The 569,324-nt window shown below is 50.6% G+C and overlaps 10 protein-coding genes across 20 annotated transcripts in view; 5 read left to right on the forward strand and 5 right to left on the reverse strand.

Moving 5' to 3' along the window:
* The window catches only part of LOC115643426 (adhesion G protein-coupled receptor E1-like), a 138,875-nt gene extending 129,471 nt beyond the window's left edge, over positions 1-9,404 (reverse strand). Inside the window, exons 1-6 of the mRNA XM_030547456.1 lie at positions 9,208-9,404; positions 3,607-3,657; positions 3,183-3,326; positions 1,602-1,745; positions 526-663; positions 1-122 (exon numbers count right to left, since the gene is read on the reverse strand). The exon at positions 1-122 is cut by the window's left edge and continues 25 nt beyond it. Of these exons, the coding sequence (XP_030403316.1) occupies positions 1-122; positions 526-663; positions 1,602-1,745; positions 3,183-3,326; positions 3,607-3,657; positions 9,208-9,238 (630 nt within the window). The 5' untranslated portion in view covers positions 9,239-9,404. The remainder of the gene's footprint in view (positions 123-525; positions 664-1,601; positions 1,746-3,182; positions 3,327-3,606; positions 3,658-9,207) is intronic.
* Positions 9,405-15,457: 6,053 nt separating this feature from the next.
* Positions 15,458-74,652, reverse strand: LOC115643438 (proto-oncogene vav-like). 3 transcript variants are annotated; one of them, XM_030547471.1, is made up of 27 exons: positions 74,222-74,652; positions 56,867-56,983; positions 47,556-47,614; positions 46,185-46,250; positions 43,723-43,831; positions 43,146-43,238; positions 41,697-41,765; positions 37,923-38,026; positions 37,244-37,343; positions 36,020-36,115; positions 35,293-35,361; positions 32,711-32,797; positions 30,990-31,075; positions 29,033-29,165; positions 28,173-28,282; positions 27,096-27,197; positions 26,721-26,818; positions 25,805-25,827; positions 24,495-24,540; positions 23,611-23,747; positions 20,167-20,232; positions 19,433-19,464; positions 19,067-19,183; positions 18,304-18,391; positions 17,840-17,954; positions 16,901-17,052; positions 15,458-15,813 (listed from the first exon to the last, which is right to left on the reverse strand). In XM_030547471.1, exons 1-27 carry the CDS (start codon positions 74,633-74,635, stop codon positions 15,760-15,762), a joined length of 2,742 nt encoding a protein of 913 aa, XP_030403331.1. In that variant the 5' UTR covers positions 74,636-74,652; the 3' UTR covers positions 15,458-15,759. The 3 variants fall into 3 exon arrangements, with proteins under 3 accessions (XP_030403331.1, XP_030403330.1, XP_030403328.1); XM_030547470.1 differs by having other exon boundaries at positions 16,901-17,049; positions 43,146-43,241; XM_030547468.1 differs by having other exon boundaries at positions 43,146-43,241.
* A 426-nt stretch (positions 74,653-75,078) lies between these two features.
* Positions 75,079-98,772, forward strand: LOC115643440 (breast cancer anti-estrogen resistance protein 3-like). 6 transcript variants are annotated; one of them, XR_003998316.1, is made up of 12 exons: positions 79,964-80,239; positions 82,469-82,604; positions 87,692-87,820; positions 88,282-88,715; positions 89,402-89,499; positions 90,535-91,121; positions 92,712-92,827; positions 94,176-94,347; positions 95,027-95,138; positions 96,333-96,518; positions 96,986-98,458; positions 98,490-98,772. XR_003998316.1 is itself a non-coding variant. In XM_030547474.1 (11 exons), exons 3-11 carry the CDS (start codon positions 87,713-87,715, stop codon positions 97,156-97,158), a joined length of 1,986 nt encoding a protein of 661 aa, XP_030403334.1. In that variant the 5' UTR covers positions 75,079-75,163; positions 82,469-82,604; positions 87,692-87,712; the 3' UTR covers positions 97,159-98,772. The 6 variants fall into 6 exon arrangements, 5 of the variants coding, with proteins under 5 accessions (XP_030403334.1, XP_030403333.1, XP_030403336.1 ...); XM_030547474.1 differs by lacking the exon at positions 79,964-80,239 and adding an exon at positions 75,079-75,163 and having other exon boundaries at positions 96,986-98,772; XM_030547473.1 differs by having other exon boundaries at positions 96,986-98,772.
* Positions 98,773-98,897: 125 nt separating this feature from the next.
* On the reverse strand, positions 98,898-169,723 carry TRIP10 (thyroid hormone receptor interactor 10). 3 transcript variants are annotated; one of them, XM_030547479.1, is made up of 15 exons: positions 169,632-169,723; positions 132,465-132,580; positions 123,288-123,344; positions 119,940-120,087; positions 118,944-119,006; positions 117,989-118,093; positions 117,177-117,305; positions 115,989-116,135; positions 115,148-115,351; positions 109,148-109,318; positions 106,894-107,003; positions 105,642-105,774; positions 102,893-103,014; positions 102,375-102,505; positions 98,898-101,480 (listed from the first exon to the last, which is right to left on the reverse strand). In XM_030547479.1, the coding sequence occupies exons 1-15, from the start codon at positions 169,653-169,655 to the stop codon at positions 101,332-101,334; spliced, it is 1,809 nt and encodes a 602-aa protein (XP_030403339.1). In that variant the 5' UTR covers positions 169,656-169,723; the 3' UTR covers positions 98,898-101,331. The 3 variants fall into 3 exon arrangements, with proteins under 3 accessions (XP_030403339.1, XP_030403340.1, XP_030403341.1); XM_030547480.1 differs by lacking the exons at positions 132,465-132,580; positions 169,632-169,723 and adding an exon at positions 126,318-126,340; XM_030547481.1 differs by lacking the exon at positions 109,148-109,318 and having other exon boundaries at positions 98,899-101,480.
* Positions 169,724-181,962: 12,239 nt separating this feature from the next.
* Positions 181,963-201,019, forward strand: GPR108 (G protein-coupled receptor 108). Its single transcript, XM_030547482.1, has 18 exons — positions 181,963-182,076; positions 186,650-186,769; positions 188,423-188,473; positions 189,064-189,161; positions 189,789-189,901; positions 190,482-190,564; positions 190,997-191,068; positions 191,864-191,965; positions 192,877-193,010; positions 193,157-193,232; positions 194,154-194,227; positions 194,833-194,950; positions 195,572-195,702; positions 196,369-196,412; positions 196,556-196,605; positions 196,733-196,816; positions 197,506-197,642; positions 199,277-201,019. Exons 1-18 carry the CDS (start codon positions 181,963-181,965, stop codon positions 199,347-199,349), a joined length of 1,674 nt encoding a protein of 557 aa, XP_030403342.1. The 3' UTR covers positions 199,350-201,019.
* Positions 201,020-202,188: 1,169 nt separating this feature from the next.
* On the reverse strand, positions 202,189-217,279 carry LOC115643447 (retinol dehydrogenase 8-like). Of its 2 annotated transcripts, none has more exons than XM_030547493.1 (7): positions 217,186-217,279; positions 213,038-213,144; positions 211,998-212,159; positions 207,005-207,184; positions 206,339-206,432; positions 204,912-205,095; positions 202,189-203,653 (listed from the first exon to the last, which is right to left on the reverse strand). In XM_030547493.1, the coding sequence occupies exons 2-7, from the start codon at positions 213,132-213,134 to the stop codon at positions 203,423-203,425; spliced, it is 948 nt and encodes a 315-aa protein (XP_030403353.1). In that variant the 5' UTR covers positions 213,135-213,144; positions 217,186-217,279; the 3' UTR covers positions 202,189-203,422. The 2 variants fall into 2 exon arrangements, with proteins under 2 accessions (XP_030403353.1, XP_030403354.1); XM_030547494.1 differs by having other exon boundaries at positions 213,038-213,140; positions 217,186-217,275.
* Positions 217,280-222,284: 5,005 nt separating this feature from the next.
* On the reverse strand, positions 222,285-269,466 carry LOC115643427 (A.superbus venom factor 1-like). Its single transcript, XM_030547457.1, has 41 exons — positions 269,393-269,466; positions 265,810-266,002; positions 265,227-265,389; positions 264,146-264,216; positions 263,439-263,533; positions 262,218-262,300; positions 261,253-261,340; positions 260,716-260,818; positions 260,110-260,230; positions 258,778-258,893; positions 258,084-258,227; positions 257,266-257,478; positions 256,803-256,997; positions 255,486-255,647; positions 254,455-254,584; positions 253,660-253,728; positions 252,939-253,123; positions 252,416-252,564; positions 252,045-252,130; positions 250,759-250,898; positions 249,303-249,515; positions 248,744-248,810; positions 248,039-248,128; positions 245,991-246,194; positions 244,861-244,936; positions 243,871-244,030; positions 243,588-243,683; positions 243,011-243,161; positions 242,051-242,214; positions 239,552-239,710; positions 239,166-239,225; positions 238,700-238,790; positions 235,826-235,877; positions 234,890-234,977; positions 234,079-234,168; positions 230,854-230,959; positions 229,444-229,533; positions 228,636-228,725; positions 227,540-227,623; positions 224,634-224,769; positions 222,285-224,265 (listed from the first exon to the last, which is right to left on the reverse strand). Exons 1-41 carry the CDS (start codon positions 269,464-269,466, stop codon positions 224,124-224,126), a joined length of 4,989 nt encoding a protein of 1,662 aa, XP_030403317.1. The 3' UTR covers positions 222,285-224,123.
* Positions 269,467-278,302: 8,836 nt separating this feature from the next.
* LOC115643423 (complement C3-like) lies at positions 278,303-337,827 on the forward strand. The gene is made up of 40 exons (XM_030547452.1): positions 278,303-278,406; positions 282,383-282,575; positions 284,814-284,976; positions 285,633-285,703; positions 286,704-286,798; positions 288,233-288,315; positions 288,476-288,566; positions 289,057-289,159; positions 289,251-289,371; positions 292,198-292,313; positions 297,222-297,368; positions 297,993-298,205; positions 299,447-299,641; positions 300,537-300,698; positions 301,737-301,866; positions 302,605-302,676; positions 303,530-303,730; positions 304,364-304,475; positions 306,428-306,513; positions 306,695-306,834; positions 310,284-310,496; positions 311,476-311,542; positions 312,042-312,128; positions 312,873-313,076; positions 314,668-314,743; positions 318,800-318,959; positions 320,482-320,577; positions 321,935-322,085; positions 323,631-323,794; positions 325,437-325,595; positions 326,809-326,959; positions 327,970-328,021; positions 328,223-328,310; positions 330,206-330,295; positions 330,732-330,837; positions 332,264-332,353; positions 334,262-334,348; positions 334,889-334,972; positions 335,893-336,028; positions 337,496-337,827. Exons 1-40 carry the CDS (start codon positions 278,336-278,338, stop codon positions 337,635-337,637), a joined length of 4,968 nt encoding a protein of 1,655 aa, XP_030403312.1. The 5' UTR covers positions 278,303-278,335; the 3' UTR covers positions 337,638-337,827.
* A 15,035-nt stretch (positions 337,828-352,862) lies between these two features.
* LOC115643428 (complement C3-like) lies at positions 352,863-459,173 on the forward strand. The gene is made up of 40 exons (XM_030547458.1): positions 352,863-352,933; positions 357,301-357,493; positions 366,985-367,147; positions 367,766-367,836; positions 368,882-368,976; positions 370,413-370,495; positions 370,656-370,746; positions 371,240-371,342; positions 371,434-371,554; positions 378,315-378,430; positions 380,704-380,850; positions 381,526-381,738; positions 382,866-383,060; positions 383,965-384,126; positions 385,274-385,403; positions 392,083-392,154; positions 393,017-393,217; positions 393,848-393,959; positions 397,476-397,561; positions 397,743-397,882; positions 413,593-413,805; positions 414,768-414,834; positions 419,622-419,708; positions 420,440-420,643; positions 422,632-422,707; positions 424,039-424,198; positions 425,684-425,779; positions 432,296-432,446; positions 437,826-437,989; positions 439,588-439,746; positions 440,972-441,119; positions 442,378-442,429; positions 442,628-442,715; positions 445,478-445,567; positions 446,015-446,120; positions 447,480-447,569; positions 449,339-449,425; positions 455,793-455,876; positions 457,072-457,207; positions 458,434-459,173. The coding sequence occupies exons 1-40, from the start codon at positions 352,863-352,865 to the stop codon at positions 458,573-458,575; spliced, it is 4,965 nt and encodes a 1,654-aa protein (XP_030403318.1). The 3' UTR covers positions 458,576-459,173.
* Positions 459,174-500,868: 41,695 nt separating this feature from the next.
* Positions 500,869-560,720, forward strand: LOC115643431 (venom factor-like). Its single transcript, XM_030547461.1, has 40 exons — positions 500,869-500,939; positions 503,288-503,480; positions 507,728-507,884; positions 509,589-509,659; positions 511,856-511,950; positions 513,161-513,243; positions 513,406-513,496; positions 514,147-514,249; positions 514,633-514,753; positions 514,969-515,084; positions 516,011-516,157; positions 517,167-517,379; positions 519,545-519,739; positions 520,170-520,331; positions 521,411-521,540; positions 522,322-522,393; positions 523,984-524,184; positions 524,563-524,674; positions 524,970-525,055; positions 525,242-525,381; positions 528,901-529,113; positions 531,134-531,191; positions 534,307-534,393; positions 535,018-535,221; positions 537,737-537,812; positions 540,123-540,282; positions 542,449-542,544; positions 544,105-544,255; positions 545,721-545,884; positions 547,602-547,760; positions 549,446-549,596; positions 552,743-552,794; positions 554,710-554,797; positions 555,281-555,370; positions 555,697-555,802; positions 557,164-557,253; positions 557,540-557,626; positions 559,196-559,279; positions 559,372-559,507; positions 560,416-560,720. Exons 1-40 carry the CDS (start codon positions 500,869-500,871, stop codon positions 560,555-560,557), a joined length of 4,953 nt encoding a protein of 1,650 aa, XP_030403321.1. The 3' UTR covers positions 560,558-560,720.
* The last annotated feature ends 8,604 nt before the right edge of the window (positions 560,721-569,324 follow it).

Genomic DNA, 569,324 nt, shown 5'->3' on the forward strand with positions numbered 1-569,324 from the left:
CCAAGGCCCAGCCGTGGATGGATGGTGCCCGGGTGAGCACTGGCAGGTGTAGCTCCCAGGTGTGTTCATGCAGGAGGCACTGGGCCCGCAGATTGGAGGGGTTTGGGCACATTCATCCACATCTGCCAGGAGATGACTTGGAATTAGTCTGTGTGTTTATTACATGCATTACGGTAGCATCTAGAGGCCCCGCTGTGCTAGGCGCTGTACAGACACAGTGCGAACTTACAGTCCAACAAGACAAAGTGTGGGAGGGGGACAGAGGCCAGGAGAGGGGCAGACACTCAGTAAGTCAGGAGCAGCGCTGGGAATGGAACTCCCGCCTCATTCCCAGGCAGTCGCCCTACCCACTGAGCAGCACTGGGGAGCCAGCAGTGAAGACACAGCCAGCTCGCCCCACTTCCTGGGGCTCTGGAGACAGTCGCACTCCAGGCTGTGCAGGCGGAGGCGCTCAGAACCTTGCTTTTGTCTGCGGGACGGCCCACCCCCAGAGCTCCACCCACAGACCCTGTACAGGACGCTCACCTGCGCAGCTGAAGGGGATGCCAGCCTGTCTGCTGCGGAGATAGCCTGGGGGACACTTGCAGGTGTAACTGCCCCTTTTGTTGGTGCAGATGGAGTTGGGGCCGCAGGGCGATGGGTCCCGGGAGCATTCGTCAAGATCTAGGGGAAGGAATCCAGGTTGGACTCGCGTGATGCTAGAACACCAGGGTTTTACTGCCCCAGGACAACCACACCCTGTTCCAAAGCCCACTGCAGTCAGTAAGAAAATTTCCACCAGCCTCAGTGGTCTTTTGGATCGATTGCTCTGCTCTGTGCCAGAGCTGGCTCAGACCAGTGGCCCATCTAGCCCAGAATCCTGCTTTCAACAGTGGTTGGTACTAGATTCTTCAGACTATCATTTCAGATGTTCTCATTATTTATATCAAAGTTGAATCCTTCAAAACTTGATAAATGTGCAGCCTTCATGGGATACTATGGCAGGCAGTTCTACAGGTTAATACAGCAGCATGTAAAAGACCACAGTTTTCTTTCATCCATTTTAGGGACTGGATTGTGAGTGGCCCCGACATGGGTGCACAGGAGTAGGGAGCCCACAAGGAAGGTCCTCCCAGGACTTCGCAAGGATCACACTTTCCTCCATATCCCTCCTGGTGGATCATAGTGTCCCATAAGTGGGTGGGAAGGAGGCAGGGCCATAATATGCTCCTCCTCTCTGTACAAGGAATGGAAGCAGGGCTTGAGGGGACTCTGTCTAAACCCTGGGCTGCTCCAGGAGGAATTCAGCCACCCATCCCCATGATGAGGTAGCTGCGCCAGGGCTGCGTCCAGACTGCACTATGGCTTTTCCATTTGATTGGCTGTCCCGTGATTTGGGGAGGGACAGATTGACAGGCTGGAGAAGCCAAGTCACTAAATCTCCTTGGCCACATATATCCCTCTTAGTCACTGCATCACGCTTTCCAATCAGCGAAATACTCGATACTGAATCTTCACTGCAAGCAGAAGAGCCACTCAGGTGACCCTTGTGCCAGCTACATAGCAGTGGCCCCAGTACATGGCTCCCCTTTTCCTAGCTGGGCTCAGGAGCTCACACTCACCGTTGCATGTCACTGTCGCATCAGTGAAGTGCCGCTCCCCAGAGCTAGATGCAAACCCACGTTTGCAGGTACAGTGGTAGCTCCCGGCGATGTTGTCACAGGTTGCATAAGCAGGACAGACAGATGAATCCGTACACCTGTCAGCTGGGAAATGAAGAAGAAACAATGTAATTAATTAACAAGCCTTTGCCCCTTTTGTCTTACATCTTCAATGTGCTTGTAGCGGGGTGGTTACCCTCTCCTGCCCTGCGGGGCTTGAAACAGCCCAGGAGGGGGCTGGGGCTGGGGCTGGGGAAGGGAGCAAAGCCCTGGCTGACTGGGGGAAGTGGCCAGGGCAGCCAGAAGCTCAGGAGTAGAGAGAGAAGGGCCTGGCTTCTAGGGAGCTGAGCAGGGTATTGGGAGTGGAGCAGGGCTGGGGGAAGGCTAGAGGGGCTGGGGAGCTCTGGCCTAGGGGGCACGACCCTGCAGAGTTTGGGGACCACTGCTTTAGACTGGTCTTTTAACAAAGGCATTTTTAGCACCTGTATTTTCCTAGGTTTTTCAAAAGGCAAACTGAAAAAACCCATCACGTGGCACCGTATGAAGAGCCACATGAGTCACCAGCTGAGTTGGAACCTCAACATCCATTGCACGGACCTCGGCCACTTGAGCTGAGGGAGGAATTGCGAGCTGCAGCAGTTTGTCAGTATCTATGCGAGGGAGGAGGCACTTTGCCGGGGAGTTCCCCAGATCCCTGCTGACAGCAGAGCAATGGGGAGACTCTGGAATCTTGGCCTCCATCTCAGGCTCTGGAGGGAGTGTGGTCTAGTGGGTGCAGACCCTTCCACCCATTCCCCCAAGCTCAGCTCCTTCCGCCACATCCCCTCCAATCTGTCCCTGTCCCAGTGCTGTCTTTTCCCCACCTCTGTCTCCTTGTCCCCATCCCATTCTGCACTCCTCAGGTTTCTCATGCCAATCCCCTTGCCCAACCAGTCCCAGTCTCCTCCCAGTATCTGATCCCCCGTCCCTCCCAGTCCCCGTCTCCTTTCCCAACCAGTCCCAGTCTTCTCCCCATGCCTGATCCCCCTCTCCAGGGTGGATTTGATTTAAATCAGGATGAGGGTGGGGAGAACTCCTCCTACACCTTGGCTTAAGATCACAAGAACAGCCATACTGGGTCAGACCAATGGTCCATCTAGCCCAGGACCCTGTCTTCCAACAGTGGCTGGTGCCAGGTGCTTCAAAGGGAATGAAGAGAACAGGGCAGTGATTGAGGGATCCATCCCCTGTCCAGCCCCAGTTGGCAGCAGTCCGGTTTGCTCAGCATCCCCACCCACGGCTTTGTGCAGTTTGCACCATCTTCCATTGCTGCTTTCCAGTGTGACTGGCCATTCCTGGGGCTATTGATGGCCAGATTGCGGGAAACCAAGTCGTTAAATCTCCTTTGCCACATATTGGCCTGGCCTGGCCCCTAGTCACCACCTCACACTTCCCAGTCCCTGATACTTTTTTCTCTAGTACCTGATGTATTATCTTCATCACACACTCCAGAGCTACTCCGTGGCAGTCTCCCCAGTACAGAGCTCCAGGGCTTACACTTACCGTTGCAATGGACGGCTGGATCAGTGAACTTCGTGGCCCCTGAAGTGGATATGAACCCAGGTCGGCAGGTGCAGTAGTAGCCCTGGAGAGTACTGGTGCACGTTGCGTGATCAGGGCACAGCATTGGATCGTCGCACCTGTTCACTGGGAAATGAAGGAGTAACCAGGGCTGGGCAGTGTTTTAAAACGCAGTCCTGTTTAGCTGCCCGCAGAGAAGGTGGCTTTGTGGCAAGCGGGGACAACAGCGCAAGAGAGCAGAAGGGAATGAAAAAGAAGAACGAGAAAAACACACAGAAACGTGGGGAAAGAGGAGGAGGAAATGGGATGGAAAGTTCTTTGCCCGTTCAAAGCCCCCCTCCAGCTGCAGGACACACTGGGGTTCAGAACTGGAGATTTTTGTCCAGGTTTCTAGGCATCAACTTACGAGCGCTGGAGACATGCTGAGTCCCCTTGAAGCAGACGAACCAGCAAAAGCCTGGAAGAGGAGACACAACCAAAGATGATTATTGCACTGGGTTTTAGTGCCTGTAGGAGGCTGGGTGGCCTAGTGGGTAGAGCAGTAGCTCTCGGGGGAGGGTGGTTGATTCTATTCTTGGCTCTGCTGGTTGACCTCAGCCATTCTCTCCTCTCTATTTCCCTTGGGTCCAGCTTTCCCATTTTGATTATAAACTCTCAGCGCAGCCTTTATCTTCACACTGCTGATCATGGCTGAGACCCCTAAGCACTAATGGAACATAACCTATCAGAGTAACACCTTTTCTGTGGGCCAGATCCCAAGGTACTGAACTCAGGAACCAATCCCCAGGCGGTATGAATCAGCATGGCACTCCTGACTGCCGTGAGCAGCTGAGGATCTGGCCCTCAGCCCCAGCAGGAGTTTAGCCTGACTAAGCACCAAGGAAGGATACACGAGATCAGCTCATTCTGTGGGCCCCTTCACGAGAGAGAAGTTCTCAGGCACTCGCTCCCTCTCACTGCCCGGCGATCTGACTATTTCTCTGTAAGCTAGAAAGCGGTGAGCACTAACCAACTCCAGGGACAGCTGAGCCCCCAGAGGTTCAGAAATGCGCCTTGGCTGGGACAACCAGAAGCCCAGCGGCTTGGTCTAACCCCCTCTGGAGCAGGGAAGGCAGGTGGAAACCTCAGAAATTTCCTGCTGTCACTTGCTCTAGAGCTGCCCCTGCACAGAGGGGTTCTTTTGAGGCTCTCTCTCCTCCACCCTCACCGGGAACTCAGAGAGGTGGTGCTGTTTGATTTAAAATGGAAGGGACCAAACTTTCCAAAAAAGCCATTGGGCTGATCCTCATTTCCCCCAGCTCCTGTTGGTTGCTTAAGACGGAACAAAGGGACGTGCGACACAATACAAGGAGAAGAGCTTGGCATTTGCAGCCCAGCCCGCTGCGGCTGGTTACACAAGGCTGTTTCCCATTTGGATCCAACAAGGGGGCTGGAAGTTTCAGGCTAGAAAATACAAGAGGATTTTTAACCGGCAGAGGAGGGAGGTTCTGGATCAGCATCCCGATGGGACTAGTGGGGGCAAACAGCTGAACTAGGTGTAAGCTGGAGCTGGATACATTTATACACAGGGTTATATGGCAGGATTGTGTGTGGTAGCGGGGGACTGGACCACTATAAACCATCCCTTCTCCTTCCCCAGGGGCTGGGCTGGCCAATGGAGAGGGTCAATTCCCACAACCCCACAGGCAGACATGGGTTAACCCGGGGGGACAATTGGCTCCTGTGCAGAGGCAGAGGCTGGCCGGGCTGCGCTGCTCTCTGCTGGCCATGGTGATCCTCAGAAAGGCCAAGAGTCGTCAGCCAGGAGCTCCTGATCCACACCCACGCCACTCTCAGCTTCTGCAGTCACAGGCTCAGATCTGGGTGGGCCAAGGTGCTAACTGGGTGGGGTGGGGCCCACCTCTGGCTATGCCCCACACTGGCCTGGCTGACCTGGGAGGCCCCTTCCAGTCCTGTGTCCTGAGGCAGCCTCACTGGCCTGACCTTCCATCCATTAACTGGCTGCTTCGAGCAGCATCGGAAGTCACCACGAGGCTATGTGGGCTCTTGGGTACCCATCTGCAGTCACAGCACTGAGACGAACGCGGGACTCGCAGTAAAGGCCCCGGGGCCCAGCTTGACAAAGGTGCTTAGGCACAACTGTGCTCCAAAACGCCGGCTTGGCTACGTTCAGCACCCGTGACTGATGACACTCCCAGCAGCCACGGGCTAAGCAGGTGCTCAGCTGTGACTGGTGATTTGCTTCTCCCCACTAACAAACACACACCCTACGCCTAGACAACCATGAGCACAAACAGTCCCGCTTGTGTCACGCTTATCCTGTGCCCCCACCCCACCCTTCCGCTGGGTTCCCTTTACCCACCTTCTCTTACGCTAAGGCCCCAATCCTCCCATGATCTTCACCCAAGCAGCCTGTCATAACATTTTTTCCCAGATTTGGACCTTAGCGTCCAAAATATGGGTGTTAGCATGAATTCCCCTAAGCTTAATTAGCAGCTTAGATCTGATAGCGCTGCCACCAATCAGGAATTTTTAGGGCCTGATACCCTCTGGTCCCCCCAAAACCCAGATTCCTTGAGTCTTACAACAAAGGGAAATAACCCCCTCCCCTTGTTTCCTTGTTACTTCCTCCCAGGCTCCCCTCCCTGGACGACCCTAGGAGATTCCCAGCTCCCAGTCCTGGAAACACAAGAACCGAGAGAGCTAATCTCTCTCCCCTCCTCACCCAGAGGGTATGCAAAGTCAGGCTTAGTAAATCTAACACAAAGAGATTTTCCCCTTGACTTCTTCCTCCCACCAATTCCCTGGTGAGCTGCAGACTCAATTCCCTGGAGTCCCCACTAAAGAAAAACTCCAACAGGTCTTAAAAAGAAAGCTTTATATAAAAAGAGTGAAAAAGGACATAATATATAGTCTCTGTATCAAGGTGGCAATATACAGGGTCAATTGCTTAAAGGGAAAAAATGAATAAACAGCCTTAACCAAAAAGAATACAATTCAAAACACTCCAGCAACTACACACATGTAAATACAAAAAAACAATATAAACCTATTGTCTTACTACCTTTGTACTTACAACTTGGAAACAGAAGATTAGAAAGCCAAGAGATAGAAAAATCACTCTCAGAGCCGAGAGGGTCAGATCCAAGACAAAGAACAAAGAACTCACACCCAAAACTTCCCTCCACCCAGATTTGAAAAAGTCTTGTTTCCTGATTGGTCCTCCGGTCAGGTGTTTGGTTCCCTGTGCTAACCCTTTACAGGTAAAAGAACACTAACCCTTAGCTATCTGTTTTTACACAGCCCCCCATGCCTGTTACAGACTGGGGGACACTGGGATTAATCAGGGCTTAAAGAGCCTAAGCATTTTAGGACAGGAAGTGTCTTTTGCTATTTAGCTACTGTGGCAAGGCACCTTCTCAGTCTCTGCTGCTTTTAGCCCTGGTGAGACAGGCTTGGGTAATGTGGTCCCCCTTGGGACACAGGGGGAGTCTGCTCCCCATATCTCCACCAGTCCTGTTTAGAGTATTTTTCTCCCTTGTGGGAGAGAATACTGCCTCTCCTCCTGGTGAGCCTCACTGTCTTGCTGCTCCTCACCTACCAGCAGCAGAGCTCCTTCTCTTCCCCCCGGGAGGGTTCAAAAAGGTCTCAGGCAGCCCTGAATTGGAATCAGCTGATCCTAATTAACCTCCGGTATCTTCCCCATCAGCTGATTCTAATTGCTACCGTGGTAACCCTTTCTCAGCTGAACCTGATTGACCCGTAGTTGCCTCCCAGTTGATAGGGAGGAGGGCCTTTTAACTCTCTGGGACTGATTCCTACCCCTCCCTTGCAGCTGTCTGTCCTGAGTTTATCACACTACACACAGCACCTAGCATATTGGGGGCATGACAATAACTTTAATAATGTATTGATTAACAACAACCAAGTGTTCATAATCAACGTGAAACAATTAATAGCAAACCACTAATAATCAAATCCACACACTACAAACACTAATGAATCTTTCATTAGTAGCCATTTGGGATTAATAATAAAAACACCCCAGGGATACCCAGCATGGCAGCCACCGGTGTATTAATAGATTTGGAGGCAACAGTGAACATCTAGTCTGACTTCCTGTGTGATTAGTGCGATAGAACTTCCCTGAATGAATTCTTGTTTGAACAAGAGCAGATCTTTTAGAAAAACATCCAACCTTGATTTAAAGATTTCTAGTGTTGGAGAAGCCACCACGACCCTTGGTAGGTTGCTCCGATGGTTAATTGCCCTTGCTATTAACATTTGTACCTTATTGCCAGGATGAATTTGTCTCGCTTCAACTTCCAGCCATTGGATCTTGTTAGACCTTTGTCCAGTAGACTGAGAAGCCCATGCTCAAATATTTATTTTCCCTGTAGGTACTTATAGACTGGGATCATGTCACCCTTTAACCTTCTCTTTGTTAAGCTAAATAAATCGAGTTCCTGAGTCTTTCACTACAAGACAAGCTTTCCAATTCTTTAATCATGCTCATGGCTCTTCTCTGACCCCTCTCTAATTTTTCCAACACCCTTCTTGAATTGTGGACCCCAAAACTGGACACAGGATTCCAGCCGGGGTCACACCAGGGACAAATACAGAGTAAAATAACCTCTCCCTCCAACTTGAGATTCCTCTGTTCATGCATCCCAGTATCATATTAGCTGTTTTAGTCACAGGGTCACAGTGAAACCTCATGTTCAGCTGATTATCCACCATGACCCCCAAGTCTTTGTCTGAATCACTGCTTCTCAGGATGGAGCTGTAAATATGGCCGACAGTCTATGTTCATAGATGTACGTCCATATACTTGGTCACACTGAAATGCATATTGCTTGATTGCACCCAGCTTACCAAGGGATCCAGATGTCTCTGTATCCATGACCTGTCCTCTTCCTTACTACCACTTCCCCAATCCGCATCTTCTGCAGACTTTCTCAATAACGATTCTACGTGTTTTTCTGGGTCATTCATCAAATAAGCATTTAGATGAAAAGTCACAGATCTGGGCTGAATGCCCATCACTGAAAGACCCCCCTACGACCCCTCAAAGATCCCAACACAATGACAATTATTGTTGCCTCTTTTCAACCCGAGCTGCTAGTCAAATTTCTGGGCCCAGGGCATCTTCCAACTGGGAGTAGAAACTGATGATGGATTCTGGTATTTCCTATGTTTCAATCTGGTTTGGTTACAAGCCCTGCTTCTTCAAATGCAGGAGGGACCAAAAACCAGAGATAGCTTCTTTTCTTTACAAAAAACAACAACAAGGAGTCCTTGTGGCACCTTAGAGACTAACAAATATATTTGGGCATAAGCTTTCGTGGGCTACAGCCCACTTCATCAGATGTTTTAGCCCATGAAAGCTTATGCTCAAATAAATGTTTTAATCTTTAAGGTGCCACAAGGACTCCTCGCTGGTTTTGCTGATACAGACTAACATGGCTGCTACTCTGCAACCTTCTTTTCTTACAGTCCCAAGCCTCGTTAGCCAGCACCAAACCCAAAAGCTGTCTCTGGTCTTCTCCCAGGGTCATTCAAACCATGCCTACAAGCTCCTGTCTGGCTTTCTTCCTCTGTCTCTGAGTCTCCCCCCATTTCTAGTCTGCCACTCCCCCCGCAGCTAGATTAATTCCATGTCTAACATTCTAACACACATGGTCAGAATAATAGCCAGGTGGCACCCTCTGCCCACACGATGCTAGTTTTTGGGCAGATTCCATCCTGCCTTGTTTTGGGGGGGGGGGCCTACAGGGTCTCTTACAATTATCTTCACACATCAATTTCCATGAGGTTTTAACTCAACCAGTAACAAGGATTGATTGCACCCACGAGCCTCAATCATGGATTGGGCCCCTGCAGTGCTAGGTGCTGTACAAAAGCAGAACATGAATACAGTCCCTGCCCCAAAGAGCTTAAGTTAAGTTAGTTTGTTTTTTGTCAAGCCCCCACTGGAAGAAAATAACACAATTCCTTGCAAACTTACCTATAAGGTGGGTGATAAGCTGCTTCCTCATTATGCCACTGCCTTCTCTTACCAGGCAAGAAAACTGCCCCTGCTTTATCTGGTTGCGATCTTTCTCAGAGGAAGTTTGCAGAATGACACGATTTTTACTGGGGCTTCCTTTCAGAAGTGCTTTAGCTCAGCACTCCTGCTCTTGTGACAGTTCTGCTTCCTCTGCCCAGGACGATCTCTGGGCATCTACTAAGTGTTTATTATCAGAGTATCCAAATAACACCCCTGCAATGGACAGGAAACAACAGGGGAAGTTGCAATCTTATCTCTTCAGGAACTGAAAGTGGGACATGGGGTGGGGAGGTTGGTCTTATCATAGAATCATAGAAGATTAGGGTTGAACGAGACCTCAGGAGGTCATCTAGTCCAACCCCTCGCTCAAAGCAGGACCAACACCAACTAAATCATCCCAGCCAGGGCTTTGTCAAGCCAGGCCTTAAAAACCTCTAAGGAAGGAGGTTCCACCACCTCTCCAGGTAACCCATTCCAGCGCTTCACCACCCTCCTAGTGAAAAAGTTTTTCCTAATATCCAACCTAAACCTCTCGCACTGCAACTTGAGATCGTTTCTCCTTGTTCTGTCATCTGTCACCACTGAGAACAGCCGAGCTCCATCCTCTTTGGAACCCCGCTTCAGATAGTTGAAGGCTGCTATCAAATCCCCCCTCACTGTCCTCTTCTGCAGACTAGCCCAGTCCCCTCTGTAACATTGACCTCCATAGTGTTTTATGGAAATATGCTTATGAGCGTGAATATAATGTAACTGGAATATGCTTTATGCAAAAGGTCTCTTGTAAGGTGTCATTGTGAAGCTTATAATCCACTGAATGTGTTCGTCCTATTTGTATGTATGTATCATTCTTGTATCTAAAACTAGAAATATAAAGTATACCTCTGAGGTCCTGTTGTAATTATGTGAGCCTTTAATGGTGGCTTGGAATCTTGGTGGCTCCCATTGACTAAGACAATTGGTTGTAAATGGGTTTATTTACCTGCACGCCTTCCTGTGTACCTGACATGGGTTATGAAGAATGAGGTCTCACAGGACATGTGACCAGGTCACATGATACTGGAATCCATCTTAAACCTGGTGCTTTTCCATTTAGAAGGAGGGGTGGGGACCTAGAGAGACAAAAGATTCCCGCTTTGTGCCAAAGATATATAAGGGGCTGTAACAGAACAAAGGAGGTTCCAGTCATGAGAACACTCCTGTTTTCCACCTGTGTTGCAGCAGGCTAGTGAATCTGGCTCAACAAGGCAGGGTTCTGGAGTCCCAAGCTGGCAGGGAAAACAGGCTCAGAGGTAACTTCAGCACATCAGGTCATAGTCTCAAGGGGATCTCTGTGACCCAACCCGTCACACCCTCAGCCTCTCCTCATAAGTCAGGTGCCCCATGGGGCTCCCTGATAATTTTCATTGCCCTCTGCTGGACTCTCTTCAATTTGTCCACATCCTTTCTGTAATGGGGGGGCCCAGAACTGGAAGCAATACTCCAGATGTGGCCTCACCAGTGCCGAACAGAGGGGAATAATCACCTCCCTCGATCTGCTGGCAATGCTCCTACTAATGCAGTCCAATATGCCGTTAGCCTTCTTGGCAACAAGGACACACTGCTGACTCATATCCAGCTTCTCATCCACTATAATCCCCAGGTCCTTTTCTGCAGGACTGCTGCTTAGCCAGCCGGTCCCCAGCCTGTAGCAGTGCATGGGATTCTTCTGTCTTAATTGCAGGACTCTGCACTTGTCCTTGTTGAACCTCATCAGATTTCTTTTGGGGCCCAATCCTCCTTGTATGGGCCTAGGAGACTTCTGTGTCTCTTCCTAGCTCAAGATAGAACAGGAAGCTGGAATTTGGACATGTGGGTTCTCTTCCCAGCACAGTGTTATCAAGTAGCTAGAGCATGTGAGTAGGAGTCAAGATTCCTGGCAGAGGACATTCATGATTTCAAACTTTTTTTCATTCCACTTGTGAATGAAACCAAAAATTTTCAAAATTCTCAGGGAAAAAATATTTCAGGAGGAAAAGAAATCATTTGGGCGGGTCAATCAAAATATTTCATTTCGACAAAGCTTTTTCATTTCGGTTGCTGCTTCAACAATGTTATCTTGTTTTACAACACGCACCCACTGTTAACACAAAATACAAATTTCAAAAATGGAAGTCATTTTGAAAAGAAAATGTGAACCATTTGGCTCCGAAAATGTTAAAATTGAGACATTGTTGGAACTTTTTTCCCTGAGACAAAATTTTGGTGAATCCAAATGTTTCCCTTTCGAGGGAACTGCAGTCTCCAGTGGAAAAAGGGTCAGTTGGACTTTTTCCATTCAGTTCTCTTGGGTTCTATCCTCAACTCAGGGAGGGAGGCTGGGAGTTAGGACTCCAGGGCTCTCGTCCCAGTTCTAGGAGGAGAGTATTACCTAGTGGTGAGAGCACAGGATTGGGACTCAGGGAAAGAACCCAGAAGTCCTGCTCTGGGAATATACTCTATTTATCTCAGCATGTCTCTTGGGGGCATGGTTCTAACTTTGAGAGCATGGTCTAGAGGTCTAAGTACTAGACTGGGAATCCAGTGGTTTGCTTACTAGTCCCAGCTCAGCCATTGACTTGCTGTGCAATGCAGTCAAGTCACTGCTGCTCCGTGCCTCAGTTTCCCCAGCTGTGAAATGGGGCAATGATACTTAAGAAAAGTGTTTTGATATCTTTGGCTAAGACACACCAATGTAACTGCCACATAGTGTTACTGGGGGTATTTTCTTGCCTGAGTAAAGAGCAGGTTTTGTGGATGTAGCCAGAGCTAAGGGAAACGGGATAATAATGTACAAGAGAGGGCATACTGCTGGGAGATCCTGGTGCCATAAAGCTACATGCTCAGGGGGTGGATTCCTGCTCTGGGAAGGGGAGGCTGAGGGGAGCTGGAGCCCGGAAGTCTGTGGTCATATTTCATCCAGGATGTTTTTCATCATCGGGGCTTATTTCTGAGGCCGCTTTCTCAACAGCAGAGCCCATAGACGGGTAGACGCTGTACCCAGCTGCTTATGACGTGGCTAGTCTAGGCCGGGATTTCCCAACATAGATGACGCCTGAGATGCGAGCTCTACGTGCCCAGGAGGGCTGGACAGAGTGCTGAGTAGGGAGAGCTCAAGGAAAGCTTTGTAGGGCTGCAAGAGGGCAGGAGACAGGACGATGGGAGCAGTCCATGGAGACATACATGCAGCTGGGTAGATGGCTGTTGCCACTGGCTCAGCCGCCTGGCCTGCAGAGGGGTTCAGATCTGGAAGCCGAGTCGGGCCCTCCATACTTCCCTGGGACACTCGGTTGTCCCAGTTTTCCTCTGCTGTTCCGCCAGGAGCCCTGAGATTCGCAGGAACATGGAGGGGGGAACCAATTCTGAGAACGCCCCTTCTGCAAAGCCGGGAGGGGACCGGAATGACGTCACAGCTGGAGCATCAAGCTGGCCCGTGCCCATGCGACTGCAAAAACTGACAAAATGTCACTTGGGAAAAGTGCTGAGTCAGTCACGGGCAGAGCGTTTCCCCAGAGCCGCTCTCAGAGGAGGGGAACGGAAGAGGCTTGCCCAAGGGGCAGGATGGGTAGTGGCTTAACTGCAGCCTCGAGCCTGAGGACACTTGGGTTCTATTCCAGGAACTGCTGCTTGACCTTCAGCAGGTCCATGCCTCAGTTTCCCCATCTGTAAAATGGGGGCTGAGGCTGACTTCCTTTGAAATAACAAGTGCCATGTGCATGCTAGGAGTTATCAGTGCTGGTTAATATTAATTCCTGCTGCAGCCGTGCCAGCATTCCCTCGGAGCTGCCCTGTGCCTGGCATGGAGATGTCAGCGGCAGAGATGGGCTGCCTGGGAGCAGGAAGCCCTTGGGGAGGCAAGGAGACGAGCGACCTTTCTGGTCTGGTGGGGCTTGTTTAAGCATTTTGTTTTTCAGGCCAAGGAGACATCTGAATAGGATGTTACACCTGGGGAACTGGGTTCTGGGGTGGGAGCGGGGCTGCGGGGGGGCTGGCAGTGTACAGGAATAGGGCAGTATCCCTTTAGAAACGTGACCCCTCGCGTACTGCTCCCCGTGTTCTGGTTTAGACGCCGCCAGACCAGCAAGGGGTGCGTAGCCGGGCCTCACACGTTGGTGAATGTGCACCCAGCTGGGCCCCAGCTGGATCGTGTTATTTTTATTGTGTAAAGCCCCAAAGGCACAAGGGGGGGAAAGGAAGGGGGATGGGAAAGGGCACCTGGCCAAGGCCCGCAGGGATAAATGGCAGCCCAGCCTCTCCGATTAACAGGCCAGGTGGTCCAATGGTTACAGTATTGCACTCTACAGACCTGGGTTCTCTTTCAGGCTCGGCCACTGACGCTGGCTGAGTCCCCAGCCCGCACTGTACCTTCTCTTCCGCCTCTCATTCTGGGCTAGTCCGGTTAGCCCACTAGCTCGTCGAAGTTGGGACCATGTCTCAGTAGGTGTTTGCACAGCACAATAATTAGCGCTTAGAGCACATTGCAATGGAGACGGGTATCACTCACCCCATTTTACAGTTGGGGAAACTGAGGCTCGGGGATCTGGCGGGACTGGCCCAGGGTCACCTAGCAGCAGAGAAATAGAAGCCAGGTTTCTTTGGTAGCAGTCCCGTGCCACCTGCCCGCCCATACACACCCCGAGACCACAGCGTTCTTCTTGAAACCAAGCGCTTCCGTTTTCCTTGGGTTTCCTGGAATATTGCACAAACTGAAGACCAGGGGAAATGCTGAGCCAGGGTTGAACTTACCAGCAGCTCAGCAAAATGCTGTACTGTATTCTGGCTCTGTTCCCAACATTCTCCCACCCCACTTTTCTCTCTTCCCAACCCCTAGGGCTACTGGGCCTAGGCCGCATTTCCCTGTGTTGTGTGTTTGTGGGGCCTAGCAGGCAACCCGCTCACCTGCCACGCCCACAACTTGGCTTCTGCGCCTGACTCTGGTGCTGGGTGATGTGGGACAAGATGCTTCCCTGCTCTGTGCCTCAGTTTCCTGGGAGACTCACATTATCACCACCCCCACCCATCACTTGGCACTACCAGCGCCATCTAGGGGTAGCTACTTTGGATGCTAACGCAGAACTGGGCCTGGTGTGGCTGGGAATTGATGCTACCAGGTGTCCATGTGCCCAGGATCTACCCTAGCAGCTCGTCCCTATGGACAATGCACTGCAGAGCCAGTGGAGCAGAGGGGAGGAAACCCTGCGTGGCCTCGGGTTTAGGCAGCACAGTGCAATGAAATGGATAAGTGACGTTTCCAGCTCTGGGGGTGGAATGGGGGCTTGTGAGTTAGAGGAGATGGGATTCAGGACTCCTGGATACTCTTCCCTCTTCTGGGAGGGGAGTGGGGTCTAGCTCTTGCAAGGATTCTCAAATTGAGGGTCATAAGGTCATGGAAGGGGGGTCGCAGGCTGCCAGCCCCCATGAATGCCAGGGCTCTGTGCAGGGCTAACAGCCCAAGCCTTTCAAAGCTGGGTGGCCAGGGAGCAGCTGCTGGCCAGGCACCCAGCTCTGAAGGCAGCGCTGCCTCCAGCAACAGCCCAGAAGTAAGGGTGGGATGGTATGTGGGGGGCGGGGGGTTGTAATTTGGGAGGAGGGATCATCACAGCCTGAAATATTTTCAGAGGGGGCCCAGCCAAAAAAGGTTGAGACCCTTATGTTAAAGCATGGTGGGAGAACGGGAGCCAGGACTCCTGAGTTCTCTTCCCAGCTCAGGGAAGGGAGTCATGCCTAGTGGTTAGCGGGGGGGTTGTGGCTCTGAAAGTCAAGACTCCCAGTTCTAATGCTGGCCCTGAGAAGAGAGGTTTAATTTAGAGTGAAGGGCTGAAAGTCATGACTGCTGGATCTAAACCCAGTGCTGGGAGGAAGTGTGGTCTGGTGGTTAGAAGAGGGGCATGGCTGTCAGGACTCCTGTGTTCTGTTCCTGGCTCATAAATTGACATGCCAGCAAATTGCTCCCCATCATGCCTTAGCTCACTCTGCTGACCAATTTAGTAAAGAGTTAATGACAATCGCATGAGCCTGGTGCCATCTGGGTTCTGCCTATGCTGGAGGGAATATAAAGGTGGCAGTGAGCAAGGGATCCTCCCTCTCCAGGGGACAGCCTCCTACCCCTTCACATGGCAGCAGCCCTCTGGGCTCCATACACCTGTGCCTGATGGGGCAGTTGGATCATGCCATGGACTAGAGAGAAAAGGGCTCTTGGGCACAAGGTGACGGCCGGTACAGCTCCAGCCCATCCACCCATTCAGTTTATTCAACACAAAACTTCCTTTACATGCGTGAGAGAAGGGAAAGAGAAGAGGGATCCGAAAGTTCATAAATTAATAGTCCCGGGACGCTACTCCCCGCCGCACTTCCGCCAGCACAACATTACATCCTGCTACAGAGACCCCTTCCGGGCCTGGCTCCGCATGAGCTCACGGTGTGAGTGCCGCGCAGGGTCGGGAATCCTGTGGGTCATGATCTCGGGGGGTGGAAAATTACACAGGGCTCCAGACCTCAGCAATATTCCGAATAATCTTCCTCCACGTAATTTGCTGGGAACCAGCCAACCTAGGAGGGGAAAACCCAGTGAGACGTGGAATTGTTATCATAAAACAGCCATTGGAACATGGCCCATGTGCTGTATAAGCATTGCTGCCCTCTTCTGGATGGGATGGGTGCTGCTCACCTGTGTGTCACAAGCCCTGTACTGCTAAGAGCTAACAGGGATTCTCCTGTAACTCGGCTTGTTTTTGCAGCAGGAAGATCTGTGTGCTACCCCCAATGCTATGGTGAGATATGCTGGCTATGCCACATGGCACAGGGGCCACTATCATGAGGCATGAGTAGCTGGGAATGAACTTTGGACCTCTGGATCTAAAGGCACCAGTCTATACTGCTTGACCTAAAAGCCCCAGCTCCATTAGCTGGCTCATCAACAGCTACTGTTCCAGCCACCATTAGGGGAAGACAAAGTGCCACTAAAGTTGGCCAGTTGGCCATAGCTTTCTTGGCATCCTATACTCGCACTAGATGTTCACTGTTACCCGATGCATCAGAATGTGTGGGCGCGTGGGTGCACGCATGTGGAGCGATCGTGCACGTGCATGTTTGTGGGGCGGATCATACGTGTGCACGTGCATGCATATGGAGATCATTTATGGGTGTGTGCACACGTGCATGCACAAGCAAAAGGAATGCGTGTGTAGGCGTGCAGTGATTGTGCGTGCGCAAGCATATCTTTGGGTGTGGATTGTGAGTGGGGGTAAGACAGAATTGCTGTCCTCTGTTGAGTAGGAGATGATTACACCAGCTCACAAGTGTGTTTGGGGGGGGGGAGGGTTGCTTGCACAGAATTGGGGTGGGGGGGGAGGGTTGCTTGCACAGCTGCCCCCTGCTGGATGGAATATGTCAGCACTGCTCACATGCATGGGTCTATATACACTAGAGAGTGATGTGTGAATGTGCGTGTGCTGGGATTACACTCTATATGTGTAGAGGTGTGAAGAACGCTGTCCCTTGCTGGATGGGATATGTCAGAGCGGGTCATGTGCGTGTATGTGTGTGTAACACTGCACCCTTGTGGACGGGCTATGTCAGGCCTGTTCTGCTGCATAAGGGGGTTGTAATTCAAACTCCCACTCAGCGGTGCACTCACCCGGCCGTAGATCTCCCCTTTCCACCAGCCCTGCTGCCCTTTCTTGCTCAGGATCTTTATGATGTCACCCTCCTTGAGCGTTAGCTCCGTCCGGTCCCGTGCGCAGAAATCGTAGCGAGCCTTCGCCGACCCAAAGTACTTCAGTCCTCCTGCTGCAAGGGGACAGACCCACACTAGAGAAAGCTGTGCCAGGACCAGACACCCTCAAATAAAGATCCACCCCTTTGGTGGGATCCTGGAAAGCGAGCAGTCCCCGGAAGTGCTCGTAACCCACCACGTGGCTGGAGGCAGGGACCGCATGGTGAAAGACTGGCTCTCTCACCTCCTGGGGCTCCGAGGGCTTGGGCCACAGAGGGTTAATTTCGAGAGACCACCAAGGTGGAGTCTATGCCCCAGTCGTGACCCACAGGAAAGGGCACCACTGCTGGGGGCCATGGCCACATGGCTCCCCCACGCTGTGACATCTCCCATCAGCACTAGAAACGCAGCCCAGAATACCCCCCCTCTTCTTTGCAATGGAGCCTTTGCCAGGTCCGGCAGGGAGCACAGACCACCCTCACCAGCTGGGGGCTGCCCCAGCCCTTATGGGCATTTCGACAAGCATCCACACGCCAGCAGCCGACCAGGATGAACGATTCGAGCTGGGCCTGGGAAATGACAGGTTTTGCCTCTCAACATTTTTTTTCCTGGTTTTGTCAAAATTTTCCCATTTTTGTTGAAAACCCTGGAAATTTGACAAAAACTAGAATGGGGGGGGGGGAATTTGGGTTGAAAAGCCACCGTCCCTCAAGAAAAATGTTTTAGGGGAAATTTCCATCCCATATATGCCAGGTCATGAGGATCTATCCCAAGAACCCCAGGGGCTGAGATTCTGCAGCGCTCGGGGGGCGCTCAAGGTCTCCCCGCCCTGGCTCCAGCACTGGCCCCCGAGTACCCTACCGGGAGGTCTGGAAATGGCCCTCTGCTCAGGCTCCTTGAATGGGAACTGCAGCGTGGTGTCGAGGGTTTTGAAGCAGTCTTTCAGGGAGTTCTGCTGGTAAAACTCCACTAGCTCCTAGGGAGGAAGCACGGAAAGGCCCTGAGCATGCGGAGATTCCTTCTCTCTTGGAGCAGGAGCAGAGACAGTAACAGCTGGCCCCCACTCCTCCAGCCCCTCCAGCCAGAAATAGAACCCAGGAGTCCTGACTCCCAGCTGTCTCCCCTTCTAACCCACTAGCTCCCACTCCCCACCCATGGCTGGGAACAGAACCCAAGAGTCCTGGCTCTCAGCCCCTCCTGCTCTATTCAGTACACCATCCTGAGGGCTAAGCGGCTGGTGTTGCACTACGCATTCCCCCAGTGGCTAGAGCCTTCCAGTGAAGATAGAGTTGAAGCATCGGATGCGAAATCCGCTCAATCCTTACTATGAGTCCTTTGAACGCCTTCTTCTCTGTGATGCGGTACAGGCCCTCCGACGTCAGGATCTTGATGTGTTTGATTTCTACGTTAAACCTGGGGGCACAGACACCAGCTCTCAGGGGGCCGCTGGTTTCCTAACGATCTCTACAGCTGTAATTTTCCAGTGTATTGCACCTTTAAATTTCTAGCTGTCTGCTCTCTGGGAAGGGCAGTGCTTTGTGCATGGAAGAAAAATGCAGCTTGTTACAGAAGAGAGGCACACACTGTACTCTCTCTCATAGGTCTTTCAGAAAGCACTAAGATGGGGATCTGGCCCCACCGACTCCAATGGAGTGACACTGATTTGTGTCAGCTGGGGCTTCGGCGCTAGGAATACAGGATTCTCCATAATAGCACAGCTCTGGCCTTGTATCTCACCTCAAATGGCAAGCACATCCAGATGGAAGATCATCGTATGCACTGCAGCAGGAGGCACTTTTCCCTGCTCCCCTAGCTGGCGCTTTTGGATATGCTATTCTTAAATATCTAACCCTATCTTCTTAACTTACGAAGCAAATTGCCTTCATAAAATCATGAGGTGGGGAGTCCCAAAGGTTACCTCTTGCATATAAAAATATTTACTTTTACCAGGTGGAAATTCAATTTTGCTAAGTGCCCTCTGGTGTTTGCATTATAGGGAAGGGCCCAAAAGAGTTCTCCCTGAAAGGCAAGCTATTCATGCACACAAAGATGTTGCTCTGTAGTAGCTGTTATTAAGGTTAGGATTACTTGATGCTGATGGCAAACTCAGCTGCATCCTTGACCCTCTGCCGCACCAGGAACGTGCCGTCTGAACGGTTCGTGAGGATTTGTTCCGCCTCTGCTCTCTCCATAGGTCCCGCGTACCTGCAAGTAGGGACATCCACACAGGAGTTATTACTTGAATCTATGATTCAGCCACTAGATGTGGCTGTGGGCTGTATGCCATACCAGCGAGAGTGTGGTCTGGTAAACAATGGAGACAAACCTAGAACTCAAGCTGGTTTAAAACAGTCTGTGATTTCATAGAGCATAGATTCACAAGGCTGGACTCCAGGTTAAACAGCAATAAATTACGTAGGTGCAGAAATGTTTCAATTCTATCATTTTACTTACCAAAGATAAACAGAAAAATCTGGGGGAGGATTCTGGGGGGAGAAAAGAAAGAAGTTTTATTTTCTTGCAGTAAATAAAACAGAGAAGAAAGAGTTAAATCTGGCCCAGGAGATCTGATGTCAGTGCTCTGTTATTCTAGAGTTTCATTTTGCTCCCAGTGTCACATCACAAATAATTCATTTTTAAAAAAAAAATTATTTATACAACGGTACAAAGAATGGGGCCACAATGGTACAAAGAATGGGGCCCCATTGTTCCAGGTGCTACACAGACCAGGGCTCCATTGGCCCAGGCACTGCATAGACCTTCCCCAAGATCAGGACCCCAGGGCCCCAGGTGCTGCCCAGACACATAGTGAAAGACAGTTCCTGCCCCAGACAGCATGTACACAAAGAAAGAATTATTATACTCAATTTAAAAATGAGGAGCTGAGGTGCAAGGAGATGAAGTGACTTGCCCAAGGAGATGAAGTGACTTGCCCATGGTCCCACACAGGCAGTCTGTGGCAGAGTCAAGAATTTCACTTACATCTTCTGAGCCCCATTCCAGCACCTTACCCACAAAACCCACCCTTTCTTCTGCTGCTAAGCATCCTGGATTGCAGACTGACATCTGCCCTTTGTCCCCAGAGCAGATACAACCCACCGAAACTTGTCTAAGGAATTTAGAGACCCTACAAAAACATCCAGCATTGAACAGCTAATTGAGCAAATGTGAAAGGAGTCGCTACTCACACACACATACGGTTTGACTTTTTGGCATGGGAACCAGCCGATCTCGTTCGTGGATGTGTTTCTGCCCTGCAAAGCGGAAGCCAATGCACGTCAGATCTATCATAAAGAGCTATCAGGGAAGAGGCCGAGGTGGCTGCTCTTGGCCTGGTTTGCAGAGGGACTATTGTAGGCTGGATGTTTAAGACAAGAGCAGATATATTTCAATTCGGCTATCCCGACGTGGTGTTTCTTGGGAACTGTAGTTTGGTTTTCTTGTGACCCCATTCGCTTTGGGTCGGACTCCCCAGCCAAACTACTTCTCCCAGGATGCACCGTGATCAGGGCCTCCCATGATGCAACCATCTCCCCTCACCATGAGGGCAGACTGTGGTGCATCATGGGAGATGTAGTCTGACCAAGAAGCCTGGCCTTTGGGAAAGAAACGGGAGCATGAGGCAACCAAACTACAACTCCCACAAGGCACCAAGTCTACATTCCCCAACCATAATATGCACGGGAAAAATCCCCTTTTACAACCAGCTCTAGCCTGAAGGCCTGAGCCAGCCCCCACTGAAGTCAATGGGAGTCTTCTCCATGGGTTCCAGTGGGTTCTGGATCAAACCCTGCCTAGTACTCAGCATCTCTGATCAGACCCGCACCGAGATCAGAGCCCCCATTGTGCTGGCCACTGAACAGACCCTGACTGAGATCAGAGCCCCATCATGCCAGGGGCTGCACAGACCCTGACTGAGATCAGGGCTCTGGGAATTAACTGGGAGAAGACAAGGCGTGGGTCACCCTGCCAAAGGGGGCTACTTATTGCTGCTAAAGCCCGAGGTATAAACACAGAGACACTGAGAGCAGGTTGGACACCAGAGCTGCTGGACGGGGAAGACCCTATGGTTCTCTCTGGTCGTCACTGCCTGGCATCACAACTAGGAGGAGTCTCATAGACTCATAGACTCTAGGACTGGAAGGGACCTCGAGAGGTCATCGAGTCCAGTCCCCTGCCATCATGGCAGGACCAAATACTGTCTAGACCATCCCTGATAGACATTTATCTAACCTACTCTTACATATCTCCAGCGATGGAGATTCCACAACTTCCCTAGGCAACCTATTCCAGTGTTTAACTACCCTGACAGTTAGGAACTTTTTCCTAATGTCCAACCTAAATCTCCCTTGCTGCAGTTTAAGTCCATTGCTTCTTGTTCTACCATTGGAGGCTAAGGTGAACAAGTTTTCTCCCTCCTCCTGATGACACCCTTTTAGATACCTGAAAACTGCTATCAGGTCCCCTCTCAGTCTTCTCTTTTCCAAACTAAACAAACCCAATTCCTTCAGCCTTCCTTCATAGGTCATGTTCTCAAGACCTTTAATCATTCTTGTTGCTCTTCTCTGGACCCTCTCCAATTTCTCCACATCTTTCTTGAAATGCGGTGCCCAGAACTGGACACAATACTCCAGTTGAGGCCTAACCAGCGCAGAGTAAAGCGGAAGAATGACTTCTCGTGTCTTGTTTACAACACACCTGTTAATGCATCCCAGAATCATGTTTGCTTTTTTTGCAACAGTATCACACTGTTCACTCATATTAAGCTTGTGGTCCACTATGACCCCTAGATCTCTTTCTGCCATACTCCTTCCTAGACAGTCTCTTCCCATTCTGTATGTGTGAAACTGATTGTTCCTTCCTAGGTGGAGCACTTTGCATTTATCTTTATTGAACTTCATCCTGTTTACCTCAGACCATTTCTCCAATTTGTCCAGATCATTTTGAATTTTGACCCTGTCCTCCAAAGCAGTTGCAATCCCTCCCAGTTTGGTATCGTCCGCAAACTTAATAAGCGTACTTTCTATGCCAACATCTAAATCGTTGATGAAGATATGAACAGAACCGGTCCCAAACAGACCCCTGCGGGACCCCACTTGTTATACCTTTCTCCTTGTTATACCTATCTCCTGATGAGGCCAAGACCTCCCTCTTGGCCTCATCAGGAGAGTTGAGTACCAGGCTCAGCAACTGAGCCACTTTCAGAAGCGGCCTGGATCAGGTCTATTTCATCATTCGGTGCCTGATACTGCCCGGCCTCCTGACCAACAAGAGGCTAAAGCACTAATTGATTTATGCTGCTCTCCTCTTTGACAGCTAATTTTAAAGACATCCTTCCCCACCATGAGCTCTATAATGATCTCAGCTACAGTCATCAGCAGGGCTTGACTGCTGGAATGTCCACACTGACAAACAGACCCCTCCCACTTGAGCTAAAGTGAGCTCCATTAGCCAGCTGCACTAACTTGCGGCATCTTGAAAACTGTATTGCAACCGTACGCTATCCCTTTAAATGCTCGGCAGGTAGGGGCGTGTTCCTAGTCCTGTTTGTGGGCAGGGAGCTCTGTAGGAAGCTCTGAGATGTGGGCCTAGCAATAGTTAGATTGCAGCCAGCCAGCCTAGAGTAAGGTGGGGCAGGGCCACCCAGAAGGGGAGGCAAGTGGGGCAATTGGCCCCAGGTCCCGGGCCCCACAGGGGCCCCGCAAGCCCTGGCTGAGAATCCCTTCCCTGGCTAGAGGCGCCTTTTTAATTTTTACTCACCCGGCGGCTGTCTGAGTCTTCAGCGGCACTTCAGCGGCAGGCCCTTCACTCGCTCTAGATCTTCAGCAGCACTTCGGCGGTGGGTCCTTCAGTGCTGCCGAAGACGCGGAGCAAGTGAAGGACCTGCCGCTGCCGCAGACTCTATGCGCCGCCCGGTGAGTACAAGCGCCTTTTTTTATGTCCGCTCCCCCGCTTTGCCCCAGGCCCCCTGAATCCTCTGGGCGGCCCTGAGGTGGGTTGAGTTATTTCTCAGGGAGAAGCCTGTTTTGTCTCTCTCTGTTTTGGGGTTCTTATGTGTTATCATTCTGGATTCAAAGCAATAAAGTTGTGTTACATTGCAACCTTCCGGCAAGAGTATTCTAGGTTTATCTAGTTTCTTGGTTTGCATGCCATGAACATAACAGTCGTCAGACTGCTAGCCTCTGGATGGACCAGCCATCAAAATGGGATGTCCTCATGGGGCAGAGCCCTGTGGTTTTGGAACCAGAAATCCCGGCTTCAAGTCCCCGCTGACCAAATTTACGTGCAATTCCTCTAGTCCAGCAGTTCCCAAACTATGGGTGGTGACCCCAAGTGGGGTCGCACCATCAGCGGATTGGGTTGCAAGTCCAAGTGAGTAGCCAAACCAAATCTAAACGTGTCTGGAACCTGCTCCAAAAAATGATGTCCTCTGTGCAGCATGACCTTGTGCATACAAGGTCATGCCACGTGGAAGATGCTGTATTTGGTTCACCCTCCAGCAGTGGGTCTAGTGATGCAGTTATAGGGTGGTGGGAATCAGTGGGATTGAACGTTCAGGAACCACTGTTCTAGTCAGTGTGTCTCCATCAGGGCACATGGAGTGATGGGTGGATGGCTGCGGAGATACCTACCTCCCACCAGAGCTGCTCCACCTCGGCTTTCGTCAGCTCCACAATGTCCCCCATGCTGAGTCGCAGCGACGGGCCAAATGCCACGGGTGGCGGGGGCAGACCGTAATACTCCTGGCAGACCTCCATTTTGGGCAGCCCTAAGGAAACAAGGGCATTGGCAAGGAACCGGTCACAGGGCAATCCGATGTATCTCCCTGCAGCCAGTGCCTGCCACCCGGCAGCATCTGTGCCCAGTGATCCTCCCATCCGCTACGTGGACACACATGGACGGTCACATCTTCCTGGTGCGAGGGGGACAGAAAATCCTCCCTGTGTTCTACAGGGGGGATAGAGAGACAGCCCCAGGGCAGGCCCCATCTGCCCCTCCAGGACGGGGATTCTGCATGCAGGATGGTGTATGTTAAGGGCTTATTGTCTCCTGAACTCTCATCAACCCAGAGCTCCCATGAGCCAGTGGGGCTTTCCTGCACGTGCCCTGAATTTAACTGGAGCTCAGCATCCCAGCACAGCTCAGGGATCCCTCTAGTCCGGTGTCCAGCCTGTGGGAATGGTAGCTCAGTTACCACATGTTCTCCTCTATGGGGCAGGCTCCCCAGCCAGACTGCATCACCCATGATGCACCACATTTAAGAGGGATGAGGTTATCGCATTCCAGTTCCTTGTAGTACAGCAGACCTAGCAGAACTTAAAAGGGGATCTTTTACTGAGGCATTAGACCCAGAACAGACCCTCATCTCTCTCCAGGATGCAGTACCTGGAGTCATCAAGAGGGGTCTCCATCACACCTGGCCTAATCAGGACTGCTGATTACAAGAAAGGAAATTCCTTCCTGAGTCCCCTGCCTGCCCTGAAGCATGAGAGTAGGTGCCTGCCACAGGACTTACCAAGGTCATTCTTCTTTCTCTCCTGCATGTGTCGGTTGGATTTATTCTGCAGAGGGAAGACAAGGAGCCTGGCTCAGATAAAGAGATTGTGTGAGATCTGTCTGCAGTTCAGCAGGCACAGACCCTGCTATACATCAGCGGGGGGTGTAGCATTATGAGCAGAACTGTAGTAAGAGGGTGGGGCTTGAGGAGGGACTTAGGTCAGTGTGGTACTAGGGGAGGGCTCAGCAAGGCAAATATAACAACCCCCCATGTGGCAATTAATCCCCTTCTAACGGCAGCTGAGCCATAGACAGAGGCTGATGAGCCTGCTACTAGGTCAGGTTTTAGACCCAGAGGTCCCAGGTTTGATCCCCCTTCCTGGTGACGGCCGTACCAGCATAACATAAACTGGGACCAAGTTCCTTTGCACCCAATCTCTAGACCATCAGTATGTAAAGATCTCCCTTGTCCCGCATCACTTATTGCTAATTAATCATGGGGCAGGGGTCTGTGATCTCCTGATGCTGCCATTTAGGCTGTGGCTAGGGCTGATCCCCCAAATTTTCCATTTAGGGTTTTTTCTGAGAAACACCATTTTTCATGAAAAGTGTCAGCTTTCTGCAGAAAAATGTCCATTTTTCTTCAACCCCCACCTCCCAATGCCTGAAAATTTCAATATACTCCCCCAGTGCCTCATGGGAGTTGTAGTTCAGTGGCCTCGTGCCCTCATTTTCTTCTATGGGCCTGGCTCCCTGGCTGGATTACATCTCCCATGTGCTCTCTCCCATCAGCCACAAGGCCTGGCTTTTCACTCACTTATACTGAAGCATCACTGGTGTAAAATAAGGCGCTAGTGAGCGAGAAATTAGGTGCAATGTCTGTCTGATAAACAGTATAAGGAGAGAGCCAGGCAGCGAATGAGCTGAGGTGAAGGGAACCTTGTTTTAACGTCTCTGGTGCTTCAAGGGGCAGTATTGCCCAATAGCTAGAGCACTGGACTGGGAATCAAGAGACCTGCCTTCTATTTCCAACTCTGACTTGTGTGATCCTGACCAAATCCCCTCCCCTCTCTATGCTTTAGCTTCTAAACATTTCTACTTTATTATTATTCTTATTTATTAGGTGTATTACGGTAGGTGTAAGACCCCACCCTCCCAAGCCCAGGACTCCATTGTGCTAGGCCCTGTACAGACACAGAACAAAAAGACAGACCCAGTCTCTTACTATGTGTTTTTGTTCCCATGGAGCCCAGGACAATAAAAGTCTCCACCCCCCATATGAGAACGTTTTAAGGTTGAGATTTAAGGTTGAGTTCGGGGTTTGTTTACCTTTTTCAGCGTAGACCCATAATCTAGATTAAACAGAAAAGAGGGGAAATGATTACTTGATAGTTCTGAAATCTCATCCTAAGAGTTCTCAGACTAAATTAAAGCGGAATTGTATTTCTGTTTGTGGGTGACCAGTATGTGCCAGGGAGGCTGGGTTAGAATACTCACCTCCTGTCCCATGTGTTGCCCCTTTGTACCCCACTGGTACCTCAGCGGCATTCGGCTGCAGCGCAGATGGTGATACAAAGCAGCAGCTGCAGTGAAGGGGTTAACTAGTGCCTGTAGGCCAACGCTTTCCTTCCTCTGCTTTTGTATTCAGCCACTTGCAACTGCACCCTCCTCAGATGTATCCCAGAATCCTTTGTGCCGCCATGCCGCAGCTGCCTCCCAGAATCTCTTGCACCACTTTGTCCATGCTGCATCCCACAAGCCCTTGCAACACTTGGCCCAGATGCATCCCAGAATCCCTTGCACCTCATGGCTTAAATGCATCCCACAATCCCTTGCACCATTTTGTGCATCCCTTACACAACTTTGTCCAGCTGCATGCCAGAATCCCTTGCACCTCATGGCCTAGATGCATCTCAGAATTCCTTGCACCACTTTGTCCCAACTGCATCCCACAATCCCATGCCCCAGCTGCGTCCCAGAATCCCTTGCACCACTTTGTCCATGCTGCATCTCACAATCCCTTGCAACACTTGAACCAGATGCATCCCAGAATGCATTGCACTTCATGGCCTAGATGCATCCCACAATCCCTTGCCCCCAACCCTTCAGATAAGGCCCCCTGAGAATCAGCTGATTAGTTTCCTGGTTGCTGTAAGGAGGGCTGGCCGCAGGCAGGCTCAGGTGGCAGGGACAGAGTTGTACAACCCGCCAACGCTGCTGACCTGGGCTGGACGCAGACACGTACCTGAGCTCGACTTCCCGCAGGGGGATACCCGGCCCAGACACTCCTTGTGAGCCGGGGCTTTGCATCGGCTGCAGCGATAGCCCTGATAGAACGTGCCCCTATTCGCACGGCCAAAAGAGAGAACATCTGTGTGTTAGAGTTGCCATGGTAAATCAGGGCTTGAAGTCATCCCCTCGACCCTTCTGCCCTGCTCTAGTAACCCCTACTTTCCCATGCCCCATCCCCAGCTCAGCCCTGCCCCACAAATTAACCCCGAATACGGGATTGGCCAAACTCAGGAGACGCCTTAGCCGGGAGCAGTAGTGCAGACCAGCAGCTGGTGTAGGGGATGTACATGTCCCAGGCTGGTTGCACTAGGATCCAGGCAGCTCCTACCTGAGCAGCATCTGGCAGGATTTGCAGGACGCATTCTCCTCGAAGGAGTGCATGTGGAAGTCGTGGCCATTGGACGTGGCGTTTTCGGGGTAGATATTGGAGCTACAGGGATCAGGGGAGAGAGACAGACCAAGTTATGCATATTATTACTATTATTATTATTATTAGGTGTATTTCGGTAGCACCTAGGCATCCCAGTCACTGGCCAGCTCCCCTTTGTGCTAGGCACTGAATATTATGGTAGTACCCAGGAGCACTTTGTCCCCTAGTTCTGATGGAGCCGGTGTGTTAAAAATAGCAGTGTAGCCGAGGTGGTGTGAGGAACAGGAGGAGCTGGCCACCCTGAGGACGTGCCTATGGGCATGGACAGGATCATACTCAGGGCAGCTAGTGAAAGTCCCTCCTGCCATTCACACCCCCACGGCTACACTCCCATTTTTAGTGCATGGCTTGAACAGACCTAGAACAGGTACGTCTGCTCAGGCTGGACATTACAGCTGCAGCTCAGAACGTAGATTTATTCTATGTGTCTGTGCAGCACCCGGCACAGCGGGGCCCTGATCTCAACTGGGGCAGGGACCGTCTCTCGCTGTGTGTCTGTGCAGCGCCTGGCACAATGGGACCCTGATCTCAACTGGGGCAGGGATCGTCTCTCACTGTGTGTCTGTGCAGCGCCTGGCACAATGGGACCCTGATCTCAACTGGGACAGGGACCGTCTCTCGCTATGTGTCTGTGCAGCGCCTGCACAATGGGACCCTGATCTCAACTGGGGCAGGGACTGTCTCTCACTGTGTGTCTGTGCAGTGCCCGGCACAATGGGGACCCTGATCTCAACTGGGGCAGGGACCATCTCTCACTGTGTGTCTATGCAGCACCGGGCACAACAGGGCCCTGATCTTCATCAGAACCTCTGGCCACTGCCACTTTACCACTAATAATCTAGCAAGCAATAACCACCGGGGGCAGGACATGGCAGAGAAGTTTCAGAGAAGGGCTGGGACAGATTTTTGACACTGAATCTGCAGAGAATCAGTAGACAGGGATGGGAGTGAGGGTTGGGGGAGGGGGGAACATACATGGACATTTCAAACTGCTCCATCCACTTCTTCTTCAGCTCTCGTGTCTTGAAGAAGAGCTCATAGGCCTGGGTCCCGTAACTACAGATCAGGTGGAACATGTAAGTCCACTGGAAAAGATAAGCACACAGATGTTTAACAGTCCCCCTGGAACTCATGGGGCAGGGGTACCACCTTCCCAGTAACTGCATATCAGACAAGGGGACTCAAAGAGAGACGTGAAACCACACTCCCCCCAGCACCCAGCAGCAGCAGCAGCAGCAGACAGGGGCAGTGTGGACTAGAAATTAGAGCAAGGGAGTGAGGAGGCAGGATGCCTGGGGTCTATTCCCAGCCTTGGGAGGGGAACGAAGTCTAGTAATTACAGCTAGGGAAGCAGGAGTCGGACTACCAGGGTTCTACTCCCAGCTTTTGGAAGGAGCGTCGACCAGTAGTTAAAGCAGGGTATGCATGGAAGCCAGGACTCCTGGGTTCTATTCCTGGCTGTTGGGAGGAAAGTGCCCAGGGTTAGAGCAGAGGGACTAGGAGTGGGAGTTATTTTGCTGATTCTCCCTGGCAGCCAGAACTGGCAGGTCTCATTAGCTCCAACCCAGAAGCAGAAAAGGGCTGAGCCGGGCGGAAGAGGAGCTAGTGCAGGGGCAAATATTGGGATCAGCCAAGCTAAGGAGACGCCTTAGGCCAAGGATTGTGTGGAAATGGTGCTGACTCTGTATGTGTGTGGTCACTGCCCCCTACTGGGGGGAAACACTTGTTCTGTGTGAGTCTGGCAGTGTATTGATGTGCAGGAGAGAGTGCACACAGGTTGTGTTAGCAGGGTGGGAGAGGCTCCGGCTCACACACATACACTCCCACAGCGTTACCTTCTTTTTGTCCTTTTCTCCCAGGGAGTCGTCCCGAATCTGGTAAGTGTGGAGGTCGATGAAATCCCTCATCTCGTAGGAGTCCCCTTTCCGCTTGCAAATAAGCAGGGCTTGGTCCAGGAGGAAGGCGTACCTGCAAGGAACAGGCCCCGACACGGAGAGGGATGAAGACGGAACCCGGGACAGATGAGCCACAGATGGGCCATGGGCGGGGGCAGGAGGAAGGCACATCCGGCTTATATGAGCCCCAAGACTTTAGCCCTGCTCTGGATGCACTGGGAGGCCATACACTTAATCCAGGTCTACATGCAAAAATGAAGTCGACCCAGTGAAACATCCACACCCCTGAGCGAGGCAGTTAAGCTGATCTAAATCCCAGTGCAGACAGTGCTAGGCTGACGGGACAATTCTTCCATCAACCTAGCTACTGCCTCTCAGGGAAGTGCATTAGCTACGGGATAGGAGAACCCCTCCGGTGAGAGTCTGCACTGAAACACTGGCTGATCTCTAAGGGCCAGGCTCCTGGGAGACGTTCTCCATCCTTTGCTATTCTCTGGACCTCAGGATGACACTACTAAGGACCGTATCTGCTCTAGATTCCCCAGCCGCCCCAGAGCTTGATCTTGAAATAGGCAGAAGGGAGGCAATTCAAGACCACAAATTATTTTTATTTTGTTTTATTTGCAGGAAATTCGCCCCCCCCCCCAAAAATCAATTTGGGGTTTATCAAAATTTCCCTGCCCCCTCTCCTGCCCCCCCCAAAAAATGTGGACCAAAAACCCAACCAACCCAAACCTATTTTTTTTCAGTTTAAATTGTCGATACAAATTATTTCTGAAAAATATTCATTTGTATAGGAATCATTATGTCCAGCCAGTGCATTTCCCCACCACCACATTCGTTTTCAATGAGCAGCTTTTGTTGTTGTTGTTGTTGTTGAAATGGAGAAGAATCCAACCAACCTCGCCAATAAAACACAACAGGACACATGATACTTTGAAAACGCTAGTGCTAACACCCCAGTTCAGAACACCACTCAAACACATGCCTAAGTGCCCTTCCTGAATAGGGGTGGGGTCCTGAACAGAGGCTGGAAGCATGTGCTGACTTCTAAGCAGTCGCTGTGACTTAAAGGTCAGCATATGCTTAAATGGGTTGCTGATGGGGGCCCAGAGCTCTAGCATCTTGCGCGCTGGAGCCCCGGGTTGGTTCTGTCGGTGGCAGAGATGGTTGCCATGGTCCCCAACCCGGGAACCGCTGTCCCAGACACTTGTTATGTGATTAGATGCATTATGGTCCCTTCTGGTGAAAGTCAGCAGCCTAAGAGCAATGGGATTAGCCCTGGCATTGGCCCCACAGCCCAAGGAGGTAAAAGAGTTTGTAAACTACTTGTATGACCTTAAATCAAGATGGCGAACCTTCTATCACCTACGGCAGGGGTTCCCGACGCAGTGCCCGCCGGGCCGTCTAAGTGCGCCCGCGTACTTGCCGGCGGACGAGCATCCGCTGAAATGCCGCCGACAAGCTGCGTCATTCAGAGGCATCGCCGCCAAAATGCTGCCGATTTTCGGCGGCATTTCAGTAGCGACGCCTCTGGATGACGCTGTTTGTCGGCAGTATTTCGGCGGTGACGTCTATTGACATTGCCACTTGGCAGAATTTCGGCGGATGCTCGTCCACCGCCACAGTCCTCCGTGGCTTGTTGTCTGGTGCCTACCAGACGAAAAAGGTTGGGGACCACTGACCTAGGGGGTTTATTGATCATATCTGTAATGCATGAGGAAGCCCTCCAGTGTCGATTCAGCCCCCATTCCCAGCTAAGTGACATGCCCAAGGTCACCTAGCAGGCCAGTGATAGTAGAACCCAGGTCTCCTGAATCCCAGTCCAGTGCTCTGTCCACTAGGCAGCACTGCTGCCACTCAAAGCCACGCAGCTCAGCTCTCTGCCTGCGCTCACCTGTCCATCTTGGAGCGTTTCTCAGAGCTGATGACCTTTAGCTCCCCGTCAATCTTCGGCCTCCCGTACTGAGCCAGGGACTGTGACTAAGAGGAGAAGGGGGACAGAAAACCAAACCCTCTTACAGGAATTCAGTCTGAGATGTGTGGAACCAGCAGGCTGGACAGATGCCATATACCTCCCTAACGGCTGGCCCAAAGACGGTAAGAGTCTATGACTGCTACTGGATGATGGAGTGACTCTTATAGCTAAAGAGGGAAAACCTCTGTGCTTGGTCCTGGGTTCACTCCATGGGAGGCCATATTAGATATTATGCTTCACAAGCTTCCTGGAGCTGAACCCAGGGTGGTAGCGATAATGCTGGAACCTTCTGCTCTAGAAATACCACAGCAACCAGTAGAAGCTGGTCTAGACAGAGGCAGCTCTAACAACGGCCAGGAAGCTGTTGAGTGTGTATAAAACCAGGGCTGGCTCCAGCATTTTTGCCGCCCCAAGCAGCAGGAAAAAAAAAAAATTAGCCGCGATCAGCAGCAGCTCTACTGCCGCCGCTTCGTTCTTCGGCGGCAATTCGGCAACACGTCCTTCCCTCCAAGAGGGACTGAGTGACCCGCCACCGAATTGCCGCCAAAGAGCCGGACGTGCCGCCCCTCTCCGTCGGCCGCCCCAAGCACCTGTTTGCTGTGCTGGTGCCTGGAGCCAGCCCTGTATAACACACACTCAGATCTGTATTGTATATACACCTCTACCCCGATATAACTCTGTCCTCGGGAGCCAAAAAAATCTTATTGCGTTATAGGTAAAACCACATTATATCAAACTTGCTTTGATCCACCAGAGCACGCAGCCTCCCCCACCCCCTTGAGCACTGCTCTACCGTGTTATATCCGAATTCGTGTTATATCAGGTCGTGTTATATTGGGGTAGAGGTGTACATATTCCAGGGGAGAGGAGAAAAGTGATACAGTCGACTGGGAAAAAATAATTTCAAAAAATAATTTCACTCATTTGATATAATTAGTTCATTAAAGAGAACGCACAAATGAAAAGAAATGAACAAAAAAAATGAAAGGAAAAGTAAAACAATGAAAAAGAATGAAAGAACAAATAAAATGAATGAAAGAGGAAAAAGGAACGAATGAATGAAAGAACCAACCAACAACAGGTGAACGAATGAAAAAAAAGAACAAATGAATAAAAGAAAATGAACAAAAAAAGAAAGAGGAAGAATGATTGAAGGAACAAACAAAGGACCGAACAAAAGGAAGAGAAAGAGGAAAAAGGAACGAACAAGTAAAGGAATGAATAAATACAGGAGCGAACAAACGTAAGATTGAAAGAGGAAGAATGAATAAAGGTAGGGCTTTGGAGCTGTGCTCTGGCTCCGCTCCAGCTCCAGGCAAAACCTGCAGCTCCATCGCTCGGGAGCTGCTCCGCGCTCCAGCTGCGGGCTCCGCTCCAAAGCCCTGAATAAAGGAATGAATGAAAGAGGAAGAATGAACAAATAAAGGAACAAATGGGTAAAGGAGCGAACATGAACCATGGTGGAGGAAGAATTAATTAATTAATTAATGCAGGAAGAAATAAATGGAGGAATAAACAAATGAAAGAGGAAAAATGAACGAAGGAATGAAGGAAGGAATAAACAGACAAGGACGAAGGGAAAAAGAAAGGAAGAGACCGACGGAAGCAGCAAAGGCAGTAGCTGTGGCCCAGGGACTCACCAGTTTCTCTATGGAGAGCTGAAAGTTGGTGATCTGTTTCAGGGTCTCATTGTCTCTCTTGATCTCGTTCACACACTGTGCCAGGTCCTAAGGGATGGAGGGTGGGGGAACACAACGAGCCCTTGGTCAGTACCAGCCGTGCCTGGGGGTGCGATCCATGGCTGGGTTTTCCCTTCAGGGTCCCCAGGGCATTCTCTGCTGGGGGCACGACCATCTGATGTCTGACCATTAAAAAGGGGGCTTTCCATGGGGCAGAGTGACATCCCTTGCTGGCAAAGGGGGCGCCAGACCCCTCCATTACTGCTCTGCTCCACCGCCACCCAATGGGGTATACTGAATAGCCCCAGTCCAGCATCCCAGTAGAACCCATTCTGACTGTCCTCTCCAGGCCCAAGCTTCCCCACCCTACATGCCCCCAAACTCCGCAGCCCCCAGCTCACAAACCCCCCACCACTCCCCTCAGCACCAGCCTCCCACCCGACAAGACCCAACCTTTCAGCACCAGCACTAGCTCCTCTACCCCCCAGCTCACTGCGCCAAAAGCAACATATATTTGTTATATTATGTTTATTCTAGTGTATTTATTTAGGCTTAGCAGATTTTTTTTTTGAATTTTAGCTGAGAATATCAATGTTTATTTAATTTTTGTAGCTTTAAATTTTCGCCGTTGCGTGAACTTCTGGGTTTTAAGCATTTTTTCCCTATTTTATTGGTTTAAATGTTCACACTTAGGGATAATTATGAGGTGCTCAGAAAATGAGGTATTGACAGTGGATTCAAAACCTGTGAACATCACACGTTGCATACACAAAGTAAATACCTTCCAATCAACAAATCAGCCCTGTTTTCACTAGCCATTCGCTAGTCCAGTGGTTCTCAACTGGGGGTCCACAGCCCCCTGGGGGTCACAAGCCCTTTCAGGGTGGCCGCAGAGCCCCGCCACTGAAACCCAGTGCCCCAAGCCCCATCAGCTCCCACGGGGCTGAAGCACTGAGGGGACACAAGGGTGTTGCCTCCCAAACTGCAGTACCTTACCCAGAGTGGGGCAGTTCTGGGGGTGCTCCACCCCCCCCCACCTCCTTCTCTCCCTCAGCCCCCCTCAGGCCCCACCCTCTGGCCAGATGCTAGGCAGGAAGGCAGAGCCAGGCAGCGCGGGGCAGCTGCTCCTCTGGCTGGTGGTGCCATGGAGAGGGCAGCTGCGGCATTCTCCCATCCACCCCTGGTGCTTGGGGTTGCGTCTGCTCCTCAGCTCCCAGCCTCCTTTGACTGCTCCGAGAGCCCTCGGGGAGCAGCCACCAGCTCCAGCCCCAGACAGGTGGGTGATCTGATGAGGTGAGTTGGGGGTGGAGGTGGCGCTCCCTCCCTGGATCCCGCTGTGCAGAGCTGGGCCGAGCCCTGCCAGCCCTTGTCCCCTGCCCTCATAGAAGTCAAACTATCCCTATGCCCCCAGGGTCCCACCCCAGGCCCAGAGGCCCCCCTGCCGGGCCCCGGAGTTTTTCTAGCATGTTGAGGGGTGGGGCTCAGAAAAAGAGAGGTTGAGAACCGCTGCCCCGGTCCACTTGTCTAAGTCACTGGATTTTGACTCTAATCAGCTCTTACCCCCCGCAAGCCCTGCCCTCACTTCCCCTTCTCCCCAAGCCCCCATGATGCCTCTTCCCCAGAGCCCCTGCTTCCGTACCACCTCCTCCCCCAAATGACCTTGCCTCCACTCTTCCTCTCCACCCCGTCCCTTACGGCCAGTGAAAAGTAGGGGTGCCACAACCCCCTGGTCCCACCTGTTCCGGTGCCCCTGTATGTTATATTATATTATATTGTGTCTACACTTAAACATTTTCTGAAGTAGCTATTCCAGAATAAATCCACTTCCAAAGGGCATTAAGCTAAACTGGAAAAGGCATTTGTCTTCCAGAATAAGGGTGTGCACACTGGGACTTATACAAAAAGAACTATTTTGGAATAGTGAAATTATTATTAATAACTATTACTTTTGTTATTAATTATTAATTATTATATTTTATAATTATTCCAGAAGAGGTATTACTATAATGTCATTTATTTAATAATTATTCCAGAGTAGCTACTTATAATTATTATTTTCATTACTATGGTTATTTTATTGTTATAATTATTCTGGGATAGATTTTATTATTACTATTCATTTTAAAATAATTATCCCAGACTTGGCTTTGTTATTAGGTAATTATTCCGGAATAGCTATTTCGGTCCATTTCCATGTCTCCACAAGCCCTCGAGTCACTAAGATGTTTCGGAATCAACATTTTTCAGAATTTCCATTCTGAAGAAAATTTCAGCCTCAAGACAATGGTCCCCGTCCCCCTTCCCCTCCCCGTCCCTCGCAATATCAGAATTTCCCCCGGGGAGGAAAGTCCCTCTTCCACCCAGCCTTAAACAGGAACTTTCCTACCCTCACCTCCCAAGCATAAGTCCCTCTGATGCACACAACCACCCGCCAGGCCCCGGAGCATTCTGCACCAGCCCAAGTCTGGCAACCAAAACACTGAAAGACCCTCATGACTATCCTGAAAGTTGACAGCATCCGGGAGACGCAGAGCCGGCCTCACCCGCATGGCATCCAGCGCCAGCCGCAAGTTCTCCTTTTCTGTCGGCTCCACCGTATGTTTCACCAGCTCCTGGAGAGAGGAAAGAAACCGGGACGGATTTGACCGACTCAAAGCCATTTCTGGCTCCTCCAGCAGAGGGTGCCAGGGTTCCCCAGCTCCCCAGAGTGAAGCATCATGGGACAGAGCCAGGAGCCCATGTAGTGCTGGGTGCTGTACGTTATTTATTAGGTATATTACGATAGCACCTAGGTGTTCCAGTTATGGCCCAGGACACACGTCCTGTACAAACAAAGAGAACATAAAGACGGTTCCTGCCCCGAAGAGCAGACTTTCTAGTCTGAAGCTGATCCCAGGCTTCGATGGAAGAGCTGGCCAGACCCAGTTGGTACTGAGGGGGATTATATCATGCCAAACACCTATAAGTTTTGTTTTTTTCCGATGGTGGTCATTGTTCTGCGTATTTTATAGAGGGAAACTGAGGCACAGAGAGGGGAAAGGACTTGCCCATGGTCACACAGCAGGCCAATGGCACAGACAGGAATAGAACCCAGGAGTCTTGATCCCCAGCCTACTCCCTCCTTTAGCCCACAAGACCCCACTCCCCTCCCTGAGCTGAAAATAGAACCCAGGTGTCCTGATTCCCAATCCATGACCCTTCTGCATAGCCCACCCCTCATTGACCAGGGTCCTTCATGCCCACTCCCAGCTTACACCTGAGGGTCCATACCTGCAGGAGCAGATGGTATTTCAGCACCCGTTGCATGGGCACCATTAGCAGGTCACGCAGGGTGAAGCGCCCATTGTTGGCTCGCTGGGAGCATTCCTACACAACAGGATTGCAGGACAGGACAGCGTTGGCAGGGGGAGATGCCCAATGTGCTGAGGGCCTGGCCAAAAGGACCCACAAAGACTAGGGCCAGTCCTATGTGATGGGACCCCCACAGAGCCCCAGCTAGCTCTTGCATGAGCCAGGACTCTGGAACCCATCCACCTCATGATCCCATGGAACCTCCTGCTGTGCCCTCTTGACCCTCCGACCCTGCACCTCCGGCCGTGCCCTCTGAGCCCCCCGACCCTGCACCTGCTGCGGTGCCCTCTGAGCCATCCGACCCTGCACCTCCTGCCGTGCCCTCTGAGCCTCCCGACCCTGCACCTGCTGCCGTGCCCTCTGAGCCCCCCGGTCCTGCACCTCCTGCCGTGCCCTCTGAGCCCCCCGGCCCTGCACCTCCTGCCGTGCCCTCTGAGCCCCCCGACCCTGCACCTGCTGCCGTGCCCTTTGAACCCCCCAACCCTGCACCTCCTGCCGTGCCCTCTGAGCCCCCCGACCCTGCACCTCCTGCCGTGCCCTCTGAGCCCCCCGACCCTGCACCTGCTGCGGTGCCCTCTGAGCCCCCAGACCCTGCACCTGCTGCCGTGTCCTCTGAGCCCCCCGACCCTGCACCTCCTGCGGTGCCCTCCGAGCACCCCAGCCCTGCACCTGCTGCTGTGCCCTCTGAGCCCATTGACCCTGCACCTCCTGCTGTGTCCTCTGAGCCCCCCGATCCTGCACCTGCTGCCGTGCTCTCTGAACCCCTAACCCCATGACACCTCCTGCCGTGCCCTCTGAGCCCCCCGACCCTGCATCTCCTGCCGTGCCCTCTGAGCCATCAACCCCATGACACCTCCTGCTGTGCCCTCTGAACCCCCAACTCCATGACACCTCCTGCTGTGCCCTCTGAACCCCCTGACTCCATGGCACCTCCTGCCGTGTCCTCTGAGCCCCCTGGTCCCATGGCACCTCTCGCCAGACCTCTGAACCCCCCTGACCCTGGCACATCTGTCATGCCCTCTGATATCCCCAACCTATTCCAGCATAGGGGGTTCCCGTTAGCACGGAGGGACGTAGACGGTGGGGCTATAGTTAGAGGATGGATGGGGAGTGGCTAGGATGATACAGAACCATGGCCCTGACCTCCAGCTTCATCCTCACGTCCATGCTGGCACCAGCCACTTGGTCCAGACACCGGCTGGCGGCTTCCACCTGACTGCAGTATCTGCCATAGAGCAGGAACCTGGGAGGGCAAAGGGGAGTATGGCCATGAGCTGGGAGAGGGGAGAGAGAGCTGGAATGTGGCCCTAGCCAAGTCTGGAAAGAACCCTTCACTTGTCTTCCTCCTGTCTCCACTCACAGCCAAGGGGAGGGAGGGAGAAAGAAAGAAAGAAAGAAAGGTGGGAACTCAGAAAGGAGATGCTGGGAGTCCCGTATCCTGGGAACGGAGAGTGGGGGACACAGGGACCAGCTGTGCGCTGACTCCCTGGTCCCACCTCTGCTCTCTGAGTGCAAAGAGAGCTCCCACGAGGTGGGCTTAGCTTTCTTGCTCAGCAGGGGGAACCATACGGGCAGGGAATACAGAAGTAGGGTGGGGGCAGTGGTGAGAAGGGGGCATCTCCACAGATTCTTCTAGACACTGAGCTCTCGGGGCAGGAAAGAGAAAGGGGAACCGACCCTTGCCCCAGCAAGACGGTCTGGGTCGCGGGGCACGCGGAAGAACATGTGGCTTCAGAGCATGCCCAAGTGACCCCACTAGGGGAAGCTCCTTCACCCCTGCCCAGGAGTTCTCCCCACCGTCACCTTTCCGGACAAGCCTCACCTTTCCTTGTACTTGATAAAGACCTGGTAGAGGTTCTGGGCATTGCTGAAGGACAGGACGTTCTTCAGGTCATCCAAGAAGAATCGATGCACCTTCACGAGGTCCTAGGAGCGTGTTGGGGGAGAGATGGGGGGAAATCAGCTCAGAGCAACTCAGCCTGCCACAACTAGCTCAGTCACCAGCTATGGGCTGTACAGAAACATCACATGCACCACAAGTCCCATGCTGGAGTCCCAGGGGAGGCAGACTTAGATCTAGACCCCAGGATTAGACTATGGAATCCACCGGGACATAGATTCATAGACTTTAAGGTCAGAAGGGACCATTATGATCATCTAGTCTGACCTCCTGCACAACACAGACCACACAATCTCACCCATCCACTCCTGTAGCAAACCCTTAGCCTATGTCTGAGTTACTGAAGTCCTCAAATTGTAGTTTGAAGATCTCAAGCTGCAGAGAATCCTCCAGCAAGTGACCCATGCCCCATGCTGCAGAGAAAGGCGAAAAACCTCCAAGGCCTCTGCCAATCTGCCCTGGAGGAAAATTCCTTCCCAACCCCAAATATGGCAATCAGTTAAACCCTGAGCATGTGGGCAAGACTCACCAACCAGCACCCAGGAAAGAATTCTCTGTAGTAACTCAGATCCCACCCCATCTAACATCCCATCGCAGGCCACTGGGCATACTTGCCTGCTGATAATCAAAGATCAGTTGCCAAAATTAGGCTCTCCCATCATACCATGCCCTCCATAAACTTATCAAGCTTAGTCTTAAAGCCAGATATGTCTTTTGCCTCCACTACTCCCCTTGGAAGGCTGTTCTAGAACTTCACTTCTCTAATGGTTAGAAACCTTCATCTAATTTCAAGTCTAAACTTCCTAGTGTCCAGTTTATATCCATTTGTTCTTGTGTCCACATTGGTACTAAGCTTAAATGATTCCTCTCCCTCCCTAATATTTATCCCTCTGATATATTTATAAAAAACAATCATATCCCTCCTCAGCCTTCTTTTGGTTAGGCTAAACAAGCCAAGCTCTTTGAGTCTCCTTTCATAAGACAGGTTTTCCATTCCTCGGATCATCCTAGTAGCCCTTCTCTGTACCTGTTCCAGTTTGGATTCATCCTTCTTAAACATGGGAGACCAGAACTGCACACAGTATTCCAGATGAGGCCTCACCAGTGCCTTGTATAACGGTACTAACACCTCCTTATCTTTGCAGGAAATACCTCGCCTGATGCATCCTAAAACCGCATTAGCTTTTTTAACGGCCATATCACATTGGTGGCTCATAGTCATCCTGTGATCAACCAATATTCTGAGGTCCTTCTCCTCCTCTGTTACTTCTAACTGATGTGACCCCAATTTATAACTAAAATTCTTGTTTATTAATTTCTAAATGCATGACCTTGCACTTTTCACTATTAAATTTCATCCTATTACTATTACTCCAATTTACAAGGTCATCCAGATCTTCCTGTATGATATCCCAGTCCTTCTCTGTGTTAGCAATACCTCCCATCTTGGTGTCATCCGCAAACTTTATTAGCACATTCCCGTTTTTTGTGCCAAGGTCAGTAATAAAGAGATTAAATAAGATTGGTCCCAAAACTGACCCCTGAGGAACTCCACTAGTTACCTCCTTCCAACCTGACAGTTCATCTTTCAGTACAACATGTTGTAGTCTCCCCTTTAACCAGTTCCTTATCCACTTTTCAATTTTCATATTGATCCCCATCTTTTCCAGTTTAGCTAGTAATTCCCCATGTGGAACCGTATCAAATGCCTTACTGAAATCAAGGTAAATTAGATCCACTGCGTTCCCTTTGTCTAAAAAATCTGTTACCTTCTCAAAGAAGGAGATCAGGTTGGTTTGGCACGATCTACCTTTTGTAAAACCATGTTGTAACTTGTCCCAATTACCATTGACCTCAATGTCCTTAACTACTTTCTCCTTCAAAATTTTTTCCAAGACCTTACATACTACAGATGTCAAACTAACAGGCCTATAGTTACTAGGATCGCTTTTTTCCCCTTTCTTAAAAATAGGAACTATGTTAGCAATTCTCCAATCATATGGTACAACCCCTGAGTTTACTGATTCATTAAAAATTCTTGCTAATGGGCTTGTAATTTCATGTGCCAGTTCCTTTAATATTCTTGGGTGAAGATTATCTGGGCCCTCTGATTTAGTCCCATTAAGCTGTTTGAGTTTGGCTTCTACCTCTGATGTGGTAATATCTACCTTCTTATCCTCATTCCCATTTGTATCCTACCATTATCCCTAAGCTCCTCATTATCCTCATTAAAGACTGAGGCAAAGTATTTATTTAGATATTGGGCCATGCCTAGATTATCCTTAACCTCCATTCCATCCTCAGTGTTTAGCAGTCACACTTCTTTCTTTGTTTTCTTCTTGTTTATATGGTTATAGAACCTTTTACTATTGGTTTTAATTCCCTTTGCAAGGTCCAACTCTACTTGGCTTTTGGCCTTTCTCATTTTATCACTACCTGTTCTGACCTCAATAAGGTAGCTTTCCTTGCTGATCCCTCCCATCTTCCACTCCTTGTAGGCTTTCTGCTTTTTCTTAATCACCTCCCTGAGATGCTTGCTCATCCCGCTTGGTCTACAACTCCTGCCTATGATTTTTTCCCCCCTTTCTTGGGATGCAGGCTTCTGACAGTTTCTGCAACTTTGACTTTTAAGTAATTCCAGGCCTCCTCCGCCTTTAGATCCACAAGTTCTTCAATCCAATCTACTTCCCTAACTAATTTCCTTAATTCTTTAAAGTTAGCCCTTTTGAAATCAAAAACCCTAGTCCCAGATCTATTTTTGTTTATCCTTCCATCTAGTTTGAACTGAATTAGCTCATGATCACTTGAACCAGGGTTGTCCCCTACAACAATTTCTTCTGTGAGGTCCTCGCTATTCACCAAAACCAAATCTAAAATGGTTTCCCCTCTAACGACTTGATGAAGAAATCCATCAGCTATCACATCCAGAAAAATCTGATTCCTATTATTACTACTAGCACTTGTCCTCCAGTCTATATCTGAGAAGTTAAAGTCTCCCTGGGCTAACACCTGATGTGAAATTTGCCCAGTCCCCACTGATGGAGCAGGATTCCATTGTACTGGGTGCTGTACACTCTGTACAGAACAAAAATATCAGTGGGGCCAGATCGCCAGTGAGTGCGGCCCCACTGGAGTCAATGGGCCAGACTCTTCAGCTGGTGTTAATGAGATCCGCTTGTTCTAACAACCAGGTCTCACTCCTATCCAGAAATAGAACCCAGGAGTCCTGACTAACAATCCATCTTGATCTAACCCCTAGACCAGACTCCTTTCTAGAGCCAGGAACAGAACCCAGGAGTTCTGACTACTAAGCTAGCTCGTCCTAACCAGCAGGCCACACTCACCTACCAGAGCCTTTCAGTTCTAGGAACCTACCCATGACCTACTGCAGGAGATAGGGTGACATTCATAACTACCCCTGCATGAATTGCCAGTGAAATTTGGATCCAGGGCCTTCAACACAGGCTGCTGCCTTTTGAGATAAAGGAGCAACTCTGTCTGCTGCTAGCAATAGCAGGTTGTTATCCACTTTGTGGAATAGCCACTGGAATGGGGGGATATGTAGCACACACTGAACTTCTGAGTCACACAGTCCTCTAAACAGGGAAGGCGCATTAATGGGTGGTATTTAGCCTGGGTTTGAGGATGGAGCTTAGTTCAAGTCAGGAGAGCTATATGAAGAAGAGAGCAACTTACCTCAATGTTGATGAAAATGTTCTCCATGTCCTCGGGCTTTAGAAATCTCTGCAGGGGCTTCATAAAGTGCTGCAAACACACAACGGAGAGTCATCACGCAGGGCAGACCTGTCTGAATCACACAGCTCAGGGGCCAGATTCCACAGACAAACCCTGGCTGGATTTTCATGGAACAGACCTAAGGGAGCAGGGGTTGCTGGGACTGCAGATGGGGTAGTGGGCAAGGAAACAGAATTGTCATTTAAAGGGGCCACCTTCCTGGAGAGGGTAAAACATGTGCCTCTGTGATTCAGGGGTTCAAGGTCAAATGTGTACGCTAAAGGTTGAAGGTTAAAGTGGTCCAGGAGTTAAAGCTTCGTTCAATCCAAAGTTAAAGTGAGTTCAATCTATTTAGCTCAACAAAGAGAAAGTTAAGGGGTGATGTGATTATGGCCAATAAGTACTGACATGGGAAACAAATATTAGAGAACGGTCTCTTCTGTATAGCAGAGAAAAGTCTAACGTGATCCAATGGCTGGAAGTTGAAGCTAAACAAATTCAGACTGGAAATAAGGCGTAAATTTTTAACAGGGAGAGTAATTAACCATTGAAACAATTGACCAAGGGTTGTGGTGGATTCTCCCATCACTTTTCAAATCAAAATTGGATGTTTTTGTAAAAGATCTACTTTAGGTAGATCTCTTTGGCCTGCGACATCAAGGAGGTCAGACTAGATGATCACCATGGGCCTTTGTAGGCTTGGAACATATCATTCTATGTCTCTACGCTTGAAGGTTAAAGTGATTCAGGAGTTAAAGGTTGGTCCAAATTTTTCGGTTGACATTTTTTTGTATAGAAAATTGGAGCGTTGACATTTTCACGGAAAGCATCTGCCTTCCTCCATCATTTTCGATTTTTCTTTTTTGGGTCAGAAAACTGAAAAACGTCCAGCTTTGGACCAAAACTCTTTGAGGTGATTTCTTTTCTTTTCACTTTTTCATCAAAAACATGTCAGGTTTTTGATGAAAAATCAAAAATGGTCACTGAAAATTGTGTTCTCAATTAAATGTTTTGCAGAACCCCCGGCATTTTTCTACCAGCTCTGGGGGAAAGTTCCTCTTCTCCTTAGGTATGGTGAGAACTACCGGACTCATCCCCCATGGTGGGGCGGGTGTCTGTGTGGACTGAATCTGTAGTCACTGCCTCCACCCCAAGTAACACCACCGCAACCTTTGGCCTCATGCCACCATTGGCTCTGACCCTCTTTCATGCCAACCTGGCCTTTTCAAGGGTGTCCTCCCAGCTCCTGCCACCCACGCAGCCCTCCCATTAAGGGGGCAGGGGAAGCCACACTGAGATGAGCCCCTTGTTCACCATGTCATACCTCTACCTATGTCAAAGGTCCGCACCCGCAGCTGGCCGAGTGGCCAGCAGAGATGGCAGGACCGGTGGGCCGCCCACCTTTCGTACCTGGTAGATGGATTCTAGTGTGTCTGTGTATTTCTCCTCCGTCTGTCTGATTTCTTGAAGGCAGCAGTTCCGCTTATCCAGCTCTGTCATCTTCTGCTGCAGGAAGACACAGTGCAGATTCTTGACATTCAGTAACCTTAACTCTGGGGGCCAGATGCCCAGCTGGAGACCCCACAACCCTCCCCAAGCTAGTAATCGAACCCAGGGACCCAGACTCAAACCCCCCTACTCTAACCACTAGAGTCCAGCTCTCTTCCCAAGCTGGGAACAAAACCCAGGAGCGCTGACTCCGTCTCCTCTCTGCTCTACCCCCTGGACCCCTCTCCCCTTCCAGGAGTCTTGACTGCTATCCCCTCCTCTAACCTCTACATCCTACTCCTCTATCAGAGCTGGGAACAGAACCCAGGAGTCCTGACTCCCAGCCCCTGGCTTTGACCATTGGCTCACACTCCCCTCCCCCGAGAATGGAACCCAGGAGTCCTAGGATATCTCCACATGCTGAATACCTCAAGCCACCTTCGCAGTACAGCCCACTCCAGCAGCAGGGACTCAGCGATGCATCCTTCCTGTTACTTACTGGCATGACAACTGGCTCCGACCTCATCAGGTCTTCATAGATTTCATCTCCTTCCGCCTCCTCATTCTCCACGCAGTCGTACAGGTCATCATCTTCCTCCACCGTGTCACTGGGGAGTTGAGAGCAAGAAGGAAGCTCAGTGCCCTGGACCTGGTATAACACCTTATCTTGCAGAACAGTCCAGATGTTCAAACTCAAGGGCCAAAATTCAATATTTAGGCACCTAAATAAGTGGTCTGATTCTCAGAAGTGATAAGTTCCCCCAAGGGTTCCTCAACACTTTCTGATTAATATCTGCACAGACCCCGACTGAGATCAGGGCCCCATTGTGCCAGATTCTGCACAGACCTGGACTGAGATCAGGGCCCGCACTGTGCCAGGCACTGCACAGACCTGGACTAAGAACAGGGCTCCCATTGTGCCAGATGTTGCTAGGGTTGCCATGTGTCTGGATTTTGACAGGAGCACCTGGTCCAAAAGGGACTCTGGCAACTCCGGTCAGCACCACTGACCGAGCCATTAAAAGTCCGGTTGGCAGGACTGGCAGGCTCCTTACCTTGCTCCCTGGCCCCTAGAGGTAGAGTTGGCTGGAGGGGTCCATGCAGTGTCCCCCACCCCAAGCGCTGGCTCTGCAGCTCCCATTGGCCAAGAACCGTGACCAACGGGAACTGCGGGAGCAGCATCTGCAGACAGGGATAGTGTGCAGAGCTGCCTGGCCACATCTCTGCCTAGGAGCCGAGGGACATATTGCCGCTTCCGGGAGTTGCCTGAGGTGAGCGCCTCCTGGATCCTGTACCCCTCACTCCCTCCTGTACTCCAATCCCCTGCCCCAGCCCTGAGCTCCCTCCTGCACACCAAACCTCTCAACCCCAGCCCCACCCCAGAGCCCACACTCCTAGCCAGACTCCACACACTCTCCTGCACCCCACTCCCCAACCCAGAACCCCCTCCTGCACCCTGAACCCCTCATTTCTGGCCTCACCCTGGATCCCACATCCCCAGCCTACAGCCCGTACCCCCTCCCCCAACCCAACCAGGAGTCCCATCCCACACTCTGAAGCCCTCGTCCTCGGCTGTACCCCCAGCTGGAGCCCTCACCCCCTCCCACACCCCAACCCCCTGCCCCAGCCCAGTGAAGATGAATGTGAGTGAGTGCAGGTGGGGGAGAGCAAGCATCAGAGGGAGGGGGGAATGTGTGAGTGGGGGCGGGACCTCAGAGAAGGGGCAGGGCCTTGGGGAAGGGGCAGGGCAAGGGTGTTCGGTTTTGCATGATTAGAAAGTTGGCAACCCTCTGCATAGCCCCTCACTGAGATCACACCCCCCATTGTGCCAGGCGCTGCACAGACCCCGACTGAGATCAGGGCCTGTCGTCTTGGGCACTGCACAGACCCCCCCAAAAGATGGGAGCCCTCATTGTGCTGGGCACCTCACAGACTTCAAGTGAGATCAGGGCCCTCATTATTCCAGGCACTGCACAGTCTCCAACCAAGACTGGGGTCCCCCTTGTGCTAGGCCAGTGTTTAATTTGTGCCAGGGCTGAGCCCCAGGACGTCTGGGCCTGGCAGTTCAGAGCCCCGGCGCCTCCGGGCCTGGCCGTTCAGAGCCCCGGCGCCTCCGGGCCTGGCCGTTCAGAGCCCCCGCGTCTCCAGGCCTGGCCGTTCAGAGCCCCCGCGCCTCCGGGCCTGGCCGTTCAGAGCCCCGGCGCCTCCGGGCCTGGCCGTTCAGAGCCCCGGCGCCTCCGGGCCTGGCCGTTCAGAGCCCCCGCGTCTCCGGGCCTGGCTGTTTACAGCCCCTGCGCCTCTGGGCCTGGCTGTTCAGAGCCCCCGCGCCTCGGGGCCTGGCCGTTCAGAGCCTCCGCGTCTCCGGGCCTGGCCGTTCAGAGCCCCGGCGTCTCCGGGCCTGGCTGTTCAGAGCCCCCGCGCCTCCGGGCCTGGCCGTTCAGAGCCCCCGCGCCTCCGGGCCTGGCCGTTCAGAGCCCCCGCGTCTCCGGGCCTGGCCGTTCAGAGCCCCACCTGGCCGTTCAGAGCCCCGGCGTCTCCAGGCCTGGCCGTTCAGAGCCCCCGCGCCTCCGGGCCTGGCCGTTCAGAGCCCCGGCGTCTCCGGGCCTGGCCGTTCAGAGCCCCCGCGCCTCCGGGCCTGGCCGTTCAGAGCCCCGCCTGGCCATTCAGAGCCAGACTTGCCACATCAGTTATGAATGTAAAAAAATGGCTTGAGCCGCAGCACCTTTTTCATGACAAACTAAGCACCGTGTTGCACACTGCACAGACTCATAACGAGAGAGTCCCCGCCCCGAAGAGTTTGCAATATAAACAGGCAAGACAAAGCCAAGAGCGTAGTCTCCATTTTAGAGAGGCAGAGTTGCCCAGTGGAAAAGCAGGGAACAGGACTCATTTGAGTGCCAAGCCAGTGCTCTCTCCAGGTCACCCCCTATGGCTTTTGGCGGAGACACAGAGGGCACTTACTCAATCTGATCCGAAAGGTCACCATAAATGTCGTTGTCCGCGACGCTGTCCTCGGTGGGGAAGGGCCTGAAAGAGGACAGAGATGGCTCATGATCAGGTTATAACGTGGACAAGCCTCATTCGCGAACATCTCCTCTCCAGGAGGGCTCATCTCTCTGGCCTGTTTTACCCTTGCTGCCCCATGTCCCAGCGGCACAGGGCTGCCTGCATCCCTGCCCCTATCATGGAGGTGATCAGCCAGATGGGGTCACTCCAGAGGCCGTCCATGGGCAAACATCGACAGATGTCATGGTCAACCAAGATAGCCATCTACTAACCACATCACCACCACAGCTGATAACTTCTAAGGGCTGGTCCACACTACGGGGGGAAATCGATCTTAGATACACAACTTCAGCTACGTGAATAAGGTAGCTGAAGTCGAATATCTAAGATCGGATTACTCACCCGTCCTCACCGTGCGGGATCGATGTTCGTGGCTCTCCCTGTCAATTCCGCAACTCCGTTGGGGTTGATGGAGTTCCGGAATCGATATAAGCGCGCTCGGGGATCGATATATCGCGTCTAGATGAGATGCGATATATCGATCCCCAAGCAATCGATTTTAACCCGCCGATACGGCGGGTAGTCTGGACATAGCCTAATTGAGGAGAAGGGCTGGGAGGCAGAACTAAGCTCTCCGATATGGTTTGATGGGGAACAGTTTTCCTGTTCTGTAAATATAAGAGTTCAAAAATTTTCCCATATTGAATTGGGGGCGAAAAGCTGCAATCTTGAAACTAGATCTGCACTGAGAAAAGTAATTTTTTTTTCTTTTCAGGTGCATTGGAATGTTTCATTTCAATCATTTCAAACGTTTTGTTTAGACCAGCCAATTTATTTCCTTTTTTAATAAAATCCGTTTTTTAAAAATCTGTCTAATTAGCTTCAATCTCCCAACGAAAAGTTGTTTCCAACTGAAGAACTGGGATTTCTCCATTTTGAAAATGTCCAAATGACACATTCTGACCATCTCAAAACTTTCTTCCAAGTCAGGAAGAATTGGGCCAACTTTCACAGCCAGTTTTGGTGTCAATGAATCAGCATTTTCCGATGAAAAAATGATTTATTGGAAAATTCCTACCCTCGATATCACCCAGTGTGGGATTCTGGATCCCTGGGTCGTGGATTCTAGACCCGTGAAGGCTGCCTGATTAGGGCCATAAACTAGGATCCTTCTCAGCAAAGAGAGGCCAGGTGATATTAATGAACTACCAGGCTTATTATCCCATTCACCAGCACATTCCAAAGAGAAATAAAGCCACCTCACATATGCATATTCAAATTCCCTGCTGTAGCACTCAATCAGGGTGTGTTGCCAACCTTACTTACATGATCCCCTTGGACTGAGCTATCTGAGTCCATGAGAGAATCGACAAGGTCTCGATCACCTAGGAGGGGAGAGAGGGGCATGTTACATCAGTGGACAAGATGGACAATTGCAAGGGTGGCAAGAGAATCGTAGCAAGGGTGGATTGGACCCACCGAACCCGGATTGGAACTCCCCAGGGCTCTGGGAATGCAGCGTTGCCCCGTGAGAATGTTAAACTGAGAGCAATGGAGAGTGATCCCCTACCCACTAAGCGCAATGGAGACTCCCGCTCCCAGGGGAGCTGCTGAATGCTCAGCACGATTGCAAATATGGCCCCTTGGTGCTAAACCCCAGGGGTTTCCGTGCCCTGGGTTAAAAAGAGCAGCAGGCTGGGGATCTTCCCAGGATTTTCCCAGCCCCAAAACCTGCTGGGCCAGCTGACCTCAATCCCCAAATGTGTGGCTTTCCCAAAGTACAAAAAGAAAAAAACAGAAATGTCTCTGTCCAGGGAGCTTTTATTCCAGAGAACAAGAAAGAACCAATGTAAACTCTCCATGAAAGCGAAACGAACATGTACTCAGAGACACAAGGTCTCTCACACACAAAGCCCCTTTGTAACACCCTGCATCTGGACTGCAACACAGAACAATAGCCACCCAGCAGCTGTCTCTGCAGATAGATAAGGAGAACCCTCCTGGACACAGATCTTCTTTAAGGCACCATATATCATACAAACAGCACACCAATTATCTGGGGGCTTTGGGTGCTTCTTCTCTACATGTGGTTTAAAGGACTTTGTGACCCTTGGATTGAAAGGGGCAATATAAATCTATATTGAACTCCTGCTTTCAGCGTGCCCCCTGCTGCTGTGATGGGGAAAGCACCACAAAACCAAAACTGGAGCTCCTTAAAGGCCAGCTGGGGATACCCACTCACTTCTCAGGAACCACTATTTATTATTGTTATGATTTATTTGTGTTATAGTAGCACCTACAGATCCCTGCGCGAGATCAGCCCTCCCCCCCGCCCCACACCATTGTTCCAGGCACTGCACAGACCCCCACCAAGATCAGGGCCTCGTTGTGCTGGGCACTGCAGAGTCACAGTAAGAGACAGTCCCTGCCCTGAAGAGTTTATAATCTAAATAGACAAAGGGTGAGTGGGGAAATAGAGACCCGAGAGGGGAAGCGACTTGCCCAAGGTCACCTAGCAGTTCAGTGGCAGGAAATGCTCCCACCCTTGCCCCCGAACTCTGGGGCAGTTCACCAGGCCCAGACGCGCAGCGGCAGAGTTCTATTGAGGGTTACTTGAATTGTGAGCTCTGTGGAACAAGAAACTTCTCTTTGCTCTGTGTTTGTGCAGCACCTGGCACAGCAGGTCTTGGTCAGTGACTGGGGCTCCCAGGCAGGGCCATAATCATGATAAATAATAATAATTCTAGGCTCGACCCCGCAACACAGAGGTGACCCTAAGGGACATGCTAGGGCAGCTAAACTGACTATTCCAGACCCAGAAGGATGTTGCTGTGCTGTAGTGCAACATGGGAGCTCTGCACACGTTGCCCAGCGTGCTGATCCTGCAAAGGAAATGTTGCAGCACTGACCACCTGCCTTCTTCCCTAAGACAGAGCTGGAGCATCGGGGCTGGTTGGGGAGCAAGGGAAATGAGTATTTGGGGTGCGTATGGTGGGACCTAACTTGCACTGTGGCTCCGGATGACTCTCTAAGATGGCTGCCTCATGAACCAAAGCCCCAAGTGACTCCAATCTAGGGTTGCCAACCAGACAGTCCAGGTTTCACCCTTGTGTGTCCAGGTGCCATTTGGCAAGCCCTGAGGTCCTGCTTTTTGATCGTGGGTGGGGGGAAGGTGGAGCAGGGGCTTTGCGGAAAGAGGCGAGGCCTTGGGGGGTCCAGTTACCAGCCATTAAAAAGGTGGCACCCTACTCCAATTAACGCCAAAAGGGGGCCAGGAGCAAGGGGACGGGGCGTGATTGGGCAATCAATGGTCCACAGACATCTTAACGCCTCTTAAAGGGGGCAGGGCAGGGAGGAGAAAGGGACAATCAGAGATAAGCTCTATGTGATATCTTGGGACATTTGATCTGTGGTGCAGGTTATGTCTCCTCAGACCGGCCTCTCTGGGAGGAAGCACAAAACTCTCCACTTCCTTCTTGGCCAAGACTATTTGACACATTCTCGGGCATGCGGGGGAGCTTTTCCCTTTTCAGCAGAGTTCATGGGAGGCAGCTCCGGGGAGGGTGTCACTGTCACACAAGTCACAGAGAGGGAGCAGGGAGGTTGATTTACTAGCAGTGATCATGAAGCCAAGTGCATGGATGGGGGGCTTCAGGGACAGGCAACAGCAATGATCAGGAGCCTGGAAGAACTCTCCTATGAAGAGAGATTGAAGCGAACAGGAGGCAAATATGCGGATACAGAATAAGGGATTCACAGATTATAAAGCCAGAAGGGACATTGAGATCAAGTGTGACAGCTAGAGAAAACAGAGGGGGAGTTAGACCAGCAAATGTTAAATGTTTTGGAAGAGAGAGAAATTCATCAGGGATAAAACAACCCCTCACTATTGGGGATTAAGAAGATTTTCCCGAGGGGAGATTATCCCACATGAGCCTCTGCAGCGTGTGGTGCTGGCCACTGTCTGAGGCAGAATATGGGACTAGATGGACTCTGAGTCTGACTGTTATTGTTATTTATTAGGAATATTATGGTAGCTCCTAGGAGCCCCAATCTTGGCCTAGGACCTCATTGTGCTAGGCACTGTACATTATTTATTCGATGTATTACGGTAGTGTTAGAAGTCCCAGTCACAGATCAGGTGCCAAGTGTGCTAGGTGCTGTACAAACATACAACAAAAAGACAGTCCCTGCCCCAAAGAACTTTTTCAATCTGGCAGTTCCTATTTCATTTCCCCAAAGCCCAGTAAACTAGTAGCTCTCTTCCCTAGGTGTTTATCTGACCCCCACCAGTGTCATATCTGAGTGCCTCACAATCTTTACCACATTTACTCCCACAACACCCCCTGGATGGCAGAGCAGGGCTGTTATGCCCATTATACAGATAGGAACTGAGGCACAGAGATTTACTCAAGGTCACAAAGAGATGCTGTGGCAGAGCAAGGAATCTAACCCGGGTTTTCTCAGCACTGCTCTGTCCTCAGCATCATTGTAGTAAGGGAATGTGGAGCATCAGCTGTTCTCAGCGTGCATGGGAGACAGACCCCAGGTCAGGCTTCAACCTCTCTTCTGAGGCTGCCAGCATGGGCTGGGGCAAGATCAGTGCCAATTGCGAGGGTTTGGGATGCGGCCTGCTAGGATCTGGGCTGAGGCCCAGCAAACTCACTCGCACCAGGTTCTAATCTCCTCTCTACACGTATCCTTACAGATCCGCAGCCAGCTCCACTGTCGCTGAGGTCTCAAAATGGAGCAAACTGAGCCCGGGCCTATAATAGTAACAGCTAGTTCTCCTGGAGCACTTTTCATCTGTAGTTCTCAAAGCCCTTTTCAAAGGAATCCATATCACTATCCCTGCTGTACAGGTGGGGAAATTGAGGCACGGAGGTGAGGCAGTGACTTGCCTAAATTCATCCAGCAGACCAGAGGCAGAGGTGAGATCCCTGGAAACAGGAAATTACAGGACAGTTCAAACATCAAGCATAGGACTGCAAATGGCCATTTCTCACACACTGACCTGGGCAACCTCCATCCCAAAGAGGCAATTCTCCATAGTCTAAATGGGGAAACTGAGGCACAGGAGGTGGGGGCAGGGAAACAATGTGCTTGAAGTCATGTGGTGAGTCAGTGGCAAAAATGGGAATAGAATCCAAACTCCCAGGCCCCCTGCTCTAACCACATGAGGCCACTCCCCTCCCAGAACTGGATTTAGAACCCAGGAGTCCTGACTCCTAGCCCGCCCTGTTCTAAACCCTGCACTCCCCTCTCAAAGCTGGGGAGAGAACCCAGAAGCAGCTATTAGTCAAAACTAACTAACAAATGCTAGAACGCGGCACATAGGTAAGGAGACCATCGATCCATAGTTGGAAATGCCAGGCAAATAGGAGGCAGCTTGCTGAGTGGACAGCCCAGGGGACACTGAACCAGGGGATCTCCAGAGCTTTCAGCATGAGTCTCTCCAGCTTCCGCTGCAGAAGCAGCTTCATTGCAGCTCTAACCAACCCACCATCTCTGTGGCTCAGGCACAGAACTGGGGACACGTAACACACTGAGCACCCGAACCCCCTCCTGGATGGAATCAGAACTGGGTCGACTGTATGTGTGTCACACAGGCCCTATACTGCCAACAGCAAATGGCATTTCTGCCACTGCGCAGGTGTCAGAGGATGACCTATAGCAATAATAGTATCATCTAGCGCTTTTCATCTCAAAGCACTTTGCAAAGGAAGCTAGGTTTGTTACCCCCCCGCCCCCATTTTACAGAGGGGAAAACTGAGTCACGGGGAGGCAACATGATTTGCTTACAGTCACTGGCAAAGCTAGCACTAGAACACAGATCTCCCAGGTCAGTGATCTAACCACCAGACCATACTGCCTCATACTATTAGACTTTTATGGCCCCAAATATCACAATGTCTGAGCATCTGACCCTCTTTAATCTGTATTTATCCTCACACAATCCTGGGAGATAAGGCAGTGCTGTGATCCCCATCTGATAGCTAGAGAAGCAGAGGCACAGGGAGATCTGCTCAAGGCCACTCAGGAAGCCTATAGCAAAGCAGGGCCTTGCACGCAGCTGGGCAGTGAGTGCTCTAACCATTGCACCATCCCATCCCCGAGTCTCAGATCTGAAGCACCAGGGGTCTAACTTTGAGCCTTCACCCCTGTCACCGGGAAGCCCTCGTCCCCCATGACGCGCAGCAGCATCACAGTACGTGACACACGCACCCAACCATTCAGCTCTGTGAAAGCCAGAGAAAGCTGCTAGCCCCAGCTCCTCTTCCACGCCCCAGCAGAACAGAAACTTAGCGAGCGGCCCAACCTCGACAGGATGCAAGATCTAAAAGAAAAACCACACACGAGCTGCAGCACCAGAGCCGCAGAGACACAGCAAGCGCATCTCGCGTGCAGTTAGAACGCGGCCTTTGCAGATCCACAGATTTTGGGACCAGACGAGACCATTCGAGCAACAGATCGAAGCTTGAGACCAACCATTTGCGTTTGTCTAAAACATCTTCCAGAAAGGCTGTATCTGAAAACCTTAAGAGATGGAGAATCCACCACTGAACTGGGGAGTTTCTGGCAGTGATTACCTCCCCACACATTGTTTAAAATTGGTGCCTTGTTTCTAATTTGAATGAGTCTGGCTTTTCCCTTCCAGCTGCTGGTTCTTGCTGATCCTTTCTTCAGTTGATTAAAGAGCCCTTTAATAGACGGTATTTTTCTTCTGCATCTGTGGGTATGCTGACTACACTGTACGTTCTGGTATGTCTACATTGCAGTCAAAGACCCATGGCACGACCGTGGCTGGCCCAGGTCAGTTGATTCGGGATTGTAGGGCGTTGAAATTGCAGTGTAGATGTTTGAGCTCGGGTTAGGGGTGGGTCTTGGAGCCCAGGGTCCAGCTTGAATGTCTACACTGCTATTTCTAGCCCCACAAGCCCGAGTCAGCTGGGCCAGGCTCTGAGCCTTGCCGCCCTAGGTTTTATAATTGCAGTGTAGATGTACCCCAAGCCTGGGCTCTGATTCAGGTTTGAGCCCAAGCCCCCCTTTTGTCTACACACAGATCAGTCTGACTCAGGTCAGCAAGCACTCCGCACCTAGACCCCTTTTAGGGGGCTGGGTCAGAGCCCAAGTCCTGTGGTGACTTGGGTCCAAGCCCTGTCATTTTGTAATGTGGACACAGCTCAAGCCACAGTTCCTAGTTGTGCAGTGCAAGCTGGGTCCAGCAACTGGCTCACAATGCAGTGTGGACAGTCAAGCTCGGGCTGGGAAACACTTAGTCCACAAACCTGGGTCCCACAGACCTGGCCTTCGTGTGCAGTGCAGACATACCAAGTGGGGTCAGGAGGGCTAGCGAGCCAGCTCTTCTTGGGGAAAGGTGGACACTCCCTAAAGAAACATTTCTCAAAGGCAGCCACCGTGGCCGCGTGTGGCCATCAGTGGCTTTACATGTGGCCACGACAGTCTCCTGGGCGGTGCTGGGACAAAGCATCACGCGCCCCCCCTTTGTTGCTCCTGGATGCGCTGCCCTGCACACCTCTGGAGAGAGGTGGAGTACAACAGTGCAGGAGCAATGTGAGTTCTTATCCACGTTGCGGGGCAGGGGTTGGGCGGCAGGCTCCAGCGGTGGGACTCCAGGAACCCGGCAATGTGGCCCGGGCTCCGACCGTGGGGCAGCGGGTACTGACTCCCGCCCCTGGCTCTGGCCACGTGGCCCTGACCTCCAGCTGCAGGGCTCCAGCCTCTTGCACCTGGTTCCAGCTGGGTGGCAGCAAGCGCTGGCCTCCGGCTCCAGTCCCAGACTCCAGCCACGCAGTGGCGGGCGCTGACTCCTGACTTCAGCTACACACCCCTGGGCTCCAGCTCCAGGCTCTGGCCCTGCAGCAGCAGCCACTGGCCTCGGGCGCTGACCCACAGCTCCGGCTTCACAGCAGCGGGCTCCGATCCCTGGCTCCGGCCACGCAGTTCCTGTCCCCAGCTCCAGGTTCTAGCTGTGGGTCCTAAGCCCCGGCCCTGGCCACTTGGCAGCAGACACCACGCCCTGGCTCTGGCCACACGACAGTGGGGCTCATCATCCTTCCTCTCCCGCCCCCCGGACCCAGCTGCCTTCCTGGCCTCCCATCCATCCCCTGCATTGTGGGCCCACGCTGCCTCCCCTTTCCATCCTCCCAGGCCCCATCCAGAGCTTAATGGGTCCTGGGACTTGCTGGGGAAAGTGATATTAACAAATATGCAAGTATCACTTTTCTCAGCAGACTTACTAGCATCTGTGAAAAGTGACACTTGTGTGTTTGTTAATATCACTTACCACTTTTCCTAGCCTCCCAGGTAGTTACTAAGTGCGCTGTGACGTTAACAAACATACAAAGATCATTTTTCACAGCAAGCCCCAGGACTCATTAAGCCCTGGAGGAGGGGCCAAAGTGGGAGGCAGCATTATCTTTGTTACTGAGTCTGCCAAAAACCCCTACAAATACAAATGACAGTGATCTGGATGGGACTCTGTGCATATTTAATTCTTTTTCCTAAAGTTAATTAAGTATTTTAGGGAAAAATTGTCAGTGCAGCCACCAGTGAGAGTTGGTGGCCGCACTCTGACGCCACCAAACAATTGCTGTGAGAAACCCTACCCTAAAGGGAGCAGATTTATCATCCAACAAATACGTACTCAAAGCACTTTACAACTGTGAGCCATTTACTCCATTTTTTAATTGGGGAAACTGAGGCACAGAGCAAGTGTAGCATCTTTAAGGTCTCACAATGACAAAGTCAGGAATAGAACCCACAGCTCATGAGGGTTCGTCCACTGCTCTAGCCACTAGACCGTACTGCTCTGGGAGGCAAGTGGCTTTCCTTGAAGACTCCTTGAATGTGATCAGGCTTGACAAAGCTCTGGCTGTGATGATTTAGTTGGGAATCGGTACTACTCTGAGCAGGGGGTTGGACTAGATACCTCCTGAGGTCCCTTCCAACCCTGATATTCTATGATTCTATGTCCCAGCCTTGCAATGGCCTTGGCTGCACTGATAAATTCAGTATGGCCAGCCCCAAACTTTCAAAAATCAGGAGCCAGGCTCCAAAACAAGCAATAATACTCCATTTGGGTTTTTTTTCCAGATCTTTTGTTCAGAAAAGGGAAAAATTCAATAAAAAGTTGGACAATTATTTAAAAAAAGGTCAATAACAATTTTGGTAAAAATGTCACTAAAATTTTCACCCCCAAATTCATCAATATTTTCACCTTTTTTGGTTTTTGCAAATATTGTCCCGCTAACTCACAAGTATTTCTTGAAGATTTTTATTAATATTTTCCCCCAAAATCTTTGTGCATTTTCCCAAATTTCTCCCAAATCACTAAAAAAAAGTGTCCTGAATATTTTCAGTAATATCGCCACACAATTTTCCACCAGTATCACCAGCCAAAAGTTCACTAAGGTTTTCATACACAAAACCCACTAAAGTTTTCAAAAAAATCTTCACTAATATTTTCATGACAATTTTCAGCATTATCACACAATTGGTCACTAAAGTGTCCACTGACATTTTCACACACAAAAAGTCACCCCCAAAAAAATCACAAATATTTTTTGTGCAAATGGGTCTGTTTCGATCCATGGTGATATTTTTCAGCAAATTGGTTCACGGCTTCTCAAGCCGCGCTATTTAACCACTCATTATGGCACCTGCTAAGTGATAGCAGTGACTCATTGAGGCTAGGGTTAGGGGGCAGGGGAGCAGGATTTGGGAGGAGTCTGACTCTTTCTGAAACTATTTGAGAAACCTCAAGTGTAAAAAGAAACTGAAAAAAACCAAAAACAGGTTCCACTTCTGTCGTGTGGGTGGATAGGGGAGAGGCAAGAATGGGGCACTGGGTCTCACTATGGAACACTAAACACACAAAGTGTCCATTTATTTGGCTATGGACAATGGTTATACTGTACAGTCTAAACAGCAGTGGGGGTACGTTAGAACAAGGCGTGGAGTGGATGGAAGTCAGGACTCCTGGGTTCTATCCATAACTCTGGGAGAGGGGTGGGGACTAGTGTTTGGAGCAAGGGGGCACCAGGGAGCCAGGGCTCTTGAGTTCTTTCTCCAGCTCTGGGAGGGGAGGGCAGTGATGTCTAGTGGTTAGAGCAGGGAAGCGGAGTCAGGACTCTTGGGTTCTATTGCCAGCCCTGGGAGGGGAGTGGTGTCTAGTGGTTATTCAGAGGGGGAGTGGCACTGGAAGCCAGGTCCTGTGGGTTCATCACCAGCTCTGAGAGCGAGTGTGGTTTAGTGGTTAGAGAGGGACACTAGACGCAAAGATTCTTGGCTTTACGGCTGATGCTCTGTGCGGCCCTTCGTCAAGCCACTTCCCCTCTTTGAGCCTCGATTTCCCCACATGCCATCTCAGAGTTGAGAACAAGACTGGGGATTCCTTCCCTGCTCTGCCACCGACTCCCTGGGGAACCATGGGCAAGTCATTTAGCTGCTCTGTGCCTCAGTTTCCCCACCTTAACACGAGGACATTAGCACTTCCCTGCCATGCAATGGGGTTGCGAGGAAAAAAATGCATTAAAGACTGTGAGTCGCCCAGATGCCACAATGACGGGCACCAAACAGAAACTGATCAATGATCCAACCAATCAAAGGCTGACCTTCCCAAAATCCCGCACGTCGAAGAGATCGAAGACTTCAAAGAGCTCGTTCTTGCGCAGGCCGAACTTATCGCAGCACGTGGAGAGGAAGGTGCGGATGTTCTTGAGACACAGGAACTGAAAAGGAAACAGGAGTCGATGCTTAATCTGCAAGCTCATTGGGGCAGGGGCTTCCCTTTTATGGCTGCATGTCTGTGGCAGCCCCATAGGGCCCTGATCCCTGACGGGGGGGCTCAGGGGCTGCTGCATTACACATGCATGGTAATAAATTAGGGGCGGCAGGTCTTCTCCTCCCCAGTCCCTCCTCTGTGCTGGTTCTGGTGGCCACCAGAACAGCAGCATCGTATCCCCCCATTCAATCCCCAGGACATGAGCCTGCTATGGGCCAGCTCATCTGCTTGAGCCCTCAGCTCAGTCCCTGTCTTGGCAGCCTCTGTGAGGGGTTTGTCAAGGGGAGAGCAGATCTCGAGAGAGGGGGATCTGGGAATGGTGACAGAGCAGTCCCAGGAGACAGGAAGTCGGAGGGTCAGACAGAAGGTCTGGCTAGATTTGCCTGGCTTCAGAAGGGTTAGTGGAGCTCTGAGGTAGGAAACCTACGAGGCTGAAGAGAGTTCAGCTTGGCTTCTCGAGTCCCAGCAACTTCCCACATAGACAGAGGGTGATGGGCTCCGGTGGGTGGGGGGGAATTCCTCAGAAAAGGTGCGGGACACCAAAAGCCATTCCAGTCACCCAAGCAGCAAAGGTTGGTGCTGGGAGATGACATCGGACACAGCCAGGTCATGACACAATATTTGCAAATGAAGAAGACTCTTAAGACAGAGAGACACAGATAGGGCGAGATGAGCAGTTTCTGTGCATAAATTTGTTTCTTTAATGCTTCCAGCTCCATGTTGGATTAAATTTGTTCTTAGTGTAATAAATATGATGCTTTATTTTCACTATCTGCAAGCCTATGGTCTAGTCTACACTAAACACTTAGGTCAACCCACCTACGTAGCACAGACGTGTGAAAAATCCACTCCCCTGAACAGCGTAGTTAAGCTGACCTAATCCTAATGTAGACAGCATTAGGTTGATTAATAGATTCATAGATTTTAGGGTCAGAAGGGACCAATGTGATCATCTAGTCCGACTCCCTGCACAAAATAGGCCACAGAACCCTACCCATGGAAGAATTCATCTGACCTCCTGTATAAAACAGGCCATAAAACTTCCCCAGAGTAATTCCTAGAGCAGATCTTCTAGGAGAAACATCCTCATTCCCAGAGACTTGGGCCCAGACCATCAGAGGCATTTGAGCTCCTAACTTCCACTGAAATCAATAGGAATTGGGTGCCGAAATACCTTCCAGGAGCTGTGCCTCAGGGACTGCCTGGGGGCAGCAAAAAGCCTCAGGGGGCTATCAAACCCTTCCCAATCCCTGCATTCTGAGGCCCTGCCTGGCCACTGGCATCATTTAGAGCAGCCTCAAGGCTGCTCTAATTCTTCCTCTGCTCCACTAGGAAGCTGAAAATAGCTGTAGTGCAGTATGTTCTGGCCATGAGGCTGGGAACACGGTAGCTGTAGGACTCTTACTAGTTCCACACTGGTCCCCCCATGGGGAGATTCTCGGGGGGGGGGGCTGTTTCCACCTGCTTTAAGGCCCCTCTATGCTGCACCAGTGGCTTAAAATCCCACCACAGATAAGGCCCAAGTCTGAGTCCTGAAATAGACTGAGAGGTGTCTCCAAAGCACTGTGAGGTCTCAGTGGTTAGATGCAACCCATGAGACATTCAAAGCTGGCCTGAGATTTGTGTCTACTAGTTGCTCCCCGAAGAGATGGCTTAAACTCCTGGTCTGCGTGTGCTCTGAATGCAAAACCCACGTGCTGCTGCTGAAACAGCTAAGCTTCGGCCCTTCATTGTAGCCAGTCGGAGCTACCAACTCTCCCAGGGGATCTGCTCTTGGAAGGCCTGAAGGCTGAACCGAAGCTGGACTAGATACAGGTTTTCCCGTCTTGTGAAAAAAACCCTGAGATTCCAAACCATTTGCATGTCCCGAATTGGGTGAAAAGTCAAAAATCTTGGAAATGTTATGGAATGAATTTCCAAATCTTTTCTCTCTTCGGGCTGATCGAAATGTTTCATTTCAACTTCTCCTATCTCGTAAATTTCAAAACAAAAAGATGTTTTGAGCCAGGAAACCAGAATCATCTAGAAATGCCAAAATGAAGCATCTGGAGAATGTAAACAACATTTTTCAAACATTTCGTCGAATCAAGGAATTTGTTGAAGCCGACCCTTTCCCGCAAAAACTTTCGAGGAATTGGCATTTTGACAAAAAAGTCTCATCCAAAAACTCCTGAAAAATCTGAATACAAAAATCCATACGGGGCAATCGGAACAGTTTCTTGTGATGATTTCAAAATGTTTCATTTCCATTTAATTTTTTTAAATTCTAATCATCTTAAATTTTGAAACCAAAAGCCATTTTGAGCTGGAAAAAAAATGGAATTTTCCATTTCGAAGCATTTTGAGAATTTCAAAACCATTTTTTCCCCCTAACATTTTTTCCAGCCGAGAAATTTGTCAGCATTGATCCTTTCCTGTGGAAAGTTACGACTGGCATTTTCCAACCAAAAAAACCCAAAGCTTAACTGAAAATTCCTAGCCAGCTCTACCCTGTACCTTCCCACGTGGACACCACCATGCAGAACAGGGCACCACCACTTGAAGAATGGACAGAGGCAAAGGGACATATCCTCTTCCATTTGCCAACCTCAGATCCCTCAGGAGACCCTCCACTTTGACCTCAGTCTTTGCCACTCCAATTTCCTTGATCATTTACCCCATTATCCTGGTGTCCTCAACCCCCTACACAACATGTGTCTCACTAGCCCCACACAGGACTTCCTATCTCCCTCTCCTGGCCACGCCCTCTCCCATAGCGGTTAGGCCATTTCACACTTTAACCACAATTGTCCCCTTCCTGCCAACTTTCTCTCTCACGCTGGCTCCATCTTACCTCGAGTGGCAGTCTGGGCTACTGGATAGGGCACCAGGCTAAGGCTTAGCCAACATGCATTCCATTCCCAGCTCTTCCACTAGCTTACCAAGTGATGCCAGGCAAATCGCTTCGCCTTGTCGTGCCTCAGTTTCCCCTCCCACCTTTAGACTATAAACTCTTTGGGCCAGGTGCTGCCTCATGTGTGTACAACACTCCCACAGTGAAGCCCTGAGATCTTGGGCAACATCTCTAGCTGTTACTGTAATACTCAGTAGCTTCATGAAACTGCTTTCCCATCTTATAATCTTGGGAGTCATCCTTAACCTTCCGTGTCTCCTTGCATTGCTGTCCCCTTCAAAAGTTTGCCAGAAGCAGCCCATTTTCCTGTGGTGTAAAGGAATAGGGTGGTATCCCTTTAAATACTGAGGGAGCCCTCTGATGGTGCACACTATGTTCCGTGTTTTAGAAGACACCAGAAACCAGCCAGAGCAAGCAGTGTGGCCGAAGCTGGGCCTTACGTGTTTGTATGTATGCAGTGAACACAATAGGTTATTTGGTTATGCCCACACGGTTCCTTCACAGTCTGTTTTGTGTAAAGAGCAGAAGGCACAACACGTGGCCTAGGAGCTTATCCTCCGAGATTCAGCGGAGATTTGAGCTGAGCTCTGCTGAAAACCTGGCCACCGAGTCCAGTGCCTAAGTGGGAGCCCAGCTCTTTGGAAATCTGGCTCCAGTTTGACTAGGAGCTCAACACAGGTCACCAGTGGATGGCCGGGTGTTATGAAGGAGAGCAGACTAGATGATCTAATGGTCCACCCTCATCTGAAAATCTATGGTGATGAATTTCATTCCTTCACCCTCCGCCAGTGAATTAGAGACCTAGATATAAAGATTCCAGACCACCAAGGCTAACAGCTCCTCCAAATACCTGCCTCTGCTGTTCATCCCCACTGAGGCGGAGGGTCACACACTGGCTGTTGCAGAATGGGACCTATGACACATACTTGGACAGATCTTACATTTCAGCCATGATGCAACAGGCTTTTTAAAGCCTCAGCACGGCTGCCATGAGACCAGGCTGGGAATTTTGACAGGGTCTCCATCCAACCTCCCTGCAGCCCAGGCAGGAAGTTGTCAGGGTCAGCAGATCAGGAGAGAAGATCTACTGGTGGACTGTCTTTGCAGCTATCCAGCTGCAGTGCTTCATCACATCAGCTCCACTGCTATGGCTGCTCCTTGAATGGCCTTCACCCCAAAGATATAAAAGCCTCCAGAAATGATCCTGGCAATACAGATTCATAAAACAGCCTTTTTGCTGTTCTAGGCAAATGATCCAGGTTTAAGGTTTGCATAACAAATTGTGTGTGTGTGTGTGTGTGTGTGTGGCATTGTTAAAAGTGAAAAAAATATGCATTATGTTTCAAAGCACACAAGGAAAGCTGGATAGCCCAGGGGCATCAAGGGTTGGAACCGTGTGTGGAAGGTAGAGCTATTTCTCCTGATTCACCCTGGCAGCCAAAACAAGTGGGTCCTTTTATTACCAGCTCAGGAGTATTGAAAGGTTTGAATGTCCTGCTATCAAGTACCAAGACCCTTCGCAGAGATGCAGGGCTACTTCTGCTGACACACCCTGATGCCAGGACCATGCTGAGAAATATCTCTCCCAATTCACCCCAATGCCAAGAGGTGGAGCTACTTTTGCTGAGTCACCCCAATGCCATGTCCCTGCACAGAGAGTTGGAACTATTTTATCACTTTTGCACCATCCTCACAGCTCATGCTCAGAAATGCAGCACTATTTCTGCTGATTCACTCTTGCTGCCAGACCAGATGGGCCCTATTAATTCCAACATGGGAATATGAAAAGGCATGTGCATCCCAGAGAGAATTAAGGTTAGGAACGGAGGAGGTTTTATAAAAAGAAACAAACAGTCAAGCTCAAGAGAAAGCTTAGGGTGAAGTTTATATTTTGATGTTGTTCAGATGAGGAAAGGAACAAGCACTGAGAGAAGCCCTGATTGTGTGTTGGTTCTGAAGAGGCTACAGGGAGGAAATACTTTAATGTACTCCCGCTAGTCTCTCATCACAAGGACCAACCAGATCTGGTCATGCTTAGCTTCCAAAAATCATAGCATAATCCCCAGGGCTGGCACTTCCATTTAGGCGACCTAGGCGGTCGCCTAGGGCACCAGGATTTGGGGGGCGGCAATTCGGTGGCGGGAGGTCCTTCTGCTCTCCAGGTTTTCAGCGGCAATTCTGCGGCGGGTCCTTCACTCGCTCTGGGACCCGGCACCGAACTGCTCCGAAGACCGGGAGCGCGGAAGGACCCCTGCCTAGGGCACCAAAAACCCAGGCGCCGCTCCTGATAATCCCCCTTGTCAGTGTGTTATTACAGATCCTAATCTGTCCCTAATCCACAGAGAATGACAGTCTATTATAGCACGAGCTAGCTCAGGCTACAGCAGCTGATTTTTTGCACTCTGGAGCTTTCCAGGTCTATCTTCAATGTGTCAGTCAAAATGTTGGCCATGATATTAACATCGCTTGAGACAAGAGCTGGTCGGGAACTTTTCAGGAGAACGTTTTTTCGCTGACAAAATACATCGTAGTCAAAACCAAAACTTTTCACAGAAAAGGGTTGGTTTTGACAATGATCTCTGCTAAGAAAAACAAGCAAAAGAGGTATTTGACTTTAAAAAAAAATGTTGAAAAAAGTTCTGAAGTTGTCAAAAGGTTCTGTGTCGACATGAAAAAATTCTCAAGGAAAATTCTGGTTTCTTCTTCAAAAATGTACACAAATTAGAGTAAAAAAAATTGCTTTTCAATCAAATAAGGGATTAAATCAAAATGAAACATTTCAAAATGATTGAAACTGAAATATTTCCATTGACCTGAACTGGGGAGGGTAGGGAGACCTGGATTATCAGTTTGTGAAGTTTTTCAAGATTTCAACCCAATCTGGGGGAGGAAACTTTTGCAGGGAACCATGTCCTAGCCCTCTGGGGCCTGACCCAGGCTGAGGGCCGGAGCAAGGGAAAGCCCTGTGATATCTTTGGTGAAGATGTGCCCACAGGCTCTGGATCACAGAAGGGGCGTGTGTTTGGCCTGGCCTGTGGGGGAATTCTGATTTTAAACACCCAGGAGGTTTGTGGGCGCTCACATTTGCGGGGGTCTCCAGTTTGAGGAGATGGGGACACTCGGGCCAAGAAGCAAGGCCTAGCTCCACCCCGTCTCTCACAGGGATGCCTGGCTGCAGGCCCCCCACTCCACGGGCCGGCGGGGGTGGGGGGCACAGAAGCTGAGCCACTTCTGCTCTTTAAAATCACTTGTGTTCTCTCATCCACCCCTGGATTCCCTCCCCCGCTCCTTCCTCTTCCTCTACCCTCCCCTCCCCCTACTTCCTTTTCCTCACCCCTTCGGCTCCCCCTTCCCCTGCCTGCCTCATCTCCTCTAAACTTCCTCCTTCCCCCCTCCTTCTCTCCCCATTTACAGTAACTGGAAGCTTCACAGGCCCCGTCAGCTAGTTCATTCACAGCCCGGAGTCACTGGGCCAGCTAAACCCACAGAGCCAGCCACAAGCTGAGCTCATCAGCCACAAATATACCCCCGACTCCCTGGTTTCGCTTTCATCTCCTTGCTAAATTTCAAGGACCCCGAGTTCAAAAGAGAAACTGGGGGAGGGGGCATGTCAGACCCAGAACCCCGGATTGGAATGCGCCCAGCTCTGGGGGAAACCTGGGGCCCTGGTGCTAGAACAGACCAAAGATTCCAAAGCTGAAATCAGTGTAACCGGGCCCAACTCAACGGAGCAACAAGATGTCACTCCCAACCCTGGGGTGACAGGAACCAGCTCTGCTGCTTGGGGAATGCCCAGGTGGGAGTGGTTAAGCGGCTTCATGCACTCCCTTGCATTCTCTGGACACTGGGGCTCCTGGCATCAGTGAGAGCAACCTCGGGGCTGCTCTAACTCATGCTCTGCCCCATTCGGGCCCAAGGGAAATAGGGAACAGCCACAGTCCAATCCACTCCCAACACCAGGGACTGGAGGCTCCCTGCACTGGAAGGATTCTCAGGGGCCAGAGCAATCAGAATGATCTTAGCATAAGCAAGAATCCAGTGGGTCAAAACTCATCTCTGGTTTGACTCCACTGAACTCAACAGAGCACTAATGGACAGAGGTGTCGAGAGGGATTGTAGCCTGGGAAAGTTCACATCCGTGGGACAGTTCAAGGAGAGAAGAAGCAAACCTTAATTCAGTAAACACCAGCAGTGTATCCCAGACAGGAAGGCTCATCCAGGGGCAAAGGAATTAACGTTCAATTTGGAAGACACAGGGTCAATTCCTAGCTCCACTCCAGACTCCCTGGGTGACCATGGGCAGGTCACGCAATCTCTCTGCGCCTCAGTTTCCCCATCTATATCCGAAAGATAATAGCACTGCCCTGTCTCATGGGATGTTGGAATAAATGCACTGAAGACTGGGAGGTGCTCATATCTGACAGTGATGGGGGCCAGCGAAGTACCTTACTTAGCTATCACCCAGGACCTCATTGTGCTTGGCGCTGTACATACACAGAGCGAAAACACGGTCCCTGGCCCCAAAGACCTCACAATCTGAAGCTTGAAACTATGAAACCTAAAGGGCACAAACACTAAAAGGCACATAAACAGAACCTCCACCTTTTTTATTATTTAAAAACTCAGGATTTTAAAGCCAATCTCATGATATTTTTTTTGGATGGGGCTGCACTGTATTTTTTGGAAGACATGGGGCCAGCAACATTGCGTGGGACGTGGTAATGTCACAGCCAGGCCGACAACGCTGCATGCGGACCGGCAATGCCATGCTGGGGCTGAGGACGCTGCCTAGGGGCTGACAGAGCGAGGCCGCATGGGGGCTGGTGAGGCTGCACCAGGACTGGCGATGCCCGGTTGGGTGGTGCAAGATCCACTGAGGGGCCATGCTCCCTTGCGCCAGCCACATCTCTTTACGACTGGGAGGGCTGGGCCGGAAACAGGAAGCTCTGCAGAGCCATCAGAACGGCTTCCTCCTCCCCCGACCCCACGCTGGGGAAATTGGCTGCCGCAGAGAGCAACCAATGAGCACAACAGGGCTGGTGTTTGCCTCTGACTGCCTCTGCGCAGCCTGGGCTGGGGATGTCCCATATCAAACCTATCCAGTCGGTGCTGTGCTACCTGGAGTGCATGCTTAGCAGTAAGTGAATCCAGACAGAGTCTGAGCCAGTGGCTCACCAGTGTTCATTATATCATTGGTGTCAGTTACACCAGCTTAGACCCCACCCCTCACGCTTGATTCTCAGTTGCCCCACTCCCCTCCCTTGGGTAGAAATGGTGGGGGCGTCCTTAAACTACCTTTGTGCTCCCCATATTCTGGGCCCTGCCTGGCTTCTGATCCAAGTTAGAGCAGCCTCAGGGCTGCTCTACCTTAATGGCCCCTGGGAAGCAAAGAACAGCTGCAGCACGGAGCACTCTAGCCATGCCACTGCTCCACCTCCTGCGGAAGCAGAGCCTTCCCCTTCCACCAAATCCACCGGGTGGAGAGGCCCCAACATGGGTGGAGGGGATGCTCAGGGGGAGGGGGCTGTACACTCCCAAAGCAGCCTAAAGGGCCCCTAGCATCACCAAGAATCAAGCCCTCGGGGCCTCCAGCTGCCTCACTGGGACGACCAGTGGGCTACGAGCAGCCCGGATGCAGGATGCTAATGGAGTTGCAGCAGGGCCAAGTTGAACCTTGGGGTAAGTCCCAGCAGCACCATGATGCTGCCTCCCTCGCCATTAGCGATTCAAGTGCTCGGTGCAGAGTCCCGCTCTCCTCACGAAGTCTGACCTTAGCCAGGCTGGGTCTGAGCTGCAGAGACCCATCTCCTCTCTCTGCGGCTGCTCTGGAGATAGGCTTCTCTGGGGCTCGGGGGCCTTGTGCTAGCTGGAAACCACCTGCTCTGACTGTAGCTGCCCTTTCAAAAACTCCAGAGCTCTGAGGTCTCCACGCCCCCGCAGGGCTCTGAGCATGCTCCCCAAAGGGAATCAGAGTACAAGGCAAGTTCCCAGGTGAAGGGCCGGTCTTCACTGCAGAGGCAGCCTTTGCAGCCTGGACCCCCAATCCCCCTTCTGGTTCCATCCACACACAAACCCTGCCCAGCTGGCCTGGCGGGTTAAAGCCCAGTGCCACTTGCACTTTGCAGTGTGGATGCAGGTTAAAACCTCTCTAGTCCTCCAAGGCCCTCCCACCCTTTCCCCCATGTGCCCGCAAGGGGCTAGCTCTGCAGTGAAGCCCCATCTGGGGTTGGCTGTATATGCTTGGACCGCACTGCGTTTGTACTGGAGAAGGCAGATCAGAGAAGTGTGGCTGGTGCTTGGAAGGGGAGGTTTGGGAATGGTCCCTAGTTCTTGTGGCAGGTAGTTCCACCGGCTGGGATTAGGAGGCTCTGTCTCCTGCACAGACCAGCTTTACCCTGACCGTGGCTGGTTCCTTGGGGCCTGAGCAGCAGAAATGTTGCCCACAGGCCTCATCCCAGAGCTTTAGAAGCTTGAAGAGAAAGACCAAGCCCTTGAACTTGACTCTTTATTCTACGGGAGTTGGTGCTGAGAGCAGCGGACAGGGTGATCAGCTCGTGGGAGCCCGCCTTGCTGAGGAGGCATGCTGCAGAGTACTGTGTGAGCTGCAGTTTCCCATGCACTGAAGGCTTCATGCCAGGTCTATCGCATGGCTGTGGTTCAGTGACGAAAACCTGAGTCACTGAGGCCACGTCTTTGTCCAGCGGGATGGGATGGAGTCCCTTAGCCAGCTGGCTGCACGCTCCTCAGCGGGCTTCCCTCCGTCCTCTAGCATCACCTCTGTCTTGCTCAGGTTCAGCTTCTCTTCAGCTGTTCCTCAGCCATGAGCTGACCTCGTCCCGCCCCTGGGTCACTTGGGGGTGGGCGGTGCATGGTGATGGATAGGCAACATCTGCGTAGTGCTGGCACTTAAGTCCATGTTGTCTGACCGGGTCCACATGTAGATGTTGAATAGGATCAGCGGGAGAATGGATTTTTGTGGACTCCACCAGGGAGGGGTCCAGTGGACGAGGGGCGGTTCCCCATCACTTCTTGTCAGTCACATCCCTCCAGGAAGGACTTAAACTATTTTGGTGCATTCTCTGGACCCCGTGCCGGAGTAGATGGGCCATTGGTCAGATCTGGTTGGGGCAGGGACTGTCTTTTTGTTCTGTTCGTACAGCACCTAGCACCATGGGGTCTTGATCCACAAGAGGGGCTGCTAGGCAATACCATAATGCACCTAATACATAATATGGCAGTGGGTAGCACACCAGACTAGCTAGATCGTTGCTCTGATTCAGTGCAGCAGGGGACGAGATGCCAGACTAGATTACTAGAACATAGGGATTGCTGGATAGGGTCAGACCCGAGGTACTTGCAGTGCAGGATCTTTTCCCTGACAGTGGTCAGTGCCAGATGGTTCAGAGAACGTGGGGAGGTTTGGAGATGGTCTCTAGTTCTTGTGGCAGATAGTTCCACCGGCTGGGACAAGGAGGAATAATCTGCCCCTCACATTAGGGCTCCTCCTGGTCTCAGAAATAGTCTCAGATCCTGAAGTTTAATCTCCTTTCACTATGTGACCACCAGTAATTATTACAATTCTGGATATTATGTGTATTATGGTAGCAGCCAGAGGCCCCAACCTAGACTGGGGTCCCCCATTGTGCCAGGCACTGCACAGACCCTGACTAAGATCAGGGCCTCCATTGTGCCATGTGCTGCACAGACCCTGGCCGAGATCAGGGCCCCGTTGTGCCAGGAGCTGCACAGACCCCGGCTGAGATCAGGGCCCTGTTGTGCCAGGTGCTGCACAGACCCCGGCCGAGATCAGGGCCCAGTTGTGCCAGGCGCTGCACAAACCCCGGCCGAGATCAGGGCCCCGTTGTGCCAGGCGCTGCACAAACCCCGGCCGAGATCAGGGCCCCGTTGTGCCAGGCGCTGCACAAACCCCGGCCGAGATCAGGGCCCCGTTGTGCCAGGCGCTGCACAAACCCCGGCCGAGATCAGGGCCCCGTTGTGCCAGGCGCTGCACAGACCCCGGCCGAGATCAGGGCCCCGTTGTGCCAGGCGCTGCACAGACCCGGGCCGAGTTCAGGGCCCCATTGTGCCAGGCACTGCACAGACCCGGGCCGAGTTCAGGGCCCCATTGTGCCGGGTACTGCACAGACCCGGACCGAGATCAGGGCCTCCATTGTGCCGGGTACTGCACAGGCCCCAGCCGATATTTTTCACCCAGGTCTATTTAGTTGCCAAAGTCCCATTGACTTTCAATGATACTTAGGCTCCTGAGACCCCAGTTTACTTCTGAAAATGGGACTTTAGGCACCTAAGTCCTGTAGGCGCCTTTGAAAATTGCACCAAGGCAACCTGGGAGCAACGTGGAAGGCAGCTCTGGGGAGAAGCAGTGAGAGTGAGCAGCTCCCGCAAGCGGAACTGAGGAAGGAACTTGAGTGCAAGCCCAGCAGAATGAAGGGTTTCAGTGAAACAAACAGCTTTGCTCTCTCTGCATCTGCCCCAGTCACACACACGTGCAGGGAGGCTGGTACGTTTCATGTCTCCTGAGAAAGCTCTGATTGGCTGCCCCCTCACCCGTCTTCCCCTGCAACCAAGGGGCCAGAGACTCTCAACCAAGCCTGCGTTCACTCATCGATGGAGCAGCTAGCCCGCCTGGAGCTGGAGCCAAACACCCTCTGAATATCGGTTCATGGACTGCATTGAAGTCCAGGTCCACCTCTAATTTACACAGCTCATCATCCATCCCATGAGACCTCAGAGAACTTTATAAACTAGACAAGGATCACTTTGCCACCACTAAAATGCAGCCACCTCTAGGGTAGGACATGGCAGCTGATCAACGGCACGTGGGGATGCTGAGCAGGCATCGCTCACCCAGCACTGAAATGCAGCTCCCTCTGGTGTGGGACACAGCAACACTGTGCAAGGGATCGCTCTGCCAGCGTTGAAATGCAGCCACTTCTGGGGTGGGATGCAGCAGCTGCTTAATAGCTGAATAGCAATAGTACACATTGATTGCTCACCCGGCACTGCAATGCAGCTGCCGCTGAGGTGGGATGTGGCAGCTGATCAATGGCACGCAGCAACACCGCGCAAGGGATCGCTCACCCACTACGGAAACACAGCCACCTCTGGGGTGGGATGCAACAGCTGCTTAATAGCTGCACAGCCGCAATGCGCAACACTGCCTCGGACAGAAAATGAAGGAGGTAATTTAGAGAGGCAGAAGGGAATAACTGAGATTAGAAATCAGGTAGAGCACCAGGGTTCACACCCTTGAGCAAATCACCCTAGGCTCTTTAGTGACCAAAATCCCCCAGTGACAGGCACCTCCGACATATAGCAGCGGTGAGAGCCTCAGAACAGGTGGAAGGACACAGCAGAGCCAGCCAGGCGTTCCACTGCTGCGAGACCAGGATTACATGACACCAGCGGCCAAGAAAGAACCACAGGGTTGGTCTGTGTCCAGCAGCCTCCATACAGAATCCTCTTTATAGTCATCATGGCTGAGTCCTCGGTTGTTCCGACCACCAGGGACACTCTGGATGGTCTCCAAAAGTGTAACACCCCAGTGACGGTGCACTGGGGGTCAGTCCTGAAGTCAGGTGGCAACCTGCCCACAACAGCGCTTGGGAGTTCCCATCCAAGGGCCAAGGCCTGGCCATGCTTCGCTTACAGAAATCACAGTATAACCCAGCACCCATCTCCTGGCAGCCCTTAGCCACAGAGAACACGAGCTTGTTACAGCCCCAGAGCACGGGGCTCACCCCCCCCCCCGCACCACCACTGAAATGCAGCCACCTCTGGAGTGGGATGAAGCAGGTGGCAGAGCCACAGTGCACAACAGTCCAGGATGGGAAGTGAGGGAGCATTAAAACCGCAGGGGGAGGAGGATTTCGAGAGGCAGCTAGGGAACGCTGGCTCTTCAGTTCAAGCCACTGTCACATTGAGCTCTGGGGCATCCAGCTCAATGACCTGTGTCAACCAAGATAATTTGCTTGCCAGCTTCCTTAAAGCTCCTCTCCTTGGGAGAGAGCCTGGGGCATCCTAGTTCCATTGTTCAGTCTGTGGTCACCCTAGGAACAGCCCTGTAACATGGCAACCTCATCCGGGATTTGACTATCTAAACACCGTGGGAGATGTTTATAGCATGTTCTCCAATCAACGGGGAAGTCGTTTTTAAACACCGGGCCAAGATTACATCTTTTCAGGGCCAGTTCCTAGGGGCAGTAGATCCCAGTAGGTGGAGCAGTAGACTGGGACTCAACAGACCTGCGTTCTAGTCTCAGATCTACGGCTAAGTGACCTCAGGCAGCTCTGTGCCTCAGTTTCCCTACCTGTAAAATAGGGATACTGGTGCTTACCCTCCTTTGAGATCTACCGATGAAAAGGGAGAGCTAGGGATGAGTATTATTCAGGACCGAACTCCTATTGGGAGACAGGCAGGGAATATATGGACTGCCAAATTCCTATCGACTAGCACTCCCTTGAGCCCAGTTTCACAGAGTTTAAGGCTAGACGGCATCATTAGATCACCTAGTTTGCTCTCCTGGGGAGTACAGGCCACTATATCCCACCCAGACACCCCTATACTGAGCCTGGCGACTCTAGTTAGACCAAAGCGTTTCAGCCCTCAAGAGACGAAATTGTTTTGTACCACACGGAGAGACCAGGAGAAACTGAGGCCCCTGTGATGGCAGAGCAGGTGAGACATGCCCAGGTGATCCGCCAGAACGGCATAAAACTGCCAACATCCCAGCCAGTTTGACCCAGGGGAAAATCAGGGCTGCCCCAGGGGTGGGGGGCAAGTGGGGCAATTTGCCCCATGCCCCGGGCCCTGTAGGGGTCTCCACAAGAATATAGTATTCTGTAGGATTGCAACTTTTTGTTTATGGAAGGGCCCCCTGAAATTGCTTTGCCCCAGGCCCCCTGAATCCTCTGGGCGGCCCTGGGGAAAATTCCTGCTCCGATATGCCTGAGGCAAGGGAAGCCTACAGGCTGCTTCTAATGATGTGACCACACAGCACTCCTTATCCGCAAATCTCAAAGAGCTTTATCCTCGTCCCCAGAGGGAGGAAACTGAGGCACAGAGAGAGAACGGTCACCCAAGCGTCCTCCCAATCTGGTATCCTGTCCACTAGAACCAGGGAATAGGTGGTTCTTGCGGACCCCAGTCGGTCGCCAACCCTGAAACCTGGTGATGGCATTGCCACATAGCGCCTTTCCAAAGCTGTTCCATGTCGCCATCTGCCATTTGTGCAAATAGGGAAACGGAGGGGCAGGAGGGGAAGCAGCTTCACAGACGGAAGCAGTGGTAGAGTCCAAAATGGAACACAGAAGTCCCAGCCTCCCCACCCCTCGCGCCACTCACCCGCACTTCTCTCTAGTCCCAGCTAGGGGAGGGAATGCAGGAGAACGCCCAGCCAGCCTGCTCCAACCCCTAGCCCCTGCTTCCCTCCCAGAACCCAGAAGTCCTGATTCCTAGTCCTGCTTCTCTGATCACTTCCCCAGACTTCCTCCAAGAGCTGGGAATAGAACTCAGAAGTCCTGGGTCCCAGCCCCACATAGAACCCAGGTAGTAAACACTGCGATTGGGACTCAGCAACGTACAGTCATGCCAGGGTGGGCCACATACCCGCTCCTGCTCTGACTGGTTTCTGGCAGCTTCTCAAACACAGTGAGCACCACTCAAGGATTCACAGACCATTTAAAGGGAGACTCCCCTATTCCCACGCACGACACGAGGCCTTTCTTGCCAAGCAGGATTCCAATATGATTGTCACCCTAGATATGGTGCCCAGAGGAAGAGTTCAGTTAACAAAGGCAAAGGCTCACCTAACACAAGCCCCCACATTTCCTATTGATCTGGTGTAAATCTGGAGTTAAGTGCCTTGACATGCTGGATTTACACCAGGGTAAGTCAGATCCTGCCCTAGCCTCCCTATTTCCTCGAGTCTCCGAGGAGTAAGAGACGAAGAGCAATTTGCTTCTCTTGTCTCCCCGCGCAGTCACATGAGAATGACTGAGACACCCGAGGACTCGTTTCCAGAGACAGTCACTGTCTTACCAGTGAGAGAAACGCTGGCCCATTCTGCCCTGCCATCCTAAACCCAGGCCACTGCCAGCACCGATCAGTGCCCCCCCCCCTGCCGCCACCAGACCCAGAGCATGTGTCAGGGTGGAAACCAAGCCTGACTTTTGCCTTATCTCAATACACCCGATTCAGGCTTTCCTAGATCAGATTTCCCTTGGGCCTAGATCAGACTTCATGGAGGTTTAATTCACCTCCTGGCTACGCTTTCCGGATCTCACACACTTGGGCCTAGCTACATCATTTAGGGGTGTGGGTTTTTACCGGCCCAGCTACGCTCTAGTTCGTAGGGACGTGGCTATACCAGGAGAAGAGGGCCAGGGAACCAACATCAGCTAGGCCAGCAAAAGCCCTTGTTAAAAATGTTGCCAGTATAATAAAGTTGCTTAGGGATGTGACATCCCCATTCCAGCAAAAGTTATTGTAACTGCTATTATAGCGGCCTAGAAGTGCCTGTGCCGATATCACTTATTTGGTTGTACAGTAGAAGTGATACTGATGGAAGGACGCTTTGCCATAGGCTGTGTCAATACTAACTGTTTGTTAGTCTTTAAGGTGTCACTGGACTCCTTGTTGTTTTTATACTCGGAGGGTTTGCCGGTGCAGTTATCCCAGTATAAACCAGACTTTAGAGTCCACACTGGGAGGACTATGCCGGGAAAACTGGAGTGTAGACATAGCTTGAAGATCCATTTGCACCAGCATCTTTCATAGCAGGACAATTGTTGTAAAAGTAGGTCCAATATTACCCCACCCACCTTGCCTCTCTAATAGCAGGACAATGAGAGATCTGGGAAAGGAACCCAGAAATCTCGACTTCCAGCCTCCCCTGATCTAACTACTAGACCCCACTCCCTTCCCAGAGCCAGGAAGAGGATCCAGGGGTCGGGGCTCCCCAGGCCTGTCGTCAGTTCCCCACCCCCAAATGCACGCTGCACGCACTCACCCGGACGGTGGTTAATACAGCTCTAAAGCTCAAATGCACTTTGAGACATAGTCTTATTAAAGCACAAGTCTGAGTGTCAGGACTCCTGGGCCCTGTCTCCAGTTCTAGGAGGGGAGCAGGGTCTAGGGGTTAGAATGAGGAGGGGGGGCTCGGAGTCAGGACTCCTGGGTCCTACACCCAGTGCTGGGAAAGTAGTGAGGTCTAGTGGACTGGACCGGGAAGGCTGGGAGTCCGGACTCCTGGGTTCTTTTCCTTGCTGCCATTGGCGTGTTATGAAAGGCTCCAATTCTGCCCATGTTGAGTCTCACACCAAGCCCCAAAAATAAGGGCCTATCCATTGCCCCAGCTTAGGGCCCACCAAGCCTGGCACCCCCCAATTCCAGGAACAGCTCCACAGCTGGGCATCCCTCTCTTGGTCCCTTCCTGCGACTGTCTGTCCTCTACAGAGCCGGGGCCTGCTCAGTCTCCCCACCAGGGGCTTTGTGGCTGTGACTCCCACCCTCCTGCTCAACAGGGCTTGTCAGCCCCCACCCCACCAGTGTTCACCCTCCTGCCTGCGCCCCAACCCCAGGGGAGCTGCCCCGGTGCCCTGGCCCTGCTCCAGGGGCTGCATTCCTGCGTGCCACCCCAGGGCCCATCTCAGCCCCGCCAAAGCCAGCCCCACTGTTAACCCCTTAGCGGATGAAGGGTTCATTGCTGGTACCTGCTCCCCCCCCACTGGATCCCATTTCCTCTCCACCCCCAAGACAGAAACGCCTGCAAGCTCCCTCCTACCCCACCACCCACCTTCCTGTTAACCGCTTAGCTGCCAGGTGAGGAAGCCTGTAAGACTCCCCAGTTCCGTGTTAACCTCTTAGCTGTCAACTGGGGCCCATAACCACCCACCACTCTGCTGTTAACCATTTGGCTGCCAGCTGGCCCAGCAACTCCCCACCCCCAGACACACACACACACACACACACACACACACACTACTATTAACCCTTTAATTGCCAACTGGGTCTCAATCCCTCCCCTTTTTTTGGTGGATATTAACCCCCAAGCTGCCAGTGAGCCCCCATAAGCCTTGCCCTCCCCTTTGACATTTACTCCTTAGTTACCAGTTTGATGCCATAAACTCCCCCTCCTCATGGACATTAACCTCTTCACTGCCAGCTGGATCCCATAAGTCTCCAGCTCAGCTCCCAGATTAACACCTTAGCTGCCGGGAGGCTGGAGGATGCCCAGCCCCATTCCGCCCCCAATTCTCCCGCTCACCCACCTGGGACATCTGGGGCCGCAGGTTGATCTCCCGCAGGTTGACGGCATGGGGCATTAGGTTGTTGAGAAGCTGGCAGAGCAGGACGCCGTCACGCAGGGCCTGAGCCAGTTCGCACACCTGGGCACTGGGCCAGGTCACCCGGTGGTTGGGGGGCAGCACCCGGCATTGGATCAGCCAGCTGGCGCATTGCTTCCACAGCTCCATCTCCCTGACTGAGCGTCCTCGCTGGCCGGCTGCTGGCTGCTTCTGCTGCCTCCGCCTCCTCCTCGTGTCTGGGAAACCGATGCCTGAGAGCGACAGCTTCCTCTTTTGCAACTGACAACACCAAACCACAGAGCAAGGGAGCCCATGTGGGGGCTGGGGTGGAGCAGGCGAGGAGCTGCAAGGGAAGGGTGCCCCTCCCTCCAGGGGCATCAGAGAAAGCTGCTCTGGTGAGCAGGATAAGAGCTGGCAGAGGAGACAGGCCCCTTTTAAAAGCACCTCCTGGGGAAAAAAGACATAGTTAGTTCCTGTGCACACATAGCTTGGGGAGCTATGTGCGCACTGCTCTGCTCCCAAAGACTTTTGTCCCCTCGGCTAAGGGAAAACCTCCTCTGCTTGGGCTAGTAGTAGACACTTTATCTTCTCTATAGGACGAGGCAGTGTGCTCTTGCTGTCTCTTTGACACACATGCATCATGTGGCAGGCAGGTCAGTATGATCCCTGTTTCACAGGGTGGGGAAACCAAGGCACAGAGCAAGGGCGTGATATGCCAAAGATCAGCCAGGAAGTCACCAGCAGACTTAATAGAAGCAACTCCCTGTTTCTGTCATAAGAAGGGCAGGAGCCGTTCTCTGTGGCATGTTTCCCCCTCAGAAGGCAAATCAGTTCCCATCGAGCACAGCTGGAGGGAGCGACAAGAAGCAGAGACACAGCCAGCAATCTGAGCAGTATAAGCAACAGGTGAGTGTGCTTTTCTGGGGAGATCATGGGAGGGGGCAGGTCAGGGAGCTGGTATCTACAGTGAGATGCCCTGGGTGGGTCAGCCTCTGTACCGAGCCTAGAGCAGTCTCCATCCACTAATCCCCCCCACCTGAAAATTCCTAGCAGCTCTTCCAATCCTATCTCCTCCTCCCACCTTCTTCCTTTAAATTCCTGTGCTGCCACCTGTTTGCCCGACGTTTCCACTAGGGGTCACTCTTCTCCACATTTTGCAGCAGAGGAGGCAGCGCTTGCAGACAGATTTGCTGGTGGTCCGTAGGCGGATTTGGTTTCAAACCTGAGTCAGTGTAGACATAACCCTAGGGGTGCCTGGCCTTTCACACCCACACAGCTGGGATCTAACCCTCTACCTAGACTAAAGGATTGTATCCAGATTGTATCCTCGGGGTGGAGTATGGGGAGAGAGGGACAGTATCAATCTATCCCCATATTCACCGATTCATCTATTCCCATTAACAACCCAGACTCTGGTTGTCTATAGCAGTGGTTCTCAACCAGAGGTACGTGTACCCCTGAGGGTACACAGGGGTCTTCCAGGGAGTACATCAACAGGCTACATAAAAGCACTAGCGAAGTCCGGACAAACCACGATTTCATACAATGACTTGTTTATACTGCTCCATGTACTAAACACTGAAATGTAAGTACAATATTTATATTCCAATTGATTTATTTTATAATTGTATGGTAAAAATGAGAGAGGCAGCAATTTGTCAGTATTGTAATACTGTGCTGGGACACTTCTAGAATCAGAGAATATCAGGGTTGGAAGGGACCTCAGGAGATCATCTGGTCCAACCCCCTGCTCAAGGCGGGACCACTCCCTCAATAAATCATCCCAGCCAGGGCTTTGTCAAGCCTGACCTTAAAAACCTCTAAGGAAGGAGATTCCACCACCTCCCTAGGTAACCCATTCCAGTGCTCTGCTCTCCTAGTGAATTTTTTTTTCCTAATATCCAACCTAAACCTCCCCCACTGCAACTTGAGACCATTTTGTATTTTTATGTCTGATTTTGTAAGCAAGTGTTTAAGTGAGGTGAAACTTGGGGTACACAAGATAAATCAGACTCCTGGAAGGGGTACAGTAGCCTGGAAAGGTTGAGAGCCACTGCTTTATAGCTGTGGTTTTCAACTTGTGGTCCTTGGACCCCTGCAGATCCATGGACTACGTGTAAGATTTCAAAAAGGGTCCAGAACCAGCTTTTGAAAATTTTATGGGTCCACAAATTTAAAAGAAGTTAAAAGCCGCTGATCTATAGCCATGTGAACTGTTTGGAAACTGATGCTATGTTTCACCATTTTTTTTAAAGCTCATTTTCTCAAATTTTTTCAAAAACCCACAAAAATTCCAATTTTTTGACCCAAAAAAGTTTTAGTTCTTTAGTTGTGAGGGCAGGAATTGTCTCTCACTATGTGTCTGCGCAGCACCTGGCACAATGGGGGCCCTGATCTCGGTCGGGGTCCATGCAACGCCTGGCACAACAATGACCCTGATCTCTGTCGAGGTGTGTGCAGCATCCGTGTTTGGCTAAAGCATGTTTTCTAGAAAGGCATCCAGTCTGGATCCGAAGACATCAGAGCTGGAGAAACTGCCCCTTCCCTTGGGAGTCTGTTCCAATGGGTATTCACATCACTGTTAAAATACATGCCCTATTTTCTAATTGAAACATGTCCAGAAGTCCCGTCTAGCCATCAGTTTCTGTGCTGCCTGTGAGGGAACTTACCCAGCGTGATCAAGTCACCACATTTGTGGTCGTGGGTTTGGAGCTGATGTTAAACCAATCTCAATGCCAGGTCATTTCCTGTCCAGTCACCCAGCTCAGAGTTCCCCATCAGAGCACCTGCTCGGTTGGTAGGTTGATGAGTCATCACTGGAGAATGTCCCAGCCTGATGGGGTCAACTTCTCACTCAGCAACTCCAGAGCCTGGAGAAAACAAGGGGAAATAAATGTTAAATACTGGATTAATTGGCAAATGAACTATCCCGCAGGGCAGTTATTTATCTCTGCTTCTCCAACAAGTATGTCCCTGCTTCTTTCTCTTACCCCTTAGGAGTGGGGAAAGCAATCTTGCGAGCTTAGGGATCTCTTCTGCCTTCCATCACCATAATGCCTGAGCACTTCCCACATAAAACCAGTAGCCGCAGTGGAGACCTTCAATTCCTAAGCTCCAGCTCAAAATCCGTGAAACTCCTCATAGCTCACATCTGCCATGCTGAACCTGATAACAAGCCAGGCACGCTGCAACCACTGCTCCTGATTGGTCAAGGATCGGGCCCATCCATGTATTCCTGTAAAACCAACTTCCCTGCCCCCACCCATCTCATTTGGCTCACCCACTCTATTACCATATACCTCACCATACATGAGGCAGGAAAGGACTTTTGTGTCAGTTTCACAGTTGGGGAAACTGAGGCACAGTTGCACATACACGCTCACGATAGAAAAAGGGGTGGGCAGAAACAGCTTTGCCAAAGCTGCAGACAAAGCCTGTAACAGAGCAAGAAATTGAAGCCAGTCTACCTTATACCCCAGGTTAGTGCTCTAACCACTGGACCACACTTCCTCTTTCTTTTCTGTTTTGTCTACTTGAATCAGAAGCCCTTCAGAGTGGACCCAACATTTTCTGTGTTCGTACTGTCTGCTACTATTTAATAAATAACAACATTCTCTGGCATGTGAGAGGCAGTGGGGTCCAGTGGCTAGGGCATGGTCTAGGGACTGAGAACCCCTGGGTTCTAATCCTGCCTCTCCTGCTGCCCTGCTAGGTGGCCTTGAGCAAGTCACGCCCCTCTCTGTGCCTCAGTTTCCCCTCCCTTTGTCTGTTTGGAAGGGGAACCCTTTGGGGCAGGGACTGGGTGTATGTGCAGCATTGAATTGGAGTTCAGCTAATTTACACCAGCTAGGGAGTTGGTCCCCAGGTCAAGGCTGGAGATTGCAGCCCCCAGGTGATCTAATAGTGACAGCGTCATCCTTCCCGACACAGACATTACTCATGGCCCCAAACAAGGAACCAGGCCCGGTGCTGCTGAGATGAGATTCAGCCTGATTCAGCCAGCCTCTCTCTGCCTCAGCTTTGTTCCAGGCTGACACAGTCATGGTAACAGCAGGGAAATCTGTCAGCAAGCACCCCCCACCTGTCCAAGAAACTTGCTGGAAAAGTCAACCCACTCCTTCCGTCCCCAGCTGCCACCAGCCATCTGGCGCGTTGTTCCTGCTTCGATCCTTGCTGGGCCCCTACTTCCAGAGTCTTTTATAAAGGAAAACCCCCTTTATAAGGCCATGATCTGATCCCCCAAGCAAGGTCGGGCCAGGTCCGACCTTGGACAGGGAGCCTTGCACTAAAGAGAGTGGTGAGAGTGGTACAGTAGGGGGCGCTCTCCCTTCTGAATCAATGCTGACCCCGCTACCCTAGAGTGGCACTAGGGGGTGCTGTGCTGCAGGGAGTAAAGTGGGTGGCTGGTTCATTCAAGGGGGTTCTCCCCTCCGAATCAGTTCTGATCCCACTCCATAGCCAGGTGGCAGGGGGTGCTGTGCTGCAGGGTGACGGCTCAGTAGGGGGCACTCTCAGTAGGGGGCGCTGTGCTGCAGGGTGACGGCTCAGTAGGGGGCGCTCTCAGTAGGGGGCGCTGTGCTGCAGCATGGTGGCAGGGGGCGCAATAGATGAGAGGGGTTGATACAAGGAGCCCATTGAAGCAGAGGATGGGAAGCAGTTCTGGCTGACACACGGCAACAGGCAGCTTGGGATGGAGCCGAGGGGGACTGTGCACAAGGCCCTGGTGACGGGAGGTGTTTCGTACACCAGCACGCACATTCACACTCAAGCTGACACCAACCCACAGTCACATTCACAGCAACAATCTTAGAGGAGTGGTCACATCTGCTGCACAAACAGCAACCCTCACCACGGCTGTGCTTACACCTCACCCCCGCACACTTATTTACACACAACATACCAGCTGCCCCTCCACAGTCGGACTCACAATACCTCAATCACACAGGCTCTCAAACACACTTCTCACACCTTCAAGGCTACACAAACACACTCGCAGCCAGGCACACTCGAAACACAGACTCACAAAGACGACTCAGGTGACACCCATAAGCCTACCCAAAGACACTAACGTGCCATTACACCAATTTACATCCAGAAATCAGACTCACAAACATACTAGCTCACACTCATACACTTCAAACTCACACCCAAAACACACAACCAGACTCACCATCTCAGTCACAGAGATACACTCAAACTCACACCCACTATCACACCCAGAGCACACAACCCAACTTACACACAGAAACATTCAAACTCACACTCACTAACACACCTAGAATACACAACCCGACTCAGCAACGCACAAACTCAGTCATATAAACTCCAGCTCACACCCAAAACACACAAGCGGACTCACCTTCTCACACTCAAACTTTCACACTCAAACTTACATCCACTATCACACCCAGAATACACAACCCGACTCACCAACTTCAGTCACACAGATACAAACTCACACCCACTAACATACCCAGAATACACGAAACTCAGCAACACAATCTCACAGTGATACACTGAAACTCACTCCAGAACACACAACCCAACTCACAGTCACACAAATACATCGCTTACTATCACTCCCAATCCAACTCACAGTCACACAGATACATTCAAACTCACACCCAGAATGCACCAAACTCAGCAACACAATCTCACAGTGATACCCTCAAACTCACCCCCAGAGCACACAACCCAACTCACAGCCACAGGGATACACTCCGCTTCACACCCAGACTCACAAGCGTTCACCACTTCACATCGTCACCCCCCAGCCCCTCACCATTGCTCGCAACCCCTGCCTGGTCCCGGGCTCTGCTCCCGGGGGTGGGTCCGGGGCCTGGGCGGAGCCGCTGCCGGGCGCTGGAATGTGCGGAATGGGGAGAGCGGAGAGCCCGGGGCTGCCGGGGACCTGCCGGGGCTGGAGGGAGCCGGAGCAGCGCACGGGACCCCGAAACGCAGCGCTGCGCCCCAGCAGCTCAGGTACGGGGGAGACGCTCACCCCTGCGCCTGCCCTGTCTGGGGGTGGGGGGCGGGAAGGGGGAGCCCTGCGGGGGGGGATCTCCAGCGGGGTTGCTTCTGTCTTGGGGACCAGCTAGAATCCGGGGGCGGGGTATCCTGGAGGTGAGATCAGGGTGGGGACCCTGCGCTATAGGAAAGGAAATGAGCCAGATCGGGGTGCGGGACTGCCCGGGAGGTGAGACTTAGGGGGGTGACCCTGCCCATAGGAGATCCAGATGAGGGGGGTTTCTGGAGGTGAGATCTGGGTGGGGACCCTGCCCTATAGGAAAGGAAATGAGCCAGATCGGGGTGGGGGACTGCCTGGGAGCTGAGATCTGAGGGTGGGGGAGTCCTGCCCTATAGGAGGTGGACAGGATGTGGAGGGGATCTATTCTGGGGACCCCTGCCCTGGCAGTGAGATGGGAGACGTTCCCACTGGCTTCTGCCCTGATGGGGTACCCAGTTACAGGGACGGGGGAGCTTTGTTTTGGGGAAGCATGTTAGCAAAGGCATCCCCCCCCCCCAGCCTACAGGGAATCTTATCTCTGTTCCCCACGCCATTTTTCAGATTCTTTCCCCAGAGAGAGACTGGAGCTCTCCCTAAATCCCCTGCATACCCTGCCCCCACCCCAGCCCCCTTGGTTTGCTGGTAACCCCCAACACACACACACACACCTTACAGCTGGGTTAAAAGCACAACCCCCCTAATCTAGCCCTTGGAAGAGGGGCTTTGGTTGTGCGATGATCTGTCTGCGAGGGGTCTAGGGCCTGGTTCAGCCTTGACCCTGTGGCAGTCGGAGGGGGACCCTGGATTTACCCTGGAATATCTGAAATCAGCACGTGGCCAGCCTATGCTGTGGTCAGGGGCATGCGGTGCCCACAGAGCCCTGACCCAGCCTGCGCCCAGTGGGCTGTGGCTGATCAGAATGAACACATGTGTTGCGTCACTAATTTTGGGTGACGGGCTTCCTTCCCCTGCGGTCGCACTGGCTTCGTTGTCCAGTTGTTGGTGTCCATTCCCTTTGCCAGTTTTCCGTTTGCCCCCATGTAAATGGGTGTTGCTCTGCTGGAGTTAATGGGGCCAGATCCCTGGCTGGTGTAAGCTGGCTCTGCTCCTTTGGAGTCGTGGCTGATTTACACCAGCTGAGATTCCCGGAGAGTGTGGGAGGAGGATCCAATCCCTGCGCCTGCCTCAGGATTGGTGTTGTTCCAACAAACTGGGCCTGTGATGGCTGGGGGGAAGCACGCCAGGGCGGAGGATTTCCTCCCCATTGTGCGGCCGCCCAGCCCTTTGTGTCTGGTTTAGTTGGGGATTGGTCCTGCTTTGAGCAGGGGGTTGGACTAGATGACCTCCTGAGGTCCCTTCCAACCCTGATAGTCTATGATTCTATTGTTCCCAGGGATGGAGCCACAGGGCCAGGGCCATGTCCTGAGCCGGGCCTGCAGCTCCCGTCCAATGGAGCTGCGCCGGGGGATTAGCAGGGTGGTGAGAGCCAGGAAAATTACAGCATCACAAGGCCCCTGCATTGCCGCTCACCTAGTGACATGGAGTTCAGGGGCTGGGACATAGGGACTGTCCTGCAGGATCAGACCAATGGGCCCATCAAGCCCGGTATCCCACCTCCTCCCTCTCCGCCCACACCATGGTGCCAGGTCAGGCCAATGGGCCCATCTAACCCAGTATCCTGCCTCCTCCCTCCCCGCCCACACCATAGTGCCAGGTCAGGCCAATGGGCCCATCTAGCCCGGTATCCTGCCCACCCCACCCTGGATCAGCTCAATGGACCCATCCAGCTCCATATTGCCTCACCCTTGATGGGCCCATTGGTCTGATCTGTCACAGCAAGCCTAGTATCCCCTACCCTGCTCCAAAGTCCCTGTTGCATTCGATCCAGACAATGGCATCAATCCATGGATGTCACTGGAGTGACTCTGGATTTGCACCACCCTAGCCGAGGTCAGACGCTGGCCCCGTGTCTCCCCATTCTCTGTGGAGCATGGCTGGTGCACTCACCTGGCTTAGCTGATAACAATCGGGGTCCAGCATGTACCGTGTCTCCCTGTGACTTTTTATCTGTCTCTTTCATTCTTTGCTGATGAAGACACCGGGGGCCCGAAGAGCTTGGGAGCCGCCCGGGCCTTTCATCTCACTTGTCTTGCCAATCAGTTTCTTCCCAGGAGACTTCTGATCTGAATCTCATTTCCTTTTAGGAGGAAGCATCTCTGTGGAGGGCTTGGCATGAGCTCTAGAGGGTGGAGAGCTATCGAACCTGGTGGTGAACGGTCCTAGAGGGCTGGATGTCCCGTCAGACTGGGCATCCCCTCACGTGATACCCCGGAGTTGCCTGTAAGTCATAGATTCTTATATCCCTGGATGTGAGTGATTCAAACTGGCCTGACGCTGAGAGAATTAAGCAGCTTGATGTGTTTAACTTATCCAAGAGAAGGTTAAGAGGTGACTTGATCACAGCCTAGAAGCACCTATCCTAGGCAGCTGTTACATTTAGCAGGAAGAGATGCAGCGGCTGGAAGCCGAAGCCAGACAAATTCACGCTGCAAATAAGAATCACATTTTTAACAGAGAGGGGAATTAGCCACGGGGGAGGTCACCTCTGATCTGGGCTTGTGATCTACAGAGCTGGGAAGTTGCGCTGGCAGGCTGTGGTGTAGAGGGCTCAGCCCTTTCTGTAGACGGGGGCCTGGCCCTGACCTTGGCAGGAATTTTGTCTTGGCAGCTCTGCCGCAAGGATCAAAGGAAGGAGAGGGCTGGCTGGCTGAGCAGGGGATATAATCAGCGCTCTTACACGGTGCTTTTCATAAGCGGATCTCAAAGCCCTTTGCGGTCTTATTTATCCTCCCAACCTCCCATCTGAGGCAGGGCACTGCTGGTATCCCCATTGTACAAATGGGGAAACTGAGGCTCGGAGAGGCTACGAGACTTGCTGAAGGTCACCCCGGGAGTCTGTGGCAGAGCAAGGATTAGAACCTGGGTTTCCTAAGTCCTAGGCTAGGGCCCAGATCATTGGAACATCATTCCTCTTGGGGTCTTTGCCTCCCTGATTCCAGCACAGGTCTGGGGCAGCTGGTGCCCACCCTTGGCAGCTCAGCAGCACCTGTGTTGAATGAACGGGTGGGTCTGAGCCCCGGTCCATATGGGCATGTGTCCCTCCTGTGGGAACCCAGTGACAAGATTCAGGGGGGCAGAGCACCCTGGCATCTGCAGGATGATGGCCCAGGGGGTGAGTCACTGTCCTTTAGGTCTGCAGGGACAGCCTGGGGTCCAAATAAGCACCATGGGGTCCTAAATTGCAGTCCACTGTGCCCCATGTTTGTGCCCAGGTGGGCAAATGCTCCCTCCCAGTCCCACATGTGAGTGGTGTGGATGGTCGGGTAGCTAACGCATGGGGCTGGGAGTCATGAGAACAGACCACTGCCCACTCTCAGGGCCTGATCCTAGACCTGTTGACATCGGCTGCAAAAACCCCGCTGAGTGGGCTCAGGGCTGGAGGCAGAGTTTGGCTGATACCAGAGCTGGGCGGGTGGCCCATGCTGCAGCACCCCATAGCTGGAGATGAGACACCATGGGGCCAAGTGCTCTGAGAAGGTCCAGAAAACCCTCTTTCTGGATGTCCGGCTGGTGGGTCTTGCTCACCTGTTCAGGGTCAAACTGATCGGCAGATCTGGGGTCGGGCAGGAATCTCCCCCCGGCCCAGATTGGCAGGGACCTGGGAAGTGACGGCTGGATCATGTCATCTAATGGGGGCAGAGGGCCTGTCCAGCTTGGGGTGGCACCCGCGGGTGCATCGATGCTCCAAGCTTAGGCAGGGCTTCTCAATCTTTATCTTTCTGAGCCCCCTCCCCACCCCCATGGCCCAAATTCCATGGCCCCCCTGTGTCACAACATCTGTTTTTCTGCATATCCAGTAGATTAAAAGCCAGGGCCGGCGTTAGGGGGTAGCAAGCAGGGTAATTGCCCAGGGCCCCACACAGGGCCGGCGCTTCCATTAGGTGACCCTAGGCAGTCGCCTAGGGCGCCAGGATTCGGGGGGCAGCATTTTGTGCGCTCCCCACGGGGCGCACGGGAGCTTCCGGTTCTGCTCCCGTCGCATCGCCAAAGAAGGACCTTCTGCCGACGTGCCGCGGAAAACAGCGGCAGGCAATTGAGCAGCTCAATGGCTGCTGCTCTTGCCTGCGGCATTTCGGCGGAGGGTCCTTCTTCGGCAGCGCGATGGGAGTGGTACCGGAAGCTCCCGCGTGCCCCATGGGGAGCACACAAAATGCCGCTCCCTGAATTCTGCCTAGGGCGCCAGAAACCCCACAGGGGGCCCCCATGAAGCTAAGTTGCTTGGGCTTCGACTTCAGCCCCAGGTGGTGGGGGTCAGGCTTCAGCTTCCTGCCCTGGGCCCCAGCAAGTCTAACGCTGGTCACTCTCTGGTTCGTTTTGGCGGCCCCCCCGAAACCTGCTCATGGCCCCCCAGTTGGGAACCACTGCTCTAGGGTTCCCATCGCAGCAAAGCAGCTGGTTGGGCAGTGCGGTGCCGGAATACAGAGACACACCCAGGCCACAGGGAAGGACGGTGTTTGGGGCCAAGGGGGCTGGGTGAGCCACATGGCAGCAGCACAGGGAGCTCAGAGTCTCAGTTTGTGACCCACGGAATTTGGGATCCCTCTGCCGCCTCTGTTGTAGAAGTACCACTGTAGGAAATGTAGGCTACCCCAGTCCTGGCCTCTCCCAGCAGGGGGCGCTGTGGGGAGTGGGGCAGGAGCACTGGCTGTGGGGGGAGCTCCCAGCTACCCCAGCCTTGGCCTCTTCCAGCAGGGGGCGCTGTGGGGAGTGGGGCAGGAGCATTGGCTGTGGGGGGAGCTCCCAGCTACCCCAACCTTGGCCTCTTCCAGCAGGGGGTGCTGTGGGGAGTGGGACAGGAGCACTAGCTGTGGGGGGAGCTCCCAGCTACCCCAGCCCTGGCCTCTTCCAGCAGGGGGCGCTGTGGGGAGTGGGGCAGGAGCGCTGGCTGTCGGGGGAGCTCCCAGCTACCCCAGCCCTGGCCTCTCCCAGCAGGGGGTGCTGTGGGGAGTGGGGCAGGAGCGCTGGCTGTGGGGAGGTGGTGTAGAGATCGTGTGACTGAGAGCCCCAAGGCGCAGCCTCTGACTTTGGGAACCACAATTGTGAAGAAACATGTGACTTATTGGGGGTCTCCGTAAGTAATAGCTTGCAGTCCGTGTCGGTTGAGAAGAGGCTGGGGCAGTCTGGGATGGGTGGAGGAGAAGGGGGGCTCTGCACAGGGTAGCTGCTTGTGGGGGCTGGGGCAGGAGCCCAGGAGCAAGGCTAGCAGGGGATCCTGATCTGAGGGTAACCGAAGCCCTGGGAAAGGACTAGAGGACCATGGGGATCCTGGATCCAAGGCTGAAGGTGAACGCTTTCTGGTCAGTAAGGTGAATCAACAAGGCTCTCTGAGGGGAGTGGGATCTAGTGGTTGGTGTGGTGGGGAGACTAGATTAGAACCCAGGAGTCCTAGCTCTGGAAGGAGAGTGCCAGGCAAGGCACTCCTGCATTCCTGGAGAGCAGGATTCCTACATTCTCTTCCCAGCTGCGTGGTCGCTGAGTGCCACCAGGGTGCAAGAGGAGGGGAAACTGAGGCACATACACAACCAGGGTGCAGCGACCTTGTGAGGTGCACGCTGGCTGCAGGGCAACCCCCCAGCTCCTGCAGTGCGCTCTCCTCCATAAGCAGGAGTGCAGACTCGTATCGAATGGCCCTGTCCCCTGTGCTGAGGGCTCTTGCATGCCAGCCAGCTGGAGCTGCTCCACAGGGCCTGCTCGCTGGGCTGGAACTCTTCCGCCCTGCCGGGGTCACAGGCTGCTGGCGAGCTCCCAGTGCCGCTGACTCAGCACCCAGGCATCCCAAGGTGTGCTCGGTGTCTGATAACCTGCCTAGGCAAGGAGCTGTGTGAACCGGAAGGAACCCGCCCCAAGCAGACAGTCCGGAGGAGCCACCGTTGGGACAGGAGGATCTGATCCCGAGGACTAGACTCCTTTGGAGCCAGGTGAACAGGCAGGCTCCTCGCAGGGTAACGGGATCCGAGAGGGTTACATGCCACGGCTGCTTTTGGCACTTTGCTCTTTCCGCTCCCTCTTCGTATCGCCTTCCCCTCTTCCTCAGCCTCCTTGCACAGCGTCACCCACAAAGCCACTGGCACTAACATTACAGTCGAGTCTGGAGCAGTTGTTCTCACCCTGGGGTCTGGGGCCCCTTAGGGGGGCTGCATGCAGGCTTCAGGGGGTCTGCCAAGACTTGCTAGGGCCCAGGGCAGAAAGCCAAAGCCCTGCCGCACAGGACTGCAGCTCAGGGCCCCAAGCCCTGCCACCTGCTTGCTGCCCCATAACGCCGGCCTCGCTTTTAGATGCTGAACATCAGTTGTTGTGGCACAGCAGAGCCATGGTGTTTCTGTAGCGTGTTGGGGAGGCTGCAGAAAGAAAAGGATTGAGAACTCCTGGTCTCGAGGCCCCAACTGGGATCGACTCCTCCTGCCCCCTGGCCATTGGGCTGGGTGCTGCACAGGCCCCAGTTGAGATTGGGGGTGCCCCTCCCATGCTGGGTGCTGCTCAGGCAGAGGGAGACCATCTCTGCCCTGAAGAGCTCACAGTCTAAGGAGAGAAAGTGAGAGGAAGGATTGTTAGCCTGTATTTCACCATTTTGTCTATTTCTCATTGTCTGCAGCGCCTGGCACAATGGGGCCCAGATGTCAGCTGGGGCGGGGGCTGTCTCTCTGTGTGTGACCGTGCAGCGCCCGGCACAACGGGGCCTGATCTCAGCTGGGGCAGGAGCTGTCTCTCTCTGTGCGTGACCGTGCAGTTCCCAGCACAATGGGGCCCGGATCTCAGCTGGGGCAGGACCTGTCTCTCGCTGTGTGTCTGTGCAGCGCCTGGCACAACGGGCCCGGATCTCAGCTGGGGCCAGGGCCTGTCTCTCGCTGTGTGTCTGTGCAGCGCCTGGCACGGTGGCTCCCGATCTCGGCTGAAGGCTCTGGGTGCTGTTGTAATGCATACTGGGGATGTGAAAGTGGCGCTGGCACCGGCGGCGACCCGGCAGGCCTGCGCTTTGGGGTTCCCATTGGCACCGGGCCATGCTGATTCAGCCCTATGGAATGACTAGCGCCTGTTGTGCTAAAGGATCAGGCAGAGAAGGGGTTAGTGGATGACCAGCAGGAGTGGGGGGCAAAGTCCTGAGGGCAGGGGGAGGGGAGGAGGATCCTTCTCTGCTCTCTGACCCTGGTAGGAAACTGCCCTGTCCTGAGGTCAGAGGCCGGAGACAGGTCAGGCTGCGTGGGTCTAGGGGGTATAGGCTGGGTGATCAGAGTCCGGGAGGGTGGGGGCACGAAACCAGTTGCTGGGAGGAAGATGTTGCTGCTGACTTTTGACCTTTCGCCACCCAGGAGGCCTAAGCCGAGGTGACCATGGACTTGGCCAAGGAGACGCTCAGGAAGGAGCTGGAGGAGGAGCTGAAGCTCAGCACAGACGAGCTGCGGAGCCATGCGTGGTACCACGGCTGCCTGCCACGGGAGGTACCCATGATTCCAGTCTATTAGGTGTATTATGGTAGTGCCCAGAGGCCCCAGCTGAGGTCACGCCTCATTGCCCTGGATGCTGCATAGATCCAGAGAGAGGCCCTGCCCCATGGAGCTCAGTCCCGCTACCTGGGAGGCTCGGTGTCCCTGTTTTACGGAGAGGAAGCCAGAGGTGCAGGGAAGAGAAGTGACTTGGCCAAGGCCACACAGAAAGTCAGTGACAGAGCCTGACTCTCAGCCCCCTCCCTGCTCTAACCACTAGACACCACTCCCCTCCCAGAGGTGGAAATGGAGCCCAGGAGTCCTGACTCCCAGCCCCCTCCCTGCTCTAACCACTAGACCCCACTCCCCTCCCAGAGGTGGAAATGGAACCCAGGAGTCCTGACTCCCCCTCCCTGCTCTAACCACTAGTCCTGCTGCCTGCCATCTCTACTCATGAACAGCCCTTGTCTCCCCAGGAGGCCGAGTCCCTGCTAGGGGAGGACGGGGATTTCCTGATCCGGGACTCAGGCTCCAGCCAGGGGGACTACGTGCTGTCATGCCGCTGGCAGGGCCAGACCCTGCACTTCAAGATCATCCGGGTGGTGCTGCGCCCTCGCCTGGGCTACTCCCGCACCCTCTTCCAGTTCGAGCAGGACCAGTTTGACAACGTGCCAGCCCTGGTGCGCTTCTACGTGGGCAACCGCACACCTGTCTCAGAGACCTCGGGCGCTGTGATCTCCCAGCCCATCAACCGGGACGTGCCGCTGCGCTGGCTGCAGGAGCGCTACGGGGCCACTGGCCGGCTCTGTCTGGACAGGCATGAGCCGGCCAAGGGGGACGCGGCTCCCCGCAGACTCAGCCTCCGCAGACTCACCGCTGGGGAGAGGGTGACAGACGGGAACCTGCTCCGGTGAGCGCTGGGATGGGAAATGGCCCTGATTAGAGCTGGGGCTGGGTGTCTGGACTCCTGGGTTCTCTGCCCAATTCTGGGAAGGAAGTGGGGTCTAGTGGTTAGAGCGGGGGACAGGCTGGGAGTCAGGATGCCTGGGTTTGGTTCCCAGCCCCTGGGAGGGGAGTTGGGGGTCTGGTGGGTTTGAGCAGGGAGGACTCAGCGTCAAGACTCCTGTGGTTCTGTTCCCGCTGTACCATAGAGTCACAATGTGACCTCGGGGGAAGCCCATTCCCCTTTCTGTGCCTCAGTTTCACCATCAGTGAAGTGGGTCTTCTGATCCTCTCATCTGGGGATGGGTTGTGATGCTCAATTCCTTGCTAAGCGGGTTCCGAAGCCAGGGGGAAAGGGGCTGCCCTGGTTATTAACCCCGTGTCTGCCAAACTGCCCCCGCACTGTGGGTTGGGTCTGAAACGCTGGTCCCTGGTGCTGTGTCTGATTCACACCAGCGAATCGGGCTCCAAACTGGCTTCCCCACAAATGATCACGTTCCGTGGAGCAGCCCAGCCCCTGCGCAGAGGGCAGGATCCCAGATCTGCCAGCCAGGCCCATTACTCCGGCATCCCCTTCATTCTGGGCGTGGGCCCTTTGCAGCTTCGGGGTCTGCAGCGGCCTGGGGCTCACGGTGTCACCGCTTCTCCCTGCAGAGTGAAAGACAGGAGTGGGAGCCACCCCACCGGGCTGGATCAGCTGGGCCAGAGACCCTCCCTCTACACAGCGCAGTCAGACAGTAACCTACGGACAGGTGCGTGGGAGCCGGGGCTGGAGGGCAAAGGCTACCTCTGCTGGGGGGGTATTAACCCTTTCTGACATGGGGGGGGTACAGGGCAGGGGTTGGTTTGGCTGCCACCTTCAATGCAGTTCCTCTGGATTGACGCTGGTGTAACAGGATTTGTGCAGCTCCCAAGTGCAATGCTCCCAGGTGGTACCATAATATACCTAATAGATAATGTACAGTGCCTAGCACGTGCGTCGAGCGGGGCTCCTAGGTGCTACTGTAATACATCTAATAGACACCTTAATAGGCAGCAGGTTTAAAACAAACAAAAGGCAGTATTTTTTCACACAGCACACAGTCAACTTGTGGAACTCCTTGCCAGAGGATGTTGTGAAGGCCACGACTATAACAGGGTTCAAAAAAGGGCTAGATAAGTTAATGGAGGATAGATCCATCAATGGCTATTAGCCAGGATGGGCAGGAATGGTGTCCCTAGCCTCTGTTTGCCAGAAGTTAGCAATGGGCAACAGGACATGGATCACTCGATGATTACCTGTGCTGTTCGTTCCCTCTGGGGCACCTGGCATTGGCCACTGTCAGAGAACAGGATACTGGGCTAGATGGACCTTTGGTCTGACCCAGTCTGGCCGTTCTTATGTGTAATGTACTGCCTAGCACACTCCTGGTCCATGAGCAGGGCGCATAGGTGCTACCATAATACATCTAATAGATAATGTACAGCACCTAGCACAACAGGGTTCTGGACCATGACAGGGGTTCTCAGGCGTTACCATAATACACCAAATAATCCTCAAGCTGGTGTAAATTTGCATCTCTCCATTGACTCCAGTGGAGCTATAGCCGGGGGATCTGGCCCTGCTGCATAACACCACAGCTCCGATTGCCACCCCGCTGTTTTCACGCTGGTGTAACTCCCCTGTCCCTAGGGGAGCGACTCCGGATTCCCAGCAGTCCTGGCTGAGATCAGAACCAGGCTCTGTGGGGTCCATGTGTCTGGCTGCTCCGCTCCCCCCTCTGACATGGTCCCATCTCCCTCTGCAGGCAGCCCGGAAGCTCCAGTCGGCACCCAGGAACGGAGTGAGCTCCCGCCCCCCTCGCCCGTCTTCCGCACTGGCAGCGACCCCGTGCTGCGACCCACCGCCCCCCGGTGCCTGGACCCCGAGGGGGGTGCAGCGCTGAGCGGCTCGGAGGGGCAGCTGCACTCCAAGGCTCCCCCCAAGCCCCTGCGGGCCCCCTCCATGCTGGTGGGCGACGCCTCCCAGGAGCAGCTCAGCACCTACTGTGAGCTGGTGCCCAAAGCCCCGGCCGGCCTGCGGAGCCACGTGGCTCGGCTGCACACCGAGGAGAAGTGGCGTGGCCGGGCCCGGGCCACGGACACGGCCTTCGGCTTCCTCGAGGATGAGGTGGTGCCGCTCCCCCGGCCACGCCACTATGAGGAGGAGATGGAGGGCTTTGTGCGCCCCCTACTGGAGACAGCCTCCTCCTTCCAGCCCCACAGCTTCCACTCGCTCCTCCTGCCCCACGACAACAAACCCTTGGAGCCCGGCGCCCTCAAACGGCTCAAGGACCTTTTCGACCGACATGACTGCCGGACCATGGCCCTGCACATCCTCTACATAGACTGTCTGGTAAGGGGGAGCTGGGAGCTAGGGTTCCTGGGTTCTATCCCTCGCTCTGGGAGGGGAGTGGGGTGTAGAGGTTAGAGCAGGGGCAGACACTGGGAGCTAGGGCTCCTGGGTTCTATCCCCAGCTCTGGGAGGGGACTGGAGTCTAATAGTTGGTGGGGGGCAGGGTGCCAGGACTCCTGGGTTCCAATCCCAGCTCTGTTGCTAACTCACTGTGCAACTATGGACCAGTCACTTCCTTTCCCCGTGCCTCAGTTTCCCATCTGTATAGTGGGGGGAATGATAGTGCCCTCCAGGGCAGTGGGGTGTGGGGAGGTGAGCTGGTTGTGAGGCACCACAGCATCTTTGTAAAGTGCTTTGAGATCCTTTTAGTGGAAAATCCCACAGAGCCATAGAATTTATGGCCAGACAGGATCATTGACCTGGATATCACAGGCTCCCAGCAACCAGACACTAAACCCGATCAGCATGGATGGGTGGGTGGCATTACCCCCTGCCTCTAATGGCCCTGGACCCCAGGACCCCCTGGGGATGCAATGGGACCCTCGGGGTAAAAACTGGCCACTGGGGTGTGTGCACTTGTACCTCAGCCAGGCATGGCGGCTCCTCCGCTGTCCCCCGGGGGGGGCTTGTTATCCTGTGCTGGTGGCCTCATCTCATGCCTCTCCAGCCCAATTAATAGGAGAGCTCCTCTCCTCTCATGCCCCAGCCCCACCCATGGTCCTCAGGCTCTCCTCCTCCAAGAGGGCCCATTGGACTGGCCCTTCCCAGAGTCTGAGACACGCCAGCTTAGCTAAGCTGCAGCCTGTGGGCAGAAGGGGTTAAATATTGGGGGGGGGGAAATTGTTTAGGGGTGTAGGGAATCTCGGGAGCTGTGGAACTGTCCCCACTCCCACCCTAAGGGGAATGGGTAGGAGCCCCATAGCTCTGATGGGAAGCAGCCCTGGAGAACAGGAAGCAGGAGATAATACACGGAGATATACCGATCTCAGAGCTGGAAGGGACCCCGAAAGGTCATTGAGTCCAGCCCCCTGCCTTCACTAGCAGGACCAAGTACTGATTTTTTTGCCCCAGATCCCTACATGCCCCCCTCAAGGATTGAGCTCACAACCCTGGGTTTAGCAGGCCAGTGCTCCGGGTAGTTATAGCAGGTTGGGGTCGGCACTGTCTGTGAGGGGCAAGTGCCCCCTCCTGAGCCCCCCACCCTGCTCCTTTGTAGCACAGCGCCCCCTAGTGCTTTGCTGGGGCATTGGGGTCAGAAGTAACTGGGTGGGGAGAGCGCCCCCTATTGATCCCCACTCCCTGCAGCACAGTGATCCTGGAGATGGGTCGGGGGTGACTTATGGACTGATGGTTAGCTACCCTCCCTCGTCTTTGGATGGCCCTGCTTGAGCCTGGCTGGGGGCACTGCTCGCTCCCCAGTGAATGTGGAATGGGGGGATCGGAGAATCCAGGGGCTCGTTAGCGTAATGAGAAAAACCCCAGGCCCCTTGGGGGACCCAGTGATCTGGCTCCCCTCCACCGGCAGGAGGGTCCCTTTGTCCCGGCAGGTCTCGGATCCTCACGCCTGCATTGGTTTGTTGCTTGCACCAGGCTGGCAGGATCACCGGGGTGACCAGGGAGCAGGAGCGGGCGATGGGGGTGAGCTCGGGTCTGGAGCTGATCACCCTGCCTCATGGGCACCAGCTGCGCCTGGACCTGTTGGAAAGGTACCGGCCTGGGAGAGCAGGGTGTGGGGACAAAGGCTGCGGGATGAGGCGTAGCAGTGTTGAAATGCGGCTGCCTCTGGGGGAGGGCATGGCTAAACAGCTGCACAGCAGGATTTGCACTGGCAGGAGGAGGAGCTGGAGTCTAAAGCCGCAGGGGAAAATTAGAATAAAACACGGCCGGGGCATGGCTGGGTAAAGCCTTTACAGACCACAGAACAGGGTAAGACTTAAGGTCTTGCCTACATGAACATTTAGTTTGCAGCAAGCTAGGATGGGAGCCTCCCTCCCCCACAAACCCCCAGCCTGCCTGTGCGCTCTGTCCCTGTGCACCCAGGTGATGTGCAGTACCAGCTCATGAATGCGCTTTGCTCTAGTGCTCTTTGAAACACGACTGGATCAACGCGCACTAACCAATGTCTAGTGGGCACCAGCAGGGATGGGGCGGGCTGGTCTACGCTCAGAACACGGTGGCTGGCGCTGTAATGAAATTGCTCTATGCTGACGGGAGAGAGTTTCTCCCATCAGCATAGTTAATCCACTTCCATGAGAGGCGGTAGCATCCCTGCCGTCCACACAGCGCTGTCTATGCCGGCATAGCTGTGTCACTCGGGGGGCAGAGGGAGTGGTTCACACCCGAGTGCCATGGTTACACTGTTACCGGTGTGTAGTGCAGACCAGATCTTAGAGCGTGGCTGGCTGGGGTAAGTTCTCACCCCCAGCGTGCTGCGAACTAAATGTTTGTGTAGACAAGCTCAGGGCCTCGTGAAAGATGGCAAAGCGCCTCCTAGCACTGTGGTGCAGTCTTGCGATCTGCACTCACTGCCCCCTCCTGAAACCCCCACTCCCTGCAGCACAGATCCCCAGAACACCATGCTGGGCCACTGGCGTCTGCACTGACTCAGGGCACGTGTGCATTCCACCCACACTGCGGACCCTCGTCACGGCAGAAGAGGTTTTTCCCAGCGCTGTAGTAAAGCCACCCCTTCCCATGGCAGTAACAAGGGCAACGGAAGAATTCCTCTCTCACCCTAGGGGTGTCTACACTGGGGCTTAGCTCAGCTTATCTATGTCGTTTGGGGGAAGGGCGGGGAAGTGAATTTCTCACACCCCTGAGCACCATAGCTAGGTTGACCTATGTTTTAAGTGGAGAGCAGACCTCAGCAGGGAGCGCTCCCCATCCTGAGCCCCTCCCTGTGTTACACACGGGGGAGGTTCCCTTGCAGGTCTCCCATTTAACACACAGCCAAGCCTGGACCTGCTTAGCTTGCCCCAGGTAACATCAGCCCCACTGCATGCCCTGTTAGCGAAGGGGAGGGCTCCGCCCCTGTGGTGTCTCTGTCCCTTCCAGGCACCATCTCATTGCCCTGGGCATCGCTGTGGACATCCTGGGCTGCACGGGGGCCGTGGCGGAGAGAGCCGCCACCCTGCACAAGATCGTCCAGCTGGCCGTGGAGCTAAAGGGCTCGGCTGGGGACCTGTTCGCTCTGTCGGCTGTGATGAAGGGCCTGCAGCTGCCCCAGGTGAGCGGCGGGCCAGGACCGGGTGGTGGAGGGGGACTAGCTCCTGTTCCCCATGGAGGCCGGCCCTGGCCCCAGCCCCAGCCTGGAAGGCAGCCTTCATGAGGCCCACCTAGAGGGATGGTTCAGGCTGGCCCATAGAGAGGGGCATATGGAATTGTCTCGTCAGGGAACGGGCTGTGAGCCCTGGAGTGTGGGCTGCTGGATGGAGCCCTGGGGAAGAGACTGCGGGGAGGTAACGTGTTCTAATGGCCTAGGAGACCTGTGACCTTGGACAGGTCACTTCTTCTCTCTGGGCCTCAGTTTCCCCTGCTCGCCCTGTGTGTGTATACAGTGAGCTGTTCAGGGCAAGGACTGTCTATGGGTCTGTGCAGCACCCAGCACAGGGGAGAGCCCCTGATCTCGGCCAGGACCTATGCAGCACCCAGCCCACTGCGGGCCCCCATCTTGGTCAGTTGGTCTGCACATCGCCCGACGCAGTCAGGAGTCTTGAGTTGCTACAGCATAATGGGACCCAAAAGGCCTCTATCTATCCCTGAGGAACGGGACTCCCATCCATCTAGCAAGTTGCCAGGGTCTGGTCAGTGGTACTTGTCCCAAGGCATGGCACCTGCCGTAGCCTGCCCCCCGCACCCCCCCAACCTCTCACTCCTGTCCCTGTGTCCCCACCACCACCCCGCAGATTGCGCGGCTGGATCAGACGTGGCAGAAGCTGCGGCAGAGCCACACCGAGAGCGCCATCGCCTTCGAGAAGGACCTCAAGCCCCTTGTGAAACGCCTCAACCAGGGGGAAGGTGAGACGGGGCCCGCCAGGTGCCCTGGCCATGGACCTGAGAGGGGATGGAACGAGCTGAGGAGGAGGGGATGTGGGGAGAGCATCATGAGGGTGAATCTTGCCCCAGGAAGAGAGGGCTGCAGGAGGTGGCTGACACCTGAAGAGGTGGGGATTAGGCTGGGGGCTATGGATGGATGGCCTCACCTGAGCTTGTGTCCCACCAGCCTGGGCCGGATCACAGCCAGACCCCCTCCCCCGCCTCTGTTGCCAAATGGTACAGGTCCCCTAAATGTGCTGCTATTCCCCCCGTTCCCACAAATATCCTTTTATGCCCCTGTGCCAGAGCCCAAGCCCACTCCAGGAGAATGGCTGGCCTAGTGGTTAGCATGCTGGCCTGAGACTTGGGAAAACCAGCTTCAATTCCCTGTTCTGCCCCAGTGTCCCCGTGGACAACTCACATAGTCCCTCTGTGCCTCGGTTTCCCCCTCTGTACAATAGAGATTGTGAGGATAAATGCATTAATGACAGTGAGGTGCTCAGGGGGTGGGTGCCAGACCAGTACCTAAGATGGAGCGGACGCCTTTCTGTCTATGCAGGGGAGAGGATTCCTGTCTCAAATAGGGTCTGATCCTCTTCTCCCAGCATCCTTTGCACTAAGCCACTGGGCTGTCTGTAAATGCACCCTTTACACCAGGGCTATATTTCACCCTCTATGGTCAGTCCTCTTCATTTTGTTACTCTAGGCCCAGCAAAGCATCATTCAAGTAGGAGGGAGAGAATTAGTCCCTCCCCAAGACATCCAAACCCCAACAGTGTCCATTGCAACTGGACTACAGCTAGGTGTGACATGGGATGGTCGGAAGCATCTACAATCATGGGGGAGGGCGCGGGGGTGGGTCTGGTGCCCTTTTATCCAAGCAGCTTCCACTGCAGTTTCAGGGCAGACCCCTTCTGGGCCTGTTTGCCTGACGCATCATCCCCCGTGGCTAGGCTTGTAGAGACCGAGGCCTGAGATAAAAGACCTACTGCTGCTGCTGGAGTCTTCTTCCACCTCCAGCGGCCACGGTCTGCCTGTTTGCTGCTCGAAGGATCTGGGTTGCAGGCAGATCCGGGCGGGACGGATTTGTCTGGGCAGTAGTGCCTGGCCTACAAGGCACAGTGGGTACAGGCCCCTGCTTGGAGGTGGCTCTGATGTCTTGTCCCCGCGCTGCAGGGAACTCCTCCCCAGGAGAGGTCGCCGTCCCTCACCTCCTGCCTCTCATCAGCCTCATGGAAGGGGAGCAGCTCTGGGACGACCATGAGGAGAGCTGCGACCTCCTGCTACGCACGCTGGAGTCCGCCCGCTCCATCGCCACCAGCGCCGGGGCCTACAAAGCCACCGCAGAGGCTAAGCTGCAAGGTAGGGTTGCAAGGAGCTGTGCGCGTCAGGGGCTGGTGGAAGGGTTTCCAGAGGCTCATAGGAGTTGTAGTTCAGTTGCCTCGTCATGCTCCCTATTTTCTCTGGGCTGTGTTCCGCAGCTGGACTACATCTCCCATGCTGCCATTGTGTCACTGCACCATGAAGTGGTGCTGTGGTGCATGATGGGAAATGTAGTCCAACAAGGGAGCTCTGCCCCAGAGGTGGTGGTGGCTATGCAGCCATTGCACTACAACTCCCACAAGGCACAGCCGAGGCAGTTCCAAACAGTAGTATTCTCAGATCCAGCTTTGATGGAAACGGTTTGAGTAGCTCCAGTCTATGTGGAGCTGGGCCTTGCCTTCAGTAAAGCCAGTTCTTAGGACCTCAGCCTGCAATAACACAAACAGCATAGGAAGGAATGAGCGACAGCCTCAGCCGTTCCCTGGTATAGTCTCTCCTCTCCCTAGGGTTCCAAGCCACGCCGGAGCTCCTCGAAGCTTTCCAAACCGAGTTTGCGCTCCGCTTATTCTGGGGCAGCAAAGGAGCGGCCGCGGACCGGGCTGAGCGCTACAGGAAATTCAACGCCATCCTCACGGTGCTGTCCCAGAAACTGGAACCATCGGGGAAAACGGAGCCCTGAGTTTCCTCCACCACCGTGGCACGGACCACGAACAATGGCTTGCAGAGCCAAGTCGGCACAGGATGGAGGAGCGACCACGCCCCAGTGCCTGGAGATTTCTCCATGAGCTTGGCCCCCAGTGCCGGTAGCAGGATGGGGACAAGGGAACTAGCCTGAGACCAAAAGCCTTCCAGGCCCCACCGCCGCAGAGGACGGTGGATACAGAGATTTCAGCGGCTTATGCCAGGGCAGTATTCTACCAGCCCCCTCCTGCCTTGCTGCTGGAGGCGGCTGCTCTGTGTACAGAAGCTTGGTGGAGTGGGACAGATTGGTGGACACATTGCACCCGCAAGCCTACGGCTTTTTAAATGCAAAATGCCACTGCAGGTTTAGCTTCCCCCGCCTCTTTGCCAGCGTGGGAAGGTGTGAGCTGGTTAAAGGGAACGGAGGAGCAGGGGGGATTCCCCCTCCCAGCAGAGGAGCAGTGGCTGGAGCAATAAACTAAAGACTTCCAGCTGGCTTGGATAACTGCTGCAAAGGGTTGCTCCTGTCACTGGGGTGTGTGGAGGGATGCCGGGGAGGCGGCTGGGGGCCCCCACTGCAGCAGGAGCAGGGCTAGAACTCAGCCTGGGGCTAGAGCGCTGTTGCCTTTCTCAGGAGAGGACCAGGTGGTAGACACCTACTGGGCCCTTCACCCCCATTCGGGGGGGGGGGGGCCCTAGCCCAAAGGGGGATGCATGCCCTGCCCCCTTAGAATGACTATTGGAGACTTACAGGAAGTGAAAAGTCTGTCTGCCCCTGTCCCCTTCTCCCCTGAAATGAGCAGGTTTTGGGTTGCCCTCAGTGCATTAGGGGAGCTCCCCTGCGCCTGGGTGGCAGGGGACTGTCACCTCTGGCCCAGGGATGAAGAATTGCCTAATGGTTACAGAAGGAGTCACCTGGGTTTGGCAGGCAGTTTGGGCAGGAAGCAGGCTGCAGCAGATGGAGTGAAGGCTAGGAGAGGCCGGCCAGGGGTTAGACTAGGACGCTCAGCTTCTGCTGGCAGCTGCTGTTTAACTAAAGCATCCTACTGTCATCCCCCTGACCTCAGCCCAGCGCTCTCCTCAGCAGAGGGCAGTGGGGAAGCGAAACCAGACAATGCACCATCAAGGGGAACAGTCCGAGCCAGGCTGTCGTGTTTCCTGCCCCCCCGAGTCTCTGCTCACATGAGGGGAACCAGCTTGAGTCAGTGCCTGTCCAATGCCCCAAGGAGCAGCTGGCCAGCAGGGTTATGCCTATGAGAGCTTAAGGTGGGGATTTAAACGAGGGTAGTTACAGCCAAGTTCAGCCCTGGGTGGATGCTCTGAGCTCAGGCTAAGCCCTTTTCTATGGGGGAAGCCAAACCACTCTCAGCGAGGGTGGGAATTTAAGGCCCCTGTTCTGAATAAGCCAATGCAAACTGCAGTTCCATTTGTGGGGCCCCCTCTCTTCCCCACATCCATGGTGGAAGAAGGGGGGTGGTTGGAGACAGCACAAGCATGACTAGGCCCCGGCTCTACTCTAGCAGAAAAAAGCAGTTTAAATGTTGCCTCTAACAAACCCTTGAACTTCAGCATGGAAGTAAAAGCACCATGTTCCCTTATGGGGAAACTGAGACAGGCCTATGCTCACATAGTAAAATCATAGAATATCAGGGGGGGAAGGGACCTCAGGAGGTCATCTAATCCAATCCCCAGGTAGATTTTTGCCCCAGATCCTTAAGTGGCCCCCTCAAGGATTGAACTCAACGCTGGGTTGAGCAGGCCAATGCTCAAACCACTGAGCTATCCTTCCCCTCACTGGAAGGCAAAGATAAGACTCTGAGCCCACTCCCCTCCCACAGCTGAGACTAGAACCCAGAAGTCCTGACTCTCAGTCCCCCTCCTGCTAACAGAGTCCTGGTGGCCAAGTCCCCCTGCCCTAAACCACTAGCACCCTGTGTTCCAGGTCTGCCACTGTGCAGCTGGGGGATGGTCACTGCCTGTGCCTCAGTTTCCCCACATGAAAAACAGGGATGAGCATTCCTTAGCTCTGTCCTCACTGCAAAACCAGGATGCATTGCTACTGCTGGGTAGCCCCACAAGGGTTGTACATGACAAGCAGGGGCATAGGTAACGTACCTTGACAGAGGTAGTCTAGAACCCCCCCATACCACCCCCTCCAAAGCTGGGGCTGGCCTCAACTAACTACAGACCATTTAAAAGTGTCCCAGGCCACATCCCCAGCCAGGCCCTCCAGCACATTAGGAAAAAAGTGCCCTTAACTCGCATTAGCCAACGCATTGCCACAAGGCAAAGTTCCGGTGAAGACTGGACGTAGCCTCAAGGAGACCTTAAGCCCCTCCACAGTTTGTAGCTCGACCTGCTAGCGCGTGTAAAAACTACACCCTTCCCCAGCTACCCTAGAGCGTCTTCATGTGTATTCGAACCCTCAGGGCGTGTCTTCACAGTACAGCCGCCCCACTGTCATACTAGAGCGAAAACGCTACTTCACCAGCAGGAGAGCTGCTCTTGGCAGCGTAGTTAATCCTCCGTCCCCAGAGGCGGTGGCCACGTTGATGGGAGAGTTTCTCCCATCAGCATCATGCTGTGTACGCAGGGGGATAAGTCGGTACAACTGCATTGCTCAGGGGGTGGAATTTTCAAACCCACTATTGACATAGGGCTTTGGTGTAGATCTCGTCTTAGTGAAGACAAGGCCTGGATGTCAGGCCACCACTGTGGGAGTCCTGCTCTCAGCTGGGTGCACTTCTAGACATGACAGTAATATACACAACCAACCGCACCCCTCTCCCTAAGAGCAGGGTGGGCTAAGTGTTACCAGAACACAGACCAACTGCTCTGCTCCCCTCCCACATCCGAAACAAACGGAGGCCTCAGTGCCAGAGTCTGTATCGTTTTTATAAACTTAAAAACTGCACGGGATGGGGGATCAACTATTTACATAAAGTGTAAAAGGCACCAGGCTGCAGTGGAAATACATTCTATGGGCTCCGGCACAGCGACCTCCAGACCCACTTCTCAGAACCAGAGGGGAGACAGGATCTGCCCCCTCCCTCCCCCATAGGGTGAGCAGAAGCCAAGAGAACTGGGACATTTACACTTATGTTACAGGTTAACTGAGGCACAGGCTAAAATGAGCAGTAATTGGTCACTGTATAAAAGGCTGATATATTAGAGTCCTCTAAAAAATAATAATTATTACACGGAAGGGGTTGGCTGCAGCTCGGCCCCCTGGGCTCCCACCAGCGCAATCAGCGTCCCCCGCCCTCCAGGAGACAGATTCATTGATGCAGCAGGCACTTTTTGCTCTTTTTTTCCTTGGCTGGGCGCGTTCTGGAGTCTGGGGAATAAAGTGCATGTCGTGGCAGAGGGGGAAGTGGGCTGGAGCTCGGCCAATGATTGAGCTGGTGGCATCAGCTGTAATGGGCACTCACTCTCACCCAGGGACTGGTGAATTCAGAGCCGCAGGCCCTGGCAGAGAACACAAGGAGGTTCAGGGCCTGGGGCTCCTGGCTGGCTGGCACCTCTGTTCCATTAAGATCCAGGCTGGCGCCAGCCAACGTAGAGAGCCACAGGTCCTGGGTTGGAATCCCAGGAGGGAAACAACCAACCCAGGACTGAGGTTTATCATACTGCTTAACATGCACCTGGACGGTGCCCAGAAGCCAGGGTGACAAATATGGAAGAATAGATGCAGAGGACACTTTCTATTCCATAAGCCCCCACATGGGCTCTGCTCAGCACACCTTGGAGCCTGCATCCCTTGCCCTAAGCTAGCTTTTAGGAGGAGGTTGAGTTACTCACTCACTCACAGGGGATCTGACTGAGGGGGCACAGTATAGAGTATTCAGGGGCAGCAGCCAGAAACCCAGTCCATCCCTCTTACTAGCACCCACTGCAACCTCTCCCACAAGCTGAGAGGCCATGCTGAAATGTGAAATTCCACAGAGCTGGAGCTTGGGCAGAAGGGAGTCGGGGGGTTCTCCTTCCCCTTACATGCGATCTGCTTTGCAAGCGGGTACTGTTGCTTGCCCACGAGGGCCACAGGCCACTTCCATGCCTGTACCCCTGAGTCCTAACACCCAGGTGCCAGCAGCGTTGCTCCAATCCCCGCCACCCCTCTGCAGCTCCATGAGCCAGCTGCCACTCTCCAGGCGGGCGGGGAAACCCAAGCTCAGTTCAGGGTGACCCGCAGGTAGGATGTTGGCACGTAGCCCTCGCCGCCTTTGCTCCTCCGTACCCGGGTCCAGCCATCGCCTTTGTCCTCCTCCATCAGGCTCAGCTCCTCCCCCTCCGTCATGGAGATGGTGCCTTCACTGGAACCTGGGGTGATGGGGAGGGAGGAACAGGGTGGGGGAAATCAAGGCAAGTGGGTTAGAAGACTCGCTCGTTTCAGAGCTCAGTTCCAGGTTCCCCCCTAATCCCTGTGATGGGAGGACTTCTATGTTAGAGCTCCTACGACCCCTGGGGGATCACACCCTCTGTGCCCCTTTCTCAAATCCACATAGCTGGCTGCAGCAATTGGCCATTAGGGGCTGGAAGTTTCCCCTAGAAGACATGGGTGAACAGTGCAGACCTTAAATGTCCCCCATTAGCCAGGAAATATCCCAGTGGGCAGCTGTTAAAGGGGAACTTACGCCAAACTCCTGCCTGGAGGTGGGGTGGACTGAACAGGGGTTTGGAGATGTAGCCTGCTTGGTGGTGAAGTCTCCAACCTCTAAGCAGGATTTGAACTCAAGACCTTCAGTATTTAAACTGGTTCCTACTGTTTGACCTAAAGGAGGAGCTCAGTTAGCAGCCAGCAGTAGTAAGACTGTTATCCTCATTGTGTGACAGTCACTAGGGTGCAGTGGGAGGGGGAAGAAGCTAAGGATGGCTGAAAAATTTCCAGCAGAAAATTTTTTTGACTAAATGAGATTTTTCAGGTAAAGCATCTGCTTCCAATGGAAATGTCAATTTTCTCTAGAAAAACTACCCAAAAAGCAGAATATTTTGATAAAGAAATGCTGCCATGATGCCTTATGGGAGTCAGGGTTCAGGTGCATTCTCCTCTCTGGGCCCAGCTCCGAAGCTGGACTTCATTTCCCATGATGCATCATGGCCCAATGACTCCCATAATGCACTGCTTTCTCAGCCAAAGAGGGGCAAGACCCTGGTGAATCATGGGAGATGTAGTCCAACAAGGGAACCTGGCTCAGAAGTGTCTTGGGCGAGTACCTTCAAACTGGTACATGGCCACACAGGTGCCGATGGGCGATGCCAGGTCCTCCTCGAAGTCCTCATCAAACTCCGTGTAGATCGGCTGGTTCAGGGCATCCTGGCTGTCGTCGGAGTGGGTGGCGTCAGGGCTGAGGGACCAATGAGGAGACAGGGTAAGCAGCTGTTTCAGGGTATAACTCCAGCCACAGGGAGTCCAATGTGGCTGTTCAGAAGCAGGAGTGTGGTCTAGTGGTTAGAGCAGAGGACCTGAGAGCCAGGACTCCTGGGTTCTAATCCCCACTCTGGGAGGGGTGCAGGATCTAGTGATAAGAACAGGGGGGCTAAGGAGCCAGGACTCCTGGGTTCTAGTCAGACTCGTCAATGACAAAAATCCTCCTCTGGCAAGACAAACAGACGGCACCTGGCCCAGAGATCCCAAACCACACACGCAGGTGAGGATTCAACAGCACCCCCACCTGGGTATTACGGCCACCTGGTCTGTCCCCAGGAGCTAGGGGGACATTTCACCTCCTCACCTGCCCTTCTCGTGGGAGCCGTTGTTGTTCAGGGTGGTGGCGTGGTCCAGGTGGCGGCTGTATCTCAGGGTGTTGTCCGGCCGGTTACTCAGCATTCTGCTCTCGGCTTCGGCCAGCCACGACTGCGAGGTGCAAGAGAGAGAGAGGTTCAAGCATTTCATTCCTGCCTCCCGCCAGTAGAGACAGATCGCACAGGGGGGCAAGTATCTTCGGTCACATGGGGCTTCCTTCTCTTCTCCGTAGCAGCTGTCCCTCTATGAGGTCTTGGCCCCATCCCCCAGGGCTGTGGGGCGGGGGGGGCAATTTGCCCCGGGCCCCGCAGGGGTCCCCACGAGAGTTTTTTGGGGACCCTGGAGCAGGGTCCCTCACTTGCTCTGGGGGCCCCGGAAAACTCTCGCAGGGCCCAGGCACCCGGAGCATCTTCCACTCTGGGTCTTTGGTGGCAATTTGGCAGCAGCGGGGCCTTCCGCCCCAAGACCTGCCGCCAAAGACCCCAGGCCCTCTGAATCCTCTGGGCGGCCCTGCCATCCGTGCCCTCAGAATATCTACAGACCCAGGCACTGAGGTGCTTTTCCAGAGCAGCTGAAAGTACCCCCAATTCTCAGTTCTGCTCCAGGCTTCACACAGTCTTTGGGCTCCCCATATTTTGTCTTGCCCGGCCCGCTCCCAGTGTAAGTTAGAGAAAATCAGTGTTCAGAACCTAGGAGTCTTGGCTCCCTGCTTTAACCACTAGACCCCATTCCTCCATGGTGGTGCTAGACGTAAGGAGGCTAAGCAACTGCTTAGGGCCTCAAACGGCCAAGGTGGACCCACTTCAGTAATAGCCCCAAAATACCATTCACCATATTTAACAAGTGTGTCAGTCCATGGCCTGGTGGTATATTTGTTATGGAAATATCATTACTATTTTTAAGAGGTGAGTGAGGGGGATGGGTAGGCCCCAAAAAATACTCCTGTTTAGGGTTAACGTTAGCACTGCCTCTGCCACTTCTTCCAGAGCTGTGAATAGAACCCAGGAGTCCTGCCTCCCAGCCAGTTAGCTACAATCCCATTCCTGCCCACTCCAGTATCAGAGATGTGAGCTATGAACTGTAGGAACAGGGAACACCCAAGAGGGTCTGAATCACTGGAGGAATGGGGCGGGGGAAGGTGCCGTGACCTGTGCTTTGATCAGGCTATGCACATTCAGCCGACTCATTCATAAAATAGACCTGTGGCCAAGAGTAACTTCCTTAGCGAGTAAGGAAACTGGGCAGAGCCATTTAACAGGATTGTCTGCTGTAAAGTTTGTCGCTTGAGAAACAGAAAGCGACCGAAGGCCCAGGCTGTTTCTATGAATGAAACGATACTGGACGCTGAGTTACACACATGATTCACCCCAGAATAATTTAGGCATGACTCAACCGCTCATAAATCAAACCAACAGCCTTTGAATCATAAGGACACCTAACCTGAGAACCAATGCGGTCGTGACACCATTATCTGTAGGGTCACTGCCTGGTTAAAATATTCTCTCATCTTTTGATATTATTCATATTGTGGTAGTGCCTAGGACCCTCAGTCATGACCCAGGTCTCCACTGTGCTAGGCGCTGTACATTATTAGGTGTATTACAGTAGTGCCTAGGCCCCCCCTAGTCATGGCCTATGTTTCTATTGTGCTAGGTGCTGTATGAACACAGAACAAGATGCTGGTTCTTGCCCCAAATAGCTTCTAATCTGAGTGACACCCCAATATGCCTTAGAGAAGCAGGATGGTGCAGCGGGTAGGGCACTAGCCTATGACTTAAGTCCCAGGTTCGAGTCCCTGCTCTGCCACAGACTTCCTGTGTGACCCTGGGTATGTCACTTAGCTTCTCTGTGCCTCTGTCTCCTCATCTGTACAATGGAGATAACAGCTTTGCCCTAGGAGGATAAATACACTAAAGGTGGTGCGCTGCTCAGACGCGACAGGGGCCACATAAGGATCTAAAATACTTAGAATCTATCAGTAAGACAAGAGACACCGTGTGGACGTGGAGATCGTTGTGCTAGATGGGCCAGATAATTTTGACCATATATTAACGTCGGTTAGGAGTGTGATTTTTTTATTTTATTTTATTTTATTTTATTTTATTTTATTTTTTTACACATTCTTATTGCAATATACAAATGCTTTTGCCAATGTCACTTATTTCACTTGGAGAACCAATATACGCTACCCCATTGAAAGCACTCTTCTGCCACTACAAGCTGCATCTACTGTGTCTATACCAAGAGTAGGCTTTCTAGCGTCCACTTTCTAGCGTAGGGGAGGCCTTAACAAGTGCAGCGTGGCCTAGTGGATAGAACACTTAGCCAGGGACTCAGGAGATCTAGCTTTTATTCCCAGCTCTGACACTGGCCTGCTGGGTTAGCTGGGGCAAGACACTTCCCCCGTGTTTTGCCTCAGTTTCCCCCACTGTGAAATGGGGATAATGGCACTGTCCTCGTCCGTAAAACACGGAGCTCCAAGGATGAAAAGTGCTGGAGAAGAGCAAAGCGCTGTTACATGGTTCAGCCACTAGAGGGAGATAAAGACCCCCCCCCTTATAAATTTACCGCACTTTGAACTGGTTCAAAGGAAGGACTGGCCGGACATACGGGGCATCGCGTGTGTTTGGAGCCACAGATGGCTGGAGAGCAGAGCCGGACGCGTGGATTCCCAAAGGGTCCTGGGAAGCATGTTAGAGGTAGCCCCATCCCGTGACCCTCCCTCACCTCCCCCTTACCTCGTACTTCTGGATTTCTAGGCGTAACTTCTCGATGTTGCTGAGGGTCTCGGAGATCTTTGGCTCCAGGCTAGCGGGGTCGCCCATCTGGGGCGTCTTCTGGTACACGTCCTTCATCTTGTTTAAGGCATCTCTGCGGGGAAGTGTGGGGGAAGGGATTTAAAGGACAGCACACAAAATTTCTGCCTTCTGGCAAAGAGATTTGAATGCAAATTGTAGGATACAAATTGATTGGTTCCCTCCCTTTATATCCTCCTGGATATAAAGAGAACAAGGGGAAGGAGTAATTCCTAACAGACAGAGCACCGGACTAGGAGTTACATAAGAACATCCGAATGGCCACACTGGGTCAGACCAAAGGTCCATCTAGCCCGGTATCCCGACTTCTGACAGTGGCCAATACCAGGTGCTTCAGAGTGAATGAACAGAACAGGCCATCATCCACTCCCAGCTTCCAGAAAGCAGAGGCTAGGGATGCCCAGAGCATGGGGTTGTATCCCTGATCATCTTGGCTAATAGCCATTGATGGATCTATCCTTCAGGAACTTATCTAGTTCTTTTTTGAACCCCGTTTAGTTCTGGCCTTCACAACATCCTCTAGCAAGGAGTTCCACAGGTTGACGGTGTGTGAAGAAGTACTCCTTTTTGTTTGTTTTAAACCTGCTGCTTATTCATTTCATCCGGTAATCCCTAGTTCTTGTTATGAGGAGGGGTAAACAACACATTCACTTTCTCTGGACTACTCATCATTTTATAGACTTCTATCACACTCCCCCTTAGTTGTCTCTTTTCCATTACTTTGCCCCAGACTTGGGGGAAATCATTTCTCTTCCTCCTGTTTTCCCTTCCTACCCTGGTCTATTTAGACTGTAGACAAACTGGGGCAGGGACTGGCTCTCACGAAGCACATCCAGCACCTGGCACAACTGGGCCACCCATCTTGGTTGGGCTCGCTGTACAATGATTTTTGAAGGAGTGATTACAGATCAAGCACACACACTTTGTGGAAATAGCATTTCCCTATTGTGTGCAGTCTACAGGACTCACTGCAGCAGGAGGCCAGAGTTACAGACTATGGCTGAACCCTCAGGGTTTAAAAGCCTGGAGAAAGGAGGTATGATGCATTGTGGGAGTCCTAGTCCATGGAGCATCATGGGAGATGTAGTCCTGCAGGTGGGCCACCACCAGAGGAGGAGAGCAAAGACAGGAGGCATTCAAAAGGCACCGCCTACAGGGCATCACGCGCTTGTACCTCTGGTCGATTTCCTTCTGCAGCTCCCGGTTCCTCTCCTCGATCTTCTGCTGCAGCTTTTTCCTTCTCTGCTCTGGCGGCAAGTGGCTGAAATCTTCCGTGATCACAGGCTGGCGGCAGGAAGTGGTGAGAGGAAGAAAAGGATACATCAGTTCCCTTCATGTCGTAACATGGACCCTCTTCCCCAGCCACAAAATCCAGTCCCCTGTGCGCCCCCAACTCCTTCACACTATGGGTTGCAGGGGCTGCCGACAGCCACTGCCCCTAACTTGCAAGACACTGGCCAGCGCCAGGGGAACATGTGCCCCACTCTAAGGGCCTGATCTCGCTGAGCCTCGTCAGCCTTCACTGGTCATTGGAAGAGCACGGTACCTCGCAGGATAGGGACAGCGCTCGGAGGTGGGCCCCTCCTGGGGCAAGACGTTGCATGATGCCTTTCTGCAGCAGTGGCCAGGATCCGAAGATCTCTGGTTGTGCAGCGGAGAGAGCTCGGCACCTAGCTGTCGGGGAGACACCAGCCACGGCCCTGCAGCTTTAAACCGACATGGGCCGGATCTCTGCCTCCACCAGCAGCACGGAGGGTTAAGATCCTGGTTCTCTCCAGCTGCAGAACCCTCAGCCCATGGAGGGAACAGCTCACAGCATCCACCCCAACCGTTACAGCAGGAGCAGCTAAGGGGGAAGCTAGCACTGAGCTGGGACTCAGGAGACCCATGTGGCCTCCAGCAAGTCACTGGGTGGACGGGCCTCAGACAGTGGTGTGCAAAGCTACAGCTCCACGTAACCATGCCCACGCCGAGGAAAGATCATCCCATCGAGGCCAGGTCCTTGGAAGCGTCAGGCGCCCGTGATGCCACTAGCTGGACCGTGGGTCCGGCCTTAATTGGCCAGCAACTGATTTCCACCCCATGCCGAGGCAACACCAAGCGAGCATACCCGTGGTTTTTTTTTAAAGCTGGGATCCTGGCACAATAACCGCAGGCCCTCAACCTGACAGAGTCAGCCCCCCAGCATGGAGGGTGAAAGCCATGTGGGCAAGCCTTGGTTTGCAGAAGTGCTCCTACTTCCTGGGAATACTGGACATGATGGGGATAGAGGGAGAGATCAGAAATCGGCTGCTGGCTTAGGTCTTTGGTCTCCTGGCTTGCGATGCTTTATTTAGAACAGGAAGCAGTTTGATGTTGACTGGGGCTTGACCTCACTCCCACAGAGTCTGTACCCCAAGCAGCAAATGCAGCACAGTGGCTTCCAAAAAGGAGAAGCCAACAGAAGGGAAACCTGGAAAGCAAGGGATTGCTTGGGGTTTTATATGGAGCAGGTGTGGAGGCTTGCATCCTCCAGCCATGGGGAATGGGGAAGCTCCTGGTTCAGACGAACAGCACACGGTGGAACGTCGTGCTGTGGGGAGCAGGCGAAGGGCTGGGCTAGGAAGTTTGGAAGGAAGGCGCGTGTCTGGGGAGCCGATGTTTTTGAAATGGGCGGAAGCACTGACTGCTGTACCATGCGAGGGAGGCTGGAGCTACATGGAAAAGAGGGAGAACCCGGGGCTTTAAGAAGTGACCAGTAAAAGAAGAAATAATTTGGTGCATGCTGGGGCTGAGAGAAAATTCCCACAGAAACTGCATTTTTATGGAAAGCCTGGATTTGGGGGGAAATGCATCTGCTTCAGTCGGAAAGATTTGATGTTCTCATTGAACAAAACAAAGACCTGAAACCCAAACTCACTTAGATTTGATTATACTACTGTAGTGCCTCCTGGGAGTTGTAGTTCAGGTGCTTCATGAGCCCATTGTCCTCTATGGACCAGGCTCCCTAGTTGGACATCTCCCATAATGCACCATGGTCTGCCTTCTCCTTTGTAAGGGGAGGTGGTGCATCATGGGAGATGAGGTCCCATCAGGAGCCTAGCAACATCCTCCATGATGCACCAACTCTCCTTACAAAAAGGGCATACCATGGTGCATTATGGGAGATGATGTTCAACCAGGGAGCCTGGCCCACAGAGGACAATGGGCTCACGAAGCACCTGAACTACAACTCCCAGGATGCACTACAGTAGCATTTCTGAATAGTTCTATTTTCAGAGGGGTTTTGCCAGAAAGCCGAAGTAGATGCACAAAGGCCTTAAAAATAAAGATACTTTAAGCCTCCTTCCTGCACAGCCCCACTGCGTTTCTCTCTTTGCAGGTGCCCTTCATAACAGCAGCAACTTCCCCTGGCTTGGTACAAAGCAGAATACAAGACACAAACTTACCCCCCGTTTGAGGCTGCGGAAGGAGGCGATGCGGGGTTTGACTGTCTTATTGATCTCATTCAGACAGTAAGACAGAGGGTCCTGGGTGAATTTGGGGGATGGAGGTCCGTTGGTGGCAGACGAGGAAGGAGGTGGGGCAGAAATCACTGGGGAGAGGGGAGGGGGCGGGAGCTAGGGACAGACAAAGGGACAACAGAACACATAGGGACACACAACGGAGAGAACTCTGTAAGAAAATAAACAGCACGCACACACACACAAAAAAAACCACCGCAACCCAACACGGCACAGGGAATAAAGGGGAGAGGGGTAAGGACAAGCTGCACCATCACAATGCACCAGCCGGAGGCAGCGAGGGGAGGGAAGGCCCACCAACCGTTTTGTCCATCTCCCAAGTGTAGGGGATCCCAGCAGTGAAGGGAAAGGGAATAGGCTCAGAACACTTTCAAGGCCAGGATTGTTCAAACGATCCTAAAGGAACCTGAGTCCCAAGGGAAGTCAAAGGAATTTGGGTGCCTAATTCCCCTAAGACTCCTAAGGAAATCTGTCTACTTTAAATGCTTAGAGTCCCACCCTGCACCAGGGGTGTGACTGGCACCATGGATCAGAACCCTACCTGCCACAGATCGGGCCCCACCCTGCACCCTTGGCCTTTCCTGGCACCCATGTGACTGGGAAGCTTGACACCGAGAAGAGGACCTGGCTTTCGGCACCCGCCTTCCTCTCTTGAGAGAGAGGCACTTTGGTGGGAAAAGTGAACTTTGTTCATGTCTCCCTTGATGCACCACCTGCCCAGAGGGGAGACCATAATGCATCATGGGAGATGGTAAGAAGACTTAGGGTGGGGGGACATGTTACAGCAGGAGGCAAGTAACATGAAGCTCACTTGACAGCTAGACCAGAGGCTGCTTTGCTCCCACAGGCCCAGTTATTCACCCCCATCCATCCCCATCTCATTCTCACAGCCCTCCTCCCCAAGACCAGCCTTCATTCCTTCCTGTCCACAGGCCCCTCAGTTAGGGAAGGTGGAAAACTGGAATTTCAATTAAGCTTTTTTTTTTTAAAAAAAAAATTGGTTTTGGTGCTTCCTGCGGGAAATTTCAGTTTTTTGTTGAAAACTGAAATATTTCCATTCTGAAGTGCCACCGCGATGCCTCATGGGAGTTTTAGTTTGAGCGCTTCATACCACACATTTGCTTCTGTGGGCCCAGCGCCTCAGCCAGACTACATCTCCCATGATGCACGGCCTCTCTTCATCGAGATCCAGGTTCATCATGGGAGATGTAGTCTGACTGAGGAGCTTGGCCCATAGAAGAGAATGGGAGGCATCTGAACAACTGCTATAAGGCACCATGGGAGGCATTTCCAAATAGAAACATTTCAGCTTTCCACCACAATGTTGTGATTTTAGACACTTCCATCTCCAGTCCTGAACTGTCCCCCCTCAGCCATTGCATTGCCCTCCCAGTTCCCAATCTCCTCCCCACCCAGGTCTGCCTGCTTCTGGTTCTCATTCTGAGCGTCTGTGCCTGGTGTTAGCTCCTCAGGGTGCAATCTTTCCGCGTGACCCCTTCCTCCGCTCAACTGAAGCCCCAATCTGGCAAAGCACTTCAGGCAAGAGAACAAGTACACTGGCTTCAATATTAGGTGCAATACGTGAGCCCGTCCTCAATTAGGACCCCATTGCGCTAGGTGCTGTACAGCCACAGGGCAAAGACATGGTCCCTGCCTCAAAGAGCTCACAGTTCTTGCCAACCCTCCAGGTTGCCAGCCCTCCAGGATTGTCTGGGAGTCTCTAGGAATTAAATATGAATCTTTCATTAAAGATTATGGCATGTGATGACACCTCCAGGAATTTGTCCATCTAAAACTGGTGACCCTACCCAGGACCCTGCTTCCAGGCTTAGAAGCAAAGCCCATGCTTGAAGCCTGAATTCCTGCCAGTTTCATTGTGGACAGTTGGTCTTATCCCCTTTAGTAAGTCCTTGCCAGGGTGGGGGAAATATCCATCCCCTACCCAACCCCTTACAACAAGCTCTTAGTCCCTCCATAGGGATGCTTCCATGTGACAACTTCCCACCCCCCCTTGAGTACCCTACACCCCGTGACATACCCAACAGCTCCCCCTATCGGGGGTGGGGGTAACTGATGCACCATCACCCCAGGTGTCACCTACCTCAGCTGGAGTGGGGCGGGAGGGGGGAAATCTGAAGGCAGGATACAAAGGTGAGGGTCTGCAGGAAACATTCATAGGGAACACATGGCTAATCAGGGGGTGGGGATTGATGCCCTAAAAGTCTCTGCCTTGGACATACGTTCCCTGGGCCTCCTTACCCAGTCACCCTCCTTACCCACCCCTACAAGGTGCCTGGCCCAAAGTGCCCTACCCCCGATGCTGCTCCAGCTCGGGGGGCGAGAAGAGGCAAAATGCTATTTTTATATTCCTGCTGGCAGAAACCCCAAGCCAGAAACCTCAGATCCAAACCTCATTTCGGTCTGAACTCCACAACTTGGGTTCCCCACCGCTGGGCTCCTTCCTACAGGGGAGATGGCTCGGGTTTTCCCCCCGCCCCCAGTGGACGAAGGACGCCGGGCATCGAAGTTTGCGAGTTGCCGAGTAGTAGGAGTTTTCAGCGCATGCACCAAGTGAAGCAGCAAGCAGCTTGGATATGAAACAGGCACGAGACAATTAGAGCAAGAAATTCCGCCATTTGGCAGTGCCTGTGAAATGGGCACAGCACAGCCAGGGAGGGTGCTGCAGTCCCACCAGCCGTGCTCGTCCTGGACCCGCTGAGGCTGGGGCATAGCAAGGGCTCAGCGTGCAGAGCGCTAGAGCCCAGTTCATTTTCTATGGGCTGCCATGAGCTGCAAGTCCCTTCGTCGCGACATCTCTGACTGGCCTACTGGAACTGGAGGAGGGTGGGGGAACATGGCCTACTAACCCAATAGGGCTTCACTCAGCCCTTCCCCACCCCCTTATCCTGCCCAGCGTCCTTCCTGAGGGCTGCTCTAACTTATGCTCTGCTTCCCATAGGTCCCAAGAAAGGCCATAGTGCAGATCACACTGGCCCTGTCCCTAATACGCTGGGGGCTAGGCCCTTATGCCAGCTCCATGCTGGCCTGGGAGGTCGCTGAACAGGGTCTTTTCCACCCACATTAAGTCCCCTTTATGCACCGCGTGACCAAATGGGGCCTCCAAACCATCTTCCACTTGATAGCAGCCCAAGGCTCCCCAGCATCAGAGAGACAGGGCAGCCCTGTGACAGATGGACAGTAACTCCTAATATCCTGGACAAGCTGGACGGAAGGAAGAGAAACTTTCTTGAGGGAAGTTGGACCTCCCTGCATTACAATTCATACCATGTGGGGGGAGGGTTGTAGGAAAATGCACCGGGCTGTGTGTGCGCGGGGGGGTGTATCCTGTGGGAGGGCTGTAGGAAAATGCACCAGGACAGGTGTGCATGGGGTGTACCCTGGGGGAGGGCTGTAGGAAAATGCCATGGGGCTGGGTGTGCATGGGGTGCACCTTCTCTAAGAGGGAGGGGTGAATGCTAATTAACTCGCTTGGCTACCTGGGGAGGCATCCATGTCCCTGTTCAAAGCAGATTCTCCAGAGCCCCACAGACCAGCAAGAGACAATCTGGACGAAAGCTGGGGTTTTAGCTAGCTCAAGGCCTTCCTTCTGATCTAGCCAACGGACCAGTCCACGGAGGGGCCCGATCCTCAGGGAGCCTTGGAAGGACTTGGCTGACAGAGGCCTCCTAAGGCAGGGGTGTGTGCGCGCGTGGGGGGAGGGCGTGTTCAGAGCCGAAGGGTGGAGGACCCACAAAGGAACCCATAGGGCAGGGGGATGCCAGGGAGCTTGCTAGCGGGCGTGTGGGTTCTCACTGGTCGTAGAGGTTCTCTCTGTAATGCTCTTTATTTTAAGCATGAAGGGGTGTAACAGATCTGAAGCAACCCCTCCATTCTCAGCAAGGCTGTCCTTGCTGGGAAGTGCACAGCAAAGGCAGGGAACGTGCAGCCTGGAATGTCCCCCGGCAGGAAGACGTGGGGGCTGCCCGCGGAAAGGTGAGAGCCAGGGAGCTGGACCTACCCAAGAATGGAACCACGGGGGTGGAGGTCGGGGTAGACTGCTGCAGTTACCCCAAATTGTGACGAGCTTCGGGAGGAGAAAAGCCAAAGGGAGCTGACCACAACAAGGATTTCTCCTCCAGAAACGTGTCCCTTCCTCAGAACAGCAGCCTGCACTAGCCTCCCACGCAGGCCGGGATGTGCCAGGGGAAAGGGGTGAATGCAGCCAGGACGTGGACCCTGGAGGGAGCAGAGGAAGATGGAGCATGCAGAGCACCGATGTGAGTTGGGAAAGCAGAGCTCAGAGCACAGCCGTGTCAGCGGTTAGGATCGGGACCTCCTGTGTCACTCACCCAGCACCTGCCCACTAAAGCCAACAGCCCAAATGCAGCCCAGATATTACAGCCCATCGGAGACAAAACTAACACATGTCGTGGGCAGAGAATCGGAGGGGCCCCTGCCTGGGGTCCTGCATGAGCAAGGAATGATTAAGTGAGATAACCGATCCACACCCCACGCTACAGAGGAAGGTGAAAAAACCCCAAGGCCGTGGCCATTCTGAGCAGTGTAATGATCTAGGTGTGATCTTTGTTCCACACAGTACAGACGGGACATGGGGGTTAGGACACAGGTAAACATGGGGGAGGACGACGGAAGAGAAATCCTACAACACAGATGTGACCCTGGGAGGGGTTTCAAAGGGCTCAGATGCATGCAGCTGTGGCCTGCTTTTGCTAACAAGCCTCTCACTAAACCGGGCACGTTGGGAGCCTGAGGTTTGTTTTTGTTTGAGAAGGATCCCACGCAGGAGAGTGCTGGCCCAGAGCACGGCCATCACTGATCCTGCCCCACTCCACAGGGAGCGTGGGGGGGGGCAGGTTATTAATAAACAGCCTCACAGTTACTCAGGGATCCCAGAACCAAGACAAAAAAAAACAACACACCCAGCCCCTCCCTGCCCCAAGAGCTCTAACCTGGCGTAAAAGCCAGGTCAAGATTCCTTGTCGGAACAGCATGTTCCCAAGGCAGCTCTCCTGGGGCGCGGGAGGGAGGGATGTGACTCATGGAGGACAAGAGGATCGGGCAGGGCTGGGGGCGGGAGGAGACAGAAAGAGAGAGAGGCTCATGCCGGCTGATTTGCAGCGCGCGCTCCTGAACTGGTTAATTATTAGTGTCTTCTCAGCCTCGCTGGCTCACGCCCGTCCAGCACTCAAGAGAGACAGGGGCTTAAGGCTCTTTTACGGCATCATGCACAGGCAGCGAGATGCAGCCAGGGAGAATGATCGCAGACCAGGGTCAAAGGGCGGTGTAGCCTGCAGCGAGCAACAGGCAGCACCGCAGAGGAGGCTGGAGGCTGCTAACCACCCAGGGATCTTCGCAGTGCTCAGGGCAAGGGGGCAGCTGCTGAGGCCCAGAGCCCCCAGAACAGCATTTGGCAGCTGTTCATCTACAGTTGATAAATGATGCAGCCCAGGACCAGCACTTGGTACCACCTGCCCCTCTGCATAGCTAGTAGGGTGGGCAAAGGGGTGGAAGGAGATATGGATGGATTCATGCCAACCAGTAGTGGGGGGGGAGTCTAGTGGTTAGGGCAGGGGCTGGGAGTCAGGACTCATGGGTGCTATTCACAGCTCTGGGAGGGGAGTGGGGCTAGGAGTCAGGACTCCCGGAGCTGTGAACAGAACCCAAGAGTCCTGACTCCCAGCCCCTATGCCACTAGACTCACCCCTCTGACTTCCCTGCCAGAGCTGGGAATAGAACCCAGGAGTCCTGAACCCCACCCCCGAGATGGGACTAGGATCCAGGAATCTTGACTCCCAATTCTGTGCTTCGACCGCAAGATCCTGCTCCAAGTTCCAGCCAGGCTGAGCTGCCCCAGCCCAGGCAGCACCCAGAGCCAGGGCCTCAGGGCCTCACTGCCAGTTCTACCTTATTCTTCTTGCTGAAAAGCCAACGCTTTCCTTTGTTCTTGCCCAGCAGGCGGGGGTCCAGCCGGCCATCCAGGGTGCCCCGGGGCGTCCCCAGGCTGCTGTCCGAAGAGGTGCGGTTGATAGGCTGGCTGAAGTCTTCAAAATCCACGTCTCCCGGCCTCTCGAAGCCGGACTTGTGTAACTCAATCAGCACCTGGGAGTCCTGCCGGCGGTAGGGCGAGGGGGAGGGCGTCACCGCCGGAAGAACTGCTGCTATCCCCCTGCCAGTGCCCGTTCCACCTCGCTGCAGTGTTCCCATCTCCCCAGAAACACTTGCATGCACAAACCACGTGTCGCCAGCAAGGCGGGTCATTGATCTCCGCCTTGATCACTACAGACCAGACGCCAATCCCTATTCTATCATGGGCACGAGTCCAAATAGGATTCAGGCGTCCTGACTCTCAGCCCTCCCCTTCCACCCCCTCCCCCTCGACCCCACTCCCCTCGGAGGGTCCTGACTTCCTGGGTCCGCAAGAGGAGCAGGTGTAATGGTTAGAGCAGGAGTCAGGACACCTGGGTCTTATTTCCATTCCCTAGGACACAAATACCCTCAAATCCCTCCAGGTTTGAGATCTGGGGCTGGATTGACTTAACTCCTCCTGGTGAAGTAAAAGCAAAAAACTGCCCCATGCTGGTCTGGGGCCCCTAGTGGAGGGGGGAGGTTATGACAGCTGGCTCCCACCCAGTTAGCCCCGCCTGCTTTGGGGGGGTCTGCTTCCCTATTGGAGGGCAGATGCTATAGCAACTCCAATGGGCTTTCCACCCCGAGGGATTAAGTTTAAAGAGACAGCAGGACCCACATTCTTCTCGTTTACTGAGTCGGCTGCTGCCTTCATGCCGTCTAGGCACTTGCCGATGATGGGCATGACCTGCTGCTCGGTCTCTGAGAAGATGCCGTAGCCTTCCTTCAGCTGCACTGTCCGCCTTTCGTCCATCTCCTGCAGCTTCTGCAAGGGACAGGGTGCAGAAAACAGTGAGAATGATAAAAGACCTGGAAAAGACTCTACAAATATTATTAATTAGTTATTAATTACGCAGCTCTTATATAGTGCTTTATCCATAGATCTCCCAGCGCGTTCCAAAGGAGGTCAGTGCCATTATCCTCATTTTACATATGGGGAAACTGAGGCAGAGAGAGGGGACATGACATGCCTAAAGTCACACACCAGGCCAGCGGAAGAGCCAGATAAGGATCCAGGTGTCCTTCATGCTGGACAGGCGGTTTGTTTGAAAAAGGCTGGGGTTGTTTACCTTGGGGATGAGACACCTTAGAAATCCACACAATAATGGGTGGGACTGAAGGGAGATCAGGTAGGTCTGTTCCCACAATGTAAGAGCAAGGAGATGTTTGTTTTGAATTTTCCATCTTTCAGTTTTAGTAGATGAGGAAGAAATCCATGTGTATTTTGCCATCCTGTAGCAGTGAGTTCCGCAGGCTAGGAGACCAGGACCTTCCCAAGATTCACACACAAAAAGTGTGTAGTGAAAGCAGCACAACTCCCCATACTGCACAGGCTGTTCTATTCCCATCTAGCTATTCTCTTACTTAGACTGGAAGCTGTCTGGGGCAGCAACGACAACTTGTTCTCTGTTTAGACAGCACTGAGCACCGCAGAGTCCTGGCCCATGGCTCGGACTCCAATGTCAACACTAAACAAAACATGGCCTAGTGGTTAGAGCACTGAATGGGGCCTCAGAGACCTAGGTTCTATTCTTCGCTTGGCCTGCTGGGTGACCTTGGGAAAATTCACTTTCCCACTCCATGCCTCAGTTTCCCCATCTGTAAAACAGGGATAATGATACCTTTTGTGAAGGACTTTGAAATCTATGGAGAAGAGCTGGGAATCATCATTATTATTATACTGGTATAACTGTCAGAGAGGGAAAGAAAAAGAAGGGAAGGACAGAAAGGAGGAAGCAGGGCTAAGGTTAAGTAGGAAGGGCTTATATTGATGGGGAGGAGCTTATAGTGAAGGGGAGGGGCTTACGTTGAAGATCTGCGGCATCTCCAGGAAGTAGAACTGGCTCTGGTCCCGGTTGAATTTCTGCAGGAAGGAGGCGTATTCGTTCTTGCTCTCCTCCGCCATGTGACTGCGCAGATTGGCCTGCTGCTTCGCCTGCCGGGGTCAGTGCAATCGTCACAACAGGCCCAGCTCTGTCCCTGCGGGCAGACGGACAGGCCCGGATACCGGCCCAGGAAATCCCTTCTAGTCAAAGCCCTAGGCCGGTGGCCAACTCCCCATCCGCAACAGCAAGCTCCCGGGAGGGTCTCCCTCCCATCTGATCTTCTCCTCTGCACCACACAGCTAACTCCCCCCATGCATCATTGCAGCCCCCGTTGGGGGTGGGAGTGGGCCTGCATCGTGCCAGATGCTGCAGACACATCTCCTGAGAGGTTAGCCTGAACAGCCTCAGGAAGACTCATTAGCTCCATCACAGAGACAGGGAAACTGAGGCACAGAGATGAAGTGACTGGCCCAAGGTCACCCCTGGCGGGTCTGTGGCAGTGCCGGAAACTGAACTGAGATCTCCCCAAGCCTGAACCCCGGCACCATCCTCTTCCTCTAATGCAGCCTCTTTGAATGTGGTCGGTTATGGATGGTCAGCTCTTTGGGGCAGAAACCTGGTCTTCATACCAGTCTGTAAAGCAGCAAGCAAAACCCATGGATTCTACCTCACCCAATAGGTCCCCGCTCCCTTCCATCCTGCTGGGCCCCCTCCCATGCCGCCCGATGGTTCCCCCATCCCCAACAGACCCACGCTAGAGGGATTCAAGCCAAGGGGACAGCAGCGTTCTGACCTTCTCCACGTCCGCCTTGGTGGCATTGAGGTCTTGGTCGAGCTTCTCGGCCACTAGCATGGCTTTCTCTGCCTCCCTGCAGTCCCGCTCGAATTTGCGTTTGCTCTGGGGGCAGGAATACAAGCCAGCATTACTTTGCTGGAGCGCACAGCTGCTTCCCACCCACAGAATTCAGGGTAACCACTGGGGAGGGGGCTCAGGGACTCTCCCCTGTTACAGAGGAGGAAGGCAGGAGGTTAAGGAACTTGCCCTAAAGCATGGAGTGAGTGTGTGGCAGAGGTGGGAATGGAACCCAGCAGTCCTGACTCCCAGCTGTCCCCCACACAACCCTCCACTACCCACTAGATCCCACTTCCCTCCCAGAGCTAGAAACAGAATCCAGGAGTCCTGACTCCCAGCACCTGCCATTGGTCTAATGCCACAGTTCTCAAGCTGTGGGTCGCGACCCCACTTTAATGTGGTTGCTCGGGCTGGTGTTAGATGTGCTGGGGCCCAAAGCCCAGGGGGCTGGAGGAGCTTAGGCTTCAGTCCCCCTCCTGGGGTCATGTAGTAAGTTTTGTTGTCAGACAGGGGTCATGGGGCAATGACGTTTGAGAACCCCTGGTCTAATGCATCAGAGCCCACTGCCTTCCCTGAGCTAGCAACAGAACCCAGGAGTCCTGACTCCCAGCCTTCCCCGCTACTCTAGCCACTAGAACCACAGAACAGTTTTGCCGCACGCGTTCTGGACTTCCTCTGAATAAAGCCCCTTTCATTCTCCTGAAGGCATTTCCTTCCACCAGCTGTGCTCTTTGCGGAGCACAAGCTGACCCATGCAGCTGGGTCTCGGCAAGCGCCATCCAAAGCTTCCTTTGCAGTCAGTGGAAAGGTTCCCAGCAGCTCCAAAGCGCTTGGATCAGGCCCAACACGAGCATGAGCAGAGCGTAAACAGCTGGCCCTGTTCCCCAGGACTCACGTTTTCGAGTTGCTTGAAGCAGTTTTCTAGCTGCTGCTGGGCTCGCCGGCCCTCCTGGAAGTGCTGCAAAGAGGAGCAACATCAGCGGAACCTCATGATTTTTCAGCCGTCTCGCCATTCTGTGTTTGTACCGCACCTAGCGCAGCGAGGCACTACCAATGAATAACACAGTGCCTAGCACTATTAATAAATTAGCCAACACCAGAACATTCTTCTTCACAGCCAGAATTTGCAGAAGTTTGAGACTCCTTAAATTGAGCCTGATTTTCAGACAGCACCAAGCACCCTGCCAAGATGAAAAAGTTGGGGTCCCTTTAAGAAGTCTCAGGGTCTCAAATCACTAGGCACTTCTAAAAATTCAGACTGTGATGAAGAACGTTCTGCTGCCGGCTATTTATTGGGTGTATTACGGTAACGCTTAGGCAGCCCCAGTCCAGGGATGCTCTTGAACTTCTACAAGCTGTATTACGGCAGCACCACGGGGCACGTACATGTCCCTTCTCCTCTCCAGGGAGACGCCAATTTTGGTAGTTCTAAAAAAGCTCCCCCAAAACAGCATGGCTATTGCACCCACGATGCTCCCACAGATCCCATGTCCAAACCCTCCAAGAAGGCAGGGGTGGCTCCACTCCCGGAGGGAGTGAGAGTCAGTCAGTACAGTGAGCTGGCCGAAATTCGCACCCAAGGGACACAGCGTCTGCAGGGACTGAACCTGGGTCCCGTTGGATCTAAAAAGCGCCCCCTCTGCCCCCTGAGCCACAGGCCCTGGGACATTACTTCGAGGCAGTAGCAGGCTGTCTCCCCCTAGTGGCTGGGTCCTGCACAGAGGCACACATGGCTGGTACGTTACCCAAGCTCTCCAGGTTCAGTGGGGACCCCACGTATGTCACCTGGCCACAAAGGATGCTCAGGGCTTAGCTGGATCCACATCCCCCAGCCCGATATTACTAGGCCCCGGACAGTTGCACTGGTAGACAGGGAGGGAGAAAGCGTTACCGATTTCCTCTCCTGCTTGAGCTCCTGGGCATGCTTAGAGAGCTCCACGCAGATCCGCGTCGTCAGGTTCTCCGCCACTACCTCCCTCTGACCGGCAAAGTCATTGAGCTCCTTCACCACCTGCAGGAAGGCCTGGTACTGGCAGAACCTGGAGCAGGGACAGAGGTATGAGGCGAGCGACAAGGTCATGCTAAGGTCACAGGTGCAGAGGCTCAATGCATACGCCCCCACCCCCTCAACTCATCTGCCCCAGGCATCTCAGCCTGGATCAGAACAGGTGTCAGTCGAGGCCAGGATCCCACCTCTGCTAAGCCCAGGCTGGAATCTCAAAGACACACAAGGCTGCTCTGCTGTAAGGAGAGGTTCAGTGCAACCACCTCTGCAGGGAAACCTCCTGTCTGCAGTACGCAGAAGGTCACGGATTTAAAGTCAAAGACTTCGAGCGATGGAGGATTCACCACATCCCTCCGTGAGATGGCACAAACCTGTAACTCTCAATTAGGGCATGACAGGATAACCTGCTGCCATGGAAAGATGTGTCCGTCCTCCCCCACCCCCTAGCAGTCAAAGGCTGGGGCATATGCCTTGAAGTACAAGGCTTTATATCCCTTCCTAAAAATTGGTTGGTTGGTTGTTTTTTTTTTTTAAAGTTATTATTCTAAATCTGGATTTTTTTTTATTATTTAAGTAAGTGCCCACTTCTCCTTTTAAGCCCACTAAACTCTCTACACCCCAATGAAACCTTGTGGCAATGAGTTCCACTGACTGCACAGTAAAAGTTATTCCTGCAGTCTGTTTTAAATGGGCTGCCTTGAAGTTTCATTGAACAAAAAACCCCTTTGTCCTTGGATCATGAGGCAGGGAAAAGAGAAATCCCCGTTACCAAAACCGGCACCTTATCTGAGCTTTGAGATGGTTTAACTTTAGATGAAATAGAATTTAGATCCAAAGCCACCAAGACTGGAGATTTTGCAAACCCAGAGCCCAGCTTACTTCGTCCAAAATAGTGACATCCTCTTCTCTCAATATAGCCTATTGCAGGGGTCGGCAACCCTTCAGAAGTGCTGTGCCAAGTCTTCATTTAATCACTCTAATTTAAAGTTTCATGTGCCAGTAATACATGTTAACATTTTCAGAAGGTCTCTTTCTATAAGTCTATAATATAACTAAACTATTGTTGTATGTAAAGTAAATAAGGTTTTTAAAAAATGTTTAAGAAGCTTCATTTAAAATTAAATTAAAATGCAGAGCCCCCCAGACTGGTGGCCAGGACCTGGGCAGTGGGAGTGCTACTGAAAATCAGCTCGCATGCTGCCTTCGGCACCCATGACATAGGTTGCCTACTCCTGGCCTACTGAATATCAGAGGGGTAGCCGTGTTAGTCTAGATCTGTAAAAGCAGCAAAGAATCCTGTGGCACCTTATAGACTAACAGATGTTTTGGAGCATGAGCTTTCATGGGTGAATACCCACTTCGTCTGATGCATCTGACAAAGTGGGTATTCACCCAGGAAAACTCATGCTCCAAGACGTCTGTCAGTCTATAAGGTGCCACAGGATTCTTCGCTGGCCTATTGAAAACACTCTGGTGCAGTTCTCCAACTGGCCATAAGGGAGCACCCTATTATTGACAGATCACCTGGCAGCTCTATTAGCACCCCCAGCACCACAATGGTAATCCTGGTCCAATGCAGAAGCAAGTCTGGGGGAGGGGGGGGGCCTGGAAAACAAGCCCCCAGCCTGCACTCACCTCGGGCAGCCCCAGTGTCCCAGGGAGCTGGGCCCAGCACTCAGTTCCATGCATGGCAACCTGGTGTCCAGGATCAGTGTACTGCTTGGGCTTGGCCTGGCCAGACCTGAGCAGCACTGAGACCCGCAACACCTGCAGCGGGGAGCTGGGTCCAGCCCCGCAGGATCACAGGAACCGCTGCTGCGGGGTGAGTCACGGACACGGAAAAAAGCCATGGACAGAACGAGAAAAGTCACAGGGGTTTTCCCCAGCCACAGCATTTATGTTTTGTATCACATTTCTCCGTAAATGGAAACGGTCACCTGTTTCATGCAGGCATAGCAAGGGGAAGATAGTTTGGGTGCAAAGTTCTGGGCTGGAAATTCTGAAGGAAGTGGTCAGTCTTGGTATTGACAGCAGAGCCGAGGGTTAAAGGAGGGTGTCTGATGGGCTGGATTAGGACCAGAGTCAGAGGCTAACCCAGCCTGAAGATTTGGATCAGCCAGGGTCACCCGCTCCAGTGGGCTGCCTGGCAAGCTAAGCGTTCTGCCACTTCTGACAGATCTCATGAGAACATCCGATCTCGGTCAATTTCCCCACCATCCAAGGGCACAGCCCAGACCAAAACTGGGGGGCAAACAACAAGATCTAATCCAATGGCCCGACATTCCTGACGTTTCTGGGGTTCAACTGAGAGGTTCCAGCCCATCTCTGCCCCCACACAGAAGCCTTTCCAGTGCTCTGCACCAATCAGAAGTCCTGGGCCTGGGGCAGGAATACAGAATACTGAAATTCACCAGACTGCATCAGACAGGCAGTCTACTCCATCAAGTCGGTCAGCGCCAGCACTAGACAGAAGGTGTAAGAACCCCACCATGTCCGATTTAGGATAATCCCCCCCACACGCAGCAGATTAAATCCCAATGCCTGAGGTTTAATAACCCTTCCAGAATAGTCGTTACCTCTAATTATGATTACTCTGGATATTCCTGCTCCTCACACAAGCGTCCAATCCCTTTTTGAAATGTACTAAATTCCTGATTTCAACCACTTCCTGTGGCAAGCAGTTCCAAAGGCTGACATTCTCTTGCCTTTTATGTATGTCAGGCTAGAGGACAATGCTCCCTTCTGGCCTTTAGATCTATTACAGTAACTTGAACCATTGCAATTCATAGAGCTTAAGGCCAGAAGGGGCTATTCTGTTATCTCCTCTGACCTCCTGGCGGGCACAGGCCAGAGAATTTAACACAATTACTCCTGTGCCGAGTCTGATAACTTGTGCCAGAAAGGCAGCCGGCCTGGATTTGAAGATCAAGGGATGGAGAATCCACCACTTCCTTGGGGATGTTGGTCCAATGGTTTATCGTCCTACCATTAAAGCATTGTGCCTCATTTCTAACTTAAAAGTTGTCTGGCTTTAAACTCAGCATCATAGAAATGTAGGGTTGGCAGGAACCTCAATAGGTCATCTAGTCCGTCCCCTGCCACACTGAGGCAGGACCATTTATACCTAGACAGGCTTTTGTGTCCTTAAAAACACCCAGTCTTGGCTTCTCATTCTGCCTCTCTCAACTAGCTTAAAGAGAATGACATGCGCCGAGATCAGACACAGGCACTTACTTGGATTCTGGATCTTCTCGTGTGTTCCGTTTCGGAAGATACTTTTTCACCAGATTCCTGCAAATGAGAAAGAAAAAAAAACCCATAGGAGAGTGGAGGCTTCCTGGGAAACAAGGGCAGGGGGTTCCCTGCATAGGGAAGATTGCAAGATGTTACCAGCCAGAGAGAGGCTATCAGGCTAGAAGGCCCCTCCCTCGGTTTCCCCGGATAGATAGAAATCATCGTAAGAAGTCGTCAGAAAACCCCAAGTCCCAGCACCAGAAATCTACCTGCCCCACCCTGAGGCCAATGGAAAAGCTGCAGATTTTTTGTGAGAGCACAGCCCTGCCCCAAACTGTTCGTGAGCTAATCCAGGCCAGCAGTGCCAGGGGCAGCTGAGACAGGGAGAGAGGAAGAGACTTGCCCAGAGTCACCGGCAAAACTGGGAACAGAATCAGCTCTGCCGAGCCTCAGCCCAGCTGGACCCGGCAGGAAGTATGCTGTGAAGTCCTTGGAATCCCTGTCTGTCTGTTGTACTTATCTGGTACCATAACGTCTGAGTGCCCCTCAAACTTAAATATACTTCTCCACACAGCCTCATCAGGCAGGGCTGTTATCACCATTTCACAGATGGGGAAACTGATGCACTGAGAAAGAAAGAAGGGGAGAAAGAGACTCGATCATGTCCCTATAGTGACCCAGTGGCAGAGTTTAGAAGAACCCAGGAGTCCTGGTTTCCAGGTCCTCTCTGCTTAACCACTGCACCTACTCCCAGAGCTGAGAATAGATCCCAGGAGTGTAGTCTACTAGCCAGAGCAGGGCACAAGGAGTCAGGACTCCTGGGTTCCATTCTCAGCTCTGGGACAGGAGTAGTGTCTAGTGGTCTGAGCAGCAGGGGCTGGGAGTCCAGACTCCTGGGTTCCCTCCCTGGCTCTTGGAGGGGAGTGGTATGTAGTGGTTTGAGCAGGTGGGGCGAGGAGTCACGACTCCTGGGTCCTATGCCCAGCTCAGAAGAGAAGATTCTTTACCTCCCGTTTCCCCTCTGCTGTAGCACTAAACCAGGATTAAAACCCAGAAGTCCTGACACCCAATTTCCCACTACTCCAGCCATTAGACCCCACTCCCCAGAGCCAAGAAGAAAAACCAGATCTCCCCTGGGACAGTGGAAAAAAAGAGGGTGTCACAGGAACCAAAAACACCCTTTTCTACATGCAGACGTTGACGGGACGGTGCTTTTTGGTGGGATTTCACCCCAAGGCACGAAGCAAGCGGCCTCTGAAAAAGCTGGGCAAAAAGAAGAGAAACCAAAAAACTCCTCTGCTAGGAGCTTGGAAAACCCCCCAGAGCCGAGGCACAGACAAGCAGCCTGGTCTGAAATGGGCTCAAGGAGAGGGAAGCTCCTTGTAACGTAGTTTGCAAGAAAAATGCTGGGTACAGACTTCTCTGCCACATGCCTGCTCTTCCTGTCAGCTACCCCGGGGCTGAGCCAGCCTGGAGGGGGCTCTTCCTTCCTCCTGCTAAATATAGGCCAGTGGCTTTGGATTGGCCTGTGGCAGAGATCTGCTTAGCAGGAAGGCCAGTCTGGCCTGGCACTTGCTCGCAGCGTGAACGAACGGAGGCTGCTGCCCCTTAAAGGGGCAGGACGAGGTGGCTGCCTTCACCACCATGTTCGCTTCTGCTCTGGGGGGAGAGGGGGGACAGCTGCTGCAGGGTAATCCCCATCCCACCTCAAAGGAAAAAGGAGCTCCCAAGCTTGGAGCGTGGTGGGATCCACACGGGGCGGGGGGAGGATTCACAGCCGCCACCCCAGCCTTGGGGAGCACCAGCGCCAAGATTCACATACAGCACAGAAAGCAGCCAGGATCCACGTCCACTGCCCCCCTGGGCACCAGCAGGACCCATAGCACACAGAGGCTTGGGCCGAGCCTCAACGACCGTGCGCTGTTCAGCCCCGCTCCTTATGGAGGCCAGAAGAGGCATTTCCTTTCCCACCAGCCACGCTCCTGTGATCTGAGAGCCAGGATCCCCAGAGCCTCTGGGACCCCTCCTGGAAGAGCTTACGTGGAGAGGAAGCATGGCCAATTGAGTAAAGCACTGAGCTGGGAGTCAGGACACCTGGGTTCTATTCCCAGCTCTGCTGTGACCTTGGTCTCACATCCCTGCTCTGTGCCTCAGTTTCCCTTCAACCCCTAGTCTGTTTACACTGAGCTCTTCAGGGCAAGGACTCTCTGATCCACCTCCCGATTGCAGCTGGGGCCTCTGGGTGCATCCCAGACTGCACTCTCCACTCTTGGCTGCGGATGAGCTCCTCTCCTGACACTCCTTTCCACCCCACTGCTTTCTGTGGGGACAGGCTCAGCGCTAAGGGGGAGCGGCTCACAGGGCACTCTGGAAGGGGCTGGAGGTGGGGAAGAGCACAGTGTCAGCAGGAGGTGGGGGAGAGGTTTTAAAGGAAAAGGCCACCCCCTTTCCACTCACCCATCAGGCCCAAGCCTCCTCATCAATAATAAAGCACATTTCAGTCGCAAATCTTCAAGCACTTCTCTACAATGAGGGTTGTGATGCTTTTGTGGTGGGGAAACTGAGGCACAAGAGGCCACAGGATACTTGACCCAGGATACCCAGCTCTGGCTGCAGGCAGAAACAGAGGCCTAAGCCCTGGCACATCCATTCCCAGATACATACAGCCCACCCTGCTAGCACGGAACCAACCAGCGTTTGTCAGTCACAGCTACAGGGCCCCAGCTGAGATCGGGGTCTGCCTTGTGCTGGGTGCTGCCCAGATACAGGCCCTGCTCCAAAAAGGCTAGACAAGACAGTGTGTCAGAGGGGAAACTGAGGCAGGGAGTGAGGCCAGGACTCACCCAAGGTCACAGAACAGGGAAGGGGCAGAGCTCAGAACAGAACCCAGGTCTCCCAGCTCAGGGCTCTACCCATTAGGCCATACTGCTTCTGTTGGCTGGTTTGTTCAGGACAGACTTAAATGGCCTGATCCTCTCTGCCTCAAACAGAATTTCCTAGCCCTGGCAGGAAACTCCCCTCCTCTCTTACATGATGTGGCCTTCCTAGAAACCAGAGCCATGGAGAGAGCCAGGCAGCCCACGGTTTCACTTGCAAGTTCAGGCACAACCCCTCCCAAGAGCCGGGAGTTTCTTTCCTGGTTAGAAAGGAGATGGAGCCTATGAGATGAGAAAGAAAAAAAAACACAACAAAAAAACCACCCGCTGGACATCCAGGAAGCACCTTGCAAACAAATTCACACCAGGCTGCTGAGCTGACAAGACCCAGCTCGCTCAATTCACTGACAGACAAAGCGTGGCAGGACTGGCCGTGAGCTCACGATATCGCCAGCCGCTGCCTCCCCCGGGTTTGTCTGCCACCTCTTTAGTCCGGATCTGGAGGCAGGGCTGCTCCATATCAAAATTTTGTCCCCACGCCCAGAGTTTCACATTTTTTTAAATTAAGTTTTTTAAAATTCACCTCCTGGTGTGGGGCGGGGGGGGAGGAGGCTTTTTGCTGTTTTGTTGTTGTTGTGTTTTGTTTTTTTTACTTCTCAGGTCAGTTTCAAGCTTTTTTCCTGCAGCCACAAGGGCTAGAAATTTACATTTTAAAACCATTTTGTAAGCAGAGGTGCTCGCGCAGAGACCTGCCTGCAGGAGCGGAAGCTTTCAGAGAGTTGCTGCAAGCCACGAGCCTCACGATAAAGTGACAAGAGTTAGCTGCGCCCTACTCGAATTACGCCTTCTGTGCGTGGCCGCCCAGGCACAACGCTGCCCCCTGCTGGCAGGGTAGATCAGCACCGCCCAGCTCTGCACGTGTGTATTTAAAGCCCATTGACCTATCGCATCCCCCCCACACCCAATCTCATCCACCATGGCCAAGGCCAACAATCATCATCAGCGCTTGGCCTCATTTAGACAGGTGAGCGGCAGACATGAACAGTCGCTCCTCCGCTGCATTGTACATGGTATTATTGACTCATCGGTGTCCCAACTCCAAACTTGCCCACAGCAATTGGGATCAGAAGTAGCCACTAACCACGGGCTGCTGAAGCAGACGTAACACGACTAGATCGGCTCAGTGTTACTTTATCGTGAGTCTCATGACTTGCAGCAACTCTCTGAAAGCTTCAGTTCCTACAGGCAAGTGTCTGCGCAAACACCTCTGCTTACAAGATGGTTTTAAAATGTAAATTTCTAGCACTTGTAACTGCAGGAAAAAAAGCTTGAAACTGACCTGAAACTTGCCTGCAAAAGTTTGTTGGTAAGAAACCAAGGACTGGGCCAGGCTGGAGAAAGAGGCCTAGACAGACCCCTCTAGTGGAGGGGGTGAGGTGCACCAGCAGAGGAACAAGACTTTGTATCCCTACTACTCCTAGATCTTCCACAGGAGGTTTGTTGTTTTTTTTTTAAAGCCAGTGAGACAATGAAACCTTTAAAGGGCCAGTGACCATTTCAAAGCAATCTTCCTAGGCCAGCTGGAAACCCCCAAACAGCCCCCTACGGCTAGCACAGGAGGACCCAAGCATGAAAGTGACACATCAGAGGGAAAGTGACCTAAGTTTCCCTGGTGAAGAAAGCACGAAAATAGGGAACCGGCCAGAGAGCAGCCTTTGAGGTTTGTATAATTAGTCATCCCAGTGCACCACAACTGCTGGGCGGGGTGGGGTGGGAGAAGAGAAGACTTAGTTTTATTTTTAACACTATATGAATTTATTGTCTTGTCAGCATCCCTGCAATAATAGGATGGTGATGTGGGGTTGGGGGAGAGGTGGAGGAAGTGTGTCCTGTGTCTACCACTGCTCTCTGCTAGATGGAATCAGAATGACTTGATTCTGTGTCATAGGCCCCTGTACTGCTAACAGCGAACTCTTCTGGGTGGGCCAAGGAGCTGGATGTATGTAGAAATGTGGGGTCTACCCCAGCTGCTCTGATCTGTCTAGCTGAGGAATTTATCTAACACCCCTGTCACACACCACACATTATGGGATACCTTTCAGGGCAGGACAACGCTATTATCCCCACTTTACAGGTGGGGAATAGAGGCCAGGAGAAGATAAGGGCCACATTTTTCAACGTATTAAAGTACCTAATTCCTGTTTATTTCAATAGGAATTAGGCATCCTAAATACCTTGAAAAATCTGACCCTAAGTGACTTGCCCACATCTTACAGGTGTTTGGGGCAGAGCTGGGTCTAGAACCCAGGTCTTTTACACCTGAACAGCCAGTCCCTTGCCCACTGAACCACACGGCCACCCAGGCCCATGCTAGAGCCGTAGCAACCGCACTGTCCAGTCTTCCTCGGGATGAAATGCCCACCGGCCGTGCTGTGCCACATAGGGGCAGTCGCACAGCATACGTGGGAATCAAAGAGCCCCTAACTCAGTGAGGATGCAGGGGTGAGCCTGAGTCTCCCCACCCACTGTGCTGTGCAGCAGCAAGTTGCTCTCTTCCACCCCAGAAGCAGCCGCATTTAGCCAGCATCCAACCCTCCCCCCGCATGCTAGACAGAAACACGTTACCAGGCAGCCAAGTCAAGAAAGCACCTTGCATTTCCACGCTGGGTCAGCTCAATGGGGCAGAGGGACCCAGCAGACAGCAGTTAGAGCACAGGGCTGGGACTCAGGTGACCTGGATTCTGTTCCTGGTTCTGCCACTCACCTGCTGGACAGGTTGCTGCTGCTGGCATTGCAGAGGAGCGTTAGGTGCTTTCCAGCTAGGCTCCCCCCGCAGCTTTTGGTTCTCTCCCTTGGAGGCTGCCAGGATCCCTGATTGGTATCGCCAGCCTCCCTGCCCTGGGATCTGAACACCTGATTCCTCTTAAATTCTAACAGGAAGGGGGCATCCACACCCCTTTGCCAGCTTGGAAGCATTCCCCTCCCATCCTCTGAGCAGTCTAGTCCCCCTTCACCACCTCCTAGTGAAATAGTGTTTCCTCATATCCAACCTAAACCTCCCCCACTGCAACTTGAGACCATTGCTCCTCATTCTGTCATCTGCCACTGAGAACAGCCAAGCTCCATCCCCTTTGGAACCCCCCTTCGGGTAGTGGACGGCTGCTATCAAATCTCCCCTCACTCTTCTATTCTGCAGACTAAACAAGCCCAATTCCCTCAGCCTCTCCTCATAAGTCATGTGCCCCAGCTCCCTGATTGTTTTCGTTGCCATCTGCTGGACTCTCTCCAATTTGTCCACATCCTTTCTGTAATGGAAGGCCCAAAACTGGACACAATACTCCAGATGTGGTCTCACCAGTGCCAAATAGAGGGGAATAATCACCTCCCTCAATCTGCTGGCAATTCTCCTACTAATGCAGCCCAATATGCCATTAGCCTTCTTGGCAACAACGGCACACTGCTGACTCATATCCAGCTTCTCATCCACTGTAATCCCCAGGTCCTTTTCCGAAGGACTGCTGCTTAGCCAGTGAGTCCCCAGCCTGTAGCAGTGCATGGGATTCTTCCATCCGAAGTGCAGGACTCTGTACTTGTAATTGTTGAACCTCAACAGATTTCTTTTGGTCCAATCCTCCAATTTGACTAGGTCACTCTGGACTCCCTCTCTATCCTCCAGCATACCTACATCTCCCTCCAGCTTAGCGCCATCTGCAAACTTGGTGAGGGTGCAATCCATCCCATCATCCAGATCATTAATAAAGATGTTGAACAAAACTGGCCATAGGACCGACCCCTGGAGCACTCTGCTAGATACCGGCTGCCATTGACCACTACCTGTTGAGCCCAACAACCTAGCCAGCTTACTATCCACCTTATAGTTCATTCATCCAATCCATATATGTTTTTAACTTGCTCGCAAAAATACTGTGGAAGACCATATCGAAAGCTCTGCTAAACTCAAGATATATCACGTCTACGGCTTTCCCCATATCCACAGAGCCAGTTCTCTCATCACAGAAGGCAATCAGCTTGGTCAGACATGAGTTACCCTTGGTGAATCATGCTGACTGTTCCTGATCAACTTCCTCTCCTTCAAGTGCTCCAAAATGATTCCTTGAGGACCTGCTCCATGATTTTTCCAGGGACTGGGATGAGGATGACTGGCCTGTAGTTCCCTGGGTTCTCCTTCTCATTTTTAAAGATGGGCGCTACATTTGCCTTTTTCCAGTCATCCGGGACCTCCCCGATCACCACGAATTTTCAAAGATAATGGCCAACGGCTCTGCAACCATATCAGCCAATTCCCTCAGCACCCTCGATGTATTAGATCTGGACCCAGGGACTTGTCCACATCCAGCTTTTCTAAATAGTCCTTAATCTGTTCTTTTACCACTGACCGCTGCTCACCTCCTCCCCACACTGTGCTGCCCAGTGCAGCAGTGGGATGTGTAAACAGGGGAATCTCGAGTAAAGGCAGAGAGGTTCTTTCACCTCTGTATCTGGCACTGGTGCGACTGCTGCTGGAATCCTGCGTCCAGTTCTGGTGCCCAAATTCAAGTCGGAGAGAGGTCAAAGGAGATCCATGAGAATGATGAAAGGGTTAGAAAACCTGCCTGACAGCGAGAGATTCCAAGAACTCAAACTTCTTTGCGTAACCAAGAGAAGGTTAAGGGGTGACTTGATCAGTCTCTCTCTACACGTACCTACATGAGGGACAAATCTTTTGTAAGGGCCCCTTCAATCTAGCAGCGAAAGGTCTAACAAAATCTGACTGGGAGCTGAAGCTAGACCAATTCCGACCGGAAATAAGGTACACATTTTTTAACAGTGAGAGTAACTGACCACTGGAACAACCTGTCAAGGATCATGGTGGATTCTCCGTCACTGAGTTTTTAAAATCAAGGTTGGATCTTTTTCTAAAAGCTCTGCTCTAGGAATGATTTTGGGGCAGTTATCCAGGAGGTCAGACTAGATGATCACAATGGTCCCGTCCGGCCTGGGAATCTATAAACGGCGGGGGGCGGGGCGCGGGGCGGGGCGCGGGGCGGCCTTACTCTGCCACTGCCTATGCCATGCACTTGTTTCTCCTGGTGCTCATCACCAGGGTATCTGGGAGGCAGTGAGCAGACATGCGTGTCTGCTCTGTAGCTAGGCAGAAGATGGTCTCTGGGGCAATGAAGAGCTGGATTCACAACCCACTCCCCCCAGCCAAGGGCCAGGGCACAAAGTGAGGAGTCATTGGTAAAATCCAGCCAACAACCCGGCACAGAGCAAGAGGAGTCAAACAGACTTGGACGGCAGCTCCCACAGCTCCCCCCGCTCTTGGTTCAGCTGTATTCCAGGCTGGAAGCGCCAAGGGGCTGGCTGCCTTGCTTGGAGAGCAGCAGCCTTTGTGGGGGCGAGGAGGAGGGAATTTAACTAGGAAACATTGAGTGGCACCTCGTTAACCCTTTGCTCCCTGCTAGGCCAGGCCAAACAGGGATCTTGGAGCACAATGCAGATAATATGGCAGACATGATGCATGGGAGTCGGGGGATGCAGGGTCATGTGCCTCTTCCCCCCCCATCTGCTCTTTGGCTTGTATTGAGCATGCTCAGTAACACCTCTGATGCCAGGTGCCCTCACTCTGCCCCCCACTATCAGCAGGTATGAGTGGTCTCTGCCACAAGGCACAGACAGGTCAGGGAGGAGGGAGAGACCAGGGAAGGACAGAGCTGTGGGTGAAGCATGGGATCAGGCCATCCTGCCAGCCAGTCCCCTGCACGACTTTGGGCAAATCCCTTCTGTTGCCTTTGCCTCGATTTCCATTTCACCAATGGGGAAATGGAGGCACAGAGGGTCTGTCTATATGGCAATGAACCCCCGTGGCAGGCCCGTGGCAGCTGACCCAGGGCTCAGGCCGCAGGGCTATAAGAGCACAGCACAGACGTTTAGGCTCAGGCTGGAGGCCAGGCTCCAACCCAAGCATTGACGCTGAAAATATTTAGCCCCACATCTCGAGTCAGCCGACCGTGGGAGTTTTACTGTAGTGTAGACATGCCCAGAGAGAGGAAACTGTTTCCTCCAAAAGGTACTGAGGGAGGAGCTAAAGAGAAAGAACCCAGGATTACTGAAACCTGGCTCCTGCCTCTAACCACTGGACCCCACTCCTCTCCCACAGCTGGGAATAGAACCCAGGATTCCTGGGACCCAGCTCCCAGCTCTAACCATTAGACCCCATTCTCCTCCAAATGAAGGGAATGAGACCCAGGAATCCTGTGCCTTAAGCAGCCATTCTGGCCTTTGTCTCCTGCCCTCCTACCTGAGCTGCTTGGCGTAGGCCTGCTCGATTTCCGTCCGCTCCTTCACAAACTTCACGTACTTCTCCATCAGATCCAGCCCCCACTGGGTGTGACGCTCTATTTCGTCAAACTGGTCCTGGGGGAAAAAGGGGGTAAAGAGGTGGGAGGTGTCACCGGCACAGCTGGAAACAATACAGCATCCTTCCTACGTGCCCAACCACTCACTCTGCTCACGCCCCCGACAGCTGTGGGCTCAAATCCCAGCGTTCCCACCCACCCCTCGCAGAACCCTGGGTTCAATCCCCAGCTGAGCCAACCTGCACCCTTGGCGACCCCCCAAACATGAAGCTCGATCTCCTCTTGTCCCACAAATGCCCCCAGCCCCGTCCACTAATCTCAGACCATCGCCCATCTCCTCAGTACATATTATTTATATTACAGGCACTCACCCCTACGGTCTCTCCTGCAAGCAAGCCCCCTACAGATAGGGCACCAGGAAGACACAATGGTAGGAGTCCCTGGTGCTTCCCCCCCATACATCCTCCCCCCACTCCCACGCCTCTCTACATCTCTGCCATATCCCCACACCCTCTCCCGCAGATCCCCATGCTTCCCCAGATCACCAGCCCACACCCCACCCCCTCCTCCTCCCAGATCCCCATTGACCCCAGCTCCCCTACATCCCCACACCTTTCACTCCAAATCCTCGTTATCTCTAATCCCCAACTGCCCCCCCACCCCAGGATCCCCAATCCAGATTTCTGCCCTCCCTGATCCCCGGCCCACACTCAGAGGCTGGGAAAGGAGCCCAAGTGCAGCAGCTCGCCTGCTGCAGGCAGTGGAGGAAGCGCCTGTGTTCCTGTGGGCCCCCCCTCCCCACCCAGGCTCACCCCGCTGGCCAGCAGCCAGGCCCATTCAGAGCTCGGAGGAGAAAGACGCCAGGGCCGGGGGGCGTTTATAAACCCAGACACACAATGCGACCTTGTTTATGACAAAAGCTTTTTCCAGGGCTCAGGCAGGTTTCACATGGAGACCAGATTCCTCTGCGCAATGGCTCATCTGGGCAAGGGGAAATCCCTGGCACTGGACAAGCGCCTTTCCCATCCCAGAGTCACCCACCAACCTGGCTGCAGCCCAGTCAAAATGCATCCTCACTCCCCGCCTGGCCTCCAGACCCTGTCACAATGCCAGTCATCCAATCCCAGCCTCCTCTTCCCCTTCTCCATGCAACCTTGGCACCCCGGGTGAAACCCTCCCCGCTGCAGCTCCTGCAGGTTGGCACAGCCTCACAGGCATTGTCTGCAATGGAATTTAAGCCACAGGTGCCCCTGTGCAAACAGGTACACCCCTCCTCGCCCACCCCAACCTGGTGCAAAAGGCTGCACTGTTGCTAACCCTCATTTCAAAATCCCAGGGCGGACAAGGACCCGGTTTCGGCCTCAGTTGAGGCATCAGAATTATATTAGTAATAAGACAAAGTTAACTCAACCCAGATACCCATCAGTATGAAAAGGACAAAACCCTCATGCTCCAGAGCAGGGTCAGGAGGAAAACATCCCCATGGGGGGGGCAGGGGAACCTGCCCCTAACTGCCACCCACAGAGTTTCTTACACCATCCTCTGAAGCACTGGATGCTGGCCCCGTCAGAAGTGGGATACCGGACTAGACGGGCTCCCTGCTCTGATTCAGTGTGGCAATTCATACGAAGCTACATTCCCCGGCTTACGCCTCTTCATGTCTCTCTCCATTGCTCTGTGATATGATGGCAGTGCCTAGAGGCTCAAACCACTGAGCCAGGTGCTGCAGAGACAGTCCCTGCCCTGAAGACACAGGCAGAACGAGAACTGCCGGCGTTGCGTATTAACTATTATAAAAGGAGTATCTGGAAGGATATAAAACCTCAGGCTTAAAGCAATCGCTGTTAGGAATTAGCACAAGACCTTTACAGGAGCTTGAATTAGGAGACCCATGGGTGTGAGCTAACATTGCACACTCTAAGGCCAGAAGGAACCACTATGATCTAAAGAGCATAACCTTCTGCGTAGCGCAGACCAGGATGAAATAGACCCAGAAAGTGTGGGAGAGGAACATAGCATCTGGGGCACTGATTTTCAGAAACAATTAGTGATTTGAGTCCCAGCTGGGGCCCCACCTTAACTCTGCGTTGGCTTGGGCGCAGTTCTGGGGACCCCGATCCCAGGAAGGCAAGTGCTCAGAATTCTGACCCACGTCTCTTTAAGGAGCCTCAGATCATGCACTTGGTGGCTTCTCCAATCACTGGAAGCCTTTTAGAAAGAGAAACCCAGGCTTGATTTCAAGGTACGTTCTCTAGCTCAACTACCAGACATGGGCTGGAGGCAGGAAGCTCTGGGTTATAAAGGAGGTTGGGTTCAGCGAGTGTTTCTCAGTCCTTTCAGCCTGGCAGCTCCTTACTCAACATCAAACGTTTCCACGGCAAAGGTTCACTGCTGGGTTCTTGGCATAAAGCCAGCCTCGGACGCACAGCTTACAACACATTGTGCTTTTGGGCTGCCGAAGTCATCCCATGAGGCTAGGTGCCTCGCTCCCCCACAGGAGCTAGCACTGGGAGTCATATCCCTCTCCCACAGAGAAGAGCACACTTACCCTGCTGTCCCAACACTCAGCAGGACAGCTCTCCACTGCTCCCAGTGTTACACAAATAAAGAGACCAGACCGGGACTCAGGAGACCTTAGCTCAATTCCCAGTTCTGTCACACTCCACATGACATCAAGAAACTCTTTGTCTATTTCATTATTGCCATAGCGTCTCAAAACTCCAGTCACAGACCAGGGCTCCATTGTGCCAGGCGCTGCACAAACAGAATACAAAAGATGGCCTCATCCCCAAGGATCTTACAATCCACACAGAAAACAAAAGATATGGCTATGGATATGGACAGACCATACTCATCCCTCCTTAGCACAAGGAAACAGAAATATTGGTCAGCCTGATTGACCGTGTCTCTCTGTGCGTGTTTGTGCAGCATCCAGTTGTCTTGGTGCAACTCTAACAAATAACACGGAAAGATTTTATTCAAAATATTAGGTGCAAGCTTCCAAGCAAAAATAAAGGTGGAGAAGAGACATTTAAGACCCAGCCCATCAGCGAGGAGAGCTCAGCAAACAGGTAGGAGCAGGGAGGAAGGAAAAGTCATGACATTGACTAGAAATAAAGTGAAACGGACTCATTTTAGGCCCGGATCTCTCTCAAGAAGATTTGCTCTGGTGCAACTAGATCGATAGGGGCTACGGGAGTGCAAAGCAAGAGGATATTTAGAGAAAACGAAGCCACTTTTTAAACCCACATCCTACATTTGGCTGCTGTCTCTGGCAGACTAAATCCAATCCACCTTGCATGAAGGAGAAAGATCAGTACTAAGAGATATTTGAAATACTTTGCAAAGCACTTAACAAGCTCCTTCCATCAAAGCTCCTTGGAAACTTTGCCATAAGTGTCCCAACAATTTGTTCAGTAGGGAGAGATCCATGTGTAAGATTGAGGAGGCTGACCCAGAAGAAGGAAGTGAACTTGCCTTAGGGGAAGTTCTGTTGCCTGTTATACAAGAGGTCAGACTAGATGATCACAATGTTCCCTTCTGACCTTGGTGTCTATGAATCTATAGTTAGTGAGGGCCCAGAGAGCGGAAGTGGCAGAGCTGTGGGGGTGGAAATAACTCAGGAGTCCTGCACTTCCACCCCAAAATCATCATTCTCCCAGCCCCCGATTAAATGAGGATTAATGAGAGACAAGGCTGAGATTTCATGCCTGTACCCTTTGAAGCTTAAATAATGGAGCATTCTCCCTAGCTGAGTTGTCACAGAGGAAGGCTTGCACAGTGGTTAGGGCACTAGTGTAGCTCTTGGGAGATCCAGGTGCAAGATCCTGCTCTTCCACAGAGACCTTGGGAGAGTCACTTAGCTCCTCTGTGCCTCAGGTCTCTAAAAAGGAGATACCCTCATGAGGCAGCACATCACTAATGGGAGGATAGACATTGTGAGGTGCCCAGCTAGTAGCGATGATGGGGGCCAGAGATGTGCCATAGATGGTTCCAGGTTTCAGAGGGGTATCCATGTTAGTCTGTATCAGGAGTCCTTGTGCCACCTTAGAGACTAACACATTTATTTGGGCATAAGCTTTCGTGGGCTAGAACCCACTTCATCAGATTCATGAAGCGAAAAATACAGGAGCAAGTACAAATACATGAAAGGACGGGGGTTGCTTTACCCAGTGTGTGATCAGTCTAATGAGATACCTGCTCCGGCATTTTTCACTCCATGCATCTGATGAAGTGGGTTCTAGCCCACAAAAGCTTATGCCCAAATAAATGTATTAGTCTTTAAAGGTGCCACACGGACTCCTCGTCGTTTTTATAGATGGTTCAGTTTGCAGAGTCCTGACAGGCTGGGACTAGAATAGTCAATTCCTGAAGTTCAGGGCACATCTTCACTAGAAAACAAGGCAGCATCAGGAACACGATCTTAGAGTCACCTTAACAAGCACAATGTTAAACCACTATTTTGCAGATCATGTAGACAGGGGCAAGCCGGATTTAACATCCAGTCAGCTGGTCAGGATGGAACAGGAGAGCTAACTCCAACCAGCTGACGAGATGTTAAACCCAGCTTGCGCCCATCCACACAGGAGTGTTTTAGAGTCATGTTAACTAACATGACTTTGAGATTACATTCTAACACTGCCTGGGGAACCATAAGGACATGCGCCACCACGCTGTTCAGAGCAGGGGAAAAGGTGACTCACGTTGCTTAAAGAATTTAAGGCCCCCATAAAAAGAAACTTCAGTAATCTAATCACCTCTGTAACTCCCCTCCCCCTAAATGCAGCAAAGAGAGCAGAGCCAGCAGCAGATGGGAAAGCAGGACTGCCTGCGACAGAATGGGGTGTGATTTTAGGGGCCTCACCTTGCATAGCTCAGAGCAGGCTGGGAATGGGGCCACTCAGATAACAGGACAACACGCCTGGCACCTGAAGGATCTCAAATGCTGCTGGAGGTTATGCAAAGCATCCCTGGGAGGGATTTTAAAAAGTCTGTAGAAGTGAGGAAACTGAGGCACAGAAGGGACTGCCACGTGATCATATAGCAAGTTACTGGGAGAGACAGAAAAAGAACCCAGGAGTCCTGATTTTCCACTAGACTCCACCCCACGCTCTAGCCACTGGACTCCACTCACTCCCCAATGCTAGGGATAGAACCCAGGAGTCCAGGCACCTAAGACCCTGTTCTAACCATTACACCAAAGTCCATCCCACAGATGGAAACAGAACAAAGTTCAGATGCCCACTCCCCTCTCAGAGCCAGGAATAGAACCCAAGAGTCCCGACTCCTAGCCTGCCTTGCACTAGTCATTCAACCCCACTCCATCTCTGGTGGTAATTGTTATGCAGCGCTGAGGGGCATGATCTGTTACAGATGGTTAACAGCTAAGGGGAAGCATTCGCAATCAGCATTACATGGGAAGTTGAAGGAGAAGATTTACCCAAGATAAAGTTGTTATATTAGGGCCAGTCTACACAGGCCATGTTAAAGCTCTGCCACGAATGTGGCTTGTGTCGCTTGCAGCAGAGCACTGGGAGAGAGAAAAAAAACAACCTACCTCCACGAGGGGAGAAGCTCCCAGCGCTGGGGCACTGTCTATACTGATGCTTTACAGCACTGACCCTTGCTGCACTCAGGGGCGTGTTTTCTCACACCCCGAGCAAGAAAGTTGCAGCGCTGGAAAGTGCCAGTGTAGACAAGCCCTTAGTTTCTCCTGTAGTGAGCACAGAAAAAAAAACTTTTTTTTAAATAGACATTTGGCACAGGATTGTCAGAACCCAGGAGTCCTGGCTCCCAGCCCCTCCACTGCTCGAACCACTAGACCCTACTCCCTTCCCAGAACCAGGTATAGAACCCAGGAGTACTGGCTCCCAGCCACACCTTGATCTCACTCCCCACTTTCTGAATACAATCCAGGTATCAGCTCCCCATCTTCACTGCTCTACTCAGAGCACATTCCCCACTCCTAAAGCTGAGAACAGAACCCAGGAGTCCCAGACCCCCACACCGCCTTCTCATAGGCTGTCCTTCCCGAAGGAATCAGCCAGGCACCCCTCTAGGGTGACCAGCAAGTGTGAAAAATCGAGACAGGGGGTGGGGGGCAATTGGTGCCTATATAAGAAAAAAGCCCTGAATATCGGGATTGTCCCTATAAAATCAGGACATCTGGTCACCCTACTACCCCTCCCCTTTCCCCAGTGACAGCTAGCCCACTTTCGAGTGGACTCGGCCTGTTTGCCATCGGATTGGGGCCTTGACACCAGGGCCCTGAAGCTCTCTCTCAGCACCGCTCACAGGCTTCCCCAGCCGGCGCCAACCGCAACTCACCAGCTCCCCTGCATTCCTGCCGCGCGTCGCAGTTGATTGTAATTAGATGCCAACAAGCTACATGCCAGGTTAGATCAGCCTGGGGGTGGAGGCACTTGAGTGTGACGGCAAAGGCAGCTTTATCACCCAGCATAAAAACCCACAGGACCCTGGTTCTCAGTTACCTTGACCTTAACGGACTGTCCCTCTGCACCATAAAAAGGCCTTAGTTAAGGCAGCAAATCTTCCCCATGCAAGGGGCACCTGCAGCAAAGTGGAGCTGGCACCTGGGCTCAGTCAGCGCGCTATGTACTGGGCACTACACGGTGCCTATTCTCTGCTCCCACTGGCCGTGGCCTTTGCTCCAGGTCCCATCCATGTAGGGTGACCAGATGTCCCGATTTTACAGGGACAGTCCTGATATTCAGGGCTTTTTCTTACATAGGCACCTACTACACCCCCAATCCCTGTCCTGATTCTTCACACTTTCTATCTGGCCACCCTACATCCACAGCAGCACAAGCTATTACATTTCAGGCTGGGGCTGGCAGAGCAGCTAGGATTCAATTTCCTTGTGTTACGCAGGGTCGTGAAGAAGTCCAAAGAACTCAGATTCTAAGGCCACCCTCCTCAAGTCTGACTTGGTACAACACAGGCCGTGAGACTTTCCTGGATTCCTTCCTCTTTGAGCTACAGTAGGATCTCTTAGAAATGCATCCAATCCGGATTTAAAAAGCTCATCAGCAATGGAGAATTCTCCACAGCTGTTGGCAAGTTGCTCCCATAGTTAATTACACTCATGGACAGAAGTTTGTCATATTTCTACCCTGAATTTGTCCAGCTTCAACTTCCAGCCATTGGGTCACGTTAGACCTTTCCCTGCTAGACTGAGGGGCCCTCTATCATCAAGTTTCTGTTCCTCTTGTAGGTACTTATAGATCAAGTCACCCCTTAACCTTCTCTTTGTTAATCTAAATAAATGGAGCTCCCCGAGGCCCTATTTGCCAATCCTTCATTCATTCTCATGACTCTTCTCTGACCCCTCTCCAATTTCTTGACATCCTTCTTGAACAGTGAGCACCAGAACTGGACACAGTATTTCAGCAGCAGTCGCGCCACTGCCAAATTCAGAGGTAATATAACCTCTCTGCACCAGATTCCCAATTACACATCCCAGGATCGCATTACCCATTTTGGCCACTGCACCACAGGATCAGCTGATTATCCACCATAACCCGCTAATCTTTTTCAGTTACTGTTTCTCAGGAGCAAGTCCCCCACCCTGTAAGTATGGCCAACATCCTTTGTTCCTAGTTAGTTTCCCATCACGTTAGTCTGACAGATCTATTTGACATAAACTCATTTGATTAGCATTAGTTACCTGTCCTATTTCTTTGAGTCCCATATCAGCTATTCCATTATTTTACCTGGGATCGACGTCAGGCTGACAGGCCTATACTTTATCTAAGTCTTCAAGATAGACCCTTTCTTCAAGTCTTATAGATCTTCCACAATGTTCAAAGAGTTACTGAGAGGGGACAATGCTAATGGTTCAAGGAGCTCCTCGCCCAGCTCTTTTATAACTCTTGGGTGCAAAAATACTCAAGGAAGGTTGACTTTGCACAGAATCTAGTGCAACAGGGTTCTGGTCCATGCCTGGGGCTTCTAGCACTACTGTACCTGTGGCTCTTCTATGGTGCCTTCTATCCATAACCTCAAAGCAGTTTACATTCTCCCTTCCTTCCTCCCTCCCATTTCACAGATGGGGAAACCGAGGGACAGAGACACAAGCCCAAGGTCTCACACAGAGAGCAGAGCCGGGAACAGAACCCAAGTCACCTGCCTCTCAGAATGGTGCCCGATCTGCAGACCAGACCTAGAAGCATGGCACAGCGTTCCATGTTGTTCAGGGCCTGATCCCAGCTCTATTAGCATGGGAGGGCAGAGAATGATGTCAGAGTGCCAGGACTGTCCTCCCTTCACCCTCCAATAAGCCCTCCAGCAACTGAGATGTGGGTGCAGTCATATCTTTTACTGGACCAACTTCTACGTGTGAAAGAGAAGCTCTCAAGTTAACATGCAAGCCACTAAAGGTACGTCTACACTGCAGTTAGACGCCAGCTGGCTCGTGCCGGAGCACAGGCTCTAGGATCCTGCGAGAAGGGAGGGTCCCAGAGCTCTGGCCCGGGGTGCAAACATCTACCCTGCAATTAAACAGCCCCTTAGCCTGAGCCCAAGTCAGCTGGCAGGGGCCAGCCTGGGTTTTTAACTGCAATGTGAAACAAACAACGTGCCAGACGCTGCTCTCATTTACGCCACTGTAAAACACCATGGCAGGCGAGAGGAGTCACTCCGGATCTACGCTGGCACAGCAGGACATGGCCTGAAGCCTAGTTCCCGGACTGGAGCCTCCTTCCAGTGCAGCGGACCTCACATGACCTCCTGCAGCCATTCCAGATGCCTGGCTCTATGGCTCTGGCTGAGCCTTTCCCCAGGCAGGAGGGTTAGGATCTAAGCTCCCAACTATTTATCCTAGGGACTCTCACTCCAGCCAAGTCCGCCTCACGCAGGAAACAATGACCACAGGCAGAGTTAACTCCTTGAATGCCAGAGCCGTGTCCCCCTTGATAGACCCCATCGTGACAGCGGCACTGATCCCTGCAGATGCGCTGAGATCAGCCCAGATTTCCACCCTCCCTCCGTTATCCGATGAGAGAAAGATGGCAGCAGATTGGGTTGGATGAGAGAGGCTTCCCAGTGGCCCAGCTTTCAGGCATCCGTGCCTCAAACCAAGAGCAACATAAAGCACATCAGGAAATCTGGCTCGGGGCAGGGGCCTGGCATGTTTATCAGAACAGAGCAGCCCAGCTGGGAGCTAAGGCGAAAGACACTAATGGATGAAAGACCCTAGAAGATCAGTTTTGTTACTGACCCAAATGACCAGCCCATAAAGTGTGTGCAAAGGGGCTCCTATAAAACTTCTGAGACTCCTTTTAAAGTTCGCTTGGGGGGGTGGGGGGGTGTCTTTTTCATTTACTTCCTGGCTTCCAAGAAACTTAGCAGAGATTGTCACATTCACATGATTCCAGAAGCCTCTGGCTTTAAGAAAAAAGCAGCCACCAAATGGCAACGAGAGAGGCAGCAACAGGTGGCGAAAGAGGGCAAGTTCCCTTTAATGAAGAACCCTCATCCAACTCGTGACACCTACTTACATAGAACAAGCCTCCATCCTTCCCAGGGGAGGAAGGGGAGGTGAGAGGGTCAGAGCAAAGGACGTCCTCTGCTGTGCATTTCCCCAATCCAACTGGGGAATGTCCCAAGTGACTTATTTCCAGCAAGAGGCCAGGATCTTGTTCTCACTTTTCTCTGGCCCTTGGTACCCAGCCAAGACTCAGTTCCAGGTTACACACTAAGGTAAGGCCTTTACTAAAGCAGCTACAGTGAGATCGGGCCCCCATTGTGCTCGGTGCTACATGGACAGTCCCTGCCCTGGAAGTCCTGAGAGGTGAAGAACTTGCCTCAGGTCACACCAGGTGGCAGAGCGAGGTCTCCTGATTACCAGTCTAGTGTCCTACTCCTGGACCACCCTAAGCTCTGTGGAAGGAAGCTGACCCTCCCTGCACAGACCCCTTTGAGCTAAAGGAGTAACTCCACTAGCAGGCAGCAGCAGTAGGCTGTTATCTTTCAGTAGGCTGGCCATCAGAGGGACACACGAGTGGGTGCATTAATACCACCTAACTCTTATATACAGCACAGGTTCATCCACAGATCTCAAAACACCTGGTGCAAGTATCATTACCCCTACATTATAGGTAGGGAAACTGAGGCACGACAAGGGGAATGACTTGCCCAAGTGGCCGAACCAGGAAGAGAACTCACACCTCCCAAGTCCTAGTCCAGTGCTCTGTCCCCTAGGACATACTGCTCCTTGCTTAGCCAAGCTGGTTAGTTCTTTTAACCTCTGATCCCCTGCATCCAATAGGATGCAGCCTCATGTCCCTAGTTGCAATGCTAGGTCTGCAGTCAGGACACAGCCATGCTATAGAGACACATCACAGCTTCCCTGACAGAGTGTGAATTTTAAGGGCGGTTCACAGTTAAGTACCAGGCCTGCAGGACAGGAATGATGGATCCTTCTCTCCTGGAAGCGCCTTCAATCAATGGCCAAGACATCCTCACAAAGGACGGAGTTAGGGGCTCAGCTGTTGCTTCATCAAGAACTATCCAGTCCCAAACTCGTCCCCGGTGGGCACTGGGCCAGGATGGGTTTACCAAGAGACAGCATTCTCCTGCCTGGTGGTCCCAGTTTGGAGGGGGATGTTCCTCAAGGTACACAGCACACTCTGAATGGGAGCCATGTGAGCGCAAGAGACACCCACCATCGCAGAGGACAGAGAAACAGAATCAATGTGTCTTATATGGCCCCTGTTGACTGTTCTGACCCAGCCGCCCTGTGGGAAACACGACGCGTAAAGGCAGGCAGGCTCCTTGCTTTACAGCCTCAGCGAGTTCAGCAATCAGATGCCAAAGCCGGACACTACAAACCCACCTGGCCTTTGCTACGGAGTGACACTGACGCCACCAGTTTTGAAACAGGCTCCGAGGTGAGATATGCTGCTGAGGATAGACAGAGGCCTCCCTGAGCCAGGAAGCTGGGGCAGGAAAGCGGAGGCTGGCTCGCTCAGATCAGCCGAGGTTTGGCTGTAAGAGAGGGAGACTTGCTCTCCAGCCGCAATCCTCCCAGAGCACCGACCCTCCGAGGGTTGTGATGGGAGGAAATGCCAATCCGCCCGCTGACTTTGGTGTCTTTCAGGGAGACGGGGGAGGAATGCAATCAGGGAGGTTTGTTGCAGAAGCCGTTTCCAGAGTCCAAAAGAAAAGCTACCAGCAGGAAGACAAGGCCAGAAGGTGGATGGAGAAGGGCCGCAGGTCGAGGGTGATGGAGCCGATCAGACAAGGCCCACTCGCCTTGCAGTGGAAACACCGAGGTTCTCTCGGCCAGCTCTAGAGAACCACTGGAGACATGCTGATGACAGGGATTTCCTGGGGCGCTCAGCTGCAGGGAGCAGAGCGCTCTCCCTTCACATTCAGAGAGGATCTCAGTGCAGAGCTAGGGGGCAGGGTGGGTGCTCGCTAGGGGCAGCTCTCCCCTCGCAATCCATGCTGGCCCCAGTGCTCCACTAGGAGGCACTGTGCTGCAGGGGGCTCAGGAGGGGGTGCCCTCCCCGCACAGTCAGTGCTGACTCAGCAAAGATCTCAGGGCAGCTTTTCCAGAGCAGGGGCTTTCACCCAAACATCTTGGCCAGATCCCAGGGTGGGTCGAGTGTCATTACTGGAGCAGCCTCAGCTGGCTAATGATGAGTTATAGATCTGGCTTGAAATGCAGCCGGCCTCAGGCCTGGGAGGGAGAGCACATCCCCCTCCAGAACTGGAATCTGACCTGCAGCATCGCTGACCCCCAAGTCCTGTGCTCAGATCACTCCCCTCCAGGACATTCTTCAGTTCCCGAATGGAGTTGATACCAAACAGTCACATGCCCCACTCCAAAGCCAGCTACATCTCAGTGCCAGGTGAACGATCCCCGTACAAACAGCTGCCATGCACCACCCCAGAGGCAACTGCATCCCAATGCTGGGAGCAAGAAGACGACGGTTCCGTGGTTCGGGCATTAATATGGGACTCAAAAGACCTGCCACAGACTTCGTGTGACCTTGGGCATATTGCTTATCTCCATTTTACGGCTGGGGAATTAATACCACTGCCTTCTCTCAAAAGGTGTGTGAGAAATGCCCTATTCCTAGGCAGTGCCTTCAAAATTGTGAGGCCCTATGGTAATGAGAGCCATATCAGATAGAGAACAGCCCCTGCTCCACCCCAGAGCCTGCTGCATCTCTGTGCCGGGCAAATGCACAATTCTCACGCCCCACCCCAGAGGAGGCAGCCTCTCGGGGTGGCCTTAGTGATTCCTGTGTAGCACTTTGGTCCCTTCAAATCCATCATGACCCTAGTACAGAGGCGAATTAGGGGGCTGTGGGGCCCTGCACCAGAGCAAGTGGGTGCCCCTCCCCACCCCTTCTGGCTGCAGTCCTTCCCACCCCCCAGCGCTCCTGACGTGGACTGTGGTCAGGGCCCGAGGGCATCCCTCGCTCCCTGCTAGTAACACCAGGCAGGCAGAGTGGGGCAAGGCCCCGTGCCCCAACCCTGCTCCCCACCAGGAGTGCTGGGCAGGCAGAGCAGGTTGGGGTGTGGGGGCTCCCATTTTTCTGGGGGGCCCCCCCAGTTGGCAGGGGCCTGTGCCCACAGGCCCTGTTGGCTAAGTGGCTAATCTGCCACTGCTCTTACAAATTACTCTCACCATTAGAAACATTCGCCTTTTTTCCAATCTGAATTTGTCTAGCTTCAACCTCCAGCCATTGGATCGTATTACACCTTACACAACGTTTACTGTGCCAACAACCTGCAGAGTGCAGGTACAGAGCAATCCCTGCCTTCACGATTCCCTTTTCACTTGCCCAGTGATCAAATCCATAGCTACTGGCGCCAAGATGCAGCTGGCTCTGGAGTGGAGCACAGCTGTGGTGTAACACCACCACCACATCACCTGCTTCAATTGTCTAAGAAGCAGTGTCCCAAGACAAGAGCTCCTCCTCTGCTAATCGGGTCAAGCAAAGAGTGCTCCCCCCCCCTCCACACACACAGCTGGATCCAGACTCCCGCAGCCAGTTCACCAGCTGGGGGAACAGACCGAAGGGAGCATCACAACAGACTCCCTGGGGACCTTCTGGCTGTCAGCTTCCCACAGCAGGGTCGGGGGGAGGGGTGCTAGGGAGTCTCCGAGCGACTGCTTGCTAGCTCACGGAGGGTTAATTCCTCCCTAAACTTCAGCTAATGCTTCTGAGGTTCACAATCGGGCAGAACACTGCAGCTTTTCCTGGCTCAGGGCAAAGGGGAGAGGAGCAGAGGCAGGGACCAGGAGAATGTCTCTATGTTCTGCAGAGCACTGTCTGGAGAGTTCGGGTGGCGATGGGGCGGGTGGGGGGGTGTCAGTAAGGGAGGCATGGAAAGGAGATTTACCTTCCCTCCTACCAAGGCCCTGCCTCTATTTTAGGCCCAGGTAGCATATGGCACAGAGCCACTAGCGAACCTGGGAAGGAGTTTAGCCTAGTGGTTAGAGCAAAGGGGGCTGGGAACAGAACCAAGGAATCCCAAGTTACATGCACACACACCCCCTACACATACACACAATCTCACAGCTCTACACACTGGACCGCACTGCCTTCCCAGAGCCAGGAGGAGAATCTGATCAACACACACGCTGCTCCAGACCCCACTCTTCCCATCACTGGAAACACAAGCCAAGGATGTTGCCTTGTGGTTAGACCAGCAAGGATGGGACTCAGGACTCCTGGGTTCTGCTCTTGCGGTCTAGAAGTTAGAGCAGGGGGGGGCTGGGAGCCAGGACTCCTGGGTTCTATACCTGGCTCTGGGAAGGGAGGTCAGAGGGGAGGTGAGCTGGGAACCAGGACTCCTGGGTTCTACACCTGGCTCTAGGAAAGGAGTGGGGTCGGGGGAGAGAGCGCCGGGCTGGGAGCTAGGACTCTTGGATTCTACACCCAGCTCTAGGAGGGGAGTGAGGCCTAGGAGGTTCGAATGGGGAGGGAGATGGCAGTGCCAGCACGACGGACTCCTAGTTCTCTTCCCAGCTCTGGGAGAGGAGTACAGTGTAGTGGTTAGAGCAGGGGCTGCTCATCAGGACTCCTGGGTTCTGTTCCTATGACTTTCTGTGGGACTGGGGGTGGGGGTAAACCAGGGGCACTGGAACTTGGGGTGCTGCAACATCCCAACTTGAAGTAGTAACAACCAAACACATGGTTTACGCTTTAAGTACTTGCAATATAAAAATTGTTCCACACCCCTCGGGGAAACTCCTATGTAAGGGTGGGGCGTGGGGGGGCATTCTGTGAGATCTTCCGGTGAGAGGCAGCAGAGCAGGATAATGCAGTGGCCAAGATACTCATTAGCGCAATTAAACTTTAATAACTCCCCTCAATACACACACAAACCCAAACACCAGAGCAGCCCAGCACCGCCGATACTCCTGCTCCATGGCTGCTTCACTGCACCACACTCAGCCACAAGAGGATCATTTGACTATTCAAACCAGGAGACCCCACATCGGCCTATTTGCCTATTCAAAGGAAGCTGCAGCCTCATTCCTAGGCAACGCCTTTGGTGTAGAGTGGAAGCTCAGGCAGAGACTGGGTAGAGCCAGCCCGGTCAGGTGGAGGATCAGCAGGGCTGGGGTTAAAGCTGTTAAAAGGAGGTGGGTGGGGGTAGGTGTAAAAAGCTAGTTAGAGGACTAGGGCGAGAGAAAACGAATGGCTGATTTTTCATAGATTCCAAGGCCATTGAGATCCTCCGGGCTGATCTCCTCTAACACAGGCAGAGACCTGCCCCCAGACCAGTGGTCCCCAACCCTTTTCAGTGTGGCGGGCGCCTGACCACTAGCCGCTGAGAAGCGACAACGCCAACAAGCAGCATCATAAAGAGGCGTTGCCGCTGAAAACCAGCAGCATTTTGGCAGCAGTGTTTCTTGACGTTGTCGCTTCTCGGCGGCATTTCAGCGGCTGCTTTTCCGGCGGCCAATAGGAGGGCACCCATAGATGCCATGGCGCCCGCCGGCACCACACTGGGGACCCCTGCCCAGACAATCCCTGTTTGAACTAGAGCAGATCCTTCAGAATCAAGCCAGTCTTGATTTTCAAATTCCCAGTGAGGAGGCCCAACAGTAAATGGCCCTCGCTGTTAAAGACACATGCCTTCGCTATGGGCTGAGCTTGTCGAGCTGCAACATCCAGACTTTGGATCTTGTCCCATCCCCCCCCGCCCCCACCACCACCTCCAAGCTCTGCTCTTCACCAGCAGAAAGAGACCACGTACATTTCATGATTTAGCTGCAATCGCCCCACGCGCACACACACGCACCTCTCACAGTGTCCTAAGCAGGATAAAATAGATGAAGTCCCTTCTCAGGGGATGGCTACACTTGCAAGTGTACAGCGCTGCCATGCAAGCACTCCCACGGCAGCGCTGTGAAGTGTGAGTGTGGTTGCGGCGTCAGCCCTGGGAGAGAGCTCTCCCAGCGCTGCACTTACTCCACCTCCCCGTGGGGATTAGTTTACAGCGCTGGGAGCCACGCTCCCAGAGCTGGGGCACTGTTTACACTGGCGCTTTGCAGTGCTGTAACTTGCTGCGCTGAGGGGGGGTGTTTTTTCACACCCCTGAGCAAGAAAGTTGCAGTGCTGTAAAGCGCCAGTGTAGCCAAGGCCTCAGGCCTTATCCACATGGAGAAACAGACCGGAATAGCGCCCCATTTGCACACACAACGCCAGAACAAAAAGCCACTTGACTCTGCAGTTCTCACCATCTCTGCCACAAAAGCACAAGAGAGTCAGCACAAAGTCGCTAGCTCGCCCTCTGCAGCTGGTACCTCTGCCCTCCCATCCCCAGGTATGGAACCCAGGAGTCCTGCCTACCAGCCCCTCCCCCCCCCCGTTTAACCCACTACCACCACAGCTGAGACTAGAATCCAAGTGGTCCGAAATCCCACCCCTCCACTCTAAACCTACTCCTCTCCCTAACCTAAAGTGCTGATTCCTTGTTCCACTCTGCTTAGCTACTAGACAGCACTGCCATTAGGCCAAGATGGAGAGCTACAGAGCGGGCATGTTTAAGAGAGGCCTCTCCCCTTAGAGGAAACAATTCTCCGGCCCTCTTGACCAGCTCTAATGGATGCAGAGTTAATATACAACGCCAGAAACATTTCATGCGAGTGGGGAGACCTCCCGTCCCATGGCAGGCCATGGTGGGAGTAGGCCAGAGAATGCAGGAAATCTGCAAATTGGTACCACATTGGACTAAGATCCCAGCTGATCACAGAAGCTAAAGAGGGTCAGGCCGAGTCCATGCTCGGATGGATGACCGACACCTGAAAGGATATTAGTGGCACTCACCGCGGCCCCAGTGGGTGTTTAAATAGCACCAGCGGACAGATAATTCTGGCCAAATTCCATCTCAGGTGATCCATTCTGCTGCCTTCAACCTCCCCTAGGCACAAGAATCTCCCATGCAGGTATCAGTTCTTAGCTGCCGAATCCGAGTCAAGCTAGAGCGCCCCGAGGCGAGAGGCTTGGGTTATTATCCAGCAGCACAGCCCCCCACTCGGCTCCAGCCACAGCACAGAGTGCTACCCAGGATTCCCGCTAGGAGAAGACAGCCTAGCACATGGGCAGCACTCCCGACGTTGGCACTGGGCTCCTTGGACTGCCGGTCACAAAATCAGTTTGCAATTCACGGGGAGTCTGCAGAGATCTGAGATGTTGCTGCAGTCTCTTCCACTCAGATCCAGGGACTAGCGGTTCTGGGAGTGGAATGCACAGCTCAAGTTTTTAGAAACTAGGTGCAAGCTTTTCTGGGGGTGAGCGTGTGTTTGTTTTTTTAAAGCAGCGAGGGTGATAAGCCACAGAAACAGCCTGCCTATGGCCGGAGTAGATTCTCCATCACCTGAAATCTTTAAATCAAGGAGGAGTATTTTGGTTAAAAAGTAGCAATAGCTCAAACAGAAGTTACTGGCTTGATACAGAAACCATCAATTCCCAGCCTGTGCTATGCAGATGTCAGGCCATAAATGTCCCTTCTGGCCTTAAAACATATCAGCCATCAGCAAAACATGTGGGCTTCATGGCAAACTCCCCACTGCCCAACCCACCCTGAGTGAGAGCAGAGAAGTTTCCACATCAGCAGGCTATCAGGCCTACTAGGGCAGCCTCTAAAGGCCCCCAGCTGAGGTCTTGTCAACATGCGGAAGTTGCACAAGTTTACCTTAATTCAGTTCTTAAGCAGATCTCCTTTGACTGGTGCAAACCCCAGCATGCATGCTCCAACTTTGGTTTTACTCAAGTAGATTCAGGCTTTATTGGGGGGGGGGGGTGTTGAACACAATTCAGCTGGGAACAGGATTAAATTAAATGGCGATAAAAGCATCCAACATGGGAGTTTGCACCGGTTTTAACTAAATCGGTTTAGAGTCTCACCTCAGTTAAAATCGGCGCAACTTTCTCACGCAGACAAACTCAGAGATTTGTCTCCACCGCCCCCGTCCAGAGGCGTTGAAACAATGTGTATAGCGGGGTGCTGAGAGTCACTGAACCAAACTGCCAACCCTGTATATGATGGAACCACTTCAAGCCAAGGGGATGCCGCCACACCCCCAGGACCCCTGCTCCCATCATGCTGGGTGCACAGACACAGTGCAAGGCAGTCCCTCCCCTCTCCTTCCCTCCCCTCGGGTTTATAATCTAAATGCACAAGACAAAGGAAGGACTGTGATCCCCATGTTAGAGCTGGGGAAATGCCACCCCAGAGGACGTGATGGGCCCAAGGTCATACAGGAGTTAGTGGCAGAGAGAGGACTGAACAGAGACCTCCCAAGCCTCACCCACTAACCACAAGGCCGCCCCCTCTCTTTGAGGTGGTGTTCAGCCTTCTGACAAGGATCTCTGCAAAAAAACCCATCACTCCTGGAGAGTCTAGTGATTTTCACAGCAGTTGATCAACTTTTCTCCCTGTCCTCTGGGTACAAGGGGCGGTGGCCTCTTTACAAGTTGATTTACTGCTGACCTGTCAGACTTGGAGGCTGGAGTGCTCCTGATAACAGATCAGGTAATAAGGTACAACTCCCCCCTCCATCCCCACACCAGTGTGTCTGTGCCCTGCCCTGGGGTGCAACACAAGGGGAGGAGTGGAGGAAGGGGAATTCTGTCTCCAAGGATCATTCTGTTCTTGCTGAGATCTGCAGTGGGGGTTGAGGGGAGGCACCCCACACATGCAGTGAGTTGTCAAGTCTCAGCACAGTTCCCAGTGCACACGAATGGGGTGTGATTGCAGCAAGTCTTGGACAATCAGCTGGGCTGGATCTGAGCTAGGGAGAAGAGTGAATGGGCTTCATGGCTCATCTCTGACCTCCACCCCCAAACTAGTGAGCTCCTGCCCCCATATAACACAGCCAGCTCCCCATCACCAGCCCCTTCCCAGCTCCAATTTCCAAGCCAGCCAGCCCCCCTAGCCCAGCACTTCCACGAGTCACTCCCAGGGTTTATGCAACCAGTACAGTAGCGTGCCAGCTGGAAGCCCAGAGTGCAAAATCAAGAGCCAGCTCCAAATCCCAGTGCCATGGAGGGGTGTGTGCATGCTGCTAAAAGCACAGCTGCAGAACAGCCCGGCCAGGGAGATCCATGGCTCAAGTGACCCCCACCCCCAAGTCTCCCGATCAGCAAGAGGGGAGCCTGGAGGAACCCCAGTCCAGATAAACAGAGCTGGAATTCTAATGAGGCCAGGAGGAGTGAGTCACTCCTGTTCAGAGCCAGAGAGCTGCATTGTTTGAGCTAATCAGCTCAGCAAACCCGTGGTTGGTTTCTGGACTGTCTGCCCCAGCCCTGAGACGCGAGCGCCTGGTTTGACAAACAGCAGCCGGACGGCCTGGGGAGATCACTCAGCGAGTCGCACAGAGTGGGGAATTGGGGTCTCAGTCTGGCACCTTATCACAGCAGCACCTACCCGAGAGCAGGGGCCTATTGAGCCAGGTGCTGTCTGTATCCCGAGCTCTCTGGGAAAATTCAGTGATGAGAGCAGGGAGGTCGGCAGTCAGGACTCCTGGGTTCCATTCCCAGCTCTGGGAGGCAAGCGAGAGCTAGTGGGGTAGAGCAATGAGGTTTGGGAATTGGCACTTCTGGGAGGGCAGCAGGAGGCAGTGGGTAGAGAACACACGAAGGTAAAGAGGTTACACGACTTGCCCCCGGCCGTGGCATGTGTCGGCGTCCGGATGCTCCGCTGTGAGAGTGATAAGCTAGAGGACGAGCATATCAGTAACCCTCTGCTGCTCTCGAGTTTCAGCACCCCCTATTTATACACACCAGGCTTCGCCCCTTCCAGCCAAGGACACCGAGTACAAACTAATTCAAAGCTGGGAGGGGGAATGGGCGAGTGTCATTTTAATGATGCCAAAACTGGGGGACGCAGAAGAGAAGTGACTTGCCTGAGGTCCCCCAGCAGGTTAGTTGCAGAGCCACAAATAGAACCCAGGAGTCCTGACACCCAGCCCCCTCCCCCAACCTACCAGACCTCACTACTTTCCCAGAGCCAGGAATAGGCCTGTGCGGCCTGACTCCCACTATCCCCACTAGACCCTCACCCCCCTCCCAGAGGTGGGGGCACAACGCAGGCATCCTGACTCCTGAGCACAGGCCCATCTCCACTACAGCAGCAGGGCGCCTACGAGCCGCAATCTCCAGCCAGCTCGCGAGTCTAAGCTGCGGGTTCCACACCAGGTGTCATCCTTCCCTTGCCCTGCTTGGTTTAAGAGGACCCCCCACTCCTTCCAGGACCGGGGTGGCCGGTCTCAACTTCCTGCTGTCTCTCTTCCCTGGCCGAGCAGGAATAAACACAGGCAGGAAGTGGAAATACAGTCCAGATGTGGGACCCGCAGAAATGCCTGCTGCATCCCGGTTCTTTTCTCTGTAATCACCCCCCCGCAGGGCTGGGTAGGGTGGGAGGCAGGAAAGCTTGGACTGAGGAGAGAGCACCCCAACGGGGAGGAAGAGGGAGAGAGAGAAGCAGAATTGTCCTGTCTCCCGCCTCCCTCCCAAATGATGCTTGGAGAGGAACTTCGGCCCCCAGGCCACACTGATTAGAAACATGATTTATAATCATTGTCACAACTCCGGGGTGGATGATCAGGAGAGACTGATGAGAGTCAGCTGGTACTGAAGGCATGCTCCTGAAGCAGATTCAGGCTGGTTCAGATGAGAAGGGACCAGATCAGGCCTAGTGGCTAAAACAGGGGACAGGGGAGACGGAGTTTCAGCACCAGGTCCTACATGCCCCAGTCAATCGGGCTTTGAACAAGTCCCTCCCCTGCTCTGTGCCTCAGTTTCCCACCCCTCCCCCATCCAGAGGATGAGAGGAGTATCTTCCCTCCTTGGGAAATTATGAGGTTTGCTAATTAACGTTTGTCCAGGGAAGCTCTGGTCTGAAAGCGACAGGGAGAGACAGAAGCTAAGCACTTCGCAGTGATGGAAACAAGACCAAGTATTCAAACAGTCTCGCTCTGAGCAGGGGCAGGAAGAGTGGCCTGGTGGTTAAAGCAGCGGGCTGGGTCTCAGGAGACCTGGCTTCAGTTCTTGGCTCCGAACGCCACCATGGGCAAGTCACTGCCTCAGTCTGTTCCTCAGTTTCCCCACTGTAAAAGCAGGGGTGATCCTTCCTGCTCTCTGGGGCAGGGACTGTCACTTGCTAGATGTACGTACAGCACCCAGCACATTGGGGTGAAATTATCCTGGGGTCAGATAAGATCATCATAATAGTCCCTTGTAGCCTGAAAATCCACTAGTCTCAGCCAGGGACTCTGGCTGCTATGAATAGGTCACCGGCCTGGGCCCTGGGAGATGTAGGTTCAATTCCTAGCTCTCCCACGCTTTGTGGGACCTCAGGCAGGCCACTCACTCTGTGCCTCAGTTTCCCCATTGGCAACTATTAGCACTGTTCATTTCCCTACCCTGCAGGTGTGCTGGGTGATGCAACAGCAATGGGAAGGGGCATAAGAATCTAGCTAGAGGCCCTGATAGTTCCTTCCTTCCATAGCCCCTCTGCTTCTACAGCAAAAACATCTCTTTGCAAACTATACTGGGATTCCTGCCCAATTCCTCTCAGCTGCCTGACCTGTTTGTGTCCTAAAAATAGCCCATGACAGAGTCGGCTTCTCCTGGCCTCTGCAGAGCAGCGCCTCGTTGACACACACTTTACTCCTAAAAAACAGGCGCTTTCTTGGCGCAAACAGGTGGTGGACGATGAAACAGAGGCCAGACAATGCTCTGCTCTCTGCTGTTTTCCAAGGCGAGAGATCCAGCTTCTGGGCTCTTTAGAGGAAATGCCTGTAGAATGGAAACCTAGGTCTCTGGTCCCACCCCTCCTATGTCCTACGACCCGATCTCCTCCCACCTGATGTGGCTGGGAACCAGAACCCTGAGCGCAGACAAACTCACTAGCAGAGGCACAAATGTATCAAAATAATTTATTCCCATGGTTGGGGCCCAATTCTGCCACTGTTCCTCCCACCCACCCCTCCACGCATAGTAGATCTATATCAGACCAGACACCCTTGGAGTTAATAGGGACAGCTTTGTGGTTCAGGCTTGGGCCTGGGAAGCAGGACTCCTGGGTTCTCTTCTCGGCTTTTTCTCTTTTGGGGGGGAGGGGAGAGAAGAGCATGCAGGAGTCTAGCGGATTAGAACATGTGGAAGGGGCGGAGAGAACTACAGAGTTCTCTCCCTGACTCTGGGAGCGCAGTGGGGGTCTAGCGGTCACAGCAGGGGGCTGGGAGCCAGGACTCCGGGGTTCTATCCCCAGCAGGGGCGGGGTCTAGTGGTCAGAGCAGGGGGCTGGGAGCCAGGACTCCTGGGTTCTATCCCCGGTTCCAGCAGGGGTGGGGTCTAGTGGTCAGAGCAGGGGGCTGGGAGCCAGGACTCCAGGGTTCTATTCCCAGCTCTGGGAGGGGAGTGGGGCCTGACAGCAAGGTAAGTCAACTGGACCACAAAGATGGGAATAGAGTCCAACAGTCTTGACTCCCAGACCTGCTATTCTATCCAGCAGGAGTCAGGACTTCTGGGTTCTATGTTACACAGGTAAGTCTGCCGAAATGGGAATGTTAAACAAGTCACCTCCCTGTTCTGTGCTTCAGTTTCTTTTCCCATCCTTTGTCTACTAGCAGTGTAGCTGGCGGGATTCAGAGGAAGCAACCGCTTTCCCTCAGGCTGGCAGGCGCGGAAGCGGTGCCTCCCAGCCGGCGCTGCCCACCACACGGCCAGAGGAGCCAGGGGCGGCAGGCTGGTGTGGAAGCCGTGCCTGTCGGCCGGTGCAGACACGGCCGAACACTGGGCCAGGAGGCGGGGACAGGCAGCAGTGCAGGAGGGAAGGTGAGCCGGGGGTGGGAGGGTCCGGTCTGGTGGCACGGCCAGAGAGGGAGCCAAGGGGGAGGGGGGCTTTTTTATGTTTTTTGCTCCCCCTACGCTGAACACCTGGCTACGCCACTGTTTAGACTTTGAGCTCTTTGGGGCAGGGACTGTCCCTCACTTGGTGTCTGTGCAGCATCCAGCACCATAGGCCCCTGATCCCAGCTGAGGCCTCCAAGCAACAAAGTTCTTAAATCTCTCCCCCTAGGATCAATTTTAAGGCTCACTCATGGCAAACTGGGGACCCCGTCAGGCTGAGTAAGTGACTGCTTGCATTCCCCTTGACCGGCTCCCCTCCCAAACACACCCACACCCCAATGCACTGCACCGAGGACCAATGGTTTCTGCACAGCCCGGGGCCCACAAACTCTTACGGGCATTGTTATCTTTCCAGATAAAGCCTTTGCTACACAGCAAAAATCATTAGGCCTCACAATTGACAGGACAATTCAGGCCATTGTGTTGGGAGTTGGTTATCGACAGGGAACACAATGTCTGGCCAGATTAAGTTGAAACCCAGAGATTAACCAAGGAAAATCAGCAGGGCCATGGCCAGGAGGATGCACAGACTGGGATTTTTGGTACCAACTTAATTTGCACCAGTGCAAACCCCTTAGCACAGACGTGACTTACAAGACCCGAAGAAGAGCTCTGTGACATTTGAAAGCCTCCTGTACTGGACCACCTTCTGGTGGTGAAAAAAAGACATCACCTCGCCCGCCTTGTCTCTCCTGTCCTGCGACCGACACAGCTACGATCACCAAGGGTCGTGGTGAATTCTCCATTACTGACCATTGTTACATCAAGCTGGGATATTATCTAAAAGTTCTGCTCTAGAACTTGGAGAAGGTCTATGGCCTGTGTATTACAGGAGGTCAGACTAGAGGATTCAAAGGCCAGAAGGGACCGTTATGATCGATGAATTTATGACCCACACACCACCACATCGTTTGTCTTAAGTGCAAAATGGTGCACTGGTGTCAATCACGTCTACACTAAGGGGTGGCTGAAATCCCAACACAAACAAGGCCTTACAGTTGAGCTGGTCTGTTTCACAGGAAGGAAGGAAGGATGGATCCAGTGGTTAGGGGCACAACCTAAGACTTGGGTTCAGCCCTGGCTCTGCCACAGACTCCCTGTGTGACACTGGGCATGACCCGTGTGATTTTGGGGTGACACATTGGATATGTTTAGGCTGCAGTCAAGAGATGCCCCTGCAGCATGTTTAGCAATACCCAAGCTTAGGTTTGGCCATGTGACTGGTCCAGAGATAGCAGGTCAAATATTGTAGAGCACCAATTGATTAGAACGGGAAGTCTTACTTCTTTTTGATTAATCTCCAATAGCTTTAGATAGATACTTATTCCCAATTACAAAAGAGAGTCAACTGAACTATTTTAACTCAGAAAAAGGCAAAACAAAGACAAATTCTTTAAAAAAAGTATGCACAGGGATGGCTCTAGCTTTTTGCCGCTTCAAGCGCGGCAGGCAGGTTGCCTTCAGCAGCTTGCCTGGGGGAGGTCCACCGGTCCCACGGATTCGGCGTACCCACTGCCGAATTGCCGCCGAATCCACAGGACCGGAGACATCCCGCAGGCAAGCCGCCAAAGGCAGCCTGCCTGCCGCACTCAAGGACCAGCAGGGCGCCCCCAACGGCTTGCCACCCTCGGCACGCACTGGCGCCTGGCGCCGCCGCTGCGTATGCATGTCCCCACCATGTAGGCATTCTTGCTGGAATATCTGACATTGACTGGCAAATAATGGGCAATCGACTGGCTTGCTAAGCTCACCTGAGCTAGCTTTAAGCATGGGCTCCCTCTTCCCGAGTCGATACCCAGGTAGATCCTGGGCCGGCTTGCACTTGTGCAGCTAAGCATGTGCTGTCGCAGCTTCACTGCTGATTGGTAGCAGAGCTGGATTAAAGCTAACTATACGCGCCGCAATCAAACCTCCGACCACAGCGTAGCCACCACCTTAGCCTGTTGCCTCCATAACGTGGTGACAACGCCACGTCCCTCCCTCACAAGAGGGTTGTGCAGATAAATACATTAAGAAGGGAGATGATCAGAAACCATGCTGATGGGAGCCACATCTGAGACACACAGATATCCGTGAGGCTCACTTTACGGACGCGAGTCTGTGCTCCCTCCAGAGGTGAAAGTAAGCCGGTGTGCTGTGCCGGACTGGACCGGCTTCTCCGGCAGTGATTTAAAGGGCCTGGGGCTCCTCGCAGGAGCGGGAGCTCTGGGCCATTTAAATCACTGCCGGAGTTCTGGCAGCCAGGTTCAGGCGGGGATTTAAAGGACCTGGTGCTCCTGCCACTGTGGGGAGCCTCGGGCCTTTTAAATCCCCGTTGGAGCCCTGCCGCCCTGGGGTAACAGTGGCAGGGCTCTTGAGATGATTTAAAGGGCCCGGAGCTCCGTGGTGGCCGAAGCCCCAGGCCCTTTAATTCGCCTCTGAGCCCCGGAGCTTCCAGTGGCCTCTGGAGCTGGTAGCTCCGGTCTGATTTAAAGGCCCTGGGGCTCCCAACCACAGCCCAGAGTCCCAGGGCCTTTAAATCTTAAAAGGCCACACCCCTGCTCAGGACTCCAGGGCACTGGTAAGTCCTTTAAGTTACTTTCACCCCTGGCTCCATCAATTCAGCAGTGAGTCTATCCATTCTGATTTCAAAAGCCACCTTTGCCAGATGCTTCAGAGGAAAAAACCCTGCGGTTATTATTTGTCTTACTGTGGTGCCTCAAAGGCCCCGGACATGGAGCAGGACCCCACCGTCCTAGTCACAGAACAAAGAGACATTCCCCGCCCCAAAGAGCTTGCAGTCTAAGCCGTGAGGGGACAACTTGCCCCCAGGGAAAATTTCCACCTAAGCCCAAGAGATTTATGCACCACAGCAAGCTTCCTAGCCCTTCTAAAGCTCCTAGTTATTTGCTCCATTCTCACGCATCTGGCTTCCGTGAAATCTTGTGGCCATGAGTTCTGCTGGCTAGTTGGTTGGGGAAGAGTGTTGTTTCCTTTCCTGAGAAAGTAAGGGAACATGCAGAAACCCTGGGAATCTAGAGAAATCTGGAGTGGGCAAAGACAACCCAGAGCAGGGGATAGATATAAATGTTAGTGTTCCTTTTACAGTCACAAGCCAGACATGCTAATTTTCAAGCACTGTTTTTTATGATTGTTTGAGAGGGGGAAATTATGGATTATTTTGCCCCCTTGCAGAAGGGATCAAAGCGCCAGCAGATCCATGCTCCTACATACAGAGCTGTAGCTCTGAAATCCATCCTGGTGAGATTTAAGGGGGCTGCTGGCTCCCCTCTGCCCCATCTGGCTATCCCAGTCCCCCGGGGAAGTGCTAATCAGGGATGATGATAATCACATTAGGAGAAAAAACACAGCACAAGGGATTTTAAAGGAAGCAGGGAAATTCCCCAGCACTTCTGCAGAAAAAGGAATAAGGATTCAATGGGTTTAAATCATCTGGACGAGGGATTTTTAATCTCAGAATCGATGCAATCAACAACCTTGGTATTTTCGCTATTTCTCTCCCCGGCAGTCAAGAACAGTGTCCAAGGGGGCGTCACGGGAGAATGATGCAGCCCTAAACTTGATGCTATTTATGCTGCTTCAGTCAAGATGCCCTCCCTCTTCTCCCCTCCTCCCCCAACACCGCAAACTTCCATAGCCCTTTTAATGACCATTACCCAGGAGAGCAGGAGACCAGACAGCACCTTAAGGCTGCCATTTAAAAAACAAAAACCACACATCAAGGCTAAGCAAAGATTAAAGCACCAATAATGAGATTAGGGGCACCGAACACACACACTCTATTTACTGCACGAAAAGCGTCTGTTTAACGGGACAGAGCTGCCTTTGCTGGTACAGGGCAGTGCCCAGGCCAAATCTTTTCCCCAGCTCAAAGCCAGGCAGCTTCATTTTCAGTGCATCGCCGGGGTGGGAGCTGGAGGCACGACGCTACTTGAGTGCTAGAAGTTTTAGCCCCAAAGGCCCTTTTCTGCACTGGGAGCCGGACACCCGCAGAGACACACACAGCGTCAGTGCAAACAGGCAAAGCAGATTTTTGACCTAGAGGAGACTAAAGCAGAGGCAGCAAAGTGCAGTGCTGCAGAGCCAGGTTTAGAACATCTTACCCTGTCTACCACCAGCAGGGCCTAGTGGTTATCTTCTGTCAGCTCAGGAGACAGGTTCTATTCCAGACTCAGCTACTGACTTGCTGGGTGCCCATGGGCAACTCACTTCCCTTCTCTGTGCCTCAGTTTCCCCTCCCGCCCTCTATCTGATTGGGAGCTCCCTGTGGGGCAGGGACTGTTTCTGCTGATTCTAGTATGATGGGACCTTGATTTCAGCTGGGGTCTGTAAGTGTGACATACTACTATTACTAATCATGTTTCTTACAGTAGTGCCTAAGGATCAACTGAGATCAGGGCCCCGTTGTGCCAGGTACTGCACAGACACACAGCAAGAGACAGGCCCTGCCCCAGCTGAGATCAGGGCCCCATTGTGCTGTGTGCTGCCCAGACACACAGCAAGAGACAGTCCCTGCACCCAAAGAACTGAGAATCTTAATACCAACCCCTTGTCTGGTGCATCTACACGAGGGACTGGACACCGAAGGCTGTAGAAGTGAGGAAGGCTGTAGAAGTGGGGAAAATCCCCACTGCAGATAAGGCCTCCATGGCTCAGCTCTGCTGGGGTGGGGTGGCGAATTCCCCATGGGCCTCTCCTCACAGCCATGGGTGGGAAAGAACCTTTAACATGGATGGGGGTTTCATCAGAGCGCCATTTATCTGACTGGAGGGCGTTTAAAGCCCGTAGCAAAGGAACGAGGATGGATCAATTCCAGAAAGCCCCAGCCCCTTTGTACTCTTATGTATCAGCTCCGCACATCTCCAGAGTTTTGGCGGCTTAGAGTGGTGACAATTAACTTCCCGCTGTTGTCAGCACTGCAGAGCTGTTCTAGCCGGTGAAACAAGCCGCAGCCCACTCTGCTATCAAAAACTGTCCACCCTGCTGCAGGAGAGATGTCAGCCCCAGCCCTCCCTAGCACTGATTGCCAGAGAGCACACGCCCTGTAGCAATGAAGAGATTCATGGTGGGGGCAGGAGGGGGCACAGAAATGTTCAGGGCTGCTGCAGGGAGTGCCCCTTGGACTGGGGCGGGGGAGAGAGAGAGGGTCCGTCTGCCCTTGGGGAGGACAGATGGAGCAGGAAAGTTGTTTGGTTCCAACAACATGGCCAAGTAGAGAAGAGTCTGGACTCCTGGGTTCTTTTTCCCAGCCCTGACACTGACCTTGGGAAAGTCGCATCCCCTTACCAGCCCTCAGTTCCCCCTCCTTTTGACTTATCCGTTTAGATTGTAAACTAGGCTGCATCTTCACTAGGAAACTGGCATACTACACCAGCAAAGCCCTCCCAGCGTAGATGCAGCACCAGCCAAGCTGCACCTGGTACCACTATATTAAATCCCCCCTGAGTGAAACAAGCTATGCCAGTTTTGCCGATCTAGCTGCGTCCACACTTGGGGCTTCTGCTGGCCCAGCTGTCGGTCAGGGATCACACCTCTTCACAGCCCAGACCAACACAGCTTTGCCGGCAGAAGCCTATAGTGGAGATCAGAAGCCCTGGTAAGGCTGTGTCTACAAGTGCTACAGTAATACTAATCAAATATAAGAAAACCAGGCTCTCAGGTACACAAGTGACCAGATTTCTTGCTTAAAGGGCTGTCATCAATCTAAAAGCAGAGTAATTTCCATCTGAATTCCACCCTCCCATTGTTACAAGTAACACCAAAGAGTTATTAGTTTAAAGGTAGAAAATGACACCTCCACAGCCCTTCCACATCCCAAATCTACTCCATGCATTGAGAGCACTTGAATCTGGTCAGTTTCACCCGTCTTCCCCTGCAGCTCTCTTTTACACAGCAACAAGGGGAAGAGAAATTCCTGTTTTTAAGAAGACATCAAACGGATTGCAAAACCACAGTAAACAGTAGGGAGGAGTTTACAAGCACCTGAAGAGGTGAGGTATCGGTTAACACTTAACATTGCCTGGATTACAAACTGGGGATAGGAGTCATCATACTGGATAAAATGAACAACCCACCTCGCTCAGTAAGAGTCTCTGCAGCAGCACCAGATGCTTAGAGGAAGGTGCAAGAAACCCCAGAGTTACTGGAGACCCAAGCAAGAGGTCAGGAAGAGCCTGGCCCTAGGGGTTGTCTTTACTGCAGTTAACTACTATGATCAGCACCTGGATCTGAGCAGTCTAGGCTTGGTGTGAGCAGCCATTCTGCACAGCCCTGCTGTCATCCCAGCTGCTGGGTCACTGGGACATCTGGGGCACATCCCAGTATCCTGTGCTGCAGTACGCTCTACGATTCTTCCCCCAGCAAATGGTAGGAGAACCCATCGGTCCTCCTGGGCACACAAGGGAATTGTGTTCAGGCACCGCAGGACCAGCAGCACTTGAGTGAATTTTAGCCTATGTCCCACTGCATACTGGACGGGTTCTAGCCCAGGTGAAAGGGGTATCACAAGGCAGACCAGCTAGCCTGTGGTGAAAGCATCACCACACTCGAGCAAGATGACTGTGTGTGGATAAGAAAGTGAGGGGGTAACACCCAAGTAAGACCCAAGTTAACCCTGCAGAGAAGAAGGTATCAGACATCCTAAGGCAGGAGGATTCATGGCCCTACCTAAACTTTGGGGGTTTAGTTTTTTGTTTTATTACAAGCCAGGATGCTCTCATCCATATAAATGCCTTTTTTAAAATCCTGCTGAGGTTTTAGCTAACAGTGTCTTGTGGCAATGAGTTCCACACGCCAGCTGTGTGTAATGGGGGGGGGAAGAAGAGAAGCACTTCCTTTTATTGGCTTGAACTCTGCCACTTTTCAAGACATCGCTTAAAAGGGAAGCTCCTAAGTAGTTTAGATCCAACATTTATAACTACTTAAAAAAAATATTCACGGCAATTTAGCAGAAATCAATAGTTTCGTGACGGTTTGTGTGTGTTTTGAAGTGTGGGGGGGGGGGGCATCTTCCCATGCATTGTCCGCAACCAAGCTATCCCAGCAAGCACTGTTAACCAGGAAGTGAAACACACTAGAAACAATAGTGAAACTGACTAACCCAACTTCAATCTTCAAGCTGAACTCAGGTAAACGAGCGCTGTAAGAAATTGGATTTTAAGGAAGAGATTCAGGTTTAATCACCTCTGGTGTCTCTAGCACACTTTGTTTTACAGGTGGGTGGAGAAGATTAAATGACTTGCCTGCGTTCATGCAACAAGACTATAGCAGAGCTGAAGATAGAACCCAGGAGTCTGACTCGGAGCACAAACCCACACTTGCCTATAAGCCTGACTCCTAGTTTTTCCCCCTCCTCCAACTGCTACAGATTTCTGCTTCCCTTCAGAATCGCCTATTTCCACTATACCAGTAGGTCTCAAACTTTTTTTTACTGGTGACCCCTTTCACATCACAAGCCTCTGAGTGTGAATCCCCTAATAAGTTAAACACACTGTTTAATATATTTAACACCATTATAAATGCTGGAGGCAAGCGGAGTTTTGGGTGGAGGTTGACAGCTCGTGACCCCCCCATGTAATGACCTCGTGACCCCCTGAGGGGCCCAACCCCCAGTTTGAGAACCCCTGCACTATACTTATAAAAAGCCAGCCGAGAAGGTTCCTTTACCACTCCCTCCAAATGACTTTCAAGATTTCGGATCAAAGATAAGACAGCCAGGCTTCAGAACAGGATCGATCTTGCATGCAGAAGATTTAAGAACCGAAAGCAAGAGGCCAAAAAGGTGTGGGAGGGAGAGACACATTGCAACACATTTCTGACATCAAAAGTTTCCGAGTGGACTTAAAATTCAAAGCCAGGGGGATCACCACGCTAACGCTCAGAGAGAGGTTGGAACTGCTAGGCACAACTTGGGCCGGCCGAGATTTGGAGAAGCCAATGCAAAAGCAACACAGCACAAAAATAAAAATAAAAAAAGTTCCCTGAAAACTGATCCTGCTTTACTGGAAGCTGAGAGCTTGCATGAGTTGCTCTAATTGATAGTTCAGATGGCAGCAACCTGAAGTGACCCCACTTGCTCGTCTCATCCCTTCTCACGGCATTATTTAGGGAAAGTAACCCACCTAATAGTATCCCCATGGCGGGGAGGAGAAGTATATTGTGTTGCAATGCTCCCCTGGTGGCTCCATGGGCTTGGACAGACGTTAAAGGGCCAGAGTTTCACCCTTTTACACCCCTCAGGCAGCCAGACGAAGCCTTGAAGTTGGCATCAACATTAAGAGAACTTGGCATGAGAATCACGTCCAGATTTCTCTTTAGTTTTCAAATCCGGGCTTTGGCCACATCGGGAATTAGCTGGGTTGGTGTTGCCAGGGCAAAACTGCTATTAGCCCAGGAGGTGCTGACCCCCTACCTTGAAACCAAGGATTCGTCAGCACTGGCACAAGCCTCAGCATTTGGCTTCTTACTCTGTCCTGAGGCTCTGGAGAGGGTGCAGCTGCATTGGAAGGATAGGTGGCTTACAGCCAGCTGGACCCCTGGCCAGTAGCGGCTTCACAAGTGGCCTATCTGGCTGAGTTCGAGGAGTATTGTGGGACAGCGGTGGAGAACCAGCCCCATTCATGTGTGGTAATGTGACCCAGCCCCACACTGGCACCAACACACTCCACAGGACAGCCACAGCCTGCAGCACAAACCTCCATGCTGTTTTACAGGGCCCACAGGGCAGTTATTCCAGAATGAGGTAGGGTGTGGATTTTCAGTGCTCTGGCTATTTCGGAATAAGAGCGTCCACATGGGGAGTTTATCCAGATTAGCTATTCCAGTCAATTTCATCATGTAGACAAGCCGTTAGTAGCAGATTACAGTAGCACCTAGGAGTTTTAGAGCAGATCAAAGCCCCGCTGCGCCGGGCACCATGAATGCCCCTAGTGAGAAAGCAGCAGAGTCCTGTGGCACCTCATAGACTAACAGATGTATTAGAGTATGAGCTTTTGTGGGTGAATCCCCACTTCATCGGATGCAGGACTCTTTGCTGCTTTTACAGATCCAGACTAACACAGCTACCCCTCTGATACTTGACACCTAGTGAGAAAGTTCCTGCCCCAAAATGCTTCTCAAAGGACACAAAGGAAGGATCTTTATTTTACAGATGGGAAACTGATGCACGGAGCAATTAAATGACTTGCCCAAGGTCACAAAGTTTGCGGAAGAGCCAGTAATCAAACCCAGGTCTCTCTCATCCCAGCACAATGACTTAACCACCCACCTCCCCCATCCTCACAAGCCCCGTAAGACTGGTACTAACCTCACTCAGCAGGGCCGGTTAGTAGGTTGTGTTTTGATACAATCCCTTCCGGGAAGGCCCCTCCCTGGTGTCAAATGCAACCCACATGCCACACAACAGAGGCCAAGGACTCGGGCTTAGTCAGGGAAGAGGAAGCAAGCAATGCTATCCATCCGTGAAGTTGCACAACAAACAAGGGATGTTAGGACGCAGTAGTCCAGCACCCGCCAGAACTGACGCAGCAGCAGAGCTAGCTCCATACAGCCCACCCACTGGGTTGGGACCCTCTGCAGAGCTGGGGTCAGTCCCCATGGGCCATTCAAACTCAGCTGAGGCAGGCAACAAGAGATGGTGTTAAATAGGAAAGTGGTGGAGGAGATTGTACGAAGCACCTGCTGCCTAGGAATGGAACCAATTTGCCCAGTCACAGGGCAGAAGCCCCTCCCCACCCCACCCACAGACTTTGGGGGCACCATGAGAAGTTTTCAGTCTGACTTCCCGCAAAACACAACTTGCAGAATCCCACCCAGCTGTGGGGTCTAGTGGGTAGAGTACTGGACCAGGTCTCCAGAGCCCTGGGTGCTACCAGCTCTGAGACGGGCCTGCTGGGTGACCTTGGGCAAGTCATGTCCCTGCCCCGTGCCTCAGTTTCCCCCTCAGTAAAATGAGGCTAGTGTTGCAGCCCTTCCTTTGGAAAGCACTTTGAGGTCAGCTGATGGGAAGTGCTGTCGACCAGCAAGGTGATATTACTACTCCTCAGCAAAAACCACCCTTTCGTGGTCATGCACAAGGCTAGCTCGCTCCTTAGCCAAGAGACTCTCTCATAAAAGGGAAGCGACAACAGACTCAACCAGGGATCTGTGCTCCTAGGGCACCAGGGACAGTCTCAGGTTACAACAGTATCTTCCCCATGCACAGCCTGTCCTCCAAACATCGTCTCCTAGGCTGGGGGCTTGCATCCTTCGCTCCCTCATGCGTTGTTTTCCTGTCCCCCAGTCACAGCCTCTGATCCACACCCACTGCTTGAGTATATAAAGTGTGAGTCAGTCTCCATGGTAACTCGGGCCAAGGCTTCTCCTGGCAGAAGCCAGATTGAACGGGAAGGGAGCAGGGAGCTCAGTGGGTGCTGCACACACAGGCGAGACCATGAGACTTGCAAAAACAATGTACCATTTGCACTCCTCCACTGTCACCAGCAAAGGTCTGGGGCAGGGCCCTGGCAAAAGACACACACGCTGCTGGAAAGGGGCTCTTGTTGAGAAGACGAACTCTGCAAAAGTGCCTAGTAAAAGGAAACACCCCCCGTCCTATTCCCCCCCCCCCACCTGCTGGAAACATGGGTGCTCTCATGTCCTTCAAACACAGAGCTGTCCCATTACAAGGCATGGTATGTTTGCTATGCGACCCTCTCCTTCCCGCCTCTGTTTGTTTGGGGTGTGGGGAGACTCCTCTTTCCCAGCAGAGGAAACTATTGCCTTTCGGGGATGAGGGCCACAGGGGCTCCCCAACAGCAGCTGAGAAACTTACCAGTCTTGTTAATTTCAATACAGCTGCTATGGGCAGAGGCACCCTCCCTCCCCCCACCCAGCACCACATCTCCTTGGGCTACAACGTTTTTTAATCAAACTCCTCAACTCTGCAAAAGTTGATGGCACAGGGTCATTCCACCTCTCCCTTCCCCCCGCCCCTTCCAAAAAAAAAAAAAACCCTCCTCAAGAAGAATTTCCCACTTACTTACCCACTTGGGAGTGGAATTTCCCCAAATGTATTCACAAAAGCAGTAAATAAGAAAAGCAAGTTGGGGGATTCCTTCAGCAAAGAACTAGGGAGGAAGGGAGGCAGTGCACCATTTCCAAGAGGTGCGTCAGTCAAGCGTCACCTTTTCCATTCGGAGCAGGTGAAATGGGTTTCTTAGCACCGGAATGGGTTACCTAGGGAGGTGGTGGAATCTCCTTGCTTAGAGGTTTTTAAGGTCAGGCTTGACAAAGCCCTGGCTGGGATGATTTAGTTGGGGATTGGTCCTGCTTTGAGCAGGGGTTTGGACAAGATACCTCCTGAGGTCCCTTCCAACCCTGATATTCTATGATTCCAGGACTATCCTCTGAAGCATCCGGTGCTAGCTCCCATCAGGACACTGGACTAAATGGATCCCTACCCAGATCTGGGGTGGCAATGCTTCTGTTAACCCCTTCGCCTTACACTTTGAGGGTGCAAACTTGTATATAGAAGATTCCATACTGCCAAGATGGACAGATGCGTGAGAACACCCCGCGGGGCAGCAGCTTTCCAAGAAGATAAACATAACACGCTTGTGAACCCAGATGCAGCATCGCCAACTTGCAGAGTTTTCTCAAGACCGTCATGATCTCTGAGGCTTTCCTTAAAGCTCCAATTTCTGGAATCAAGAAACCGCATGAGAATATTTTTTTTAAATGTATTTTAATGGGTGAGGAAAAAAGGGGTTCTAGACCCCAGCTGCAGATAAAATTTGGAAATTTGAAGCACACACACCCTAAAGGCTCAGAAACCGGCAGACAAAGAAAGTGGCCCCAAAAGTTATTTTTAAGAGAGTCTTTTTTTTGGTTAACCTTCGGAGTTAACAATGCTGCAGATGCACCGTTTACAAGTGGCATCCCAGGCAGGAGAGCATCCTACAGGGCTTCCTATGGGAAGAGATGAGAACACGAAGCCTATTTGCAGGTAGGAGGCAGGGGCAGAAAAGCCTGGCTTATTACACATTCTTCCACCAGAAGTTCTGGCCAGGCTGTAAACACGGATCCAGCTCAACTCATTAGCTGAAATAGGCTCCCTTCTCCTCCTCCCCCACCCAAAGCACACAGACCCACAACTAAGAACCCAAACAGAATACAGCAGGCCCTACGTAAACGCTGGATAGAATTGAGCAATGGATGAACAGACCACGCTGCGCTTTGCAGAGATGAAGCAATTATTACTTGCAGATATAGGTTCCACTGCCTCTTTCAAACAGGGATCAAAGTAATTTTAGGAGTTAACCCTCACCATCCCTCTCTCCTCCCCAAGGTATTAGCCACATATTAGAGACAGGGAAACTGAGGCAAAAAGAGGTTAAAGGACTTGCCTTCCCCAAGCCAAGTGGCAGAGTCAGGAAAAGAACCCAGGAGTCCTGGCTAGCAGCCCTACCATGCTAGCCACTAGAGGCACACGCCCTCCCAAAGCTGGGGCGGAAAGCCAGGAGGAGTCCAGGCTGCTAGTCCCCTGCCCTAGCGACAACTCCTCCTAGAGTTTACAGTAGACTCCAGGAGTCAGCGCTATCCCTTCCCCTGTGCTCACCACTAGGCAGGTCACCTCACAGAGCTGGGAAATAGAACCCAGGAGTCCTGTTCGAACCACTCCCGCACTGCTCAGGCATGCATTATATAAATGAGTCCCCATTTCACGCAGGCAGGAGCAGGCCAAGAGCTGTACCACAGACAGATAAAAGCAACAAACATCTGGGGTCTCCATAGTCCCCCCCTCGCCCAGGGCAAGCGCTCCCAGCCACATCTGCTTTTGCCCAGGCAGGGGCGAACACTGAGAACTCCTCCCTTCCACCAAAAAGCAACACAGGAGATTTTTTTTACTCAGGTGACCCAGCTCAAAGTAGATCTGTCACTTGCAGAAAAATTTGAGATTAACCAGATTAGAGGCAGACCAACTACTTTCAGGGGCCAAGGGCAGTTTTTCAACTACTTTCGACCCACTCACCCAGCCCGTGTGGCGTTTGAACAATTTTTATAGTGGGGGCGCTGAAAATAATTGATAGAAACTTCAAGCTATCGCACCCCTAGTTCCAAGACCTCTGCCCCCCGCTCCTCCCTAAGGGAAGCCATCATCCCAAAACAGCAGAGAAACTTCTGGAGCTTAACAACAAAAACGCTACTGGGGGGAAACTACACAGTAGAGTTACACATGCAAACTCTTAGCCCAAAGGACCATACAGAAAATAAATTGACACCCCAGGCCTGGGTCAGGAAGAACTCTGCCCTGAGTTAGATTCAAAGCCAACTCTCCACAGAAGCCCCATTACAAACTCATCACAAGGATGGGGTTAAACCAAAAGTGTGCCCCCCCCGTGCAAAAATGCATAACAACCCCCCCACTACTGAGACACTCCCCCCTCAAAATAAAGTGCTTGCAGCAATGTATCAGTGTGAACACTTAAGATACAGACTTAGGTATGTTGCTTTAAAATCAGGGTGAGTCTCCGTTTTTGCGATCTGGGGGGCACTGACAAAAGGAGGCATGGGGGGTGGTAAAGTGCACCCCAGCAGCTTGCAACTCCACCATCCCAGAGGATCTAAGGTAAAGGGGGTTGGGTTGGGGGGATAAATTACATGACATCACATATACACCCCCAACCCACATGCCCCATTACAAGGCTAGGGAATTCCACACCCAGGAAGCGTGTCCATCCTCTGGGGGAAGAGGGGGGAACAGCCACCCCCACACTGAGCACTGGATGGAAATAAAGGTTCCCTCCTCCCAAGGCTGGGAGAAAGTCAGAGCTAAGCTGGGCCAGGGGAGAGAGAAACGGCCCCAGTGGAAAGGGGAGAGGGGAACAGGGAGGTAAGAAGAGAGGTTTGGGGGTGGATGATCACAAGGAAAAGGAAATGGGGCTTAGATGGAGAAGAGAAAACCAGGATAAAGGGAACAGACACCCAGGAACAGGGGAAGGGATGGAACTGGAGGAAGAGGGAAATTATGGGGAGCCCAGACCGAGGATATGGGGGAAGGGGAAGCCAATCCCAGGGGATACGGGGGACTGGGAAGCAGGGAGAAAGCCCAGCCCAGGGGGAATAAAACTGGGGGGCCGCCCAGGAGATCGAGGGAAAGGAACCCAGCCCTAAGGAAGCAGGGGAGAGGGAGGGAATTGAGGCAAGGGGAGCCCACCCATAGGAGAAGGGAGAAAGCCAGCCCGGGGGGGAAGGGGAGGGCAAGGAGTTGGGGGGCTGGCCCCAGAGGGGAAGGGGAGGGAGTTGGGGTGCTGGCCAGGGAAGGGAGAGGGAGTTGGGGGGCTGGCCCCAGGGAGGAAGAAGGAGGGAGTTGGGGGGCTACCCTCGAGGGGAAGGGGAGGGAGAGGGAGTTGGGGGGCTGGCCCCGGGGAGGAAGAAGAAGGAGGGAGTTGGGGGGCTGGCCCCGAGGGGAAGGGGAGGGAGTTGGGGGGGCTGGCCCCGGGGAGGAAGAAGGAGGGAGTTGGGGGGCTACCCCCGGGGAGGAAGAAGAAGGAGGGAGTTGGGGGGCTACCCCCGAGGGGAAGGGGAGGGAGTTGGGGGGCTGGCCCCGGGGAGGAAGGAGGGAGTTGGGGGGCTAACCCCGAGGGGAAGAGGAGGGAGTTGGGGGGCTGGCCGGGGTAGGAAGGGGGGGCTGAGGGGCTGCCCCCGGGGCGCCCCACTCACCCACAGCTCGATGCCCCAGTCCATGCTGGCGGCGCCCGCTCCCCCCGCTGCGGTCAGAGCGCGGCCGGGCCCGGATCCGCCTGCGCCGCCGCCGCCTGCTCCGGGCTCACAACATCCCAGCGCGGCGCTGCCTCCTGCCGCTGGGCCGGGCAGCCCCCGCCCCTGCTCCTTAAAGGGACAGGGACCCCGCCCAGCCCCGGCCCGGGACACCCCGCGCTGCCCAAGCGAAGGGCATTCCCCCACTGGCACCTATAGAGAGAGGGGAACCCCCCACAGTCCCTATAGAGAGAGGGAAACACACACCCCCACAGCCCCTATAGAGAAGGGCATTCCCCCACTGGCACCTATAGAGAGAGGGGAACCCCCCAGAGTCCCTATAGAGACAGGGAAACAGCCCCCCCACAACCCCTATAGAGAAGGGTATTCCCTCACTGGCACCTATAGAGAGAGGGGAACCCCCCAGAGTCCCTATAGAGACAGGGAAACAGCCCCCCCCAACAACCCCTATAGAGAAGGGTATTCCCTCACTGGCACCTATAGAGAGAGGGGAACCCCCCAGAGTCCCTATAGAGACAGGGAAACACACACCCCCACAACCCCTATAGAGAAGGGTATTCCCCCACTGGCACCTATAGAGAGAGGGGAACCCCCCCAGAGTCCCTATAGAGACAGGGAAACACCCCCCCACAATCCCTATAGAGAAGGGTATTCCCTCACTGGCACCTATAGAGAGAGGGGAACCCCCCAGAGTCCCTATAGAGACAGGGAAACACACACCCCCACAACCCCTATAGAGAAGGGTATTCCCCCACTGGCACCTATAGAGAGAGGGGAACCCCCCCAGAGTCCCTATAGAGACAGGGAAACACACAGCCCCACAACCCCTATAGAGAAGGGTATTCCCTCACTGGCACCTATAGAGAGAGTGGAAACCCCCCCCCCCAGAGTCCCTATAGAGACAGGGAAACACACCCCCCCACAATCCCTATAGAGAAGGGTATTCCCTCACTGGCACCTATAGAGAGAGGGGAACCCCCCCAGAGTCCCTATAGAGACAGGGAAACACACACCCACACAACCCCTATAGAGAAGGGTATTCCCTCACTGGCACCTATAGAGAGAGGGGAACCCCCCCAGAGTCCCTATAGAGACAGGGAAACACACACCCCCACAATCCCTATAGAGAAGTGTATTCCCTCACTGGCACCTATAGAGAGAGGGGAACCCCCCACAGCCCCTATAGAGAGAAAGGGGAACCCCCCACAGCCCCTATAGAGAAGGGCATTCCCTCACTGGCACCAACAGAGAGAGAGGAACCCCCCAGCCCATAGAGAAAAAGGGGAACCCCCCCACAGCCCCTATAGAGAAGGGCATTCCCTCACTGGCACCTATAGAGAGGGGAATCCCACACACTGGCCCCTATAGAGACAGGGAAACAAACACCCCCACAACCCCTATAGAGAAGGGCATTCCCTCATTGGCACCCATAGAGAGAGGGGAATCCCACACACTGACTCCTATAGAGATAGGGAAACACACACTCCCACAACCCCTATAGAGAAGGGCATTCCCTCATTGGCACCCATAGAGAGAAGGGAATCCCGCACACTGACTCCTATAGAGAGAGGGGGACTCCCCCCACAGCCCCTCCAGAGAAGGGCATTCCCCCACTGTGCCCTATGGAGAGATGGGAGCCTCACACACTACCCCTTATAGAGAGACAGGGGCCCCACACACTGTCCCTATATCGATGGGAATTTCCTCACTGGCTCCTATAGAGAGAGGGGGTCCCCCACACCTATACACTGTCCCCAATAAAGAAGGACATTTCCTCCACTGGCCCTTATAGAGAGTTGGGAACCCTACACACTACCCCTAAAGAGAAGAGCGCCCCCCACTGTCCCCTATAGAGAGACAGGACCCCCCCACAACCTCCTATAGGGAAGGGCATTTCCTAAACCCTCCTCTGACTCATAGACTCATAGACTCATAGGTCAGAAGGGACCAATATGATCATCTAGTCTGACCTCCTGCACAAGGCAGGCCACAGAACCCTACCCATCCACTTTTATACAACCCCTAATCCAGGACTGAGTTATTGAAATCCTCAAAACTGGTTTGAAGACCACAAACTGCAGAGAATCCACCAGCAAGCGACCCGTGCCCCACGCTGCAGAGGAAGGCGAAAAACCTCCAGGGCCCCTGCCAATCCGCCCTGGAGGAAAATTCCTTCCCGACCCCAAATATGGCGATCAGCTAAACCCTGAGCATCTGGGCAAGACTCACCAGCCAGCACCCAAGAAGGAATTCTCTGCAGTAACTCAGTTCCCATCCCATCCAACATCTCCCCGCAGACAATTGAGCAGACCTATCTGGTGATAATCCAAGATCAATTGCCCAAATTAAACTATCCTATCATAACATCCCCTCCATATATTTATCAAGCTTAGTCTTGAAGCCAGATAAGTCTTTTGCCCCCACTACTTCCCTCGGAAGGCTGTTCCAAAACTTCACTCCTCTAATGGTTAAAAACCTTCGTCTAATTTCAAGTCTAAACTTCCTAATATCCAGTTTGTACCCATTCGTCCTCGTGCCTACATTAGAACTAAACTTAAATAATTCCTCTCCCTCCCTAACGTTAACGCCCCTGATATATTTATATAGAACAAGCATATCCTCCCGCAGCCTTCTTTTGGCCAGGCTAAACAAGCCAAGCTCTTTGAGTCTCCTTTCATAAGGCAGGTTTTCCATTCCTCGGATCATCCTAGTAGCCCGTCTCTGGACCTGTTCCAGTTTGAATTCATCCTTCTTGAACATGGGACACCAGAACTGCACACAATATTCCAGATGGGGTCTCACCAGCGCCTTATATAACAGTACTAACACCTCCTTATCCCTGCTGGAAATACCTCGCCTAATGCATCCTAAAATCACATTTGCTTTTTTAACAGCCGTATCACATTGGCGGCTCATAGTCATCCTGCTATCGACCAATACCCCAAGGTCCTTCTCCTCCTCCGTCACTTCCAACTGATGCGTCCCCAACGTATATCTAAAATTCTTATTATTAATCCCTAAGTGCATGACTTTGCACTTTTCACTATTGTATTTCATCCTATTACTCTTACTCCAGTTTACAAGGTGGTCCAGATCTTCCTGAATAGTATCCCTGTCCTTCTCCGTGTTAGCAATACCCCCCAACTTTGTGTCATCCGCAAACTTTATTAGCACATTCCCGCTCTTTGTGCCAAGGTCAGTAATAAAAATGTTAAGTAAGATCGGTCCCAAAACCGATCCTTGAGGGACTCCACTAGTAACCTCCTTCCAGCCTGACAGTTCACCCTTCAATACGACCCGCTGGAGTCTCCCCTTTAACCAGTTCCTTATCCACCTTACAACTTTCATATTCATCCCCATCTTTTCCAATTTAACTAACAGTTCCCCATGCAGAACCGTGTCAAACGCCTTACTGAAATCGAGGTAAATTAGATCTACCGCATTTCCTTTATCTAAGTAATCCGTCACCTTCTCAAAGAAGGAGATCAGATTGGTTTGGCACGATCTACCTTTAGTAAATCCATGTTGCAATTCGTCCCAATTACCATTGACCTCTATGTCCTTGACTAATTTCTCCCTTAAAATTTTTTCCAAGACCTTACATACTACAGACGTCAAGCTAACAGGCCTATAATTACCCGGATCACTTTTATTCCCTTTCTTAAAAATAGGGATTATGTTAGCAATCCTCCAGTCGTACGGCACAACCCCCGAGTTTATAGACTGCTTAAAAATTATCGCTAACGGGTTAGCAATTTAACGCACCAGTTCCTTTAATATCCTTGGATGGAGATTGTCCAGGCCCTCCGATTTTGTCCCATCAAGCTGTTCAAGTTTGGCCTCTACCTCAGTTGCGGTAATATCCACTTCCATATCCACATTCCCGTTTATCATCCCTCCATCATCGCTAGATTCCTCACTAGTCTTATTAAAAACTGAGGCAAAGTACTTATTTAGATATTGGGCCATGCCTAGGTTGTCCTTTACCTCCATTCCATCCTCAGTGTATAGCGGCCCCACACATCTGGGTCTGGCCATGGGATAGCACCCACCTATCATGCTGACCAGGTTGGGTTTGCCTCACCCTTTCCTTGTACTGCCCCGTTTGTCTGTGTCCATCTGTTCTCGCCTCTCTTATACTTGGGCCCACTGTGCCCTTCATAGCTACAGCACTAAGGGGGTGATAAATCCAAGCGCCGTAGCTGGGCCGACCCAAGCCCAGGTGTAGACGGAAGAATGCTTCTGTCGACCTAATGACCATCGCTCAGGGACGTGGGGTCCCTGCCCCAATGGGAAAACCCCTTCTGTTGCAGTAGTCGGCCTCTACACCGTGGAGTTATGCCAGCATTGCTGTGGCACCATAACTATGCTGCTCGAGTGCCCAGAGTGTAGATGTGGCTTGGGATTGTGAGCTCTTTAGGGCAGGGACTGTGTTTTCAGTCTGTGTCTCTACAGCACCTAGCGCTGTGGGGTCCTGGTCCCTGACTGGGGCTGCTGGTCACTATAACACAAATAACAGGTAACAGGCAGACGATGGGTTTCCTCTGTTATCGCAACTCCCTGGGACTGCGATTCCTAACAGTGATCTAGAGGCAATTAGATCTATACCCCATCCCTACTCTCAGACACCTTCCAACTGCCCCTCCCACCCCCCAAGGGTAAAATTACCTATGGGTGGCAAAATTAGACAAGAGTTTGCATTGTGATACAGCAGCAATTTAATGACCAGTGTGATCGGTGCTGTATAATATAACCTGCAGTGTGTGTCTATAGCCCCCTCTCGTGGCCGGTTCTTTTAAGAGGTTTATGAGTCTGCTATGGTGTCCAGCCCTGTAGCTCAACTGCTCCAAGTTCACCTGTTTAGAGGTAAAGGTGCTGGGCTCAAATTCTGAGGTTGGCCTGAGAAACATAGAAGCATCACCACAAAGATCAGGGAGTTAATGGTCTCTGTACAGCTCGAGGGAGATCTAGGGCACAGGAGCAGGCAAACAGCAGAGTGGTTTGGCATGGGAGTCCTCCGGGGGAAGGAAGGGAGATTGTGATCCTTGGGGTGGTTTGTCTGTTAGCTTGCTGTGTGCTTGAAGATCCACAGGGCTGAACTGGCTGCTCTAAGGGAGACAAAGAGAGACACCCAGAGGAGACTTTCAGGGACACAATAGAGTGGCCCCACCCCTAGTCTGACAGCTTCTGTTCTGTTATAGAGAATGAAAGTCTCAGGGATGGAGAACATCAAGCTGGACCAGAGGGAAACAATTCCATAGTGGGGACCCTCTTCCAGATGACGTCGTGGTATCCCCTTGCACTGAGCGTACCCCTCTGGAGAAGCAACCCCAGTTATTAGGAAGATCCAGGTAATCCTAATGGGAGATTTGATAGATAGTTGAGTTTATGATGGCCAGGAGAACCACGTGGTAAATTGTCTGCTGGGTGAAAAAGTTGCTGACCACATGAGACACCAGTGATGGGGATGGTGGCACATGTAGGTACCAGTGATATAGAGAATGGTAGGACAGAGGTCCTAGAGGCCAATTTAGGCTGCTAGATAAAAGATTTAAGTCAAGGACTTCCACAGTGGCATTCTCTGAAATGCTTCTAGGGTTTATTAGTGGCATTATATTTTCTGTCTTATTATCTGTCTCTTTCTTTTTTAACTAAGATGGGTGAACTAGAGTGCCCGGCATTAAATGAGGATATTGATATAATAGGCATCATGGAAACTTAGTGGAATGGGGATAATCAATGGGTCACGGTAAGACCAGGGTACAAAATACACAGGAATGACAGAGGTGGTCATGCCAGTGGGAGAGTGGCACTATATGTGAAAGAAAGCATAGAGTCAAAGAAGTGGAAATCTTGAATAAATGAAGCCGTGTCACAGAATCTCTATAGACAGAAACTCCCTCCTTGAGCAGTAAGAGTATAACAGTAGGGGTATACTACCCACCACCTGCCAGGATGTTGATGGTGATTGTGAAATGCTCAGGTTGATTAGAGAGGCTATAAAGACAGAAAACACAATAATAATAGGGGATTTCCTCATGTTGGCTGGGCATATGTCACCCCACAGGTGTGAATCCAGATCTCATACCACCCTGAGTCTTCCCTGCTCCCAGCAGTTTGCCCTGCTGTCAGCGGCATACTATTTCACAGCTATTTACCTAGTTGTACTAATGGCTGTCTGCACCCAGCAGTTTTTCAGCCATCGCACTGTTTAGCCATGCCTCAGTTTCCCTGTTGTCAGTGGTGTTCCAGCCCACAGCTTTCCTGGCTGTGCCAGAGTCTCACCACACTCTGCAGTCTTCCCTGCTCTCAGCAAAGGACTGGCCCAGAGCTGTATTAGTGACTCACCGCTCCCAGCAGATTTTGGCCCACAGCATCTCTTAGCTCAGTTTCCCCAGTGAGGGTTCGCTGAGTCTGGCCATGGCAGGCTTGTACCTGAGCACCCTCGGGTTATATCAATACAGAAAATAATAAACACCAAGAAAAAACACTTCCCACTTTCCGAATCTCAGAACAACCTTTAGGGCCCACAATGATCAGGGCTATGGGCAAAGCAATGGGGTCCGGCATTCCCACATCTGATTGCTGGCTAGCCCCTGATCCAGCACATCCCTAGGCCCTCCTCCTCCTCCTGGGTCCCATGGGCCTGCTTTGACCCTCTTCTACTGTTCAAGCTGCCTACATTTGTCCTGGTCAACAAGTTTCTATTGCTCCAGGTCAGCCGGCTCACTCTGACACCTAGCCTCCCATCTCTCCTCCCACAGCAGCCTCTGGCTAAACAGGACCTCTGCGTTCTCCATCTTTGTTAGCAGGAGGTTCCATCTTCCATAGATACAAAGTGCTGGCTTCTTTGTTCTCCCAGCCGATGGATCCCAGAATGGCTCTTTGCTTCTGTTCAAGTTTCCCAAACCTCACTGTTTTATCCCTCGAGTCAGGATGACCGTCCTGTTGCCTTCCCATCCCCCTGCTGCTTTAATGGTGTGACCACTGTTTTGATTCCACAACGCTTCATTTACGTTGGAGACAGATAGGTAGCTGCCTTCCCTCCTGTTTGGGAGAAAACCTGTGTATCCCTTTGTTTGGGCACCAACTTGAAAGCCTAATATCCGTATATATACATAATCTATCACATGAGTGTTAATACAGACATTTCACTGTCATATTAATCACCAGCGTGTCACCAGCTTTCATAAAAGACTTTCCTCAATACATTTTTCTAGTACAGTAATAGTGTATATGACTCAATTGCTTATTCTTTGGGGACCAGACCCCTAATTGTCCCCCTGGGGTGTTTGGACCCTGATTGTCACAAAGATCCCTCAGCAAACACTCTTAAGCAAACTAAACAGACACGAGATAAGAGGGAAGGTCCTGCGGATCAGTGACTGGTTAAAAGATGGGAAACAAAGGGAAGGAATAAATGGTCAGTTTTCACTGTGGACAGAGGCAAGTAGTGGGCCAGGGAGCTGTACTGGGACCTGTAGTCTTCAGCATATTCATAAATGATCTGGAAAAAGGGGATGAACAGTGAAGTGGCAAAATTTGCAGACAGCACAAAATTACTCAAGCTAGGTAAGTCCAAAGCTGACTGAAGTGTTACAAAGAGATCTCACTGACTGGGCAAGGAAACAGCAGATTAAATTCAACCTTGATAAGTGAAAAGTAATGCACATTGGAAAATGAAATCCCAACTATATATAAAATGATGGGATCTAAATTAGCTGTGACCTCTTAAGAAAGAGATCTTGGTATCATCATGGATAGTTGTCTGAAAAAATCTGCTTAATGTATAGCCTCAGTCAAAACAGCAAACAGACTGTTAGGAACCACTAAGAAAGGCATAGAAAATAAGATAGAAAATGTCATAAAGCCACAATATAAATGGTAGAGGTTTCTAAAATCATAACTAGTGTGGAGAGAGTGAATAGGGAAGTGGCATTCACCCCATCACGTAACACAAGAACTAAGGATCAGCTGATGAAATTATTAGGCAGAAGGTTTAAACCAAAACAAGGAAGTACTTCTTCACACAGCCAACCTGTGGAACTCATTGCCGGGGGATGTTGTGAAGGCCAAACGTATAAATGAGTTCAGAAAAGAATGAGCTAAGTTCCTGGAGGACAGTTCCAGCAATGGCTATTAGCCAAGATGGTCAGGGACCCAGCCTCATGCTCTGGGTGTCCCTAGACCTCTGACTGCCAGAAGCTGGGGCTGGATGACAGGAGAGGCATCACTCAAAAATGCCCTGTTCTGTTCATTCCCTCCGAAGCATCTTGCACCAGCCACTGTTGGAAGACAGGATTCTGGGCTAGATGGACCACTAGGCTGACCCAGTATGGCCATTCTTGTGTCATTATGGTCCCCCTACCCTTGTGATTCTAAATATATTTCAATGGGCTTATTTATGGGAAGGGTTAAAGAGGGAGAGGAGTTTTTTTAGGTAGCATGACAAAGTTAAATTAACTAGGTCTCTGAGTTGCTAAGGTAATACAAATAAATAAATAATAGGTCTGTCAAGCAATTAAAATTTGATATCGTGATTAATGGCACTGTTAATAATAAAATACCATTTATTTAAATATTTGTGGATGTTTTCTACATTTTCTAATATTTTGATTTCAGTTACAACACAGAATACAAAGTGTGCAGTGCTCACTTTATATTTATTTTTGATTACAACTATTTGCACTGTAAAAAAACAACAGAAATAGTATTTTTCAATTCACCTAATACAAGTGCTGTAGTGCAATCTGTTTACCATGAAAGCTGAACTTACAAATGTAGAATTATGTACAAAAAACCTGCATTCAAAAATAAAACCATGTAAGATTAAAGAGCCTGCAAGTCCTACTTCTTGTTAGGCCAATTGCTCAGACAAACAAGTTTGTTTACATTTGCAGGAGATAATACTACCCAGTTCTTGCTTGCAGTGTCACCTGACAGTGAGAACAGGCGTTCTCATGGCACTGTTGTAGCTGGAATCACAAGATATTTACGTGCCAGATGCACTAAAGATTCATATGTCCCTTCATGGCTCAACCACCATTCCAGGGGACATGCGTCCATGCTGATGACGTGCTCTGCTTGATAAGAATCCAAAGCAGAGCAGACCGACACATGTTCATTTTCATCATCTGAGTCAGATGCCACCAGCGGAAGGCTGATTTTCTTTTTTGGTAGTTCAGGTTCTGTAGTTTCCACGCTGGAGTGTTGCTCTATTAAGACTTCTGAAAGCATGCTCCGCACCTCATCCCTCTCAGATTTTGGAAGGCACTTCACATTCTTAAATCTTGGGCCGAGTGCTGTAGCTATCTTTAGAAATCTCACATTGGTACCTTCTTTGCGTTTTGTGAAATCTGCAGTGACTAGTGTTTTTAAAATGAACATGTGCTGAGTCATCATCTGAGACTGCTATAATATGAAATAGATGGCAGAATGTGGGTAAAACAGAGCAGGAGACATACAATTCTCACCCAATTTGTTCAGTCACAAATGTAATTAACACATTTTTTTAACGAGCGTCATCAGCATGAAAGCATGTTCTCTGGAATGATGGCCAAGTCATGAAGGGGCATATGCAGGGTGCGGTGGGGCCTTGGGGGAAGCGGTGGGGTGAGGTGGGGGTGGAGCCTGGGCGGAGCCAGGTGGAGCATTCTCCGGCAGGTTAAAAACTTGGCACCTATGACGTTTCCACATTTTCAAAATAAAAGTTTCTTTTTTTTAGTTCCAAGCAACGTCTCATTTTGAAATGTTCATGAATTTATAGAAAAAATGTAAAAATTTATTTTTAAAAGGTCAAAATTGGAATCAAGTATCGGAGGTAGCCGTGTTAGCCTGGATCCACAAAAACAACAAGGAGTCCGGTGGCACCTTAAAGACTAACAGATTTATTTGGGCATAAGCTTACGTGGGTAAAAAAAACACTTCTTCAGATGCAAGGCTTCTAAATTATCAAAGCAAAATGTTCTGATTGACTCAATGGCTCAATATTTTTTTGGATTATTCCATGAATTTTTGATACTTTGACTTTCTAACCTGATTCAAGATCAAGATGTGGAAAAAATTTCAGAATACCAAACCCTTGCACGACAGTTTCCCACTCAGCTCTAGTTGTGATCCCACTGGCTTTCAGCGCAGCATTGCTTTATTGCCATAACAAGCAAGAGGAGTGTTGCCAAAGTGAGAAAGCTAAGCTGCTAGTCCTCATTTTAACCCCTTTCATGGCCTATCCCCACCCTACCTATCACCTCTTATAATGTATCAAGGCATCACATCCACACCAAGTCCATCCTCTTTCCAGAAATGAGGGCAGTCTTAAATGTTCATTTAAACTTTGTTTCACCCACAAGCATCTTTGAGCATTCTCCAAGCATTTTCTCCTTCCAAGCCTTCCTTAAAATTCTTCTCTGCTGGGATGCTCATAAAAAAATTGATGGGATGAGGCTACTGATTTGAAATGATTAGTTTTTCATGCTAATCAGTATCATCTTATTGTTTCCTATTGCTCCCCTCACCAGGCAGCTGTTTATTTGATCACCTGCTGTCTACTGTCTTGGTCTGTAAGTTCTTTGGAGCAGGGACTGTCTCCTTGTTATATGGTTGGGGCCTCCAAATGCTATTGCAAGACATCTAATAATCATGAATTAATTAGCGAGGGTTAGGCAGAGGTGTTGGGCTGTAGTGGGAGGTGCTCTCTCCTATGACTCAGCTGGAAGCCAAGGTTCCAGTGTGGTATGAGGAGGGTGCGGTGCAGATGCATCTTTGTAGATGAGACATAAAATTGCAGCGCCGAGCAGTTGTGGTTATGAAACCCCCCCTGCTGTTTTGGCAAGTTGTGATGAATTATTCATGTTCATAGTTCACCTGGCTCCAGCAGCGTCTATGCCAGGACCTTAAAAAATCTTTACTGGCACACACATACTGAGCCTCAGAATCCCCCTGGGAAGCCCCACCCGTCCTTTGGAAAATCTAATGGGAATAGAACCAAGGGGTCCTGGCTCCCAGCTTTCCACTGCTCTAACCACTAGACTACACCTTCTCCTAGAGCCAGGATAGAACCCAGGGTCCTGGCTCCCAGCTCTAACTGCTAGACCAGGGATCAGCAACCTTCGGCACATGGCTCGCCAGGGTAAGCCCCCTGGCCGGCCAGGACAGTCTGTTTACCTGCCATGTCCGTAGGTTTGGCCGATCGCGGCTCCCACTGGCCGCAGTTTGTTGCTCCAGGCCAACAGGAGCTGCGGGAAGAGACGCGGGCCAAAGGATATGCTGGCCACGGCTTCCCACAGCCCCCATTGGCCTGGAGCTGCAAACAGCGGCCAGTGGGAGCCGCGATCGGCCGAACCTGCGGACGCGGCAGGTAAACAAACCAACCCTGCCCACCAGGGGGCTTATTCTGGCGAGCCATGTGCCGAAGGTTGCCGATCATGTTAGACCATCCCCCTCCAATCCCCCCCAAAGCTGAGCCTAGAACCTGGGGTCCTGGCTCCAACTGCTAGACCACCCCTCCCAGGGCTGGGCCTAGAACCCAGGCGTCCTGGCTCCCAGGTCCACCCTTCCCATCGTCTCAGGGCAGGGGGTTCTCAAACTTCGTTGCACCTTGACCCCCTTCTGACAACAAAAATCACTACACGACCGACCGCAGAGAGGGGACGGAAGCCTGAGCCCCCACCACCCCAGGCAGGGGGGTTAAACGGAATCCCAAGGGCTTCAGCCCCAGGTGGTGGGGCTCAGGCTTCAGCCCCTGGCGACCCCATTAGAATGGGGTCACGACCCAGAGTTTGAGAATTAGGGATTTTGCCATTCACTGCCCCACATTGCTACAGAGCTGCTATGCCCCACACAACAGGTGGGGGAAGGTAAAGGTCCTAGAGCACCCTGGGAATTGTAGTTCCAGCCAATGACCAGCAGGAAGGGGAAGCCTCTATGGCTAGGCATCATGGGAAAAATAGGGTTAGCCCCTCGGGCTGATGGGAAATGTAGTTTCTAGCGCTAGGCATCATAGGAAATGTAGTTCCAGCCCAAGGCAGCATGGGAAACGCTACCATTGGTGCGCTTCCCTGTCAGCCTCAAGGCCTGTGGGCGGGATAACTGACATCGAGCTCGTATTGGCTGAGCTTCCCGGTAGGGGGCGGGTGCAATCGACGAGTTGGGCGATGATTGGCGGCGTGGCGGGGTCGCGGCGCGCCGATTGGCGGAGCCGGAGGCGGGCGGGGGGCGGAGGCTGAGTGGCCGGAACGGGACGAGGCGCGGCGGGGCGGCCAGCCGGTGCCCAGGGATGTTCGGCCGGAGTCGGGGGCGGCCCGGGGCCTCGCGGGGGCTGGGGCGGCTCCTCCCGCTGCTGCTGCTGCTCGGAGGCGCCGCGGGCCGGATCCACCGCCTGGTGCTGACGGTGAGCGCGGCCTGGGGACCCGGACCGGACCGGACCGGACCCCCCTCCCCTCTCCCTCCCCCCCCGGGATCGGACCGGACCGGACCGGACCCCCCTCCCCTCTCCCTCCCCCCCCGGGATCGGACCGGACCGGACCCCCCCTCCCCCTCCCCCGGGACCGGCCCGGACCCCCCCTCCCCCTCCCATCCCCCTTCCCCCGGGACCGGACCGGACCCCCCCTCCCCCTTCCCCGGGATCGGACCGGACCCCCCCTCCCCCTCCCTTCCCCCGGGACCGGACCGGACCCCCCTCCCCCTCCCCCGGGACCGGACCGGACCCCCCCTCCCCTCCCCTCCCCCGGGACCGGACCGGACCCCCCCTCCCCTTCCCCCTCCCCCCCCGGGATCGGACCGGACCGGACCCCCCCTCCCCTCCCCCTCCCCCGGGACCGGACCCCCCCTCCCCCGGGACCGGACCGGACCCCCCTCCCCTTCCCCCTCCCCCCCGGGACCGGCCCGGACCTCCCCTCCCCCCCGGGACCGGCCCGGACCCCCCCTCCCCCTTCCCCTTCCCCCCGGGACCGGCCCGGACCCCCCCTCCCCTTCCCCGGGATCGGACCGGACCCCCCCTCCCCTTCCCCTTCCCCCGGGATCGGACCGGACCCCCCCCTCCCCTTCCCCTTCCCCCGGGATCGGACCGGACCCCCCCTCCCCTTCCCCTTCCCCCCGGGATCGGACCGGACCCCCCCTCCCCTTCCCCTTCCCCCCGGGATCGGACCGGACCCCCCTCCCCTCCCCTTCCCCCCGGGACCGGACCGGACCCCCCCTCCCCCTCCCCCCCCGGGATCGGACCGGACCCGACCCCCCCTCCCCCTCCTCTCCCCCTTCCCCGGGATCGGACCGGACCCCCCTCTCCCCTCCCCTCCCCTCCCCCCGGGACCGGACCGGACCCCCCCTCCCCCTTCCCCGGGATCGGACTGGACCCCCCCTCCCCTCCCCTCCCCCCGGGACCGGACCGGACCCCCCCTCCCCTTTCCCGGGACCGGACCGGACCCCCCCTCCCCCTCCTCTCCCCCTTCCCCGGGACCGGACCGGACCCCCCCTCCCCCTCCTCTCCCCCTTCCCCGGGTCGGACCGGACCCCCCCCTCCCCTCCCCCCGGGACCGGACCGGACCCCCCCTGCCCCTCCTCTCCCCCTCCCCCCGGGTCCGGCCCGGACCGGACCCCCCTCCCCCTTCCCCAGGACCGGCCCGGACCCCCCCTCCCCCTCCCCCTTCCCCGAGACCGGACCGGAACCCTCCTCCCCCTCCTCTCCCCCTTCCCCGGGATCGGACCGGACCTCCCCCTCCCCCCGGGACCGGACCGGCCCGGACCCCCCTCCCCCCGGGACCGGCCCGGACCCCCCCTCCCCCTCCCCCTCCCCCGGGACAGGCCCGGACCCCCCCCTCCCCCTCCCCTTCCCCGGGACCGGCCAGGACCCCCCTCCCCCTCCCCTTTCCCCGGGATCGGGCCGGACCCCCCTCCCCCTCCCCTTCCCCCGGGATCGGGCCGGACCCCCCTCCCCCTCCCCTTCCCCCGGGATCGGGCCGGACCCCCCCTCCCCCTCCCCCTCCCCTTCCCCCGGGATCGGGCCGGACCCCCCCTCCCCCTCCCCTTCCCCCGGGATCGGGCCGGACCCCCCCTCCCCCTCCCCCTCCCCCCCCGGGATCGGGCCGGACTCCCCCTCCCCCCCGGGATCGGGCCGGACCCCCCCTTCCCCCGGATCGGACCGGACCCCCCCTCCCCCCTCCCCCGGGATCGGACCGGACCGGTCCCCTGCCCAGGGACTGGATTGGACCGGACCCTCCCCTTCCCAGAGACCGGACTGGACCCCCCCCTTCCCCGGGGATCGGATCAGACGCTCCCCTTCCCCCACTCCTTCCCCCAGGATTGGCCCGGACCCCCCCTTCCCCCTCCCCTGGGATCGGACCGGACCCTCCCCGTCCCTCCCCCCCCAGGGCCTGGACTGGACTGGACTGGACCGGACCCTCCCCCTCCCAGAGACCGGATCGGACCCTCCCCTGCCCAGGGACCAGACTGGACCAGACCTTTCCCCCTCCCGAGAGACTAGACCCTCCCCGTTTCCCTCCCCAGGGACCGGACTGGACCCTCCCTCCCCCTTTCCCTCCCCAGGGATCAGACCGGACCGGACCCCGCCCGCCCCCCCACCCAGGGACCGGACCGGACCCTCCCCTGCCCAGGGACCGGACTGGACCAGACCCTTCCCCCTCCCAGAGACCGGACCTTTCTCCTCCCCAAGGATTGGACCGGACCCCCCCCGGCCCGGGGACCAGACCGGACCCTTCCCCTCCCAGGGATCTGACCGGATCAGACCCTCTGCCCTCCCCCTCCCCAGAGACCGGACCGGACCCTCCCCTGCCCAGGGACCAGACTGGACCGGACCCTTCCCCCTCCCAGAGACTGGACCCTCCCTCTCCCAGGGACCGGACTGGACCCCTCCCCACCCAGGGATCAGATCGCACCGGACCTGACCATCCCCCATCCAGGGATCGGATCGAACCCTGCCCCGGGTACTAACACCGACCCCTCTGACCTCCTGTGGAAGGACTGATCCCCCCGCCCCCTGATGAGGCCAACTCCTGAGCTGGGAACGCCCTCCCCTGGGACATGACTGGACCGCCCTCGGGTGGGGCATCATAATGCCAGGATGGGACTCCCTGACCCTCAGGACTTGACCAACCCCCTCCAACCCTGGGATGGGACTGACCTGCCTGGGCTTTGGGCACTCCCCACAACAGCTGGCATGAGACCGACCACCCTGGCTTTGAGCTTCCGTGCTCCCCCCCACCCCCCCAGCTGTCCTCTCCCCAATCTGGAGCGTCCACTGCATGATCCTCCTAAAACCCCCTGCTAATCCCCCCTCACCCTTGCTGGGGCTTGAACTACCCTTGGGAACACCCCTGGGAATCTCCCTGAGTCCTTCCTCCCTCACATCCTCACCTTCCCCAGCCCAGGGCTGGGACCCACCAGTTCTCCCCAGCACCTTGTGATCCCCCCCAGCCTCCATCTCTCCCATCCCTGCCTCAGTTACTCCTTCCCCATCATCTGCTTGGGCCCTTCCACATCATCACCCCCCCCCCCATGCCCTCTGCCACTCCTTCCCATGGCGCTTGGCCCTGGCCACCTTCTCCCTTGGTGACCCCTAACACAGCAGTTCCTGGACTTGCAGGTGGAAATGCTCTGACAACGCAGTGGTGGGTGAGAGGGGGGCCTGGGTAGCTGGGGGACCTTATGTGGACAAGGCCATTGGTGTTTGGGGGAACACCAGATGAGGCCTGGGGGAAGTCCGGAGCAGATCTGAGTTTGCATTGTGTTGAAACAATGTCACATGAAGACATAACAGGCTGATTGTCCAACGCCTGGGCTGTGGTTACGTGTGCGGGCAGCCCAACGTTTCTGGAGTGTGGAAGGCCAGATAAGGAACAGGGGGTTGGGCCCCTCAGGCCTAGGCAGCTGAGAAGGGTGTCAGCCAGGTTTTCCAAGCTTTCTGTTTTATTTCAGTATGTGGATGATGTTATTTGTGTTTCAGTTGCTAAATAAACATGTGAACTCATTGGCTACATGGGGGGTTGCTTTCTTTCCAAATCTGCTGGATGAAGACACTGTCCTGATCTCACCTCATTTCCCCCGGCTGCACCCCCATTCTCCTCACCCAACTCCCCCATCCCCCAAACCTGTTCTTCTCCCTCCACTGCTCCGTCTCCTCTGATACATCCCAGTCTGATCTGGGGGCAGGAGAGCTATTATTTTCATTACAAACAGACCAGAGCTCAGGTCTAACATTCATGTGCGCTCGGAGGGGGTGCCGGTGTCTGGGGTTGGATTTGCCCCCTTAACAGAGATCGGAGCTGGCTAGGAAGCTTGGATCCAGGTGTGAGCTTCCCTACGGGCTGGGAGGAGTGCTCAGTTCTCAGGCTTTGATTTAAGCAGTGTCACAGCTGACTCCCTTCTCTGGGAGAAAAACATGGCTCAGATCCTGGGCTCAGTCTCGCTCTGAGCCTGTCTGGGGGCTGAGCAATGAACTCGTCTTCTTTAAGCAGCTATGTCAACGGGAGCAGCCCATCGCTGCAGTTTGTGAGCTGGGTTAGATTTCGAGCAGTCCCGTCCCTATGGGTCACCACGTTGCCACGTCCCAGGTGACCCTGTGTGACGAAATGGCAACTTGGCTGATGCAGACACGTGATCTGGATCCAGAAACCGCTAATCTCGCTCCTGCTTCAGCCTCTGCTCACCCTGCCCCTCTGGAGTCGCTTCCTCTTCTGAAAGAGAAGCAATTCTGATGCCTCTGCAGCTTGCGAGGTGAGATAAATCTGGCCAGCCAAGGGTAGAAGAGGCGTGCTGGGCCCCACTCATCTCTCTGGCTGGCTGCACGAGCATGACTGAAAAGGCCACCTCGAGGCTTGGCCCCCTGGCTGGAGGCTGCTGCGTGGGGCTGCCCCTTGTCTCCCATTCGGGGGAGTGGCATGTTTTGCTGCTGTTGCCAGCCAGCCTAATAGGCTTGGTCGTGTGACGGCTTCCTGCCTCATCTATTTCAGGGCGAGAAGAGGGCTGATATCCATTTGAACACCTTCGGCTTCTACGCGAATGGCTCCCTGGAGGTGAATGTGAGCCGGCTGCATCTCAGCCTTGGCAGTGCCAAGCAGGACAAGCCTTGGGTAAACACCGCGGCTCTTCTCAGGAGCACTCAGTCGTGTAGTAGTTCGTGGTGCACGCCAGGGAGCGATCACCCTCCACCCCCCTGTGATTCCCAAGGAGACTGTGGGTGTGAATGGCACCGTGCCAGGGCGCTTCACACCTGCGGGGCGCTCCTGCAGTGAATCTAGCACTCTCACCAATGGGAGCCGAGAGAGCTGGGTTGAGCTAAACTTCAGGTCTGAGACACCTGCTGTCCTGGGTTCAAATCAGGCAGAGGAAGAATGACCCAGGTCCCTAGCCTACAACTGGGAGATCAGTTCAGTGCTCTGCCACCGACCTCCTGTGTGACCTTGGGCAAGTCATTTAGATGGAGAATAGAGGCCCAGAGAGGTACTTAAGGGGGGGAAAAAAAACGATGTTAACAGCACTTGGAACGTTAAATACAGGAAATATTGTGAGGTCGTGTATGTGTGCGGGTCGTTTAAGTACCTAAGGCAGATCAGATCCCTGGCTCTGGCCTGTACCCTCCATTAAGCCAGCTGGGGGAGGGAGGATAGAGGCAGCCACCCGAATTAGAGCCCGAGTTAACTCTGTGACTGCAGTGAAGACCTACCCTAGACCCGTGGTCCCCAACCTTTTTGTGGCCAGTAGCACATTCATGTTTTCAGAAGTGTGTGGTGGACGCCAACAATTTTTCAAGGCTTATTTTGTATTTGTACATTAAATAATACCAAAAAATCATATTTAATGTTACATAATATATGAATCCAGAGAGAAGCTGCGAGGACAGAGAACACTGGTGCCTGCAGCCCCGGAGTTCTCTGTTCCCTTCAGGCGTGGGGCCGCGGCTTCTCTCTAGCTTAAGCTGTGGCCCCATGCCTGCCTGGGACCGAGAACACTGGTGCCTGCAGCCCTGGAGTTCTCTGTCCCCGGCAGGTGCGGGGTTGTAGCTTGTCTCCCCTGCTGGGCACTAGGTGGGCACACATTAATACCCTGGTGGGTGCCATGGTGCCCACAGGCACCATATTGGGGACTGCTGGTAGAAGCAGCCAGCAGGGCTCCCGCTCCAAGGGGCTGTCCATAATAATAATAAGAAGAGATACGTATCTCCTAGAACTGGAAGGGACCTTGAAAGGTCATTGAGTCCAGCCCCCTGCCTTCACTAGCAGGACCAAGTACTGATTTTTGCCCGAGATCCCTAGGTGGCCCCCTCAAGGATTGAACTCACAACCCTGGGGTTAGTAGGCCAATGCTCAAACCACTGAGCTATCCCTCCCCCCCTTAAATCTGTAATGCATTAGGGGCTGGGTGGGTCCCTTAATTTGGTGGGTTTCAGTGTTCCAAGGGTGGGTGGGTCTTAACAGGTTTTTTGAGGTTGATCAAATAACTTATGGTGGACAGCCCCCAACACTCAGTCCATCTGGTAAGAAATCCAAGTAGCCGAATACCTTTGGGCTTTCTGGAGCTAATCAGCGAGCTGGCCTGGAGGGCCGTAACTGTATCATGGGGCATCTTCATGCCTTGTATGGGAGACACTGTGGCTGGCTGCCCCCCTGGCAGAGCTTCTGTGCCTGCCCCACCTGAGCCTTTCCCATCTGCCGAAAGCTCAGGGTTCTGCCCCTTGCTGGTGGAGATGGGCTTGGTTATAACAGATTAATCCTTTTTATTTCCAGGTTGGCTTCAGCTTGTCCAGGACGAGGATTCGCGAGGCCCTCTCCTACCCAGTGAGTTGCCATTTTCTGTGTGTGCACGAACTCTTCAGAGTTTGTTTGGGAAGCGCTGCTGTTCTGGCGGGGGACTGTTTTCAGGGGGCAAGTCCTGCTCAATGGGTGATGTGTTTCTCTTGAGTGACCCCTTCTGGCCGATCCCCTGAGCACTGCTGACTGGTTTCATTGCATGGAACCTAGACAGGTTCTCTAGGGCTAGGCTGTAGTAAAGGAATCCGAAAGGGGGAATGTCTGGAATCTGCCATCAGTTACCTCTGGGAGCCACTGGAAAGACTGGCTGTAGGGGAAGTGAATGTGAATCAGTCCCTTGGAGAGGCAGCAGGACCTAGTGGGTAGCGCTCTGGACTTGAAGTTGATGGGACCTCAGTTCTATTCCCAGCTGTGCCACTGACCTGTTGAGTGTCACATCCCCTCCCTCCCTGTGTCTCAGCTATTTAGATTGTAAGCTCTCTGAGGCAGGGACTGTCTCTTACTATGTACAGCATCTGATGCAGCAGGGCCCTGATTTGAGGCCTAATGTAAATCCTGATGGTGGTAATTAAGATAGCTTGTACATGTGTTTTTTGTCTGATCTGACGGGGAGCCAGTTTTCCTCTCTGCAGGGAAAGGAATCTCATAACTGCACCTTGGAACAAACCGGAACGGAGTCACGAATCCTCTTCCTCGTTGATGTCAAACAGAAAAAGCAAGTGAAATTCTGTCTGTGCTTATATATATTTCGTTGGACTCCTCATCTGGCCTCCCGCTAAATTGACTGGAGCCATTAATGGCAAATTAGCCTAGTATCTAGACTCTTCTGGGTCCAGGGATCAGAGCAGCCCCTAGCAAATATACAGACAGCTTGTGTTGTCACCAGCACTGGCTGCAACCACCCCTGATATCAGGTGGTATGTGAGAACCGTGTGAAAGATGACTGGGATTAGAGAGGGAATAATTAAGGAGATGTGATAACGGTGTATAAATTAATGAGTGAATGGTAGACAGAAGATCAGTCAGGTGCTCCTATGTATCTGCGTGTAACAGGAGGTTACACAGTGAAATGGAAAAGGCAGCAGATAAATCAAACTGCTACTTTTACTCTGAGCACTACACCCTCCCAGCCCTCTCCCAGCTGGGAGTAGAACCCAGGAGTCTTGGCTGCCAGTTATAACCACACATTCCTCTCCGAGAGCTAGGAACAGAACCCAGGAGTCCTGGCCCCCAGCGACCGACTAAACAACCCTTTGCATAACTGATCTCGCCCCCTCTCCACGTCCCTTCTGACTCCATTGTGTCATGCCCCCTGTACTGACGCTCGGTTCTGTCCTTTCAGGGTCCAAGTGCGGCAGCTCGGCGAGCAGAAGAAGCTGCAGATTTATTCCGGTCTGCTCCCTGAGGTGCAGAATGGGGGCTCGGATAGCAAGGACCAGGCTGCTGCCAATAAAGGTGAGGGAGACTGGAAGCGGCTTAGACACCCATGTCTTGCTGTTTCCTATTTGCCTGGAGTGAAGCAGCCTTCTCCATGCTGCTTAAGAAGGGGCTCGTTTTCTCCTTAACGAGAGTGCTGCAGTTAATTGCTTAACATGGCAGGTGCATCTGATCTCACTAGGATTGCCCCATGCTCTCAATATGTAATTCGGTGTGCTTCTGGGGTACCTTTGTTCCAAGGCTCTCAAAGTGCTAGGGGGAACATGGCCAGATTACAGATGTAGAGGGACCCCACTGCTTGAAATGCAGCCATCTCTGGGGTGGAATGTGGCAGCTATTTAATAGCCACCCAGCACTGGCACTCCTGTTTAGGACAGGACGTTGAGGCTACCTCATTTCAAGGAGGCAGGTCATTGTTGTTCTATCCCAGCCACAGCTGCGATGGAGGCCCTATCATGTTGGGTGTTGTTTTCGTGGGGAGCAATGGATGCAAGGGCCTGAAAGGAGGTGGAGGGGGGGCTCCCAGCCTGAGCCTTGTAGCAGGAGCTGGAGTTAATGGCATCTAGTCCATGACGAAGGGCTGTGTTCGTTCTACCAGGCACAGAAGGACAGCAGAAAGCGCCTGGTAAAGTGCCTGACGCGGATGACTCCCAGAAGAAGACAGCGGCCGAAGGCAAGCAGGTAAATGCCCTTCAGGGACTGAGCCGAGGGCAGTTCCCAGGCAGCTGTGCCAGGTCACCGGGCTTCCGCCAACCCAGCCGGTGCCTGCCGCCACCTCATTCCAGCGCTGTCCTCTCTGCAGAGCCCAGGGAGCCAACTGCCCGTTGTGGGGCAGAGAGGCTGGGGAGAGGGGTAGACTTCAGAGGGCTTTGGGGAGCCAGTGGCTGGATGGGAAGCGGGCAGCGATAGAGTCCCGGTTGTTGCTCACGCCAGCATGACAAGCAGCCCTAGCCCCCGGACCAGCAGCTGGGAACTGTAGCACGGCTGAGCCACAGTAAGCCTGGATCTGGGTGATCCCCGGGCAGAGCAAGCCCTGCTCTTTCCTCCTCTCCCACGTGTGGCAGGCGACTCCAGCTCTATGTGCATTAGTCCTTATTGGTCTTTCTCGTGCAGCAGGATTCCAGCCATGGAGGGGAAAATCTCTTCCTAGATCTCGACAGCGTGAATGACTCCTACAACTTCAGCGTAAGCGTCGCCCGGCTGGATGGAGGAAGGGCCTTCCTGGAACAAGCCAACAGCTCGTGTTCTTCCCCTGTGTCGTTGTCCCGTTCCTCCCACCCCCCGTCAGACCTGTGGGCCCATATGGCCTGGTGTTCCCCACCCCCGCCAATCAGACCTGAGGGCCCATGTGGCCTGGCATTCCCCACCCCCGCCAATCAGACCTGGGGGCCCATCTGGCCTGGCATTCCCCACCCCTGCCAGTCAGACCTGTGGGCCCATGTGGCCTGGCATCTCCCCACCCCCGCCAGTCAGACCTGGGGGCCCATCTGGCCTGGCATCTCCCCACCCTCACTTCCAAGACAGGTCAGCCTGTCCTGACTATCCTGGTATCTCTGCTTCCCTGTAGCCTATTCCCCACCCCTCCCTGCCACATCAGATCAAATAAGTGGCCTGGTCCAATGGCATCCCACCTCCTGCTGTGTGGGGCGAGGCCATTGGTTGGCCTAGTCTGGTATCCCTACCTCCTTGCTCAATGGGCCTGGACCCAGCTGGCCCATCCTGGCCAATGAGGGCTGCGCACTGCTCCTTAGAATCGCTGCTGGGTTGACTTGCTCCCTGCTTTTCCAGGGCCAGAATGGGCTGCAGCCCAGGGAGGGAGGGGCAGAGCCCCGGAATCTTAACATGTCTGTAATAGGAACTCCACTGAGCAGGGGGGGCTCCTCAGCCTGTCTCCTGCAATGAGTCAACCTGGATAGCTCCGATCAGAGCCCTGACTGGTAACACGGGTCTCCCGGGGTGTCTCCCGCTCTGTCCTTGCAGTTCCACGTAGTGATCGGCTCGGAGGCGGAAGGGCTGTACAACCTCAACTTTCACAACTGCCATAACAGAGCCCCGGCAAACCAGATGCCGTACGACATCACCGTAAGTGTGCATGCGGGAGACGGTCATCCCCCCCTCCCTCCAGCAGAGGCAGCAGAGTTCTAATCCTCTGGTACAGACTTCCCCTCTCTGCCTTTGGGCGGATTAGAAAGCAGAGTAAAGCACTGGTCTGGGACTCAGGAGACCTGGGTCCTATTCCCTGAATAAGCCACTTTCCCCCGCTCCGTGCCTCAGTTTCCCCATCTGTAAAATGGAGATAATGATACTGACCTCCTCTGCGAAGTGCTTTGAGCTAGATATTTGTATTGCTGTAGTGCCTAGGAGCCCTAGTCATGGCCCAGGACCCTCCTGTGCTTGGCGCTGCACAGACACAGAACGCAAAGCCAGTCCCCCTGCCCCAAAGACCTGGCAACCTAAGTAGAAGCCCAGGTGCTCAGATACCCCACACAGAGCCTCAAATGCTTGTCATGCTGCAATAGACTGGATGAATGGGTTATGAGGGATCCTTACCGGGCTGTGGTCTACAAGTGTCTGGGATTCAAACCCAGGTCTTCAGTGTTCCAGTCCAGGGCTTTATCCACCAGGCACAGCTAATCTAGAGCAAACTGTGGGTCTGCCACGCATCTCCAAAGCCACAGCATGTGGGGGGAGTTTGTCATACATCTTCAGTCTGTGTTTGTTGGTCCCAGTCCCATCAGCCTCCCTCTGCACGCTTGCTGTGGCATATCAAACCAGCGAGCCCCTCTAGCCTGGTAGCCCCCCTGCCATGTTGGATCAGCTCAGTGGTCCACCCAATGTTCCCCCACCTTTCCAGACCAACGCAAGGGGCCACTTTAGCCCGGTGCTCCCCTGCCACCCTGGATCAGATCTCCTGTCGTCCCTGTGCGGTGGGATGTTTTTTTTCAGTCGGCATCTCCCCCAGCCATAGCTCCCGCTCTGCCTCTGCTTTGCAGGTGATGATCCGAGAGAAGAACCCGGACGGGTACCTGTCGGCTGCCGAGATCCCCCTCATCAAACTCTATCTGGTCATGTCCGCCTGCTTCCTGGCCGCGGCCACTGTGTGGGTCTACTTCCTCTGCCAGCACAAGTGAGCCCCGCCTCTGTGATCGGCTGTGTCCACACTGCTTTCCCCAGGGCAGGCAGCCTTCCTGTCTGTTGTACCTCACCCTGCCCCCTTTCCACCCCCAGAACCGCCATGGGCATCAGCCTGATTGCGCATCTCTCTACCCGCAGGTTCAGCGTGTTCAAAATCCACTGGCTCATGGCTGCCTTAGCATATACCAAGGCCCTTTCCCTTCTCTTTCACAGTGTAAGTAGCCAGCTATGCCGATGCAGGGGGGCCCAGTGACAAAGGGCTTGAGAAACCTGGGCGCTAGCCATTGGCCTCCTGGCTGATCTTGGGCCAGCTGTGCCTCCCTGCCTCAGTTTCCCCATCTATGAAATGGGAATGATGCTGCCAAGTGCTTTGAGATCCATAGATGAAAAGCGCTCTGAGCGAGGTGTTTGTCATATGGTCGCTCTTAGGAGCCCCAGCCATGGATCAAAGCCCCATTGCGCTAGGTGCGGGACGCACACCGAAAGCCGGTAGAGCCTGGTGTTATTGGACAGCGGCCGTACCTGGGTTCACTGCAGTCGGGCTCCCACTGACCCCCGTGAGCCTCGTCCTCAGCTTAGCGGGCGTGTCTCTGTCTAAGAGGTGAAATGTGCCCAGGGCCTGCTGGCTTGGGGGATTGGGTATGGCTGGGGAAGACGCTAGCTTGTAAGGTGTTAACCTGAATCCAGAGCCCCTTGAAAAGCATCAGTGCAAACTGAGCATGCTGGACTGACTGGTTCTGGGGTCCTCTCTGTTCTCAGCGTGCTGGCAGGGACAGTGTCCCCCTCCCTCCCTCCCTACAAGCCTGTGTCACCCCTGCTAAGAATCTCTGACCTTTCTCAGGGAAGGGCTGATCTACCCCCAGGAAGACAATGGTGTCTCTGGCATGCAGGGCTGAGACCCGTCAAATTCATCTCATGCACTGGCTGCCCGACCGCCATCTCGCGATGGCGGTTAGTTACCCTGCCGGGCAGGGCTGTTGGCACAGAGGTGAATGGCTCTGAGCCCCCCTGGCTTTGCCACCAGCTCCTGAACAGGCAGATGGATTTTGGGTGGCTATGGTAGGTGTTCTCCCAGCCTGTCTAGCCAGAATCAGGAGGCTCCAACTGAGACCCCGTTCTCTGTCCTCTCTCTCAGATCAACTACTATTTCATTAACACCGAGGGTCACCCGATCGAGAGCTTAGCCGTCATGTACTTCGTGACCCACCTGTAAGTGCAGAGCATCTCGTTACGGGGCCTACGCGGAGGGAACATATTCTGTGATACTCTGTAGCCCGGCATCATGGCTGGCTCCGGGATGGGGGCCCTGGAGGAACCGACGGATAAGGGGGGAGCTTGCAAGTACTGTAGTCCCAGTTTCTCCCACCAGGGGGCACTGGCTGGGGTGTGGTGCCACTGGGAGGGTTGTGGGGAGGTCTCGCTACTACAGTCCTCCCAGCAGGAGGTGCCCTGGAAAGTGTCATAGGACATTGATTGCATGGAGCTGATAATTGCAGGGGATAGTGTAGGAGGGCTGGCTCTGGGCGGAGCTCTTAGCCGCTCCAATCCCAGTCTTTCCCAGTAGGGGGCGCTGTATAGAGCGGGGCAGGAGCACTGGCTGTGTTGGAAGCTCCTGGATACTGCAGTTCCAACCTCTCCCAGCAGGGGGCACTGTGGGGGGCAGGGGCAGTTGTGCAGGGGAGGGAGAGTGTCCCAGTTTCTTCAGTCCCAGCACGTTGTGGCTCAGGAAACACAGCCCCTCCGTGACTCGCCCTGGGCCAGCCCTGCCTCCCAGAACAGGGCACCCGCCTGAGTTGCCTCTGGGTGCCTTACAGGCTGAAGGGCGCCCTGCTCTTCATCACCATCGCGCTGATCGGGACAGGCTGGGCCTTCATCAAGTACATCCTGTCGGACAAAGAGAAGAAGCTCTTCGTGATTGTCATCCCCCTGCAGGTGAGGGGTGTGACGGCTGGGAGGAGCTGGCTATGAAGCGGCCGCTTCTGCGGGCGGCCGTCTCCTTGCCATTCTGCCTTCAAAGCCAGAGCAGTGCTGGGTGAGGATGTTGGGCTGGGGTGGGGCTGCTGGATCTGGTTCTGTCTCGGTTCCTTTCAGGCTCCCGGCGCTGAAAGCGAATGATTCAGGGAAGCAATTCCCTTGGTGAAGCACCGTCAGCTCATGGACAGAGCCCTGGGCAGGACCTTGGGAGATGTGGGGTCTGCTTTCCGCTCCGCCCCTTGTCAGCTGGCTGACTTCAGCCAAGTTGCTTCCCCTCCTCATCTGTGCCTCAGTTTACCCATGTGCGAGATGGGGATGATGGTCCTGTCTTTCCCTACAGAAGCGCTTGGAGATCTCCAGATGAAAAGTGCTAAATAAGAGCCAGGTGATAGCGCCCTGCTCTCCTCTGGCCTCCGGGCAATGTCCTGCACCGGGCAACACATGTCTTGGCAAGCGGGGGAAGATACAGGGCACATGCTGGGGTGGCAGGTATTTGGGCAGCGACGGTTAGTGCCCGCCTGCAGGATGCCCGCCTGGGGCTGTGAAGTCCCTTCATCACCTGCCTTTCCCATTGCACAGGTGCTGGCAAACATCGCTTACATTATCATCGAGTCCTCGGAGGAGGGCAGCAGTGACTATGCCTCCTGGAAGCAGATCCTCTTCCTGGTGGACCTGCTCTGCTGTGGGGCCATCCTCTTCCCTGTGGTGTGGTAAGAGCTGGGCCCACCTCGGCGGTGGTACTGCCTTGGGTTGGGAACCCGCCAGGTCTCACAAGCTGAGCTGGGTCAGTGCTTGGATGGGAGATGGAGGAAAACTGCGGGATGGAGGTGTCAGTAGGGGGCGCTCTCCCAAGTCAGCGGTGACCCCCATGCTGCTGTATTGCAGGATGGGGGGTTAGTAGGGGGTGATCTCCCCTCAGAATCAGTGCTGACCCCACAGTGCTATGGGGGACCGTCACGGATGCATGTGTGGAAGATGCTGGAGAAGCCCAGGGTGGTATAAATTATAAAGGGAAGTCTGTCTCTCTGGGGTCATGGTGGTGCCAGTCACTCCCCCCAATAGGCCCCCATGGGAAGTGTCCGGTGCAGAGGGGTGTCCCAGCTGTGCACACTAACCTGGGGGTTGACACAGTGTTGGGGATTGATGGGACCATTGAAGGCTTCATGGGGTGCGGCAGGGGGGCGAATCTTCCCACAGTCCCATGGGAGTTATTGCTTTGGCTTGGCCATGTCCCCATGGTGGTGATCTTTGCATCCTGCCCCTGTGGGCCATGGGCCCAGCGGGCTTGTCTGCTCCGGGCCAGTGGAGTTGCCCCAGGAAACGCGGCTCCAGAGCCGAGGGCGGGAACTGCTGAGCATCTGTTTGTCCATCCACAGGTCCATCCGCCACCTTCAGGAGGCCTCCAGCACAGATGGCAAAGGTGAGTCCGTCTTGACTTCCTCCCGAGAAGCCCAGCTGCTCCCCCCACCCCCTCACTCTGAGGGGGCTCTGTCCCCCTCCGTCCCCCTGATCTGGAACCTGCTCCCAGCACTGTGTGACAAACTCCCCTTGTTTTATTTCCAGCTGCCACAAACCTGGCGAAACTGAAGCTTTTCAGACATTATTACGTCATGGTAGGTGCCCCCGGCCCTGGCTCCTCTCTCAGGGATGTTGGCAGCGCCAGAGCTGTCTGCGTGATGGGACCAGGATCCTGCCCGCGGCCTCAGTCGCTTTTTTCTTCTCTCTCTCCCGCTCTTCCAGGTGGTGTGTTACATTTACTTCTCCCGTGTCATTGCCATCCTGCTCAAATTCACTGTCCCCTTCCAGTGGCAGTGGCTCTACGAGGTGAGGAGAAGAGAGGAGGGGAGGGGAGCAGGATTGCTGTGTTCTGTTCCTAGCAGTGTCACTGATCCACTCTAAGATCCTTATTGGCAAGACGGGGGACATCTCCCTCCCTCCCTCCCTCCCAGCTGGGCTCTGGACGTGAGTGGTGGTGAAGTGCTTTGAGAGCCATCGGTGAGGCGCTGTATTGTATAGGCCAGGTTTTCTTGCCTCTGGACTGGAAGTGGCAACTGGGGATCTGCAATGCTTTGCTTACCCTGCAGCCCACCCAGCTGGGACTGTGAGCTGGTGCTAACCACTGCTGGGCCACTACTTGGCTAGGAAACCACCAGGGAGAACCCAGCTGCTTTTGAGAAATGCTGTCAGCCATGGCACTCTTCCGGCTGGTCACTGTAGCAGGCTGTGCTGCACTCGGTCAGATTTCATGTAAATCCAAGAGTCTGAGATAGCTGCAGCCATTTCAACAGCCTTCCTTTCCCAGGTCAGTTTCCTTCCCAAATTCCAGGGTAGGCAATACACATTCAGGCCTAGTTTTTTCTCTATCACTCATTGTATAATTCCTCCCTTCCTGTCCTAAACTGTTGCTGTGGGCTGTTATGTCCCACCCCAGAGCCTGCTGCATTTCAGCAGCAGCTGCACTGATCTTGGACTCCGCTCGCTAGGCCTGAGGACCCTTCTTTCCTTCCTTGCAGCTCCTGGTTGAAGTATCCACCTTGGTTTTCTTCATCCTAACGGGATACAAGTTCCGCCCGGCTTCAAACAACCCTTATCTACAGCTGCCCCAAGAGGATGAGGAGGAGGATGAGGAGGAACTGCAGATGAATCAGGTGTAAGCAGCTAGATCTCTGGGTGGGGCTGAGAAGAGGGAAGTCAGGCTCATTCCCTGTGGTACTGGGGCTGAGGGAGACGGTGAGCAGGGAAACTTGCCCGCTTTGTCTCTCAAACATCCTGGGACCAACAGGGCTACAACCAGTTTGCCTACGTAGAATAGCTATTTGGGACTGAGTTATTCTGGGTCAGTTTTTCCTCCCTGTGAGTAGGCTTGGAAGAATTCGATGTTTATGGTTTTGATGAATAATAGCAATGTTTGTTTTAAAGTATTTTCCCCTCATTTTTATGTTCACAAGGAAAATCGAGGAGGGGCAGACAATCATTAGCTAGTGATGTGGCCGTTGAAATTGACATTAAAGTTTTAAACGCCAATTGGCAACGTCCCGTGGCAAAATATACCGAGTAAATAGCCTTCGATCAAACTCTGAAGTCTTGAGCTGCATTTTTCTTACTTTGCCTCTCAGTTATCGATGGAAATATTTGTGTTGGGGGGGTATGTTGGGTGAAATCCACCTTTGACTTTTACCAGTAAAAATCGAATCCTTCCAAGCTCCCCTGTGGAGATCAGACTAGATCAGTGGTTTTCAGATGTTTTTTCCTGGTGATCGAGTTGAAGAAAACCATCAATGCGTGCGACCTAATGGAGCTGGGGATGAGGGGCTTGGGGTGTGGGAGGGGGCCCAGGGCTGGGGCAGGGGGTTGGGGTGCTGGAGTGGGTCAGGGCTCTGGGCTGGGGCAGAGGATTGGGGTGTGGGGGTTAGGGCTGTGGGGTGGAGCTCAGAATGAGGGGTTTAGGGTGCAGGAGGGGGCTCCAGGTTTGGGGGGGGCTCAGGGTTGGGGTGCAGGAGGAGATCAGGGCTCTGGGCTGGGGGTGAAGGCTCTTGGGTGGGGTCAGGGATGAGGGAGTTGGGGTACAGGAAGGGGCTCTGGGTTTCGGGGGGGGAAGGGTTGGGACAGGGGGATTGGGTCACAGGGTTGGGGCACAGGCTTACCTCTGGTGGCTTCCAGTCAGCAGCACAGCCAGGGTGCAGGAACAGACTTTCTGCCTGTCCTGACACCGTGGACCGCGCTGCGCCCCAGAAGTGGCCAACAGTAAGTCTGGCTCCTAGGTGAAGGCACGCAAGCGGTTCCCCCCCACAGGCACCGCTCCCACCCCGACTCTCATTGCCTGGGAACCAGCCAGTGAGAGTGCGGAGCTTGTGTTGGGGGCAGGGACAGCGCACAGAGCCCTGTGGCCCCCCGCCTATGAGCCGGACCTGTTGCTGGCCACCTCCGAGGTGCAGCGTGGTGTCAGAACAGGTAGGGACTATTCGTTTTTACTGGCCGGCCGCCAGGGTCCCTGGCAGCTGAGCAAGGCGACCCAGTGCCTTGCATTCCATGATCCAAACTTTGAAAACCACTCGACTAGATCCTGAGTGTCCCTTCTGACCTTAAAGTCCGAGTCGTCTAGCTCCTGCTCCACAGTGCCCTCTGTTCCGTGTCAGGGCAAGTTCCAGGTGCTTTCCAGAAGGGAGGGCGAATCTTAGCAACCTGCCATGATACCCCTGCAGTTCCAGGAGCTGTAGAGGAAGCAGCCAGATCTGATCCATCCCCTCAGAGTCTGGGGTCATGTGTCTCGTTTTCTCTCTGCAGGGTCACAGAAGCCGGCATCCATGAGGGTCTCTCCAAGCTGAAGAAGAGCAGGGCCGCCCGCGAGGCGGTGTGAGGCCTATCCACCCAGACTGTTGCTAGCGCTCGGGCCGTGGGGAGGCCGCCGGGTCCAAGCCTGCGGCCTGGCTGAAGATTCCCAAGCAGGACAGAGAAATCTGGGGTTTTGTGTTGAATTCCTGCCTCTCTGCTCCCCTGCCCCACCTTGTGGCAGTGCTAAGAACTGCATGTCCCTGTGCAGTTCCAGCAGCTGTTCCCAGAACCAGGTCTGTTCTCCGGACTGCAGGAAGTTCAGACGAACTCTGGATGGCTGAGGGCTGCTGTCTCTTGTACAGGGCGGGGGGTGGGGACTTTGGCCCTTCTCCTTCAAGAGTGGTTTCCAGACCCAATTCATGCATTCCTGCTGTTGGCTTAGATGCATCCTCCACCAGCAGCCCCCACCCTCATCGGCTCTCCTACCCCCTTCTCCTTCACTCCATTGACTAGCTGGGGCCAACCAGCCTGCCTAGCAAAGGTGGAGCTAGCATTAAATGCCAACATCTGGCTGGGGTCAAAGAGGTCCTGTACCAGTGGGGTGAGTTGATAGATCATTCCCAGGCAGAGGAGAAATGTCACAATCTTCAACTGAGACTAAGCTCACCAGCCCGAGGGTTGCTGGTGGTGCTGAGCAACAGGCCAGGATCTAGACAACATCTGAGCAGTGATGCTTGGCTCACCCTCATCTGGATGTCGGTGGCCCCCCTGTAGCTGTGGGCCATGGTTTTCACTCTAGCAGTAGTGGTGCCTCCTTCCTGGGAAAAGCAGTTTTTCAGGGGCATGCTGCCCCTGGCTTCTTGCTAGACCCTGTCGGGTGGTGGGTTCAGGTGTTATTGTAGCACCAACTGGGACCTCAGGGCTTGTGTCTTGGTTGCCGATCTCCCCAGGAGCTGGCTTCGTTCCTGCTCAGAGCCCAGCGCTAGATCCTGCAGGCTCGGCTCCTGCCCTTGGTTACCTGCGCAGCTCTGTGGAAACTGGGGCTCAGAGCTGGGGCTAATGGAGGAGAGAACCCGGCTTAATTTAGCTCCCTGTGAGCTGGGGCAACCACCCTGCTCCTCCAGTGGAACAAGCCTCTTTAACCCTAGACATAGGGTAGGTGGGACCCGCTGTATCCCTGCTGCGATGGGCTCAGCACCCCTGGAACAGCAGGGCCAGTCTAAAGGCAGGGGCAGGCGCTAACCGTGCGAGGCCAGGAATGATTTTGGGACCAGGCCCCCGCTTGTGACACTAGCGGAGTTCAGGCTGGGGTAGAATAGCCAGTGTCCCGATCTTAAATGCATTTATACAACCTGCCCAGTGGCTGCAATGTGGGGGAGGGACCTCCCCACAAGGGAGATCTTACTTCCGGGATGGGGGTGGGTGACACTACCCTCTTTCTGGCTGCCTGTTACTCTACCAAATAACTCTGCTCTGGGTTGTGATGCCCCTATAAGTGGGGGCTCAACCCCCAACACCTCACCCCACACACACACATGCACCTTTGATTTAAATTCCTCATTACTGGGAACAGTGGGCCTCAGTGGATCCCCCATTGTCTCAGCAGGGTCGGGTCAACATGCCCACAGTGAAAGGAGTTCCTTGGCTTCGTTGTAACTTGCTACACTGCCTGGCGTGGGAGGTCTCCAGCTTTGACTTAGGGGGGTGGGTGGGCTCTGTGCATTCCATGCTCGTGTATAAATGGCCCTTTCCGTATCTCGGCTCTGGCTTATTCATTTGGGTAAAACAGCTGCTCTGGGACTGCAGCTTTTGGAGCATGGAGCGTGTGACGGTGGGCTGGGCGGAGTGTCGTGACTTCACCCTAAAGCCATGTTCATCCTAAAGCACATAGTATCCAGTTATGATCTGGGCTTTACAGTGGAAGGACCTGAGTCTGATCCATCAGCCCTGGTGCCTCTGTGGGCACCAGGCATCGGATCATCGTTCAGGTCCTCGTACCCATCAGTACCCGGCTCGGATCAGATTCGGTGAGGAATCCTGGGTGTGCAGCATGTTGCGTATATGCTAGGAAGAAGATGGGACCACCACCACCATCAGGTACTTAATGGGCTGAGGCTGGCCTTGGCTGATGCTTGCATGGCTGCAATAGGCCTCCCTGTCTGCACTGGTGCTGCACCACAGGAAGGTGGCTGTGGGGTGCCATGGAAGCAATTGATTATACGTATGACTGTAACCCTCCAGGATCACTATGATCTACAAGGTCACAACAGCACAGCCCCCAGTTGGGTTATGGCCCTGAGGCTCTCTCCTGCCCCCCGGCCCCTTGATCTAGGCCAGGGAGCTTCCAACAGGTTCCCAGTTGGCAGTGTCAATTCCACCAGCTAAGTGTGAGTTGCTGGCTTCCAAGCTGTATCACTCCAGGCAAGGCAGCAGGATCAAGGGGTGGGGTGGAGGGTGGCTGCTGGGGGGAGGGATTGTGCTCTCTTCAGGAGGGTAGAGCCCTATGCACAAGAGGGCTTCTCTAGGCTATCATGATATTGCAAGGGTTCATGCACAGCCACCCTGATCCTGCCTCTGCCACAGCCTTTCTGCATGGCCATAGGCACCTCACTTAGCCACTCTGTGCCTCAGTTTCCTGTATATGAAAAGTGGAGAACAGCCCTACCCTGCTGGCCCCAAGGCATTGGGAGAATAAATACACTTGCAGATGTGAGGGGCTCAACTACTACCACAAGGGGGGCTGTTAGTACCATGGAGGGGGGGAGGGGATAACTTATGGGGCAGATGTAGCCTCCCCCCAGCTGTCCTGTCTCTGCCCTTCCCTCCATGGACTCAGCTGTGAGATTTCCCAGGACCCTGCCTCCGGCCGGGCGGCTGCTGCTGGAAAGTTCCCAGGACTTAAAACACTGAGCCCAGTCACCATGCTCGGGCACCTCTGTTTATTGAGAGAGGGACTCCTGCACCACTACAGGTTGGTCAGATGGGCTGGCCTGGCCCTGAACAGCCGCTGGGGGAGTGAGTCATTGCACAGACTACAACACAGGCACATGTTCCCAGCGCTACCACAGGGTGCTGGGCAGGGGGCCAGGTGCCCCCCGAGGGGGAGATTGAGGAGAGGAGGAGATCAGGAAACTGGCCTTAAGAGGGTGCAGCACCCTGAGGAAAATGCTGCAAACTAAATGCTCACCCCCTGCTGGGAGCTGTTGCTGTCCCCTGGAACGTGCCTAAGAGGTGCCAGCTAAACTGCTTCACTGCCCTCTGCCCTGCCGCTAAACCCACTTGAAGCCGGGGCCATGAGCTGCATCAAACCCTAGTTGAGCGTCTTCCAAGGCTGGTTGCATTAGTAGCCTGCTGGCAAACATGCTGCCCCTAACTCCAGCAAGTACGGTAGTCATTCCCTCCCTGGATGAGCCATCCCCGCCATCTTCCTACAGGCCCCCCAGATAGTGTCAGGGGGACACAGTCTGATGCCCCATGGCTCCCTTCACCAGGGCCACAAGCCCTGGCACACACCAGCGGGGCTGCCGCTTCATGCAGGATGTCTATCACCCCCCCGGTGGAAGCACAGCCAGACCCACTCCCACAAGTGGGTCTTGGGCAGGGAGACAACTCAATACATCCAGGGATCTAGCCCCAGCTGTGGGAGGGGAGTGGTGCTTAGTGGTTAGAGCATTGGGCCAGGCATCCAGACTCCTGAGTTCAATCCCCAGCTCTGGGAGAGGTTGGGACTCCTGGCTTCTATCCCCAGCTCTGGGAGGGGAGTGGGAGTCAGGACTCCTGGGCCTACACTACAGCAGGACCTCAATCCTCAACTTTTTGCATGTTTAAAAAAAAAAAAATCCTTTAAACCCCAAATGTACTTAAAAAAAAGATACAAAAGAATCAGCTGGTTAAAAAGAGGGCAAAGACTGGGGTGTTGCTAGTCCCCTTGTAGATCCACGCTCCTAAACACGCTGCCTCCTCCCCGCTCCCCACATCGCCCACTGCGCTGGCACCTCCCCCTCGGTCCAAGGTTTTGTGCTTTTACAGTGGTTGTCCACACTGGAAACGAGGGTCGTGGTACAGAGCATGGGAGCAGGGCGAGGGCGGGGTGGGGGGATCTATAGCTGGAGCTGCCTGTGTTGTCCAGGGAGGAGGAAGGGGATTGGTGCCTTCGTCTCAAGGAGACTTGTTATAGGACACGTCCCTCCTCTTCCTCCACTGCAGCATCTTGAGGAGGCTGAGGCTGGCTTTGAAGAGCCGGTCGTGCTGGAAGATCATCTGGTGGAAGGCATTCAGAGGCAGGTTCCCGGTGGGGTCGGCGTGTTTCAGGGTGGTCATGGGCGTGTAGAGGCTGTTGGTCTGGTAGCGAAAAGGCGGCTTCTCTGCCATGATCACCTTGGCCGTGTGCTGGGGAGAGCAGAGGACGGGCCTGCCTGTTAGACACTTGACCGACACATCCTAGGCTTAACCCGTACCGGGGCAGATCCCCAGTTGGTATGAAATCGGGCACAGCTCCATTAGGGTCAATGGGCCACATCCCCTCCTGGCATTTAATGTACAGCACCTAACACAATGGGGTGCTGGGCCATGATGGGGATGTCTAGGCACTACCATAATACACCTAATAACATACAGCACCTAACACAATGGGGTGCTGGGCCATGATGGGGATGTCTAGGCACTACCATAATACACCTAATAACATACAGCACCTAACACAATGGGGTGCTGGGCCATGATGGGGATGCCTCGGAGCTACCGTAATACACCTAGTAAATAACATACAGCACCTAACACAATGGGGTGCTGGGCCATGATGGGGATGCCTCGGAGCTACCGTAATACACCTAGTAAATAACATGCAGCATCTACACAATGGGGTCCTGGGCCACGACTGGGGCTCCTAGGCACGGCAATAATATAAATAATCATGGCTCCATTGGAATCAATGGGCCAGATCACAAACTGGTGTAAATCAGCATCACTCTGATTACCACTTATTGTTGGTACTGGTAGCGCCTACGAGCCCCAGCCATGGCTCAAGCCCCACTACATTGGCCACTATATGTTATTTATTAGGTGTATTACAGTATTGCCTAGGTGATGGGGGGGGTGGGGGTGGCTGGGAGCCAGGACCCCTGGGTTCTGTTCCCAGCTCAGGGAGGGGAGGAGAGGAGAGTGGTTAGAGAAGGGGAGCTGGGAGCCAGGACTCCTGGGTTCAATCCCTGCTCTGCAACTCCCTTCCCTTTTCAATGCCTCAGTTTCCCCTCTCTGTAAAACAGGGATAGCTGTGCCCAGCTCAACAAAAATGCTTTTTATCTATGGATCTCGAAGTGCTGAGCACTAACATACTTGCTTCACCGCTGGTCGCCCCGCCCTTACACAGACCCGCACCCCACCCCATGCGGCAGATGGCTAGGACAGAGGCCGAGCAGCATCTCAAGGTTGAGCCCAGAGATGATGTTAGCAGCCCCGGCTGCTCCAGGTGCCACCACTAGATTTAGGGGTGTTTAGAACCTCTGGCAAGCAGGCCCCTAGGATCTAACTACCCACCCATCCTCCCTAGGTCCCCAGTGGTCAGTGTGGTTAGAGCCAAGCACTATAAGGCTAGGAAGGGGGTAGCGGGTCAGTGTGAATGCAGGAGGGTGGGGAGATGGCTCCCTACCTCAGCCACCTCGTCCGGCGACTGCCCCAGCACCGTGAAGACTTCCTTGGAATAGGCCATGTAAAAGCCTTGGAATATATCCAGTGTCTCCTGATCAACGGCAGACAGGTCCATGCAGGCGGCTTCTTCGTAGAGTTTCCTTTCGAACTCGGTCACCACCGGTCCAGGTTCGATCAGGCTGATGCTGGGGAGGAGCAGGAGACAGTAACACATCACAGCTCATGTAGCCAGCCAGGGCCTGGCTCCAGGCTCGTTAGGGCACACGCAGACAGGAGGTGCCATGCAGGGACAAAGCGCTGGGTCGCACAGCTTGGGGCACCACCTCCATAGACCAGTGGGCCTTCTAGTCCAGCACCCCACCTGCTGCCCCTCCCATATCAGACCACCCACCCCTTCCTCCTTCCACCTTTCATCCACCCACTGCTCCACCCATCCATTCCTCCTTCTACCTATCCACTGCTCCCTCCTTCCACCCCCACATCTTTTCCTCCTTTTATCTACCCACTGCTCCACCCATTCCTCCTTCCAGCCCTTCCTCCCTCTACCTACCCACTTCTCCCTTCCTCCTGCCACCCGCCTACCTCCATCCCTTCCTCCCACCAACTCTGGGGTCCCACCTCCCTGCACTGCCATCTGAGGCCACGTCCACACTACAGAGTAAAATCGAAATTTATAAAATCGATTTTATAAAACAGGTTTTATAAAATCGATTTTACGCGTCCACACTAGGGCACATTACTTCGGTGGTGTGCGTCCATGGTCCTAGGCTACCATCGATTTCCGGAGCGGTGCGCTCTGGGTAGCTCAGTAAAAGAATGGGACCAATAACTTCGATTTCCGTCCACACTAACCCTAAATCGATATAGTAATATCAATTTTAGGGTTTCTCCTCTCGTTGAGCAGGAGTACAGAAATCGATTTTAAGACCCCTTAAAATCGATTTTAAGTGCCTTGTAGTGTGGACGGGTACAGCGTTAAATCGATTTAACGCTGTTTAAATCGATTTAACGCTGTAGTGTGGACCAGGCCTCAGATGGCTGGGCCATACAATCCAATATCCTTACACCTGCGCCTAAGGTCCCAGCACTGTGGTTGATACCTCCCTTTCCGTGCACACACGATGCACTATGCCAACAGTGCTAGGATGCCCATGGGGTGGAGGGGAGGGAGAGGCCCTCTGGACCCCACCCCTCATAGCCTCAGTGTGTCCATCCCCCTTATCTGAGCACCAGCAAAGTCAGCAGTGGTGGGGGCTGCCCAGTCATTGTAATGGATCAATGGAGCAACCAGGCACCTCCCATCTGCTCCCTGTAGCCACCTGCCTGCAACCCCTCCAAGCTTCAGACAAGGAGTGGCTGGGAATGTCCATTGCCCCCCTGCAGCACTGGGGCTCATCTCCCCTACACAGCCCTGCACCCGGGACTTACTTCACGCCGAACTTTAGCGCCTGCAGGGCCAAGCTCTCACAGAAACCCTCCACAGCAAACTTGGAGGCGGAGTAGATGTCGTTGAAGATGAGGCCTGGGGAGCAGAGAGAAGAGCAGTGAAGCAGCGGGAGAGGAGGAAGCTGGGCTGGACAAGGGTGAGGCTCTGCTCTGCTGGGAGGGCCTGCCCAGAACTTGCTGAGTGGTCGGCCACCGGGGAGCGGAGACACCTGCCTGTGGTACTGACCAGAATTGTCCCACCAGCTCCTGGGGCTCCCCCATCTGTCTCCTGGCTTATGTATCGAGCCAGAGACCAGCTTCTTGCTTTGCGTTTGTACAGCACCTAGCACAGCAGGGCCCTGGGCCATGGCTGGGGCTCCTGGGGGCTACCGTAATACACTTAATAAGTACCATACAGAACCCAGCACACTGGGGTCGGTGTCTCATGGAGGGTGAGAGAGCCCAGGGCTCAGGGTCCCAGCAGGAGAGTAACGAGGCAGGGTCTCATGCTGGGGGAAGGGGGCAGGCTGGGGCTCTGGGTGGTTTCCACACAGCGTGGGCCCATCACCTCCCACAGGAGCCTGGACCCGTCCCCCGTCCCCACCCCCAAATCAGCAAGATGCAGCCGGTCCCCAGGGGCCACAGCCCCCCACCCCACCCCGGTCTCACCTTGCAGTCCCAGCACGCTGCTCATCACCACGATGTGACCCTGGCGCTGGCGCTTCATGTCGGGGAAGATTTCGCGCACCAGCCGCACCAGCCCGAAGAAGTTGGTGTCAAAGAGACCCTTCATGGCAGCGACGCTCTGGCTCTCCACCGGCCCGATCATGCCCAGCCCCGCGTTGTTCACTGCAACGGAGGGGGGCGTGAGAGCCCCAGGAACCCCCCCCAGGGTATGGCAGCTGCTGTAGCTCCCCCCTCCACTGGGAGGGTGAGCGCAGACTGGGAGTGGGGAGCCCCACTGAGATGGGGGGAGCCAGGATCCCCTTTTCGTTCCAACTCCAATCACCAAAAGCAGAGGCACAAATGGCCCAGCCAGCTCTCTGGCTGGCCCCACCCGTGAGGCTCCGGATCCTTTCCTGCAGGTGGGGCGACCCCTAGATGGGCCCATCCAAGGTCATGCAGGACACCCGGCTAGATGGGTCTGTGGGTCTGATCTGATATGGCGTTTCCTTCGCTCCCCCTGAGCAGGGGCTCAGCTCTGCTGGGGAACGCATCGAGATCCCCGCTTTACGGAGTGACCCCTTCCCTGTTCAGCCAAACCCTCTGCTGGGTCACCACCCGGCAAGGCCAGTCAGGCGCATGTGCGTGAGATCCTGTGTCAGCTGCCCCCTGCCCCACACAGCAACCTTAGCGCCGAAGAGCCAGCACCTGCCCTCACACTTGTGGCCAGATTTTTAGTGGGGGCAAATGGGCAGGGCGAAGCCACCCAGCTCCTCCATTTACACCAGCCTCCCCTCTGAGCCCTACACCCCTTTACCAACACATGCAGTGATTTCCCTACCCCCCCCCGAATTTCCCCAACACCCCCCCTAGTTTTGTGAGCTAGTTACATACCAATTTAGTGACTGTTTGGAAATCTGACTTTAAACTGAAACATTAATGCACACTTTAAAAGCTTATACAGTGTATGATAAAATATGTGTAACTGAAAAAGTATAATAGATATGAAAAGTATGAACATAGACTAGCTTCCTTGCATCCTTATGCAGCTGTTGTTTTTTATGACAATGTCAGTGCATTCATTTCAGTGATGTTGATCAACCTAATAATTTCAAATGATGATTTGTAAGCAAAGTCTAAATGAGCTCTCCCTGACAGCTAGTGATGAGCTGGGGCTGCGGGGAAAGGCTTCAGGGCCAGATCGTATTTACATTCACACCTAATCTACCTAGGTATCCAGCAAACAGAGCTGTGTTGTCCAAGTGATAGATTTTGCCTGGGGTTGGGTTACAAACCACTTGAATGTGGGGGGAATGAGGGATGAAATGTTGTTCTTGTTGTATGAGTAAAGGGCAGGAGAACTGTACTTAGCCTGTGATGATTTGAAGACATCAAGAGAGAGGGTGGGGACCTGTCTCTCTCCACTGTTTAATGACAGAGCTGATTAGGCTCCATAGAGAGTCTTTTGCTCTGTTAAGTGACCACTGCAGCTGAAATCACTGACAATCAGGTCTAAGTGCTTAGTCCTGTTGTGGGACAGTGTTCCTGTGGGTACAGCGTTTTTGTGTAAGAGACAGCCCAGACTGCGCTAGCAGCAAGCGAGGTTCCCACACTGAGAGCTGGTGGAACCTCAAAAGACCAACTCGCAGAGCTCATAGTGGCAGGTGGCAGCAGAAGGTGACGGCGCAGGGCCATTGGCAATGGCATGGTGAAGTGAACAGTGGCACAATGAAAAGACGTGGCCAGAGCGAACAGTGAGCAGCTGGAGAAACAAGCAAGGTGCCTTCTTGTCTCCCACCTGGAAGGTGTACTCATGTGAAAGCACCTCTGAACTCTGAGGCCATGGCTACACTTACAGTTCTGCAGCGCTGGTAGTTACAGCTGTGTTCGTACAGCTGTGTAGGGCCAGCGCTGCAGTGTGGCCACATTTGCAACATTTGCAGCGGTGTTGGGAGTGGTGCATTGTGGGCAGCTATCCCAGCATTCAAGTGGCTGCAACGTGCTTTTCAAAAGAGGGGGGTGGGGTGGAATGTGACAGGGAGCGTGGGAGAGACAGAGAGATTGGATTTTTGGAGCTGACACTGTTCTCAGCTCCCTGCCTTGCAAGTTCTAAGGACTGTGCCTACCTTCAATCATTTTAAAAGTTCTGACCTCTTCCCCCACCCCTCTCTCATTCACTAAATGCAAATTATGCACTCCTAAATAGCCATCAGACCAGATAAGCATCTGCTCAACAGGGACTTCCCCCTCCCCCTCTGCCGTGTGAGCGTGCTGTTTCTCTCTTCAAGCAAACAGCTGTGAACATTCCAAAATAATTCCCCTGCCTGCCTCCGCTCACAGCAAACAGGAGCTGTGTTTGTTTTTTAAATAAGCAGTTTGGCTGAACTCCGAGCTCCCCCTTTCTTCCGGTTTGTTGTGGACAGGAATTCTGGGATACCTCCTTATACCCTGGAGGTCAATAAAAGCACTGGTGGGGTCCACACTTGCTGACCAGCGCTGGATCACCAGCGCTGGAATTGCTACACCCGAGGCTCGACTGGGTGTACAGCCAGCGCTGCAATCAGGGAGTTGCGGCGCTGGCCGTGCTTTGCAAGTGTGGCCACATCCTAAGTTGCAGTGCTGTAACCCCCTCACCGGCGCTGCAAGTCTTTAGTGTAGCCATGGCCTGAGTCTCCACTGACCAAGGACAACACCGGTGAGTGGAGTGCGGTGGAGGGAAAAGTGAGGGGCACGTTAAATAAACATTTGTTTGTTGGACTATATTTTAGTCACTTTGCTCCAGAATGCTAGATTTGTGACTGGGAATGGAAACTTATAAAAATATGTTTCCTAGTAGGCCAAGATTTTTAAAATGCATTATTTGCCGAGGTTGTTATCTCACATTGTTGCTATCTTGAGAGGTCATTATGTTGGGGAGTTTCTGTACTAAACATTTTTATTATTATAATTAATTTTTTACATAAGAATGGTCATACTGGGTCAGACCAATGGTCCATATAGCCCAGTACCCTGTCTTACAACAGTGGTCAAGGCCAGGTGCTTCAGAGGGAATGAACAGAACAAGTAATCATCAAGTGACCATCCCTTGTTGCCCATTCCCAGCTTCTGGCAAACAGGCTAGGGACATTCAGAGCACGGTGTTGCACCCCTCCTCATCCTGGCTAATAGCCACAGATGGACCTGTTCTCCAGGAATTTATCTAGTTCTTTTTATAATCCTGTTCTAGTTTTGGTCTTCACAGCATCCCCTGGCAAAGAGTTCCCTGGGTTGACTTTATATTGTGTGAAGAAGTACTTCCTTTTGTTTTTTTAAAACCTGCTGCCTATTAATTTCATTGGGTGACTGCTCGTTCTTGTGTTATGTGAAGGATTAAATACAATTTCCTTATTCACTTTCTTTGCACCAGTCAAGATTTTGTAGACCTCTATCATATCCCCGTTAGTCAGGACTAATGGGGATATGGTGCCTGATGCAGTCCTGCTCTGTATCCGTGGAACCAGGCCAGGCAGGACTGCATCTCTCATTTCTGAGGAGGTTTCTTAGTCACCCAGAGCCCAGGAAAAAATAATTACAAGTGTCTTTCCCACCAGAAGCAAGTTTCAATAGTGTACAACGTGCTGTCTCAAATGCAGACAGGCAGGTTAAAAGGGTTCCATTAGTCATCTCTTTTCTAAGCTGAAAAGTCCCAGTCACTTTAATCTCTCCTCCTGTTTCATACCCCTGATCATTTTAGTTGCCCATCTCTGTACCTTTTCCAATTCCAATATATATTTTTTAGGATGGGTGACCAGATCTGCACACTATTCAAGGTGTACACATACCATGGATTTATATAGAGGCAATATGGTATTTTCTGTCTTATTATCTATCCCTTTCTTAGTGATTCCCAACATTGTTTGCTTTTGTGACTGCTGCTGCACACTGAGTGGATGTTTTCAGAGAACTATCCACAATGACTCCAAGATCTCTTTCTTGAGTGGTAACAGCTAATTCAGACTCCTTCATTTTGTATGTATAGTTGAGATTGTTTTCCAATGTGCATTACTTTGCATTTATCAACATTGCATTTGATTTGCCATTTTGTTGCCCAGTCACCCAGTTTTATGAGCTCCCTTTGTAGCTCTTCGCAGTCTGCCTGGGACTTAACTATCTTGAATAGTTTTGTATCATCTGCAAATTTTGCCACCTCACTGTTAACCCATTTTTCCAGATCATTTATGAGTATGTTGAACAGTAATAGTCCCAGTACCGACCCCTCAAGGATACCACTATTTATCTCTCTCCATTCTGACAACTGATAATTTATTCCTACCCTTTGTTTCCCATCTTTTAACCAGTTACTGATCCATGAGAGGACTCTCCTCTTACCCCAAGATGGCTTACTTTTCAAAAGTCAATTTAAATTAGATACTTTTTTTAAAAATGTATATTTATTTAGAAATCTAGACCTGTTATGTGTTTTGGTATAAATTGCATTATTCTTATGTTAAATTTGCATAATCCTAACAAAACATTTACTTTATTCATATCTCTTTTATATATCTCATTGGTCTTGACACCCCCCTTGTAAATTCAAACACCGACCCTAATTTCAATTCCTGGGGAAACCACTGAACACGTGTGTGAGCACATGACGCTTCACTGATGCACCCTGGAGTCGGGGGCAGAGTGGAGTAGAGACTCAGGGGGGCAAATGCAGAAGCTACCTGTAAGGGGCTGTGTAAATTACAGGCTAGAAATTGGGTGGAGTCTAAGTGGGTGGGGCCTAAAGGGATGGGGCTTAAGTGGGCGTGTCTAAGTGGGTGGGTCTAAGGTACCTAAGACAAGACATTCCTTAGCCTCTCTCCTCTGGAGGAACCCCCAGCTGCTCCAGCCCCTACTCCCACGGTGCCTTTGTGGGGTGAGGGAAGAGTGCAGCAGTCCCCCAACTTCCCCCCACCGGATGCGTTCCAAGGAAGGTGGCCCATGCAGCCCAGAGAGGCTGGGCCGGCTCTCCTACCGAGCACGTCCACTCTCCGCTGGGGAATGCCCTCCACGCAGCACCGGATGGATTCCTCGCTGGTCACGTCCATCTGGCGGATTTCCAGGGTCTTGTCCAGTGCTGGCCCCGCCTGCTTCTCCAAGGCCTCCCTCTTGTCCAGGTTCCTCATGGTGGCGATGACTAGGCAGAGAGATGGAGGGGGCAGGGGGGGTTCAAACCAGCCAGGAAGCTCAGGGCCCCACTCCTGTGCTAAGCAAGCTCAGGCCTGCTTGGTGCTTGGATGGGAGATTCCCAGGGCTAAGATGGGTGCTGCAGGATGAGGGGCTTAGTAGGGAGCACAGGGGTGGGGCTCTGTCTGCACAGACTCTGATGCACTAGGGGGAACTGTGCTGCAAAATTAGAGTGGGGGCTTAGTAGAGGGTGCTCTCCCCTTGCAGGCTATGCCAGTGTGGCACCAGTGGGTGCTGTGAGGCAGAACGGTGCCATGTACCTGGTCAGGGTCCGCCCCATCAGAGATTGCAGGGCAATTTTCGCAGGATGCTGGATGCCCCTCCCTGCTCCACCCGTTCGCTAGTTACATTCTGCCTCCCTAGCGTCTCCCTGCAGCTTCGACTGAACAAAGCACTCTGCGCGTCTTGGTCCTAAACTCCCATGCATACAGTTGTTACACACCAGCCAAACCCTACTCCAGAGGTGGCTGCATCTCTGCAGTGGCTGAACAATCTCTGCATTAACAGCTGACGTGCCCCACCCCAGACGCAGCTGCATCTCAGCAGCAGGTGAGCAAACCCTGCATAAATTGTTCCCACACCTCATCCCACCCCAAAGGTAGCTGCATTTCAGCACTGGTTGAATGATCTCTGTATTAACAGCAGCCACATCCCACCCCAGAGGTGGCTGCATCTCAGCGGTGGGAGAAGTGATTCGGTACATAGGGCTATGAAGCTCCTGGGGACAAAAGGCCATAGAAATTGTAAGATCATTATCATTTCTCTGCCCTATGCGGCATGTTCCTCCTCTTCTCCAGCTCTTTATAATCCTCAGCCCAATCCTCTCACCTCGGAATCTCTTCAGCTCATCTTTAGCTAGCCGGACGGCCAGAGCCAGCCCGATCCCAGAGGAGCAGCCAGTCAGCAGCACGTTCCTGCAGGACATCCCTGTCTATCTGTCCAGACAAGAGAAGTCAGGTTCAAAGAGGGTGGAGGGAGTGGGGTCTAGTGGTTAGAATATGACGGTTGCAACTCAGGACCCCCTGGGTTCTAGCTGCTGCTCTGGGAAGGGAGCAGAGCCTAGTGGTTGGGGCAGGGGAGAATCGGGAGTCGGGACTCCTGGGTTCTAGCTGCAGCTCTGGGAAGGGAGCAGAGCCTAGTGATCAGAGGGGAGGACGGTGTTGGGAATCAAGACTCCTGGGTTCTATCCCCAGCTCTGTGGAGAAGAGTTAGGCTTAGTGGGCAAAGTAGGGGCTGGAGGAGTTAGGACATAGATCTACTCAGTTGTGCCGGTCCCATCTCCCCCTTCACTGATCTGGCTGCCCTCTACGTGACCCGCCCGCCAGCCTCTGATCTCGGTCTCTTCCTAGGAGAGGATTTCCACCAGGCGATGCGGCACCAGCCTCAGCCCATCCCCCTCCCGCGGGAGAACATGTTGTTCTATTCTGGAACCGTCTCAGCCTCTTATTCCTGCAGCCGGGGCTGGGCCCGGCTCCGCCCATCAGCTCAGGGGAGTGAAGAGCCCAGCCCCCCGAGCGCCGTAACTAACCACCCTAACCCCTGGTGTAAAGGCAGCTAGATGGGATGCTCCTGTCACCCGGGCAGGGGGTGTTCTCACGCTGCCAGAAACCTGCTGCTGCTGGACGCGGCACCTACACCCCAGGGCTTCGGCACGGCCGTGTCAGCATGCTTGGGAACAGGGCGGGGGGTCGGGTGTGAATCAGGGCTTGCGGGTGACCCAGCTCTGCCGGAGCATGGGGGGCAGACAAGGGCAGTGGTTCAGTTTCCTGGCTCGGCCTCTGGGCGACTTTGGGCAAGGCACTGCAGCTCTGTCCCTCTTTCCCCACTCCCTTCCTTGGTCTATTTCGGCTGTGAGCTCTTTGAAGCACCACTGGCTCTCGCCCGGCACGGTGGGCCCCCCACAATCGCAGCTGAGGTCTCTGTGGGATACCACAACACCTCTAATAACCCGACAAGCTGGCCAACGTCAGGTTTCATCTGCGGATGCGTTTGACAGGCCAGACACAACAGCAGGGCCCTATGCCAAGGCAGTCAGCAATTAAAAATTAACGAGCACCAGCTCCCCATGGCAACTCCTGCCCTGGATCTCAGTTCACCATGCCGGATCCTCACCTTGGATCTCTCCCCTGACCCAGTTCAGACTCAGCAAGGCTGCTCTCAGGCCAGCCGCAGAGCTGGGTGGGGAATTATAACCAGTCAAAGGGCAGAACCTGGGCTATTATTCCTCTAAGCTTTGATTTCTTTGGGGACAAAAGGCCCATCCTGCTGATCTCACCCGGCTGAGAATTCCACCACAGTTGGGAAGCACGGGCAGGCGGGTGCAGAGAGCTGGCAAAGGGGCCACGGGACGATTACCGAGGGGGTCAGGCCTGCGAGGAGGAGGTCCTTCTCCAGGTTTATTCCTGTTCAGTTATGCTCTGTTATAACCTACTTTTCTATTGATCAAGGTGATAAAAGTTCTTTAAAAAGGGAGCCAGAAATTCACAGCTGATGCCTGAGCAGGTGTGATATACACAAAACAAGTCCAGTTGCTCATAGGATGAGAGGCCTTTTAAATGCAACACTGGAAAATACAGTAGGAAGATAGAGGACATGAAAAATGGGTGTTGCCATACTAACTATAATGAGAAGAATCAATTAAGGTGGGCTATTATCAATAGGAGAGAAAAAAACCTTTTGTAGTGATAATCAGGATGGTCCATTTCCAACGGTTGACAAGAAGGTGTGGATAACAGTAGGGGAAAAAATAGCATTGGGGAAATAGTTTTTACTTTGTGTAATGACCCATCCACTCATAGTCTTTATTCAAGCCTAATTTAATGGTGTCCAGTTTGCAAATTAATTCCAATTCTGCAGTTTCTCATTGGAGTCTGTTTCTGAAGTTTTTTTGCTGGAGTATCGCGACTTTGAGGTCTGTTATTGAGTGACCAAGGAGGCTGAAGTGTTCTCCTGCTGATAATAGCCCACCTTATTTGGTTACTCTCATTATAGTTAGTAAGGCAACACCCATTTTTTCATGTCTTCTGTGTATATATATCTGCCTTCTGTATTTTTCACTGCATGCATTTGATGAAGTGGGTTTTAGCCCATGAAAGCTTATAATCAAATAAATATGTTAGTCTCTAAGGTGCCACAAGGACTCCTCATTCTTTTTGCTGATACAGACTAACACGGCTACCACTCTGAAACCTGTCACTTCTAGGACTGTAATTTTGGACTATGGGGCACCTACAAGACAGAGCTGAGATTGGGGTCCTCTGTCACGCACTGCTTGCTGCACAGAGTAAGAGACGGTCCCTTCCCCAAAGAATCTAAAGTGACAGGCAGACAAAGGAGAACTGGGCTCAGTTTCCACCTTTGCCACATGCAGACCTGAGGCAAGTTATGGCATATGCATGCCTCAGTTTCCCTGCCTGCAAACTGGGTACAATAATAATTCCTTATACCCAGCCTTCCTCTGTGCATACTGTAAAATCTTCAGGGCTGGGACTGTCTCTCACTATATGTCTGTGCAGGATCTGGCATGATGGGGGCCCGTGTACTGCCCGGCATGATGCGGGGCAGGCCCTGGTCACGGCTGAGGCTCTGTGCAAGGCCCTGACCTCAGTGCTTCTGTAATACCAACACTAATGAAATGCAGAGGGGGTGTCAGTGTTTCACCCAGGCCTGCGGGTCAGAGAAGGCCCAGAACCCAGGTAGGTCAGCCCCGAACCCAGTGAGCATCAAGGGCCGATACAAACTGTACCTGACCATGCCTGGAAGAGGTGGTCCAGGATGACTCAGGGGGACTCTAGGGCTGTGGGCGTCTGATCCAGGTGGGATTAAGGAGGGGAGATGGTCAGCACTCAGTACAATAAACCGCTCCCTGGAAACTCATGGTTACTGCTCAAAATGGCGCCATCCTCAGAGCTCTGTGTCCTTCCCTGGCTCCCGGGGAAAGCAGCAGTCTCAGCAGCTGTAGCCAGCCTGACTAATCTTGGCTTATTCTGGTGCTAGATCCTGCAGGGTCAGGCTATATATAGAAGAAGGGGCTCCTCTCTCCATAGAAAGGTCTCAGCCGGGCCTCCCCACCCCAGAAGGTGGTTCTCAGGCCAGCTCCCCAGAGAGCCACTCTGTACTGTGCTTCTAATGGACACTCACCCTGCACCCCCACACCCCAAAACACCCCGTCTCTGCTGCAGACCCAGCTCCCAACACCCCCATTGCACTTTGCACTCCACATCCAGCTCCACCCAATGCACCCCCCTCCCAGGGATCCCTAGCTCCTAGATCTTGCTCCCCAACACACCCCTGCTCTCATGGCACCCCGATCTTTCCTGCACCCCCCCAGCTTTTCCCCTTCCCCAACACACCCCCTGCTCTCATGGCACCCTGATCTTCCCTGCACCCCCCCGGCTTTTCCCCTTCCCCAACACACCCCTGCTCTCATGGCACCCCGATCTTTCCTGCACCCCCCCCGGCTTTTCCCCTTCCCCAACACACCCCCTGCTCTCATGGCACCCTGATCTTCCCTGCACCCCCCCCGGCTTTTCCCCTTCCCCAACACACCCCCTGCTCTCATGGCACCCTGATCTTCCCTGCACTCCCCCGGCTTTTCCCCTTCCCCAACACACCCCCTGCTCTCATGGCACCCTGATCTTCCCTGCACCCCCCCGGCTTTTCCCCTTCCCCAACACACCCCCTGCTCTCATGGCACCCCGATCTTCCCTGCACCCCCCCGGCTTTTCCCCTTCCCCAATGCACCCCCTAGCTCCCCACTCTTCCCAGTGTATCCCTGGGTCCGCCTGGGCTCCGATCCGCGATGCACCCCAACCTCTCTTACCCCCCCATGCACCCCAATCTCCCAGCCCACCAGGATCGGGGGAAGGCTGAGCACAAGGCGAAGCCCCGCGTGATCCCCCGACATGGGGGGAAGCCCCTTGCAGCCGGATTCCGCTGCCCTTGGAGCTCCGAGCCCAGCCCAGCCCCCCGCCTACCTGCACCGCTAGGAGCTGGGTCGCCACCGGCTCAGCCAGTCCCCGCCTCGCAGCGGCTCCCGCTCCGGCTCCTTCTCCCGACCGGCCGAGGGAAACGCCCCGCGAGCCCGCAGCACGCCGGGGCTTGTAGTCCCTGCCAGCCGGCCTCCCCCGGGGCGTGGGGCAGAGCCCTGCCCCGCGCCCCCCGGTGCCCCGCCCTTCCTGCCTGTCCCCCCCCCCCCCCCCCCCGGGAGCGCTGAGGGGCACCCTCTGGCCATCCCCACCCGCTGCAAGGTAACTCGGGGTGCAGGGCGGCTTGTTATGGTAGGGTCGGAGCCTGCCGCTGGGGCTTTGTTGTGGTAGGGTCGGAGCATGCACGTGGGCCTTTGTTATGGTAGGGTCAGAGCCTGCGGATGGGGCTTTGTTATGGTAGGGTCGGAGCATGGACGTGGGCCTTTGTTATTGTAGGGTCACCTGTGCAGTAGCTTGTTATTGTAGGGTCGGAGCCTGCCGATGGGGCTTTGTTATGGTAGGGTCGGAGCATGCACGTGGGCCTTTGTTATGGTAGGGTCAGAGCCTGCGGATGGGGCTTTGTTATGGTAGGGTCGGAGCATGGACGTGGCCTTTGTTATTGTAGGGTCACCTGTGCAGTAGCTTGTTATTGTAGGGTTGGAGCCTGCCGCTGGGGCTTTGTTGTGGTAGGGTCGGAGCATGCACGTGGGCCTTTGTTATTGTAGGGTTGGAGCCCCCGATGGGGCTTTGTTATTGTAGGATCGGAGCATGCACGTGGGCCTTTGTTGTGGTAGGGTCAGAGCCTGCGGATGAGGCTTTGTTATGGTAGGGTTGGAGCATGCCCGTGGGCCTTTGTTATTGTAGGGTCACCTGTGCAGTAGCTTGTTATTATAGGGTTGGAGCCTGCTGCTGGGGCTTTGTTATTATAGGGTTGGAGCCTGCCACTGGGGCTTTGTTATTGTAGGTTGGAGCCTGCCCCTGGGGCTTTGTTATTGTAGGGTTGGAGGATGCAAATGGGGCTTTGTTATGGTAGGGTAACCTGTGCAGTAGCTTGTTATTGTAGGGTTGGAGCATGGACACAGGGCTTTGTTACTGTACATGGCTCATGACAGCTGAGTCGCTGCTGCACTTGATTCATTTTCATATGTGCACTTCATTTTGAAGTAGCCAAGCTCTGAAGTATTTGTCTGAGGTGTTTTTTGAGGTTTGGGCCTTTTGTTGTGCAGTTCCAAACAACTGTTCCCCAGGGCTGATCCGCTGTCCATTTATACATCTTGTAGGGGAGGGATAGCTCAGGGGTTTGAGCATTGGCCTGCTAAACCCAGGGTGGTGAGTTCAGTCCTTGAGGGGGCTATTTAGAGAACTGGAATAAAAATCTGTTTTGGGATTGATCTTGCTTTGAGCAGGGGGTTGGACTAGCTGACTTTCTGAGATCCCTTCCAACCCTGATATTCTATGGATGAAATTGCACAGCATTACCATGCACTTGTAGTGACTATGACCAGCTAACATATTTGCAAACATAACTTGCTGGGTCTTATTGTGTGGTGTGAGGCCCTCCGTGTTCTGACCCCAAAAATGCTTTTGAGATACAAAAAAAGTTCAATTATAAATACTTTAAAAGAATAAAGGGGGAAACTGCAGTATGTTACCTACCACTTAAATCAGCTTCTGGACCACATGACTGGAGGATAGGGAACGTGATGCTAATTTTTTTAAAAGTCCCCAGAGGCGATCCTGATAATTACAGGCAAGTAGGATTAACGTCAGTACCAGCAAATTGGTTGAAACTAAGGTAAAGAACAGAATTGTCAGACACATAGATGAATATGATTTGTTGAGGAAGAGTTAACACGGCTTTTGTAAATGGAAATCATGCCTCACCAATCTACTAGAATTCTTTGAGGGGATCAATAAACGTGTGGACAAGAGTGATCCAGTGCATATAGTGTACTTGGACTTTCAGAAAGCCTTTGACAAGGTCCCTCGTCAAAGGCTCTTAAGCAAAATAAGCAGTCATGGGATAAGAGGGAAAGTGCTCCCATGAACTGGTTAGAAGATAGGAAAAAAGGATAGGAATAAGTGGTCATTTTCAGAATGGAGAGAGGTAAATAGTGATGTTTCCCAGGGATCTGTACTGGTGCCTGTGTTGTTCAACGTATTCATAAATGATCTGGGGAAAGCTGTAATTAGTGAGATGGCAAAGTTTGCAGATGATAACTATCTTGAGTAATTTTGTAAACCCAAAGCTGACTGCAAAGAGTTACAAAAGGATCTCACTAAACTAGGTGACTGGACAACAAAATGGCAGATGAAATTCAGTGTTGATAAATGCAAAGTAATGCACATTGGAAAAGGTAATCCCAACTATACATATAAAATGATGGGATCTAAATTAGCTGTGACCACTGAGGAAAGAGATCTTGGAGTCATCATGGATAGTTATCTGAAAACATCTGATCAATGTGCAATGTCAGTCAAAAAAGCGAACAGACTGGTAGGAACGATTAGGAAAGGGATACATAGTAAGGTAGAATTATCTTAATGCCACTACATAAATCCATGGTACACCCACATCATGAATCATGTCTGCAGTTCTGGTCGCCCCAATTCAAAACAAGGTATATTAGAAGTGGAAAAGGTGCAGAGAAGGGCAACAAAAATTATTAGGGGTGTGGAGCAGCTTCCGTAGGAGGAGAGATTAAAAAGTTTGGGATGGTTCAGCTTAAAAAAGCGACAGCTAAAGGGGGATAAACTACAGGTTTTTAAAATCTGGAATGGTGTGGAGAAAGTGAATAAGGATGTGTTATTTATTCCTTCATATAACAGAAGAATCAGGGGATCACCCAATTAAATTATTAGGCATCAGGCTTAAAACAAACAAAAGGAAGTAGTTTGTCACGCAACACGCAGTCAACCTGTGGAACTTGTTGCCAGGGGAGGTTGCAAAGGCCAAAACTATACCTGAGTTCAAAAATGAATTAGATTAGTTCATGGAGGTTAGGTCCATCAATGGCTATTAACCAAGACAGTCAGGGACCAAGATGCTCTGGGTGTCCGTAAACCTCTGATTGCCTGATGCTGGAACCATACGACTGGAGAATTGCTAACATAGTTCCTATCTTTAAGAAAGGGGAAAAAAGTGATCCGAGTAACTATAGGCCTGTTAGTTTGACATCTGTAGTATGTAAGGTCTTGGAAAAATTTTTGAAGGAGAAAGTCGTTAAGGACATTGAGGTCAATGATAATTGGGACAAATTACAACATGGTTTTACTAAAGGTAGATCGTGCCAAACCAACCTGATCTCCTTCTTTGAGAAGATGACAGATTATTTAGACAAAGAAAATGCAGTAGATCTAATTTACCTCGATTTCAGTAAGGCGTTTGACACGGTTCCACATGGGGAATTATTAGTTAAATTGGAAAAGATGGGGATCAATATGAAAATTGAAAGGTGGATAAGGAACTGGTTAAAGGGGAGACTCCAATGGGTCGTACTGAAAGGTGAACTGTCAGGCTGGAAGGAGGTCACTAGTGGAGTTCCTCAAGGATTGGTTCTGGGACCAATCTTATTTAACCTTTTTATTACTGACCTTGGCACAAAAAGCGGGAATGTGCTAATAAAGTTTGCGGATGACACAAAGCTGGGAGGTATTGCTAACACGGAGAAGGACCGGGATATCATACAGGAAGATCTGGATGACCTTGTAAACTGGAGTAATAGTAATAGGATGAAATTTAATAGTGAAAAGTGCAAGGTCATGCACTTAGGGATTAATAACAAGAATTTTAGATATAGATTGGGGACGCATCAGTTGGAAGCAACAGAGGAGGAGAAGGACCTTGGAGTATTGGTTGATCACAGGATGACTATGAGCTGCCAATGTGATATGGCCGTTAAAAAAGCTAATGCGGTTTTAGGATGCATCAGGCGAGGTATTTCCAGCAAAGATAAGGAGGTGTTAGTACCGTTATATAAGGCACTGGTGAGGCCTCATCTGGAATACTGTGTGCAGTTTTGGTCTCCCATGTTTAAGAAGGATGAATTCAAACTGGAACAGGTTCAGAGACGGGCTTCTAGGATGATCTGAGGAATGGAAAACCTGTCATATGAAAGGAGACTCAAAGAGCTTGGATTGTTTAGTCTAGCCAAAAGAAGGCTGAGGGGGGATATGATTGCTCTTTATAAATATATCAGAGGGATTAATATTAGGGAGAGAGAGGAATTATTTAAGATTAGTACCAATACGGACACAAGAACAAATGGGTATAAACTGGACACTAGGAAGTTTAGACTTGAAATTAGATGAAGGTTTCTAACCATTAGAGGAGTGAAGTTCTGGAACAGCCTTCCAAGGGGAGTAGTGGGGGCAAAAGACATATCTGGCTTTAAGACTAAGCTTGATAAGTTTATGGAAGGGATGGTATGATGGGATAGCTTAATTTTGGCAATTGATCTTTGATTATCAGCAGATAAGTATGCCATGTGGGTGGTGATGGGATATTGGATGGGATGGGGTCTGAGTTACTGCAGAGAATTCTTTCCTGCTGGCTGGTGAGTCTTGCCCACATGCTCAGGGTTTAGCTGATCGCCATATTTGGGGTCAGGAAGGAATTTTCCTCCAGGGCAGATTGGCAGAGGCCCTGGAGGTTTTTCGCCTTTCTCGGAGCGTGGGGCACGGGTCACTTGCTGGTGGATTCTCTGCAGCTTGAGGTCTTCAAACCACAATTTGAGGACTTCTATAACTCGGACATAGGTTAGGGGTTTGATATAGAAGTGGATGGGTAGGGTTCTGTGGCCTGCTTTATGCAGGAGGTCAGACTAGATGATCACATTGGTCCCTTCTGACCTTAAAGTCTATGAGTCTATGGACAACAGAGGATGGTTGGAAGCATCTGGCAGAGGCCACTGTCGAAAGACAGGATACTGGCTAGATGGACCATTGGTCTGACCCAGTATGCCATTCTTATGGTTTTAGGAACAATTTCCCTGCTCACTGCCGTTCTGGGATTTGGCTGGAGTAAGGGCCAGAACCAGCTCAGTGAGGAGCTGTCCACATGGGGGGCTTTGACAGCAGTCTGGGCCCCCGATTCCCTGCTCTGGCTGAGATCCATTCACCACTAGCATCAGGGCAGGGGCAGAGGTGGGTTTACACCATTTTTGCCCCTTCCCGCATAGTTTACAGCAGCCTTGAGGCTACTCTAACTTACACACTGAACAGCCACCAGGGCTTCCCTGCAGTGATGTGGAGCACAAGTGTGGCCCTTGGCCTGAGGGACATGGCCAAGGCCAAGGGGGTGTGGCTAGCACACCACTGACTAATCTGGACAGCTGTTTTGCTAGTTTTTCATGCTGGCCATACCCACTCCACCTTGACCACATCCCCTATGTCAGGTCCTTCAAGGAGTTAGCAGCTCAAGCAATGCCCTCTGCCAGGAGGGATCTCTCAGCATTATGGTCCCTTTACTTTGCAACAGCAACATCAAAGGGGTGGTAGGGCAAGTGAGAATCAAGCCTCTGGATCATGGAAGGCTTTAAACAAACCGCCACTTGCTGAGACGTGCCCGTTCTGAGCAAAAACCAACCAGACTGCTCAGCAAAACAGCACGGGAGGGTCCTTTGCCTATTACCGCAGAGATTGCTTAGGGTTGTTGGATTGCAGTCGGAGCACAGATGTACCGAGGCTGGGTCCGTGCTCAGGAATCTTAGCCAAAATGTTCCCCCTTCGTCTTTCTGCTGCGTAAGAAGGGCTGGGCACGGGGCGAGCTTGGTAATGAAATAACCCCTATTTCTTATATCATCACTGGAACTCAAACACGTCACGCTCTTTAATGGGTTTATCCTCGACCCCCTGGGAGGCTGTGCTGTCTTCCCTGTTGTTCAGCGGGGGAACCGAGGCACAGAGAGGCCATGTGACTTGCCCAGGGATCAGAGGAGGACAGAGGAGGGAATTAAATCCAGGGCTCCCACCGCCTAGGTCCATACTTTAACCACTAGACCATCATCCTTCCTTGTCTATACAGAGAAACTGACTGGAGAAGCTCCTGTGGATGCTTAATTCCAGACCAGAAGTCACTTTATTCTGCAAGTATTAGGGTGCTTCTAATGAAGATTTATTCCAGGCTATTTTAAATTATTTGTATGATCACAGCACCCAGGACCCCACCGTACCAGGCACTGTACAACCACACAATGAAAAGACAGTCTCTGCCCCAAAGATCTTACAGTCTAGAGCATCCACACAGGGCATTAAGTTTCCCTAGTGTTATAGGGGGCTTGGAGTCAGTCTAGAGCAGGCCATGAAATAAATCTCCCCTACTGGGTGCTGAGATTTATGAGAGCCATTTCCCTGCTGCCGCAAAACTTTATTCACATTCGGGATAAAACAGGTACAAACCCAGACAGATGCCTCAGGATTGCTCCCTTGGGAGGCACAAAGTTTCTGGATTGAGGATTCGGGGGGGGCGGGCAAGGGAGGTCATTGCAACAGGTGTTGTACAAAGGAGTAATCAGTTCAGTTCAGGGACTGTTGAAGTGTGCCACAGCGTAAGGAAATGACAGAGCCCTTGGGGATCTCAGAGGTGGGGCAACCCGCACATGGTACGGTTCCGTTCTCTGTCCTCTGTCCAGAGAGCTTGGATCAATGTCTCCAGAAATTGCAGAGCAGGATGTATTACAAGGATCAATAGAGGGTTATGGAAAACTGGAATTTGAACTGCATAGCTGTGTGTCAAGCCCTGTGCTATGAGCAGAAGGAGAGTCTCCTGCAGATCCAGAGGTAGGGGACTACATGCAGAAGGGTGTGAGTCCTGCTCCTGCTGTTGTGAAATGTATAGAGGGTCTGCCATGACTCCGATTTACACTATAGATGGGGTTATGAGGGAGATCTCCCCACAGATAGGGGGACAGCTGGTGGTGACATTCCTGGGTCCTCATCTTCTCAGTCTATGAAGGGCAGCCGTTTGTCACCATGTGCTGGGCAAATGCCTCCAGCCCCTTGCAGAGGGCCTGGAAATGTCCCTGCTGGCATTCCAGGGGGTTTGGCCACAGCTCAATCCAGGAGCCGCTCCCGAGCAAGTACGCCATCCTGGGAGAGAGAGCAGGAGGAAACGTTAACACAGCCCTTGGGGGGTGAGGGGGTGACCCTGCATGTCCAGGGTACAGCCTGGCAGAGATCACAGGGCACTAAGGAGAACCACTCCCCATTGTTAGTATGGGAGCACTTCGCTCAGGGCCCCGCTGTGGCTGGCTGCCACACACAGCGTCCCTGCCCCAAACAGCTCAGGAACTGAGGCATAGAGATGAAGTGACTTACCCAAGATCACACAGGGTCAGTGGCAGAGCTGGAAATTGAACCCACTTCTCCTGAGTCCCAGCCTAGTGCATTAACCATCAGCCCACCCTTCCCCCTCCTCATAAACCTCCTGCCTCTCCAGGAGCCTGCTGGAGACTCACTCAGTCTTCAGGTCCCACAGGTCACTGCTGAGGCCCCAGATCAAGTAGCTCCTGTTCTCCAGCAGGTTCAGGGTCGCCTTGCAAGCCACTGGGCTGATAAATCGACGGGTCTTCCCCTGGATGCTTTGCTCTGTCCCTTTAAAAAAAAAGCCAGCGATGTCCTATGAGCATGGGGAGCAGAATGATCACTGGTGACAGATCAGCGAACAGGAGCCAGACCCATTGCAGAAGAGTCTGATCTCAGTTAAACAGGTGCCAATCCAGAGTGACTCTTGATTTCAAAGAGGTCTCTTTTTGTTTGACATGTGCTCAGAATCTGTCTCCATGGGGTCGCTCTGGATTGACATTTGGAGGATAGGTCCATCAATGGCTGTTAGCCAAGATGGTCAGGGATGCAGCCCCATGCTCTGGGTGTCCCTAGCCTCTGACTGCCAGAAGCTGGGCATGGACAACAGGGGATGGATCACTCGATTAATTCCCTCTGAAGCACCTGGCATTGGCTACTGTCAGAAGATAGGATATTGGGCTAGATGGTCCATTGGTCTGACCCAGTATGGCTCAATTCTTATGACATCAGGGCAGGTGAGCTCAAAATCCCTGTCAGTGGAATCACACTGGATTTATGCCGGTGTAAATGAGATCAGAACCTGGACTCCTGGTCTTGTTGGAAAAAGCCTCCCATGATCACAAGACATGGACTCAGAGTCCTTTAAATAGGGGCCGTTTATTACAGGAAACAATCACAGACTCTAAAACACTGGCTTGCACAGAGCTTGACACACAGCTTTGTCTCTCTTGTTTACCAGGGTCCACGTGCTGTCTGGGCCTCTTCAGTGCACAGCGACAGCAAGTGACTGAAATATATACTGCAAGTAAACGTGCTGCAGGTTTGAAATATAGGCTGGGATTTTCGAAGGAGCCAAAGGGACGAAGGAGTCCAGATCACACTGAATTGAGTGTCTAACTCCCCTAGTCATCTTTGAAAACACGCAGCTAAATGGGATGAAAGAAGCAGCCAGTTCAGGGCCTGCATCACAAAGGAGGCTGGCTGCCTCTCAGGTAATCACGCTAATCAACATTTTTTTAACAGAGCAAAATACCGTTTTGTTGAAATCAAGAGGAATGTGTCGATTCAGACAAAACTTTCTTTAAAAAAAAACACTGAAAAAAGTGTTTTGATTCAGCCCAAATCCTCCTCTTTGACCATCTGGGACTGGGATATTGAGATTTTTTGGTTAGAAAATTATTTTATTTTCTACTAGACGAATTGGAAAAGTCGAGCTCAGAATGGAAGAGTTTGATTTGATCGCAAAGGAACGTTTCTGCTGACTGAATCCAAATTTCATTTAGCAGGAAGTTTCCGTTTGTGGCTTTGTTCTGATCTTTGTTCCAAAGACAGCTTTTTAGAAATATCGGCCTCTCCTGAGGAGCCCCTGGTAGGCTCAGGGTGCGCGGAGCTGTTATGAGACTACCGAGGTCGAAGCTGACAGCTAAAAGCCCCCGGGGAGGAATGCGGAGGCAGTGCCCGCCCTGGGGATAACTGGAGCGTTGATCAGTCTGGAGCGTTTTCTAGCGTGACGCGCTCTCGGGGACGGGCAAGGCTGTATTTCACAACGTCTCTGATGACATGATGGGCATTGCTAGAGCTGACGGGGGGGAACACAGGGCTGGAATAGCAGGGAGCTGTGGGATGGGATTAAGGCGCATCAGAAGAGCTAGTTAGAGGGAAGACAAGGCGTGGCATGGCCAGTACCGGGTTTACAATGACGCTGGGCTCACACTGAGGGGGCCCTGGCACCCGGATGATGGCCCCACCTACCACTTGCTCCTCTCCGCCCCCATCCCTTCCCCCATGCGGCGGTCGGTGGGACCTTGGAGGGAAGAGAGTGAGCAGGGGTGGGGCTTCAGTGGGAAGGGGCTGAGTGGGGGCGGAGCCTCGGGGTGGAGCAGGGGACAGGGCCAAGGTCTGGGTGCCAGGGCCCACAAAAGATTAATCCGGCCCTGGGGATAGCAGGGGGTCTAAGGCACATGACTGATGGTGAAAGGGGAGCCCAGGGCTGGGCTAGCAGGGGGCTGGGGATCAGGATGGAGGGGCACCGGCAGAGCTGTGGGGCGGGGGAAGCCCAGGGCTGGGCTAGCAGGGGGCTGTGGGTCAGGATGGAGGGGCACTGGCAGAGCTGGGATGGGGGGAAACCCAGGGCTGGGCTAGCAGGGGGCTGGGGGTCAGGATGGAGGAGCACTGGCAGAGCTGTGGAGCGGGGGAAGCCCAGGGCTGGGCTAGCAGGGGGCTGTGGGTCAGGATGAAGGGGCACTGGCACAGCTGGGGGGTGGAGGAGGAAGCCCAGAGCTGGGCTGGCAGGGGGCTGGGGGTCAGGATGGAGGAGCACTGGCAGAGCTGTGGGGCAGGGGAAGCCCAGGGCTGGGCTAGCAGGGGGCTGTGGGTCAGGATGAAGGGGCATTGGCAGAGCTGTGGGGCTGGGGAAGCCCAGGGCTGGGCTGACAGGGGGCTATGGGTCAGGATGGAGGGGCACTGGCAGATCTGGGATGGGGGGAAGCGCAGGGCTGGGCTAGCAGGGGGCTGTGGGTTGGGATGAAGGGGCACTGGCAGAGCTGGAGTTGGGGAGGCCCAGGGCTGAGCTAGCAGGGGCTGTGGGTCGGGACTGAGGGGCATCAGCTGCATGGACTGACTTCAGTGGAGCCCTCCTGAAATGTGCAGTTCTCAGCTGGTGCTATGTCCTCCATCGTTTTCAAGGAGGACTAAATTCACCTCCCAGAAATAAAACGCAGGTGAAAAACCCGAGTGCAGAAGCTGGGGCTGGGGGAGCGGGCAGCATTGGCACCCTGTAGCGAGGACAGCCTGCACGCAGGGTGAGACGCGGGCAGACATTCACAGCAGGGGCCGTTACCTTCCTTAATGACCTGCACGATCCTCATGGTGAAGTAATTGTACATCCCGTTCTGCTGCACCTTCACCAGCTGAGCTTTATAGACTGCGGGAGAAGATGGGAGTCAGAGATCTGTTCAAAGCCCAAAGGGGCCATCATGACCGTCTAGACTGATCTACAGAATACAAGCCAGATGCCACGGTGACGGGGGTGCCTGCAGGGGACTGGACTTGATGACCCAGAGGGTCCCTTCCAGATCTGTGTCTTACGGGATAAGAACCTATATAGAATAGAATCAAATCCCACCCATTTGGGCAGAGACACTACCAGTCATCATCTACAACCCCACTTGCTCAGCGCTTGGCTGCTTCCTAGACCAGTGGGGGTGTGGGATGTAGGGTCCTACATCAGTGGGTCTCAGGCACTAAAAGGAAACCTGCAGATGGGGGCAGGAATGGGCTTGGCCCAGGTTTTCTTGCTGTGTAAAAGGCCTGGGGGAAGATGCATGATGAATTCAGACTCTTTTTCCCCGCACCAGAGGCCTCTGTGGTTGCCTGGAGAGCGGATCTCCCAGGCATGGCTGTCTTCAGTCTAACTGGGAAGGGGAAGTGGGTTTTATTCAGACTGTTTAAAACTCAGTGGGTTTTAAATATTTAACTCAAATAGCTGAGTAACAGGTGGGAAAAAAAACCTTGTTAAAAAAGTTTGGCCACCCATTTCAGATAAATAATTGTGCCTAGGTCTTATCATCAGTAGATCTCAAAGTAGGTCAGTATCGTTATCCCCATTTTATAATTGGGGAAACTGAAGCACAGAAGGGCTACAACCTGCCCGAGGTCACCCAGCAGGCCAGAGGCAGGAATAGATCCCAGCTCTGCTGAGTCCCAGCCCAGAGCCCCCATCTCTGTGTCAGCCAAGGCATGTGGTGGAGTTCTCACATACCCACATTATGTGGCCTGCTTCTTCTCTCCTGCTGCTAGGCTCATTGCAGTTATCTCTGCCTGGATCAGGAGTTCATTGCCTTTGGGATCACTGGCAGATCTCACCCCCAGCTTTGGCCCTCCCCGGACAACAGCCGATCAGGAGAAATGAAACCAGAACATAGGGCCTGTCTTACCGTAATCCACCCCAGCCTCGCACGCGGCTTCGATGCGGACGGAGATGTCAGCAGGGGGGTGTTTAAATTTCCTGATCAGGCTGCACTTCTCTGGGGACAGAAGCAGATGATCCTAGTGAAGTGGCAAGTTTACAGCCCTTTTCACACTGGGCTTTCGCTGCCCTTTACAGACATGAATGAATTCAGCTTCACAGCCCCCCCGGGTGATGGGTGGGTGTCACCCTCATTGCCTAGACGAGGAAGCTGTGACATAAACAGGACAATGACAGGACAATTGCCCTAGGTCACATGATGAATCAATGGCAGAGGTGGGAATAGAACCCAGGAGTCCTGACTCCCAACCCTCCACTGCTCTGACCGCTAGTCCCCACTCGCTTCCCAGAGCAGAGAATAGAACCCCGGAGTCCTGACACCCAGGCCTGTGCCCCCTCCATGTGGAAAGGTCCCAGAGGCAGCCAGAGATCAGGGCCTGGCCAAGGAGGAGAGGTCGCTTTGCATGTTATCTCTGCGAAGGCAAGAACTGCAAGCGTCCACAGGTTCTCCCCACCGGAGAACCACAGAAGGAGCATTCTAGGAGCGCAGTCTGGACCCAGAACCATTAGATCCCCCAAGCTCGCTCCAAGCCGAGGGCTGCTGATCCCTGAGCTGCCACGGGCCGGCACCCGGCAGGGCTAGTGCATTGGTGCTGCATCCCCGGTGCTCTCACTGGCCCAAGCCCACTAGGTCAGTTGTGATTCCAGCCTGTAGCATAGAAGCCGGTGAAGGGACAGAGCAGAGAAATCTTCTTCTCCCTTTGGTCTCCTTTTACCTTCCATGCAACGGCAGGCGTCCTCCTCACACAGCACCTTCAGCAAGCCGCTGTCTTGGGTTGGGTGGTAAAATTTTGTGCAGCGGTTTTCTGAAAGAGAGAAAAGGTTTGTTACTCTAGAGTCAGAGTCCCCATTGTGCACAGACACAGTGATCAGGGCCCCCTGGTGCCGGATGCTGCACAAACCGTGAGAGACAGTCCCTGTCCCGAAGAGCTACGAGCTAAGGACGGGTTATTCTGTCCGGAAAACCTGGCTTCGATTCCCTGGGGAATCGCTTTGTGTACTTTAGGATTTTATCCAGCTGCCCATCACCATAGTATCTGAGCATCTTCCATGTAAAATCACTGGCAAAGTCCTTTGTGAACCTAATGGAGTCTCTGACTCTTCTCCCTTTTTGGAGCTAAAACTCAGCTGAGGAAGGAGTCTGTGATTTGATTTTAATTTTGAGATTTTATTTCTGTTGGCCATCCTGTACCGCCCCCTCCTGGCCTAGTGTGGCACTGCGAGCGCACTCTGCTGCAGTTTCCCTTTAGAACTACACACACCGCAAAAAGGTATAGGTCCAAATTCCCCTGCCCTGGTTCTGTACTAAATACAAATAAACCTGAATTAAAGGATTTTCCCTTAGGGTCAGGGGTTGCACAGCCACCTGCCTCTATGGGGCCTGTATTTCTCCCAGAGCACCTCACCCTTAGGAGAGCTGCTTTCTGGATCAGCACCTCCTCGTAATGAAGGGCTTTTATCATGCCCAGGTGCTCATTAGTCATTTAACTACCCAGCTAGGCTCATTCCCCTTAAATTAGTTCCTCACGGGTCTGGATGCCCTGGTTTGAAGAGGCCAACAAACTGGTGATCATTTCCTTTGGGGGGGAGGGACAGAAGCGGGTGAAGGTGTGATTCTTATGGTGGAAAGGCTTTTTCCAGAAAGGAAATTGAGGCACAGAGCAATGAAGAGACTTGTCCAAGGTCACCCAGGGAGTCAGTGGCAAAGGAACCCAGGAGTCCTGACTCCCAGTCCCCAGTGCTCTAACCAGAGTTGGGAACAGAACCCAGGTTTCCCCGAGTCCCAGCCACAAGACTGGGAAGGCAGCTCAAGAGAAGAGCTGTCACTGTAGCTGAGCACTGCATGAGCTTTCTAAGGCAGAGCTGTTATCCTATGTTAGGAATGGGGAAACCAAGTCACAGAGCGACAAGGCCAAAGGCAGAGCTGAGGAGCCAAACCCAGATCTCCTGCCTCACAGGCTCGTGCCCCATGCGCTATACTGTCTTGTCTTCCTGAAGAGCCAGGGGAGTGATAAAGCCTGTCCTGATTCGGTAAAGCACTACCCCAGGGCTCTGTCTGACGGTTCGCTGGGGCCAGCATGCTTTGCTGGGCACTAACAAGACGAGTGCGTGATGAATGCTCTAACCGAGGGAGTAGTACTCGTACACCGTCACGGCTGCCGGCTGGATCAGACCCACTTTGAAGTGCTGGTGAGCTTTAAACTTCAGACACTCCGTCTCTTTGCTGGACACCTAGGGAGGAAGAGAACGCCCTTAGGAGCTGGAATGGTCCAGTCTTTGCAGGCAGGAGAGAGCGCCAATAAGGGGGGAGAGGACCTGATTCCCAGTTGCTCCACTCTGCATTTGGCACAGGGGGCATAAGGGGGTGGAAGGGGCTTTAAACCCCACCCCCCTTTGTTCTCCCCATATTGTATGACTGTACAGGGCCCTAGTGTAAATTAGAGCTGCTTCAGGGCTGCTGTGACTAGAGAATAGCCACAGCACAGTGTGTCCATTCATAGAATATCAGGGTTGCAAGGGACCTCAGGACAGGGCCGCGCAGAGGTGGGGGGCAAGTGGGGCAATTTGCCCTGGGCGCTGCAGGGGCCCCCACAAGAAAATATAGTATTCTATAGTATTGCAACTTTTTTCATGGAAGGGGCCCCCAAAATTGCTTTGCCCCCTCAATCCTCTGGGCAGCCCTGCCTCAGGAGCTCATCTTCTGGCCAGGTGCCTGATCTGGCCCCTGCACTGGGAATTGGGAGCTCCGGGGATGCTGGATCCTTACACAGTTTGGGGAGACCCCCCTCCCCAAATTAGAAAAAATTAGAGGGAACATTGCCCCCCACCCCCAATCAGGGGCTTCTGGGAGCCACCCAAATAGAAATAGGGGTCACACTTTGTAATCGGAATCTTGGTCTGAAGGGTTAATGCATGATGAATGCAGGCTGTCCCCTTATCAGCCAGGAGCAGGATGCGCTGCAGACAGCTATCAGCAGAAGATGTTATAGGCTGTGTCTACACAGCAATTGGGAGGTGTCACTCCCAGCTTGGGTAGCTGCACATGTATGCTAGTGCCTGAAAACAGAAGCATCATAAGCATGGCCGCAGCCTCACGAGTGACAGCAGCTCAAGCTGGTTGCCCAACTAGAGTCTGGTCTGAGATGCTAGGTTGGCTAGGCACCGCTGTCACACTGCCATCTTTAGCGCACTAGCTCGCGGAGCTAGCATGCATTGGTCTACCCGAGCTGGGAATCACACCTTCAGCTGCAGTGTAGATGTACCCAGAGATGGGTTAAGCAACCTACTGATCTGCTGGGCTCCATAACGATTGGCCATTTATCAGTCGCTCTCAAGCATTTATTAATCCATTATCAGTCGGACCTTAATATTAAGGGCATGTCTACACTACGAAATCAGGTCGATTTTATAGAAGTCGATTTTTTTACAATTCAGTTTTATACAGTCTATTGCGTGTGTCCACACTAAGCGTGTTAAGTCGGCGGAGTGTGTCCTCACTACCATGGCTAGCATCAACTTACGGAGCGGTGCACTGTGGGTAGCTATTCCACAGTTCCTGCATTCTCCACTGCCCATGGGAATTCTGGGGTAAGCTCTCAATGCCTGATGGGGCGAAAACTTTGTTGCGGGTGGTTTTGGGTACATGTCGTCAGGCCCTCCCCCCCATTCCGTGAAAGCAACGGCAATCATTTTGTGCCTTTTTTCTGGGGTCCTGTCTGCCGGGACCCGCACAGCCCACTGCCTGCCTGGATGATTGGAACCCCAGGCAGGCAGCGGGCTGAGCAGGGCCAGCGGATGGAGCCCCAGACCGGCAGGGGGCTGAGCGACTCAGCCCGCTGCTGATCTGGGCTCCATCAGCCGGCTCCTGCCAGCCGGGGTCCCACTCAGCTGGCAGACCTCGGTGAGGTCGATCAGGGGTGCCTGGACAGACATGGCACCTCCTCTTAGAGCACCGAATGGGAGCAACTCCTGTTCATTCTCTTCTTTAAGTTTCGTCTCATGGAGATTCAGTCCTGCCTGGAATATCGTGAGCTGGAGGCTTCTGCCTCAGGCCGCTCTCCCAGCCGGCAGCACCGCGCGGTTGCACCTACCCCAGCCTGCCCCTTACTCCCATGGCTCATGAAGCCTGGACAGTAGCAAGGAGCAGTTCAATTTGTGGAATAGCAAATCCAGAATGAAGGATTGCACTCTATGGCCCACGTTAAGGTTATTTCAGTCCTAGATAGCATTTAGTCTCTATAAAAGGCTTGAAAATTTTTCCTCATCCCTAACAAAAATATTAATTTATCAGAGCAGCTGAAAGGGTAAGGAACCTGGGGCTATAACTTAAAGAGAGCTTCCATATTATTTAACTCATAATTGATATAATTCAAAGTAAAAATTTCACAGTGCGGTCTGTTCTAAGACTAAAAATGCAGGAGAGGAGTCAGAAAAAGGAACAGTGACTTGTTTCTGTCTGGTTTCAGACCAGGGCTGTTTCGTGTGTTAGGTGAATGTGATAACCACTACACTACAGGTCTTTCGTGTGTTAGGTAAACATGATAACCACTACACTACAGGGCTTCTCTTTTTTTGCCACAGACTTTGCCGAATGCACAGAAATGTTGTCTCTAGCTACAGAACCCCCCTAATGCAATGTCTATATCTATGGCTTTCCTGCTCACAAAGCAGTCATGCCCCCGCCCAAGGCTGACACAGCGTGGAGTGCATGTGACACAGCGCCCTGGCTCAGGCAGGATCGCTAGCGAGGCATGATACTTTTGCCGTTAAGCAAACACAGCAATTTTTTCCTGGCCTCTGCCACTGAATGCCTCCATGCATTATGCTGTGCCCAGCCCTATCAGTGCAGGAGGACTGCATGAGCTCGGAAAACGTGTTTTTTTCACTTTCTAATCTGCGATAACCTCAGGGATGGAGATGATACATTCTGGGGGGACTGCATTGTCACCTGTGCTGCTGAGTTCACCATGCTGGCCAAATAGGAAATGAAATTCAAAAGTTCCCACGGCTTTTCTGTGTACCTAGCTAGTGCATTGGAGTTCAAAGTGCTGTCCAGAGCGGTCATGATGGAGCACTCTGGGATAGCTTGTGGATGCCAATACCATCGAATTACATCCACACTAGCCCAAATTTGACCCAGCAATGTCGATTTCAGCGTTAATTCCCTCGTCGGGAAGGAGTACAGAAATCAATTTTAAGAGCCCTTTAAGTCGACAAAAATGGCTTCGTTGTGTGGATGGGTGCAGGGTTAAATCGCTCTAACGCTGCTAAAATTCGACCTAAATTCGTAGTGTAGACCAGGGCTAAATGTGACAGAAAGAAAGAAGGAAGCAGGGGATGGCCAACCATACCTTGTCTAGATAGATGATGAGGGAGCCTCTCTCAGACAGGTCCGTGTCCAGTTCAAACTTGGAGATGTATTTGTCCACACGGTTCGTGAGCTGGGCATGGAAACCAAACGGATCAGCCAGTAGAATCCACAAGCTGGACGGTGCCCACGTTGGCCCCCAACTCTGCCAAAGCTTTGCGGTGCCCAGCTCTGCCCTTCCTGGCTTTGTACCCCCTTCCCCACCCCCTACTATCTGCTTCTTGTTCTCCACTCTGATGCCATGAACAAGGCTTGGCCGACTGTCATCCCCAGGGTCTGATTCCTCTTGTGAGACCTGGTCAGGGCATCAACAGTGCGAGTTCTCCTGTGAGTTCTCCTGCGCTTCTCACCCTCTCCGGAAGTGGTTTAACCCTGCCTGGGAGGGACCCCGCATTAGGAACAAGAGGGGAGCACCATCTCCGTGGTCCGTCCGACACAGGGGCTGCCAACGAGGGGACTGGTTCGTGCCAATGACACAGTGACATTCCTGTCCCACTAGGAACCGGGCTGAGAACCCACCAAACAGCCACCAGCTGAGAACAACTACTGCTGCCCCAAGCTGGGTCGGAGTCTGTGACCGAGGATGACCAAGAGGTGAAAGGCACCAAGCCCCTGAGTCATGACCAAGCCAGCATCAGGAGGGTGTGATGCCCTCCCCAGATTGCTAAGTTTGTGTGTGTGTGATCCTGGCATGGAAGAGTTTAACCCCCCTGCCTGAACCACCACCACCACCACTCTTAGCCTGGTCCCACGGGAGCAGCTGACTTCCCGCACATTGAAGGGGTGGGGCTCACCCTATCCAAGTCGTCCATGTCCGGAGAGAAGCCGGTGGGCATGGAGACGTCCAGGATGGTCATGGTGGAGTCCACCGCTCCCAGAAACCTGGAGGACGCAGATTGGATTTGGCTAGGAAAACACCCGCCAGGCAACGAAGCAGATCCCGCTATGGAGGCCACTGGCACTGATGATTGGACGCTGGTTGGATGAAGCTACTGGGGAGGCTGCTACCCAGCAGGCTGTCTCCAAGGCCCTTCCTGGCTGCCGCAGGAGAGGGGATGTGTGGGTCCCGAGCAGCACCAATTCGGGCGTCGACGGCTGCCAGACAAACCCCTGTGGGGAGCGGCGGGGGGTGGGGAAAGCAGATCCTGGAGGCCACCCCCCAAAAAAAATAACCCCCTGGGGGGCTGTGGAAGGGAGTACTACCCCTTTAGGGGGCAGTCTAGAGCTTGTACCCCAAACAGCTGGGGTATAGCCAAGGAGATCGGCCAGCCTGGGGGTGGGCCCTATAGCCTGGAAAAGAAAACTGAACGGGATGGGGGGAGAGGGGAGGATTGAAAATCATGCTGGCTGCTGCAAGTTGCCGGCCCCAGGGTCCAGATCCTCCAGGGTATTTAGGTGCCTAACCCCCATTGGTTATTGCTACAGGGACAGTAACCACTAGAGCAGGGGGGGGTCTCAAACTTCATTGTATTGCCACCCCCTTCTGACAAGAAAAATTACTACATGACCCCAGGAGGGGGGACTGAAGCCTGAGCCAGCCCCAGGCCTCAGCAAGTCTAATGCCAGCCTTGGCGACCCCATTAAAACGGGGCCGGCCCGTCACCCACCATTTGAGGACCCTGCACTGAACGGAGACATGGCCGCACACCTCAAGCCAGGATCTGACACACTCTCCACCATTCGAGGCTGGGGAGCGGCTGTGGCGGGGGAGATGGCCGGGGGTGACTCACCGCATGCAGATCTGGATAAACACAGAGTCCAGGGCCCCTTCTGGCTTCTTGGCTGCGAAGACCCAGCAACACAGCAGGGGGGTCACATTCCTGTCTCATCAGTGGTGTCCCCGCTCCCAGCACATTTAAAAATGGCTCCGGAGAGGAAACGCACTAGGATCATCCCAAATTTATTCCCAGGGGAGGATTCCCTGCTTCTCAGGGATTCCCCCACCCCCCTTACAGACACAGTCACACAAGATGGGTACTGAACTATCCCAGCCTGTTCTACACTGGTCCTTATCCTGCTCCCATCACCGCAGTGTCTGGGCACCTTCCAGTCACTCATTTAAGCGCCGTGATTCTCATCTGTCCTGTGTGGTTCCTTGTCTCTCTTTCAGTGCCTCTTTGTCCTTGTATCTCCTTTGGGAAGTGCCTGGGGCCAGACAGTTAAAGGTAGGTTGGTGTCTAACTCTCCCTGATTTCAATAGGAGCTAGGAGCCTAAATACCTTTAAATATCTGCCCCTTTGAGAGCCACTGATGAAAAGCATTAGATAAGAGCTCCGGGTTATTGCTCTTACCACACAGGACTTCTCCTCTCTCTTCGAGGTATTTCTCCGGGCCCCATCATCCTAGTGTCTGAGCACCTCACAGTCTGTCCTCCTTGTAGGGGAGGGAAGTCCCATTTCCAGATAGGGAAACTGAGGCACAGAGAGACTAAATGACCGGCCCAAGGTCCAACAGGAATCTGCGGCAGAGCAGAATTGAACCGTGGGTCCTTGACTAGCCTCCTTCCTCTGTATGCATCTCTGTTGCATCCCCTCAGTTCCTCCCTTCGGGTAAACAGCCCTAATCTTTTCAATCTCTGATACGGTTTTCCAGAGAAGTGTCAATTGTGACTAGTTTGTTTGCCAAGTGCAGTTGCTTCATTCACGAGAAAAGAAAAAGGACCTTTTGGTTACTGGCATGCAAATCAGGAGCCCCAGGGTCTAGTCCCAGCTGTGGCAGAGGGGAGAGGTCTAATGGTTAGAGCAGGGGGGCTAGGACTCAAAACTCCTAGATTCTATCCTTGCCTCTGGGAGGGGAATGGGGTTTAATGGTCCAGGTGGAGAATAGGAGCCAGGATTCTATAGCCAACTGTGCTGCTGAGTGACCTGTGCCTCAATTTCCCCATCTCTAAAGTGGCTAACACTTCCTCCACCACACTGGGGCATAGTTAGGTTCTGAGATCAAAGCCTGTAGATGAAGCAATTTTTCTTTCTGTGGGGAAATTCATGCACACCCCAACCTGCTTCCCCAGCCCCTTGTGGCTCCTGGCTAATCATGAGCCAAGGGGACCCTTTCTGGGAGAACCCCTTGCTCAGACCTGGCCTGTGCCTCCCTGCTCCAAGCACGCCCCAAGCAAGCAGCTGGAACTCGGTTCTGAAACAGCCTCAGTCCCAACAGCTTGTGATGCTGTTGGATTGAACTGATGAACGAGAAGGCCACTGTTACACAATTGCAACAAGCCTTGTCAAAGCGTATCATGTGAGGTGTCAATGGAAATGTGATGATTTGCTAAGTAGGATTGTCCTGTTTATATGCATGTATTATCTGTGTACCTGAAGTTATGACTATTGGCCAGGGACTTGTATCTTACACCTGTGCTGGATTCCTGGACAACACCCATCAGATAAGATTTACATCAAGGCTAGACAGCTGTGGGCTGATGGCCCATTAAGGACACTTCACTCTAACAAATGGGCCACAGACAATGGCTGCCCCTGAGAATTATCAAACTTCCCAAGGAGGGGTGATATGCCCTTGTGACCCGGACTCCATCTCAAGCCATAACTTCGTCCCCAGAGGCAGAGGATATAAAAGACCCCTGAGATGGCTTCATTTTGCCACTTTCCTGCCCTGATTCTCTGGCCTGTGGATTTACAATTAGAAGGAGCAGTTTGAACGATGGATTGAGGACCTTCCAGTCTTTTGGAAGTTCCCAGAGAGACTTTACAAGCCAGCCGTCTACTCCATCGTTGCTGCAGGACTTTGCAATTATTAGTATGTATGTGATCAAGTAACCATTATTATCTCTTCTTCTTTTCTTTTCTTATTAAACCTTTAGTTTTAGTTACTACAGGGTTGGCATCAAGATGATTATTGGGTAAAATCCGAGTTATAGATTGACCTGGCTAAGTGGCTGATCTCTTGGAATGAGAAGGACCCTACAATTGGAGTAAATTGGTTTTCAGTAATCACTCATCATAAAGTCTAGTGCCTGGGTGGCAGAGCCGGTGCTACCATTAAGGCGAACTAGGCAGTTGCCTAGGGCGCCAAGATTTGGGGGCGCCAAAAAGCAGTGCCCCCAATTTTTTTTTTACAGTGGTTCCTCCCCGAGCGTGTGGTCGCTGCTCCACTTCTCCCACCTCCCAGGCTTGCAGCACCAATCAGCTGTTTGGCACTGCAAGCCTGGGAGAAGAATTAGAGCGGGGGGCGGTGTGCTCAGGGAGAAGGTGGAACAGAGGTGAGCTGAGATGGGGAGCTGCCGCGGGGGGGAGGGCCGGTGGGGGGGGAGGGAGCTGCTGCCGGGGGCACAAGGTAGAAGTTTGCCTAGGTCGCAAAACTTCCTTGCACCGGCCCTGCTGGGTGGTGAGCCAAACATTTACTTTTCTTACTGGCTTGCTATAATTTTGTGACAGAATAACCACCGGTGAGGAGTGAGTCTGCTCTATTCTTCACCAGTTTGTCCTGAATTTGGCATTCTCAGCTGTGACCCACTGAGGCCTGGTGACAGGGCTCTGTTCCTTAGCCAACTCGGAAAAGGAGGAAGCTGCATGGAGGTTAACCCCTTTCTCACCGGGGTCTTGCGGCCTGGCACCCCTCTCCCCCGATCAGGAATCCCAGATCTTTACCATTAGGAGCCCTTTGCACAGAGACGCTAAAGTCAAACTTCTTACAGGCTGCCGCCCCCTCCGTCAAGGGCGTGTAATAAACCGTCATCACCTGGGAAAGAAAGAGGTGATGGGGGAGGGATATTGACCAGGCTGCTCCAGCCCGGGGGTCTACAGGGAGGGGTCTTGGGGAAAACCAGGCTGTCGCAGGATTCCCAGGGCCAGATAGAAGCGACCAGACCCGAGAGAGGCTCGGGATGGGGGAGAGAGGGACGGAACAAGGGACGTGGCCTCCCTGAATCACATCATTGCCTGGCAGCCCTGCTCAGATCCATCCAGCAGGGGGCAGCGCTGAGATGGGGGGGATTGCTGCCCCTCAGGTCCAGGAGGACCCCTGCTAGCTGGGGAAATGGGCTTTCAGAGCCATGTGCTGTACGTCCAGGAGCTCCCTAGGCCGACGGGACGGTTCTCAGCTGCCCATACGTACCGACAGGGTCCCTTTGCCATGTCCCTTGGCCGAGATGGTGAAGCCATCAGTCAGCTTGGTCTGTGGGAGTGGATAGGTTAGCATCCACGTTGTCTGAGACACAAGTGGTTCCCCGGGCAAGGCTGGGTTTCCAAACCCCCCCACCCCCGCCTGGCACCTCCTCACCCTAGGGCCATCCCCCTCCCTGCCTCTTCACACATGGCCGATTTCCCACCCTCCCCGTGGCCTCTCTCCAGGTGACCTTGCCATCCCCGCCCACGCACGCAAGCCCCCCTGCCGTTCCACTGACCCCTCATGCCTGCTCCTACTGCCATTCACCCTCATGCTACCCTCACCCATGTGGGGCGCTCAGCCAAGTCCCCCCTCTCCACGCCCCTGGGACTTACCCGCTCTGTCCGAGCCACCATGGCGTTATCCCTGTTGATCCTCCAGAGCAGCGGCCTGCTCCGACCTGGCAGGTTAATGGAAACGTCCAGGGCCATGTCCTTGGTTTCTGACACATCCATCTGGTACTGGGCCAGAGCCTGGAAGACCATGATCGTCGCCTGTCGCGAAGAAGGGGCGCAGAGGTGAATGCACAAGGACCCAGAGGAACGCCCAGCAAAGCCGGCAGCAAGACCCCTGCAGCCGGAGCGGATGGGGCGCAGGGAGGTTAGAAATCCAGTGGTGGCTCCAGGGAGGCCAGTGGAAGCTACAGCTTTGGGGAGCTGGGCCCCGAGGAGGTGGGTGGGCGTGTGGGCTCTACTCATCAGCTGGTGATTTGCGCTAAAAGAGGCTCAGCAATGGAGAGAAAATCTTATGCCACGGCCACAAAGGGGAACTGTCCTGCTCCGTGGAGCGGTGACTAAGAGCAGGGAGGGGAGTTTTCAGCATTGGTGCAACTGAAACACTGCACCGGGGGCACTGGAATGGGGGGGGGTAGGGGACCATGGCCCCATCACTTTTTACTGGGCAAGCGACAGCAGGGAGGGGGCAGAGAGAAGTGAGTGGGGGGCGAGGTCTTGGGGGGAAGAGGCGGCACAGGAGTGGGACATCAGGGAAAGGGGCAGTGCAGGGGTGGGGCATGGATGGAATGGGGGGGCACAGGGGGAGGCTGCGCCTAGTTCTGGTGTGTGCAACAAAGGACGTTGGAATATTGGAGCGGCTAGAAAAGAGCCACAAACATGATTCGAGGGGCTGGAGAAAATGCCTTTAGTGAGACACAGAAGGAGCTGAATCAGCTTCTCAAGAGGTGACTTGACGTCAGTGTGTAAAGCACCTTCGTGGGACGGGGAACCCCAGGTTCTAAAGGGTGCTCTGATCTAGTGTAGGAACGCAGAACAAGAACAAGCAATAAGGCCAGACAGGACCATTAGACCATCTAGTCTGACCTGCTGGATTTCACAGGCCAGGGAACGTCACTCAGTTATCCCGGCATTGAGTCCTATCACTCTGTTAGGCTACAGAAGTCCTTCCTGGAAGATGCTTTACTCATTCTCTGCACTCTGCGATGTGATCCGTGGACTGCCTGCTTTAGTCATTCTCACCACTGAGCATAGCAGGCTGCCATCATTAGGGACCAGAGTGAACGCATAATTCTGGTGAGCCACAGCAAAAAAGGAGCAAATAATACTCCATGACCAGAATTAGCTCCTGAGGGTTCAAACACTGCAGTGGGCTAGCCAGGGGCCAACTCCTTTCTCCCACAGCCAAGTCAGACTGTCTGCAGTCTGCCCATCTCAATCTCACCGGACCAAGCAACATGTTCACTGAGCCACTGGCAAGATTTTTAACAAGAGGCTCCCACAGCAGCTGCCTCCTCAGTCTTTGCTTAACCCAGGGCGGCTGGGCTGCGCTTCCCCCTTGGAACAAAGAACCATCTGTCTCCCATGCAGAACAACGGGCTGATAGCAAACCGCCTTGGCAAGGGGGTGTGGGAGGGGCCTTCCTAGGAACTGGGAGGGGGTACAGCTACTGTTGGAGGCTGGCAAGGAATGGGGGGGTGAGATGAAGGCTTTGGAAAGGGGATAATCCTGGGGTGGGGGCATAACCCCTCCTTGGGGAGGAGAGCAAGGCTCTGGAGGGGGCAATGTTGGGGGGCATATTCCCTTCAGGGGGCAAAGGCTCTGGAAGGGGGTAACATATCTCCTTGTGGGGACTGGGGGTGGGGATGAATCACAAAAGAGATGTATTCTCTCCTAGAGGCAGTGATGGCAATGGGTCTGAGTGGGGTTATCCTGGGGGGGGGGAAAGGGGGCACATCCTACTCCTTGGAACTGGAAGGGGAAGAGAAGGCCCAACCCCCAGCAGCAGAGCAATGACCCACACACCACGTCAATCTGGCCATGGGGTTTTAGCAAGGAGCTCCCCAGAGCCCCTTCCCATCACCTGTGACGCTGGCAGCTTGCCCAGAGCCAGAGGACCACACTGAGCACCCACAGGCTGGGCTTCCGGGAAGGGAATGCTTTACAAAGGGGGGATCATTGCGCTTTTCAGAGGGGGAAACTGAGGCAGGGAGCAGGAACATCGTGGAGCAACACAGTGGAAGAGCTGGGAAGGATCCCAGGCCTCCTGCTCTAACACTAGAGCCTGTTCCCCTCCCAGAGCTGGGAAGGGAACCCAGGAATACTGGCTCCCAGTCCTATGCCCTATCCGCAGGGCCAGGCCACCCCACTACAGAAGCGTCCCTAGGACGTGGCATAGTCGCCCATGGGACAAACAGAAGCCCCATGCCAGACGACGTCCCCAAAGATGGGATGATATCCTGGACCTAGGCAAGATGCTGCAGCCAGCGGCTGGGCTAATTCAGCAGAACCAGCTGCCGGACGGATCCTCCCCTGCCATTTCTCATGTCACGCATGGGCCGACTTCAGCCTTGGTCGGGGATCTGCAGTTGTGGTATTTACCTGGGTCGAGCCGTAGCCTCCTCCATAGTACCGCTGCTCCGTCAGCCACCGGACAATGGGCCCTGTCAGCTCCAACCTCTTCTGCTTCAGCAAGGCCAGCAGGGCGTAAGAAGTGGATTCGATGGAGTAGAGACGAGACTGGGGGTCGGCCCAGTGTGTTCCCCCTGCGGAGCAGCAAGGGACCCACTCCGTCACCTCCACAGCCGGCAACTAGCGCAGAATAGCCTGGTGTGTCTGGCAGTGGGGAGGGGTATGGGGCTGGGTGGGCCCATTGGCCTGACTTTGGGGGCAGGGAGGCAGGATACCAGGTTGGATGGGTCCACTGGTGTGATCTGATGGTGTATTTATGGGGAAGAGACACCAGGCAAGGTGGGGCTATTAGTCTGCTCTGAGGTGCACAGGTGCTGACTCCATGGGTACGCCAGGGCTGGAGCACCCCTGGGAAAAAAAGTGGGTGCTTAGCACCCACGAGCCACAGCTGGTCGGTGGCACCCCGATCAGCTGATCTGAAGTGTTCCTGAACAGCTGATCGGGAGTGCCGCCAAACAGCTGTTTGGTGGCTGGGAGGGGGCAGACAGCAGCATGCAGCTGGCGGGCAGGCGCCTTGGGGAGGAGGCGGAGCAGGGGCGGGAAGAGGCAGAGCAAGGGTGGGGCCTTGGGGGAAGGGGATGGTGGGGGCAGGGTCTAGGGGCAGAGCGGGGATGGAGCACCCTGGGGAAAAGAAAACCTCAGCGCCTGTGTTGAGGTAGCAGGAGATACCAGGCTAGCCGGGCCCATGGCTCTGACCCAGTGCTGTGCTGGGGGAGATCTCAGCCCAGCTAGGCCCGTGGGTCTGATCCGCACAGCAAAGGAGAGCGGGGATTCGAGGCTAGTCAGCCCAATGACTTGCTCTGGCTCAGCGTCTCTCCTACTGCCTGGCTGAGACACAGATGTGGATTCTGGACCCAGAGACTCGCTCACCCGTGGAAAACGCCATGAGCCTCTCTCCTGCTTCGGCGTGGCCCAGCAGCGCCAGCGCATAGGACGTGATGGCCACGGAGTAGGGTTTCTTCAGGTCTTTCACGCACCTTGTCAAGTAATCTCCAGCCTTCGTGATGGTTCTCCCCAAGCTCTGAAAGGCACCAAGACCCCAGAGCCCACCTTAGAGCCCAGAGGGGAGACAGTGTCGACTGGGGAAACTGAGGCACGGGGAGGGGAAGTCATATTTTCCAAGATTAAATGGTGAACCTGCAGCGGAACTAGGAATAGAACCCCGGGGTCCTGGCTCCCAAACCCCCAGCTTCAGCTACTAGGCCCCACGAATCCTGACTCCCAGTCCCCTGTCCTGACTACTAGACCCCCACTCTCCTCCCAAATCATCCTGGGATAGAACCCAGGAGTCCTGTTGCCCCGTCTCTTCCCACCCCTGAACTGGGAATAGAACCCAGGAGTCCTGACACCCAGTCCCCTGGTCGCAACCCCCCAGTCCCACATTCTTGTCACTAAATGAAAAAACACCACGTGCTAGACTTGATGCCTCGCGTGCCACGTGACTCACCTTCACATACTGCTGACAAACGTCTCTGGCCTCCACCATAGCAATGACAACGAAGGCTGTCAGAGAAGCATCCGGCTCTGAACCTTGGTACCCACCCTAGGGAGAGAGGAGCCAGAGGAAAGGCTGGGTTTCCGGAAGGCTCCGCATCGCAGGCCCTGTGTGCCCCGTTCCCAGGCTCTGCCCAAACTTGGAACCCGGATCCCGAGCTCCCAAGCTGCTGCTCTATAATGGAGCAAAGTGACACCAGCCCCAGATCCAGCTCCCCCCAGGGCGAGTAGCTCACCACCATCTCCCCGTGGATCACGGGGGCATCCTCCTGGAACGCCCCGTCAGGCTTCTGCCGGTACAGGATCAACCACTTCACAGCCCCGCACAGCACCTCGGGGTCGATAGTGATCAGTTCGTAGGCCAGGGCAAAGACCTTCACCACGTAGGCCGTCAGCCTGCCGGGGAGGAAAGGCAGGGGTGAGCGGGGTAGGAGCAGCCAACCGCCCCGACCCCATATTAATCTGGGTCACTCTTTAAACGAAGGGTACCTTTCTAACGGGGTTAATATGCCCCGGAGATGAGTCGCATGCCATAGCGATGCTATTAGCCGGGTATAAGAGCTGGATACTCGAACAATCTCTTAACCAGTCCTTGCAACAACCATTTGTTAATCGAAACCGTGACCATAAGCTGTCTTATGGTTGAACCTGAAGGCCCACAACTGAGATCACATCCTACCCCACCCCACTGTCATGCTGGGCACTGCCTGGGATCCCAACGAAGGCTGGGTCCTCACCCATGTCCTAATGGGTACACTGCACAGACCCTGACTGAGATGGGATGCTCCATTGTGCCAGGCACTGCACAGACTCCGACCAAGCTGGAGGGTCTTCATTGTTTCAGGTGCTGCCCAGACACCAACTGAGATCAGGGCCCCGTTGTGCCGGGTGCTGCACAGACCCAGAGCCAGAGGCAGTCCCTGCTCTAAAGGGCTCACAATCAAACCAGACAAAAGGAACGGCCTTTAACCCCATTTTACTGATGGGGAACCTGAGGGCCAGATCAACAAAGGGACTTGCTCAAGGTCTCCCATGGAGTTGTCAGCGGAAGAGCCACAATTAAACCCAGATGTTCTGGGTCCCACTCCAGTCCCCCTGTGACAAGGCCAGCAGCCTTCCACCTGCAGGAGACTTTAGTGGAGGGTCTCTGGAGTCAGATGTGTGTTAGGACAACAACTCAGCCCCAGTCCCCCCCAGGTTTCTGCCTCCCGCGCCCCATGCTTTACCAGGTACTCGCTGGTCTGTTTGTGAAGGCCGCATAGGAGTTATCTGCTTTCCGGTAAGCCAGCTGCTGGGTGTACCCTGAAATCAGACCAGTGATGAGGCCTGAACTGCAGAAGTTAAGATCTGGATTCCCAATTTGAGGTGCTCAGCCCAGCTGTACACGCTTTGCTCCCGCAGCTGGGAATGGAACCCAGGAGTCCTGAGGCTCACCCCCACACTGCTCTAGCCTACTAGTCCCCATTGCGACTCCCAATCCCCCCCTGACACCACTAGACCCCTCTGTAGCTTTTTCATCTCATTGTCTCCCGGGACTCCTTGCTAGCCAAGGAAAGTACAGATTGCCACAGCATCTCCACCCCCCAGGGATGAGGACCTAGCCACAAGTACCCACATTCCCATCCCTGTTGGGTTAGATGCTGCATCTCAGTCTCCCTGACACTGAGCAATACTGCCACATGGCGACTGATGCTGGTGCAATGCATGTTGTAAGCAGCATAGGCCAGGACGTGTGTGTTACCTTGGTGCTTCTCAGACACTGCTGGCTGCCTATTTGCTTCGGGGCAGACTTTACAGAACAGGGGCTTGATTTCTACTTACATGTGGGCCCCCTCTAGCAGCATGACAAGGTCATAACAGAGAGTGGAACACCCCTGAGACTCCCCTCATGAAGGGGTGATCCCAGCTGCAGTGCAGGGTCTTGCTCCCATCTGGCTCCCAGCCTCCTGGTGGAGGGGGCAGATTGTGGGCATGGCCAGAGCATGCTGCACTATGGTTAGTCCCTGATTCCCGTACCAGCGTAAATCAGAGCAGCCCCAAGGCTGCTGTTGCTCACTCCAGGGGCCAGGAAAGGCCCTGCACAGACCTAGAACAAGGAGAGCACCAAGGGGACTTAAAGCCCTGCTCACTCCGTCCCTGCCCCAAGCACAGGAACTGGGAATCAGGCTCCTGCTTCTAATCCACCAGGTTCCTCAAGGGACTGGGGCCCGTCTCCCTGACAGACCCCGGGCTCCCAGCCAGCTCCGCTCTACTCAGACAAGTCAGCCAGGGCAGCTCAGTGCCCAAGCAGCAGGAGCCCCGGCGCTATCGCTCTGTGCCCGGCCCAGCCCCTCCCTGCACCCAGAGAGAGATTCACCTCGAGTGATGAACTTGATGGCCTCCGCCCTGCGATCCACCCCGAGCCTCTCCCATTGCCGGCTGCTGTCCAGGTAGTGGGTGGCGATGACAGCGGGGGTCATGCCGATCATGTTCTGTTCCCCGCAGCCCGCCGGGACCTGGATCAGGTGCTTCAGGTTGGCGCCGTCGATGGAGTTCTCCACTGTGTCGCCCACGATGTCCCCTGGGCGGGCCGGTCGGAGAGGGTGAGAGCTAGGCAGAGCCTGTCATACCAGGCCCTCCCCACCCTCTGCTACCCAGTCCTCGCCCACCCAGAACAACCCTTCCCTCCTTTGCTCTGGTGGGCATCAAGCCTCACACCCACCCCTCAAAGCCAGCCCCCTTCTCAGCCGCTTCCCCCCCGAATGCCCCCAGTCCCGCCCCCTCCTCCCATTACACCCCAACACCAAGTCCAGGCTCCTCCCCACCTTGTTGGGCGCTGTCCCCTCCACCCAGGGGTGCCAGAAGAGGGCGCCATGGCCACATCACTTTTTGCCGGCCGTAAGGGCGAGCGATGGGGAGGGGACAGACAGGAGTGAGCAGGGGATGGGGTCTTGGGGGGAAGAGGTGGCGGGGGCGAGGCCTCAGGGAAGGGGCAGTGTGGGAGGTAGGGGCATAGTTTGGATGCCAGTAGCCCCTCAACTTTTAGGAGCATCTTAGGGTTGCCAACATGCTAATCTCACAAAACTGAACACCCTAGCCCGGCCCCTTCCCAGAGGCTCCACCCCCTCTCATTACATTCCCCCTCCCTTGGTGCCTCGCTGTCCCCCCCCCGACTCACTTTCACTGGGCTGGGGCAGGGAGTTGGGGTGCAGGAGGGGGTGAGGGCTCCAGCTAGGGGTGCGGGCTCTGGGGTGGGGCTGGGGATGAGGGGTATGGGGTACAGGAGGGGGCTCTAGGCTGGGGAGTGGGGCCAATGGATTCAGAATGTAGGGGGGTGAGGGGGCTGTGGATTGAGGCAGGGGGTTGGGGTACGGGAGGGGTTACGGGCTCTGGGCTGGAGATGCGGTCTCTGGTGTGGGGCCGGGATGAGGGGTTTGAGGTACAGGAGGGGGCTCTAGGCTGGGGAGTGGGGCCAATGGATTCAGAATGTAGGGGGGCGAGGGGGCTGTGGATTGAGGCAGGGGGTTGGGGTACGGTAGGGGTTACGGGCTCTGGGCTGGAGATGCGGTCTCTGGTGTGGGGCCGGGATGAGGGTTTGAGGTTCAGGAGGGGGCTCCAGCTTTGGGGGGCCCAGGGATGGGGCAGGAGGTTGAGGCTTGGGATTGGGACATGGGCTTACCCCGGGCAGCTTCCAGTCAGCGGCACAGCTAGGCTAAAGCAGGCTCCTTGCCAGTCCTGGCACCACGCTGCATATTCCCCTGGAGCAGCCAGCCGGTCCAGCACCTAGATGGGGGGGGCTAGGAAGCTCCGCGTGTGGCTCTCACCCACAGGCACCGCTCCCCGACTCCCATTAGCTGTAGTTCCCAGCCAACGGCAATGTGGAGCTGTTGCTCAGGGTGGACGCAGTGCGCGGAGCCCCGCAGGCACCCTGCCTAGGAGCCGGACCTGCTGGCTGTTTGCAGGGCACAGTGCGGTGCCAGGACAGGTAAGAACTAGCCTGCCTTAGCCCCGCAACACTGCCAACTGGATTTTTAATGGCCCAGTCGGCAGTGCTGACCGGAGCCGCCAGGGACCCTTTTCAATCAGCCATTCCAGTCAAAAACCGGACACCTCGTCACCCTAGAGGGTCTGCCGCTCCTGCCTCCTACTGCTCCTGGACTAATGAGACTGCCGGCCCTTGCAAATCACCTGGGGAGCTACTGATGAAAGCTAGGGAGTGTTCTCTCTCTAGCCACATGGTGGGGGGATTCGAGGGCTGATCAGAAACAGCTTAAGTGCCCATAGCCGGGCAAAAAAGCCCTTGATCCTGGTGCTAATGGGTTAAAATGTGGTGCATGGGGACCTCTTGCTGCCCTCTTCCCTACCCCACTACCAGCTCTCTCCTGCACCCATCTCTGCCTACCCCCTTCCACCCCAAGTCCTTACCCTTCACGCTGACGAAGGTCACTGGCTCAGTGTTGGGCACCACGTTACTCATGTCCACAGGCCCGACTGTCTCCAGCTGCTCCCCAGAGGCTGCAAGAAACACACAGATCACAGAGGGAAGCACGCCGGAACGTATCAGGGTTGGCATGGCGAGCAGTTGAGACCAGAGCGCCCAGAGTGGCTCTTCTGGCTGGTTACCCAGAGCCCTGCAGTGTCCAAAGAAGGCTCCTAATTTAGGGCATTTTAGGGACAGAGGTTTATCCTCCCGTGTGCAATTTTGGGGCTTCCCACATTGCCATGAAATATACAAGCTGCTTGGGGGGCAGGGAGAGGCTGGTTATGGGGGGAACCTTCAGAAACATCTCACCTCTTTAAACTGCTCTCGTTTCATTTGTACTTTGCCTCTAACACCCCTCATGCTACCTGGGCTAGATCCCCAGAGGCACACTTGAGCTAAAGGATTTGCTCCATTAGCTGGCTGCAGTGGTAGGCTGTTATCAGTTGCAGCCCAGCCACTAACGGCAGCCAGATCCCACTCAGCGCAGCACGGTGCCTTGTGACTCTGGGAGGAGGTGGAACCAGCCCCATAAAGCCACCAGCTCCTCCTGACACGTCTGATAAGCAACCAAATCTCCAGGGAGGAGGGGTGGCGGATTTCGAAGCAGAGCTCAGTCCCACAGGGGGTGACGCCCCAGCAGGTCCTACCAGAGCCGCGGGCAGCAGGATCCAGCAGGACGCTCTTGATGTTCTTAAATATTTTCATGCCCTCAGGCTGCAGGAGAGAAAAGCCAGATGGGGGCCAAACGGCTCATTGAGGAGGGGCACAATGGGCAAGGTCTCTGCCTAACCCTCCCACCTCGATCATCCTTATACCAACCCCCAGCACTGGGAACATTTGAGCACCAGCCACTACAGACCAATTGCCGAGAACTGAACTGCAGGCTGGTGGGCATCTCCTAGCTACCCTCCCACACTGGCATCAAGTGGATCCCCTCCTGAGCCCCAGCACCCCAGGGGCACAATGCCTCTCCTCCCCCTAGTACCAAGGACAATTCCAAGGGGCAAGTGGCCCCAGCTGAGCCAGCACATTGTTCATTACAGTGCAACTGCCCTTAGCACCATCCCCTACTGAGTTACCCCCACTCCGTCCTTGGAGGTCTCTCAGCTAAATTCTGAACAGGCCCATCCATGCTTAGCTTAAAAGCAGCAGCGCTAGCCAGTCAGCTGATGCTGCAACCTGTAGCCAGCGATCTCTGACACTTACCACCACCCTGAGCTTTTTCTTCACTCCATCTGCGATGGGGAGCCCATGGACAGCCGCTCTCACCTCGATCTCCACCTCCCCCAGTTCCAGGGGGATGATCACGTAGGAGACGGCTCGAGAGGCTCCGGCTTGGATCATCAGCTCTTGCTGGAACCGGCTGTCGCGCCTGCTGGAGCTGCAGATCTTCTCGTTGTACATCAGCTCCACCCGGATCTGCGAGCCACAAGCCAAGCAGCTTCATTAAAAGCCACGCCGGGGGAAACCATCCTGTGGGTTCGTCTGGCACCACTCCAGGAACCACCTAAGCCCTCAAAGTAAGGCTAGGTGCCTAGGCCTTGTGAGAAACAGAATCCAAAACCCCAGATCCAAATGCCTGCACATTCTAGGGAAGTTCTGATCCAGATCCAAACTGTGTGTCTGGCCCCGGTCTCCTTTATGGGTCAGAACCAGAAGCCTGGATCCAAGCTATGGGAAAGTTCTGATCCAGATTAAAAGTGTGTGTCTGGCTCCAATCTCCACTGTGGAGCAGAACCAGGACGCTCCAGAACTGTGAGTCGGTAGAGGAGAGGTCTGATCCACACTGCAAACTTGGTGGCTGGGGTCTCACCTCTAAGTGTCAATTAACCAATTTTGAAGATTTCAATAACTCGATCCTGGGATAGGGGTTGTTATAAAATTGGATGGGTGGGGTTCTGTGGCCTGCCTTGTGCAGGAGGTCAGACTAGATGATCAGATTGGTCCCTTCTGACCTATGAGTCTATGAGTCTATGAGTGTCTTACCCTCCAGGCCCCCCACTGTGTTCTTCACCCCAGCCTACCCCTCCACCCTCTGAAGCAGCTGGCATTGGTCACTGTTGGAAGACAGGACACTGGGCTAGATGGACCTTTGGTCTGACCCCTGTGACCGTTCTTATGTTCACCTCAGTATGTCACTGATAACCTCAGTCCAGGCAGTGATATTCTCCACAACAAATCTTGTTTTCATCCAGAGCCGATTATCCATTCACCCATCGCATGTAAAAATCTTGGCTCACTTCACAAGAGTATGTTAATTAACCCTTCCCCCACCAGAGGCAAGTAAATATAATTAGCCCCCTTTTATAGACAGGGAAACTGAGTCAGAGAGAGACGAAGCAAGCTGTTCACGATGAGAACCCAGCTGCCTTAATTCCCAGCGCCAACCACTAGATCATGCTCCAGCCCACTTTTAGAAACAGAATTCAGAAGTTCTGGCCTCCTCTTTGCTAATGGTTTCACTGCTCTTACTTCTTCAAGGTAGGAATAGATCCCAGGTGTCCTGACTCCCACCCTCCCCTGCTCTAATCACTAGACCCCACTCCCCTCCCAAAGCTGGGACTAGAACCCTGGAGTCCTAATTCCCAGCGCCCTGCTATAACCACTAGACCCCACTCCCATCTTCCACCCATCCGCCAGGGCAGGGCTGATCTCTACTCACCTGGAGAGCCCGGGGCGCGTAGTTGTACAGCACGGCTCGGATGGCCACCTGCTCGTTCCGCACCACGGAGTAGGGCAGCCGGAGATCAATGAAGAACTGCTTCATCACCGTTATTTCATAAGGGTCGGCCACGCAGATCCCTGCAGTGGGAAGGGAGTCCCGTCAAAGCCCACCCGTCCTTGGCAGCAGGAACCTTCCACAACCTCCTCCACGTGTATCACCCGCAGCGAGGGTCCGGGAGCTCTGCGTATATGAGGATCACACTACCGAAGTGCAGCCACCTCTGGGGTGGAATAGGGTTGTCCTCCCCCGCTGGGGGCATGCTCAGCTCTGGGTGTGCATGCTGTTGCCACCTAGTGGGTAGGCCCAAAGAGGAGCTGCTTCTAGTTCGAGCCCTGCAACCCGACCCAAACCCAGCTACAAGTGTCAGGCCTAGGTTAGGTGGGAAAACATCCAGACCCTCTCAGGTCGGCTCCCCATCTCCTGTCTGTGGCGCTGTGAGCCAGCCACCACCCCCTCCCTGCGTTGCAGAGCGAGTGCGCTGAGGCGTCACAGGGCCGCTGGCTGTGCAGGATACACACACAGTGCAGCAAGGCGTGGCGGCCGGCAGGAGCAGCGCACCGGGCTGCTGTCGCTCAGAGCTGCTGCCACGCCAACCCCTGGGCAGGAGGCAATAGTGCTGAGTCGAGCTCAGGTTGGAAAACCGCTCGACCCGCTCGGGTTGCATGGGCTTGGCTCCAGTTCGGGTCTGGGTTGGGCCTAAAATTTAGGCCTGACCAGCCCGCAGCATCTCCTACCAAGAAAGGGAATTTCTGTTTGCTCCAGGGGCAGCATCCTGTCTTTGTAGTAGCAGGTTCTAGCCCCGGCTCCCCAACGGTCTGGCCTCATAGCAAAGGGAATTCAGGGTGTTATAAATCACAAGATGCTCCACAAATCTTAACCTGGTCAATCCACAGGATTAACTCTGTTTCAGTGAGAGGGAAACTGAGGCACAGAACGAGGGCGTGGTGATGTGCAGGAGATGGATGGCATGTCAATGTCCGAGCTGGGAATAAATGCCAGGAGTCCTGAGACCAAATCTGCTGTAACCACTAGCCCTCATTCCCCTCCCAGAGCTAGGGACAGGACCCAAGTGTCTTGGCTCCAAATCTGCTCTAGCCACTAGCCACTACTCCCTCCCAAAGCTGGGAGACCTGACTCCCAGTCCCGTGCTTCAACCACATGCCCGTCCTTCCCCGCTTGGCCACATCACCAGTCCAAGGTGGACACACGGCTCCCAGTGTTACCCTTTGTCCCGGAGAGGCTCACGGCCTGCACCTCCCAGGTGGTGATGGAGTCCTCCAGGTACACCGGCACCGTTCTGGAAGCCAGCCTGAAAGAGACGGGATTGGAACTGATCGGGTTGGGGGACCCTTCTGGCTGCAGAGAGAAGACCCCCCCCGGTGGAACAGACCTGGGTCTGAGTGCGAGTGGAGACAGGGCATGGGGAGGGGCCAGACTGGGAGAGGAAAGGGGCGGGGCCAGAGAACATCCATGCTCTGGGTATCTGGTGCCCCTGCAAAGCCCCGGAGGGGGCCATGTGGAGTATGGGAAGCTCAGCCTGTGCTGGGATGAATCTCAGTGTTTCTCCTTCGCCCTCGAGTGGTGTGACCTATACCCGTCCGGATCGGCCTCCTGCGGCAGCAGCTCCATTTGCCAGAGCCAGCTCTCGGCAAACTGGCTCCTGGAGACGATGTCCTCGTCCGCCAGGTACTCCTCGTCCTCTACGACTTCATCCACAGGCTCTTCGCTCCTCTTGGGGGGCATCTGATAAACGGCTGATGCTGAGGGGGAGGGAAACAGGGGGTCAGCCCTGCCCTGAGCCAGAGCCAGCCCAGTGACGGCTGGGAATGCCTGGGTTTCCCTGGGAGCTATGGGGCCTGGTGTGTTACAGCCAGGCTAATATAATAGGCCCAGCTAGGGGCTTGAACCCTGGACCCCGGCACTAATATACTGTAGTAGAGAATCCCTTAGGCTGCTGCTTCAGCCCATTAGCTGCTAGACACGGCAGCCTCAACCTTCCTACAAGGACCTGCCCCTGGAGCCCAGCTCTCCTAGTGCAGGTGACGCTAATCACTGGTGCCACCCATATCCCCTAGTGCAGATGGAGCCTTACCTAACAGGAACTGCCTGTGAACCACGGGGAGCCTCTCCACGATGCGCTTGCAGCAGTCGAAGATGTGTTTGCAGCAGTCGAGAAAGGCTTGGACGCACTCGCCACCCTCCAGGACGTACTTGGCTCGTCGGTCGCAGGAGTAGCCCATGGGGTTCTCTTGCATGCCGTCTTGGCAGCACTTCCGCAGGTGCTGGCTTGGATATTGCCTCACTGCGGGAAAGCAGGGCCCCCTTAGCGCCCAGCACGGGCACGAGAGAGGGAGAGGGCACGTGCGAGAGCAGCAGCGTGAAGGGGGCCATGCAAAGGGCATGAGAGTGTGTGCAAGCAGAGGGTGTGCGAGTGCACGTGAGCAGAGGGTGCAAGAGTGTGTGCAAGCAGAGGGCGTGCAAGTGTGTGCAAGAAGAGTGCGTGAGAATGCGTGCAAGCAGAGGGCATGAGAGTGCATGCAAGCAGAGGGTGCGAGAGTGCGTGCTAGCAGAGGGCGTGCGAGTGCATGCTAGCAGAGGGCGTGCGAGTGCATACAAGCAGAGGGTGAGAGAATGCATGCAAGCAAAGAGCATGCACGTGCGTGCAAGCAGAGGGTGGGAGAGTGCGTGCAGAGTGCATGCGAATGCATACAAGCAGAGGGTGTGAGTGTGTGCAAGCAGAGGGCGTGCAAGTGTGTGCAAACAAAGGGTGTGCAAGCGCATGCAAGCAGAAGGTGTGCAAGTGCATGCCCACACGAGACCGTGCAGAGGTGCACCCACCTTTGTCAGCTTTTCTCTTCGACATCAGGGGTGAACGCCGAAGCCGAGTGGGCTGGGAGCAGCGGGACTCTGGCAAGAGAGAGTAACGCACATCAGTGTCATAGGGATGTGGCAGCATCTCCGTGAAGAGATGAAATTAGTCAGGCTAAACACTAGGGCTCAGGGGAGAAACGCTGTGGTATTTGGGTCAGCGCTGACTAGGGTGGGAGAGCACCTCCTGCTGAGCCCGTCCTCCATGCAAACCAGCACCCCCTACTCCAGGGGTTCTCAACCTTTTTCTTTCTGAGCCTGAGCCCCTGCTCCCTGCCCCCCCCCCCCCGCATTGTGCTATAAAAACTCCACGGCCCACCTGTGTCACAGTAATTGATTTTCTGCATATAAAAGCCAGGGCCGGCGTTAGGGGGCAAGCAGGGAAGTTGCCCAGGGCCCCATGCCACAGGGGCCCCCACAAGGCTACATTGCTCAGGCTTCGGCTTCAGCCCCATGTGGCAGGACTTAGGGCCCCGGGCTTCAGTCCCATGCAGTGAGGCTTTGGCTTTCTGTCCTGGACCCCAGCAAATCTAACACTGGTCCTACTTGGCAGCCCCCCTGAAACCTGCTCACAGCCCCCCCAGGGGGCCCCCAGTTGGGAACCACTGCCCTGGAAGACCAGGTTGGGTTGTACTGCAGGGGAGGAGGCCTTGATAAAGAGAGGGACTTCTGGGGCTGTATTCGCCCTGTTCCCACGTGGTATGAGCAACGGGCTCGATCCCGTGCTGCCCTGCACTGGAGAACCCTGTGGCACGACCAGGTCACCTGCCCGCTGGGGCGTCTCAATGCCAACGTTGGTCTGAAGCAGCAGCCCAGCGTCTGCAAACACCCCCACGTGGTCCTTGCCGCTGCCGGGCGTGCAGCCGATGTCGCTCTTCTCCAGTGTGTTCCAGATCTGGAGAGACAAGAGGGGACACGATACCATTCCCTGCTCTGCCCCAGACTTACTGCATGATCTTGGCTAAGTCACTTAGTCTCTCTGGGCCTCAGTTTCCCCATCTGTACTATAGGGATAACAGCACAGGATTGTGAGGTGCTCGGGTTCTACAGTAATGGTGGCCCTGTAAGTATCTAGGGTGGATTCACAGAGGTGCAGATCAGAAGGGACGTTCGATCAGCTAGTCAGACCTTGAGCCCAACAAGCAGACTGGCAGCAGTAGGATCCAACCTCTCCCAAAGAAACCAGCACTTTAAAGCAGCACCCAAGCTCACTAGGCCATGCTATCACATGAGCATGCTTGTAGGTCGAGAACACGTGGCGAAGCAGCTCCAAGTCCAGACAGCAAGGGGCAGCAATCCTCACCCGCCTGCACAAAGACAGCTCACTACCTTCCTTTAGGCCTCTCCCCCATCCATTCAATTCGACCCTCCCGTGGAGGGAACGGGGAAGTCGTCCTTCCTCAAACCCATCATGGGTGTAGTGGGGAACCCGGCCTCACCGGTCATGCCGGCCCTAATAGCCTCCTGCCATCAACGGGCATCAGTGTCAGAGCTGGGAACGGAACCCAGGAGTCCCGCTTCCCAGCCCTGTCCCCAACCTTTCCCCATTCTAACTACTAGGCCCCACTCCCCACCCAGTGCCCTCCATCACCAGAAATATAGAGACCTCAGCTTCTCATATAACCCATCCCCACTGCAGGTAGTACTCTCTCCTCCTCCAGGAGGGGCTGTACCATACTTAGAGGCTGCTGCAAGATGAGCTTTTTTTTCACTCAGGCAACAGTGGCTCCTGCTTCAAGACACAGAGGTCCCCGGTCCAGTCCCCACACCTGACCACCCCCTGCCGTTACGCTCACCTTGGCTTGGGAGAACTTATATTTCCTGTTTAACACGTACACAGCTTTATCCACAGCCACCAGCCCGACCCTGGCTCCGGGATCTCCCTTCACTCGGAGATTCATCTTCCCACCTGGCACCTGGACATCATTGTCTTGCTCCGTTGCGCCTGTTACCTTCAGCTTTCATGGAGATGAGAGGAAAGAATGAATCAGCCACGTGGGGGTGACTGCTGGAGAGACCCCATCCCCATGACCATGGGGCTCCCAGGGTTATGGAATCCCCGTCTGCCCTGGGATTTGAACCCCTCTCCTCGGGTTGTAGAAACACAGGCGTCACCCACTGGAGCTAAAGCAGTGCTCCCCTTGCAGTTAGGATTGGAGGACACTTGAGCCAATCCCTTTCTCAGGCAGTGTCGAACAGGAATTTTTCAATGAAACAGTTTTTCGTCTAAACCCAATCCCAATATGCCAAAGGCAAACCATCTCTTGGGCAAGGGGAAAGTCCTTTCTGCGGGGAAAGATTCTCAGGCAGTGTGGAATTTCTGCTCAGAATGAGGCAGCGAGAGAGAGCGAGAGCCCATAAGAGCTAATAAAGTTCAAATCGCTGCTCTGCCTAAGTTGGAGGAGGAGCTTGATGTGGGTCTCCCATGTACCAGGGGATGCTCTAACCATTGGGAAAGACAGTCAGCATCTTTTGCTCTCCTCCAGTGAAGATTTAGTTATCTACACAAAGTGGACCAGAGCTGAGACCAGCCCAGTGGAATATGGGAACCTCAGGTTCCCATGCCCCCCCCCCAGCCCAGGCGAGCACCCTGGATACCAGCATGGGGCGGTCTGGCGCTGATCTTTTTTGTGAAAGTCTTTGCAAGGTCTCTGTTTTGCTCCTGAGCAGAACGGGAACCTTTCTGATAGTTGTGCTCCTATCATCAGGCAGAGCTTTGCCGGAGAAAACCCAGAGGGCCTGATTCTCCTTTTGCGTCCATGAGGTGTAAATCAGGAGTAACTCCACTGAAGTGAATGGACCCAATTCTTCTCCCACTTGTGTAAATCAGTAACAACTCAATGGGCCAGATCCTCAGCTAGTGTAAATGGACGTCACTCTGAAGTGCGCTTAGATGATTAATGTCAGCTGAGGATCTTGTCTAATAGCCTTGCTTGTCCTCGCACTGGGGTAAATCAGGAGTCACTCCGCAGGTTTAATCAGCGAGTAAGGACTGAATCAGATCTACCCTGGGAGTAGCTCACCATTTTTCCTGCTGGGAACCTGCTCCCCTCTCTCAGCCAGAATCCATCAGGTTATTGACATATATTGACGTAAGTGCCAGATCAACCCACCGTTCCCATACAGGAGTCCTGGACGTCCAACCAGACCGAGTCTGCCACGATCTCCTTCTGCCCTACTTGGTAGTAAGCCACGATGCGGAAAGAAGGGATGAGGTCTGGAGTGATGGGCAGGGACATAGTCACCAGAGTTTGTCCCACCTGCCTGGCTTGTCTTCCAGCCCGGACAATCTTCCCTTTGTTCAGGATCTGATGGGGAAGCAGAAGGCATTCGCTGTCACTGGATGAGTCCCAGTGGTAACAGCACAAAATCACACAGAGCCAAGAAGGAAACCCAGGCATCCTAGACCCCATTCTCCTCCCACTGCTGGCAATAGAACCCAGGAGTCCTGACTCTCAGCCCCCTGCTCGATCGGATTCCACTCCCCTCCCAGTGCTGGGACCCCAGGAGTCTCGACTCCCAGCCCCCTGTCACCGTCTCCTCCCCTGCTGCGCACACAGCGACGCTGCCTCTTACCAGGTAGGTGAAATAGTGGATCTGCCTCTGAACGTCAGCGTTACTGTTCCATAGGCTGAAGCTCACAGGCAGGATGTTCCCCGGCTGGAGCTGAGTGGCTGGCACCGAGATGTGCAGGTAGTTCCTTGAGCCCCCTTGCGACCCGTAGGCTACCATGGCCCAGACCGCCGAGCTCTGATGCTCCTGCCGGAGGTTGGCAACCACAGTTTCCACCTGGGGGACGACAGGGGGCCGGTTAATGGACTTTCTTCATCAGAGACAGCTAAGGATCAGGTCTAAAAGGGGCCAGATCCTGGCACCGCTGGAGTCAATGGCAAAATTCCCACAGACTTACATGGGCCCAGCACTATATAGTTGGGGCCTTGCAGCAATTAAGCCTTGTGAAATTAAGCTGTCTTTGTGCCCCCTGCATCTCGGGCCCAGATCCCAGCTTCAGTTTAGAGCAGCCTCAGGTCTGCTCTGACCTACCCTCTGCTCCCAACCCAGCCCCTCTTAGCCACGAGGAGCAGAGACTAGCCAGAGTGCAGCAGCTGTGGCATCTCCCTTCTCCAGCGTGCCCCTGGCACTGGGGTCTAGAGGGCCGAAGGCAGGGCTATGTCAGCCAGGAAGGCTCATGGCTCCACAGGTGGGTTTTAGGATGAGCAATAGAGAATCAGACCCAGTTGCCTCCTGCCTTTGACATTGGCTGGGGCCTGGGACCTGTAGGGTCCTAGATCCAACCTGTCCCCGATCTGGTCCAGTTCCAACATCAACAGAACGTGTAGGGAACCAACACTAGGACCCAAGGAGCATCCCACCCTGAGTGACCTGACATGCACCTTCACCGAGAGCTGAGATGCGTCTGCCGGGGTGTTGATCGCTAGCTGCACTGTCCCATCAGCCTGTGTCAAACCGCTGGCACCTGTTCCGCTGCGCACGGGGACCTGGGGGGCGGGGGAGCCGTCTGCCTTCACCACGGAGACCTGGGCATCGGAAGACAGGAGAGAGGGTGGATGTGAACATAGTGACGGTTGAAGGTGCCCAGTAGGTCTCCTTGGAGCCTGATGTTCTCTACATATTCCCAGCCCAGGCATGTAACCTGCAGGTCAGCGTCCTCCCCTGTATCTGATCTGGTCAGTTACAAAGCCTGGCTCTTAGCAGATGCTGGGAACAAGATGGTTGTTTGTCCTGGTTGTATCTGTGACAGCAACGCCGGCCGAATAATCCTGCACCTCTTGCACTTAAGGGGAGCTCAGTCAACCCAGGGCCTCTATGCTTGAGCCCAGTGGGGCCAGCCTGCGCCAGCGGGCGGTTGCAGTGCAAACACCCATCTGTCTATTTTTGCCTGCTCCAGTGACCACTTCCAGGTAAGATTTCCCGTGAACCACTAAAGACAGGCTCTCATGCTGTACCCCGTTAGAAAGCGAATCATCCCTGCTCTCCAATGGCATGCCGATCTGTTTGCTAGCCATAGCAGGCTGTAAGATAACGCTATGAAGGTTATACGCTGGCTACGCCGCTGGCTGGACGTACCACCAGGTTAAAGGGAAGTCCGGGTTTGAAGTACGTAGCAGATCTGGAGAAGAGGATTTTGTAGGGGGAGGTCACAATCCGGATCCCAGATATCTCAGCCTCCACCATGTCACTCCCTTGGGGATTAAAAAAAACAAAAAAGAAGTTTGGTCTTGCGGTGATGGCTGGACTGGGACTCAGGATTCAATGCCTGGCTTTGTCCTGTGTGCAACCCTGAGCAAGTTATTCATCGCTCTAGGTCTCAGCTCACCATACATCAAATGGGGATAGCGATTGTTCCTCTGTCTGTTTAGACTATGAGCTATCCAGGGTGGGAACTGTGTGTCTGTGAGCCCTGATCTCAGCTGGGGCAGAGACCATCTCTCACTTTGTGTCTGTGCAGCGCCTGGCACAGGGGGCCCTGCTCTCAGCTGGGGCAGAGACCATCTCTCACTTTGTGTCTGTGCAGCGCCTGGCACAGGGGGCCCTGCTCTCAGCTGGGGCAGAGACCATCTCTCACTTTGTGTCTGTGCAGCGCCTGGCACAGGGGGCCCTGCTCTCAGCTGGGGCAGGGGCCATCTCTTACTGTGTGTCTGTGCAGCGCCTGGCACAGGGGGCCCTGATCTCAGCTGGGGCAGGGGCCGTCTCTTACTATGTGTCTGTGCAGCTCTGGCACAGGGGGCCCTGATCTCAGCTGGGGCAGGGGCCGTCTCTTATTGTGTGTCTGTGCAGCACCTGGCACAGGGGGCCTTGCTCTCAGCTGGGGCAGGGGCCATCCCTCTTACTGTGTGTCTCTGCAGCGCCCAGCATAGGGGGCCCTGATCTCAGCTGGGGCAGGGGCCGTCTCTTACTGTGTGTCTGTGCAGCGCCCAGCACAGGGGGCCCTGATCTCAGCTGGGACAGGGGCCGTCTCTTACTGTGTGTCTGTGCAGCGCCCAGCACAGGGAGCCCTGATCTCAGCTGGGGCAGGGACCGTCTCTTATTGTGTGTCTGTGCAGCACCTGGCACAGGGGGCCTTGCTCTCAGCTGGGGCAGGGGCCATCCCTCTTACTATGTGTCTCTGCAGCGCCCAGCATAGGGGGCCCTGATCTCAGCTGAGGTTCTGCTGTAATACAGAAAACAGGAACTCTGAGGTTTGAAACACAATAGCGATGAAGATGAGTCCATGTTTTGCTGCTTTTAAGATACAAAGGAAAACCCACCCCTGTGCTCCCCCTAGCCCCAGTAACAGAGGCATTGGAAAGATCAGAAGGCCGCAGCCGTGTGCCAAGCCTGCTGGGGTTAGCTATGTATCACTTAAGCTCTGCTCTGGTCTGGAAACCCAGCAACCAGCTAAGGGAGCCACTCCCTTACCAGTGTCCGTCAGCACTGTCACTGTCACATAGATTGAGTGGCCAAGAAGCTCTCTGAGGTTGCGGAACCTGCTGTGTAACATTTCTTTGGTTAGTTTAGCACAGCCTTTGCCATCCTTGATCTGAAATTGACAAGAAAATAACTTGTTTCAATCACCTGGCCTCTTTCTTTCTTTCTTTCTTTCTTTCTTTCTTTCTTTCTTTCTTTCTTTCTTTCTTTCTTTCTTTCTTTCTGTTTTATCGTCTCCATCTAGCAATGGGACTGTACCATTGTTAGGATATTTTTGTTATTAATATATTTTTAAAAACTCCTTATTGTTCTTAGCGCTGCCAGCCATGGATTTTTCCCATCTGTCTTTAGCTTCCCTTATCAATTTTCTATACTTCATAACTTCTAATTTATATTGCTTACTACCTATTGTCCCTTTATATCCATTGTTATATGTTGCCAGAGGCAAGATATTTGGTGTATTTGGCTATGGATCCAAACTCTACCCTTGGCTCCCCCTCTTATCCCAGACTCTGAAAGCAGAGCAGATATCCCAAAAAGCACCCCACTCCACTACAGCCCCATCAGTGTATCATAGCCAGGAAGCTACGTTCTCACTGGGACTTTGTTGAGTGAGTTCACGATGCTCCTTTTCTCATTATCCACCATCACGCCAAAGAGCGCATAGGCTTGGCCTTGAACTGGCTTCCCATACAGGAACCTGTGTGGAAAACAGACCGTGGCAGAGAGAGAAAATACTCAGCATTACTCCTATTTAATAGATAGAGGAAACTGAGGCACAGAGGGGCTGGTGAGCATGTCCAAGGTCACAAAGCCTGAACCATTTGAGCTAAAGAAGTAAATCCACTCACTGGTAGTGGTAGTAGGCTGTTATCCACTTATGTGGAACAGCCCCTATAGGGAGACACAGCAGGTAACCAATGGACTCCAGCACTGAGCCCATTAACAGGAGAAATAAGTGGATTACAAAGGTAACAGCAGGTGTCTGGGGACACCGATGAATGCACATTAGAACAGGTCAGGCTGTGAGCCGACCGTTAGCCCAGGCGATTATACTTCATGTGCGAGCCCTAGAAGCCTGCCCCACAGCACTGAACCGCAGCAGAAGCATGAGAGAGAAAGAGGGGGACCCACTTGGCTGTAATGTCGATACTAAGCTCATTCTGATCAATGAGGAAGAACTTCTGAGAAGGCTCCAGCGTCACTTCGAAACTAGGCAGCACTGCAAAAGATCGGAGACATCGCAACAGTCTAGGGTGACCAGACAGCAAGTGTTAAAAATTGGGACAGGGGGTGGGGGGTAATAGGAGCCTATATAAGAAAAAGACCCAAATATTGGGATGGTCTCTATAAAATTGGGACATCTGGTCACCCTACAACAGTCATCCGAGGGCCCAGGTTGGAGGTCACAACCCCCACGGGAAAGGGGGTCTTAGGAAACAAAAGGGAACTGGTGTCCAAGATACACAGTGGGAGAGAGAGAGACTCTCCCAGGAAGCAGCTGAAGGCAATCAGCAGGTTGGGACTGATCCGGACACCCCAGGTGCTGGGTCTTTTGGGATGCTCTCCCTGTAGAGAGCTGGCCCTCTGGAAAGCAGAATCTCACTGCTAAGAGGTGCTTCCCTTAGGACTGTGGTCCTCTGCTGCTACGTCAGCCTTTTTCCCAGCTTGATCTTCTCTTTCAGTCAGTGAGAGGCAAGCCCGATGAGGGGCGAATTTTACATCTAGCTGCTGCAGCTCTAGTCAGTGGCTCCTGGCATGTGCCTGTCCTCTCTCTTATTCCTGAAGAGGTGGCTGATGGGGTTTAAGAACCACCTAGACGGTGGGAAGGACTGAGGCCCTACACAGCCTGCAGGTCACCCCAAAATTCAGGCAATTTTTGGGCTCCTATCTCTACTCACCCTGTAGGATTGGACCACAACATACTCCCTCTGCTCAGTGCCCTAAGAGACTTCACTGTCACATGGACCCTCATCAAAAGGGGCCTCCCCAAAGCTCTTCCCACTGTGCCCGGGAGGTGGGAGTGGAAGGGATAGAAATTCTTCCTGGATCCCAAAACCAGCTAGGAAACACTCTCCTGTTAGGGGCAGGGCAGGTACCGTATTCCTTGACTTCAAACTCCGCGGTGAAGGCCTCCTGAGGGGCATGCTCGTACTTGGAGACAATCTTCCACACTCCGCTGCTGCAAGACACAAGCCCAGATCATGAGGTATGGAGCAGGATCTATCTAGCTCAATACGGCTGGTGCGGTATGCTGTTGGAGCTAAAGCATTGGTCTGGGACTCAGGAGATTGGCATTCAGTTTCTAGTTCTGGGAGGGAAATGGGATCTAGTTGTTAGAGCAGAGGGCTGGGAGTCAGGACTCCTTCGTTATGTCTTCAGCCCTGGCAGGGGAATGGGGTCAAGTGGGTTAGAGCAGGCAGGAGCCAGGATGCCTGGGTTCTATCCTGGCTCAGGGAGGGGAGGGGTGGTTAGAGAAGAGAGGGCTGGAAGTCAGCACTGCTGAGTTCTAGTCCCAGCTCTAGGAGAGGAGTGGGGCCCAGTGGGATAGAGCAGAGTGGGGCTAGGAGCCAGGGCTGCTGGATTGTAGTCCTGGGTCTGGGAGAGGAGTGGAGTCTAATGCATTAGAGCAGTGAGGGCTCTGGGTCCCACACCCAGCCCTGTCACAGACACCATGAACAAGTTCCTGAGGGGCAGATTTTTTCAACAGAGCTTGAGCTCAGCTCCCATTTAGGCACAACTTGTCCTGGGCTCTTTTGATACAAATCTGGCCATACTGGGAGCAGACGAGTACTAAGTGCTTGAAAAATCTGAACCTTAAATCTCTCTAGGCCTCAGTTTTCCCATCTGCAAAATGGGAATACTAATATTTTAACATCTCCCTGGAGTGTTGTGAGAATATCACAGTGCAGTCAGGTATCCTAGGGATGGGGGAAGCTGACAAATAGATAGAGGCATCCTTTCCTTAACTGGAGCCTGCAACACTTTTTTTTAAAAAAAACAACCCTTGGGAGACAGAAGTAAAAAAATGGGTGATTATTGTAGAGAGAATTTGGTGGCAAAGTGAAACAAAAACATATTAGAATGTTGATGTGCATAAGCCGCTCCCACTTAGTGTCTAAGCCACTCCCACTTAGTGTCTAAGCCACGCCCACTCTGTGTGATACTCTGTCCCCTTCTAGTGGTGGCGAAGGCCCATACAGAGATTGAGATGCCTGCTACAGCCTTGGCTAAGAAAGCTAGTCTGTGTAGATCAGGAAGTAGAGGCTCACATATGAAGATTCTCGTATAACCACCTTCCCCTGGTTGTTACAGCTTACTTCACGATATCAGGGATCTTGTAGCTCCTGGAGATGATGCCGCCTTGGTCCATCGAGGACACCGTGTTCTTCTCTACAATAATCCCATCTGGATTCTGAAACCGAGCACCAGAAAGAATCAGTCTGAAACCACCGTGCAAGGTGCTGTACATTATTTATTAGGTGTATTACTGTAGTGCCTAGGAGCCCCAGACATGGACCAGGCCAACTCACCAGCCAGCTACATCCAGGAAGCTCCCTCGAGCCTGGGTATTTCAGTCCCTTTTCCCAGGAACACATTTACGTTTCATCCACAGTTCAATGCCAACCAGAACAGGTACCTGTCCCCTCCCACTGCCTCTAGAGCAGCTACCCCCAGCCTGGTTTTTCACTTCGCTGGGATGCAGCGAGCCCAGTTCTGGGTCCTTTCTCTGATCCAGGGTCTCCTGACGCAGCCCAGAGTCCTCCCTCTCAAATGAGCTACTGCTAGCTTCTATTGGACAAAAGATGGTCAAGTTATCATCTGCTGCAGGGCCTCAGGGCATCAGCTAGGAGACAGCTGGTTAGTCACAGGCAGAACTGGGTCTAACTCCTCTTAAAGGGCCAGCCACCCCCTGTGACAAGCGGTTAGCACAATCTCCTGGCCTCTGGGCTTGCTGGTCCATGAAAGGAAGTGAAGCAGAGAGATCTGCAGAGGAGGAAAGCTGGGTAAATAGAAAGCATCTTACCATGAGCTCCACAGAAACCACCTTCAAGTTGGGGTCCAACATGTGACCCACAGTGAAAAGCCGGTACTTCACTACAGAAAGAGAAAGATGGGGTAGTCAGTTGGCATGGCCAGGGACAAGAATGGGACCTAGCCCAGGAACTAGCAACTACATCTATCAGATGTTAAGGCTAGAAGGGACCACTGTGATTGCCTAGTCCAGAGTTTCGCAACACGACCCTCACTCCACTACGTTTACTACTAACGCTGAGGTGTAACTGGGTGTATTTCAAGAGGTTGGCAGAGAACACTTGACCGTGACTGGGAAGGGGGCGCAGGGAATGGAGGAGCCAGAGTCCCTCGGTTCCAAATTGTTAGAACATTTTCAGCACCAGCAGCTGCTGGCTGGGCGCCCAGCTGTGAAGGCGGCGCCACCACCAGAAGCAGCGCAGAAGTAAGGGTGGCCTGGTATGATCTTGCCCCACTTACTTCTGTGCTGCTGCTGGCGGCAGTGCGGCCTTCAGAGGTGGGCAGCCAGAGAGCGATGGCTGCAATACTCCTCTCCCCCTCCAGTTGTGTCCTCTATTTGGAAACTTGAAATATGGTAACCCTATCTGAAGACATCAGGAGATGGAGAATCTACCACTTCCAATGGTTAATCACCCACACTATTAAAAAACATGTGTGCCTTATTCTGAAAAAAGAATCTTAAAATGCTTTGATTTGGTACTACAATTCTAAGGACAAATTTCTGTCTTTGTTTACATGTTATATGCTGTTACGAGAGTCCTCTCTAAATGAGAGATGTCTGGCTATATATGAATATAGTTAGTTCACAGATCAGATGACACCCCAGAATATGTAGCGTAGTTCCTCTGGCTTCTTGCTGTGCATTATAAGTGGCTTTTTGTGCTACATTCTTCACCCACCTGACCCCACTGAATTCAGTCCCACCGAAAATCAGGCCCTTGCGGAGGGAGTGGGGGGGAGTAAGAACCCAATAATCGGAGGTGCTCATAATTCACAGCCACTTCAGAAAATGTTGACCCATATGTGTAGATGTTGATATAAAGGTAGAAGAAAAGCCCCAGCTGGGAACTGACCTGTAGACCCAGGCGTGTAGATGGTCTTATCCGTCTGGATGAAGATGTAGCCACTGTGGAATGAAAGCAGAACCACCTTCTCTAAGGTGAACAGGCTGCTCTTGGCTTCGATATAGACATATTCCTTCTTCTGGGCATCTTTTGGCAGTAGCTGAGCAGGAACCTGGAGCATTGTTATATCAAGGGAGAATATCTTTCATTACAACCCTAACTCTCAGCTACTGAGATTTTAAAGCCATTGGTAGAACTGGAAAGTCACTGCTGTACTCACCGACTTATACCAGCGCCCTTACAGATAACCCATCTCTCTGCACTTGGGTTCCCTTTGGCTTGGTCTACCTTGAGCAGTCTCCACCATGAGCCAATCTGTCCTTCCCCTCACCTAAGTCACTTAGGTGCTTTGGAAAATGTCCCTCCTCGGTTTTAAAGGGGAAAGGCTTGGTATACCATGACCTGTCCCTCAAACCATCCAGTTCTCTTCTGATTTATTATCTTATTTCTCTTCTGATTTACCATCTTATAAGACAGAGGTCAGGGTCCGTCCCCGCCTCCCCCAGATAAGCATAGCCTCCCACAGCCCCACCTTAATTTTGGCAGAGTTCATCATGCCGTTTTCAGGGTTCAGGCTGACTGTGGTCGAAACCAAGGCACTTTTCTTCTGTGGGAAGTCGTACACGGTGATCCTCGCCTCGATCGGGCTATGGTGGCCATGAGCTTCCACAATCACCATCTCTTCGCTCTCCACACGCAGGACACTTGGGGTGATCAACGTGCATCTGGTAAGGGAAGATATGAGATGGTAGAGCAGACTCAGCCAAACTCCATCTCTCTACACCTGGGTTGCCTTTGGCTTGGGCTACCTTGAGCAGTGATCTTTGCTGCTATCAGAATGTAAGCAGCTGGGGCCTGGTGGTCAGATGTTGGATGGGAGACCTCCAAGGAGTCACCAGGTTTCTATAGGAAGTGAGTGGTTCTCAACCTATTTATCATTGTGGGCTGCACAAAGGGTTACCTAGGCCACAGGCTGAGAACCACATTGTCCCCCACAAACCCGTATGCTTAATGCCCTCTGCCCAGAGACCCCGCCACAGAATGGGGCCAGGAGTGGAGAGCTGGGGCATGGGGCAGGGATCCTGACCCCAGACCCTCCTGCATGGGGACCCCTGGTCCCCTCTGTGCGGGGCTGGGGGGCAGCCAAGACCCTGAACCCAGACCCTGCCAGGTGGGTAAACTGAGGCATGGAATGCTCATGCAACTCACCCAAAACAGGGCAGTGATAGAATTAAGAGTGGTAGAACCCAGGCGTCTTGACTCCTGGTCTTTGTGCTCTAAATTTGGGAAAATATTCCCTCACTGTTCTGAGAATCGGGCTAGGAGCTAGGACTCCTGCATTCTCTGCGCTAAATGCTGGACAATATTCCCTCGCTGTTCTGAAAAGAGAACCCAAGAGTCCAGACCCCTAGTTCCTTGTTTCAATCAATAGACATCCCATGTACATGGACATAGCTTCCACACTCAGGAGCAGAACCCAGAGACCTTTGTTTCCTGCCTTGATTATGCAAATAAATCAGACAATTTGCATCTCCTGTGTTTTTACAGTTTCTCTTTTGGCCTATATGTTTTGCTTTTCTTTCTCATTCTTTGTGTCTGTATTTTTATGTCTAGCCTGTTTGTCAGAGCTGGTTTAGTTACGTTCACAGGCAAGAAAGGGGCTGCAATTTATCTTCTTCCTTTTTTTCCAACAGGAGAAGCCAGTGTCACATTGCAGCAATCTGCAAATTCAGATTATTTATTAGGTATATTACAGTGGCTGCCTCCCTTCATTGTGCTAGGCGCTGTACGAACAAAAAACAAAAAGTCCTTGTCCCAAAGATCTTACAGTCTGATTATTTATTCTGTATATCACAGGAGCATCTAAAGGCCCCGATCAAAAATGAGGGGTACCTGTAAGTGCTGTACACCCGTATAACAAAGAGACAGTCCCTGCCCCGGAGAGCAACGTAACCCTGGAGGAGAGACAGGTAGAGCTGGAAAGTTAAGCATATGAGTGTTTGCAGGATCAGGACCTGAGTATTAGGGATGTTTACCTCGGCTTCAGCTTTGGCTTTGAATTTCTTGTAAATTTCAGAGATAAATTAGAGGCTGCTGGTGCTGTATCCCCCAAACACCAAACTCTGGTCATCTTCTTTCTGCCTTGCAAACATTCAGTGCCTAGAACTGACCCACTGCAACAGCCCTTTTGTGGGGCGGCCCCCTCCCACACACTCCCATTATGGCCTCAAGGCAGTTCAACAGGTAGCCCCCTGCCTCAGTTTCCCCCTTTTGAGGGGCTTCTGCGATAACTCACAAGCCCTTTCACAGCCCATCTCAGGGTTAGGTTTATTAAATTAACAAATATTTCAAAATAAAGTTTGCCAGTCCTTCCTCAAGTGCATCCATGCTCACCTCTTTATCAGGTCACCCCCAGACTTTTCCTGCCTGTTATCCCACTCCCCAAGTCCCAGCTGGCTCCACTGGAGTCTACTCACACCCTGCAGTCTCTGTGCTAGTCTCTGTAGCCAATGATGTTAGTTTAGTATCCATTTATTGTGCGATGTTATGATTAATCAATATGTTATAGTACATATATTCATTGTATGTTCACCAGAGTTGATTTGTAGGACTATAAAAGAATGAGATTGATCAGCATTTAGAGGAACTGTGTAGTAGACATGAGTAAGAGAAGCTGAAACGCAGGAACCTGTAGTCTTGTAAGACTTTAGTTTGGCTATTTTAGGCCTTGGAGACAAGAAATGATGGCCCAAGTCCATGACTGAGAAATAACCTGAAAACTTATAGGAAAGAGCTACCAGCTGGTAATATTGCAAAAGTGTAAGGTCTTAAATTTAAATAATAAAATGCTGTAACAACAGATATCGTCTCTAACACGTGCTTTAACTGCAAGATAAAGGTGGTACGCCAACATTAATGAGAACCTACACAGCCTATAGAATTCGGGGTCCCTTGTGTTGCCAGGAGACACACACCAATAAGAAACAGCCGGGCTGGAGGTGCCCAGAGCAGGAAAATTTACTCTTCTTGTGGGAAACTCTTGCAGAAACCACTCCCTTATTGATCAATCCATGAGCCAACAGACTCTGACACCATCTAGGAGGATGTGAGTATGTCGGTAGGTATAACTGGTACCTGGTACTTATCTCTGGGAATTGTATAACTGTGACATTTATAACTTTGTTGGAACGTTAATAAAACTACTAAAAGACAGACGCTCTTGTAATTGTTGGTGTTATTTACCTATGGTTTCATGTGTTCCTATGAACTCTAGATCCAGAACAAACAGAGATAACTCTGTTGAAGTTGAGATTGTAGCTGACGGAGCTGATCCCACTGAAGTAGGATTAACATTAAATAGAGTAAAAGGCTCCATCTCCCTTGAAATGCCCCTCTCTCCACATTTCCTGCTGCTCTAAGCTCTTGATAGGGAAATCAGCTGACCCCTGCTCAGGTGAGCCACCTTAGTAATTAGGGTTGGCTGGTCCCAGGCCTCTAGCCCTTCACAGGGGAGCCACCCACAAGCCTAATCGCACATGCAGAGTCAAAACTGAGAGCATGTGACCAGTGTTGCCAACTCTCATGATTTGACTGCAAATCTCGCAAGATTTGGTGTTTGCCTTGAAGCTCCAGCTTCCCAGAGTCCTGTGAATGGTGAGGATCTCGGCTTTCATTGACATCAAATGGAAGTTTCTAGCACTGCTGATTGGGGATGAAAGTTTGAAAATGTTGCCTGAGCATGATCCTAAGAGGCTCAGAAACCCAAAGATAAATAAAAAGATCCCCCAGTTTGTTGTTTTTATAAAAATCTTGTGAGTGTCCAACCAATCCCGTGATTTGGGGGGCCTGACTCGTCTTTTGAAGGCTTTTCAGCAGTGACTACTCATTTGGGCCCTTGAGTTTTCATCACCTTTATAAGGGGTCTTGGGTTTTAGAGCACCCGCCCCTCTGAAAATCAGGCCTCGAAAGCGTGTCAAGTTGGGCACCTAAAAACCGCAGCCCCCCAACTCCCTATTGTGAATCTTGGCCAGGGTCTCTTCAGGGAAAATCCCCACTCCCACACATACACTATGATCTCCACCTGATCATTGCTTCAGAATCCCAGGGTTACTTACAGCGGCTGGCCGTGAGACAGGGCTGATAAGCTGAATGCAAAGACAGCCAGCAGGTAGACAGCAGATCCTCCCATGGCACCAGAAGACTCCACTTCCCCCAGAAACATCTGCTTTTTGTTCGGATGCCTCTTCTGTTGTGAGCTAACTCCCGGGCAGTGGTTAATATATAATTGCAGAAGCTCCCAGACCTCCAGCACTAACTTGATCTCAGTAAAGGGAAGGTGGGGTGGGTTAGTGTCCCTGCCGCTCAGTCAGGGAGCAGAAGAGGCTACTTTAAGAGAATGATCTTAGTGAATTTCATGCTGGGGAAAGGTACTAGACCAATGGATTGATGGTCTCTATTTATAGCCAGAGGTACAGGGCGTCCCTTGGCAATGTGCCTCCATCCCGAATCTAGGAGATAGGGCCTTCTATGGTGGGATGGTCAATTTCAGCTCTCTGGTCCATGCCACTGTCTACTCGTGCCTGTGGTTTTGTAACATGGACGTGTTTTATCTAAGTATTGCACAGAGAACTCCCCCCTGCTCAATATTTCAGGTGGCTAAAGCAGGACGCACCACTCAGATGTTTGGCCCACTCGCCCTCTTTGGATGGAGGCGGATGGGCCAAATGTGAGTGGCGTTGCAGCCTAGCACCTGGGCTCACAATGCACTTGACTCGCCCGCCCCTCCGTAGGTAGCGTCAGAGGGGCAGTCAGAGCAAACCTGAGCGGCGCTGCAAACCCGTGCACCAGGGCGCAGTGCCACAGAGTTTGGGGGCCCCCTCAAACTGAGGGCCCAAGGCAAACAGCCCCCTTTGTCCCTCCCCTCTGGGTGACCCAGAATGCAGGAAATGTTCACTCCAACCAGGGCAGGGGGTTTGGAGGGGTGTCAAAGTGGGATAGTCCCATGAACCCCAGGGCTGTTGCGAGGTCTGGAACACCCTCCCCCCATTCTGGAATGACTTTCAGACACTTGGAGGGGAAATGAACCTTTTAAAATGACATTCAGCCAAACGAACCCCCCCCGAACAACCTGCACGTTCTGCTGGTTCCCTGGCAATGCAGTGAAGGGGAGGGAGCAGAGTCAGGGCTCAGAGATGCTGGGACAGCGGCAAGGTGGGACAATCGCAGAGATCATACTTGCCAAGAGAAACCTGTCTGTGCCATAAGATCTTGTTTACCTTCTACATCAAGGAAAAACCAGGAAGGAGAAGAAAGATGATCTTGTGGTTAAGACACAAAACTAAGGACTCCTGGGTTCTATTTCCAGGGCCGAGGGGAGAATGGGATCGAGTGGGTAGAACTGGCCTGTGGTCTGTTCCCAGCTGAGGGAGGGGAGGGTTATCTAATGGTTAGAGAAGGGAACTGGGGCTCAGAACTTCTGGGTTCTACTCTAGCTTAAAGAGGGGACTGCGATCTATGGGTTAAAGAAGAGGATTGAGTGGTTGGGGCTCTGGGTTCTACTCCTCGCTAGGGGAGTATGGTTTAATGGTCAGAGGAGAAGGTGGGAGGAAGGACACCTGGTTCTGTTTCTGTTGTGGGTTTGCTGTGTGATATTAGCCAAGATGCTGAGAACCAAAATAGCAAAAGCAGCTTTTAATTCTGAATGCCTCTGTTTTTGGGGGTGCCCAGTGTGAGCTATGAAGGCCTGAGTTTCACAGCATCCACAGAGCCCATTGTGAGCGCACCCCAGGACACAGCGAGAGAAACATCTGAGAAACAGTCAACCCTAGGGAAAGGAAGTTGGTCTGGGAAGCCTGGTATCTGGTTATTAGTTCCAGGAAGAGAGTGAAATTGGCCGTGTGTAATGTGTTTGGACAGGCTGGGGGTGCCATTTGCTCACAGGTTCCCAGAATCCTCCTCAGCAAAGCGATGAACCTCAGATTTGGAGAAATCTCTGAATACATTTGAGAGTAAAAATTCCTTTATTTCCCAGCAATCCTGGGTAAACAGTGAAGAAATCAAGGATTGTGCAGGGTTGACAGGAACTGGCAATGCCAGAGCTGACGTGGATTCAGGAATGGGAGGGTATCTGTGCAGGGCTGCCCAGAGCGGGAAGCAAGTGGCTCAATTTGCCCCGGGCCCCACAGGGGCCCCCACGAGAATATAGTATTCTATAGTATTGCAACTTTTTTTTATGGAAGGGCCCCCCCAAATTGCTTTGCCCCAGGCCCCCTGAATCATCTGGGCAGCCCTGTATCTGTGGGAGAGCGGGGGAAGTGCCTTGTACCTTCCAGTGTAGCAACATGTTGGAATTTCCTGGTAATCTCTGTGGACGTGAGGTGCAGGGCATGCCGGCCTCTTAGGAAACCCCAGGAAAAGAAAACTCAGCAGTTGCCTGGCAAAGAGCAACAAAACAAACTCTTCTGTATGTTAAATGGGTAGGGAGTTGGGTAGGTTGGAGCAAAAGGGCTGGGCTTCAGGATTCCTGGGCTCTGTTCCAGCTCTGTCAGGGGAGTTGAGGCTAGTGGTTAGAACAGGGTGTATACTGGGATTCAGAACTCCCGGGTTTTAGTCCCAGCACAGGGAGGAAAATGGGGGCTAGTGGTTAGAAAAGGGATATGAAAGTCAGGACTCCTGCGTTCTAATCCTGGCTCTCAATTTAGAGTATTTCCTTTTCATCCACATAGCACAGAAGACACTTTGCATGTTCAGTGCCCTTTACAAACACGGTCACTGCCCTGGGAGGAAGACAGGGGAGTAAGCAGACTCCGAAGTTCCTATCAATTGGTATTTAGCAGCTAGCCACATGAAGACAGAATCAGGGCAACTCCTGGCTGTCAATTCCCTTCTTAGTCCACTGCAATCTCACAAATAAGGATGCAATACACTAGCATAGTGGGTGTGATCATGTCACTGTCTAGTGGCTGAGTCCCCAGACTACTACAATTGCTTGCTCATTACTCATTGCTAAGGTTAGCCCAAGTAGCAGGAGATGCTGTGTTTGGCTCACAGGCCCCATGTTGGAATCCCACCAGGTGGAGGGCGTTCCCTACCTTACAGGACTAGATCCAAAGCATAGAGACTAAATACAGTATAGGGAGACTCTTGCAACATTACTTCCCTGAAGCACTCTCAAGAATGTGTGTTTCCCAGCTGACTCAGCTAAGACAGCGGATAAGCTGTAAGGCTGCCCAGATGCTAGCAAACTAGCTTGCAAATAATCCGACCTGCAAATACTGAGGCATGCAATTAAACACAGTGGTATGACATGCCAATAAAACAATAGGCAAAAGAAATTGTATGCAAATTAGCAGCATGCCGCAAAGCTAATGGGGTTCTTCCAGCTTTACTCTGAACACAGCAATAGCAGCTTCTAGCCCCTGATACTAAGGTGCTGCCTTTCCCTGAAAATCCCCATAGGTTTCCCTTTCTCATGTTCCCCCTTGTTTGCAAATTGCAACAGGGGCCTGTTGCCCAATAAATCCTTCCTTGGTTGAGTATTGAACCCAGCTGTTTATCCAGCCGAGATCACAGTCCACCCATGTGTTTGTTCAATAACATGAGCAGGTTGTCTGTGGGTTGGAGGGTCAGGGCCGTGTTCATCTGAATCTATCTAATATTAAATTATTCAACGTGAAAGGTGGAATTTTCCAGAAGCCTGTGTCTGAAATTCAGCAAGTGTCCTAGAACTAGAAGCATGCAGACCCCGGATGTTTCACGCAGCAGCTACAAGGTGGCTCGCTAATCTTGCAAATCGCACGTCTTGGGCATGCTGCATTTCTTTTACGTTCTTTTTGTAGCAACTTGTGGCAAATAGTATAAAGTGCAGATCTTAAACTGCAGTTCCTGGGGGTCGTCTCAAGCTAAACTTACTGTTATGACGTTTATTTCTATCTGCCAAGTCGCACTGTTCGGTTTTCATGGGACAACTAATGCCATTTTACCTGCCTGTTAAAATAAATGTGCAAGGCTGGTGTGTGAATTATGGTTTAGATATTGTATACTCACCCCCAAATCGAGACCGGATACCTTTCTGGAAGGTATATGCTTTAGAGGGTCACCAGTTATTGGGCTCAACACAGGGGGAACTGAGTGCAATACAATAGCCTGTGCTTTGCAAGGTCAGACTCCATGATCAAATGGTATCTTGAAAATCTGTGCGTTCTGGACCAGATGTTGCCTCTGCTAGTGTAAACAGGTGTTGTTTCACTGACAGAAGTGGGGGTAAACGACTTGACATCAGCTGAGGGTCTGTTCCATTCAATACTCACTACTCATTCAACACAGTAACTCCACTGAGACTAGCCTGTGACCTGACCCTGAGTGTATAAATTAACCCTTTGGGGCAGGGACTGCCTCTTGCTGAGTGTAGGTACAGTGCCTAGGACAGTGGGCCCCCAATCTCAGATGGCATTTCCATAGTACCAGGCCACAAACACGACTTGCTCCCTGTCTCCCTGATGGAAAAATTAAAATCTTGCTTGTAAAACAAAGGGCGAGGATGATTATTATGGTAGATGCAAGTCTTAGGCCTTGGGCTCTGTATCTATTGGGTGTCTGGGAAGTGGGAGGCCGGAAGCCCGCCCACTGCTAAAGGATCCCACCCCCCAGACTAAGGGGAGGACCCACAGGACCTCAGAACCCCACTGATTGCGGGGGACAACTAATAAAAGAACAGGGACAGGAGTGAGGTCAAAGGGTCATAAGAAGGGAGCCTGACGGGGACACCGAGCAGAGAACCCCGGACAGCGCCCACTGCTCCTCAAAGGCGTCAAGGGAGCCAGTGGATGCCACCCAGAGGAACTCCGCCGGGATACGTGAAAGGACCAAGGATTGGAAACAACCCCACAGTCTCCGGAGTCTCCATTGGCCAACCTCCTCTCCCTGGTTGTGTGGATGGCCTTTTTAGCCAGGGCGAGGAGGGGGTTGACCAGGAGGTCCCGCAACTTTGTGGGGCCATGGATAGGAAGTGCATAGACAAGGAGGTGAGGGAAAAAGTGCAGCCAGAAACGCAACAGGAGATTGGTGAGGAGCCGGTATAGGGGCTGCTGTCATAAACAGATAGCTAAGGGTTAATGTTCTTTTACCTGTAAAGGGGTAACACCAGTAACCTGAAACACCTGGCCAGAGGACCAATCAGGAAACAAGACTTTTTCAAATCTGGGTGGAGGGAAGTTTGTGTGTGAGTTCTTTGTTTTTTGTCTTGGGTCTGACCCTCTCGGCTCTGAGAGTGATCTTTCTGTCTCCTGCCTTTCTAATCTTCTGGTTCCAAGTTGTAAGTACAAGATAGTAAGACGATAAGGTTTATATTGTTTTCTTTTTGTATTTACATGTGTGTAGTTGCCGGAGTGTTTTGAATTGTATTCTTTTTGAATAAGGCTGTTTATTCATATTTCTTTTAAGCAATTGACCCTGTATTTGTCACCTTAATACAGAGAGACCATTTTTATGTATTTTTCTTTCTTCTTATAAAGCTTTCTTTTTTAGACCTGTTGGAGTTTTTCTTTAGTGGGGACTCCAGGGAATTGAGTCTGCAGCTCACCAGGGAATTGGTGGGAGGAAGAAGTCAGGGGGAAAATCTCTGTGTGTTAGATTTTCTAAACCTGACTTTGCATTCCCTCTGGGTGAAGGGGGTGGGGGATTAGACCTCTCGGTACTTCTGTTTCCAGGACTGGAAATAGGGAGGGTGGAGTCCCTCTGTTTAGATTCACGGAGCTTGCTTCTGTGTATCTCTCCAGGAACTCAGGGAGGGAACACCTGGAAGGGAGAAGGGGGGGGGGAATGGTTTATTCCCCTTTGTTGTAAGACTCAAGGAATTTGGGTCTTGGGGTCCCCAGGGAAGGTTGCTGGGGGGACCAGAGTGCCCCAAAACACTCTAAATTTTTGGGTGATGGCAGCTTTACCAGGTCCAAGCCGGTAATTAAGCTTGGAGGTTTTCATGCTAACACCCATATTTTGGACGCTAAGGCCCAAATCTGGGAAAAATGTTATGACAGCTGCAACCTGGCGCACTCCAAGTAAACGTGCGCCAGGGTCTCCCTCACGCCGCAGAAGGGGCAGGTGTCCGGGACAGGGGTAAGCAGCGCCAAATACACGCCTGTGCTCACGGCCCCATGAAGGAGCCCCTTGGGCTCTGTAGCAGAATGATTACTCGCTCCTGCTCTGCGGGACTTGAGACATCCCAGGAGAGGGCTATAGCTAAGGCAAGAAGCCTGGGCTCACTGGGGAAAGCAGGCTCAGCTGTAACCATGCCCCAATCAGGCCCAACTGGCCCCTATAAGAAGCTGTGAGCCAGGAGCCCAAGCACTCTCTCTGCCTGTAGAGGGAGGAGGGCCTGGCTGCAGGGAGCTAGACAAGGTAACTGAATGAAGCAGGGCTGGGGAGAGGCTGGGGAGCTCCTGCCTGGAAAGCCCCAGGCTGTAGCCTAGCATAAGGCCAAGAGGTACTAGGGGTTGCAGGGGGTAGGCCAAGGCAGCAGGTCCAAACCCCTTTGCCGATGATGAGTGGCTGATACTGCAGTCTGCCCCAGTGAACAGGGGCTAGATGGAGACTGGGCGGTAGCCAATACTGAGGCAAAGTGGGGATAGTGGGGTGGGGATTCCCCTGGGAGGGGGATACCCAGTTAAAGGGGCACTGGGGTCCTGGAAGGGACATGTGGGCCAGTAGCTGGAAGGTGGATCACTGGCATGCAGAAGGTGCTCTGGGCTGAGTTGAGCTAATTCCCAGGATAACCAGCAGGAAGTGCTGCAGGCATGAGTCTGGCACGTCTATAGGCTCACACACTAATTGGAGGCTACTGCCTTGACTGGTGCAAACCAGCATTGCTCTAACCAGGGGCGGCTCCAGGCACCAGCATGCCAAGCGTGTGCCCGGGGTGGCAAGCTGCAGGGGGCGCTCTGCTGGTCGCCACGAGGGCAGTAGGCAGGTTGCCTTCGGCAGCATGCCTGCAGAGGGTCTGCTGGCCGCGTGGCTTCGGCAGACTCCTGCAGGTGTTCTGCCGAATCTGTGGGACTCGGGACCTCCTGCAGGCAAGCTGCTGAAGGCATCCTGCCTGCCGTGCTTGGGGCGGCAAAATACCTAGGGCCGCCCCTGGTTCTAACGAAGTCAATGGCAGTATGGCCATTTATGCCAGCTAAGGAGTTGCCCTTGGGTTTTAAATGGAGCTAATGATGGAGTATCTTCCCAGCTCTGTATTTGTTATTCATATGGCATTAGCACCTCAAGGGCCCAGCATGCTAGGCGCTGGTTGTACATAGCAAGGGGCAGTGGCTCTGTCCCAGAGATTCATCATCCAGAGGCAATGCTAGAGGTCACACCGCAGGTCAGGGGCAGAGCCTGGAAGAGAATTCAGATCTCCTGGGTCCCAGGCCGCTGCCTTAGCCATGACACTATGTTGCTTTTACTTTCACCGCTCCCATTCTATTGAGCCCTCCTTGGCCCTGCTAGCCATATGGCATTGTCACTGCTCAGACTTGTGACACCCGTTGTTAGGTAAGCCCAGTCGGCTGTTTATCCATAAGCAAATATGTTGCAACTGGATGTCTTTGGATATTGTCCAGACTGAAGCCCTGTCCAAATACCACTGCCAGGAAAAAAAACCTGTTACTGGAAGGCAGCTGATAACCTGCCTTCCCCCATTAACTCTTCCCTGGTTTGCTTTTACGCAGAGGAAGTTAAAAACAGACTCTGAGATGAGTGATCTCCGTGGGGCTAGGTGGGTTCATACCAGAGGATGATCTGTCCCAGAGATCTGAAAGTCTGGTTCATCAAGGATTTTAACCTCTAAAAGACCAGGTACTGGATTATGGGTTTATTGCAGGTGAAGAGTAATAGGTTAAGCGGTGTCTGTGCAAATTGCTGTTTCGAGCTTTAAAGCCACGGAAGGGATTTTGATACCCATCTGCCATTACAATGTGTCTGAATCTCCTACATGGCTTTGAAGATGCCAACCATGATGTATTTAGGGGCACAGGAACTGCCACACTGGATCAGATCATAGGGTTATCGCCAAGCATGGCCATGACCAGACATTTCAGAGCGAGGGACAAGAAACTCTACTGTGGAAAATTATAGTCTTCCTGGTGGGGACATCATCTCTTAACACCCATTGCCTTATGTCCTGAAGCAGGACTATCATGTGCCAGTGAGTTCCGCAGGCTAATTCCTCATTATTTCCTTTGATCAGTTTTATGTTACCTGGCAGTAGCACCCAAAGGCCTTCTTTGTGCTAGGTGCTGTGAAAGCATACAGAGCAGGTGTAGATGACGGTTGGTTGAACATGCTGGTGCCCTGTCTTTATTAGCAATCCCACCATTGCTATCAGGAACATAGATTCACTAATAGAGTGTAGAGGAGTCCTGGACTAAGGGACAGTTTCTGCCCCAAAGGTTTTACAATCCAAATGAGTGGGCTAGACAGAGAGATCCACCCTTCTGGGATGCCCTTGAGGACTGGGACCACTTTCCCTACTGAAACATCCCAGGACTTGCCCAAGGGACAACAGAGTCAATAGGCAGACCCAGGAGTCCTGATACTCAGCGTGCCCCCTCGTTGTAACTCAGTAGATCCCACTCCCCTCCCAGAGCTAGGAATAAAGCCCAAGTGTCCTGACTCCCAGTGCCCCCTGCTATAACCCACTTGAACCTATTCCTCATTCACAGCTGGGAACAGAACCCAGAAGTCCTGACTTCCAGCCCCACTTCTGCCCCCCATGCAAAACTGAACTGTGGTATTTATCAGAGCCCCACCATTCTGATCTGTGTTTAGCACCTTGGCGTGGAGTAAACACAACCACAGCCTCAGGTCCTAATTCCAGCCCCACCCCTACTTGGAAAGATAAATGAACTCTTGTGTCAAGGGAGTGAAGAAAACATCTTTTGTTCTGAACTTTTCAGGTTTCCTGGACTCCCCCCTTAACTGACTAACCCGCCCAGCTGTTTGCACAAGGGCTCAGCTTACAGGCAACTCTGAGGATAAATAGCCCAGGAGGAGCTATTTCTCCTGACCCTCCTGTCCTCACCATGGGGGGCTCTGCTCTCTACCTGGTGGCCGTGTTTGCTTTCTACTTCCCGGCTGTTTCTCACAGCCAACTGTAAGTACCCCCGCGGTGATGAGGAGATTAACCTGGGTTGGTTACATGGCTCCCAATGGAAACCAAGCTCAATTTTCCTCTCTTCTCTGCTACTGTGTGTGGAATGGCAACAGGCTGCAGAAATTCTCTTCCTCGCCTGGTCCAACCCTCTTCTCCCTTGCTCAGTTCCAAGGCTAATTTTGGGGTTTGGAAGACAGAATTTTTTTTAAAGAATAAACTGGATTTTGAGCCTCACTTGATCTAAGTGAACCAGGTGTAGACTGGGAGTAACTCCATAGAAAACAGTGGGATTGCACCCCCCGGAAATGTGCTGAAATCAGTGAGGTTGTCGTTCCCTTGGCTTCAGTGGGCTTTGGATCAGGCCCTAAAAGAGACCAGAATCAGGTTCTATAGGCCACATCTTGAACTTCTTGCTCAGCTTCTACATCTGCAAGACACCCAGTGGGGATAAATTCTATTTTCAGTGAAAACTGGTGCAAACCTGGAGTAACTCCACTGACTTCAACGGATAGTTAGTTACACTGGAGTAACTCCACTGGCTAAGGGGATTGCTTATTGTGCATGAGGCAGACCAGAACCCAGTTCACGTCCAAGGGGCTGGTGGGCTTCCGAAGCACAGTGGTCCACGACTTGGGCACGGCACTGGGAGTCAGGACTCCTGGGTTTTATTTCCAGCTGTTAGAGGGAATGTGCCTAGGGGGCCAGAAGATGGGAAGGGGAGTCAGAACTCCTTGGTTCTACCTGACGGTCTCACAATAGGGATATCCAGGAGACGCCTGGATTCTGGGAGGGGAATGATGTCTAGTGGTTAGAGCCAGGTGGTGTGACTAGGATTCAAAACTGCTGGGGTCTATTCCCAGCTGAGTCACTGACCGGCTGTGTGACCTTAAGGAAGGTCCTCCCCTTTTCTCTGCCGGCCTCTCCCTCATCTGTGAAAGGGGATCATGACACTTACCTACCTCTGTAAAGGGCTGTGAGATCTATGTCCGGTGAGTGCTCTGAGTGTGACGCTGGGGCTAAGCTTCGATTGTCCATCTGACTGATTGGCTGCCTGGTGTGGTTACCGCCTCCCGCCCTGTTCCTGTCTGTGCGGGGGTGGCCAGATGAACAGCCAGGAGCCAGCCCAATAGCCCAGACTAAAGCTGGGAAGGGATCTTGGTGCCAGGGGATGGCTGTGATAAAAGGGAGGCGGCAGGAACAGGTAGTTTGGTTTGATTTGGTGCTGCCCCCTATGGCCAGGCCAAACGATGGATGTGACACTGAGCAGGTGACAGAGGGAAACTCCGAGGGATGCCCCACTTCAGAAGTGGGGTTAGGAGGCTGCTTAAAGGTTCATCCTACCTCAGGGGCCTGCTGAGCCAGTGAGAAGCCAGAAGCTGCATGAGAGACGCATTGATCTGTCAGGATGACTCAACTCACATACAGAGCCTGGGTCGGGTCCCCACCATCCCCATGGGGCTGGAGGGGCTGCTGTCCAGATACCAGACTTCGGGGTGATAGACGGACGTCTGGATGTGGGTGTGGGTTTTGCAGCTTGACCCCACTGGGAATGCACCACGGAGGGCTGCAGACCAGATGCGCAGACCTCTGTGCAGCTTTTCCCAAAGGGTTCCAGAGATTTATGAAGCCTGTTTCTGAGCCTGGGCCAACTTTCAGGAAAGGAGGAGGGAGGGATCCCCCAGGAGGGGGAGAGATTCAGTAGCCACTGTGCAGGGCTCACTCCGGGTCTCATCCCTGACCTGCTCTCTAGGATTTCTCGGAGGAACATCAGTGGCCTACCTGGTCCATTTTGACAGCTCTGGTGGACGGCTGGTACCAAGCACACGCCCTGCATAGGTGCTCCTGGTATTTATTGCCTGTGGAGCAGCAAACATGGCCCGTGCTAGACAACTCCCCAGCGCAGCATGCTCCTCTCTAGGCCGGGTCAGGCCGTGCAAAGGGCAGCGCATTCGTAAAAGGTCACACACGCTGGCTGCAGACCATATGATCGCAGTTGGTGGAATGCGGGAGGACACAGTATCGCCCTCCCCACGGGGGACTGGGGTCGGCACTGGCTCAGACGGGAAAGCTCCTTCTACTGACCCACACACCTTGCTCCCTGCAGCACAGTGCCCCATAGCACCGCACTGGGGCATTGGTACCAGCACTGACTGCCAGGGGACAGTGCCCCTGCTGAGTCCCCCCCCCACCAGTGCCAGATTAAAAAATTTTGGGAATGGAAATCGTGGGGAAATGTGTGACTGGGGGGAGGAGTGGGTTGGGTCCTACCCCTAGGGGGTGGAGGACCTATGAGGGTGTTGGAGACTGAGTCACCCCATAGTTACCCCACATGGTGGCTCCTGTCCAATGGGGCTGCCCTGGCTCCCTGCTCCTGCCAACTGGCTGTCACCATAGCACACCGGTGGTGGGGGCCTCTGTTCCCATCCTGGTCCTGGTGCCATAGGCTCACCTGCCCCAAACTGGACTGTGACGGACCAAAAAAATAATCTGACAGGCTTTGTTCACCCCCCGCCCAGATGGACAGGCACCCCTGGAGATGGGGGCCCAGTGCAAGAGCACTGAATACATGTGCGTTAAACCGGGCCTGCCCCCACCAGCACAGCACTAGCATCAAAGTGGGTCATCAAGATCACCACAGAGTTGGAAGAGAGCACCCCCCTACTGAGCCACAACTTAGCTAGTTGTGGGGGGAGGGATAGCTCAGGGGTTTGAGCATTGGCCTACTAAACCCAGGGTTGTGAGTTCAATCCCTGAGGGGGCCATTAAGGGAACTGGGGTAAAAATCTGGGAATTGGTCCTGCTTGGAGCAGGGGGTTGGACTAGATGACCTCCTGAGGTCCCTTCTAACCCTAATAGTCTATGATTCTAATGCAGCACCCCTGGCACCATGCTGGGGCATTGGGGTCAGCACTGACTTAAAGGGAAGAGCATCCCCTACTGTATCTGTGTACAGCAGGACACCCCATTTTGGAAAAGCGGTAACAGAGGATCAGGCCAGAGGACACATCCACTCACAGCAATTTTCATTAGGGACAGGAGTGCAGTATGCCCTGAATTTTTTACCGATGCATGTGCGTGTGTATGATCTTTATCTGGTATGAAAAACTCTTGTCCGATCGTCCATCAGCGCTCATACCAGAGTGGCACACAGACAACTTGGCTGACATTTAGCAAAACTTATTTCCCTCCAGGCTTACTTCCTTGTGAATTCACAACACTATGGGTGATGTAATCAGTCAATTATTTCTCCAGGAAGACGGCAACCTTGCTTTAATGCCATTGCCTAAGGGGGGATTTTCCAGACAGCCTAGGTGATTTAGGGGCAAAGTCAACTGGACTTGGAAGGGCTTGTCTCCATGAAGAGTTAGTTCACAGCAAACTGAGGTGTAAATCTACCCCCCACTGCACACTAACTGTCTGTGAGGACACTGTTAATGTGTACTAACAGTTCCTTAGTGCAGTTTGTCTTAGTGCACCTTGGGCCCCAGCTGCCATGGCCCTGTTGCAATTTTTAGGAACCAGTTCGATCAGAGCTAGCACTTGTATGCCCTGGTCTACATTTAACACTTAGGTCAACCCAGCTACATTGCCCAGGGGTTTAAGCAGCACTGTAGTCAAGCCAACCTAACTGCCAGTGTAGATGCAGCTAGGCTGATGGAGGAATGGATGGTGCATTATCTACACCGATAGAAAACCCCCATAGTGTAGACAAGTCCTATGTCTATCCAAATTGGGAGTCATACCTCCCAGGAGCTGTGTAGACACACCTCTAGGGGCGGGAACTCTCTCTTACTCTGTATTTGTACTGTGCCTCAGTCGCTGTTGGGATTTCAAGATGCTGCTGTAAAGCAAATAATAAATTGTAAACCGTGGCAACAAGCTTGGTATAAAACCTCCTTGGGGATGTGGGAATCGCAGCCAGTGGGGTTTTAAATACTGACTGAATTCATCAAATCGACCTTTTCACCATTCACAGCTACTCCCTGATCACACCCAACGTCCTGCGGGTGGAGAGTGAAGAGAAGGTCGTGGTGGAAGCCCATGGCCTCAGTGCCCCAATCACAGTTACAATCATCGTGCAGGACTTCCCGTTTAAGAAAAACATCTTATACCAGGTCCAAACCAACCTCAACCCTGAGAATGGGATGATGGGCACAGCCATAATAAAGGTGCGTAAAACTCCAGTCTCAGGTCATCCCGTGAAACAAAGGTTATCATTTTCAACTGTAGCCCAGCATGAAGTTATGAGCTGGAATTGCTGGGTGAAAGTCTATGGCCTGTGTTATACATAGAGCCCTACCAAATTCATGGCAGTGAAAAATGCATCAGAGACCGTGAAATCAGACCTCCTCTGTGAAATCTAGCTATTGGAGGGGAGGAAAAGGGGCAGGGCTGGGGGTGCCCCAGCCGGGGTCTCCTACCACGCCCCTAGCTCCAGCTGTTAGTCCCCTCAGGGCTGGGGAGCAGGGGCAGCTCTAGATTTTTTGCCGCCCCAAGCACGGCAGGCAGGCTGCCTTCAACGGCTTGCCTGCGGGAGGTCCCTGGTCCCACGGCTTCAGCGTACCCACCGCCGAATTACTGCAGAATCTGCGGGACTGGCGGACCGCCTGCAGGCAAGCCACCACAGGCTGCCTGACTGCCGCCCTCGCAGGGACAGGCAGGGCGCACCCCGCGGCTTGCTGCCCCAGGCACGTGCTTGGAGCGCTGGTGCCTGGAGCCGCAGATGCTGGGGAGGGACAGGACTTACTGCTGCCCTGCACAGCTGCTCTCTGGGGAAGATGAGACCCACCTCTGGGTACCTCCCCTGACTGCATGAAGCTGAAGGCAGTGCAGAAGTGAGGGTGGCAATCCTATGACACCCCCCCCCCCCACAACAGGTTTGCAACCCCCTTGCCTCCATGAATCACTTTTGGGTCAGGATCCTCACGGTTACAACACCCTGAAATTTCAGATATAAACATCTGAGAACATGAAATTGACTAATTTTCAAATCCTACAGCCATGAAATTGACCAGAATGGACTATGAATTTGGTTGGGCCCTAGTTATACAGGAGGTCAGACTAACTCACATTGGTCCCTTCTGTCCGTAACATCTAGGAATCTATTAGTGATGGGAGCGTATAGCTAACTAGTCAGATAAGCGCTGGGGAGTCTCTTGTTGGGGACCTAAAAACTGAGGTGCCCCAAATTTGGAGGTAGAAGAAAAAGTTGAGAGGAAGGATGGTCTGGTGGTTAGGCTGCTAGCCTGGGACTTAGAAGACCTGGATTTGATTTCCAGCTCTGTCACAGACTCTCTCGGCATCCTTCGATAAGTTGTTCTGTGCCTCAGGGTTTTTCCAACTCTGAAATATAGATAATAGCACTTCTTTATCCTGGGCGCAGGGGGAGGGCATGCTGTGAGGGAAAATGCATTAAAATTGAGACACTTGGGTAACAATATACTGATATGATAATAGGGGCCATAAAATAACTTAAATAGATAAACGGAATCACAGTGAGATCTAACATCAAACCACATTGGACAGATATTAGTTCTGTTTCTTAATGCCCAACTGGAAGATGCTCAGGTATTGTGATGGTGGACATGCAATTGACATGATTTTGTTCATTTTTTGGCATTTTCCATTGCAAATTAAAAAAAAAAGACGACTATGAAATGGTTAAAGTCACAAGAGTTTTGGTGAATACTTTGGTCTTAATTCCTGTTAACACGTCAAAGTGAATTATTTGTGTCTCAGCTGACTTGGGAGCTTTTTCATTCAATGCACCGAGGTTCTGTGGTAAGGTACATAACCATATGCCCTGTGGCTCGTGTTTGCACTGCCTGGGAAACTTGCTCAGAGCTTGCCAAGTCCTGTCCCTCATCAGCACTGGGCACAGCATCATTTCTGGATGGGGTTCCCTGGGGGAGCAGGATTCTCGTTTTGAGTTGATCCAAAGTCCTAGCCAGGAATGGAGAGTTGGGAGGACAGAGGGAAGGTCTCCAAGATGTTACAGTTTTAGGGGAGCACAGTAGGAATAGTCGGGAGCACATCAGTGCAGTAGAACTGACTTCAGCAGGGCACCCATGGGATGCCCTTTGGTTAACAAAGATTCCATATAAGAGGAGGTGACCGGACAAAGGGTACAGGACCGTCCAAATGGTCTGGCCTGACTCACTGGTGGTGACTTACACTGACTGTGCCATCCTAGGAATCCCCCTCCACCTGGGGTATTCCCCACCATCTTACGGCAGGTGTGTAACCTGCTGGAGAACTGCATGTAGAGTGGGTTAGTAAAAGGCCATGTTTTCTTATGGATTCTTTCCATGTATAACTTAAGCATTGTTAACACTTTTGCGTAGAGCATCCCTTGTGGCAGTGAGTAAAAGCAGGAAGAACTCATCCATGCTCTTCTTCTCATGCAGGTTCCCACCAAAGACATAAAGAAGGATTCCAAACAAAACCAGTATGTTGTGGTCAAGGCTACGTTCCCTCAGCAAACCCTGGAGAAAGTGGTTCTGGTCCATTTCCACAGTGGATACATCTTTATCCAGACAGACAAAACCATCTATACACCCGGGTCTACAGGTACTGCCTTCCCCTGGTCTCTTCTAATGGGAAGGGGTGAGAGCTGCTGATGTCATGCCATATCTACAGAAGGGCTGCTGGGTCCATCCTGTGCATATTGCTTTGCTTGTTGTCTGACTGAAGATGGAGGACAGTTGGGGCAGAGACTCTGCCACCATGAATTTGCAATATTTCACCCTTCAGCATTGTCCTAGCTGGAACGTCCTGTTGAGTGTTAGATACCGAAAGACTGGGTGGGCCATTGGATTAAGAATGGGCGATGGAACTTTTCAAATCACAGTGACTGGTTCTGCTCCATATTGAACCAAGATACATGTCCCAATCTGACGACCATCCCAAAGCCTGTGTGAAATAGGAGCTGCTAATCCCAGGCCATTCAGAGCAGGACAGGTCCCTGCAATGACAAAGCCCTCCCATCTGGTACTTAGGGACAGGGGAGAAAAGCAAGAAAACAGCCTAAATTAAAAAGCCATGGAGATTTCCAACTGTAGAAAGAGGCTATCGTGAAACAACCCCTGATGGGGGCTGATGGCTCAGTTCCTCCGTGGAGTAAGGCACTGAACTCCCGTTGGTTTCAATCAGACTTAGATACCTAAGTTTGGGCCAAGATATCTATCTGTTAATGACATCCCTCTCTTCTCTCTTTATTTTCTCAGTCCTCTACCGGATCTTCACTGTGGGTCACAAACTGGAACCGGTGTCTAAGACAGTGATCGTGGAGTTTGAGGTGAGGTCTCTGTTCTGTGAGTCCGTAGGGGGATAGGTGGGTTTAGCCACTTGTCTGGGTAATGTGCAGCAATTTATTGTGACTGAAGAGGCTGCATAGACCCTCTGCGTGTAGCTGCAACATGGTATGGCCAGGAGAAAAGCAAATGATTATCTGAGGACTCTTTTTGCAAACCTCTGGCATCCAAATTCTCCCCTGTCATTATGGAGGTTACAAAGTTTGCAGGGGCAGCAGCCAGGCAGCTCTTGGGGGAGGTCCCGCGATTCTGCAACGGTGTTAACGCTTGAGCAAAATTTTGGAAGAGCCAGGCACGTGGTCGTCTGGGAAGGCTGAAGACAAGGAGCCACTGCAAGGAGCCCTTTGAAGGACGTGTAAACTGGTGGCAGGAACAGGGATTATAGCTCCAGGCATTAGTTCTGTTCAGGCCCTTTCCACTGGGCTTTATGATCCATAAAATAAAGTAAATCAGCTGCAAAACCCTGGGCAATAATCCCCAGGGGGTTTCCTCACCTCAGCCAGCTGGGAGGGGAGAGAACACATCTGTCCCTTCAGTTCCTCTTTGACTCAGTTTCCCCTTTCTTTGACACTCTGCCCTGAGCAGCAGCATAACCAGCTGGGGCCTTGCGATGGGGAGCAGCTGTGGTTGGCAGAGCGATGCAGCCCTTTGGGCAGCTCCAAGGTTTGCAGCTAGCTCAGGGTTAAGTCTGGCATCTGCAAGATTCTGCCGTGGAGGCTCTTTAGTCTTCTGAGCCGCCTCCTTGAGTTCTTTGCTGGCCTCGCTGAGCCAGATCAGAAGGTCAAGAGAGATTTGTCGTTTTTTCCGGTGTCTCTGGATAGTTAAGAAATTCAAACCAATCAGTGGAGTCCAGATTGTTACATGCTATTGTTGGAAGTATGGAGAACCCTCCACTGGCCCAGGAATGTAAATGTGGCAGATGATGTTGTGAAGAGCAATTTGAAGCATTTTTCTCCCTAAACTCTTAACTTGTTTCCTTTCCAGACCCCTGAGTCCATTATTGTCAAGCAGATTCCCATCTCCGCCCCCTTGAAATCAGGCATCTTCTCCCTGAGCCATAACTTGCCGGAGATTATCAGGTAGATTGCTCGGATGTTACTATGCCTGGATGGAACAGAGCTTTGCAGGAATTGGGCAGGGAAGCAGAAGAGATGATGTGGAGCTAGTTACTGTGTGTGGCCGATCAGCTAGTTCATCTCCTACAGGCATTTTCAAGTGACGTCGAGAAAACAAACTCTCCTGACACATATCTATTGAGAGCGGGGGCAGCTCCAAGCACCAGCACGCCAAGCGCGTGCCTGGGGTGGCAAGCCATGGGAGGCACTCTGCCAGTTGCCACGAGGGTGGTAGGCAGGTTGCCTTCGGCAGCATGCCTGTGGAGGGTCCTCTGGTCGCACGGCTTCGGCGGACCTCCTGCAGGCATGCCGCCGAATCTGCAGGACCGGGGACCTCCCGCAGGGAAGCCGCCAAAGGCAGCCTGCCTGCCATGCTTGGAGCGGCAAAATACCTAGAGCCACCCCTGTTTGAGAGGGGGGAGAGAACTCAGTGGTTCAAGCATTAGCCTGCTAAACCCAGAGTTGTGAGTTCAATCCTTCAGGGGGCCATTTAGGGATATTGGGCAACAATCTCTCTGGGGATTGGCTCTGCTTTGACCAGGGGGTTGGACTAGATGACTTCCTGAGGTCCCTTCCAACCCTCACATTCTATGAGATCCAATCTTGGCATAATTTGATTTATATTTCTTATAGTTTCAGTGGATAATCATATGGCCAAATACACAACGTATAAAGCCTTAAATCAAACTGTAGTAAGTTCTCAAGCAGCATTTTTCTTGCTTTGCCTATCTGTAAATTTTGATATTATTGATATAAATGTGTTTTTGTCAGTATGCGTGTGCACAGTGAAATCAATGACACGTATCAATAAAAGAACTAATCTTTCCAAGTCTACGCAGACACCAGAATGAAGTTGCACTGCCTTCCTTGCTATTACTCCTGATTTATTCCAGAGTATGTGAAGGCAGGATTAAGCCCTGTTGGTCTGTTTTTCAAAAATGCTGAGCATCCTACCTCCCATTCAATGGGATTTAGGAATGCTCAACTACTCTGAAAATTGCATCAGTGAGCTGGTGAGTGAGGGCCCTGATTTTGGTTTGGATTAGAGTTTCCTTAAATTTGGGGGTGTTTGGATTGAGGGTTTTGGTTCACACAGACTGAAGAAACAAGTGCCAGCCACAAAGTTTCGATCCAAACTTCCCAAACCTTGCTGGCCAAAGGTTAATGTTTTGTTCCAAGTCCCTGCCTCTAGTTCTGGTTCATGAAAACATCTAGGTGCAGCAAAAAATGACTTGTCCGGGGTTCCATGTAGTTCTCTGAAGACAGCTTGAGTTCCATGTATGGCTCAGATTTACCTTTAAAGTGATAAAATTACTGGAGAAACAAGTGAGCCAGGTGGGCCTTGTGAAATGTGCGTGTTAAGTGCATTCAGTGTTCCTTCTTATTTCCTTCCTCCAGTCTGGGAACCTGGAAGATCACAGCCAAGTATGAAGACTCCCCTCACCAGACCTTCAGTGCACAATTTGATGTTAAGGAGTACGGTAAGAATCCGGCACCCACCGGGCCCAGGCTTAGGGAGCGGCTCTGTCCCTACTCTCCTGACACCATCTTGGAGCAAACTCTCCATTCGGCTTGGCAGTGCTGGCAACCCACCCTCTCCTACAAGCTCAATGTTCCCCTTTTCTCCTCTTGTTTCTCCAGTGTTGCCAAGTTTCGAAGTCATATTGGAACCATCTGAGAAGTTTTTATACATCGATAGCAATGAAGACTTCAGGGTTTCTATCACTGCGAAGTGAGTCTGCGAGTGGGTGGAAAGGATCAGCTGAGTGGGGTAGCAACCACAGGTTTTAGTGCAGAAAGAAACCTAAGTCTTGCATCACTTTGGGAATGTTTTCCACTAAATATTTTTTTTTCATGAAGAGCATCCTTTTTCCATGGAAAATTCTGTTTATTTGTTTTTTTATCCAGAAACCAATGTCCAAAAATGGAAAGAAAAAAAAAAAGTCTGAAGACCTTGTGATTCAGAAATGCTGGCATGGTGCCTCATGAGAGTTGCCATTCAGGTGTTTCATTCTTCTCCATGGGCTGGACTTGTAATCTGGAATTAAATTCCCGTAATGCACCATAGCCATAATGGTCCACTTCTTACCATGGTGGAACATGGGAGAGATAAACTAACCGAGGAGCTGGGCCTATAGAAGAGAATGGTGGCATGAGACCATAATATTCAGCAATAGGTTTCCTTACCTATCTTACTTCTTACCCATCCGTATCTCCTCCAGGTACCTATATGGGAAAAAACTAGATGGCCATGCCTTTGTCCTCTTTGGGGTGAAGATGGATGATGAGAAGAGGAGTATCCCACAGTCTCTCAAGAGAATCTCGGTAATTCCTGTTCTCAGCTGTGGTGAGGAGAGACTCATGCCTCCTGGGAAACTGTGTGGGTGAGGTCATGAAACTCTCTCTCCCTTCCTAGATAGAAGACGGAGATGGGGAAGCAACGCTGACCAGAGCGATGCTGCAGGCTCGGTTTGCCAACCTGAATGAACTGGTTGGCCACTCGCTCTACGTCTCTGTCACCGTTTTGACAGAATCTGGTGAGCATCAGCAATGAGTGCAAAGCCAAGTGCTTTATTCACGGGGTGTTCCAAGCCAGTGCCGAGTGCAGTTCAAGGTGTTGATTTAGATGCATAAAGCCCTATCTGCTTAGGGTTCTGCAGATCTTAAAGGCTGCAGGCTAGATTCTTACCTTGTTTGCTCTGAGGTAAACCTGGTGTGACGGGTTTCTCCCCCACGTTAGGGTACCGCTGAGCCTGCCCTTTCCACCAGCCTGGGCTCCATTACACTGTCCTGCTGATCCAGGCCCTCTCAAGCCTCCTCCAGCACAGACCGAGGTAGGGACATGCCTAGCTGCAGAAAGACACAGACACTGAAATCAGCTCTGCATGGGAAGGCTTCAGCTAAGGAATTTCCCAGCACTCCAGTGCACACCCCCTCTGGAGTGTAAACCCAGAATTGTACCGTCTTGCACTGCACAGAGAACTGTCCAGGGTACGCTCATGAAATTCGCCTCCTCCCTCAATGTGGAGGGTGATATCCACAGGTTTTTGCTCCCCTGTTATGAATTCCACAAACTGGTTTTAGAGAAAACAAAGACAAGTTTATTAACTACAGAGGATAGATATTAAGTGATTATAAGGCATAGCAAACCGATCAAAGCAGGTTATCCAGCAAACAAAACAAAAACGCAACATAAGTTCAGTTACTAAAGAAATTGGTTACAAGTAGTAATTTCTCACCCTAAATGTTGTTTGGGGCAGATTGCAGAGTTTCCTCAAGGTAAGCTGCTCTTGCTTGCAGCTTCAATTCCAGGTATTTCTTTCACAGGCCAGAGACACTCTAGCCTGAGTTCAGTCCTGTCTTCCCCAGATCAGTCTTAGGTGTTTTCAGCAGTCATCTTGGGTGGGCATTCAGTGAAGAACTGACCCTGATTATCTCACTTCCCTGCTTTAAATAAGTTTTACATATGGCGAGAATCCTTTGTCTTCCAGTATCAGAGGGGTAGCTGTGTTAGTCTGGATCTGTAAAAAGCACAAAGAGTCCTGTGGCACCTTATAGACTAACACATGTATTCACCCATGAAAGCTTATGCTCTAATAGATGTGTTAGTCTATAAGGTGCCACAGAATTCTTTGTTGCTTCTCTTCCAGTCTGATTCCCACCCCCGGCCAGTGGAAAAGTACTAATTTTATTATGGAGTCTAGTATCAGGTGACTTAATCATATGACCTTGCAGCCATAACTCAAAGTCCATTTGCAGCATCCCAGGAAGATGGGAGATTACCCTCTTCAAAGTCCCATTGTTCTCCCTAATAGTCTATTGACTTGTATCCAGCTAGCCAGCCAGACTGATTGCATTTTGTCTGGTGGGTGTTCTCTGGGTGCAAACGCTTTTGTAGTACAGATGTATAGTTAATATTTCTAACTTAAGATACAAAAATGATATATACATATATATTCATATTCAGTAAATCATAGCCTTTCCAATGATATCTCACAAGACCCATCTTGCACAAAATATATCTCAGTTATGCTATAATTATATTATAACAATATTTCTATAAAGAATATGGGGTGTAGTGTCACACCCGGAATGACTCCAGATTTACACCAGCAAAAGTAGCTTGAAACTGTTGCACCTTTGTTTCCTGTGCATTGCAGCTTACCATTTCTAAGAGCTCTGGGTCAGCTCTTAGGGATAGTCTGGGCATACTTACTCCTGCCTCAGTGTGGAGGATGGAGTAGATGACTTCTCGCGGTCCCTTCCCGCTCTACATAGCTATGATTTCTAAACTTTCCCTGCAGAGGGAGCAGCCATTCTGTTCCGAGCAGCTGTAGCTTGTTACAGATGAAACCAGTAGCTGAAAGCCTGTGCTGTTGCAGGGGTGTGGCAATTGGACCAAGTAATCCAAACAACCAATGACATTACTGCATGCAAATTAGTGGTAAAGTAAAGGTGGTGATTGGTTGGTTGAGTTGTGTCTGATATCACAATGGTCTAGGACTCTTGGCATGGCACATGCCTTACTGGAGCTGTACACCAGGCTGGTAAAGTCAGAATGGCTGGGGACTTAAAAATTGGCCTGTAACAGACTTCAAATCCTGGTGACGATTGAACCTGGTGATATTGTAACTGAAAAGGGCCCTCCTCTTGCTTGTATAGCTTCTTCTATCACTTCACACAGATGCAACAGACGTTCTAGGCTTCAGAGTGGTACATGGACAGAGTGACAATCCTGGAATCTTATTATATAGATACACACACACTGTGCTCTCTCTCTCTCAGAGACTTTGTTTTTGTTCTTTCTTGTTGCATCTTTAAAAGCTAAAATAAGTCATTTTAGCATGAAAGGGACTGATTCTGTTTTCACTGCTACAGTGCCACTGACTGCAGGGGAGTTATTTCTGATTTATACTGGTGCAAGAACAGAATCAGGCTCAATGTCCTGGAGTAATGCCAACCCCTAAAGTGCAAAAATCACAAGTCAGTCCCCCCACTCCCAAAATCAAGAGATCATATGAAAAAATCATGAGGTTTTTTAAAATAATAAACTTTGGGTGCTTTTTCATTCCTTCCTGGCTTTTGAGGCGTTAGATCACACTTGGGATGTGTTTTGAAGCTTTTCTCTGCAACCAGGAGGGTTAGAAACTTATTTCTTCTTTTTAATGACAGCTGAGATTCTCGTGCCATATGGTGATTCTAGCAGCTGGGGCTTGAAGACAAGGAATTTAAACAGGAGACTCGTGAAATCACAAGAATCAACATCTGACCATGGCCTATTCCTTGTGTTTTAGCCTGGACCTTAAGGACAAAATCTGTATTGCCTTACTCAGTTTTAATTGACCTATGGCTTTTCTCTGCAGGCAGCGACATGGTTGAAGCAGAGAGAACCGGAATTAACATTGTGACATCTCCCTATCAGATCCACTTCACAAAAACACCCAAGTACTTCAAGCCGGGGATGCCATTTGAACTCATGGTAATATCTCTTCTTCTGGATCGTGCCCACTGTTACCTGAGGTGTATAAAGAGGAGAGAACTGTGGGTACTAGGGTGATCATGGTGGTATAAGAACTTAGAATAGAACGGAAACAAAGGGCCGCATTCCGATCTCAGTTACACCAACCTAATTCCAGTGTGATTCCACTCTAGATTTGCATCAGCATAAAAAGAGCAGGGTCTGACCCAAAATCTGACAGCAAATACAAGGTGTGGAATCAGGGCCGTCCTTAGGATTTATGGTGCCCTAGGCAAGATTATTAAACTGGTGCCCCTGTGCCTGATCTGCTCTTAGCAACACAAATATAAGCATACAGTACTGGAAAACTTGCCACATTCACGTTATTAAAACCAGTTTAACTTAATTAAGCACACTGTAATGCTGATGCACTAGCACTAAAGAAGTAGCACTATAGAAAAAATTCTGATTTGACAGAATGATGCAAATAATATAATTTTTTTAATTTGTCAAAATTTTATTGGAAATTTATATGAAGAGGTATTGAAGCAAGGATTAGTTTTTAATTAAAAGCAATCTTTCTGGCTTTTTTGGCTGCAAAATCAGTAATAATGTCATCGTATGACAAAGACAAAGTCGTGTCTTGTTCGACTGCAAGAATAGCAAGACCAGTTAAGCGTTCCTGACTCATTGTAGAGCGGAGATAGTTTTTAATGAGCTTTAGTTTTGAGAAACTCCATTCTCCTGATGCTACTGTTACAGGAATTGTCAGTAGAATACGAGTGGCAATGTACACTCAGTAGAATGTAGAATTAGAATTAGAAGTAGAATTAGAATGTACACTCAGTAGAATACGAGTGGCAAAGTCCTGGCCACTGGTCCTGCTCAGGCCACTGCCAGCTGAGTAAATGAAACCCCAGACCGGCAGCGGGCTGAGTGGGGCTGGTGGCTGGAACCCTAGACAAGGATCCCAGGCCCTGCTCAGCCCGCTGCTGGTCTGGGGTTCTGACCACCAACTCCTGCCAGCCAGGATCCCGGCCGCCAACCCCCCTCAGCCCGCTACCAGCCTCGGATTCTGCTCACCCAGGCTGGCAGGAGGCAGAGTGGGGCCAGCGGCTGGGATCCTGACTGGCAAGGGGCTGGCAGTCGGAAACCTGGAGTAGCAGTAGGCTGAGTGCTGCTGGCACCCCAGACTGGCAGCAGACTGAGCCACTCAACCCCCCACCGGCCCTGCTCAGCCCGCCACCAGCCCACTCAGCCCGCTGCCGGCTGAGTGAATGGAACCCCAGACTGACAGCAGGTTGAGTGGTTCAGCTGGCCTGCTCAGCCCACTGCCAGCCTGGGGTTCCTTGGGGGTCCCCAGGCCAGCAGCAGGTGCTGAGTGGGGCCGGCGGCTGGTATCCCAGCTGACAATAGGGCAGCAGCCGGAACCCCAGAGCAGTGATGGGCCGAGCCGCTCAGCCTGCCGCTGCATACCATCAAAAATCAGCTCACTTGCCACCTTTGGCACGTGTGCCGTAGGTTACCGACTCCTGCTTTATACACTAGTAAGGAGATGAGCATATTACAGTTGTTGGAGGGCTCTTATCAGGAGTAACAGGCTATAGGAAAGTCAGTCAACATTTTTTGTTTCTCTGATGAAAACTGGCCTACTCCCTGCCTCAAACCAAACCTGTCACTAATAATTGTCAACAACTTAATTTTCTGGTTTTGGCTAAGATATTGATTTTTTAAAAAAAAATACTGAAATTGGATTCAGGATTGTTAGCAAGAATTTTTGGCAAACAAAGTTGTTAAATGACAATCTAAATGGCAACACAGTACTGCTTTCATGCTTGGCTCACCCCCCAGCCTGCTGGTCCAACACCTGCAGTAGACCCCAAAATCCACCTTTTGGGGTGCAGAGTGGCAACAGCAGCAGCAAACCCTCAGGTCCAATCACACGCCAATGGGCACCACCACCAGCCTTACGGACCATGGTGAAGTTAGCACAGCATCTGATCTCAGACAGGTAACCCATGGAGCCACAGCAGCTCATCCTGCCCTGTGCAGCTCCCCCCGGATGAGACGAATCGCTGGCAGCTGCCAGCCCGGGGAGAGGCGCTCCCCAGCTAGGGTGACCAGATCCAGATGTCGTGATTTTATAGGACCAGTCCCGATATTTGGGGCTTTGTCTTATATAGGCACCAATTACCCCCACCTAGAGTGACCAGACAGCAAGTGTGAAAAATCAGGACAGGGGGTGGGGGTGAGGGTAAAAGGAGCCTATATAAGAAAAAGATCCCAAAATTGGGACTGTCCCTATAAAATAGGGATATCTGCTCACCCTACCCCAATCCCCTATCCTGATTTTTCACACATCTGGCTAACCCCAGCCCAGCCCTGTGTGACATTCCGATCCTGGCTCACTGCCCAGGAAGTGAGTTACTTTCACGTTCATTCCTCAGCAGGCAGCCAGCCAGCCTCCTCCCCCCACTTACCCCCCAGCACCTCACCCAACCCAGCCCTGACAGAGGGGAGGGAGGAGTGAGAGAGGGATGCTCCTGGGGAGGAGGGAGAAAGGAGGGGGTGCTCCGTGGGGCAGGGGGGGAGAAGAATGGATGTTATGGGGGACAACAAAGGATACTGGTTCCAGAGCCACAGAGCCTGCCTCACCTGACCTCAGCCAGGGGGAAAGAGTCACACTCACAGGTGAGCTCCTTCCCCAACCCCTACCCTCTCCCCTTCCCAGAGACCCCAGCAGCCAATCCCCTCCCTCAGACTGTGCAGCATTCTGCTCTCTCTAGGACCCAGCAGCCCTGCTCTTACATGGTCCACTGCTTCCCGTCTGTCCGGGCTCCCAGCAGAGCGGTGCCCCCAGACCTAGTGGTGCCCTAGGCTGCTGCCTATTTTGCCTATGGCTAAGGACGACCCTGTGTGGAATGGCACCTAGCAAGAGGCTTGGTCCAAAATGTGCCCTGGGGTCGGTCATATACTGGGAGATAATATTCCCTGGACTGTGTGTTAGTTGCTGGCACTTCAGGCTTTTCTGACTGTAGAGGGGAATTGGGCACAGGTGAGGAGTTGCAAAGGGGGGGGCATTTGCTGAAATAGGGGGCAGAGGGACCATTGTGGATAGGAGGATGTGGGGGTATTTCAAAATTGGCACTAACAGAATGATTCTTTTCCCAGCAAGTTAGGCTGCATTATAGGGGGAGAAATATTATGCTCCTAAAATTCTGAACCAGTCAGCCTCAGTCCTCTTGTCTGCAGAGAACATGGTTTGAGGTCCCACACTGCTCTGGGGCTGAAGAGTTTGCGAAGGGAATTTAGTATTTTTCTGTCAGCAGGCACATAAGACTATAAATTAGCAGAGAACTGAAGCAATTATCTTTGGCTGCAGACCAAAGGTGCATAAATGAGTAATCGATAACCACAGTAATAAGCAGGTTAAGTCCATTTCTTATCTGGATATTTGCTTTATGTACAGTGGTGAATGGGATAAACATAAAAAGGAGTTGGAGGGCTGAACCATAAGGTCCATGCAAGTAGCTGTCTGTTTTTCTTGTGTGCATGGAGGTAATTTAATTGCACCAACTCTCTGAATGCTTAGGGCTAAGGTGGGTGCTCAAATTTTATACCGTCTGGAAATTTGGGGCTGGAAAGATCGTAGGCCAGAGGTGCTGACTTTCTGATTTCCCAGGGGGTGCTCGACCCCTGTTGTGTTCCAGACCCCATCTCCACTCCACTCCTTCCCCCAAGGCCCCACCCGGCCTCTTCCCGTCCCACTCTGCCCTGCCTGCTCCTCCCCCTAGCACCTCTTGCCCACCGCTGAACTGATCCTCAGTGCTGGGAGGGACGGGGAGGAGCTGATCGGAGGCTTTTTTTTTCCCCAGTAGGTGCTCCAATCCTGGAGCACCCACAGAGTCAGCACCTTTGCTTAGGTCGTTAGAGGTAGTGCAAAATACATTTTTGGGGAGAATACTTGATCTTCTTAACTAAACCCCAGCTGATTTATGTAGGACAGAGGTGAGTGAATGTTCTACATCAGCCAAAGCCCAGTATGTAAGAGTTGGTTTCAGAGTAGGAATGAATTTACGTCGGTTACCAAGGTTCTGTTTGGAGCAACAGCGTGATAGGTTTAAACCTTTAAAATGCCCTTGGCTTTTGCAAGGCCCTTGATCTCTTCAGTCTTGAGGGGTTTCAGACCCAGGTCTAGTCAGCACTCAAAGGGTACGTCTAGACTGCAGTCATGGGGTGTGCCTGGAACTCTAGCTGACATCCTTGAACTAGCTCCCATCACCTACCTTGGGTCCAGGAACAGTGAAACTGCAGCAGCGCTGGCTATATAAGCCCACCTTGGACCCTGGATATTTACTCACAGGGCTAGCCTGCACTGATGCTCACACTGCCTTGATTTCACTGTTCCAGGACCAGGGGTAGTGAAATTAAAGCTAGCGTGAGTACTGTTGTCAGATGCCACCAGTGTGGTGCTCTGCTCTGTTTAATGTTGATAACAGTCGGCTGTGTGTGTGTGTTCCCTCTGTGTGTTTTGGTTAGATGGGCAGTTGCCTTATTTGCCTGGGGACAAAAAAAAGAAAAGACTAGGGTGAAATGAATTCCTCTCTGGCCTACATGAATCAATTTATTCTTAATTTTTGTATATTGTTTTGTTGGGTGTATAAAAGTGTAAACTGAGTTCAGGAGAAGGGTTGAAGTTGTGGTTTTATATTTTTGTATGCTTGCAGTTTTTAAAATGTGTGTGTATTTTGTGGTGTGATACAGCAGATCATTAAGGCCCCATTCCTCAGAGTTATTTAGGTGCCTAATTCCCATTGAAGTTTGAGGGTATGGACCTGAGATGCTCCACATGCAATTTGATTTAAAGTTAGGATGCAGGGAGCGCTGCACCCCTTATTTGATGCATCCCTTTTTGATTGTGCCCCTCAGGTCTACGTCACAAACCCCGATGGCTCTCCAGCCCCCCGTGTCCCAGTACAGGCTGAAGGATTCCAGTCAGCTGGGTCCACCCAGAGAGATGGAACTGCCAAGCTGATTATAAACATGCCCGGGAATAAGCAACAGGTTCCCATCACGGTGAGTAACCTTCTAACGCTGAGTCTGGGCTAAGTACTATATGCACCTGGAGGGCAATGCCCTGCTGGTGGCATTCACTCCCCTCTCATGCACTATGCAGGGGGATAACTGAACTCTGTGTGTTCCATCTGCACCTGAGGTCAGTTTCCTGTATGCCATTGGGTTTTGGAGATGCTCCAATCACCATGTAACCAATGCTCTATCGTGGGGCCAGAAGAGATCCCAGAAAACATTGAATGGGCATAAGCAGGTCCAGATTATTCCCCTTGCCACAATGAAGGTACCCACCATGCAGTCGCTTGAGGAGAGAGTCCCTCTGTATTCATCTCACCCCTCCTTCATGGGGCAAGGCTGTCTCCTCTGTTCAGGGACATGTTCTCTGACAGTCCAGAAATCTGGAGTCCCAGCAGGACTGTGCTGAAGCGATGGGCGAATTAAAAGTGGCATTTGGCGTTTCGCTGAAGTGTCATGCCTAGAATGGCTGTTAGCAGCAGAATCCACCAACAATGGCGTCTCAGGGAAGCTTCTTTTGCTATTGCTCATTGTGTGACCCAGCGTGAGGGGCTAGAGACCCTAAGCTCACTCCCAGATTCAACTAGGATTTTATCTCCACCTCTCCTGCAGGTAAAAACTGCCCATCCCAACCTCCCAGCAAACCGCCAGGCCTCTAAGTCCATGGTGGCTGAAGCCTATCAGTCCCAAGGAGGGTCTCAAAACTATCTCCATCTGGCGGTGACGGCTTCTGAGCTCAAACCTGGAGACAACTTACCTGTGAATTTCCACCTGAAGAGCAACAATCCAGCTGTTCTGAACCAGATCCAGTATTTCACCTATATAGTAAGTGCTGCGTCCCTGGGAACTGGGATCTCCTGGAACGTAGGCATCATCTGAGTTTCCACCTGTCCTTTCATAGTCCCACTGCACGTAAGGAGAACCTGTAGCAGAGAATTTTTCCCAGTCAGGCAGTATATTGATTGTGTGTGTAGCAGAGTGTGGCAGGGCCCGGCTGGCTTCTGCCTCTGCAAGGTTCATAAAGTCACTCTGAGACCCTGGGTTTAGTAACCACTGGTGCACTTTATTCTCAGACTTGTTCCCACCGCTGTTTCACCATGAACAAGTAACCCTTCATCGTCTGCAGGCAGGGGGGATGGGAGAGCTACCTCCCTGCTTTCATTCCCTTCTTTTTTCTTTTCCTCCTGCTCTCCCCTGGCTTCCTTCCCCTGAGACTTTTATGCAGCCACAGTTTAATTAGGTAGCAGCTGTCTCTGCCTCTTCAATTAGGGCCAGGTTACCTCCAGCCTGCTCTAATTTGTTCCCCCTAGTGAGGAGCGGGCGTGACAGAGGGCTGAAGCTGCAACCCTTTGCCCAGCACCCCGTCGCAGTGTGAATGAAATTAAGGCAGTCATGGGGACGAACCTTTATCCACTTCTGGTTGCTGACTCTGGGCCCTGTGATAATCAATAGAGCCTACTTCCTCCAGGAGCTGGAGACAGAACCCAGGAGTCCTAACAACCATCTCTCTGTGCTTGCTACTAAACCATACTTCCTCTTCGATCTGCAGTTGGAACCAGGAGTCCTGACTCCTCCTCGTGAACTCACTAGATCATATTTCCTCTTCGAGCTGGGGATGGCACCCAGGAATCCCTGCTCTCAGTTCCCTGTTCTGAACACTAGACGTTACTGTGACTTTTTCAATGCAGAGTAGTAGGTCCACTCTGTTATATTTAGAACTGGACAGTCCAATAATAAAGTTGCCATATAGCGGAGATATGAAGTATATTTGGCGAGCGGGATGGGGGAAAGGAGGGGTGGTCTCTGTTGGTGAAACATAAACAATACTCAGATTTGTGAATCAGATTTGGTGAATATTAGCAGCACTGCATCTAGAGCCTATTCCTGCAACACATGAATTTTAGCTTATTTTCCTCTCTCCGCTCAGATGTAAATGCCCATCTGAAAAGTTGCAAATGACCGTCTCTTACTAGTAGAGGTGGATGGGAAGATTCATGGAATCTGTATCACCCATTGTGTTAACTCTTGTGGCCTTTAACAATCCACATCTCATGTTTCCCTGTTAGATCCTGAACAAAGGGAAGATCATTCATGCAGGGAGACAGGCCAGGCTGGCGGGACAAAATCTGGTGACCATGTCCCTGCCCATCACTCCAGACCTCATCCCTTCATTCCGCATCGTGGCTTATTACCAAGTAGGAAATTCGGAGATTGTAGCAGACTCGGTCTGGCTGGATATCCAGGACACTTGCATGGGAACGGTAGGTTGATATTCAGGTTGGCCTTCTACATGTTAATACCTATGAATGTGCCGACTGACTCTCAAAAGGGACTCTACAAATGGCACCGTGGGGCTTCTCATTGACTGTCTCCCAGCAAATTCTGGATCAGATTTGATCGATTTGCATGTACAAAGATGTAACTCAGCCCCCACAAGCCAATGCTGTCAACCCACTCTGGGATCCGGGAGTCAAGCTCTGATTCCTTCTAGCTCAGCAATAAAGAGTCTGTGGATTGAAGTGGATGGAGCTATACTGACTTGCACCAGCTGAGTATCTGGCTTTGTATCTGCACCATAATTAGCCATTTTACTGATGATGTGGAAAGTCAGAATTGATTCCAGTTCCCTCGCCCAGGGCTGGGCTGGTTCTTCAGGGCTAACAGGAGTAAGATTCTTATTTTTGGCAAATTAATTCAGGAGATGTAACTCCTAATGCCTATAGGGGACCTGACTGTGATGTAACTACAATGCTGAGCTGCTGTAACTCCAGTTAATTGCTCCTGATTTACACCCGTGTGAGATCAGAATCGGGCCCACAAAGCAGATCCATTACAGTTCAAACTTCTTTGTAGATTTCCCAGGGGTGCCTGAGGGACAAAGTCACCTTTCCATCATGGCTCGAACAAAGGGACCTCATGGACACTGAGTCCAATTCTGCTGTCAGTTTACACCCTCATGAATGTGGAGTAACAGCACTGAAGTCAGTGGAACTACTCCAGATTTACACAGCTGCCCCTGAGATCAGAACTAGGCTTTCGGATGCTCAAGGAACCTGAGATCTTACCTCCTTTTCTCCTATGTTTTGCAAAGGACGGGTTCTTAGCTGCTCTCTCTGCTTTAAAACAAAACCTCTCCCTTCACTCTCTTTCATACAGCTAGTGGTGAAAGGAGCCTCCAACGAAGACAGGAGAATCCATGAGCCAGGAACGCCAATGAAACTCAAGCTGGAAGGAGACCACAGAGCTTATGTCGGCCTGGTGGCTGTGGACAAAGGTGTCTACGTTCTGAACAAAAAGCACAAAATTACACAATCTAAGGTGAGGCATGAAAGATGTTGGTTGTAACTTGTGATGTTTATAGCGGAAAATTCAGCTTGGCTGTTATCCTTGCTCTACGCCCCAGGATGGCGAAAAGCGAAGTGAGTGTTTTGTTTGCAGAGCTGCCGCTTGGGGTGTGAGCTCCATTGTACTTTAACTGAGCTGGGACAGCCAGGTCAGTGCTTGGCTGGGTGACACCCAGGGAGTGCTGTTCTGGACACACTAAAGGACATGCTTCCCTTTGGACAGTGTTGACCCAGATGGTGCCGGGCTGTAGGAAACTGTGTGGGTGATGCAGTAGGGGGCGCTCTCCCTTCAGAGACAGTTCTCCCCTCAGTGCCCATGGTGGTGCTGTACATCAGGGAGTGGGGGTGTGCTCAGTAGGGGGCGCTCTCCCTCTCCCAGTCAGAGCTGCACCCAATGTACCCAATGCCTCAAATGCGGCGCTAGCGGATGCTGTGCTGCTTTGTGTGGAGTGGGGTCTTAGCGGGGGGCGCTGTCCCCTCCCAGTCAGTGCTGAACCAATGTCCCAGTGCAACATTAGGGGGCGCTGTGCTGCAGGGAAAAGTGTTAGTGGCTCAACAGAGGGTGGCTTTCTTCTGAGTCAGCACTCATCCCCGGGCCCTATCAAGGTTTTAGGGGACGCAATGCTACTGAAAGTGCCATTTCTCAGCTGACTTATCAAACACAGGTTCTGGTAATTAAATGTCCTGTGACCCTTTCAACAAGGGTCAGGGCCCTGGTGCTCTGGTTGAATTCTAATTTGAGTATTTAATTTCTCTCTGCCTAACATCCTCCTCTGTCTGGGTTCAACTGACTGCATAATTCTTTCTTTCTCCTCCTAAAATCAGGTGTGTTGCTGGTGCAGAATGGCCTTTACTTACGGTTCAGATTTCACTTTCATTTACACTGCTGCAAACACAAAACTAGTCAAAGGAAGTCAGTGCAGATTGCACAGTTGTACCTGAAACCAGAATCTGGCTCACAGCCTGTATATGCTTTGGGATCATGCTGGACCATTGTATTTACGCTTCACAGATCTGGGACTCAGTGGAGAAGAGTGACATTGGCTGTACAGCTGGCAGTGGAAAGAACAATCTGGGGGTATTTACGGATGCTGGACTGGCCCTGGAGACAAGCAGTAGGATTTCCACCACCCAGAGAACAGGTATCACTCTGAACGGTCGCCGTGAGCGATGGAGGAAGGGAAGAAAGAGTCAGCAAAGCAAGGCACAGTGACCTACACCATGACCTCGGGGTAGGGACATCAGTCTAGCAGGGCAAATCCCAATGGACCGGCCTAGGAATGGAAATGTTGGGGTTATAGTGGGGGATGAGAATAAGGTCCTGAATTCTCACTGGAGCCCACCTATTAAAAAAGGGATTAATTTTAAGAATGGGATAATTCCAAGGAGGGGATTCAAAGACTCTCTCCTAGCTCACTAGGCTACTCCCACTTTCAAAGTATCTTTCTTCCCTTTGGCCTGGGGGAAGGGATGGGCAGATGGCTGGTGCTTCTCTCTGACTCTCTCTGTCCCAGGCTACAGGCTTTTTGGGCCAGTGCGCTAGAACGGAGGAAGGAATGAAGCTTCCTTCACTCTCCTCTCTTTTTGGTTGCCCTGGCTGGCTGAGCATCTGCCCACCAGCTCTCATGTGGCTCCCAGCTGGGACAGGAAGGAGCAATATGTTATGTGCCAAAATGGCTTTTCTGGTTTCCTGATTTCCCCCTAAATCAATGGGATTCTGCTCATTGAGGCCTAGACCATTCTCAGAAATTTAGGAATTGACCAGATGTGGTGTTTGAAAGTTACCCTGTTACATCCACACAGAGAAATGGCAGCAAGTTGAGTGTAGGCCTCACTTGGTGGGTGGGTTTTTAATTTCTGTTTCTCCCTTCCTTCTGCAGATCCAGAGTGTCCCCAGCCAGCAAAACGCCGGCGCCGCTCCGTTCAGCTCATTGAGTATAAGGCAATCAAAAGTAGGTACTAAACAGGGGGGGTAGCTATCCTTGGTCAAAGCAAGCATGCAAAGCAGGAATGTGATTCCCTAGCGTGACAAGTTTCACCCTGCTACAGCCTCCTGCCAGCTGCATTTCTTCTAGCAGGAGATGGGGGAGTCTGGATAGACTTCCATATGAGGAGAGATTGGAACTGGTCAGTTTATAGAGGGGATGCGATAGAGGTATAGAAAACAATGAATGGTAACTTGCTCTTTGGGGCATGGACCGTCTCTGTTCTGGGTTGGTAAAGCCCACAGCACTGTGGGGTTCTGGGCCATGACTGGGGACCCAAAGTGCTACACAACTCAAATAACAACAACAGGTACATTGTTACATTACCCATATAAGCACAAGGAGACACTCAACCCAACTGAATGGTTTCTAATTAAGAATTTATAAAAGGAACTATTTTCATACACAATGCATTAACCCATAGTACTCACCACCATAGGATTGTATTGAGGCCAAGAGCCTAGCAGGATTCAAAAAAGGATGAGCCATTTACATGGAAAAGGAGGAGGTTCACCATTCCATAGGATAGGATTTTTTAAGAAGACCTATACATCCCCATGCTTCAGGGCATGAGCCAACCTGATTGGGGTCAGGATGAAACCTCTCTGCGAGCAGGTTATTCCACTGTGGGATTTCTTGCACCTTTCTCTGAAGCAGCTGGTGCTAGTCACTGTTAGAGACAAGATACTGGATTAGACAGAGCAGAGTGCCAGTTCCTGTGTTCTTTCTTTGGCCAAGTCTACTAGTAAATTAATGAGAGAGAGAGAGTGAAGACTAGAAGGAGCTTGGTAGGAATGATCTCCTGGCTTGTACATTTCAGCGGCAGATTACCAGGACCGGAAGCTGAAGAAATGCTGTGAAGACGGGATGCATGAGAACCCCATGGGGCACAGCTGCGAGAAGCGGGTTGGGTACATCCTGGATACGGATGAATGCAAGAAGACCTTCCTCGACTGCTGCAATTATATCAAGACCATACGTGACAAGCTGCAGCGGGAGCTCCATCTGGAACTTGCAAGAAGCAAGTACCAGGGTTTCAATATCACTCAGAGGATCAAGACAGGGGGAATTGTTAGAGAAATAAGACCATGCCATGTGAACCAACCCTGCCCATGTTCACAGATCTTCCATGGGAGAGATGGACATGAATGCAGTGGCAGCAATCCTGTTAGACTTGCACCATGTTGATATGGGGACCCAGATGAGTCAGGGTAATAACCTCTTCACAGGTCGCCGCTGAGGTTTAACCATTGTTTCTAAAGCACAGTCCTCTACCACTTGAGCTAAAGGGGTAACTCCCTAGCTAGGAATAGTAGTAGGCTCTTACCTTTGCAGAATATCCACCAGAGGGCACACATGTAGCACTGAGACAGTGGCTTATACCAGTGTTATAGAAGCCCAGAAAAGGCTAGCTTATGGGGAAACAGAAAGGCAGGCATAGAGAGAAGAAGCCTGTGGCTTCTCCTCCAGCTGTTCAACCGCATTCTAATTCATGCTCTTCTGGGCTGGCAGCATCAAAACTTGGCAATGTAGGTCAAATCAGGGATGCTTTCAGATCAGTTCTAGAATAGGCTAACCCCCAAATCCTTTCAGGTTTGCCCCATCCCAGTCAATGTCACTACAGAGCCAGATGGTCTGTGATTTGATTTCCCAGGTGACCTGGATGAAGATTTCATGTCTGACGAAGATATTACCTCAAGGAGCCAGTTTCCAGAGAGCTGGCTGTGGCAAGTGGAGCAACTGACTGAGCGACCAAATGAACTGGGGTAAGAGCATGTGGCCGTGTCACTCGCATTCATCAAAGGGCCACATTCAGATGTGGTATGGTGTAGCTCCCACCAGGGCCGGCGCTTCCATTAGGCGACCCTAGGCGGTTGCCTAAGGCATCAGGATTTGGGGGGCGGCATTTTGTGCGCTTCCCACGGGGCACACGGGAGCTTTCAGTTCCTCTCCCATCGTGCTGCTGAAGAAGGACCTTCTGCCGACGTGCCGCGGAAAACAGCGGCAGGCAATTGAGCAGCTCAATGACTGCCACTGTCGCCTGCAGCATTTCGGTGCAGGGTCCTTCGGCGGCACGATGGGAGTGGAACCAGAAACTCCCGCGTGCCTCGTGGGGAGCGCACAAAATGCCACCCCCCGAATTCTGCCTAGGGCACCAGAAACCCTGGCGCTGCTCCTGGCTCCCACTGAAGTCAGTGTCTCTCCACCAGCAAGATCACCACTGGAGATGGGTGGAGTATTTGTCATGAATTAGGGCCAGCATTCAGCAGCTGATCCATATTCAGAGTCACTCCTAGATTTTAAGGCCAGAATGGGCTGTTAGATCATCCAGTCTCACCTTCTGTGTAACAGAGTGCAGAGAATTTAATTCAGTTACTCCAGTTTTGAGCCCATATTTAGGTACCTAAAGAACTGGCCCGACTTTCAGAGGTGCTGAGCAGCCAGCAGTATCCCCTGGCTTCAGCCCTAGTGAAAAACCAGGCAGCTGATTTAGGTGCTAGAATATGGATGTAGGTGTCTGGCTGTTTAGCGATGGGCTTTTATCCTGTTCGGGAACCGTTCCTCATTTCCTCATTTCTGTTTGTTAGTCTGGTTGTGGTATTGGGTTGCTGAGACATGTGATATTGACGGTGATTTCTAATTGGATGGCTGAACCTTTTTTTAAATGGTAAATGAAGTGATGGGTCAGGCCCCTCTCCACTGGAATGGAATATAATTCCCCTGCTTGGAATTAGACCGGGACACTAGAATTAATATCCCTACCCTTGAGACTTTTAAAACAGGTTGTGTCCTGTGGCTGGTGCAGATCTTAGACCGCTGAGTTCCTCTCCAGATGGCTCTATAGTTCAGTGGTTGGGTGAAGAAGGCTTTACCATGGATGTCAGTCCTAAGCTTGAAGGATCTCGATCAGCGACGGGCAAACTTTTTTTGGCCTGAGGGCCACATTGAGTTTCTGAAATTGCATGAAGAGCTGGTTAGAGGAGGCTGTGCCTCCCCAAATAGCCAGACGTGGCCTGGCCCCTGCCCCTTATCCCACCACCCCTGCTTCTTGTCCCCTGACAGTCCCCCTCTCTCCCGGGACTCTTGCCCCATCCACCCCTCCCTGTCCCCTGACTGCCCCAGAATCCCTGCCCCTTATTGCCCCCCGCCACTCTATCCAACCCCCCTCCTCCTTCCTGAGTACCCCCCTGAGGACCCCTGCCCCCATTCAACTCCCCTGTTCCCTGACCTCTGACCGACCTGCCCCCTATCCACACCCCCGCCCCCTGACCACCACCCCGAACTCCCCTGCCCTCTATCCTTGCTCCCTGCCCCCTTACCTTACTGGAGCGCTGGTGGTGTTACAGTTGCACCACCCAGAGCACCAGGACAGGCAGCCATGCTGTCCGACTGGAGCCAGCCACACCACCATGCAGCACAGAGTACCGGGTCAGGCCGGCTTTGCAGCTGCGCTGCCCAGTAAGAGTTTGCAGCCTCATTGCCCAGAGCATTGCACTGGTGGCACAGTGAGCTGAGGCTGCGGGGGAGAGGGGACAGCAGGGGAGGGGCCGGGGGCTAGCCTCCTGGGCCAGGAGCTCAGGGGCTGGGCAGGAGGGTCCCGCAGGCTGGATGTGCATATAGTTTGCCCACCTTTGATTTTCGCCCCCTAGCTGGGGAATGTCCATCAGTTCTAGCTCCTTCCTTCTGTAACAGGCTCTGTCTTTCTCTTTCCATGTAGAATTTCTTCCAAGACGGTGTCCATTTTCCTGAAGGATTCCATCACCACCTGGGAAGTCCTGGCTGTGAGCCTTTCAGAGACCAAAGGTGAGGAACACAACGAGCTCTCCAGAGAACAGGCAGAAAAGCTAATGGGGAAAAGACCCCAGGCCACAATGGGCCTTGGAAAGGTCACAGTGAGATGGAACAATCGAGAAGAGAGCAGACACATTTCAGGACTAAAGTATAAACCCCCCTGTCTCTGACCCTGGGTCTTTCCCCATTGCAGGGATCTGTGTGGCTCACCCCTATGAGATAACAGTAATGAAAGATTTTTTCATCGACCTCCGTCTGCCCTACTCTGTAGTGAGGAATGAGCAGGTAGAAATCCGGGCTATTCTCTACAACTATCGGGAACAAACAATTAAGGTAAGCTCATTGCCTTATGGGGCTCTGTAATGGACCCGAGGCTATCAAAATTAAGAACCCAATAGTAGTGGGGGATTTCAATTATCCCCATATTGACTAGGAACATTTCACTTCAGGACGAAATGCAGAGATAAAATTTCTCGATACTTTAAATGACTGCTTCGTGGAGCAGTTGGTACGGGAACCCACAAGGGGAGAGGCAACTCTAGATTTAATCCTGAGTGGAGCACGGGAGCTGGTCCAAGAGGTAACTATAGCAGGACCGCTTGGAAATAGTGACCATAATACAATAGCATTCAACATCCCTGTGGTGGGAAGAATACCTCAACAGCCCAACACTGTGGCATTTAATTTCAAAAGAGGGAACTATACAAAAATGAGGGGGTTAGTTAAACAAAAGTTAAAAGGTACAGTGATTAAAGTGAAGTCCCTGCAAGTTGCATGGGCCCTTTTTAAAGACACCATAATAGAGGCCCAACTTCAGTGTATACCCCAAATTAAGAAACACAGTAAAAGAACTAAAAAAGAGCCCCTGTGGCTTAACAACCATGTAAAAGAAGTAGTGAGAGATAAAAAGACTTCCTTTAAAAAGTGGAAGTCAAATCCTAGTGAGGCAAATAGAAAGGAGCACAAACACTGCCAGCTTAAGTGCAAGAGTGTAATAAGAAAAGCCAAAGAGGAGTTTGAAGAACAGCTAGCCAAAAACTCCAAAGGTAATAACAAAATGTTTTTTGAGTACATCAGAAGCAGGAAGCCTGCTAAACAATCAGTGGGGCCCCTTGACGATCGAAATACAAAAGGAGCGCTTAAAAACGATGATGTCATTGCGGAGAAGCTAAATGGATTCTTTGCTTCAGTCTTCACGGCTGTGGCTGTTAGGGAGATTCCCAAACCTGAGCTGGCTTTTGTAGGTGACAAATCTGAGGAACTGTCACAGATTGAAGTGTCACTAGAGGAGGTTTTGGAATTAATTGATAAACTCAACATTAACAAGTCACCGGAACCAGATGGCATTCACCCAAGAGTTCTGAAAGAACTCAAATGCGAAGTTGCAGAACTATTAACTAAGGTTTGTAACCTTTCCTTTAAATCGGTTTCGATACCCAATGAATGGAACTTAGCTAATGTAACGCCAATATTTAAAAAGGGCTCTAGAAGTGATCCTGGCAATTACAGACCGGTAAGTCTAACATCGGTACTGGGCAAGTTAGTCGAAACAATAGTTAAGAATAAAATTGTCAGACACATAGAAAAACATGAACTGTTGAGCAATAGTCAACATGGTTTCTGTAAAGGGAAATCGTGTCTTACTAATCTATTAGAGTTCTTTGAAGGGGTCAACAAACATGTGGACAAGGGGAATCCAGCGGACATAGTGTACTTAGATTTCCAGAAAGCCTTTGACAAGGTCCCTCACCAAAGGCTCTTACGTAAATTAAGCTGTCATGGGATAAAAGGGGAGGTCCTTTCATGGATTAAGAACTGGTTAAAAGACAGGGAACAAAGGGTAGGAATTAATGGTAAATTCTCAGAATGGAGAGGGGTAACTAGTGGTGTTCCCTAAGGGTCAGTCCTAGGACCAATCCTATTCAATTTATTCATAAATGATCTGGAGAAAGGGGTAAACAGTGAGGTGGCAAAGTTTGCAGATGATACTAAACTGCTCAAGATAGTTAAGGCCAAAGCAGATTGTGAAGAACTTCAAAAAGATCTCACAAAACTAAGTGATTGGGCAACAAAATGGCAAATGAAATTTAATGTGGATAAATGTAAAATAATGCACATTGGAAAAAATAACCCCAACTATACATACAATATAGGGGGCTAATTTAGCTACAACGAGTCAGGAAAAAGATCTTGGCGTCATCGTGGATAGTTCTCTGAAGATGTCCACGCAGTGCACAGAGGCAGTCAAAAAAGCAAACAGGATGTTAGGAATCATTAAAAAGGGAATAGAGAATAAGACAGAGAATATCTTATTGCCCTTATATAAATCCATGGTACGCCCACATCTCGAATACTGTGTACAAATGTGGTCTCCTCACCTCAAAAAAGATATACTGGCACTAGAAAAGGTTCAGAAAAGGGCAACTAAAAAGATTAGGGGTTTGGAGAGGGTCCCATATGAGGAGAGATTAAAGAGGCTAGGACTCTTCAGCTTGGAAAAGAGGAGACTAAGGGGGGATGTGATAGTGGTATATAAAATCATGAGTGATGTTGAGAAAGTGGATAAGGAAAAGTTATTTACTTATTCCCATAATACAAGAAGTAGGGGTCACCAAATGAAATTAATAGGCAGCAGGTTTAAAACAAATAAAAGGAAGTTCTTCTTCACGCAGCGCACAGTCAACTTGTGGAGCTCTTTACCCGAGGAGGTTGTGAATGCTAGGACTATAACAATGTTTAAAAGGGAACTGGATAAATTCATGGTGACTAAGTCCATAAATGGCTATTAGCCAGGAAGGGTAAAGAATGGTGTCCCTAGCCTCTGTTCATCAGAGGATGGAGATGGATGGCAGGAGAGAGATCACTTGATCATTGCCTGTTAGCTTCACTCCCTCTGGGGCACCTGGCATTGGCCACTGTCGGTAGACAGATACTGGGCTAGATGGACCTTTGGTTTGACCCAGTATGGCGTTCTTATGTTCTTATGTTATAATGCTTTGACGGACAGCCAAACCAAAACAAAATGGTGGAGAGGAATAGCTGAGTGGTTTGAGCACTAGCCTACTAAATCTAGGGTTGTGAGTTCAATCCTTGAGGGGGGCACTTAGGAAACTGGGGTAAAAATCTGTCTGGGGGTTGGAATAGATAACCTCCTGAGGTCCCTTCCAACCTTGATATTCTATGATTCTTCTAGGCCTGATCCCTTTGGGGTGGGACATCCTTGTCTCCCATTGACCTTGTTGGGTGCTCAGGATTAGGGCTATAGAATCCACCCAGTTAAGAACAGTCAGACCAATGGTCCATCTAGCCCTGTGTTCTGACAGTGACCAGTGCCAGGTGGCCCTAGAGGGAATGAACGGAACAGGCAATTATCAAGTGATCTGTTGCCTATTCCCAGCTTCTGGCAAAATTGCATGATATAGAGGGAGATTTAAAAAAAATCTCCTTCCAACTGCCATTCTCCTCTGGCTGGGCCTACAAATCTGTGAATAGGTACCAGGTTTGGAGCTTTCATACTGACTCAGACCAGGAGGCTCTCCTTACTTCCGCTCAAGAATACCACAGGCTGAGAGCCTCTGTGAGGCAAGACAGAACTAGGGGTGGTCCTGAAGGGCCTCTCAGGAAGGAGGTCAGGATACAGTCACATGCTTTGTAAGTACAGCCATGTCTGTTATTTATTACGATTAAAGGCAAACTCTAGTCAGAGGATACGTTTTGGATCAATGCCCTACAGTGTCATGGTGTGCAGACTGCCTTCTCATGAATCTCTGTTCTCTTCTCAGGTCCGGCTGGAGCTGATGCACAACCCAGTTATCTGCAGCGCATCCACTTCCAAGGCTAAATACCGGCAGATCCTTGACATCAAAGCCAAGTCCTCCCTGGCTGTGCCATTAGTGATTGTCCCATTGCAGCTGGGATCTCATGACATTGAGGTCAAGGCAGCGGTGTGGGGCAGTTTTGTGTCTGATGGCGTGAAGAAGAAACTGAAGGTTGTGGTAGGTATCAGGGGGCATGATATCTGCTGGAGGGCAAGAGGCTGGAGGCCAGATTGGCTGGCTTCTGGAATTGGTGCTTAACCTGTTAAATTAACACTCTGTATCTCCATCCTCATCCCACTTCCTCCCCTCCCCTGTGGCAACTACAGCAGGGCTGGGGCTGGCCTGGTTATCTTGCACTCGATCCTCTGAGCTGTCATATAAGAGACCTTGGTTCAGTTCCTCAGGCCCAGGGTCTAGCTCCTTGGACCAGTGGGTGCTGGAATCAGTGCACCTGGGAGAGCCTCATATCACCCAGCAGAGAGAGCTGAGCAAAGTAGCAGCATTGGTGGGTTGTGAAGGGCATCCCATTGGCCTGTCCCAGGAGATCACTGCAATGGTGGGTGAGAGACAGATCCTCCAGTGATGATCAGGGAGTAGAATAGTCCTTGAGGGAGGTCACAGAGCAATGATGGAATGAATTGAACTTCTCACTTCCTTGCCCTGCCAGACTTTGTAGGCCAGATTCATAAGAACGTAAAAATGGCTATACTGGGTCAGGCCAAAGGTCCATCTAGCCCAGTATCCTGTCTTCTGACAGTGGCCAATGCCAGATGCCCCAGAGGGAACGACCAGAACAGGCAGTTGTCAAGTGATCCTTTCCCTGTCGCCCATTCTCAGCTTCTGGGAAACATTTGTCCCGTTCATCTGTGGTGGAATCAGTGGTTTTATGCTAGGGATGAATTTGACATAGGAACTTGTTCTTGGATGCATCCTAACTATGATCCACAATGAAAGGGGACGCTGCCTGAGGTTGAGGTCAGATTCCAGAATCATTGGGACGGACCCTGATCTCAGTTTCATTTGACTGCTGACTTCCAGTGGAGTCACTTCTGATTCATGCTGATCACAAGATCAGCAAGTTGCTCACTTTTTCCTTTTGCTCTTCATTGTTTCTGAATGCTACTGTGCTTACTATGCTGTTGTCATTCCTTTCTAGCCGGAAGGGATGAGGATGTCCAAAACAGTTAAGTCTGTAGTACTGGATCCATCTGCGAAAGGACCAGGTGAGTAACCACACTCCTTTGCGTTTAGATGGCACCTCTCATCCTGAAGGTCTCAAAGAATTCCACAATCTATATTTAAGTGAGGGCATCTCTGTTTTTGGAGTCCTTGTATCTAACCCAAACCCTTAATCAAATCTGCAGCAAACTTCCCTGAAAAATTCTACTCTGGCATCTGATCATGCGTGGGAGATTTCAGAGGGATTGGTTTCATGTTGGCTGAGATGGAGGTCAAAATCAGGCTCATCACAGAACACTAGAATCAGCAATATGCAGAGCAATTCAGCTGCCACTGAAATGCAGCCACCTCTGCCTGCCTTGTATTCATAGCTTCCTGATTCCCATTTCAGCTGAGCCCTCCCTCCCTTTGCCCTAGCATATCAATGGATTGTGCAGGGCTCTCTATAAGCATTGTAGAGTATTATTCAAGGGCCAGCAGCAAAACTCAGCTGGCTGGACAGATGGCATTTCAGTGTCTCTTTTCCTCATCCTTCCGTTTCAGGGGGAGTCCAGGAAGAGAAGGTGAAAGCGGCAGATATAGATGACAGGGTTCCAGACACAGAATCGGAGACCAAAGTCAGCATCCAAGGCAAGGGCCTCTGATTTGAAAGAGTTTTATGCTTTAGAGACAGAGTGAAGGGAGCAATGAATTCTTCTCTGGGAGCCACACTCACAGGAGGTGGACCGATTACCCACTTGGTTCTGTTACAACTGTCTGCATGCACTATTGAGGATTAATGGCCAAGATACAGCAAAGTCGTTGTCAGTGTGTGGCTAAGCAGGTGCTGACAGGAGAGACAGGTGCACAGAAATAAGGAGCACCCAGGGGGCAGCTTATGTCTCTGGACAGGATGGCCTAGTGGTTTGAGGCCTAGTTTAGTATTTAGGAAGTCTAAGTTCAAGACCTTGCTTGGCCACAGACATTCCTGATGACTTTGGGCAGCTCCCTTAGCCTGTCTGTGTTTCAGGTCCCCATCTGTAAAATGTGGATAATAACTCTTCCTTTAACCCCATTCAACTCAACCAGCAAGGGCTGGTTCTTTCAGAGTGGGAGTGTCCAGGTTCTATCCCCACCGCTGGCAGGGCTGGAGTGAAGTACCTAGGAGGGCTTGGTGAGAAATGCTCAGAGCATTGCAGGGACCTTGTTAGCACACAGGGCCTGGATCATTGGTTGCTGGGTTAGGATCCCTTCATGGGGTTTGGGTGTGCTCAACACCATGCAGGATTGAGCTCTCAATCTGCCTCTGCCCGCAGAGAGGTCTGTCTGTCTGTCTGTCCCCACAAGCGCTTGCTCTCCATTTTCGAATTCACGCCGTGTTATTTCCTTGGCCAGGAAACCCTGTGACAATCATTGTCGAAAACTCCATCGACGGGGCCAACCTGAAGCACCTCATTGTGACACCGTCTGGTTGCGGGGAACAGAACATGATCGGCATGACCCCCCCGGTCATCGCCACCGTCTACCTGGACAGCACCGAGCAGTGGGAAAGGATCGGGGTGGAACGTAGGGCGGAAGCCATCAAGTTGATCATGCAAGGTAAGTACTTCTCATGCCAGACAGCAAATCCTTCAGGCTCACAGTAGGGGCACAGGAACTGCCACACAGGACTGGCCTGAGGTCTATTTAGCTCAGTAGCCTGTGTCGGAGAGTGGCCGGTACCAAATGCTTCAGAAACCTCATGTTAAGCACATTGGGTGGCAGATAGAGAGTCAGGGATCAGGCAGCTAGCCTGGCACTCAGGGGACACCAGTTCAGTTCCCTGCTCTGCCACAGACTCCTGGTGCAATGTTGGGCAAGTCCATTTCCCCCCCTCTGCAAACAGGGAGAGTCGCAGTGCCCTGCTGCACAGGGGGGTTGTGAGGGCAGATGGCAGGAGCTCCGCAAGCTCCCAATGGCACCTGGAGCATGGCCTGCTCCCACTCTACCCTTCCCCCTGCTAGGCCCACCCACACTCTGCCCCCAGGTCCCACCCCACTAGGCTTCTTCCCCCCGAGGCCTTGCCCTTGCCCCACCTCCTCCGGCCCCCATTCTGCCGCTCACTCGTCTCTGCCCCCTCATCCCCCATCACTCACCCATAAGAAAAAAGTGGGAAGGGTCATAGCCCCCTGACAAGCCCCCACTCCGGCACTCCTGGTAGGTACATTGAAGATTGTGAGTCATCTAGGTACTATGGGAATGGGGACCAGATAAGCCCCTAAAATAGAGAGAGAATTTGTCTCCCACTTTAGGTCTCCTACTCCCTTTAGAGGTTGGTTAAAGACCTGAAGCACGAGGTTGAATATCACTCCACCAGTGTACACCGGCATTAGTCATGATAACTCTGAATAGACCTTCCTGTGCAGACAAAGGCCCAACCCCATTTTCAGTCCTGCCAGGCTTTTGGGCTCTTGTTCATTGCTAGCCCATGGCTGTTGTGTGGGAAATGAGATGGTCATGGGGTGGAGGCCATTCACCCACAGTTCACATCTGTGTCAGGTTGGTACTTGGTAGCAAGGAAGGAGAGAAAATCTCATGACCACTGAGAGAACTTGAAAGGTTTCAGCCTAGCTCCTGAAGAAACAGGTGTCCCTTTCCCTACACTGCAGGCCCCTTTGTGGGCTGCCTACATTAGGTGCGGAGTCTGAACTACAAACATCCCATCCTTTAAGCTTTTACAATATGGGGAAAGTGAGGCAGGAAGTGACTTGCCCACCATCACATCATGCAGTGAGTGACAGAACTGAGAACTGAACCCAGGAGTCCTGACTCTCAGCATCTTGCTGCAAACACTAACCCACCCTCCCCTCCGGGAGCCTGGCATAGAACCCAGGCGTCCCGCCTCCCAAGTCCCCATACACTGTAATCACTTGGCCCCACTCCCGCCCTGAAGGGAGGATTCATGCTGGTGAGGAACGGGGCAGTGTGCATGCCAATCGGCATCCCCACCCGACAGCTCTCTGCCTTTGCTTCCCTTGAGTTGCTATGCTGTGTCCTTCCTGAGAGACACCTGCAGAAAAAGGGAGAGCCACACAACTCAGAGAGCTGCAGCAAGGGTCACAGCTCTGACTTGGTTTGCCTTACACATGTAAAGTCCTCATTAGACGCTCGCCAGACATCGCACAGCTCCTTCTTATTCTCCCTGTTTCAGGTTACACGCAGCAGATGGTTTACAAAAAACCCGACTTCTCATACGCCGCTTTCAAAGACCGGCCAGCAAGCACTTGGTGAGGACAGTGGGTTTTCTAATGTACCTTCCTAATCAGTGTTAGCCTGACCCTACACATGTAATGTGTGAGCCAGAGCAAGTCAGTATCCAGCCCAAAACCAGAGGGCAAAGCTCAACACACACAATGGGAAAAAAGTACCAAATCCAACTCCCACAGATGGCAGTGGAACGATGCCCAGAGATGAGACAGGCACCTGGCAGGATTTACAAAATCACCTAAGCAGAGTAGGGGATTAATTCCCTTTGAAAGTCAATGGGAGTTCGGTGCCTAACTCATGTAGGCACTTTGGTAAATCTCGCTGGGTGCCTATTTGCATCTTTAGATGCCTAAATACGTTGTAAATGTGGCCTCCAGTGATTTCAGTGACAGGTCAGTGTGGGCGAGTGGATGGCTTGAGGGATTGGAACTGAATAAGGCGAAGATTTAGTCATGGGTATTTTTAGTAAAAGTCATGGACAGGCCACAGGCAATAAACAAAAATTCACAGCCAGTGACCTGTCCATGATTTTTACTAGAAACACCTGGTCAGAGTGTCACACTCCTAATTCTTAGCTGCTCCTAGGGCGCTGCTGCTCTGGGTGTCCTTGGGGTGCTGCTGCTCTGGGGTTCCCGCATGCACCGTTGCTCTGGGAGATTCCCGGGGGCTGACAGCTGGCTCCTGCTCTGGTGGCAGGGTCTGACTGCATCCAGCCACCGACTGTACCGAGGCCCCTGGGGACTGCTCTCCAACGGCCTCTGGGGCTGCCAGCAAGCTGCTGCTCCAGCCGCTGCTCAGACTGCCCCCAGGGTGGCCCCTGGCACTGCAGCTGCTCAGTCACAGGGTTTGGCTACACTTGCAGCTGTACAGCGCTGGGAGTTAAAGCTGTCTTCGTACAGCTGTGTAGGGAAAGCACTGCAGTGTGGCCACACTGAGAGCTACCAGCGCTGCAGAGTGGCCACATTTGCAGCATTTGCAGCGCTGTTGGCAGTGGTGCATTATGGGCAGCTATCCCAGCGTTCAAGTGGCTGCAAGGTGCTTTTCAAAAGAGGGCGGTGGGGTGGAGTGTGACAGAGAGCGTGGGGGGGGACAGAGAGAGTGGATTTTTGGAGCTGACACTGTGTCAGCTCCCTGCCTTGCAAGTTCTAAGGACTTGAAGCTACACAGCACCAACTTTCAATCATTTTAAAAGTTTCGACCCCTTCCCCCACCCCTCTCTCATTCACTGAATGCAAATAGCCTTCAGAGCAGATAAGCAGCTGCTCTAAAACAGACTCTCCCTCCCCGCCTCCGGGCTGCTTCTCTCCTCAAGCAGACACTAGCTGTGGACATTCATCCCCCTGCCTGCCTCATTCACAGCAAACAGGAGCTGTGTTGGTTTTTTAGATAAGCAGCTCCAGGAGCCCCGAGTTCACAACAAAACAAAGAGTGTTATCTTTACTTAAAAAGCATTATGGGAAGGTTCCAGAGGTCAGTCACAGTGTAGTAAGATTAATCACTGTTTACACTGGCACCCCAGCACTGCAAGAGCAGCGCTGTTCTCTGTATTCCTCTGGTTGAGGTGGAGTACAGCCAGCGCTGTAGCCAGGGAGATACAGCGTGGTATGTGCCTTGCCAGTGTGGACGGGGAGTAAGTTACAGCGCTGTAAAGCCACCACCAGCGCTGTAACTCTCAAATGTAGCCAAGCCCACGGTCACAGTCCATTCCCAGTCAGAAATTTCCCTGAAGCAATGGCTGTTTCGCTATGCCTAAAGGCTCACAAATTACAAGTGCACAGGCATAGCTTGCTCCTTCACGGCCTTTCGTGCCATAAAAAAAGTGGGGCCCGTGCCATAAAAATCCAACCAGGCCTTCAAAAAGGCTGCCTCTGGAACTGGGTGGTCCATCGGGAGGTGTGGGAGGTGGCGCCCCCCGCAATAACACAATGACGCAGTATGTGCTCACTACATCCTCTAACTATTGGCACATATAAATTGCAAAGGGCAACACCTGGCAGCTATGGCCAATAAAGCCCCCTCAAATAATGTGTAATGAAAGGCAATACCGGCCATGCTTATAAGGTGGGTCAACACATCTGCTGAAAAGGGGAGACATCGGAATACACCTCTGCTAAGGAACAGCTATTTACCAATACCTCTGCATGTGTTTGAAAAACCACCTATCCCAGGGTGCCCCTGGATTTGCTGTTACACTCTCAGGCGCAACATTTTTTGGTGCATTGGCCCATGGTTAGGCAAAGTACGGTTAAGATTTCTAACTATATTGTGTTTAATTTTGCATAAATTACTCCCAATGTGTTTCTCCCATTAACGCACGTCTGGGAGCAACTCGTCGAATTCCAAACAAGTGCCACCTCCTTTATAGCGTCGCAGCACACATTCGATTTAAAAAAAGCTGCCTTTGCCACATCCATCCGGATGGGGCATTTATCTCAACAAAAAATGTGTTATGCTAATAAAGCCAAAAGCCACTACTGGTATATGCAGTGGTTGCTGCCCTAATACGTTTGTTCTTGCTATATTGCTGTTTGTGTAGGAGGCCAACGCTAACACTGGCCACAGTGTTGGAGGGAGGGTGAAAACCTAAGTGGTGACCGCTCACAACAAAATGTTGATTCAGGGTCAAGGGGGGGAATGTCACAGTCACAGTAAAATTGCCCCCATGGAGTCCCCTGGGTAGGCACTAGCATTGTATATTGCTAATGCTTGTAAACACAGTGAAAACGATTTGGGGAAGGGTTGAAGGCGTAAGTGTGAAGTAAAAAAATACCTTTGCAGGTTGCAAAAGGCCGAAGGGGGAGGAAGGAAAAAAGAAACGAGTTAACTCAACACTCTAGCTAGGTCCAAAAATAAAACGCTACCTCCAAGCCCAAGGCCGCAGCACACAACAAACTCTCTGCTGCCTGCCAAGAAAAACGGGGGCCTGGGTTCCAACCCCAATCAGCTGTAAAAAAAATCATCTAAACAAAACTGTAGGGGCTGCAAAAACTAGTAAAACAGTGAAGGCCAGCAAGGAAAAAAACCCAACAGTTTTGTGTCCCTAAAGCCAGTGTGTTTTTAAAAAAGCTCAAAAAGCCACAAAAGGCCAGTTTAAACTGATACAAAAAGCACAAAAACAAAGGTCCCTAAACAAAACACCCTCCAACCTCCTCAAAACTTAAAATCCTCCTAAAAGCTAAAGCAAATAAAAAAAATCAACAGCGGACCCTGAACAGGCTGTGCACAGAACAAAACTCTTGTCCACCCTTCCCCCTCTTCTTCTTACGTTACACCCAGGCTTGGCCAGCCTTGGGTTGTGCGTGCGTAAGTATGAAAGTGGGTTAGGGCATGGGCACTAATGCTTCCTTCCTTCCTCTAAGTAACATAAAAAGCACCCAACCGCTGTTATTTTATTAATAAAGCTTTAAAACTTAAACACTTGGTGTGTTCCTTGAACCCCTCCCCTAACAATCCTGCGGCATCAGCCTAATCACCTAACACCTCAGGCAAATTGGTAACAAAAATCTGTCACAATGCCCCCAGGACTGATGCTCAGGCAGTCCTTGGGACTAGCTACACCAGCTGCAGAAGTCATGGAAAGTCATGGAATCCGTGACTTCCACGACCTCCATGACAGATTCACAGCCTTAGTAATGAACTCCAGGTCCTTTCAATTTTAGATGGCTAGTTTGGAGCTGGCTCACACTAACCATTACCATCTTGATGGCTGTTCATTGTTTTGTGTGAAGTTGAGTTTGATGACTCTCCGGTCCAGTTCCCAGGGGCCAGCTGTCCACAGTAGGCCCCGAACCCCACCATCCTGGTTATACCACTGCAGGCAGTGAAAGCTCGGTACATCTCAAGTAGAGCCAGCCGTAATGGGGAGCAGTGTCTGGATGCGCTTTCCAGGACAAGGGGTGACATTTTCCCTAGCTCCTGCTCACTCAGGTTACCATAAACTGGCCCACATGAACCTCACTCCATTTACTGCTGTGAATCGTCTCAGCTGATACCTGAGTGCAGACGGTCCAGCTTTCACGCTGAGGGCAGTTCTGGGGAGGCAGGAGTGACCGTGATGTGATTGATTCTGCCCTCAGGCTGACGGCGTATGTGGTGAAGGTCTTTGCCATGGCTAAGAAACTGGTGCCCATTGAAAACCAAGTTATCTGCGGGGCGGTGAAATGGCTGATCCTGGAAAAGCAGAAACCAGACGGAGTCTTCCAAGAAGATGCCCCTGTAATCCACGGAGAGATGGTTGTACGTGTTTCTTTGACTTTTACACACCAGTCACTACCCACCTCAAGCATCACAGCAACTTGTTGGTTCATAATTCAAAGGGACGTCTTACTGGGCTACATCCCAAAGTCTGTGCTCACGCAGGCTGATCTCCTCTCTCTTTCCCAGTGCAGTTACATGAGCAGCAGTGAATGGAGATTCAGGCCCAATGGGCCAGATTGTATCTATTTAGTCCTTCGTGGACTTCATGGAGTCTTTGGCACTTCTCCCTTGTTGGGGGTAGATCATTCTTGGGTTTGTTGTTGTTTGGAGTTTGAGTGGAAAAAGGGGTCATTGTTGGAGTTAGGGGTCTCAGGGTTGGGATTTAGGGGTGCCAGGGTTTAGGGCATGTCAGTGTTAAGATTTATTAGGCAAAAGAGGGTGTTGGTGTCGGGCTTTTGGGGGTGTCAGTGTCAGGATTTAGGGGTCTTGGTTTAGGGTAGAAGGGGTTGTCAGTGTTGAGGTATGGGGGTTTCAGGGTCAGGGTTTAAGGTGTAGAAGGGGGTGTCGGTGTCAGGATTTTGGGGGCATAAATGTCAAGCTTTAGGGGTGTCAGGGTGGGGTTTAGGGGTCTCAGTGTTAGGGTTTAGGGGTTGAAGGAGGTGTCAGGGTTTAGCAGAAGTACTGGAACTAGGGCTGCGCGAGGTGCTGCAACAACCCTTGGCTTGAAGTGGTTTCAGTTATATACAAGGTTACAGTTTGGTTCAATGGCTCTCAGCACCCCCACTATAAAAATTGTTCCAGCACCCCTGGGGTTTAGGGCTGTCAGTGTCTGGGTTTAAAGGGTCTCTGTGTTAGGGGCCTCAGTGTTAGGGTGTAGGGCAGAAGGGGGTGTCCATGTCAGGGTTTAGGGGGTGTCCGTGTCTGGGTTTGTTAGATAGAAGGTGGTGGGGTTAGTGCTTTGAGTGTTGTTCTCGTGGTGGAAAGATGTCTCCAAAGGGGATAGTTTTGCAGCATTTACTAAAGACGCTTAGGTTCTGGCCTGGCCTCATCTCCCCGGGCATTGGTTCCCCAGCCAGCTCCCCTCAACTGAGAATGCCTTGTCCACGCCTCTCATGCGCTTTGTCCTGGACTTAGTGATTTGCATTGCCCCAGAGGAGTGCAGTGTCTTGGTGCTTCACTGGTCTTTGTCACCGGGGCTTGGTCCATTAATGCACAGGAAGCTGCCTGGGAGCTAGTGGTGGGACCTGAGCACCGGCCTGGTGAGCTAAATTCTCTCACACTGGTTTAATATGAAGCATCTCTATTGACTTGGATGGAGTTCCTCCACACTGACAAAGGAGTAACTGAGATCAGAACCTGGCCCATTGCACGACAGGTGTCCGTTAGCAAAAGGGAGGCTCAGCTATAGGTCTGGCCATGACCGAGAGTCCATTCTTGGATAGCTTTCTAGGAAGCATGTGTTCTGCTATACTTTCCTATGCTGAGATCCTGGGATTAATTATTTATTTTCATGGTACTCGGGGGATTTTCTTATCCCAAATCTGTCCTTTGCTCCCTTTAGGGAGGGTACAAGGGTGCTGAGCCTGATGTCTCTTTAACAGCTTTTGTGTTGATTGCATTGGAAGAGGCCAAGGAAATCTGCAAAGATCAAGTCAACGTGAGTATCTCTGCACCGTAGAGTCACTTCTGTGTTCATACCCAGGTTTTCCCATCTTTCCATCCCCTATGAACCAGGCCCCATGGCACGTGGAATTTGCTAGGGAAGGAGCCAGTAAATCTGCATTTATTCATTTCACATATAAGCAAATAAAAAAAAATGTTTCCTCTAAGCTTATAGAAACAAAGCTTATAGGTCCAGAACATTCTAGGAAGTTAGTGAAAAATGAATCCACATATAGAATACCGGAAACATTTTACTTCAAACATTTGATTTCCTCTTTTTCTTTAACAACAAAAACAGCACTCTGAACACAGCACACGCTCTCCCCAAGTCCAGCACCCCAGGTGGTTGCCTGGATTGCCTGCCCCTAAATCTGGCCCTGGTCTGTGGTATCAGACAAAAGCTGCAAGAGAGGAGGATGAGGTGATGTGGTGGACATGTACAAAGAAGAGATGAAGAGACTCATAGGCGCTGACTCCATGGATGCTCTGGGGCTCAAGCAACCATGGGAAAAAAAATAGGGGGTACTCAGCATCCACCAGTCACAGTGGTTCTCCCCTGCCTGGCTGCTGATCAGCCGTTTAGCAGGTCCCTCGGGCTGGCCACTGATCAGCAAGAGGCTGGCGGGAGGCACTTGGGGGAGGGGACATAGAAGAGGGAGAGGCGGGCCAGTGTGTGGGGAGGCGATGACTTTGAGGGAGGGGGCGGAATGCGACAGGAAGAGGAAGAGCAAGGGTGGACCCTACGGTAGGAGGTGGAGCACTGACAGGAAGAGGTGGATAGATCCTGCATGTTAATCATGCATCAAAGTTGTGAAATGGGCTACAAATGCAATAAAAAATAAGTTATTCAGAAATTTAACAAATGGAGGGGGTGTCGCCAAAGACACTCGGGGGCACCATTTGGGCTAGGGCCGGCCCTGCCACAGTCATTGGTCTCATTCCTGATAACATTCTGCATGTGGTCCAGAAATGTCCCCTTTCACTGCCCTCAAATATCTCACTTCCATGTCTTCGGCCTCCTCCGTCTTTCACCAGCACAAAATTTACTGTGAAATTAAATAAAGCTGGAAGCCACATGAATTCGTAATGTCTTAATGTAACCCACACACCTCCTGGTGTGGTGTTCTGTCCCAGCTAGTGGCACTAAGATTACTTAGAGAGAGATTAATAAATCTGTACTAGAGCCTTTGGGTTTTTAGTTCATGTAATAGAGGCTCATGCATTTAACTCCGCAGGTCCCAGGTTCGATCCTGCCTTCCGACAACCAGGGTCTGTCGCTGTTATATTAACACCACCCAAAACCACAGCCTAACTCATGAATTTGATGTTTTGTTTTCTTTGTCACCTCCTAGAGTTTGGAAGGCAGCATCAGCAAAGCCGCTGACTACTTAGCCCAAAGGTACCAGTCTCTATCCAGACCTTACACTATGGCTCTTGCATCCTATGCCTTAGCGATGGTGGGGAAACTGAACACCGAGAAGGCGCTCATGAAAGCTTCGACAGGTAAATGAGGGCATCTTGTCAAGTACTGAAAAGATGTGACCAAGTCAGGATGGGGTTCAGGGAAGAGAAGCAGAGGAGTTTGGAGAGGGATTAATTTATGAGGAATGAATAACAGGCATGGATTTGTTCCTTTTATCCAGATTTGAGATTGATTGGACTGGGTGTAAATCCAGAGTAACTCTCCTGGGACATGCATCTGAGGAAGTGGGTATTCACCCACGAAAGCTCATGCTCCAAAACGTCTGTTAGTCTATAAGGTGCCACAGGATTCTTTGCTGCTCTCCTGGGTTGAGTGGAGTTGCTCCAGATTTACACTAATGTGTCTGAGATCTGGATGAGGCAGAGATATATGGTATTACTTGACATCAGGAGCAATCTGAGAGCCCTGTATGTATATCTAAACGATTAGAGAGAGAAAAGGGTGGGTCAAGAGGATGTAACTGGATGAAACTGAACAAAGGAGAATTTCAGAGGATAGAGAATAATATTACCCACAAAGAAAATGGAGTTTGCCCCATTGTTTGGATAGTTAAAACAGGGCAGGACAAAGCTATTGTCTAAATATAACAATGAAAGGTGCCAGGTGGGTCTTTGATCCCAAAACCGTCACAGACCTTGGCCATGAATACAATACAGGTACTATAGCAGCACAGCAACAGTGCAGCAGCTATGTCAGTATCACCCCATATTGTAGAAGCAGACTGCACCCATGGAAGGAGTTTTCCATGTCTGTAGGAATTCCACCACCATGATCGATGGTAGCTAGCTCAACTGAAGCATTTTTCCATTGACTTGGCTGTGTCTGCACTAGGAGTTAGTTTGGTGTAGCTATAGCACTCTGGAAGGGGGGGTGTGTTTCACATGATCTGAGTGACACAGCTATGACAACCTAAGTTTTAAGTGTAGACCAGGCCCTTGTTCAAGTTAATGGTTGTGCCAGGCACTCTTTCAGACTCCGTGGAGGGAGCAATCAAGACTCTTTTTGTAGTAAAACACAGCTAGAAACAATGTAGAGACTGCCTAAGGCACACAGCAGGTCAAGTGCTAAGGCATGTGGGCTGAGGGGTTTCCCTGATTGCAAACACAGGGGCTAGTATGTTGGTTTTGCACCCTGTGGGAAGAAACCAGCTGAAAGCCTGGAGAAGTGTTATGAAACAAGCAGAGAGACATTGCTTGTTGGGCCTGGAACTCACTTCAGAGGCAAACTTGGGGATTTTTCAGTAAGGAAGTTGCCTGCTTTTGGTTTCCTTTATGCTCAGGAAAGCGGGACTTTCTGTGCATTTTCATAAGCAATCAGGTTTACACCAGAGAACGTACCTGAGGCCTATGACCAACTCCTCATCCTAATTGAAACAATCCTCCAAGACCCAAAATATTGGGTATCTGCTCAGCCCGAAAGGGGCAACAGTCGGTTCGACTTACTGATCCTTCATGCAGAAAGTTGGGGAAGGAGTCAGGCGATGGTATGGTCCAGTCAGATCTGCTCAGAATGAGTGGATGTCCTTCGGGAGAGTCCTTTAGCTTGCCTTCTTTGCTGCTGCCTAGGGGGAAATCGCTGGGAAGAGCGAAACGCCCGCACCTTCAATATAGAGGGCACCTCGTACGCCTTGCTGGCCTTGCTGAAAATGAAGAAGTATGAGTTGGCCGGTCCCATAGTCAAATGGCTGAGAGAGCAGAACTACTACGGAGGAGGATATGGATCTACCCAAGTGAGTATGATCCTTATAGTCCCGTGTATACTTCCAATACTGTTTTGTGGGCAGGTCTCCCATCGGAAGGGATGGGATTCCGATCACTTGAGTCATTTTAGAAAGCCCTGGGGAATGCCCAGTAGAGAACAATCCTGCATCGCCTGGGAGATGGGCAACGTGACTTATCAGGTCTTTGCCCCTGTTAACCTAAGGCAGAGACCAGCACAGGAGTATGACTGAATCTTCTCGCTAGAGGCTCCATCCTGCCAAGGTGATGGGTGTGGGTACATGCTTCTCTTTAAGACAGCAAATTGTCCCGTGGAGTGAATGGGCCTTCTCTTCCTATGGGCAGAAACTCACACGCATCTGGACTCATTCTGGCATTTGTTTGTTTTTTGGCCATTGGTCTGGAGACAGGGTACCAGGTGTGTACAACCAATGGTCTGAGTCCATATGACAAAGCCATCATTGAGTCACGACTAATCTGAATCAATTTGAGTTTAATCCATCTCTGAGTAGAGCTGTAAGCTTATGGTTTTTTTGGATTCTGTTTTTAAATTGTGCTTACACGAAGCACTGGGGAGGATAAAAGCCCTAGTGACAGCTAAATAAAGATGGAGTGTCCTCAGATATCCCTCCCTTCCCTGGAATTCGGGGGCCACTAGGAACTATAGGGTCTGTCTATGTCCAGCAGCCTCAGTAGAGAAGCCCCTTTACATTCCTTGCTACTGAGTCTTGTCTTTTCTCTACCAAAAAGGATGCTACAGGCTCGAGTGGGAGTGGTCTATCTTTTTGGAGTTACAGGCCATGTGTTCTATCCCTAACACTGTGGTGTGTGTGGTATAGATGTCTACATACCTCCTGGGTATGGTGCTCTGTCCCCTCTAGTGGCACCGAGACCATTTACAGAGAGAGATTATTGTGTCTGCTACAGCCTTAGCTAAGGGCCACATGGCTTTTAGCTCACGCAGGAGAGGCTCATGCATTTAGCAAGAGGCCCTGAGTTCAAGTCCCGGCCAAGCCCCCATTTGTAACACCAATAGACCCCGGTCGTCGGTGGGCGGGATCGAACCTCAGACCTCAGGAGCTAAATGCGTGAGCCTCTTCTGCAGAAGCTAAAAGCCACATAGCCCTTAGCTAAGATTGTAGCACACTAATTAATTTCTCTCATTAAGTGGTCTTGGTGCCACCAGGAGGTGTGTGGGTTACATATACATACAAGGAGCCACTATCTTTTTGGGCTGTGTTCGGCTGACAATTGGCCCATTAATAGTTTGGGATGATGGGAAGCTAACTGACCATGCATGATTTATTTATTGACCCTGGGTTCTATTCCTGGCTTGGCCACTATCTTCCTGGGTGACCCTGGAAAAGTTACTTCCCTGCCCTGTGCCTCTGTTTCCCCATCTCTAAAACGGAGATAAAGATATTGTACTGCTTTGTAAAGTGCTTGGAGATCTACTGATGAAACACACTATGGAGGAGCCAGGTAATATTATTATATAACCCTTTGCCTGCGTGACACCCAGTGGAACCCTGGTGTTTTCTTTCATTATATTTTTGGTTCCTCTTCATTAAAGAGTCTCTTTAGAAGTTGTCAGATGTTCAGTGCAATAGGACAATAAGGTGTAACCCTCTTACCTTCCTCCTGGTGTTCTAGGCGACCATCATGGTGTTCCAGGCTCTTGCGCAGTACCAGATAGACGTTCCACAGCAGAAAGACATGGATTTGGACATTTCTATTCTCCTGCCACGCCGTGCTAGTCCGATAAACTACAAAATCATAAACCAGAATGCTCTGGTGGCCAGAACAGCAGAGGTATTGTGCTTCTCTGTGTGATTAGTACAGATCACTGATTATAGAGAAAGGGGATTTGATTAGAACCTCCTATCCAAACTCTTTTGGGATGGGGAGGGGAATTCATATTCCCAGCAGCAGATCCAAATGAATTCACACTTTTGACTCAGATTTTTAAGACCAGAAGGGACCATTATGATCATTTCGTCTGACCTCTGGCATGACACAGGCCAGAGAACCTCACCTACTAATTTCTGCATCAAGCCATAACTTCTAGCTGAGCCGTGAGGGGTCTCTTAGGTAGATATCCAGTCTTGACTTAAAGACATGAAGTGATGGAAAATCCACCACATCCTGTCAGGCCCTAGGTTCTAGGCAGTCAGGCCTGGTGGCTGTAGCCGGCTGTAGCGTCAAGACTGGGCCAAGGGCAATGCTGAAATCAGGGTCTGGGGACAGGACGTGGGTCAGAATCCACAGACAAGCCAAATCAGGATTGAAGTCAGAGTTTGGATGCAGGCCAATGGTGAAAGCCAGGTTGGAATCAGTCTGAGGGCCTGGGGGGCCAGGAAGCGGATGCAGGCTGGAGCGGGGCTGGAGCAAGGTCAGAGCAGGGCACAGAGGAGGCTGAAGTGGGCTGGAACAAGGCTCGGGCATGGCTGGGGCAGGAACAGGAACTGGATCAAGGGCAGGCCAGAAGCCTGGGGAGTCTGTAACTCTGCAAGGCCGGAGGAAGGTCCCTAGCTGACTAGTGTTGTTCTTCAGAGTAACTCTCAGCTCTGATGGGGACAGTGAAATTCTTGTGCCTGGGGGTCATCTGGCCTGAGCCCTGACCAGGGATAGTCACTGCAGGCTCCGTTGGAGGGGTGAGTCACCACAGCTGAGTGAGCAGCCCAGGCTGGGTGGGGTTTGCCTCACACATCCCAAAGTAAATTGTTCCAGGGTTAGTGACCTGGAGTGTGTGGTTTTGAGCTGAATCCAGAAGTAGGATGGGATGGGTTGCTATTTAGGCTTGGCTCTGGAGAAGCAATACGTCTGGAGATCAAAGAGTTACTGCCTGGGAAGTAACCTTTTTTCTTCTTCATGCTATTGTCTCTGCAGAGTCCCCCCAGCCCCTCTGGGTGAATGACTGTCAATCTCACCAGCTTCATTCTCTTCATTAGCTTCATTTGCCCTGTCTTTTAATAATAACAATAATGAAGTACAAAAGAAAATTAACCTTGGATCAACTTTACAGACCAAATGGAATGAAGAGATCACTGTAAAGGCAGAAGGAACTGGACAAGGGACCTTAACCGTAATGACGATTTATAATGCAAAGCTACCAGAGGATGAATCTCAGTGTAAGAAGTTTGACCTGAGGGTATCGGTCGAAGAAGCCCGGGGGGGTAAGTAATTGCTTGTCATTTCTGTTCTGAAGCTTGCTGTCAGTCCTCAGATATGGACAAATTTGGCTCAATTACACTAATTTAAATCCAGAGTAACTCCATGGACAGCATCAGATTTACACCGATGTGTAAACCAACCGCCATCGCTGCAATCACATTCTTAATTTTGGAAAGTATTTTTGTGAAGCTTCTTCAAACTCTCCCTGTTCCCAAGTCCTACAAAATTATACCCATAGGGCAGGCACTAAATAATATTTCCAGCTACTACATGTTCTAGGTTGCAACCAGTGCAGGGTCCTTCTAGATTAGGGAGCAGATGCTGCCTTTTCTCATCCTGGCACTTGTTAGCAGCAGAGCTAACACCGACCGGCTACTCTGAGTATTGTCTCCCTCTAAAGCAGAGATGAGCCCATGCCAGGAAGTCTGGTTACAGACCCAAACTTCCAGTACACACATTTCCAGATAGCATGGGTGTGAAATCAGCATGGGACAGAGGTCAGGATCTTCAGCACCCAAAACACAAGCCTCTGCTGCTTGGTCTAAAGGAGCAATTTTCTTTAGCTGGGAGTAGCTGATTGCTAGTTGCTATGGCTGGCCAGTAGAGGGAGATATGACCACATATTAGACCATCATAGGATAGAGGATCAAGGACTTTGGCACTGCTTTTACAGAAATAGGAGCCAACTGTAAATTGTTCTTAACTTTTCCAGCTGTCCAAGTTCACACACATGGGCTTTCTCTGTTTCAATCTCCTCTTTCTGATAACCCGACTATATTTCGTTTGTGCCACCCAGCTGGGAAAGGCTTTTTAGTTAGTGTGCCAGGGACAGGAGCAGTTATTTATGGATTGCTGGAGGGGAGGGGAGGTTTATTGAGGGATTTTTCACACCTACTGTAGAACCTGTTTGATTACTAAGCCATGTTAGTACACATAAAAAAAAAAGAGGGTTTATCTGGCATGAAATTTACACTGAGATATTAATTTCTTTTCCCTTCTGCAATGTTTCTAGTTAAGAAGCCAGAAGGAGCCATGCGTTCAGTCTATATTAAAATCTGCATCAGGTGAGAACAATGCCCTTTAATGATAGATGATAAATAGATGGACAGATGCAGGGGGTAGATGGAGACTCCTGGGCTATGAATTTTTCTATGGAATGGCCAAAAAAGTTATGATAAAGTAAGAGGAGCTGGTGGAACGATCACAAAATCAATGTTCAAGTGATGAATTCTGATCAAAAGGGTATTTTCTCTTCCCCTTGTTAGATTCCTCGGTGTGGTTGATGCCACAATGTCCATCATCGATGTCTCCATGCTCACTGGCTTCTCACCGGACGTGGAAGATCTTAAGAGAGTACGTCAGTGTAATCTGAGAACAGGGAAAGTAATAAACAATGCAGTGGCTCGACTGAGGCTTTCAGATGAGAAAATCCAATGCAGCAGATGAATAGTCAGGAGGCTCCAGGGTTAAACCTGGAGGGAGACCAGACAGCTCTAAGGATTGGTAACAGCTTTAGGAAACGGCAACCAGTTCTCTCCAGGTCAGGGATGGAACGTCATCTCCCTCGGGCAGTTTTTGGGGGCCAGTGTACAGTGGGGCCAGAATTTAAAAAAAATGGCTTCCCTTTAGATCCTCTGACCTACATGGTGCAGAGTTATTTGGGCCTGGAGAACTGTGGAGACAGAAAAAGAGGCTGCACAGAAAAGCCAGGCGCCGAAGGAGTCATTGCAGTGAATTGCAGTCCTGGTGTAAAATGAGGATGGATTATTCGGCAAACAAACCCAGGGATATTTCCAGCACTGGTGTTATCCTCCTGCAGCTGTATAAAATCAGCCAGGATGCCAAACCAGAACTATAGTGTGCCCAGAGTTGCTGCTCGGCTTCTACTGAGCATGCTCAGTAACATCTACTGACACTGCTGCCCTCTCTCTCTCCCTGCCCCCGCCCCCCGCTATGTGCAGGCCTGGCATTTCGTAGCCCTGGCACCTCTGGGCCCTGGCATTTCGTAGCCCTGGCACCTCTGGGCCCTGGCATTTCGTAGCCCTGGCACCTCTGGGCCCTGGCAGTTCGTAGCCCCGGCACCTCTGGGCTTACTGCGTCAGTTATGAAAGTAAAAAAAAAAAATTGCTTGAATCCCGGCACCTCTTTCATTAAACATTTCAGCACTGTGCATACGTACACTGTGGTCACCGAACCTGGGACCTTTATCATGAAAAGCACAACTGCTTCAGCAAGAGTACCAGCTCCGTCAGCTATGGATAGGGTTGCCAACTTTCTAATCACACAAAACTGAACACCCTTGCCCCGCCTCTTCCCTGAGGCCCCACCCCTGTCTTGCCCCTTCTCCAACATCTGCCCCCCTGCTCACTCCATCCCCCCATATCACTCACTCTTCCTAACCCTCACTCACTTTCACCAGGCTGGGCAGGTGGTTGTAGTGTGAGAGGGGATGAGAGCTCTGGCTAGGGGTACTGGCTCCAGAGTGGGGCCCACAAATGAAGTGTTCCGGGTGCGGAAGGAGATTCTGAGCTGGGGCATGAGGTTGGGGTGCAGGGAGCGGGTTAGGGCTCTGGCTGGGGATGCGGGCTCTAGGGTGGGGCCGGGGATGAGGGTTTGGGGGCGCAGGAGTGGATCCGGGCTGGGGCCAAGGGGTTTGGAGTGTGAGAGCAGGCTCAGGACTGGGGCAAGGGGTTGGGGTGCAGGAGGGGCTTCAGGGTGCGGGCTCCAGCCAGGCTGTACTTACCTCAGGTGGCTCCTGGAAGTGGTGACATGTTCCCCCGGCTCTGCTCGCTGCCCACACCTGCAGGCACCGCCACTGCAGCTCCCATTGGCCACGGTTTGTGGCCAATAGGAGCTGCAGAGCTGGTGCTCGGGGTGGGGTCAGTGCGCGGAGCCCCTGTGGCCGCTTTTGCGCCTAGGAGTCGAACATGCCGGTTGCTTCCAGGAGCTGTGCAGAGCCAGGACAGACAGGGAGCCTGCCTTAGCCCTGTTGCACTGCTGACCGGAGCTGCCAGGGTCCCTTTTCGATCAGGTATTCTGCTACAAAACCAGACACCTGGCAACCCTATCTGTGGATTATATAGCAGGTTAGTATCCTACATGCAAATTGTATCATGGGAGATGTGATCACAAGCAAGACACCACTGAGTCACATAGTGAGATGGTGGGTTTTTTCACCCAGCATCAGGACTTTCATAGAAATGCTGCCTTACCCACAATGCCTCTTGCTTTTCCTTATTCACATTTAGCTTTCCCAAGGGGTCGACAGATACATTTCCAAGTTTGAAATCGACAAAGCGCCATCCGACAGAGGCAACCTCATGATCTACCTGGACAAGGTAAAGACTCGACAAGGGGCTTCTCTGATCCTGTGTTAATTTCATGGGCTCCGGCTGAGCCAAACTGCACTCCCAGATACACCCTGGCATCCCTGCAGATGTCAGCAAGTTGACAAACTGCAACCCATGGCTGAATTTGACTGACTGGCCCAGATTCAGGCGTTCCACAGGGAAGAACTGAATGGGCCAGACCCTCAGCTGGCGTATGTGGATGTAGGTCCATTGACTTTAATGGGAAATGCAGCATCTGATATTATGGCTGAATTTGCTTCTCTGTGTCATTCACTTCTCTAGTTGTTCTTTCCTCCACCTCCCTTACTTTCCTTTTCCTCTCTTCTTCCTCCAACATCTCATCTTCTTTTATTCCTTTTCATTCTCTCTTTTCCATCCAGCCATCCTTCAGCCTAAGCAATCCTGTTATTTCCCCCCCACCCAGGTTTCTCACAGAGAGGATGAATGCCTGCAGTTTAAAGCTCACCAATATTTCGAAGTTGGTCTCATTCAGCCGGCATCCGTCACAGTCTACGACTATTACACCATAGGTAACAAATCTCAGCTCTCCTCACCATTCAAGGCACCTGGCTTCAAATTCTGCTCTGGGTCACATTGGTATCGTTACCTCTTGCAGTCTTTTGCTGCAATATTTAGGCATCATTATCCCCCTGTAACAGAGGTGATGCGCTGAGATGTTAAGAGACTTGCCCTCAGGTTAGCCCTAGACAGCTAGTAGCACAGCTGGGAGCAGATTGCCAGTTCAGAGCTCTAAGTGCAGCTTCCGTGCGCACAGTCCCCTCCCACCATTGGAAATAGAACCCAGGCATCCTGAATCCCCATGTCCTGCCTTACACTAGCTTGCGCTCTCTTCCTTTTCCAGATTACTGTACCCCTTTCAGGAGTCTGATTTGTTGTGCGTAGTCCCAGTTTACCTCACTTAAAAATGACTTGCTTACAAAATCAAGCAAAAATACAAAAGTGTCGCAGCCACACTAGTACGGACAAATTGCTGACTTCCTCATTTTTTACCATGTAATTATAAAATAAATCAATTGGAATATAAATATTGGATTTATATTTCAGTGTGAGACGTGAGCCTGTTTTCACTTATGAGTCGTGACATTCAGTGGCTGGAGAGCGGCAGCTGCTGGCCAGGTTCCCAGCTCTCACGGCAGCGCCACCACCAGCAGCAGCACAGAAGTGGCCAAAGAGCGGTGGCTGCTGGCCGAGGTGTCATGTTGTTTGCAGTGAATGAGGACTATTTTTTCAATCCTGCTCCCATTCTGCCTCACAATATCTACTCCCACCCGCTCCTGCATTGTTTATTGAATTTTTATCTTGCTCCTGCTATTATAGCAACAGGCCCTGCAGGATCCCAGTCCCAGTGCAGGGCTCCAGAGCCTGTTGTAAAACTAGGCAAAAACCTAGATAAGTTAACATACCCCCAGGGGTGCCACTAGGGAATGTGTCCCCCTGGTTGAGAACTACTGGATTAGAACACAGGGGGTTTAGACTCATAGACATTAAGGCCAGACAGGACCATCCTGATCGTCTAGTCTGGTTTACTGCCCACCTCCCAGTTCCTAACGTTCCAACATTACCCCATGCTGGAAATATATGGTCACACTCATCACCTTAACACGCCCAAGCAAAGGTAGACAAAATAATAAGGGGAACCTCTGACTACAGGCAATAATTATCCTACTTGCCCTCTCCCCCTGTTTTACCTCCAGAGGTGAATTTGCTGCTAGCGTGATTAAGAGGGTGTCTCCAACAAGCACCAGCCCATCATTTCAAGTTGATGGTTTCCTATAGCTAAGAAAGTCATTCCCACAGACTGCTGCTTCCTTCCCCAGGGTCACCCAGTGGGACTTCCGCTTGAGTAAGGGCTTCAGGGTTGTCTCCGAGGTGCTGTAAACCGTGGCCGTTGTTCTGCGGGATGGGGAATGATCCGTGTCTCTGATCTTTCTCTAGATGACCGGTGCACCAAGTTCTACCACCCGTCTAAAGAGGGTGGGCTCTTCAATAAGATCTGTCATGGGGAAGTCTGCCGGTGTGCAGAAGGTAAGGAGAGTCCTGTCTCTGTTTACATCTCAGGTGGGGGCTCCCCTGTCAGCTTTACCAGCAAACATGCAGTCCCAGGGCCCCCCAGCATCAGCCCCCTCCATCGCCGATCAGGGCCCTCCTTCCCTGTGGGCTCTGGGTGATTCTCAAGTGCGATACAGGCTCACAGCAGCCACAGGCAGGATGGTCTCTGGGTCTGTCCCCCAGCCTGGAGCTCTGACTCTTGGCCGGCTGTGTCCCTGCTACACACCACCACATACAGGAATGGTAGGACCAGGGTCTTGGTGAGGGCATCCTCTGTGGAAATATGTGGGGATGCACTCCCACATAAACTCATGCATGCCTGGGGTGGGGAGGCAAGAGAGGACCCAGAAGAGATTGAAGGGTCTGGGACTGGGCCAGGGAGCAGAACCCAAAGGGGCCTTGGAGGAGGTAGGAGCCCCTGGGACCAACCTTTCCAGCCTGAAGCCCCTCACCCCTGCAAAGTCTCAATATCTTCCTTCACTCCCTCTCCTATCCCTCCTCCCCTGCATTCACAGAGGGTTTCCACTCTCCTGGACCACCTACCCTCACCCGTAGTCCCTCCCTCCCTTCTCCAGTGGCAACTGTACCTGCCAATCGCAGGAGAGCTGGTAGCAGGATGTAGAAGCAGAATTTCTCTAGCCAGCCAGGTGACCGGGAGGGAGCGGGTATTGGAGACGTCAGTTCCTCCTCTCTGTCCATCAGGGCCTTGGTGACTGGGTCAAGTCAGCTGGTCCATGGAATGGGGCTGCACACATTGAAGCAGGGCAATCTGCGATGCAGGAGTTGCTGGGTTTCCAGCCATTCCAATGGGGATACTCCCACCTAGTTCTGAAACTTCATTGGAAACATACCAGCTGTTTCAATGGTTGGAATCCAGCCTGGGGGTGCAGGGTGGTGACATGAAGTCTGGCACTTCTTTAAAATATCTGGGTTCTCTCATTCCAGGATGCCTAAAGGTGGCACCTCTCAGCCCTCCTACTGTCAGTTTCAGCACAGAGGCCAAGTATTGAATGAGCCATGGAGGCTCCACTCCCCCCTAACTCTTAGGAAGGGATCCTCTAGAAGAGGGTGGAGACCCACTGGTGGGGCCGTTGTTCAGTGGGGAACTTGCTGTAGCCCTGCTGTCTGCCAGGCATACAGAGAGGTGCTCAGTCTCCGGATCTGTCCTTCCCATCACCTTTGATTCCCCATCTGCAGCTCCACTAATTCCTGTGACCAGGCTCCTCCTGGCACTCACCCAGGCAGAGATCCATCAGTGCAGAGAGGGAAGTTAGCTGGGATTCCCAGGCCTATTTATGGTCCTTGGTTATTTCATACACCCAGGCAGAGTTCCTCTGGGCAATATCTACTGATTCTTTTGCAGAGCTGTCTGAGTCTGTCTGCTCAGGATCGCCTCATTTGGACCCTGCAACCTACCCCTCCACCCCTTGTTTCTTCTTTTACTGTGCCCCATAACCCAGACACTGATTTTTATTTTTCCTGGTGGGTGCTCCACCCCCACTCCGCCCCTTTCCCCAAGACCTCACCCTTGCTCTGCCACTTCCTGCCCCTCCCCCGAGGCACCAGCCACCTGCTCTCCGCCAAATGCCTCCTGCCTCCTGCCAGCTGCCAAACAGCTGTGGCTGGTAGGTGCTGAGCACCGCATATTTTTTTTCCATGAGTGCTTGAGCCCCAGAGCGCCCACGGCATCAGCGCCTACACCCCATAACATGACGGGTGGTTTGCTTCATGGTCACTCCCTTGTCGGAGAAGGTGGGCCTGTCACTGTGTGGGTTAGCGCGGCTCACCCAGGATTCAAATAGGTGGGCACCTGTGGGTCACTAATAACAGAGCTGAAACTATGATCTCTCTTGGTGATTCTCTATCCACCTTCCTTCCCCATAGAAAGCTGCTTCATGCAGCAGAAGATAGAGGGTCCCATCACCCTGAACAAGCGAATGGAGGAAGCCTGTCAGCCTGGAGTGGATTATGGTAAATCTGTGATTTGTATCTGCTGAGTCTTTTTCCATGAGGAGAGCGCAGACAAAGGGTTCGGAATTCGATTTGGATTGTAAAGTTTGCCTTTGAGCCTGATTCAGGAGTCAGGTGTGGATCTGCTGGGGCAGAAACCTGATGAGATTTTGGGGTCTTAAACTCCCAGAAATGAACAAGATCAGATGACTGTTTAAGATTCAGTCTAGCCCTAAGTATTTATCTGCCCCCCATTTCCCTAGTATCTGAGCACTTTACAATCTTTACTGTGTTTATCCTCACAACCTCCTGTGAGGCGGTGCTATTATCCCCATGGTACAAAAGGGGAAACTGAGGCATGGAGCAACTAAGTGTCTTGCCCAAGGTCACGCAGCAAGTCTGTGGTGGAGCAGGGAAATGAACCCCGGTCTCCAGCTATTGCCCTCACCATGCACCATCTTTCTCAAAGCCAGTTTGGGGAGTCAGTTACACAGTGAATTCTCTATAGAAAAATACTGCAGACCTTCAACTGGTGTTGTGTATGTCTTCCTTTTTTAAAAGTGTATAAAACCAGGCTTGTCAGAAGTGAAGAAGTGGGTGGTTCTGACTACTACACCATGAAAATTCTGGATATCATTAAAGCAGGTAAGAGCTCCCCTTCTACAATCAGGGTGCAATTTCTTTGAATAGCTTTGGGATAAACACCAGCATAAGAACTATTTCTCTTAGTCAGAGGAAGTGCTAAAGCAAGGCTAATCTAGACTCATGCTCCAGGGCATTAACTTATCACTACAAGGGGACAAGAAAGAATTTGCTCAACCCACCTAGGCAGCCAAGCCACGAAGTGGCAGACCAAATAACGGGGGAACCTCTCACTGTGTTCAGCCTGGCACAATTGACCAGTCTCATTAAGGGGTTTTTCAACCTTCCTCTGAAGCAATTGGCATTGGCCATTGTGGGAGTCAAGATCCCAGACTTGGTGGCCCTTTGGCCCAAGCTGCTATGGGGAGGTGGAGTCTCCCTCCCCCAATGCTGACTTTTATAAATCAATATAAAGGCAAAGGGAAGCAGGGATCTAACTGAGCTCAAAGCAGCTTCACTCACTGGGAACTGATATGACTGTTCTAATTATTTGTATTACCTGAGATTAGGGGCCCCTTGTGCTAAGCACTGGACATACCCAGATACAACCCCTGCCTTGATGAGGTTACAATCTAAATCCACACTGGGAGGATTTATTGAGTCACAGGGAGATCGAGTGACTTGTGCAAGGTCACACCAGGAGTCTGTGGCAGAAACAAGAGCTGAGGCCTGAACTCTTGACGCCCAGCCCAGTGCCACAACCACAAGAAGGTCCTTCCTGTCTCTAATGACTGCTGGAGCGTCAGTGATTGGTTATCATAGCAGTCACACTGGGGCTGAATTTGTACTGAAACCTCAAGAGAACACCTAGAAGTCTCCTATTCTCTGTTCCTTTCGTCTTCATCCGTCTCCACCCCGTATTATCTCCTCCTCACTCTGCTCTTATGTGTGGCATCTTTTTTCATCCTGTCCCCCCTTCCCAGGGACTGATGAAAATCCACAAGGAAAAACCCGCCAATTCATCAGCCACGTAAAATGCAGGGAGTCTCTGAGGCTGGAGCTTAACAAAGACTACTTGATCTGGGGACTCAACACCGACTTGTGGCCCAGGAAAGCTGAGTAAGTAGCCTCCTGTGGTTACCCTGTGTTAGTTTCAAGCAGACACGCCCTTAACTAATTACGTTATCAATTTTAGGTACCTATCAGGCCCCCATTACTGTACTGAGAACCTCACAATATCAAATGTATTTATTCTCACTACGGGAGGCACGGCAGTGTTAATATCCTCATTTAACAGATGGGTAAACTGAGGCACAGACAGCCTAAGGTCCAGGTCCTCAAAGGTGCTGAGGCACCTAAATTCCACTTACTGGCCTTAGGTGACCTCTCCAAAGTACCAAAAGGAAGTTTCTGGAATTGAATCCAGGTTCGCCTCGTAGTCTGACCCTGGACCACCATTCCTCACAGGGGCTACCCAACTATTTCACCAGCGCAAATCACATTGACGTGCAATTTCATGGTCCCTGCATCCAGCCACAATTGTTCTTAAATCACTCAAGTTTAAATTGGGTAGAAATATAATTAATTAGGGTATAAATTGCACCTAAAAATGAGCTTCAGCAACAAAGATGCGGCTCACAGAAGCTGAAATTCCATCCTCATGCTGTATAAGGAACATTGCATGCTGGGATCTGTAGTCTCTCTGGACCTATGAGAGGGGAGGCAACCCACTGTTTCTCTGCAAGTCAGATGTGGCCCTTAGGCATAGGTGGAGTGTGAGCCACCTGTTTGGGGAGGCTAGACCCCAGCCCTGCCCATCCGCTGCCCCTCATAGAATCATAGAGTATCAGGGTTGGAAGGGACCTCAGGAGGTCATCTAGTCCAATCTACTGCTCAAAGCAGGACCAATCCCAAAACAGATTTTTGCCCCAGATCCCTAAGTGGCCACCTCAAGGATTAAATTCACAACCTTGGGTTTTTCAGGCCAATGCTCAAACCACCGAGCTATCCCTCCCTCCTGCTGGAGCCCCAAGCCTGCCACCGTGGCTGCCAGCCCCCCTGCCCCAGCCCCAGGCCACTCTGGCCGGCCAACCTGAGTGCCCCCAGCGCTGAAGCCTTGAGTGCCACAGTCCCAGCATCCCCAGCCCCGGAGCACCCGGTGCTGCAGCCCCAGTGCCCCCTGCCCAGGAGCATTGTGTGCTGCGGCCCCAGCCCTCAAGCATCACAAGCCCCGGAGCACCAGGAAGCCCCAATGCTGGGAGGCCGCAGCACCGGAGGAACCCAACCGCCTCAAGTCCCGAGCTACAGGCCAGCCTGTGCTAGCCCTAGCCCTAGCCCCAGCCCCCTTGGAGAAGAGGAGCAGCCTGCATGGGCTGTGACTAGGGGGACGCAGCGGGAAGCAGGAAGGAGCTCAGGGCAGAGCATGAGTGTGGCCATGCCTGGCTGTTTGAGGAGACTCAGCCTCCTCTGGCCTGCCATACCCACTGCCCATGCCCTTAAGCAAACCCGGCTGCCCTTGAGGAACTGAGCAAATAAGTTGGACAAATTTTGTGCTTCATTGCTCACCCTCCTGCCTGTCTGTCCCAGGCTATCCTACATCATTGGCAAGGACACCTGGATCGAGAAGTGGCCCAACGAGGACGAATGCCAGGAGCCAGATTTCCAGAAACTCTGCCAAGAATTCCTTGAGTTCTCTGAAGCCATGACCATGTTTGGCTGCCCAACCTAAACTTGGACCCAGCTTTCCCAGCAGCCCCAATGGGACAGTTTGAGCTGAGATGGCACATCACACTCAGGTGGAGACATCTCCACTCAGAGTCCCAATGCTGCTGACACTCGCCACTAGCCCTGTCCTCTTTGGGGTTTTGCTCTCTTTTCTTCTTATTGTTTCTATATATATATAAAAGGCTGATTTCTTACCCTGGCCTGCTGTGTGACTTTTTACCAATCTTTACATGGTCTGCAATATAGCTTTATAAGTAACCAGCTACTAGGATCATGGATGCATGAGAAACACCTTAAATTAGATTAGGATGGACAAGCATGAATGGGTGGCTAGATACGAATGGATGGATATTTGGGTGCAAATCTTCTATACCTAAGTGTGCCTAGAGTGACCACACAACCCGTTTTGGCCAGGACAGTCCCATTTCTCAGCCCTGTCCTGGCTGGCACCATGGAGGTCAACAGACCCTCTCCACCAAAATCCACAGCACCACCAGATGCCCCTGCCAAACAGAATTCTGAGGAGGCGGAAATAATCTTAGATCAGGAGGCAGCTCCTGCTACCTGTGACTCCTTCTCACCGGAGGAGAATGTTATGCCCCTCCACCCACTGCTGGGGATGATCGCAGGAACTTACTTCCAGGGTCTCTTCAAACGAATTGCTGACATGCTCCAGATCACCTTAGAGGACGTCTCTCCTGGACGTACTCCACACGTCCGTGCCCAGATTGCTCTCCTGATTAACTCTGCACTCATGGAACCTGTCAAGAACATATGGCTGATCCGCGCTACCATCTATGCTTTAGCCCACAGGTTGAGAACTACTGTGTTAAAGGCTCATTAGAGCAGTGGTCCCCCAAACTGCAGGACAACCCCTCCTAGGAGTGTGTGGAGGAACATTCGATGGGGAGAGGCGCATGGCAGGGAGCACCACCCAGCCCCACCCACCACCTGGGGCCTAAAGGGAGCACGACCCAGCCCCACACTGCTCCAACATCTGCTCTGCCCCCATTTGCAGCTCCACTCAGTAGCGGGTGTCCCTTGCAGTCAGCACTGACCCCACTGTCCCAGCATGGTGCTAGGAAGCAGGGGAGGTGACTCAATAGCAGGTGTTCTCCTCGAGGGGGCGCTGTGCTGCTAAGGATGTCAGGCTTGAGCAAGAAGGCCGAAATCAGAGGGCCGGGCAGTGCTATAGTATTTACAGACACTGTGCCACTATGACAAGAGTCCGGATGTTTACTCCAGTGTCCACTTTGGTACAATTTTATCTCCCTCACTTCCCCCTGCAGTTCCTTTTGCATACAGAATTCATTTTCACTTCCTGTCCTAAACAGCTATTTTCACAGTCGGTAAAAAGCTGCCAGCTTCCTTCCCAGAGCTATCCACAGGGATTTATCTGGAGTTTGTCCCCTATATGTTCCTGTCCCTTTCAGACGAAGCAAGAGTACAGTCCTTTCACATCTGATTCAACCCCTGTTTCCTAGTCAGCTCATACAGTGGGAGGGGATGAAGGGCTCTGATCTCTTATTGAGATCTGAAACGTCTGCAGTTAATCTTTGTGCCATGCCCAGATACCACAGGGCTAGACACCAAATAAATTCTTGGAGTAACAACAAGAATGAAACAACTTCACAGCTCTAAAGCTCCACTAAGAGGGAAGGATTATACTCTTTTCCCAGGTGAGTAAACTGAGGCACAGAATGCTCACGTGACTCACCCACAACAGCGCAGTGATAGAATTAAGGGTGACAGAACCCAGGAGTCCAGACTCCTGGCCATTGTGCTCTAAACTCTGGAAAATATTCCCAAGCTTTTCTGAGAATCAGGCTAGGAGCTAGGACTCCTGGGTTCTCTGCTCTAAATGCTGGGCAATATTCCCTCGCTGTTCTGAGTATAGAACCCAGGAGTCCAGACCCCTAGTTCCCTGTTTCAACCAATAGACTTCCCATGTACATGGACATATCTTCCACACTCAGCAGCAGAACCCAGGTGACCTTTGTCTCCTGCTTTGATTATACAAATAAATCAGGCAATTTGCATCTCTTGTGTTTTATAATTTTTTTTGGCCTATATGTTTTGAGTTTCTTTATCATTCTTTGTATCTGTATTTTTATGTCTAGCTTGTTTGTCAGAGCTGTTTTAGTTACGTTCACAGGCAAGAAAGGGGCTACAATGTAGCCTCTTTCTTTTTTTTGCAACTGGAGAAGCTACCATCACATTGTAGCAATCTGCAAATTCAGATTATATATTAGGTATATTACAGTGGAGCATAGGAGCTGCCTCCCTTCACTGTGCTAGGCGCTGCATGGACAAAAAACAAAAAATCCCTGCCCTAGAGATCTTACAGTCTGCTTATTTATTGTGTGTATCACAGGAACACCTACAGGCCCCAATCAAAAATGAGAGGCACCTGGCTATAGGTGCTTTGCACCCTATAACAAAGAGATGTTCTCCAGGGCAGAGACTAACGTAACCCTGGGGGAGGGACGGGTCAGAGTTGGAAAGTTAAGCACGTGAGTGTTTGCAGGTTCAGAGCCTGAGTATTAGGGCTGTTTGCTTCAGCTTTGGCTTTGAATTTCTTGTCAATTTCAGGGGCAAATTAGGGGCAGCTGGTGCTGTATCCCAGCCCGGTGACACCAAACTCTGGTCACCTTCTTTCCGCCTTTGAAACATTCAGTGCCTAGAAGTGTCCCACTGCAACAGCCCCGTTGTGGGGCAGCCTCCTCCCTCGCACCCCCTCATGGCCTCAAGCCAGTCCAGCAGGCAGCCCCTTGCATCAGTTTCCCCCTTTTGAGGGGTTTCTGCAATAACTCACAAGCCCTTTCACAACCCATCTCAGGTCTGGGTTTATTAAATTAACAAATATTTCAAAATAAAGTTTGCCAGGCCTTCCTCAAGTGCATCCATGCTCACCTCTTTATCAGGTCACCCCCAGACTTTTCCTGCCTGTTGTCCCACTCCCCAAGTCCCAGCTGGCTCCACTGGAGTCTACTCACACCCTGCAGTTTCTGTGCTAGTCTCTGTAGCCAATGAAGTTCACCGGAGTTGATTTGTAGGATTATAAAAATATAAGATTGACCAGTATTTAGAGGAACTGTGTAGTAGACATGAGTAAGACAAGCTGAAATGCAAGAACCTGTAGAATGAGGTCTGCAAGAATTTGGTAATATTCTGAAAGTATAAGGTCTTAAATTTAAAGAATAAAATGGTGTAGCAGATATTGTCTCTAACACGTGCCTTAACCACAAGATAAAGGTGGTATGCCAATGTTAATGAGAATCTACACAGCCTATAGAATTCAGGGTCCTGTTGGTTATGGACTGTTGTATTGTTCTCTGGTTCATTACATGTGGTTTATTAAATTGTGTGTGGGTATCAAACCCAATGATCGGTGATTTTAAGGACACTGTGACAATCCAAGATCGAGTCTGAAAACTGTCATCTTGTGACTCCATCTTGTGACCTTCTGTTCACTGTCAGCCCGGTCTGGATAAAACCGGTCTGAACGGGTTTTTCCCGCCAGTGGGCGATCCCCAAGTTTCCATCACCTCAGCCTGTTTCCCGCCTTTCTGCGGATCGTACCGTGTTTTCCCATCGTAGATTCTGTAGAAGATTTGGGGTCACAGGTTGATGGGAGCGTCCATCACAGCGACCGTGTGTGCAGTTTGGGGGCTCCGTGGCACTCGTGCGTCAGGGAAGATCACCAGTGAAAGGGAAGGAAGACGACACGTTACCCCCTCACCTGTCCTGCGCCTGGGGAACGTCCCCATCCAGCGGGTTCCTGGTCTGCGTCTTCTGCCCTGACGTCCACCGAGGGACTCCCCAGTGCTCCTCCTCCAAGGGTTTCAGTTACCGGCGGAGTCGAGGTCCTGGACGTCACCCCGCCACGCCAGTGCTGGGAATGGGGGGAGAAAGCAACGGGGGTTTTCACGCTGGGGGGCAGATTTCCTGAATGCCAGGAGGGTTTAGTTTCATTCTTGGGCCTGAGCCTCACGCTGGCAGGGCAGAGCTGCTGTGTCACTGGGCGGGTTTGTTATTTAGCTCTGAGTCATTTACATTTACCCCTTCGCGATCTGTGTAATTCTCTCCCCTCAGACGTTTACCTCTTTGTTCCGAGCCTTCTCTCTTGTCAGTTCGATTTATTGTGCCCCACGCCAGGGGAGAGGGGAGGAGATCTGCACCAGGCCACCGCAGAGGGCGAACCTGCTCATTTGAGAAACGGGCGTGTTTCTGTGCCGACACCTACAGCACTTTCCACATTCAGAGTTATCGTGGCTCCCCTTTGAGATAACAGTCCCTTGTGTTTCCAGGGGACACAGACCAGGCAGAAAGAGCTGGGTGACACTTCCATGTACGTGCACAGAGGTAGGTATAGACAGACTCACAGAAGAAGGGTGCCCAGAGCAGTAAAATTGAGCTTCCTATGGGAAACTCCCGAAGGAACCACACCTGTATTGATCCATCAATAAGCAGGTCAACAGACTCTAACACTATCTAGAAGGATGTGAGTAGGTTGGTAGGTATAACTGGTACATGGTACTTATCTCTAGGAATTGTATATGCTGTGACATGTATAACTTTGTTGGTAATGTTAATATAACTACTAAAAGACAGACGCTCTTGTAATTGTCGGTGTTATTAATCTATGGTTTAACGTGTTCCTATGAACTCTAGATCCAGAACAAACAGAGATAACTCTGTTGAACTTGAGATTGTAGCCGACAGAGCTGATCCCACTGAAGTAGGATTAACATTAAATAGAATAAAAGGCTCCATCTCCCTAGAAATGCCCCTCTCTCCACATTCCTGCTGTTCTAAGCTCTTGATAGGGAAATCAGCTGACCCCTGCTCAGGTGAGCCACCTTAGTAATTAGGGTTGACTGGCCCCAGGCCTCTAGCCCTTCACAGGCCAGCCACCCACAAGCCCAATCCCACATGCAGAGTCAAAACTGAGAGCATGTGACCAGTGTTGCCAACTCTCATGATTTGATTGCAAGTTTGGCAAGATTTGGTGTTTCCCTTGAACTGCCAGCTTTCCCAAGTCCTATGAATGTGTGAGGATCTCAGCTTTTGTTGACATAATGGAAGTTTCTAGCACTGCTGATTGGGGATGAAAGCTTGAAAACATGGGCTGAGCAGGACCCTAAAAGGCCCAGAAACCCAAAGATAAATAAAAAGAACCCCCAGGTTGTTGTTTTTATAAAAATCATGTGAGTGTCCAACCAATCCTGTGATTTTGGGGGCCTGACTCTTCTTTTGAATGCTTGGTGTCCAAAGACCAGACTTTTCTGCAGTGGCTCAGCAACTTTATAAGGGATCTTGGGTTTTAGAGCACCACCCTTCTAAAAATCAGGCCATGAAAGCGCGTCAAGTTGGGCGCTTAAAAACTGCAGGCTCCCAGCTTGCCCTGTTCGTACAGAGGTGGACGGGCCAAATGTGAGTGGCACTGCAGCCTAGCACCTGGGCTCACAACGCCACTCACATTTGGTTCACCCACCCCTCCTTAGGTGGCATCAGAGGGGTGGGCAAGCCAAACCTGAGCAGCACTGCAAACCCATGCACCAAGTCACAGTGCCACAGTTTGAGGGATCCCTCAAACTGGGGGCCCAAGGCAAATGGCCCCTTTAGACCCTCCCCTCTGGGTGACCAAGAATGCAGAAAATGTTCACTCCAACCAGGGCAGGGGGTTTGGGGGCGTGTCACAGTGGGACAGTCCCATGAGCCCCAGGGCTGTTGGGAGGTCTGGAACACCCTCCCCCCATTCTGGAATGACTTTCAGACACTTGGGGGGGGGGGGAAATGAACCTTTTTAATGACATTCAGGCAAACAAACCCGCCCTGAACAACCTGCACGTCCTGTCTGTTCCCTGGCAATGCAGTGAAGGGAAGGGAGCAGCATCAAGGCTTAGAGATGCTGGCACAGAAGCAGAGTGCGACAATTGTGCTCTGTACAATCCACAGAGATCATACTTACCAAGAGAAACCTGTATGTGCCATAACGTCTTGTTTACCTTTTACATCAGGGAAGAACCAGGAAGGGGAAGAAAGTCGATCTTGTTGTTAAGACACAAAACTAAGGAGTCAGGACTCCTGGGTTCTATTTCCAGGGCCGGTGGGAGAGTGGGATTGAGTGGGTAGAACTGGCCTGTGATCTGTTCCCAGCTGAGGGAGGGGAGGGTTATCTAATGGTTAGAGAAGGGAGCTGGGAGTCAGGACTTCTGGGTTCTACTCTAGCTTAAGGGGGGGACTGTGATCTATGGGTTAAAGAAGAGGATTGAGTGGTTGGGGGTCTTGGTTCTACTCCTCGCTATAGGACTATGGTTTAATGGTTAGAGAAGAAGGGGACGGGGCAGGACACCCGGTTCTCTTCCTGTCAAGGGCTTGCTATGTGATATTAGCCAAGATGCTCAGAACCAAAATAGCAAAAGCAGCCTTTAATTCTGAATGCCTCCATTTTTGGGGGTGCCCAGTGTGAGCTACGAAGGCCTGAGTTTCACAAGGGTTCAGCATCTGCAGAGCCCATTGTGAGCGCGCCCCGGGACACAGCGATCCTTCCAGGGAACCTGAGAAACAGCCATCCCTGGGGAAAGGAAACTGCCCTGGGAAGCCTGGTAGACCTCTACCCTGATATAACGCTGTCCTCAGGAGCCAAAAAATCTTACCGCGTTATAGGTGAAATTGTGTTATATTGAACTTGCTTTGGCCTCGCCAAACAGCCTGGCCCAGCCCCCGTCCAATCCCCACCTACCTCCCACCCCCTGACTGATCCCTCAGAACCCCCAACCCATCCAACCTCCCCAGATTCCTTGTCTCCTGACTACCCCCTTCACAGACCCCTGCCCCTAATCACCCCCAGAACTCCCACACCCTATCCAATGCCCCTGTTTCCCATTCCCTTACCGCCCCGCACCCAGAATCTCCGAACCATCCAACCCCCCCTGCTCCCTGTCCCCTGACCCCCTGCAAGACCATCTGCCCCTTATCCAAGCCCTTGGGCCCGGACCAGCAACCTTAACACACCACTCAGAGCAGTGTGTCAGAGCCAGACACGCTGACGCGATGATCTGCTGGAGTGCGTAGTCCCGCCCTCCAGAGTGCTGCTTTACCACATATCCACATTTGTGTTATATCAGGTCACATTATATTGGGGTAGAGGTGTATATGGTTATTAGTTTGCTAATGAAGCCAACTTCCAGGAAGAGAGTGAAATTGGCCGTGTGTAATGTGTTTGGACAGGCTGAGGGTGCCATCTGCTCACAGGTTCCCAGAATCCTCCTCACCAAAGCGATGAACCTCAGATTTGGAGAAATCTCTGAATACATTTGAGAGTAAAAATTCCTCTATTTCCCATCAATCCTGAGTAAAGAGTGAAGAAATCAAGGATTGTGCAGGGTTGACAGAAACTGGCAACGCCAGAGCGGACGTGGATTCAGGAATGGGAGGGTGAGTGGGGGAAGCGCCTTGTACCTTTCAGTGTAGCAACATGTTGGAATTTCTTTGTAATCTCTGTGGACGTGAGGTGCAGGGCACGCCGGCCTCTTAGGAAACCCCAGGAAAAGAAAATTCAGCAGTTGCCTCTTCTGTATGTTAAATGGGTAGGGAGTGGGGTAGGTTGGAGTAAAAGGGCTGGGCATCAGGATTCTTGGGTTCTGTTCCAGCTCTGGTGGGGGAGTTGTGTCTAGTGGTTAGAGAGGTGTGTATACTGGGACTCAGGACTCCTGAGTTCTATCTCCAGCACTGGGAGGAGAGTATGGTCTCTTGTTTTAGTGGTGTTCTGATAAATGAAGAGGGGTGGGTGTAGCTCCCTTTTATGGACAGCCAGTAGCTATAAAATCTCTCTTTGTAGCTGTTCTCTAACTGCTCTACCTGTAAAGTGTTAATAAGTCTCACTGCTCGCATAGGTGAAAGGAAGTGAGTGAGCACCCAGCCAAGAGAGCCAATGGGAAGGGTAGAACTTTTTAAAATTGGAAGGACTGCCCTTTTATCTGTTCTGTTGTTGTTCTCCTGGGAAGAGGCAGACAGGGCAGAGCTATGCTGTAAGAAGCTTGGGCCAGGTATAAAAAATCATCAGTATCATATCTAGAAACTACTCATGTAAAACCCCAGATATGTAAGTAGACCAGGAAATGTCTAGGGAGACACGATTAGGTTTATCCTTTTTATTTCTTTATGGCTTGTGGATTCCTCTGTGCTAACCCCGGTGCTTTTGTTTTGCTTGTATCCTTTACGCTGGAGCTCAAGAAAGCTGTTCTTGGTGCTGAATTCTTGTAGTTGCTCTTTTAAAATCTAGCAATAGCCCGAGCTCCCAGATGTATTTTCTCCCTTTTAAAAAAAATAAAATTTACCTTTTTTAAGAATAGAATTGAATTTTTGTATCTTAAGAGGTTTGTGAATGTTGTTTAATTAGCTAGTGCAATAGCTGATTTTTTAAAATTTATTAGCTCACCCCCAGAGGGGGTGTGAAAGGGCTTGAGGGTACCCCACAGGAAGGAATTCCCAAGTGCTCCTTCCTGGTCTCTTAAAGGGGTTCTGCACTTGAGTGCTGGCAGCATCTACCAATCCAAGGTCAGAGAAAACCTGTAACCTTGGAAGTTTAATACGAGCCTGGAGTGGCCAGTATTAATTTTTAGAATCCTTGTGGACCCCGACCTTCAGTTGGGGCTTAGAACTGCTGGGTTTTATCCCCAGCACTGAGAGGATAGTGGAGTCTAGTGGTTAGAGCAGTGTGTATACTGGGACTCAGAACTGCTGGGGTCTGTCCTCAGCACAGGGAGGAGAATGGGGTCTAATGGTTAGAGCAGTGTAGATACTGGTACTCAGAACTCCTGGATGCTATCACTAGCCCTGGGAGGAGAGTGGGGTCTAATGGTTAGAGTGGTTTATATACTGGGACTCAGAACTCCTGGGTTCTATCCCCAGCACTGGAGGAGAATGGGGTTAGTGGTTAGAGAGCTGTCTATACTGGAACTCAGAACTCCTGGGGTCTGTCCTCAGCACAGGGAGGAGAATGGGGTCTAATGGTTAGAGCAGTGTAGGTACTGGTACTCAGAACTCCTGGATGCTATCACTAGCCCTGGGAGGAGAGTGGGGTCTAATGGTTAGAGTGGTTTATATACTGGGACTCAGAACTCCTGGGTTCTATCCCCAGCACTGGAGGAGAATGGGGTTAGTGGTTAGAGAGCTGTCTATACTGGAACTCAGAACTCCTGGCTTCTATCTTCAGCACTGACAGGCAAGTTTGGTCTGGTGCAGTGGTTCTCAAACTTGGGCCGCTCCTTGTTCAGGAAAAGACCCTGGCGGGCCGGGCCAGTTTGTTTACCTGCCATGTCTGCAGGTTCAGGTGATCACGGCTCCCACTGGCTGCGGTTCACCGCTCCAGGCCAATGGGAGCTGCGGGAAGCGGTGCAGGATGAGAGATGTGCTGGCCGCTGATCTAGTGGTTAGAGCGGTGTGCATCCTGAGACTTCTGGATTCTATCCCCAACACTGGCAGGAAAGTAGGGTCCAGTGGTTAGACAGGTGTGTATATTTTGGACTCAGAGCTCCTGGGTTCTATCCCCAGCGCTGAGAGGAGAGCGGTGTCTAGTGATTAGAGCGGTTTGTACGCTGGGATTCAGGACTCCTGGGTTCTATCCCCAGCACAGGGAGGAAAGTGACATCTAGTGGTTAGAGATATGTGTATCCTGTGACTCAGAACTCCTGCCTTCTATCCCCAGCAATGGGAGGTGAGTGGGGTCTAGTGGTTAGAGTCATGTGTATACTGGGACTCAGGACTCCTGGGTTCTATTCTGAGCACTGGGAGGAGAATGGTTAGAGTGGTGTATATACTGGGACTCAGAACTGCTGGGTTCTATCCCCAGAATTGGGAGGGGAATGAGGACTGGTGGCTAGAGTTGGGAAATGAGAGTTCTTGATTTGGAGTATTTCTTAATTTCCTTTTCACCCACATAGCACAGAAGACACTTCGCATGTTCAGTGCCCTTTAGAAACAGGGTCACTGCCCTGGGAGGAAGACAGGGGAGTAAGCAGACTCCGAAGTTCCTAGCAATTGCTATTAAGCCACTAGCCACATGAAGACAGGTCAGGGGAACTCCTGGTTGTCAATTCTCTTCTCAGTCCATTGCACTCTTACAAATAAGAATGTAAGACATAGTGGGTGTGGTCAGGTCACTCTCTAGTGGCTGACCCCCCGGACTATTACAATCACTTGCTCATTACTCATTGATAAGGTTAGACCAAGTAGCACAGGGATGGGAAATCTTTTTGGCATGAGGGCCACATCAGGGTTCCGAAACTGTATGGAGGGCCGGGTAGTGAAGGCTGTGCCTCCCCAAGCAGCCTCGCCCCTGCCCCCTATCCACCTCCTCCTACTTCCCACCATGCTCAGAATCCCCCACCTGTCCAACCCCTCTGCTCCTTCTCCTCTGACCCCCCCTCCAAAGACCCCCCATCCCTAACTGCCCCCCTGGGACCTCACCCCCCTATTCAATCCCCCATGCTCCCTGTTCTCTGACTGCCCTGACCCCTATCCACACCCCTGCCCCCTGATAGGCCCTCTGGCACTCCCAGGCCTATCCAACCACCCCATTCCCCATCCCCTGACTGACCACCCCCCAGAACCTCCACCCCATCCAACCGCTCCCTGCTCCGTGTCCTCTGACTGCCCCCCGGGACCCTCTGCCCTTTATCCAACCCCCTATTCCCTGCCGCCTCACCGTGCCACTTAGAACACCAGGACTGGCAGTCAGACACCCAGTCAGAGCCAGCCACGCCACCACACAGTCTACAGCACCGGGGCAGGCCGGCAGCTCTTGCAGCCACACTGCCCAGCAGGAGCTCACAGACGCCAAGAGCGCTGGCAGCACAGCGAGCTGAGGCTACGGGGGAGGAGAGATAGCAGGGGAGGGGCAGGGAGCTAGCCTCCCCGGCTGGGAGCTCAACAGCCGGTCAGAAGGGTCCTGTGGGCTAGATGTGGCCCACGGACCATAGTTTGCCCACCTCTGAAGTAGCAGGAGATTTTGTGTTTCCCAACTGACACAGCTAAGACAGCGGGTGAGCTGTAAGGCAATCCAGATGCTAGCAAACTGGCATGCAAATAATCCAATCTGCAAATACTGGGGTATGCAGTTAAACACAGTGGTATGACATGCCAATAAACCAATATGCAAAATAAATTGGTATGCAAATCAGAAGCATGCAGCAAAGCTAATGGGAGTCGTTGTGGCATCTTACAGACTAGCACATATATTTGGGCATAAGCTTTTGATGCAGCTGATGAAATGGGTTATACCCCACAAAAGCTTATGCTCAAATAAATGTGTTAGTCTCTAAGGTGCCACAAGGACTCCTAGTTGTTTTTACTGATACAGACTAACACGGCTACTCTGAAAGCTAATGGGGTTCTTCCAGCTTTACTATGAGCACACTAACAGCAGCTTTTAGCCCCTGGTACTAAGGCACTGCCTTTCGCTGAAAATCCCCATAGGTTTCCCCTTCTCATATTCTCCCTTGTTTGCAAATTGCAGCAGGAACCTGTTGCCCAATAAATCCTTCCTCACTCAGGTATTGAACCAAACTGTTTATCCAGCCGAAATCACAGTCTACCCATGTGTTTGTTCAATAACATGCGCAGGTTGTCTGTGGGTTGGAGGGTCAGGGCCGTGTTCATCTGAATCTATCTAATATTAAATTATTCAATGGGAAAGGTGGAATTTTTCAGAAGCCTGTGTCCAAAATTCAGCAGCTGTGCCTAGAAGCGTGCAGTCCCCGGATGTTTCACGCTGCAGCTACAATTGCACATATTGGGCATGCTGCATTTCTTTTATATTCTTTCTGTAGCAACTTGTGGCAAATAGTATAAAGTGCAGATCTTAAACTGCCGTTCCTGGGGGTCGCCTCAGGCTAAGCTTACTGTTATGACATTTCTTTCTATTTTCCAAGTTGCATTTTTTGGCTTTTGTGTTTTCACATTTCACTTTTCATCATTACTCCGATCTCACTGACAGCATTGTTTTCATGTGTTGTAGAGCAGCTATTTAGTGTGTATTTGAGTGCAGGCTTTGCAAAATGGGGCCCAGAAATAGTTTTTGGGAAATGCTAGACTCCTCCTCCTACCTAATCCCCTGACTTCCAATTATATTTTTCAGGAGTTCCTTTCCTGACCTTTCAGACGTATGTGCTGAAGTGAACCAAATAGTTTATTTCATAAGTAGAAATACACCCCTTGAATTCTGCTTGCAGCTCTGGTCACCCCATCTCAAAGAAGGTGTATTAGAAATGGAGTAAGTAGAGAGAAGGGCAACAACAATTATTAAGGTATTAAGCTTCCATATGAGAAGAGATTAAAACATTTGGGGCTCTTCAGGGTGGAAAAGTGATGTCTAATGAGGGATATGACAGAGGTGTATAAAATCAGAACTGGTGCAGAGAAAATGACCAAGGAGGTGTTATTTACCCCTTCACATAACACAAGAACCTGGGGTCACCCGATGAAATTAATAGGCAGCAGGTTTAAAATAACCAAAAGGAAGTCCTTCGCACATCATGCGGTCAACCTTTGGAACTCATTGTCAGGGGATGTGGTGAAGGCCAAAACTATAACGGGGTTCAAAAAAAGAGCTACATAAGTTCATGGAGGATAGATCCATCACTGAGTATTAGTCAAGATGGCCAGGAATGCAACCCCATGCTGTGGGTGTCCCTAAGCCTCTGACTGCCAGATGCTGGGACTGGACAACAGGGGATGGATCACTTGATAATTACTCTGTTTTATTCATTCCCACTGGGCTAGGACCATTGGTCTGACCCAGTATGGTCGTTCTTATGTTTTTATCTTAATAATCTTCTTTCCACTGCTGGGAAGTCATTGTTAGGACAATAAGGGCAAGATCAACCCTTTCATTGCAGGGCCACTCATCCCCCACCAGTCAGAGAATTACATTATAGAATAGCCTGGCAGAGTGGTCACGGTCCAGCCTTTGTCTTTCTTCCTTATTCAGATTGTAAACAGTTTCTCATCATGAATCGTGCAGCACCTGGTACAATGGAGCCTTGATCTCAGCTGGGGCCTCTAGACACTGCTATGATACAAATAATAACAAATATTCATTAATCAGGGCACAAAATCTACTTGCCCATTGATAGTGGGACAACTAATGCCATTTTACCTGCTTGTTAAAATAAGTGTGCAAGGCTGGTGTGTGAATTATGGATTAGATATTGTATACTCACCCTCAAATCAAGACCGGATACCTTTCTGAAAGGTATATACTTTAGTGGGTCACCAGTTATTGGGCTCAACACAGGGGGAACTGAGTGAAATACAAAAGCCTGTGCTTTGCAGGTTAGACTTGATGATGGTTTTAAATGGAGCTAATGATGGCAGCATCTGCCCAGCTCTGTATTTGTTATTCATATGGCATTAGCACCTCGAGGGCCCAGCATGCTAGGCGCTGGTCATAGATAGCAAGAGGCAGTGGCTCTGTCCCAGAGATTCATCATCCAGAGGCAATGCTAGAGGTCACATCGCAGGTCAGGGGCAGAGCCTGGAAGAGAATTCAGATCTCCTGGGTCCCAGGCCGCTGCCTTAGCCATGACACTATGTTGCTTTTACTTTCACTGTTCCCATTCTATTGAGCCCTCCTTGGCCCTGCTAGCCATATGGCATTGTCACCGCTCAGACTTGTGACACCCGTTGTTAGGTAAGCCCAGTTGGCTGTTTATCCATAAGTAAATATGTTGCAACTGGATGTCTTTGGATATTGTCCAGTATGAAGCCCTGTCCAAATACCACAGTCATGAAAAGAAACCTGTTACTGGAAGGCAGCTGATAACCTGCCTTCCCCCATTAACCCTTCCCTGGTTTGCTTTTACCTAGAGGAAGGCAAAAACAGACCCTGAGATGAGTGATCTCCGTGGGGCAAGGCGGGTTCATACCTGCAGAGGATCTGGCCCAGAGATCTGAAGATCTGGTTCATCAAGGAGCTTAACCTGTAAAAGGCCAGGTACTGGATTACAGGGTTATTGCAGGTGAAGAGCAATAGGTTAACCGGTGCCTGTGCAAATTGCTCTTTCAAGCTTCAAAACCGCGGAAGGAATTTTGATACCCATCTGCCATTACAATGTGTCTGAATTTCCTACATGGCTATGAAGATGCCAACCATGATGTATTGTTTGGGGCACAGGAACTGCCACACTGGATCAGATCATAGGGTCATGGCCAAGCATGGCCATGACCAGACATTTCAGAGCAAGGTGCAAGAAACTCTACTGTGGTCGATTATAGCCTACCCAGTGGGGACATTACCACTTAACAACCACTGCCTTATGTCCTGAAGCAGGACTATCATGTGGCAATGAGTTCCGCAGGTTAATTCCACATTATTATTTCCTTTGATCAGTTTTATGTTACCTGGCAGTAGCACCCAAAGGCCTTCTTTGTGCTAGGTGCTGTGCAAACATACAGAGCAGGTGTAGCTGATGGGTGGTCGAACATGCTGGTGCCTTGTCTTTATTAGCACTCCCACCATTGCTACCAGCAGCGAAGATTCAGTAATAGAGTGTACAGGAGTCCTGGACTAAGGGACAGTTTCTGCCCCAAAGGTTTTACAATCCAAACGAGTGGGATAGACGGAGAGATCCACCCTTCTGGGGCTCCCTTGAGGACTGGGACCACTTTCCCTACTGAAACATCCCAAGACTTGCCCAAGGTAAAACAGAGTCAAAAGGCAGATCCTGGAGTCCTGTTTCTCAGCCTGCCCCCTTGTTGTAACCCAGTAGATCCCACTCCCCTCCCAGAGCTACGAATATAACCCAAGCGTCCTGACTCCCAGCCCTCCATGCTTTAACCCACTTGAACCTATTCCTCATTCACAGCTGGGAACAGAATCCAGGAGTCCTGACTTCCAGCCCCACTTCTCCATGCTAGGCCTGAACTATGGTATTTATCAGCACCCCACCATTCTGATCTGTGGCTAGCAACGTGGGCATGGAGTAAACACAACCACAGCCTCAGGTCCCTAATTCCAACTCCCCCGCTTGGAAAGACAAATAAACTCTTGTGTCAAGGGAGTAAAGAAAACATCTTTTGTTCTGAACTTTTCAGGTTTCCTGGGCTCCTCCCCCTCACTGACTAACCCACCCAGCTGTTTGCACAAGGGATCAGCTTACAGGCAACTCTGAGGATAAATAGCCTAGGAGGAGCGACTTCTCCTGACTCTCCTGTCCTCACCATGGGGGGCTCTGCTCTCTACCTGGTGGCCGTGTTTGCTTTCTACTTCCTGGCTGTTTCTCACAGCCAACTGTAAGTACCCCTGCGCTTCTGCCACGGTGATGAGGATATTAACCTGGGTTAGTTACATGGCTCCCAATGGAAACCAAGCTCAATTTTCCTCTCTGCTCTGCTACTGTGTGTGGAGTGGCAACAGGCTGCAGAAATTCTCTTCCTCACCTGGTCCAACCCTCTTCTTCCTTGCTCAGTTCCGAGGCTAATTTTGGGGTTTGGAAGATGGAATTTTTTTTAAAGAATAAACTGGATTTTGAGCCTCACTTGATCTTAGTGAACCAGGCGTAGACTGGGAGTAACTTCATTGAAAACAATTGGGGTTCACCGCCCTGAAATGCACTGAAATCATTGGGGTTGTCATTCCCTTGGCTTCAGTAGGGTGTAGATCAGGCCCTAAAAGAGACCAGAATCAGGTTCTATAGGGCCACATCTTGAACTCCTTCCTCAGCTTCTACATCGGCAAGACACTCAGTGGGGCTAAATTTTATTTTCAGCGTAAACTGGTGCAAACCTGGCAGGGCCGGTGCTTCCATTTAGGCAACCTAGGCAATCACCTAAGGTGCCAGGATTATTAGGGGGCGGCATTTTGCCTGGGGGGCAGCAGGTGTCTCCGGTGGACCTGCCACGGGTGTTCCTGCGGACGGTCCGCTGGTCCCGCAGCTCCGGTAGACCTCCTGCAGGCACGCCTGTGGCAGCTCCACCAGAGCCACGGACCAGCGGACCCTCCGCAGGAATGCCTGTGGTAGGTCCACTGGAGCCATGGGACCAGCGCGCGGGGCGGCGAAATGGCCGTGCGCCTAGGGCGCCAAAAACACTAGCGCCAGTACTGAAACCTGGAGTAACTCCACTGACTTCAACGGATAGTTAGTTACGCTGGAGTAACTCCACTGGCTAAGGGGATTGCTTATTGTGCATGAGGCAGACCAGAACCCAGTTCACTTCCAAGGGGCTGGTGGGCTTCCGAAGCACAGTGGTCCACGGCTTGGGCACTGCACTGGGAGTCAGGACTCCTGGGTTCTATTTCCAGCTGTTCCTGCTGAGCCAGTGAGATGCCAGAAGCTGCATGAGAGATGCATTTATCTATCAGGATGACCCAACTCACCTACGGATCCTGGTTCGGGTCTCCACCCTCCCCATGGGGCTGGAGGAGCTGCCGTTCGGGACTAGATTTCGGGGTGATAGACAGATGTCTGGATGTGGGTCTGGGTTTTGCAGCTTGATGCCACTGGGAATGCACCACAGTGGGCTGCAGCCCAGATGCGCAGACCTCGCTGCAGCTTTTCCCAAAGGGTTCCAGAGATTTATGAAACCTGTTTCTGAGCCTGGGCCAACTTTCAGGAAAGGAGGAGGAAGGGATCCCCCAGGAGGGAGAAAGGAGATTTGGTAGCCACTGTGCATCGCTCACTCCAGGTGTCAACCCTGATCTGCCTCTAAGATTTTTTGGAGGAGCATCAGGGGCCTACTTGGTCCATTTTGACAGCGCTCTGGTGGATGACTGGTACCAAGCACACGCCCTGCTTAGTTGCTCCTGGTATTGCCTGTGGAGCAGATGAGCAGTAAACATGGCCCATGCTCAATGACACCCCAGCGCAGCATGCTCCTCTCTAGGCGAGGTCAGGCCGTGCAAAGGGCAGCACATTCCAGAGGGCTTCGTCAGCTGGACTTGGAAGGGCTTGTCTCCATGAAGAGTTAGTTCACAGCAAACTGAGGTGTAAATCTACCTCCCATGCACACTAACTGTCTGTGTGGACACTGTTAATGTGTACTAACAGTTCCTTAGTGCAGTTTATCTTAGTGCACCTTGGTCCCCGGTTGCCGAGGCCCTGCTGCAATTTTTAGGTACCAGCCTGATCAGAGCTAGCACCTGTATGCCCTTGTGACGGTGCTGCCTGTGGGAGCCAGCTGAGGTCACTCAATTAGGGTGAGCTGCAAACAAAACGGGGCAGACAAACCCCAGAAGCTGGTGGTTATTTCAATACTTAAATTTACCAAGCCAGCACAGAACAGCTTCTATGGTACCTCACTGGTTACTCAGAAGTTCAAACCACGCAGTTTCCTTAAAGTGCCCAGCCTCAGGCCTCCGTCCAGACACACACGTCAGATATGATGATGATGATTACTGAAAATCTTATCTCATCATATAAAAGAAAAGGTTCTTCCAATCCCAAAGGATCAGCCACATACCAAGGTCCAATTATAACTTAGATCATACCCAAAATACAGGGTTCTTATACTTTTTCAGCAGTCTTTTGGCCTGAGAAAACAATAGGCTTAATTCTCCTTCCAAACATCCTGGCAATTAGCACAGGGTAATTTATCCATTAAACGGTTCAGATACAGATTACCACAACCTTCGGAGAGATATATAGACAATAATACTATTTTGCTCAAGTATCATCACAAATATTAATATTCCTTTTTTGATCTTTGAATTAAAGTTATAGCAATAGACAAAACTTGTTTGCTTACATCACAAGCCCTGAGCAAACATCTACCCTTGAGATCTCTAACAATGCAGACTTGCATTTCAAAGCTCTATTCATTTACATATCTTCCTAACCAGTTTCTAAAGTTCGGCCATGGGTCAGGTTAGTCTGTGAGTTGATTAACTCTTTCTGGCCCTGTCACCTTTCAACGAGATATTATATTACACTTATAACGTCACAGCCCTGGTCTAGATTTAACATTTAAGTCAACCTAGCTACATTGCCCACGGATTTAAGCAGCGCTATAGTTAAGCCGACCCAACTGCCAGTGTAGATGAGGCTAGGTTGATGGAGGAATGGATGGTGCATTACCTATGCCGACAGCAAAACCCCGGAGTGTAGACAAGCCCTATGCCTACCCAAATTGGGAGCCATGCTGTGAGGGGTTCGGTCACAGAGATCCCTTTGGGACTGTCAGTTGATGTGCTAAAATTACTTCTGAGCCCATTTTCCCTGCCACTTTGGGACTCCAGAACCCTGCCTTATTGAGCCAGACACACTATCCTGCTGCAACATGGACCCAAGGTCTGGTCCACAGCCCCAAAGCTGCAGAATTTAACCAAAAGCTTCTCAGCAAGTCACCTATCTCCAGCACCTACACACCCATACAACATACAGCAAGAAGATATTTATACATACAGAGAACATGAAAACATGGAAGTACACATACCAACTGTAAGAGGCCAATCAATTGAGATGAGCTATCATCAGCAGGAGAATAAGAATTTTTTGAAGTGATAATCGAGATGACCCATAGAAGGTGTGAGGATATGTAACATGGGGAAATAGATTCAATTAGTGTAATGGCCTAACCATTCCCAGTCTCCATTCAAACCTAAGTTAATTGTGTCTAATTTGCATATTAATTCAAGTTCAGCAGTCTCTCTTTGGAGTCTGTTTTTGAAGTTTTTTGTTGTAAAATTGCTACCTTCAAGGCTGTCACTGAGTAGTTAGAGAGGTTGAAGTGTTCTCCCACTGGTTTTTGAATGTTATGATTCCTGATGTCAGATTTGTGTCCATTTATTCTTTTGTGTAGAGACTGTCCGGTTTGGCCAATGTACATGGCAGAGGGGCATTGCTGGCACATGATGGCATATATCACATTGGTAGATGTGCAGGTGAATGAGCCTCTGATGGCATGGCTGATGTGATTAGGTCCTATGATGGTGTCATTTGAATAGATATGTGGATAGAGTTGGCATCGGGCTTTGTTGCAAAGATAGGTTCCTGGGTTAGTGTTTATGTTGTATGGTGTGTGGTTGCTGGTGAGTATTTGCTTCAGGTTGGGGGATTTAAGATGGATTTCAGCATGGTCACATGTCACTGTAAAATCCCTAGTCCCATTCTTCTTGGGTTGGCCCATAGGTAGGTTTTCAGGTAAATAAACCATTTACAACCAATTGTCCTAGTCAATTGGAGCCATCAATATTCTAAATCACCATCAATGGCCCACACTTTGTATAATTACAGTAGGACCTTAGAGTTATACTTCATATTCTAGCTTCAGATACAAGAATGATTCATGCATACAAATAGGAGGAATATATTCAGTAGGTTAGAACCTTTGTTATGATACCTTACAAGAGAGCTTTTGCATGAAGCATATTATAGTTACATCATATTCACACTCATAAGCATATTTCCATAAAACATCTGGAGTGCAACGTCACACACTCCTCCCAGCAGCTGTGTAGACATACCCCTAGGGGCAGGAACTCTCTCTTACTCTGCGTTTGTACTGTGCCTCAGTTGCTGTTGGGATTTCGAGATGCTGCTGTAAAGCAAATAAATCGTGGTAACAAACTTGGTATAAAACCTCCTTGGGGATGTGGAAATCACAACCAGTGGGGTTTTAAACACTGACTGAATTAATCACATCGACCTTTTTACCATTCACAGCTACTCCCTGATCACACCCAACGTCCTGCGAGTGGAGAGTGAAGAAAAGGTCGTGGTGGAAGCCCATGGCCTCAATGCCCCAATCGCGGTTACAGTCACCGTGCATGATTTCCCGCTTAAGGAACACATCTTATACCAGGTCCAAACCGACCTCAACCCTGCGAATGGGATGATGGGCACACCTGTAATAAAGGTGAGTAAAAGCCCAGCCTCAGGTCATCCAGTGAAATGAAAGGTATCATTTTCAACAGTGTCCCACTCATTTTAGGAGCCGCCAATATTTTGGCTCCCCAACTCTGCAATACTGACATGTTCAGACCCCGTCCAGGTTGGATGTCGTTCTAAAAGAGACACTCTAGCCCAGCATGAAGTTATGAGCTGGAATGGCTGGGCGAAAGTCTATTGCCTGTGTTATACATAGAGCCCTACCAAATTCACGGCCATGAAAAACACATCACGGACCATGAAGTCAGACCTCCTCTGTGAAATCTAGCTATTGGAGGGGAGGAGAAGGGGCAGGGCTGGGGGCTGGGAAAGGACAGGACTTACTGTTACCCTGCACAGCTGCTTTCTAGGGGAGATCAGACCCACCTCTGGGTACCTCCCCTGGCTGTAAGAAGCTCCAGGGCTGGGCAGCAGCCCCAGAGCTTCCTGAAGCCACAGGAGGTTGTCAGAGGTGGAGGTGGGTCCGATCTCCCCCGTACTGCTGGGAACGTCCCAACCAGGAGAGGTACACAGAGGTGGGTCTGATCTCTCGAGGGCTGTGCAAGGGAAAAGGAAGTCCTGTCTCTCCCCAGGCCGGCTCGAACCCCTGGCTGGGGCGCTCCCAGCAGCAAGCAGAGAGATCAGACCCGCCTCCACCTCTGGGAACCTTCTGCACTGCAGGAAGCTGAAGGCAGTGCAGAAGTGAGGGTGGCAATCCTATGAACCCTCCACAACAGGTTTGTGGCTCCCCCACCCATGATTTTCTTTTGGGTCAGGATCCTCACAGTTAAAACACCCCGAAATTTCAGATGTAAACGTCTGAGAACATGAAACTGACTAATTTTCAAATCCTAGGGCCATGAAATTGACCAGAATAGACTCTAAATTTGGTTGGGCTCTAGTTATACAGGAGGTCAGACTAGCTGATTATGTTGGTCCTTTCTGGCCATAACATCTACGAACCTATTAGTGATGCAGGACTCTCTTGTTGTGGACCTAAAAACTGAGGTGCCCCAAATTAGGAGGTAGAAGAAAAAGTTGAGAGTAAGGATGGTGAGGTTCCCTGGTGGAGTAGGATTCTCATTTTGACTTGATCCAAAGTCCTGGCCAGGAATGGAGAGTTGGGGGGACAGGGGGAAGGTCTCCAAGATATTACAGTTTTAGGGGAGCACAGTAGGAATAGTCGGGAGAACATCAGTGCAGTAGAACTGACTTCAGCAGGGCACCCATGGGATGCCCTTTGTGACTGGACAATGGGTACAGGGCTGTCCAAATGGTCTGGCCTGACTCACTGGTGGTGACCTACACTGACTGTGCCATCCTGGGAATCCCCTTCCACCTAGGGTATTCCCCAGTGAGGAGACCCACCACCTTCTTGCAGCTGTGTAAGCTGCTCGAGGAACAGCATGTAGAGTGGGTTAGTAAAAGGCTGTGGTTTCTTATGGAGTCTTTCCATGTATAATGGCATAATGAGTGGGGTCCCGCAGGGATTGATTCTGGGTCCAGTTCTGTTCAATAACTTTGTTAGGGTTCCCTCCCCACTCGGAACTTTGGGGTACAGATGTGGGGAACTACATGAAAGATCCCCTAAGCTTATTTTTACCTGCTTAGGTTAAAAACTTCCCCAAGGCACAAATTCCCTTCTTTGTCCTTGGACGGTATTGCTGCCACCACCAAGTGATTACACAAAAATTCAGGAAAGCATCACTTGGAGTCCCTATTCCCCCAAAATATCCCCCCAAGCCCCTTCATCCCCTTTCCTGGGGAGGCTTGAGAATAATATACCAACCAGTAGGTTAACAAAGTGAGCACAGACCAAAACCTCTGGTTCTTCTTCGAGTGCTTGCTCATATCGATTCCAATTAGGTGTGCGCGCGCTGCGTGCACGTTCATCGGAAGATTTTTACCCTAGTAACACTCGGTGGGTTGGCTGGGTCGCCCCCTGGAGTGTCGCCGTTATGGTGCCGGAAATATACCCCTGCCGACCCAACGGCCCTTTGGGTCCTTCTTACAGCCCTTGACGGTCGTTGGAACTGTGGAGCGCGGTTTTGTTGATCTCCATGACCCTAGCTACTCGTAGTTCTTTGCTGTTTATTGTGTGTATAGTTTGAGTTCTTGTAGTTATAGTTAGTATTACTTGTTGTATTTATAGTTAGTGTATATAATTTAAGGGGGGATCGGGGATTAGCCCCTTTCCTCCATCCCGATATGGTCCCATGCCCAAGGCTTTGGGATTCAAACCGTGCTCGGCATGCCAAAAGCCGATGCCAATAGGGGATCTCCACGACTCCTGCCTCAAGTGCCTAGGGGAATCCCACCTTACCGATAAGTGCTGCATCTGCAAGTCGTTTACACCAAGGACGAAGAAGGAGCGGGACTTTCGATTGAAACAGCTCCTCAAGGAGTCGGCACTTAGTCCTGCAGCATCGGTACCGAGTGCCCAACAGACTGCTTCTGTAAGGAGCGCCCCTTCGGCCCCGGACCGCTCTGGTACCGAGAAGGAGCCCCGGCACTGACCCTTACCGGCACCGACATCTGCTCAGCACCGCTCCCTGTCCCTGAGACACAGGAAGCAACATAGCGCTCCAGCTGCTTCAGCTCCACAGAAGGAGTGCTCTTCGAAGACTGTTCGTCCGGCACCGTCATCTGCTGTGGCACTGTCGACTGTGGCACCGCAGATTGTGGCTCCACCAAGCGCGGCACCGTTGATTCTGGTCCCACGAGGGCCGTTGAGTCCGGTGTCTGACAGCTCCCCGGCTCATGCTGTGGTTGAGTTTGCCGTCCCTTCTACACCGGAGACCTTCTCCACGGCAAGGGAGCTCATCGCCATGACGGAGTCGACACGGCCTCAACCCCCGGCACCGCTGGTGCGGGTCATACAATCCATCGAGAAACCAGCCCTAGTAAGGCCACCTTCCATTGGTCCAACAGAGAGACGTCGTTCAAGATCACGGTCTCACAGATGCTCTCGATCACACCGTTCCTGCTCCCAGCGCTGCTGGCAGTCCCGGCACTGCTCTCCATTGTGTACCGGTCGCACTCGTGGCACCGTTCAACATCTCGTTCGCCGGCCAGATACTCCTGGTACTGATCCGACTCACGGCACTGCTTTCGGCACCGTGTATTATCCCACAGTCGCTCCAGACAAAGGGACTCGAGATCCCGGTCGACCTTCCGGCACCGCTAAGGTAGAAGGTCCCGGTCTCGCTCGTGGTACCGTTATAGCTCCTGGTACCACTGCCCGGCACCGCCCTGGGATCGAGCATCCAGAACAGTGGCGCCCTCCCAGAGTCTATTGGCACCGCCGTAGCCATTGAGACACACATCGGTGTCATCGCAGGCTGGTAGCGCATCCTATCCTCAGGAGTGTGACTCTGATGTCCCCAGTCATATATTTCCACAGAGCCAGAGCCACGAGCAAGGGCCTCATCACTGGTCCTTCTGGACACTGTGGGCATACTACCAACCCCAAGGTGCTCCATCAGTGGCTCCATGGTTGGCCCTGTCAGAACACTGGGTACCAGAGGCGACAGTAAGCCGCCCCCCTCCTACGGGCATGGATGAGGCTCCGATACCATCTGCAGACACCCAGGTTCCACCTGACGCAGATGATGCTCCTCAAGTACAGGAGCCCCTACAAGACCCCCTGGTCCCAGGCCTCTCTTCCTCCTCCTCGCCTGATGAGGCGGTGGCAGGAACATCCTCCTCAGGCCCTCCACCAATTGATCTCAGGGCCCATCAAGACCTTTTGAGATGAATGGCTCAGAATATGAACTTACAGGTGGAGGAGGTCCCTGAAATAGAGGACTCTGTTGTAGATATCCTATCGGCTGATGCACCTACTAGAGTGACTCTTCCGTTTATCCGCACCATACAGGCTAATGCGGACACCATTTGGCAATCCCCAGCCTCGATTCCACCTACTGCAAGGGGAGTAGAGAGAAAATATATGGTCCCCTCAAAGGGGTATGAATATCTCTACATTCACCCACCTCCTTGCTCTTTAGTGGTGAAATCGGTGAACAAAAGGGAGCATTATGGCCAGCAAGCCCCGGCTCCTAAGTCAAAGGAGGCTAGGCGCATGGACCTCCTAGGCCGCAAAATATACTCGGCTGGGGGCCTCCAACTTAGGGTGGCAAATCAACAAGCCCTCCTAAGTAGATATAACTTTAACACGTGGGTGTCCTTGGGGAAGTTTGTGGAACTTCTTCCCCAGGAGTCCCATCAAGAAATTACGACCCTACTTGAGGAGGGTAAAAAGGTAGCAAGAACCTCCCTCCAAGCCTCTCTGGATGCAGCGGACTCTGCAGCCAGAACTCTGGTGTCAGGAGTGACAATGAGGCGTATCTCCTGGCTCCAGGCATCAGGCCTTCCCCCTGAATTACAACAAAGTATTCAGGATTTGCCCTTTGAAGACCAGGGCCTGTTCTCAGATAAGACTAACCCCAGATTGTAAAGTCTGAAGGACAATCGCATTATAATGCACTCACTGGGTTTGCACACACCAGTGATCCAACGCAGGATCTTCTGGGCCCAGCCACACCGCCCTTACGCCCCGCCTAGGCTGCGTCAGGACTTTAGCAGAAGGCGTGGTAGAGGGAATCGGCGGTGGCAGTCTGGCCCTCAAGGAGGTCAAAATCAGGCGCCCCCTAAACCACCAGCGGGGCCCAAGCAGAACTTTTGATGGGATGCCTGAGGGCGGCCCACCAGTTGCTCTACCAGATCCTTTTCCTCCCTTTTTCAACCATGTCTCCCCATACCTTCCTGCCTGGTCCCAGCTAACTTCAGATAGTTGGGTCCTGCGCACGGTGGAGGTGGGATACCACCTCCAGTTTGTTTCAACCCCGCCTTCCCACCCTCCCTCCCCGTCCCTCTTCAGGGACCTCTCTCACGAGCTATTCCTCTTACAAGAGGTCCAGTCGCTCTTAGGCATGGGAGCCATAGAGGAGGTGCCAAAAGACATGAGGGGCAAGGCGATTTATTCCTGCTACTTCCTAATCCCCAAGGCAAAGGGAGGTCTACGACCGATCCTAGACCTGCGAGAACTCAACAAATTCATGATAAAGCTGAAGTTCCATATGGTAACCCTGGGGACCATTATCCCGTCCCTGGATCTGGGAGACTGGTATGCCGCCCTTGATATGAAGGATGCGTATTTCCACATCGCAATTTACCCACCACACAGACGGTATCTCCATTTTGTGGTCAACCATCAACACTTTCAGTTCACTGTACTTTTGTTTGGCCTTTCTACGGCGCCGCGTGTTCACAAAATGTATGGCTGTAGTCGCTGCCTCCCTCTGGCGTCATCGGGTACACGTCTACCCGTATCTCGACGTTTGGCTCATTCGAGGGACTTCCCAGTTACAAGTGTCGCAGCACCTGCGCATCATCAAAGACCTCTTCGGGAGCCTAGGCCTGATGATCGACACAGGGAAGTCTACTGACACCCATGCAGAGAATAGACTTCATCGGAGTGGTTCTGGACTCCAATCTGGCCAGAGCCTGCCTCCCGCAGTCGCGTTTTCAAGCAATGGCTTCAGTTATTCGAGGTCTTCAACGTCGGTGTGCACCTGCCTCAGCCTAGTAGGTCACATGGCCTCCTGCACCTTCATGACCAAGCATGAGAGGCTACGCCTCCGTCCCTTTCAAACCTGGCTTGCTCCAATATACCAACCACGCAGAGACAGCCTGGACTCAGTGCTCACTATTCCCCAGAAGGTTCTGGGCTCCCTAACCTGGTGGCTAAACCCCACTCTGGTCTGTGCAGGGATACCATTCCACCCATCGCAACCCTCGATGGCCCTAACCATGGACACATCATCGCTGGGTTGGGGTGCCCACCTCGAGGACCTTTGCACTCAAGGTCTCTGGTCGCCTCAAGAGCTGACCTTACACAGCAACGTGCGGGAGCTGAGAGTGGTTCGTCTAGCATGCCAGGTGTTTCGAGACCATCTCCAAGGCCGTTCTGTATCAGTGTTCACGGACAACACAACGGCCATGTTTTACATAATCAAGCAGGGCGGAGCACACTCCTCCCTCCTTTGTCAAGAAGCCTTTCACCTCTGGGACTTTTGCATAGCCCACTCAATCGATAGCGTCTTTTCTCCCAGGAGTCCAGAACACTCTGGCGGATCACCTCAGCAGATCCTTCCTGTCTCACAAGTGGTTGATTCGTCTGGATGTCATCCATTCTGTTTTCCAGAAGTGAGGGTTTCTCCACATAGACCTCTTTGCCTCCCGAGAGAATAGGAAATGCCAGGTGTTCTGCTCCTTCCAGGGACACTTCCCGGGCTCCCTCTCAGACGATTCCTGATCCCGTGGAAGAGGCACCTACTCTATGCCTTCTCACCGTTTCCACTCGTCCACAGAGTCCTACTCAAGCTCTGCAGGGACAGCGCCCACCTGATCCTGATTGCTCCAGCGTGGCCGAGGCAGCACTGGAACACCATGTTGTTCGACCTCTTAGTGGCAGACCCGATTCGCCTGCCACTCTGGCCAGATCTCATAACACAGAACTTCGGCAGTCTTCGCCATCCAGACCTACAGTCTCTTCATCTCACAGCATGGTTGCTGCATGGTTGAGCTAGTCTGAGTTGCGTTGCTCTGCCTCGGTCCAACAGGTGCTCTTGGGCAGTAGGAAGCCTTCCACTAGGATGACATACCTGGCCAAGTGGAAGCATTTCTCCTGCTGATGCACTCAGCATAACTCAGTCCCCAGGCAGGTGTCCATTCCTACTTTCCTGGACTACCTCTGGTCCCTGAAAGAACAGGGCCTAGCGATCTCTTCCATAAAGGTGCATCTGGCAGCCATCTCTGCCTTCCACCCAGGGGAAAATGGCCAATCAATCTTCTCTCACCCCGTAGTTTCAAGTTTCCTCAAGGGATTGCGACGTTTGTACCCTCAAGTCAGATGCCCAACCCCTATCTGGGATCTCAACCTGGTACTAGCCAAGCTTATGGGTGCTCCTTTCGAACCACTGGCCACCTGATCACTGCTGTATCTTTCCTGGAAGACAGCCTTCCTCGTCGCTATTACTTAGGCAAGACGAGTATCTGAGCTTCGGGCCTTGACAGCAGACCCCCCGTATATGGTATTCCATAAGGACAAGGTACAGCTGCAACCACACCCCTCCTTCCTCCCTAAGGTGGTGTCCGCCTTTCATGTCAATCAAGACATCTTCCTCCCTGTCTTTTTCCCGAAGCCGCACCCATCGCATCAGGAACAGCTGCACACCCTAGATGTTCACAGGGCTCTCGCCTTTTATATTGAGAGAACAAAACCCTTCCGAAGGTCACCTCAGCTCTTTGTAGCTGTGGCAGATGGGATGAAAGGCCTACCAGTCTCATTCCAACGAATTTCATCTTGAGTAACATCCTGCATCCATACATGCTATGATTTGGCTCACGTTCCGGGTATCCACCTCACCGCTCATTCTACTTGGGCTCAAGCTTCATCTGCCACCTTCCTGTACCATGTTCCCATCCAGGAAATATGTCGCACAGCTACCTGGTCATCGATTCACACCTTTGCCTCACATTACGCATTGGTTCAACAGTCCAGAGATGATGCAGCATTTGGCTCAGCAGTTCTGCATTCTGCAACATCTCACTCCGACCCCACCACCTAGGTAAGGCTTGGGAATCACCTAATTGGAATCAATATGAGCAAGCACTCGAAGAAGAAAAGACGGTTACTCACCTTTGTAACTGTTGTTCTTCGAGATGTGTTGCTCATATCCATTCCAAACGCGCCCTCCTTCCCCTCTGTTGGAGTAGCCAGTAAGAAGGAACTGAAGGGCTATTGGGTCAGCAGGGGTATATATCCGGCGCCATAACGGCGCCACTCCAGGGAGCGACCCAGCCGACTCACTGAGTGTTGCTAGGGTAAAAATCTTCCTACGAACGTGCACGCGGCGTGCACACACCTAATTGGAATGGATATGAGCAACACATCTCAAAGAACAACAGTTACAAAGGTGAGTAACTGTCTTTTTTTTAGGAATCAATCAGGATTTTTAAATAACTTTATTATAAAGAAAAAAATAAAAGAATCACACCTGCAAAATCAGTATGGAATGTAGCTTTACAGGGTAATAAAAAGATTTAAAACACAGAGGATTTCCCTTTGGCTCTGCTTCACAATAACAAAACAGGAATAAAACTCCCTCTTAGCATAGGGGAAATTCACAAATTAAAACAAAAGATAATCTAATGCATTTCCTTGCCTTATTTGCAATTTTTTATAATTGTAGATGGATCATTTTAGATATGCTTTCAGGAGATGTTTTACCTGCCTGATCTCTCTCTCCATCCGAGAGGGGACAACAAAGAGAGCACAAACAACCTCCCCCCCGGCCCCGGGCAGTTTTGAAAGAATCTTCTTTCCTCATTGACCCTTCTGGTCAGGTACCAACTAGATTGTATGAGCTTCTTAAGCCCTTACAGGTAAAGTGATTTAGAACAGCTTCCCAAGAGGGATTTTATGTTACCCTTATTTGTATGTTTATGGCAACCTTCATCAATGATTTGGATAATGGATAGGATTAAAATTCAAAATGATCTGGACAAACTGGAGAAATGGTCTGAAGAAAATAGGATGAAATTAAATGAGGACAAATGCAAAGTAGTCCACTTTGGAAGGAACAATCAGTTGCACATGTACAAACTGGGAAATGACTGCCTAGGAAGGGGTGCTGTGGAAAGGGATCTGGGGGTCATAATGGATCACACGCTAAATATGAGTAAACAGTGTAACACTGTTATAAAAAACCTAACATCATTCTGTGATGTATTAGCAGGAGTGTTGTAAGCAAGACATGAGAAGTAATTCTTCTGCTCTACTCCACCATGATTAGGCCTCCATTTGCGTATTGTATCCAGTTCTGGGCGCCACATTTCAGGAAAGATGAGGACAAATTGGAGAAAGTCCAGAGAAGAGCAACAAAAATGATTAAAGATCTAGAAAACGATCACCTATGAGGGAAGATTGAAAAAATTGAGTTTGTTTAGTCTGGAGAGGAGAAGACTGAGAGGGGACATGAGAACAGTTTTCAAGTAGATAAAAGGTTGTTACAAGGAGGAGGGAGAAGAATTGTTCTTAACCTCTGAGGACAGGATAAGAAGCAATGGGCTTAAATTGAAGCAAGGGCGGTTTAGGTTGGACATAAGAAAAGCTTCCTGTCAGAGCAGTTAAGCACTGGAATATATTACCTAGGGAGGTTGTGGAATCTCCATCATTTGGGATTTTTAAGAGCAGGTTGAACAAACACCTGTCAGGGATGGTCTAGATAATACTTACTCCTGCCTTGAGTGCAGGGGACTGGACTAGATGATCTCTCGAGGTTCCTTTCAGGTCTATGATTCTGTGATTTTGTAACTTAAGCATCATTAACACTGCAAAGGTCTTTTGCATAGAGCATCGCTTGCGGTGGTGAGTAAAAGCAGGAAGAACTCATCCATGTTCTTCTTCTCGTGCAGGTTCCCACCAAAAACATAACAAAAGATTCCAAACAAAACCAGTATGTGGTGGTCCAGGCTAAGTTTCCTCAGCAAACCCTGGAGAAAGTGGTTCTGGTCCATTTCCACAGTGGATATATCTTTATCCAGACAGACAAAACCATCTATACACCCGGGTCTACAGGTACTGCCTTCCCCTGGTCTCTTCTAATGGGAAAGGGTGGGACCTGCTGATGTCGTGCCATATCTACAGCAAGGCTGCCATGTCACATCCTGTGCATATTGCTTTGCTTGTTGTCTAGTTGAAGACAGAGAAGAATTGGAGCAGAGACTCTGCCCTCACCAATTTGCAATATTTGACCCTTCACCATTGTTCTAGCTGGAAAGTCCCATTGATTGTTAGATACCAAAAGACTGGGTGGGCCATGGGATTGAGAATAGGTGATGGAATTTTCAAATCACAGTGACTGGTTCTGCTGCATCTTGTACTGAGATACATGTCCCCATCTGACGGCCGTCCTGAAGCCTGTGTGAAATAGTCTACTAATCCCAGGCCATTCAGAGCAGGACAGGTCCTAGCAATGACAAAGCCCTCCCACCTGGTACTTAGGGACAGGGGAGAAAAGCAAGACAATGCCCTAGAGAAAAAAGCTATGGACATCTCCGACTGTAGAGAGAGGCTATGGTGAAACAACCCCTCCGTGGGGTCAGACCCCAAACTCTGGTTGGTTTCAATCAGATTTAGACACCTAAATAGCTTTGAGGATCTGGGCCAAGGTGTCTTCTTTCTTTATTTTCTCAGTCCTCTACCGGATCTTCACCGTGGGTCACAAACTGGAACCGGTGTCTAAGAGAGTGATCGTGGAGTTTGAGGTGAGGTCCCTGTTCTGAGTGAGCCCGTGGAGGGATAGATGGGTTTAGCCACTTGTGTGGGTAATGCATAGCAATTTATTGTGACTGAGGCGGCTGCATAGAACCCCTACGTGTAGCAGCAACATGGTACAGCCGGGAGCAAAGCAAATGATTGTTTGAGGTCTCTCCTTGAAAACCTCTGGCATACAAATTCTCCCCTAGTCATTAAGGAGGTTACAAAGTTTGCAGGGGCAGCAGCCAGGCTGCTGGGACACAGTGGAAGGGACACAGTGGATGTCCCAGGGATACAGTGGAAGTCCCGTGGTTCTGCAATGGTGTTAACTCTTGAGGAAAGCTGCATGGAGTTCTTCGGGAACAGCCAGTCAGGTGGTTGTCTGGGAAGGCTGAAGACAAGGAGCCACTGCAACGAGCCCTTTGAAGGACATGTAAACTGGTGGCAGGAACAGGGATTATAGCTCCAGGCATCAGTTCTGTTAAGGCCCTTTCCACTGGGCTTTATGATCCATAAAATAAAGTAAATCAGCTGCAAAACCCTGGGCAATAATCCCCCGGGGTTTTCCTCACCTCAGCCAGCTGGGAGGGGAGAGAACACATCTGTCCCTTCAGTTCCTCTTTGACTCAGTTTCCCCTTTCTTTAACACTCTGTCCTGAGCAGCAGCATAGCCAGCTGGGGCTTTGCGATGGGGAGCAGCTGTGGTTGGTAGAGCGATGCAGTCCTTTGGGCAGCTCCAAGGTTTGCAGCTAGCTCAGGGTTAAGTCTGGCGTCTGCAAGATTCTGCCGTGGAGGCTCTTTAGTCTTCTGAGCCGCTTCCTTGAGTTCTTTGCTGGCCTCGCTGAGCCAGGTCAGGAGAGATTTGTCAGTTTTCCAGTGTCTCTGGATAGTTAAGGAATTCAAACCAATCAGTGAAGTCCAGATTGTTATATGCTATTGTTGGAAGTATGGAGAACCCTCCAGTGGCTCAGGAATGTAAATGTGGCAGATGATGTTGTGAAGAGCAATTGGAAGCATTTTTCTCCCTAAACTCTTAACTTTTTTCCTTTCCAGACCCCTGAGTCCATTATTGTCAAGCAAATTCCCATCTCTGCCTCCTTGAAATCAGGCATCTTCTCCCTGAGCCACAATTTACCGGAGATTATCAGGTAGATTGCCCGGATGTTATTCTGCCTGAACAGAGCAGAGCTTTGCAGGAGTTGGGCAGGGAAGCAGAATAGATGAAGTGGAGCTAGTTCAGGGGTTTTGAAACTGAATGGTCGGGACTGAGATTATTACAAGGAGAGTCACGAGCTGTCAGTCTCCACCCCAAACCCCACTTTGCCTCTAGCATTTATAATGGTGTTAAATACATACAAAAGTGTTTTTAATGTATAAGGGGGGTCGCACTCAGAGGCTTGTTATGTGAAAGGGGTCACCAGTTCAAAAGTCTGATAACTCCTGAGCTAGTTACTGTGTGTGGCCCATCAACTAGATCATTTCCTACAGGTATTTCCAAGCAACGTGTAGAAAACACACTCTCCAGGCACATATCCAGTCTTGGAATAATTTGATTTGTATTTGTTATAGTTTGGATGGATAATCATGCTTATTTGTAAGACTTTTTTTCCAGTTTCTATCACTTCAAATGCTCAGTTGTGCAAAATTAAATTATGGGTTTTTATCGTCTCCCATTCTGAGTTTTAGCACTTTACATTTTCACAGGTGGGGGAAAACATGGAGGGCCAAAAAACGGCGGCGGAATCTGACAATAATTATTTAATGACAGTAGACACTGAGATTCAAAAAAAGGAAAGCTTTATAGCCATTAAAACACAAATTGTCAACATCGTATGTCCAAATACACAACGTATAAAGCCTTAAATCAAACTGTAGTAAGTTCTCAAGCAGCATTTTTCTTGCTTTGCCTATCTGTAAATTTTGATATTATTGATGTAAATGTGTTTTTGTTGGTATGCGCGTGCACAGTGAAATCAATGACACGTATCGATAAAAACTAATCTTTCCAAGTCTACGCAGACACCAGAATGAAGCTGCACTGACTTCCTTGCCATTACTCCTGATTTATTCTGTAGTATATGAAGGCAGGATTAGGCCCTGTTGGCCTGTTTTTCAAAAGTGCTGAGTACCCTACCTCCCATTCTGTGGGATTTATGAATGCTCAACTACTCTGAAAATTACATCAGTGAGCTGGTGAGCGAGGGGCCAGATTTTTGTATGGATTGGAGTTTTCTTACGTTTCGGGTTGTTTGGATTGAGGGTTTTGGTCCACGCAGACTGTAGAAACAAGTGCTGGCCACAAAGTTTAGATCTAAATTTCTCAAACCTTGCTGGCTAAAGGTTGAGGGGGTTGTGGATCTAAGTCCCTACCTTTAGTACTGGTTCATGAAAACATCAAGGTGCAAAAAAAAATGACTTGTCTAAGGTTCCCCATGGTTCCCTGAAGACGGCTTGAGTTCCATGTATGGCTCAGATTTAGCTTCTGGAACTGATAACATTAATGGAGAAACAAGTGAGCCAGGTGGGCCTTGTGAAATGTGCGTGTTAAGTGCATTAAGTGTTCCTTCATATTTCCTTCTTCCAGTCTGGGAACCTGGAAGATCATGGCCAGGTATGAAGACTCCCCTCAGCAGACCTTCAGCGCACAATTTGATGTTAAGGAGTATGGTAAGAATCCAGCACCTACCGGGCCCAGGCTCAGGGAGTGGGTCTGTCTCTACTCTTCTGACATCATCTTGGAGCAGTGTCTCCCTGTGGCTTGGCTTTGCTGGCAACCCACCTTCTTCTACAAGCTCAATGTTCTCCTCTTCCCCTCTCCTTTTTCCAGTGTTGCCGAGTTTCGAAGTCATATTGGAACCATCTGAGAAGTTTTTATACATTGATGGCAATGAAGACTTCAGGGTTTCTATCACTGCGAGGTGGGTCTGTGAGCAGATGGAAGGGATGAGCTGAGTGGGGTACAACCACAGGTTTTAGTGCAGAAAGAAACCTAAGTCTTGCATCACTTTGGGAATGTTTTTCACTAAATGTTTTTTTTTCTTCCATGAAGAATCTCCATCTCCAATAGAAAATTCTGATTTTTTTCTTTCATCCAAAAACCAATGTCCAAAAATGGAAGGGGGGAAAGGCTGAAAATCTAGTGATTCAGAAATGCTGGCGCAGTGCCTCATAGGAGTTGCCATTCGGGTGCTTCATTCTTCCATTCTTCTCCATGGGCTGGGCTTGCTAGCTGGACTTCAACTCCCATGATGCACGATAGCCATGAGGGTCCCCTTCTCCTTACCATGGTGGATCATGGGAGATATACACCAACCAAGCAGCTGGGGCTATGGAGGAGAATGGTGGCACTAGGGCATAATGTTCAGCAGTAGGTTTCCTTGTGGGTTCTCTTACCCATCCGTATTCCTCCAGGTACCTATATGAGAAAAAACTAGATGGCAATGCCTTTGTCCTCTTTGGGGTGAAGATGGATGATGAGAAGAGGAGTATCCCACAATCACTCAAAAGAATCTCGGTAATTCCTGTTGTCAGCTGTGGGGGGTGAGGAGTCATGCCTCCTGGGGAACTTCATGGATGAGGTCATGAAACTTTCTCTCCCTTTCTAGATAGAAGATGGAGAAGGGAAAGCAACGCTGACCAGAGCGATGCTGCAGGCTCGGTTTGCCAACCTGAACGAACTGGTTGGCCACTCGCTCTACGTCTCTGTCACCATTTTGACAGAATCTGGTGAGCATCAGCAATAAGTGCAAAGCCAAGTGCTTTTTTCATGGGGTGTTCCAAACTGGTGCTGAGTGCAGTTCAAGGTGTTGATTTAGATGCATAAAGCCCTATCTGCTTAGGGTTCTGCAGATCTTAAAGGCTGCAGGCCAGATTCTGATCTCATTCGCTCTGGGGTAAACCTGGTGTGATGGGTTGCTCCCTCCTCCAGGGTGCCACCAGGTCCTCTCAAGCCTCCTTCAGCAGGGACACGCCCAGCTGTGGAAAGACACAGAGACTGAAATCATAGAATCATAGATTCTTCTTCAAGGGCTGTCCCTGTGGGTGCTCCAATCCAGGTGATGATGCGTCCCGGCACCGTTGATCGGAGATTTTTGGTAGCAGTGCCTGCTCAGGATGCACACGCTCAGCTGCTGTCTTGTGGTGTCGTTCGGGTCTGCCTGAGCGCGCACGTCCTGCACCCTACTCAGTTCCTTCTCAACTGTCTCTGGCTGAAGATGGGACTCAGGGCAGTCCAGAACGTCTTCCTTGGTCTCTGAAAGAAATAAGTAAAAAGAAATAGAAATAGTTAGACGGAAATATCCCAGTTCTCTCCCTTCCTTTAGAATAGTTTTTTAGTTGGAAAAAAAAACAACTTTTTCTCTCGCGTTTATCTTCCGTTGAGTCTTTGCCCCCAGGCGATCATAGCTCAGTGATGCTGGGATCTCCGAGCTTTAAGAAATGCGACTCCCGCAAGGAGCCTATGCCACGCTCTGATGGACACTCATGGTATGTGAAGTGCCTCGGCGAGACACACATCCCTGCTAAGTGTCTTCATTGTACCCACCTGGAAACCAGGGCCCTGATGGAGAAATCTCTGCAGCCACCTATGGAGATGGGCACAAGTAAACCCTCTCTCTCACTCCCCTGCCAGCTCGGAACCGATCAGGAGCGTGGCTTCACCCTCTCAAGCGAAGAGGCAGGATGCCCCAATGTCCACCCAGAGACTTTCAAAAGGGTAAAGGGTCTCCTGCGAGATCCTTACCCTCAGTGCTGACAGCGCCAAAAGCAGGGGCCTCTGACAGCCCCAGCACCTCAGCCATGCTCATGCAGGATGCAAAAGCAGGGAACCGACTTCCCACAGCGGAAAGCTCTCCTCTTCACCGGTCCTACCAGCATTGGAGATGAAGCCGGTACTGGCAGCATGTTCAGCACCGAGCCTGCCCATCACCCCTGCAGCAGACGTGGACCCCCTGCAGGGTGCCTATAAATGGCCCGCAGCGCCCACAAAATCTAAACAAAAGTCACTGCAGGCTTCCACTCACACTCTGCACCCCGCAGGAACACAGTCCATGGAGCAGCAACTATTTTTACATCAAGATGATATCTCCGTGGCCCCTGAGCCTGGCTCCCCACTCCTTGACACACAGTGCTCACTATATGAACAGTCGCTCTCGCCACCTGACCTGGCTACCCTCATGGACAGTGAGAATGACATGCAGCAGCAGTCAGAGTTCTCCCCACCTGATTCTCCTCCACTGGAACCATATATATCTCAAGGCACAGCACCTCACAAGAACCAGCTTCAGTTTCCCTACTTTGTCCCCCCATGGGTGGTACCTCACTTTTCTTAACCTATGCCTTCACCTCAATGATACTTTTGACCCGTTCCTGCTGCCACTCCTCCTCGCGGCCCTTCCACCAGACCACAGACCCATTCTGAGCCTCTGTGTCCAGTTCCATCTACATCTCGAGCTCCTGAACCCCCTCTTGAAGAGGTGGGCTATAAACCCTTACCTGATTCACCGGCTCCTAACTCTCCATCAGCTGCAGATGGAGCCCTCATCTCTCCACCTCCACAAAATGTGGACAACTTTAAGCAATTCCAGGAACTTTTCAAGAAGGTGACACTCATCCAGGGCATTCCTTTGGAGGAAGTACAGGAGACACAAAACACACTCCTCAAAATCCTCCAACCATCTGCATCCTCAAAGATCGTGCTATCCATGAACAAAGCCATCCTAGACCCAGCTGACATTCTCTGACAGACTCCTGTCTCCATCCCACCAACACGCAAAAAGGCTGAATGAAAATATTATGTTGCCATCAAGGATGTAGACTTCTTATTTTCCCACCCACAACCAAATTCTCTTACAGTGGATGCAGCGACACACAGAACAAAACAGCCACAATACCAGCCCCCTCCGCAAGACAAGGTTCTGAAATGACTTGACCTCCTGGGCTGCAAGGTTTATACCTCCTCCACTTTGCAATTTAGAATTGCAAATTACTCCGCCCTCCTCGCAAGCTATGACTACAACAACAACAAGCTCTTTGATTTTACCTCCCATATCCTGGAGGACAGGCGAGCGGACTTTAAGTCAATCCTTGTTGAAGGCCAGTTGGTGTCCAGCACTACAACCATCCCTGGACATGGCAGACACAGCAGCCCGCACTACGCCAACTACAGTAGTGATGCTCAGGTCTTCCTGGCTGTCTGCATCCGGTATACCCAAAGATCTGCAGACCAAAGTGGAGGACCTTCCCTTTGACAAAGATAAACTTTTTTCTAAAAAAACTGACCAAGTCCTTCACATGATGAAAGACTCTAGGGCCACCCTGCGCATACTTGGCATATACCCATCCCTCTCCAGGAGACAACAGTATCAACCTTATCAGAGGCCCCGCACACAACAATATCACCGGTCCCAGCCCAGATCGTATGCTATTGGAAGGAACCACAACAGACCTCCTAAGCGCAGACAAAACCATGTGCAACCACCCGCCTCCCATCGATTGGGAAACAAACATCAATTTTGAAGTGTTGGTTGGGGCCTGCATGACCACCTCTTGACTATGCTGCCTATTTGCCCATTTGCCCACCACCTCTAGTTTTTCCACCATGTCTGGCAACAGGTCACACAGGACTGCTGGGTCCCGGAAACAGTTCAATCAGGTTACCCCAGCCCTTTCATCTCCTGCCTGCCCACCCTTCCCCCTTCCCTGTCCCTCTTCAGGGACCCCTCTCACAAGCATCTACTTCACGTAGAAGTGGCTCATCTTCTACACCTAGATGCAGTGGAACATGTACCAACGCAACATCGGGGAAAAGGGTTCTACTCTCGCTACTTTTTGACCCAAAAGAAAGGCGGGGGATGGAGACCTATACTAGACCTACTCCAACGGAACAAATTTGTACATGTACAGAAATTCAAGATGATCACATTGGGCACAATAATACACGTGCTGGAACAAGGGGACTGGTTCACAGCTCTCGACCTACAAGATGCCTATTTCCCCTTATTCATTCATCCAGCACAAAGATACTTCCTGCCATTCACCCTCAGACATGACCACTTTCAACACAGAGTACTCCCATCAGACTCTCCTCAGCACCAAGAGTATTCTCCGAGACCCTAGCCGCAGTCATGGCCCACCTCCGCAAACATGGGATTATATTTTTCCCCTACCTAGACGACTGCCTTATCAAGGGTGGCTCATACGATGAGACATTAAAGGCGACGTGTCTTACCATCTTCCTCTTCCACAGTCCAGGCCTGCAAATAAACTTCAAAAAAATTCACCTTGATACCCACACAACAGATCGAGTTCATCGGAGCTCACCTGGTGCCCAGGCCGACCCTATGGATGCTGCTAACGGAAAAATCTTCCGGCAGGAGTGCATGCGGCACGCACACACCTGATTGGAATGGATTGAACAACACATCTCATAGAACAACAATTATGAGAAGGTGAATAACCATTTTTTTCTAAGAGCTCTCGGTCAGCTCTTAGGGATAGTCTGGGCATACTTACTCCAGCCTCAGTGTGTGGGATGGACTAGATGACTTCTTGAGGTCCCTTCCAGCTCTACATAGCTATGATTTCTAAACTTTCCCTGCAGCAGGAGCAGCCATTCTGTTCCAAGCAGCTGTAGCTTGTTACAGATGAAACTAGTAGCTGAAAGCCTGTGCCATTGCATGGGTGTGGCAATTGGACCAAGTAATCCAAACAACCAATGACATTACTGTAATGATGCTGCCTGTGGTGGGACACTTCTGTGAGTATCGATTTAGGACAAATTGCTTAGAGCAGGGCAATTAAAGCCCAAGGATGGGGTTTCTCCACTTCTAAGGCAGCCAGAACCAGCCAGCCAGAGAGGACTTTGGTTTTACCCCACTGGCTAACCATAAGCCATACAAGCAATTCCCTTAGACACTCCAGTTTCCCAGTATCACCACCAGTGCCACTTGTTATGGGGATGAATGGTTATGAAAACCAACACCCCAGTAAAAGAAAAAAGATTCTCCTGATCCCAAAGGATCAAGCCCCAGACCCAGGTCAATAGACAAAACAGATCTTACCCACAAATCACGCTGTTGCCAGCGGTGGCTCCAGGCACCAGCGCTCCAAGCTCATGTCTGGGGCAGCAAGCCGCAGGGTGTGGCCTGCCCGTCCCTGCAAGGGCGGCAGTCAGGCAACCTTCGGTGGCTTGCCTGCCGGAGCTCTGTTGGTCCCGTGGATTCGGTGGCAATTCGGCAGCGGGTATGCCAAAGCCGTGGGACTGGCGGACCTCCTGCAGGCAAGCCGCCAAATCCACGAGACCAGGGACCTCCCGCAGGCAAGCTGCCAAAGGCTGCCTGACTGCCGTGCTTGGGGTGGCAAAAAAACTAGAGCCGCCCCTGGCTGTTGCCAATCCTTTAGAATCTAAAATCAAAAGGTGTATTCATAAAAAGAAAGAAATAGAAAAGAGAGCGAAAATTGGTTAAATGGAATCAATTACATAGAGTAATGAAAAAACCTGCAAGTTCAAATCAAGTTTCTGGAGTACATCCACAGCTGGGATTGGTCATTCATTCAGGCCTTTGTTCAGAGCTTCAATTTGTAGCAAGGTCCCTCCAGAAGTAAGAAGCAGGATTGAAGACGAGACGGAGGGGTTTTCAGGGCCTTTTCTATTCTTTCCCCATGGAAGGACACCTCTTTGTTCCTATTGTGGAAAATCACAGTCGTAAGATGGAGTCTGGAGTCACATGGGCAAGTCACGTGTCCATGCATGACTCAGTTTGCAGGCTAACACTATTGTTTACGTGTAAGTTTGAATGTTCCCAGGAAAGCTCAGATGTGGATTGGGGTCTCCCAAAGTCCATTGTCAGTTAAGTGTTTCTTGATTGGGCACTTACTAAGAATTGTCCTTTCTCAAGAAGCTGACCTAATGCTTCACTGAGGCTACTTGGAATCAAATACATTTGAGATACAAGTAAATAGCCCATATTCATAACTTCAAATACAAAAGTGATACAACTGGCCTAATTATAACCAGCAAACCATAACCTCTTCATAGACACCTCACACGATAACCTTTGTACAATATGTGCTGCAAATATATAACAGTGGTTGCAACAATGATCTATGCAGTCACAGTTTATTTCAATAACGTCACAATTACTACATGCAAATTAGTTATAGAGTAAAGGTGGTGATTGGTTGAGTTGTGTGTGATATCACAATGGTCTAGGACACTTGGCATGGCACATTCCTTACTGGAGCTGTACATCAGCCTGGTAAAGTCAGAATGGCTGGGGACTTAAAAGTTGGCCAGTAACAGACTTCAAATCCTGGTGACGATTGAACCTGGTGATATTGTAACTAAAAAGAGCCCTTCTCTTGCTTGTATAGCTGCTTCCATCACTTCACACAGACACAACAGACGTTCTAGGCTTCAGAACGGTACGTGGACAGAGTGACAATCCTGGAATCTTATTATATAGTGTAGACTAGCGCCTTCTTGCTCGCTGTACAAATTAGCCGGAGACCTCTTATTTTGCAACCCACTGTCCTTTTATTTCCCTGTGTTCATTTCCACCACTATCTATATACAGCTCTATGTACAAGTCAATTGCAGTTAGGTAGCCAGCCGGGGGACAGCTAGTGCCTGGTGCTAGTTAGGTGCAGCCATTTCTTACTCCTCCTAGTTCTCCCCTCCCCACCCTCCTTCCTTCCTGTCTGTCAGCTTTATAGGCCTTCCTCTCAGCAGGCTCACAGGTGATTGCTCTTAGGCTCCTTTAATGAGCCACACCCTGCCAGCTCCAATCAGTTCCCCTGCATGGGAGCTACGCTAGCAGGTTCTGAGCTAACAGGGGTGGTTCAGTGCCCCTTAGGCCAGCACCGTGTTACATATAGATACACACGCACTGCGTGCTCTTCCCAGAGACTTTGTTTTTGTTTTTTCTTGTTGCTTCTTTAAAAGCTAAAATAAGTCTTTTTAGCATGAAAGGGACTGATTCTGTTTTCACTGCCACAGTGCCACTGACTACAAGGGAGTTATTCCTGATTTATACTGGAGTGAAAACAGAATCAGGTTCAATGGCCTGCAGTAATGCCAACCCCAAACATGCAAAAATCACAAGTCATTCCCCCGCTCCCAAAATCACGAGATTGTATTAAAAATCATGAGGCTTTTTTTAAAAATAGTAAACTTTGGTTGCTTTTTCTTTCCCTCCTGGCTTTTGAGGCATTATATTGCACTTGAGACATGTCTTGAAGCTTTTCTCTTCAACCAGGAGGGTTAGAAACTCATTTCTTCTTTAAAATGACAGCTGAGATTCGCATGCCATATGCTGATTCTAGCAGCTGGGGCTTGAACCCAAGGAATTAAAACAAAAATCACAAGAATCAGCAGCACTGAATCAACATCTGATCATGACCTATTCCTTGTGTTTTAGCCTGGACCTTAAGGACAAAATTTGTATTGCTCGCTCAGTTTTAATTGACCAGTGACTTCTCTCTGCAGGCAGCAACATGGTGGAAGCAGAGAGAACCGGAATTAACATTGTGACATCTCCCTATCAGATCCACTTCACAAAAACACCCAAGTACTTCAAGCCGGGGATGCCATTTGAACTCATGGTAATATTTCTTCTTCTGGATCATGCCCACTGTTGCCTGAGGTGTATAAAGAGGAGATAAATATGGGTACTGGGATGATCATGGTGGTATAAGAACTTGGAATAGAACAGAAACAAAAGGCCACATTCCGATCTCAGTTACACCAACCTAATTCCAGTGTGGCTCCACTATATGCAATGGAATCACTCTAGATTTCCACTGGCCCAAAATCTGAGAGCAAATACAAGGTGTGGAATGGCACCTAGCTAGAGGCTTGGCCCAAAATGTGCCCTGGGGTCAGTCGTGTACTGGGGGATAATATTCCCTGGATTGTGTGTTAGTTGCTGGCACTTCAGGCTTTTCTGACTGTAGAGGGGAATTAGGTACAGATGAGGAGTTGCAAAGCGGGGAGGCATTTGCGGAAAAAGGAGGCAGAGGGATCATTGTGAGTATGAGTATGTGGGGGAATTTCAAAATTGGCACTGACAGAATGATTCTTCTCCCAGCGAGTTAGGCAGCATTACAGGAGAAATATTATGCTTCTAAAATTCTGAACCAATTAGTCTCAGTCCTCTTGTCCGCAGAGAACATGGTTTGGGGTCCCACACTCCTTTGGAGTTGAAGAGTTTGTGAAGGGAATTTAGTATTTTTCTGTCAGCAGGCACGTAAGACTATAAATTAGCAGAGAACTGAAGCAATTATCTTTGGCTACAGACCAAAGGTGCATAAACAAGTAATTGATGACCACAGTAATGAGCAGGTTAAGTCCATTTCTTATCTGGATATTTGCTTTATGTACAGTGGTGAATGGGATAAACATAAAAAGGAGTCGAAGCGCTGAACCTTAAGTTCCATTCAAGTAGCTGTCTGTTTTTCTTGTGTGCATGGAGGTAATTTAATTGCACCGGCTCTCTGAATGCTTAGGGCTAACATGGGTGCGCAAATTTTATACCGTCTGGAAATTTGGGGCTGGAAAGATCTTAGGTCAGAAGTGCTGACTTTCTGATTTCCCAGGGGGTGCCTGACTCCTGTTCCATCCCAGGCCCCATCCCCACTCCACTCCTTCCCCCAAGACCCCACCCCTCATCTTCCCTCTCCAGCTCTGCCTTGCCTGCTCCTCCCCTTGCCCACCCCCAGCACCTCCTGCCCACTCCTGAACTGATCCTCAGTGGGTGGGAGGCACTGGGAGGGAGGGGGAGGCACTGATTGGTGGGGCCTGCTGGTGGGTGCTGAACACCCAAAATTTTTTCCCCAGTGGGTGCTCCAGCCTCAGAGCATCCACAGAGTTGGTGCCTCTGCTTAGGTCATTAGAGGCAGTGCAAACTACATTCATGAGGAGAATGCTTGATCTTCTTAACTAAACCCCAGCTGATTTATGTAGGACAGAAGTAGATGAATGTTCTATTTCAGTCAAAGCCCAATATGTAAGGGTTGGTTTCAGAGTACTAATGATTTTACGTCAGCTACCAAGGTTCTGTTTGGAGCACCAGCATAATAGGTTTAAAACTTCAAAACATCCTTGGCTTTTGCAAGACCCTTGATCTCTGCAGTCTTGAGTGTTTTCAGACCTAGGTCTAGTCAGCACTCAAAGGGTATGTCTAGACTGCAGTCATGGGGTGTGCCTGGAGCTCTAGCTGACATCCCTGAACTAGCTTCCATCACCTAGCTTGGGTCCAGGAACAGTGAAACTGCGGCAGCGCTGGCTGTACAAGCCCACCCTGGACCCTGGATAATTACTCATGGGGCTAGCCCGCGCTGATGCTCACACTGCCTTGACTTCACTGTTCCAGGACCCAGGCTAGTGAGAATAAAGCTACAGTGGGTACGTCAGCTCGAGCTGCGTTCACACCCTGTGACTGGGTAACGAAAATGACCAAGGTCTGTCGATGGCCGGAATAGAACCTGGGATCTCCGGAGCTAATTACATGAGCTATTACTGCGTGAGCTAAAAGCCACATGGCACTTAGCTAAGGCTGTACTAGACTCATTAATCTCTAAGTGATTTAGGTGCCACTAGAGGGGCACAGAGCACCACAGCCAGCAGGCATGGCTTGCATACAACTGCAGCCTAGACATCCCCCAAGTCAGAGTGTGAAAACTTTAATTAACCTTAGAGTTGAAAATATTTGTAAACTCAAACGTATTTAGGTGTCTAATTCCCATTGAAGTTAGACACCTAAATACCTTTGAGGCTATGGACTTGAGATGCTATACATGTGATTTGATTTAAAGTTAAGATGCAGGGAGCGCTGCACCCCTTATTCAATGCATCCCTTTTTGATCGTGCCTCTCAGGTCTACGTCACAAACCCTGATGGCTCCCCAGCTCCCCATGTCCCAGTACAGGCGGAAGGATTCCAGTCAGCTGGGCTGACCCAGGGAGATGGAACTGCCAAGCTGATTATAAACATGCCCAGGGATAGGCAACAGGTTTCCATCACGGTGAGTAACCTTCTAACGCTGAGTCTGGGCTAAGTATTATATGCACCCTGAGGGCAATCCCCTGTTGGTGGCATTCACTCCCCTCTCATGCACTATGCAGGGGGATAACTGAACTCTGTGCATTTCATCTGTGCCTGGGGTCAATTTCCTGGGGCCAGAAGAGATCCCAGAAAACATTGACATGGGCATAAGCAGGTCCAGATTATTCCCCTTGCCACAATGAAGGTACACACCATGCAGCAAAGGAGGCCTGCAGACAGCACATGGCTGCTTAGTGTGAAGACCCCTGTGAGGTGACACCAGGCTCAAGCTACAAAGCCCGAAAGAACACTGGATCTATCTGTGTCCAGCCACTTCAGGAGTCCCTCTATATTCCTCTCACCCCTCCTGCAAGAGGCAAGGCCGTCTCCTCTGTTCAGGGACATGTTCTCTGACAGTCCAGAAATCTGGAGTCCCAGCAGGACTGTGCTGAAGCGACAGGCCAATTAAAAGTGGCATTTGGCATTTCTCTAAAGTATCATGCCTAGGATGGCTGATAGCAGCAGAATCCACCAACAATGGCGTCTCAGGGAAGCTTCCTTTGCTATTGCTCATGGTGTGACCCAGCATGAGGGGCTAGAGACCCTAAGCTCACTCCCGGATTCAACTAGGATTTTATCTCCACCTCTCCTGCAGGTAAAAACTGCCCATCCCAACCTCCCAGCAAACCGCCAGGCCTCTAAGTCCATGGTGGCTGAAGCCTATCAGTCCCAAGGAGGGTCTCAAAACTATCTCCATCTGGCGGTGACAGCTTCTGAGCTCAAACCTGGAGACAACTTACCTGTGAATTTCCACCTGAAGAGCAACAATCCTGCTGTTCTGAACCAGATCCAGTATTTCACCTATATAGTAAGTGCTGCGTCCCTGGGAACTGGGTTCTCCTGGAACTTAGGCATCATCTGAGTTTCCACCTGTCCTTTAATAGTCCCACTGCACGTAAGGAGAACCTGTAGCAGAGAATTCTTCCCAGTCAGGCAGTATATTGATTGTGTGTGTGCAGAGTGTGCAGGGCCCGGCTGGCTTCTGCCTCTGCAAGGTTCATAAAGTCACTCTGAGACCCTGGGTTTAGTAACCACTGGTGCACTTTATTCTCAGGCTTGTTCCCACCGCTGTTTCACCATGAACAAGTAACCCTTCATCGTCTGCAGGCAGGGGGGATGGGAGAGCTACCTCCCTGCTTTCATTCTCTTCCTTTTTCCTTTCCTCCTGTTCTCCCCTGCTTTCTTCCCCTGAGACTTTTATGCAGCCACAGTCTAATTAGGTAGCAGCTGTCTCTGCCTCTCCAGTTAGGGCCAGGTTACCTTCAGCCTGCTCTAATTTGTTCCCCTAACAAGGAGCGGGCATGATAGAGGGCTGAAACTGCAACCCTATGCCCAGCACCCCGTAGCAGTGTGAATGAAATAAAGTCAGTCATGGAGACAATCCCTTATCCACTTCTGATTATCTGGGCCCTGTGAGAGCCCACTTCCTCCAGGAGCTGGAGAAAGAACCCAGGAGTCCTAACAACCATCCTTCTGCACTTGCTACTAAACCATACTTCCTCTTCGAGCTGCAGATGGAACCAGGAGTCCTGACTCCTCCTCGTGAACTCACTACAGCATATTTCCTCTTCGAGCTGGGGATGGCACCCAGGAATCCCAGGTCTCATTTTTCTGCTCTAAACACTAGTTTCACTGCTACTTTTTCAACGCAGAGTAGTAGGTCAACTCTGTTATTTTTAGAGCTGGACAAATCAAATAATAAAGTTGCCATATAATGCGGATGTGAAGTATATTTGGTGAGTGGGATGGGGTAAAGGAAGGGTGGTCTCTGTTGGTGAAACATAAATGATACTCAGATTTAGTAAATATTAGCACCAACACCTCGAGGGCCTATTCCTGCAACACAGATGGATGCGAAAACTCATGGAATCTGAATCATCCATTGTGTTAACTCTTGTGGTCTTTCACAATCTATGTCTCATTTTTCCCTGTTAGATCCTGAATAAAGGGAAGATCATTCGCGTAGGGAGACAGGCCAGGCAGGCGGGACAAAATCTGGTGGCCATGTCCCTGCCTATCACTCCAGACCTCATCCCTTCATTCCGCATCGTGGCTTACTACCAAGTAGGAAATTTGGAGATTGTAGCAGACTCAGTCTGGCTGGACATCCAGGACACATGCATGGGAACGGTGGGTTGATATTCAAGTTGGCCTTCTATATGTTAATTCCTATGAAGGCGTCATTACAAAGTAGTTTTTCCTAGCCTGAAGTGCTGACTGACTCTCAAAAGGGACTCTACAAATGGCACCGGGGGCTTTTCATTGACTGTCTCCCAGCAAATTCTGGATTAGATTTGGTTGGTTTACTTGTACATAGATGTTCCCCAGCCTCCACAAGCCAATGCTCTCAACCCACTCTGGGATACGGGAGCCAAGCTTTGGTTCTTTATAGCTCAGCAATAAAGACTCTGTGGATTGTGGATTGAAGTGGATGGAGCTATACTGACTTGCACCAGCTGAGTATCTGGCTTTGTATCTGCACAGTAATTAGCCATTTTGCTGATGATGTGGCTGTCAGAATTGATTCCAGTTCCCTCTCCCAGGGCTGGGCTCGTTCTTTGGGGCTAACAGGAGTAAGATTCTTATTTTTGGCTCATGAATTCAGTAGATATGACTCCAGATGCCTACAGGAGACCTGACAGTGATGTAACTACAATGCTACGCTGCTGTAACTCCAGTTAATTGCTCCTAATTTACACCAATGTGAGATCAAGTCAGGCCCACAGAGCAGATCCATTACAGTTCAAACTTCTTTGTAGATTTCCCAGGGCTGCCTGAGGGACAAAGGGACTTCATAGACATTGGGTTCGATTCTGCTCTCAGTTTACACCAGCATGAATATGGAGTAGCAGCACTGAAGTCAGTGGAGCTACTCCAGATTTACACAGCTGCCCCTGAGATCAGAACTAGGCTTTCGGATGCTCAAGGAACATGAGATCTTACCTCCTTTTCTCCTATGTTTTGCAAAGGACGGGTTCTTAGCTGCTCTCTCTGCTTTAAAACAAAACCTCTCCCTTCACTCTCTTTCATACAGCTAGTGGTGAAAGGAGCCTCCGACAAAGACAGGAGAATCCATGAGCCGGGAATGCCAATGAAACTCAAGCTGGAAGGAGACCACAGAGCTTATGTCGGCCTGGTGGCTGTGGACAAAGGTGTCTACGTTCTGAACGAAAACCACAAAATTACACAATCTAAGGTGGGTCATGAAAGATGTTGGTTGTAACTTGTGATGTTTATAGCAGAAAATTCAGCTTGGCTGTTATCCTTGCTCTACGCCCCAGGATGGCGAAAAGCGAAGTGAGCGTTTTGTTTGCAGAGCTGCCGCTTGGGGTGTGAGCTCCACTGTACTTTAACTGAGCTGGGCTGGGCCAGGTCAGTACTTGGCTGGGAGACACTCAGTGAAACCCAGGGTGCTGCAGGGAGTGCTGTTCTGGACACACTAAAGGACATGCTTCCCTTTGGACAGTGTTGACCCAGATGGTGCCGGGCTGTAGGGAACTGTGTGGGTGATGCAGCTCTCCCTTCAGAGGCAGTTCTCACCCCAGTGCCCATGGTGGTGCTGTACATCAGGGAGTAGGGGTGTGCTCAGTAGGGGGCGCTCTCCCTCTCCCAGTCAGAGCTGCACGCAATGCGGCGATAGCGGATGCTGTGCTGCTTTGTGTGGAGTGGGGTCTTAGCAGGGGGGCGCTGTCCCCTCCCAGTCAGTGCTGAACCAATGTCCCAGTGCAACATTAGGGGGCGCTGTGCTGCAGGGAAAAGTGTTAGTGACTCAACAGAGGGTGGCTTTCTTCTGAGTCAGCACTCATCCCCGGGCCCTATCAAGGTTTTAGGGGACGCAATGCTACAGAAACTGCCATTTCTCAGCTGGCATACCAAACACAGGTTCTGGTCATTGAATCTCCTGTGACCCTTTCAACAAGGGTCAGGGCTCTGGTGCTCTGGCTGAATTCTAATTTGAGTATTTAATTTCTCTCTGCCTAACATCCTCCTCTGTCGGGTTCAACTGGATGCAACATTTTTTCTTTTTCCTCTTGAAATCGGTTGTGATGCTGGTGCACAATGGCTGCTGTGCTCGATCCCAGAGTTGGACACATTTCAGAGGAGATTGAGTTGCAATAAATCCTTTACTTACATCTCAGATTTTGCTTTCATTTACACTGCTGCAAACACAGAGCTAGTCAAAGGAAGTCAGTGGAGTTACTGTAGATTGCACAGTTGTACCTGAGACCAGAATCCAGCTCGCAGCCTGTATAACGCTTTGGGATCATGCTGGATGGCACCGTATAAATGGGAAGTGTCATTGTTAACAATAATCTCTCAACCGTTATGTTTGTGTCGCACAGATCTGGGACTCGGTGGAGAAGAGTGACATTGGCTGTACAGCTGGCAGTGGAAAGAACAATCTGGGGGTATTTACGGATGCTGGACTGGCCTTGGAGACGAGTAATAGGATTTCCACAGCCCAGAGAACAGGTATCACTCTATAGAGCTGAACGATCACCATGAGTGATGGAGGAAGGCAGGAAAGTGTCTCTTCTAGCTTACTGGGTTTCTCTCACTTCCAAAGTATCTTTCTTCCTCCTGGACTGGAAGTCGTGCGCAGATGGTGCTTCTCTCTGACTCTCTCTCTACCCCAGGCTGCAGGCTTTTGGGGGCAGCGCATGAGGAGAGAGGAAGGAATGAAGTCTCCTTCACTCTCCTCTCTTTCTGGTTGCTCTGGCTGGCTGAGCATCTGCCCAACAGCTCTTATGTGGCTCCCAGCCGGAACAGGAAGGAGCAATATGTTAAGTGCCAAAATGTCTTTTCTGGTGGTTCTTCGAGTGCTTGCTCATATCGATTCCAATTAGGTGCGTGCGCACCACATGCACGTTCGTCGGAAGATTTTTACTCTAGCAACACTCGGTGGGTTGCCTGGGTCGCCCCCTAGAGTGGCGCCGCCATGGCGCCGGATATATACCCCTGCTGACACAATGGCCCTTTAGTTCCTTCTTACCACCCATGTCGGTCGTTGGAACAGCAGAGCGCGGCTTAGCTGATCTCCACTTCCCTAGCTACTCATGGTTCTCTCATTATTCTTGTGTATATAGTTGAAATTTCTATAGTTGCAGTTAATTCTTCTTCATTTTTATAATATTGTTAGTGTATATAGTTAAGAGAGGTTCAGGGATTAGCCCCTTCCCCGCACCTGGTGCTGGGGCCCATGCCCGGTTCACCGGATTTCAAACCGTGCTCGGCCTGTCACAAGCCGATGCCAACAGGAGATCCCCACGACTCCTGCCTTAAGTGCCTCGGGGAATCCCACCTCGCCGATAAGTGCCGGATCTGCAAGACCTTCAAGCCGAGGACAAAAAAGGAACGGGACTTTTGTCTCAAACAGCTCCTGATGGAGGCAGCTCTTACTCCTCCGCCCTCGGCACTGAGCGCTGGTCAATCCACTGGCAGAAGCCCTTCTTTGGTACCGGATCGCACCGGTACTGCTAAGGCCTCTTGGCACCGAACATCGCCGGCACCGACGTCTACTCTGCACCATTGTCTCTCCCCGGAGGTGAAGAGACATAAGACTCATGCTGCTTCTGTGCCACCTGCACCGCAGTCAGAGCTCCCGGCTAGATCGTACCGCCCGGCACCTACACCTGCCACGGCACCAACTACGTTGGCACCATCGATTCTGGCCCTGCAAGGGACGTTGAGTCCGGTACCTGAAAGCTCCCCGGCGAGAGCCGTGGTTGAGCTCACTATTCCCTCCATGCCGGAGACATTTTCCACGGCGAGGGAGCTGATCGTGATGACAGTGTCTGCCCTGCCTCAACCCCCGGCACTGCTGGTGCGGGTCACACAATCTGTAGGCAAGCCAGCCTTGATGAGACCACCCTCTCTCGACACCGCAGAGCGGCACCGCTCACGATCACAATCCCACCAGCGTTCTCGGTCCCATCATTGATCCCAGTCCCGATGCCAATCGCAGTCCCGGCACTGATCTCCTTCTCAGCACCGGTCGCACTCGCAGCACCGATCAGCATCCCATTTGCCCGCATGGTACTCTTGGCACCGATCCAGATCCCGGCACCGCTCCAGGCACTGTGACTCTCGTGGCCACTCCAGATGCTGAGATTCGAGATCCTGGTCGACCTCCCAGCACTGTTCCGGTCGTAGGTCCCAATCTTGTTCCTAGTACCGGTACGGCTCCCGGTACTGATCCCCGGTACCACAGAGAGCGAGATCAATCATAGAGAGAGATTATTCCCAAAGGTTTTCAGCTCCTCCTTGGCCATCCCGGCACTCATCGGTGTCCTCTCATGCGGACAGTTCCTATGCACAGGACTGTGACTCTGATGTGCCCACCAGAATCTTCCAGGAGACCCAGGCCCAAGATCAAGGCCCCCATCAGTGGTCATTCTGGACATCTTGGGCATACCACCAGGCCCAAGGTGTGCCTCCAATCCCATCTCACTCTGCTTCATCGGAGCACTGGGTGCCAGAGGCGACTATCAGCCACCCCCCTCCTACCAGTACAGAGGAAGCACCTGTTCGGCCACCAGAATCCCAGATTCCACTGGAGCTGGAGGTCGCCCAAGAGCAAGAGTCCACACAGGACCCGCTTGTCCCTGGCCTCTCCTCTTCTTCCTCTCCTGATGAGGCGGTGGCGGGCACATCCTCCACTGGCCCTCCTCCAATTGACCTGAGAGTCCATCAGGATCTCCTGAGACATGTGGCACTCAATATGAATCTCCAGGTAGAGGAGGTGCCAGAGATAGAGGACCTGATGGTAGATATTCTATCGGCTGATGCCCCCACAAGAGTGGCCTTACCATTCATCTGGATGATCCAGGCCAATGCTGATACCATCTGGCAGTCTCCAGCCTCTATTCTACCCGCTGCTAGGGGAGTTGAGCACAGGTGCCCTCTAAGGGGTACGAGTACCTGTACGTCCATACTCCTCCCTGCTCCCTTGTTGTACAGTCTGTCAATGAGAGGGAATGCCATGGCCAGCAAGTTCCGGCTCCAAAATCGAAGGAGGCTAGGTGCATGGACTTACTGGGCCGTAAGGTATACTCTGCAGGGGCCCTCCAACTCTGGGTGGCAAATCAGCAAGCCCTACTTAGCTGCTACAACTACAACACCTGGGCAGCAGTGGGCAATTTCACGGAGTTAGTCCCTCAAGACTCCCGTCAAGAGTTTGCTGCCCTCTTGGAGGAGGGGAAGAAAGTGGCGAGGACTTCCCTCCAGGCCTCGCTGGATACAGCAGACTCTACAGCCAGGACTCTGGCATCGGGAGTTGCCATGAGACGCATTTCATGGCTTCAAGGGTCAAGCCTCCTGCTGGAACTACAGCATACCATACAGGACTTGCCCTTTGACGGTCGAGGCCTCTTTTCTGAAAAGACTGACCCTAGGCTGCAAAGCCTGAAGGACAACAGGGTCATTATGCGCTCTCTCGGCACGCACACACCGGTGACTCAACGCCAGCCTTTCCGCCCCCAGCCTCACCGCCCTTACCCTCCGCCTAGACAGAGGCAGGACTTTGGTAGAAGGCATGGTCAAGCTGGTCGTAGACGGCAGTCAGGACCCCAAGGGGGCCAAAATCAGGGCCCCTCCCAGCCACCTACGGGGCCAAAGCCAAACTTTTGAAGGTGCGCCCGAGGACAGTGTACCAGTGACTTTCCAGGATCCTTTCCCTCCCTTTTACAACCACCTCTCCTTTTTCCTCCCTGCGTGGTCCCAGCTAACTTCAGATCGTTGGGTCCTACGCATGGTGGAACTTGGGTACCATCTCCAGTTTATTTCGCCCCCCACTCCTACCCCCCATCCTCATCCCTCTTCAGGGACCCCTCTCACGAGCAACTCCTCTTACAAGAGGTACGGATGCTTCTTGCCATGGGAGCCATAGAGGAGGTACCAAAGGACGAAAGGGGCAAGGGGTTCTACTCCCACTATTTCCTAATCCCCAAGGCGAAGGGAGGTCTCAGACCTATCCTAGACCTGTGAGAACTCAACAAGTTCATGATAAAGTTGAAGTTCCGCATGGTATCCCTGGGGACCATCATCCCGTCTTTGGATCCTGGAGACTGGTGTGCCGCCCTCAATATGAAGGACGCATATTTTCACATCGCCATCTATCCTCCACACAGATGATATCTCCGATTTGTAACCAACCATCAACATTTCCAGTTTACGGTCCTTCCGTTTGGCATCTCTGCAGCCCCAAGTGTATTCACAAAGTGCATGCCTGTAGTCACCACCTCCCTCCGCCACCGTCAGATATACGTTTTTCTGTATCTCGACGATTGGCTCATTCGAGGGACCTTCGAGGCACAAGTCACCCATAATGTAGACTTCAACAAGGACCTATTCATGAGTCTAGGCCTGATGATCAATACAGAGAAATCCACTCTGGTTCCCACACAGAGGATAGACTTCATTGGGGCCATCCTGGACTCCAGTCTCGCCATAGCCTGCTTACCACAGCCTCATTTTCAGGCGATAGTAACAATTATCCGAGGCATACAGAACTTCCCAACAACTTCGACTTGCACTTGTCTCGCTCTCCTGGGTCACATGGCTGCCTGCACGTTCGTGACCAAACACGCCAGGCTACGCCTCTGTCCCCTCCAATCTTGGCTCAACTCGGTATACCACCAGGGTAGAGACACCATAGACATGATGGTCTCCATTCCCCCGAGCATCCTAGGCTCCCTCGACTGGTGGTTGATGCCCTCCCTGGTGTGTGCAGGGATGCCGTTCTATCCACCTCAGCCTTCTATGTCCCTGACGACGGACATGCCTTCTCTCGGCTGGGGTGCTCACCTCGGACATCTTTGCACTCAAGGCCTTTGGTCATCTCAGGAGCTGGCCTTGCACATCAATGTCCGAGAGCTGAGAGCAGTCCGCCTTGCATGCCAGGCATTTCAACAGCAATTGCAAGGCTGTTGTGTCCCAGTGTTCACAGGCAACACAACGGCCATGTATTACATAAACAAGCAGGGAGGGACACGGTCCTCCCCCCTTTGTCAGGAAGCCATCCAGCTTTGGGACTTCTGTGTAGCCCACTCGATAGACCTGGTAGCATCTTTTCTCCCAGGGGTTCGGAACACCCTGGCGGATCGACTCAGCAGATCCTTCCTGTCTCACGAGTGGTCGATTCGTCCGGACATTATTCATTCTGTTTTCCAGAAGTGGGGCTTTCCCCGTATAGACCTCTTCGCTTCCCATGAGAACAGGAAATGCCAGATGTTCTGCTCCTTCCAAGGCCTCTCCCCGGGCTTGATCTCTGACGCTTTCCTGATGCCGTGGACGAGTCAACTGCTTTATGCCTTTCCACTGTTCCTGCTGGTTCACAGGGTCCTGATAAAGCTCCGCAGGGACAGAGCTTGCTTGATCATGATCGCTCCAGCGTGGCCCAGGCAGCAATGGTACACCATGCTGCTCGACCTGTCGATAACTAACCCAGTTACCCTGCCTCTTTGCCCAGAACTCATAACTCAGGACCATGGCAGACTTCACCACCCAGACCTGCAGTCCCTTCACCTCACAGCATGGCTGCTGCATGGTTAAGCCAGTCCGGGTTACGTTGCTCTGCCTCAGTACAACAAGTACTCCTGGGTAGCAGGAAACCTTCCACTCGGTCAACGTATCTGGCCAACTGGAAGTGTTTCTCCTGCTGGTGCGAAACGCATAATGTTACTCCCACTGAGGTCTTGATCCCCACCATCTTGGACTACCTCTGGTCTCTCAAACAACAGGGCCTAGCGGTATCAAATTGAGGGTACACTTGGTGGCCATCTCTACCTTTCATCCAGGGGAGAGTGGCCGCTCCGTGTTCTAACACCCTGTGGTTTCTAGGTTCCTCAAGGGCTTGGACTGCCTATACCCCCAAGTACGCCGTCCCGCCCCAACATGGGACCTCAACCTGGTTCTAACCAGACTTATGTCTTCCCCTTTCAAGCCATTAGCAACCTGCTCGCTACTATACCTGTCCTGGAAGACAGCTTTCCTCGTAGCCATTACATCGGCCAGACGAGTCTCCGAGCTTAGGGCCCTCACGGTGGACCCACCGTATACTGGGTTTCACAAGGACAAGGTGCAGTTGCGACCACACCCGGCTTTCCTCCCTAAAGTAGTATCGGCCTTTCATATCAACCAGAATATCTTCCTTCCGGTCTTCTTCCCAAAGCCACACTCATCACGATGGGAACAATTGCACTCCCTAGACATCCATAGAGTTCTTGTATTTTATATTGAGCGGACAAAACCCTTTTGTAAAATGCCCCAACTCTTCATTGTGGTGGCAAACTGAATGAATGGCCAACCTGTCTCCTCCCAGAGGATCTCATCTTGGCTGACGGCGCGCATCCGTACTTGTTATGACTTGGCTCATGTCCCCTTGAGCTACCTCACCGCACATTCTACCAGGGCTCAGGCTTCATCTGCCGCCTTCCTGGCTCATGTACCCATCCAGGAGATATGTCGCACAGCTACCTGGTCCTCCGTCCACACTGTTGCCTCACATTACATTCTGGTTCAACAGTCCAGAGATGATGCAGCATTTGACTCAGCAGTTCTGCATTCTGCAACATCTCACTCCGACCCCACTGCCTAGGTAAGGCTTGAGAATCACCTAATTGGAATCGATATGAGCAAGCACTCGAAGAAGAAAAGACAGTTACTCACCTTTGTAACTGTTGTTCTTCGAGATGTGTTGCTCATATCCATTCCAAACCCGTCCTCCTTCGTCTCTGTCGGAGTAGCCGGCAAGAAGGAGCTGAAGGGCCATTGGGTCGGCAGGGGTATATATCCGGCACCATGGCGTTACCACTCCAGGGGGCGACCCAGCTGACCCAGCGAGTGTTGCTAGGGTAAAAATCTTCCGACAAACGTGCATGCGGCGCGCGCACACCTAATTGGAATGGATATGAGCAACACATCTCGAAGAACAACAGTCCAAAGGTGAGTAACCGTCTTTTTTCTGATTTCCCCCTAAATCAATGGGGTTCCACTCATTGAGGCCTAGACCATTCTCAGAAATTTGGGAACTGACCAGATGTGGTGTTTGAAAGTTACCCTGTTACATCCAGACGGAAATGGCAGCAAGTTCAGTGTAGGGCCTCACTTGGTAGGTGGGATTTTAATTTCTATTTCTCGCTTCCTTCTGCAGATCCAGAATGTCCTCAGGCAACAAAACGCCGGCGTCGCTCTGTTCAGCTCATTGAGTATAAGGCAAACAAAGGTAGGTACTAATCAGGGGGGTTGCTATTCTTGCTCAAAGCAAGCATGCAAAGCAGGAATGTGATACCCTCGTGTGACCAGTTTCACCCTCCTACAGCCTCCTGCCAGCTGCATTTCCGGTAGCAGGAGACAGGGGAGTCTGGATAGAATTCCACATGGGGAGAGATTGGAACTGGTCAATTTATAGAGGGGATGCGATAGAGGTATAGAAAATAATGAATGGTAAATTGCTGTTTGGGGCACAGACTGTCTCTCTGTTCTGTGTTGATAAAGCCCCCAGCACTGTAGGGTTCTGGGCCGTGACTGGGGATCCAAAATGCTATTACGACTCAAATAACAACAACAGGTACATTGTTAAATTACCTTTATAAGCACAAGGAGACACTCAACCCAACTGAATGGTTTCTAATTAAGAATTCATAAAAGGAACTATTTTCATACACGATGCATAATTAACCCATAGTACTCACCACCATAGGATTGAATTGAGGCCAAGAGCCTAGCAGGATTCAAAAAAGGATGAGCCATTTACATGGAAAAGAAGGATGTTCACCATTTCATGGAATAGGATTTTTTAAGAAGAGCTATACATCCTCATGCTTCAGGGGATAAGCCAACCTCTGACTGGGTTCAAGAAGAAACTTCTCTGCGGGCAGGTTATTCCACTGTGGGGTTTCTTGCACCTTTCTCTGAAGCAGCTGGTGCTAGTCACTGTTAGAGACAAGATACTGGATTAGACAGAGCAGAGTGCCAGTTCCTATGTTCCTTCTTTGGCCATGTCTACTAGTAAATTAATGAGAGAGAGAGAGAGTGAGGACTAGAAGAAGCTTGGTCGGAATGATCTTCTGGCTTGTACATTTCAGCGGCAGATTACCAGGACCGGAAGCTGAAGAAATGCTGTGAAGACGGGATGTACAAAAACTCCATGGGGCACAGCTGCGAGAAGCGGGTTGGGTACATCCTGGATACGGATGAATGCAAGAAGACCTTCCTTCACTGCTGCAATTATATCAAGACCATACATGACAAGCTACATCGGGAGCTCCATCTGGAACTTGCAAGAAGCAAGTACCAGGGTTTCAGTATCACTCAGAGGAGCAAGACAGGGGGAATTGTTAGAGAAATAAGACCGTGCCATGTGAACTAACCCTGCGCATGTTCACAGATCTTCCATGGGAGAGATGGGCATGAATGCAGTGGCAGCAATCCTGTTAGTCTTGCATCATGTTGATATGGGGACTCAGATGAGTCAGGGTAATAACCTCTTCACAGGTCGCCGCTGAGGTTTAACCATTGTTTCTAAAGCACAGTCCTCTATCACTTGAGCTAAAGGGGTAACTCCCTAGCTAGGAATAGTAGTAGGATCTTACCTTTGCAGAATATCCACTAGAGGGCGCACATGTAGCACTGAGACAGTGGCTTATACCAGTGTTATAGGAGCTCAGAAAAGGCTAGCTCATGGGGGAACAGAAAGGCAGGCATGGAGAGAAGAAGCCTGTGGCTTCCCCTCCAGCTGTTCAACCACACTCCAATTCATGCTCTTCTGGGCTGGCAGCATCAAAACTTGGCAACGTAGGTCAAATCACAGATGCTTTGAGGTCAGTAGAGCAGGCCAACCCTCGAATCCTTCCAGGTTTGCCCCATTCCAATCAATGTCACAGCAGAGCCAGACAGTCTGTGATTTGACTTCCCAGGTGACTTGGATGAAGATTTCATGTCCGACGAAGATATCATCTCAAGCAGCCTGTTTCCAGAAAGCTGGCTGTGGCAAGTGGAGCAGCTGATTGAGCGACCAAATGAACTGGGGTAAGAGCATGTGGCTGTGTCACTCCCATTCATCAAAGGGCCACATTCAGACGTGGTATGGTGTAGCTCCCACTGAAGTCAGTGTCTCTCCACAGCAAGATCCCCAGTAGAGCTGGCTGGAGTATTTGTCATGAATTAGGGCCAGCATTCAGCAGGTGATCCATATTCATAGAGTCAATCCTACATATTGAAGCGAGAAGGGCCCTTACATCATCTGATCTCACCTTCTGTATAACAGAGAGCAGAGAATTTCATTCAGTTACTCCAGTTTTGAGCCCATATTTAGGTATCTAAAAGAACTGGCTCGACATCCAGAGGTGCTGAGCAGCCAGCGGTATCCCTAATGAAAAACCAGGCAACTAATTTAGGTGCTAGAATATGAATGTAGGTATCTGGCTGTTTAGCATTGGCCTTTTATCCTATTCGGGAACTGTTCCTCATTTCATTGTTATTCAGGGTGTGTTACTGGATTGCTGAATCAGGTGATATTGATGGTGCTTTCTAACTGGATGTGATAAATGAAGGCGGGGGTAGCTCCCTTTTATGGACACCCAGCCAGCCAGTTAGCTATGAACTCCCTTTTAGTAGCTGTTCTTTACTTGCTTTACCTGGAAAGGGTAAAAAGTCCATAGGTAAAAGGAAGGGAGTGGGTACCTGACCAAAAGAGCCAATGGGAAGGCTAGAACTTTTAAAAATGGGACAAGACTTCCCCTTTGTCTGTCCGTGTTGTTCTCCTGAAGAACAGACAGGTGCTGTAACTACTCATTTGGAACCCCAGATATGTAAGTAAATCAGGAAATGTCTAGGAAGACGCAATTAGGTTTATCTCTTATTTCTTTATGACTTGTGGACTCCTCTGTGCTCACCCCAGGTGCTTTTGTTTTGTTTGTAACCTTTAAGCTGGATCTTAAAAAAGCTAAGGGAGTAGGTATAATTTTTTTGTATTTGCTCTTAATTTTTGTATTTGCTCTTTTTAAATAGTACTAGTAATAGCCTGAGTTTTTAGATGTATTTTTTTCTTTCTTTTTTTAAATAAGGTTTACCTTTTTTTAAAGTACAGGATTGGAGTTTTGTGTCTTAATAGGTTTGTGCACATTTTGTTGAATTAGCGGGTGGCAACAGCTGATTTCCTTTGTTTTCTTTTTCAGCTGTCCCCCAGAGGTGGGGTCTGAAAGGGCTTGAGGGTACCCAAGTGTGCCTTCCTCGGTTCTCAAAGGGGGTTTTGAACTTGGGTAGTGGCAGCATCTACTCATCCAAGGTCAGAGGAAAGCTATAAACTTGAGAGTTTAATACAAGCCTGGAATGGCCAGTATTAATTTTTAGATTCCTTGCGGGCCCCCACCTTCTGCCCTCAAAGTGCCAGAGTGGGGAATCAGCCTTGACCAGATGGCTGAACCTTTTTTTGTTTTTTAAAGGTAAATGAGGCACTGGGCCAGGCCCCTCTCCTCTGGAATGGAATATAATCCCCCTGCTTGGATTTAGACCTGGGCACTAGGACTAATATCCCTACCCTTGAGACCTTTAAAACAGGTTGTGTCCCGTGGCTGGTGCAGAACTTGGACCACTGAGTTCCTCCCCAGAGAGGGCTTTATATTTCAGTGAGTGTGTGAAGAAGGCTTTACCATGGACCTCAGACTACGATAGGAGGATCTACACCAGGGATCTCAAACTCAAATCACTACGAGGGCCACATGAGGACTAGCGCATTGGCCCAAAGGCCACATCACTAAAACCTTTTCATACAACGATACGAAAGTGTAGTCAGAAATGAAAAAAAAGAAGAGTAATATATAGTATGCTATTAAAAGTCAATGTATTATCTTTTTAAAAACTAATGTGAAAAGTCAGTGCTAATTTTGACAGTCATTTCATTTCTGGCCACTTAGCTGGCAGTGTTTTGTATCAACCAAAGAATCAATATTAGGTTTGATATCCTGAGACAACACCAATCTCAGTGTTGTTTGCAAATGTTCATCAGTGAGCCTTGACCTTAACACAGATTTGTTATTCATGGAGGAGAAAAACTGTTCGCATCTATATGTACTTCCAAACGTTGCCATTACCCTTGCGGAAGCAGAGGGAGCTGTCATGGGATCTGATGAGGACCGATGGACTAAGAGCCATTGGCCATGAGCATGCACTGAACCTCACAGAAAGCAGCTGGCAGCACCTTTCAGCCTCAGGTCACAGCCCAGAACAGCAAGGGGCTGGGAAGCAGGTTTTGAGTCTCCCTCCCTTGGGTCATCTCTCTGTTAGAACTTCCTTTTTGCAGAGCTGAGGTGCCTGCTCCTCCCACTGAGACCAGTGGGATCTCAGGGTGCTTAGCACCTTTCAAAACAGGCTCTGATAGCACGTGCATTGCAACAAAGCCCTGAAGCCAAGGGGAATGACAGGTATGATTTAAATCACTGCACAGATGCCCAAATGAACAACACTCTCTCCCAGACTGCTCCAAGTTAAACCCCCCTCTGGGTCTTCCTGTGCATCCTGGCTCCTGGGTATCTCTGCTAGACTGTAAGCTCTTTGAGGTGGTCTTATGCTGGCACCTAATGAAAAGAGGGGTGTTACCATAGACACTAGAGGTATCTAGCTGCACAGGGCTTGTGTAATGAGGGGGCAGAAGGAAGCAGAATGGCAGGGAAGCGTGCGGCTTGGAAAGTTCCCTCCCTTTCCCCAGTTTGCAAATCATGCTTGCTTCCAGGGTAGGAATGAGGAGTTGGGGGCTATTTTCAAATGTGAAAACTCTGCGATGCCCTGAGAAACTAGGTAAGGGCTGGCTGAGAAAAAACACACATACACACCCCACCCCATCAGCCCAGCGCAATAATACAGCCTCAGCGGCTCCCGCGGCTCCCCTGCCCAGCCTGTTGATCTCTCTTCCTTCTCCTGCTCGCGGCTCTATAGCGCTGGGCTCCGCTTAGCCTGCTGCAGCCTACATGCATTTGTATGTGGCTGGTGGGGGTGGGATCAGCCTTGCACTGCCCCATGCTCCCACCACTCCACTTGCGTGGCTTGGCACAAGTTGGCAGCCTGGTGCTCGGAGAGCGGAGGAGGAAGCCCCTGGGACTGGAAGGGGGAGGGGGGAGCCTGGGTTTGTTCTGCCCTCCGGTTTCTTCGCCTCTAGCGACACTTCAGTACATGCCCCACCCCTTCCCCACCACTATTCCAACCCCTTCCCCAAATCCCCACCATGGCCCTGCCTCTTCCTCCCCTCCTCCCATGAGCACGCTGTGTCCCTACTTCTCCCCCATCCCTCCTGGAAAGTCCTAAGCACCACCAAACAGCTGCTCGGTGGTGGGAAGCACTGGGAGGTAGGCGGAGGAGCAGGGACGTGGTGTGCATGGGGGAGGCGGGGGAGTGGGAGGTGAGGGGCAGAGGGGGCCCTATGGTGGGCCGCAGGAAATAAGTCCATAGGTCACGTGTTTGAGACCCCAATCTACACCCTTAGCTGGGGAATGTCCATGAGTCCTAGCTCCTTCTTTCTGTAACAGTCTCTGTCTTTCTCTTTCCATGTAGAATTTCTTCCAAGACGGTGTCCATTTTCCTGAAGGATTCCATCACCACCTGGGAAGTCCTGGCTGTGAGCCTTTCAGAGACGAAAGGTGAGGAACACCACAAGCTCTCCAGAGAACAGGCAGAAAAGCTAATGGAGAAAAGACCCCAGGCCACAGTGGGCCTTGGAAAGGGCACAGTGAGATGGAACAATCGAGGAGACAGCAGACACATTTCAGGAATAAAGTATAAGCCCCCTTGTCTCTGACACTGGGTCTTTTCCCATTGCAGGGATCTGTGTGGCTGACCCCTATGAGATAAAAGTAATGAAAAAATTTTTCATCGACCTCCGTCTGCCCTATTCTGTAGTGAGGAATGAGCATGTGGAAATCCGGGTTATTCTCTACAACTATTGGGACCAAAACCTTAAGGTAAGCTCATTGCCTCATGGGGCTCTGCAATGGACCTGAGGTGTCAATGCTTTGACAGACAGACAAATCAAAACAAAACAAAATGGTGGCAGGCTTGTTCTTCTAGGGCCTGATCCCTTTGGGGCTGGACATCCTTGTCTCCCATTGACCTTGTTGGGTGCTCAGCACCTTGCAGGATCAGGGCTATGGAATCTACCCATTTAAGAACATAAAACCACCAATACTGGGTCAGATCAATAGTCCATCTAGCCCAGTATCTTGTCTTCCAACACCGACCAGTGCCAGGTGCTTCAAAGGGTGTGACAGACTCACATTTCATGCCCACTCTTGGCCCCGTGCGGTCCATGGGGGGTGCCCTTTCTGTGAGACAACCCTTTTCACGGGGTTCACTCTGTCTCAGGGTTAAGCCCCTCCACCTCCTGGAGCTGTCCCTCTCTGAGCCTTAATACACCTGTTTCTCGCTGTGCCCCCCACCCCCACGAGAGTCCACTCACTCTGGATCCCTGGGGCCTCCACCCCCTGAAGGGGACAATGCAACCCTGTTCTCTAGACCGGAGTGACTCTCAGCCAGCATAAAACAGGAGTGTTTATTGAGCATTGAACACAGCACAGGAAACTCTCAGGGCCTCTGGCCTCACCTCCCTCAACACTGCACATCCAAGTCTCCCCCCATCCAGATGGGCTCTGCTTGCTCCCCATCTCCAGCCCAGAGCCCCCCGCTTCCCAGCTGGGCATCTGATATCACTGGCCCCAAGCCCCGCCTCTGTCCATTGTCTTCTATCCAGGTAAACAGGGTCGTAAACAGGGTCTCTTAGGCTTCCTCTCCTCTCAGCCCTCCTCTGGCCCCTCTGGATGGAATCAGATGGTTAGGGCACTGGTGTCCTCTCTTCGCAGCCCATTGTCCTCCCACTGGCCAGAACCAGCTGTGACTCCTGAGCTGGGCCTCCGGGTCACCTGGTCACCAGTCGCTGGGGTCCCAAGTTCCCTCGCCAGTCTGCTGTAACAACGAACTCCCTCTCCCATCACCTCATTAAACCCCTAGTACCTAGGGAAACTGAGTCCCACCCCTGCATGCAAACAAACCATAGGAAAACCAAAAAAGTCCCCCATAGGAAACAAGGAAAACCACTTCATCACAGAGGGAATGAACTGAACAGGTAATCATCAAGTGATCCATCCCTTCTTCTTCGAGTGCTAGTTCATGTCCATCCAAATTAGGTGTGCGCCCGCGTCGTGTGCACGGACATCAGAAACTTTTCCCCTTAGCAGCTCCCATTGGGGCGGCAGAGGAGCCCCCTGGAGTGGCACCCTTATGGCACTGTATATAGTACCCTGCCAGCCCGACCTCACTTCAGTTCCTTCTTACCCTCCGTGGCGGCGTTGGAATGTGGTCTCTCACTTGTGAGTGATCCCTTAGCAATCTAGTTTTACCAGTTAGACAGTTTGTTGTTAGGTATTTAATACATTAGTTAGGTACAGTTTAGTTAGAGGTGACTGGGATTTAGTTCCAGCCACCAGCCTTGGGCTGCAGGGAATGCTGCAAGCCCAAGGTTTTAAAGCTTGAGCTACCTGCGGCAAGTCTATGCCCAACAGTGACCCCCACGACTCCTGTCTTAGGTGTCTGGGAGAGGCACACCAGGCCGAGCACTGCAAAATTTGCAAGGTCTTTAAGGCCCGCACTAAGAAAGAGACTTAAGCAGCTGCTCATGGAGGGCGCGTTACAACCAGCGGCCCCAGACCACCAGGTACCAGGCCTGAGCTCCTTGGTGAGAAGTGCCCCGGCATCAGTGCGCGATTCAGCATTGGGCTGTAGAGATCCCGGCACCATAAATCCCCGGCACTGAGATGAGATGACCAGCCCCGGCACTGCTCAAGTTCCCCAGTACCGGGGAAGCACCATAAGAAAGGGAAAAAGACCGTTACTCACCTTTGTAACTGTTGTTCTTCTAGATATGTTGCTCATATCCATTCCAATTAGGTGTGCGCGCGCCGCATGCACGTTCGTAGGAAGATTTTTACCCTAGCAACACTCGGTAGGTCGGCTGGGTCACCCCCTGGCATGGAGCGTTATGGCGCCGGATATATACCCCTGCTGACCCAACGGCCCTTCAGTTCCTTCTAGCCGGCTACTCTGACAAAAGGGAAGGAGGGCGTGTTTGGAATGGATATGAACAACACATCTCGAAGAACAACAGTTACAAAGGTGAGTAACCGTCTTTTCTTCTTCGAGTGCTTGCTCATATCAATTCCAATTAGGTGATTCCCAAGCCTTACCTAGGCGGTGGGGTCAGAGTGAGATGTGGCAGAATGCAAAACTGCTGAGCCAAATGCTGCATCATCTCTGGACTGTTGAACCAGAGCATAATGTGAGGCAAAGGTGTGGACGGAGGACCAGGTAGCTGTGCGACATATTTCCTGGATGGGAACATGGTATAGGAAGGCGGCAGATGAAGCTTGAGCCCAAGTAGAATGGGCGGTGAGGTGGCTAGCCAGAACGTGAACCAAATCATAGCATGTACGGATGCAGGATGTTACCCAAGATGAAATTCGTTGGGATGAGACCGGTAGGCCTTTCATCTGGTCTGCCACAGCTTCAAAGAGCTGAGGTGACCTTTGGAAGGGTTTTGTTCCCTTGATATAAAAGGCGAGAGCCCTGTGAAAGTCTAGGGTGTGCAGCTGTTGTTCCCGACACGATGGGTGCGGCTTCGGGGAAAAAGACTGGGAGGAAGATGTCTTGATTGACATGAAAGATGGACACCACCTTAGGGAGGAAGGAGGGGTTTGGTCGCAGCTGTACCTTGTTCTTATGGAATACCGTATATGGGGGGTCCGCTGTCAAGGCCCGAAGCTCAGATACTCATCTTGCTGAAGTAATAGCGACAAGGAAGGCTGTCTTCCAGGAAAGGTACAGCAGTGAGCAGGTGGCTAGTGGTTTGAAAGAAGCACCCATAAGCTTGGCTAGTACCAGGTTGAGATCCCAGGTAGAGGTCGGGCATCTGACTTGAGGGTACAAACGTTGCAATCCCTTGAGGAACCTTGAAACTCTGGGATGAGAGAAGATTGATTGGCCATTTTCCCCTGGGTGGAAGGCAGAGATGGCTGCCAGACGCACCTTTATGGAAGAGATCGCTAGGCCCTGTTCTTTCAGGGACCAGAGGTAGTCCAGGAAAGTAGGAATGGACACCTGCCTGGGGACTGAGTTACGCTGAGTGCACCAGCAGGAGAAACGCTTCCACTTGGCCAGATATGTCATCCTAGTGGAAGGCTTCCTACTGCCCAAGAGCACCTGTTGGACCGAGGCAGAGCAGCGCAACTCAGACTGGCTCAATCATGCAGCAACCATGCTGTGAGGTGAAGAGGCTGCAAATCCGGATGGTGAAGCCTGCCGAAGTTCTGTGTTATGAGATCCGGACAGAGTGGCAGGGGAATTGGGTCTGCCACTGAGAGGTCGAGCAACATGGTGTACCAGTGCTGCCTCGGCCACGCTGGAGCAATCAGGATCAGGTGGGCGCTGTCCCTGCGGAGCTTGAGTAGGACTCTGTGGACGAGCGGAAACAGTGGAAGGCATAGAGTAGGTGACTCTTCCACGGGATCAGGAATCGTCTGAGAGGGAGCCCGGGGAGCATCCCTGGAAGAAGCAGAACACCTGGCATTTCCTGTTCTCTCAGGAGGCAAAGAGGTCTATGTGGGGAAACTCCCACTTCCGGAAAACAGAATGGATGACGTCCGGACGAATTGACCACTCGGGAGACAGGAAGGATCTGCTGAGGTGATCCGCCAGAGTGTTCTGGACTCCTGGGAGAAAAGACGCTACCAAATTGATCGAGTGGGCTATGCAAAAGTCCCAGAGGTGGAAGGCTTCTTGACAAAGGAGGGAGAAACATGCTCCGCCCTGCTTGTTTATGTAAAACATGGCCGTTGTGTTGTCTGTGAACACTGATACACAACAGCCTTGGATTCTAGACGGCATTCTAGACGGACCGCTCTCAGCTCCCACACATTGATGTGTAAGGCCAGCTCTTGAGGTGACCAGAGGCCTAGAGTGCGAAGGCCCTCGAGGTGGGCATCCCAACCCAGAGATGACGCGTCCGTGGTTATGGCCATCGAGGGTTGCGATGGGTGAAATGGCATCCCTGCACAGACTAGAGTGGGATTTAGCCACCAGGTTAGGGAGCCCAGAACTTTCCGGGGAATAGTGAGCACCGAGTCCAGGCTGTCTCTGCGTAGTTGGTATATTGAAGCAAACCAGGTTTGAAAGGGACGGAGGCGTAGCCTCGCGTGCTTGGTCACGAAGGTGCAGGAGGCCATGTGACCTACTAGGCTGAGGCAGGCGCGCACTGACGTTGTCGGGAAGCTTTGAAGACCTCGAATAACTGAAGCCATTGCTTGAAAATGCTACTGTGGGAGGCAGGCTCTGGCCAGATTGGAGTCCAGAACCACTCCGATGAAGTCTATTCTCTGCGTGGGTGTCAGTAGACTTCTCTGTGTCGATCATCAGGCCTAGGCTCCCAAAGAGGTCTTTGATGATGCGCAGGTGCTGCGACACTTGTAACTGGGAAGTCCCTCAAATGAGTCAATCGTCGAGATACGGGTGGACGTGTACCCGACGATGCCGGAAGGAGGCGGTCCGACTACAGTCATGCATTTTGTGAACACACGCGGAGTTGTAGAAAGGCCAAACGGAAGTACAGTGAACTGAAAGTGTTGATGGTTGACCACAAAACGGAGGTACCGTCTGTGTGGTGGGTAAATTGGGATGTGGAAATACACGTTCTTCATATCGAGGGCGGCATACCATTCTCCCGGATCCAGGGATGGGATAATGGTTCCCAGGGTTACTATACGGAAATTCAGCTTTATCATGAATTTGTTGAGTTCTTGCAGGTCTAGGATCGGTCATAGACCTCCCTTTGCCTTGGGGATTAGGAAGTAGCGGGAATAAAACCCCTTGCCTCTCATGTCTTTTGGCACCTCCTCTATGGCTCCCATGGCTAGGAGTGACTGGACCTCTTGTAAGAGGAATAGCTCGTGAGAGAGGTCCCTGAAGAGGGACGGGGAGGAAGGGTGGGAAGGCTGGGTTGAAACAAACTGGAGGTGGTATCCCACTTCCACCGTGCGCAGGACCCAACGATCTGAAGTTAGCTGGGACCAGGCAGGGAGGTATTGGGAGAGGTGGTTGAAAAAAGGGAGGAGAAGGATCCGGTAGAGCAACTGGTGGGCCGCCCTTGGGCGTCCCATCAAAAATTCTGCTTGGGCCCCGCTGGTGGTTTAGGGGGTGCCTGATTTTGACCTCCTTGAGGGCCAGACTGCCTCCGACGATTCCCTCTACCACACCTTCTTCTAAAGTCCTGATGCGGCCTTGGCGGGGCGTAAGGGCAGTGTGGCTGGGGCCGGAAGGGCCTGCGTTGGATCACTGGCGTGTGCATACCCAGCAAGTGCATTATAACACGATTGTCCTTCAGACTTTGCAATCTGGGGTCAGTCTTATCTGAGAACAGGCCCTGGCCTTCGAAGGGCAAATCCTGAATACTTTGTTGTAATTCAGGGGGAAGGCCTGATGCCTGGATCCAGGAGATACGCCTCATCGTCACTCCTGATGCCAGAGTTCTGGCTGCAGAGTCCGCTGCATCCAGAGAGGCTTGGAGGGAGGTTCTTGCTACCTTTTTACCCTCCTCAAGTAAGGCCGTAAATTCTTGACGGGACTTCTGGGGAAGAAGTTCCATAAACTTCCCCAAGGACACCCACGTGTTAAAGTTATATCTACTTAGGAGGGCTTGTTGGTTTGCCACCCTAAGTTGGAGGCCCCCAGCCGAGTATATTTTGTGGCCTAGGAGGTCCATGCGCCTAGCCTCCTTTGACTTAGGAGCCGGGGCTTGCTGGTCATGACGCTCCCTTTCATTCACCGATTGCACCACTAAAGAGCAAGGAAATGGGTGAATGTAGAGATATTCAAACCCCTTTGAGGGGACCATATATTTTCTCTCTACTCCCCTTGCTGTAGGTGGAATCGAGGCTGGGGATTGCCAAATGGTGTCCGCATTAGCCTGTATGGTGCGGATAAATGGAAGAGCCACTCTAGTAGGTGCATCAACCGATAGGATGTCTACAACAGAGTCCTCTATTTCAGGGACCTCCTCCACCTGTAAGTTCATATTCTGAGCCAATCGTCTCAAAAGGTCTTGATGGGCCTTGAGATCAATTGGTGGAAGGCCTGAGGAGGATGCCGCAGTCGACGGTGCTGTGGCAGATGACAGTGCCAGACGAACCGTCTTCGAAGAGTGCTCCTTCTGTGGAGCTGAAGCAGCTGGAGCACTCTATGGTGCCTTCTGTGTCTCAGGGACAGGGAGCAGTGCTGAACAGACGTCAGTGCCGGTAAGGGTCGGTGCTGGGGCTCCTTCTTGGTACCGGAGCGGTCCGGGGCTGAAGGGGCGCTCCTTACAGAAGCAGTCTGTTGGGCACTCAGTACCGACACTGCAGGACTAAGTGCCGACTCCTTGAGGAACTGTTTCAATCGAAAGTCCCGCTCCTTCTTCGTCCTTGATGTAAACGAATTGCAGATGCGGCACTTATCGGTAAGGTGGGATTCCCCTAGGCAGTTGAGGCAGGAGTCGTGGAGATCCCCTATTGGCATCGGCTTTTGGCACGCCGAGCACGATTTGAATCCCGGGGTGGAGGAAAGGGGCTAATCCCCGATCCCCCCTTAAACTATATACACTAACTATAAATACAACAACTAATACTAACTATAACTACAAGAACTCGAACTATACACACAGTAACAGCAAAGAACTACGAGTAGCTAGGGACGTGGAGATCAGCAAAGCCACGCTCCACAGTTCCAACGACCGTCACGGGCGGTAAGAAGGAACTGAAGGGCCGTTGGGTCGGCAGGGGTATATATCCAGCGCCATAACGGCGCCACTCCAGGGGGCAAACCAGCTGACCCACCGAGTGTTGCTAGGGTAAAAATCTTCCAACAAACGTGCACGCGGCTCGCGCACAACTGATAGGAATGAATATGAACAAGCACTCGAAGAAGAAGAGGACACTGTCTTCAAAGAGCTACCAAGACACTCAGACAGTCTCCTACAACTCAGAGACAAGACTCTGTTTCCCATCTGGAGCCAGCATCATTGACTCCAGCGCCACAGGCACCGTTGAGTCCAGCACCCAGCAACTTCAGCGCAGATCAGTGTCTAGAGGAGGTCTTGGAACCCCCCTCCACACCTGACACATTTGAGACTGCAAAGGACTTCTGTCAAGGTTCCTTCCCCACTCTGAACTTTAGGGTACAAATGTGGGGACCTGCATGGACACTTCTAAGCTTAATTACTAGCTCAGATCTGGTACACTGCCACCAGCCAGAAGTCAGTGTCTGGAGCACTTCCTGTCCCCTCAAAACTCTCCCCTCCCTGGATGGCCTTGAAGGACTTCACCAATTCCCTGGTGAACACAGATCCAAACCCCTTGGATCTTAAAACAAGGAGAAATTAACCATCCCCCCTCTTTTCCCCCACCAGTCCCTGGTGAGTCCAGATCCAATCCCCTTGGATCTTAAAACAAGGAAAAGTCAATCAGGTTCTTGAAAAGGAAGCTTTTAATTAAAGAAGAAAGGTAAAAATCATCTCTGTAAAATCAGGATGGAAAATACTTTACAGGATAATCAAATTCGTATAGCCCAGAGGAACCCCCTCTAGCCTTAGATTCAAAGTTACAGCAAACAGAGGTAAAATCCTCTCAGCAAAAAAAGGACATTTACAAGTTGAGAAAACAAAAATAAAACTAATCTGCCTTGCCTGGCTGTTACTTACAATTGAAACATGAAAGACTGATTCAGAAAGATTTGGAGAGCCTAGACTGACATCTGGTCCCTCTTAGTCCCAAGAGCGAACAACACCCAAAAACAAAGAGCACAAACAAAGACTTCCCTGCACCAAGATTTGAAAGTATCTTGTCCCCTTATTGGTCCTCTGGTCAGGTGTCAGCCAGGTTTACTGAGCTTCTTAACCCTTTACAGGTAAAAGAGGCATTAACCCTTAACTATCTGTTTATGACAACTTCATTGAATTGTCAGTGCCCAATCCTCTCCCATGTGGGAAGAAGCCTCCGGCACCGCCCAGAGGGAAACCGGCAATGGTGTGCCACTGGAGGTCACCAATCCCGCACCACTTACGACACCGCTACCGTTTGAGCTCGCCATAGCGCCTCTCCGTGACACCAACAACCCCACAAGAGGTTACAGCACTGGATGAAGAAGCGCCCTCGGCACCCCCACCAAGGACCCGGCACCACTCCATGTCGCCCTTGGTCACTCGGCACCGAAGCATGGTACCAGCCACTTCCCCGGCACCATATGCTTTAAGGCAGTCCAGGTCTCTGGATAGCCAGTACCGCTCACTGTCCCAGTCCTCTTGGCATTGGTCCCTGGCCCGCTCCTCTCGGCACGCCACGGTGGCACAAGGGTCGTTGGCACCACCTTGGTCCTTCCCTTCAGCCTCCTCAGAGTCTGAAGCCAACTCAGGCAGCTCGAGTTACAACTGGCACTGGACCAAGAGCAGTAGAGAGTCCCATACAGCCTGGCAGCCGCAGTGGCCACCTCCAGGGCAATGACCCTTTTGGACCCCATGGGCCTATCACCAACAACAGGGCACATTTTCTACAGCCTCCAGATTGGTGCACTCAATGCAATGCCACTCAAGGTTGCCATATAAATGCATCTTGAAGGCAAGAGAGGCCACACTCTCTAGACCCACCTTGGACCCCTCAGAGCAGCCAACAGAGGCAGATCCTTCACCCACACCACTACCGAGAGGCATGACCTCCAAGACTTCAGGAGGCACAGTCTGCATCTCAAGAGGTGACAGCCTTGACAGGCCCTGACATGGCCCAGGACTATGGGGGATTACAGGAGGGTCAGGACGATGGCAACCAGCCTCAGAACATGTCCTCATCATCCCCAGATGAAGCAGTGGCAGGAATATCTGTATCAGGACCCCCACCTATCGACCATAGAGTCCATCAAGAACTTCTCAGCTAAATTGCCCTTAATATGGGCCTTCAGGAGGAAGAGGAGGAGCCTGAGGATCTGATGGTTGATATCCTGGCTCCATAAGGATGCTCATGGGTAGGGTAGCATTGCCACTGATTAAGACTATCCAGAGTAACTATAAGACAATCAGGCAAACCTAGGCTTGTATTACCCCGGTGGCCAGGGAAGTGGAGAGAAAATACTTTGCCCCATCTAAGGGCTATGAATTCTTATTCTCCCACGCTACAATCTGTTCCCTGGTCGTGTCAGCAGTAAACAAAAAAGAATGCCAGGGTCAGCAGGCCTCAGCACCAAAGTCCAAAGAGGCCAAACAATTGGACCTCTTTGGCAGGAAGGTCTACTCGTCGGGAGGCCTGCAACTCAGGATAGCCAACCAACAGGCCATCCTTAACAAACACAACTCTTGGAATGCTATGTACGAGTTTAAGGATCGCCTGCCTCAGGATTTGCATGCGCTAATTGAGGAAGGAAAAGCAGTAGCCAAGTCAGCTCTGCATACCACCGTCAATTTGGCTGACTCTGCGGCCAGAACCATATCATCATGAGTGGTTATGAGGCATTCAGCATGGCTACAGGTGTCAGGCCTCCTTCCTGAGGTCTAAAACACATTGCAAGACCTCCTTTTCGAAGGCGCTGGCCTCTTTCGGAGCAAACTGACTCCAAGCTGCATAGCCTCAAGGATTCCAGGGCTACAATGAAATCCTTGGGAATGAATACACCAGGAACCCAGAGGAAGCCCTTCAGGGCTCAACCTCCACAGCAGAGGCAATACCAACCTTGCCCCAGACGAGACCCCTACCACAGGCAGGCAGAAATAATAGACGCAGACCATCGAACAGTGCGTCTAGCTGAGGCCCAAATAAGCCCCAGCCAGGAAACAAGCCAGGATTTTGAAGGCACGCACGAGGACAGCCTATCAATCCAATCCCAGGATCCCTCCCCACAGTTTTTAAACCGGTTATTCCACTTCTACCTTGCGTGTTCCCGTATAACATTGGACCTCTGGATCCTATGCATGGTACAGATGGGATACTCCCTCCAGTTCTCCTCCTTCCCTCCCTCCCACCCCACTTCCCCATCCCAGTTCAGGGACCCCTCTCACAAGCAACTCTTTATGCAGGAGGTATGATCGCTCATCAGTATATGGGTGGTGGAAGAGGATCCCCAGGAGCTAAGGGGAAAGGAATTTTACTCCCGTTATCCAGCCTGGACAGCCTGGCAAGTCCGAGAGTCTTTGCGTTGGTGGCTGGAACAGCCAGTAGTCTGTGCGGGAGTCCCCTTCACCACAACCCAGCCTTCACTGACATTAGTAACAGATGCATCAGATCTGGGTTGGGGTGCACACCTAGGGAACTGAGAACACAATGTCTGTGGATGCAGGACGAGATAACCCTTCATATCGGCTTGAAGGAGTTCAGAGCGGTTCATCTGGCCTGTCAAATTTTTCATAGAATCATAAAATATTAGGGTTGGAAGATACCTCAGGAGAGCATCTGTTCAATCCTCTGTTCAAAGCAGGACCAACACCAACTAAATCATCCCAGCCTGAACTTTGTCAAGCTGGGCCTTCAAAACCTCTAAGAAAGGAGATTCCATCTCCTCCCTAGGTAACTCATTCCAGTGCTTCACCACCATCCTAGTGAAATAGTATTTCCTAATATCCAACCTAGACCTCCCCTACTGCAACTTGAGACCATTGCTCCTCATTCTGTCATCTGCCACCGAGAACAGCCTAGCTCCATCCTCTTTGGAACCCCCTTTCAGGTAGTTGAAGGCTGCTATCAAATCTCTGCTCACAGTCTCTTCTGCAGACTAAATAATCCCAGTTCCTTCAGCCTCTCCTCGTAAATCATGTGCTCCAGCCCCCTAATAATTGTTGTTACCCTCTGCTGGACTCTTTAATTTGTCCACATCCCTTCTACAGTGGGGGGACCAAAACTGGACGCAATACTCCAGATGTGGCCTCACCAGTGCTGAATAGAGAGGAATAATCACTTCCCTCGATCTGCTGGCAGTGCTTCTACTAATACAGCCCAATATGCCATTGGCCTTCTTGGCAACAAGGGCACACTGCTGACTCATATCCAGCTTCTAATCCACTGTAATCCCCAGATCCTTTTCTGCAGAACTGCTGCTTATCCAGTCAGTCCCCAGCCTGTAGTGTTGCATGGAATTCTTCCTTCCTAAGTGCAGAACTCTGCACTTGTCCTTGTTGAACCTCATCAGATTTCTTTTGGCCCAATACTCCAATTTGTCTAGGTCACTGTAGACCCTATCCCTACCCTCCAACATATCTACCTCTCCCTCCATCTTAGTGTCATCTGTGAACTTGCTGAGGGTGCAATTAATCCCATCCTCTAGATCATTAATAAAGATGTTGAACAAAAGTGGCCCCAGGACCAACCCCTGGGGCACTCCACTTGATACCGGCTGCCAACTAGACATGGAGTTGTTGATCACTACCCATTGAGCCCGACAATCTAGCCAACTTTCTATCCACTTTATAGTCCATTCATCCAATCCATACTACTTTAACTTGCTGGCAAGAATACTGTGGGAGACTGTATCAAAAGCTTGCTAAAGTCAAGATATATCACATCCACCACTTTCCCCATATCCACAGACCCAGATATCTCATCATAGAAGGCAATCAGGTTAGTCAGGCATAACTTGACCTTGGTGAATCCATGTTGACTGTTCCTGATCACCTTCCTCTCCCCCAATTGCTTCAAAATAGATTCCTTGAGGACCCGCTCCATGATTTTGTCTGGGACTGAAATGAGGCTGGCCAGTCTGTAGTTCCCTGGGTTCTCTTTCTTCCCCTTTTTAAATATGGGCACTATATTTGCCTTTTCCAGTCGTCCGGGACCTCCCCCAATCACCACAAATTTTCAAAGGTAATGGCCAATGGCTTTGCAATCACATAAGCCAACTCCCTCAGCACCCTTGGATGCATTCGATTTGGACCCATGGACTTGTGCACATCCAGCTTTTCTAAATAGTCCTTAACCTGTTCTTTCATGACTGATGGCTGCTCACTTCCTCCCCATACTGTGTTGCCCAGTGCAGCACTCTGGGACCTGATCTTGTCTGTGAAGACCAAGGCAAAGAAAAGCATTGAGTACTTCAGCTTTTTCCACATCATGTGTCACTAGTTTGCCTCCCCCATTCAGTAAGGGTCCCACACTTTCCCTGACCACCTTCTTGTTGCTAACATACATGTAGAAACCCTTCTTGTTACCTGTCACATCCCTTGCTAGCTGCAACTCCAGTTGTGCCTTGACCTTCCTGATTACACCCCTGCATGCTCTAGCAATATTTTTATATTCCTCTCTAGTCATCTGTCCAAATTTCTACTTGTAAGCTTCCTTTTTGAATTTAAGCCCACCAGAGATTTCACTGTTAAACCAAGCTGGCCGCCTGCCATATTTGCTGATTTTTCTGCACTTTGGGATGGTTTGTTCCTGTGCCCTCAATAAGGATTCTTTAAAATACAGCCAGCTCTCCTGGACTCCTTTCCCCCTCACATTAGCCTCCTAGGGGATCCTGGGCATCGGTTCCCTCACGGAGTCAAAGTCTGCTTTTCTGAAGTCCAGGGTCTGTATTTTGCTACTCTCTCTGCTTCCTTTTGTGAGGATCCTGAACTCAACCATCTCATGGTCACTGCTACCTAGGTTGTCACCCACTTCTACTTCCCCTACCAGTTCTTCCCTGTTTGTAATCAGCAGGTCAAGAGGAGCATGACCCATAGTCAGTTGCTCCAGCACTTGTACCAGGAAGTTGTCTCCAACATGCTCCAAAAACTTCCTGGATTGTCTGTGCATTGCTGTATTGCTCTCCCAGGGTGATGTCAGGGTGATTGAAGTCCCCCATTAGAACCAGGGCCTGTGATCTGGAAACTTCAGTTAGTTGTCCAAAGAAAGCCTCATCCACCTCATCCTTCTGATCCAGTGGTCTATACCACACACCCACCACGACATCACCCTTGTTGCTTTCACACCACTTTGCAAGGTCACAGCATGACAGTCCTGACAGACAACACCACCACTATGTTCTACATAAACAAACAGGGCAGAGCTTGCTCTTCATCTCTCTGACATGAGGCTCCTTTCCTCTGGGACTTCTGTATAGCCTGGTCCAGACAGCTGGAAGTATGGAACCTCCCCAAGGTGAGGAATGAGCTGGCAGATCGCCTCAGCAGGTCCTGCCAAGCTCAAAAGTGATCAGTCCGATGAGATGTCCTGCAGTCAGTTTTCCAAAAGTGCGGTTATCCCCAAGTTGATCTATTCACCACCAAGGACAACAAACAGTGCCCTCGGTTCTGCTTGTTTCAAAACCACAGCCCAGGCTTCATCTCCAACGTGTTCTTAATGCAGTGAGGAGAGGACCTGAAGTATGCCTTCTCTCCAATCTCGCTGATCCATCCGGTCCTGCTCAAGATACGCAGGGACAGAGCAGTGGTGATCCTGCTTGCCCCATCCTGGTCACATCAGCATTGGTACACAAAACTCCTCAAACTATCAGTAGCAGGGGCGGCTCTAGGCATTTTGCCACCCCAAGCATGTGCCTGCGGGAGGTCCGCCCAAGCCGCGGGACCAGTGGACCCTCCGCAGGCATGCCGTCGAAGGCAGCCTGCCTGCCGCCCTTGTGGTGACCGGCAGAGCACCCCCAGTGGCTTGCCGCCCCAGGCATGCGCTAGGCATGCTGGGGCCTGGAGCTGCCCCTGATCAGTAGACTCCCCAATAGCCCTACCCCTGTATCCGGACTTGATCGCTCAGGACCATGGGCACCTTCTCCACCCAAACCTACAGTCCTTGCATCTCAAGGCTTGTAAGCTCCATGGCTAAACCCGATGGAGAGCCAGTGCTCTCAGCCAGTGAGACAAATACTTCTTGGCTGCTGGAAACGTTCCACTAGGTCAACTTACTTGGCCAAGTGGAAATGGTTCTCCTGTTGGTGCGAACGCAGATGTCCATTACCACTCCAGGTATCTACCCCAGTTATTTTGGACTACATGCTTCACCTCGAGCAACAAGGCCTATCATTTTCATCCATCAGAGTATACCTGGTGGCTATCTCAGCTTTCCATCCAGGGAAGTCTGGGCTTTCGGTGTTCTCAAATCCCATGGTGGTGCATTTTCTCAAGGGATTGGAGAGAGTATACTCTTACTCTCGACCACCAGTACCAACCTGGAATCTGAACCTGGTCCTCTCTAAGCTCATGACTCAACTGTTTGAGCCCCTGGCCACCTGTTCCCTCCTTTACCTTTCATGGAAGGTAGAGTTCTTAGTGCCTATTACATCGGCGAGGAGAGTGTCTGAACTAAAGGCTCTCACCTTCAAATCCCCTTATACAGTGTTTCATAAGGACAAGGTGCAACTTAGACTGCACCGTAGATTCCTCCCCAAGATGGTCTCCCAGTTCCACATGGGACAGGACATTTGTCTTCCTGTGATTTTTCCAAAGCCTCATATGAGCCCGCAGCAGCAGAGCTTGCACACACTAGACGTTCAAAGAGTCCTAGCATTCTACACAGAGCACATGGGGCCTTTTCGCAAATCAACCCAACTGTTCATGGCCACTGCCGATAGAACAAAGGGCCTTCTTGTATCTTCTCAGAGCATCTTGTCCTGGATCACAGACTGCATTCACACAAGTTAGCTAAGGATCCAGTTGTGACAATCACAACCTATTCGACAAGAGCGCAAGCATCTTTGACCGCCTTTCTGGCGCAGGTACCCATCCACAAAATCTGCAAAGCAGCTACTTAGTCCTCAGTGCGTATGTTTACAGCCCACTATGCCATCAACCACAGGCCAGAGATGATATAGCGGTCAGCAGGGCTGTCCTCCAATCAATCATTCCTTGACTCCTATCCACCTCCAATGGTCAGCTTGGAAGTCATATAATTGGAATGGACGTGAAGAAGCACTTGAAGAAGAAAAGACGGTTACTTACCTCTCGTAACTGTTGTTCTTCGAGATGTGTTGTTCACATCCTTTACAATACCTGCCCCCTTCCCCTCTATTGGAGTTAATGGCAAGAAGGAACCGAAAGGGCGGGGTCAGGCTGGCAGGGTAATATATACAGCGCAATAAGGGTCCCACTCCAGGGGGCTCCTCTGTCATCCTGACAGGAGCTGCTAAGGGAAAAAGTTTTCAATGTCTGTGCACGCGACATGCATGCACACCAGACTTGAAAAACACATCTCAAAATATAACAGTTACAAATGGTAAGTAACCATCTTCTCTTGCCTATTCCCAGCTTCTGGAAAGATTGCATGACATAGAAGGAGATTTTTTAAAAAAAACCCTTCTGACCGCCATTCTTCTCTGGCAGGGCCTCAAATCTGTGAGTGGGTACCAGGTTCTGGGCTTTCTGATGACTCACACCGGTAGCTAGACCAGGTGGGTCTCATTACTTCTACTCAGGAACACCACAGGCTGAGAGCCTCTCTGAAGCAGGACAGAACTAGAGGGGATTCTGAAGAGCCTCTCAGGAAGGAGGTCAGGATACAGTCACATACTTTGTAAGTACAGTCCTGTCTGTTATTTATTAAGATTAAAGGTAAACACCTGTCAGAGGGTATGATTTGGATCAATGCCCTACAGTGTCCTGATGTGCAGACTGCCTGCTCATGAAACTCTGTTCTCTTCTCAGGTCTGGCTGGAGCTGATGTACAACCCAGTTTTCTGCAGCGCATCCACTTCCGAGGCTAAATACCGGCAGATCCTTGATATCAAAGCCAAGTCCTCTCTGGCCGTGCCATTAGTGATTGTCCCGTTGCAGCTGGGATCTCACAACATTGAGGTCAAGGCAGCAGTGCAGGACAGTTTTGTGTCTGATGGCGTGAAGAAGAAACTGAAGGTTGTGGTAGGTATCAGGGGGCATGATATCTGCTGGAGGGCAAGAGGCTGGAGGCCAGATTGGCTGGCTTCTGGAATCGGTGCTGTCCCTTAACCTGTTAAATTAACACCCTGCATCTCCATCCTCATCTCATGTCCTCCCCTCCCCTGTGGCAATTACAGTAGGGCTGGGGCTGGCCTGGTTATCTTGCATTCGATCCTGTGAGCCGTCATATAAGAGACCTAGGTTCAGTTCTTCAGGCCCAGGGTCTCGCTCCTTGGACCAGTCAGCACACCCAGGAAGAACCTCATATCACTCAGCAGAGAGAGCTGCTGCACTGGTGGGTTGTGAATGGTGTCCCATTGGCCTGCCCCAGGAGATCACTGTAATGCTGGGTGAGAAGAAAATTCTTCACTGAAGACCAGGGAGTAGAAAAGTCCTTCAGGGAGGTCACAGAGCAATGATAGAACAAGTTGAGCTTCTAACTTCCTCACCCTGCCAGACTCTGTAGGGCAGATTTATAAGAACATAAGAACAGCCATACTGGGTCAGACCAAAGGTCCATCTAGCTCAGTAACCTGTCCGCCAACAGTGGCCAATGCCAGGTGCCCCAGAGGGAATGAACAGAACAGGGAATCATCAAGTGATCCATCCCGTCTCTTATTCCCAGCTTCTGGCAAAAAATCCTCCTTTTCATCTGTAATGGAATCAGTGGTGTTAGGCTTGCGATGAATTTGGCCTAGGGACGTCTCCTTGGATGCATCCTAACCAGGATCCAAAATGAAAGGGAACGCTGCCTGAGGTTGAGGTCAGATTCCAGACTCATTGGGATGGAGCTTGATTTCAGTTTCACTTGACCGCTGACTTCCAGTGGAGTCACTCCTGATTCACGCTGATCACAAGATCAGCAAGTCGCTCACCTTTTCCTATTGCTCTTCGTTGTCTCTGAATGCTTCTGGGCTTACTATGCTCTTGTCATTCCTTTCTAGCCTGAAGGGATGAGAACGACCAAAACAATTATGTCTGTCCTATTGGATCCATCTACGAAAGGAGCAGGTGAGTAGCCACACTGCTTTGCCTTTACATGGCACCTCTCATCCTGAAGGTCTCAAAGAATTCCACAATCTATATCTAAGAGTATGTCTACACTACATGATTACTCCGATTTTACAAAATTCTGTTTTTGGCAACAGATTGTATAAAGTTGAGTGCATGCAGCCACACTAAGCACATTAATTCGGTGGTATGCGTCCATGTTCCGAGGCTAGGGTCGACGTCCGGAGTGTTGCACTGTGGGTAGCTATCCCATAGCTATCCCATAGTTCCAGCAGCCTCCCCCGCCCATTGGAATTCTGGGTTGAGATCTGATTGCCTGATGGGGAAAAAACATTGTCGCGCGTGGTTCTGAGTACTTGTCATCAGGCCCCCCTCTCCCTCCCTCCTTCCCTCCATGAAAGCAATGGCAGACAACTGTTTCTCTCCTTTTTTCCTGGGTGAACTGTTCAGGCACCATACTATGGCAAGCTTGGAGCCTGCTCAGCTCAAGACAGCAGTCATGAACATTGTAAACACCTTGCTATTATCGTGCAGTTTATGCTGAACTAGAACCTGAAAAAACAGGTGAGGAGGAGGCGGCGACGGCAGCGCAGCGACGAGAGTGATGAGAACATGGACATAGAATTCTCTCAAACCGCAGTTCCCGGCACTTTGGAGATCATGGTGTTACTGGGGCAGGTTCTAGCCATGGAACACTGATTCTGGGCCCAGGAAACAAGCACAGACTGGTGGGACCACATAGTGTTGCAGGTGTGGGACGATTCCCAGTGGCTGTGAAACTTTTGCACGCGTAAGAGCACTTTCATGGAACTTTGTGACTTGCTTTCCCTTGCCCTGAAGCACCAGAATACCAAGATGAGAGCAGCCCTCACAGTTGAGAAGCAAGTGGCGACAGCCCTGTGGAAGCTTGCAACGCCAGTCAGTCGGGAATCAATTTGGAGTGGGCAAATCTACTATGGGGGCTGCTGTGATGCAAGTAGCCAAAGCAATCACTGAGCTGCTGCTACCAAAGTTAGTGACTCAGGGAAATGTGCAGGTCATAGTCAATGGCTTTGCTGCAATGGGATTCCTTAACTGTGGTGGGGCGATAGATGGAACCCATATCCCTATCTTGGCACTGGAGCACCAGGGCAGCCAGTACATAAACTGCAAGGAGTACTTTTCAATGGTGCTGCAAGCACTGGTGGATCATAAGGGACGTTTCACCAACATCAACGTGGGATGGCTGGGAAGGGTTCATGATTCTCGCGTCTTCAGGAACACTAGTTTGTTTAAATGGCCGCAGCAAGGGATTTACTTCCCAGACCAGAAAATAACCGTTGGGGATGTTGACATGCCTATGGTTATCCTCAGGGACCCAGCCTACCCGTTAATGCCATGACCCAGGCAGCCTGGACAGTAGTCAGGAGCTGTTCAACTGCAGGCTGAGCAAGTGCAGAATGACGGTAGAATGTGCATTTGGACGTTTAAAGGGTCGCTGGTGCACTTTACTGACTCACTCAGACCTCAGCCAAACCAGTATTCCCATTGTTATTGCTGCTTGCTGTGTGCTCCACAATTTCCGTAAAAGTAAGGGAGAGTCGTTTATGGCAGGATGGGAGGTTGAGGCAAATCGCCTGGCCGCTGATTACGCGCAGCCAGACACCAAGGCAATTAGAAGAGCACACCAGGAAGCACTACGCATCAGAGAAGCTTTGAAAACCAGTTTCATGACTGGCCAGGCAGGCTACAGTGTGAAAGTTCTGTTTGTTCTCCTTGATAAAAACCCACCCCCTTGATTGACTCATTCCCTGTAAGCAACCCACCCTTCTCCCTTCGATCACAGCTTGCTTTCAAAGGAAATAAAGTCACTATCATTTAAAAATCATGTATTCTTTATTGATTGATTATAAACATAGGGAGAGAACTGACAAGGTAGCCCGGGTGGGGTTTGGGAGGAGGGGAGAAGGGAAGGAAAAGGCCACTTCAAAAGTTGTTGAATGACAGCCTTTTGCTTGGGTTGTCCACTGGGGTGGAGTGGCAGGGTGCACAGAGCCTCCCCTCGACCCCACGTTCTTGGATGTTTGGGTGAGGAGGCTATGGAACTTGGGGAGAGGGGAGGTGGTTATACAGGGGCTGCAGCAGCACTCTGTGATCCTGCTGCTGTTCCTGAAGCTCCACTAGATGCCAGAACATGTCCGTTTGATCACACAGTAGCCCCAGCGTTGCATCCTGCCTCCTCTGATCTTCCTGCCGCCACCTCTCATCTCGAGCGTCCCTCCTGTCCACATGTTCATCCCTCCTGTCCTCATGTTCCTTGACATCTTTCCTGTACTTTGATGCCATGTCCTTCTACTCATTCAGATGAGCTCTTTCATTGTGGGCCGACTGCATGATCTCAGAGAACATTTAGTCTTGTGTGCGTTTTTTTTGCCACCTTATCTGAGATATCCTTCTAGATGGAGGAGGGAGGCTTGAAAAATTTGCAGCTGCGGGAGGGAAAAAAGGGACAGAAGTATTTAAAAGGATACATTTTACAGAACAATGGTTATACTCTTTCACGGTGAACAACACTATTCACATTACATAGCACATGAGATTTTGGTACAATGTCACATTTTGTATCTTAATACTGAGTGCCTGCGGTTTTGGTGTTAGAGATCACAGATGCAGGGCCAGGCAACAGAATTCGGCTTGCATGCGGCCATGGTAAGCCATTGTCTTTCGGCTTCTGCAACCTTCATAAAAGCAATAACTCTCCTTTCCCATACCAAATAAAGCCCGTTGAGTGCTGCAGTTTTCACATTAACGTGCAGCAGCAGAAACCAAACTAACCCCCCTCATCCAATTCTCGGGGATGATCGCTTTACCCCTCCCCCCACGGCATGGCTGGTATCAGGGAAGATCCCTGCTAGCCAAATGCAAACAACTCGGCGCCAGTGGCCTCCCCCCACCCAGCTTGGCTAACTGCAGGGAAGGATTTCTTTTCAGTCACAGGCAAACAGCCCACTAGGAACGGCCACCTCTGTCCCCTTAATTAAATTCCCATATTTCAACCAGGTTACCATAAACGATATCACTCTCCTGAGGATAACATAGCGAGATAAAGAACGGATGTTGCTTGAATGCCAGCAAACACCGGGACCATACACTACCAGGCTTTGTCATGCAATGACACCAGATTACTTGCTACTAGCACGGCATAGTAAAGTGTCCTACCATGGAGGATGGAATAAGGCTGCCCTGCCCAGAAACCTTCTGGAAAGGCTTTTGGAGTACCTCCAGGACAGCTTCATGGAGATGTCCCTGGAGAATTTCCGCTCCATCCCCAGACATGTTAACAGATTTTCCAGTAGCTGTACTGGCTGTGAATGCATCCCAAGTCCTCAGGGCAAATTAATCATTTAAAAATGCTTGCTTTTAAACCATATTTTACATTTACAAAGGTACACTCACCAGAGTATCGCTTCTATGGCTTCATGGTCTGGGATACCGCCTTGGGAGGGTTGGGAGGCTACTTCAATCAGGCTGAGAAAAAGATCCTGGCTGTTGGGGAGAACAGTGTGCTGTGTGCTCTGCGCAAGCTCGTCCTCCTCCTTCTCCTCATCTTCCCAGTCTGCAAAATCCTCAGGCACGGCTGAGAGTAACCCCTCATCAGAATCCACAATCAAGGGTGGGGTAGTGGTGACGGCCCCCCCTAGAATTGCATGCAGCTCAGCATAGAAGCGGCATGTTTGCAACTCTGCCCTGGACCTTCTGTTGCTTCTTTGGTTTTCTGAAATGCTTGTCTGAGCTCCTTAACTTTCACGCGGTGCTGATATGAGTCCTTATTGTGGCCTCTCTTCATCATGCCACTGGAGATTTTTTCAAATGCTTTGGCGTTTTGTCTCTTGGAACATAGTTCTGCTAGCACAGAATCATCTCCCCATACAGCGATCAGATCCAGTACCTCCTGTATGGTCCATGCTGGAGCTCTTTTTCGTTTCTCTGACTGCCTGGTTACCTGTGCTGATGAGCTCTGCATGATCACCTGTGCTGATCAGCTCTCCATGCTGGGCAAACAGGAAATGAAATTCAAAAGTTTGCAGGGCTTTTTCTGTCTACCTGGCTAGTGCATCCGAGTTCAGATTGCTGTCCAGAGCAGTCACAATGGTGCACTGTGGGATAGCTCCTGGAGGCCAATACTGTCGAACCGCATCCACACTAACCCTAATTCGAACTGGCAATGTTGATTTCTGCGCTACTCCCCTCGTCGTGGAGGAGTACAGAAATCGATTTTAAGAGCCCTTTATGTTGAAGTAAATAGCTTTGTTGTGTGGCTGGGTGCAGGGTCAATTCAATTTAACGCTACTAAATTTGACCTAAACTCGTAGTGTAGACCAGACCTAAGTGAGAGCATTTCTGTTTCTGCAGCCCAGGTATCTAACCCAAACCCTTAACTGGATCTGCAGCCAACTTCCCTGAAAAATTCTATCCTGGCATCCGATCGTGAGTGGGAGATTTCAGAGGGATTGGTTTAGTGTTGGCTTAGATGGAGGTTAAAATCAGGCTCATCACAGAAGACTAGAATCAGCAATATGCAGAGCAATTCAGCTGCCACTAAAATGCAGCCACCTCTGCCTGCCTTGTATTCATAGCTTCCTGATTCCCATCTCAGCTGCCCCCTCCCTCCCTTTGCCCTAGCACATCAATGGATTGTGCAGGGCTCTCTAAGAGCGTTGTAGAGTATTATTCAAGGACCAGCAGCAAAGCTCAGCAGCTGAATGGATGGCATTTCACTGTCTCTTTTCCTCATCCTTTCTTTTCAGGGGGAGTCCAAGAAGTGAAGGTGAAAGCGGCAGATATAGATGACATTGTTCCAGACACAGAATCAGAGACCAAAATCAGAATACAAGGCAAGGGCCTCTGATTTGAAAGTGTTTTATGCTTTAGAAACAGAGTGAAAGGAGCAATGAATTATTCTCTGGTAGCCACACTTGCAGGAGTTGGACCGATTACCCACTTGGTTCTGTTACAACTGTCTACATGCACTATCTTGCATTAATGGCCAAGATACAGGAAGGTCATTGTCAGCATGTGGCTAAACAAGGTGCTGACAGGAGAGACAGGTGCACAGAAATAAGGAGCACCCAGGGGGCAGCCTATGTCTCTGTACAGAATGGTCTAGTGGTTTGGGCCCTAGCTTAGTATTTCAGAAGTCTGAGTTCAAGATCTTGCTCTTCTACAGAAGTCCCTGGTAACTTTGGGCAGCTCCCTTAGCCTGTCTGTGCTTCAGGTCCACATCTGTAAAATGTGGATAATAAGCTTTCCTTTGTCCCCATTCAGCTCAACCAGCAAAGGCTGGTGCTTTCAGAGTGGGAGTGTCCAGGTTCTATCCCCAGAGCTGGAGTGAAGTACCTAGGAGAGCTTAGTCAGAAATACTCAGAGCATTGTAGGAACTTTGTCAGCACACAGGGCCCAGACCAATTTTTGCTGGGATAGGATCTGACTTTCATAGGGTTTGGGTGTGCTCAGTACCATGCAGGATTGAGCTGCCCCTGCCCGCAGAGAGGTCTGTCTGTCTCTCTGTCCCCACCAGCACCTGCTCTCCCAGGTTGAATTCACACCACGTTATTTCCTTGGCCAGGAAACCCGGTGACAATGATTGTCGAAAACTCCATTGATGGGACCAACCTGAAGCACCTCATTCTGACACCGTCTGGATCTGGGGAAGAGAACATGATTGGCATGACTGCCCCCGTCATCGCCACCATCTTCCTGGACAGCACCGAGCAGTGGGAAAAGATTGGGGTGGAACGTAGGGCGGAAGCTATCAAGTTAATCATGCGAGGTAAGTACTTCTCATGCCAGACAGCGAATCCCTCTTCAGGCTCACATTAGGGACACAGGAATTGCCCCACAGGACTGGCCCTGAGGTCCATCTAGCCCAGTAGCCTGTGTCGGAGAGTGGCCAATACCAAATGTTTCAGAAACCTCATATTAAGCACATTGGGCAATAGTTAGAGAGCCCAGGGATCAGGCAGCTGGCCTGGCACTCAGGGGATACCAGTTCAGTTCCCTGCTGTGCCACAGACTCCTGGTGTGATGTTGGGCAAGTCACTTAATCTTTCTGTGACTCCATTTCCCCCTGCAAACAGGAAGAGTCACAGTTCCCTGCTGGCAGGTGGGTTGTGAGGGTAGATGGCAGGAGCTCCGCAAATTCCCACCATCACCTGGAGCATGGCTGTGCTTCCACTCTGCCCTTCCCCATGAAGCTCTACCTCTGCTGGGTCACCCGTGCTCTGCCTTGAGGCCCCACGCCACTAGGATTCTTCCCCCCCAAGGTCTTTCCCTTCCTTCACCTTTTCCCACCCCCATTCTGCCACTCACTTCTCTCGCCCCCATCAGTCACCTATAAGGCAGGGAAAAAGTGGGAGGGACCTTGTCCCCTTGGCCCCCATTGTTCCGATGCCCCTAGTAGTTACAATGAAGAATGTGAGGCACTCTAATACTATGGGAATGGGGGTCAAATAAAACCCTAAAATAGAGAGAGAATCTGCCTCCCACATTAAGTCTTCTACTTCCTTTAGAGGTTGGTTTAAGACCTGAAGCATGAAGTTTGATATCCCTCTCCCAATGTATGTTGGCATTAGTCATTATAACTCTGAATAGACCTTCCTATGCAGACAAAGGCCCAACTCCATTTTCAGTCCTGATGGGCTTTTGGACTCCTGTTCATTAACATAAGAACATAAGAATGGTCCTACTGGGTCCATCTAGCCCAGTATCCTGTCTTCTAACAATGACCAATGCCAGGCGCCCCAGAGGGAGTGAACAGAACACACAATCATCAAGAGATCCATCCCCCATCGCTCATTTCCAACTTCGGGCAAACAGAGGCTAGGGACACCATCCCTGCCCATCCTGGCTAATAGCTATTGATGGACCTGTCTTCCATGAATTTATCTAGTTCTTTTTTGAACTCTGTTGTGCTCTTGGACTTCACAACATCCTCTGGCAAGGAATTCCACAGGTTGACTGTGTTGCATGAAGAAATACTTCCTTTTATTTGTTTTAAATCTGCTGACTATTTGTATTAAACTATTGCTGGCCTATGGCTGTTGTGTGGGGAATGGGATGGTCATGGGGTGGAGGCCATTCACCCACAGTTCAAATCTGTTTCAGGTTGGCACTTGGTAGCGAGGAAGGATAGAGAAGCTCATGACCATTGAGAGAACTTGGTAGGTTTCAGCCTAACTCCTGAAGGAACAGGTGTCCCTGTCATTACACCATGGGCCCCCTTGTGAGCCACCTAAATTAGGCACGGAATCCAAACTACAAACATCCCATCATCCATTAAGCTTTTACAATATGGGGAAACTGAGGCAGGCAGTGACTTGCCAAACATCGCATCACACAGTGAGTGGCAGAACTGAGAACTGAACCCAGGAGTCCTGATTCACAGTATCTTGCTGCAAACACTAACCCACCCTTCCCTCCTGCAGTCTGTCATAGAACCCAGGCATCCCACCTCCCAAGTCCCCATACACTGTAAGCACTTGGCCCCACTCCCGCCCTGATGGGAGGATTCATGCTGGTGAGGAACGGGGCAGTGCGCATGCCAATCGGCTTCCCCACCAGACAGCTCTCTGGCTTTGCTTCCCTTGAGTTGCTATGCTGTGTCCCTCCTGAGAGACACCTGCAGAAAAAGGGAGAGCCACACAACTCAGAGAGCTGCAACAGGGGTCACAGCTCTGACTTCGTTTGCCTTACAGTGTAAAGTCCTCTTTAGACACTCGCCAGACTTCACACAGCTCCTTCTTATTCTCCCTGTTTCAGGTTACACGCAGCAGATGGCTTACAAAAAAACAGACTTCTCATACGCCGCTTTCAAAGACCGGCCAGCAAGCACTTGGTGAGGACAGTGGGTTTTCTAATGCACCCTCTTGATCAGCGTTAGCTTGACCCTACACATGTAATGTGTGAGCCAGAGCAAGTCAGTCTCCAGCCCAAAACCAGAGGGCAAAGCTCAACACACACAATGGGAAAAAAGTACCCAATCCAGCTCCCACAGATGGCAATGGAATGATGCCCAGAGATGAGACAGGCACCTGGCAGGATTTACAAAATCACCTAAGCAGAGTAGGGGATTAATTTCCTTTGAAAGTCAATGGGAGTTCGGTGCCTAATTCACTTAGGCACTTTGGTAAATCCCGCTGGGTGCCTAGTTGCATCTTTAGGTGCCTAAATACCTTGTAAATGTGGCCCCCAGTGATTTCAGTGACAGTTCAGTGTGGGTGAGCAGATGGCTTGAGGGATTGCAAGTGAATAAGGTGAAGATTTAGTCATGGGTACTTTTAGTAAAAGTCATGGACAGGCCACGGGCAATAAACAAAAATTCGCGGCCCATGACCTGTCCATGACTTTTACCAGAAATACCCCATCAGGGTGTCACCTCTAATTCTTAGCTGCTCTTAGGGCGCCCCTGCTCTGGGGGTCCCCAGGGTGCCGCTGCACTGGAGGATTCTCAGGGGTTGACAGCTGGCTCCTGCTCCAGCGGTGAAGGCTGACTGCATCCAGCCACCCACTGTTCCAAGGCCCCTGGGGACTGCTCTCTGATGGCCTCCGGGGCTGCTCCCTGGCTGCTGCTCCAGCTACTGCTCAGACTACTCCCAGAATGGCCCCTGGCACTGCTGCTGCTCAGATGGTCCCCAGGGATGCCCCCGGGACTGATGCTCGGGCGGTCCCTGAGCCAGCCACACCAGCCGCTGCATCTGTGGAAGTCACAGAAAGTCAGAGAATACATGACCTCCGTGACAGACTTGCAGCCTTAGTAATGAACTCCAGGTCCTTTCACTTTAGCTGGCTAGTTTGTAGTTGGCTCAGACTAACTATTACCATCTTTACAGCTGTTCACTGGCTTGTGTGAAGTTGAGTTGAGTCCACAGCAGGCCCCCAACCCCACCATCCTGGTTATACCACTGCAGGCAGTGAGAGCTCGGTACATCTCAAGTAGAGCCAGCCGTAATGGGGAGCAGTGTCTGGCTGTGCTTTCCCAGACAAGGGGTGACATTTTCCCTAGCTCCTGCTCACTCAGGTTACCATAAACTGGCCCACATGAACCTCACTCCATTTACTGCTGTGAATCATCCCAGCTGATACCTGAGTGCAGACGGTCCAGCTTTCACGCTGAGGGGAGTTCTGGGAAGGCAGGAGTGACCGTGATGTGATTGATTCTGCCCTCAGGCTGACGGCGTATGTGGTGAAGGTCTTTGCCATGGCTAAGAAACTGGTGCTCATTGAAAACCAAGTTATCTGCGGGGCGGTGAAATGGCTGATCCTGGAAAAGCAGAAACAGGATGGGGGCTTCCAAGAAGATGCCCCTGTAATCCACGGAGAGATGGTTGTAGGTGTTTCCTTTGACTTTTACACACCAATCACTACCCACCTCAAGCATCACAGCAATTTGTTGGTTCATAATTCAAAGGGACGTCTTACTGGGCTACATCCCAAAGTCTGTGCTCACGCAGACTGATCGATCTCTCTCCCAATGCAGTTACATTGGCAGCAGTGAATGGAGATTCAGGCTCAGTGGGCCAGATTGTATCTATTTAGTTCTTAGTGGACCTCATGGAGTCTTTGGCATTTCTCCCTTGTTGGGGGTAAACATTCTGCTGGGGGTAGATCATTTTTGGTGTTGTTGTTCAGGGTTTAGAAGTGAAAATGGGGGTCACTGTTGGAGCTAGGGGTCTCAGGGTTGGGATTAGGGGTGCCAGGGTTTAGGGCATGTCAGTGTTAGGGTTTATTAGGTAAAAGGGGGTGTCAGTGAGAGGATTTAGGGGTCTCAGTGTTAGGGTTTAGGGTAGAAGGGGTTGTCAGTGTCAAGACTTGGGGGTTTCAGAATCAGGGTTTAAGGTGTAGAAGGGGTGTTGGTGTCAGGATTTAGGAGGCATCAGTGTTAGATTTTAGAGGTGTCAAGGTGGGGTTTAGGGGTCTCAGTGTTAGGGTTTAGGGATTGAAGGGATGTCAAGGTTTAGCAGAGGTGCTGGAACTAAGGGTGTGCGGGGTGCTGAGACAACCCCTGGTTTGAAGTGGTTTCCATTATATACAGGGTTACAGTTTGGTTCAATGGCTCTCAGCATCCCCACTATAAAAATTGTTCCAGCACCCCTGGGGTTTAGAGATGTCAGTGTCTGGGTTTAAGGGGTCTCTGTATTAGGGGCCTCAGTATTAGGGTGTAGGGCAGAAGGGGGTGTCAATATCTGGGTTTAGGAGGTGTCTATATCAGGGTTTATTAGTGCCATGACTGTTGTTCTCGTGGCTGAAAGACATCTCCAAAGCGGATAGTTTTGCAGCATGTACTAAGGATGCTTAGGCTCTGGCCTAGCCTGATCTCCCCTGGGCATTGGTCCCTCAGCCAGCTCCTCTCAACTGAGAATGCCTTGTCCACGCCTCTCGTGCACTTCGTCCTGGGCTTAGTGACTTGCATTGCCCCAGAGGAGTGCAGCTGTCTTGGTGCTTCACAGGCCAAAGTTTGGTTTTTGATGTCACCGGGGCTTGATCCATTAACGCACAGGAAGCTGCCTGGGAGCTAGTGGCAAAACCTGAGCACCAGTCTGGTGAGCTAAATTCTCTCACGCTGCTTTAATACGAAGCATCTCTATTGATTTGGATGGAGTTCCTCCACGCTGACAAAGGAGTAACAGTAACTGAGATCAGAACCTGGCCCAGCTATAGGTCTGGCCATGACTGAGAGTCCATTCTTGGATAGCTTTCTAGGAAGCATGTGTTCTGCTATACTTTCCTATGCTGAGGTCCTAGGATTAATTCTTCCTTTTCATGATACTCGGGGGACTTTCTTATCCCAAATCTGTCCTTTGCTCCCCTTTAGGGAGGGTACAAGGGTGCTGAGCCTGAAGTCTCTTTAACAGCTTTTGTGCTGGTTGCATTGGAAGAGGCCAAGGACATCTGCAAAGATCAAGTCAATGTGAGTATCTCTGCACCGTAGAGTCACTTCTACATTCATACCCAGGTTTTCCCATCTTTCCGTCCCCTAGGAACCATGCCCCATGGTGTTATGCTTATAAGAAGCACATGAGATCTTTTTCAGGGGAAAAGGCAATACGCCACGTTTATTGATGATACAACAATTAACATACGCATTCAATCACACACCACACACACACTGTCCCGCCAGGCAATGTTATAGTTATCAGTGCAGAGTCCGGATCAATCTAGTGGCCAGTTAGGTTGATCACAGGTAGGTAGGAGCCAGGTTCTGTCGGTTGCAACATGATGCTCTGGGGAAGTCTTGAAAGAACAAACCCAAAGTTTCATGGCACCTCATTTATATAGTTATTTTCCTTCATTGGGACCAATGAGTTCTTTGAGTGCTTGCTGATATCAATTCCAGTTAGTTGTGTGCATGCGCTGCGTGCATGGCTGTCGGAAACTTTTCCCTAGCAGCTACCAGTCAGACCAGCTGGGGAGCCCCCTGGAGTGGCACCGGTATGGTACTCTATATACGACCCTGCTGGCCCGACCCCCCTTCAGTTCCCTCTTACTGCCTGTGATGGTTGTTCGAACAGTGGTCTCTTGTTTGCAAGTGCTCCACTAATCCCTGGCTCTTCTGCTTATCTTTGTATATAGTTACCCATTGTTAGTTAATTGTTCTCTTCTAGTGGTTAATTGTAGTCTTTAGTGGTTGGGGGGGGGGTTCCCCATCAATGAGTGCCTCTTGGGGCTCCAGGGCATGCTGTCCCAGGGCTTCAAACCCTATAACTCCTGCGCCAAGCCTATGCCTATGGGCAACCCCCATGACTCCTGTCTCCGGTGTCGGGGAGAAGCCCATCAGGCAGATAAGTGCAAGATCTGCAAGGCCTTCAAACCTCACACTAGAAAGGAGAGGGACATTCGTTTAAAACAACTCCTCATGGAGTCAGCCCTCTGTCTGCAGCAGGACCCGGCCCCGAGTGCTTCGGTGCAGAGCATCCTTCCAGCGGTGCCGTCAGCAACACTCCCAGGAGTTGGCGGTCTCCCAGGGCCCAGAAGCGTTCCACTCAGCACCGCTCCCACTCGCCAGTTGCCCACAAGCAGGCCAAGGACAAGCCTCCACTATGGCCTGATTCAGAAACCGTAGCCTTGGCAGGGCATGCTGCAGAGCGTGGGCCTAAGGCCGACAGACCCTCTGGTTAGGCTCAACCCCCATGGGCTCCCACCTCCCCAGGAAGCCCAGCACTCCTGGACTCCCCACAGCTGCGGGTGGAGGAGGTGATGCTACCCTCCACACCAGAAACGTCTGAGGCCACTAGGGGCTTATAGAAATGATGGCGCCCAAGTCTCCAGTCTCGAGGCCTCCACTACCCCCAAAGCCCAGCACCTTCAAAAGGCAAACCCACTATGTTTGGCCCATCTACCCCCCAACCAGGATCTCTGCATCACTCCGAGTCCTGGCGCCCACCGAGTCCCGGTGCCATACGTATGCCCCGTGCCTGTCTGACTCGTGGCACTGGTCTGACTCGTGGCACCAGTCTCTCAGCCCCGACCCTAGGAACTGTTTCCGTTTGAGGCGGTCATCAGCTGACAAGTCGTGGTCCTGCTCAAGGTTCAGATCCCAATCTGTGACCTCGCAGCAGCGCTCGCATCAGCCTCAGACTGCACTCCCCAGTCGTTGCTCGATGGACCAGCACTGCCATACAGAGCGGTACCACTCTATGGCGTGGCACCGCACCCCATCTCGGCACCACATCCCATCTCGGCACTGCTTCACCTCAGGATCCCTTGCAAAACCCAGTTCCAACCCACTCCCAGTGGAGGTTACACCTGGGACTCGGGGTGAACCAGTCCCAGAAAATCCAGAAGCCACCATGGAACCACTCCTGCCGGTAGCGTCTTCTTCATTCTCTCCTGACCAGGGCCACCCAGATGACAGGCAAGTGGGGCAATTTGCCCAAGGCCCAGCAGGGCCCTCGGCCCCGCATCTGCCTTCCCCCATCGCCTCAGTGTGCCACATCAGGAGCAGCCCTGGACAGCGCTGCAGCAGTGTGGCTCCAGCAGGGCCTGAGCTCCTCCACTGAGTCAGAATCGCATGGTAAGGGGGCGGGGCTGCGAGCCCTGGTCCTGCTGGAGCCATGCCATGGCAGTGCTGTCCAGGAGCCAGAGCAGCCTTCATGACGTGTATTTACACTTGTTATGACTTGGCGAAGGTTCCTCCATCTACTATTACGGCTCACTCCACCAGGGCTGTCCCCTCTCTTTTATAGTGAGGGGGAGCCAGCTGACTGGGAAAATAACACTGCGGGGCACAGACTATCCAATAAGTTCCTGGACTGCATTGCAGACAACTTTTTATTTCAGAAAGTTGAAAAAGCTACTGGGGGGAAGCTGTTCTAGACTTGATTTTAACCAATAGGGAGGAACTTGTTGAGAATTTAAAAGTAGAAGGAAGCTTGGGTGAAAGTGATCATGAAATCATAGAATTTGCAATTCTAAGGAAAGGTAGAAGGGAGTACAGCAGAATAGAGACAATGGATTTCAGGAAGGTGGATTTTGGTAAGCTCAGAGAGCTGATAGGCAAGGTCCCATGGGAATTAAGACTGAGGGGAAAAACAACTGAGGAAAGTTGGCAGTTTTTCAAAGGGACGCTATTAAGGGCCCAAAAGCAAGTTATTCCAATGGTTAGGAAAGATAGAAAATGTGGCAAAAGACCACCTTGGCTTACCCTTGAGATCTTGCATGACCTACAAAATAAAAAGGCGTCATATAAAAAATGGAAACTAGGTCAGATCACGAAGGATGAATATAGGCAAATAACACAGGAATGCAGAGGCAAGATTAGAAAAGCAAAGGCACAAAATGAACTCAAACTAGCTATGGGAATAAAGGGAAACAAGAAGACTTTTTATCAATACATTAGAAGCAAGAGGAAGACTAAGGACAGGGTAGGCCCACTGCTCAATGAGGAGGGGGTAACAGTAACGGGAGACTTGGAAATGGCAGAGATGCTTAATGACTTCTTTGTTTCGGTCTTCACTGAGAAGTCTGAAGGAATGTCTAGTATAGTGAATGCTTACAGGAAGAGGGTAGGTTTAGAAGAGAAAATAAGGAAAGAGCAAGTAAAAAATCACTTAGAAAAGTTAGATGCCTGCAAGTCACCAGGGCCTGATGGAATGCATCCTAGAATACTCAAGGAGTTAATGGAAGAGGTATCTGAGCCTCTAGCTATTATCTTTGGGAAATCATGGGAGACGGGGGAGATTCCAGAAGACTGGAAGGGGGCAAATATAGTGCCCATCTATAAAAAGGGAAATAAAAACAACCCAGGAAACTACAGACCAGTTAGTTTAACTTCTGTGCCAGGGAAGATAATGGAGCAGGTAATCAAAGAAATCATCTGCAAACACTTGGAAGGTGGTAAAGTGATAGGGAATAGCCAGCATGGATTTGTAAAGAACAAATCGTGTCAAACTAATCTGATAGCGTTCTTTGATAAGATAACGAGCCTTGTGGATAAGGGAGAAGCGGTGGATGTGATATACCTAGACTTTAGTAAGGCATTTGATACAGTTTCGCATGATATTCTTATAGATAAGCTAGGAAAGTACAATTTAGATGGGGCTACTATAAGGTGGGTGCATAACTGGCTGGATAACCGTACTCAGAGAGTAGTTGTTAATGGCTCCCAATCCTGCTGGAAAGGTATAACAAGTGGGGTTCCGCAGGGGTCTGTTTTGGGACCGGTTCTGTTCAATATCTTCATCAACGATTTAGATGTTGGCATAGAAAGTACGCTTATTAAGTTTGCGGACGATACCAAACTGGGAGGGATTGCAACTGCTCTGGAAGACAGGGTCAAAATTCAAAACGATCTGGACAAATTGGAGAAATGGTCTGAGGTAAACAGGATGAAGTTCAATAAAGACAAATGCAAAGTGCTCCACTTAGGAAGGAACAATCAGTTTCACACATACAGAATGGGAAGAGACTGTCTAGGAAGGAGTATGGCAGAAAGAGATCTAGGGGTCATAGTGGACCACAAGCTTAATATGAGTGAACAGTGTGATACTGTTGCAAAAAAAGCAAACATGATTCTGGGATGCATTAACAGGTGTGTTGTAAACAAGACATGAGAAGTCATTCTTCCGCTTTACTCTGCGCTGGTTAGGCCTCAACTGGAGTATTGTGTCCAGTTCTGGGCACCGCATTTCAAGAAAGATGTGGAGAAATTGGAGAGGGTCCAGAGAAGAGCAACAAGAATGATTAAAGGTCTTGAGAACATGACCTATGAAGGAAGGCTGAAGGAATTGGGTTTGTTTAGTTTGGAAAAGAGAAGACTGAGAGGGGACATGATAGCAGTTTTCAGGTATCTAAAAGGGTGTCATCAGGAGGAGGGAGAAAACTTGTTCACCTTAGCCTCCAATGATAGAACAAGAAGCAATGGGCTTAAACTGCAGCAAGGGAGATTTAGGCTGGACATTAGGAAAAAGTTCCTAACTGTCAGGGTAGTCAAACACTGGAATAGATTGCCTAGGGAAGTTGTGGAATCTCCATTGCTGGAGATATTTAAGAGTAGGTTAGATAAATGTCTATCGGGGATGGTCTAGACAGTATTTGGTCCTGCCATGAGGGCAGGGGACTGGACTCGATGACCTCTCGAGGTCCCTTCCAGTCCTAGAGTCTATGAGTCTATGACTGCCGCTGTAGTAGTATGGCATGAGGAGAGAGGCAGTCATCTGGAGGGTGAGGGCAGCAGGGCCTAGTGGGCAGAGCCCTGGACTAGGTTTCAGGAGACTTGCGTTCTCATCCCACAACAGCTGGGGGACCTCAGGCAAATAACTTCCCTACTCTGTGCCTCAGTTTCCTTTTCTGTAATTTGAGGCTAAAACGACTGACCTCCTTTGTAAAGCGCTGAGGAAAAGCGTGATATAAGAGCTTGGTATTATTAGATCCTAGATCCTGGTCAAACCAGCTTGAGTGGGACATGGGGACGACACTACCCTCTCTCATCCCGGGGAGGCTTGCTCAGCCACTGTACCATTCGTGGGGCTAAACGAGGCCATCCTCCAGAATTGCCTCCATCTTTCTTCTTCAGGCTTGCCAGTCCTACATTTTTTCCATATGCACTTTGTCCTCCTGTCCACTGTCTTTCCACGATTTTCTTGGCCATCCTCTTGTTTTCTGCCTGTAAACGTTACTCTCAAACTCCTCCCCAACAAAATTCCCTTCACATGTGCTGACTTTTATTTTTCCCAGTGGATGCTCCACCCCTGCTCTGCCCTGAGGCCTCATCTCCATTCTGCCCCCTCCCCTGAGGCCCCATCTTTGGTCTGCCTCTTCCTGCCCCTGCTCCGCCCCCTCCCTCAAAGTCCCCCCCCCCGCCAGCCTGCCACTCCCTCATCTCCATCTCCTCCCCCAAGCGCCTCCCAACAGCTGCTTGCTAATCAGCGGCCAGCCCTGGGGGCTTGATCGACAGCCAGCTGGGGCAGAACCACTGTGGCTGGTGAGTGCTGAGCACCTTCTATTTTCTTCCATGGGTGCTTGAGCCCCAGAGCACCCATGGAGTCAGCACCTATGACTCTCTTCATCCCCTCTTTGTACGTGCCCACCACATCACCTCATCCTCCTTTCTTGCAGCTTCTAACTGATACCACAGACCAGGGCCAGATTTTGGGGGCAGGCAATCCAGGCAACTGCCTCGGGTGCCGGATTTGGGGGGTGGTGCTGGGCTCAGGGTGCTGTTTTTGTTGTTAGAGACAAAAAGGACAATTGATGTTTCCAGTATTCAGTATATGGATTCATTTTTCACTAACCTACTAGAATGTTCTGGACCTATAAGCTTTGTTTCTATAAGCTTAAAGGAAACTTTTGATTTGCTTATATATGGCATGAATAAATACAGACTTACAGCTCCTAGTGTGCAAATTTATCATCTTGTATGACAGGGATAAATCATACATGCGAATCGTGCATCGAAGCCGTGAAATGGGCTACAAATGCAATAAAAAATAAGGTATTCAAAAAATTAACAAATAGAGGGGGGGACTCCAAAGACACTCTGGGGTGCCATTTGGGCTAGGGCCAGCTCTGCCACAGACATTGGTGTCATTCCTGCTGACATTCTCCATGTGGTCCAGAAATGTCCCCTTTCGCTGCCCTCAAATATCTCTCTTCCATGTCTTCAGCCTTCTCCGTCTTTCACCAGCACAAAATTCACTGTGAAATTAAATAAAGCTGGAAGCCACATGAATTCGTAATGTGTTAATGTAACCCACACACCTCCTGGTGTGGTGTTCTGTCCCAGCTAGTGGCACTAAGACTATGTAGAGAGAGCTTAATGAGTCTGCTCTAGAGCCTTCAGGCTTTTAGTTCATGCAATAGAGGCTCATGCATTTAGCTCCAGAGGTCCCATGTTCAATCCTGCACCCCTCCTCGGCATTAACACGACCCGAAACCTCAGCCTAACCCACGAGTTTGATTTTCTTCTGTTTTCTTTGTCACCTCCTAGAGTTTGGATGGCAGCATCAGCAAAGCCGCTGACTACTTAGCCCAAAGGTACCAGTCTCTAACCAGACCGTACACTGTGGCTCTTGCGTCCTATGCCTTAGCGATGGTGGGGAAACTGAACACTGAGAAGACACTCATGAGAGCTTCGAAAGGTAAATCAGGGCATCTTATCAACTACTTGAAAGATGTGGGCAAGTCAGGATGGGGTTCAGGGAAGAAACGCAAAGGAGTTTGGAGAGGGATTAATTTATGAGGAATGAATAACGGGCATAGATTTGTTCCTTTTAGCCAGATTTGAGATTGATCGGACTAGGTATAAATCCAGAGTAACTCTCCTGGGTTGAGTGGACTTATTCCAGATTTACACCAATCTGTCTGAGATCTGAATGCGGCAGAGATGTATGGTATTACTTGACCTCAGGAGGAATCTGAGAGCTCTGTACGTGTATCTGAAGGATGTAAACCTCAAAGAGAAAGAGAGAGAAAACGATGGCTCAAGAGGATGTAACTGGGTGAAACTGAGCAAAGGGGAATTTCAGAGGATAGAGAATAATATTACCCGCAAAGAAAATGGAGTTTGCCTCATTGTTTGGGATAGTTAAAACAGGGCAGGACAAAGCTGTTGTCTAGATATAACAATGTTATGCTGAAAGGTGCCAGGTGGGTCTTTTATCCCAAAACAGTCACAGACCTTGGCCATGTCTACAATGCAGGGACTAGAGCGGCAAAGCTACGGTGCTGCAGCTATGCCGGTATCACCCCCTATTGAAGACGCAGACTGCACCAATGGAAGGGGTTTTCCATCTCTGTAGGAACTCCACCACCATGATCAATGGTAGCTAGCTCAACTGAAGCATTTTTCCATTGACTTAGCTGTGTCTGCACTAGGGGTTAGTTTGGCATAGCTATAGCACTCTGGAAGGAGGTGCGTGTGCAGATGTTTCACATGCCCTGAGTGACCCAGCAATCACAATCTAAGTTTTAAGTGTAGACCAGGCCCTTGTTCAAGTTAATGGCTGTGCCAGGCACTCTTTCAGACTCAGTAGAGGGAGCAATCAAGACTCTTTCTGCAGTAGAGACAGCTAAAAACAATGTAGGGACTGCCCAAGGCACACAGCAGGTCAAGACTCATAGACTCATAGACTCATAGGTCAGAAGGGACCAATCTGATCATCTAGTCTGACCTCCTGCACAAGGCAGGCCACAGAACCCCACCCATCCAATTTTATAACAACCCCTATCCCAGGATCGAGTTATTGAAATCTTCAAAACTGGTTTGAAGACCTCAAGCTGCAGAGAAACCACCAGCAAGCGACCCGTGCCCCACGCTGCAGGGGAAGGCGAAAAACCTCCAGGGCCCCTGCCAATCCGCCCTGGAGGAAAATTCCTTCCCGACCCCAAATATGGCGATCAGCTAAACCCTGAGCATGTGGGCAAGACTCACCAGCCAGCACCCAAGAAGGAATTCTCTGCAGTAACTCAGTTCCCATCCCATCCAACATCTCCCCGCAGACAATTGAGCAGACCTATCTGGTGGTAATCCAAGATCAATTGCCCAAATTAACAATCCTATCATAACATCCCCTCCATATACTTATCAAGCTTTGTCTTAAAGCCAGGAAAGTCTTTTGCCCCCACTACTTCCCTCGGAAGGCTGTTCCAGAACTTCACTCCCCTAATGGTTAGAAACCTTCGTCTAATTTCAAGTCTAAACTTCCTAATATCCAGTTTATACCCATTCGTCCTCGTGCCTACATTAGTACTAAACTTAAATAATTCCTCTCCCTCCCTAACGTTAACCCCCCTGATATATTTATATAGAGCAAGCATATCCCCCCGCAGCCTTCTTTTGGCCAGGCTAAACAAGCCAAGCTCTTTGAGTCTCCTTTCATAAGGCAGTTTTTCCATTCCTCGGATCATCCTTGTAGCCCGTCTCTGAACCTGTTCCAGTTTGAATTCATCCTTCTTGAACATGGGACACCAGAACTGCACACAGTATTCCAGATGGGGTCTCACCAACGCCTTGTATAACGGTACTAACACCTCCTTATCCTTGCAGGAAATACCCCGCCTGATGCATCCCAAAATCGCATTTGCTTTTTTAACAGCCGTATCACATTGGCGACTCATAGTCATCCTGCTATCAACCAGCACCCCAAGGTCCTTCTCCTCCTCCGTCGCTTCCAACTGATGCGCCCCCAACGTATATCCAAAATTCTTATTATTAGTTCCTAAATGCATAACCTTGCACTTTTCACTATTGTATTTCATCCTGTTTCTATTACTCCAGTTTACAAGGTGGTTCAGATCTTCCTGAATAGTATCCCTGTCCTTCTCCGTGTTAGCAATACCCCCCAGCTTCGTGTCATCCGCAAACTTTATTAGCACATTCCCGCTCTTTGTGCCAAGGTCAGTAATAAAAAGGTTAAATAAGATCGGTCCCAAAACCGATCCTTGAGGGACTCCACTAGTGACCTCCTTCCAGCCTGACAATTCACCTTTCAATACGACCCTCTGGAGTCTCCCCTTTAACCAGTTCCTTATCCAACTTACAACTTTCATATTCATTCCCATCTTTTCCAATTTGACTAACAGTTCCCCGTGCGGAACCGTGTCGAACGCCTTACTGAAATCTAGGTAAATTATATCTACCGCATTTCCTTTATCTAAGTAATCCGTCACCTTCTCAAAGAAGGAGATCAGATTGGTTTGGCACGATCTACCTTTAGTAAATCCGTGTTGCAATTCGTCCCAATTACCATTGACCTCTATGTCCTTGACTACTTTCTCCCTTAAAATTTTTTCCAAGACCTTGCATACTACAGACGTCAAGCTAACAGGCCTATAATTACCCGGATCACTTTTATTCCCTTTCTTAAAAATAGGAACTACATTAGCAATCCTCCAATCATACGGCACAACCCCCAAGTTTACCGATTGCTTAAAAATTTTCGCTAACGGGCTCGCAATTTCATGTGCCAGTTCCTTTAATATCCTCGGATGGAGATTGTCCGGGCCCTCCGACTTCGTCCCATCGAGCTGTTCAAGTACGGCCTCTACCTCAGTTGCGGTAATATCCACTTCCATATCTACATTCCCGTTTATCATCCCTCCATCATCCCAAGGTTCACTAGTCTTATTAAAAACTGAAGCAAAGTACTTGTTTAGATGTTGGGCCATGCCTAGGTTATCCTTGATCTCCATTCCATCCTCAGTGTATAGCGGCCCCACTTCTTCTTTCTTTGTTTTCTTCTTATTTATGTGGCTGTAGAACCTTTTACTATTGGTTTTGATTCCCTTTGCAAGGTCCAGTTCAATGCGGCTTTTAGCCTTCCTCACTTTATCCCTACATGTTCTGACCTCACCAAGGTAGCTTTCCTTACTGATCCTGCCTTTCTTCCACTCCCTGTAAGCTGTCTGCTTTTGTCTAATCCCCTCTCTGAGTTGTTTGCTCATCCAGTTTGGCCTACGACTCCTGCCCATGGTTTTTTTCCCCTTTCTCGGGATGCAGGCTTCCGACAGTCTCCGCAGCTGCGACTTAAAGTAATTCCAGGCCTCCTCCGCATTCAAATCCACTAATTCCTCCGTCCAATCCACTTCCCTAACTAATTTTCTTAACTCTTTAAAATTAGCCCTCGAGAAGTCAAAAACCCTAATCCCAGATCTACATTTGTTTATCCTTCCATCTAGTTTGAACTGAATCAGCTCATGATCACTCGAACCAAGGTTGTCCCCTACCAACATTTCTTCTACGAGGTCCTCACTGCTCACCAACACCAAATCTAAAATGGCATCTCCTCTCGTAGGTACTTCAACTACTTGATGAAGAAATCCATCCGCTATCACATCCAGAAAAATCTGACCCCTATTATTCTTGCAAGTACTCGTCCTCCAGTCTATATCCGGGAAGTTGAAGTCCCCCATAATCACACATTTCCCCTTTGTGTTTACTTCATTAAAGACATTAAAGAGGTCTCTATCCATATCCCAATCAGATCCCGGCGGTCTGTAGCACACGCCAAGCACTATCTCAGGGGAAGCTCTAGTTGCTTTTTTACCCAATGTGATTTTCGCCCAGACAGACTCTGTCTTATCCATTCCATCGCTTCTTATTTCGCTACAGTTAATGTCATCATTGATGTACAAGGCTACTCCACCACCTTTGCCTTTCTTTCTGTCTTTCCTAAACAGCACATAGCCTTCAATACCCGTGCTCCAGTCATGAGTACTATTCCACCAGGTTTCAGTTATCCCTATAATATCCGGTTTCACTTCCTGCACTAGTAACTCCAGTTCCTCCATCTTGTTACCTAGACTCCTCGCATTAGTGTACAGGCCTTTTAATTTTTGGCGTTTGGCATCAGTGACATTCTTTCCCCCGTCGTGCAGAGACCTTTTACCACCAGCATCACCCGCTACTCTGGTTTCTCCACTATTCCTCCTTGGATCAAATCTTGGGACCACAAGGGTATCCCCTCTCACTTTGTTTACTTTCCTCTCCAGGTTACATTCCGGCGTGGAGATCTCCCGAACATCTCCCAACCATCTCCCCCAACTTCCTAGTTTAAAGCTCTCTTGATGAGGTCGGCGAGCCTCCATCCTAGAATTCTATTTCCCTCCTTGCTTAGATGAAGTCCATCCTGAGCGAACAGTCGTCTATCCGTAAACGCTTCCCAGTGACCGTACATCCTAAAGCCCTCCTTATAACACCACTCCCTAAGCCATCTGTTGATCGCCATAATCTTGTCACTCCTTCGTCGCCCCGCTCTAGGAACCGGCAGAATCCCACTGAAGATCACCTGAGCCTCGATGTCTTTGAGCCTCTTCCCCAGTCTGGCATAGTCCTCCTTGATACAGTCCATCGAGTAACTAGCCGTATCATTTGTTCCCACATGAAGGATAATCAATGGATTCTTTCCCGCTCCCGCTAAGATCGTATTCAGCCTCAGGTCCACATCCTGTATCTTAGCCCCTGTCAGACAGCACACCCTTCTGTTCTCCCGATCAGGTCTAGTTACATGCTAAGGCATGTGGGCTGAGGGGTTTCTCTGACTGCAAACACAGAGGTTAGCATGTTGGTTTTGCACCCTGTGCGTTAGAGGCAGAAACCAGCTGAAAGCCTGAAGAAGTGTTATGAAACAAGCAGAGAGACATTGCTTGTTGGGCCTAGAACTCACTTCAGAGCCAGACTTGGGGATTTCTCAGCAAGGAAGTTGCCTGCTGTTGCTTTCTCTCAAACTCAGGGAAAACGAGACTTTCTGTGCATTTTCGTAAGCAATCAGGTTTACATCAGAGAATGTACCAGAGGCCTATCACCAATTCCTCATCCTAATTGAAACAGTCCTCCAAGACCCCAAATATTGGGTAGCTGCTCATCCCTAAAAGGGGCAACAATCCGTTCGACTTACCCATCCTCCATGCGGAAAGTTGGAGAAGGAGTCAGGCGATGGTATGGTCCAGTCAGGTCTGATCAGAATGAGTGGATGTCCTTGGGAAGAGTACTTTAGCTTGCCTTCTTTGCTGCTGCCTAGAGGGAAATCGCTGGGAAGAGCCAAACACCCACAACTTCAACATGGAGGGCACCTCGTACGCCTTGCTGGCCTTGCTGAAAATGAAGAAGTATGAGTTGACTGGTCCCATAGTCAGATGGCTGAGAGAGCAGAACTACTACGGAGGAGGATATGGATCTACCCAAGTGAGTATGATCCTTATAGTCCCGTATATCCTTCCAATACTGTTTTGTGGGCAGGTCTCCCATCGGAAGGGATGGGATTCCGATCACTTGAGTCATTGTAGAAAGCCCTGGGGAATGCTTAGTAGAGAACAATCCTGCATTGCCTGGGAGATGGGCAACGTGACTTATCAGGTCTTTGCCCCTGTTAACCTAAGGCAGAGACCAGCACAGGAGTATGACTGAATCTTCTCGCTAGAGGCTCCATCCTGCCAAGGTGATGGGTGTGAGCACATGCTTCTCTTTAAGACAGTGAGTTGTCCCGGGGAGTCAATAGGCCTTCTCTTCCCATGGGCAAAAACACACACGCATCTGGACTCATTCTAGCATTTGGGTTTTTTTGGCCATTGGTCTGGAAAGAGAGTACCGGGTGTGCAGGACCAATGGTCTGAGTCCAAATGACAAAGCCATGGTGGATCATGACTAATCTGAATCAGTCTGGGTTTTATCCACCTCTGAGTAGAACTGTAAGGTTATGTTTTTTGGATTTTTTATTAAACTGTGCTTACACAACCTACTGGGGAGGATAAAAGCCCTACTGCTAGTGACAGCTAAATAAAGATGGAGTGTCCTCAGATATCCCTCCCTTCCCTGGAGTACAGGGGCCACTAGGAACTATAGGGTCTGTCTGTGTCCAGCAGCTTCAGCAGAGAAGCCCCTTTACATTCCTTGATACTGAGGCTTGTCTTTTCTCTACCTAAAAGGATGCTACAAGCTCAGATGGGAGTGGTCTGTATTTCTGAGTCACAGGCCATGTGTTCTATCCCTAACACTGTGCTGTGCGTGGCATAGATGTCTCTGTATATGTAACTTACACACCTCCTGGGTATGGTGCTCTGTCCCCTCTAGTGGCATCGAGACCACTCAGAGAGAGAGATTAATGTGTCTGCTACAGCCTTAGCTAAGGGCCACATGGCTTTTAGCTCACGCAGGAGAGGCTCATGCATTTAGCAAGAGGTCCTGCATTTGACTCCCAGACTAGCCCCCATCTGTAATACTGATAGACCCCAGTTGTCGGTGGGTGGGATCAAACTCCTTAATCTCTCTAAGTGGTCTCAGTGCCACTAGAAGGGACAGAGCACCACACCCTGTGGATGTGTGTGGGTTACATAACATAGAAGGAGCCAATGTCTTGCTGCGCTCTATCCAGCTGACAATTGGCCCCTGTTAATAGCTAGGAGCAATGGGAAGCTAATTAACCATGCACAATATATTTATTGACCATGGGTTCTATTCCTGGCTTGGCCACTGGCTTCCTGGGTGATCCTGGGAAAGTTACTTCCCTGCCCTGTGCCTCCATTTCCCCATCTGCAACATGAGAATAAAAATATTGTACTGCTTTGTAACATGCTTGGAGATCTACTGATGAAACATACTACAGAGGAGCCAGGTAATATTATTATATAACCCTTTGCCTGCGTGACATCCAGTGGAACCCTGGTATTTTCTTTCATTGTACTGTTGGTTCCTCTTCCTTAAAAGAGTCTATTTAAAAGTTGTCAGATGTTCAGTGCAATAGGACAATAAGGTGTAACCCTCTTGTCTTTTTCCTGGTGTTCTAGGCGACCATCATGGTGTTCCAGGCTCTTGCGCAGTACCGGATAGACATTCCGCAGCACAAAGACATGAATTTGTTCGTTTCTATTTTCCTGTCACATCGTGCTATGCCTATAAAGTACAGAATCTCAAATGAGAACGCTCTAGTGGCCAGAACGGCAGAGGTATTGTGCTTCTCTGTGTGATTAGTAGACATCACTGATTATAGAGAAAGCGGATTTGACTAGAACCTCCTATCAAAACCCTTTTGGGAAAGGGAGGGGCATTCATGTTCCCAGCAGCAGATCCACATGTATCCACACTTTTGACTCAGATTTTTAACACCAGAAGGGACCTTTATGATCATCGTCTGACCTTCGACATGACACAGGCTGGAGCCTCACCTACCAATTTCGGCATCAAGCCCATAAGTTCTAGCTGAGCTGTGAGGGGTCTCTTAAGTAGATATCCAGTCTTGACTTAAAGACTTGAAGTAATGGAGAATCCACCACATCCTGTCAGGCCCTAGCTTCTAGGCAGTCAGGCCTGGTGGTTGGAGCTGGCTGTAGACTCTGTACTGGACCAAGGGCAATGCTGAAATCAGGATCTGGGGACAGGCCGTGGGTCAGAATCCACAGACAAGCCAAATCAGGATTGATGTCAGAGTTTGGATGCAGGCCAATGGTGAAAGCCAGGTTGGAATCAGTCCAAGGGCCTGGGGGGCCAGGAGGCGGATGCAGGCTGGAGCGGGGCTGGAGCAAGGTCAGAGCAGGGCACAGAGGAAGCTGAAGTGGGCTGGAACAAGGCTCAGGCATGGCTGGGGCAGGAACAGGAACTGGGTCAAGGGCAGGCCAGAAGCTTGGGGAGTCTGTAACAGTGCAAGGCCGAAGGAAGGTCCCTAGCCAACTAGTACTGTTCTTCAGAGTAACTCTCAGCTCTGATGGGGACAGTGAAATACTTGTGCCTGGGGGTCATCTGGCCTGGTCCCTGACCAGGGATAGTCACTGCAGGCTCCGTTGGAGGGGTGGGTCGCTGCAGGTGAGTGAGCAGCCCTGGGCTGGGTGGGGTTTGCCTCACACATCCCAAGGTAAATTGTTCCAGGGTTAGTGACCTGGAGTGTGTGGTTTTGAGCTGAATCCAGAAGTAGGAGGGGATGGGTTGCTATTTAGGCTTGGCTCTGGAGAAGCAATATGTCTGGAGATCAAAGAGTTACTGCCTGGGAAGTAACCTTTTTTCTCCTTCATGCTATTGTCTCTGCAGAGTCCCCCCAGTCCCTCCGGGTGAGTGACTGTCAATCTCACCAGTTTCATTTTCTTCATTAGCTTCATTTGCCCTGTCTTTAAATAATAAATAATAAATAATAATAATAATGCAGTACAAAAGAAAATTAACCTTGGATTAATTTAACAGCTCATGAATGAAGACTTCACTGTGAAGGCAGAAGGAACTGGACAAGCAACAGTAACAGTAACGATAATTTATAACGCAAAGCTAAAGGAAGATGAATCTCAGTGTAAGAAGTTTGACCTGAGGGTATCGGTCAAAGAAGCCTGGGGTGGTAAGTAACTGCCTATCATTTCTCTTCTGAGGCTTGCTGTCAATCCTCAGATCATGGACAGCAGCGGATTTACACCAATCAACCACCATCTCTGCAATCACATTCTTAACTTTGGAAAGTATTTTTGTGAAGTTTCTTCAAACTCTCCCAGTTCCCAAGTCCTACAAAATTATACCCATAGGGCAGGCACTAAATAATATTTCCAGCTACTACATGTTCTAGGCTGCAACCAATGCAGGGTCCTTCTAGATGAGGGAGCAGATGCTGCCTTCTCTCATCCTGGCACTTGTTAGCAGCAGAGATGGAGCATCGGATGTGGATGGGAAGACAGGTCGGCTACTCTGAGTATTGTCTCCCTCTAAAGCAGAGATGAGCCAATGCCAGGAAGTCTGGTTACAGACCCATACTTCCAGTGCACACATTTCCAGACAGCATGGGTATGAAATCAGCATGGGATAGAAGTCAGGATCTTCAGCACCCAAAACACAAGCCTCTGTGGCTTGGTCTAAAGAAGCAACTTCCTTTACCTGGGAGTAGCTGATTGTTATAATTGCTAGGGCTGGCCAGTAGCAGGAAATATGCTGGTCTAATGTGTGGTCATATGATAGAGGGATCCAGGATTTTGGCACTGCTTTTACAGAAATGGGAGCCAGCTGTAAATTGTTCTTAATTTTCCCAGCTGTCCAAATTCACACCCACGAGTTCTCATTGTTTTTCTCCTCTTTCTGCTAACCCTAGACCGAAGGCAGCATGCGAGCTGATTTTCAGTGGCACTCATACTACCCACGTCCTGGCCACCGGTTCGGGGGCTCTGCATTTTAATTTAATTTTAATTGAAGCATCTTAAACATTTTAAAAACCTTATTTACTTTACATTCAATAGTTTAGTTATATGTTACAGAAAGAGACCTTCTAAAAACGTTAAAATGTATTACTGGCATGCCAAACCTTAAAGTAGAGAGAATAAATGAATACTTGGCCCACCACTTCTGAAAGGTTGCTAACTGCTGCCCTAGACTATATTTCATTTGTGCCACTCAGCTGGGAGAGGCTTTTTAGTTTGTGTGCCAGGGATGGGAAGAATTATTTATGGATTGCTGGAGGGGAGAGGAGGTTTATTGAGGGATTTTTCACACCTACTCTAGGATCTGTTTGATTACTAAGCCATGTTAGTACACCTAAAAAACAAAAGAGGGTTTATCTGGCATGAAATTTACACTGAGATATTACTTTCTTTTGTCTTCTGCAATGTTTCCAGTTAAGAAGCCAGAAGGAGCCATGCGTTCAGTCTATATTAAAATCTGCATCAGGTGAGAATAATGCCCTTTAATGATAGATGATAAATAGATGGACTGATGCAGGGGGTAGCTTGAGAATCCTGGGCTATGATTTTTTTCTATGGGCAAAAAAGTTATAATTAAGCAACAGGAGCTTGTGGAGCGATCGCAAAAATCAATGTTCAAGTGATGAATTCTGATCAAAAGGGTATTTTCTCTTCTCCTCGTTAGGTTCCTTGGTGTGGTTGATGCCACAATGTCCATCATCAATGTCTCCATGCTCACTGGCTTCTCACCGGACGTGGAAGATCTTAAGAGAGTACGTCAGTGTAATCTGAGAACAGGGAACATAATAAACAATGCAGTGGCTCGACTGGGGCTTTCAGATGAGAAAATCCAATGCAGCAGATGAATAGTCAGGCTCCAGGGTTAAACCTGGAAGGAGACCAGACAGCTCTAAGGATTGGTAACAGCTTTAGGAAACCGCAACCAGTTCTCTCCAGATCGGGGACGGAATGTCATCTCCGTTGGGCAGTTTTGGGGCATTCATAGAGGAGATTCCAGGGGATGTATAAGCCATGAGCCCAATGTCCAAATTCACAGACACAAACAGGGCCCCGGGCAAATTTTGCAGGTTGCGCAGGCTACTTTGAAAATCTGGCCATACAAGTTTAGGTCAGTTCAATCCTGCTTTACTGGATAGCAAACTGAGAGGCTGCTGTCATTTGACTGTGCATGCCAGAGCAGACTGCATTTGATATAGTCTCTTGTACAGTGGGGCCAGAGTTTTAAAAAAAATGATTTCCCTTTAGATCCTCTGACCTACATGATGCAGTTATTTGGGCCTGAAGAACTGTGGATACAAAAAAAGAGGCTGCACAAAAAAATCCAGGCCCTGAAGGAATCATTGTAGTGAATTGCTGCCCGGGTATAAAATGAAGGTGAAGTTTAGCAAAGAAACCCAGGGATGTTTCCAGCATTGGTGTCGGTGAACAGGGGCCACTAACAGAGGAGTTTTGAGAGGGAGTTTGGAAAGGGAGTGATGTACAGTCGCCATTCTTGTTGGGCAAAAGTCAACTTGTTTTCTGTAAAGGGAAATCTTATTTTACTAATCTATTAGAGTTCTTTGAAGGGTCAACAAACATGTTGACAAGGGAGATCCAGTGGACATAGTATACTCAGATTTCCACAAAGCCTTTGACAAGGTCCCTCGCCAAAGGCTCTTACGTAAATTAAATTGTCATGGGATTAGAGGGAAGATCCTTTCATGGATTGAGAACTGGTTAAAAAAACAGGGAACAAAGGGTAGGAATCAATGGTATATTTTCAGAATGGAGAGGAGTAACTTGTGGTGTTCCTCCAGAGTCAGTCCTAGGACCAATGCTATTCAACTTATTCATAAATGATTTGGAGAAAGGGGTAAAAAGTGAGGTGGCAAAGTTTGCAGATGATACTAAACTGCTCAAGATAGTTAAGACCAAAGCAGACTGTGAAGAACTTTAAAAAATCTCACAAAACTAAGTGATTGGGCAACAAGTTGGCAAATTAAATTTAATGTGGATAAATTTAAAGTAATGCACATTGGAAAAAATAACCCCAACTATACATACAATATGATCGGGGCTAATCTAGCTACAACTAATCAGGAAAGATCTTGCAGTCATCATGGATAGTTCTCTGAAGACATCCACACAGTGTGCAGCGGCAGTTAAAAAAGCAAACAGGACGTTAGGAATTATTAAAAATGGGATCCAGAATAAGATGGAGAATATCTTATTGCCCTTATATAAATCCATGGTACGCCCACATCTTAATACTGCGTACAGATGTGGTCTCCTCATCTCAAAAGATATACTGGCATTCAAAAAGGTTCAGAGAAGGGCAACTAAAAAGATTAGGGATTTGGAACGGGTCCCCTATAGGGAGAGATTAAAGAGGCTAGGACTTTTCAGCTTGGAAAAGAGGAGTCTAAGGGGGGATATGATAGAGGTATAGAAAATCATGAGTGGTGTGGAGAAAATGAATAAGGAAAAGTTATTTACTTGTTCCCATAATACAAGAACTAGGGGCCACCAAATGAAATTAATGGGCAGCAGGTTTAAAACAAATAGAAGGAAGTTCTTCTTCACATAGCACACAGTCAGCCTGTGGAACTCCTTGCCTGAGAAGGTTGTGGACGCTAGGACTATAAGAGGGTTTAAAAGAGAACTGGGCCTGAGGGCTCTGGCTGGGGGTGCCAGATCTGGGGTGGGGCCACAAATGAGGCGTGCAGGGTGCAGGAGGAGTTTCCAGGCTGGGGCATGAGGTTGGGGTGCAGGGAGCAGGTTAGGGCTCTGGCTGGGGATGTGGGCTCTAGGATGGGGCCAGGGATGAGGATTTGGGGGTGCAGGAGGGAGCTCCAGGCTGGGGCAACGGGTTGACATGCAGGAGGAGATAAGGGGAGTGGGTTCTGTTAGGGAGTTAGGCTGTGTGAGGGGGTTCTGACCTGCGGCAGGAGCTTGGGATGCAAGAGGTGGATCATGGTGCAGGCTCCAGCCAGGCAGCACTTATCTCAGGTGGCTCCTGGAAGTGATGACATGTCCCTCCGGCTCCTAGGCAGAGGGAGCAGGGGGCTCTGTGCGCTGCCCATACCTGCAGGCCCGGCCCATGCAGCTCCCATTAGCTGCAGTTCCTGGCCAATGGGAACTGCGGAGCTGTCGCTTGGGGTGGGATCAGTGCGCAAAGCCCCTGTGGCCACTCCTAAGCCTAGGAGTTGGACATACTGGCTGCTTCCGGGAGCTGCGCAGAGCCAGGACAGGCAGGGAGCCTGCCATAGCCACACTGTGCTGCTGACTGGAGCTGCCAGGGTCCCTTTTCAACCAGATGTTCCGCTCAAAAACCAATTGCCTGGCAACCCTAGGTGTGGAGTAAGTAGTAGGCTAGTATCCTCTATGATATGATCTGCATGGGAGACGTGATCACAAGCACGACACCAATGGGTCATGTAGTGAGATGATGGTGGGGGGGTTCGCCCAGCTGCAGGACTTTCATAGAGACGCTGCCTTACCCACAATGCTGCTTGTTTTTCTTATTCATATTTAGCTTTCCCAAGGGGTCAACAGATACATTTCCAAGTATGAAATCGACAAAGCCCCGCTTGACAGAGGCAACCTCAGGATCTACTTGGACAAGGTAAAGACTTGACAAGGGGCTTCTCGAATCCTATGTTAATTTCATGGGCTCCTGCTAAGCCAAACTGCACTCCCAGATACACCCTGGCATCCCCACAGACCTCAGCAAGTTGACAAACTGCAACCCATGGCTGAATTTGACTCATTGGTCCAGATTCAGGCTTTCCACTAGGAGCAACTGAATGGGCCAGATCCTCATCTGGTGTATGTGGATGTAGGTCCATTGACTTTAATGGGAAATGCAGCATCTAACATTGAGGTTGAATTTGCTTCTCTGTGCCATTCACTTCTTCTTTCCTTGTTCCTTTCACTTCTCTAATTCTTCTTTCCTCCACCTGCCTCACTTTCTCTTTCCCTAACATCTCCCTTTCTTTTATTCTTTGTCATTCTCTCTTCCATCCAGTCACCCTTCAGCCTAAGCAATCCTGTTATTTCCCCCCCCACCCAGGTTTCTCACAGAGAGGATGAATGCCTGCAGTTTAAAGCTCACCAGTTTTTCGAAGTGAGGCTCATTCAGCCAGCATCTGTCACAGTGTACGACTATTACACCATAGGTAACAGATCGCAGTTCTCCTCACCATTCAAGGCACCATGGCTTCAAATTCTGCTCTGGGTTACATTGGTATCATTACCTCTTGCAGTCTTTTGCTGCAGTACTTAGGTATTATTGTCCCCGTGTAACAGAGGGGATGCACTGGAATTAGAACCCAGGCGTCCTGAATTGCAGTCTCCTGCTCTGCACTAGCTCACTCTCCCTTCGACTTTTCCAGATTACTGTACCCCTTTCAGGAGTCTGATTTGTTGTGCATGCCCCAAGTTTACCTCACTTAAAAATGACTTGCTTACAAAATTAGACGTAAAAATACAAAAGTGTCCCAGCCACACTAGTACTGACAAATTGCTGACTTCTTCATTTTTTACCATGTAATTATAAAATAAATCAATTAGAATATAAATATTGGACTTATATTTCAGTGTGAGACGTGCGCCTGTTTTCACTTATGAGTCGTGTCATTTAGTGGCTGGAGAGCGGCAGCTGCTGGCCAGGTTCCCAGCTCTCAAGGCCGACCCAGCCAGCAGCAGCACAGAAGATAAAGTGGCATGAGCTGTCGCTGGTGGGAGCGTGGCCTTCGGAGCTGAGAGGCCAGAGAGCAGGGGTTGCTGGCTGGGGCGTTCATATTTTTGGGGGCAAAGGAGGACTATTTTTTTCAATCCTGCTCCCATCCTGACCCACAATATCTACTCCCACTCCCAGCTGCTCCTGCATTGTTTGTTGAATTTTTATCCCATTATTATGGCAACGGGCCCTGCGGGATCCCAGTCCCATTGCAGGGCTCCAGAGCCTGTTGTAAAACTAGGCAAATATCTAGATAAGTTAACATATCCCCTGGGGTACCGCTAGGGTATGTGTCCCCCTGGTTGAGAACTACTGGATTAGAACACAGGGGGTTTAGACTCATAGACTTTAAGGGCAGACGGGACCATCCTGATCATCTAGTTTGGTTTACTGCCCACCTCCTAGTTCCTCCTGTTCCAATATTACCCCATGCTGGAAATATATGGTCATGCTCATCGCCTTAACACACCCAAAAAAAGGTAGACAAAATAAGAGGAACCTCTGACTATAGGCAATAATTATCCTACTTGCCCTCTCCCCCCGTTTTACCTCCAGAGGTGAATTTGCTGCTAGCGTGATTAAGAGGGTGTCTCCAACAAGCACCAGCCCATCATTTCAAGTTGATGGTTTCCTATAGCTAAGAAAGTCATTCCCACAGACTGCTGCTCTCTTCCCCAGGGTCACCCAGTGGGACTTCCGCTTGAGTAAGGGCTTCAGGGTTGTCTCCGAGGTGCTGTAAACCGCGGCCGTTGTTCTGCGGGATGGGGAATGATCCGTGTCTCTGATCTTTCTCTAGATGACCGGTGCACCAAGTTCTACCACCCGTCTAACCAGAGCGGGCTCTTCAATATGATCTGTCACGGGGGCATCTGCCGGTGTGCAGAAGGTAAGGAGAGTCCTGTCTCTGCTTACATCTCGGGTGGGGGCTCCCCTGTCAGCTTTACCAACAAACATGAATCCCAGGTTCCCCCCCCAGCAACCAATCAGGGCCCTCCTTCCCTGTGGGTTCTGGGTGATTCTCACATGCGAAACAGGCTCACGGCAGGCGGAGACAGGATGGTCCCTGTGTCTGTCCCCCAGCCTGGAGCTCTGACTCTTGGACGGCTGTGTCCCTGCTACACACCACCACATACAGGAATGGTGGAACCAGGGTTGGGGTGAGGGTACCCTCAGTGGGAATATGTGAGGGATGCACCCCCACATGAACTCATGCATGCCTGGGGAGGGGAGGCAAGAGAAGATCCAGAAGGGACTGCAAGGCCTGGAATTGGGCCAGGGAACGGAACCCGGAGGGGCTGGAATGGGCCTTGGAGGAGGTAGTAACCCCCAGAACCCACCCTGAAGCCTGCCCCTCACCCCTGCAGAGGTCTCAATATCTTCCTTCACTCCCTCTCCTATTCCTCCTTCCCTGCATTCACAGAGAGTTTCCACCCTCCCTGACCACCTGCCCTCACTTGTGGTCCCTCCCTTCTCGAATGGCAACCCCACCCACCAATCACAGGAGAGCTGCTAGCAGGACGTAGAAGCAGAATTTCTCTAACCAGCCGGGTCACCAGGAGGGAGCAGGTATAGAACATGTCAGTTCCTGCTCTCTGCCCATCAGGGTTTGGGGGCTGAACCAAGCCAGCTGATCCATGGAGTCCACTCGGGGAGGGGTGACACAAAGTCAGGCACTTCTTTAAAATATCTGGGCCCTCTCATTCCAGGATACCCACAGCTGGCACCCCTCAGCCCCCCACTGTCAGTTTCAGCACAGAGGCCAAGTATTGAATGAGCCATGGAGGCTCTGCTCCCCACTGACTCTTAAAAAAGGATCCTCTAGAAGAGGATGGAGACCCACTGGTGGGGCTGTTGTTCAGTGGGGAACTTGCTGTAGCCCTGCTGTCTGCCAGGCATACAGAGAGGTGCTCAGTCTCTGGATCTGTCCTTCCCATCACCTTTGATTCCCCATCTGCAGCTCCACTAATTCCTGTGACCAGGCTCCTCCTGGCGCTGACCCAGGCAGAGATCCATCAGTGCAGAGAGGGAAGTTAGCTGGGATTGCCAGGCCTATTTATGGTCCTTGGTTATTTCATACACCCAGGCAGAGTTCCTCTGGGCAATATCTACTGATTCCTTTGCAGAGCTGTCTGAGTCTGTCTGCTCAGGATCGCCTCATTTGGACCCTGCAACCTACCCCTCCATCTCTTGTTTCTTCTTTTACTGTGTCCCATAACCCAGGCACTGACTTTTATTTTTCCTGGCGGCTGCTCCATCCCCACTCTGCCCCTTTCCCTGAGACCCCACCTTTGCTCTGCCACTTCCTGTCCCCGCTCTGCCCCCTCACCCGAGGCCCCTGCCACCTGCACTCTGCCAAATGCCTCCTGCCTCCTGCCAGCTGCCAAACAGCTGGGGCTGGTAGGTGCTGAGCACCCCGTTTTTTTCCCCATGCGTGCTTGAGCCCTGGCGCATGCATGGTGTCAGCACCTACACCCCATAACATGACGGGTGATTGGCTTCATGGCCACTCTCTTGTCGGAGGAGGTGGGCTTGTCACTGTGTGGGTTAGCGCGGCACACTCAGGATTCAAATAGGTGGGCACCCGTGGGTCACTAATAACAGAGCTGAAACTATGCTCTCCCTTGGTGATTCTCTACCCACCTTCCTTCCCCATAGAAAGCTGCTTCATGCAGCAGAAGATAGAGGGTCCCATCACCCTGAACAGACGAATGGAGGAAGCCTGCAGACCTGGAGTGGATTATGGTAAATCTGTTATTTGGATCTGTGGAGTCTCTCTCCATGAGGAGAGCGCAGAGAAAGGGTTCAGAATTCGATTTGGATTGTAAAGTTTGCCTTTGAGGCTGAATCAGGGGTAAGGTCTGAATCTGCTAGGACAGAAACCTGATGAGATTTTGGGGGCTTAAGCGCCCAGAAATGAACAAGATCAGATGACTGTTTAAGATTCAATCTAACCCTAAGAATTTATCTGTCCCCCTGTCATGGTGCGCAACTCACCCCTTTGGCATCTCCTGCTGGTTATCTCAGGGAATTAGTGTTTCCAGCCTCCGGAGCACCCTCTGCAGGCTGGTGTCCCGCCTGCTGCTTGGCCCAAGTCCCTCCTGGACCCCGGTGCCCTTTTCAGGCCAGGGTGCTGCCTCCTTGCAATACCCCCACAATCTCAGGGTCTCCCCACCCAGGGGAACCCACAACCCTCTAGCCCCATCTTGCTTCAGTCATGGGCTACTGCCAGTTACCATCTAGCCCCCGTTCACTGAGGCAGATTGCAGTGCGAAAGCCACTCATCATAGGCAAGGGCGGTTTGGACCTGCTGCCTCTGCCCCTGCAACCCCTGTACCTAATTTGCCTTCCACTGGGCCACAGCCTGGGGGATTTCCAGGCCGGAGCTCCCCAGCTCCCTTGGCCTTCCCCCAGCCCTGCTCCAGTCTAAGTACCTTCTCTCAGCTCCGTGCAGCCAGATCCTTCCCTCTCAAAGCTAGAGAAACTCTATCTTGGTTTCTGCCCCCCAGCCCTCTTATAAGGGCCAGCTGGGCCCTTATTAAGCCAGCCACAGCTGTGGCTGTTTCCAATCAGCAGGAGTGGGGTAACTATCCCGCTATGCCCCCATTCATGGGAGGCAGGTTTGTAGAAATTTTGGTGGTGTCTACAACTCACCCACTCCCAAACTCTGCCCCCACCTGCCTATGGCTATGAGAGGGAGTTTGGGTGAGGGGAGGAGGTCTGAGGTGCAGGCCCTGGGCTGAGGATTAGGGTGCAAGAGGGGTACAGGCTCTGGAATGGAGTTTGGGTGCTGGGTGCAGGCTCTAGGCTGGGACAGGGGGTGGGTGTGCAGGAGGGGATGAGGGGTGCAGGCTCTGGGATGGAGTTTGGGTGCAGGCTCTGGACTGGGGGTGGGGGTGTAATAGGGGGTGAGGGGTGTAGGCTCTGGGAGGGAGTTTGGGGGTGGGGGTGTGTGTGTGAAGGGGGAGAGGGTGCATGCTCTGGGAGGAGTTTGGGGATAGGAGGGAATGCAGGGGTGAGGGCTGTGGGGTTGAGGATGAAGGATTTGAGGTGTGTGAGGGGGCTCAGGGCTAGGGCAGAGTGTTGGGGTGTGGGGTGAGGGCTCTGGCTGGGGCTGAGGGGTTCATGATGCAGGAGGGGGCTCAGGGTTGGGGCAGAGGATTAGGGTGGGGGCGGTGAGGGCTGGGGTTGAGGGGTTTGGGGTGTTATAGACTCATAGACTTTAAGGTCAGAAGAGACCATTATGATCATCTAGTCTGACCTCCTGCATAATGCAGACCACAGAATCTCACCCATCCACTTCTATAAAACCGCTAACCTATGTCTGAGTTATTGAAGTCCTCAAATCATGGTTTGAAGACCTCAAGCTACAGAGAATCCTCCAGCAAGTGACCCATGCCCCATGCTGAAGAGGAAGGCGAAAAACCTCCAGGGCCTCTGCCAATCCGCCCTGGAGGAAAATTCCTTCCCGACCCCAAATATGGCGATCAGCTAAACCCTGAGCATGTGGGCAAGACTCGCCAGCCAGCACCCAGGAAAGAATTCTCTGTAGTAACTCAGATCTCAACCGATCTAACAAACATCCCATCACAGACCACTGGGCATACTTACCTGCTGATAATCAAAGATCAATTGCCAAAATTAATTGCCAAAATTAGGCTCTCCCATCATACCATCCCCTCCATAAACTTATCAAGCTTAGTCTTGAAGCCAGATATGTCTTTTGCCCCCACTACTCCCCTTGGAAGGCTGTTCCAGAACTTCACTCCTCTAATGGTTAGAAACCTTCGTCTAATTTCAAGTCTAAACTTCCTAGTGTCCAGTTTATACCCATTTGTTCTTGTGTCCACATTGGTACTAAGCTTAAATAATTCCACTCCCTCTCTAATATGAATCCCTCTGATATATTTATAAAGAGAAATCATATCCCCCCTCAACCTTCTTTTGGTTAGGCTAAACAATCCAAGCTCTTTGAGTCTCCTTTCATAAGACAGGTTTTCCATTCCTTGGATCATCCTAGTAGCCCATCTCTGAACCTGTTCCAGTTTGAATTCATCCTTCTTGAACATGGGAGACCAGAACTGCATACAATATTCCAGATGAGGCCTCACCAGTGCCTTATATAATAGTACTAACACCTCCTTATCTTTGCTGGAAATACCTTGCCTGATGCATCCTAAAACCGCATTAGCTTTTTTAACGGCCATATCACATTGGCGGCTCATAGTTATCCTGTGGTCAATCAATGGAGGAGGTCCTTCTCCTCCTCCGTTACTTCCAACTGATGCATCCTGTCAAAGTTAGAATCAGGACTCACAATTTGTCAGACCACTCTGTTTTATTACCACAGCGCTCTGCCAATAACATTCAGAATATGTGAGCGGCCATGCAAGGCCCAAACAGTCTTATTTATACAGATAAAAGAGCGGGAATTAGACAAAGGGACAAAGAAAGCAAAACAGGAAAATTCATCTGGGGCACAGCATGCATATCCTATTTCCTTACTAACTGTTATCGATTTAAGGCTAATACTTCACCAATTGCCCTCAAATGGTGCAATTGTTCTATGTTAATGTCTGTATTCCTGACACCTGGATTGCAGCATTCCAACAGTTTTGCTTAAAGGTACAGACAGCATTTCTTTAATCCTTTCTATTCTTACTATATAATTCATTCTACTTTCACAATCCCCAATTTATAACTAAAATTCTTGTTATTAATCCCTAAATGCATGACCTTGCACTTTTCACTATTAAATTTCATCTTATTACTATTAGTCCAGTTTACAAGGTCATCCAGATATTCCTGTACGATATCCCGGTCCTTTTCTGTGTTAGCAATACCTCTCAGCTTTGTGTCATCCGCAAACTTTATTAGTACATTCCCACTTTTTGTGCCAAGGTCAGTAATAAAAAGGTTAAATAAGACTGGTCCCAAAACTGATCCCTGAGGAACTCCACTAGTAACCTCCTTCCAGCCTGACAGTTCACCTTTCAGTATGACCCGTTGTAGTCTCCCCTTTAACCAGTTCCTTATCCACCTTTCAATTTTCATATTGATCTCCATCTTTTCCAATTTAACTAATAATTCCCCATGTGGAACCGTATCAAATGCCTTACTGAAATCGAGGTAAATTAGATCCACTGCATTTCCTTTGTCTAAAAAATCTGTTACCTTCTCAAAGAAGGAGATCAGGTTGGTTTGGCACGATCTACCTTTTGTGAAACCATGTTGTATTTTGTCCCAATTACCACTGACCTCAATATCCTTAACTACTTTCTCCTTCAAATTTTTTTCCAAGACCTTACATACTACAGATGTCAAACTAACAGGCCTCTAGTTACTCGGATCACCTTTTTTCCCTTTTTTAAAAATAGGAACTATGTTAGCAATTCTCCAGTTGTACAGTACAACCCCTGAGTTTACCGATTCGTTAAAAATTCTTGCTAATGGGCTTGCAATTTCATGTGCCAGTTCCTTTAATATTCTTGGATGAAGATTATCTGGGCCCTCTGATTTTGTCCTATAAAGCTGTTCCAGTTTGGCTTCTATCTCGGATATGGTAATATCACCTCCATATCCTCATTCCCATTTGTCATCCTTCCATCATCCCTAAGCTCCTCATTAGCCTTATTAAAGACTGAGGCAAAGTATTTATTTAGATATTGGGCCATGTCTAGATTATCCTTAACCTCCATTCCATCCTCAGTGTTTAGCAGTCCCACTTCTTCTTTCTTTGTTTTCTTCTTGTTTATATGGCTATAGAACCTTTTACTATTGGTTTTAATTCTCTTTGCAAGGTGCAACTCTACATGGCTTTTAGCCTTTCTCACTTCATCCCTACATGTTCTGACCTCAATAAGATAGCTTTCCTTACTGATCCCTCCCATCTTCCACTCCTTGTAGGCTTTCTGCTTTTTCTTAATCACCTCTCTGAGATGCTTGCTCATCCAACTTGGTCTACAACTCCTGCCTATGATTTTTTTCCCCTTTCTTGGGATGCAGGCTTCTGATAGTTTCTGCAACTCTGACTTGAAGTAATTCCAGGCCTCCTCTGCCTTTAGATCCACAAGTTCTTCAGTCCAATCCACTTCCCTAACTAATTTCCTTAATTCTTTAAGGTTAGCCCTTTTGAAATCAAAAACCCTAGTCCCAGATCTATTCTTGTTTATCCTTCCATCTAGTTTGAACTGAATTAGCTCATGATCACTTGAACCAACCATTTCTTCTATGAGGTCCTCACTACTCACCAAAACCAAGTCTAAAATGGCTTCCCCTCTTGTTGGCTCTTCAACTACTTGGTGAAGAAATCCATCAGCTATCACATCCAGAAAAATCTGAGACCTATTATTATTAATAGTCCTCCAGTCTATATCTGGGAAGTTGATGTCTCCCATGATCACACAATTCCCATTAGTGTTTACTTCATTAAAAACATTAAAGAGGTCTCTATCCATATCCAAATCAGATCCCGGCGGTCTGTAGCACACCCCAAGCACTATCTCAGGGGAGGCTCTAGTAGCTTTCTTTCCCAATGTGATTTTTGCCCAGACAGACTCTGTCTTATCCATTCCATCACTTCTTATTTTTTTACAGTGAACCTCATCATTGATATATAATGCTACTCCATCACCTTTGCCTTTATTTCTGTCTTTCCTAAACAGCACATAGCCTTCAATACCTGTACTCCAGTCATGACTACTATTCCACCACGTTTCTGTTATCCCTATAATATCCGGTTTAACTTCCTGCACCAGTAGCTCTAGTTCCTCCATTTTGTTACCTAGGCTCCTCGCATTAGTGTACAGACATCTTAATTTTTGCCGTTTGGCTTCACTGACATTCTTTATCTGGTTAGGCACAGACATTCTACCATCAGTATCACCTATTAGACTGGTATCTACACTACCCTTCCTCCTTATGTCTATTCTTCTGCCCATGGCTGTATACTCTCTTACTTTCTTTTCTTCCCTCTCAATGTTAAATTCCGGCGTGGAGATTACCTGGACATCTCCCAACCATCTCCCCCAAATTCCTAGTTTAAAGCTCTCTTAATCAGTTGGGCGAGCCTCCATCCTAGAAGTCTATTTCCCTCCTTACTCAGGTGAAGTCCATCCCAAGAGAACAGTCCTCTGTCCATGAAGGTTTCCCAGTGGCCATACATCCCAAAGCCCTCCTTATAGCACCACTGCCTGAGCCATCTGTTGATCGCCATAATCTTGTCACACCTTTGTTGCCCTTCGCTAGGAACAGGCAGAATCCCACTGAAGATCACCTAAGCCTCGATTTCCTTAAGTGTCTTCCCCAGCCTGGCATAGTCTCCCTGGATATGTTCCAGTGAGAATCTAGCCGTATCATTCATTCTCACATGAAGGACAATCAACGGATTCTTTCCCGCTCCCGTTAGGATCCTTTTCAGCCTCAGGTCCACATCCCGTATCTTAGCACCTGGCAGACAGCACACCCTTCTGTTTTCCAGATCAGCTCTAGTTACAGGCCTGTCTATTCTCAGTAAGGAGAGGCTCAGGGCTAGGGCGGAAGGGAAGCCTGCCCTGCCAAAAGTGGATGGGGGGCACTAGGACCCTGTGGTAGCTGTTGATACCAGGAGTTGGCAGAGCAAACTCAGCGTGAGCTGCAGGCTCTGGGGCCCGGGGGAGGTGAGCAGGGGCACCAAATGGAGGCCAGGGGAAACTGGGGGAGAGACCCAGCCCCAAACATTGGTGGAGCCAAGCCCCTGGGCCCTGAATATTGCTGGAGCCCAGGCACCATGAGTGTATATAACTCACTGGCCCTGCCTCTTTTTCCCTAGTATCTGAGCACTTCACAATCTTTAACATGTTTATCCTCACAACTTCCTGTGAGGCAGGGCAGTGCTATTATCCCCACGGTACAAAAGGGGAAACTGAGGCATGGAGCGACTAAGTGACTTGCCCAAGGTCATGCAGCAAGTCTGTGGTGGAGCAGAGAAATGAACCCCGGTCTCCAGCTATTGCCCTCACCATGTACCATCTTTCTCACAGCCAGTTTGGGGAGTCAGTTACACAGTGAATTCTCTACAGAGAAATACTGCAGACCTTCAACTGGTGTTTTGTATGTCTTCCTTTTTTAAAAGTGTATAAAACCAGGCTTGTTAGAAGTGAAGAAGTGGGCGGTTCTGACTCCTACACCATGGAAATTTTGGAAATCATTAAAGCAGGTAAGAGCTCCCCTTCTACAATCAGGGTGCAATTTCTTTGAATGGCCTTTGGGATAAAGGCCAGCATAAGAGCTATTTCTCTTAGCCCGAGGAAGTGCTAAAGCCTCAAGGCTAATCTAGTTTCATGCTCCAGGGCATTAACCTATTGCCACAAGGGGACAGGAAAGAATTTGCTCAACCCACCTAGGCAGCCAAGCCACGAAGAGGCAGACAATATAACAGGGGGAACCTCTCCCTGTGTTCTGCCTGGCACAATTGGCCAGTCTCATTATGGGCTTTTTCAATCTTCCTCTGAAGCAATTGGCATTGGCCATTGTGGGAGTCAAGATCCCAGACTTGGTGGTCTTTTGGCCCAAGCTGCTATACAGGGGCAGCTCCAGGCACCAGTACGCCAAGCTTGTGCCTGGGGCGGCAAGCCGTGAGGGCCACCCTGCCGGTCACTGTGAGGGGGGGCAGGCAGGCTGCCTTCGGTGACTTGCCTGCAGGAAGTCCACCAGTCCTGTGGTTTCGGCAGTAATTCGGAGGCGGGTATGCCGAAGCTGCGGAACCGGAGGACCTCCCGCAGGCATGCCCTGAGGCAGCCTGCCTACCGTGCTTGGGGCGGCAAAAATACCTAGAACCACCCCTGCTGCTATGGGGAGGTGGAGTCTCTCTTCCTCAATGCTGACTTTTATAAATCAATATAAAGGCAAAGGAAGCAGGGATCTAACTGAGCTCAAAGCAGCTTCACTCACTGGGAGCTGATATGACTGTTCTAATTATTTGTATTACCTGAGATTAGGGGCCCCTTGTGCTAAGCACTGGACATACCCAGATACAACTCCTGCCTTGATGAGGTTACAATCTAAATCCACACTGGGAGGATTTATTGAGTCACAGGGAGATCGAGTGACTTGTGCAAGGTCACACCAGAAGTCTGTGGCAGAAACAGGAGCTGAGGCCTGAACTCTTCAGGCCCAGCCCAGTGTCACAACCACAAGACGGTCCTTCCTGTCTCTAATGACTGCTGGAGCGTCAGTGATTAGTTATCATAGCAGTCACACTGGGGCTGAATTTGTACTGAAACCTCAAGAGAACATCTAGGAGTCTCCTCTTCTCTGTTCCTTTCATCTTCACCCTTCTCCACCCCGTGTTATCTCCTCGTCACTCTACTCTTGTGTGTGACATCTTTTTTCACCCTCCCCTGCCCTCCCAGGGTTTGATGAAAATCCACAAGGAAAAACCCGCCCATTCATCAGCCACATAAAATGTAGGGAGTCTCTGAGGCTGGAGCGTAACAAAGACTACTTGATCTGGGGACTCCGCACAGACTTGTGGCCTAGAAAAGCTGAGTAAGTAGCCTCCTGTGGTTATCCTTCCTTAGTCACTTTCAAGCAGACACACCCTTAACTAATTACCCTATCAATTTTAGGTACCTATCAGCCCCCATTACTGTACTTTCTGAGAATCTCACAATATCAAATGTATTTATTCTCACTATGGGAGGCAGGGCAGCATTATAACCCTCATTTAACGGATTTTTAACTGAGGCATAGACAGCCTATGGTCCAGGTCCTCAAAGGTATTGAGGCACCTAACTCCCACTGACTGGCCTTAGGTGATCTCGCCAAAGTACCAAAAGGGAGTTGCTGGAGTTGCAGGTTCGCCTCGTAGTCTAACCCTGGACCACCATTCCTCACAGGGGCTACCCAACTATTTCACCAGCGCAAATCACATTGACGTGCAATTTCATGGTCCCTGCATCCAGCCACAGCTGTTCCTAAATCACTTGGGTTTCAAGTGGGTACAAATATAATGAATTAGGGTAAAAACTGCACCTAAAAATGAGCTTCACCAACAAAGATCCAGCTCACAGAGGCGAAAAGTTCCATCCTCATGTTGTATCTGGAGCATTGCATGCTGGGATCTGTAGTCCCTCTGTACTCCATGGGCTGGACCTATAAAAGGGGAGGCAACCTACTGTTTCTCTGCAAGTTGGATATGGCCCTTAGGCCTGGGTGGATTGTGAGCTGCCTGTTTTGGCAGGCTAGACCTCAGCCCTGCCTGTTCTGTCTTTCCTTCTGACTGGAGCCCCGAGCCCGCCACCGTGGCTGCCAGCCCCCTTGCCCCAGTTCCAGGCTGCTCCAGCTGGCCAACCTGAGTCCTCCCAGCCCTGAAGCATTGGGTGTTGCAGCCCCAGTGCCCCCAGCCCCGGAGCGCCGTGTGCTCTGTCCTCAGCGCCTCAAGCACCACCGGCCCGGGAGAGCCAGGGAGCACCAGTGCCAGGGGGGCCCCAGCACCAGGGGCACCCAACTGCCTCAAGTCCCGAGCCACAGGCCAGCCTGTGCTAGCCCTAGCCCTAGCCCTATGTGGGCTGTGGCCAGGGGGAAGCAGGAAGGAGCTCAGGGCAGAGCAAGAGTGAGGCCATGCCTGGCTGTTTGAGGAGACTCAGCCTCCTCTGGCCTGCCATACCCACTGCCCGTGCCCTTAGGCAAACCCGTCTGCCCTTGAGGAACTGAGCGAACAAATTGAACACATTTTGTGCTTCATTGCTCACCTTTCTGCCTGTCCGTCCCAGGTTATCCTACATCATTGGCAAGGACACCTGGATCGAGAAGTGGCCCAACGAGGACGAATGCCGGAAGCCGGATTTCCAGAACCTCTGCCAGGAATTCCTTGAGTTCTCTGAAACCATGACCATGTTTGGCTGCCCAACCTAAACTTGGACCCAGCTTTCCCAGCAGCTCCAATGGGACAGTTTGAGCTGAGATGGAGCATCACACTCAGGTGGAGACATCTCCACTCAGAGTCCCAATGCTGCTGACACTCGCCACTAGCCCTGTCCTCTTTGGGGTTTTGCTCTCTTTTCTTCTTATTGTTTCTATGTATATAAAAGGCTGATTTGTTACCCAGGCCTGCTGTGTGACTTTTTACCAATCTTTACATGGTCTACAATATAGTTGTATAAGTAACCAGCTACTAGGATCATGGGTGCACGAGAAACACCTTAAATTAGATTAGGATGGACAAGCATGAATGGATGGCTAGATATGCATGGATGGATATTTGGGAGAGAGTCTTCTGTACCACTGTGTGCCTAGGGTGACCACACATCCCGTTTTGGCTGGGACAGTCCCTTTTTTCAGCCCTGTCCTGGCTATCCCGACATTTTGTCAAAAAAGTGGGGTGTTGAGGAATGTGCAGGGAGAGGAAAGCGTCGATGTCACTGCTAGTCTAGAAGATACCATCAGAGATACTTAGTTTTGCAGGTCTCAAACTGTGGATTTGTGTCTTCAGAGATAATATGCTTGTTAACAGTAAAAATGTTTTAAAATAAATACGTAAATATATAAAGGTGAGAAATAACAGAACTCAACCCTCTTGTCCCTCTGCAAATTTGTGTACACAGAGTCAATCCCTAACCTCTCTCTAAAAGTGCAAAGTTTCAAAAGTTCATTGAATAGAAGATTGTTGGGGGCAAAATAGATCTGGACAAGGAGAAGTCTGGGACGGGCAGTAGAAACAAAAGTGAAACTGTCTGAGCAGCATATTCCAGAAGCCTTGGGGTCTTTCTGAGTGTAGCCTTCACTGATTTGAGATCTACCATACTATTCTCTTACTAGAAGGGAATATGTATAATGGCAGCAGGCTGTAACAGAGACCCGGTCTGGGAACAGGAACCATTCAAGAAATATATGTTTGCAGATGTTTTAAAGAAAATGACACCAGTGGACTGGTGAGAGTTGGTTAAGCACTTGGATTCAGAGACTGTTGAGGTGATAATCTCACTTTTAAGAGCAATAGGTATATTTTCTTCCTTTGGATTAATTCATTCCAAATTGAGAAATCGTTTGGGACCTGAGAAAGAAGGAAAGCTGTTTTTCTTTTCCAGATTATGAACAAACAGGAAAATGAAGGTGAAGACGACTGAGTTAGCTGCAGAAGCCAATATTTTAAGTTTCTCATGTTGACCTGGCTGACATAGTCGATTTAATTTTTTTTTAATATTTCATTTAACTATTTTAGTGAAACAATTTTAACAAAAACAAACCTGATTTTAAAAAAATGTGAACGTTTAACTAAATTCAAAAATTCATATGCTTGTTTTGTTAAAATATTATATGTTTGCTGTTGAAGAAAAAAATCCAGAATAAATAAAGTTGTTGCTGTTTTAGTTAAATAAAACAATTTAAATGTATGTCTGGTGATGTTCTCCTCCTAATACTGCACAGCAAGAAAATCCTCCAACTATTAATGATTAACCTGTTGAATAGGAAATAGTTCACCTCCCAGTGACTTCATTAACATCTGCTTCAATTACCTTTGGTAAATGAAATAACCAAACAGTCATTCATTTTCTGATATAGCTGTAAAACTAATCTGAAAAGTTTTCAAAATAAATCACTTTAAAAATGTATAGTGTGGACCTTCTAAAAATGAAACCTACATCTATCTCTCAGTTGTGAAGAATATGTATTAAGATTATAACAACCAACAAGAATGCACTGTTATGTAGAAAACCATGATTTAATTGAGCCTGGCTCCTGGCATGACACTACCCTACCCAGACTCTGGGAAGCTCAACCCTTAAAGGCCCATTTCCCAATACATAGGGTGACCAGACATCCTCATTTTTAAAAGGACAGGCCTGTATTTAAGCCCTCCTGCAGGTGTCCTGACTTTTTCTTTAAACTGGGAAAATTGTCACATATTTTGTGGTAATATGGTAAAGTGAAAATATGTGTTTTACAGATTTAGGGCTGCAAACCAATCCCCCTGTTCCAGTGCTGGAATGATTGTTGCTAATGTAACCCTCCTGAATCGTTGAGTTCTGTTGAATGTGTTCAATTTCCTGAGATCGATGATGGGTCTCCATCCTCCAGATTTCTTCTGCGTTAGAAAATAATGGGAATAGAAACCCTTCCCTCTCTGACATACTGGCTCTACCGCTCCCAGTTGTAGGACATTGTCATGGTATAATTCCCCACTCTGAACCTTAGCGTCCAAAAGATGGAGTACCAGCATGAATTCCTCTAAGCTCAACTACCAGCTTAGTACCCGTAGCGCTGCCACCAACCAGGAATTCCAGTGCCTGGTACATGCTGGTCCCCCCCAAAACCTTGTCTGGAGCCCCCAGACCCAGTCCCTCTGGATCTTAACACAAGGGAAGTAAACCCTTTCCCTCACCATTGCCTCTCCCAGGCTTCCCCGCCCTGGGTTACCCTGGAAGATCACTGTGATTCATAGACTCATAGACTCTAGGACTGGAAGGGACCTCGAGAGGTCATCGAGTCCAGTCCCCTGCCCTCATGGCAGGACCAAATACCGTCTAGACCATCCCTAATAGACATTTATCTAACCTACTCTTAAATATCTCTAGAGATGGAGATTCCACAACTTTCCTAGGCAATCTATTCCAGTGTTTAACTACCCTGACAGTTAGGAACTTTTTCCTAATGTCCAACCTAAATCTCCCTTGCTGCAGTTTAAGCCCATTGCTTCTTGTTCTATCATTGGAGGCTAAGGTGAACAAGTTTTCTCCCTCCTCCTGATGACACCCTTTTAGATACCTGAAAACTGCTATCATGTCCCCTCTCAGTCTTCTCTTTTCCAAACTAAACAAACCCAGTTCCTTCAGCCTTCCTTCATAGGTCATGTTCTCAAGACCTTTAATCATTCTTGTTGCTCTTCTCTGGACCCTCTCCAATTTCTCCACATCTTTCTTGAAATGCGGTGCCCAGAACTGGACACAATACTCCAGCTGAGGCCTAACCAGCGCAGAGTAAAGCGGAAGAATGACTTCTCATGTCTTGTTTACAACACACCTGTTAATGCATCCCAGAATCACGTTTGCTTTTTTTGCAACAGTATCACACTGTTGACTCATATTAAGCTTGTGGTCCACTATGACCCTTAGATCTCTTTCTGCCATACTCCTTCCTAGACAGTCTCCTCCCATTCTGTATGTGTGAAACTGATTGTTCCTTCCTAAGTGGAGCACTTTGCATTTATCTTTATTGAACTTCATCCTGTTTACCTCAGACCATTTCTCCAATTTGTCCAGATCATTTTGAATTTTGACCCTGTCCTCCAAAGCAGTTGCAATCCCTCCCAGTTTGGTATCGTCCGCAAACTTAATAAGCGTACTTTCTATGCCAACATCTAAATCGTTGATGAAGATATTGAACAGAACCGGTCCCAAAACAGACCCCTGCGGAACCCCACTTGTTATACCTTTCCAGCAGGATTGGGAGCCATTAATAACTACTCTCTGAGTACGGTTATCCAGCCAGTTATGCACCCACCTTATAGTAGCCCCATCTAAATTGTACTTTCCTAGTTTATCTATAAGAATATCATGTGAGACTGTATCAAATGCCTTACTAAAGTCTAGGTATATCACATCCACTGCTTCTCCCTTATCCACAAGGCTCGTTAATCTATCAAAGAACGCTATCAGATTAGTTTGACATGATTTGTTCTTTACAAATCCATGCTGGCTATTCCCTATCACCTTACCACCTTCCAAGTGTTTGCAGATGATTTCTTTAATTACTTGCTCCATTATCTTCCCTGGCACAGAAGTTAAACTAACTGGTCTGTAGTTTCCTGGGTTGTTTTTATTTCCCTTTTTATAGATGGGCACTATATTTGCCCTTTTCCAGTCTTCTGGAATCTCCCCTGTCTCCCATGATTTCCCAAACATAATAGCTAGAGGCTCAAACTCCTTGAATCTTAAAATAGAGAGGAAAATCCACCTTCCCCCCTCCTTCTCTCTCCCCCAGACTCTCCCTGAGAGAGAAAGTAATCCTAACACAGAGAGAAATTAACCTTTCTCTCGCCCCCTTCCCTCCTTTCTCCCCACCAATTCCCTGGTGGATCCAGACCCAGTCCCCTGGGGTCTCACCAGAATAAAAAAACAATCAGGTTCTTAAACAAGAAAAACTTTTAATTAAAGAAGGAAAAACAGTAAAAATTATCTTTGTAAATTTAAGATGGAATATGTTACAGGGTCTTTCAGCTATAGACACTGGGAATACCCTCCTAGCCTAAGTATACAAGTACAAATTAAAATCCTTTCAGCAAAATACAAATTTGAATTCCTCCCAGCCAAATACACATTTGCAAATAAAGAAAACAAACATAAGCCTAACTCACCTTATCACCTAGTACTTACTATTCTGGACATATGAGAGATTGGAGAGAAACCTGGTTGCAAGTCTGGTCACTCTCAGAACCCAGAGAGAACAACCACCAAAAACTAACAGCACACACTAAAACTTCCTTCCCTCAAGATTTGAAAGTATCCTGTCTTCTGATTGGTCCTCTGGTCAGGTGACAGCCAGGCTCACTGATTTTGTTAACCTTTTACAGGCAAAAGAGATATGAAGTACTTCTGTTCTATTAACTCTTACTTATCTGTTTATGACAGACATGTTCCACTTCCTGTCTCAGGAAGGGCTCATGAGAGGGATCCCTGAAAAGAGACAGGGAGGGAAGGTGGGCAGATGAGATGGAAAGAAACTGGATGGTGTAGCCAGCCCTCATGATTTCCAGAACCCATCTGTCAGAACTGATAGTTCGCCAGGTTGGATAGAATGGCATCTGGCAGTTGGTGAAGAGATGGTTGGTGGGATCTATTGTTGGCAGCAATAGTTGGGGGAGATTTGACAAGCCCTCAACCAAACCTTCAAACCTGCGGTTTGGATGTTGATTGTTGAGACATAGTGGAATGGGAGTTTGTCCACGTCTGGTCAGCGTCTTTCTATGTCGCTGCTTAGCGTATTATCTCATTTGCTATGTGTATGGGATTTGTCTGGGTCACTCTGATGTATAATACTTGCCTTGTTTGCATTTTGCTGTAGGCGTATAAATGCCAAGAGATCTGAGAGGGGCTCTCAAGTCTTTCAATGAGTGGAGTGACGCATTAGTCTTGTCAGCGAACAATTTTGGACTCTCGAACGGAAGGTCCTCTACCGTGGCTTGGATTTCCTTGGGGAATCCTGAGAGGTGAAGCCAGGAGACCTGGCACATTACTATGGCGGTAGCGATGGTCCTTGCCGCTGTGTCAGGAGAGTCCAAAGATGCCTGGAGGGCTGTCCTAGCCAAGAGGTGACCCTCAGAGATGAGCAATGTAAACTGTTCTCTTTTGTCCTCTGGTATTCAATCGAAAAAGTCAGAGAATTTGGAATAGTTTATGTAGTTGTACTTTGCCATGGGGGCTTCATAACTGGTGATTCAGCAGTGAAGTGTTGCTGATGAGCAGGCCTTGCGGCCAAGTAAGTCTAGTCTTTTCCACTCCTTATCAGAAGGGCTGGTTCTGGATACATGTTGTTTGCCCTTTTCGTTAACTGCATCAACTACCAGTGAATTTGGCTGAGGATTTGTGAATAGAAATTCCATCCCTTTTGGAAGGATGTAGTATTTTTTGTCTGCCGCTTTAGATGTGGGCGGAATGGTAGCTCGGGTCAGCCATATATTCTTGGCAGGTTCTGTGACTGCTGAGTTAATCGGAAAAGCAATCTCGAAGCAGGTGGACATGTGGGGCATGTCCAAGAGAGAGACTTCCTCCCAGGTTATCTGGAGCATGTCAGCAATTTTTTGAAGAGATCCTGGAAGTTCCTGAGATCTTCCCCAGCAATGGTAGAGGGGGGGTCATAAACAGATAAGAAAAGTTAATAGCACAGAAGTACTTTATATCTCTTTGACTGTAAAGGGTTAACAAGTTCAGTAAGCCTGGCTGTCACCTGACCAGAGGACCAATCAGGGGACAGGATACTTTCAAATCTTGAGGGAAGGAAGTTTTTGTGCTGTGCTGTTAGTTTTGGTTGTTGTTCACTATGGGGGCTCAGAGGGACCAGACATGCAACCAGGTTTCTCTCCAATCTCTCCGATACAGGTTCTTATAGATTTAAAATAGTGAGTACTAGGTAGATAAAGCGAGTTAGGCTTATGGTTGTTTTCTTTATTTGCAAATGTGTATTTGGTTGGAAGAAGTTCAAATGTGTATTTGGCTGAAAGGATTTTAATTTGTACTTGTATACTTAGGCTGGGAGAGTATTCCCAGTGTCTATAGCTGAAAGACCCTGTACCTATTCCATTTTAAATTTACAAAGATAATTTTTTACTGTTTTTCTTTCTTTTATTAAAAGTTTTTCTTGTTCAAGAACCTGATTGTTTTTGTATTCCAGTGTGAGACCCCAGGGGACGGGGTCTGGATCCACCAGGGAATTGGTGGGGAGAAAGGAGGGAAGAGGGAGAGAGAGGCTAATTTCTCTCTTTGTTAGGATTACTGTCTCTCTCAGGGAGAATCTGGGAGAGGAAGAGAGAAGGAGGGGGAAAGGTGCATTTTCCTCTATTTCAGGAGCGGCAACGGTGAGGGAAAGGGTTTATTTTCCTTGTGTTAAGATCCAGAGGGTCTGGGTCTTGGGGTTCCCCGGGCAAGGTTTTGGGGGGACCAGAGTGTACCAGGCACTGGAATTCCTGGTTGGTGGTAGTGCTACGGGTACTAAGCTGGTAGTTGAGCTTAGAGGAATTCATGCTGGTACCCATCTTTTGGACGCTAAGGTTCAGAGTGGGGAATTATACCATGACAGGGGGCATAACATTCTCCTCCGGTGAGAAGGAGTCACAGGTAGCAGGAGCTGCCTCCTGATCTAAGATTTCTTCCGCCTCCTCAGAATTCTGTTTGGCAGGAACGTCTGGTGGCACTGTGGATTTTGGTAGAGAGCGTCTGTGTACCTCCATGTTGCCAGTTCTGGCGTTAGAACAGAACTGTGTATAAACTGCCCGTGGGTGCCAGAATGACCACTGAGGCGGGAAGGGAATAGGTGGGGGGGTGACCAGACCACCCTTTAAATTCAGACCCTGGAGGAGGTAGAGGGCACTCCTGATGTGCAGACCAAACACTGCCTTGCATCGGTGAAGAGTGCTGGGAGGAAAAAGCCTCCCCTTCCTCATCTTCATCCTCCTCATGAGAGGAAGGAGGAGCGGCTGTAGCTGGTGAAGTGAATGGAAGTGAAAGTGCTGAAGCAGTGTCCGTACCAAGGAGAGGTGAGCAAGGAACTGTGGAGGCTGTGGTGCCAAGGAGGACGTTTTCTGCCCGCTCTCCTTAGCACCTGCCTGCTTAGAGTCTGCGGCTTTCACAGTACTGCCAGTAAGTTGGGGAACGTTTCCACTCAGACGCAGTCTTGGCAGGGGCAGTGTTAGCTCTCCTCTTCCCACGTCCTCTAGGGGACAGGTTCCTTCCCTTCAGGGCGGGGTGGAGGGAAGGGAGGTCTGGAGGAAGCTGCCTGTGGCCGCAGGGCAGCAGCAGAAGTTTGCTAGCCCATGTGTGAAGTGCCACTGAGGGATGTCTCCATGAGGATGAGCTTCAGTTGAGGGGCCCGGGCTTTCCTAGTCCAGGTCTTAAGAGATTTTGGCACGTGAGTTTTGCCGCAAGCCCCAATCACTGGCTAAATTGCGTGCATCCCTCAGAAAGTGGAATGGCCTCGCAATGTTTAATGCCAGATGCCCCCAGCATTCTGAGGAAAACAAAGGAACCAGCAAATACTGGACTGTTCCTGTATTTGAATCTTAAAGGTGGGCACATCTGGGCTGCCTGTCCGCACCCTCACCCACTACTTACCACGGCGCGGGACAGCTACTTACAGGTAGAAGGTGGTGACGGCTGTTTTTCCCTCTCCTGCCCTCGACTGGGAGGGGACAAGCTTGCAAGCTCTGAGTCCGGGAAAGAAACTGAGCAGTGCGTCCCACTGGGTAGATAGAAAGATTAACCTAAATAATCTATTGTCTATTGCCCCAGCCTATTCCAAACACATTACACACGGCCAATTTCACTATCGTCCTGGAAGTTGGCTTTATTAGCAAACCAATAACCAGATACCAGGCTTCCCAGGGCAGTTTCCTTTTCCCAGGGTTGGCTGTTTCTCAGGTTCCCCAGTAGGATCGCTGTGTCCCAGGTTGCGCCAATAATGGGCTCTGTGGATGCTGAGCCCCTGTGAAACTCAAGCCTTCATAGCTCACACTGTGCACCCCCCAAAATGGAGGCATTCAGAATTAAAAGCTGCTTTTGCTATTTTGGTTCTGAGCATCTTGGCTAATATCACACAGCAAACCCACAACAGGAACAGAATGAGGTATCCTTCCTCCCCACCTTCTTCTCTGACCATTAAACCATACTCCCCTAGCGAGGAGTAGAACCCAGAGCCCCAACCACTCAATCCTCTTCTTTAACCCATAGATTGCAGTCCCCTCTTTAAGCTAGAATAGAACCCAGAATCCTGACTCCCAGTTCCCTTCTCTAACCATTACATAACCCTCCCCTCCCTCAGCTAGGAACAGACCACAGGCCAGTTCTACCCACTGGATCCCACTCTCCCCCCAGCCCTGGAAATAGAACTCAGGACTCCTTAGTTTTGTGTCTTAACCACAAGATCATCTTTCTTCTCCTTCCTGGTTTTTCCTTGATGTAGAAGGTAAACAAGACCTTATGGCACAGACAGGTTTCTCTTGGCAAGTATGATCTCTGCGATTGTCCCACCCTGCCGCTGTCCCAGCATCTCTGAGCCCTGACTCTGCTCCCTCCCCTTCACTGCATTGCCAGGGAACCAGCAGAACGTGCAGGTTGTTCAGGGGGGGTTCATTTGGCTGAATGTCATTTTAAAAGGTTCATTTCCCCTCCAAGTGTCTGAAAGTCATTCCAGAATGGGGGGAGGGTGTTCCAGACCTCGCAACAGCCCTGGGGTTCAAGGGACTGTCCCATTTTGACACCCTCCCTAAATCTCCTGCCCTAGTTGGAGTGAACATTTCCTGCATCCTCAGTTGCCCAGATGGGAGGGACTGAAGAGGCAGTTTGCCTTGGGCCCCCAGTTTGAGGGGTCCCTCAAACGCTGTGGCACTGTGACCTGGTGCACGGGTTTGCAATCCCGCTCAGGTATGCCCTGCTCCCCTCCCCCCGACACCACCTACAGAGGGGCGGGTGAGCCAAACGTGAGTGGCGTTGTGAGCCCAGGTGCTAGGCTGCAACTCCACTCACATTTGGCCCGTCTACCTGCGTCCAAAGAGGGCGAGTGGGCCAAACACCTGAGTGGCGCTGCGTTGCACTTTAGCCACCTGAAGTGTTGGGGGGGGGGGGAGTTCTCTGTGCAATACCTAGATAAAACGCACCTGCATTACAAAACCACAGGCACGAGTAGGCAATGGAATGGACCCGAGAGCTGAAATTGACCATCTCACCATAGAGGGCCCTATCTCCTAGATTAGGAATGAAGGCACATTGCCAAGGGACATCCTGCACCTCTGGCTATAAATAGAGACCATCAATCCATTGGTCAAGTACGGGGTGGCCAACCTGTGACTCCGGAGCCACATGCAGCTCTTCAGAAGTTAATACGTGGCTCCTGTATAGGCACCGACTCCGGGACTGGAGGTACAGGTGCCAACTCTCCAATGTGCCAGGGGGTGCTCACTGCTCAACCCCTGGCTCTGCCCTCACTCCACCCCTTCTAGCCCCCTCCTCTGAGCCTGTTATGCCCTCGTTCCTCTGCCTCTGAGCCTCCTGCACGCCTCAAAACAGCTGATCCGGAGGTGCAGGGAGGCACTGATTGGCGTGGCTGCCGGTGGGCAGGAGGCACTTGGGGGGGAGAGCTGATGGGGGCTGCTGATGTATTACTGTGGCTCTTTGGCAATGTACACTGGTAAATTCTGGCTCCTTCTCAGGCTCAGGTTGGCCACCTCTGGTCTAGTACCTTCCCCCAGCATGACATTCACTAAGATCATCCTCTTAAAGTAGCCTCTTCTGCTTCCCAACTAAGGGGCAGGGACGCTAACACACCCCACCTTCCTTTTATTGAGATCAAGTTAGTGTTGCGGGTCTGGGAGCTTCTGCAATTATATATTAAAAACTGTCGGGGGGTTAGCTCACAACAGAAGAGGCAGCCGAACAAAAAGCAGATGATTCTGGGTGAAGTGGAGTCTTCTGGTGCCATGGGAGGCTCTGCTGTCTACCTGCTGGCTGTGTTTGCAGTCAGCTTGTCAGCCATGTCTCACAGCCAGATGCGGTAAGTAACCCTGGGATTCTGAAGCAATGATCAGTGGAGATCATAGTGTATGCGTAAGTGGGGGAATGGTCCCGTTACTGTGGGGAACTTTCCTGTCTTATACATGACCCCGGTGAGATGGGCTACCGAAATTATCTGGGTCCTCACTCCCACCGCCTTTACCTCTAGGCCTGTCGGACCTCGAGAGCTCCCCTTCCACTCTCCTGTGTGGCAGAGTCCTCGTAACCCCAACAATGCTGGCCCCAGGATTCCCCAAACTTGTCATGATCGCTTAGGGCAGGGGCCAGGGTGTCCCCACTCCGGGGTGCTCTCTCTGCACTGGATGCTTCCCTTACCCACTGATCATTGCATACAGTTCAAAGCAAATACAATTTATTAAACAATCAATTTTAAAAAATAAGGAAAAAATGGAAAAGGTTAAAGGAAAACCCGTCACCCCGCACTGTGGCGTGGGGACACCACAGCCAGGGTCTCTGGTATGTCAGGGACGTTCAGTCTGTTCCTCCTCACAAGTCTCAGGCCCTGGCTATGTGGCAGGGATGCTGCAGGTTGGACACTTGCTCTGGCGGTGGCCATACAGCCCAGGCTCTAGGTGGCAGGACCCTTCTTCCCAGTGTCACCCCTGCCCCGTGGGAGTTACGATCCCCCTCAAAGTCTGGCCTGCAGGGCGCCTTGGATGGGGGCATATCCCTGCATTGGGTTTGCAGCCCAGGGTCCCCCTCATTCCCCCTAGCTGCTCACCACACTCGGGTCCATACAGCTGCAGCCCCAGCTCCACCCTGTCTCAGCACGGCTGCTGATGCTGCTCTGCCTCCAGCTCCCTGGGCTGCTTCTCTGGCTCTGGTTGCTGCAACTCTGCTCCCAGCACAGGTCTGCTCTGGGGGCTGCTTCTGTGACTCTGCTCCCAGCTCTGACCTGCTTCCTGGGCTGCTTTTCTGGCCCCTCTGGCTGGCACGGCTCTGCTCCCCAGCTCAGCTTGGGCCCCTGCTTTCTCCTTAGCTCGGCCCCACGCTGACCCAGGCAATTCCAGCTAACAGGGAGGATGGGACCCCCCCTGGCCTCCTGACTCCCTGATTACCCTGGCCCCCATCAATCAGACTGACCAGGAGCATTGGCCTCTCCCCATTGTTCCTGGGGACTGTCAGTCTCAGGGATCTGATTTCCCATCGACCCTTCTTCTTTCTTTAGCTACTGGGAGCTAGCCAACCAAAACACCCCCACTTAGTTTTAGTAAGGGGACAACAGTCCCCTTACATATTTGTGGGAATGGGGCATTTCCCTGAAAAGAACCTGGCCAAAATTCACAATAGGGAGTTGGGGGGCTGCAGTTTTAAGTGCCCAACTTGAGACCCTTTCGAGGCCTGATTTTCAGAGGGGCGGATGCTCTAAAACCCAAGACCCCTTATAAAGTTGCTGAGTCACTGCTGAAAAGTCTGGTCCCTGGACATGGCACAGCAGTGCCAGCACCAAGTCTTTAAAAGACGAGTCGGGCCTCCGAAATCACGGGATTGGTTGGACACACAAGATTTTTATAAAAACAACAAACTGGGGGTTCTTTTTATTTATCTTTGGGTTTATGAGCCTCTAAGGGTCATGCTCAGGCCGCCTTTTCAAGCTATTGTCCCCAATCAGCAGTGCTAGGAACTTGCATTTGGTGCCAACGAAAGCCAAGATCCTCACCGTTCACAGGACTCCGGGAAGCTGAAGCTTCAAGGCAAACACCAAATCTTGCGAGACTTGCAGTAAAATCATGAGAGTTGACAACACTGGCCACATGCTCTCAGTTTTGACTCTGCATGTGGGATCGGGCTTGTGGGTGGCTCCCCTGTGAAGGGCTAGAGGCCTGAGACCAGCCAACCCTAATTACTAAGGTGGCTCACCTGAGCAGAGGTCAGCTGATTTCCCTATCAAGAGCTTAGAGCAGCAGGAAATGTGGAGAAAGGGGCATTTCTAGGAAGAAGGAGCCTTTTATTCTATTTAATGTTAATCCTACTTGTCAGGGTATGATTCCCCACTCTGAATCTTAGCATCCAAAAGATGGGGTACCTACATGAACCCTTCTAAGCTTAATTACTAGCTTAGAAATGGTAGAGCTGCCATCACCCCAACATATAGTGTTTTGGGACACTTTCTGGCCCCCAAACCCTTCCCTGGGGACCCCAAGACCCAAAACAAAGGGAAATAAACCATTCCCCTCCTTTCTTCCTCACAGGTTCTCCCCTCCCTGGGTTACACTGGGAGAACACTGTGATTCACCTTCCCCCCGCCCCCCGTCTCTCCCTCTCCCAGACTCTCCCTGAGAGAGAGACAGTGATCCTAACACAGAGAGAAATCAGGCTTTTCCTCCCCCCCCTTATCTCCTTCCTCCCACCAATTCCCTGGTGAGTCCAGCCCCCGTCCCCTGGGGTTCACACAAGAATAAAAAAAAAACAATCAGGTTCTTAAAAAGGAAAAGCTTTTAATTAAAGAAAGAAAAAAAGTAAAAATTATCTCTGTAAAATCAAGATGGAAAATGTTACAGGGTCTTTCAGTTTATAGACACTAGAGAGAATCCTCCCCCCAGCACAAATACAAGTTACAGCAAAAAAGAGAGATAATCCCTCCAGCAAAATACACCTTTGCAAATAAAGAAAACAAACATAAGCCTAATCCGCCTTATCTACCTAGTACTCACTATTCTGGACATATAAGAGCCTGTATCAGAGAGATTGGAGAGAAACCTGGTTGCACGTCTGGTCCCCCTGAAACCCCAGAGTGAACAACAACCAAACACTAACAGCACACACAAAGACTTCCCTCCATCAAGATTTGAAAGTATCCTGTCCCCTGACTGGTCCTCTGGCCAGGTGACAGCCAGGCTCACTGAGCTTGTTAACCCTTTACAGGCAAAAGAGACATGAAGTACTTCTGTTCTATTAACCCTTAACTATCTGTTTATGGCACTACTTCATTCGGATCAGCTCTGTCAGCTACAGTCTCAAGTTCAACAGAGTTATCTCTGTTTGTTCTGGATCTAGAGTTCATAGGAACACGTTAAACCATAGGTAAATAACAGCGACAATTACATGAGCGTCTGTCTTTTAGTAGTTTTATTAACGTTACCAACAAAGTTATACATGTCACAGCATATACAATTCCCAGAGATAAGTACCATGTACCAGTTATACCTACCGACATACTCACATCCTTCTAGACAGTGTTAGAGTCTGTTGACCCGCTTATGGATGGATCAATACAGGTGTGGTTCCTTCGAGAGTTTCCCATAGGAAGCTCAATTTTGCTGCTCTGGGCACCCTTCTTCTGTGAGTCTGTCTATACCTACATCTGCGCATGTGCATGAAAGTGTCTGTGACATTACTGATATAAACTGGGACCATATAGAACATGGTTTGCAACCAAGGTCCTGTAGTGACACCAAATCTTATGTAAAGGGGGCCATATAAGATATCTAAAACCAGGTTCTGGGTTGCTGGTTATGATTATGGTGTCTATATGTATGTATCATTTTGTAGTTGAAGTTATGAGTATTGGCTCTGTACTGTCTGTGTTTCAGATTTGTGCTGTGTTTCTGGGAAGCATCCCAGACAAGTTGGTGTTAGCTCTGCCTAGCCTGCTTGATGGCCCATTAAGGACCATCAGCTACACAATTGACCCATGGAGAGAAGGCAGATAGGCCTTGTAACTCAGCAAAGTATGCAGGGACTTGCCCATGTGACTCCAGATTCCATTTTGCTGTAAAGCCTGTAAAAGTCTGATGCCTCATCTCCATCTTGTCTTCAATCCTGCTTCTTACCTCTGGAGGGACTTTGCTACAAACTAAAGCTCTGAACAAAGGACTGTTGACCAATCCCAGCTATGGATGTACTGTACTCCAGAGACTTGATTTGAACCTGCAGTTTATTCCATCACTGCTACAAGCCGGAACTAAGAACTTTGCCATTCCTGTATGTAATTAATTTCATTTAACCAGTTCTAGCTCTCATCTCTATCTTTTTCCTTTTATGAAAAAATTTTTAGATTTTAGATTCTAAAGGATAGGCTCCAGCGTGATTTGTGGGTAAGATCTGATGTGTATATTGACCTGGGCCTGGGGCTTGATTCTTGCGGATCGAGAGAACCGTTTTCTTTTATTGGGGTGTTGGTTCTCATAACCATTCATCCCCAGGACGAGTGGCACTGGTGGGGATACTGGGAGACTGGAGTGTCTAAGGGAATTGCTTGTATGACTTGTGGTTAACCAGTGGGGTGAGACCAAAGTCCTCTTTGTCTAGCTGTCACTGCCCTGCTTTAAGCAATTTGTCCTGAATTGGCACTCTCACTTGGGTCCCGCCAGAACAGCATCGTCACAGTCTCAGCCCGCTCTTTCTGCCTGGTCTGTGTCCCCTGGAAACACAATGGACTGTTATCTCAAAGGGGAGCCACGATAACTCTGAATGTGGAAAGTGCTGTAGGTGTCGGCACAGAAACACGCCCGTTTCTCAAAAGAGCAGGTTCGCCCTCTGCGGTGGCCTGGTGCAGATCTCCTCCCCTCTCCCCTGGCGTGCGGCACAATAAATCGAACTGACAAGAGAGAAGGCTCGGAACAAAGAGGTAAACGTCTGAGGGGAGAGAATTACACAGATCGCGAAGGGGTAAATGTAAATGACTCAGAGCTAAATAACAAACCCGCCCAGTGACACAGCAGCTCTGCCCTGCCAGCGTGAGGCTCAGGCCCAAGAATGAAACTAAACCCTCCTGGCATTCAGGAAATCTGCCCCCCAGCGTGGAAACCCCCATTGCTTTCTCCCCCCATTCCCAGCACTGGCGTGGCGGGGTGACGTCCAGGACCTCGACTCCGCCAGTAATTGAAACCCTTGGAGGAGGAGCACTGGGGAGTCCCTCGGTGGACGTCAGGGCAGACGACGCAGACCAGGAACCCGCTGGATGGGGACGTTCCCCAGGCGCAGGACAGGTGAGAGGGTAACGTGTCGTCTTCCTTCCCTTTCACTGGTGATCTTCCCTGACGCACGAGTGCCACGGAGCCCCCAAACCGCACACACGGTCGCTGTGATGGACGGTCCCATCAGCCTGTGACCCCAAATCTTCTACAGAATCTACGATGGGAAAACACGGTACGATCCGCAGAAAGGCGGGAAACAGGCTGAGGTGATGGAAACTTGGGGATCGCCCACTGGCGGGAAAAACCCGTTCAGACCAGTTTTATCCAGACCGGGCTGACAGTGAACAGAAGGTCACAAGATGGAGTCACAAGATGACAGTTTTCAGACTCCATCTTGGATTGTTACAGTGTCCTTAAAATCACTGATCATTAGGTCTGATACCCACACATAATTTAATAAACCACATGTAATGAACCAGAGAACAATACAACAGTCCATAACCAACAGGACCCTGAATTCTATAGGCTGTGTAGTTTCTCATTAACATTAGCATACCACCTTTATCTTGCGGTTAAGCCACCTGTTTGAGACAATATCTGTTGTCACAGCATTTTATTATTCAAATTTAAGACCTTATGCTTTTGCAATATTACAGTTGGTACCTCTTTCCCATAAGTTTTCAGGTTATTTCTCAGTCATGGACTTGCACATTCATTTCTTGTCTCCAAGGCCTAAAATCGCTAAAGAAAAGTCTTGCAAGTGGGGGGGAAACTGAGGCAGGGGGCTGCCTGCTGGACTGATTTGAGGCCATGACGGGGTGCGTGAGAGTAGGCCGCCCCACAAAAGGGCTGTTGCAATGGGACAGCTCTAAGCACTGAATGTTTGCAAGGCAGAAAGAAGGTAACCACAGTTTTGTGTCTGGGGGGTACAACACCAGCTGCCCCAAATTTACTGCTGAAATTGACAAGAAATTCAAAGCCAAAGCTGAAGCCCAGGTAAACAGCCCTAATACTCAGGTCCTGGATCTGCAAACACTCATGCGCTTAACTTTCCAACTCTGACCCATCCCTCCCCCAGGATTACGCTGCTCTCCGGGGCAGGGATTGTCTCTGTTATACGGGTGTGCAGCACCTACAGCTACATACCTCCCATTTTTGATCAGGGCCTCTAGGTGCTCCTCTGATACACAGAATAAATAATCAGACTGTAAGATCTTTGGGGCAGGGACTTTTTGGTTTTTGTTAGTACAGTGCCTAGCACAATGAAGGGGGGCAACTCCTACGTGCCACTGTAATATACCTAATACATAATCTGAACTTGCTGATAAAGAAAACTAACCCCAGGCCCAAAAGCCGGGTCTTGATCAAGCTAATAATTACATCAAGGCCATAGGCCTCAATCATACTAACATATAGAAGAGTAAGGAAAATAATCAATCACTAACTCGCCTGAGGCTCACTCTCTGATTTAATACACTATCATAACACTATTAAATGCTACTAACACTACAATAACCACCAAATGCTGCTAAACAATAAAAATGCTGCTATAAGGGGTTAAAAACTGACATAAAATCCCTTAAATAACCCATCCATCACTGCCGGAATAGACTAACAGCTGCTAGGTCATTATAGTTTATTAAGTAGCTCATGCAAGCATAAAAGATAACCCCTAATAACTTGGCCAAAAGAACAAACATGTATTTTTGGACCCAAGTTCCTCAAAATTTGCTTCAGAACACAGCTGCTGAAACCGCAAGTACAAGGTAACCGGGTGTCAAGGTCTTGGCAATAGCAAGATCTTCCTAAGAGGAAGTAAAAAGGGACAAGCTTTGCAATTTTTAGCTCTTTTTGCAATATATAAAAATAATTAATAGCAATTGTTTTGAAAAGATGTCATATGTTAGCCAAATAAGGTAATGACAGCTGTGTAAGCTCATGTGATAATTTGCGGTTTTAGGCTTTATAAACACAGGTATCTCTGCTGTAAGGTAGAGCGACTTACCTCTTGCTAGAGGACTAGTCGTCTCTCCATGCATATGCATGTATTCTCTGATTAATCAATAAAGGAGCCTCAGGCTGTCTGATCAACTCAACTCGGTGGTGGTCATTTTCCACGACAATTTGGTGCATTGGCCGGGAACCCACAAGAGGGCTTCTCCTGAAGCGGAGGACTGCAGACGGTCTCCTTCCAACCCCAGGGCCCAACTAAGGTAAGAGACCTTTTGAAATCTCTATTGGGGTTGGCAGAGGACTGGTCTGTAGGCTCCGGTTTGGGGTAAGTCACAAGCTGGGTTCGAACTTTTAGCCATCAGACAGACCTGACGCCCTTTCTCTAGGGTTTCCAGGTAATACGAGTCTCTGAGGTGTAAAAGCCTTTCCAAAGGCTCCTGAGGTTTTAAAGGTACCGCCGGCAGCCCACGGACCACGCTCCTTTCGGTCCGGAGAGTCCTGATCCGCTCCTGGGCTAGTATGCCCAGGGAATTGATTGGGGGTCCCCTTCCTACTAGGTCTGGTGGGGATCCGGGTTCTACAGTGTCTCGTTATAAAGTGCCTGTGTCTGTGTGTGTGAGGGCCAAGCGGCCAGAGTAAATGCAGCTGTGGGAAGACGCCCCGAGCCTCCTGCGAAGCGAAAGCTCGTGACCGGGAGTGTCTCGAAAGCAAGCCCCACAGCTGAGCTTTGTATATGAGTGTGGAAAGATCGTGAAGTTTCCTAGCTGGCAGGCCTTGGTAAGTGGCTAGCCTGCTGGGTGCTTGTGTGTTTCCCCGTCCCTTTTCCCTTCCCTTCCATGACCTATGACCCTGTGACCGCTCCTCGAGCACTGTCCTTTCAGAACCGCAGGGCCCCTTTTCTGCCCACTGGAGCCATAAGCTCCCTTCCCTTCTCGGAGAGGAGGGAAGCCCCCAGGAAAACCGTACCGCTGGGTCCGTAGCCTCAGAAGCATCGTTGGCTTTAGGCTGGTGCTCTGGGCTGACGACAGGCGTGCGGGGACCGCGGGTTCCCTGGGAGGAAGCCCGTCCCATCCTTTACCTCCTTCCTTGTAGGTACCTGCTGTTTGGCGGGTCAGCGAAAGCCTACTCTTATATCCCCTGCCCAGGGCAGGTAAAGACGCCATCGGTGTTAGAACCGTGGTAATCCTGATTAGCGCTCCCCTGGTGTGAAAGGCTTGTGTGAAAGAGGGCTGAAGTGAAAATGGGGTCTAGTCAGTCTAAAGGGATTCCAATCCCACCAAAAGGCACTCCTGCTGCTTATATGTATGTGCACCGTGGCCCGTCGACATGTAGATATTTGCAAAAGTGGAATTGGTATACTAGAGATGACCCAAAGCTGCAATTTCCTGTGGAGGGCAGTTTTGATCTTGATAGGATTGTGCACCTCAGGGGTGCCCTTGTTGCTAACTCTGTAGGACAGGGACAGTTTGATGCTTATTTTGAATGGCATGATGAAATGGGTAAAAGACGTCAGGAATCCCAAGTTAGGGGGTTAAAAGATACCCAAGAGAAACTAAAAACTCAACTTAAAGAGGCACAGGAAAAATTAAATAGTGCTCAAAATTTGCCCAGTCCCCCTTCCTTAAACGTGGTTCCCCTCTGTCCATCTCAAACGCGCCCAAAACCGACTGCCCCGAAAAGAATCTACCCTTCACCCCCCTCCGATGAGCTAATTGATCTGTTCTTAGACTACAGACAGTGGCCCGATAATCCTGTTCCCATCCCTAATAATCCTCCCGCATAGAGCCCGGATGATCAGGCGGGGGATGGGGCCGGATCTGGAGACAGAAGTGAGACAGAGGACAACCGAGGTGACCATCCAGACACCTCATCTCCCTCGGGTTCTGGTAGACAAACGCCTCCCACGACCCCTTCAAGTGGGTCCACGCCCCGGTCTGCCATGTCTGACGACTTAATAGAAGCTCTGGCCTTAGTAACAGCGGGGGAAAAATTTATAAACGATTGGCAACAGGCAGCACGTAAAGAAAGCATAGATTGGGAGTGCAGAGAAATTAACTGGGAAAGGGTATCTCCAAATTCGCCGCTACGGCGGCTGTCGGGTACTATAGCCGAAATGAAGGAACTCATAACATCGCCAAAATATGATTCCCTTCTGAACCTTCGCCGCTCTTCGGTCTCCGACGACCCTGATGCGGTGGCTTTTCATACCCGCTGTAGGGAGTGGCTGCGTAAGGCTAAGAAAATCCCCAACCCGCCTGAAACCGTTGCTAATTTTCCCCTCCATCAGCTGCCTGCAGGCACGGGAGGGTTAATGACAGTGCATGCTCCCTGGTCACCTGGTGATCTTTATAACCTTATTGAAAAGTTTCCAAAAATCAGGGAAGATCCTGTTAAATTTCAAGAGCAATTGGAAATGATAATCAAGTGTTATAACCCCTCACATGCTGATATGCACCAACTGTTATCAGCTATAGTGCCCAAAGAGACCCTTACGCGCCTCTATGCTAGGGCAAATTGGCCAGCTGACCTCGGCCAGATGTCTGAGGCCGACTTTGCCCAAAGAAGAAATAACCTGATTAATGAGGTTCTCAATGTATGTCCAAGGAAAACGGACTGGGCCAAAATAAATGCCTGTAAGCAAAGTAAGGGAGAAAATCCGGCTGATTATATGGAACGTATAAAGCAAGTGTTTGAAAGGCATTCGGGGATTAATAATGCAGAACAGACAGCCACACAAGCGGTAGTGGCGGCCTTTGTGCAAGGACTCTTGCCAAAGGTAGGAGAGCAGTTAAAAGTTAATTTAGTGGATTGGGAAGGCAAAAATCTGGAAGAAATTCTGGCAGCAGCACAGCATTTCCACTGCCAGTTAGAAAGAAAAAAGGATGAAACAGAATCTAAACTTATGGCTTTACAGATCCAAAGTATGCAAAACTCCGCTGGGAAAGGGCCCAGGCGAAGACCAAAACAGGCTGTAACTAAAAATCAACCCTTTGCTGGAAGTAACCCCCTGACTAATCTTAGTTCCACAGCCTGCTTTTCATGTGGGCAAGAAGGACATTGGAGAGCCAATTGTCCCTAATTAGGGAAAGACCAGTGCAGGTATTGTAAAAAGGAGGGACACCTTATTAAGGACTGTCCCACACGACCTCCTAGACCGTTTCCAAAGCAGGAGGGATTGCCTTTTCCTGCTCCGCCAGCCCCAGCTCTTAACTACTAGGAATGCCAGGAGACTAATAACGTCTTCGTTGCCCCCCTTGTTCATGTGGATCAGACTGGTCCGACTGTTTCTTGTCTAATAAATGGTGTCCCTACCCCTTGCTTGGTTGATACAGGAGCTTCTAGGTCCACCTTAAGAGCACAAGATTTCTCCACTGTACCCCTTTCCTCTGAGGTCGTAACTGCTGTGGGGGTAGGAAACACTCCTATTCCCCATCCTGTGTCATCTCCCCTATCCATATCTATCGGTCCTCTTTCTGCTGACCATGCTTTCCTCCTCAGTCCGTGCTCCCCTGTAAACCTTTTAGGAAAAGATCTGTTGTGCAAACTCCATTGCACTATCTTTTGCTCTCCAGACGGGGTCTTTTTAGAGGTCCCAGACCCGGCTCATAATGAGGTTTTAGGTCTCCTCCAAATTGATCCTGCCCCAGATCGGGAGCCCGACCCCAGTCCTTCCTTGTTGCAATAGGAACTACTGGCAAAGGTATCCCCCTCACTGTGGGCTGAGCATGCTAACCAAGTAGGACGCATTTGTTCTGCTCAACCTGTCAAAATTCGTCTCAATCCCAGCAAACCTCTTCCTAGAGTCCGGCAGTACCCCCTCTCTCAGCAAGCTGAGGAAGGAATTCGCCCGGTTCTTTCTGCTCTGCTTAAACAAGGAGTCATAGTCCAGACAGTAAGTGAATGTAATACTCCCATTCTGCCTGTACGAAAACCCGGGAAAAACACCTGGCGATTCGTACAGGATTTGCGTGCTATTAATGCTGCTGTCCTCCCGACTTTTCCGGTAGTTCCCAATCCTGCTACTATTCTCTCTTGTATACCTCCCAGTGCTCAGTACTTTTCTGTAATAGATTTGTGTTCTGCTTTCTTTTCTATTCCCATTCATGTGGATAGTCAGTTCCTTTTTGCGTTTACTTATCAGGGTGCTCAATACACTTGGACCAGACTACCCCAAGGTTATACTGAGTCCCCTACTATCTTTTCTCAAATCTTAAAGAAAGATCTGGATGATATCTCATTTCCAAATGGGTCTGTCCTAATTCAGTATGTAGATGATCTGTTGCTTGCTTCTGACTCTCTGGAAGCTTCAAAAGCGGATACGTTGGTTTTGCTCCAAGCCTTAGCTCAGAAAGGTCATAAGGCTTCAAGAGAAAAGTTACAACTCTGTCTCCCTGTAGTGCATTATCTGGGCCATGATATCTCTGCAGGAAAACGCGCTTTGTCTTCTTCGCGGGTACAGGCAATTCAAAAGATCCCCAGGCCAATTACAAAGAAACAGCTTAGAGGATTTCTGGGAATGGCAGGCTATTGCAGGCAATGGATTCTGGGTTATGCGTCTCTTGTGCGGCCCTTACAAGATTTAACTCTTAATAAGATCTCTGACCCTATTCCATGGCCTGCGGAAGCAGAGGAAGCGTTTCAACAAATCAAAATTGCTTTAACCAAAGCCCCTGCTCTCGGTCTACCCGATTACAAGAAACCATTTACTCTCTTCTGTCATGAAAGAGAAAGCTCAGCCCAGGGTGTTCTCACTCAGACTCACGGAGAAAAACACAGACCTATAGCTTATTTTAGTTCCTCATTAGACCCGGTAGCAGCTGGGTTACCCCCCTGCCTCCGGTCTGTTGCAGCAGCCGCAATGTTAACAGAAGCCTCAGCCTCTCTCGTCCTTGGCAGCCCTCTCACAGTGGCTGTCCCTCATGCTGTCACTGCTCTCTTAACTAAAAGCAAAACACAGCATCTTTCAAATTCCAGACTTACCAAGTATGAAATGCTTCTTTTAAATGCTGCAAATGTTACTTTGGTTAGGTGTCCAGTACTAAATCCTGCTTCCCTTCTCCCCACGGCAACCGATGGGGAACCCCACGATTGCTTATCAGTAACTGCTGAATTATCGGCTCCCAGGTCTGATCTGCAGGATATTCCCCTGCAAAACCCAGAGTTGATTTATTATGTAGATGGCTCCTGTTTAAGAAATGTGGAAGGACAGCTGGTAGCAGGCTATGCTGTATGCGATCAACAAAGTATTATAGAAGCATTCTCCCTCCCTTCAGTGAAGTCAGCTCAAGATGCTGAATTGTTTGCTCTTACTCGAGCCTGTTGCCTGGCAACCGGAGTGTCTGTTACTATTTACACTGATTCTAGATACGCTTTCGGAGTAGTACATGATTATGGGCAATTGTGGAAATATAGGGGATTTCTTACTTCTACCGGAGCACCTATCAGCCACGGCCCATATGTCAATGCTCTTTTGTCTGCTTTACAGTTACCCTCTGCTATTGCTGTAGTCAAATGTGCAGCCCATAAAAAACCCTACGACGATGTTACTCGAGGAAATGCACTGGCGGACGCCTCCGCCAGGCAAGCGGCCCTTTCCGGGTCTCCGGCTCCTACTGCAATATTTGCTCTTTGTATGTCCCAGCCCGTCTCTTTAGTTGACTCTTTACAGGATCTAGCACTTACACAGGAGTCAGCATCAGAGGATGAGAAAGACTGCTGGAGACAGTTCGGATGTTCCAAACATCCGGAGGATGCCTTGTGGTATGCCCCAGACGGCCGCCTGGTAGCACCCTTGGCTCTGCTTCCCCACCTTGCCCGGCTAGCACACGGGCTAGCCCATATAGGCAAGGAGGGGATGATTGCTTCTGTACTTAAGTATTGGTATTCTCCAAAGTTTACGAGCATTGCCCAGCAGTACTGCCAAACATGCCCTATCTGTTTGGCGTATAACAGTGGGCGACCGGTTCGAACCACCCAGGCAGCACACCCGCCGCCGTGGGGACCATTTGTAAACATCCAAATAGACTTCATAAGTATGCCTAAGTGTTGTTCGTATGAATATGTACTTGTGTGTGTGTGCATGTATTCTGGGTGGGTGGAAGCTTACCCATGTGCTAAGGCAGACTCAACCACGGTGGCAAAGAAATTGCTCAAGGAATTTATTCCTCGCTTTGGCATCCCTGTCTCAATTAACAGTGACAGAGGAACCCATTTTACAGGTCAAAACACTCAACAAATCTGCAAGGCCCTCCATGTGGACCAACGTTTACACTGTGCTCACCACCCTCAGAGCGCGGGAGCAGTGGAACGGAAGAATGGGGACCTGAAAAACAAGCTGGCAAAACTGTGTGCGGAAACAGGCCTCAAGTGGCCAGATGCACTCCCTCTGGCATTAATGCAAATGAGAAACACTCCCATGCGTAAACATGGATTGTCTCCCCATGAGATTCTCATGGCTAGACCAATGAGAATGCCAGTGTCCCCGCCCCTGCCCCCAAACTCCCAACATTTGCAATTCTGTGATGAAAATGTACTAGAATATTGCAAAGCGCTAATGAGACATGTTAGATTTATTCATTCACAGGTCCAGAGTGCCCTACCAGATCCAGCTGAGATTGCCTGCCATCCGTTGGAGCCTGGTGACTGGGTTTGCTGTAAGGTGTTCCAGCGAAAGTCTGCCTTGGAGCCCAGGTGGAAAGGTCCGTTCCAGGTCTTACTGACTACCCATACTGCAGTGAAGTGCCAAGGACTCCCAAATTGGGTACACGCATCTCATTGCAAGAAGGTAACGCCTCCTTTGGATCCCACCAGTGCCCCGTTTGTTCCACAGCCTCGGCCGACAGCGTCAGCGGGTGAACCTGAGCGAGAACCCAAGTATCACCTTCGAAGTCGGCAGGTTATATAAATCATCATGACTGATCCACAGACCAAGATTAAACAGACTGCACGAGTGCGGAAATGGCTGATGCCCTCCATCTGGTTCATCTCCACTCTGATGTTTTTTATGTTTCTTCTAAACATTTATGACTCTTTCCTGCTCTCAGCTGCTGCTCGAAAGAGTACTTCATTGCGCGTCCTGGCGACAACAAAACCGAAAGTTACGACGACCACCCCATGCTATCCTCTGTGCGGGGTAAATGCTATCGCTGCTGGGAAAAGGGAAAGGTCGACTCCTCGTTCTGCTTCATGTGGTATACAGACCCGTGCTGCCGAACAAAAGGGAAAGGCAAGAAGGTCTCGAGAAGCCTCTACAGTTAAACCAAAGACTCTTACTATTGAGGACGTTAAAAATTGGCCGTGGTATAAGAGGCGGTACATAATGTGGTATCAGGGAGGAACCTGTGGTTACGCAACATGGTATTGTGGGATACACTGGATATTGGGATTTATCCCCAGTGCAGCTGATTGCCGCCCAGGTCAGGTCCCCTGGCCATGTCAGATTATTCCAGAACTACTGGACCATCCCCACACCTCCCCTGCTCCCCCCACAGTCCCCCCTTTAAGTATCTCTCCCATAGTAACTCCATCCCTCAATATCTCAGAAAGTCATACCAGTCCCGAGCCCCAATCAGACCCATATTTACCCAAGACCTCGACTATTATACAGTGGCCCAGACCCTCTTCCTCTAGTGATTTGTTTTCTTATTGTCTATCCAAGTTAATCTTCTCATTACAGGGCCAAGTGTACGAACGGTATGTTAAATGGACCAAGCTGAAATTTACATAGACACATGGGACACTGACCATGATATAGACCTTCATCAATGTCTGAAAGGGGAATATTCATAAGCTCTTGCGCAATTTGTTCAATTGTTTCCTGATCCACTGTTCCTTGGCCAGGATTACCTTCCTGGGGAGTGTTGGAAGGGGTCTGAATGTTAGCAGGGAGGCTAGCTCTGAAAGTAACACAAATATCATCACTGACATTGGTGGGTGTGTAATACGGTTCGGGTCTGACAGGGTTAATAGAGACCAATTGTGGTGGGGGATAGGAACAGGAAGTTGTACTAGGGCAAGTACAATGTGACCAGCAATTACAGCAACACCAACAGCAAATGCATACAAAGGTAACCGTACCAATGGCAAAAAGAAGCCATACATACCAAGGGTGTTTTTGGGGTGACTGAAAACTTTTTGTGAATTGACATAGAACATCACCTTTAACACAGAGGGTAGAGACTAAATGAACAGTCTGGAGGGCGTTCAAAGCTTCCTGGTAAACAGTTTCTAAATAGTGAATTTGAGTTTGTAAGTGTGAAATAGATTGAATGTCTGGTAGGAGAGATAACAATGAATGGAACCGGTCGGGGACAACAGAGGTCCAATCAAAAGGAACCTGAAATTCCAAATAAACCTGATAATCCTTTTCTGTTGGCCAGTAAATGTTATGAGTACCTGAACTGGTGTGGAGATTAAAAGCCACATCAGATTGCTGCAATGTGATGCTAGCTTCTCCTGTTGCAAAAAAAGAAAGATACATTGCAGCCCCTTTCTTGCCTGTGAACATAACTAAACCAGCTCTGACAAACAAGCTAGACATAAAAATACAGACACAAAGAATGAGAAAGAAAAGCAAACCATACAGGCCAAAAAAAACTATATAAACATAAGAAGTGCAAATTTTCTGATTTATTTGGATAATCAAGGCAGGAGACAAAGGTCTCTGGGTTCTGCTGCTGAGTGTGGGAAGCTATGTCCATGTACGTGGAATGTCTATTGGTTGAAAAAGGAAACTAGGGGTCAGGACTCCTGGGTTCTCTTCTCAGAACAGCGAGGGAATATTGTCCAGTGTTTAGAGCAGAGAACCCAGGAGTCCTAGTGTGACATTCCAATCTGATGTTATCTAGACCGGTGATCTTCTAGGCGACTCCTGGCTGGGAGGGGACAAGCTTGCAAGCTCTGAGCCCAGGAAAGAAACTTCCCAAGCTGCTACTGAAACTTGGCCTGGAGTGTTCGCTGCTAGAACCAGATCCGAAGCTCCTGCCTGCACCCTGCACTCTGGAGAAGCCGCTCTGTTTTAAAGGACCACAGTCTGCACTGTGCACTCACTGACACGGCGGTGCCCCAGTGTGCCTCACTCACCACCCTTGCAGCTGGGGGGCTAGAACCAGCTGCCTGTCCCTACCCCCACTTACCAGGCAGACCCTGCAGAGCTGTGCGCCCCGCTCCGAGCAGTCATCCCTGAGCAGCAGCCCATAACGGCTTGTTCCCAGTTACAAACTTTTAAGAGTTACAAACAACCTCCATTCCTGAGGAGTCCGTAATTCTGAGATTCTGCTGTACTCCTGGCCGTGTTTGTTACATAATTAGTCTCCTCAAAAAGCTGTTCCCTGCCTCTCAAGGGGTTTCATCCACAAGGATTCAATTTGACTCCAGTATGAGGAATTTGTCTTAGCTTAAAACAGCTACTGGGTATGGGAACCCATGGTCAAGAGCCATCGTGATGTCATACTCGCTGCCACCTAGTGCTTTGTGCAAACCGGGCAGCTGCACAATTCTGTAATGTATCCAGCCGGGCTGGTATCAACCTGCTCCTCAGAACTTATGTGGTCATGAGGTTGGGGAGCTGCCTCTTGGTTAGCTATGGACTTACCTTTCTAAGCTTCAGAGTCTCAGCCCCTCTTAGATCCTCGTTCAAGCTGCATGGTTTGAAACGTGTTTAGACTGGAAACTCTTTGGGGCCAGGGCTGTGGTTTTGTTCATACAGCTCCTAGCACAGGGTCTATGGTTTTTTAGGTGGGTTTTTTAGGGGGTTTTAGGTGCTACCACAATAAAAAATAATAAAAGGGATCCACGTGAAAAATTTGCCAAGTGTTTCAAGCTTCCGAGATCTGCCACTTTGTGCAACTTCTTGTTTCCACCTCATGTTTGTGCTAGTGCTTCCAGAATTGCAACAGTAAATGCACTGAGGCCCCGATTCTCATAGGCTTTGAGGAGCCTAATTCCTATTGGTTTCAACAGGAGTTAGGTGCCTATACACCTTTGTCATAAATATAAAGGGCAGGGTAATAACCTTTATATATCCAGTAACATAAAATCCCTCCTGGCCAGAGATGCAGAGGTGCAGATTCATTTTACCTGTAAGGGGTTAATCAGTTCAATCAACATAGTTGACACCTGACCAGAAGGACCAATGGGAAAAGAAGATACTTTCAAATCTGGAAGGTGGGAGGTGGGGAGGTTTTGTTTGTGCTCTCTTTGTTGTTCACTCTGGAGAGAGAGAGAAAGAGAGAGAGCGAGAGAGAGAGAGACACGAAGCAGGTAAACCATCTCTTGAAAAGATACCTTGAAATGATACATATAAAATTACAGAAATTGTAAGTAAAGGCAAGGAAATGTGTTAGATTATCTTTTGTTTTCGACTGTGAATTTTCCCTATGCTCAAAGGGAGGTTTCTTCCTGTTTTTGTAACTTTGGAGTTGAGCCTAGAACGGACTCCTCTGGTTTTAAATCTTATCACCCTGTAAAATTACCTTCCATCCTGATTTTACAGAGGTGTTTCTTTTACTTTTTTCTTTATAATAAAGTTCTTCTTTTACAAACCTGATTGATTTTAGTATCCTAAAAATAAAGGGTCTGGCCTGTACTTTTATTAAAGGTAATTGGTTGGTATATTATTCTCAAACCTCCCCAGGAAAGTGGCTGAAGAGACTTGGGGGGATATTTTGGGGAAATAGGAACTCCAGGTGGTCCTTTTCCTGAATCTTTGTCTAAATCACTTGGTAGTGGCAGCAATACCGTCCAAGGACAAGGAAAGGATGTGTGCCTTGGGGAAGTTTTTAACCTAAGCTGGTAGAAATAAATGTAGGGGGTCTTTCATGCAGGTCCCCACATCTGTACCCCAGATTTCAGAGTGGGGAGGGAACCCTGACGAGGACTAAGAGATTAATCCTGTTCCCCTTAAAGTCAAAAGCAGGACTCCCACTGACAGCAGATTATTGTATTTGGGGAGGGCCCAAGCCCTACTTTCCCCCTGTGCAAGTCCTGCCTCACACACACACCCCGTGCAGGACTGGCATCGCCGCTCCCCCCTCCCTGCACATTCCTTTGCACCCCACGTTTTTGACAAAAAGTCAGGATGGCCGGGACAGGGCTGAAAAAAGGGACTGTCCCAGCCAAAACGGGATGTGTGGTCACCTTAGGCACACAGCGGTACAGAAGACTCACTTTCAAATATCCATCCATGCATGTCTAGCCACTCATTCATGCTTGTCCATCCTAAGCTAATTTAAGGTGTTTCTCATGCACCCATGATCCTAGTAGCTGGTTACTTATAAAGCTATATTGCAGACTATGTAAAGATTGGTAAAAAGTCACACAGCAGGCCAGGGTAAGAAATCAGCCCTTTATATATCTAGAAACAATAAGAAGAAAGGAGAGAAAAACTCCCAAAGAGGACAGGGCTAGCGGTGAGTGTCAGCAGCACTGGGACTCTAGGTGGAGATGTCTCCACCTGAGTGGTATGGTCCCCTTTGCCCACCAGAGGCTGCTGTGTTGCCAGAAGAGGGTGTGAATGCTCCAGAGTGCAAGCAGCCCCAGTTGCAGATAGGGAAGAGAAGAAGCTGTTCCTCACAGCACTATGCCCGTGGGGCCAGGTCAGGAGGCACAGGATATGGGGAGTCAGACAGCATGGGGCACATGGGGCTGTCGAGGGAGGGGATCACAGACAGGCCTTCAGAAGGGCTAGTGGGAGGATGGGCTGGTACTAAATGGAAGTGGGGGTGCATGAATGCATGGGTGCAGGAGGGAGAGGGGTGCAGGAAAACGGGGTGGGGTAGCTGAGTGGGGGTGCTGGGCCATATAGGACAGGGAGGAGGGTGCAGAGACATGGGGGAGGGGGCTGGCTTAGTGGGGGTTCAGGAGCACATGAGAATGGGGGAGGAGGTGTGGCTCAGAGGGATCAATGTCTACAGGTTCACTAGCACACGTATGCCCATGACAATGGACCAGCTCAGTCAGTGGTGGTACTTTCCACTGCCCCCAGCCCAGACAAAGACACTCCTCTGAGACTCCTCTTTATACACCAGTACAAAGATACACCAATACATTGTCCCTCCAACATGGTTCGTTACCACCCTTTACCTTGTACATGTTGATTCAATCAAAACATCTCTGTCCATCACACAGTCATCTGACTTAATCTTTTCGAGGGAGTCATTCTATCCTTGTATTATCTTTGGGGAGTGTGTTCATACCATATTTGGCATCGGGATGTTCTGGTACCACCTTTCTGAAATGTGTTTGTGTGAGTGTCCTGTGCCTAGCACTTCTCAGGAATGTGTGTGTTTTTGCAGTACCAGCCCTGTGTTTGCCAGGTTCTGTGAGCCTGCACGCAGACAGAGTCTGACTTCTGCTCACAGCCTGCCTCTTGCTAACTTTGCTTTATATTAGCAAGTTTTGACCACTACTTTAGTTCAGGCCTCACACCAGGCCTCTGATACAAGGCCTAATGTCTCAGGCTCTTTTTAGGAATGTCCAGTCAAAAAGGGACCCTGCACAAAGCCACTAAAAGTCTAGTTGGCTGCAGCACCAGTGGGGCAGGCAGGCTTTGTGCCCAGCTCCACGCGACTCCCAGGAAGTGGCTGGCATGTCCCTCCTGCTCCTATTTGGAGGGGCAGCCAGGGAGACTCCACGTGCTGCCCCGCCGGGATTGGGAACTGCAGCCAATGGGAGCTGTGGGGGTGGTGCCTTCGGGCGGAGGCAGAGTGCAGAGTCCCCTGGACACCCCTCTGCCTAGCAGCCAGAGGGTCATACCGCAGCTTCCTGGGAGCTGCCCGGACTTCCTCCATCCCTGGAAAATGCATGGGCTGCCTGAGGTCAGTGCTGCATGGAGCCCGCACTCCAAAGCCCCTCTTGTGCCCCAACCCCCTGCCCCAGCTCAGAACCCCCTCCCATACCCAAACTCCCTACCAGAGCCCTCTCCTCAGAGCCCACCTGCCCAGCCAGAGCCCTCACTCCCTCCTGCACCCCAACACCCTGCATGGTGAAAATGAGCGAGGGTAGGGGACAGCAAGCAATGGAGGGAGATGAATGGGGTGAGTGGGGATGGAGCCTCGGAGAAGGGGTGGGGCAGGAGGCAGGGCATGGGTGTTTGGTTTTCTGCAGTTAGAAAGTTGGCAACCTTTCCTCCACTTTTTGTCTTTTTATGGGGAGGACATTTACCCATCATCCCCGAAAAGCATAATGCACGGATGGAAGATGACCCAGTGGGCTAAACACTGTTTTTTGTCACCTTACTTTTCCATCCATACATTCATGCCTCATCTGTCCCTTAGTCTGAAAGTTCCCTCTTACAACCGATGGACAGATTTTATTCTCTCGTTGTTTATAGTCCCTTACGGTAAGCCTGGAAATGTTAGGCCCAGGACTTTGATTGAGGAATGTGGTTTTATGATTGAACCTTGGGGGCACTCCCAAATTATTAACATATGTGGATAATATGGATATGGGATTTATATGTGTAGTATATATAGATATAGCATGTGTGTGTACATATGACACCACTTTATAGCCAAGCATAACAGTGTTTTTCCAGTCTGCTGTGGTAGTCTGGCCCTTTACTTTGGTGGTGCAGATAGCAACATACCCCTAGTAGGGCAATTACAGTTACCACCTGTATTATTATTAGTAGTAGTGTAAGAATTTTTAAGGAGCCTATCTCAGGGAGCCTTACAATATGCCTCCTGCTGGGTCCCCCCCTTAAGCCCATCTATCAGAGCCATGAGAAAAGAAACCACCTCACAGACATGAACTCACAACAACACTTTATTTACTAAAGGAGAAGAGGGGGATGGACTAAGGACACTGGAGATTGGAATACAAGCATACACATGCACACACGCACTCAATAAAGCAAAGGTGTTTTTCTGCCTCCTTCAGGTACTGCTAGAGGTGAAGCTGCAGAATCAGGACTGGTGAGATCAGCGATAGACACCAATGGTGAATCACAGGTATCGAAGACAGGTAAGTAACCCTAACTAAGACCCACTCTCTCCCTCTTTGCGTCATCTATGGGTGACTGTCAGATCTAACTAGCTGGAACTAGTCCGAGAGTGCACATCTGCTTCCCAAAAGAAAATAACAAATAAACCCCAAGATGACAGTTTCGTTCAGTGTGTGGCTACTGCAGGCCAGTAACCAATGTGGAAGCTGTACCACACCACAGAGAGAGAGAGCTTTTAGACGCCTGAGCCCCAAAGATTCCAGCGCTCACGAGCCCCTGGCCCCTCCCTTCGTTTGTTTATATAGAAACTGATTACTTAGCAAAAACTGATTCACGCTGTTTTCACTTTCCCACCTTTTGCCCAGAATAGAGGAACTAGAAACTCTCACAACATAGAGGTCACCTTGTTCTTATCCAGACCACGATGACCACCTAATAAACAATGCCCTAAAATCCAACTGGGTGTGTACCTTCCCCAAGAATTTGGCAGAGCTATAATTAACAGTAGGCCGAGTGTTTTGACAGGCATTATCACAGTGTCCCCCACAGTGCTCTGTATATAAAGAAGTAAAACAGAAATATGGAGTGGTGACAGTACAAATGAGGCCTTAACGTATAAATTCTTGTCATTAGTTACTACGCAATACTGTCCAGCCATGTTATAGGTCCTTCCTGCTGGCTGTCCCCATCTGGTAAACTTTGCTGGATAGGAAAGAGGAAGTCAGCTAGCTTCTCTGTTCCGCTGGTTGCATTGCTCTGACATAGATCCAATTGTTTTTTATGGATGCCGTCTTCTAGATAATCTACTGAATGGACAGTAACCAATTGATCAAATATTGCTGTGTCGAGATTTAGTATTGATACCCAGACACTGAACCAGATTGTTCTGAGTAACAGATGTTCAGTGAGGATGCAGCGTCATTGACCTAAATTATGATTGGTACTAATAGGGAATTTGTTTATCCAAATTATAGTTATTGTGTAACTCAATAATAATTTCTTTGCCAATTTGATTTTTTTTCTCTTGCCGCCATGTTGTTTGCTGCCAGTCGTTTGTTAATTTTTACCTGTGTGTTGGTGAAACGGTTTTGCAATGTTATGAACTTTGTAAATGTTGTACAGCAATAATGCAGTAATATAGCCATAAGACAGTTGCTTTTACACAGTAGTCAAATTCTTCCATATTTTGATGCTAAAGATTTAAAACCAAAGGCACATGAATTCGCTTAATAGTATACAATTTAAATGACAATTAGACCTAGTCCAGCTAATGGTTTTTAGCTGATTGTCTACTTAATTGTCCATATATGGTAAAATGAGGTGTAGTTGAGCACTCTGTTATTTATAAAGCAATTCATTTTTCTTTTTCTTTTTTGATGCTTGAGGGTATCTTGACTGTATGCTGGTATCTTCTGGTGTCTTCGGGGTGTGATATCTTCTGGTGTCTTCGGTCTGTGGGATGCAACCTTAAATAGCTTTAAGTTAGATAACATAATACTTCTTTTGCTTGTTTGTTTACATTTCTCTTGTTTTCAGTAATCCAAATTTAATACACTTATTAACTTAGTTTGTAATGGGGACCACATATTTTATAACACAAACTATACTTTTGCAATTGTTATATAGACATTTATTTTCAGTTGAGGAGCATTACTAATATTTTATACTAAATATAATGCTTAACTGCTCAAATAGATGCTCACAATCTTCTATGAGAAACTGTGGATTTTAAATACACGTATGCAAATACTTTGATGTTTTAAACTTTCATGATACTTCAATCTGTTCAGGAGAAGAAGGTGGAAACCTGTTGAAATTGTTTGGTTAGCTTTAACATTTTGCAACATAACCAGACATAGCATAAACTGTTGTTGTTTTTTTTAAATCATTTTTGCTATAACATTCTTATAACCGCATTTGAAAGTGCAAACAAATTTATAAAAATCCAAACAAGAAATTGATGTTTTGTTAATATTATCTTTACCTTAATGTTTTCCCTTACATTTTTTTCTTTGAATAAAAAAAAATTGTTTGCAATTGCATTATTTGTGTAGGCAAAAAATATATATACATATATTTATAACTGATGCATTTTAGAACTTTGCAAAAAAATTGGTATTAATACTATTATGATGGTAATACCCCAATCACAATATTAAAATAGTGTGGTACCACTTAAATTAAATTAAAGTATAAAATTGACTTGTGTTGCAACAAAATAAAAACAAACAAATAAAAACTAGTCATTTGATACACACCACATACATGCAGGACAAACTTACAATTAAAAACAAATGGTGCCAGAATGTTATTTATAATTATACATCTGTAAAATGGGTATAATGATTGTGATGGGGTGGACTAGGCTGTGAGGCTTCCTGCTGGAGACCTTGTGGCCCTGCCACACCCTCCCCCAGAAAATGGCAGTAGAAAGGTCTAAAGTAGCTGTGTGGGAAGTAACCAATCAGGGCCCAGCAGGCAAGTATAAGAAGAGCTGCAGGGCCAACCTGAGATCAGTTCCTTGGTAGAGCTGGAGGAGAGTGGATGGTGTTCCAGGCTGGCTGCTTGGACTCCACCAAGACAAGGCACTGAGGTAAGGGTGAAGAGTGTGCAGGAACCATGGGGAAGTGGTCCGGGGAACTGTTGCACCAACACAGTTTATTTAAAGGGACATAGTGGATGACTGCTATCTATAAGGTCCCTGGGCTGGGACCCAGAGTAGAGGGTGGACAGTCCTAGGTTCCCCCACCAGCCACTGGGAAAGAGGCCTGGACCTTGAGGCACCCCAGAAAGGGAACTGAACTGTAGTGGCCCAGTTGAAGAGCTGTTGGCTGAAAGACCCTGAGAGGGTGATGACATTGCCTCCAGGGAGAAAGCCCTGGGCCACTGCTCTATAAAGTGGCAGGGACAACTTGAGAGAGGCCCCTATTGGACTTGTACCCTGGAAGGGGTTTGCTTTGTTATTTCACATACAGACTGTGTGTGACTCAGCTGCAGAGCTGAGTCATCAAAGGCCCACCACAGACTGGTTAGAGAGCGTGTCCAGGCACACACACACAGCCAGGGAGTACTCATGAGAGATGAGTGCACCCCCATTACGATGATATTGGCCTTTGTAAAGAGCATTGAGATCTACTGATGACAATTACTATCTAAGAGCTAATTATTATTTACTGGACATCTGTCAGTAACTAATCTCCATGGCTTTCTGCTCCTACAGTTGCTCGGTTTCCAAGCGGTTCCTCCTGCAATGGCCTGCCTGTGGTGAAGTTGCCACAGAGCATGTGTCTATCTGGTGTTCATTTCAGCCAGAAGCAGCCATCCTGAGGTGTAACCATAACAGAGTCATGGTATCAACTTTAATCACAGAGTCACAACCAGCACCTCGATTATACAGTATTTTGGAGATATAATATTTTTGGTGAGTATCTGGACTTGATTGGAGAACACATTGGTCTTAAAGCCCTATCAACATGTTGAATCCAGTTTCCATAGATGAGGTTGTTTGTTTAAGTCTGGATTATCTGTTCCATCCCAGGTACATTTGATACAATTTTAAGCCACCTCTTTGCACTCTGGATCCAGCCTCTGGCATAATTGAGATCATTCTCAAAGCGACTAATTTACACACAGTAGCTCCCTATAGGGTGCCCGTAGCCTGAGTACAGAGCCTGCTTCAGTCAGACCCGCATTTCCTCAGAGCATACACGCTATGACACAAGCTGCAAGAGGGGAGGGCAGAGAGCCACCCATGCTAGCTTTATGCCATCTAGAGAATCCCCCAACACCGAGAGTCTTCTCCACTGAGCAGATCCACTGTCATATGATACCTCAGTGCTGCTGGAGGAATCGTGTATATGGCTGGGTAGTACAAGGCTCCTGACGGCCTTGATTTTTATGGACTTTCTCTTACTAAGTCTTGTCAATATTAATCTGTTACTTAATTCATTATCACTACAAAACCTTGTTGCATAAAGTTTCTCTTGTCCTGGTGACTGAAACCAGGAAGAACTCCCAGAGCCACCATCTCCTTCTCATTCAGGTTCCCATCAAAGACAAGAAGAAAGATTCCAAGCAAAACCAGTATGTGTTCAGCCAGGCCTATGTCCTCCAGTTCACCCTGAACCGGTGAAGGTGGTTCTTATCTCCTTCTACAGTAGCTATAGCAGGGATCGGCAACCTTTGGCACGCGGCTCGCTAGGGTAAGCACCCTGGCAGGCCGGGCCAGTTTGTTTACCTGCCACGTCGGCAGATTAGGCCGATCACACTCCCATTGGCCACGGTTCACTGCTCCAGGCCAATGAGGGCTGCGGGAAGAGGCATGGGCTGAGGGATGTGCTGGCTGCCGCTTCTCCCCCACCCCCATTGGCCTGAAGCGGCAAACCACATCCAGTGGGAGCTGCGATCGGCTGATGCGGCAGGTAAACAAACCGGCCCAGCCTGGCCAGGGTGCTTACCCTGGTGAGCCGAGTGCCAAAGGTTGCCGATCCCTGAACTATAGCTTTGTCCAGATGGATAAAGCCATTTGCACACCTGGGTCTTCAGGTACTGTATTCCACTTATCCCTTCTAATAGGAAGCGGGGGGAAGCTATTTACTTCACATTAGCCCTATAGCAGGTCTGCAGATTCCATATGCTGGAGTGTATTGTTTTGCTTGTATTGTGGTTGAAGGCAGCATGGAGTTACAGCAGACACTTTGCCATCCATGAGATGGCTAGTTCTCCTTAATTGTTTGGTCTTCATAGTCCTTTTTAGGCTTGTCAACACTGTTATTTGCCATCCTAAGAACTAGATATGCAATGCTTTATACAGACACACACACACACACCAGCATGCTCCCTCTCTCCAAGCAGTCTAATAGCCAGTTGTTGGTGATTCACTTTGAGCTGGTTTAAGGACTAGCTAGAATTTGGCTGTTTAAATTGGAATCATTCTGGTGCCATTGTGGATGGAGATCAACACAAACCGATTACACAGGTCCTCTCATTTCTGTCCCTTAATACACCTGTTAGGATATAGAATGCACTGCTTCTGGAAGCTATGTCAGGAGCTCTAGGACAGGTTCCTTGAGGGTACTGCAACTGAAATGATTTAGAAAAAGAAGAAAGGATTAGAGTTAGGGTCTGAAACTGTTAACAGCAAATATCTCCAATGGCCAGTGATGGGACACTAGATGGGGAGAGCTCTGAGTTACTACAAAAAATTCTTTTGCCAGATGTCCAGCTGCTGGGTCTTGCCCACATGCTCAGGATCCAACTGATTACCAGGTCTTAGGTCAGGAAGGAATTTTCCCCTGGGTCAGACTGGCAGAGACCCTTGAGGTTTTTTGCCTTCCTTTGTAGCATGGGCAATGGTCACTTGCAGGTTTAAATGAGTGCAAATGGTGGGTTTTCTGTAACTTGAAATCTTTCAATCATGACTGGAGGACATCAGTAATTTGGCCAGAGGTTCAGGTCCATTCCAAGAATGGGTGAGTGAGGTTCTGTGGCCTGTTATGTGCCAGAGGACAGACTAGCTGATGGTGATGGCCCTTTCTAACCTAAGAGTCTATGAGTATGAGAACAATCCCAGTGTGGATGCAGAGGAAAAAGTGGGAGAGTTCTTAAATTAAATCATCATGGCTATGGACAAGTTGAACCATTTATGCTTAGGTGATTCTATTCCACCAGTTCAGTTACAAGCTATTCAATCCTTTAATGTATACCTTGCTTTCTTATCTTACGACTTTTGTGAAATAGAGACTAGTGGTCTTAGTCACGGAGGGGAAAAAATACCAAATACTAAAGTGCTCCTTAATCTGGCAGAGAAAGGAATAACAAGAACCAGGCTACTTCAAATCACACAAGGTGCACATTTTTTAATGGTGAAGAAGATTTACGTTTGGAACAGACTACAAGGGAAGTGGTGGACTTTCCATTTCTTGAGATTTTCAAATAAAGATTGTCTGCCTTTCTGGCAATATATTTTAGTCAAAAACAAGTGATTGGGCTCAGTAACTGGGTGAAATTTTATGGCCTGTGAGGGCAGGCACTGGAGTGAACCCACCCATGAAAATCCAACATCCCAGCCCAGTCCCATGTGTCCCTGGGCTCAGAGGAGGCACAAGATGCCTAGCTGGAGGGACTACACTGTTGTTCTGAGGTGGCTTCAGCCATGCTTAAGCCAGAGCAGGAAAAACAGGTCCTCTTCTGGTATTAGATCTAACCCAGAATAAAAACAAAACCCAGCAGTGGTAAATTTGGGGCAGGAAGGGCTTCACTTAAGGTTAAGATGAAGGCAGGTTTGGAGCAGAGAGCATTCTGAATATGATATCATTCACCCAGGAGATTTCTGGACACAACCCAAACCCAACACTCAGCCTTTATCAGAGTCCATAATCCACCCACCAAACTTAATCAGCAGTTTGTGGGGGAGGCTGGTGCAATGCAGGGTCAGGGGCAGTCAGGCCCGTCCTCCTAACATACTAACCCTCTGCCAGAGAGGCCAACAGCCATTGCGCGATTAACCCTTTTACCAAAGACTGTCCTATCCCATAAAAGTCAGAAAGGGTTGTATGTATGGGAGTGGGGGGATTGATGTTAAGCCAACCTTAACAATGCAATCATGACTGATACCGCTGTAGTCAAATATTTTGCAATTTGCATATTTTGGAGACTGTCCATTCTTGGATCACTTCCAACTAACTTGTCCAATTCCAGGAAAACAAACCATTATTACCGGAAACCGGCTGATAACCGACTTTCCTATTAACTTTTTGCTGGCTTGTAGCTGGACCCCTTGGGGGGGATTACTTTTTGCATTGGAACTTAGAACTAAGTTTAAACATTTGGAACATTTGTCTGTATTATTCCACTCTTGGGGTTCATTTGCCCCATGCATCTGAGATCAGAGTCTTTTGGCTAGCAGTGCCCATACGCCCTCATTGTCCTCATGCCCTGTGCTGAGGGCATATAGGCAGAGCTGCTCAGCCTCCACTCAGCTCCTTCTTGCTACCCATGGCTGTGAGCCAGTGCTACCTGCTGTCTGTTTCAATCCCATTTTGTTTATTGTGTATATTTCTAGTTCCCCTTAGTGCATTGCTTTAGGTTTTTTGTCCATTGTCACATGCTTTTGATAGGTTTCAATTTTAACTTTGTTTATTTTATTTCCTGGTACTGGGGCTTAGACATGTCAAACCCTGAATCCCCTGGTTTAAGATTGCATTTCTTGCAAGGGTGCAGTACTCACAAACGAGACACATATCCCCAGTAAGTATAGAAAGGAACTGAAGAGAAACAGTCAAACAAAAAAGAGTCCAATTCCATCCTATGAAGGCAGACAATTAAAATTGACACTTCTATAAGTATTTGCGTAGAAGTGCAAGAAGTTTGGATACAAAGATAAGCAAAATGGAATGCTTGGTATTAAATTAGCGTATTGATATAATAGGCATTACAGAAATTGTAATGATAATTAATGGGGCACGGTAATACCAGGATACAAATTGAGTAGGAATGACAGAGTAGGTTGTGCTGGTGGAGGAGTGACACAATATGTGAAAGCAAGCATCAAGTCAAATATAGTAAAACTCTTAAATGAATCAAACAGTATCATAGAATCTCTGACAGAAATTCCTTGCTTGAACAGTGAGGGTATAACGGGAGGGAATATACTACTGACCATTGTTAAAGTTAGAATCAGGACTTAAAATTGTCAGACCACCTTGTTTGATTAGCGCAGCGCTCCGCCAATAACACCCAGATAATGTGAGTGGGCATGGAAGACCCAACCAGTCTTATTTATACAGATAAAAGAGCGAGAATTAGACAAAGGGACAAAGAAAGCAAAACAGTAAAATTCACCTGGGCATATCCTACTTCCTTCCTAACTTTTATTGATCTAAGGCTAATACTTCACCAATTGCCCTTAAACGGTGCAATTGTTTTATGTTAATGTCTGTATTTCTGACACCTGGATTGCAGCATTTCAACAGTTTTGCTTAAAGGTACAGACAGCATTTCTTTAATTCTTCTTATTTTTACAACATAATTCATTCTACTTCTACACCATGATGGTAACGGTGATTGTGAAATGCTCAAGTTGATTAGAGAGCTATAAAAACAGAAAACCCAATAATAATGGGGGATTTCAACTATCCCCCCATATTGCCTGAGAATGTCACCTTGGGACAGGATGCAGAGATAAAATATCTAGACATCATTAATGACTGCTTCTTGGAGCGGCTAGATCCTGGAACTAGGATGACCAGACAGCAAATGTGAAAAATCTGGACAGGGGTTGGGGAGTAATAGGAGCCTATATAAGAAAAAGACCCCAAAATCAGGACTGTCCCTATAAAATCAGGACATTTGGTCACCTTATCTGGAACCCAGAAGGGGAGAGACAAGTCTTGATTTAGACTGAAGTGGTGCACATAATCCGGTCTAAGAGGTGAATGTTGCTGAACCACTCGGTAATAGTGACCATAATGTAATTAAATTTAACGTCCTTGTAGGGAGGAAAATTCCAAAGAAACCCACCACCGTAGCATTTAATTTTAAAAATAGGAGCTACATAAAAAAGAGGTGGCTAATTAAACAGAAATTAAAAGGAACAGTCACAAAAGTGAAATGCCTGCAAGCTGCATGGAAACTTTAAAAAAAAAAACATAATAGAGGCATCTTCACTCCAAAGGATTTGAGGGAGATTACCACCTGAGCCATTCTGTTTAGGTGAGAAATCTGAGGAATGGTCTCAGATCGAGGTGTCAATAAAGAAGGTTTTGGAACAAATTGATAAGTTAAGCAGTAATAAGTCACCAGGACCAGGTGGTATTTACCCAAGCATTCTGAAGGAACTCAAATATAAATTGCAGAACTACTAACTGTGGTATGTAACCTATTGCTTATATCATCCTCTGTTACCAGCTGACTGGTGAATGTTTAATAGGATGCCGACTTTTTGAAAAGGCTCCAGAGATGTTCCTGGCAAATATAGGCTGGTAAGCCTAACTTTGGTCCCAGGCAAATTGACTGAAACTATAGTAAATAACAAAATTATCAGACACATAGATAAACACGATTTGTTGGGGAAGAGTCAACACGGCTTTTGTAAAAGCAAATCATACTTCATCGTATATCAGAATTCTTTGAGGGTGTCAACAAACATGTGGACAAGGGTGATCCAGTTGATATAGTATATTTAGACTTTCAGAAAGCCTTTGACAAGGTCCCTCACCAAAGTCTCTTAAGCAAAGTAAGGGGTGATGGGATAAGATGGAAGGTCTTCTCATGGATCAGTATCTGGTTATAAGATAAGAAACAAAGGGTAGGAATAAATTCAGTTTTCACAGTGGAGACAGGTAAAAATAGCTGGGTCCCCCACTAAGTTGCTTCTAAGTTGCACCGCAGGCTACCAAGGGCCACAGGGGCAGGGAGGGGCACCTCTCCCCCAACCCCAGCCTCGGAGCTGCCGCAGTGAGAGACGGCTAGGGGGAGTCCTATCTCCTGCCGCAACTTGCAGCTGAAACCCTCATCTTTGGCCCCACCCCAGAGCCCACACCCCCAGCCAGAGCCCTCATCCCTTTCCATACCACAATCCTGTGCCCTGTCCCACACTCTGAACCCCTTGGCCCCACCCCCACCACACATCACCTCCATATTGGTGCAGATAACAAAATTCATTCTGCGTATGGATGTAAAAAATTAGAGGGAACATTGGTCCCCTAAGGATCTTGCTGCAACCTGTGCTATTCAACATATTCATAAATTATCTGAAAAAAGGGGTAAACAGTGAGGTGACAAAGTCTGCAGACAATACAAATTTACTCAAGATAGTTAAGTCCAAAGCAGACTATGAAGAGTTACTAAGGGACCGCACAAAACTGGGTGACAGGGCAAGAAAATGGCAGATGAAATTCAATGTTGATAAATGCAAAGTAATGCACATTAAAAAACATAATGCCAATTATACATAGAAAATGATGGTGTTTAAATTAGCTGTTAGCATCCAAGAAAGAGACCTTGGAGTCATTGTGGATTGTGCTATAAAAACATCTGCTCAATGAGCAGTGGCTGTCAAAAAAGCGAACAGAATGTTAGAACCATTAGGAACCGGATGGATAAGACAACAGAAAATTTCATAATGCCTCTATATAAATCCATGGCACGCCCATTCCTAGAATGCTGCTTGCAATTCTGGTCACCCCGTCTCAAAAAAGATATGTTAGAATTGGAAAGAAGAGGAACAGAAAGGATTAGGAATATGGAACAGCTTCCATATAAGATGAGATAAACAAGACTGGGACTGTTCATCTTACAAAAAAGATGACCATGGGATGGGGGGAATATGATAGAGGCCTATAAAATCATGACTAGTGTGGAGAAAGTGACTAAGGAATTGTTATTTACCCCTTCACATACCACAGGAACCAGGGGTCACCCAATGAAATTAAGAGGTAACAGGTTTAAAAGAAGGATAAGGAAGTATTTCTTCACACAATGCACAGTCAACCTGTGAAACTTATTACCAGGGGAGGTTGTGAAGGCCAAAAGTATAACTGGGCTCAAAAAAGAATGAGAGAAGTTCGTGGAGGATATGTCCATCAATGACTATTCGCGGCGCATGGGGTGGGGGCAGCATGCAGAGCGGAGCCCCCTGGCTGCCCTTACACATAGGAACCAGAGTGGGACCATGGCGCTGCTTCTGGGAGCTGCGTGGAGCAGCCCCTGACCCTGCTCCCCGGCTGGAGCACTGGAGTGGGGTAAGCGCCACTCACCAGCGGGAGCTCGAGGACTGCCTTAAAACAGCTAGCGGGCTGCATCCGGCCTGCGGGCCATAGTTTGCTCACCCCTGTTCTATGATGAGGCAGTGGCAGAGACAGCAACGACACTCGGAGTCCTAACTCCTAATCCTTGTACTTGCTTCCCTGATCTGAACAAGATGTGTTTTGATCAATTTCCCCATCCCTAGCTTTGAGCCTGGCCATTCTTGGCTGTTACTAGCTTGAATAAATAACAGAACAAACATCAAACTAGCAGTCCAAATATCCCTCCTAGGTCATTCCGTTAAGATGCAAAGCTGTCTTGGCTCCTTCCCAAAACTTAATAACTGCTCACTGGTTTGCATAAGGGCTTGGTTTACATTGGACTCTGAATATAAATAACCCAGTAGGAGCTACTACTTCAACCCTCATCACCATGGAGGGATATGTTCTCTACCTACTGGCCATGTTTGGGTTCTGTTTCCCAGCCATTTCTCACAGCCAAATGTAAGTACCTCCCGTGATTCTAAGCAGGTGAGGATATTAACTTGGGGTTCATTAGACTGGTCTGAGTGGAGCCTACCTTTAATTTTTCTTCCTTACTGAAATTCCCTGACATGTGGGAGCCAACTTCAGAAATTCTCTTTCCCATTTGCTCTGATCTTTGTCAACCTCCATCATTTTCAAATTATTTCAGGATTGTGGAATTTGGAAGTGCTGTAATCTGGAAAATGGAATTCTAGTGCCAAATTTCTATAATAATTTCTATAAGGCAACCCTCCCATTGGGCAGAATTCTGCTCTCACAGCGGTGTAAATCAGGAATGACTGCATTGAAGTCAGCAGCATTGCACTGGTTTGAAACAGTTTTGAGATGAAAATCAGTGATTGAGACTTGGTAATAGTTTTGCCTGTGCACTTGTACATTCCTGTGAATTCAGATCTCATTACTGAGAGGTCTGGAGTAGGCATGGTTGGCTGCGTCTCTCCCACTGAAGGGAGAACTTTGCTTGACCATGCTGTGTAAATCTTAGGGGTGGTCCAAGAGCTAGATCTCAAAAAATGATGTCCCCACCTGGAATTTTAGTTTGAGATTCTTTCCAGTGAATGTGTTTATGGCTTGGCACCAACTTATGCAAGCTTACCCAAAGGAGACTTCATATATGACCCTTTGCTCCTTACTAATAGCCACAGAATATAGTTCCCAAATTCTGCTATTATGAAGCTACAAAAAGGCACCTATAAACGAGTTAAAATTCCAACAGGCAAATAACACCCAAAGCAAAACCACAAGCTAGGAAACATAGAATTGTTTCATAGGAACCCTGTCATCCCACAGAAGAAAGAATTAGGTTGTCTGAAGGTCACATATGTGATTGTGGTAGGCAACCATTGACTTGCTAGAGTAATGATGTGGGTGTGGGTGTGTGAGTGGGTGTGTGCGCGAGAGACAGCAAGAGAGAAGGTTGCATTCCTCTGCATTTCCTGGACTTTGTGGTTTAGAGGTGGGCAGGGAAGGTATGATGCTCATTGGTGATGAAGAGGCAGGAGGCATGCTTGGGGAAGTGGGTGTCTCGGATGGACTTTAAAATGTAGTACATAAGAACATAAGAACGGCCATACTGGGTCAAACCAAAAGTCCATCTAGCCCAGTAGCCTGTCTTCTGACAGTGGCCAATGCCATGTGCCCCAGAGGGAATAAACAGCACAGGTAATCATCAAGTGATCCATGTCCTGTCGTTCATTCCCAGCTTCTGGCAAACAGAGACTAGGGACACCATTCCTGCCCATCCTGGCTAATAGCCATTGATGGGCCTATCCTCCATGAACGTATCTAGTTCTTTTTTGAACCCTGTTATAGTTTTGGCCTTCACAACATCCTCTGGCAAGGAGTTCCACAGATTGACCGTCCACTGTGTGGAAAAAATACTTCCTTTTGTTTGTTTTAAACCTGCTGCCTATTAGTTTCATTTGGTGACCCCTAGTTCTTGTGTTATAAGGAGTAAATAACACTTCCTTATTTACTTTCCCCACACCAGTCATGATTTTATAGATCTCTATCATATCCCACCTTAGTCGTCTGTTTTCCAAGCTGAAAAGTCCCAGTCTTACTAATCTTCCCTCATGTGGAAGCCGTTCCATACTCCTAACCATTTTTGTTGTCCTTTTCTGAACCTTTTCCAATTCCTATGTATCTTTGTTGAGATGGGGAGACCACATCTGTACGCAGAATTCAAGATGTGGGTGTACTGTGGATTTATATAGAGGCAATATGATATTTTCTGTCTTATTATCTATCCCTTTCTTAATGACTCCCAATATTCTGTTTGCTTTTGTGACTGCCGCTGCACATTGAGTGGATGTTTTCAGACAACTATCCACAGTGACTCCAAGATCTCTCTCTTGAGTGGTAACAGCTAATTTAGACCCCTTCATTTTATATGTATAGTTGAGATTGTTTTCCAATGTGCATTGCAATATTGAATTTCATCTGCCATGTTGTTTGCCAGTCATCCAGTTTTGTGAGATCCTTTTGTAACATTTTGCAGTCTGCTTGGGACTTAACTATCTTCAGTAGTTTTGTAATTTGCCACCTCACTGTTTAACCCTTTTCCCATATCATTTATGAATATGTTGGACAGGACTGGTCCCAGTACAAACCCTTGGGGGTCACCACTATTAACCTCTCTCCATTCTGAAAACTGACCATTTATTCCTACCCTTTGTTTTTTATATTTTAACCAGTTACTAATCCGTGAGAGGATCTTCCCTTTTATCCCATGACAGCTTACTTTGCTTAAACTTTGGTGAGGGACCTTGTCAAAGATTTTCTGTAAATGAATAAACATTTCATAGATACACTCTGATCACCCCTAATGTCCTGCGGGTGGAGAGCGAAGAGAAGGTCGTGGTGGAAGCCCATGGCCTCACCACTCCAACCGAGGTGACAATCACTGTCCAAGACTTCCCTCGGAAGAGGCTCGTTTTATATCAAGTCAAAACCAACCTGAACTCTGACAATGGGATGATGGGCACTGCCATAATAAAGGTGCGTAAAACCCCAGCCTCGTATCACTCAGCAAAACAAATAGTTAAACCAAATCACAATATATGTTTCGATGATGCCAACCCCAGTATTCCAAAAAGTGTCAGTCAGACATCAAAAAGTCATGAGATTGGCTTAAAAATCATAAGTGCTTCCCCACCCCCCGATCATTTTGTTTGTCTTCTGGTTTCTGAGCCTTTTGGGTGCACTTGGGTTACATTTTCAAGCTTTTCTCTGCAACTATGAGAACTTCCTTGTTTAAAAACAGGAAAGCTGAGATTTGCATCTAATCACGTGAATCCAGGAGCTGGAGTTTTGAAGGAAAATATTGACTATTTTGAGAATCTCAATAAAATCATGAGTGTTGGGAACATGGATGTTTTTGGGTAATTTCCACCAAAGAGCGGGAAAATAAATTGCGTAGCCAGTTGATTAAAATCCCCCAGTAGTCAGTATTCCTGTAGTCCTTTCTTTGCCTTTTGCATTGTCTATATCAGGGCAGGCAAACTTTTTGGCCTGAAGGCCACATCGGGTGTCGGAGACTGTATGGAGGGCTGGTTAGGGGAGGGGTCATGGTCTGGCCCCCACCTCCCATCTGCCCCTTCCCTCGCCCCGGACTCCTGTCCCCTAAATTCGTTGTCATGGAAAGAGATGAGAGATGAGATAATCAGTTCTTTCATGGCCTCTTTACACCAGGTAAAAGGGCCAAAGTGGTGTAAAGAGGCGTAAAAACCCCATATCTGGCCAGGGAGGATCCCTTCAGGCCCAAGCACTGGAGGAATAAAGCTGCCTTCTGAGGATCCCTTCACTAGCCCTGGCATAGGAAGCATACTGGGGTGGAGAGTCATACCTGGGTTGCAGCCCACGGGGCAGCCGTAGGAGGTTGCTGTAACTTAGTCAGGTCCCTCGGGCTGGCCAAATAAATTTGATGCCATGGAGCAGCCCAGGCTAAGGAGGGTGCAAAAGTGGTTTAAAGCTAACACCCATTTGTGCCTTTGATGATACATGAAAGGAGAGATTTTCAATTTCACTGGCTCCCCCGTCTACTTAGTTGTTAGAATTTCTGTTTGGGTGGAATTTTCCCACAGCATCCAGAGAGAGGTTTAAAAAAATTAGTAAAACATGATTGTAAATCACAAAATTGGTAGGGGGCAGGGCCGGTGCAAGGATATTTTGCGCCCTAGGCGAAACTTCCACCTTGCACCCTCTGCCCCCACCCCTTCCCCCCAGAGCATTGCTTATTATAAACGTTCAAAAATGAATACTGCATAATGTGGCATTGTTCATTAGAATTAATACATATTCGGCTTGAAAATTTATTAATTTCATTATTTAGCCTACATAGTTAATGAATATAATTGAATAACCTGACAGGATGTGGGGCTGGCTGGCTCTGGGCAGGGCAGGGGATGTGAAGCTGGTTGGAGATGGAGTGTGGGGTTGGCTGGAGATGGGGTGCGGGACTGGCTGCGTGCAGGGCAGGGGGTGTGGGGCTGGCTGCAGGCAGGGCAGGGGCTGCAGCAGGGGCTGGATGGAGACAGGTGGTGTGGGGCTGACTATGGACAGGGCAAGGAGTGCAGCAGGGGCTGGCTGCATGCAGGGCAGGGAGTGAGGGGCTGGCTGTGGGCAGGGCAGGGGGTGTGGCGTGGCTGGAGACAGGAGGTGTGGGGCTGGCTGTGGGCAGGGCAGGACGTGTGGGGCTGGCTGCAGGCAGGGTAGAGGGTGCAGCAGGGGCTGGCTGCAGGCAGGGTAGGGGGTGCGGGGCTGGTTGAGGCAGGGAAGAGGGTGCGGGGCTGGCTGCGGGCAGGGGGTGAGGGGCTGGCTGGATACAGGGGTGTGGGGCTGGCTAGGGACAGGGCAGGGGGTGTGAGGCTTGCTGTGGGCAGGGCAAGGGGTGTGGGGCTGACTGGAGGCAGGGCAGGGGATGAGAGGTTGGCTGCAGTCAGGACAAGGGGTTCAGCTGCCATGGATGGAGCTGGAGCACAAAGAGCAGCTGCAGAAGGAAGAGCTGTTGGACAGAAGCTTCTGTGAGGAACCAGCTCTGTCCCATGGAGAGGTACCGCTGCGGGATCTGCATTTTAAATAGCAGTGAGAACGCCCCTGCAGCCCCTTGCCCTCAGCCTCTTGGGCCCTGGCTCTCTGCGGCTCACTCCCTAGGGGCTCAGCCCTGCTCCTCTTGCCCCCAGTCCCTCATTAGGCCTGGGTGCCTGTAAAGCATGCAGCATGTCTTTGTACTGTGTTAATGACTCCTGAACTGGTGGGGGCTATGCTTAATTGTTGCCACTATCTCTTTCTTTGCTGGGCAATTAGATGACAATTAAGTTGGAATAGCCCAGAGGGGTCAGAGTAGAGAAGGAGGGAGGAGAGACCTTTAGGTTTCAGTTCTGTGCAAAGCCAGTTAACTTTTCTTTTCAGCGGCCTATAAACAAACCTAGTAGAGAAAAGAGTTTCTTCCCCACATCCCCTCCCCCCAAAAATCGGATTTTAATGGATCCAGAAGCAAAATAATTCTGTAATCAAAAAGACAAGTTTCCTGCTTTCCCTTCCACAAAGATCTATTTCCAACCCAGGTAACTTATTATTTATTATCTGTAGTAACTATGTTCTCGCGTTTGAATGATACACTGTAGTGGTGTCGGAGTTCTTTGGAAATCCCTCAGCTCTTTTGCGGTGTTGGGAGTGAATGCTAGACCCTCGGTTAATTACTTTTACCTTACTTCACGTGCCTATCTTTTGGTCATTCATTTTTGAAGTTAAATTAGATTTTCAAAACCCAGCTTTAAAATGATGTTCATGTCGACAATTGCAATTTCATTGTCTAAACGGGGAAATCGATGCCTTGAAATTATGGGATCTAATTTTAAAATTGTATTAAAAATGTGGCATTATAAAAGGTTTATCCAGCATCCCCATTACTGTTACCCAGGATTCTGCTTCAAGCAGTAACACAGGAGGGAGGGGGCAATGGACAGATTAGTGTCCAGTGGTACTTCAAACAAAAAGACATTTACTCTTAAATTATCTGGTTGATGCCTAGTTGACGATCTAATAGCATGCATGAGTACATCAAAACTTCGCTGAATAAGCTTGTCAGCATTTCTGAGGGGGACACTGACCATTCCAAACAGTGATAAGTGGTGCCTGCGGGCGCTCCTGCAGGCGTGACTGCAGCAGCTCAGACTCCCTCTCTGTCCCAGCAGCGACGGCAGCTCAACCATTTAAAAAAAAATTTGAGGACGCTTTTTGGCGCCCTCAAATCTCGGCGCCCTAGGCAACCGCCTAGTCTGCCTAAATGGTTGCACCGGCCCTGGTAGGGGGCAAGGATCCAAGGCAGGGGTAGGAGCTGAAATTACTTTTAACTCATTCTTTTAATATCCACTAGACTACATTTTCGTATTCTAGTGCCCAGAGGCCCTAAGCAAAGCCAAAGCTCCAATCTGTTAGGTATTGTACAAACACAGGTTAAGACCTTAAAGTCTGCTAATCAGTCCCTGTCCTGAAGATCTTACAATTCCTATAGACCAGAGGTCGGCAAACTGTGGCCTGCGGGACAGCCCCTGGTCCCTCCCCTGCTGTTCCCTCTCCCCTGCAGCCTCAGGGGGCAGGGAGCAAGGGGGGTTGGATAGAGGACAGGAGAGTTCAGGGTAGTGGTTGAGGGTGGGGGTATGGATAGGGGTCAGGGCAGTCAGAGGGCATGGTACAGGGGGGTTGAATGGGGGCAGAGGTCCTGAGGGGGGGCAGTCAGGAATGAGAGAAGGGGTTGGATGGGGCAGCAGGAAGCAGTCAGGGGACAGGGAGAAGGGGTTGGATGGGCCAGGGATCTTGGGGGGAGTCAGGAATGAGAGAAGGGGTGGGTTGAGGTCGCAGGGGGCAATCAGAGGCAGGGGTTCTGGGGGCAGTTAGGAAACAGGGAGCATGGGGGGGAGGTGGATGGGGCTGGGGTCCTGGGGGGGTGGATAGGGCAGAGGGGAGTGGATAGGAGGTGGGGGCCGAGCAACCTAACTGGCCCTCCATATAATTTCCGAAACCTGATGCGTCCCTCAGGCCAAAAAGTTTGCCTGCCCCTGAGATAGATGGATCAAGGGGAAATGTATGACACAGTGTTTCTCATGGAGCTTTGTAACTTTTGTAAGAATTGCTAACATGATTTATGACTGAGTTTCACTGTTCCAACATGGATACTTTATACATTGTGACCAGTGACCTGCTGAACCAATAACTCCACACTGAATAATCTCATGTTCACTCAGGTTCCTACCAAAGACATAAAGAAAGATGGCAAACAGTATGTGGCAGTCCAAGCCAAAAGCCCGCAATTCAACTTGGAGAAAGTGGTTCTGGTCACCTTCCACAGTGGCTACATCTTCATCCAGACGGATAAAACCATCTACACACCTGGATCTACGGGTACTGCCTTCTTCTGACCCCTTTTGGGCACTGACTTCATTTTAGAGCTACAGCAGAGCTGCAGGTTGCATGTTGAGGAGATTATTGTCTCTTTCATCTTCTGGTTTAATTCTTCTGTATTTCATTAGTGGCTCCTTAAGTCCCCATCCCCAGGCGTATGTTACCATTCATTGGTACTTGACCATTTGCAGTACACTCCATGCAAGGGAACTGTCATATCTTAACACCTGATCATCTGCGGCCTTGCACCTTGGGTCATCAGTCACACCTGTGCAAATAAGACCTAAATTGCTCCCAAAACAGAACCACAAGTAGAGCTGTGTGAATTTTTTCAGACAAATAGTTTATGTTCCAAAAAAATCAGTTTTGGGTTGATCGAAACTGTTCGCAAATTCAGATTGATTTTAGAGAATAGTTTTAACTGAAAAAAAGATGATTTTTAAAAGTCAAAATGATTCATTTTGACATTTTTTAAATACAACATTTTGACGTTTTGTTTGGAAATGATGTTCCATTTAGAAATTCAACTAAATTTGCTTTTAAGTATAAACCACCAGTAAACTCAACAAAATAAAATGTTTTGTTTGACCCAAAACAAAATGTTTACCAGTCATAATACACTTCATGCAAGGGCATAGCCCTATCATAATAGATCATAATTTTGTTTTGGCAAAAAAACCAAACAAACTTCGTTTCATGTTGACCTGGAACAAAAATTTGGGGGAATTTTTCAGTTTGGTCACTGAACCAAAAAAAAATAAATCATTCACTCAACTCTGGACACAAGGTACAAAACATTAGTGAATGATGCCTCAAGACTTTTCCATTGAGTCTTCAGACCTTTCTATATTGATGGGGGAAGAGAGGAAGCATGGTCAAGTGGTTAGGGTACTAGTCTAAGTCTTAGAAGATTGGGGCCAAGTTCCTGTTCTTCCGCAAACTGTGTGTGACCTTGGGCAAGTTGCCTAGCCTCTCTGTACCTCAGTTCCCCTATCTGTACAATGGAGATAAAAGCACTGCCCTGCTTTGCAGATGTGTTGTGAAGATAAACACATTAAAGATTGTGAGGCATCCATATATTACAGAAAGGGGGGCCATATAAGCACCAAAGACAGATTGGACCTGAAAGGGAATGGGATAGGGACCCCATCACTTCAGAATTTTTTTCGGTCCCATTTTAGGTTGGTAGTGACACAGCCATTAGATTTCACAGCTGTTCTGTGGCCTATGGGAAATAGAATCTTTTGATCTCAGCCCAACTCCTTATGGCGCATACACATGTAGTCACAAAGCCCTCATCAGAATGAGCAGAACAGGGCAATTTCGAGTGATTCCATCTTCCGTTGTCAAGTCCCAGCTCCTGGCAGTTGAGGGTCTAGGGACACTTGGAGCAGATCCACTAACCGCTATTAGCCAAGTTGGTCAATATTCCATGAAATTAGCTCATTCTTTGTTGAACCGAGTTATACTTTTGTCCTTCACACAACATACCATGGCAATGAGTTCCACAAGTTGACTCTGTGTTGTGTGATGAAGTTTTTCCTTTTGTTTGTTTTAAACACTCTGCCTATTAATTTCATCCTACCTTTTGTTTCCTATATTTTAACCTATATATTCAAATTGGGCTCTACTTAAAGTGAAATAAACCAACCCAAGGCCTGGCAGAGAAACAACATTAATTTGCCTTCTGAATTTTTTTTTCAGTCTATTGTCGAATCTTCTCTGTGGGCCATCAACTGGAACCAGTGTCGAAACCAGTTATTGTTGAATTTCATGTAAGACATTTTCCTGTCACTTTGTCATAATGTCTAGGTGTAAGAATTGAGTTTTGTAAACTAAACTGTTTTAACTAGCATCACTGAATGTAAACACTCCAGTAGCAGCATGAGACAGACAAGGTAGGTGGGATAATATCTTTTATTAGACCAACTTCTGTTGGTGGAAAGAGATGAGCTTTGAGCTCCACAGAGCTCTTCTTCAGGTCTGTATGTCTGGAAAGATTCTCTTCCATGAATAGAATAAAAGATGTAACTTCACCCACCTTGTCTATCATAGCCTGGGACCAACACGGCTACAACAACACTGCAAATATATAAAAACATGGTAAGGCTAGGAGTTGAGTTAATAGCTGATTGAAGCCTCGCTTTGTAATTGCATGCATGGAAAGTTTCCTTCTGTCATTGACTAGGAAAGTTCTATGGTTCTGGAGGGGCAGCTGTGCTGTTTGAACGGTTTCATGGTTCAGTTGGAGATGTGCGTAGCATTGGAGGAAGGTTTTGGGAGCACTTTGGGAGGGTGGAAAGGTTATTGATAAGGGAGTTGTGCAGCCAGCATGGGTCTGAAGTGGAAGCTACTAATAGATCTGATCTTTGGTGAAACGGTTTTCCACAAGAAAATGCCATTTTGACAAAGAGCAAAATTTTTCACAACGTTGATATGATTTTGATGAAATTTCTGCAACAAAATATTTTCAAAGTGGAAAAGGTTGTTTTAAGAACACATCAACATTTTGTTTCAAACGTGTTTTTGTTTCAAAATATATTTATAATTATATTATAATAATTATGTATATATTGTTATGTTTCTCTTATTTTTACATTATTTCATGACATGTCCATGAAGTGCATATTATGCTGTTATGAAGACAAAACTACACAGGATCATTTCAGGGGACAAGGCAAAGATGCCATGTTTATTATGATAACACAATTTGATTTATGACCAATAACTAATATCTACACACTCACACATACTCATCAGATGTTCTGCAGCTGCTGGATAGTTACCAGTCCTGAACATAGCTTGAGTCCATGGCTTGATTTCGCAGCTTGTGGCGGCTAACTGGTTAGGAAAGCCAGGCACAAGGAAGGGCTGGGTCTGCCCTCCCATGTTAGCAGCAGAACGTTACCCCCCAAAGTCTTCCATCTCACCCATCTTTTTTATAGGCTTTTAGTTTGAATTAAGAGTCTACAGGTCTTGCTGTGTCACACTGCCTCTGGATTCAGTGTGATTGATCACCCATCAGTTGCAGACGGGACTTTCAGCCTCGGACCTGGCTTTGATCTTCCTTCTATTATACCTTTGTTCTTTTCTTTTTAGGGTGGACTCTTCTTACTTTGTTAGGGCTGTTGTCTGCATCTTCAGCCGTTGGTATTTGAACTCTATTTCATCAGGACAGACTGGTGCTGGAGGTTGAGTCCATCATCCATACATACCTCGTTCACATATCTAAACTAAACTAATAAGGTTATAGCAAGGTTTTGCAAAAATGAAGGTTGCAGCAAACTTTTAAGCGTTTTAAAATGGAGTTTGAATTACAATATGGCAAACAGTGAACAAAAGTTACAGCACTGAAACAGTGCAAGTCTCCGTGATTTAAGCAGGAATTGGATTGACACTGAAATTTACAAGGGCAGCTGGCTGAACAGCTATGGCTCTTAACAAGTATCTTAATTGTCAATTACCCAGTTATTGGGGTAACCGGTTTTATGAATTAATGTTGTTTCATTCATAAAACTTTACTTATGAAGTTACATTAATACAGTGAACAATTAAAAACAATTTCATTCATCAGTTCTATAACGCCCTCCCCCAAACCCATTCCCAAACCTCCAGTCAGTGCTGAGCACTCTAGCAATGATTGAGTCTTGATAAGTTGCAAGCTTTCTGTAGATGCCATACATGTTATTCCTCAAGGATAAACAACCTGCAAGACGTGTGTTTGGTGTAGTGAGTTTGTCAGGTCTGAGGTAAGAGTTAGCTATTTGCAAAGAACAGGGGGTCCTTTTCCAACGGGTCGCTGCATCACATCAACCAAAGCAGCTGAAGCAACTGACTGTTACATGCTGATTTATAAACCTCAGAATCTTTTATTAGGAACCCCACAAATTAAAACCACATCATCGTATTGGGCAGAACAATTCACAATGTTTTCTGACATCTCTAAACTCTGACCTGATTTTACTTGCCAGACACCTGAGGACTTTATTGTGAAGAGGGAATCTGTGTCGTCACCCACCAAAGTCGGGATCTTCTCTATGAATCATCATTTACCTGAAATTGTCAAGTAAGTTGCCCTAAATGTCAGCATATGCATATGTAATAAATAGGGCCCTACCAAAGTCATGGCTGTGAAAAACGTGCCACGAACTGTGAAATAAGCCCTCCCTCATGAAATCTAGCTATTGGAGGGGAAGGAGAGGGGCAAGGCAAGGGGCTCCCCAGGCTCTAGCTGCTAGGCCCCAGCAGAAGAGTAAGTCCTGTTCCTCCCCACCACTCTTGGGGGGATATTAGACCCACCTCTGGGTACCTCCTGAAGCTGCAGGAAGCCCAGCTATGAAGGCAGCATGGAAGTGAGGGTGGCAATCCTACAACTCCCCCCCCCACAACAGCTTTGTGACCCCCTACTTCCCACACAGCTGCCTTTGGGTCGGGAACCTCATCGTTACAGCACCGTGAAATTTCAGATATAAACATCTGAAAATGTGAAACTGACTAATTTTCAAATCCTATGACTGAGAAATTGACCAGAAGGGACCAGGAATTTGGTAGGGCCCTAGTATAATAAAGACCAATAGAGATCAAGCAGTGAAACAGAAGATTTATCTGAATGATTCATTAGCTGTTTCACCTACGGGCCTTTCCTGGAGATGATAACCTCCTAAGCAATGTTTAAGATGTGGACAATGGTGGCAATTTTCCTACTGAGAGCGTTCTATCCCCAATAACACAGTGTTTGTGACATAAGAATTGCCAGAGTGGATCAGACTCAAGATCCATCTATTCCAATATTCTGTGGCCAAAAGCGGTACCACCAGATGGTGCAGAGGACAGCGTAAGAGCCTCTGAAGTAGGCAGATGTGGGATAATATCCCTATGACAGTGTCATCCTGATATTTAGAGACTGGCTTAAGCCCTGAAGCCTGAGGTTTAAGAACACTTCCAGAATTGTTGTTAACATTAACTGTTCTTATTCTTAGGAGCCATATAAATGTCCAAACCCTTTTTGACTGGAGAACCCATCCGAATTTGTCCTCCTACCCAACATGTTTCACCCCTGCCCCAAGGAGGGCAGATTTTGCAACCGTATGTTAGATTGCCAGAAGCTAAGATGGCGAACTGTCATCTTTATTGACCTGAAGACATCTTGGGATCAATGCATGGCTTAGGTTTAGCATTACAGGCCAATAAAATTCCCTGGAGAAAGAAGAGGGCCAATCAGACAGAGCAAAATAAGTGCTAAGAGCATTCATTCGTCTTTTTATTTTCCCCTGTAGTTTGGGAACCTGGACTATTGTGGCTAGGTATGAAGACTCCCCACAGCAGAGCTTCACTGCGCAGTTTGACATCAAAGAGTATGGTAAGGATCCCCAGGGTTGTCCTTCATCCATCCAAGAGAGCTCTCCTCTCTCTAATCTCCTGACCCCATCGTAGAGGAGACTTTTTATTCGATTTGGCTTTATAGACCAGCTGTACCATCCTACAAACTCAACGTTCTCTCCTTCCCCTCTCGTTTCTCCAGTGTTACCAAGTTTTGAAGTCACGTTGGAGCCATCTGAGAAGTTTTTTTACATAGATGGCAATGAGGACCTCAGAATTCATATCAACGCGAGGTGGGTATCTCTGTGAGCTGGTAGAGTGGAAGGAGAGGCGGTGCATCATGGGAGTCCCTGGCCATGGTGCATTATGGGAGACACTGTCTGGCTGGGCAGCCTGGGTCCATAGAGGAGAATGGGCACATGAGACAAGAGAACTACAACTCCCATGAGGCATTATGGCAGCATGTCCAAACTGAAATATTTTGGGGTTTCAGGCACTCAATTTTTTAATTAAAAATAGATTTCTTTTCCCCCCTATTGAAAGCAGACAGTTCTTACAGAAAATTTTGTTTGGTAAATAACCCAGTTTGCCATCGAAAAACAGTTTAGAGGGGAAACGTTCAGCAAGTTATTACCCAAAGTAAAGTTTCTTCTGGTGAGGAACTGAAACTTGGCCTGACCTATAAGCAAACTCCGTGGTTACAGCTCAGTTCCTTCATCTACTATTTCTGCCACTTCCTCCAGCTAGCACATCAGAAAGAGGTTAATTGAAAACAAATGAGTTATTTCAGTTTGATCTGTGACTGGGACACCTTTAACCAAGGGCACATGGTATCTTTCAAGAGACCACGATGGAAATTTCTTTGGTATAACCCGCAAGCCAGCACCACAGATTCTCAGGAGGTTTCCGTGGGGCTTTTCTTACCCATCCTCTCCTCTTTCAGGTTCCTCTATGGGAAAGACTTACAGGGTACTGCCTTTGTCCTCTTTGGGGTGAAGATAGGCGATGAGAAGAAAAGCATCCCCCAGTCACTCAAGAGAATTGAGGTAACGCCCGTTCTCAGAGGGGAATGCTGGGGAAGTGATGCGCCCTCACTAATCAAGTAGTTAAGAGCCTCCCCAAGTGTACATCACCTCAATCAGGTGTTTACCTTCAGTGCCACCAAGAGCTGTAGTCAAGGTCAGTGTGGGGTGGGGACATGAGATGGAGCAGAGCCAACTTGTGTGTCCCTATAATCCCACACAAAGTCCCAGTGTGCTCTTACGTATAAAGTAGTAGGTGGATCCTTAAAAGCTGCCCACCTTCTCTCCCACCAGCTGACTGTAGGTGCTACTCGCCCTCTGCTCTAAACCCATGGAAGTTTGGGAGCCGACAGCTGTGTTCGTACATGTGTGCATGTGACATTAAGAAACCCTTTCTCTCTTTCTAGATAACTGACGGGAATGGGGAAGCAGAGCTAACCAGAGCAATGCTGCAGGCCCGTTTCGTCAACCTGAGGGAGCTCATCGGCCACTCAATCTATGTTACTGTGACGGTTTTGACGCAGTCTGGTGAGCAATTCAGGGCATACCTTTTGATCTATAAAGCCCTTCATGGCTTAGGTCCCTTGTACCTTAGAAACACCAGGCCAGATTACTGTTAATTACAATGGCATAACTATAGAGTGACCCCGGTAGATTTTTTTCTGACTGACAGTGGGGAAGATGAGATCAGAATCTGTCCTGAAACAGCTTTTCCTAACCCCTCCTGTGGCTTCTCTCTGCAGGCAGCGACATGGTGGAAGCAGAGAGAACCGGAATTAACATTGTGACATCTCCCTATGAAATCCACTTCACAAAAACAGCCAAGTACTTCAAGCCAGGGATGCCATTTGAACTCATGGTAATATCTCTTCTGCCTGGATCTAGGCCTTTTTTTGGGTATTAACGGGAGAAAAAGGGCTGGGTTCTTATCTCAAGCCAGAATATCTCCATTGACATCAATTCATGCTGATGTGACTGAGATCAGAATCTTTCTCAAAGCTGACAGTCTATTTAGGAAGCGGTGCAGTGGCACTGGGTACAAAATATGGCATGAGGTCACTCATACACCTTAGGACAGAGCATGCTACTTCCTGGGCCTTGTACCAGTAACAGGCGCATTCAGGATTCTAGACTCCTCCACAATCATGATGAGGCTCTATGCTGGGCCCAGTGCTCCAGGGCTGTTTGGCTCAGGTTACATATCTACCCTGCAATCAGAGGCGTGACTGCAGCCCATGTAGACATATCTGATCTAGCTAGCTCCAATAACGAGAGTAGTGAAGCCATGGCAGGCTGTAAAACCCTGCCAGGGACCCTGGATGTGAACTCAAGCAGCTAGCCTGTGTTGCAGCAGCTTCACTGCTCTTGTTATTCCAGAAAGCTAAACCAAAGCTAGCTTGGGTATGTCTACGCGTGCTGTGGTCACCCCTTTGATTGCAGTGTAGATATACCCTCAGTATGCAGCTAGATGTGTATTTGTTCCTGCATTGCAGCCTGAGATTCAAATGCAGTAAGAAGAAAGGTTTGGGAGAGGCCTGGGTTGAGGGGTGGAGAAAGGTGGGGAATGGGTGAATGGTGGAAGAAGGGGAGAATTGGAAAGCAACAGGCCTGGGGAGTAGAGGGGCGCTAGTGCGGAACTGCAGAGGGCACTGAAATTGAAGGGTGGGGCAGCCGTGCAATCATTCTCTCCTGTCTGTGTCTCCGTTGTTTAATGCACTCACAGAATCTCTAACCTAGTCCAACACGACACTAGGCAGTAATCCCTTTGTCTCCCCTTGATCTCAGGTCTACGTTACAAACCCTGATGGCTCGCCAGCGGCCCGCGTTCCCGTTAAGGTGAATGGTTCCCAAGATTCTAGGCTGACTCAGGGAGATGGGACGGCGAAGCTGGTTATCAACACGCCTGGGGGGCAATCACAGTTAGCCATCACTGTGAGTAACCTTCCAGTATCACGGGAGTCTGGGCACGAAGTGTGCACCCACTGGACAGCCCCCTCCGGGCGACACCTTAGGCTTTGTACAGAACCCTACATCAGTCGTGGGATGCAGCTTCAATCTGACCACTATTTCCATCTCAGGCTGGCATAGCACCTGAACGTCATTCTCCCTATGCTGGGTGAGATCAGGTCATTTCCAGCGGCCTGTGATTTGGATTTCCTAAGCGGCAGCGTCTTGTGGGGCATGCACAGATCTCTGGCAAAGGGCTAAAGGAATTGACTGTATGGTTAATGAAAATGCAACAGCATGGAAGGCTGGCTGGTTGGGACTTGGAAGAGGGCGCCAGAGAAGCCAGTGATTGATTGGGCCATAGAGACTAACTTCCTTCTTAATACCAGAAGGGGCCGGGCTGAGATACAATGATGTGGGGTCATGTGGGGAAGCGTCCTCTGCCAGAGTCCATGCTGTGATTGTCCTGTGGCTAGAGAGGCTTCAGTCTCCTGGGCCTTTCAATGCACTAAACTATATAAAGAAACTGAATGGAAGCTTCTGAAACACTAAGAATTCCTGAAGGGAGGCAATGCAGCTTTGTGCCTTGGGCTCAGGAGGCCTGGATTCAAATCCTGGCTTTGCCACTGTTTTGCCATGCGATCTTCAGCACGTCACTTCCCCTCTCTGTGCCTCAGTTTCCACTGTGTAAACTAGGGACCTCCTTTGTAGAGCTCTCTGAGAACCAGGCATGAAAAGCATTAGGTGCTGCTATTAGAATAAGGACTGGAGGTCATTAATTTTTCTTGGCTTAATGAACTAGTTTTTATTTACTTAAAGATTTAGGGTCCAGACTCTGCTTTTCATGAAAATGATGTAAATCTGACGCAACTCAGAATTTACACTGGTGTAACTGAGAACAGAATCTGGCCCAGATGGATGTGTTAAAGACTGTTTGTTTTCAGGCTCAAATTCAGTTTAACTGACACTGGTTTTTCCCCCCTGAACCTTCCAGGTAAAAACTGACCATAGGGACCTCCCAGAGAACCGCCAGGCCCATAAGTCCATGGTGGCTGAAGCCTATCAGACCCAAGGAGGATCTAAAAATTATCTCCATCTGGCAGTCTCCTCTACTGAAATCAAACCTGGAGACAACTTACTTGTGAACTTCCATCTGAAAACTAGTAGCCAAAGTATTGTGAACACGAACATGTACTTCACCTACCTGGTAAGTGTTGTGCTCCAAGGTAGAAGGTTCTCCTTTTACATCCAGTATCAGAGGGGTAGCCGTGTTAGTCTGGATCTGTAAAAGCAGCAAAGAGTCCTGTGGCACCTTATAGACTAACAGACGTTTTGGAGCATGAGCTTTCGTGGGTGAATACCCACTTCGTCAGATGCATGTAGTGGAAATTTCCAGGGGCAGGTATATATATGCAGGCAAGCTAGAGATAATGAGGTAGTTCAATCAGGGAGGATGAGGCCCTGTTCTAGCTGTTGAAGTGTGAAAACCAAGGGAGGAGAAACTGGTTTTGTAGTTGGCAAGCCATTCACAGTCTTTGTTTAATTCTGAGCTGATGGTGTCAAATTTGCAGATGAACTGAAGCTCAGCAGTTTCTCTTTGAAGTCTGGTCCTGAAGTTTTTTTGCTGCAGGATGGCCACGAAAGCTCATGCTCCAAAATGTCTGTTAGTCTATAAGGTGCCACAGGATTCTTTGCTGCTTTTACATCCAGACACTGAAGACTCCATAGTGACACAGAAGCAGGGCTTAAATTCTTATAGAGTATTTCCCAGAGTCCCCCACACCTCCCACCAGCAGCCTATAAAGACTCAAAGGAGGTTGAAAATATTTACCAGAGAGCTCCAGCTGAATTTAAGCCCTGCATAGAAGCTTTATTACTCATGTCTACATGGCCTGGAGTAGCCACCCAGCACTGACTAAACCCCCAATGTCATCTTCTCAAGGCTGAACATAAACTGAGGATGGATTATCTGGGGACAGGAGTCTGCTTTAGTTTCTCCAAAGTCCCAATTGGGAAATTAGAGGAGACTCCCCAAACATTATTGTATTGCAATCAAAGTCTGAATCTGGGGGTAAGACAGATGCACATAGAAAGATGCACCCACAGCAGGAGCAGATTTACTATGAAACAAACCGTGCGGTGGCATGGGGTCCTCAATGGCAAGGGGGACCCCAAAATGCAGAACAACCATCTGACAACCTGCCCCGAGTCCCAGCCAGTGGCACAGCAGGGCTCAGGCAGGCAGGTTGCCTGCATGCCATGGCCAGTGGCCCCACACCGCTCCAGGAAGCAGCCAGCTGCTGGGACGTCTCTGCGTGCCCCTGGCAGGGGTGGAGGCAGCTCCGCACACTGCCTCTGCCCTGGGCAGTGCATGGAGACCTGCTACTCCCCTTCCCCTAAGGGGCACGCAGAGACATGTCAGCAGCAGAGCTGAAGTGGCTTCCTGCCCGCTCTGCCTCCCTCCCTCCTGGAAGCAGCTGGCATGTCCTTGCGGCCCCTGGTGTGGGGGGAGGGTGTCTCCATGCTGATTCCACAGCTCCCATTGTCTGGGAACTGCAGCCAATGGGAGCTGCAGGGGCGGCGCCTGAGGGCAGCGGTGCACAGAGCTATCTTGGATAACCCCCCTCCTACCCTGCTTATCTGCTGCTGCTGGAAGTGTGTGTGTGTGCCGATCGCTTTGGGAGCTGTGCCGCCCCCCTACCCACCTCCCAACCCCCTGCCCCAGCCCAGATCCTGCACTCTGCACCCAAACTTCCTCCCAGAGCCTGCACCCCTCCTCCCACACCCCTGCCCCTGTCCAGAGCCCACACCCCTTCCTGCACCCCAACCCCCTTCCACAATCAAGGTACCTCATTTTATTTTCATTTACTTTCCATTGCTTTATAATGTAGGAAGAGGAGGATGAAGAGAAAAAGAATGAAAAACAAGGGAGATAAGAGAATGTTCTTTTTCTTGGCTGGGTCCTGAAGAGGGAGCCTCGAAAATGAAGCCACTAACAGGGCCCCACTAACTCTAAATCCATCACTGACCCACAGTCCTTTGCTCTAACCACTAGACCGCACTCCCATGCAGAACCAGAAGTAGAATCCAGGGGTCCAGACTCCCAGGCCTTTGCTCCAACCAGTTCTTCGTCTAACCCATTCCAGTCCTGAGGGATGGTCCTAAATTGGATGATGCTTGGATTTGAGAATCTGAAGAGTATCTGAATACCAGACCCTCCACACCTCAGAGCCAGGTCCTGCAGTCCTCAATCAGTTCCATCAACTCTAGATCTTAATGCATATCTGAAACATTCCAAGTCTCTTGGTCTTGTCCACGTGCATGATGAGGTTCATTGTGCTTCACAACCCATGTCTCATGTTTCCCTGTTAGATCTTGAATAAAGGGAAGATCATTCATGCTGGAAGACAGGCCAAGCAAGTGGGACAAAATCTGGTGACCATGTCCCTGCCCATCACTCCAGACCTCATCCCTTCATTCCGCATTGTGGCTTACTACCAAGTAGGAAATTCAGAGATTGTAGCAGACTCAGTCTGGGTGGACGTCCAGGACACCTGCATGGGAACGGTGGGTTGATTTTTCTCTCTGGTCCTCTGGGTCTAGGCCTGTTAATAGAAATTGACACTTGTCATAAAGCCATCACTATTATCCACGATTTTCTTCTCGCATCAAGGTTCAGACTTCTTTTTCCTCCTTCTTTAGCACAACGGAGACCAGGGCACCATTTGATCATGACTGGAGAGTCGAAACACACAATAAGTCATTTTTAGGAATAATGGGACAGATTCAGCTCTCAGCGTCTCCTGGGTTAATAGCACAATTAAGAGATTCCTTAGAGATGCAGTAGAAAGATAGATAGAAATTAAGGTCTATAAATAGATTCCTTTGGAATCTAGAATCAGCTTCAGATTTACTCTACTTTTTTATGCTAAGAAAGGAAGTAAATGGCTTCCCTCTGCCACAAAATAACCCCCTTGCTTTGCCCTTTTCCAAATAGCTGGTGGTGAAAGGAGCCACTGAGGCGGACAACAGAATCCACAAGCCAGGGTCCTCAATGAAAATCAAAGTGGAAGGGGATGCTGGAGCGCGTGTCGGGCTGGTGGCCGTGGACAAGGGAGTCTACGTTCTGAACAAGAAACACAAGATTTCGCAAACAAAGGTGAGCCATGAAAACATCGGGACACTGGCTGTGACTGGTGGTGTTTTATGGGGTGGAAGGTACTGAGCTGAGATTTTGTTTGGTAATAGCAAGAATTTTTTGCTTGCGAGCGAACTCCTTGGGGTGGGCACTTCCTCAGACTCAATCAAAGCAGGGGTGGGTCAGTTCAGTCCTTGAATGGGAGACTTTAAAGAAACCCAGGCAGCTGCAAGAAGTATTTTGGTGATTCAGAAGGAGGCCTTCCTCCATAGGCATGGGAACGAGGCGTGTGAGGGGTGCTGCAGCACCCCCAGATTTTACATGGGGCAGGGCTCCAGGCCTGGGATCCCGGCAGCCGGCTCCGCACCCAGGCCCCTGCTCCTGGCCTGTGCCAAGTGTCCCAGCTGCCAGCCCCACACCCAGGGTTCCACATCTATCCCCAGCTGTGGCCCCAGCCTCGGCCCCCTTATCCCGTCCCATCCCCCCGCTCCCGGAGCCATGGTCCTGCTCCCGGCCCCAGCTCTAGGGGGCAGCAGGGGGCATGGACAGGGAGGAAGGGGCACAGCTCCCCCACTCTAGAAAGTGTTCCAGCACCACTGCCTTCCTCCCTCTGAGTCAGTTCCCTTTTCAACACAATGCTAGAGGTGGCTATGATCTTACATGGTACGTCTACACAGCATTTTGGAGCAAGCTTCCCAGCCCTAGTCGACACATGTAGATTAATGGAGCTCGTGCTAGCACTCCAAATATATAGACGGCGCCGAGGAAAGGGGGTGGGCTTCAGAGCCTGAGCTCCAGCCTAAGCCACCACTTCACGGCACTGTCTATGCGGCTATTTTCAGAGTGCTAGCACATGCCCTGCTAGCTCAAGTCTGTCAACCTGCACCAGACACAAAACACTGTGTAGATAAAGCATTTTTCATCCGTAGCATTCAGAGAGCAAAATCTAGTCTTCAGCGGGTAAAGTGCTTTGAGACCCTTCTGGCTGGGAGTCCAAAGGGACCAAGGGGAATTAGACCTCTGTGGGAGTCCAGGCCTATATAGGTACAAAATACCATGATTCATAATGATTTCCTATCATCTATGCCCACTCGTCACAGATCTGGGACTCTGTGGAGAAAAGTGACATTGGGTGCACACCTGGCAGTGGCAAGGACAATACGGGTGTGTTTGCAGATGCTGGACTGAGCCTGGAGACCAGCATTAAGATTTCAACACCTCAGAGATCAGGTATCACTGCATGGATCTGAAACTCCTTGCTTACCTCCCCATTCAGCAACTCGCTTCGCAGACTGGCTGATCTCTGGGTGGCTTGAGGTATTGGTAACAGGGTTTCAAAACCGTCCACCTCCACGTCTTTGTTCACCTGTCCCAGGACAGTAGCAATTGAAAGCCGGCCTCTTGGTAGTCTGTGCTGTGATGGTTTCAATCTGCCTCCCAGTGGACAAGCGTTCAGAGAAGGCGGTTTGGCCTAGAACAGGCCAAATCCAGACTACCAGATGCTTTTGAATGGACCCTGAAATCTTTTTATTTAGTCTGAGTCTGAACCCTGACTACACCTTGACCCAGAAATTTGGACCTTGACAAAAAATAATTGACTACCCCGACCTAGAGTTTAGAGGGTGACAGGGAATCAGGACTCCTGGGTTCTGTTCCCAGCTCTTGGAGATAGTGAGATATGTTAGATGGGTTGCAGTAGGATGCAGGATTCAGGAAGCCTAGATTCCATTTCTGACTCTGCCATTTGCGTGATTTTGGGGACATCATTTCACCTCTGGGTGCCTCAGCTTTGCCATCTACCAACTGGGGATAATGATATTTGCCTTTGTAGTGTTTTGAGGTTCTTGGATGAATGGGGCATAGACGTGCAGTGTGTGATTGTTACATCACAAAAGCCATCACCACAATGGTCAGCTAAGTCTCAGCAGGGAGGCTAAGGGCTGGTTGGGTCACAAAGACTGAGCTCCCCTCTGTGCAGAGCTTCATTGCGGTTTCTCATTTCTTTCTGCAGAGCCAGGGTGTCCGCAGCCAGCAAAACGCCGGCGTCGCTCCGTTCAGCTCATTGAGTATAAGGCAAATAAAAGTAGGTACCAGTGAGACTGGGGAAAAGAATTGTCATCCCTGGTCAAACCATCTGTCCAGCAAGGTGGATATCCTGCTTCCCAAGAGTGACCAACATCCGACGCTTTAGAGGAAGGCAAAATTCCCAATGCACCTGTCCCCCTAGTGCAGCATTTCTCAAATTGGGGTCCATGAGGGTACTCCAGGGGGTCCATGAGCCCCACTGATCAATTCCTGCCCCTCCCTCTCAGCACCTCCTGCACGCCGGGGAACAGCTGTTCAGCAGTGTGCAGGAGGTGCTGGGAGGGAGGGGAAGGACTGAGGATGGGGTGTGCTCGGAGGAGGGGGCAGAAAGAACCAGGGGAAAGGAAAGGCAGGGATGGAGCAGGAGAGGGAAGAGGTGGGGTGGGGTCTTGGGGGAATGGGTGGAGTTGGGGTGGGGCCTGGAGTTGAGCAGGGTGTTTGGAGGACCATGAAAAATTTTAAATCAAAATGGGGGTCCTCGGGTTGCTAAAGTTTGAGAACCTCTGCCCTAGTGTATTGTTCTACTGGAGAGATGAGGACAATGCCTGGGTGCCTCAATGGAGCATGGTGCTCTCCATAATCGAGAATAGGGAAAGTGGAGTTGGATTAAGAGGGGAGATGAAAAGCTCAGTTTTAGTTGTGTTCAGATGCAGCTGTCTGCGTGATGCACTGGAGCAGCAGGTGTAGGGGAATCTAGGCTGGTCTACTGTGCAGTCCAAGGAGCTGGAAGAAGGTTTACGTGAAAATGAGGAAGGAACTTTCCCGTGCATACTCCAGCACCCTTCTTTTGTTGCTTTTCGTGCTGCACGTCTCTCTTCTGTCCCTTCCCGGTGAGGATTACTCCAGCTTCGACTCTGGGCCAGATGTTCATTTGCATGAGCCATTCAGTCAATGTCATGGAGGGTGGTGAAGCACTGGAATGGGTTACCTAGGGAGGTGGTGGAGTCTCCTTCCTTAGAGGTTTTTAAAGTTAGGCTTGACAAAGCCCTGGCTGGGATGATTTAATTGGTGTTGGTCCTGCTTTGAGCAGGGGGTTGGACTAGATGACTTCCTGAGGTCTCTTCCAACACTGATATCCTATGATTCTGTGTCCATAGTGGACAACTCCCCTGGTGGATAGGATTCCCCATTAAATCAGCAAAGGCACATTTTGTGCCAGCCCCCCGCTCCACCTCCAGTGTAGGCAGCTGCTCAGGGGGTGGGAAGGACAACAAGGCAGGGAAAGACTGAAAGGGGGTGTTCTGCTTTGCCAATCCTCTTCTGGGGTAAGGCCCATAGGAACAATGGACCTAATGCTAGAAGCATAGGTTAGAAAAGCCCATAGGCTGCGGTATGGATCACTGGGAAAGATCCACCTACAGAGTGTGATGCGCAAGAGGGGTATGTGACACACACTGGTAGGTGGTGTGAGCGTAAGGGTGTCTATGTTGGGGTAACATACACTCTATGCGGGCTGGGAGAAGGTGTAAATTTCACCCACTGACTCTCTTCTGCCTTTTGCCCATCTCTACTAGAGTGTAAGGAGGACTGCGACATTGCGCGACACAACAGGCTCAGTAGGAGAGACCTTGTGGTTTGTATATTTCAGCGGCAGAGTACCAGGACCAGGCAGTGAAGAAATGCTGCGAAGATGGGATGTACGAGAACCCCATGGGGCACAGTTGCGAGAAGCGGGCTGGGTACATCCTGGATACGGCCGAGTGCAAGAAGGCCTTCCTCGACTGCTGCAACTATATCAAAACTATACGGGACGAGCAGCAGCGGGAGCTCCACCTGGAACTGTCACGAAGCAAGTACCAGGGTTTTAATATCACTCAGAGGAGGGACGGTGGAAGAATATTGGGCCACCCGAGCCAGTGCTGCTTATGTTCACTGGGTGAGATCTGTGTCCCAGAGCATGGGCAGCTGGAAGAGGCTCGCCATATGCGGAATCAGCCAAAGAAGAAGAGCATGTCCCTCTGGGATGTTGTGGCGGGGGAGAGGCAACCAAATGTGGGTGGCTGGCACCTTCTCCCATCTAGCCACCCACCTATGCTACAACCCCAGAACATGGTGGCATCAAAACATAACGGTTTATGCCATAACATCATTGCCATCCTATTGAATCTCAGTGCAGGGCACTGAGGATTTCACAGCTCGGCTAACTACCTCTGATTTAACATCCCAGGTCACATTGATGAAGGGTTCTTACAAGATGAAGATATTACCTCGAGGAGCCACTTTCCAGAGAGTTGGTTATGGCAAGTGGAACAGCTGCCCCAGCTACCAAACAGAGATGGGTAAGAGTGTGTAGCTCTGTGGTTCTTACGGGACCAGATCCACAGTGGGTGTAAGTCAGTAAATCTCTACTGACCTGGCCCATTGTTCCGTGCTATATTTTGCCCCAAAACAAAAGGCATGGCATAAGTGGGTCCAACCACTGCTGAAGTCCGTGTCTATAACTAGTTAGGATCTCAATGTCCGATCTCATTTAAGGGTGCGTGAATTTGGGATTTAGACCCTTGGACTGAGAATGCCCATAAGACCTAGCTTCTTCCTTCTGTAAATTAAAACTCTGCCTCTCCCTCCTTGTAGAATTTCTTCCAAGACTTTGAATTTTTACCTGAAGGATTCCATCACTACCTGGGAGGTGCTGGCCGTGAGCCTCTCCGAGACCAAAGGTGAGGAATGCAGCCAACTTGCTGAAGTGAGCCAATAGAAAATCAAAAGGGGAAAAAGGGGCTCCAGGCAGCAAGGGATCTTAAAAACCTCACAGTGAGATGGAACAATCCAGGTGATAACAAACGGGTTTCAATATTAAAGTGTAAATCCCATTGATCCTGACCCGGGGTCCTTTCCTACTGCAGGGATCTGTGTGGCTGACCCCTATGAGATAACAGTGATGAAAGACTTTTTCATTGACCTCCGGCTGCCTTACTCTGTAGTGAGGAATGAGCAGGTGGAGATCCGGGCTATTCTCTACAACTATCAGGATGACAAAATCAAGGTAAACTCACATCTAGCACCTAGATATTGCATTGATAGTTACACTTCAGACAGGCCATTAGATACAGGAGTGCCCAACTTGAGATCTCCATGCCATAATACAGAAAACTACGGCCCCAAGCTGCATGGGCAGTGGGTATAATAGTCCTGGGGAGGCTAAGCCCAAAACACAGTGCAGCCCATCCACGCTCCGCCCTGAGGCCCCGCTCCTGCATTCCGCTTTTCCACCGGCCTCGCCCACACTGCTCCTCTTCCCGCCCCCAGTCTGCCTCTTCCCCCAAAGCTGCCCTGCCTGCCTCTCATGCTGCCTTTAATGGCTACTGGCCAGGATGGGTAAAGAATGGTGTCCCTAGCCCCTGTTTGTCAGAGGGTGGAGATGGATGGCAGGAGAGAGATCACTTGATCATTGACTGTTAAGTTCACTCCCTCTGGGGCACTTGGCATTGGCCACTGTCGGTAGACAGGATACTGGGCTAGATGGACCTCTGGTCTGACCCAGTATGGTCATTCTTATGTTCTTATGCTCCTCCACTTGCCCCATGACCTCCCAGCCCACCTCTCACGCCTCTCTGCACCCCCATTAATGCTCCCCTACACGCCTCTTGTGCCTATTCACCCCCTCCCACACCTGCCACTTGCACTTCTTCTAAAGAGGCAGAGGGGGAGAAAGCAAAGAGAGGTGTGAGCAGTGGGAGGGCCCCCGGGGGAGGGGGATGAGCAGGAGTGGGGCCTGGGGTGGAGTGGCAGTGGACAGGGCCGGCTCTGGCTTTTTTACCGCCCCAAGCAAAAAGAAAAAAATGACTGGCAACCGGAGCCAGGGTGCAAACTTTTGGCTAATGGGACTCCCTACACTGCAGCTGTGCCCCGGGCAGTGGAGTGCGCGCTCTGGTTAACAGCGGGGAGGGCAGGAGCGGCGCGAGGGTTTTTGGTGCCCTAGGCACAGGGCCGGCTCGCCAGTCCCGCATCTCCGGTGGACCTCCCGCAGGCGTCCCTGCGAACGGTCTGCTGGTTCCGCAGCTCTGGTGGACCTGCCGCAGGGATGCCTGCAGATGCTCCACAGGAGCTGCGGGACCAGTGGACCGTCCGCAGGCATGCCTGCGGGAGGTCCACCGGAGCAGTCTGCCGCCCTCCCAAATCCTGGCGCCCTAGGCGACTGCCTAGGTCACCTAAATGGAAGTGCCAGCCGTGGGGGAGGGGGAGAGAAGGAAGGGGGGCAGCCAGGGCTTCCTTCAGCCAGGGCGCTTGCCACTCGGTCTCTCCCGCCACGCTGCCTGCCAGGAGGGCTCAGCGCTGCTCCAGTCGGCGGGGAGGGAAGGACATGGGCTGCTGGGCTTGCTGTGGACCTGGCACTGGCTGGGGCAGATGGAGCGCGCAGCCCGCTCCCAGCAGGGCGCTCCCCTTCTCCGTGCCGCTGTCCCCTACAGGGTGGCCAGAGTGGTGAACAAAAAAAAAATAAAGAAAAAGAAAAGGGCGGCCGTGCCACCCTAGCACTGGGCGGAAGCCGCCCGTAGAATCTTCCACCCCAAGCATGAGCTTGCTTGGCTGGTGCCTGGTGCCTGGAGCTGGCCCTGGCAGTGGAGCATGGGTGGGGCCTTGGGGGACGCAGGGGGTGGGGCACAGTCCGGGTGGTGGTGGGCCCCTCCGCCACAGACACACTTCTAGGGAGCTTCCAACACTCAGGCCCCCACCCTTCCCCAATGCAGGAGTCACGCATCACCCATGGCAAGCTGATTCTGTCCTTAAATAAACACATTAAAATGATCAGGTCAAACAGAACCCATTCACAGTGTGTATTTACAGAAGATCATTCCCAAAATAAGGGCAGCTTGTTAGTCACCATCTGACTAAATGTGTTCACAGTTTCACTTCCGAATGGGACATATGTCTGTAATGTGGGCTTGAATGTACTCTGAATATATGGCCATGTTGAGTCAGACCAGTGGTACAGCTGAACCAGTACCCTGTCTTCCGACAGTGGCCAGTGCCAGGTGATTCAGAGGGAATGAACAGAACAGCGTAATTATTGAGTGATCCCTCTCCTGTCATCCAGTCCCAGCTTCTGGCTGTCAGAGTTTTAGGACACCCAGAGCATGGGTGTGCACCTGACTGTCATGGCTAATTCCATTGATGGACCTGTCCTCCATAAACTTAGCTAATTCTTTTCTGAACCCAATTATTCTTCTGGATTTTACAAGATCCCCAGGCAACGAGTTCCGCAGGTTGACTGTGCAGTGCATGAAGAAATACTTCCTTACATTTGTTTTAAATTTGCTGCCTATTAATTTTATTGAATGACCCCTGATTTCTGTGCTATGTGAAGGAGTAAATGACACTTCCTTATTCACTTTCCTCACACCATTCATAATTTTATAAATCTCTATTATACTCTTCCCACAGTCATCTCTTTTCTAACATTAACATTCCTAGTCTTTTTAATCTCTCCTCATATGGAAGCTCTTCCATCCACTTTTATCATTTTTGTTGCCCTTCTCTGTAGTTTTTCCAATTCTTTTATATGTTTTTTCAGATGTAGTGACCAGAACTGCAAGCAGTATTCAAGGTGTGGACATACCGTGGATTTATATGATTGGCATTATGATATTTTCTGTCTTATTATCTATCTAATTCCTAATAGTTCCTAACATTCTGTTTGCTTTTTTGACTGCTACTGCACATTGATCAGATATTTTCAGAGAACTCTCCACAATTACCCCAAGATCTCTCTCTGGACTGGAAACAACTAATTTAGACCCCTTATTATATGCATATAGTTGGCATTATGTTTTCCAATGTGCATTACTTTGCACTTATCAACATTCTATTTCATCTGCCATTTTCTTGCCCAGTCATACAGTTTTGCAAGATCCCTTAGTAACTCTTTGCAGTCTGCTTTGGACTTAATCACCTTCAGTAAATTTGTACTGTCTAAAAACTTTGTCACCTCACTGTTATCCCATTTTGCGGATCATTTATGACGATGTTGAAGAGAACAGGTCCCAGTACAGATCCTTGGGGAACCCTGCTATTTACTTCTTGGCTGTGAAAACTGATCAATTATAGTTACCCTTTGTTTCCTATCTTTTAACCAGTTACTGATCCAGGAGAGGACCTTTCCTCTTACCCCATGACTCCTTGCTTTGCTCAAGAGCCTTTGGTTTGTGATCTTGTCAAAGCTTTTCTGAAAGTCAAAGTACATCACCCGTGTCCACATGCTTGCTGACATCCTCACCCCAGTGTCCCGATCTGTGGACAAATGTGATACTTGGGTTTGTAGAGGCTGCCAGTCTGGATCCTTTGGCTTCATTACACATCAACCAGTGCTTTTTAGCCTTGTTATAGGACTTCTTCTTGGAGAAATGCTGCAGAATGCTGTGCACCTTGAGCTTGCTGGAGGCATTCAGCACCTGGCAGGATCGAATCCTCAGACCCCAGCCAGCAAAGCAGCCATTTGTAACAGAGAGAACAGCTCCCCTCTGGTTACCATATTTGGGTAAAAGCTGCCCCTGTGCTCTCTTCCCAGGTCCGAATGGAGCTGTTACACAATCCAGCTTTGTGCAGCGCGTCCTCTTCCAAAAGGAAATACCGGCAGATCCTGGAAATTGCACCCATGTCTTCCCAGGCGGTGCCACTCATCATCGTCCCACTGGAGCTAGGGCTGCACGACGTTGAGGTGAAAGCAGCTGTGTGGGACTCATACGTGTCCGACGGTGTAAAGAAGAAGCTGAAGGTCGTGGTACGTACTGGGTCACAGGCCCATCTTGTCTGGTCACAGGACAAGCAGCCGGTGGCCTGGCTAGGTTCTCTTTGGAATCTGATCTTTACCTTCCCTCTGAAGTTAGCACCTATGTCCTCCGCCCACTTCAGTGATCACAGTAGCTTAGTTAATGGCCTAGTTGCTGCACATAACTCTGCAGGGTGTCCCATGAGAGACCCGAGCTCAGCTGCTAAGCCCCCTAGTGCTCCTTGGACCAGCACCCTCAGCGGGCTCCATTTCTGCAGTAAAATTGTGGGAGGACGTTTTAAAGATATTCTCACACACTTCATGGAAAATGTTGCTGGCGTATCTCAAAGAATCATCTCATGAGCCCTCACTGCACATGAAGGATGGTCCAGTGGTTAAAGTATTGACCTAGGGTATAGGAGACTTGGGTTTGATTCCCTGCTGTGCCACAGACTCCCTGTGTGACCTTGGGCAAGTCGCTTAGTCTCTCTGCACTTTGATTATCCATCTGTAAAATGGGGATGTTACTGCTGCCCTGTGCCCCAGGCGGGTTGTAGCAATATATCCATGCAAGATTGTGAAGCACTCAGATATTACAGGGATGAGGGCCATGATAAACCCTCCCAAACATCTTTAGGCTGGCCCTGTAACAGTGGTCTGATATTGGAGGATATGAGTCAGTTATATCTGAGAGCAATGTGGGTCCAGAAGTGCCAGGACTGACTCTTCCAGCTTGCCCATGGAAAATCAGTACCATTTGGCCTCTTAACAGGAGACTTCACTTGGGGATCAGGGGTCCTTCACTGAGAACTGAAACAACATACAGCTGTGAGAACACCAATTCCTTACCCTGCTCAGTTCTAGAGGACTAATTCATTCTGGGTAAAGCTCCACTGAAGTCAGTAGATGTACACCAGGGTGGCATTTAGGGCTGTGAATGGAGCTTCCCCCTTTTCCTTCAAAGATGCAGCCAGACCAAAAGGAAACATTCCTTCTCCAGTTTCTTTCTCCAGACCTGAGGGAGAGCTCTGTGAAGCTCGAAAGGCTTGTCCCTTCCACCAACAGAAGTTGGTCAATACAAGATATTACCTGACCCCCCTAAATGGCTAATCAATTACCTCTCTCTCTCTTATCTTGGAATGGGGGGGGCAAGGGGCCATGGCCTTTCCACTTTTGCCATGGGCCCAGCCCCCAGCCCGTCCTCTTCCCCCCCAAGGCCCCGCCCGCTGGCCAGGCCAGAAGCTGGAGCCCGGCCCAGAGAAGAGCGATCCAGGGAGCCTGGGCTTTTGTGGGGAGTCGCAGACCCTCCATCTGCCTGGGGGAGGGGCCGAGAGCAGCCCCTGGCCCATGTCCCCACCCCTGGGGTCGGGGTAAGAGCTGCAGGGGCAGCTGTGGGGAGCCGCAGACCCTCCACCTGCCCTAGGCGGGGACGTAGGCTGGGGGCTGCTCTTGGGCCCTCTGACCCCGGGCAGGGGGTGCACCCTGGGCTCCCCAGCTGGGCTCCAGCTTCCAGCTTGGCTGGGGGGAGGGACTTTGAGGGAAGAGGAGGGGCAGGGCCACAGAGGGCATGGGGCCTCATGGGCCCCCCACTTTGGGGAAGAATCCATCGCCCACAGGAGCCAACTTTTCAAAGAGCCGGGGGGTGTTTGACCCCAGGCCCTGTCCACACTCCATCCCTTCTCCCAAGGCTCCACCCCCTCCCTGCCTCTTCCTGCCCACTTCCCTGAGCATGCTGTGTCCTCACTCCTCCTCCCAACCTCCTGCACGCTGCGAAACAGCTGTTTGCAGTGGGCAAAAGGCGTGGGGAAGGAGGGGGAGGCGCTGATCTGTGGGGGGGGGAGGGAGAGAGCTGATATGGGGCTGCCACTGGGTGCTCAGCACCCACCATTTTTTCCCTGTAGGTGCTCCACCCCCAGAGGACCCACGGAGTTGGTGCCTATGCCGTCACCCCTGTCCTGGGACCATCCTGGCTACAACGCTGCAAATAACTTTTGTTACACTTTGATCACGTGTTCTTGTTCTTCCCTCCTAGCCTGAAGGGATGAGAGTAACCCGGTCTATGTCCACTGAACTGAATCCAGCTGCAGAAGGTGAGTAACCACAATGATTTGTCTTTATATAGCGCCTTTCCTTCTGCAAGCACCCGGTGAGCACACAATGTATAGACAAGTGAGGGTATCTCATTTTGGGAGCCCTCATATCTTTCAAACGCTTTTCCCAATTTGCCTCAAACTCACCAGAAAAATTCTACACCTGCCATACGATCGTGCCTGGGGATTTTCAAACGGATCGCTTCCGGTTTTGGTGACATGTGAGGCCGCCAGTGTCAAGCTGTCAATGGAAGACTTGCATCAGTTCCATGGAATACCCCACACTGGTTTAAAATTTGTGTGAAATATTGACATTTCTTTGGTCCCTCTGTCTGCCTTACACAATCATGTATCACCACAGCATTATATCCATCCAAGATACTTACACATACCATAGTAATTGAGTGTGACAGGTTAGAACCCCCACATCCGAGGTGCCACCTGATGTGCTGGAGTCCCACAACATCCACCTATTCCACCAGCCTGGGCTTCCTCACTCTGTCCTTGCTGTGCCAGGCCCTCAAGCCTTCTCTGGGCCAGACACAGGTAAGCTCACAGCTGGGGGAAGGGATTGCTCAGTGGTTTGAGCAGTGGCCTGCTAAACCCAAAGTTGTGAGTTCAGCCCTTGAGGGGGCCACTTGGGGATCTGGGGCAAAAATTGGTCCTGCTAGTGAAAGCAGGGGGCTAGACTCACTGATCTTTCAAGGTTCCATCCAGTTCTAAGAGAGGCATATCTGCTATCATTATTATAGCAGCAGTCACAGCTGAATTCAGCTCGGGGATTTACCCAGCACTCACATGCACACCTCATTTGGGGTGTGAACCCAAAATAATATTGTCTTGTGCTGTATAGAGAGAGAGGCACAATGCAAGCTCATAAAAATCTCCCCCTTCCTCAATATGGAGGGAGATATGCACAGCTTTTGCCTGCCCCTTCCCCCAGATACGAATTGCACAAACTATTTTGGAATAAACTAAAAACAATTTTATTAACTATAAATGGTAAATGTTATGTGATTATAAAGGATAGCAAACAGAACAAAGCAGATTACTGAGTAAATAAAACAAAACATACAAACAAAGCTTAATATACTAAAGAAACAGGTTACACGTTGTAATTTCTCACCCTAAATGATGTTTTAGGCAGGTTGCCGAGTTTCTGCAGATCAGAGTTCCAGTTATGTCTCTTTACAGGGTAAATCCCTGTTCTCAGCCTGGACGCAGCCCTTGCTTAGTTCCTTTTCCTTCAGATGTTTTTAGCAATCTTCCTTCTTGGATGGGAGGCAAAGGAGAAAAGATCTGATTGCCTTACTTCCCAGCGTTAAATACAGGGCCGGCTCTAGCCATTTCGCTGCCCCAAGCACGGCGGCATGCAGCGGGGGGCGCTCTGCCACTCGCCGGTCCCGCGGCTCTGGTGGATCTCCTGCAGACGTGGCTGTGGAAGGTCTGCTGGTCCCACGGCTCCGGTGGACCTCCCGCAGGCGTGCCCGTGGCTGCTCTACCGGAGCCGCGGGACCAGCAGATCCTCCACAGGCATGCCTGCGAGAGGTCCACCAGAGCTGCCTGCCACCCTCCCGGCAAGTGGCAGAGCGCCCCCCACGGCATGCCGCCCCAAGCATGCGCTTGGTGTGCTGGGGCCTGGAGCTGGCCCTGCTTAAATAGAATATACATAAGGCAGGAATCTTTTGTTTCTGACCCCTCCCCCACCCCACTACCTCTTAATGGAAAAACACTGAAAGCCCAAGATGGGGGTCTAGTACCAGGTGATCCGATCACTTGACCTTGTAGTGTCAAAGCAGCAACCCCAGGAGCGTCTCAGGACGGCGCTGAGATTAGTATCTTCCAAGTCTTATTGTTCTTCCTAATGGCCTATTGAGGCTGATTGCCTGTTGCCTGGTGGGCGTTCCCCCAAATACACACATAGTTGTAACTGTTACATAGTCAATATTCCTAACCGCAGATACAGAAATGATACATGCATACAAATTGGATAACCACATTCAGTAGATCAGAACATTTCCAGTGATACCTCACATGACCCAACTTACATAAAACATATCTTAGTTGTACCATATTCATATCATAACAATATTTCTATGAAGAATAATGAGGTGCAGTGTCACACTGAGCTCCTCATGATCTTTAATGTACTTATCCTCACAACACACTTATGAGATGGGGAAATGGTTTTTACACCCATTTTACAGCTGGGGAAACAAGCTGTTAACTACTAGCCCAAAGACATACAGAGTAAGGAATGAGTCCAGGTTCTCAGTCCAAGGATAATGTCTTAACCAGTGAACTAATGTTCCTCTCAAAGGAGTCAGACACAAATCAAAACAGATTTTGGTCACACAATGTTAAGCACATTTATAAGCAGTTAATAAAGGGTTTAAAATATTACTACATGTTATAAGCGGGGTGCAGACATGAACAGTATGTGTTGCAGATATCAATAGAAGGTGTTGTAGTGGTTATAAGCAACCTATTGATCTGCTGAACTCTAAGAATCTAACAATTGATTAGCCATTTATTAAAACATTTATTAAGAAGTTGTCAATCCTTTTATAAACTCTGTATAATCATACTTTTGAATATAAAGTGTGACACGGATTTTGCTATTGGCTGATGGAACAGGTAGCTCTCAAGGATAGAAGAGGAGAACATTTTAGAAAATGTTTGATTCCAAAACTAGACATGATTCTCCATCACTGGAGGCAACAGAGGAAGAATGGAGGTCTGGCCCTGGACTGGTGTCTCTGGGGACTACTGCAGTACAAATAATCATAATTAATAATAAGGTGAAAAGTAGTGGAGAATCAGGGCACTAATATTAATGTCTTTACCATCGCTTTAAATCAGCTGAATTCATGCCTGTGATCACACAGCTGGTTTGGCTTATTCGAAAGTCAGCAGTATGAATCCTGGGACAATCAGTTTGGACTGCAAAGTCACCACCCCCATCTCATCTTAGTACCTTCCTCTATCTCCCTCTATAGGGCATCATTTCAGGCTCTGTATGAAGGCAGGGAGCCTGTAACCCAGAAGAAATAGCAGCTACAAAGCCAACAGGATGCTCATATTTTCACTGTGGGTTCTTTTCTTTTTTTCACAGGTGGGGAACAGGTAACGAAGGTGAAAGCTCCAGATATAAATGATATCATTCCAAATACTGAACCAGAAACTAAAGTCTCCATCACTGGTAAATAAGAGCCTGTGATTGTGAAGTGCTTAGAAATCATACTGAGTGAAACTCAGAAGTTCGTAAGACTGTTAGGCCAGAGGTCAAGAAATGGACCAAATGTTACATACTCTTACAAGTTTTTTTCTAATGTGCGAGCGAGTTTTTAGTCAAGGAAGGAATACAGTGGTGGTGTCCTTTTTGTGAATTTTCTTTAGGGGAGCTATGGAAAGCAGCAGGAGCATTTGCTTTCATCTCTGTTACTAGAGTGTTCCCTGGGAACTGAGAAGTAGTGTTTGGGGCCAAGATCCCGGAGAGAGAGGACTGACCTGCATGCTGTTTGCAAGTCCCTCTGCTCCAGGACTGGTGTGCATAGTGTAAATGAAACAAGTTGCACTGAAAATATACCCAGACTTCACATCACTGACTTCTTTTCCAACCTGCAAGGTCCCAGCAGGGGTTTGGATCAACTGACCCAGTCTTAGGACCCAGTTCTACAGGGCTGTGGGTGCCCCAGACTCCAGGGGGCATTGAGGCACATTTCAAGTTCAGAGTGTTAAGTCTACAGAACCCATTGAGGGGTCACTTTCTCCCCATTCCACCACTCCCATGCTTGAATTCACACCAGGTTCTTCTCTTGGCCAGGAAACCCCGTGGCATTGGTTGTAGAAAACTCTATCGACGGGGCCAAGCTGAGGCATCTTATCGTGGTGCCCTCTGGCTGTGGGGAACAGAACATGATCCGTTTGACCCCAACGGTCATTTCCACCTACTTCTTGGACAGCACCGACCAGTGGGAGAAGATGGGGGTGGATCGCCGGGCTGAAGCCATCAACCTGATCAGAAGTGGTAAGAGGCTTTCCTTGGTGACAGCAGGTCCTTCTCCAGACTCCTGTTCATTACTTGGGCTTGGTTATTCCTGCATATGGCTATTGGGTGGGGGCTAGGATGGCTAAGGTGAGTGGTGTCAACCTACCAGGGGAATTCTATGCCAAAAAATGAAAAATTATGCCACAATATTTTAAAATTTTGCAAAATTCTACATATTTTATTTGTCAAAATAACACAATATAATCATGCCAGTTTCAATTATTTTGGTAGTTTATTACAAAATACCTGTCAGCAAGTTTGTCTGTAACAATACAGACAACAAAAAAGATTCAGGAAATGTTTTTGACAAATAGATTCCTTACTAGGCATATTCCTACAGAACTTTGAGTAATTCATTTAAACTACAATACAGAAATTTATTTCCTGCACCCCTCAGAAGCAGTGCAAAGGTTTGGGGGAGCAGGAGTGAAGGCGGAGCTGAGGGAGAGGGTAATAATGGCTGGAAGGAGCCTTGATGTGGATTTGGAGGGTTGTTGGTTGTGGGTGGGAGAAGTATGGAACATGTGGGGTTTTTTGGGTCGGGGGGAGGGATTGTTAGGAAACCTCCCCGATGCAGACACTGGCTGACCCCTAGCCTTTCTCATTCAGTCAGGCACATCTGCCCTGTCCCCAAGTGTCCCTGTACCCCCAGTTGCCATGTGTCCCTGCACTTCCACTCAGCCACCTCTCCTCCCCCTGTGCCCATGTCCCTAACCCCCACTCAACCACCCGTCTTCTGTCTGTTCCCATGTATCCTTCCCCCCCCCATTCAGCTCCCACCCCAGTCTGTCCCCCCCACTAGCCCTTCTGAACTCATCTTTGACACACACACCCAGCAGCCCCATGTGCCCCCTGCTGTCTGTCCCCCCATATCCCATGCCTCCTGACCTGGCCCCATGGGCAGAGCACTGAGGAACACAGCCTCTTCTCTTCCCTAGCTGCAGCTGGGGCTGCTCCCACCCAGGAGCAGCTACCCGCCGTTCTGGCACCACTGCAACCCATGGTAGGTGAAAGGTGTAACTGCAGAACCTCTCTGGCTGAATGTATTTTCTGCAGACAAAAAAAATTCTGCATGGGACATGAATTCTGGCCGTGCGCAGTGGCACGGTATTCCCCTAGGATTATAGTAGAACCATTTTCCCATATACTTCCAGCTCAGATCCATCTCACCTCAACAATTAAATTATTTTCCGGACTGGTGAGTCTTAGCCCACTTCCTAGTGGGACAGATATACATAGTTGATGGTTAAAATCTGTTCCATCTTGATAACAGCAAAAAACTTACTTTGGGACTGCTGTTTGGGGGTCTTTGTGGGCTCAATTGATGGATCTCAAGTCAGTTCCTAGCTGGACACATATCGATGTTGCCAGAATCTAATCTGGGGGACTCAGCAGGAGCGCCGGAACTTGGTTAGATGTGTAGGGGGCACTGGCACCAGAACCGTGTCCCTGCCCCCAGCTCCTCCTCTTCCCCTTGGAGAAGCCAGAGCCAGCAATGGTAAGAGCTGCCCAGGGAGCCTGAGCTGCTGTGGGAAGCCCCGGACCCTCCACCTGCTCTGAGGAGAGGGCCTGGGGTGCCTGAGAACATCTCCCAACCCATGTCCCCACCACCTGGGGCACACCACTGCTGGTGGGACCCAGGGGCAGGGGCTCCAGTCCAGCCTTCTGCCTCTTCCAGGGCGGGGTCCCAAGTGGAAGGGGTGGGCCGAGGGCTAGCCTACCTGAGCTGGAGGTTCACCCACCACCTGTGGTACCACTCCTCCTGTCACCTCTGGCCCTAGGCTTGCAGTTTGAGAGGGCAACGCCTCCCCTGTTCTCCCAAACTATGCCCATGCCACCACTGCTCCACACCTGACCGCCACTATTCCGCCCATGTTAAAAACTGGGCGAGAATGACCTTGCACTTTTAAAAGTGTGGGGGGGGGTGACCTCCCTAGTCCCCCCCCTCCCGCCCCAGTTCTGGCATCCCTGGTCCCACAGGGTGTGGTGGGCCCAAATGTTCTTTGTGCCCAGGGCCCCAACAAATCTTAATCCACTTCTGCCAAAATCCTCACCACATCTGATCCAGGACATCCTGCAGCTGTCTCTATAGAGTGGCCAAGGTATGAATGTGTCATGGGGACTGAACTCCTCTTTCAGCTACCTGTGCTGCCTCTTAGATTTCCTCCTACCTGATATCTGCGCCATGCTCGGCTCACGGCTCTGTGTGCACTAGGAGCAGAATTTAGATGTGATGCGCACATTAGCCTGAGCCAGCATGAAAGTGACTTGGATCCTGATCTCTGGAGTGCTCAGTTTAGTTGCTTCAGTGGACTGGATTCCCAGTCAAACTGACTGCTGCTAACAAACACAGAATGGAGGCAAGCAGGTAGCTGAGCGCAGAGATGGTGCTTTGCAAAGAGGAAAGAGAGAAGGGGAGAAGGATGACAGATGGGAGGGATAAGGCAGGAGAGGTGCACAACACATTTCAAAGACCTTTCTTTCTCCTTTTCAGGTTACACACAGCAACTGGCATATAAGAAACCCAACCACTCCTATGCAGCCTATTTAAGTTCACCTTCAAGCACATGGTAAAGGCAGCTTTTCTATAACGCTCTGCTGCGTTGTGTAGAGCTTCTCGTTTGTATACCATTCCTCTGAAAGACATGAGCCAGAGCAATCTATTCCCCTGGCTACACTGAATGGACAAATTTCACGTGTAGAACTGGATCTTTAGAAAAATACACCAGGGGATTAAAAACGGAGGGGATTTGACAGCATCAGAAATTGGTAATGGAACGCAGTTCCTTGCATGGTTGCTGACACCAGAGTGGCTTAGATCAGTAGAGGTCTAACACGTGTTTGTTAGAACATGATGGCTTGTGTGAAATGAATTTGGTGGGTTTCAGTCCAGTTCCCAGTGGGAAGGTGTCCACGGCGCACACAAATTCTATAATCATAGATTCATAGACTCTAGGACTGGAAAGGACCTCGAGAGGTCATCGAGTCCAGTCCCCTGCCCTCATGGTAGGACCAAATACTGTCTAGACCATCCCTGATAGACATTTATCTAACCTACTCTTAAATATCTCCAGAGATGGAGATTCCACAACCTCCCTAGGCAATTTATTCCAGTGTTTAACTACCCTGACAGTTAGAAACTTTTCCTAATGTCCAACCTAAGTCTCCTTTGCTGCAGTTTAAGCCCATTGCTTCTTGTTCTATCATTAGAGGCTAAGGTGAACAAGTTTTCTCCCTCCTCCTGATGACACCCTTTTAGATACCTGAAAACTGCTATCATGTCCCCTCTCAGTCTTCTCTTTTCCAAACTAAATAAACCCAATTCTTTCAGCCTTCCTTCATAGGTCATGTTCTCAAGACCTTTAATCATTCTTGTTGCTCTTCTCTGGACCCTCTCCAATTTCTCCACATCTTTCTTGAAATGCGGTGCCCAGAACTGGACACAATACTCCAGTTGAGGCCTAACCAGCGCAGAGTAGAGCGGAAGAATGACTTTCATGTCTTGTTTACAACACACCTGTTAATGCATCCCAGAATCACGTTTGCTTTTTTTGCAACAGTATCACACTGTTGACTCATATTTAACTTGTGGTCCACTATGACCCTTAGATCTCTTTCTGCCATACTCCTTCCTAGACTGTCTCTTCCCATTCTGTATGTGTGAAACTGATTGTTCCTTCCTAAGTGGAGCACTTTGCATTTGTCTTTATTGAACGTCATCTGGTTTACCTCAGACCGTTTCTCCAATTTGTCCAGATCATTTTGAATTTTGACCCTGTCCTCCAAAGCAGTTGCAATCCCTCCCAGTTTGGTATTATCTGCAAACTTAATAAGCGTACTTTCTATGCCAACATCTAAGTCGTTGATGAAGATATTGAACAGAGCCGGTCCCAAAACAGACCCCTGCGGAACCCCACTTGTTATACCTTTCCAGCAGGATTGGGAGCCATTAATAACTACTCTCTGAGTACGGTTATCCAGCCAGTTATGCACCCACCTTATAGTAGCCCCATTTAAATTGTTTTTGCCTAGTTAATCACAGCTCTACTAGTCATGATCCCATCACATTTCACGCTAAGCAAAGTAAGACTCGGGGCACCAACTTCTCCAGACACCAGTGGGTGCTCGACACCCCACCTCTCCAGGCCCCGTCCCAACTCCACCCCTGCCCCGCCCGCATTCCAAGCCATTTCCCAAAGTCTCCGCCCCTCCCTGCCCCTATTGGACTCCTTCCCCAAATCTCCAGCCTCGCTTTTTCCCTGCCTCCTCCCCTAAGCGTGCTGTGTTCCCGCTCCTCCCACCTCCCTTCCACAGCTTGTTACACTGCGAAAGAGCTGTTTCGCAGCAGCAAGCGCTGGGAGGAGAAGCAGGGATGCGGCACACTCAGGGGAGGAGGCGGAGCGGAAGCAGAGGTGAGCTGGAGCAGGGCGGGGAGCTTGGCTGCCAGTGGGTGAAGAGCACCCACCAATTTTTCCCCATGGGTGCTCTAGCCTCAGAGCACCCCATGGAGTCAGCACCTATGGTAAGACTTGGTTAGTGCTTGAATGGTGGAATGCCAGTGAAAACCCAGTTATTGCAGGAAGTTCTGTGCCATACAGATTTCTAAGCATTTGCGTGTCTCTAAGCTCACCCGTCGCCCTCTTCTCCCCCACCGCCCCGCTTATTTGTGGGCATGGTAATTAAGTTACTGCAACTGATTTACTAGGTTGATCCACACAAAACCTGTCCCGACACCAATTATTGGTGAAGTTTTCATACACGTTTAACTCATCCATCAGCACAGATGGTAATACATTGGCTCAAACATCTGTGTCAAGGAGACTTTCAGGAAGGCAGGAGTGACCTTCTGACCTGATTGATTCTGCATGTTAACCCCTCAGGCTGACGGCGTATGTAGCGAAGGTCTTTGCCCTGGCTAGCAAGCTAGTGGCCATACAATCTGAAGTTATCTGCGGGGCTGTGAAATGGCTGATCCTAGAAAAGCAGAAACCCGATGGCATCTTTCAGGAAAATGCTCCTGTGATGTCTAAAAGTATGATGGTAAGTTTAACCTTAGTTCCCATAATACCCCAGACTGTCCCCCATTCTATTCAGCCTAGCAGCTTGACACTTCCTAAATCAGCAGTTTGACTCACTAAGCCAAATCCCAAAGTCTTTACTCTTTCTCACTGGGTCCTTACCCACGCAAAACCTCTGTGGAAGTCAATGGAAATTTTATCTGAAGCAGAAGTGAGTAAAAGCTGAGTAAATATTTGGTTTGGCCCAGTGTCTGTGAAATTGCATCCCCCTGAGTAAGTGTGGATTATATTTGTAGCTATCGTTGGCATTTCTGAGCCTGCTTAAACAGGGACATAACATATTTCTGGGGGGAATTCTGTGCCAAAAAATTAAAAATTCTGCACACAATATTTTAAAATTCTGTATATTTTATTTGTCTAAATAACACAATATAATCATGCCAGTTTAAATTATTTTGGCAATTTATTTCAAAATATCTGTCGGCAAGTACGTTTGTAACAATATAGACCCAAAAAAAGATTCTGGCAATGTTTTTTGACACATAGATTCCTTACTAGGTATATTAATACAGAATTTTGAGTAATTTGTTTAAATGACAGGACAGAACTATATTTCCTGCATCTGTCAGAAGCAGTGAAAAGGCTTGGGAAAGTCAGGGGTAATGGAGGAGCTGAGGGAGAGGGAAGGAGCCTAGAGTGAACCAGGCTGGAGGGCTGTTGGGGATGGATGGGAGAAACATGGAATGAGTTTTTTGGGGAGCAGGGCAGAATTGCTAAGGAGTTGGGGAGCCTCCCCCATGTAGACCCTGGCTGACCCCAAGCCCTCTCCCATTCAGGCACATCTACCCCTGTCCCCACACCTCCCATTTCCATGGGTTTCTGCAGCCTCCTCGCCCATCCCCAAGAAGGATGTGGAAAAATTGGAAAGAGTCCAGCGGAGGGCAACAGAAATGATCAGGGGGCTGGAACACAGGACTTATGAGGAGAGGCTGAGGGAACTGGGATTGTTTAGTCTGCAGAAGAGAAGAATGAGGGGGGATTTGGTAGCTGCTTTCAACTACCTGAAAGGGGGTTCCAAAGAGAATGGATTTAGACTGTTCTCAGTGGTAGCAGATGACAGAACAAGGAGTAACGGTCTCAAGTTGCAGTGAGGGAGGTTTAGGTTGGATATTAGGAAAAATTTTCACTAGGAGGGTGGTGAAGCACTGGAATGGGTTCTCTATGGAGGTGGTGGAATCTCCTTCCTTAGAGGTTTTTAAGGTCAAGCTTGACAAAGCCCTGGCTGGGATGATTTAGTTGGGAATTGGTCCTGCTTTGAGCAGCGGGTTGGACTAGATACCTCCTGAGGTCCCTTCCAGCCCTGATATTATATGATTCTATGTATCCCTGCAGCTTCCCTCCCCCACCCCCTCAACAATGTCAGCCCTCTAGCTCCTGCCCCAGTCTGTCCCCCAGTGGCCATTCTGAACCCCAGCCTGTGGACCCCCCCAGCAGCCCTGTGTGCCGCACTCTGTCCTAACCTGGCTCCACAGGCAGGGTGCTGTGATAAACTTCTATTCCTGGGGGAATTCTGCACCACTGGGCATGCACAGAATTTTTTTCCCCACAGAAAATACATTCTGCCCCAGAAGCACTGCAGTTCTGCCTTTTGCTCACCAGACGCTGCTGTGGCACCCGAACAACCAACTGCATTCATGGACTCTAGTGAGCGAAAGGTGGAACTGCAGTGCTTCTTGGGCGGAAATGTATTTTCTGCCAGAAAAAAATTCTGCACGACACATTAATCCTGCGCATCTGTAGTGCCACAGAATTCCCCCAGGAGTAATAACATTTGACACTGCCATGGAGAGAGCCATCAATTTCATGGGCCATGGAGGATGTAGGAAGCAGATAAATAAACAGAGAGGAAGTGTACGGGGATGGATGGATAGTGTTTATGTGGGGATAGGTAGATAGATCATTTCTTTTGGGGGCTGGCACACTGTGACGTTGCATTTGATGCATGGCCGTGATGGTGTGACATCAGAACATTGCAATACTGTTACTGTAATTGGTGCCTAGATACTGTAGTGATGAGGGTATTAAAAATGCAGAGCTAAATCTCATCAATAGATTCGGTAACGTAGAGAGGTATATAGATAATGTCATTAATTCTGTTCCTGAGGTTTGTTCTTTGTTTCCCCCTTAGGGAGGGTACCAGGGTGCTGAGCCTGAGGCCTCACTAACAGCGTTCGTTCTTGTTGCATTGCTGGAGTCCAAAGACATTTGTAACAATCAGGTCCCTGTGAGTATGTCTGTCAAGTATCTTCATTTATTCGCATTATTTCCCTTTCCAGATGTGCTGCGTGAACACGTGATGGAAAGAGTTTGGCCTAAAGGCATGAATAGAGTTGCTAGATTTGAGTTCACATGACAAACTGTGCTGTGGGGCCAGATTCCACATCCTCCAGAGATCTCAGCACAATCTTCCAGGAGCTTAGATTTATATTGTGATAATGGCAAATCCCTGCTCCAAAGATTTTTACAATCTAAATAAACCGGACAGAGCAAGGATGTATTATTATCCCCCTTTTACTGATGGGGGGGAAGAGGCATGGAGAGACAACTGATATGCCCAAGGCCATGCAGGAAATGAGTAGGGGAACCACGAATTGAACCCAGGTTCAGGGGCAGCGAGTCGTATGGGCCTGTGGTGCCCGGGCTCCAGGAATATTCAGAGCCCAGGGGCCTGGCTCCACCAATGTTTGGGGACGGGTCTCTCCCCCATAGCATCCTCTGGCCCTGCCTGCTGGCCTCAGGCTATTTAAAAGGGCCTGGGCCGAAGGCCCATGGCGGCCGCCGCCACCACCACCCACAGCACAGTGGGACTAAGGCGGCTTTCTGCCCACCCACTCTGTGTCACTGCTGGAAGTGGCCGGCATGTCTCTGTGGCCCCTAAGGGAGGAGGGTGTCTCCCCTCCCTGAGCTGCTGCCAGAGGGGTGTGCGGGTCACTTTTGGGAGCCGACATCACCCGAGGTAAGTGCCAACCCCTTGACTCCCTCCTGCATCCCCCAGCCCCATCCCAGAGCCCACACCCAAACTCCCTCCCAGAGCCCACACCCAAACTCCCTCCCAGAGCCTTAGGCAGGTGGGTAGGGGGCAGGACTTGGACCCATTTTGGGCACCACCAAAAATTATCCAACCCTGCTGCTAGAGCTCAGGTTGCCAGCCCAGTGCCGTCCCTGCAAGACCATTCTCCTCCTCTGATTTCTTTTTTCCTTGTTATTGCCAGTAAGAGAGAGGAATGTCCAAATATGCCTACCCAGCTAGGCCAGCCTGGTCTCCATTTCCAGTATTTGATAGAAGCACATATTCAGAGGGAGTGGCTAGCTCGATGGATTGTCAATGGGACATGGAGTCTTTCACTTCTAGAGACCTTGTTCCCCCCAGATTCAGACCTGCAGTGATGGAAAAATGTCATTGAGGTTTTTAGTTCTCCTATGGGAAGTGAATTGTGGAAGGAGAGTGTGTCTGCACGGTTCTTGACAGACAGATCTCTAGATCACAAAACCCACGCTCCCAGTTGGCCGCCATGTTAGCAGTTTCACCAGGGGAATCAAGACCCAAGTGGACCACGGAGGATGCATTCCCCTCTCTAATCTCTAGGGAAGCCCCTCTAGGTCAAAGATAAGGCACAGTGGTGGAAGGGTGTGTGCGGAGAGAATGAAATTCACCCACGATACAATTCAATGAATTGTGTGTTTTTTTAAACTACGTAATGTAAAAATATATAAATTAATAGAATTTCAGCCTGATCAGTGGGTTTGGTTTCTTGATATGTTTTGGGTTTTTTTGACCTCTCAGAGCCTGCAGAATGGCATTAACAAAGCTGGGGAATACTTAGCCAGAGTGTATCCATCTCTCAGAAGACCTTACACAGTGGCTCTCACATCCTATGCCTTAGCCCTGATGGGGGAACTGGACAGCGAGAAAGTGCTAATGAACGCTTCAACAGGTAGATTATTGGAGGGTACTCAGTACCAGAAAGATGTGGCCAAGTTGGGAGGGAGCTCACGGGGGGAGTGATCAAAGGGCTAGCAAGATCTGCAACAGCTGAGAGTTTTTGTGGTTTTGTTTAACAGTGAGTAATGTCTAGTTGGGCTGATATTATTCTAATCAGTTTTACAGTGACATCCAACCCAGATCAGGGCCCCCTTTTGCTAGGCACATGGCAAGAGACAGTCCCTATCCCACGATGCTTAAAGTCGAGTTCAAAGGTGCCTATTCAAATTAATTAGACCCAATGGGAGTGGGTTGCTTACTTCTTTCAGGCTGCTTTGAAAATCACAGTTTGCATAGACAAAGCCAACTGATGGGGAAACTAAGACCCAGAGTGTCTACGCTGCCCTAAAAAACCCGCAGCAGGCCTGGCTCAGCTGATTTGGGCTTGCAGGGCTTGGGGAATGGGGCTATAAAACTGCAACATGACCACTTGGGCTCTGAGACCCTGCTGGGACTTCCCAGAATGGGGGCTTCAACTCAAGCTCAAACAATTTTGCAATTTTATAGTCCTGCAGCCCGATCCCTAGGAGCTCAAGTCAGCTGACCAGGGCCAGCTGCAGCTGTGCCATGGGTCTTTTATCGCAGTAGACATGTATCCTATGCAACTTGTGTCACGGAACTGGGGGAGACAAGGCCCTGCACCCCCAGCATCCTGCGATTCACCGTGACTCTCAGCCGGCCAGTAAAACAAAAGGTTTATTTAGATGACAGCAACACAGTCCAAGACAGGTCTTTCAGGTACAGACAACAGGACCCCCTCAGTTAGGTCCATCTTGGGGCGGCCCCAGGGAGGCCAGAGCCCTATCTGGGCTCCCCATCTTTTTCCCAGCCAGCTCCAGACTGAAACTCTCCAGCCCCTCCTCTCTGGCATTTGTCTCTTTCCCAGGCCAGGACGTCACCTGATCTCTTTGTTCTCCAACACCTTCAGTTGGCATCTTTGCAGAGGAGGGGGCCTAGGCCATTAGTTGCCAGGAGACAGAGTGCCGGCCATTCTCTGTGCAGACAGTATCACAGGGGCCTTCTTGGGCTCTGCAACAATCATACACCCTGATCCCCCCACCTAGATACCTAAGAAATGCATAGGGGAAACGGAGGCACCCACCCAGTATTCAGAGAAAACATTAAGAACTTTCCCACTTCCCCACAACTTGTCCAAAATAGCTTGTTGCAGAGCTGGGAACTGAGCCCCGATCTGAGTCCTAAGCCAGCGTCTTAACCACAAGATCATTCATCTTTTCTGTAGCACTTAGATATTTTCTGTGGGAATATCTGTGTAGCTATGGATTTGCATCACACTGTCCATTTTTTCACATGGGTGTGGTTCCAGAGGTGGTATTTTCCTTTTGGAGCTGCTCAGAATGTGCTGTTCTGTGTCCTGGTGAAGGTAATTCTAGTTCTCATTCTTTTATCGCATTTAGAGGGAAATCGCTGGGAAGACACGAACGCCCCCACCTTCAGCATCGAGGCCACCTCGTATGCTTTACTGGCCTTGCTGCGTGCGAAGAAGTACGAATTGCTCAGTCCCATAGTCAGATGGCTGACAGAGCAGAAATTCTATGAAGGGGGGTATGGATCTACCCAAGTGAGTATAATCTTTGGCAGGCATAACAATATGTTTTGTGGGAAGGTCTCCCAATAGAAGGAATGGAAACCCCATCACTTGACCAACTGAGATGGACACTCCACCATAGGGAACAATGTGTGTTAGTCCAGGAGGTGGACATGATAATCTAATATAAATTCATCGTTTCCAAGGTCAGAAGGGACTGTTGTGAGCGTCCGTTCTGACCTCACGTATAACACAGACCACAGAGCTTCTCAGTCTAATTCCTTTTTGAACTAGAGCAGAGCTTTTAAAAAAAATCCAATATCGATTTTAAAAATTGTCCGTGGTGAAGAATCCACCATGACTCTTCCCAAATTGTTCCAACGGTTAACGATCCTCACTGTTACACATACTTCATATGTAACTTTTTATGTCTATAAATTGCCACTAATTTTATGCCCCATACAGTTAAGACATGGCTCCTATTAATCCTAGAATTATAAAATTATAGGGCAGAACGGGCCCTCGTTAGGTCATCTAATGCAGTGGCTCTCAACCTTTCCAGACTACTGTGCCCCTTCCAGGAATCTGATTTGTGTACCCACAAGTTACACCTCACTTAAAAACTACTTGCTTACGAAACCAGACATAAAAACACAAATGTCACATACACTATCACTGAAAAATTGCTGAGTTTCTCATTTTTACCATATAATTATAAAAGAAATCAATTGGATTGTAAACATTGTACTTGCATTTCAGTGTATAGTATATAGAGCAGGGGTAGGCAACCTATGGCACACGTGCCGAAGACGGCACACAAGCTGATTTTCAGTGGCACTCACACTGCCCAGGTCCTGGCCACTGGTCCGGGGGCTCTGCATTATAATTTAATTTTAAATTAAGTTTTTTAAACATTTAAAAAATCTTATTTACTTTACATATAACAATAATGTAGTTCTATATTATAGACGTATAGAAAGAGACCTTCTAAAAACATTAAAATGTATGACTGGCACGCGGAACCTTAAATTAGAGTGAATAAATGAAGACTCAGCACAGCACTTTTGAAAGGTTGCCAACCCCTGACATAGAGCACTGCAAACAGGCCATTGTATGAAATTTGAGTTGGTCCTAACTTCGCTAGTGCTTTTTATGTCACCTGTTGTAAAACTAGGCAAATAGCAAGATGAGTTGATGTAACCCCTGAAAGACCCCTGTGTACCCACAGGTAACGTATACCCCTGGTTGAGAACCACTGATCTAGTCCAGTCCCCTGCACTGAGGTAGGACAAAGTATTACCTAAATCATCCCTGACAGGGTTTGTCTAACCTGTTCTTAAAAAACGCCAGTGACCGAGATTCCACAACCTCCCTTGATAATTTATTCCAGTACCTAACTATCGTTACAGTTAAAAAGTTTTCCTAATGTCTAACCTAGACATAAGGCCTATAGAGGCTTATAGTGGATGGATAACCGTTTCCACATGAGCCTCTGCTACTGGGCTGGCTCATGTCTGTGTTAATGACTATATGTTAATCACTGACGGCACAAAAATATACCGCCTGCTATTCTGTGTAACATCTAACGCTGAGAGTTAACTGTTGTATTTTCATTAAGCAGTTCAGGGTTGGATTCTGATCTCATTCACAGGCCACTGGGGTAATTCAGGAGCAAAAGGGACGCAGGCCTTTGGTTCGTGGCAATAGGACAATAAAGTGTAACCCTCTTGTCTTTTTCCTGGTCTTCCAGGCTATCATCATGGTGTTCCAGGCTCTTGCGCAGTACCAGATAGACATCCCCCTACACAAGGAGCTGAATTTGGATGTTTCTGTTCTTCTGCCTGGCCGTACTAAACCACTCACTTACAGGATTGAGTATGAGAATGCTATGGTGCTCAGAACGGCTGAGGTACTGTTTTTTCCTGCTGCCGCAGATCCTACTATGTGCCCCTTCCTGACCATGCGCTAGGACGGCTGTGAGGGCAATCCAAGCGTCTATGCTCTGGATGCCCAGGGTGCTTCATGCTCCTGCAGTCTGAAAGGAGTCCAGCCACTGCCCAATCTCAGGGTCCTTAGGCACCACAGACGCTGACTTTTTTCTTTTTTCCAGTGGGTGCTCAGCCCCGCCCTCGCTCCATTTACATTTGCTCCAGTGAGAGTCATTATTTCTGAAAAGTGGAACAGCTTGAACTGGAGAGCTTGAGAAAGCCCTGTATGAAAATATCCCATAGCCCAGTGGCTAGGACACCCTTGTGCAATATGGGAGACCCCAGTGCAAAACCCTTCTCCACAGGCCGAGGGGAATTGAACAAGGGTCTCCGATATCCCAGGTGAGTTCCTGACCACTGAGCTAAAAGTCACAAGCGGAGCACTACCTCTTCCTGCTTCCCTTTTGTGAATCTATCCCTTAACAAAGGCTTCTTTCCACCCAAATTGGATTTTTTGTTTTGATTTACCAAAACTTTTTGTCATTTTCAGATTTGGTTTGGGTTGAACCTAATTTTTTTTGCCAATTTTTTGGACCTTCAGCAAACCAAAAGCTCAGTTGTTCACCCAGCTCCATAGTTATTTGACCAGCTCTGGGCATTACCATCAGATGGGTGTTTACTGTCCTGCATGAGTTGAGTTGGGAGGTCTCCGTTCACTGATGGCGAATCCCCATCACTCTTGTTGACAGGCTCAGCAGAAAAGCTAAAGGCTGAAGGGGTGAATGAGAGTGAACTCCCTTCCATAATAAGACTTAGCATTTACATACTGCTTTATAAGAACAAATGTAAGCACATTAAGAGGCAATAGGCGTGTATGAAGCTCGCCCTGCACCTGTTTGGCATATAGAGAACATCAGAACTTAAGAACATAAGAACGGCCGTACCGGGTCAGACCAAAGGTCCATCTAGCCCAGTATCTGTCTACCGACAGTGGCCAATGCCAGGTGCCCTAGAGGGAGTGAAGCTAACAGGCAATGATCAAGTGATCTCTCTCATGCCATCCATCTCCACCCTCTGATGAACAGAGGCTAGGGACACCATTCTTTACCCATCTTGGCTAATAGCCATTTATGGACTTAGCCACCATGAATTTATCCAGTTCCCTTTTAAACATTGTTATAGTGCTAGCCTTCACAACCTCCTCGGGTAAGGATTTCCACAAGTTGACTGTGCGCTGCGTGAAGAAGAACTTCCTTTTATTTGTTTTAAACCTGCTATCTATTAATTTCATTTGGTGACCCCTAGTTCTTGTATTATGGGAATAAGTAAATAACTTTTCCTTATCCACTTTCTCCACATCACTGATGATTTTATATACCTCTATCATATCCCCCCTTAGTCTCCTCTTTTCTGAGCTCAAGAGGCCTAGCCTCTTTAATCTTTCCTCATATGGGACCCTCTCCAAACCCCTAATCATTTTAGTTGCCCTTTTCTGAACCTTTTCCAGTTCAGAGTATCTTTTTTGAGCTGAGGAGAGCACATCTGTACACAGTATTCTGTACACAGAAATCTTGCAGGCTATCAGTCTGGCACGTTTCATTGGCACTGGCCTATTTAAAATTAAGAAATGTAAGAGTCACCCAATCTGACTGTGGATTCTTTACAGACTAGGCTGAATAAAGACTTCGTTGTGAGAGCAAGAGGCACCGGACAAGGAACCTTGACCGTGGTAACGGTTTACAATGCAAAGATACCAGAGGATACATCTCAGTGTAAGAACTTTGACTTGAAGGTGTCTGTCAGGGAAGCCCAGAATGGTAAGTTACTTTCTGACTGGTTAAGTTTGCTGTTGCTACCCAAACACCTACACAAGTATTTAATTTTACAGACATGAGAAGTCCCATTGAAGTCAAAGAAGCATAAAATCAAAAATGTGCATAAATATTTCTAGAATTGCAGCCTAAATTAAGACCAGGAGAACAGGATGCACAGAGTGGAAGGACCAGAATAGAAATATTAATATTAGAGCAGGACCTAGAGGCTTCAACCGAGATCAAGGACATATTGTGCCAGGCACTGTTCATACAAATGGTAAGAGACAGTCCCTGCCCAAAGAGCTTCCAATCTAACCAGCCAAAGGGAGAATTCTTATTCCCTTTACACCGGGGGAACAGAGCATTTCAGTTACTTTCACATGGAGTTTGGGTCAAAGCCATGAACTGTGTGTTAACTACCGGATCCGTGCAGAGTTGGGTGGGGTGTAAAGTAATAGTGAGGTCAAGGCAGTTAGATTAGCACATGCAGCAATGTTTCCTAGTGGACAGAGCACTGGCCTGGTACTCAGGACATCCGGGTTCTGTTCCCTTTTTGCCACTGGCCTGCTGGGTGACCTTGGACAACTTGCTTCCCCTTTCTGTATCTCAGTCTCCCCAGCTGTAAAATGGGGATAATGACACTGTAAAATGAAAATGAAAAATACTATAGAGCTAGGTATTATTATTATTAAAACTTTTTCTTTTCTAATATTACTGTTATTGCTAAGCACTAAATGTTCCAATACACGGTCTGTCCAGCTGCAGGACAAGCATGCTGTCATCATGACACCTGTGCTCAGCAGGGTTACAACATCTTATTAGCCCACAATACAATATGGATGAAAAGTCGGGCATGGGACTTGCTTCCTCTAAATGAGAGAGGAGTCTGAACCAAGTTTAGAATTGGGTCCACACTTCTCCTAAGGTTGGGTGCTCAGATCTAGGGCTCGGTTCAGCTTGCTGTAGATATAAGAGTCTCAAGTTTGGCAGCATTTATGTTGCCTTTAGGGTAAAGTCATCTCACTTGTTAGTGAGCTCGGACTTCCAAAACATCAGCACTGAAAATGTGACCTGTTGCTTCTTTAGTTAATAACTTGGCTGACTAAACTGGCTGCTGTTCTTGATTTGAGCCAAGAGATGGAGACATTAGTACACACACTTACGCTATGTCCGTGGTTTGCAAACTTTTGTGCTGGGTGACCCCTTTCACATAGCAAGCCCCTGAGTGCGACCCCTGCCCCAAATTAAAAACACTTTTTATCTGTTTAACACCATTATAAACGCTGGATGCAAAGCAGGGTTTGGGATGGAGGCTGGCAGCTCACAACCCCCCATGTAATAAAATTGTGACCCCCCCCCGAGGGGTCCTGACTGCCAGTTGGGGAACCCCTGGGCCATGTGCACACTACAGGCTAGGGGTGTTCACGTACCCACACAAGCGCGCATCTAGCTAGCATGAGTATAAATAGTGATGTCTCTGCCGTGCCATGGGAAGGCAACAGAGGCATGGCTTAGCCCCGCTGAGTACTGATTGCAGCAACCCTACTGTTTATACCCTTGATGAGAGCTATCATGAGCCGGGGAATCACACCCCTAGCGCATAGCGTAGATGTAGCCTATGCCAGAGCCAGGATTTTGTCTTGGCCTGTTGGAGAGCTCAGGGCCAGCCAGGAGTTTTGGGTCAAATTCTGAACTGTCCAAAGTTCAAGGGAGTTCAGATCCAAGCTTCTGATTCAGGCCTTTCTCTCGTGATAACACAAAACCACATGTCTGTGGGAGAGGCTTTTTCACTATTGCCAGACTCAAGCCCTCATTCAAAACCCATTAGTCATGTCCCCAAAAAACAATGACATCTGCTTAAAATCATGAGATTTTTAAAATAATACTGTAGAAGGGTGGGACCGGGGCTCAACCCTCCCTGAGGGGCGGAGGGGAGCCACACCGGCTCGCCACATGCCATCAGCCCGGTCCCTTGGCTTCAGGGTTGAGGCAACAACGCCGAGTCGCTCGGGAGTTCGGGCCTTCCTCTGCAAGGCTGAACAGCAATAGTCGGGCTTCCCCGGGTTAATAGGCTCAGGCCCTCAGGCAGGGCTGAGCAGCAATCAGTGAGTTTATAAGCCGGGCCCTGGAGCGGGGCCCCAAGCAGATCAAGCTCAGGCCTCTCAGCTGGGCTGAGCAAACACAGTGGCGGCTTGTACAGCCCAAGCCCGGGCTCAGGGCAGGGCAACAAACACAGCTACGGGTCAGGCCCTCGAACAGCGGCTGACCAGCAAGACAACCGGTACAAAAGGTCTCCTCAGCCCAGGGGGGAGGGGGAGTCAGGCAGCTTCTCTAGATGCCGGGTGTCGAGAAGCTCAGGCAGCTCTTCCGGGTACCGAGCACGGGGCAGGCTGAGCCTGGCAGTAGCTAAGGCACCAGCATCTGTCCTCTCCAGCAGCCTCCCACCAACTGAGCACCAGGGCTGGGCTTTTATACTTCTTGTCCTGCCCCTTGACTTCTGGGGGGCGGGGACAGGTGGTGGTGGCTCCGCCCACTGCCACGCCTGTTCTGGCTTGTCCCTCTCAGGCGCAGCGGGGAGTGAGACCTCCTCGCTACAAATACATTTGGGGTTTGTTTTCTTTGCCTTCTGGTGTCTTTCAGTTGCTCCCACTTCACATTTTAAAGCTTTTCTCCACAAGCTCACGGTCTAGAAAAGGACTTTTATGCTAAGTGAAAGCTGAGATTCTGAGATTCCTGGATATTTCCATTACATGCATCTGAGGAAGTGGGTATTCACCCACGAAAGCTCATGCTCCAAAACGTCTGTTAGTCTATAAGGTGCCACAGGATTCTTTGCTGCTTTTACAGATCCAGACTAACACGGCTACCCTCTGATACCTGAGATTCTCATGTGATCTTTTGTTTCCAGGAGCTGGGGCTTAAAGAAAGACATCAAAAATTGTAAGACTTACCACAAGAGTTGACAGTGCTGCTTTTTAGCTTGTGTGTCAGGCATCCTTCAGGGGGTCTGGTTCCTTTCGCGGGTTTTTTACCCCAGTTCTAGAATCTATTCGATTAAAGTGCTGAGTTTTCAAGTTTTGGGGCTTTCTACAAAACCAACATTAAACTTACACCAAAAAATATTTTTTCCTCTTTTGAAACATTTCTAGCTAGGAAGCCGGAAGGAGCCATGCGTTCAGTCTTCATCAGAATCTGCACCAGGTGACAACACCGACCTTTAATGATAATGTTGAAGTTGAAGCTAGACAAAGTCAAATTTACAAATAAGGTGTAAATTTTTAACCGCCAGGGTAACGGAACAATTTACCAAGGAATGTGGCAGATTCTCCATCACAGGCAATTTTTAAAATCAAAACGGGGAGGTTTTCTGGAAGATATGTGCTAGCTCAAACAGGAATTATTTTGCGGCAGTTCTATGGCCTGTGTTATACAGGAGATCAGAGCAGATGATCACAATGGTTCCTTCTGGCCTTAGAACCTATGAATATTGCTACACAGGACACACTTCCATAGAATAAGGATCAGTGTTACTGAATAACTATTACGAGCCCCAGCTCTTATCTAGCCCTTGTCATTAGGAGATATCAAAGTGCTTTATAAAGGAAAACAGTATCATAACCCCAATTTTACAGGTGTGGAAACTAAGGCACAGAGCAGTGATGTGACTTGCCTAACCTCACTCAGGAGGCTTGGGGCCAGAGCTGGGAATAGAAGCTAGGTCTCCTGAGTTCCACTCCAGTGCTCTATGCACTATACCACACTGCAGCACAGCTGGAATTGTTGCTGGTCTACATGGAAGGATCCTGGCCCAGCATGTACTGGTCTGGTACAAACCCTGCGATGGCTTCCTCAAGGAAAGTCTCTGGTTGGCATGCTTTAAATACCTGGGTCAAGAATAGAGAAAGGACTAGGCCCTGCTGTGATGAGAGCCATAGAAGTACCTTATGTACGTTTCCACAAAGCGACCTCACTGTCCCTCTAACTTTGTCTTTAAATGTTCCTTTGGCTTAATGCCCACAAAAAAAAAATTGACAATGCTTAGGCAATGAGTGAGCTGAGGCAGTGCCCATCATGCTAGCCAATATTGTCTCACTGTTTCTTTGGGCTCTCCCATCGGTCTGTATCCACCTGTTATATTGGCCTTATCCTTAGACTGTAAGATCTTTGGAGCAGGGAGCGCCTTTTGGGTCTATGTTTTTACAATGACTGGGGTTCTAGGCACTACAATAATTAATAATACCTAGAGAGAGAGAGGCAGATAAATAGACTTTATAGCTAATTCCCAGCATTGTCATGGAACCATTCTGGCTAGAAACTTCCAAGCAACTAGTTTCCCCTCTTATTCCAGGCTATTTCAACAAATGAGAACTTTCGTTGAATTTCTGTCCAAATGGCCAGTTCCACAAGCAAAGCAGCATATTTTTTTCCAGTGCCTGTTGATTTTCAGGCACGACATGTTTGAAAAGGATGCATTTTCCACTCAAATAAGGAAGGAAGGCCCATATTTGAGTGTAAAAAATGCTACATGTTGCATTGTTTTCTTTCCCATGCAAATCAACTTGTTTTTATTTAATTTTGAACATTTGAATCAAATTGCAAAGAATATTCAGTTTTGAGGTTTTTAATTTTTCACTGTCCCTCATTGCACCTGGAGCATCTAAGCGAGGAAAAAGACCCAGATCTACAAAAGTATTTAAATGGCCTAATAATGCAGATAGGTGCCTAGTGGGGAGTTAAGTGAGATCAGTGACTAACTCTCATCGACGTTCAGTGGGAGTTAGGCACCTAACCTGCTAATCTGCTTTGGTAACACGCTTTAGGTGCTGAAATACCTTAGTAAATCTGGCCCTAAATGCCTCAGACAGATGTGCTTTACTGCTTAATACCATACTGTGTTGGTGGGAGCTTCAGAAATGTATGGATACTGTGGGGAGAGATGGAGGGGTGTATGTGGGGATAGAGACAGAGATGGATGGGTGTATATGGGGAATGGAAGCTCATGGACTATAGATTTTCCTAGAGGACAGCAGAAAAAAATATTAACTGTCAAGTCAATATCAAAATGGGTTTCTCAGTGTTAAATTTTGATGCAAGGGGATTTTCTTTTCCCTGCTAGGTACCTCGGTGAAGTTGATGCCACAATGTCAATCCTCGATGTCTCCATGCTCACGGGCTTCTCGCCAGATGTGGAGGATCTGACCAGAGTATGTCGAAATCACCCGAGCTATTCAGTAGAACAGGAAGGCTCAGGCTAAGCAGAGCTTAAAGCTCCAGCTGGGGGAGGTTCTTTCCACTGTTTGAGACGTGGAAGCTACACAAGGAGGTTAGAGGCTGGATGGCTTAAGGCATCAGGCCATGGCGCCTTTCAGTTGTAGGAGAGCAGGTCTCCTCTGGTCAGCAATGGAAACTCATTACCATCAGGCAGTATTATGTTACCTATGTGAAATAGGCCCCCATGCATACAGAAACCATGATCGTCAGTGAGGACTGTACCTGGGACCCTTAGCCCTATCCTCTTGCACGTGACCTAAAGCAGTAACTCTTTCAGCTCGAAATAGGGTCGGGCTATATGATCACATCCATATTGTCCGGCTTGGTAGTGGGGATTGACTTATTTTGGTGCAGCTTCAGGATTTTGCGTCACTGCCTTACCGTGATGCCTTTTGCTTTTCCTTCATTGTGTTTAGCTTTCCAGAGGGGTTGACAGATACATTTCCAAGTATGAAATTGACCACTCTCCTTCAGACAGAAGCACCCTCATCATCTACTTGGACAAGGTAAGACTTTACAAGAGTGTTCTCTGATCTTGTGTTAAATTCAGGAACTACTGCTGCAGGTTCCCGCTTTAGCCAGTCTGCACACCCAGGTGTCCCCAGAGACACCCAGGTATAGCTGATGGCAGAATCGCCTGCAGAATAAATTGTGCACAGGTCCCATGGTCTTTAATGGGAGATGCACCAGCTAACACCAGCGACTGAATCTGATCCCCCGTGTATCACTCTTTCTCCTTCAACCTTTCTCTCTTTCATGCCTTTTTGTCTCCTCTGCTATTTTTTCCTTTCCAAAGACCTAAGCATTCCTTCTCTGTTTTTTCCCCACCCAGGTTTCACATATGGAGGAGGAATGCCTGCAGTTTAAAGCTCACCAATTTTTTGAAGTTGGTCTCATTCAGCCGGGGTCTGTCAAAGTATATGAGTATTACTCTTTAGGTAACAGTGGGCTGTACCTTTTCTCATCTCTGGGGTCATGCCCAATATGTCTCTTTCCCCCAGACACTCAGAAGAGTTTTCTCTGTTATCATGGCAGCAAACATGCTTACGGGAATACAAAAATCGATCAGGTGCATGAATAAGGAAAACACGGGTAGTCACACTAGCTAGAATGAAAGTGACAAGAGTTCTCATTCTTCATGCATCAAAGCATGAGCTGATCACCAGTCGGGAGCAGTAAAGAACAGACAAGCCATGTGGCACAGTAAGGTGCATTTCATGCTTTCCTATGTCCTATCTGGCCTTGGTCTCTGTCTAAGAGAGGATACAAGAATCTAATACAGGTGATTCAGGAAATTCATATCCAGATCCAAACTTCCATCAAGCTTGGGCTGCTCAGAACTTCAGAGCAATAAATCTTTGGAACGTGCTACCACGGGAAATCTTTTGATGTCATCATGGAATTAAAAAGACAAGGTGGGGGAGATATTGTATTTTATTTGACCAACTTCTGCCGGTGAGAGAGACAAGCTTTTCAGACACAGAGCTCTTCTTCAGGTCTAGGAAAGGTACTCCGAGCGTCACAGTTAAAGGCATGGTGGAACAGATTGGTTAGCATAAGTAGTTTAACATTTAGTCTGGCCTTAAAAGCTCTCAATCTATGAAAAGAAGATACAAGATTTGATTGAGGATCATCTCTAGATAAAATGGCCAGTTGGTGGTCTCTGCTAGGGCACAGCACCGTCTAGGTCTCCCCAAGAGACTCAAGACATTAAAATCTCTCTCACTGCTCGAGTTGTTTCTAGATCTTAGTCGTGACATGTTCTGGCAATGACCTCAGTGAGACTTTGGTTTGAGTAAGGACTTCAGGGTTGTCCCCTAAGAGCTCCAATTTGTTAATGGGTGTTAATCTGCATGAAGGGTAACGCTTCCCATCAGGAGTGGCAGAATCTTCCTGGAAATGGGCTGACCACCGATGCCCGAACTGTGGCCCTGCCTCCCGAAGCCCTAATCCTGCGCCGCATCTTCTCCCCGAGCCCTGCACCTGCACCGCTTCATCCCCCAAAGACCCTGCGCCTCCCTCCCTCCTTTCTGCCCCTCCTCCCTGTTGCTCACCCTTACGGCTGGTAAAAAGTGATGGGGCCACGGCCCCCTGACCTCCCCAGTTCCAGCGCCTCTGCTTCCCATCTCTGGATGTCTTTCTAAACAACAGAGCCTGGCTCAGTCACAAGATATGGGCTTGAGGCGGGTATGGCGGGTGAAATTCTATAGTCTGTGTGATGCAAGGGGTCAGGCGAGATCCCAATGGTGCCTTGTGTCCTTAAAATCTACTAACCTGTGATTCTCTGCTCATTCTGCAGCTGACCAATGCACTACGTTCTACCACCTGCCTAAAGAGAGCGGCTTTCTCAGTAAGATCTGTCATGGGGACATTTGTCGGTGTGCAGAGGGTAAGGAGGGCCCTGTTCCTGCTTACATCAGGGCAGGCTAGGATACAGGTTCTTGGAGCATGTAATAACACACCCTAGCTCTCCTATAGTGCTTTTAATGTTTAGATATTTCAGAATTTGGGGAGGGGAAGTTCATAAACAATTTGGCGAATTTGACACGAATTCGCACAATGTTTCAGTATCATTGATTCTGCCTTTTGTGCTGAATGAATTGTAGTTGAAAAATTTCACCCAGCTCTACCTGAATGTCTTCCCTGGTGACTCCCTCCTTCCTCCTCCCCCCCAGAAAACTGCTTCCTGCAGCACAAGATGACGGGTCCCATCAACCTGAACAGGCGAATTGAGTTGGCATGTGAACCTGGAGTCGATTATGGTAAAACTGCTCTTTGGATCTGCAGAGTCTTACATTTTGAGAGTAGAGACATGGTCCAGACTTACAGCTGGATCTGAGGTTGAACTAAGGGTAGGTTTTGGATTTATCAGTACAAAAGACTTGTGAGATTTTGGGTCCCCAAAATGGCAGAAGTCTCACAAAATCAGCTGTTTTCATGAGAGCTCACCTGCTTTACCAACAAGATCTGGAAAATCGACCTCTTCTGATCTGGAACCCAACCCAGAGCCAAAACCAGAGGATCTAAGAATTCCAATCCAACTTCTTGCACAGAAATATTCAGACTGAGATCTGATGCTCTAGCCTGCAATTCTCCATTTTGACCCAAACAGAAGGTTTACAGTATCAATCTGGAGTCTCCATTGGCCACCCTGGCCACTCACTCTGTGAACACCAATTTAGGTGCAGCTCTTGAAGTTATAAATGCAAAGCAATGCACATTGGAAAACATAATCCCAACTATACATACACAATGATGTGGTCTAAGTTAGCTGTTACCACTCCATCCCTGCCCTGACCCACCCGTCCCCATTCCAACCTCTTCCCCCTCCCTGCCCCTATTGCACTCCTTCCCGAAATCCCTGCCCCAGCCCCACCTCTTCCCCGAGCATGCCACATTCCCCCTCTACCCCCTCCCTCCCAGCGCTTGCTGCCACAAAACAGCTATTTTGCGGAGGGAAGCGCTGGGAGCTAGGGGGAAAAGCGGGGACGTGGCAGGCTCAGGGGAGGAGGCAGAGGTGAGCTGGGGCAGGGCAGGGAACTGCTGGTAGGTGCAGAGCACCCACCAATTTTTCCCCATGGGTGCCCCAGCCCTGGAGCACCCACAGAGTTGGCACCTATGATAGAGGTCTATAAAATCATGACTGATGTGGAGAAAATAAATAAGGAAATGTTTATTTACTCCTTCGCATAACACAAGAACTTGGGGTCAGCAAATGAAATTAATAGGCAGCAGGTTTAAAACAAACAAAAGAAAGTATTTTTTCACACAACACACAGTCAACCTGTGGAACTCCTTGCCAGAGGATTTTGTGAAGGCCAAGACTATAACAGGGTTCAAAAAAGAACTAGATAAGTTCATGGAGGATAGATCCATCAATGGCTATTAGGCAGGCTGGGCAGGGCTGGTGTTCCTAGCCTCTGTTTGCCAGAAGTTGGGAATGGGCAACAGGACATGGATCACTGAATTATTATCTGTTCTGTTCATTCCGTCTGGGGCACCTGGCATTGGCTACTGTCGGTAGACAGGATACTGGGCTAGATGGACCTTTGGTCTGACCCAGTATGGCCGTTCTTATGACGAGCTGCCAAAATGTCCTCTGATTAAACTGTCTGTCTATCACGTATGTCACTATTATCAGCACCAGATCAAAAGAATGATGTGAAACTCCTAATCCAAGCCCTGGAGGAATCTTAGAACAAACGGAATGGATCAAGGTCTACTACCCAGTTTGCTTAATTCTCTCTGCCTCTCCGTGAGTTGACCACACGCCAGTTTTCCTACAGAAAACTGCTACAGTCTTTAACTAGTGTCACTTTCTTCCCCCTCAGTGTATAAAGCCAGGCTTGTTGGAACTGAAGAATCAAACAATCATGATACCTACAAGATGAGCATTTTGCGAGTCATTAAAGCAGGTAAGAGCTCCCCCTTCTGAACACTGATAAACAAGCTCCACTGGCTCCCCTACCTGGAACATCTAAATGACTATTTTTCTTCTCTTCCTCAGGGACTGATGAAAATCCACTAGAACAAACCCGTCCGTTCATCAGCCACGTGAAGTGCAGGGAGTCTCTGAGATTGGAGCTTAACAAGGACTACTTGATCTGGGGACTCAGCAGTGACTTGTGGGACTTGAAAACTGAGTAAGTAACCTACCCTCCAAGCATCTTCAGGTCTGTGCTGTCAGGCTGGAGACTGCAGGTGCAGTTTCGCCCAGCTCTGAAGGCAGTGCAGAAGTAAGGGTGGCAATATCATGACCCTGCCCCCCACCACAATACACAGATTTCACAATCCGTGACTCATTTTTCATGGCCATGAATGTGTAGGGCCCTACCTATTAGCAATGTTGGGTCAGATTCTTGGAGGGACTTGTTAGGATCTGACATGATGGGACAATAGTCAGGGACACCCCCTGATGATAGAAAGTGACCAGAGGAGAGGGCCTCTTTAGGATGTGTGACCTGAAAAAGTTGCCCTTTTGTCTAGTTTATCCAATATCTTCAGCTGAGCTTCCTTACTGAGTTGTTCTCCAGGGTAGCCCAGGGTCCTCCAAGCCCATAACCAGGGAGTTCCAAAATGGGGCCTTCCTCTTTAACAAGGAGGGCGCTGCCTCTTCAAAGACTTCCAATCTAATATATGTGTGGCCAAATGCAGAGCACTGCATGCTGGGAACTGTAGTCTCTGGCTAGACTCCACCTCCATATTAGAGATAAACATGGATGCAGTGAGTTCAATTCTTACGCAAGTCAGATGTGGTCCTCAGACTCTGGCCAGTGCTACATCAGGATCCTGGATCAGTTGACGATGGCATGGGTTGAATCTGGGACCTCTGGAACTTATAGCAGGAGCCTCTACTGCCTGAACTAAAAGACCCATCTTCATCAGCCAAGGCTGCAAAAGACTCATCAGCCTCTGGATGTGGCCCAGCCTGCCCCAGCGTGGGTGTGAGTTGCGCCAACAGGGCAAAGCCTGGCCAGCCTCGAGGAGCCACGCAGGTAGATTACTCAGTAAATCCTGAGGTCAAAGGCACAAACCTTCTTGTCCATTCCAGGAGCACCTACATCATTAGCAAGGACACCTGGATTGAGAAGTGGCCAAATGAGGGAGACTGCCAAGAGAAGGAATTCCAGAGGCTGTGCGAGGAATTCGAAGAGTTCTCCCAAGCCATGACCATGGTCGGCTGCCCGACTTAAACGCAGAACCAGCACTCGCGCCAAGAGTCCAGATGGGAGGGTCTGAGCTCAGCTGCAGCATCGCACAAAGCTGAGACATCTTCATTCCGACATTCTTATGGTGTAATATCCCCTCGCCTGCATGTGCTTCCTCTTCTGCCCCCTTACCAATCATTTCCATAGATTATAAAATGCCTGACTTCTTACACAGATCTCTTGTGGTGGATTTTTACAAATATCACATCATTTAATGCTATGATACAGATGATGTGGCTAATTATGAGGGCTGTGGGTACATTCGATTAAGTTAATGTATAAATACCTTCATGGGGAGGAAACGCCAGGTATTAAAAGGCTCGTTAATCATCTTATATTATTTATTTATTTATTTATTTATTTTGTATCACCATAGCTTGGCCCTACCCAACCTTGGGGTTGGGAAAAGAAGCTGGTGATGATTACTGTAGCACCTAGGGGGCCTTATCAGAGACCAGGACCCCACTGTGCCAGGCTCTGCACAATCACAAAGCAAAAAGACTGTCCCTGCCCCCCGAGGGCCTTACACTCAAAGAATAAGACAAGAGAGAACAGATGGATATAGACAGATCAGGGAGTGCAAGGAAACAGGTATTGGTCAGCGTGATGGGTGGTGGTCTCTGCACACTAGCAGCCAAACTGTTGAGTTTTTTTGAGGAGAGATTTGAAGGGGGAGAATGAGGCAGATTTGCAGATATTTGTGGGGGACGGCGCTGGCCCCATGAGCCGATCAGAGGCAAGCGGTGACCACTCTGTAATGAATGAGAGGGGATAGGTCGGGTGGCAAAACCTAGCAGTAAAAGGTATAACAAGAATCAAAGGCTGCAAGTTAAAGCCGGATCAATTCAAATTAGAAATAAGGAACCAGTTTTTAACAGTGAGGACAATTAACCACAAGAAAAAACTCCCAAAGGAAGCAATGGATTGTCCGCCTCTTGACGTCTTCAAATCAAGACTGGATATACTTTAGTCCAGCACAGGTTCTTGGGCTCAAGACAGGGGTAAGTGGGTGAAATTCTCCGGCCGGTGTTATACAGGAGGTGAGGCTAGATGATCTATTGGTCCTTTTTGGCCTAAAACTCTGTGAATCAGGTTCAAGGGTAGAGTAAAAGTCCAGAGTAAAGTAGTGAGGAATTTGATGTGTGCAGTTTGTCATGTACACCTTGTACATGGTAGGTTGCAGGACTGTGACTAGTAGGTCGGGCTTCTGTGCTAGATATGGACTGACAGAAGAGCTTCTTTCTCAGAGAGAGACTCCAGATGTGTTCACTTATACCCTCCTTTAATGCACTGCCAGGAACAGCTGTTTAAAAAAAGGCCAGGTGTACACGACCCACCGGATCGGCGGGTAGTAATCGATCTATCGGGGATCAATTTATCGCATCTAGTGTAGACGTGATAAATCGATCCCCGATCGGTCTGCCATCGACTCCGGAACTCCAGCTCCGCGAGTGGCAGAAGCAGAGTCGACGGGGGAGCGGTGGCCATCGATCCCGCGCCGCGAGGGTGCGAAATAAGTAATTTTAAATTGATCTAAGATACATCAACTTCAGCTACGCTATTCTCGTAGCTGAAGTTGCATATCTTAGACCGATTTCCCCCCTGCCAGTGTAGACAAGCCCTTAGGAGCTTCAGTAATGTATGTTGCACATGGCACCATATAGTGGCTAACCAGTATAATCCAGTTTAATATTCGATTACTTCTCCCCCTTGGTTTTACATTCCTACCATTTACAAGATCATACACGGGTGGCGCGTAATGGAGGCTGTGGGAGGCTAAGCCTCACCAAACCTCTCACTGCTGGAGGGGGGTGGGGCAGTGGCGGATTTGGGGCCCCCATAAAAATCTCCCCCTGCCATGCCATCAGGGCTGGCAGGCACAGAGCTTTTTCCAATCTCCAGGCCGCAGTGGGGGTCTGGGAATGGAGCAAGAGGGGGACGGGGCCTCGGTGGGGAACAGGTGGAGTTGGGGTGGAATGGGGGTGGGGCCACAGGGGAAGGAGTGGAATTGGTGGGGCCGTGGGCAGAAGGGGCGGAACAGGGGTGTGGATCCAGGCTCAGAGCTCCAGCCATGGCCGAGAGCTCCGCTGCAGTCCCTGCCAAGGCCATGGGGTGAGGGGCTGGGGCCATGGGGGGACAGAGAGCAGCGGGCAGGGGCCTGGCCTCAGTCGGAAGAGGTAGGGCAGTGAGCTGGCCTCCCCAAGAGGAAGCTTTGCCTGCTGCCAATGCGATCACGCCATCTTTAAAGTTCAGTCTGGCTCACTCTCTTGAGTGTCTCTGAATCATACTGGTCTTCTAATTGACCCAAACAAGTCACAACGTGCCCATCTGGCTGTCCCATTGTCTGGTTGGTTTGGAATCTGTGAGGTGTCATCATCTTGGGCTGCATCCACCCTCTGTGGAGTTGGCTCTGTTGATTTTTCTTTAGATGTCAAAGGTTCCTGTTGAACTTCTCCACTATTGGTCTTGACCACATGTGATCTGGGCAATGACTTCTTTTTCTTCACGGTAGCTGGAGTTCTCCATCGTTTTTCTCCAGCCAGTTTGACACAAAAACACACTCACCAGGTCGTAGACCTGGCAAGTCTCTAACTTAGTGACGTACATTATAAAAGTCTTTGTAAGTTGTTGTTGCCTTTTTATCTGATTTGGCTACTCTTCATGTCAGGCCACTTTGGAGACTGATTATTTCCCAGAGCCAGAACTGTAGTTCTGAGTTGTCATCCCATCAGGAGTTGTACTGGACTATATCTGGTAGCTGCTGTTAGTGTTGATCTGTAGCTCAGAAGAACAAGGAATGGATTTTTCCTGCTGTAGAATTTTCTTCGCTGTCTTTACAGCTCTCTCAGCCTCTCCATTTGCTTGTGGATAATGTGGGCTGCTGGTAATATGATCAAAATCATATTTCATTTGGAATGATTTAAATTCTGCTGTGGTGAATTGTGGTCCATTGTCCATCACTGATGGTCCTGGAATACCAAAATGAACAAAAGTGCACTTCAGTTTCTCAATAACACTACCATACGTTATGTCTTTCAAGTACATTACCTTGAGATGCCTGGAAAAATAGCCAACTAAGGCCAGGTATTGATGTCCTCTGACTTTACATAAATCTGCACCTAGTCTCTTCCAGGGTCTGTGTAGTGGAGATGTTTGGACACGAGATGGTTCAGCAGTGTCTCTTGAGGTTATTTGTACAGGAGCTCCTTTCAAAATCTCAATATCAGCAAATTCTCTGTCATGTTCTTGCACCTTTCTCACTCGGCCCATCATGGCTATCATGCTGCATCTGAGAAGGTTGTTGGTCTTTGATCTTTTGACCACATGCACTCTGAATGCCAATGTTTTGCCTTTGTAAGTTGTTTTTGTGGTGCACTGGTCCATGCCGTTCTAAATACACTTTCATGTCTGTGATAGGGGATTTCAGCTCTGGGAGTGGTTGTATGGGATGATTGTAAGGCCCTTCTGAGACGACGGTCACATCTGCTCCTGAATATTCAGTTTCACTGTCCAGGCTGGCCCTGTTTCATCACATATGATGCATCCCAGAACAATTGCTCTTGATTGTCTGCAATTGTAGTCAGCTCCCTGACTGCCCTAGTACAGCAAACATCTGCAAAAATGTCCATATTTTTGCATTTATTATATGTGTCACTGTTAGCTGGACACACGTCTTGAGCTATGACATTTTTCACATCTTGTGCATTTAGTCTGAAATGCTTTGTAGTTAGCCTCAGAGCCTCAGAGCTTTTTATGGTGTTTTGTGTTTACAGCATCTAAGCTAGTTTCAGGTGTTTCATTTTGCTCCTGCCTTTTATTCTGCTGTTTGACTAGTTCAAACCGCTTTGCTATCTGTACAGCTGTGGGTTTGTCTGTCTTTAACGGTAGATGCTATGAAAGGTTCTTTTCTGCTAACCCAATAATCAGTCTGTCTTTGATATTTTCAGGTTTTGTTATCCCAAAATCAGTTTTCAACCAACGCATGCAAAGCTCTTAGAAAAGCTCAACATGCTCTCTTAGTTCCTGAATTCTTTAGTGAAACCATGTTCTTTCATAAAACACATTTCTTTGAGGTATAAATTATGCATCAAACATAGCCAAAACCCTTTCATAGTCATCTTGTGACTGTCTTCAGTAAAGGTAAAAGAATTAAAGATATGGTCTCCTGCTTCTCCATAGCATCAATGAAAGATGATAACTGGATATCTTCACTTTCCTTATAAAATTTTGTAGCAATGTAACATCTTGCAAAATGTTGCTTCCAGTCTGTCCATTCCCAAGGTCTATCAAAGCTGAAGTTCTCTGGGGAACTGAAGATCTTGCAACCTTTGGTGCTTTGTTCCTTCCGTTTGCAAACTTCATTGCTGTTTTCCTTCCATTTCTGCTCTCCTGTGGCACCAGTTAGGATACCTTTACTTCTGACACCATGTCATGTCGTGCTTGTACATGGTAGGTTGCAGGACAGATTGTTGTGCAGCATGGACTGGCTACAGAGCTTCCTTCCCAGAGAGATACACCAGATGGGTTCACTATAAAATCCTTTAATACGCCGCCAGGAAATGTTGTGACCTTAAGTATATTACTTATGGCTCCACCTAGTGTCTGAACAGTATAGTACAGCTTAACATTTAACAAGCTACGTATGATTCAACAGTGTAACAGTCTTGCAAAAAAAGCAAACATCTTTCTGGGATGTATTAGCAGGAGCGTCGTAAGCAAGACACAAGAATTAATTCTTCCGCTCTACCCCACGCTGATTAGGCCTCAACTGGAGTCTTATGCCCAGTTCTGGGCACCATATTTCAGGAAGATGTGGACAAATGTAGATATTAGGAAACACTATTTCACTAGGAAGGTGGTGAAACATTGGAATGGGTTACCTAAGAAGGTGGTAGAATCTCCTTCGATAGAGGTTTTTAAGGTCCAGCCTGACAAAGCCCTGGCTGGGATAATGTAGTTGGGATTGGTCCCCCTTTGAGCAGGGGGTTGGACTAGATGACCTTCTGAGGTCTCTTTCAACCCCAATCTTCTATCATTCTGTGAAACTGGAGAAAGTCCAGAGGAGAGCAACAAAAATGATTACAGGTCTAGAAAATATGACCTATGAGGGAAGACTGAAAAAAATGGATGTGTTTAGTCTGAAGAAGAGAAGACCAGGAGGGGACGTAACAGTTTTCAAATACATTTGTTGTTACAAGGAGGAGGGAGAAAAATTGTTCTTAACCTCTGAGGACAGGACAAGAAGCAATGGGCTTAAATTGCAGCAAGAGCAGTTTAGGTTAGACATTAGGAAAAACTTCCTGGCTAAGTACTGGAATAAATTGCCTAGGGAGGTTGTGGAATCTCAATCACTGGAGATTTTTAAGAGCAGGTTAGACAAACACTTGTCAAGGATGTTCTAGATAATACTTAGTCCTGCCTTAAGTGCAGGGGACTGGACTAGTTGACCTCTCAAGTTCCCTTCCAGTCCTATGATTCCATGATTCTCTTACACAGTTTATACCTTGGTTCCTTTCTAAACAATGTGGCATGAACAGAGAATCCAGGTGGGCTGGAGAGTTTGAAATTCAGACAGCTTCCTGCATAGCTTAAAACCACTCCACTCTGGACCCTGAGTAAGCAGTCCCTCGCTACTCTCAGCAAAACACTTAATATGATTATTGATTATTCATGATGCAGACATGTCTAGGGCCCACCCACTCATGGATTAGGGTTCGGTTTGCTAGGTGCTGTAGAAACACACAACCAAAAAATGGTCCCTGTCTCTTCAATACATCCTAATGGGACTTAAGCGTGTGCTTAAAGTTATACATGTGCTTGACTGAATGGGGATAGACTTCAGTACATGACTAAACGCTCTGCTGAATCAGGGCTCTAGTTAACATGTCTCCCAAGGAGCTATTTAGACACAAGGCAGCATTGTCCTCTGGTGGATAAATTGGAGAACTTTGTCTCAGAAGCTTAAACCACTAAAGGCCAGAGTTTCCAAATTATTAGGGCTCCTAATGGGATTTTCAGAAGTGCCCAAGCCTGTGCCTCATCTGCTTGGGCACTTTTGAAAATCCCACTAGATACCTTTATCTTTAGATGCCTAAATATCTGTGAAAATCTGCCCCATGGCCAACATTTTCAAACCAGGGTCCCTAAAGTTATGCTTTTGAATCCATATTGAAGCTCTGGAAATAAGGAGATTCATGCAGTGTTTCCCAGTGATTCGTGCAGGAACTGAGAATGCACTCCACCTTTGAAAATCAGGCCACACGTTTTCAGAGGCCACCCTGTAGATGCCCCGGTTTGAATATTTTGGCCAAAGCAGCAGCAGGAAGAGAAGTGAGTGGATGAACGCACAGGCTGTTGAATATCTCTTCCTCTTGCACATTCTCAGTAGCCGGCTTTGCTAAACTGGGGGATGCTGACTGTGGTGTAATCTTTGGGGCTGGGAGCTCAAAGCCTAGTGGGGATGGGCGGGGAAACACCCCCTCCTAGAGTGGATGCTCACAGCCTTACCACCTGTTAATGGAGTGCTCTAGAGTGGGGTAAAACCTCCATGCCTGGCCCTGCGTGGTGGTGAGACAGCACCCAGCTGTAGCTGCAGCGAGGGGGGCATGGGCAGAGCTGAGCCTCTGGCTCAGATGGTTTCCTCATTTCAGTATAAGCTCCCCTCTCTTCCTCTGATGTGGCTAGGTGCTCACATAAACTTCCTTCTCAACTCACCGTTCCCATCATGTGGCGTTCTCTGCCCTGCCTGCCCAGCCGCAGGTGGTATTGACAGCAGCTCAGCTGCAGGGTCTCTGCTGTGTGTGGGCAGAAAGGGCATCGAGCTAGCGCTGGCGATGGGAGGGAGAAACGGAGAGGGGGTTGTATCCGGTCAGTGTGGTGAAGCACAGTAAGACAAAACCCTCCATCGCATCAGGGGATAAACAAGTGTCACGGACGAGCGCTGAGAAACCTCAGTGGCTTTGTGGGGGATCGCTGTCTTTGTTACCGGTATGCATCTGGGATGGGAAATACGGGCAGCTCTCCCATAATGCCTCAGCTGCTGGTGCAGATCACGGCAGCTATTTTCCCATATGCTGCAGTGCGTGTTGGGATAGCCTCCTTCATGGAGGCCTGGGAGATGGGGGGATTGAACCAATCCAGTTACACATCCAATCAGTGAATGAATGAAAGGGGTCACAGTATAACCCTGTGTGGAGTCATCTTGTTACAGACTTGAGGTCTATCTGTGGCAGATGAATCTAACCCATTGTTCAGCACGTGTTATGCAATCTCCTCGAGCGAGCAGTTCACCTGGGACATGTGTGGTGTAGTGAAATCGGTGTTAAAATAACAAGCTATCACTTTAAATTTGTGAGGGGTGGTCTAGTCCTTCTTGGAAGTCCGGAGGCTCTGCAGGGAAGCATATGATCTGGGTCTTTCAGAAGTCAGCCTGCAGAAAGCCAGCCTACTACAAGATGGGTTCACTTGTGTCTTTCTATCTTAGGGAGCATGCTGCTTTATCTCTCTGTCTTTTGGTTCTTGTGCCTTAGGATTCTGGATTCTAAAACATAAAGTGGTTTTATGTTGCAGCCTTCCAAAAAGAATATTTAAAGTTTTTATCTAACTTCTCTGTGTGTTTGCCTTGAACGTAACCATCTGAGTGCTATAACTGAAGGCAGGGGGGCTTAGCTGCTTATCTCAAGCTGTAGCGTTTTATGCTCTTTGCTCTGGGAAGCCTGAGTTCAGTTCCTGGTGATGATCAAATTATTACACAAGCTCCCGCTGAAGTCATCAAGAGTTTGAAGAAGGCCCTTGGGTTTTTCTATTTGGCCCTGGTTAAAAATCTACAGCCTTCACACCCCTGTCTGGGGAATTCCAGTCTTACTCACTCCGGTCATAGCCCACCCAGTACAGGCCATAGTATGAGTCAGGAACAACCAGAAGCTTCAGAGCTCCTGACATGGTGGGGAAGGAGAAGACACCTGCTGGTGAGAATGTGAATAAACAGCTTCCACCAGAACCATAGATCCTGATGAGATAACAGGCCTCTTGGGGCTAGCAATAGTGGGGCTGGTGAGGAAGTGACTGTGGGTGGTAAGATGAGGCGATGAGATACCATACAGAGATGACTCCAGCACAACCCACCAACAGGTTGTTACAGAGGGTCACGCTATCCAGATTCAATCAGCCAGGCTTTTGAAAGTAAACAACACAGCTGCCCTGGAGAATAAGTTTCTACCAGCCTGGTCATTTGGTGCCTTAAGGAAGAAAGCAATCATCTGGCCTTCCCCCTCTTCCACAGGCTAGGAGTTCAATTCCTGCCTGGGGTAGATTTCTAAGAACATCTGGTACATGTTGCTGTTCTTACCCTGCTTTCTTTCACAGGATGTGGGCTGGAGGTACACACCACTCAGTGAAATCTTCTGGCTTGTCCTATGCAGGAGCTTAGACTAGGTCAGGGGTAGGCAACCTATGGCACGTGTGCCAAAGATGGCACACAAGCTGATCTTCAGTGGCACTCACACTGCCTGCGTCCTGGCCACCAGTCTGGGGGGCTCTGCAATTTAATTTTAAATGAAGCTTCTTAAACATTTTTAAAATCTTATTTACTTTACATACAACAATAGTTTAGTTATATATTATAGACTTATAGAAAGAGACCTTTTAAAACGTTAAAATGTGTGACCGGCACGCGAAACCTTAAATCAGAGTGAATAAATGAAGACTCGGCACAGCACTTCTGAAAGGTTGCCAACCCCTGGACTAGATGATC

This window comes from Gopherus evgoodei, unplaced genomic scaffold, assembly GCF_007399415.2.
Source record: "Gopherus evgoodei ecotype Sinaloan lineage unplaced genomic scaffold, rGopEvg1_v1.p scaffold_59_arrow_ctg1, whole genome shotgun sequence".
Taxonomy (NCBI): Eukaryota; Metazoa; Chordata; order Testudines; family Testudinidae; genus Gopherus; species Gopherus evgoodei.

What these genes read in the sequence shown, in the direction of transcription:
- LOC115643438 (XM_030547468.1), bottom strand. Translation starts at nt 74,635, where the DNA reads ATGCCCCTGGAGGGAGGGGCACCCTTCCCTTGCAGCTCCTCGCCTGCT. An exon ending in GCTCAGTCCAAGGGGATCAT is followed by an intron (nt 46,251 to 47,555) that starts GTAAGTAAGGTT and finishes GTCCTCTTTCAG; the next exon opens with GCCCTTCCCCACCGAGGACA. An exon ending in ACATTTTCATCAACATTGAG is followed by an intron (nt 38,027 to 41,696) that starts GTAAGTTGCTCT and finishes ACACGCTCCTAG; the next exon opens with GACCTCGTGAAGGTGCATCG.
- LOC115643440 (XM_030547474.1), top strand. Translation starts at nt 87,713, where the DNA reads ATGGACTTGGCCAAGGAGACGCTCAGGAAGGAGCTGGAGGAGGAGCTG. An exon ending in TCCTCTACATAGACTGTCTG is followed by an intron (nt 91,122 to 92,711) that starts GTAAGGGGGAGC and finishes TGCTTGCACCAG; the next exon opens with GCTGGCAGGATCACCGGGGT. An exon ending in CGCAGAGGCTAAGCTGCAAG is followed by an intron (nt 96,519 to 96,985) that starts GTAGGGTTGCAA and finishes TCCTCTCCCTAG; the next exon opens with GGTTCCAAGCCACGCCGGAG.
- TRIP10 (XM_030547479.1), bottom strand. Translation starts at nt 169,655, where the DNA reads ATGGACTGGGGCATCGAGCTGTGG. An exon ending in AGATGCCGCAGATCTTCAAC is followed by an intron (nt 116,136 to 117,176) that starts GTAAGCCCCTCC and finishes TGTCCCTTGCAG; the next exon opens with AAGCTGCAGGAGATGGACGA. An exon ending in CAGAAGGAAATCGACCAGAG is followed by an intron (nt 105,775 to 106,893) that starts GTACAAGCGCGT and finishes ACTTCCCCGCAG; the next exon opens with AGATGCCTTAAACAAGATGA.
- GPR108 (XM_030547482.1), top strand. Translation starts at nt 181,963, where the DNA reads ATGTTCGGCCGGAGTCGGGGGCGGCCCGGGGCCTCGCGGGGGCTGGGG. An exon ending in AGATGCCGTACGACATCACC is followed by an intron (nt 191,966 to 192,876) that starts GTAAGTGTGCAT and finishes TCTGCTTTGCAG; the next exon opens with GTGATGATCCGAGAGAAGAA. An exon ending in TCAGACATTATTACGTCATG is followed by an intron (nt 196,606 to 196,732) that starts GTAGGTGCCCCC and finishes CCGCTCTTCCAG; the next exon opens with GTGGTGTGTTACATTTACTT.
- LOC115643447 (XM_030547493.1), bottom strand. Translation starts at nt 213,134, where the DNA reads ATGTCCTGCAGGAACGTGCTGCTGACTGGCTGCTCCTCTGGGATCGGG. An exon ending in GCGGAGAGTGGACGTGCTCG is followed by an intron (nt 207,185 to 211,997) that starts GTAGGAGAGCCG and finishes CCTCCGTTGCAG; the next exon opens with TGAACAACGCGGGGCTGGGC. An exon ending in CAGCGTGCTGGGACTGCAAG is followed by an intron (nt 206,433 to 207,004) that starts GTGAGACCGGGG and finishes TCTGCTCCCCAG; the next exon opens with GCCTCATCTTCAACGACATC.
- LOC115643427 (XM_030547457.1), bottom strand. Translation starts at nt 269,466, where the DNA reads ATGGGAGGATCTGCTGTCTACCTGCTGGCTGTCTTTGCATTCAGCTTA. An exon ending in TGGTTTCTGTGGAGCTCATG is followed by an intron (nt 263,534 to 264,145) that starts GTAAGATGCTTT and finishes GCTCGGTTTCAG; the next exon opens with AATCCAGATGGGATTATTGT. An exon ending in ATAAGTTCTCCCAAGCCAAG is followed by an intron (nt 254,585 to 255,485) that starts GTGAGCGTAACG and finishes TTGTCTCTCCAG; the next exon opens with ATCTGGAACACACTGGAGAA.
- LOC115643423 (XM_030547452.1), top strand. Translation starts at nt 278,336, where the DNA reads ATGGGGGGCTCTGCTCTCTACCTGGTGGCCGTGTTTGCTTTCTACTTC. An exon ending in AACTTGCCGGAGATTATCAG is followed by an intron (nt 286,799 to 288,232) that starts GTAGATTGCTCG and finishes TCCTTCCTCCAG; the next exon opens with TCTGGGAACCTGGAAGATCA. An exon ending in ACGTGGAAGATCTTAAGAGA is followed by an intron (nt 328,311 to 330,205) that starts GTACGTCAGTGT and finishes ATTCACATTTAG; the next exon opens with CTTTCCCAAGGGGTCGACAG.
- LOC115643428 (XM_030547458.1), top strand. Translation starts at nt 352,863, where the DNA reads ATGGGGGGCTCTGCTCTCTACCTGGTGGCCGTGTTTGCTTTCTACTTC. An exon ending in GACCGGCCAGCAAGCACTTG is followed by an intron (nt 422,708 to 424,038) that starts GTGAGGACAGTG and finishes TTCTGCCCTCAG; the next exon opens with GCTGACGGCGTATGTGGTGA. An exon ending in TCTGCAAAGATCAAGTCAAT is followed by an intron (nt 425,780 to 432,295) that starts GTGAGTATCTCT and finishes GTCACCTCCTAG; the next exon opens with AGTTTGGATGGCAGCATCAG.
- LOC115643431 (XM_030547461.1), top strand. Translation starts at nt 500,869, where the DNA reads ATGGAGGGATATGTTCTCTACCTACTGGCCATGTTTGGGTTCTGTTTC. An exon ending in ACATGTACTTCACCTACCTG is followed by an intron (nt 517,380 to 519,544) that starts GTAAGTGTTGTG and finishes TTTCCCTGTTAG; the next exon opens with ATCTTGAATAAAGGGAAGAT. An exon ending in AGAAGAAGCTGAAGGTCGTG is followed by an intron (nt 529,114 to 531,133) that starts GTACGTACTGGG and finishes CTTCCCTCCTAG; the next exon opens with CCTGAAGGGATGAGAGTAAC.